The following is a 550,279-nucleotide window of genomic DNA, read 5'->3' on the forward strand; positions in this document are numbered from 1 at the left end:
GAAGATACAACTGTAAATTGGACCATTTCTTTTAATTAATACAGCTAAGGGAATTCCAAGTATGAACAAATATTTGTTTGCTGGCAGACGGATAATCGGCGTCCTTCGTTCACTAGGTTTTGTAGACGATTTCCAAACGTGAAATGAAAAAAGTGGAAGAGCAAATCAAGAATTTTATGACAACGAAAATTATCGTAAATGATAGAGAAGTAATTATTAACCAGGTTCTTCAACTTTCCATGATAGACGGAAAAGTTTTTTCTGCATTAACAGACACATCTATACAGATTTGTGGAATACGAAAACGATGAAGTTTTGGAAAAACCACTTAAGGAAGATTATAAATTTGGGTTGTCCACACTTCATACATGAATTGAACCGATCTTTTAAGACTAGTTTACCGCACGACAATAAGCAAATGGCAAGTTTTCGATCCCAACGATAAAATAGATGTCAAAGAAAGGAAGACTAAGATCTGACATTGGGCTGTGAGTTGACATTCCCAAACCTAGTTTTGGAACAACCAAAGACGGAGCCACAGCCAGATGGTTTTTTGTGAACCCATCATTGGCGTCATCACCAAAATCAAGTATATAGATTTTTTGTAATATTGTAAACAATGTCTTGTTGGTATACTGTAGAAATAGGGAGGAGTTATAATAAAAGCTGATGTTCTTCCAATTGGAATGTTGTCCGGAGACTAATAGATTCCAGAAATAAAGATTTTAAAAACTAACAACAATTCAACACGGTTATAAAAAAATTATATTCTTCATTTTGTGGAATGGAACTTAAAATGTGTGATTTTTGGTTCGTACATTCATACACACAAAAAAGTCGACAACAAGACATTATTCATGAGACACCCTCTATAAAATAAAGTGAACTGATAATTTTATTTCCAATAAATTTGCTCAAGATTTTATTAACATCAAGTTTGATCTAATCAAAAATATAAAAATCGTCAATTATTACACAAATAGGTTGTTTTGAACATTCGATTTTATTTCTTTATCGACCAATTAAATTGTTTGCCGTTACCATTGCTATCTTATCGTTGTAATAACAAACTTAAAGAATGTCATCTCAACATAATATTCCAATAAATAAACTTTTGACTTCCTTTAATTCAAAGAAACAAGACAATAACAATTTAGAATAAACAACGTCTGCAACTGGGATAAAATAAATATTATAATTACGTATTATTATCATACGGGTTCCGTACAATAATTTATAAATATATGAGTGTATTACGAGGGTGGTCCCAGAGGTACCTGGTCCGACAAACAAAATATTGGAACAAAATATTTTTATTTTTCAACGTAATCCCCTTTTAGGCATTAATTGTCGACATCACCTCTTCATTGTTGAAAAATCTCTGACCACCGAGCCATTTTTCCCAATCTAGGAACAGAAAATAATCCGAAGGGGCTAAATCTGGCGAATAGGGTACATGAGGTACCAATTCAAACTTTAATTTATCAATTTTGGCCATTGGAATAATGGTCGTATCAGCTGGTGCTGCTTGGTGCCGTTTTTGCTTGATTTGTTTCTTCAAACGTTGCAATAAGTTCGCATTTTCAAGGTAGACAATGAAAAATCGATGCCGTGGCCTTGCCTGTAGATGGAACGGTTTTTGCCTTCTTTGGAGTAGGTTCTTCCGTTTCAGTCCAGTTCTGTTTCACTCCTGTTTTTATCCCATTGTTAACAAACGCGCCATCTTGTACACCGCTTTCCCATGTCCAAATTTTAAGTTAATATGCGATGATCGCACATTTTGAAATATCTGTTAGCTCGGGCAGTTTCAGTGGCCGATTATCCACTATCCCTTTATGGAACCCTTGTTTCCCCTAATTGAACAACTCTCTCTCACACTCTCTTGCCAATGCGCGGTCTTTGAGAAAGTTTTGAGAGTTTCAGTTCACATGACCTTTCGGGCCACTCAACGACTACTCGTCTACTATCCATTCTCCAAAATGAGCATTGATGTGAAGAAGAAGACGCGGGTGGTAAATTCGATACACGATGCGTTTCAGTATTTTTCGTAAAGAACGATCAGAGAAGACCGGTTGTCAAGATCGCGGCGCGTCGGCAACAGAGCCCGTTTTAGAGAATTTCTTTTACGTCTTTGGTTGCGGCGAGTTGAGAAGTTGTTGAAATTCGGTAAATATATGTAGATACGACGTATCGAAAAAAAAAAAAAACTATTGAAGTGTAAATTCATTTTGAAACGCTATAACTCGACGAGGACCTGTTATCATGATACGACTGAAGATTTCATCGATAATTCAATATAAAAATATGCTGTTCCGGGCTTATCAAGCAAGAAGTACGAATACTTTCAAAGGAGAAACCCCCGTGGAGTAACATTAGGTTTTTTCGACTTCTAGGATCGATATCTCGAAAACAAAGCGAGATATCGGGGCAATTTTTATTATTCATTTTTGGCCAAATCCTGGCGCCACAGAAATCAAACTAGTACCAAAGCAAACAATACAAAATTCCATCCAGAATCGATGGAATTTCACCTTGATACTAAGAATACTCAAGAATATATAAAGTTGACCGGAAAGCAGTGAAGTTTCTGCGCATATTTAAGTGTCATCTGTCAGATCGTTATGTACTTTCAAGTCTTGTCTCTCATTCTATGGATATTGAGACTTGCTCACTTCGAAATCCATTTAAATCTAGTAGTTTCTCAGATCTTACATCTCTATAACTTATATCGAGACAAAGACAGTTGGTTAGCTCTCAAACACCCTTGACTAACCTTAAACAACAATCTGTGCGAAGGGAACAAAGCCACATGCTGCATCGGCACCATACAGAACCGTTTTTTGATCATTTGATCACTGAAGATGACCATACGAACGCAAAAGGCAGTAGCACCCTCCAGTGACTTACCAGAAGGTACTGGGAAACCAGGTTTACATCCCAATAGATGGATCTGTGCGTTTGGTGGATTATACGCGGAAATGTTCGTTTTGTTGTGGTAAAAACTGTTAATCTAGATCTTTATTTGTAAAATGAGTCAAACGTTTATCTTCAACTTACTCACCTGGTGCATTATTCGAAGAGGAACTTCCTAGTGTAGATGATTGTTTAGGTGGACCAACAGGTCCTGGATGACTGTCTCCGAATCCGATGGGTCTCGTGTTCGTATTACTCTGGGTGTTCCATCCGATTGGTCGATATACCGGAGCGGAAGGAAGAGGTTTGTAAGCTGGATACGAAAGACTGGCCGGATGGGATATAGATGGATGAGAATACGACGGTGATGGATGCGAGTAAGAAGGAGAAGGATGTGAATACGATGGGGATGGATGCGAGTAAGAAGGAGAAGGATGTGAATACGATGGGGATGGATGGGAGTAAGATGGAGAAGGATGTGAGTACGATGGGTGAGAGTAAGATGGTGATGAATGGGAGTAGGAGTGTGCTGAAAATTATGGAAATACTCATTCATGAAAAAGTCTAAGACGTTAAAGAAAATTTATATAAGACTTACAAGAACTGTGACCGTAGCTATGACCGTGACTAGAGCTGTGACTACTGTGACTTGAGCCGTGACCGGTTCTACATTTTACGACGTTTATTACAATGAAGGTAAACAGAATCAATGTTATTGAAGCGCGCATTTTGTTAAAACTGACTAAAATTACCCAGCGTCCATTTAAAATATACAGAATATACGATTAAAATTTTATTTGTAGCTGAGGTCACTCAAAACAAATGATAAATTGGATTACTGACGTTTTTGACGATTTGTGACGTAATAAGTATCTGAATTATCGAGCACTGTTGCCAAACTGTGAGATATTTATATCAAATCAAATATGTAGATCATTTTTTTTGTCGAAAGGAAAATTGATGCCCGAAGAAGATCAGTTCACATAAAACGTTATGTTTTTATGCGGTTAGGAATATCCAATTCCGTATTTTATTATTATTATGTCTCCCATGACCTCAATAAATGGAAGCAGTTGATAAAACTTACTGAAAACACGAATTTTACGTTGTTAGTTATATTATTGACCTTAGCAACACTACCTGTCACTGATCCATGTAAACTTTACATTTTTGAACATAACCTTAACCGTATTTTATCAATTTTCGTACTAAAATTGGAAGCCCCCAAACAAATGAAGAAACAATTGAATTCTTAACCTGTCAGAAGATCGTATTGATGAGAATTATACGTTGTTATTAATATTTTTGACGTTGGCAGTGCTGACTAACTCTTATTGTCACCGATACTTCCGGTGTGAATTCTACATTGTTGAACATAACCTCTACTACAACATTTCGTTGTTCTTTATCGTTACAATGACATTTCTTCGTCTATTGTTGAAATAAATGAATTCTTAGCCTGACAGAAGGTCGATTGGATAAGAATTATACGTTGTTATTTATATTTTTGACGTTGGCAGTGCTGACTAACTCTTATTGTCACCGATTCTTCCGGTGTGAATTCTACATTGTTGAACATAACCTCTACTACAACATTTCGTTGTTCTTTATCGTTACAATGACATTTCTTCGTCTATTGTTAAAATAAATGAATTCTTAGCCTGCCAGAAGGTCGATTGGATAAGAATTATACGTTGTTATTTATATTTTTGACGTTGGCGGTGCTGACTGACTCTTATTGTCACCGATACTTCCGGTGTGAATTCTACATTGTTGAACATAACCTCTACTACAACATTTCGTTGTTCTTTATCGTTACAATGACATTTCTTCGTCTATTGTTGAAATAAATGAATTCTTAGCCTGGCAGAAGTTCGATTTGATAATAATTATACGTTGTTATTTATATTTTTGACGTTGGCGGTGCTGACTGACTCTTATTGTCACCGATACTTCCGGTGTGAATTCTACATTGTTGAACATAACCTCTACTACAAAATTTCGTGGTTCTTTATTGTTACAATGACATTTCTTCGTCTATTGTTGAAATAAATGAATTCTTAGCCTGACAGAAGGTCGATTGGATAAGAATTATACGTTGTTATTTATATTTTTGACGTTGGCGCTGCTGACTGACTCTTATTGTCACCGATACTTCCGGTGTGAATTCTACATTGTTGAACATAACCTCTGCTACAAAATTTCGTGGTTCTTTATCGTTACAATGACATTTCTTCGTCTATTGTTAAAATAAATGAATTCTTAGCCTGCCAGAAGGTCGATTTGATAAGAATTATTCGTTGTTATTTATATTTTTGACGTTGGCGGTGCTGACTGACTCTTATTGTCACCAATACTTCCGGTGTGAATTCTACATTGTTGAACATAACCTCTGCTACAAAATTTCGTGGTTCTTTATCGTTACAATGACATTTCTTCGTCTATTGTTAAAATAAATGAATTCTTAGCCTGCCAGAAGGTCGATTTGATAAGAATTATTCGTTGTTATTTATATTTTTGACGTTGGCGGTGCTGACTGACTCTTATTGTCACCAATACTTCCGGTGTGAATTCTACATTGTTGAACATAACCTCTACTACAACATTTCGTTGTTCTTTATCGTTACAATGACATTTCTTCGTCTATTGTTGAAATAAATGAATTCTTAGCCTGACAGAAGTTCGATTTGATAATAATTATACGTTGTTATTTATATTTTTAACGTTGGCGCTGCTGACTGACTCTTATTGTCACCGATACTTCCGGTGTGAATTCTACATTGTTGAACATAACCTCTACTACAACATTTCGTTGTTCTTTATCGTTACAATGACATTTCTTCGTCTATTGTTGAAATAAATGAATTCTTAACCTGACAGAAGATCGAATTAATGAGAATTATACGTTGTTATTAATATTTTTGATGTTGGCGGTGCTGACTGACTCTTATTGTCACCGATACTTCCGGTGTGAATTCTACATTGTTGAACATAACCTCTACTACAACATTTCGTTGTTCTTTATCGTTACAATGACATTTCATCGTCTATTGTTGAAATAAATGAATTCTTAACCGGACAGAAGGTCGATTTGGTGAGAATTATAAGTTGTTATTTATATTTTTGACGTTGGCAGTGGTGACTGACTCTTAATGTCACCGATACTTCCGGTGTGAATACTACATTATTGAACATAACCTCTACTACAACACTTCATTGTTCTTTATCGTTATAATGAAATCTCTTAGACCATTGGATAAAATAAATTAATTTTCAACCTCTTAGAAAGTTGAGTTAATTACCAATCCATCATACAACCTTGATTTGTAACCCAATGACTTGTTTTTCAAAGAGAGACTGAAAGAAACGCATTAGCAACAAATGTATTGGTATATAATTGAAAATATTTTGAAAAACTAATTTACGTTATAAATACTTGATGTGCTAAAAATATAAATAGCATTAAATGTATAGTTGAATTTAGACTTCAAATTCAGTTCTCGCATCTGTTTCGATTTCATAAACGTTTTGACAAATGGATTGAATTTAAACCGCTTAGTGTGAATATCGGTTAGTTTAACACACATGGTGTGGATATTATTAAAACAATTTCATCACGGAAATCAGTTTAAATCAACACTCTACGATATTAATTTCGTATTAAAACAAAACAAAGAGTAAATAAATCATTTTGGTTGCCCCCTGTATATCAATAACCAATTTTATAACCTATTTAGTTTTGTTCCAGATTTGAACGACCTCAATGTTATTTCTTTTTTTTGATTGAATGATTTAGACTATTAACTTTCTCTATTGCAATCACCTGATTCTTCGTTATTTGAAACAGTTTTGAATTTAATTATTATGAAGTTAGATTAAGAAAATATTTGTTATAAATCTGTATACTTACAAGAGCTATGACTGTATCCACCACCTCGGCTACCCCCTCGACTTCCACCACCACCACGACGACCGTATACGAAACAAACGTTAGTCAATATTAGAATTACAAAAACTTTCGAAATTCTACACATTTTTTTTAATAATCACACATTAAAACACAGTTCAACGATAAACTTAAACAGACTAACTCTACATGTTGTTAAATCTTAGAAGACGAAGTCGACCACGCGGTTGCCTGATGATCAAACAAATCCAATAAGTTGAATTAAAACAATTAAAGTTCTTACTTATAATAATTTAAACGAATAATACTGAATACAAAACTAACTATACCTTGATATAATATTCAATCTAAGACAACGAAAACTTCACCTATGAATTTGGTAAAAGTAACTTTGGCAACGTAGCGTGGGCAGTGTAATCGAATCGCTGAGAATACGAGTTCGTGGTACTACAGTGAATCATCGTATTGGTACGTCAATCAATATTGTGGAAATATTGATAATTTATTTTTTAAATGAAATACAAGGGTGTTTGAATATGATCTGCGCTTTATAATAACTATTAAATCAAACTTTAGTTAGTTACATAGTTAATTTCCCTGAATTATCCTTTGTAGACAATCCAAGAGCAACAAATAAAATATTTAATACGAATATTGACATTATTATTTCGATAAGAGATCCTGAAAAACTAATATTACCGCTTCGGATGCATTATCCTTAACTCCATACGAAATAGGATCGAAATTTATGGTTTCCCTTTTGTCAAGTTGGGAAATCTTTTCCTACAGACTCCTGTTTTGTGTTGGTGAGAAACTCTAAATGGTTATATTTATTCCCAGTACCATCTGAAAGCTTCTAAAGCAATCTGGTGAGTAAAATGAACTTGTAGAAAAATGTTTGAGGATTTAAAAGCTACCTAATATTATTCTGGCATCTTTTAACTATCTTTAAAGACTTTGAAGTTTCTTACAACCAACTAAACCTTTCCAGTACCATCTGGAAACTTCTAAAGTAAATTAGTGAGTAAAATGAACTTCAAGAAAAACGTTTGGGGATTTAAAACCTGCCTAAAACTATTCTGGCATCTTTTAGGTATCGTCAAGTACTTTTAAGTCTTTTAGAACAAACTAAACCTTTCCAGTACCATCTGGAAACTTCAAACACAAACTGATAAATCAAATGAACTCCTAGAAAAATTCTTGGTCATTTGAAAGCTACTTAAAAGCATTCTCATTAATTTACACTATTTTTAAACACTTTGACGTGTCTTCGAACAAAATAAAGCTTTCCAGTACGATTTGGAAACTTCTAAAACATACTGGGAAGAAAAATAAACTTCTAGAAAAATGTTTGAGGATTTCAAAGCTACCTAAAAGCATTCTGGCACCTTTTAGGTATCGTAAAGCAATTTAAAGTCTTTTAGAACAAAGTAAACCTTCCCAGTACCATCTGGAAACTCATAAAGTACACTGATAAATCAAATGAACTTCTAGAAAAATGTTTGGGGATTAAAAAGCTGCCTGGAAGCTTCATGACTTCTTTTAACTATCATAAAACACTTTAAAGTCTCTTAGAACCAATTAAACCTTTCCAGTATCATCTGGAAACTTCTAAAGTAAACTGGTAAGTGAAATGAACTTCAAGAAAAATGTTTGAGGATTTAAAAGCTGCCTAAAACCATTCTGGCATCTTTTGGGTATCGTAAAGTACTTTGAAGTCTTTTTTAGAACAAACTAAACCTTCCCAGTACCATCTGGAAGCTTCTAAAGCGAGCTGGTGAGTAAAATGAACTTATAGAAAAATGTTTGAGGATTTAAAAGCTACCTAAAATTATTCTGGCATCTTTTAACTATCTTTAAAGACTTTGAAGTTTCTTACAACCAACTAAACCTTTCCAGTACCATCTGGAAACTTCTAAAGCAAATTGGTAAGTGAAATGAAATTCAAGAAAAATGTTTGAGGATTTAAAAGCTACCCAAAATTATTCTGACAACTTTCAACTATCTTTAAACACTTAGAAGTGTCTTTAAGCAAACTAAACCTTCCCAGTACCATTGGAAGGTTATGAAGTTTGCTTGTAAGTGAAATGAACTTCAAAAAAATGTTTGGGGGTTTAAAAGCTGCCTGGAAGCTTCATGACTTCTTTTAACTATCATAAAACACTTTAAAGTCTCTTAGAACCAATTAAACCTTTCCAGTATCATCTGGAAACTTCTAAAGTAAACTGGTAAGTGAAATGAACTTCAAGAAAAATATTTGGGGATTTAAAAGCTGCCTAAAACCATTCTGGCATCTTTTGGGTATCGTAAAGTACTTTGAAGTCTTTTTTAGAACAAACTAAACCTTCCCAGTACCATCTGGAAGCTTCTAAAGCGAGCTGGTGAGTAAAATGAACTTATAGAAAAATGTTTGAGTATTTAAAAGCTACCTAAAATTATTTTGGCATCTTTCAACTATCTTTAAAGACTTTGAAGTTTCTTACAACCAACTAAACCTTTCCAGTACCATCTGGAAACTTCTAAAGCAAATTGGTAAGTGAAATGAAATTCAAGAAAAATGTTTGATGATTTAAAAGCTGCCTAAAACCATTCTGGCATCTTTTGGGTATCGTAAAGTACTTTGAAGTCTTTTTTAGAACAAACTAAACCTTTCCAGTACCATCTGGAAACTTCAAACACAAACTGATAAATCAAATGAACTCCTAGAAAAATTCTTGGTCATTTGAAAGCTACTTAAAAGCATTCTCATTAATTTACACTATTTTTAAACACTTTGGCGTGTCTTAAAACAAAATAAACCTTTCCAGTACGATTTGGAAACTTCTAAAACATACTGGGAAGAAAAATAAACTTCTAGAAAAATGTTTGAGGATTTCAAAGCTACCTAAAAGCATTCTGGCACCTTTTAGGTATCGTAAAGCAATTTAAAGTCTTTTAGAACAAAGTAAACCTTCCCAGTACCATCTGGAAACTCATAAAGTACACTGATAAATCAAATGAACTTCTAGAAAAATGTTTGGGGATTAAAAAGCTGCCTGGAAGCTTCATGACTTCTTTTAACTATCATAAAACACTTTAAAGTCTCTTAGAACCAATTAAACCTTTCCAGTATCATCTGGAAACTTCTAAAGTAAACTGGTAAGTGAAATGAACTTCAAGAAAAATGTTTGAGGATTTAAAAGCTGCCTAAAACCATTCTGGCATCTTTTGGGTATCGTAAAGTACTTTGAAGTCTTTTTTAGAACAAACTAAACCTTCCCAGTACCATCTGGAAGCTTCTAAAGCGAGCTGGTGAGTAAAATGAACTTATAGAAAAATGTTTGAGGATTTAAAAGCTACCTAAAATTATTCTGGCATCTTTTAACTATCTTTAAAGACTTTGAAGTTTCTTACAACCAACTAAACCTTTCCAGTACCATCTGGAAACTTCTAAAGCAAATTGGTAAGTGAAATGAAATTCAAGAAAAATGTTTGAGGATTTAAAAGCTACCCAAAATTATTCTGACAACTTTCAACTATCTTTAAACACTTAGAAGTGTCTTTAAGCAAACTAAACCTTCCCAGTACCATTGGAAGGTTATGAAGTTTGCTTGTAAGTGAAATGAACTTCAAAAAAATGTTTGGGGGTTTAAAAGCTGCCTAGAAGCCAGTCTTTAGAATCAATACAGTGAATTACTATGATAAGCGAAATTTTATAGTGTCTGTATGGTCTTCTGGAAAATGCGTGCCATAATTAGCGTACCAAAAGTAAGTTATGCAACAAACAAGTATGAGTGGCAACATAAATTGCTTGTGCAGACGATTGAGGCCATTCCGAGTCGTCTTTCCAATCAAAGGACGGTTGGTTTCTTAACTACCATCGTAAATAAAAAATGCTATTTTTTCCACTTTAATTATTTATTAATCTATTAATAAAAAAGTACAAGTTTGTCTAAAACATTGTAAAATCAAAAATCTGAGGTACCTATTTTGTGGTTGAAGTAAGGAAATAACCTAACCTATATTATAATTTCCGGTGACAGGAAAAACTCTCTGTCATAAGTACATTTTCGTTTTATGAGATTTCCCTGGAATAGTCTAGTCGACAAACCGTAAAAAAATTAGTAATTCATAAAAAATTACACTCCTTTGATTTTTCCCTTAGAGCTCGTAAAGTATTAAATTTAAAATTTTGAAAAACTTTAGTTTAAAAAAGAAGAAAGAGGTTAGAACGTAGATTGACTCACCCCAATAAATGAGTCAAAGAGTTCTTGATTCAAAGGTTACTATTCCTATTGGAATATATTTCTAGATGAACATTTACCCCTCTTAAAAACGTTACTTTTCATCATTTTAATTATTTACATATAATACTTACAACAAGTTTAAAACCCGAAGATTTTCGAAGTAATTCTCCCAAATAAAGATTCTGACCCTTCAAGGAACTTCTCTCCTTCCGAAACAACCCTTTCAGCAGGTAAAGCGGTTAAGGTAACACAAAATTGTTGCGCCTTATGATACACGGGTGTATTATTGACATTAGTACCAGGAATCGGCTGCAAATTCTCATATAATTTAGCAGCGGACGGTATTTTCTTATAGATATAACTTCTCTCGAGTTTTACATCGCCGTAAATAGTCGCAGTCGAAATACAAGGTATACTAACCCTTTTACTCCTACTCGTCTTTTGACAAGGATAATTATTAGCGCAAGATACCGTCGATCTGACGCAAACGGTGTCGTTGTACTTCAAACAAGGCACCGTCAACATCAAATCGGTCAAACACATCACCGCCCCGTCGTTCAAACAAATAGAAGACGTATTTGTAGGACAGAATAAACCGCTATCGCCATCGCAAGCCCTCAAATCGAAAGCTTGAAATTCCAAAAATTTGGGTAAAACTTCTTTACCCGAATAATAAGAAATCGGCGTATAATGATCGTACTTTTGGATAGTACCGTCAACGGAAAACCAATAAGCGTTCATGTAATAAATAGTAGGATACGCCATTATACCTAACCTATAAGCCATAAAAGCTTCTATGGTTTTATTCCCTGGGTTGTAATTATATTTTGGTAAACTTTGGTAACTTTTACTATTTGGTATACCAGTTATTTGTCTTTTATCCGGCGTAGTACTAAGGAATTTAATACCTGGTGTAACTAATATAGCTACACAAAATTCACGCGGCGTAGTAACATTTTGAGTACCGTTTACTACCTCGATAGTACGATAATAAACATTCTCGATGCCGTTACCGTAATTTTTAATAATAAAACTAACATTAGCGTAAACTTTAGCCGTTGATATACAAGGTATTTGTATTGGTAGATTTAAAGTTTGATTTGATATACAAACAGGCGATTTTAACTTATCACAGGCAATGGTACTATTGAAATAGTTAGTTTTAGTATCGTTATTAAACGATGTTGTGGATATATCAGTTACGCAAGCTACTGAACCATCGTTTAGACATAAAGAAAGCGTATTCGATGGACAGAACGTTCCACTATCTCCAGCGCAGCTCATCATTTGTTCCGCTTTGAATTCCACTTGTTCCGCTAGGAAATTACCTCCGTGGTAATAATGGAAAACGTCGTAGTGATCGTACTTTTCTACGTAATTATAATTAGCGTCGTAATTTAGATAATTATAACTAGGTTCTAACAGTTTTTGTAATTTATAACCTAAATAGTATCCTAATATATCTACCCCTGTGATATTTGTTGTATATTGGAATGGTACTTTTGGTTCTGTGGTAGTATTAGTTTTAGTTTCGTTTTTAGTTGGTAGTGCTAAAACGGTAACGCAGAAATTTTTAACGGAAGTATCGCCAGCGTCGGTTACGATTATACTATTATTAACATAGTTGACTCCAGCTGCGATACTGGCCGTAGAAACGCACGGTATACTTACGGATGTTGAGGATTTTTGTTTGCATTCCGGTGAGTTGTTACCTTCGCACGGTATAGTACTAGTTACGCAATTAAGTTTTCTAGAATTAGTACTGCACGGTTGTGTCGAAGAAGCGGATACAACGCACATCACGGCTCCGTTGTTGGTACACAACGGATAGTTACCGGGGGGACATAAATTACTGCTATCGCCAGCGCATGTCACGACGGCGTTAGGTTGTATCGGCGCTTCGGTAGGGATATTATCAGCGTTGTGATAATAATGATGTACTGTGTAATGATCGTATCTCGGTACGTATTCGTGATCTACGTACGTAGTACTATGGTAATAGTAACTAGGTCGATTTATCCTACCTAATTGATAACCTAAGAAGAAACCTAAAGAAGTACTACCGGTATCGTAGGTACTATAATGATAAGTAGTACGATAATGACTGGTACTAAACGGATCGTAGTAATTTGTATTAACAACACTTATTCCTAGAGCTGGTGGACCGTAACTGTAATAATGAGTCGAAGGAATGATCACGTGATGATTCGGATTGTAATTATTGTTAATTATAGTCACGTGTGTGTTTCCTGATGATCCTGGGGTGTAATAACTAGGTCGTCCGTAGTAATGATTGTTGTTGTTGTTGTTGTTGATTATAGTTGTCGTATGTGATGGTTGTACGGGATTAACTAAATGTTGTACGGGATAATTTGGAGATCGTCCGGAACCAGTAGTGAACGTGCTGTTTCTGTGTACTGCAAATAATCATAAAAATATTAGGAAAAAATGAAAAATTTAATCTTAAATATATAAAATTGTCCGATCGAGGTGTTTTTGAAATCATCCGAAACGGTTTGACCGATTCTCATGAAATTTTGTCTGTATATCGGGTAGATAATCTATTTTTCATCCCCCTAAATGTTAAAGAGTAGTCCACCCTTAACTTTTTTTGTAATTTCTTAGATAAATTTCACATACAACCCTAAATATTTGATAAATATAAACTTCAATGTTTTTGGCAATATTTTTATTTTTTATTATTATATTACGCTGATTTTTCCCCCCTCTACGATCAATCCCTATTTTTCCATCGCGATTTTTTTATTTTATCTACATATGCAAATTATTATTCATAATAATTTCGTAGCAGTGACTGTTATATGTATCATTTTAATTTTTCTGTGTAACTCTCATTTTAATTTGACTTCAATCATCAAATTCGAGTGCAATAATTATTAATTAATAACTGACGGTTTTTACTCTCATATAAATAAAAACGTGTTTTGAGCTCCCGCTAACGACGGCCATTACCGTACCTGTACATATTGTACTTAACATTTTTTGCAAATAGTTTTATTATTGTGAAAAGTAAGTCAAATAATAAACAAACGAATACAATATTTAGTCATTGTTCATTTTTTATAAGTTATTAACAAAATTTTGGCCTTAACCCAGCTCTTAAGGTAATCAATTATGAGTTTATTTCTATTATTCTACTTAATCTCAGTCATTTATCGTTTGTTCAGTAAAAAAATACATGAAAATCATAAATCGGCTCCCTAAAATGTTTTACATCATCAAAATCGTAGTCCTCTGGCATTTTTTAACATTTATTTAGATTTTAAATGGCTAATGATCAAAATAAACTTTAGACTTATATTCGGCGGATCAAAATGCATGATAATCATATTTGGTTGAGTTCCAAAAAATTTTTTATATAACCATAACTGACGAATTCCTTTATTTTTCGGTTTTTTCAAGTTTTTTTGAAATTTTAGGAATATACAGGTCGAACTGACCTCGGATTCGGATTCAGCGGGTTAAAATACAATGGCTTCGAAAGGTCCGGTCAAATGTACGAAGCACTTTTTTTTGTTTGCCGGTGTAATTATTATTTGTGTTGATTGATATAAACAAGATTCAAATGAACCGCGTAATCTTGTATAAGCGCGCACGCGCAGAAATGTTAATTGGAACATGATGATGAAAAAATGAATTTCAAGGAATGAAATCAAGAACAAACGACGAACAAACGATTTAGCAAAAAAAAGTAAAAAAAATCATTTGTCTTCGCCATGTTAAGAGAACTCGAGAATTTTAATTTGAAATATATTTGTTACTTTGATAAATATTAACCTAAATAAAGCTTACTTCCATTATTCATACAACGCTTATAGTAAGTTAGTTATTTTTATTGAACTAGTAAAATATTTCATTGATATAATTTATATGACAGAACAACGTTTGATAGACACATGAAAGTAGTCGCCATATTTAACCCAAATTCGACTGAAGTTGACAATGACAACCTGTCACTGTTAAATGTCAATGTCAAACAAACAAAATCGTCTTTTTTGATGATCTCATGGTCTTTTTCGTAAACTTAACGCAACTTATAAATTTATTATGGTTGCTATCATCACAAACATAAAAAATGTGGCGACCATGACCTCATTAGTCGTGTATCTTGAAAAATTTTATGTAATTTCTCGAAAATATCATAGAAATGTACTAGTAGTTCTTCAATTGACTTTACTACCTTTCTTGTAATATTATATTTGATTAGCTTACTTACCCACTGGTGGTTGGTACACTCCTGCATTACCAGGTCTAACTGATGAACCTACTGAAAATTTTTCGTAATTATTACACTCGAAATCAGTTTTTATAGCAATCGAACAATCAAATATTCTATGTAGTAAATCCAAGATCGAGCCAGACTCGCAAGGTGCCTCCTAGAAGCTCTACACTATTCTATGAATGAATTTTTGAATAATTCACTTTATTATCATCTTTTGACTCGCGACTAACACGAAGCGGAACGAGGGAAGACGAGTGAACACGATTGTACCTTTCCCACTCTAGCAGTACCGTTCTCTCTTAAACTCGTTTAAATACGTCAAAATTCTGATGAATAATTTAAAACTAATAATCTAGATATTTTAATAATAATGCATCTAATTGTTCTTGATGTTTCTTCTGTTTTAAAATTAGTTTTTTCAATAATTTTATCAAATCTTTATCAAAATATGAAATTGACACTGACAATGTGCAATTTTTATACAGGGTGTCCCACGACGAGTTGAAACTATCTGTATATGGCAAAATACTCATAGTAAAATCATGAAAAATTCTACGATTGACTTTTCGGATACGATCTTTTTATCTAAAATATTTTTAAAGATGGCCGACCTAAGGCTCTACCGGAAGTTGACTGTAACTTTGTTATTTTGAATGAAACACCCCGTATATTAATACATTTTTGAAATCTACGTAAAATTTTAGTATAACTTTGTATAAAAACTTTTTTCGAAAAATGCATACCTTTTGAGTTATTAATTTTTTTGTAAAAAATTTGACCGTTGCAGACCATTACAAATTATTTTTTTACGAGGATACCCTTAAAGATATGATAATTATTTCTGTTCGATTGCTTTTAGCAAGATCAGACGTATTTGAATTTATGTTGAAAAATATTTCATTTCATACAGGGTGTGTATAAAAAGTTTTCAAAGTTTAACATCATAAATAAAAAATTTCTTTATTTTTTTTAAATAGAACCACCCGGTTTTTTCTATTTTAATACATTCAGGGGTGAAAAATAAGGCAAATTCATGTATATTTTCCTAAACCTAAACCTTACCGTTATCCAGACATCAAAAGTTTTCTGTAAATTTGTAGAGATGCAGGCGTAGTCTAAATTTTATTTTGACCCGTTGATACAAGCACTAAGAAATAAAAAAATATATTTTTTCATCTTGTTAAGGTCAAAACAAAGATCAAATCAAATTGTATTCACTAATCCTATAGTCGTTTCCGAGATATTTGAAGTTATTAATTATTATTGTATTTTTTAACAAGTTTTAATGTATACCTTTAGTAGGCTTTGAAATAAATGACACTTATTTAACTGTCATCTGTCAATTGTCAATTTCTCGTTATCAATTAAATAACAGCGGATAAAGTACATGTTCTTGTAAAAACTTTGTCACATTCACCATGTAATAAAAGCAAATTTATATGAATTTGCCTCATTTTTTACCCCTGAATGCATTAAAATAGAAAAAACCGGGTGGTTCTACTTCAAAAAATAAAGAAATTTGATATTTATGAAGTTAAACTTTGAACACTTTTTATACACACCCTGTATAAAATGAAAAATTTTCCAACATAGATTCAAATACGACTGACCTTTCTTAAAGCACTAGAACAGAAACCACTTTCATATATTTAAGGGTATTTTCGTAAAAAAATAATTTATAAGGGTCTGCAACGGGGAAATTTTTTCCAAAAAAAATTAATAATTTAAAAAGTATACATTTTTCGGAAAAAGTGTTTAGACAATAGTATACTAAAATTTTACGTAGATTTCAAAAATGTATTAATATATAGGGTGTTTCATTCAAAATAACAAAGTTACAGTCGACTTCTGGTAGAACCCAAAATCGGCCATCTCCGAAAATATTTTAGTTCAGAAGATTATATCCAAAAAACCCAAACGTAGAAATTTTCATAATTTTACTATAAGTATTTTGCCATATACAGATAGTTTCAACTCGCCGTGGATTCACCTACATAATGAACAACAAAATAAGAATAAAATTAAAATAGAAAATGTTCTAATATGAAAAATTAAAACGCAAATTGTCAGTGTCAATATCAAATTTTGATAAAAACTTCGTCGCAACGTCAAATTTCATCTTTCTTTAAAAAATTATTAAAAAAACTAGTTTTAAAACGGAAGAAACCTAAAATTAATATATTAAAAGGTCCAAGAAACAAGAAATTAAAGAAATTTATTTGAATAATTATACATGGGTATCAAAAAGTTCTTACCAGGTTTGTAGTTCGATGTGTTATAAACGGGTCCTTGATAAAAAGGTTTGGTTGTATTGTACGTAGGGCGTATCCCTTGATTTATGGGTCTACTTGAATTATATTTTGGTTGATAATTGGGTTTACTCGTCGTATATACAGGTCTAGGTGTTTGACCAACTAAAAAAATATAAAAAAAAAAAATTAAACATCATTATAATCAAGTTGTACTTAATAAAAGATACTCACAGTTATTTTGATTGGAATTTGTGTAATTATCTGAAATAAAAAAATATATTTATCGTTGTGAACTCAATTAAAGTGATGTATCTCAATCACTATCTTTCATACTCACTTCTACCGCTTCCTAGTGAGGTCATCTTCGTCGTATGTATCCCTAGAGGTCTTCCATTGTTATTATTATATGATGGGGTTGTATGGAAATTAGAACCGTTGAAATGACGAGAAGGCGTCGACGAGTAGAAGGTTGCTTTAGTGGTAGGTGTTAAAAAAGGATTATAAGGTGGTTGCTTAGTGACTCCCAAGCCAGAAGAATGATTTGTTCTACTAGTACTCGTCCAGAAGGGATTGTACGGAGGTTGCTTGGTCGTAGAAGAAAAGAATGGATTATAAGGCGGCTGTTTACTAGTTATTTTAGAAGAATTGTAGTGTGGATTGTATGGCGGTTGTCTAGTAGGTGTAGTTCTCCTAGTAGGCATTGTAGTAACAGGATGGTACCTAGTAGTTCTTCTAGTAGGCATTGTAGTAACAGGATGGTACCTAGTAGTTCTCCTAGTAGGCATTGTAGTAACAGGATGGTACCTAGTAGTTCTTCTAGTAGGCATTGTAGTAACAGGATGGTACCTAGTAGTTCTTCTAGTAGGCATTGTAGTTACAGGGTGGTACCTAGTAGTTCTTCTAGTAGGTCGTGGGGTGGTTCGATAACCCGAGTTTCGGGTACCGTATGACGTAGAACTACGGGATCCCGATGAGCTAGATCCTCGAGAACTCGAACTGCGGGAGCCAGATGAACGAGAGGAAGAAACTGAAATATAACTAATTCACTAAAACTTTATAAAATTCGATAATATACAAAAATCGTCAATTTATGACTATTTAATCGAAGGTCATTATGCAGGGCCGCTCTATTATATTATAAAGTTCAAGTCACGTGACCAATTCATAACCAAGAAGTCGTTGAAAGGTTTCGGAAAGCAGATTTCCATCTTCAAAACCGTACAGAGCAAAATCTACTGGCTTATGATACAATAGAGAAGACAAAGTTGTACGAGGCCTTAAAATTTTTAGATGACTGACTCTGGATGGAACTGAGATCGAAGTATTGTCTGAAAATTAGCGGCTATCCGTTAATTTTTAAGGAAAAAAGGGGCTGAAGCGGGGAGATCCATTTTACTCCTTAACCTCACAATGGAAGTAATCATATAATCGATTGGAGAAAGAATCGAAAAGATTCGGTTTCTAGGTGGATGGCGGGAAGTTTAAATATATGGAAATACAACGTCAATGGATGAATCGTGGAAAAAAACCTTTCAAGACGGAAAACGAGGAATATAATTTTAAATAAGTGATAACGGATGATGAAACGAAAGAGATAGCGTGGAAGTGAACAATAAATCATAAAGAAGGAAAGCTGAAAAAAATATACGTGGTGTCCCAGTTGAATTTATCTGTATATGGCAAAATACTTATGGTAAAATCATGAAAATTTATACGTTTGGGTGTTGGGATACGTTTTTTTTGATCTAAAATAATTTCAAAGATTCGGTTCTACCGGAAGTCGACTGTAACTTTGTTATTTTGTACGAAACACCCTGTATATTAATACATTTTTCAAATCTAGGTGAAATTTAAGTATACTTTTGTCTGAAAACTTTTTTCGAAAAATGCATACTTTTTGAGTTATTAATTTTTTTGTAAGAAATTTGAGCGTTGCAAACCCTTATAAATTATTTTTTTACGAGGATACCCTTAAAGATACGACAATGATTTCTGTTCGATTGCTTTTATCAAGGTCAGTCGTATTTGAATGTATGTTGGAAAAATTTTCATTTTATACAGGGTGTGTATAAAAAGTATTCAAAGTTTAACTTCCTAAATATCAAATTTCTTTATTTTTTGGAATAGAACCACCCGGTTTTTTCTATTTTAATGCATTCAGGGGTGAAAAATGAGGCAAATTCATGTATACTTTTCTATACCTAAGCCTTACCGTTATCCGTTATTTCTTAGTGCTTAATAAAATTTAGACCATACCTGCTTCTATAAAAATTTACAGAAACCATTCAATATCTGGAAAACGGTAAGGTTTAAGTATAGGAAAGTATACATGAATTTGCCTTATTTTTACCTCTTGAATTAAAATAGAAAAAACCCGGTGGTTATATTTGAAAAAATAAAGAAATTGGATATTTATGAAGTTAAACTTTGTACACTTTTTATACACACCCTGTATAAAATAAAAAGTTTTTTAACATAGATTCAAATACGTCTGACCTTGATAAAAGTAACCGAACAGAAATCATTTTCATATATTTAAGGTTATCCTCGTAAAAAAATAATTTATAAGGTTCTGCATTGGTCAAATTTTTTACAAAAAAATTAATAACTCAAAAAGTATGCATTTTTCGAAAAAAGTTCTTAGACCGAAGTATACTAAAATTTTACGTAGATTTAAAAAATGTATTAATATACAGGGTGTTCTATTTAAAATAATAAAGTTATAGTCGACTTTCGGTAGAACTTGATCTTTGAAAATATTTTAGTTAAGAACATCGTATCCGAAAACCCAAACGTAGAAATTTTCACGATTTAACAATAAGTATTTTGTCATATACAGATAGTTTTTAACTGGTGGGACACCCTGAATAACGAGGTGATTGGGACGCGTAGCACAAAAAGAGAAATAGAGAATTAGAAGACGAAGAGGCAGGACAAAAAAGGAATGGATAGAAGAAATAATATCAGATTTGAAAAGAGGAGAGCAGAAACGGTTGGAGGGGTATGATCAAGTTAATTTCGTCATGAAAATCGCCCTATTTGCTTTTGAATATAAACGAAGCAATTAGAATGCATCAATTTTTTCATTTTTTATAAACTATATCTAACTTCCGCCTCTACGATTTTAGTTTTCGTTGCCTTTTAGGTTAGGTTAGGTTTAGGCCAGGTCACTTACGAAAAAAAAAAAAGGGTTTTGGTGACAAAATTGATAGTAGAAGAAAAAACACCGCCATCGTGTTCTAGGGGTTAAATAAAAGTTATGTGTATAAAATTCAACATTTTTTGTCTACGCGTTATTTTTTTAAATAATAAAAACACCAAAAAATCGGTACAAATTTTGTTTTTTCAAGGCTCGTCTATAAGCAACATTGTAGAGAATTGAAAAATCTACAAAATAAGATTTTATGAATTGAATTTCGATATTTTGTTGCTTAGATAATTTAACCGAATTTTTAATTTTTTTAATTACTTATAATTTGTTTAATTTTGAATATAAAGGTTTCTTATCCACTGAAAACCGAGAACTCGATGTATTTAATAAATGCTCTAAAGATTAGCCCCGTGGCCCCAATAGGTCCTTTTTTTTCAAAGGATAATTCTTACCACCGGATGGTCCTATCATCATTTGGAAAGTCGCGTTGGAAAGAACAAGAGTTGAACTAAATACATATCCCCCATCTTAGTTTTTTAAATATTTTTTTGACCTCAAAAAAGTGTTCAAAAAATGGTAAACAAAAAAGTTATAAAAAATATATTGTTTTTTAAACATTTTATAAAAATATCGTAATACCAAATGTCATATTCGGAAAGCCGGCTGTTTAATTTGGGGTAATGTTGGCTTTGTTTTTCAATATTAGGGAATGTTTTTTGCGTCATTTTGTAGGAGAAGCTTGAAATTTTTATTAATAAAAGTTTCAATAATCTTTTATTGAAAATGCGCATTTGGTAGCAGTATAAGTGACACTGTCACGACGGCGCCCTCAAAAATGCTCAAATTTACGGAGCGCTGAAAAATATTAATTATCTCAGTAACAATTGGGCCGATTTTGATCTTTTCTTCTCTGGGCTAACACGATCAGCTAAAATTACCTCTCACATTAGTTTTTTTGCTAAAATTAATAATTTAATTAAACATTTATTCATACTGGCATAAAATACTTTGCATTCTAGGTGAAAATACTTAATTTTATGGGGAAATATTTCGTATTTTCTGCTTTACTTGAACCCATTTATAGATTCCATACAAAAAATTCAAAAATACTCCTTTTTTGTATGTTGTTTATAAAAATATTTTTATTTGTACCCTAATACTGTGAAACAATAATTTTTTAGCTTGAATACTACGTATAACATAAATAAATAATTATTTTCAATTATTAAATAATTTTTCTATACCCTTTTTTGGATACTTTTTGAAGTCAAAATAAATCAAAAAACTGAGATGTCCTTTTAAAAAAGCCTCCTATGGTTTAATTGCCATTTTGCAAAAACTATTGAGGCCGCAGGACCCATCTTTAGAGCATTTATTAAATACATCGAGATCTCGGTTTTCAGTAAATAAGAAACCTTTATATTCAAAATTAATCAAAATATAAATAATTGAAAAAATTAAAAATTTTCTCCTTTCGGTTAAATTATCTAAGCAACAAATTATCGAAATTCAATTTATAAAATCTTATTTTATAAATTTTTCAATTCTCTACAATATTGCCCGTAGTAACAAAAACGCAAAAAACAAAATCTGTACCAAATTTTTGGTGTTTTTATTATTTAAAAAAAGTTTGAATAATTCATAATTACATAGATTTAAGATAATACTTTATTTTTAACTGTTTTTTTTTTCCAAATAGACAAATATATACGAATGTAAAAAACGATTTCTTATATTTTTATTATTTCAAAATTGTGTATTTGGTTATTCAAAATTAATCAGGATTGACCCGGCGTAAAGTTATCTCATTTGCGTAAATAAGTCTACCAAATTAACTAAATTTATCTTATGTTTTTCAATGTACCAATTCAAATACAACCGATTCTTAATATTATAGTTTCTTTCGAAAGCTACAGAAGTTCGAAAAGACATCAGATAAAAACTTAGACTTTTATCTATGCTACGAGAGCGGTTCAAATATGCACCGCTATAAAAAATTTTATCATTAAGTTACAGAGCTGAATTTTTCTAGATTTATAGACTAAATAAATATTAATCCCATGGCGTCAAATCGGGGGTATAAAGAAGGTGGTCCAATACCCAATACGAATATTCTTACAGCTACAGGAGACGCACGCAAAATTCTTAGCGTGTGAATTTATGCTCCAGAAGTTTTGGTACCTATCTAGCTAAAAATTTGCTACCTATGCTATTGCCCGTTTCTTCAGCAATACATAGCGTCAGATGTTGACGACATTCTTTTCGTTCATGGCTATAAGTACACTAAAAAACGAGGTTACGCGGCCTCGGCTCAAAAATTCCGATTCATATTTGAACGACCCTCGTACTAGTGGCAACAATCGATGGAAACAACAAGAAAAACGGATTTTTGAAGAAACTTTGAGGTTAAGTTTACATAAATGTACGTGACTTGCATTGGAGTAAATCGAAGATTTCAGAGGAAAGTGTTTTCACTTTAAAAATGTTTTTCTAAACATCCGAACACTAGCAGATATCGGTAAATCGTTAAAAAATTGATGTTAGTCAACCAAGGGCATGAAATTTTAATTTAAAACGATACTAATCAAAGATAATAATAATTTGATGAGAAAAATGTAGTTTCGTAATCTTCATAACAACATTTTTTTATTTGGAAAGTCTCTGGAGAAAAATATGGTTTAATATTATTAATATAATAATAGTTTGAATACTTACAAAACCCGCAGTCAATTAGATCTACATCTATTATTAAAACTATTAGAAACACACAGCAAATCCATTTCAACAACATCTTCACAACAATCTCTAAAAGAAAATGACTAGTGCGTTAATCTTCATATATTTCTGTGTTTAAAGTAGATAAAGTATAATTATTTGTTTATAAATTGATTGATAATAATTAGAGTGAATACATAATGATTAGTATACGAGGTGCAATTATAAATTACCGTTTAGCGAATGCTTTCGGAACTTCAGACGCCATTACGAAAAAAAAAAAGAAAACGTTGAACAGAAACAAATAGAATTTAGGTATCTGGACACCCAAATCGAAGCAAACTTGTTAATAATAACTTATAACAGGCATAAATGAGCTCCAGAAAAAAATAGGAAAATCTGGGAATGAAAAACATTTCAAAAGGAATTCAGATACACGTATATAAAACAATCATTGGACCTAATTGATTGTATAGAAAATTGTAAAAAAAAGACACTTGTCCTTTTAAGACTTTCTTATCTTCTTCGCCCTCCCAGTTTTCACATGTTCAAACCAGTCCAGTTGTCTATCATTAATATCCTTCATTATTATGTTTACATTTCCAAGATCTCAATCCTTGATCTTCCAACTTGTCCAAAATCCATTTCTGTAGCAATATATTTTCTGTACCTTCCCCACTTATTGATTTCTTCATTTATATAGCTTGTCCTCTAGGGTCTTCCCTATCTACTTCACCTTCCTAATTCCCACACATTGAAACCAGATCCGTTGATTCTTTAATATCTTCCATTACGTTTTGGTTACAAAGATCTCAATTCTAGATATTTTTCCACCTGTTTTCACCAGAAATTCATTTCTGTAGCAATATCTCTTCTGCAACTTCCTTTCTTCTTGATTTCTTCAATCATTCCGCTCATACAGCTTGTCCTTCCAAGATTTTCTTATCTTCTTCACCCTCCTAGTTTCCACATGCTTAAACCAGACCAGTTGCTTTTCTTTAATATCTTCCATTACGTTTTGGTCTCAAAAATCTCAATTCTAGATATTTTTCCACCTGTTTTCACCAGAAATTCATTTCTGTAGCAATATCTCTTCTGCAACTTCTTTTCTTCTTGATTTCTTCAATCATTCCGCTCATACAGCTTGTCCTTCCAAGATTTTCTTATCTTCTTCACCCTCCTAGTTTCCACATGCTTAAACCAGACCAGTTGCTTTTCTTTAATATCTTCCATTACGTTTTGGTCTCAAAAATCTCAATTCTAGATATTTTTCCACCTGTTTTCACCAGAAATTCATTTCTGTAGCAATATCTCTTCTGCAACTTCCTTTCTTCTTGATTTCTTCAATCATTCCGCTCATACAGCTTGTCCTTCCAAGATTTTCTTATCTTCTTCACCCTCCTAGTTTCCACATGCTTAAACCAGACCAGTTGCTTTTCTTTAATATCTTCCATTACGTTTTGGTTTCAAAAATCTCAATTCTAGATATTTTTCCACTGGTTTTCACCAGAAATTCAATTCTGTAGCAATATCTCTTCTGCAACTTCCTTTCTTCTTGATTTCTTCAATCATTCCGCTCATACAGCTTGTCCTTCCAAGATTTTCTTATCTTCTTCACCCTCCTAGTTTCCACATGCTTAAACCAGACCAGTTGCTTTTCTTTAATATCTTCCATTACGTTTTGGTCTCAAAAATCTCAATTCTAGATATTTTTCCACCTGTTTTCACCAGAAATTCATTTCTGTAGCAATATCTCTTCTGCAACTTCTTTTCTTCTTGATTTCTTCAATCATTCCGCTCATACAGCTTGTCCTTCCAAGATTTTCTTATCTTCTTCACCCTCCTAGTTTCCACATGCTTAAACCAGACCAGTTGCTTTTCTTTAATATCTTCCATTACGTTTTGGTCTCAAAAATCTCAATTCTAGATATTTTTCCACCTGTTTTCACCAGAAATTCATTTCTGTAGCAATATCTCTTCTGCAACTTCTTTTCTTCTTGATTTCTTCAATCATTCCGCTCATACAGCTTGTCCTTCCAAGATTTTCTTATCTTCTTCACCCTCCTAGTTTCCACATGCTTAAACCAGACCAGTTGCTTTTCTTTAATATCTTCCATTACGTTTTGGTTACAAAGATCTCAATTCTAGATATTTTTCCACTGGTTTTCACCAGAAATTCAATTCTGTAGCAATATCTCTTCTGCAACTTCCTTTCTTCTTGATTTCTTCAATCATTCCGCTCATACAGCTTGTCCTTCCAAGATTTTCTTATCTTCTTCACCCTCCTAGTTTCCACATGCTTAAACCAGACCAGTTGCTTTTCTTTAATATCTTCCATTACGTTTTGGTTTCAAAAATCTCAATTCTAGATATTTTTCCACTGGTTTTCACCAGAAATTCAATTCTGTAGCAATATCTCTTCTGCAACTTCCTTTCTTCTTGATTTCTTCAATCATTCCGCTCATACAGCTTGTCCTTCCAGGATTTTCTTATCTTCTTCACCCTCCTAGTTTCCACATGCTTAAACCAGACCAGTTGCTTTTCTTTAATATCTTCCATTACGTTTTGGTTTCATAAATCTCAATTCTAGATATTTTTCCACTGGTTTTCACCAGAAATTCAATTCTGTAGCAATATCTCTTCTGCAACTTCCTTTCTTCTTGATTTCTTCAATCATTCCGCTCATACAGCTTGTCCTTCCAAGATTTTCTTATCTTCTTCACCCTCCTAGTTTCCACATGCTTAAACCAGACCAGTTGCTTTTCTTTAATATCTTCCATTACGTTTTGGTTTCATAAATCTCAATTCTAGATATTTTTCCACTGGTTTTCACCAGAAATTCAATTCTGTAGCAATATCTCTTCTGCAACTTCCTTTCTTCTTGATTTCTTCAATCATTCCGCTCATACAGCTTGTCCTTCCAGGATTTTCTTATCTTCTTCACCCTCCTAGTTTCCACATGCTTAAACCAGACCAGTTGCTTTTCTTTAATATCTTCCATTACGTTTTGGTTTCAAAAATCTCAATTCTAGATATTTTTCCACCTGTTTTCACCAGAAATTCATTTCTGTAGCAATATCTCTTCTGCAACTTCTTTTCTTCTTGATTTCTTCAATCATTCCGCTCATACAGCTTGTCCTTCCAAGATTTTCTTATCTTCTTCACCCTCCTAGTTTCCACATGCTTAAACCAGACCAGTTGCTTTTCTTTAATATCTTCCATTACGTTTTGGTTTCAAAAATCTCAATTCTAGATATTTTTCCACTGGTTTTCACCAGAAATTCAATTCTGTAGCAATATCTCTTCTGCAACTTCCTTTCTTCTTGATTTCTTCAATCATTCCGCTCATACAGCTTGTCCTTCCAAGATTTTCTTATCTTCTTCACCCTCCTAGTTTCCACATGCTTAAACCAGACCAGTTGCTTTTCTTTAATATCTTCCATTACGTTTTGGTTAAATCCTTAAATCCTTTGTCTTCTTAAGTCTTCTCCATCTTCTTCACCGTCCTAATTCCCATATGTCCAAATCAAACCAGTTGTTTATCAGCTGCAGCTGTTTTGTGTCCTCAAAACGTATCAAAAAATCAGTTTTATATTGATAAATTATCATTTTCACTTTTACTAAAGTTTAGAATACTGAAACACTATGCGCATAACCTTATTGGCGACAATTTTTGCTTTCTTGGAAACACGTTTATATATTTTTGGGGTATGCTCCAGTTCCAGCTACAGTGAAAATGTATTTGTGTACGTCTATGTTTCTGTTGCTTTTGATCAGCATTAAGGAGTCGCGGCACCAAATTATCTCGTGCAACAGAGTACTTTTACGTTACTATTTACATAACTTTTTCTCGGTTTCTCTAATTACCCATCCACGTGAAAAATAATGTTTATTATGGTTACTCTTCATCGAAGAAATCTATATCAGTTTCGAAACTAATCAGATTTATGTAAAATTTCGACAGATACATCAGAACGAGCAAATATCAAATCGCAATCTTATTATGTGTATTAGTTTTGAAAAAGCGGTTATCTAGTATCACAAAAAGACATCCTTCACATTGAAATCCACCAAATCAAACGATTTCTTTTTCACGTGGCATAAATTTAGATGAAAATAATCCGTATTTCCAGTTGTATATTTTTCTTTGTTACTTCACATAAACAAAAATCTTGACAGTTGGTATTTTCTCTATTGCTAGTCGCAATACGACCTGCATCGGGAAAACGCGATTATTTCACACAAAAAAAAATACACGGAAAAGTTTTGAGCTATGAAAACGTTTCCGCAACGTTTTATGTTTTCTTAAGCGTGATTATGAAAAAGAAATTTAAAATGTTTGGATTCTGGAAACAAAGTAAGTTTTGTTTTCGTTTATTCAACTATACAATTTTTGAATCTACGGAATTTTGTTTATTTTTCAAGTAAATTCAACTCTACTGATCAACCAAATCGTTCTTATACAATGAAAAAATAACAATAATAATAATATTTTTAATAAAATCAATGAATCTGTCATTTAGTGAGATACAGAAGGTTAAATGTTCAAGATTTATGTTAATAGTTATTTAATGATTAGAAAATTGAGAAAAAACTGATGTCTTTTAATCCGAAACGGTAATTTAGGACGTCATTCTTATATTAAAGGCATAACACGTGATCCGAAATGTCGCTGATGCTTGAAATCGCATGTTTTATACGAGGTGAGGCCACGGCTGCACTGATTTGTCTACAGACGCGGTAGGCATCGCATTCAAAAGAGTAGGTTTCAGATTAAAAAGCTGACAGTCGTCAACATTTGATGTATACCTACTTTTTTTGTAGCAACGCTAATCTATTTACTCAATAACGTATAGTTTGTCCAGTTAATTGAAAAATCAAGTTACCTGATTGGTTTTGCCAACAACATCGGCCTTAACTAGTTTTTTGATGGATCTAATAGTGCGTATGATTGTCCTCTACGACAACTATGAATTACTCTGATCTACAAAGATTTTTAAGCAATGTGGTACCGAGAAAAATATTTCCAAATCAAATAGCAGTTCATCTTTAATATATTTCCGCCTCGATATAAATCAATCCGCTCTAATTACCAGATAAAATCGTAATGAGAATTTTAGAATTCCAATCTGTTAGTTGAACCACGTATTCACCCGATATGAATTCTTTAGACTATTTTCTGTGTAGTTGCTTGAATGATATTGTTTATAAAAGGAAACTCAAAAAAATATTCGAAGTTTTAAATGCTCATATTTGTCTCACAAAAAATCGAGGTTCCAACACATTGTCACTATATTTCATTGATTCTCGGAATAAACTTCTAATCTGAAATCTTCTGAACCATCCCTCGTACTACCATTGGCACTCGGCCTTTATAAAACTTACGCCTTCCAAATTATCTATATGGACCATGATACCTGGTCCTCTGGTCTTTTTTCTCCCACTCTGCTTAGTCAGGTCTGTTATGACTTCTCTACAGCAACTGTACCAATCAACAACTGTTTCTGAAACTGCTCTACTATCATTTTGCGCAAACTCCTTCATTGCAGATGCATTCGAGTCGTAATTGACGAAACTCTACAAGTTTCTTAGGGTCTATGCCTCTCGAAGCAAGAGCCTGACGCTGCGCTAAGTTCAATTCTTCTTGAAGATAGATGGGACCTTCTTACGCGACGATTCATATTCTTGAGACCATAGGATGACTTTTTGTTAAATACGAAGGGCCTCTTCTACCAGTCTGGAGCGACTCCAGCTCATATCTCTCGACTATATATGAATTAAAAACGCTTAGGTACCAATCAACGTCAAATTTTAGATTCCAACCCAGAACCACAAGCTACGTATTATCAAGCACCTTTGCCAATTTGGTTGTGTACATCACTTCTTCATTGTTGGAAAATCTCTGACCACCGAGACTTTTTTTTTTTTCAAATTTGGGAACAGAAAATAAACCGAGGGGGCTAAATCTGGCGTAAATCATGACGTAGCAATGCAAACTTTAATTCATTTATTTTGGCCATTACATTAAGGGATGTGTGATCTGGTTCATTGTCTCGATGAAACAACATTATTTTCTTTACCAAATGCGACCGTTTGTACGTTGTGAACCGACGCAATGATCTTACCTGCAGATGGAACTGTCTTTGCCTTCTTTGGAACCGGTTTTCCTTTTTTATTCCATTGTTTTTTGTTTCAATTGTGAAGTGATGAACCTACGTTTATGGAACGGTGCAAAAATTTTACTTTGTAAGCAAACGTGCGACCCATCTTGCGCACAGTTTTCTAGTGTCAAAATTTTCAGTTAATATGCGATGTACTGCACTTTTTGAAATGCCTGCTATGTCTACTAGCTCGCGCACTTTCAGTCGGCGATCATCCAGCACCGCTTCATGGATTTTCTTCGACATTTCTGGAGTCGTCACCTAATTTGGACCACCACTGCCTTGCAGGTCTTCGCAGGTCGTAAGGCATCATTTAAACTCTGATACCCAATATTTTACTGTTGATATCGAAGGAGCAATTTTACCTACAGTAGAATCTAGTTCAGCTTTTACGAGGGGGTACCCAAAAGTAACAGGAATAGCATTGCCATGGGTGGAGCTTTTGTAGTACTGATTTCTGCCGCCTGCCTAGCGCAACTCGTCGCCAGTTAAGTGCCGCGCGGGCCGTTGGCCAGCCACGTTATGTTCGTTACTAGTGACCGTTTTTGCTAGTGCTGTTTCACTGCTGCTTCGTTTTTTTATGATGGCAATTTTAAGGGAACAACGTGCCGTTGTGAAATTTTGTTTTCTACTCGGTAAAAATGCTGCTGAAACTGTTTTAATGTTCAAATCTGCTTACAAAGATGAAGCTATGAGGAAAACTCTGGCGTATGAGTGATTTTCTCGATTTAAAAATGGCGCCAAGGCGATTGATGACAAACCTCGCTTTAGACGTCCATGAACTACCCGAATCGATGAAAATTTTGAAAGAAATCGAGAGCTTGTGCGCTCAGACCGTCGACAGACAATTGATCAACTATCAGCAAACAGTTGACTGGTTCTTCCACCATGACAACGCACCTGCACACTCAGCCATCTCTGTTAGCCAGTTTTTGGTTAAAAATAACATAGTTCCGCTGCCCCACGCACCTCACTCGCCTGGCCTGGTTCCGTGCGACTTTTTCTTGTTTCCACGCATTAAAAGGGGCATGAAAGGACGGCGATTTGAAAACATTGAAGACATCAAGAAAAGAACTAGACAGGAGCTTGCAGCCATATTTAAAGATGAGTTTAGGACAGTAGAACCAACGCTGGAACAAGTGTATTACTTCTAATGGGGAGTATTTTAAAGGGGATAAGGTTGTTTTGTAAATATTTGTAAATATATAGCATTTAAAAAATAATTCCGGTCATATTTGGATAAAAATATTGTATCATAAGTGTACAAAATCACTGAAAACGGTCTTTATTGATGGCTGCAAACAAATATTGAACAACATGGCGTCTTCAAACTGTATAGATTTGATATTTGGTATTTATAAAGCAAATACCGCCATCTCTAGGTCAGGCCTGGGACCACCATCGTGACTTACAGTTTTTGTTAACATTTACTTGATTTTAACGGTAAAAAATGCGCTGAAAGTACGTAGTTTGTTTTTTGTTGTAAGTATTTAAATTTACAATTTAATGTGTGTGTCAAATTGAGGCCTTACCGACATTACTTATAAAACTCCCTTTGCAATCTAATAATCAGTATTACGATATGACATATTTTTACGTTTATTTTACATATAAACTTATAGTATATCTTTTTTTTTATATATATTATAGTTTAATATCGATTTTTTTTTATGAATCTGTTTATTTATTTAAATTTCCATGAATATTAACAGCACAAAATCCATCTAATATTTTTTATTGAACATTGCGATTTATGAATCAAAAATAAACACGGTTTTCAATGATATCAATATATATATATTATTTTTCTTTCATAATTTTTCGTTTCCGCTATAAAAGTTTATTTATACTCACACCAACTGTGTTTTAATTACCAGGAATCCGTACGGGAAAAAAAGTAATTGTGTTTATTACATTTCGACGTTTTTTTGCAAGAAAAATTAATGCAGGATTGATGGATTAATAGATGGACTGATGGATGATTTCCTTTACACCTGCGAAATATTGGAATGCGCTCACAATTCCACGAATACAAGGCGGACCAGCAAAAAAACCGATTCCACCAATTTGAAGGCCCACAAAGATATTTTGTAACGTTGAAATTGTCTATGCTCAAAATTCTTTACCGTGAAAACAATCTTACAAGAAATTCTAGCTCTCGAATCATAATTTTTTGAAAAACAAGTAATTTAAATAATAGTGAAGTGAAGTATCGAAATTAAGAGGTTAGTAGAAGCGACAGAATATGACAAGCATACAGGCGGCACTCAGTATGTAAGAATAATCATGGGAGTAACAAAAATAAACAAAATACGAAATGAAAATAAAAGGAAACGTTAAACCGGTATCAAAAACAGTTGATACCATAAAAAGAAATGGTGCAGCCGCTTGAGAGAATGAGCGATAGGTGTAAAAAGTTTGTGAATGAAGAAGACACGAGAAAGACCTCAGAAGAAGACAATCAAAGAGTTATCGGAGACACACACACAAAATAACAATATTTAACGATGGAACGAAGTGACTTAAAACTAGACACAACCATTTATTTTTTATATATTATTCAATTAATTGAAAATACAATCCAGTTCCAATATTTTTTTGTTTGGAACAAACAAACATTTCTTGTAAAAGTCTCCAGAAGCTACTTCTGGAATTTAGCATAACTATTTTTTGTATGTCCCGTATAAAATATTTTTTCATGTCGCGCCGCCGCAACGTCATAAGCATATTTTTTCTATGACCTCCGTTTTTTATTCGATACAACCCTCTATAAGGCCTTCGCTGCTTATATACCTACATCTCGTCGAAACTTGTATCGAGCCATTACGTTGTAGTTGGTGAGGTTGGCGAATCGCTTGATTTCCAACACAGAGGTCGGAGGTACGATACGATATTTTCATTTAACAAGCTACTTTCTCTTAGTTCAAAAGAGAGTTACTGACAAACTCACAGTCCCACATACAGGTGGTTCTAATTCCAAATATAAACCGAAACTTTTGAATAACCACGCGTGGCATTTAGAGAGAGTACCTCCGACGTGGTATTGCAGAACTTCACACGCTGGGAAGTTTGCTTGCGTCTCCTACAGAGGAAGGATAAAATGTGAAACCTGCCTCCTTATCGTCCCGATTTGTCGCCATGCGACTATTATTTATCTGGTTCATTTAAAGCGGCACTTGGAGAACTGCGATTCGAAAACAATGCAGAGGAAGAAGCCTTCGTACGCGAACGGTGACGTCGCAAGCTGTGGTTCGGAATGATAGTAAAAAATTATCACTAGATTAATCAAAATTTTGATTTTGAAGATGCCTAGTACGAAACTTAGTTAGCTTCAAACTGATCAGCTCCAAATTAGATGAAGCCCATCAGAATTCTTTCTATGCTTCAACGATGTTGGTGTAGGTCTGTTTAGCTAAAAAAACATGTCTTGGACTAAATTTGATAATCTGTGTATCTGTATCGTGTAAAGAGCTTCTTCTATTTTAACTACTGGATGATGTGAAGGGCAATCACATCCTCGATCTTATACAAACACCACTTCGAGCTATACCGAAAGAAGATTGAAGTAGAATTTTAGGTTATGGTGAAGATAAAAGCATTTTCTTAAACGTAGATGAAGACAAAACCCTAAATCTTGAGTAGAGATGTTTCTGGGGCGGAATTAGTGTCCGCATTACGAAATAGATAGATATATCTATCGTAAAAATGATTGGTAAAACTATAAGATGTATACACTCGACGTTAAAACAATCATCGACGTCATAGTAAAGATCAATTTGATCCGCAATATCCAATTTATATTTAATATAAATAGTTCCATTAAAAACAAGTCATTATATAAATTAATTGATGTAAAACGATGATTTAGAGGATGAGAATCTATTAATTTATCGCCCTATTTAATAATAGGGTGTTTATGAACATTTAACAAACAACACCTTCCCATTTTGCCGATTCATTCCCCTCGTTTCGCCGCGTTATTCAATTTTGACGACTAAACAGAATTTGGTTCTGAAGCTGGACAATACTGCGTCCGATATTATATGGATTAACATGAAGAAGTTTGAGATTTTATCATCAATATTTGGATGACTTGATTCATTCAAATATTGTATTCTTAATTACAAGATGTATAGTTAGCGTTAAATATAAATAGAGCGAAAAAAAGTTACTGAAGAACAAATATATTGTATAATAATCCTCATCCTGATAGAATACTGCAGACTTGTATTTTGGTATAACGTATAACATTTTAATCTATGATGAACATACTTTTAAGTTAAATGATGAGGTTAATCGACAAAAGTGTTCGTACTGGAGATTTAATCATAATCAAGGACAAGAAAAAGTGAAATTTTGAGCAGGAATTATAATAAATCGAGTAATATTACAGGTGGTGAAGAAACTATTGAAGCAACATTTTGTGGGTAATGATTGTAAACCTAAATCATCAATTTTTAATTCGCCAAATTCTTCTCTACAACATACATTTACTATTAATTGTTGATACGTGTTGGAAATTGAAGAAAAACAGACCTGCTTGGGCTTTGAACTCATTCGAAGGGAATTTAGAGGTTTTTGATGGAAATAAAAACATTTTTACGCAAAAAACTTCGCAGCTTCGGAAAAATGTCGTCAGTAAAATTAACTATTACTTTTATGACGTCATTTCTCTTGTCGTATGATTTTATTTTCGCTTGTACGAAGATTGTCCCAGAAGTAATTGTCCCAACAAAGAAAATTTTGGGAAAAAATACGTTTCTTTTTCAACGTTATCTTCTACTAGTTCCACATACATTCCTCCCAGTAATCTTGCATAAGTTCGATACCATTTGACCAACGAGTCAAATCTGGGAACAGAAAATAATCCGCGGGGGCTAAATCTGGTAAATGATGTACCAATTCAAACTTTGATTCATCAATTTTGGCTATTGCATTAAAGGATGTGTGAGCTGGTGCATTGTGCTAGATTTTTAATTGATACCCGCTGTTGATAGTCAATGAAAATTATCCCACGAACATACCAAAACACCGTTCGTTGTCATGACCTTGCTTTGCAAATGGAACGGTCTTTGCCTTCTTAGCGGGTTCTCCCTTTTTAATCCATTGATTGTTTTTTTTATTTCCCACGTGAAGTGATGGACCTACTTTTCATCCATGGTTATGAAACGCCATAAAAGTTCAACTCTAGTTCTGTGAAACACGACGCTGTTTTTGTTTCATTTTGAGCAAACGCGGCACCCATCTTGCACAGAGCTTTCTTGTGTCCAAATTTTCAGTTGATATGCTTTTTGAAATGCTTACCGTGTCTGATAGCTCGCGCATTTTCAGTCGACGATCATCCAGTGGATTTTCTTCAACATTTCTTGAATCGTCACCTCATTTGGTCGACCACTACGATGCTGGTCCTGGCAGATCGTACGGCCTCGCTTAAACTCTGCTATTTCTGCGATTTCACCTAGAGTAAAATTTAGTTCAGATTTTATTTTGGTTGAGATAACGTCTTTTAAATTAATTCACTGAAAACGTTTATTATTGAAGGCTACCAAACAAATACTAAAAAACGTGGCGTCTTCAAACTTGAAACATGCTGTAATTTTTCAAGCAACTACCGCCATCTCTAGGTCAAGCTAGGTAATTCTGGGATAGATTCAGTTATTGCTCGATTCGTGAAAATTTCAAATTTATACGAGGAGATGTTTATAAATTTCGAATTAGACATTTTTCGATCTATCAGGAGTTTGGAAAATATTTTATAAATGTGAGTAAATTACATTTACTTTTTCTTGTTCATCACGTCCTTAAGATCTGTTAGATCATTACTTAATGCAACGTTTTTGATTTGGTTCAATCTGTTCGGAACTTTTTCCGTGTTTCCTTTTTCTTTCGGCAGATTTGTTCAGGGTAGTTGTGTCTTTTCGTTTTCCTTGATATTTATTGAAACCTATTTACATATTTCTACTACAGTGTGTTCACTAATTCCGCTGGTCGACAAAAAATATCTTTTCCGAAACCAAGAATCGAACCAAGCAGTGGTTGGTTTATGGTGGGAAAAAACCTTGTTGTTCAATGTTATTAGTAATGTATTTTTGAGCCAACAGTATCTTTGATCTATATAAAATTTATTACATATTTTATTGGGATCAAACTTGGTTTTCCATTTATATAGATAGAGCAGTTTTTGGCGTGGAAAAAGTATTAAAATAATGAGTATAAGATTTGGAAAATGCATCAAATGTTGGTAATAATAACTTTTATTTTATACTTTGCAATCTATATTTTGAATAAATACTTAGAATCATCATCCCGACTAATATCCCATGTCCCTTAGGACGAAACTTTTATTTTTCTGCATAAAAATTAATCCTATTAGGAGTATTGAGGTGGCATGACGTGATGGAAATAATGTTTTCATCCCAGAAATATCGTGCTGTTTATAGTAAAAAAAAAAACAGCAACTAGAATCAGTAAACGTAAATATCTGGTGGCAGTGACTTCGTTAGTATAATAATACTTAACATTAAACCGTTTTATAATTATGACAAAAAAAAATTTTTGTATATATTTCAAAAGATTAAAAGAAAGTCATCTGTGCATCTTCACTCAAGGTACAGTAACTATAATTTGTGAGTAGATGTCGGGAAAAATAAAACTGCGACATAGAAAAAAATTTCTCTTACGACCCCTCGCTTCTACGAGATCTTTAGAACTTATATTTAAGTATATTTTCCAAATTATACATCCGATTATTATGAATTCTTAATGGATGATTACGTATGGCCAAGTAGAGTGAATAAATAATTCTAGACTACTATCTGAAGGTTAACCCAATAGTTATCAATCCCTAGCTTTTACTGGGACAACCTGTACAATCTAAAGATGGCAAAAATAGGTTTTTCAATCGATTTTACAACAAAAAGGTACTCTTTGTTCAACTCGATAAAATTTATAGTTTAGGAGATATGTAGATTTTTAGATAATTGTATATACCAAGAAAATCATTCGCCATAAAGATACATTCTGAAAAAAATTATTATAAATTGTAAAAATACCCGCAGGTCGTATTAAAACAATCAAACATTCTTAATTGACCTGCATACTGTAAAAAATCGTGTTACTTATATAAGGGAAAGATTGAAAAGTAGAAAAATTCTAACAAATAAAAACTATAATAAATATTAGAAGTTTGCACTTTGTATTTTTACACACTTCTCGAGTCTACAGTATATTTTTATTTAAAAATCAATTTAAAAAATTGTACTGGTTGTCTCTGTAAAAATTACGGGTTGTTAACCATTGGGAATAAGTCGCCCCTGGCCTTTATAATTGTCCCACTCACTCCCGAATTTTTGGCTGACAAGTTTCTGTCTTTAGAACTTATATTTAAGTTTATTTTCCAAATTATACATTCGAATATTATGAATTCTCAAAGGATGATTACGTTTGTCCATGTAGAGTGAATAAATAATTCTAGACTACTATCTGAAGGTTAACCCAATAGTTATCAATCCCTAACTTTTACTGGGACAACCTGTACAATATAGAGATAACAAAAATAGATTTTTCAATCGATTTTACAACAAAAATGTACTCTTTGTTCAACTCGATAAAATTTATGGTTTAGGAGATATGTAGATTTTTAGATAATTGTATATACCAAGAAAATCATTCGCCATAAAGATACATTCTGAAAAAAATTATTATAAATTGTAAAAATACCCGCAGGTCGTATTAAAACAATCAAACATTCTTAATTGACCTGCATACTGTAAAAAATCGTGTTACTTATATAAGGGAAAGATTGAAAAGTAGAAAAATTCTAACAAATAAAAACTATAATAAATATTAGAAGTTTGCACCTTGTATTTTTACACACTTCTCGAGTCTACAGTATATTTTTATTTAAAAATCCATTTAAAAAATTGTACTGGTTGTCCCTGTAAAAATTACGGATTGTTAACATTGGGCATAAGTCGCCCCTGGCCTTTATGATTGTCCCACTCACTCCCGAATTTTTCGCTGACAAGTTTCTGTCTTTAGAACTTATATTTAAGTATATTTTCCAAATTATACATCCGGAATATTATGAATTCTTAATGGATGATTACGTATGGCCAAGTAGAGTGAATAAATAATTCTAGACTACTATCTGAAGGTTAACCCAATAGTTATCAATCCCTAGCTTTTACTGGGACAACCTGTACAATCTAAAGATGGCAAAAATAGGTTTTTCAATCGATTTTACAACAAAAAGGTACTCTTTGTTCAACTCGATAAAATTTATAGTTTAGGAGATATGTAGATTTTTAGATAATTGTATATACCAAGAAAATCATTCGCCATAAAGATACATTCTGAAAAAAATTATTATAAATTGTAAAAATACCCGCAGGTCGTATTAAAACAATCAAACATTCTTAATTGACCTGCATACTGTAAAAAATCGTGTTACTTATATAAGGGAAAGATTGAAAAGTAGAAAAATTCTAACAAATAAAAACTATAATAAATATTAGAAGTTTGCACTTTGTATTTTTACACACTTCTCGAGTCTACAGTATATTTTTATTTAAAAATCAATTTAAAAAATTGTACTGGTTGTCTCTGTAAAAATTACGGGTTGTTAACCATTGGGAATAAGTCGCCCCTGGCCTTTATAATTGTCCCACTCACTCCCGAATTTTTGGCTGACAAGTTTCTGTCTTTAGAACTTATATTTAAGTTTATTTTCCAAATTATACATTCGAATATTATGAATTCTCAAAGGATGATTACGTTTGTCCATGTAGAGTGAATAAATAATTCTAGACTACTATCTGAAGGTTAACCCAATAGTTATCAATCCCTAACTTTTACTGGGACAACCTGTACAATATAGAGATAACAAAAATAGATTTTTCAATCGATTTTACAACAAAAATGTACTCTTTGTTCAACTCGATAAAATTTATGGTTTAGGAGATATGTAGATTTTTAGATAATTGTATATACCAAGAAAATCATTCGCCATAAAGATATATTCTGAAAAAAATTATTATAAATTGTAAAAATACCCGCAGGTCGTATTAAAACAATCAAACATTCTTAATTGACCTGCATACTGTAAAAAATCGTGTTACTTATATAAGGGAAAGATTGAAAAGTAGAAAAATTCTAACAAATAAAAACTATAATAAATGTTAGAAGTTTGCACTTTGTATTTTTACACACTTCTCGAGTCTACAGTATATTTTTATTTAAAAATCAATTTAAAAAATTGTACTGGTTGTCTCTGTAAAAATTACGGGTTGTTAACCATTGGGAATAAGTCGCCCCTGGCCTTTATAATTGTCCCACTCACTCCCGAATTTTTGGCTGACAAGTTTCTGTCTTTAGAACTTATATTTAAGTTTATTTTCCAAATTATACATTCGAATATTATGAATTCTTAATGGATGATTACGTATGGCCAAGTAGAGTGAATAAATAATTCTAGACTACTATCTGAAGGTTAACCCAATAGTTATCAATCCCTAGCTTTTACTGGGACAACCTGTACAATCTAAAGATGGCAAAAATAGGTTTTTCAATCGATTTTACAACAAAAAGGTACTCTTTGTTCAACTCGATAAAATTTATAGTTTAGGAGATATGTAGATTTTTAGATAATTGTATATACCAAGAAAATCATTCGCCATAAAGATACATTCTGAAAAAAATTATTATAAATTGTAAAAATACCCGCAGGTCGTATTAAAACAATCAAACATTCTTAATTGACCTGCATACTGTAAAAAATCGTGTTACTTATATAAGGGAAAGATTGAAAAGTAGAAAAATTCTAACAAATAAAAACTATAATAAATATTAGAAGTTTGCACTTTGTATTTTTACACACTTCTCGAGTCTACAGTATATTTTTATTTAAAAATCAATTTAAAAAATTGTACTGGTTGTCTCTGTAAAAATTACGGGTTGTTAACCATTGGGAATAAGTCGCCCCTGGCCTTTATAATTGTCCCACTCACTCCCGAATTTTTGGCTGACAAGTTTCTGTCTTTAGAACTTATATTTAAGTTTATTTTCCAAATTATACATTCGAATATTATGAATTCTCAAAGGATGATTACGTTTGTCCATGTAGAGTGAATAAATAATTCTAGACTACTATCTGAAGGTTAACCCAATAGTTATCAATCCCTAACTTTTACTGGGACAACCTGTACAATATAGAGATAACAAAAATAGATTTTTCAATCGATTTTACAACAAAAATGTACTCTTTGTTCAACTCGATAAAATTTATGGTTTAGGAGATATGTAGATTTTTAGATAATTGTATATACCAAGAAAATCATTCGCCATAAAGATACATTCTGAAAAAAATTATTATAAATTGTAAAAATACCCGCAGGTCGTATTAAAACAATCAAACATTCTTAATTGACCTGCATACTGTAAAAAATCGTGTTACTTATATAAGGGAAAGATTGAAAAGTAGAAAAATTCTAACAAATAAAAACTATAATAAATATTAGAAGTTTGCACCTTGTATTTTTACACACTTCTCGAGTCTACAGTATATTTTTATTTAAAAATCCATTTAAAAAATTGTACTGGTTGTCCCTGTAAAAATTACGGATTGTTAACATTGGGCATAAGTCGCCCCTGGCCTTTATGATTGTCCCACTCACTCCCGAATTTTTCGCTGACAAGTTTCTGTCTTTAGAACTTATATTTAAGTTTATTTTCCAAATTATACATCCGATTATTATGAATTCTCAAAGGATGATTACGTTTGTCCATGTAGAGTGAATAAATAATTCTAGACTACTATCTGAAGGTTAACCCAATAGTTATCTATCCCTAGCTTTTACTGGGACAACCTGTACAATCTAAAGATGGCAAAAATAGATTTTTCAATCGATTTTACAAGAAAAAGGTACTCTTTGTTCAACTCGATAAAATTTATGGTTTAGGAGATATGTAGATTTTTAGATAATTGTATATACCAAGAAAATCATTCGCCATAAAGATACATTCTGAAAAAAATTATTATAAATTGTAAAAATACCCGCAGGTCGTATTAAAACAATCAAACATTCTTAATTGACCTGCATACTGTAAAAAATCGTGTTACTTATATAAGGGAAAGATTGAAAAGTAGAAAAATTCTAACAAATAAAAACTATAATAAATATTAGAAGTTTGCACCTTGTATTTTTACACACTTCTCGAGTCTACAGTATATTTTTATTTAAAAATCCATTTAAAAAATTGTACTGGTTGTCCCTGTAAAAATTACGGATTGTTAACATTGGGCATAAGTCGCCCCTGGCCTTTATGATTGTCCCACTCACTCCCGAATTTTTCGCTGACAAGTTTCTGTCTTTAGAACTTATATTTAAGTTTATTTTCCAAATTATACATCCGATTATTATGAATTCTCAAAGGATGATTACGTTTGTCCATGTAGAGTGAATAAATAATTCTAGACTACTATCTGAAGGTTAACCCAATAGTTATCTATCCCTAGCTTTTACTGGGACAACCTGTACAATCTAAAGATGGCAAAAATAGATTTTTCAATCGATTTTACAAGAAAAAGGTACTCTTTGTTCAACTCGATAAAATTTATGGTTTAGGAGATATGTAGATTTTTATATCGTTGTACATACCAAGAAAATCATTCGCCATAAAGAAACATTCTGAAAAAAATTATCATAAATTGTAAAAATACCCGCAGGTCGTATTAAAACAATCAAACATTCTTAATTGACCTGCAATACTGTCAAAAATCGTGTTACTTATATAAGGAAAAAATTGAAAAGTAGAAAAATTCTAACAAATAAAAACTATAATAAATATTAGAAGTTTGCACCTTGTATTTTTACACACTTCTCGAGTCTACAGTATATTTTTATTTAAAAATCGATTTAAAAAATTGTACTGGTTGTCTCTGTAAAAATTACGGGTTGTTAACCATTGGGAATAAGTCGCCCCTGGCCTTTATGATTGTCCCACTCACTCCCGAATTTTTCGCTGACAAGTTTCTGTCTTTAGAACTTATATTTAAGTTTATTTCCCAAATTATACATCCGATTATTATGAATTCTCAAAGGATGATTACGTTTGTCCATGTAGAGTGAATAAATAATTCTAGACTACTATCTGAAGGTTAACCCAATAGTTTTCAATCCCTAGCTTTTACTGGGACAACCTGTACAATCTAAAGATGGCAAAAATAGATTTTTCAATCGATTTTACAAGAAAAAGGTACTCTTTGTTCAACTCGATAAAATTTATGGTTTAGGAGATATGTAGATTTTTATATCGTTGTACATACCAAGAAAATCATTCGCCATAAAGAAACATTCTGAAAAAAATTATCATAAATTGTAAAAATACCCGCAGGTGGTATTAAAATAATCAAACATTCTTAATTGACCTGCATACTGTAAAAAATCGTGTTACTTATATAAGGAAAAAATTGAAAAGTAGACAAATTCTAACAAATAAAAACTATAATAAATATTAGAAGTTTGCACCTTGTATTTTTACACACTTCTCGAGTCTACAGTATATTTTTATTTAAAAATCGATTTAAAAAATTGTACTGGTTGTCCCTGTAAAAATTACGGGTTGTTAACCATTGGGAATAAGTCGCCCCTGGCCTTTATGATTGTCCCACTCACTCCCGAATTTTTTGCTGACAAGTATCTGTCTTTAGAACTTATATTTAAGTATATTTTCCAAATTATACATCCGATTATTATGAATTCTCAAAGGATGATTACGTTTGTCCATGTAGAGTGAATAAATAATTCTAGACTACTATCTAAAGGCTACAAATCGCCTTTGCATGCAAGTTCCTGTAGATATCTTTGATTTGGTAGGTTTATAAAAACTTTTTGGTCATCTCCTACATCTTCTATTTCCAAAGAATGTAACTCTTAACTCCCTTTAGATCTTTCATTAATAGAACCGGTGCAAAACAATAACGAAATATTTGTTTTTGAGGACTTACTTTGGTCGAAAGAAATCTGCATCTTATTTTCTCAATTTGGATATTTCACACATTAGATTTCAAGAAAATGCTTGGAGGCTCAATTGTGGACATAACAACTCTAACTTCTCTGGATTGTGTACCTCAAAGTTTTCATTATATACCTACAACCCCTAATTAATTTGTTTTAATTATATAGTCATTTTCGAATTTAATCTTCTAAGAAAAATGATTACAATGGTCAAGAAACTTGCGAAGTTATCGCACTTTAGATATTTTCCAACATCAATCTCCAATTTAGAAACCAGTTTATTGAAATACGAAACAACAAATTTCAGTTAACTATAAACTTAATTAACTAATTAAATTGAAATTTTCCACATTTTCGTCATTAATTTCACCTTCAGTAGCTTTTACACCATGACATATACATGTTCTTAACCTCAAAATAGGCTTCAGTTTCGGCACTTCTCTATTGGCGCCAAATTTTTGTACTGCGAGCATCATCTCGAGGTCTCAGAACTGGAAAAAGCCAATGAGGGATTGATCTAGGGAATTTAGTAGATGAGGAAGCAATTCAAAGTCCTATTCATGCTATTTTGTCATTTTTTTCTATTGATTTGTAACCTTTTTCAATATTTCGCCCAATGCTTCAAAAATACTAGTGTCTTAACCTTTTAAACCGTCTTTCCAAGCTTTGGAGTCGAGACAATAATTTTGAAAGTGCACATGCGGTTCATAAACTGATCCGGAATCAGAACAATGTTATTCATATGTCCAACACGTTTCTTCTATATCTTCAGAGTCTCTGCTATCTCAATTAGCTTCAACTCACGGTTATCCGAAATTATTTGTGAGGTTTATTGATGTTTTCGTCGGTGGAAACGTCCAATGTTTACATCGTCCTTGGTGCTTATTTAAACTTAATATAAATGGTTGATTTTCTTGGGGCAAAGTCCGAATAACGCTTTCTAAGCCTCAATAGTATTTTTTTCCACAAAGTAATTCCTTATTAACGCGCAAATTTACATTTCAGTAAATTTTTCAATCTGACAAGTTACTGCACTCAAAATGCTATAAACAATAAAGTTATAGTTAGACAGATGTCAAATTTATTTACGTTTCGAGGTTAGAACTAACTGAAAAACATACTATTAGCGCCATCTATATGTCAACCTAAGATTTTACACTATATGTTTGTTCCAATTCGTTATTTTTTGTTTTGTTCCAGAAAGCACGGCGGAAAATGAAGAAGAAGAAGAAGAAGAAAATGAGGATGGTCGTATGGTGTCTAATATAAAGCGAGGATCGGAAATATGCATCGAAATTCCACGCACATCCACGTGTCTTCTAGAAAAACCACCTATAGACAAAAAAGTCAAAGTTAGTATAGCAAATCATCCATTTCAGTTGAATTTCAGACATTATTCTTTTAAGGTTGCTTCGTTATTTATTTGTGAGTAGATCGCAATAAAGTTTTGAAGTATTTAAGCCATTTTCAAACTTGAAACCATTACTCGAAGTAGATTTATTTTTGTTTCTAGCAATAATCAATTATAATAATGGAAATTAGTCTATTAACTGCTATGTCCAGACCAATTTAGAAGTGTTTATGAAGAAAATAGATTCTGAAATCCAATCGGCTAATACCTAAACATCAATTTAGATTTAGAAAGTAACACGATTTAGTAAAAAAGTCCATCAAGTCATAAAAAATTGTACAAATCAGTCGAAAACAAATAATATGGTTCGACTACATTCTTAGATATCTTATAGGCATTCGACTAGGTCTGGCATTAAGGACTACTGTATAAAATATGGAAAAACCTAACTTCAAAACACAAAATTCTGAGTCATACCATAAATCTGCATCCATTAAGATAAGATATTTCACAGGGAAATACAATTAACTTGATCCTTCCCTACATCAGAAAGGAACCTGTTCAACAGTGGTGTTAAAGTATTATCTTCTACAGCTAAAAAAAAGTGCAAGACACCTTCCCGAATATTGCAGACGCTATTTCAGTACTTTTGAAAGGATAAACGTGAATTAAAACCAGTCTATTCGTGATTAGATACATCAGAAAGGAACCTGTTCAACAATGGTGTTAAATTAGTATCTTCTACAGCTAAAAAAAAAGTGCAAGACACCTTCCCGAATATTGCAGACGCTATTTCAGTACTTTTGAAAGGATAAACGTGAATTAAAACCAGTCTATTCGTGATTAGATACATCAGAAAGGAACCTGTTCAACAATGGTGTTAAATTAGTATCTTCTACAGCTAAAAAAAAAGTGCAAGACACCTTCCCGAATATTGCAGACGCTATTTCAGTACTTTTGAAAGGATAAACGTGAATTAAAACCAGTCTATTCGTGATTAGATACATCAGAAAGGAACCTGTTCAACAATGGTGTTGAATTAGTATCTTCTACAGCTAAAAAAAAAGTGCAAGACACCTTCCCGAATATTGCAGACGCTATTTCAGTACTTTTGAAAGGATAAACGTGAATTAAAACCAGTCTATTCGTGATTAGATACATCAGAAAGGAACCTGTTCAACAATGGTGTTGAATTAGTATCTTCTACAGCTAAAAAAAAAGTGCAAGACACCTTCCCGAATATTGCAGACGCTATTTCAGTACTTTTGAAAGGATAAACGTGAATTAAAACCAGTCTATTCGTGATTAGATACATCAGAAAGGAACCTGTTCAACAATGGTGTTAAATTAGTATCTTCTACAGCTAAAAAAAAAGTGCAAGACACCTTCCCGAATATTGCAGACGCTATTTCAGTACTTTTGAAAGGATAAACGTGAATTAAAACCAGTCTATTCGTGATTAGATACATCAGAAAGGAACCTGTTCAACAATGGTGTTAAATTAGTATCTTCTACAGCTAAAAAAAAGTGCAAGACACCTTCCCGAATATTGCAGACGCTATTTCAGTACTTTTGAAAGGATAAACGTGAATTAAAACCAGTCTATTCGTGATTAGATACATCAGAAAGGAACCTGTTCAACAATGGTGTTAAAGTAGTGTCTTCTACAGCTAAAAAAAAGTGCAAGACACCTTCCCGAATATTGCAGACGCTATTTCAGTACTTTTGAAAGGATAAACGTGAATTAAAACCAGTCTATTCGTGATTAGATACATCAGAAAGGAACCTGTTCAACAATGGTGTTAAATTAGTATCTTCTACAGCTAAAAAAAAAGTGCAAGACACCTTCCCGAATATTGCAGACGCTATTTCAGTACTTTTGAAAGGATAAACGTGAATTAAAACCAGTCTATTCGTGATTAGATACATCAGAAAGGAACCTGTTCAACAATGGTGTTAAAGTAGTATCTTCTACAGCTAAAAAAAAAGTGCAAGACACCTTCCCGAATATTGCAGACGCTATTTCAGTACTTTTGAAAGGATAAACGTGAATTGAAACCAGTCTTTTCGTGATTAGATACATCAGAAAGGAACCTGTTCAACAATGGTGTTAAATTAGTATCTTCTACAGCTAAAAAAAAAGTGCAAGACACCTTCCCGAATATTGCAGACGCTATTTCAGTACTTTTGAAAGGATAAACGTGAATTAAAACCAGTCTATTCGTGATTAGATACATCAGAAAGGAACCTGTTCAACAATGGTGTTAAATTAGTATCTTCTACAGCTAAAAAAAAAGTGCAAGACACCTTCCCGAATATTGCAGACGCTATTTCAGTACTTTTGAAAGGATAAACGTGAATTAAAACCAGTCTATTCGTGATTAGATACATCAGAAAGGAACCTGTTCAACAATGGTGTTAAAGTAGTGTCTTCTACAGCTAAAAAAAAGTGCAAGACACCTTCCCGAATATTGCAGACGCTATTTCAGTACTTTTGAAAGGATAAACGTGAATTAAAACCAGTCTATTCGTGATTAGATACATCAGAAAGGAACCTGTTCAACAATGGTGTTAAATTAGTATCTTCTACAGCTAAAAAAAAAGTGCAAGACACCTTCCCGAATATTGCAGACGCTATTTCAGTACTTTTGAAAGGATAAACGTGAATTAAAACCAGTCTATTCGTGATTAGATACATCAGAAAGGAACCTGTTCAACAATGGTGTTAAATTAGTATCTTCTACAGCTAAAAAAAAAGTGCAAGACACCTTCCCGAATATTGCAGACGCTATTTCAGTACTTTTGAAAGGATAAACGTGAATTAAAACCAGTCTATTCGTGATTAGATACATCAGAAAGGAACCTGTTCAGCAATGGTGTTAAAGTAGTATCTTCTACAGCTAAAAAAAAGTGCAAGACACCTTCCCGAATATTGCAGACGCTATTTCAGTACTTTTGAAAGGATAAACGTGAATTAAAACCAGTCTATTCGTGATTAGATACATCAGAAAGGAACCTTGTCAACAATGGTGTTAAAGTAGTATCTTCTACAGCTAAAAAAAAGTGCAAGACACCTTCCCGAATATTGCAGACGCTATTTCAGTACTTTTGAAAGGATAAACGTGAATTAAAACCAGTCTATTCGTGATTAGATACATCAGAAAGGAACCTGTTCAACAATGGTGTTAAATTAGTATCTTCTACAGCTAAAAAAAAAGTGCAAGACACCTTCCCGAATATTGCAGACGCTATTTCAGTACTTTTGAAAGGATAAACGTGAATTAAAACCAGTCTATTCGTGATTAGATACATCAGAAAGGAACCTGTTCAGCAATGGTGTTAAAGTAGTATCTTCTACAGCTAAAAAAAAGTGCAAGACCTTCCCGAATATTGCAGACGCTATTTTAGTACTTTTGAAAGGATAAACGTGAATTAAAACCAGTCTATTCGTGATTAGATACATCAGAAAGGAACCTGTTCAGCAATGGTGTTAAAGTAGTATCTTCTACAGCTAAAAAAAAGTGCAAGACACCTTCCCGAATATTGCAGACGCTATTTCAGTACTTTTGAAAGGATAAACGTGAATTAAAACCAGTCTATTCGTGATTAGATACATCAGAAAGGAACCTGTTCAACAATGGTGTTAAATTAGTATCTTCTACAGCTAAAAAAAAAGTGCAAGACACCTTCCCGAATATTGCAGACGCTATTTCAGTACTTTTGAAAGGATAAACGTGAATTAAAACCAGTCTATTCGTGATTAGATACATCAGAAAGGAACCTGTTCAACAATGGTGTTAAATTAGTATCTTCTACGGCTAAAAAAAAAGTGCAAGACACCTTCCCGAATATTGCAGACGCTATTTCAGTACTTTTGAAAGGATAAACGTGAATTAAAACCAGTCTATTCGTGATTAGATACATCAGAAAGGAACCTGTTCAACAATGGTGTTAAATTAGTATCTTCTACAGCTAAAAAAAAGTGCAAGACACCTTCCCGAATATTGCAGACGCTATTTCAGTACTTTTGAAAGGATAAACGTGAATTAAAACCAGTCTATTCGTGATTAGATACATCAGAAAGGAACCTGTTCAGCAATGGTGTTAAAGTAGTATCTTCTACAGCTAAAAAAAAGTGCAAGACACCTTCCCGAATATTGCAGACGCTATTTCAGTACTTTTGAAAGGATAAACGTGAATTAAAACCAGTCTATTCGTGATTAGATACATCAGAAAGGAACCTGTTCAGCAATGGTGTTAAAGTAGTATCTTCTACAGCTAAAAAAAAGTGCAAGACACCTTCCCGAATATTGCAGACGCTATTTCAGTACTTTTGAAAGGATAAACGTGAATTAAAACCAGTCTATTCGTGATTAGATACATCAGAAAGGAACCTTGTCAACAATGGTGTTAAAGTAGTATCTTCTACAGCTAAAAAAAAGTGCAAGACACCTTCCCGAATATTGCAGACGCTATTTCAGTACTTTTGAAAGGATAAACGTGAATTAAAACCAGTCTATTCGTGATTAGATACATCAGAAAGGAACCTGTTCAACAATGGTGTTAAATTAGTATCTTCTACAGCTAAAAAAAAAGTGCAAGACACCTTCCCGAATATTGCAGACGCTATTTCAGTACTTTTGAAAGGATAAACGTGAATTAAAACCAGTCTATTCGTGATTAGATACATCAGAAAGGAACCTGTTCAGCAATGGTGTTAAAGTAGTATCTTCTACAGCTAAAAAAAAGTGCAAGACCTTCCCGAATATTGCAGACGCTATTTTAGTACTTTTGAAAGGATAAACGTGAATTAAAACCAGTCTATTCGTGATTAGATACATCAGAAAGGAACCTGTTCAGCAATAGTGTTAAAGTAGTATCTTCTACAGCTAAAAAAAAGTGCAAGACACCTTCCCGAATATTGCAGACGCTATTTCAGTACTTTTGAAAGGATAAACGTGAATTAAAACCAGTCTATTCGTGATTAGATACATCAGAAAGGAACCTGTTCAACAATGGTGTTAAAGTAGTATCTTCTACAGCTAAAAAAAAGTGCAAGACACCTTCCCGAATATTGCAGACGCTATTTCAGTACTTTTGAAAGGATAAACGTGAATTAAAACCAGTCTATTCGTGATTAGATACATCAGAAAGGAACCTGTTCAACAATGGTGTTAAAGTAGTATCTTCTACAGCTAAAAAAAAGTGCAAGACACCTTCCCGAATATTGCAGACGCTATTTCAGTACTTTTGAAAGGATAAACGTGAATTAAAACCAGTCTATTCGTGATTAGATACATCAGAAAGGAACCTGTTCAACAATAGTGTTAAATTAGTATCTTCTACAGCTAAAAAAAAAGTGCAAGACACCTTCCCGAATATTGCAGACGCTATTTCAGTACTTTTGAAAGGATAAACGTGAATTAAAACCAGTCTATTCGTGATTAGATACATCAGAAAGGAACCTGTTCAACAATGGTGTTAAATTAGTATCTTCTACAGCTAAAAAAAAAGTGCAAGACACCTTCCCGAATATTGCAAACGCTATTTCATTACTTTTGAAAGGATAAACGTGAATTAAAACCAGTCTATTCGTGATTAGATACATCAGAAAGGAACCTGTTCAGCAATGGTGTTAAAGTAGTATCTTCTACAGCTAAAAAAAAGTGCAAGACACCTTCCCGAATATTGCAGACGCTATTTCAGTACTTTTGAAAGGATAAACGTGAATTAAAACCAGTCTATTCGTGATTAGATACATCAGAAAGGAACCTGTTCAGCAATGGTGTTAAAGTAGTATCTTCTACAGCTAAAAAAAAGTGCAAGACACCTTCCCGAATATTGCAGACGCTATTTCAGTACTTTTGAAAGGATAAACGTGAATTAAAACCAGTCTATTCGTGATTAGATACATCAGAAAGGAACCTGTTCAGCAATGGTGTTAAAGTAGTATCTTCTACAGCTAAAAAAAAGTGCAAGACACCTTCCCGAATATTGCAGACGCTATTTCAGTACTTTTGAAAGGATAAACGTGAATTAAAACCAGTCTATTCGTGATTAGATACATCAGAAAGGAACCTGTTCAACAATGGTGTTAAAGTAGTATCTTCTACAGCTAAAAAAAAGTGCAAGACACCTTCCCGAATATTGCAGACGCTATTTCAGTACTTTTGAAAGGATAAACGTGAATTAAAACCAGTCTATTCGTGATTAGATACATCAGAAAGGAACCTGTTCAACAATGGTGTTAAATTAGTATCTTCTACAGCTAAAAAAAAAGTGCAAGACACCTTCCCGAATATTGCAGACGCTATTTCAGTACTTTTGAAAGGATAAACGTGAATTAAAACCAGTCTATTCGTGATTAGATACATCAGAAAGGAACCTGTTCAGCAATGGTGTTAAAGTAGTATCTTCTACAGCTAAAAAAAAGTGCAAGACCTTCCCGAATATTGCAGACGCTATTTTAGTACTTTTGAAAGGATAAACGTGAATTAAAACCAGTCTATTCGTGATTAGATACATCAGAAAGGAACCTGTTCAGCAATGGTGTTAAATTAGTATCTTCTACGGCTAAAAAAAAAGTGCAAGACACCTTCCCGAATATTGCAGACGCTATTTCAGTACTTTTGAAAGGATAAACGTGAATTAAAACCAGTCTATTCGTGATTAGATACATCAGAAAGGAACCTGTTCAACAATGGTGTTAAATTAGTATCTTCTACAGCTAAAAAAAAGTGCAAGACACCTTCCCGAATATTGCAGACGCTATTTCAGTACTTTTGAAAGGATAAACGTGAATTAAAACCAGTCTATTCGTGATTAGATACATCAGAAAGGAACCTGTTCAGCAATGGTGTTAAAGTAGTATCTTCTACAGCTAAAAAAAAGTGCAAGACACCTTCCCGAATATTGCAGACGCTATTTCAGTACTTTTGAAAGGATAAACGTGAATTAAAACCAGTCTATTCGTGATTAGATACATCAGAAAGGAACCTCTTCAACAATGGTGTTAAAGTAGTATCTTCTACAGCTAAAAAAAAGTGCAAGACACCTTCCCGAATATTGCAGACGCTATTTCAGTACTTTTGAAAGGATAAACGTGAATTAAAACCAGTCTATTCGTGATTAGATACATCAGAAAGGAACCTGTTCAACAATGGTGTTAAATTAGTATCTTCTACAGCTAAAAAAAAAGTGCAAGACACCTTCCCGAATATTGCAGACGCTATTTCAGTACTTTTGAAAGGATAAACGTGAATTAAAACCAGTCTATTCGTGATTAGATACATCAGAAAGGAACCTGTTCAACAATGGTGTTAAATTAGTATCTTCTACAGCTAAAAAAAAAGTGCAAGACACCTTCCCGAATATTGCAGACGCTATTTCAGTACTTTTGAAAGGATAAACGTGAATTAAAACCAGTCTATTCGTGATTAGATACATCAGAAAGGAACCTGTTCAACAATGGTGTTAAATTAGTATCTTCTACAGCTAAAAAAAAAGTGCAAGACACCTTCCCGAATATTGCAGACGCTATTTCAGTACTTTTGAAAGGATAAACGTGAATTAAAACCAGTCTATTCGTGATTAGATACATCAGAAAGGAACCTGTTCAGCAATGGTGTTAAAGTAGTATCTTCTACAGCTAAAAAAAAGTGCAAGACCTTCCCGAATATTGCAGACGCTATTTTAGTACTTTTGAAAGGATAAACGTGAATTAAAACCAGTCTATTCGTGATTAGATACATCAGAAAGGAACCTGTTCAGCAATGGTGTTAAATTAGTATCTTCTACGGCTAAAAAAAAAGTGCAAGACACCTTCCCGAATATTGCAGACGCTATTTCAGTACTTTTGAAAGGATAAACGTGAATTAAAACCAGTCTATTCGTGATTAGATACATCAGAAAGGAACCTGTTCAACAATGGTGTTAAATTAGTATCTTCTACAGCTAAAAAAAAGTGCAAGACACCTTCCCGAATATTGCAGACGCTATTTCAGTACTTTTGAAAGGATAAACGTGAATTAAAACCAGTCTATTCGTGATTAGATACATCAGAAAGGAACCTGTTCAGCAATGGTGTTAAAGTAGTATCTTCTACAGCTAAAAAAAAGTGCAAGACACCTTCCCGAATATTGCAGACGCTATTTCAGTACTTTTGAAAGGATAAACGTGAATTAAAACCAGTCTATTCGTGATTAGATACATCAGAAAGGAACCTGTTCAACAATGGTGTTAAATTAGTATCTTCTACAGCTAAAAAAAAAGTGCAAGACACCTTCCCGAATATTGCAGACGCTATTTCAGTACTTTTGAAAGGATAAACGTGAATTAAAACCAGTCTATTCGTGATTAGATACATCAGAAAGGAACCTGTTCAACAATGGTGTTAAAGTAGTGTCTTCTACAGCTAAAAAAAAGTGCAAGAGACCTTCCCGAATATTGCAGACGCTATTTCAGTACTTTTGAAAGGATAAACGTGAATTAAAACCAGTCTATTCGTGATTAGATACATCAGAAAGGAACCTGTTCAACAATGGTGTTAAATTAGTATCTTCTACAGCTAAAAAAAAAGTGCAAGACACCTTCCCGAATATTGCAGACGCTATTTCAGTACTTTTGAAAGGACAAACGTGAATTAAAACCAGTCTATTCGTGATTAGATACATCAGAAAGGAACCTGTTCAGCAATGGTGTTAAAGTAGTATCTTCTACAGCTAAAAAAAGTGCAAGATACCTTACAATACATCTGGACTAAGCAAGACGAAGAGAAAACAGTTAGCTGAACTTAGTAATTTGTACCGATCAATAGGTGAAAAATCCCAGCTAACAATCTTTTTATAAAGTCCCACTGAAACCCATCTGGAATTTATTTTTATTGGAAGAGAAGGGAAACCAACGTCCGCACCATCAGAGGTCATACGTGACAGACCTGTTAGTGGAGCTGTACGATCCACTAAAACCCTTTCCCTTCAAGGTAATCTCTTCGAGGTTTCCATTTCGAACCAGCGTTAGCTATTCATCCATATTTGCTTTATTTATTCATTCCTTCAGTTGCTGCTCCTCTTGGTTTGTTAATAAACCAAATTGCTTCAAATATTCGACCGTAAATTTATTTCTACGGAGTCAATTACGACGTCCCAGTTGTCTTCTTTTGTGAAGTCTCGTTGATCCATATCATACCTCTGGTTTCACTGGTCCATTGTCATGACTCTTTCTTCGTTGATGATTTGAGCCTTTTCTGCATAACGTATTCTCTTTTATATCCTTTGCAGGGTGTTTCAAAAACAGGTCTATGGGTTACGTAGAAAACTGGAAAATAGTTGGGGTTTTCTCAGTGAAAAATTTTCGTAACGCCATCCGTATTCAAGATAAAAGGCGTTTTTTGTTTCTAAAGAATCCATTGATCTTATAAACGATTGGGAATCAGCACTGAGGTCAAATTTTTCCTTTAAGATACCACAAAATTGTGTAATCAAAGGGATTAAAATCGCGTGACCGAGGAGGCCGATGAATCCGAGTTTCTGCACCTCTACCAATACTTTGATTTGACACCTTCTATCAGAGAAAGATGGAGCTCAATCGTGCTTAAAAAGTAGAGATCTTCGCTCGTTTAGTTAATATGACAAACTCCGAGAAAATACTACTGCAGTGTAAAAGTTTGAGTCCCAGAACCGCAATACATACAAATTGTTGTTTGTTTCATACTAAGGCCTCCAATAGCTCAGTGTCCATACTTATTAGACTGGATTATTGTGAAACGTTACAAGAAACGAAAGCCCTCAGTCCCAATTTTTTTGAATCTATCCGTTTGATCGATTACTTCACGCAATATTTTCTAATCAATAATAATAATTAATAACTTTATCAATACTTCATACTAGCATCGAGTTTTTTCAATTGTACTTTTTTGGTTAAAAAAAATGATGTTAAAGTTGAAACTTTGCTTAATATTTTCAATACTACTTGGTATGAAGCGTGTAACTAACGCCATCTATGAGACACAAAAATGGATGTATCAAATTCCAAAAGATATTTTTGTCCTACGAAAATTTTTTACTGAGCAAACCCCAAATATTTTTTAGTTTTCTATCTATACCAGGTACGGGATCACCTTTTTTTGAAACACTCTGTATATAAAAAGATTTAGGTCAAAATTATTCTTGTGATTAGTATGTAAGCAATAAAATCATCGCTTGTAAACTTCAAATAAAGTATGTTCGCGAAATTGAAAATCATCCTAACGCAATTAATTATTTGCTTATCTAAATGTTTTTGATTTTAGGCCTCTGTTTTAAAATTAGTTTTTTCAATAATTTTTAGAATATAAAATTTAACGTTACGACTTTTCTTCACGTCTTTATCAAATCATTTAGATGCTTTAATATATCAAAAATTCTAAGAAATCTGAAATTAAAAAAAACATATTTTTTTGTTCAATATGCAAACGCGGAATCTGGAAATTAGTTATATATATAACTCAAACCTTGAAAATAGATTTCCATAAATATTTTGAAATAATATTGGAACCCATTGAAATGTTAATAAACAAAATTGATGACCACTTAAATTGTTTACACACAAATGAAGGCTTCAATTTGGTTACCACAAATTAAACGGAATTGTTTATTTAAAAATTTCGTAAAATTTTAAATTATTTTCATAGAAACAACGCTTAATACATAATATTATCATAGAACTTTCAATTTTTCATCTTAAACATTAGTTATTACTGATTAAAAGTAGAAGTTTACTGATATATAGTTTTTTATTCAAAAAAAAACATTTTAGATAATAAAACAAATATTATTACTATTATTTACGTATTATCTAAGTATTATTGTACAAGGAATCAGAAAACGTGAAATTATAGGTTATGTTGTACTTATAGAGACAATTAGAGCTGCGTTGCTGAGAAAACTTCTCAAAGAGCTGTCAATTGAATTTTGTGATTCGATTGAAAAAATTGGTTGTTTGGTGGTTGTTTAAAAGTAAAAATGTTCGATTCCGAGTTTTTTTCGACTCCACCGGAACTACACCCAATGAAGTAGCCAAAGTAGTGTCACAAAAATTATTGCAAAAAAAATTTCGAAAAATTTACGATATCTCGTATTCAAAATGGAAAATGAAACATGCATGCAGGTACAACAACAAAATCCGGCAACAGTGGAGTAGAATTAATAAAGTTTGTCTTGATTTCTTCGCTCAAAAGTTTCATTTAGAAAATTTGTGTGGTTATTTTGTAAAAACACGACTCAGGTGATTGAATTTTTTCTTGGAAAGTATAAAAATCGTCAAGCTCTACAAAACCTTTGACCCCCGAGCGTTTTTTTTAAGTCTGGGAACAGAAAATAATCCGAGGAGGCTAAATCTGGCGAATAGGGTGCAAGAGGAAGCAATTCAAACTTTAATTCATGTGACCTGGTGCATTGCATTAATGAAACACCTTCTTCTTTACCAAATGTGGACGTTTTTGCTTAATTTCTTCGATCAAACGATCAAAAAAACCGAAACCATGACCTTGCTTGCAGATGGAACGGTTTTTGTCTTCTTTGGAACCGGTTCTCCCTTCTCAGTCCATTGTTTTGATCGTTCTTTTGTTTCGAATGTAAAGTGATGGACCCATGTTTCATTCATGGCTAAAAAACTGTGCCCCAAACACTCCATGGCAACATCTTTGTTCCATTGTGAGCAAATGCAGCCCCCATCTCACGCACAGCTTTCTCATGTCTAAATTTTTAGTTAATATGCACTTTTTGAAATGCCTACCATGTCTGATAGCTCGCGCACATTCAGTCGACGATCATCCAGTACCACTTAGTGGATTTTCTTCAAGATTTCTTGAGTCATTTCCTCATTTGCTCGACCAAGCGATGCTGGTCTTCGTTGAAACTCTAAATATTTTACTGTAAATGTATCAATCAGTTTATGGATAAAAACCAGTTTTATCGGGTTATTTCATCTGTTACACTTTAAGTTGATTCAGGGGGAGACTTGATGACACTAAAGAAACATGGCGGTTGGAAGACATCAACAGTCACTGAAGGTTATGTTAATAAATCGTGATAAAAACTTTATTGTATTTTTTTCTTGGGAATTCACAACTTTGAAAAACTATTTATTAACATAAAATATAAATGAATAAAGTGACTTCAATGATTACAATTATAGTTGAATGTCAAAACTATATAGAACACTTTATGCGTGTTTATGCAAACTTAAATACTAATCCTATTGTATACAACAGCTACAATTAATTATATTCATGGTCATCACGCCACATCAATACAAAAAACACAGTAAGTAATTTGATAAGTTAATATAACTTCAAGTATCTAAAGTACATCTGGAATTGCTTAAGGAAGACGTTGAGGATGGTCAGTTTACAATAAATCTTAACGAATAGTAAGTGAAAGTTAAATAGGTAGATTTATGATTCTTTATAATCACATTTTATTGTGTATAAATGTTTCTCAGGCTCTATCCAGGTCATGGGGATAGTCTAAACAATTAGTTGCATTTCAATTTCAACCAAACGAATTATTAGACGCTTAATGTAATTAATCTACCATTTTGCGACCAGGCTTGCTCACACAATTATATCCAATCTAATTATGTTCAATTTTCATTATAGAGGCACAGTATCCATGGTATGATGGAAGAGGAAAACGTCATAAGACCCCACCAGGAAATCGCGCAGCTTACGCTTGACGAAAAGAAGTTTTTATTAGCAGTCGAGAGAGGAGATGTAGCATCGACGAGAAGGTAAATGTAAATCCAAAGGTAACTTCTTTAGTTTACCAAATAATGAAACCTTAAAATCTAATTTTATTCGAAACTGGTGGAAAATCTTCTACGAGGGTTGCTCATTAAATTTTTGTCTTTTAACTTAAAAAAATGGAGCTTCAATTGGATTCTTATGTCAGGTGCGTTCTCCGTGATTCATTTTTTGTGTTCCTCCGCTGAACCTTGATTCCCAACTATGTGAAAGATCAAAGGGTGACGATTCGGGACCTTAACAGGAGGATTCCTGATGTCAACAAATCCTGCATTCATAAAATTTGAAGAGACCGCTTAGGATATGCCAAGATTTGTGCAATATGGATGTCAAACATGTAAAAGCCGCCCCCCAGTGATTATACTCGCGGCGTTGCATAAAAAAGATGGTAAACTGCATGTAAATATGCGTCTATCTAATCGGTGATTATGTCAAAAAATAGAAGAAAGTCTAAGTTTTCCAAATTTGTATTATTGAATGCCAATAAACATGTTTTTCATTGGGAAAATTTGTTGGGAACCTTATTTTATGGACAAGCCTCGTACAATAAACGCAACGAAGAATTCTCTAGAATATATGACTTTTAGTTTGGTAAAAGTTTCTTTTAGAAAATTTGTGTGGTTATTGTGTAAAAACACGACTCAGATGATTGAATTTTTTCCTGGGAAGTATAGAGATCGTCAAGCTCTACAAAACCTTTGACCCGCGGAACAGAAAATAATCCGAGGAGGGTAAATCTGGCGAATAGGGTGAAGAGGTTGCAATTCAAACTTTAATTCATTAATTATGGCCATTGCGCTAACGCATATGTGACCTGGTGCGTTGTATTGATGAAACACCTTCTTCTTTACCAAATGTGGACGTTTTTGCTTAATTTTTTCGATCAAACGTTGCTATAAGTTCGCGTATTACTAGCCGCTGATAGTTTTTCCTTTCTTCAAGATAATCAATGCAAATTATCCAACGTGCATTTCAAAAAACCGACGCTATGACCTTTTCTGCACATGGAACAGTCTTTGCCTTCTTTGGATCCGATTCTCCCTTTTCAATCCATTGTTTTCATTGTTCTTTTGCTACTATGTCTGCTAGCTCAAGCACTGTCATTCGACGATCATCCAACTCCACTTCATGGATTTTATTCAACATTTCTGAATCGCCACCTAATTTGGTCGACCACTGCGTTGTTGGTCTTCGCAGGTCGTACGGTCTCGTCTAAACTTTGCTACCCAATATTTCATCTAGAGTAGAATCTAGTTCATCCTTTTAAACAAAAATATTGTATCACAAGTATACAAATTCACTGAAAACGTTCGCTATTGATGGCTACCAAACAACGTGGCGTCTTCAAACTTGAAACATAGATTATTTACTTGTATTTTTCGAGCAACTATCGCCATCTCTACGTCAGGCCAGATACTTCTGGGACCATCCTCGGATGTCATAGAGGCCGCAACAATGGATCAAGATGTTAACTAACCTCAAATTGCTAATCATATAATTACAATTAGATTACTAACTTTACTAATCAATGTATTTATTAAAAGTTTTCTTATTTTTCATTAGAATGCTTCAAAAAGCAGAAGAAACGAACTACATAAACATAAACTGTGTAGATCCGTTGGGTAGAAGCGCCCTCCTTATGGCCATAGACAACGAGAATTTAGAGATGGTGGAATTGTTGATCGAGCATAGGGTGGAAACTAAAGACGCTTTATTGCATGCTATCTCCGAGGAATTCGTCGAAGCCGTCGAAGTTTTATTGGAACACGAAGAAACTGTGCATCGTAAAGGTGAACCACACGTAAGTAGTATATTTATTAGTCACATAATTTTAGTAGGAACTTTTAATTGTCGAATAAATGTTTACCGTTTCTTCACCCTAGTTGTCACTTCATTATGTATTCAACAAATAGTCTACAGTTGGTAACACTATGAAAGATGCCTATATAGCAATCGTCCATGTATTGAATAAGGAAAGAAATAAGCCAAAAAAACGTTCTTCCATTGACGTTTGTGACAACTATCTGTGCGTCATTATATTTGCACGTGTTTTGTAAAGGTTAATGTTGAAGTAGTTGGAGAAAGATGTGTTGGTCTCAAAATTACGGTTTATATTGAAAATAAATGATAGAAAAGAAAAAAGAAAACGTTAAAAAAATTTCATCATCGGACAAAAAATTGATGACGAACGGAATAAGCTCGTTATGAAATTTTTCCTGAATCAATTCTTCATCAAACAAATCTTCTAAATCTTGAAAAGCATCAATATTCAATTATTTGTATGAAGAATGTTTCCAACTAATCAAATAATAAATAATAATAATAATAATAAATAATAAACAAACAAACCACTTTTGATTTATATTAAAGGTTAAGTTTCTACTAAACTATTCAATTGACACTTGTAACTGCCTAATAACTTGGCAAATAACTCAATTTATTTGGAGGTTTACTTCATTAGAAGGTGAAGACAACGAATTTTTGATTATTCGGTAAATAATAGTTAGTAGGGACTTTCAGGAAGTGAAGAAAACTGCCATGCAAGGTTTATAAGGTTAAGACACCGAATTTTTGATTATTCGGTAAATAATAGTTAGTAAGAACTTTCAGGAAGTGAAGAAACCCACCCTGCGAAGTTTAGAAGGTGAAGACATCGAATTTTTGATTATTCGGTAAATAATAGTTAGTAGGAACTTTCAGGAAGTGAAGAAAACTGCCCTGCAAGGTTTAGAAGGTGAAGACACCGAATTTTTGATTATTCGGTAAATAATAGTTAGTAGGAACTTTCAGGAAGTGAAGAAACCCGCTCTGCGATATGTATAAGGTGAAAACACCGAATTTTTGATTATTCGGTAAATAATAGTTAGTAGGGACTTTCAGGAAGTGAAGAAAACTGCCCTGCAAGGCTTAGAAGGTGAAGACACCGAATTTTTGATTATTCGGTAAATAATAGTTAGTAGGAACTTTCAGGAAGTGAAGAAACCCGCTCTGCGATATGTATAAGGTGAAAACACCGAATTTTTGATTATTCGGTAAATAATAGTTAGTAGGGACTTTCAGGAAGTGAAGAAACCTGCCCTACGAGGTTTAGAAGGTGAAGACACCGAATTTTTGATTATTCGGTAAATAATAGTTAGTAGGGACTTTCAGGAAGTGAAGAAACCTGCCCTACGAGGTTTAGAAGGTGAAGACACCGAATTTTTGATTATTCGGTAAATAATAGTTAGTAGGGACTTTCAGGAAGTGAAGAAACCTGCCCTACGAGGTTTAGAAGGTGAAGACACCGAATTTTTGATTATTCGGTAAATAATAGTTAGTAGGGACTTTCAGGAAGTGAAGAAACCTGCCCTACGAGGTTTAGAAGGTGAAGACACCGAATTTTTGATTATTCGGTAAATAATAGTTAGTAGGGACTTTCAGGAAGTGAAGAAACCTGCCCTACGAGGTTTAGAAGGTGAAGACACCGAATTTTTGATTATTCGGTAAATAATAGTTAGTAGGGACTTTCAGGAAGTGAAGAAACCTGCCCTACGAGGTTTAGAAGGTGAAGACACCGAATTTTTGATTATTCGGTAAATAATAGTTAGTAGGGACTTTCAGGAAGTGAAGAAACCTGCCCTACGAGGTTTAGAAGGTGAAGACACCGAATTTTTGATTATTCGGTAAATAATAGTTAGTAGGGACTTTCAGGAAGTGAAGAAACCTGCCCTACGAGGTTTAGAAGGTGAAGACACCGAATTTTTGATTATTCGGTAAATAATAGTTAGTAGGGACTTTCAGGAAGTGAAGAAACCTGCCCTACGAGGTTTAGAAGGTGAAGACACCGAATTTTTGATTATTCGGTAAATAATAGTTAGTAGGGACTTTCAGGAAGTGAAGAAACCTGCCCTACGAGGTTTAGAAGGTGAAGACACCGAATTTTTGATTATTCGGTAAATAATAGTTAGTAGGGACTTTCAGGAAGTGAAGAAAACTGCCCTGCAAGGTTTAGAAGGTGAAAACACCGAATTTTTGATTATTCGGTAAATAATAGTTAGTAGGGACTTTCAGGAAGTGAAGAAACCTGCCCTACGAGGTTTAGAAGGTGAAGACACCGAATTTTTGATTATTCGGTAAATAATAGTTAGTAGGGACTTTCAGGAAGTGAAGAAACCTGCCGTAGTATGGAACTAAACTATACCTGGAGCGTGATATAAAATAATTTCATAACGACAACATTTAATAATGAAATATTTGGAAAAAACGACGCGAGGAATTATTGAACTACAAAAATTTACTAAAAGATTCAAACTTAGGTAACTAATAGAATAGTATCATCAAAAAATTGTCACTATTTGACAGGTGCTTTCATAAATAATTCCAAGAATCCTTCTTGATGATACGATCAATTTCTCAAAAACAAATTAATTTATGTACCTAGTGTGATAAAAGTGATGAATAATGAACTATTTTGTTAAATTAATATGGAAATAAATTAACCCAGTTTCAGAGGACCGTTTATGTAACATATTTCCACTTCCAGTACCATTACCGTTCTCTGAATGACATGAGTTATCAAAAGAGACGCAGTTAATACAATTCCCAGATGCGGAAATTGCTCCTTTCGTAACTGCAACGATAAATGGCGCAAAGGAAACGGAAATAGACCGGTATGTCTCACAAATACAGTCGACAAAGTAATTTTTTTACTTAGTCTACAAGGAGACTTCAATAATATCCGATATTCTGATTGTATTCCTTATTTAAAGTCCACGAAGTCATAATCCCTAATTATACGGAATCTAGTCGCATTAACTCGATCCTGTTGAAATCCTAGCAGAATACAAAGTGATCTTTATGAATCAGATTACCATAAATATCTAGTAAAGCCCGCGGGCCGCTTCCAGTCCCTGGGTCGTATCAATAAGGCCCGCGATCGCAATGTATCACAAAAAGAAGAATCATCTTTTTGACAGCTTTTAGAAACCTTCCTTAACTATATAAAACGAGTGCTTTGGCGAGACGTGAGTCAGTTGAGTCGAGTAATCGAAGTTCAATAAAATTAATTTTTGACGAGATTAATTTCAGAAAAACGATCTTTGACCAAATCAAGCATTATAAAATCTAATAAGGATGAAAGTAAACTTGAAACAGCTCATTTTTTGATGAGATAATTTCCGAAAAACGATCTCTCAACAAATCAAGTTCAAAAAATCCAATTATTTTTTATCGAGAATTATAGAATCTTCCACGTGCTTCGAGTCTGAACTAAAACCTTCTTTAAGCATATAAAATGAGTGCGTCGTCGCTACGTGAGTCAGTTGAGTCGAGTAATCGAAGTTCAATAAAGTTAATTTTAGACGAGATTACTTTCAAAAACACGATCTTTCACCAAATCAAGCTCATAAAATCCAATAGGAATGAAATTAAACTTGATATAGCTCATTTTTTGATGAGATAATTTCCAAAAAGCGATCTCTCAACAAATCAAGTTCATAAAATCCAATTATTTTTGTCGAGAATTATAGAATCTTCCATGTGCTTCGAATCGAGACTAAAACTTTCCTTAACCATATAAAACGAGTGCGTCGTCGAGACGTGAGTCAGTTGAGTCGAGTAATCGAAGTTCAATAAAGTTAATTTTAGACGAGATTACTTTCAAAAACACGATCTTTCACCAAATCAAGCTCATAAAATCCAATAGGAATGAAATTAAACTTGATATAGCTCATTTTTTGATGAGATAATATCCGAAAAACGGTCTCTCAACAAATCAAGTTCATAAAATCCAATTATTTTTATCGAAATTATAGAATCTTCCACGTGCTTCGAGTCTAAACTAAAACCTTCCTTAAGCATATAAAATGAATGCGTCGTCGCTACGTGAGTCAGTTGAGTCGAGTAATCGAGTTCAATAAAGTTAATTTTAGACGAGATTAATTTCAAAAAAACGATCTTTCACCAAATGAAGCTCATAAAATCCAATATGAATGAAATTAAACTTGATATAGCTCATTTTTTGATGAGATAATTTCCAAAAAGCGATCTCTCAACAAATCAAGTTCATAAAATCCAATTATTTTTGTCGAGAATTATAGAATCTTCCATGTGCTTCGAATCGAGACTAAAACTTTCCTTAACCATATAAAACGAGTGCGTCGTCGAGACGTGAGTCAGTTGAGTCGAGTAATCGAGTTCAATAAAGTTAATTTTAGACGAGATTAATTTCAAAAAAACGATCTTTCACCAAATGAAGCTCATAAAATCCAATATGAATGAAATTAAACTTGATATAGCTCATTTTTTGATGAGATAATTTCCAAAAAGCGATCTCTCAACAAATCAAGTTCATAAAATCCAATTATTTTTGTCGAGAATTATAGAATCTTCCATGTGCTTCGAATCGAGACTAAAACTTTCCTTAACCATATAAAACGAGTGCGTCGTCGAGACGTGAGTCAGTTGAGTCGAGTAATCGAGTTCAATAAAGTTAATTTTAGACGAGATTAATTTCAAAAAAACGATCTTTCACCAAATGAAGCTCATAAAATCCAATATGAATGAAATTAAACTTGATATAGCTCATTTTTTGATGAGATAATTTCCAAAAAGCGATCTCTCAACAAATCAAGTTCATAAAATCCAATTATTTTTGTCGAGAATTATAGAATCTTCCATGTGCTTCGAATCGAGACTAAAACTTTCCTTAACCATATAAAACGAGTGCGTCGTCGAGACGTAAGTCAGTTGAGTCGAGTAATCGAAGTGAAACGATTGGAGAAGGATTTTAATTGTACTACAAAGTAGTGATTGTCATCTTTGAAATCTTCAAGGTCAACATATGATCTTTACTAAAGCTAAAAAACTTTTTATTGGCTGTTGACGAGAGGACTGATATTGTTGATACAGCTCAATTTGCTGTTTTTATAGGAGGCATTAACAGTAACTTTGAAATAACTGAAGAACTATTAAAGTGCGTTCCAAATATCAGAGAATTTTACGGGATTCCACTGTACGTGACTCTATTCAAGCTCTCATGTTAGAAAAAGACAAACCAATTGGAGTCAAATAAAAAAGTTGGGGATGTGATTTTATCTGACTCTAAATTAGCGCAGTTTTCTATAGAAGAGACTCATTTCGATAGAATGATATGTATTTGGATTGAAGAACATATTGGAATACATGTTTTTTGTCTCAGTGTTTCAACATTCCTCCAAAAAATTGATTGTTTAAGATATGCATTAATTTCATCTGCAAAAGTAGAGCGAGTTCGCTGTTCTCTGAGTTTGTAGATTATATTTTTGGCTGTATTCATACAACTGTAAGTTAGAAGTAAAAAAAAATATTCGAAGTAATGTACGCAACGAAGACAAAATGTGTAATCTAAGAAAACATATCACATTAAAGTGTGGCGCCATCTACGAGGTGCAAAGGACAAAATTTTGCAGTTCTCTATGAAGAAATTCGCTTAAGGCGCCATCTGTTCCAGATTTATGGAAATTACGATTAATAACAACAATCAACGTTTATTATTAATTATTGAGACCAAGTTTTATGAATATCAGTATTATTAATGCATATATCCTGGCAGAATCACTGGCCTACACATCTTCGAAATTTTACTTATACAAAGAAAGTTGCTTCACTTCGTATTAGAACGAGTTTAGGACCTTTCCAATTATGAAATTATTGTTGTAGTCTGTGACATTAGCTTAAAATGGAATAAATGTTTAGGTATCAACTACAATTTGAACTTCATTTTTTTTACTTATTTTTGTAAGACGCATCGTGTCGATGGACGGGGCTTGGTATATAGACTGGTCATGGAAGATACCCCGCCCATCTTACCAAGCTGGGTACTATTCAAATTTATAAAACAAACAATTTGTTACAATCATTTGTTAAACAAAACTAGAAATTAAAAAACTTTGTTCCAGATTTTCTAATCAAAACATTCCTGTGTTACTTTCCAGGTGACAAGCCCAGCGACCTTGGTATCAATATTCAATCACCCAAAACTTCTCCAAGTGACTACGAAATTTCCGAATCTTATTTGTAGCTCAAAACGACATAAATATCTTAGCTCCAAAATAGGAAAAAACCTTTTGTTGTATATTTTCGACACATCTTAGGAATAAAGTGGAAAGCGTAAATTATTCAAAACATTTTTATGTATTCTGATTTTTTTTAAAAAAAACTTACCTTGTAGAAGTTTTGTGTGACATATGTCTGTTGATTAAACCCCCAAAATAGATTTGATTATTTATTTTTATATGTGTAATTTAATTCTATGTCTGTAACGCAAAATGTTTCCTATTATCTTCAATCACTTTTATTTTTTCTTTCTTTTTTATTAAGGAGAAATGTCTTTATTGCACTTCTTTTCCACTATATCCAGGTTTATAAGGTAATTCAAACAATTCGGAAAGAAAACATTGGATCTAGGAAGAGCTTTGGCTATTTTTTTAATTATAATATAAGTAGAGATAATAATAAATAATGGAACGAGGGCTGCGAATTCATTGAAACTCGTACTCAATGTACGATTTAATCCTAAGCTTTTATACGACATTTCATATCTGTTCAAAAGTCATTGATAATTTACTAGAGCATTCCAAAAGTCTTCAGTTATATGAAGCTAGAAGCTATTTTTGGAACAAATTCAACTCAAAAAACATGTCTGTGAAAAAACTGAACTGAAAATGTATTTTTTCATTGATTTATTATCATAAATGTCAACTATTGAAGCCATATTTAAGTAAAATTGAAGCAAATTGCCATTTTTTTATCGAATAAAACTCAAAAAAGCAAATTCTTCGCACAAAATTAACTCATTATTTCAGATTATTAGATTTATAGAACAAAATCTAACTTTATTTTTTTTGTGATTAATTTAAACTCAAAAACTTCTTTTTCCGTTGAAATTAAAAACAATTTTGCCCAAATTGAGCTAGTAAAAGCCAATTTTCTCCGAAACTTAATCCAAAACATCATATTTGATGAAATAAAACTCTTTAAATCTATTTTTCATGGAATTCCATTCAGAAACGTCATTTTTTACGAAATTAAATTTTTGATAAACTAAACTTAAAACAGTCATTTTTACATATTTAAACACATAAAATTCAGCTATGGAAGAAATTAAGCACAGAAAATTTAATTTTTGATGTGATATTTTATATTTTTTTTATTTTATAAATCCAACCATGGATGAAACTAAATCGATAAAAGCTCGTATCGCAAAAATTGAAACTCGACAAAGACATTCTTACCAAATCAAGCTCAAAAAATCCAATATAAATGGAATTAGGAGAATAGCTCATTTTTTGATGCGATAATTTTCGAAAACCGATCTCTCAACAAATCAAGTTCATAAATCCAGCTACGTACAAAATTAAGTTCAATAAAGTTCATTTTTGACGAGATTAATTTCAGAAAAGCGATCCTTCATCAAATCAAGCTCATAAAATGCACTATGGATGAAATTAAACTTGAAACAGCTCATTTTTTGATAAGATAATTTCCGAAAAACGATCTCTCAACAAATCAAGTTCATAAATCCAGCTACGTACAAAATTAAGTTCAATAAAGTTCATTTTTGACGAGATTAATTTCAGAAAAGCGATCCTTCATCAAATGAAGCTTATAAAATCCAATATGGGTGAAATTAAACTTGAAACAGCTCATTTTTTGATGAGATAATTTTCGAAAAACGATCTCTCAACAAATCAAGTTCATAAATCCAGCTACGTACAAAATTAAGCTCAATAAAATTGATTTTCGACGGGATTAAATTCAGAAAAGCGATCCTTCATCAAATGAAGCTTATAAAATCCAATATGGGTGAAATTAAACTTGAAACAGCTCATTTTTTGATAAGATAATTTCCGAAAAACGATCTCTCAACAAATCAAGTTCATAAATCCAGCTACGTACAAAATTAAGTTCAATAAAGTTCATTTTTGACGAGATTAATTTCAGAAAAGCGATCCTTCATCAAATCAAGCTCATAAAATTCACTATGGATGAAATTAAACTTGAAACAGCTCATTTTTTGATAAGATAATTTCCGAAAAACGATCTCTCAACAAATCAAGTTCATAAATCCAGCTACGTACAAAATTAAGTTCAATAAAGTTCATTTTTGACGAGATTAATTTCAGAAAAGCGATCCTTCATCAAATCAAGCTCATAAAATTCACTATGGATGAAATTAAACTTGAAACAGCTCATTTTTTGATAAGATAATTTCCGAAAAACGATCTCTCAACAAATCAAGTTCATAAATCCAGCTACGTACAAAATTAAGTTCAATAAAGTTCATTTTTGACGAGATTAATTTCAGAAAAGCGATCCTTCATCAAATGAAGCTTATAAAATCCAATATGGGTGAAATTAAACTTGAAACAGCTCATTTTTTGATGAGATAATTTTCGAAAAACGATCTCTCAACAAATCAAGTTCATAAATCCAGCTACGTACAAAATTAAGTTCAATAAAGTTCATTTTTGACGAGATTAATTTCAGAAAAGCGATCCTTCATCAAATCAAGCTCATAAAATTCACTATGGATGAAATTAAACTTGAAACAGCTCATTTTTTGATAAGATAATTTCCGAAAAACGATCTCTCAACAAATCAAGTTCATAAATCCAGCTACGTACAAAATTAAGTTCAATAAAGTTCATTTTTGACGAGATTAATTTCAGAAAAGCGATCCTTCATCAAATGAAGCTTATAAAATCCAATATGGGTGAAATTAAACTTGAAACAGCTCATTTTTTGATGAGATAATTTTCGAAAAACGATCTCTCAACAAATCAAGTTCATAAATCCAGCTACGTACAAAATTAAGCTCAATAAAATTGATTTTCGACGGGATTAAATTCAGAAAAGCGATCCTTCATCAAATGAAGCTTATAAAATCCAATATGGGTGAAATTAAACTTGAAACAGCTCATTTTTTGATAAGATAATTTCCGAAAAACGATCTCTCAACAAATCAAGTTCATAAATCCAGCTACGTACAAAATTAAGTTCAATAAAGTTCATTTTTGACGAGATTAATTTCAGAAAAGCGATCCTTCATCAAATCAAGCTCATAAAATTCACTATGGATGAAATTAAACTTGAAACAGCTCATTTTTTGATAAGATAATTTCCGAAAAACGATCTCTCAACAAATCAAGTTCATAAATCCAGCTACGTACAAAATTAAGTTCAATAAAGTTCATTTTTGACGAGATTAATTTCAGAAAAGCGATCCTTCATCAAATGAAGCTTATAAAATCCAATATGGGTGAAATTAAACTTGAAACAGCTCATTTTTTGATGAGATAATTTTCGAAAAACGATCTCTCAACAAATCAAGTTCATAAATCCAGCTACGTACAAAATTAAGCTCAATAAAATTGATTTTCGACGGGATTAAATTCAGAAAAGCGATCCTTCATCAAATGAAGCTTATAAAATCCAATATGGGTGAAATTAAACTTGAAACAGCTCATTTTTTGATGAGATAATTTCCGAAAAGCGATCTCTCAACAAATCAAGTTCATAAATCCAGCTACGTACAAAATTAAGTTCAATAAAGTTCATTTTTGACGAGATTAATTTCAGAAAAGCGATCCTTCATCAAATCAAGCTCATAAAATCCAATATGGGTGAAATTAAACTCGAAAAAGTTCATTTTTTAATGAGATAATTTCCGAAAAACGATCTCTCAACAAATCAAGTTCATAAATCCAGCTACGTACAAAATTAAACTCAATAAAGTTCATTTTTGACAAGATTAATTTCAGAAAAGCGATCCTTCATCAAATCAAGCTCATAAAATTCACTATGGATGAAATTAAACTTGAAACAGCTCATTTTTTGATAAGATAATTTCCGAAAAGCGATCTCTCAACAAATCAAGTTCGTAAATCCAGCTCCGTACAAAATTAAGCTCAATAAAGTTGATTTTTGAAGAGATTAATTTCAGAAAAGCGATCCTTCACCAAATCCAGCTCATAAAATCCAATATGGACGGAATTATACATGAAAAAGTTCATTTTTGATGAGATTAATTTTAGAGAAGCTATTCTTAATCAAATAAATCCAACTATGGACGAAAAAACACTCAGAAAAGGTCATTTTAGAAATTTTCATCTAATCAAAAATAATTAACTAGCCTGTAAGTCCTATATAACTTAAATTTCATTGAATAAAGTCAGTTTATATGCTGGAATGTCATTAGCAATACCTTAATATCAAATTTTTTTCACATCCAATTGAAAATCTAAAATTTTTCTACTATTTTCTATATTGGCTTGTAACAGCTTAATCGTCACAGAAAAATTCGAATAATTTTATTGTTTGTTACAGAGTTGGGAAGCTCTTCCTCCCGATACAGCGACTTTCACTCCGGACATCACTCCTCTGATCCTTTCAGCTCATAGAGATAACTACGAAATTATCAAAATTCTGTTGGATAGAGGCGCTACGTTACCAATGCCGCATGACGTTAGGTAAGAACCCATGATCTGTTATTTCGAGTAGATTTGAAAGTTTGAGGTCCTCGAAGCAGATACTCACCAAAAAATTTTGGTATTCTCATGGCTTTACATAAATTTTTACTTTTTTAGGTTTAAAGTTCATTTATACGTAAATTTTTATTCAAGTTATGAAGCCAGTCAGAGTCTGATCGCGGTCGGGCATAATTCTTCACGGAAAGCGTTGATTATACAAACTTTTGGTTTCTGATGAGTTACCAGAAACCAAACGCATATATCAAACACCCCCTGTTAGTATTTTCGATAAACAATTACAATTTATGATAATTTTTTTAAGAATGTTTCTTTATGGCGAACGGTTTCCTTCTTTCGAACTAATTTTGTTGTTCCAATTTTCATATGAAATTGAGACTCTTCTAGCTTCACTTAATTCCTCTACTGCAATTTTTAATCCGAATAAAATGTTGACGTAGTGTTTTCCATGTTTTTTATAGGAGGAGTTTTGATGAAACGCATATTTACATTCAGTAGCGTCATATCGACATCCTATCAGTATTTTTAGAATTCAAGGTATTTTTCTAAGCACGTCATCTTCTTTTTCCGACTCTCCTATATTCTGATCGTTCACTTTAATGGACATATTTTGTCATACAACTTTTCTTTAATGAAATTTATCGATAATTTTATACCTTTTTAATATGAAAATTAATCATCCAAAATAGAGCTACATGAGTTCGCAGAAAAACTGAGAAAAATAAATAAATAATTATATTTCAAAACATTTAATATTAAAATCAATAAAGGAGTTGAAAGGAGTAACACAGGTCATATCTTCCCATCAAATTTACACATATTTTACCATCTGGAACTTCCAGTATAACTGCTCTGTCCATGGTTCTGCTTTACTTTCTTTAGCATCGGGTCACTTTTCCTTAAGAGTTTTCTAGTTTTTTTCTGTCCATTCCCTGTTTGGTCTTTAACAAAAAGTTGTTTACTAAGTACCGGATCCTTGTTTTCAAATTATTTTTCTCGGGGGTGAATCCACAAATCCTCTTAATCAGCTGGAGCTCCCACCACATTTCCTCTTCTTCCACCATCTGGAACTTCCAGTGTAACTTCGGGAGGACCGTTATTTCTGCTCTGTCCATGGTTCTGCTTCACTTTCTGTCCATTCCCTGTTTGGTCTTTAACAAAAAGTTGTTTTCTAAGTAACGGATCCTTTTTTTCGAATTATTTTTCTCGGGGATGAATCCACAAATCCTCTTAATCAGCTGGAACTCCCAACATATTTCCCCTTCTTCCACCATCTGGAACTTCCAGTGTAACTTCGGGAGGACCGTTATTTCTGCTCTGTCCATGGTTCTGCTTTACCTTCGTTAGCATCGCGTCACTTTTTCTTGGAAATTTTCCAATTTTATCTGTCCATTCCCTGTTTGGTCTTTAACAAAAAGTTGTTTACTAAGTACCGGATCCTTGTTTTCAAATTATTTTTCTCGGGGATGAATCCACAAATCCTCTTAATCAGCTGGAACTCCCAACATATTTCCCCTTCTTCCACCATCTGGAACTTCCAGTGTAACTTCGGGAGGACCGTTATTTCTGCTCTGTCCATGGTTCTGCTTTACCTTCGTTAGCATCGCGTCACTTTTTCTTGGAAATTTTCCAATTTTATCTGTCCATTCCCTGTTTGGTCTTTAACAAAAAGTTGTTTTCTAAGTACCGGATCCTTGTTTTCAAATTATTTTTCTCGGGGGTGAATCCACAAATCCTCTTAATCAGCTGGAACTCCCACCACATTTCCTCATCTTCCACCATCTGGAACTTCCAGTGTAACTTCGGGAGGACCGTTATTTCTGCTCTGTCCATGGTTCAGCTTTACCTTCGTTAGCATCGCGTCACTTTTACCATGTACCAGATCTTCTTCCAAAGAAATCAACTCACATCTCGTAAGAGATTGTGCTTACTTTTGGGCACGAGAAAGAATTTACATTGGTAATTGTTGTCTTTGCCTACTTTACGTCCTTGACACTTCAAATTAAGCTTGAAATTAGACTTTGAATAAACAAATTTGTGTCATCATTTCATTGAGTAGAGAATCCACTCACCGTTTACTTTGTATACCAAAGAAGACCTTGACATTCCTTATATCCAACGTTCTCTGATTTTACTGCTTCATGTATTCTGCCGCATTGAAACCTCGTCGTTTCCAGAATTGCCAGAAGGTCTATTGGGATTGCATCGTTAATGATTCAAACAGTCAAGGTGATGTAGTGATGCGTCCACAGATCCGACCAGTAAACTTACTGCAGAATGCAGTATAAACTTTATCTTAATAAGCAGTAAGCCACCAGCATGAATCAACGAAACGATATTCGATGTTATTTTTTCGTACGATTTCCCGCAGGAGCTACGATCCTACCGTACGATTGGACGTTATCCTAGTTTATATTCGACAAAATCGAATTTTTTCATCAAAGTTCCAATAAATTCTTAATCAACTTACTGACCTAGCTACTTCTTTAAACTTTCAGATGCGGTTGCGACGAGTGTGTTACATCTAGAATGGAGGACTCTTTGCGACACTCGAGAAGCAGGATCAACGCTTACAGAGCCCTAGCTTCGCCGTCCCTTATAGCCCTCTCCTCGAAGGATCCCATTCTAACCGCTTTCGAACTCTCTTGGGAGTTGCGTAGGTAAGTTGGATTGTTGTTTATTTTCGTTACTAACGATGGAATAAAGCGCTGACGCCTAACAAATTCCTGAAAGCTTTTTCTGTTTATACTGAAAAACTGATAAATATTTAGTGATTCAATTCTAATAACTTTGTTATATATTTTAATTTTCAGTTTTGCCAAGGACAAAATGTTATAGAGGGTGATATAATAAACGTAGCTTGGAAAATAGCTGCGGAAAGTGAACTCGAAAATAGTTGAAAATGCAAATGTATTAGTGTGAGCCCCATTAAACTAAATTGATCATCGTATTTTTCGGGAAACTTTACGTGAATTTCATGCTATGAATTTTACTCTAAGTACTCGAATGAGACCTAAGGAAGAGTGGAAATTTTCCGATTAAAAACTTGAATGATTTTACCGAGATTTAACACAAAATTTAAACTATAAATTCAATTTTTTACAAAGTTAAACGATTTCTGTGATATTTTTCACAACTGCAACGCATACGTCACATTTTTGACGATGTTATATGATTATAGTGATATTTTTCACAGACTTCAATCTATAAATGACATTTTCGATGAAGTTGTGCGATTTGAGCAATAATATTCACAAAATCCAGCCCTTAAATAACAGTTTTAACGAGGTTAAACGATTTTAGCGATTTTTTTCACAAAATTATAACTACAAATACAATTTTTGACAAAGTTAAACGATTTCTGTGATATTTTTCACAACTGCAACGCATACGTCACATTTTTGACGATGTTATATGATTATAGTGATATTTTTCACAGACTTCGACCTATAAATGACATTTTCGATAAAGTTTAAAGATTTTAGCGATATTATTAACAAAACTCAACCTATAAGTGATATTTGAAACAATTTAAGCGATTTTTTCATCCTCAAATAACATTTATATTGGAGTTAAATGATTTTAGCGATTTTTTTTACAAAATTCAACCCTTAAATAACATTTTTATCGGCGTTAAATGATTTTAGCGATATTATTAACAAAACTCAACCTATAAGTGACATTTGAAACAATTTAAGCGATTTTTTCATCCTCAAATAACATTTATATTGGAGTTAAATGATTTTAGCGATTTTTTTTACAAAATTCAACACTTAAATAACATTTTTATCGGCGTTAAATGATTTTAGCGATATTATTAACAAAACTCAACCTATAAGTGATATTTGAAACAATTTAAGCGATTTTTTCATCCTCAAATAACATTTATATTGGAGTTAAATGATTTTAGCGATTTTTTTTACAAAATTCAACCCTTAAATAACATTTTTATCGGCGTTAAATGATTTTAGCGATATTATTAACAAAACTCAACCTATAAGTGACATTTGAAACAATTTAAGCGATTTTTTCATCCTCAAATAACATTTATATTGGAGTTAAATGATTTTAGCGATTTTTTTTACAAAATTCAACCCTTAAATAACATTTTTATCGGCGTTAAATGATTTTAGCGATATTATTAACAAAACTCAACCTATAAGTGATATTTGAAACAATTTAAGCGATTTTTTCATCCTCAAATAACATTTATATTGGAGTTAAATGATTTTAGCGATTTTTTTTACAAAATTCAACCCTTAAATAACATTTTTATCGGCGTTAAATGATTTTAGCGATATTATTAACAAAACTCAACCTATAAGTGATATTTGAAACGAAGTTAAACAATTTTAGCAATATTTCACACAAAAAGTCTTGATTGATAGAGCAATTTTCAATTCTGAATTCAGAAACCAGTTTCCACTATAATTGAGCTCAGAGTAGTGATTTTTGACTAATTTAAAGCAGAAAGGTGACATTTTCTCAGAAAGCAATTCAAAAATGCTAATCTTTGATCAAATTTGATTCTAAATAATCATTGTTCATCAAATAAAACTCAGAAATTCAAATTTTTTGAAAGTAAAATTGCTCAATTTAAGCTCAGCTGTTGACATAATTTAAAAGAGCCATTTTTGATGCAATTGAATTGATAAGAATCAATTTTTGACACGATTAAACTCAGAAAACTAATTTTGTAACAAATTAAACACGTAAAAACTTTTTATTTCCTAGTCCAACTCAAAAAATTATAGACAGAATTTATCTCGAAAAAATTGCTTATAGACATAATTAGATTTGACTTAAAAACCGTTTACCACAAAATTAAGCTCTGAAAATTTAATTATGAACGAAATAAAGTCCTTTTTTGACATAATTGGAATTGATTTTTTATAATATGAAAGTTTTTTTTTGACCAAGTTCGATTCAAAAATCCATAGTAAGTAAACCGCTTCATCTTTTTAATATGCCTCTACCAATTCCTCAATCCGTGAATGCGAAATCAATTGAACAAAACCTAAATTAAAGACTTTACTTCAAAATAGAGCGAACTCAACTGGATTCGTCCAATTTTCCAGCCAAGTCTCTTTAGAACACCGACTCGTCTCCACAACAACAACCAACACCTTTAAATTTCTGAACTGCTTACTTCAGACTGATCTTCTTCTGAGCTTGACTTTTGTACTCTTGGTATGATAAGGTGCAAATTGGTCTGGTGATTACTAGGTATTGAATATTGATTGATCCAGATCATTTCTTCTGACATTCTCCTAGTTTTTCGACAAAAACTGCTGGGGTTTCAACTGCCCGAATCTTCCACGCTCTACATCATCAATAGAGTCGATGGGTGCTCAACAAGCTTTAATTTGCTCTAGTCATCTAAACTTGGAGATTAATTTTACCATGTAAAAATGATGACTGAGCAAAACAGGGAATATAGATTTGATAAAATCCAGGAGTTCGAATACTTGGGATTGACATGACCAACGAAGGAGATAAAACCAGGGAAATCGACAAAATACTAGGAAAACTATGGAGCTCAAAAGATGGGATATATAGCCACAATGAACGAAGATAATAATATGTAGAGAAGATGTAGAAAGAATAGGAACAGAGATAGAAATGCTGAACGTTTAACGATGTTTATGTAATCTTAATAGACTTTTTCACGTTGTTTGGCCTAAAAGAAGTAGTTTCGAAGTCTCCGGTGAATTGAAATCAATATACATACGAATTTCACAGTGTATATTTCAACTAACAGCATAAATATTCGGAGCAGACATCAATGAAGATTATTTTTGGAAAAAAAAGTCTATGAACAACGTTATTTTCTCTCTCGTTAGAATTTAAACGCCACTTTTTATCTTTGAATGGATAATCGAAGTTGTTGTTGCGAGGTAATATTTAGACCGAGCTCAATAAAAAGCTAATTACGTCTGAGTTACTAAAAAACCGCTGTATCATCATCGTTCGTTAAGGGTTTACGGCAAAAAACTTGGAAAATTCAATATATTGGAGATGACCTAGCTGGAAATGAGGGAAAACGCGATCGGAATAATATATAAACAAATTTATTCGATTTTAGATAATTGAAAATTGATACCAGTATAGTGAAAAACTTTTTTTTAATATGCTTTCTCCAAGTCTACATCTACAAATCTTCTACCATACAAAGTGATAACTCTGTTTTATATACGTTTATGTTTGATGATTCTATGGGACGTACAAGATTTTTTCGTTGGTTTAGAATGTTTAATAAGGACTGTGAAAACATGGAAAACGAAACTGAAGAAAAAAAACCGGGCCAATAACGAACTGACGTGTTGTAATTTACTAAGATTGTCGATATTCACCACGAAACCGTCAGATTAATTTTAATTGAAGATTTCACGATAAGAAAACTTTTTTCTTGATTCAATTTTTGTCTTATGGATACAGAATGTTATATATTGTAATATTAGACTGTTTTTCACAAAATCCAGCTCAGAAAATCGAATTTAGCTAAAATTTGAACCGAAAAAAACATTTTTGGTATAAATTAAACCAGAAAAGTTATTTTGTGAGAATTTTGACGAAATATTGTAAGAAAAATTCAATAAATCTATGAAAATTCAATATGAATGAAAAATTTCGCTATTATCCCACGTCTAACATTCCCAATTATTTGTGTCTTGTATCTAAACTCGACAAGACCCTCTTGTCTACATCCAGAAAGCAAAGAATCAATCTTTGTTAGAAAAAAAGTAAAAAAAGAGGATGTAATTTATTAAATGTCACATAAAAGACGATCACTTAAGTCAAAAAAGCTTTAATAAATCTTTGTCTTATGCCAATAAACTCATACATTAACATTTTAGAGACGTTTTTGAATAATGTAGTAGAAAATTTCAACTAGAAATTTGAATTTATAAATAATATGGAAATAGCTTTATCCGAATTATTTTACAAAAAAAAAACATTTCACCTACTCAACATACATTATAAATCATTAGACTAACGAACTCGACAACAATATTTAACACTTTCGCATGTAGTTTTAACACGTTAACTGCCAGCTTCAATTCAAAATTTAATTTAAAAATATCTACAAGAAATTCCTAAGTTTTTCCAAATGTTCCAAGTATAAACATGAAAGAAGCTCGGTTTCAAGAAAAATCTAAAAGAAAAAAAATCGAGGAGTCAATAAAGATCTGAAGAAATCGTTTACGGTCAATCACTTTGAAAGAATTGGAATAACCGAACAAACAATTTACGATAACTGTCGAGAAGTTTGTGGACAATTCTCCACAAACATCAGAAATTGCAGGCTACGAAGTGATTGACAATTTTAACTATCTTGGTTTCTTGATTATGTAAGATTAGTCATAGAAGGCAAACGCCCAAAAGGAATATCTTCAACCAGAAGGGTAGACCAAACAAAGCCAAAAGCCAAAAAAGTAGAGAGAAGCTTTGGTTGAAGCGGTTCTCACGGAAAATTGCGAAAATCGATAAGAAAAATTCTAAAGGAACAGAATGTATTTCAAAAATCAAGAAAATCCGCACTCAAATATTCTTAGAATCCACAATTGTCTCAATGATAACAAGTTTACATCTGCTAAAGTTTTGGAAATCATCAACGACGACGAGAAATATTTTACTTTTAACAGGAGTGATAATGGAGTAAATTAAGAATTTATCCCTGCTAGAGGTGATTCTAAGGGGTAGTGGATTATTCATAATAACAAAATAAAAACTACAAAAAATGTTTTGACTATTTGAAAAGACAGCAAAAAGTTATTGCCTACATCTCGACAAAAATAAGACCAAGTATATTGAAATTGGTAACAAAAACCGATTAACAGTAACAACAGACCAAAACAAGAACTTCCTCTTTGATAGAGTTCAATAACTGGGAGTAAAGTGGACGAAATTAAGGAATTCGACAACTTATTAAGGTGTAAAGATATCTCGAGGGTGGCGAAGCTAAGAATCTGCGGTGTAAGGAGCTAAGTGCAAAAGAAAGAAGAATATTTAGAAAAAGTTTTGGAGGGAACTAGATGATTGAAGAAAAAGAACGAAAGCAGAGATTCAGAAAACTGTCATTCAGTACGCGTTATGCGGGAAAGTTTCCCCGAAGAAACTTACTAAATAAAAAAACATTTGGAATCGTTGAACGACGTTGTCGAAAAACTGGAAATAGACATCCTGTTAGACCAAGAACAACAAGAACCATATGGTAAGACAAACAAATAAGTCATCTTCAAATTCTTGGAGGATACTTAAAGTCCAAGAGCTCTTTCCAAACGATCTACCGGGTGAAGTAGATTTTTGTTAAACATTCCAAGAAAGGACAAGCCTTCAAACCAATTTTTTAAAATGTATTCTTTTTACGGACGTGGTATATTTAACCATAATGCACACTTCTGGTGTGATGAAATTCCACATGTCAAAAGGTTATCACATTACCAAGACTCAATTAAAGTTAATGTTTGGGGGGCAGCAACTTTAGGTAACAACTTAATATGTTTTAAACAATCCCTCATTCGATATTTTAGAAGATTTAACGCTAAATAAGTGAAGATCTCTATGTTTTAAGCACGATTGAGCTCCATCTTTCTTTGATAGCAGAAGCTACGATTCATTGGCCCCCTCGATCACGCGATAGTTCATAGTTCGTAGTTGTGGGCTGCCAACGGCACTCCGGATCATCCGTGATGTCCATGGTGTGAAGGAGACGTCTTAGATGGCAGTTTCCGGTCTGTTGTTTGGTGAGAGACGAACGGGGTCCATCTATCTGGGCGTGTCCATGCATCTCTGTCGAAACCGCCTTGCGAGAAGGCTGTCGAGAGACGTGGTGGCAACGCTTTTGGCCACGCCAAGAATAGGTTCGGTCATGGCGATTTTAATGCCTTGAATTATACAGTTCGGTCGTATTTCAAAGAAAAAGTTTATGCTACAGAGGTAAATTCACCCCAAGAATTGAAAGACAGAATTCAACGTCACCTCATACCTCACTCCCGAACGCTCATACCAGTATCGGTTATTACTTCATGATTTTCCAATCAAAATATTCCGAAAACGGTTCACAGTATCGAGTTTTTTCAAGGATATCTTTTCGGTGTAAAAATAAATGATGTTTTAGTTCACTTGAAATTTTTCTCGATCAATCTAATATCGAAAAAGTTATGTTCAATACTACTTAGTATAAACCGTGTAACTAGTGCCCTCTATGAGAGTTTTTTTCGACGTCCTTTGTCTTAAATGTTTCTCAGTTTTCTCTCTATCCTAGAGACGGGAACACCCTGTATAAAATGTGTATATTTATAGTGTGATAACTATTACTTCGTAAAGTGCACGAATTGAATTTAAAAAAACAGTTTGTATGGATTTTTTCACGTTTCACGTGACCCTTTTTTATACACATGATTTAGAAGATCGAAAACGGCAGTGAACGTGTTTATATAACTATGATACTATGAGGAAAAAATGGAAATTATCACGAGAAAAATCACCCGAAAACAAAATAGTATTAAAAAACTGATCTGAAATTAAAATATTGCGATTTGTTTCAGATTAAGTTTCATGGAACACGAATTCAAAAGTGAGTACCAAGAATTGAGGAAACAATGTCAGGATTTCGCAACGGCTCTATTAGACCATACCAGAAGCTCTTACGAATTAGAGGTTCTTCTAAATCACGACCCCACGGGACCTGCTTTCGAACATGGAGATAGGATGCATTTGAACAGACTGAAGTTAGCTATAAAATTAAGGCAAAAAAAAGTAAGTGATGTGTTACATGTCGTTTATCAAGTTTTGTTTATACTAAACTACAAAAATTTAATGCTATTAATTAATGTATTAATGTAGTTTCTTATTGGGAACGTGGCAATGAAACACCAAAGTGGACAAACTTTAATATATTTTCCGAACTTTCGAATACTTATGTATTCATCGTCTGGGAAATAATTAATTAAGATTTTCGGTGTTTTTGAATCTACAAAATTTCGAAACCTATGAATTTTGAAATTTTTTACAAGAATACGATTCAAAAACGCCGAAAATCTTAATTAATTATTTCCCAGACGATGAATACATAAGTTAGTCCACTTTGGTGTTTCATTGCCACGTTCCCAATAAGAAACCGCTCGTAATATAGCTTGCAACGTCTTCTTTACAATTCACATATATATACGGGGTCTTTCAAAACGTTATATCACTGTATTAAGCGAAATAAATGTATATATAACGCAAAGTTCAAAAATGCGGCAGCAGCTGAATACTTTTATGGCTGTTTCGACCTAGGGAGGAACTTGAACGTTGAACAAGCTTTGATTGGCTAAACTTTATTGTTAATTTGCGATTATTCTATTCGTTACAGACTTGTGATTGTTTGGTGATTTTTAATCGATTTATTTCGCTTAATACAGTGATATAACGTTTTGAAAGACCCTGTATATATATTTTAATTATAAATGTAATTGACTCGAATGGTCTTTATTAAAATCGACCGAAATTCTCTTACATCTTTGTATAAAAAGGTTCAACGTCCTAAAAGTGTGTCATGAGTTATTTGACATAATAACCTGGTCTGCATTTCCACTTTTCGAAGGAAAATTCCCTTATTAAAGTGCAATTTCGATCGTTGAACCGGCATCATCGTTACCTGGCCCTTTGAAATACGATTCTTCGAGGGCACTTCGTAAAATGTTTTTATTAATTAGAACCATTGTGACGGAATGAAGATTTGGAGTGTCGTTGAAAATTTAAAATACCAAATTGGTATTTTTTTAATCACTAATTATTTAAATAAATATGATAATAATCGTTTCGTAGATAATCGGGTATTAATAATCATAGTTTCGTCAATTTTTCAAAAAATCAAGATCGTTTAGAAACATAATGATTCATTAGATATTGCTGAAAGAAAATATTTGATTAGTTACTTGAATAAACTTTATTTTCTAAAAATAACATCATCTGAATGACGGCCCTCTCGAAAAAGGGGTCGTGTCCCTCGGATTGTTCATGTAGACTTTATGTTCGAGGTGAAAAAATCAAGAGGCACCAAGTCAGGCCTACGTGGGGGCCAAGGGATATCACCTCTTTTGGAAAATCAGTCATGCAGGAAACATCTGTCTGACAGCCGCCATAGAGACATTTGATGTGTGACAGGTCGCTCCGTTTTATTGGAACCAAGTTCTCGTATTCGATATTCTCGATCTCGCAAGTTCTGCAGTCAAATATCTCTCTAACATCGCAACATAGCGGTCGGTGTTAACGGTGATGTTTCGTCCTCGTGAATCGTTAATTTCAGACTATACAGTGGTTTCTGATGTTCCACTTTTTAATTTTTTCGGTCTAATAACGACAATTTTGACGATTTACTAGCCTATTTAAATGAAAATGAGCCTCATCTGATAAAAGGATGTTGCCAAAAGTGGAAAATCGACTAAACATTTCTTCAGCTAATGCCAACCATGCTCTAAAGTCGGTATGTTTCAATTCCTGTGTCAACTGGAGCTTATAAGGATGCAGTTTACGATCCAACTTCAAAATTCTAATAAGAACTAATAATTTGAGACATAAGATAGAACATAAAATACAGAGCGATCCATTTGAAAAAACCCGAAAGAACAATGTATTAATATTTCGATTCGCCCTGTACCAGATTCAATGAATATCAACGATATAAATAATTTTCTAGAATTTGTACTACTATTCGAATGCTTTGGCCGCATCAGATCTTCAATCTTGGATTTCTCCTACATTATACAGGGTATTGCACTTGTTATTACTTTTGAAACACCCCGTAGAACACATCACAACCCCATAATATTCTAATGAGAAAGTCGCGGTGGTTCCAATTATCGCACAGCATTCTAAAACACCCTATAAGATTGTAAATAATTTTTGAAGACTAATAACAACTACAATCTCTCAAATTTTCAAAGGACAAAGGAGATCTCGAACTTTATCACACTAATCAATTACCCTGTATAGAATTAACCGTAATGCACTAGATAATTCAAGTCCGAACTATCGATGTTCACTTGAAAGTATTTTAATGTTAAATTTATTTGGTTTCACTTACTTAATGTACTGAAAAAGTTTTTAAAATTATAGAGGAATCGAAATATGTATAGCAATTTTTTTTTGTTTAAGTTTGTCGCCCATTCTAACGTTCAACAACTTCTGGCTTCCCTTTGGTACGAGGGTTTACCGGGATTTCGACGTAAAAATATGGTTTTGCAAGCGCTAGAGATCGTCCGGATAGGAATTCTGTTTCCGTTTTTCTCTATCGCCTACATCGCCGCACCGCATTCCGTTATCGGCCAAACCATGCGGAAACCTTTCATCAAGTTCATATGCCATTCCGCTTCGTACTTTCTGTTTCTTTGTAAGTAATTACATCCTTGTAATCTAAACGTTTCGATTTCAATGAAATTTTAATATTTTGGCGATCGCGCTAATAACGAATCCACCAAAATTTTAAAACGAAAGAAATTCACCACCAAAATTTTAAATGCAAGCTCCACCACCAAAATTTTAAATAAAGGAGCTCCCCCACCAACATTCCAAATCAAAGCTTCCCCACCAAAATTTTAAATGGAAGCTCCGCCGCCAAAATTATGGATGAAAGCTCCGCCGCCAAAATTATGAATGAAAGCTCCGCCGCCAAGATTTTGAATGGAGGAGCTTCGCCGCCAAAATTTTTAATGAAGGTGCTTCGCCACCAAAATTTTAAATTAAAGCTTCACCACCTAAATTTTCTTTCATCAAATGGAACTAAAAAGTTCATATATACGAGGGTAACCCGGAAAGTTTCCGAACATCATCGGTCAAAGATAAGTCCTTTTTTACACCAGATGCAATAAAATGTAAAAGTCCAGAAGCATTTACCATGCTGTAGTCGAATGTAAAGTGGAAATACCTTGTTCTGAATCTCCCAAAAGTAGTAAACCAGGAATTTTTAACCAATAAAGAATATTAAAAAGAGCAGAAGACAGAGTGGAGGCTTCAGTTGGGAAATTAGCACGTGCCGGCCAAAACCTGTGACAACCAGCCCACTCAATGGTTCTGGAAAGCATTCAGAGATGGAAATGGACCAAAAGCGCGTTTGAAAACATTTCCTTCAACTTATCGACGCAATATAAGCAAAATGATTCGGTTTTTTACATTGATTTTCAATTGAATCGACCAATACACTCTTAAAAAGAACGAAAAGTCGATTGCTGATGGTGAACACGCTCCAAGAAAGGCGAAATCGATTTTAGGAAAATTTAGGAAAAGCATTTGCCGTGGTAGTATCGGGAAAATATAGTCAAATCGGCGACTTTTCTTCTAGGCTCCAAGCTGTCCAAGATTCTGGTCAGCTCTGGATCGCCTATAAGTCCGAGCCAAGCTCCAAATTAGCGAGTAATATTCCAAAAATAGACAAACCTGTATCTTGTAGATGATTAGAAGCTGTAGCTTTTTGATCTTAAGAAGTTTTTGTGAAGCTGCCTTGGCTGAATCAGCCACGTGACTATGCCAGAACATATTACTCAAAACCTCAACCTCCCGACAAGCCAGAATGCTTCCAAAATCGGTGTTGATGGTGGTAATCGATCCAAACACCAAACCTTTCTGAGATGTGTCCATCGATAGCGACCTGGATGGATAGAAAGCTACTAAACCAGCTGATAAGTGAGGATGACAAACCGTATGATCTTCATTTATGGTTAACGACTTTTTTCATCGCATTGGCAATTGCAGGGACTACAGCAATTGAATGGTAGTTACTGGGAACTGTCTTTTTTCCTTTTTTCGTTATGGGTTGAACCCGAACACGTTTCCGATGTGTTAGAACAAAGAGTTTGCATAACGGATTTGTTAGTTCAGTGGTATTCCATCTGGATCAGCTAGATATAACTTTTCTCGTCATGTTTCTCTAAAATAAACATTATAAATACATTTTAATTTTAAATGTACTCGATTGTGATTATTCGATTTAACGAAAAGGCTATTCTTGAAACGCCTTGGCAAATATCTCCGTCTGGAAACGTGCAAGACGTAAATCACCCGATTATTTGAACGCGAGCTAAACGACGCGTCGTTTATAAGGAAATCCTTCTCTCAGTATCAAACCCCCATTTATTTCAGCTATTCTAGATAACATGGCGACAAAGTAATAAAATGCCACGAAAACTGAAGTTTATAAATCAGATATTGAAGGAATACATAAGAAATAGATCATTTCTTTAGATGATGTTCGTAATTTTTTGGTTTACGTCCAACTTAAGGATCCGACAATATCCTGAATAGATCCTACGGAATTAATCGGGTAAATTGACGTTTCCATTACGAGTACAAGCCCGAAATTCCACTTTGGACTGTCTGTGTAACGAGGACGCAGCAATAAATTTGAAGATATCCCATTCAGGTCATCATTTGTGTCAATATTTTCAAAAATAACAGGAACTAAATTATTTCGGACTGAAATAACAGCTGAACAATGAATTTATACGACAAAAAACGATGTGAACATTCAGATAATCACGCAAGTTATATAGGGAGACTCAAAATGAAAAAATAATACGCAGAGTGATTCGGATGTTTTTGCGTTTGAGAATAATTAGAAAACCCCGGTTTTTTCTTATCTCTTGATCACTGAGGACGAAAAAAGTATCGTATACGATAATGCATAACTCAAAAAGTAGTAAATCATCACGAAGTACAGCTGTGCAGGGTTAACGTTCCAAAAAAAAGAACTTCTTTGTGTTTGGTGGCGTGTCCGTGGGATTAAAATTAATCAAACAAATATTTCAGTTTCTAAATGATTCAATTTGTCCATCCCAATCTATGTGAGGGTGAAATTCTTTTGAATATCTTTTTTAAAAACGTATCCACCAGTGATTTACATTTGCATTTTCTGTTCGGCAGTTTTATTAATTCTGGCATCTCAAAGGCAGTTTCTTCAATCATTTTTCGGTATGGGTACTCCAGAAGAAGAATTTATACAACGAGGGGCTGAACCCTCGGTGGTTGAATGGATAATTCTTTCATACGTTGGTGGTAAGTTGTCTTTTTCTATTTCGAAATCATTTTAACTGTGTATATTGTTGAAAAATGACAAAACTAGATAAAAAAGACGTTTTTTAGAAGTTTTCTTGTTGATTATAAGCAAAAAATGTAATTGTGATCAACTATTTGATGTTAAATCCTAATAATTCCGTCGAAGGAAGCACTAAATCTGCATAATTCGAAACAATTTATTATCATGCTAATTTATAAATGAATGAAAGATCTGAAATCGTAAAGACGCGGCATCTGAACGTAATCAAAATTGAGTTGAGCTTGAAATATGGTATAATTTGATTTTATACAACAAATTATCATCAGTTAGTGGTATGTAGAAAAAAATCGAGACCTTAATAAGTTTCACAATATTGGAAATAAGAGGTTTAAAACTTGTGTAAATAATAAAGAAAAACATCAGCGTGTTCATAAAACCACTCACGCCAAAATAATTGAGGTATTGTACTGAAATTTTGGGGAGATGTTTTTGAAGGTTATTTGTATCTAGAAAAAAATCGAGACCTCGATAGGCTTCTCAATATTGGAAACAAGAGGCCTCAAACTTGTTTATATAGTAAAGAAAAACATCTGCGTGTTCATAAAACCACTCACGCCAAAATAATTGAGGTATTGTACTGAAATTTCGGGGAGATGTTTTTGAAGGCTATTTATATCTAGAAAAAAATCGAGACCTCGATAGGCTTCTCAATATTGGAAACAAGAGGCCTCAAACTTGTTTATATAGTAAAGAAAAACATTTGCGTGTTCATAAAACCACTCACGCCAAAATAATTGAGGTATTGTACTGAAATTTTGGGGAGATGTTTTTGAAGGTTATTTGTATCTAGAAAAAAATCGAGACCTCGATAGGCCACACAATATTGGAAACAAGAGGCCTCAAACTTGTTTATATAGTAAAGAAAAACATCTGCGTGTTCATAAAACCACTCACGCCAAAATAATTGAGGTATGGTACTGAAATTTTGGGGAGATGTTTTTGAAGGTTATTTGTATCTAGAAAAAAATCGAGACCTCGATAGGCTTCTCAATATTGGAAACAAGAGGCCTCAAACTTGTTTATATAGTAAAGAAAAACATCTGCGTGTTCATAAAACCACTCACGCCAAAATAATTGAGGTATTGTACTGAAATTTCAGGGAGATATTTTTGAGGGTTATTTGTATGTAGAAAAAAATCGAGACCTTGATAGGCTTCTCAATACTGGAAACAAGAGGCCTCAAACTTGTTTATATAGTAAAGAAAAACATCAACGTGTTCATAAAACCACTCACGCCAAAATAATTGAGGTATTGTACTGAAATTTCAGGGAGATATTTTTGAGGGTTATTTGTATGTAGAAAAAAATCGAGACCTTGATAGGCCACACAATATTGGAAACAAGAGGCCTCAAACTTGTTTATATAGTAAAGAAAAACATCTGCGTGTTCATAAAACCACTCACGCCAAAATAATTGAGATATTGTACTGAAATTTCGTGGAGATGTTTTTGAGGGTTATTTGTATGTCGAAAAAAATCGAGACCTTGATAGGCTACACAATATTGGAAATACGAAGTTTAAAAATTGTTTAAATAGTAAAGAAAAACATCTGCGTGTTCATAAAACCACTCACGCCAAAATAATTGAGGTATTGTACTGAAATTTCAGGGAGCTATTTTTAAGGGTTACTTGTATGTAGAAAAAAATCGAGACCTCGATAGGCTTCTCAATATTGGAAACAAGAGGCCTCAAACTTGTTTATATAGTAAAGAAAAACATCTGCGTGTTCATAAAACCACTCACGCCAAAATAATTGAGGTATTGTACTGAAATTTCGGGGAGATGTTTTTGAAGGCTATTTATATCTAGAAAAAAATCGAGACCTTGATAGGATTCACAATATTGGAAACAAGAAGCCTCAAACTTGTTCAAATAGTAAAGAAAAACATCTGCGTGTTCATAAAACCACTCACGCCAAAATAATTGAGGTATTGTACTGAAATTTTGGGGAGATGTTTTTGAAGGTTATTTGTATCTAGAAAAAAATCGAGACCTCGATAGGCTTCTCAATATTGGAAACAAGAGGCCTCAAACTTGTTTATATAGTAAAGAAAAACATCTGCGTGTTCATAAAACCACTCACGCCAAAATAATTGAGGTATTGTACTGAAATTTCGGGGAGATGTTTTTGAAGGCTATTTATATCTAGAAAAAAATCGAGACCTTGATAAGCTTCACAATATTGGAAATAAGAAGCCTCAAACTTGTTCAAATAGTAAAGAAAAACATCTGCGTGTTCATAAAACCACTCACGCCAAAATAATTGAGGTATTGTACTGAAATTTCGGGGAGATGTTTTTGAGGGTTATTTGTATGTAGAAAAAAATCGAGACCTTGATAGGCTTCTCAATATTGGAAACAAGAGGCCTCAAACTTGTTTAAATAGTAAAGAAAAACATCTGCGTGTTCATAAAACCACTCACGCCAAAATAATTGAGGTATTGCACTGAAATTTCAGGGAGATATTTTTGAGGGTTATTTGTATGTAGAAAAAAATCGAGACCTTGATAGGCTTCTCAATACTGGAAACAAGAGGCCTCAAACTTGTTTATATAGTAAAGAAAAACATCAACGTGTTCATAAAACCACTCACGCCAAAATAATTGAGGTATTGTACTGAAATTTAAGGGAGATATTTTTGAGGGTTATTTGTATGTAGAAAAAAATCGAGACCTTGATAGGCCACACAATATTGGAAACAAGAGGCCTCAAACTTGTTTATATAGTAAAGAAAAACATCTGCGTGTTCATAAAACCACTCACGCCAAAATAATTGAGATATTGTACTGAAATTTCGTGGAGATGTTTTTGAGGGTTATTTGTATGTCGAAAAAAATCGAGACCTTGATAGGCTACACAATATTGGAAATACGAAGTTTAAAAATTGTTTAAATAGTAAAGAAAAACATCTGCGTGTTCATAAAACCACTCACGCCAAAATAATTGAGGTATTGTACTGAAATTTCAGGGAGCTATTTTTAAGGGTTACTTGTATGTAGAAAAAAATCGAGACCTCGATAGGCTTCTCAATATTGGAAACAAGAGGCCTCAAACTTGTTTATATAGTAAAGAAAAACATCTGCGTGTTCATAAAACCACTCACGCCAAAATAATTGAGGTATTGTACTGAAATTTCGGGGAGATGTTTTTGAAGGCTATTTATATCTAGAAAAAAATCGAGACCTTGATAGGATTCACAATATTGGAAACAAGAAGCCTCAAACTTGTTCAAATAGTAAAGAAAAACATCTGCGTGTTCATAAAACCACTCACGCCAAAATAATTGAGGTATTGTACTGAAATTTTGGGGAGATGTTTTTGAAGGTTATTTGTATCTAGAAAAAAATCGAGACCTCGATAGGCTTCTCAATATTGGAAACAAGAGGCCTCAAACTTGTTTATATAGTAAAGAAAAACATCTGCGTGTTCATAAAACCACTCACGCCAAAATAATTGAGGTATTGTACTGAAATTTCGGGGAGATGTTTTTGAAGGCTATTTATATCTAGAAAAAAATCGAGACCTTGATAAGCTTCACAATATTGGAAATAAGAAGCCTCAAACTTGTTCAAATAGTAAAGAAAAACATCTGCGTGTTCATAAAACCACTCACGCCAAAATAATTGAGGTATTGTACTGAAATTTCGGGGAGATGTTTTTGAGGGTTATTTGTATGTAGAAAAAAATCGAGACCTTGATAGGCTTCTCAATATTGGAAACAAGAGGCCTCAAACTTGTTTAAATAGTAAAGAAAAACATCTGCGTGTTCATAAAACCACTCACGCCAAAATAATTGAGGTATTGCACTGAAATTTCAGGGAGATATTTTTGAGGGTTATTTGTATGTAGAAAAAAATCGAGACCTTGATAGGCTTCTCAATACTGGAAACAAGAGGCCTCAAACTTGTTTATATAGTAAAGAAAAACATCAACGTGTTCATAAAACCACTCACGCCAAAATAATTGAGGTATTGTACTGAAATTTCGGGGAGATGTTTTTGAGGGTTATTTGTATGTAGAAAAAAATCGAGACCTTGATAGGCTTCTCAATATTGGAAACAAGAGGCCTCAAACTTGTTTAAATAGTAAAGAAAAACATCTGCGTGTTCATAAAACCACTCACGCCAAAATAATTGAGGTATTGTACTGAAATTTTGGGGAGATGTTTTTGAAGGTTATTTGTATCTAGAAAAAAATCGAGACCTTGATAGGCTTCTCAATATTGGAAACAAGAGGCCTCAAACTTGTTTAAATAGTAAAGAAAAACATCTGCGTGCTCATAAAACCACTCACGCCAAAATAATTGAGGTATTGTATTGAAATTTCAGGGAGATGTTTTTGAAGGTTATTTGTATCTAGAAAAATATCGAGACCTTGATAGGCTTCTCAATATTGGAAACAAGAGGCCTCAATCTTGTTTAAATAGTAAAGAAAAACATCTGCGTGCTCATAAAACCACTCACGCCAAAATAATTGAGGTATTGTACTGAAATTTCGGGGAGATGTTTTTGAGGGTTATTTGTATGTAGAAAAAAATCGAGACCTTGATAGGCTTCTCAATACTGGAAACAAGAGGCCTCAAACTTGTTTATATAGTAAAGAAAAACATCAACGTGTTCATAAAACCACTCACGCCAAAATAATTGAGGTATTGTACTGAAATTTCGGGGAGATGTTTTTGAGGGTTATTTGTATGTAGAAAAAAATCGAGACCTTGATAGGCTTCTCAATATTGGAAACAAGAGGCCTCAAACTTGTTTAAATAGTAAAGAAAAACATCTGCGTGTTCATAAAACCACTCACGCCAAAATAATTGAGGTATTGTACTGAAATTTTGGGGAGATGTTTTTGAAGGTTATTTGTATCTAGAAAAAAATCGAGACCTTGATAGGCTTCTCAATATTGGAAACAAGAGGCCTCAAACTTGTTTAAATAGTAAAGAAAAACATCTGCGTGCTCATAAAACCACTCACGCCAAAATAATTGAGGTATTGTATTGAAATTTCAGGGAGATGTTTTTGAAGGTTATTTGTATCTAGAAAAATATCGAGACCTTGATAGGCTTCTCAATATTGGAAACAAGAGGCCTCAATCTTGTTTAAATAGTAAAGAAAAACATCTGCGTGCTCATAAAACCACTCACGCCAAAATAATTGAGGTATTGTATTGAAATTTCAGGGAGATGTTTTTGAAGGTTATTTGTATCTAGAAAAAAATCGAGACCTTGATAGGCTTCACATTATTGGAAACAAGAGGCCTCAAACTTGTTTAAATAGTAAAGAAAAACATCTGCGTGTTCATAAAACCACCCACGCCAAAATAATTGAGGTATTGTACTGAAATTTCAGGGAGATATTTTTGAGGGTTATTTGTATGTAGAAAAATATCGAGACCTTGATAGGCCACACAATATTGGAAACAAGAGGCCTCAAACTTGTTTATATAGTAAAGAAAAACATCTGCGTGTTCATAAAACCACTCACGCCAAAATAATTGAGGTATTGTACTGAAATTTCAGGGAGATATTTTTGAGGGTTATTTGTATGTAGAAAAAAATCGAGACCTTGATAGGCTACACAATATTGGAAATACGAAGTTTAAAAATTGTTTAAATAGTAAAGAAAAACATCTGCGTGTTCATAAAACCACTCACGCCAAAATAATTGAGGTATTGTACTGAAATTTCAGGGAGCTATTTTTAAGGGTTACTTGTATGTAGAAAAAAATCGAGACCTCGATAGGCTTCTCAATATTGGAAACAAGAGGCCTCAAACTTGTTTATATAGTAAAGAAAAACATCTGCGTGTTCATAAAACCACTCACGCCAAAATAATTGAGGTATTGTACTGAAATTTCGGGGAGATGTTTTTGAAGGCTATTTATATCTAGAAAAAAATCGAGACCTTGATAGGCTTCACAATATTGGAAACAAGAAGCCTCAAACTTGTTCAAATAGTAAAGAAAAACATCTGCGTGTTCATAAAACCACTCACGCCAAAATAATTGAGGTATTGTACTGAAATTTCAGGGAGATGTTTTTGAGGGTTATTTGTATGTAGAAAAAAAACGAGACCTTGATAGGCTTCTCAATATTGGAAACAAGAGGCCTCAATCTTGTTTATATAGTAAAGAAAAACATCAACGTGTTCATAAAACCACTCACGCCAAAATAATTGAGGTATTGTATTGAAATTTCAGGGAGCTGTTTTTGAGGGTTATTTGTATGTAGAAAAAAATCGAGACCTTGATAGGCTTCTCAATATTGGAAACAAGAGGCCTCAAACTTGTTTAAATAGTAAAGAAAAACATCTGCGTGTTCATAAAACCACTCACGCCAAAATAATTGAGGTATTGTACTGAAATTTCGGGGAGATGTTTTTGAGGGTTATTTGTATGTAGAAAAAAATCGAGACCTTGATAGGCTACACAATATTGGAAATACGAAGTTTAAAAATTGTTTAAATAGTAAAGAAAAACATCTGCGTGTTCATAAAACCACTCACGCCAAAATAATTGAGGTATTGTACTGAAATTTCAGGGAGATATTTTTGAGGGTTATTTGTATGTAGAAAAAAATCGAGACCTTGATAAGCCACACAATATTGGAAACAAGAGGCCTCAAACTTGTTTATATAGTAAAGAAAAACATCTGCGTGTTCATAAAACCACTCACGCCAAAATAATTGAGGTATTGTACTGAAATTTTGGGGAGATGTTTTTGAAGGTTATTTGTATCTAGAAAAAAATCGAGACCTCGATAGGCTTCTCAATATTGGAAACAAGAGGCCTCAAACTTGTTTAAATAGTAAAGAAAAACATCTGCGTATTTATAAAGTCACTCACGCCAAAATAATTGAGGTATTGTACTGAAATTTCGGGGAGATGTTTTTGAGGGTTATTGGTATGTAGAAAAAAATTAATTCGTTGGTTTCAGTGTATATGTGAACGTCTTTTGATTTCACAAAGTCAATTTGTTCCATAGGTTTAATATGGAGCGAAATAAAACAACTTTGGGACGTAGGATTAGAAGAATATGTCAGAGATATGTGGAATGTCATAGATTTCATCACCAATTCTTTGTATGTAGCCACAGTAGCCTTAAGGATCGTTTCCATATACCAGGTAAACGATATTTGTTATTCAACTGAATGAAAATAATAATAGAAAACTCAAAATACACAAAGAAAATAAGTGAACGAATTGTTAATAACCGCATCTTATCAAAAATGCACCATAAAACAAATTTTCCTGAAAATATTGGTACAATTTGTTTTTAAAATTGATTTAAATATAAAATTCTGATGATTATAATCCGCGTATATTGTTATAACTTGTATTGTTAAGTGAAATTTCCATCTTTTGTTTTCGAAATGTGCATCAGGCATTTAATAAATTAATATAATCATGAATTGATGTTTTCATTATGTGACTAATGTGAATTTTATTGAAAAACTTCTCTATGTTATATTCTCAAAACTTTACGTTTGCCTAGCTGGATATTATTTAGGAAGAGACTCCCGTGGAGTATAAATTATACATTTCAATATGAATATTACTAATATTGCTTATCAATAATATATATTTATCACGGGATATAGCACGTTCTTTAAATGTGAACATTTCTTCATTTTTTTCCTCATATATCAATCAGTAAACGTGTCTTCTAATATCTACGTTTATCAATTTATTTTTCCAACTATTCCCTGTATATTGAAATTTTTATATTCTCAAAATACAAATTTATGCACTCCCTTACAGGTTAGTCTGATATTTCAGGTTCAATTGACACCGGAAACGTCGAAAATCAGAAGAGAAGATTGGGACGCTTGGGACCCCATGTTAATATCTGAAGGCTTATTTTCGGCGGCGAATATATTTAGGTAAGTTTCTCAAAATAAAATTCTTCTTAGTTGTAGTTTTTTTTGCTCGCTAGTACTATATTTCAAACCGCAACGTTTTAAGATAAATTAAATCACTTTATAGCTTGTTAATCTGTTTTAACGAGTTTGTTGTACAGAAAACCAAGCATATTAAACAACATGTAAAGTTTTATTTAAAAAGAAATGCTAAAAAAGCTTAAGAAACTGTTGAAACTAGTCAACAATCCTTCGAGCTCAAAAATAGTTCCAATTCGGAAACAAAAAGTTTTTAGGACAATGTGAGACCCAAAATCATTTATCAAAAGTTACTTTTTGAGACTAATAGTGTCCTACTCTCTTTTTCAAGTGAATTGCTACAAAACGGTAAAATCAAATTAGGTTTTCACATAATTTTTAATAAAAGAAAATGTGATAACACCGGGTATATCGTCTCCATTTGCTTTTTCACGATAAACTCGTGAAATTTCTTCGCGAATACGGTTAGAAAGTAAACATTTTTCACTAACAACGTTTCTGGTCTTGCTGGTTGTTGAAGGTGAATCTTAAACTGGAATTTAACGAAACGTTTTCCATTCATATGATAAAATGTTTTCTGAGAAGCTGGAAAGTCTGTGTTTATAAAAATAGACCCGAAATTGAAAGAAAAATGAACAATAATGGATATACAGCGTACTGAAGCTTTTATTTTTGTTTCTTCCACTTCTACATAGTATATAATAAATTTTCCTTCGTCTATATTAGTCACATTTTTCACGACATTTAGTTAAATTTGTTTCTATTAGTTTTCCTCGAACTGTTTTCTATTTTCCATCAATATAATTCATATCATTTTTTGCTCAATTTCAATAAATAATGAGACATTTTTTCCATTTTTATTTTGTCGTTTATATACGTTGATTTTAGATTGTTTTGGGAAATCGTTTTGGCTTCACACCCACCCATACTTGGAGGTTATTTTGTACAAGACTCAACATCTTATTGTTCTGTTTCCAAAATAGATAGAGTCCTCTCAAAGGAGACTAGGTTAGGTTATCAATGTACTTAAGCTTTGCTCTATTTTTAGCTTGCTTTCAGAATCTGCAGATCTGCCATTCTCATCGTCTTAAAGTAGTATTTGACGGGGTAGTGATCTGCCACAAAACCGACCACCAGTTTGATATCGTTTCTAGTAATCACGAGAAGTTCTTCAGACTTCTGATCTGATTCTTTAGATATTCGTTCAGTTCGTTATTGATGTGGCGTCTCGAGAGGCCACAGTGTCCAAGTCATGGAGTCGTTGCCTCTTTTTTGGCAAGGCTGTCTGCTTCTTCATTTCCTGGTATACCCTGGTCGCTTGGAAGCCACATTAGGGTTACTTTTTTTCTGTTAGCTAGTACTTTCAGAGTTTGTTTTCACTCCTACACTAATTTGGATGCAAACTCAATAGCTTTCAGGTCCTTTAAGGCTGCTTGGCTATCTGAAAGAATGTAGGTGTACTTTTTAGGTTTCTATCTGAAACTCTACCTGAAAAATGGATCTAGAGGTATGGATATCTTGCATTTTGGTTCAGAAATGTCCAATACAGTTTCTTGTATCAGCTATGAACCGTTTGTGGACCAGAGAGATACATTTTGAGCTTCAATCTATGTATGTTGGTTTTTGGAAAAAGTTTCACCAATAGGAATTAATTATATACACTAAAACGTTATAAATAAAATCTAATTTTGTCCCTACATTCATTCTAAATAATATTTTTCTTCTACAGCTAATTTACCAACAAGAAAAAGTTTTATCTACGTTTTTGTACAAAAAAAAATGATTAACGACTCCATATATATACGTAATTATATACATACACCAATTTTTCATATTTTTTAATCTACCTGTTTATAAAAATAAGATATATTATAACTGTTAAATCTCATTTATGCTTTTTTCCATCATACACCACCGTCTCTTCTCCTTACAGCTAAACCATTAATCTAATCCCCCTATTGTTATAAAATGACAGATTGAGCACTTAATTTTCCAGATATATATTTGCCCCTACGTCATGTTTAAATTCGAGATTCATCCCTTTTAGAATTAGACAATCATAGCCGTAACTTTTTGTGTTTGATGTTTCTTGTGAGAGGCTTCACTAAAATTCGCCTCAAAACTAGACGATCATAGAGTGTAATTAATGATAGACGTCATACAGAACCATTAGAAATATTTAATTTTATACCAAGGAATGAAAGTAATTTTTTTCCTTTTCATCATCATTCATTATTAATCATTAATTTAGACAAAACTTCGGATAAAACAAATCATTTTAGAAAATTTAATGTCATGCAAAATCATCGAAATGAAACTGTCAACTGTCAACATTGAAGTAACTAGAGTCACTCCAGAGTGTCCCGAAAGTGTTTTGCAGTACGGAACTGTCACTTTCACTACATGGAACACTCAAAACGCAACTTTCGGTATGTAAATTAATACAGAACGAATAACTTTCCGACGGAGTCGTCTAAAAAATTAAATTACAATATAATGTTAGAGGAAGATGATAAACTAAAGTCTACGAACCACGTTCATATATGAAGAACCTGAAACATGCAAACTCGCGATCTATAATCAGTCTACAGAAATAATGACGTTTCTTCCTTCTTCTTCTTATTTCTAACAAGAATGACCGTATTGGTAGGCATTCTATCCATCATTTAGGTGGTCTTCTTCCTTCTGGGCTATTCATTTTTGCATTTTTAACAAATTTACTGTCTTTTATACTTCTTAGTATTTTTATTTCGATTGTTCCCATCGTCTGTAGTGTCCTCTACTCTTAGATTTAAAATATTTGATATTTTCGCTGATTACTGTCACTCCACTGTCTAAGAGTGTCATTGTAGAATTGATCCTTTCGGAATATAATCAAGTGACGTTCGCGTCTAGGATTGTTCGAACGCATCCACTCGAAAACGTTCGTTATCGAATGAGTTCCATTAATAACCAAACAATTTATCGGACGAACAATGTGGAACGCACATTATCGAATTAATTTCGAATGGTTTTTATCGGTTTCAATCGGAAGTCGTCTGAATTTGGGAGCGATCGAAATTCGGATGAATTGAAATCATTATTTATGATCGTAGTTCGTTTATTTGTTTGATTGATGAATTTTAAACTAATATATTCTGTACAAGGTGATTTTTGTATTAGAAATTAAAGAAAAAAGTAGAAAAAATTGAGCTGATTGGCTTTGAAATAATGCCTTTAGTCGCTTTTCCAATTAACGAGTACGCAAAGCTTTAATTTCAAGTTAACTTCATTATCTCAATGTCTTTTTGTCAATGTTTGGAATAGTATCAAATTTCGTTGGTTTAATTTAGTAATAAAAAACTTGGCTACATGAATAAAATGATAGTCTGGCGGTGCAATATCTGGACTATACGGTGGGTACACTAAAAGAGTTATTCATTCCGTTTTCGTTTTCTATGTTTCCCCCTTCTTCATAAATCTTGTTGTTTATTCGTTGAATTTATGATTTCTTAAGTTTTTCTCGCTCCTAAGTAGTTTTTTATTGTTTATTTGTAGTTTTTATAAATAATTCATATTTTTTTATTATTTCTTCGCAGTTTCTGTTCTTTATTTGTAGTTTTTCATTATTTCTTTGTTTTTTTTTCCATAGTCTTCATTGTATCTCTCTATATTTTTGTTGTTTTCATCATTTATTCGTAGTGCCTTCCCAATCTTTCTTTATAGTTTTTTTATTATTCCCTCGAGACTCCTATTATTTATGTTCTTTGTCATTTCATATTATTTTTCTTTAGTTTTTGTTGTTTCCTCTTAATTTCTCATAATTGTTGTTTCTTCTCAGTTTTTCATCATTTCTTCGTATTCGTTGTAATGTTTATTTATCATTCTCAGCTTGTTAGTAATTTTTATTAATTTTTCTTGATTTTCTTTTATTTATTCGTAACTTTAGTTGGTTTTTATATTTCTCTCAATCCTATATTCTTCCCAACTAATGTTTTTCTTGTTTCTTTGTTATTGTTGCTTATTTTATAGTTTTTTGTTATTTTTTCATTGTAGTTTTTATTGTGTCCCCGAAATTTCTTAATTTTGTCCCTCCTAAGTAGTTTTTTATTGTTTATTTGAAGTTTTTATGAATAATTCATATTTTTTTATTATTTTTTCGCAGTTTCTGTTCTTTATTTGTAGCTTTTCATTATTTCTTTGTTATTTTTCCATAGTCTTCTTTGTATCTCTCTATATTTTTGTTGTTTTCGTCATTTATTCGTAGTCACTTCCCAATCTTTACTCCTGTGATTTATGTTCTTCGTGATTTCATATTATTTTTCTGTAGTTTTTGTTGTTTCCTCATAATTTCTCATATTTATTGTTTCTTCTCAGTTTTTCATCATTTCTTCGTATTCGTTGTAATTTTTATTATTCTCTGTTTGTTAGTAATTTTTATTAATTTTTCTTGATTTTCTGTTATTTATTCGTAACTTTAGTTGGTTTTTATATTTTTCTCAATCCTATGTTCTTTCCAACTTTTTTTTCTTGTTTCTTTGTTATTGTTGCTTATTTTTTGTTATTGTTTCATTGTAGTTTTTGTTATGTCTCCGAAATTTCTTAATTTTGTCCCTCCTAAGTAATTTTTTATTGTTTATTCAAAGTTTTTATGAATAATTCATATTTTTTTATTATTTCTTCGCAGTTTCTGTCCCTTATTTGTAGTTTTTCATTATTCCTATGTAGTTTTTGTTTATTTCTTAGTAATTTGCTATTCTTCGTTCATAAATTTTATTGTTTTCTCTCAACTTTTGTTGTTCATTCGTAGTTTTTTATTCAATGATCTTTTCTCAAATTTTTTGTTTGTGTTATCGTAGGTTTTCATTGTTTCTTCTCGATCTTTTGATTTTCTCAAATAGTTTTTTCATTGTTTACTCTTGCTAATGGTTTATTGTTCTTTCTATCGTAGTTTTTATTGTTTTTTCTTCGTTTCTCCACATCTTTTGTGGCTAAATAGAAGTTTTCTATTGTTGTTTCTTAATATTTTCTTCTTTTTCCATAATGTTTGTTGTTTATTCGTGATTTTGGTTGCTTTTTCGTTAGTTTTAATATTTTCTTCTCAATCTTATATTCTTCCTTGGTAGTTTTTCTTATTTCCTTGTTATTTTTGTTGTTTTATTTTTCTGTATTTTTTGTTATTGTTTCATCGCAACTTTTGTAGTGTCCTCGTAGTTTGTTACGGTTTCTCTTCATGTTTTTTTTTTATTTGTTACTTTGTAGTTTCTTATTTATTTTTCTGTAGTTTTTGTTGTTTTCTCATAGTTTCTTCAAGTTTTTTTCTCATATTTGTAGTTTCTTCTCAGCTTTTCATCAATTCTTCTCATTCGTTGTAATGTTTATTTATCTTGCTTAGTTTGGTAATAATTTTTATCAATTTTTCTTGATTTTCTGTTGTTTATTCGTAATTTTGCTTGGTTTTTGTATTTCATTCTCAATCCTATGCTCTTCCCAAGTAATTTTTCTTATTTTTTGTTATTTTTTTTTTGTTTTTTTATAGTCCCTGTTATTTTTCTGTAGTTTTTTGTTATTGTTTCATCGCAGTTTTTGTAGTTTCCTCGTAATTTTTTATAGTTTTCTCTCATTTTTGTTGTTAACTCGTAGTTTGTTATGGTTTCTCTTCATGTTTTGTTTCGTTTTCGTAGTATTTGTTGTTTCTTTGTGATTTCTTATTTATTTTTCTGTAGTTTTTCTTGTTTTCTCATAGTTTCTTGGAGTTTTTTTTTCTTATTTATTGTTCCTTCTTAGTTTTTCATCATTTCTTCTCATTCGTTACAATTTTTATTCATCCTTCTTAATGTGTTAGTAATTGTTATTAAGTTTTCGTGATTTTTTGATGTTTATTCGTAATTTTGATTGATTTTTATATTTCTTTCTCAAACCTATGTTCTTCCCAACTAATTTTTTTCTTGTTTCTTTGTTATTGTCGTTTTTTTTATAGCTTTTTGTAGTGTTTCTTACAATTTTTTCTTGAGTTTTTTTATTTCATCGTAGTTCGTACATTTTTTCAGGTTCTTCCTAATTTTTGATCATTCCTTCTTAGTTTGTTCATAGTTTCTGTTGATTTTTCGTGTTTTTTATCGTTTTTTCATATTTTTCTTCGTAGATTTGATTGTTTTTTGTAGTTTTTTATGGCTTTTTTTATTTTTCATTATCAATCACCATTTCATTTCCTAGTTTTTGTTTCTTGATATTTTCTAGACCGATAATACTCTATTATATCTGAGAAATTCTTTAATTTTCATACCTCCTTATAAGAGTAATTTTTAGATGAATGAATAGATTTTTTTTGCGATTTAGTTATACGAAAAATTGAATTAAACGCCTTTACACCTACATCAACTTTTCGGCGTTTTTAAAATGGTTTTATTACCTCACAAGCCAGATAATAACCTCAAAAAGTTTAAATTCCGTTTTGTTTTGCTTTCAAATGCTAAACGAAGTTAGTAACTCCATTAAAAAGTTCATTACGACTTCACAAAGTTGCGTTTTAGATAAATTCTCCTGCTACGCTTTTGTTTAGAAATAAGCCCGATACAAATTAGTTACTATAGATATTTTGAGTTGAGTTAGTATCAGATTTTTTTTGAAACGTAATTTGTACTAATATTTAAAACAAAAACTTAAAAGACAACTTGTTTTCGGACCAATTATTGATTGTTTATTTGTGATCACATTCGCCAAAATTTATACCAAACGCGTCCGCCGAAATTATCATTTCTTACCATTATTTTTCATCGGTTTCTACCGCGTTGTATTCCAAAAAATGGAAAATATGGAAAAGCTGCAGAATCATACCGATCTAGGAAGATCAAATCATTGAAATATGATAAGCGACAACGCCTTCCTAAAGAACTAATAAATTTTGATATTTAGAAGTCAAAGATACTTTTGAGATGATGTGGCAACGTTTGAAATATGGAATACTGAAAAAAATTAACGATGAAGATATAATAAAAAGAATAAAAAGGCAAAGAAAAAAGCGTAACATATAAAAAATGTTTAAAATAAATATAATAGGTTATGAAAATGACAGGAATCGTTAATTGTAAATAATGAAGAATAATAGACGAAGAAATATTGAAATAGTGGGAGTCGGTCCACCCCAGAATGATGTTGATTTAAGTAATTAGTCGTAGTTGTGGTTTTTACGTAGTTTTGTTTTGTTTCTCCGCATTTTTTGTTGTTCTCTCATTATTTTTCTGTTTTTAATAGTTTTGGTTTCTCCATACTTTTCATTTATTGTTGTTTCCATACAATTTTCTGTAGTTTCTTCTGAGTTTTTGTTAACTCTCCGTATTTTCCGTTGCTTTTTCTAAGTTTTTTTCGTTATTTTTCCTACTTTTTCGTCGCTTCTTCGTAATTATTGTTTTATTGTTGTCTCCTTATTGGTTTTTGTCATTTCTTCCTAATAATTCTTTGTTCCACCGTTATTTTTGTTTGTTTTACGTAACTTTTGTCGTTTTTTCTCAGTTTTTCTTGATTATTTCGTAGTTTTTTGTTGTTTCTTGTGATTTTTTAAACATTTTTCATTGTTTTGTTGTTTATATGCAAATTTTTGTTATTCCTTCTCAATATTTATTGATTGTTCTTAATCTTTTTTGATAATTTCGTACTTTTCAGATATTTCCTTTTATTTTTAGAGTTTTTTCTTAGTTTTTTATTTAATTTTTTAGTAGCTGGCAACATAGTTTTCTATTCTTTCTGAGTTTTCTGTTATTGTTATTCCTTCTCAATATTTATTGATTGTTCTTAATCTTTTTTGATAATTTCGTACTTTTCAGATATTTCCTTTTGTTTTTAGAGTTTTTTCTTAGTTTTTTATTTAATTTTTTAGTAGCTGGCAACATAGTTTTCTATTCTTTTTGAGTTTTCTGTTATTGTTAGTTCTTCTTAATATTTGTTGATTATTCTTAATCTTTTTTGATAATTTCGTACTTTTCAGATATTTCCTTTTATTTTTAGAGTTTTTTCTTAGTTTTTTATTTAATTTTTTAGTAGCTGGCAACATAGTTTTCTATTCTTTCTGAGTTTTCTGTTATTGTTAGTTCTTCTTAATATTTGTTGATTATTCTTAATCTTTTTTGATAATTTCGTACTTTTCAGATATTTCCTTTTATTTTTAGAGTTTTTTCTTAGTTTTTTATTTAATTTTTTAGTAGCTGGCAACATAGTTTTCTATTCTTTTTGAGTTTTCTGTTATTGTTAGTTCTTCTTAATATTTGTTGATTATTCTTAATCTTTTTTGATAATTTCGTACTTTTTAGATATTTCCTTTTGTTTTGAAAGTTTTTTCTTAGTTTTTTATTTAATTTTTTAGTAGCTGGCATCATAGTTTTCTATTCTTTCTGAATTTTTTGTTATTTCCATGGAAATTTTTGTTGTTTCTTCTTAGTTTTAACCCAATGCCAAATTTTCTGTTGTTTATTTCGAAGTTTCTTTGTAATTTTCCTTCAGTTTTCTTTATTTTTCCTTAATTTTTTCTTATTTTCCTGTAGGTTTTTGTCTATTTATCCGTATTTTGTGTTGCCTTTTTGTAGTGTTTGTTTTTTGTTGTCTCTTCGTATTTTTTGCACTTTTTCATATTTTTTTGTCATTTAATCCTAAATTAGATCATTTTTCCCTATTATTCTATGACTTTTCTGTAGCTCTTGTCATTTCTTTTAGTGTTCTTTTTAGTGTTTTATTTTTTTTGTTTATTTATAATTTTTTGTTCTATCTACTTTTTTGTTGTCTCTTCTTTATTTTTACTAATTCTCTGCATTTTTTGTTATTTATTTAGTAGACTCTTCCCAATTTTCCTGTAGTTTTGATCAAAATTCTTGTAGTCATTGTAATTTTTGTTATTTATTAGGAGTTTTTCGTATTTTTCCCGGTTATTGTTATTTCTCAATCGCTTTCTATCCTTTGCTCATAGTTTTTGTATTATTCCATAATTTGCTATTGTTAATTCATACTTTTTGAAATTATTAGTAATTTCCGTTGATTTTTTCCTTATATATTATTTTCTGCACCTCAAAACATTGATCCATAAAGCATCTATACAACGCAGCTCACAAGGTATATTCAACCACTATATATATAACGTTTTCGTAGTGGGATTGTGGCAAAATTAAGTACCAAAGTGTACTAACTCTAATATATTTCAGGGCTTTCGAATACTTATTTATTTATCATCTGGGACTGAAATTATGATCAAGTAAAGTATAAAAATGTGTAAAATTTCGTTGTTTCTTCTGAAAAAACATTAAATTCACACTAAGATCATTTTAACCAGTTTATTTATTAATGCATTGACCATTTTGGGCAATGCATGTTGTTTTTTTGAGAATAGACGTTTTTTTTTCGGTGTTTCTAGTTGTCAAAACTTTGCCAGTTTCATAATTCATATTATGTCCTTCATAATAAACATGTGTCGCTAATGAACACCTGTCGGGATATAGGAAGAAATGAAATAAACATATTTCTCGGTAAAATTGATTATGTTAGTCGTTTTCAAGCTAGTTTGAACACTTTTTTATATACCGGTAACGAAGCTTTCATCGCATTGTATGTTTAATTAATTCTTCAGAACAATGAGAAACTGTTAAAGCGTATTTAAACAGAATAAAAGAGAAGCTTGTAATAATGTCTTTCATTCTAAATGAGATAGGAAAGCTATGACGACTATTTATATAAAACAGAAACGAAAATAACCTTAATCACACAGAATCCCATCTTTATACATTTTGAAAGCGTAGTAGAAATTGGTTTTACAATTAAGGTCGAAATTCAAGAACCAACAGTCAAAAGGCAGCGACACAAATTATGTTTAATGATAATCATTCATAAAAATTACCCCATTTCCAAATATATATATTCATAAAACAAATTTCCACCTTCGTAAAAAGCACAAATTTTTTCTACCATTTTTTTTTCAGTTCCCTGAAACTTGTGTACATATTTTCGGTGAACCCACATTTGGGGCCATTACAGGTGTCTCTATCCAGAATGGTAATGGATATCATGAAATTTTTTTTCCTCTACGTCTTAGTACTGTTCGCTTTCTCTTGCGGTAAGTATTTTTCATAATAAATGGCTTGTTCAACGATATATCAACACTAAAAGATATCATCTTTCACAATGAATTTATAAACAAAACTATTGTCCATGAAAATACAAAATAGACAGGACAGAAGTTAAAATATTAGTTAAGGTATAAAAGTAGAAGTCCTGGCAAGAATTCGGAAAGAAGATGGCGAGGAAACTCAAAAACTTTCCTCAGGTTGCATTGAAAACGGAATAAAAACAAGTAATAATAATGAGAATTCACTTACAAATACTAAAGATGCAAATAAAGATATAATAACAAACGAAGATAATATCGTGGCAAAAATTTGAAGAGATGACGAAGAAAATTCAAAATTATCCTTTGAATCCATTGAAAATGCATTAAAAACAAATAATAATAACAAAAACTCACTGGTTGACATTAAAGATGCAAATGAAGACATAATAACAAGAGAAGATAACATCACGACAAGAATTTGGAAAGAAGATGACAAAAAAATCAAAGACTTTCCTCAGGAATCATTGAAAACAGAATAAAAACAAATAATAATAACAAAAGTTCACTGGTTAACACTAGAGATGCAAATAAAGATATAATAACAAACGAAGATAATATCGTGGCAAAAATTTGAAGAGATGACGAAGAAAATTCAAAATTATCCTTTGAATCCATTGAAAATGCATTAAAAACAAATAATAATAACAAAAACTCACTGGTTGACATTAAAGATGCTAATGAAGACATAATAACAAGAGAAGATAACATCACGACAAGAATTTGGAAAGAAGATGACAAAAAAATCAAAAACTTTCCTCAAGAAGCATTGAAAACAAAATAAGAACAAATAATAATAACAAAAGTTCACTGGTTAACACTAGAGATGCAAATAAAGATATAATAACAAACGAAGATAATATCGTGGCAAAAATTTGAAGAGATGACGAAGAAAATTCAAAATTATCCTTTGAATCCATTGAAAATGCATTAAAAACAAATAATAATAACAAAAACTCACTGGTTGACATTAAAGATGCTAATGAAGACATAATAACAAGAGAAGATAACATCACGACAAGAATTTGGAAAGAAGATGACAAAAAAATCAATAACTTTCCTGAAAAAGCATTGAAAACAGAATAAAAACAAATAATAATAACAAAAGTTCACTGGTTAACACTAGAGATGCAAATAAAGATATAATAACAAACGAAGATAATATCGTGGCAAAAATTTGAAGAGATGACGAAGAAAATTCAAAATTATCCTTTGAATCCATTGAAAATGCATTAAAAACAAATAATAATAACAAAAACTCACTGGTTGACATTAAAGATGCTAATGAAGACATAATAACAAGAGAAGATAACATCACGACAAGAATTTGGAAAGAAGATGACAAAAAAATCAAAAACTTCCCTCAAGAAGCATTGAAAACAAAATAAGAACAAAAAATAATAACAAAAGTTCACTGGTTAACACTAAAGATGCAAATAAAGATATAATAACAAACGAAGATAATATCGTGGCAAAAATTTGAAGAGATGACGAAGAAAATTCAAAATTATCCTTTGAATCCATTGAAAATGCATTAAAAACAAATAATAATAACAAAAACTCACTGGTTGACATTAAAGATGCTAATGAAGACATAATAACAAACGAAGATAACATCGTGGCAAGAATTTGGAAAGAAGATGACAAAGAAATCAAAAACTATCCTTTGGGATCAGTGAATACGCAAAAAAGAAAAAAGACATAAAATAAGATCTGAATGGAAACGAAAATGACAAAATTGCAAAAATAGGGAGAGAAGATGACATAATGACATATAAATGTGGAGAAAATATGTGATATATCTTTTGGAAGAACATGATAAATACGAGAACTAAAGAGCAGAAGAAATAAAAATGACAGCGGAGAAACCAAGAATAAGAATAGCAAGAAATAGAAGCAGCTGTGTCATAGTTTAATAATGACCGAAGTAGGTCGAAACGTCAATTTTGACACGAAACCTAAAGACAAACTATCACCAAAAACATGAATATAATGACAGAAGACATCTACAACAATGTGTAGAAAACTGACAAGAAATAATAACTGAAGCAATAAGAATAGACATAATGGTAGAAGACGGTTTATGTTGAAAAAAAAATTGTTAAAACATTGACCCGACATGTATTTAAACCTTGGAGAAATAAAAAAAATACCAAATCACAGTGAAATAATTCGATAGGATTGGTACTTAAATCTTAATTGGGCATATTAAACAGTTTTCAATTCGAATATCCTGTTGATACAGTCTCACACTGTATACTCAAGTTACGAACGCGTTACTGCATCCCTTGATGAAGTAGAATTCTAAAATTCGGCGCAATCGAGCTGGATTTACGTTGGAATTACCCGGAATACGTTTGGGGTTTATTTTATATAAGTTTTTATCATAGCAGGCGGTTTATTTACATTGTTTCTTTTAAATAATTTCTAGGAAGATCAATTTATTCATCCTCAATCATCAAATTACTCTTATTATGATTTCTATCAATAATTATATCACAGGTTTGAACCAGTTATTATGGTACTACGCCGATTCCGAAAAACAAAGATGTCGACAAGAAACTGGAGCTAAATTGAACCACAACCAAACCGAACCGGATTCGAACGCTTGCACGATATGGAGGAGATTTTCAAAGTGAGTTTTATTGGACGCGAAAATTGTTTATTCATTAAAATTGTTGTTTTCATTTCAGTCTATTCGAAACTAGTCAAACTCTCTTTTGGGCAGTATTCGGTCTAATAGATCTGGAGAGCTTCGAGTTGAACGAAATCAAAATATTTACGAGGTTTTGGGGGATGTTGATGTTCGGCACCTATTCCGTTATCAACATAGTGGTACTACTCAATTTGTTGATTGCCATGATGAATCATTCTTATCAACTGATATCGGTGAGTACACAGGACGCAGGTTTTGGCATGCATATGACATTTTCCCCCTTATTCCCTGTATGCAACGTTGAAAACATGTTTTGGGCTTTTTGTGATGTTTTGCATGATGTTTTCCATCGTAATTGACTTCGATAGTTTGAACGCGTGCGCGTTCAAATTAAACCAAAGACCTTCTATTCTATTTAGACAATACAAACTTCATTTTTCTTTCTCAGGAATAATGGGATGACATATTTTGATAATAATTGATTAATTATTTGGTTTCATCTTTTCTTCTTTAGGTGGTAAGCTGTTTTTGATCATATCCCATTTTACTTTCCATTTGGACACGTATGTTGCCATGTTCTCCTGATAATTCGACAGAACATGTAACAGGAGGTCTTGGTGCAAATAGGAAGAGTCTAACATAAGAAATAACCGGTCGAATTATGAGGAGAACATGTATGGCGACTCCATAATCTGACATACCCGTCGAAATGGAAAGATACAGGAAAAGATAAACCAATTCAAATTAGTTATCAAAAAACATGTAACAGGAGCTCTTGGTGCAAATAGGAAGAGTCTAACATAAGAAATAACCGGTCGAATTATGAGGAGAACATGTATGGCGACTCCAGAATCTGAAATACCCGTCCAAATGGAAAGATACAGGAAAAGATAAACCAATTCAAATTAGTTATCAAAAAACATGTAACAGGAGCTCTTGGTGCAAACAGGAAGAGTCTAACATAAGAAATAACCGGTCGAATTATGAGGAGAACATGTATGGCGACTCCAGAATCTGAAATACCCGTCCAAATGGAAAGATACAGGAAAAGATAAACCAATTCAAATTAGTTATCAAAAAACATGTAACAGGAGCTCTTGGTGCAAATAGGAAAAGTCTAACATAAGAAATAACCGGTCGAATTATGAGGAGAACATGTATGGCGACTCCAGAATCTGAAATACCCGTCCAAATGGAAAGATACAGGAAAAGATAAACCAATTCAATTTAGTTATCAAAAAACATGTAACAGGAGCTCTTGGTGCAAACAGGAAGAGTCTAACATAAGAAATAACCGGTCGAATTATGAGGAGAACATGTATGGCGACTCCAGAATCTGACAGTCCCGTCCAAATGGAAAGATACAGGAAAAGATAAACCAATTCAAATTAGTTATCAAAAAACATGTAACAGGAGCTCTTGGTGCAAATAGGAAGAGTCTAACATAAGAAATAAGCCGTCGAATTATGAGGAGAACATGTATGGCGACTCCAGAATCTGAAATACCCGTCCAAATGGAAAGATACAGGAAAAGATAAACCAATTCAAATTAGTTATCAAAAAACATGTAACAGGAGCTCTTGGTGCAAATAGGAAGAGTCTAACATAAGAAATAAGCCGTCGAATTATGAGGAGAACATGTATGGCGACTCCAGAATCTGAAATACCCGTCCAAATGGAAAGATACAGGAAAAGATAAACCAATTCAAATTAGTTATCAAAAAACATGTAACAGGAGCTCTTGGTGCAAATAGGAAGAGTCTAACATAAGAAATAACCGGTCGAATTATGAGGAGAACATGTATGGCGACTCCATAATCTGAAATACCCGTCCAAATGGAAAGTTACAGGAAAAGATAAACCAATTCAAATTAGTTATCAAAAAACATGTAACAGGAGCTCTTGGTGCAAATAGGAAGAGTCTAACATAAGAAATAAGCCGTCGAATTATGAGGAGAACATGTATGGCGACTCCAGAATCTGAAATACCCGTCTAAATGGAAAGATACAGGAAAAGATAAACCAATTCAAATTAGTTATCAAAAAACATGTAACAGGAGCTCTTGGTGCAAATAGGAAGAGTCTAACATAAGAAATAAGCCGTCGAATTATGAGGAGAACATGTATGGCGACTCCATAATCTCTCATACCCGTCCAAATGGAAAGATACAGGAAAAGATAAACCAATTCAAATTAGTTATCAAAAAACATGTAACAGGAGCTCTTGGTGCAAATAGGAAGAGTCTAACATAAGAAATAACCGGTCGAATTATGAGGAGAACATGTATGGCGACTCCAGAATCTGACAGTCCCGTCCAAATGGAAAGATACAGGAAAAGATAAACCAATTCAAATTAGTTATCAAAAAACATGTAACAGGAGCTCTTGGTGCAAATAGGAAGAGTCTAACATAAGAAATAAGCCGTCGAATTATGAGGAGAACATGTATGGCGACTCCAGAATCTGAAATACCCGTCCAAATGGAAAGATACAGGAAAAGATAAACCAATTCAAATTAGTTATCAAAAAACATGTAACAGGAGCTCTTGGTGCAAATAGGAAGAGTCTAACATAAGAAATAAGCCGTCGAATTATGAGGAGAACATGTATGGCGACTCCAGAATCTGAAATACCCGTCCAAATGGAAAGATACAGGAAAAGATAAACCAATTCAAATTAGTTATCAAAAAACATGTAACAGGAGCTCTTGGTGCAAATAGGAAGAGTCTAACATAAGAAATAACCGGTCGAATTTTGAGGAGAACATGTATGGCGACTCCAGAATCTGAAATACCCGTCCAAATGGAAAGATACAGGAAAAGATAAACCAATTCAAATTAGTTATCAAAAAACATGTAACAGGAGCTCTTGGTGCAAATAGGAAGAGTCTAACATAAGAAATAACCGGTCGAATTTTGAGGAGAACATGTATGGCGACTCCAGAATCTGAAATACCCGTCCAAATGGAAAGATACAGGAAAAGATAAACCAATTCAAATTAGTTATCAAAAAACATGTAACAGGAGCTCTTGGTGCAAACAGGAAGAGTCTAACATAAGAAATAACCGGTCGAATTATGAGGAGAACATGTATGGCGACTCCAGAATCTGACAGTCCCGTCCAAATGGAAAGATACAGGAAAAGATAAACCAATTCAAATTAGTTATCAAAAAACATGTAACAGGAGCTCTTGGTGCAAATAGGAAAAGTCTAACATAAGAAATAAGCCGTCGAATTATGAGGAGAACATGTATGGCGACTCCAGAATCTGAAATACCCGTCCAAATGGAAAGATACAGGAAAAGATAAACCAATTCAAATTAGTTATCAAAAAACATGTAACAGGAGCTCTTGGTGCAAATAGGAAGAGTCTAACATAAGAAATAACCGGTCGAATTATGAGGAGAACATGTATGGCGACTCCATAATCTGAAATACCCGTCCAAATGGAAAGTTACAGGAAAAGATAAACCAATTCAAATTAGTTATCAAAAAACATGTAACAGGAGCTCTTGGTGCAAATAGGAAGAGTCTAACATAAGAAATAAGCCGTCGAATTATGAGGAGAACATGTATGGCGACTCCAGAATCTGAAATACCCGTCTAAATGGAAAGATACAGGAAAAGATAAACCAATTCAAATTAGTTATCAAAAAACATGTAACAGGAGCTCTTGGTGCAAATAGGAAGAGTCTAACATAAGAAATAAGCCGTCGAATTATGAGGAGAACATGTATGGCGACTCCATAATCTCTCATACCCGTCCAAATGGAAAGATACAGGAAAAGATAAACCAATTCAAATTAGTTATCAAAAAACATGTAACAGGAGCTCTTGGTGCAAATAGGAAGAGTCTAACATAAGAAATAACCGGTCGAATTATGAGGAGAACATGTATGGCGACTCCAGAATCTGACAGTCCCGTCCAAATGGAAAGATACAGGAAAAGATAAACCAATTCAAATTAGTTATCAAAAAACATGTAACAGGAGCTCTTGGTGCAAATAGGAAGAGTCTAACATAAGAAATAAGCCGTCGAATTATGAGGAGAACATGTATGGCGACTCCAGAATCTGAAATACCCGTCCAAATGGAAAGATACAGGAAAAGATAAACCAATTCAAATTAGTTATCAAAAAACATGTAACAGGAGCTCTTGGTGCAAATAGGAAGAGTCTAACATAAGAAATAACCGGTCGAATTATGAGGAGAACATGTATGGCGACTCCAGAATCTGACAGTCCCGTCCAAATGGAAAGATACAGGAAAAGATAAACCAATTCAAATTAGTTATCAAAAAACATGTAACAGGAGCTCTTGGTGCAAATAGGAAGAGTCTAACATAAGAAATAAGCCGTCGAATTATGAGGAGAACATGTATGGCGACTCCAGAATCTGAAATACCCGTCCAAATGGAAAGATACAGGAAAAGATAAACCAATTCAAATTAGTTATCAAAAAACATGTAACAGGAGCTCTTGGTGCAAATAGGAAGAGTCTAACATAAGAAATAAGCCGTCGAATTATGAGGAGAACATGTATGGCGACTCCAGAATCTGAAATACCCGTCCAAATGGAAAGATACAGGAAAAGATAAACCAATTCAAATTAGTTATCAAAAAACATGTAACAGGAGCTCTTGGTGCAAATAGGAAGAGTCTAACATAAGAAATAAGCCGTCGAATTATGAGGAGAACATGTATGGCGACTCCAGAATCTGAAATACCCGTCCAAATGGAAAGATACAGGAAAAGATAAACCAATTCAAATTAGTTATCAAAAAACATGTAACAGGAGCTCTTGGTGCAAATAGGAAGAGTCTAACATAAGAAATAACCGGTCGAATTATGAGGAGAACATGTATGGCGACTCCAGAATCTGAAATACCCGTCCAAATGGAAAGATACAGGAAAAGATAAACCAATTCAAATTAGTTATCAAAAAACATGTAACAGGAGCTCTTGGTGCAAACAGGAAGAGTCTAACATAAGAAATAACCGGTCGAATTATGAGGAGAACATGTATGGCGACTCCAGAATCTGACAGTCCCGTCCAAATGGAAAGATACAGGAAAAGATAAACCAATTCAAATTAGTTATCAAAAAACATGTAACAGGAGCTCTTGGTGCAAACAGGAAGAGTCTAACATAAGAAATAACCGGTCGAATTATGAGGAGAACATGTATGGCGACTCCAGAATCTGAAATACCCGTCCAAATGGAAAGATACAGGAAAAGATAAACCAATTCAAATTAGTTATCAAAAAACATGTAACAGGAGCTCTTGGTGCAAACAGGAAGAGTCTAACATAAGAAATAACCGGTCGAATTATGAGGAGAACATGTATGGCGACTCCAGAATCTGACAGTCCCGTCCAAATGGAAAGATACAGGAAAAGATAAACCAATTCAAATTAGTTATCAAAAAACATGTAACAGGAGCTCTTGGTGCAAATAGGAAGAGTCTAACATAAGAAATAACCGGTCGAATTATGAGGAGAACATGTATGGCGACTCCAGAATCTGAAATACCCGTCCAAATGGAAAGATACAGGAAAAGATAAACCAATTCAAATTAGTTATCAAAAAACATGTAACAGGAGCTCTTGGTGCAAATAGGAAGAGTCTAACATAAGAAATAACCGGTCGAATTATGAGGAGAACATGTATGGCGACTCCAGAATCTGAAATACCCGTCCAAATGGAAAGATACAGGAAAAGATAAACCAATTCAAATTAGTTATCAAAAAACATGTAACAGGAGCTCTTGGTGCAAATAGGAAGAGTCTAACATAAGAAATAACCGGTCGAATTATGAGGAGAACATGTATGGCGACTCCAGAATCTGACAGTCCCGTCCAAATGGAAAGATACAGATACATGTTCTCCTCATATTTCAACGGATTATTTCTTATGTTAGACTCTTCCTATTTGCACAAAGAGCTCCTGTCACGTGTTGTTTAAATATGACTGCATTAATCGCATCAACAAGATGTTTAATAGTCGGTTTCTCGGTGACCTTTGTATATATCTGAACATAACAGATTATTCTAATGATAATGATGCATTTGGTGCAAATTTTTGGATGTGCAAAACAAGAATAAGTTTATTTTCCTTGAAGGGTCGTTTGAATGTTTTTCTTTCGTACAAAATCGTCTCAATATTTGCTCAAACTTCCTGCCAGGGGAGGAAATGTTCGGTGGTATCAATGGAAAAGAGTTTTCTAGAACTGGAAAATTTTAGGAAATACGTATCAGAATTTTTTTGAAAATTGCCGTATTTGATTGCCGCATTCAGTATCTTGTAAATTATAATTAAGTTTACCAGTCTACTAACAACTTCTTTTCGTGAAGTTGGAATTGGATTTATCGTGGAAACCAATGAAATATTCGTCTTTTTTCACTCACATTTCCACGATTTCATATCAGTAGTATATCCATCGACGTTTTGTATTTGGAATTTTTCATCAAATTTACCGCTATCCCTTTCGAAACTTTTTCGAGATTCTCTTTCACTTTCCAATAACCGCAGGATACGGAACTAAGTTTTAGAAAGTTATTGCTTTGATGAGAAAGGTAGTAAATTATAAAAGAAGCTCTAAAATATACTCTATACAAAGTTGAGCGTATTAAAGCTTTAGTTTTCATTGGAAAATTAAGGAAAACTGCTTCTCAAGTTTTGAAATAAATAAAAACAAATATTGGTAATTGGATATGGTTTAAATTTTTTTAAAATATCCTCCATTGAGATTAATACACTTTTGAGGTACCTCCAATACCTCAACCGCTTTTTCAGGTGTAGAAAAACGTTGGGTGTTATTTGAAATAACAAATTTGGTTATCAAATCTCTCTCTTAAATATTTCTTCGTGTATCTTCTCACAAATCATGGTGTACTTCAAGGCTCTCACATTAACGTACCAAATACTAAATTTTATCTCTTAGATGATGTTAAAAATAACACCTGAAAGTGCAATTTTTTCTTAGGAACGTGCCGATACTGAATGGAAATTTGCCCGCAGTAAACTATGGATAAGCTATTTCGAAGAAGGTGGTACCGTTCCGGTACCATTTAATATCATTCCCACTCCTAAAAGTCTGTGGTACATCATTTGTTGGGTGAGGAGAAAATTTTGCGGACATTCCAGAGCAGCTAAGAAAGAACATATGCGAACTATAAGGGTGAGTTACGAATTTTTGAATAAATTTCTCATTTTGATGAGGGGTTTGTCTTACTTTGGACGTTTTGGCTTGCCATTTGATTGGAAACTAGACTTCAGAAACTACAATGTTCAGAATGATACTTCCAAGAAATTTTTTTGTTCAGAACTAGCTCCACTCCACCGCTCCACAAATTACTGTTGAATTGGTTTTTTTTTCCAAAAAACGTTCAGGAGGTCCTCGTAAATCAGTAGTGTTAGTTTTATTTGCAGAAAGATCCAGAAGTCTTATTATGCTATATTAAAGTAAAGCGATTGTCACCCTCGGATTGGCCAGCGTGTAGTCCGGACTTAAACCCTATCGAGCATATATGTGACGAACGATTGGACGCTATAATTAAGTCCAGGAGAAGGGACACTCAATATTGATAGGTTAATTTCAAATAAATTATTATTTAGACTAAATGAGGTGACGATTCCAAAAATGTTGAAGAAAATCCACTGGATGATCGTCGACTTGAAGTGCCCCAGCTAGCAGACATAGCAGGCATTTCAAAATGTGCATATTAAATAAAATTTGGACATAAGGAAGCTGTGCGCAAGATGGGTGCAGCCTTTTCGCACCATAGAACAAAAACATCGTCGTGAAGATGTTTCCATCGAGTGTTTCACTGAAATGAATCCGGATTTTTGCGCTGTTTCTTAATCATGGATGAAACGTGAGTCCATCACTTCATTATCGACAAAAAAATAATCAAAACAATGGATTGGAAAGGAAGAACCGTCTCCAAAGAAAGCAAAGACCGTTCCATCTGCAGGGAAGGTCATGGTGACGGTGTTTTGGGATGAGCGTGAAATAATTTCCATTGACTAGCTTGAAGAAGGAAAAACTATCAACGGAGAGTATTATGCAACGATTGAGGGAAGAAATAAAACAAAAATGGCCGCAGTTGGGTAAGAAGAAAGTGTTGTTACATCAAGACAATGCACCAGGTCACAAATCCGTTTGAATTGCTACCGTATTAGCTAGATTTAGCCCCTTTGGATTATTTTCCGTTTCCAAGTTCGTTGGTTGAAGATAAAAAGGGAATCGAAGTTATTGAACATCGCTGGGAAAAGTGTATAGAGCTAAAAAAAGATTACGTTGAAAAATAGAGGTACTTTTGGAATCACCCTCGTAAAGCTGTGACTATTGACTTTTATTTTGATCGAATACGTTTTATTCGTTTATTTATAAGTGAAAAAATTGAAATCATAAGAAATTCAGTTACAAATAAAATTAATCAACGTTAAATCATCTTATTTCAGCGCAAGGTAAAACAAGCTAACGAACGAGACTTCAGATATCAGGTAAACAAATTAATTATTCACTTTTTTCTTAAGAAACATTTATTTGTTACTTTTAATTCTTGCATTAGCGTAAAAGACGAATAAATTCATTTCAATTGTTGGCAAAAATATTTCTATCCAAAAATAACATATTTCAATAGTAGAAACAGTTTTTTGATTACAATTATTATTTGTGCGGACAGGGTATTATGAGAAATTTAGTTAGAAGATACGTGACGGTCGAACAACGAAAAGCGGAAAATCAGGGCGTCACCGAGGACGACGTCAACGAAATAAAACAAGACATTTCTGCGTTCCGATTCGAACTTATCGAAATCCTTAAAAATTCCGGTATGAATACTTCGACAGCGCACAATGTTATGGGTGAGTGTTTTTTAATCTATTTTATTATAAATTAAACGTCAATTATGAACTCTAGTTTGGTGATTTGGTGAACGTGGCAACGGCTAGTTTATTATGTACGAGGATCGTCCCAGAAGCACCTTGCCTCCCCAATTTATTTGAAAGACCTTGATCCAACCTACTGAACTAAATTCCACTATTGGTGAGACTGATCCTTCGTTGTCAACAGTAAAATATTGGGTAGCAAAGTTTAGACGAGACCGTACGACCTGCGAAGACCAGCAACGCAGTGGTTGACTAAATGTGGTGACGACTCCAGAAATGTTGAATAAAAACTATGAAACGATACTGGATGAAAGAAAACTGGACAAGAGAAAGTTATGCTTATAAATTAAACGTCAATTATGAACTCTAGTTTGGTGATTTGGTGAACGTGGCAACGGCTAGTTTATTATGAACGAGGATCGTCCCAGAAGCACCTTGCTTCCCCAATTTATTTGAAAGACCTTGATCCAACCTACTGAACTAAATTCTACTATTGGTGAGACTGATCCTTCGTTGTCAACAGTAAAATATTGGGTAGCAAAGTTTAGACGAGACCGTACGACCTGCGAAGACCAGCAACGCAGTGGTTGACTAAATGTGGTGACGACTCCAGAAATGTTGAATAAAAACTATGAAACGATACTGGATGAAAGAAAACTGGACAAGAGAAAGTTATGCTTATAAATTAAACGTCAATTATGAACTCTAGTTTGGTGATTTGGTGAACGTGGCAACGGCTAGTTTATTATGTACGAGGATCGTCCCAGAAGCACCTTGCCTCCCCAATTTATTTGAAAGACCTTGATCCAACCTACTGAACTAAATTCCACTATTGGTGAGACTGATCCTTCGTTGTCAACAGTAAAATATTGGGTAGCAAAGTTTAGACGAGACCGTACGACCTGCGAAGACCAGCAACGCAGTGGTTGACTAAATGTGGTGACGACTCCAGAAATGTTGAATAAAAACTATGAAACGATACTGGATGAAAGAAAACTGGACAAGAGAAAGTTATGCTTATAAATTAAACGTCAATTATGAACTCTAGTTTGGTGATTTGGTGAACGTGGCAACGGCTAGTTTATTATGAACGAGGATCGTCCCAGAAGCACCTTGCTTCCCCAATTTATTTGAAAGACCTTGATCCAACCTACTGAACTAAATTCTACTATTGGTGAGACTGATCCTTCGTTGTCAACAGTAAAATATTGGGTAGCAAAGTTTAGACGAGACCGTACGACCTGCGAAGACCAGCAACGCAGTGGTTGACTAAATGTGGTGACGACTCCATAAATGTTGAAGAAAAACTATGAAACGATACTGGATGAAAGAAAACTGGACAATAGAAAGTTATGCTTATAAATTAAACGTCAATTATGAACTCTAGTTTGTTGATATGGTGAACGTGGCAACGGCTAGTTTATTATGTACGAGGATCGTCCCAGAAGCACCTTGCCACCCCAATTTATTTGAAAGACCTTGATCCAACCTACTGAACTAAATTCCACTATTGGTGAGACTGATCCTTCGTTGTCAACAGTAAAATATTGGGTAGCAAAGTTTAGACGAGACCGTACGACCTGGGAAGACCAGCAACGCAGTGGTTGACTAAATGTGGTGACGACTCCATAAATGTTGAAGAAAAACTATGAAACGATACTGGATGAAAGAAAACTGGACAAGAGAAAGTTATGCTTATAAATTAAACGTCAATTATGAACTCTAGTTTGGTGATATGGTGAACGTGGCAACGGCTAGTTTATTATGTACGAGGATCGTCCCAGAAGCACCTTGCCTCCCCAATTTATTTGAAAGACCTTGATCCAACCTACTGAACTAAATTCCACTATTGGTGAGACTGATCCTTCGTTGTCAACAGTAAAATATTGGGTAGCAAAGTTTAGACGAGACCGTACGACCTGCGAAGACCAGCAACGCAGTGGTTGACTAAATGTGGTGACGACTCCATAAATGTTGAAGAAAAACTATGAAACGATACTGGATGAAAGAAAACTGGACAATAGAAAGTTATGCTTATAAATTAAACGTCAATTATGAACTCTAGTTTGGTGATATGGTGAACGTGGCAACGGCTAGTTTATTATGTACGAGGATCGTCCCAGAAGCACCTTGCTTCCCCAATTTATTTGAAAGACCTTGATCCAACCTACTGAACTAAATTCCACTATTGGTGAGACTGATCCTTCGTTGTCAACAGTAAAATATTGGGTAGCAAAGTTTAGACGAGACCGTACGACCTGCGAAGACCAGCAACGCAGTGGTTGACTAAATGTGGTAACAACTCCATAAATGTTGAAGAAAAACTATGAAACGATACTGGATGAAAGAAAACTGGACAAGAGAAAGTTATGCTTATAAATTAAACGTCAATTATGAACTCTAGTTTGGTGATTTGGTGAACGTGGCAACGGCTAGTTTATTATGAACGAGGATCGTCCCAGAAGCACCTTGCTTCCCCAATTTATTTGAAAGACCTTGATCCAACCTACTGAACTAAATTCCACTATTGGTGAGACTGATCCTTCGTTGTCAACAGTAAAATATTGGGTAGCAAAGTTTAGACGAGACCGTACGACCTGGGAAGACCAGCAACGCAGTGGTTGACTAAATGTGGTGACGACTCCATAAATGTTGAAGAAAAACTATGAAACGATACTGGATGAAAGAAAACTGGACAATAGAAAGTTATGCTTATAAATTAAACGTCAATTATGAACTCTAGTTTGGTGATATGGTGAACGTGGCAACGGCTAGTTTATTATGTACGAGGATCGTCCCAGAAGCACCTTGCCACCCCAATTTATTTGAAAGACCTTGATCCAACCTACTGAACTAAATTCCACTATTGGTGAGACTGATCCTTCGTTGTCAACAGTAAAATATTGGGTAGCAAAGTTTAGACGAGACCGTACGACCTGGGAAGACCAGCAACGCAGTGGTTGACTAAATGTGGTGACGACTCCATAAATGTTGAAGAAAAACTATGAAACGATACTGGATGAAAGAAAACTGGACAAGAGAAAGTTATGCTTATAAATTAAACGTCAATTATGAACTCTAGTTTGGTGATATGGTGAACGTGGCAACGGCTAGTTTATTATGTACGAGGATCGTCCCAGAAGCACCTTGCCTCCCCAATTTATTTGAAAGACCTTGATCCAACCTACTGAACTAAATTCCACTATTGGTGAGACTGATCCTTCGTTGTCAACAGTAAAATATTGGGTAGCAAAGTTTAGACGAGACCGTACGACCTGCGAAGACCAGCAACGCAGTGGTTGACTAAATGTGGTGACGACTCCATAAATGTTGAAGAAAAACTATGAAACGATACTGGATGAAAGAAAACTGGACAATAGAAAGTTATGCTTATAAATTAAACGTCAATTATGAACTCTAGTTTGGTGATATGGTGAACGTGGCAACGGCTAGTTTATTATGTACGAGGATCGTCCCAGAAGCACCTTGCTTCCCCAATTTATTTGAAAGACCTTGATCCAACCTACTGAACTAAATTCCACTATTGGTGAGACTGATCCTTCGTTGTCAACAGTAAAATATTGGGTAGCAAAGTTTAGACGAGACCGTACGACCTGCGAAGACCAGCAACGCAGTGGTTGACTAAATGTGGTAACAACTCCATAAATGTTGAAGAAAAACTATGAAACGATACTGGATGAAAGAAAACTGGACAAGAGAAAGTTATGCTTATAAATTAAACGTCAATTATGAACTCTAGTTTGGTGATTTGGTGAACGTGGCAACGGCTAGTTTATTATGAACGAGGATCGTCCCAGAAGCACCTTGCTTCCCCAATTTATTTGAAAGACCTTGATCCAACCTACTGAACTAAATTCCACTATTGGTGAGACTGATCCTTCGTTGTCAACAGTAAAATATTGGGTAGCAAAGTTTAGACGAGACCGTACGACCTGGGAAGACCAGCAACGCAGTGGTTGACTAAATGTGGTGACGACTCCATAAATGTTGAAGAAAAACTATGAAACGATACTGGATGAAAGAAAACTGGACAATAGAAAGTTATGCTTATAAATTAAACGTCAATTATGAACTCTAGTTTGGTGATATGGTGAACGTGGCAACGGCTAGTTTATTATGTACGAGGATCGTCCCAGAAGCACCTTGCCACCCCAATTTATTTGAAAGACCTTGATCCAACCTACTGAACTAAATTCCACTATTGGTGAGACTGATCCTTCGTTGTCAACAGTAAAATATTGGGTAGCAAAGTTTAGACGAGACCGTACGACCTGGGAAGACCAGCAACGCAGTGGTTGACTAAATGTGGTGACGACTCCATAAATGTTGAAGAAAAACTATGAAACGATACTGGATGAAAGAAAACTGGACAAGAGAAAGTTATGCTTATAAATTAAACGTCAATTATGAACTCTAGTTTGGTGATATGGTGAACGTGGCAACGGCTAGTTTATTATGTACGAGGATCGTCCCAGAAGCACCTTGCCTCCCCAATTTATTTGAAAGACCTTGATCCAACCTACTGAACTAAATTCCACTATTGGTGAGACTGATCCTTCGTTGTCAACAGTAAAATATTGGGTAGCAAAGTTTAGACGAGACCGTACGACCTGCGAAGACCAGCAACGCAGTGGTTGACTAAATGTGGTGACGACTCCATAAATGTTGAAGAAAAACTATGAAACGATACTGGATGAAAGAAAACTGGACAATAGAAAGTTATGCTTATAAATTAAACGTCAATTATGAACTCTAGTTTGGTGATATGGTGAACGTGGCAACGGCTAGTTTATTATGTACGAGGATCGTCCCAGAAGCACCTTGCTTCCCCAATTTATTTGAAAGACCTTGATCCAACCTACTGAACTAAATTCCACTATTGGTGAGACTGATCCTTCGTTGTCAACAGTAAAATATTGGGTAGCAAAGTTTAGACGAGACCGTACGACCTGCGAAGACCAGCAACGCAGTGGTTGACTAAATGTGGTAACAACTCCATAAATGTTGAAGAAAAACTATGAAACGATACTGGATGAAAGAAAACTGGACAAGAGAAAGTTATGCTTATAAATTAAACGTCAATTATGAACTCTAGTTTGGTGATTTGGTGAACGTGGCAACGGCTAGTTTATTATGAACGAGGATCGTCCCAGAAGCACCTTGCTTCCCCAATTTATTTGAAAGACCTTGATCCAACCTACTGAACTAAATTCCACTATTGGTGAGACTGATCCTTCGTTGTCAACAGTAAAATATTGGGTAGCAAAGTTTAGACGAGACCGTACGACCTGGGAAGACCAGCAACGCAGTGGTTGACTAAATGTGGTGACGACTCCATAAATGTTGAAGAAAAACTATGAAACGATACTGGATGAAAGAAAACTGGACAAGAGAAAGTTATGCGCAAGATTGGTTGCACGTTTAATCCGAATAGAACAAAAATCACTTCACATATGGAAAATAAATAATTTTTTGTGTTTTCTTTGGTACTTCTGGGGCCGTCCTCGTATAACTGCCGCCATAAGAATCACCCTACATTACACTAAACCATAGATCTAAAAGAATCACACAATGCTAAAGAGCAATCCTCTTCTTCTTTCGGTGTCGTGCCTGTCTTCAAATGTGGACTATCTCCGTGATAATTTGGTTGATTTGGTATCTAATATCTCGTATCCACGAAAGCTTCTTGCAAGTGAATGATCAGGCGAGGTTTGGTACTTCGCATCATATACCCGAAATAACTGACTTTTTCTTTTGTTTTTGCGATATTTAGGAGATCCATATTGAGCTTTCTGAGTCTCTCTTCATTACTGGTTTGTGCAGTCCACGGGATCCGATCGAACCACATCTCTTTATTCATGATACTAGCTTTAAACGTCCAGCTACCCAAATATTTGAAATGTGCTATCAGTTCAATGTTGTGTCCGTTGATTTTAATCGGAATTGGTTCTATATGCAATCATCCATTTCATTTTGTTGATATATATATATATATATATATATATATATATATATATATATATATATATATATATATATATATATATATATATATACTACATCTTCGACCAGCCTCGCTGTCCAGCAACATTCGCAAGTCTTTAATATTTTCTTCTACACTTCGAGAAAATAGAATATAATTGATGAATTTTTCCTGTTTTGCTTATTTTAGACGTATTCTCTACATTTTTTCGTTTCGGTTCTAGTTGAAAACCACATAAAAAATTATTTTTTTATTCTTGCAACAATTTCTATATGGTCACCGCTAATATTTCCATAGTTTTTTCTCACTTTTCTTAAAATAAATTTATTTAAAATATTTTGCTTCATATTCTACTCTTTATTTAACGATTTAATTAATGTTAAACTATTTATTTAAACTGGACTGAGCGTCCTAGTCCGGCACTGCTTGTTTATATTGCGACGTCACTTGTCAATACATTTAAAAATTATTTTATTCATAACCATATATGCAATGCTGTCATTACTAACGTCATTGAAGATTAGACAATGTCTTATTAAACATCTCTACTTGACGTCCTCATTTACTAAATCGTGTATAATTAATAAAATTTTCCTATTTTACTTATTCTAGATGCATTTTTATACAATTAATAATCAAACATTAATAACTTTAAATACGTTTTAATTTGGTTCAAACAAACGTTCCTGAACTTATATCATCGATTTTAATACAAAACATCGTCGTACGCAACCAGCATTACAGATTTTTAACAAAGACTTGTACGTAAACGTTAGCAAAGTTGGTATATCATTAGTGGAATTTTCGCTTTTACTTGTTTCAGATAAAATATCATTAATAAATTCAAATACGTTCTAATTTGATACAAACGAACGTTCCTGTATTAACATTATTGTCTTTAATACAAAACTTCCTCGTATACAACCCGCATTACAGAATGTTAACGTAGAACTTGAAAATAGTTGAATACCTAAGTATTATCAATGTATTAGCTCGATTATAATCAGTGAAATTTATTATTTCTTTTATTTTAAATACGTTCTTAAATCATTAGAATCTCATTTATATCTTTAAACACGTTTTATTTGATATAAAAGTTGAAAATAATTCATTTTGTAACAAACAAACGCTCCTGAACATATAGACTGTAAAAGGCAAAAGCATAGTATGCAACCAACATTACTGAAATTTTAGGAAAGACTTGAAATCATTAAAAACTTATACATAAAAATTTTCACGGTATCAGTACGAAAATGATTATTAAAATTCACCATATATTTGATTTCAAATACCTTTTTAATTCATTAGAAGCTTATTTTTAACTTGAAACAAGTTTTTTTTATATAAAGTTGAAAATTATTTATTTTGTAACAAACTTTTGAGAGTAGCAAAGTATGCAACCAACATTACAAAAAATTTACAAAGAAATAAAAAGTTTTTAAACGGTGGATCTAATGAAATTACATTATTTAAAGCAAATATTAAGTAAGGAAATCGATATATCTTGTTATCCATTTCATTTTATTGATATAAATACTCCATCTTCGACCAGCCTCGCGCACAATGTCCAGCAACATTCGCAAGTCTTCAATGATGGCGATAATCTTAATGTCGAGGGTATTTCTCTCTCGCTTTCCCCACGATCCTAAACGCCTCCCCTGGGTTTGTATAAATATAGGACAAAGAGCAGGTAGAAGGTTTTGGTTTTTACCAAAATCAGGTATATTGGGGAGGTTAAATGTAATTGTATGCTATTTGGATATTAAGAGTTTTCTAGGTTAGGTATCGGTCACTCAGATGTAGATGGATTACCATTTTATTGAGGGAATTTGTCTACCCTAACTTACCCCGCTTTCTATTGGTATTTCATTGTTAACACTGTCATATAGCCTGACTACTACTGTTTGATTTTAATTTAATTTAACAATAGAGTCTGAGTTATGTGATTTTAGACGTTAAAAAAGTTTTGTGTGTTTAACTTGATCAAACGCTTTTTCAAAGTCAATAAAACATATTTAGATATATTCTCGAATCTCACTATTCTTTTGTAGTAGTGTCCTCGTGCAGAAAAGGACTTCGTGTGGCTCAAGTCCGCTACGAAATTCAAATTGGTCAATACTATGTTCACATTTGGCATAAAATCTGTCGAGTAATCTGTTTCAAGAGTATTTTTAAAGTATGACTCATTGGGCTGATGAGTAATTGCCCCTTCTGGCTTAGTTATCTTTGGGTAAAGCGATGAAGATCGATTTCTACAGATATGCTTTCGTCATCATGTTATTACCTATTCTACAGGATTTCATCGGGTCCGGAAGTATTGTATTAAAGTACTAAACATGTTCAAAATCACATAGATCGGTTTAAGAAGAATGGAATGGGGGAAACGAACGGTTAACGATGTTCTAATGGATTTCGTAATAATTTGATTTGAGGTTTGCTAGAATTTTCCAAGTGAAAATTACTTCTGTACGGAAATCAATCAGAATTCAATCAGTCTCCTCATATTCTTACTGAACACACTGTTTGCACCACCACTACACAAACACTTAGTTATCGTCTTCAGAAAATGAAGATAAAACTGTTTTATTTTCAGTGTAGTTGTGAGTATTAGTGTAGTGGTAGTGTAAATAGTGTGTTCAGTACAAATATCACCAACGGTTCCAGAAATTCGAGCTTAGTCCTTCTATTCTTGTTTAATACTTCTTCTCTTATACCTAGGTTTTCGTCTTTTCGACTTTTTTCGTTTTCGTTTCACTTTTTGTAAAAGCAACCCTCGTATATAAATGTATTATATAATCAAGTTTCTCTTTAGGTACTGGCGGAAAGAAAAATAGACAGAAAGAACGCCGGCTTATGAAAGGTTTCAATATAGCTCCCCAACCTTCGACGACGTCGTCGTCTTTACCGCCCGTCGCCGAATTCATAGCGTCTTTACAACAGCATCACCACGGCGATTCCCATCACGATTTTTTCGGTTCTACTTTATCGGGAATCTTCACGCCGCATTCGAGGAAGTTACACCTTCACGGTAGCGCGGTATCGTCTTCTCAAGGCAGTATCAACGAGGGAAACGGTCACCATAAAAGGTAAAACAATTTGTCCGACGTGTTTTCTGGGTTATTTTATAGAGAAAAAATTTCTAGGATGAATTTTAAGAGGAGTCATTCGCACAAAAGACGTTGGGGTACACTTATAGAAGCGGCCAAAACCGGAAAAGTATCCAGACTTATAGGGAGGTCTCGTTCCGAAGATTCGGTGTGTAATAGTTGTAGGGAAAACGGTACGAATCATTCTCACAGTCATAGTAATAGTCCTGCGTCTGACGATAACAGGTAAATACATTTTTCCATATTTGAAAACAATAAAGAAAAAATTTTGAAACAAAATCATTTATTGCAAAGTTTTTTTTCTACTTTTCAAATTTTCCATAGTCTCCGCTAAAATTTTTATTGTTCCTTCTCACTTTTCTTAAAATAAATTTGATTAAAATATTTTGGTTCATATTCTACTCTTTATTTAACGATTTCATTAATGTTAAACTATTTATTTAAACTGAACTAAGCGTCCTAGTCCGGCACTGCTTGTTTATATTGCGACGCCACTTGTCAATACATTTAAAAATTATTTTATTTATAACCATATACCAAGAATAGTTCACCAATAGGATTGATCAATCCCATAAGACGTACATACGCCAATTCTTGAGCCAAGGTCAAGTGATGCTTACGTCACCTGCAGACCTCGACGGCTTGTTTACCATTTACGCTGTGCGGTATTGCTTGTGTTTTTGTTAATTCGAAAAGGTCGTACAAGTGATTGAAGAGTTGGAAATTCGTTTTTTACTTAGTTCTACGTTTTAAAAACTATTATTTGTGTGTATTATATATGTGGAGAATAGTGAACAAAGACAATATTATTGTTTAAGGCAAAATAATCTTGTGAGACTTTCAAGGGTAGGTAAAAATGTTTTGTTATATTAAAGCTGGATTTAAATAGCAAAATAAAAATTAAAATCCAAGTCAGTTACTGGCTGAAAGAAAACCAGCTGAGCAGAAATGACAATTTAATTGGCTTATTTAAATTTCTATTCTTTATACACCACAATAAAAAATTAAAAAAATGGGCGAATCATAACAGCGTTTTTGGTCGGTTGGTTTGCATTTGTCCAGCAACTAATCTAGATTTTTATTTTACTTTTTTTTGCTAAATGAAACTTTGTTTGTTTGATTTTAGTGCATGTAGTATATGTCCAAAAATCAAAATGCCTGTACACGTTGTGCTGTGTATGGTTGTGGTAATACCTATAAAACAAGGCAGCAAGAACATGAATATTTTATATTTCATCGGTTTCCCAAAGCTAAAGATCTTGTTTCCCAAACTATGAGAAAAGAATGGATATTACGATGCAAACGGGAAGATAAATTTAACCCTGATACTAGCTACATCTGCTCAGTTCATTTCACAGAAAAGGATTATGAAAGAGACTTACAGAATGAATTATTAGGTTGGTGAATTATTTAATTGTTTAGTGTAATAGTTTATAGCTTTCAAAGTCTATACTGTCCCAAAATGATTTTGGTAATGAAATTTAGTAACTCAATTTGTTCATAAATATATATAGTATGTATATGTATTTTAGGTTTACCACTACGAAAAATATTGAAAAAAACCGCTGTTCCTACTTTGGGATTGTATTCAAAAAAATCAACAAGTGAAGCTAGTAGAACTTAAAATTAACTGAATAATTGGAAATTGGATTTTAAATTAATATTAATTCATAATAATGAATAAAACTTAAAAAAATAACTGTATTTTTGTTAAAATTGGCCTTTAAACTCATCAAATAGTCTAGCTCAACAAAGAGTTAAGACAGGTCGAGGTCTGCAGGTGACGTCACGTATGGCGATTTTTCGCACGCACATGGCAGACACATTCAGTTTATTGAGCAATCCTATTGGTGAACTATTCTTGACCATATACGCAATGTTGTTATTAGTAACGTCATTGAAGGTTAGAAAGTTTCATATTACACACCTATACTTGCCGCCCTCATTTAGTAAATCGTGTATAGTTAATAAAATTTTCCTATTTCACTTATTTTAGATGCAATCTTAAACAATTAATAATCAAACATTAATAACTTCAAATACGTTTTAATTTGGTTCAAACAAACGTTCCTGAACTTATATCATCGATTTAATACAAAACATCGTAGTAGGCAACCAGCATTACAGATTTTTAACAAAGACTTGTACATAAACGTTAGCAAAGTTGATATATCATCAGAAGAATTTTCGCTTTTACTTGTTTCAGATAAAATATCATTAATAACTTCAAATACGTTCTAATTTGGTACAAACGAACATTCCTGTATTTACATTAATGTCTTTAATACAAAACATCTTCGTACACAATAGTTTAGTACCTAAGAATTATGAATGTATTAGTTCGATCATAATCAGTGAAATTTATTATTTCTTTTATTTTAAAAACGTTCTTAAATCATTAGAATCTTATTTATACCTTTAAACGCGTTTTATTTGATATAAAGTTGAAAATAATTCATTTTGTAACAAACAAACGCTTCTGAAAATATAGACTGTAAAAGGCAAAAGCATAGTATGCAACCAACATTACTGAATTATTAGGAAGGACTTCAAATTCTTAAAAACTTATACATAAAAATTATCAGGGTATTAGTTCGAAAATGATTATCAAAATTTACCATATATTTCATTTCAAATACCATTTCAATTCATTAGAATCTTATTTATATCTTTAAGCAAGTTTTTTTGATATATAATTGAGAATGATCATTTTACAACAGACGATTTTATCGACTATTGAAAATAGTAACGTATGCAACCAACATTACAAAAAGTTTACAAAGAAATGAAAAGTTTTTAAACCGTGAATATAATGAGATTTCATTATTTAAGACAAATATTAAGAAAGGAAATTAATATATTTTGTTATTTCTTTAAATGTTTCATAAAGGGGAATTCCCAATAGAAGGAAAATATAATTAACCATTTTTTGACACAATAAAAAAATGTATACTAATTATTACTATACACAATTAAAAACATACAGGGTATTTCTAAACTAATGGGGTGATTGCTTCTATAATGTACTATCACCTCAACAAGTAAAATTTAGTTTTAATTATTTTGTCTCAAATTTATGTTTAAATGACTTCCAATCAACAGGAATTTTAAGTAATATTTTTATTTCACAAAACTAAATCTCGAAAAATGGCAATAAATAAAATAAGAGCAGCTAATTTAACCCCTCTATAACCTAACCTAACCTATATTCGCTATTACACGGAATTTATAAAGTTCGAATTTTAGTATGGGTGATATATCCGAAAAGAGTATGCTGAGGAAATTTTGTTATGGGATTTTCTACTGGAAATACCCACATGAATTTGAAAATGTTTGTTTCTATTTCAAAGGTCTGTCAGTCTGTCGGATTCGAATCCAAGCTTGGATGTGGCTGATCCGCCAGAAAGAGAACTACACGGTATCGCTCAAGGTTTGGCGCTTTTAAAAAAGAAGAGGAAGAAATTTTCAGCGTCGAGGAATTCTAGTCCGATCGTGCCTCCAGCAAACCCACCTGAACACAGCCACCACCATCGAAAAATGCCACCGAAGAAAGTAAGTGTAATTTACCCTCCCCCCTCACCCTTCACAGAAAAAAACCCTTTTTTTAATCATACTTTTTCTGAATAGTTCCAACAGGTCCTAAAACGCGCTTCGAGCGTTCCCACTCGAGTACCGGAAGGTGTTCAACTGCTCCCGCGCCACGAAAAGACTCAATCGCAACAAGACTCTATGGAAATCCCAGAAACAGTGCCGTCCACTCTAACCCCATCCACTACAGAAGAAAGCGTTAATACAGTAGGACCCACCATTCCACCAAGTGGTACATCGAGGGAACCGCTGATCTTCAACTCTTCTTCTAGTAATCCTACTGGTTCGACTCAAACTCCGGATGAGGAGTATAACAGGATCTCTTCGGGGACGCACGGTCATCCTAAATTATCCGGCGTTATACCGCTGAGCGGGCATAATGGACCTTCGGCTGGGTGGTTGTAGTGTGTAGTGAGATAAATTAAGCGGGTAAATGGAAATACATCATTTCATGATAATGGTAAAATATCATATATTCCTTTTAAACAAAATATATTGTTTTTAAACTTTATTGTAGACCGAATTGTTTCTTCGAGTTCACTTATTTATTATAAACGTGGCAACATCTTTTCGCGAAAGGTTGTATTCATTTAAAAAGCTTTTAGGACATTTTTTACGTTTTAAATCGATGCATTGTCATGAAATGTCTTGAAAAATAATAATATTAAAAATAAAAACAAATACGTTCCACTAATATATAAGTAAAAACTAGAAAAATAGAATTTTTATTGAATCGAATTTTTTCACATTAATTTAGAATTATTCATTCTTATTTGACAATTATTTAATTCAATTTATATTTATTTTTTATAAATTTTATTTATAAATAGTTAAAATTTCATATCATTTTTATTGAATATCATAATTTATTTGATTTAAGGCAAAAATGGATCTGTAATTAGATAAGAATAAAAAATTTAAAAAAAGTTGCTACGCCTATATCGACATAACCTTGAACCTAACATCTGTTTATCATTTCTCTTCATAGTAATCTTTGATATTCATTCTATAATTATATGAATCTTTTAACGGTCTAGCAACATTGAAATCACTGTTAGGAAGACAATTTTCAAATCAAACAATATAATGACAGAACTGTCCTTAAAAACCGCTCAAACACAACATCTTGGCAACAAGGCATCGATTACAGATCGAAATTCTGAATAACAAGATCTCGATTTCAGAGGTAGACAGTGGCGTACGTACAGCCGAGCAAGTTATTAATTGCAAGATTTATTAAAATTATTTATTGTCTTCAAAGGTGTGCCTTTCTTTGATTTTACGATTTGAAAAATATATTCGACGTTCTAATATAAAAATATATCCGCCATGTGTACCCGAAAAAGACCATTAGTTTGTAGATGTAATAAAAATTAATTTAATAAAACCAATTGTTAAAATAAGTGTAAAATCATGGTGTGAAAACATTGAACCAAATTTAAATATATGACCTCCACTTATTATAAAATTAATATTAGTATGACGGGAATATATGTTTTTAACAGAAATTTGACGTTTATCAAACTAGAGGTGACTTTTTATGGTATTTACAATGATTTAAAAGTACCAACGATGCAACGATAATGGCTGGCTTTTTATCGTCACAATAAGTGGGAGAAAGTGGGGCAATCGATTCAAGGCGCTACGGCTACACCCACCTTGTTGCGTATTGACTGCATATTTTAGCCTATTACACCTCTAATTCATTTGTCCATTTTGTGTTTTTTGAACTAGTAAATCGTGCTTTGATATGTATATGAGTTTTTCGGCGAACTTGCGTTGAATCTGGTCAATTTAAGTTACTCAAAAACCTCACCGAGTGGCAACACTGAACTAGTCGATCTATTCTACAAAATTGTTTCGTTGGGCGGTCATTGACAGCTCTCCTCCTTTAATATTATGCTACTGAAATCTCTGCGTTTTTTTTACGCCACCCTATAGTATCACAGAAGTTAACGCTATTTTGGATAATTTTTTCACAACTTGATTCGTAATATTATCTATAGATATACTAGATATTCGTAATTTAAAAAACCCACTATTTGTTATTGTATATAGAAAGGGTTTTGGCTAAACACGCTTAAAAAAATTATTATTTGTAATTTAAATAGATCAAAGTGATCAAATTTAGAAATACGTTAACCATTTCATACATTCAATCAATCGACAAAATTCACAATTGTATAAAAGTCAACATACTGATTGTTATCCTGAACATTCCAACTTTCCCCCATAATTTGCTAGTAAAGTTTCAAAGTAGATGTTTGTCAGTTCTCTCAGTTTTTCGAATATGATTCAAAAGAATATATAATTCCTAAATCATTTTTTTCCTAATCTTTAAACAGTGTTTAATTCTCTTTACATTTCATTTATTTCCATATATTTTTTATATACGTTGATCTAACTTTTTTCCTAGAAGTGACGACGCCATCTATATATCAACCTTGGAACTCAACGGGAAAAGAACAAACATTCAGGTTTCAATTGATACCGATAGATGGTGGCCACATCATCGTCATTAATTATTACTTCATATTACCTTTCACAATATTTGTATCAAAAATTAATATTTTATTGTCTTTAAAATCAAAAATTATCACTCTGTGATTCTAAAAGGTACTTATCAGAATTTGTCTCTCAATGTAAAACTGCAAATTTTGAATAACTATTTTATACAATTATCAAAAAGCTACAAAATATTGAATGTAAGAATTTTGTATTTGTGACCATATCAGTACGAATAATCACAATCTCAAATCGTTCCATTTCTTATTTACAACTTTAAATTGGGTCTGCAGATTTGAAATTACGTCACTGTGCCATGCAGATTTAGTGTTAACGTCATAATTTGAGGTTATATCAACCACTGTATCTAAAAAAATGCGCATGCAAATTTCAAAAAGCTATAAATCGAGATAATTTTGTTTGGATACTTAATATTAGTCTCAAATTATGACTTTATGCTATAGGAATATAGAAAAATTGATTGATTCGACTTTTTAGTTTTGCAAAACACGGAGAACGCTGCTACTACTATATATTTAAAGAATTGTTACTAAAAAGCTGAATTATAGAAATTAACACAGTGTCGTGCAACGGAAAGTTGATGAAATTTTACTTCACTAGCAACATAACGCATACCTTGCCATTACTTAAAAATCGTCCATATGGGGTGCACCAAATATAACACGGTAAAGTATTTTTAAATGACAATATAAAATTTTACAGATTTAGATATTATTAACGCCTAATATATGAACGTTTTAGAATTTAGAAAGTATGTATATCCAAACAATGACCTTAATTGACAAAGCTAGCGAACAATATACCGTGTGTAGTTGAAAACTATTACGTTAACATAGCTAAATGCTTTATAATGTCACTTTAAAAGCACTTTATCTGAATATACGTCAAAATTAGTTCGCCATTCGCTGTTTTTAAGTAAAATTCAATTTTCATATAGTAACAAACATGATTGAGTGTTTCAATTAGACGTAAATATAATTATATGTTATAAACTCGGATTATTTAGTGATTTACATAATATTTTGTCAAAACTGCATCTACAATAAAAAGTTTTCATCTCTAATTCATATTTTTAATAATATAAACGAGGCTACCAAGTTTTGAGACAAATAAAAGCAAATATTTATAATTGGATATTGTTTTTCAAAATATTCTCCATTAAGTTTTCTATTCAGATTAAGGTATCTCCTAAACATGTGATTAAAAGCATCAACCTCTTCTTTAGGTTTTGTTTTTATTATATTTAACATCTTGAATTTCTTGTAAAACTTTCTGTTTGTTTCCAGATCACCTCTTAGTTAAATTTGGAGTGTTATTGGGTTATGTCTTGTCTTTATATTTATAAAAGTTTTGATTTGTTTGGTTGAAACACTGAATCTACTTTTATAATAGAATTGTAAGAAAATTAAAGCACCATTATAGAAAATTAAGTAACTTGTAAGACTTGATAATAATAGAACTGTTTTTATAATATCTTCTAGAAGAACAACTGAAACCCATATAAATATAAATAAAGTGAAAGAACAAAAGAAAAGAAACCGATATATAAGTAGAAGAAATTGTTCAATTTTGTTCATTTTCCATTTTTTTCATAGATTTTCTGATTTTGTGGCTTGGTAGGTTTCCATTAAATATCTATATTGAAATTTATTGGGGATATTAGGAACAGCTTCCTTAATAGTGATATTTGAGTATCTGTTCAACTTTTTCATCATAATCAAAATGAATAAGTTCTTGTACCATTTGATAAAAAAGTGTTACAGCAACTAGATTCTATACATTTTGTAAAAATACGCATCTGCAATTATAAGGAACAAAAACATTTGTTCTAAATCATATTTTTTTCTCGTTCTTTCATCTTCAATTCCTGGTAGCTGTTGTTTATCATTTTTTTTCTTCTCCTTGGCCCAATTTTAATTAAAGAAGAAGATTTTAATAATATTTTCTCATTTCCCAACTATTTCCAATTTTATCTATTCTGAATTATTGTTTCTACTTGGTGCTAATTCCTCACATCTTCCATCCTCTCTAGAATTTTCGTACATCTCTCTTTGAGTCTGTTTGTTTCGCTTTTAATGAAGAAAATTTTGCAGATTCGTAGTATTATCAAGAATATTAACCAGTTATATAAACATTCTTAATATATTTTTCCACATTTCAAGATCTCTATTAACTATAAGTGCATGTAATTTTTCACTCATTCTGTTGGAATTTTTTTTTGAGACACTTTGTACATTATATTATAATGGAAATAAACAGGAATGGAGAACAAAGCAACTTCACTAATAACACTAACCATCTAATATTACATTTCACATCACTTTACTACCACTATAGTCTGTTTGTTAACTTGTAAGAGTGATTTAAGAAACCTGAATGACTAAAAAATTTAGAATCCGAAACTAAATAATAATTGAAGCAATAGAAACATTCGTTTACAGGGCATAGAAAATCTGTTAGTGCTTGAAATAATATTAGAGTCCATTTTCTGATAGGAACTGTTTATATTTTAATAAAACTATAATAGAAGTTCAAGAAATAGCACTACGGATATCATTTGTTTACAATATACACAATCATTTAATAATATGTCAAAAGTCAAAGTAAAAAAAAGCAGATTTGCCAACATAAATTCATATAATTTTCATGTCCCAATCACAACACTAGAAATCACTAAAAAAGTTACTATATTGGTAGTGATGACAGAAAAATAACAATAAGGGTACATTTCTGATGCAATTCACGGGCCTAGAGGAAACATGCACACATATTTGGTATATGAGAAACCATGCTAGTATTTCTAATGAAATTCAATGCTAAAAACCGTGCATTTTACCTTCAACTGTATCTTTTATTCAAATATGAATCCGATTAAAACTACGTAGTGAATAAATTTGATAAATTTTTTTCTTTAAAATAATTTGGAGGGGGGTATTATGTAGTCATACTATACGAGGTTAATACTAAATATACGGGAAAAACTCTGACATAATTAAATGGATGGAAAAATATATTGAGACGTTTCTATTTACTGCATGTACTTCTACAAATACATTTAGTTTTCTAAGGGTTGCTGTTTGTAGTGTAGATTCGAATAAAGGAATTTTTATTTAATTTTTTTTTCTAATTAACGCATTCCACTTACCTTATTCCTCGTCGAGCGATGACTATCATCGGAAAAATGATTGAAATAATTATAAAATAAAATTTCAACTTTATTTACCCCTCTCACCGAAAAATACAACAAATTGTGATTTACATATTACAATATATATATATATATATAAATAAAAATAAATATAAAATAGGTACATTTCTTCATAATCACATCTAGATAGAAGGAATGTATATGTTTCCCTAAAATTACAATTATGTATACAATATTCATAATGAAAGTAAATTAAACTTATAAAAAATTTCAAATTGATCATTTGGAATAACCCTGGCAATATTTTGAAAATAAATCACTTAAATTCCTGTCGTTGGCGACTTTTTAGTATGAAAAGGAACAATGAAGCAATCATTGTATGTTTATTAACTCTATGGTTTTCAGTTATTAATTATAGTCATCTGGAAGATTTCCAATTTGTTCCCTAATACTTCCAGAACGTTCTTTTATCTTTTTATTCTTCACAACTCGTTTATATAATCTAGAATAGTTACCATTACTACGTTGTAACTACTAATGCGGCTCCAGTTTGATTCTAGATGTGATTTGAGACTTTATTAACGTCAAAAGACCAAGAAAAACCAAGTTGCGGGGAAATAAACGAGAATTTTCATGATTTTGTTCCTAAGTGTGAAAATAGATCCTTTTAAACCGTCCACGTTGTATAATTTTGTTATTTGTAACAGTTAAACAAAGAACACTACACAAAATCTCTAGAAATGATTTTCATCACCAGAACGTTTGGTATAACCCTCGTAACATTTCGAAAATGGTAAATCAAACAGGATTCAACAAAAATTTTCAATAATTCGTGGATTTTCGGTATAAAGGGGGTCATAACAACAAAAATTGTATGATTATCAACCCTCTGGGTCTTCGTTAACGATATAGTTCATCCGGAAGATTTCCAATTTGTTCCTAAATACTTCCAGAACATTATTTTGTCTTCCTATCCTTCACTAATCCTTTATATCTTCTAAAATAGTCACAATTACGAGGTTCCAACTAATTATTGAGCTCTAATATGATTTGAGTCCATATTAACCTCAAAATACCAAAAAAAGATTCGATCTTAGGTAGGATTTGATCCCATATTCATTTCGAAATACCGAGAAAAACAAAATTAAGAAAAAAGCATAAAGAATTTTCGTGATTAAATTTTCAAAATACGGAAAATAAATATTTTAACTCGCCCGCATTGTATACATGTTTTCCGGAACTATTCACCAAAGAAAACAATACAAAAAATCAGTATAAAGAAACGTGCAACAATATATACCATGAATGATCAATAAATCATCATAATTCTTATAAAATAAAATAATTCGTATTTAGTAAATATCAAAATTTTGAGTCTTTTTTAGACCCACAGTATATATTGCATTATTAACGTAAACGAGACATTTTTTTTAAATCAACAACATATTATATACATTTAATTAGTTTATATATGTGGCGCAGTCAATAGGATTGTACTAATAAAAAAAATTAAAAATGATAAAAATTGAAAAAAAATAATAGTGAGATGTAACACATTGGGAAATAAGGAGAATATAATAAAAATAAAAGAAAAAATAATTTACGGGTGATCTGAGGTTGGGAAGTGGATGGGGGGAGTTTTTAAGGCTTAAAAAGTTTATCTTGATTTCCGGCAAAACTACAAGCCTTATGGAAAAAAGTTAAATTGCAATAATGTGGGTAATAAAAGGATCTACAACTTTTGTTTTACCACTTTTTTCACATAACCTCAAAATGTAAGTGAAAAATTACAAAAAAAAAGTTTTTGGTTTTTTATTTCCATTTCTTACAAATATTAATTTTATTGCACGAAATTTGGTAAAAACATTTGTTTTCACACTTTTTTCACATAACCTCAAAACTTAAGTGAAAAATTTTGAGGTTATGTGAAAATAGTGTGAAAACAGAAGTTTTAGTGCGTAAAAATAATTTTTGTAAAAAATAAAAGAACAAAAACTTTGTTTTTTGAATTTTTTACTCAAATTTTGTTATGTAAAGAAAAGGTTATTACAAAAATTTTAGATCTTTTCATTACCTACAACTTTGCTTTTAACTTTTTTTCATGTGACTTGTAATTTTACTGGAAACAAAAAAAACATTTTACACCCTTAAATATTGACCCCCCTTTCCATTTTTTAGTAACAAAATTATCGACCCCGGTCTATTTCCACAAATAAAATCAATAAAAAAAATGTCCCTAGTTATTGCACATTTTTTTTTTTGAAATATCTCGAATTAAAATAAATACTGTACATTTTTTTTGAAAAATATAAATGGAATGCAAATAAGTATAGAATAATTAAAAATTGATAAACTAAAGACTAAAATATCCCTATATATTTATGTTTGAAGTCATATTTTCATTGTTCCACAGGTACTTTTGCTCAATATGACTTTTTTTTTTCAAAAAACAAGACCGATACACAATTTTCGAAACTGCGTTATCTAAAAAATTCAAAAATAACAAAATATCTACCCCCTCCCCCCACGCCATATTTCGAGTATAAATATTGAGCATATCATACAAAAAAAATCGATTAAACTTATATACAGTTTGTCCCGGACTTGATAAAAGTGTAAAGTCTCTTAATCGATGAGTTTTTAGACGTGGGAGGAATTTAACACGTTTTAGGAAAATTTTTGTAAATAGGATTTATATTATTAATAACAATTTGTTTAACAATGGACGGATAATTAGAGCAATTATCAGGTTGAGTTAGGTAAGGCCTCGGCGTAGGCACTAAGTCGTTTTTTTTATTACTCATTATTGATATGTAAATTTTTTTTGGTATAATGTGGAAAAAGATTATTAAAAAACAATGTTCATTACACTTAAGCACCTCGTGAAAATTAGAAACACGTTAATGTGATTTGTTTTAAATTTTAAGGTATTTTGAATAAATAATATAACGAAAAATTAATAAACTTTCAACATACCCTCGTATTTCATAGATAGTTGATTTTTGACATATATAGTTGAGTAATTTTCTTATAGAAGGTGTTTATATATAACGATGTAGGTGCAAAAAGAGAAAATTTCTTGTTGAATATGTGGTCCACTTAGGAGACAGATCAGTGGTTAAACTATCAACACACCCTCGTATTTCACAAAAATTTCCATTAAAAACTGAATAATTTTGAGATTTTTTTGTATATGGAGATTAGTTTCAACGATATAGGGAAGAAAACAAAAATTTTGTTTTTGATTTTCAAAAATATGGTCTATCACTATCGAAACCATCAAAATCACTCTTATTACACATATACATGAATATCAATCTAAAACAAGCAATTTCCAAAGATTTTCTTGTATATTATATTTAGATATAAGGGCATAAAAAGAAACGGAGGAAATTTTTTATTGATTATATAAATTTTTAAAAATATGTTCCATCAAAGACAGAAAATATTCAAAACCATAAACTCACCCTCGTATTTCACAGATACTCAAATTTCCTAAATAGTTTCAAGGACTTTCTTATGTATGAAACTTATTTTCAACGATATAGGAACAAAAACTGAGATTTTTTTGTTGATTTTGTAAAGTTTCAACAATTTTGTGAACTAAAAACAGAAAACCAGAATTGAAACCATCAAAACACCCTCGTATTTCAAATATACTTCAATTTCCATCGAAAATAGAATAATTCCAAGGGTTTTTTCAATATACAGAGGAAAGTTATATCAATAAGGATATAAAATGGAAGAATTTCTTCATGTTATTGTAGATTTTCCAAAAACAGAATTTAAACTATCAACTCACTTTTGTATTTCACAAATATTTAAATTTCCCTCAAAAACTGAAAAGTTTTAGAGGTTTTCTCCTAAAAAAAGTTTAAATTCAACTATATAGGAACGAAAAATGGAAATTTTTTTGATAATTTTGTAAATTTTCAACAATTTTGTGAACTAAAGAGAGAAAACAGAATTTAAGTCATCAAAACACCCTCGTATTTCAAATATACATCAATTTCCATTGAAAATAGAATCATTCCAAAAAATTTTTCTATATACGGTAAAAAGTTATAGCAAAATGGAAGAATTTCTTTGTGATATTGTGAATTTTCCGAAAACAGAATTTAAACCATCAACTCACCCTCGTATTTCAAAGATACTTAAATTTCCCACATGAAATGAGAAGTTTTTGAGGTTTTCTTTCTATAAAGAGTTTAAATTCAACGATATAAGAACACAAAAACAAAAATTTTGTTGTTAATTTGATAAATTTTCAAAAATATGGTTCACTAAAGACAAAAAATAATTTCTAATCCCTAAAAGAGAAGATATATACTAGAAAATAGAAAAAAACAAAACCTAACCGACAGTATAAAAATTAAAGGAATAACAATTAGAGATATTACTTCTTATAGGTTATAATACAACTTTTTTGAGATATGACGTTATTCCTCGTCTCATCTTTTTCCACTTTATACCATATTCAACGAATTCTTCCAAAATACAAATAAAATACCAAAAAAAAAACGAAAATTTCAAATTCCTTCCTATAAAATCATCATGGAAATTATTTAAAACAATTCCTATCAAAAAAATAGGTCCAATAGTACAACTTCCTGTACAAAATAGTTCAACAAAACAAAAATAATATATTCCAGTAACCTACGGAATCACCGTACGCTATTGGTGGCTTTTACTTAACAAATGAGAATTGAATTCGTACACATTGGAACACTGTTCCCCACATATGTTGCATTTCCAAGGGTTCGCGTCAGAATGACATCCCTTATGTAGAAAATAGAGAGTTTGATCTGGGAATCCTATACCGCAAAAGATACATTGAAGACCGTTCAACGCTCTTTTACTCATCCGAGTCCATAAAGAAGAATCCGAAGGTTGTTCTAAACCTGAAAAATCAATTAAAAGTCATCGATATGGATTCAAGGGGTGAATAAAAAATTATTAATATCAGTAGGTACCTGTGGAAGTAATAGTACCATTAGTAGTGGTTGCTGGATCATTTGGCGATTCGGAATTAGCTCCGGGGGAAGCTGTTGACCTGCCTCTACTGCTCGAACCATTTCTTGATATTATTTTTCTTTTGAGATCGTCTCTTAACAGACTCTTCAACGGAGATACTTTGATTAATGAACTTAAGCTACTAGACGTTGCTGACTGCATCTGTATGCTACCTGTTCATATAAATATAACTTATATAAACAAAAATTATAAAATATTTGATTATAAGATAAATAATTTAGTTTCCGGCACATCTCAAAACAAAATTTATAAAATTTTACTTAAAAATACAATGATTTGTATCTTTATTGACTTAACTAAGGCTTCTGATCCTGTTGGATGGTGTAATCTACACCTGAATGAAAGATAATTACAAATAACTATAGAAAAAAAATAATGCCTTGTTTCTTATGGTGTGATGTTATTTTAGAACTCATTGCTTGTTTCCTAGACTACTATTGAACTTTTTTTAACTTTATTGAAAAAAAGATGAAAGAAACCATGTAATCATGGAATAAACCATAAATATTTTACAATATAGATCAAATAAACCCCTTTACGTTGAAAGTTATTTGCTTCTTTCTGTAATAAACCACGAACGATTGAAAAGGAAAAAATTGCACTTATTTGAAGAAAATCCTGACCAAGACATTTATTTTACATTACAAGTGATAAAACCTTTAAAAAAAGACTGTATTAAAATCCAACAGAATGAAGAAAGCTCCAGCATAACCAGTTAAGTTCCTGAGGATACAAAATACAATCTTTTAATAAAATTGTAGAAATTGCTTAACGATTATAACAGAAAATGACCTACAAACTTCATTCACCTATTTTTTCAGTGGGTTTAAATAAATATACAAGATATAAATAATAAACTTTTATATAATAAATACCTGAAGGTGAAGTGCTTAAATTAACAGGTCCATTTCTTTTAGCTCCTTCATATTCTTCTGTCGGTTCTTGTTTTATGGGAATCAATGATATGGATGGGGTGATGCTGGTTTCTTGGTCGATTCTTAAGCTGTTTGGTTGGATATGACTGCTAGATGGAGCATTGGAATTAGAATCTGCAGATTGAGGGGAATTTGGACAATCCCCGTTCACTCTTTGAGGATCACTGCTTTGGCCAGGTTGATTCGAATTTTGTTGATCTCCCTACATTTATTTTTTAAATATATTCTGTAGCATATTTACAGTATAAATTATACTGTTACAATACAAAAAAGATAATAAATATGTAAAAAACGAAAAATATAACAGTTATGAAAGAACAAGTGTAAAATAGCTCTAATATTCATAAATGTACTTTGAAGCCAAAATACTCAAAACAAAAAAACAAGAGAATGTTTATTAGTCCTGAAAGTATTTCAAATGTTAAATTTTGCAGTAAAGTCTGCTCAGAACTATACCAATAAGTAAAAACAATTTATAAGGAAGATAAAAAAACTGATATTATCAGCCATTATCAGGTATCCAGTTGTCCTTATATAAACAAAATATTTTAAATAAACCTGTGAAAGATGTCAAAAAGGAGTTGAAGAACAGCAAACAAATTTAGTACATTTGTTTTAAACTGTTTGTATATACTAGATAAACTCAATAAATATTGTTATGGTTGAATAGATACACTTATTTTTTATAAATTTTGATTGCTACTGCCCTTTTTTGAATAGGTTTTCTCCAGTACAAGTACGCATTAATTCAGTAAATTTTTTTATAAACATTGCGGTTTTTATTATTTTGGTAAAAATATATTATTTTAGTTCCAAGAATGTTACCATATTATGAAAATTAATCTGTTTTTAACGGGTCTGATATCCAAAAACTGATATATTAAGATGAATGTAAATGAAAATGATGTTACGTAAAGCAATTAAGAATTTTTTTTCTAAAAACTTAGTGTTAAGTTCATATTTCATTATTTATGCTGCTATTATTTGTATGTTTTTATTATCATTGCAAAAATTGAACATATTTTCACTTCATAACCTCACTTTGTTTGTTATTTTAACCATTTAAATTAGAATAAACATTATATACTCACTTTTATACGTTCAATAAAATATCTCAAATTCCATTTTCCAAAAACAACGTGAAACGCAGTAATTGTTATAATTAATATTACTTTTAATAACTAAAATCGACAACATATTACCGGGGAAAATACCTTCAAACTACTTTATTGTGATAAAACAACTAATGAATGTTACCAATATGTTTTATGGCGTCACACGAGAATTTCATCAAATGTTAGGGTATTTTTAACTAAATTCAGGGGATTTTAGCAAAGGTTTGCAAAAAAGATTCAGTTGGCATCATTGCTAGGAGAACAATGAGAATAAAACATAAACGGCACGAAGTAAGAGGGATCATTCAAAAACATAGGTTATATAAAATTATTTAAAAAGTTAAAAGACATCAAATACTTTTGATAATTTTAGAAAAATAATGGTAAAATCTTGTTTGGTAAATTATTAAGATAGAATATGATGATTTTCTTTGTAGGTTTAAAATAGGATCCAAATTTCTTTAGAAGGGGTAAGTTTTTGCTTCCAATTTAATAAAAGATTAAAGATTATTGGATATATTAATATTAACTGCTGAATAAAAAAAGCAAAATATTAAAATCAGATATAAGATTGATAATTTCAAAAAAATACGAATATTAAGGAAACAAGAAAAGTAAACTTCTGCAGTTGAAATTTGTTTACAAAAATTTGATATTGAATAATTTTAACAATCATAAAAAACTTTTTATACGCGTTGATTAATAAAATTAATATTAAGGTTATTTTTGCGTATTGTTCATTAATGTTATATGAAGGTTGTCCTATTAAAATTGGAACAACCAATTCTTCAAAGTCAGTATGGTTTGAGATATGTAATAAAATGAAGACACCTGTTGAGAATATATAGAAGACTACAATGGCCTTTGTATAATATTGGAAGATTTAGCAGAAAATGCAGGATGCAAATTCTGTTCTCTCTATATCTACGTTCTTTTAAAGTGTGAGTCACTATGGGGCTCCAGAGCACGACACCTGGGAATGTATGAAATAGAAGGAGATCTCTTTCAGCTACAGCCATCCGACAGTCTAAAATCTTACAGGAATGGAATTAATAGATCGGCTGTAAATACAGCACAAAAGGTGACACAATATATTATTTGGGTAGCGGTGTACATGATACATACAAAAAAATACCTCAATAGGTGAAAACGTCATGATTTGAGCTTTTAAACGAAATTTCAATTGAAAGAGACCTAAAGTCAAGATAATATATCAACACACAAATTCTTACAAAAAATATTAAATAAAGTTTAAAGTCGTCAGTATTCGCCAGTCCTACTCTGCCCTTTTTTTACGTCACCTAGTGACTTTTTCTAGAAATTTCGAGAATCTTGTCCGGAAAGCATCCAGAAAATTCGATTCAATGACAGTTCAGGATTAATTTAATCAATATGAATTAAATTAATTGCACTACAGTAATGATTAGTAAATATAAAGTAAAATATGTAAAAAAAATTAATATTTTTCTCTAAAACCGTGATATAAAAAATATAAAAGTTAACTTACCGGGGATGGTGAAAAAACAGGCACAGGAGCATCAGTCATGGAAATCTCCACGTGAGGCGTCAAAAAATGCATCGGCGGCGTGGCATTATCGGTCGAACGGGCTCCTGTAGAATCCCCGGAATCACTATAATTAGCGCCCCCCGTCACGCTCACTGATAAACTTCCAGTGAATTGACTCAGAGAATTTAGAGTTCCGTCCATAGCGAAACCCTGTTGAGCAGCGGCAGCTATCAGGGAAGCTTGAGAACCAGCAGGGCCGGGATTATCGAGATCAATACCGTGTCTGAAATTATTCAAATTAATTATATTACCACAGAAAACGAGAAAAACTCACCTGTTGAAAAAATGTATCCTGAGGCTTTTCATGGAACCAGCTCTATAGCTGCATAAAGGACACGATTTAACCAAATCGTGTTGGCCGACGTGCTCGTTTTGAAAATGGGCTCTCATAGCTATCTGTCTCTGGAAACCCCTGTTACAGATGGGGCAATGGTACGGCAAAGTTTTGGTGTGCGTGGTAAAGTGTTCAGCGAGATGGTCTTTTCGGAAGAATCTCTTCTGGCATACTCTACATTCGTACGGTTTGACTCCGGTGTGGCGCATTTTGTGGCGTCGCATATTCGCCCCATTGGAAAATTTCATATTGCAGACGTCGCATTCGAACATTTTTCGATGCGCCCTATCTGGAGGGGGATTATTATTTTCTACCTGGAAATAATTCATTTTAGATTAAAAATTATTAATAAATGAATCAATTTCTTACTTCCATTGCAGAGGCTTCGTTGGTAGTATGAACTTTTGTAACGTGTAATGTCAATTGTACTTGCGTATTGGCCTCGAAATCACATTTAATACATTTGAATATTTCTGTGGTATCGTAATTTATATTAGAACCAGTAACTAATCGATCGGCTTCGTTTTGATCTGCATCTTCTTCTTTGGGTGTTACGTGTGTCGTCACTACACCACTGCCTGAATCTGCCTCATTCTCAGCAGCAGTGTTAGCCATGATCACCGTATAAGGGTATTTTTAACTTTTGCTTGAGCTTGTGATTCCATCAACCCCTAAAATTGTTATTAGAACAAAATTAAAAAAGGGGAATTTGATAGCTAAATAGAGTCCATCACAACAAGAGTCATAGATTGCCTCTGTCTTATTTAATTTTACAAAATCTTGTTAAAAACATGAAGAAAACTAACTTCGGATTGAAAACGTTTAAATTATAGGTAATTAAATGAATATTCATAAGATAAATGTAAGGAATTATTAAAATTAGATATTATTTATGATTAACTGAGTCCAGTTATCTTTTAACTTTTTGTTTTACGAATGAATCTTAAAATTAGAGCAACGGATATAATAAATTTCCCAAACCAACCTATTAACCATGCAGATTAAGATTATTTGTGGTTGAATTATGAAATTGTTTGGGGAATCATTTTATAGTCCCCATCAAAACCAACAACATAAATATTCAATTTTTAAATCATTATAACAAACTGTTTGATATAAACATTGGAAAACACTGTACACAGAACGAACTTCATGATTACGAGTGTATAAATCTGTTTTTTTTTTCAAAATTCTATTGGTAAATAAAATTTTCAAATTATTTTATAGGAAATTAGCGTCTGATTATTAAAATTTTTAGAAAAAGGAATATTTACAAAACAAAACCAATAATTACTGGAAATTTTCGATTGTTCGGTAATGAGGAATTGATAATATTAGAGAAATGGTCAATAATTATCTTATATTACAAATAAAAATATTTTAAAACTACCCCGATGAAAGAAATGAGAGCCGACCCTGGCAGAACCCAAACAAAATATTAATCTTAGATAAGACATACGTCCATATCACATTATGAAAAAAATAAATAACCAGAACAATTTCGTTAAAAAAAATAATAGAAAATTACACTTACAACTTGATACAATAACCTGATTAGTAGAACACATCAAGGGCAATGACCATCCGAAAAAAATAGGTTACTATAATTGCAAAATCAGTAGAAATCGCAAAGTGTTCGACTCTTAAGCAAATTACGATTTACGGTACTGTTACATCACGAAAATAATAACAATACCAAAAACAAATATCGTAACATAAATTGAACGTAGATATTGTGAGAAAATCGCGAAAATGAAAAGTATGTTGCGAGTACCGTACTATCCAAAAGAACACGTCGACAGTACTACTTACAAAAGTAACGTTATATTTGGGAACGAGGCCCGAGTCCCAGTAAGTACTCGCTCACTGCCACTGCACTCATTCCACATTTTATGCACTACATATCAACAAATTTTAAACTATCGTCGATAGTATACATAACCTGCAAACTTTGTATAACTAATTTGACCTATAAAATTGATGAAAAAAGCTGACTTACGTAGTTATATGTTTGTTAATATTCACCACACCATAAAATAAAGCAACATTTAAAAACACCTGTACACTGTGTTGACCGCTTTTCATCCATTCCAGGTTTGACCTGCCGAGGAAGTGGGAATGTTGGTCGGACAGAGACGGACCGACACTAAACGACGTCGGGAATATTATTTATAACTAAATAAAAAGAGACTTGAAACTTTAATTTCTATTTAGTATACTTGGTAATTGATTAAAAATATTTAAATAGATCTTCCCGTTTTTTTCTTAATAAAAGGGTATAATGTGATAGGTTGAAGAACTACATACTTAATTATTATAATTTCGATACAAGCAAATTATTTTTACAAGGTTTTTAAAGAAAATTCAATTTTCTAAAATACAAAATATAATACAGGGTGTTCCGTGGTTTGATGCAAAATATTCGGGAGTGCGTGTACTTTTAAAATTACTATTAAACTTCTAAAATTTTTGGTAGTAGAGAAAAATATTGTATGCAATTCGTGTGTAAAGGTCTTTCTTCGGCTCATGCGATTGTCGTCAACATTCACATTCGTCGAAATCGGCTACTTTTGACACTTGTTACCTAAATAATTATTTGTTGGCATTACAGTATGAGTTTAATCATCAATAATATTACAATACATTTTTGCGGTTTTTATAAATTTCTTTTATTTGTTTGCCGTGAGGATTTTTATTTACCCATTAATGAAAATTATGTGAATTTTCAATAAATAATTACAATCTATGATAATTTTCTTCAGAATGTCTCTTTATGGCAAACGGTTTCCTTGATGTGTACAAGGACCTAAAAATCTACTTATCTTCTAAACCATAAATTTTATCGTGTTAAACAAAGAGTACCTTTTTGTTAAGATATCGATTAAAAAATCCATTTCTGCTATCTTTAGATTGTACAGGTTGTCCCCGTAAAAGTTACGGACATACGTAATCATCTATTAAAAATTCAAAATGTTCGAATGAATAATTAAGAAAATATATTTAAATATAAGTTCTGATTTCGCAACTTTGAATCCTTATAACTCAGAAACGACTTATCACAAAAAATTTTTTGCAGTGCCGCAACACTCTGTATATTAATTATCAACGTATAAAACTTCTTATGAGGTAAATTTCAATTTTAAAACATTATTTATAAATAAAAGTTCCCCTTCGTGCCGAATTACTAGTAATAAAATATTATCTAAACAATAAAATCTGACATTCGAATTTCACCAACATTTTTGTATGTGTTAACAGAAATTGTAAATGCGACCCTGTCGAATTACTGCAGATATTTTATAAAGGTGGACGGGACTAATTTACGGTAACGAATTTACCCGGATGTCTAAAATTCAATTGTGAACTTGACATGTTTACCAATTTCAAAAAATGCTTAAACAATCATTGGATTACAAAGAAATCGTTCAAAATGATTATTAATTAACTTGGTACGATTGAAGTACAAGAATAAGCCGTGAATCAAGAAGTTATTAAGTGGTTTTTTATGTTTCCCCTTTTCATCGTACGTCCTGTTTTAAATATATATAAATCCTTCAAAAAAGTAAGATTCCGAAACCACCTACTTACGTTCTAATTAAATTCTATTTATCATAAGTTATTTACGATTTACGTCAAACTGTGTTAAGTAGAAAGACGTAACGTTTTTCAAACATTTACGTCCACCTCTATACGGGATTGGGATTCAAGTTGACTTTAACATTTTGAATCGAGCTGGTCCAGTAAAGTGTGTTGCCTGTTAACTTTTCTTTATTTAATTCACTTGATATACACGTTGGCGTCTAGAGGTAAAATAAATTTCATTCTTAGGGTCGAAAAAGGGATTTCTTTTGTTTCCTCACCACAGGAGGCTGGGCGGACAGGTTAAAATTGATAATATAAAAAGGAAGGTGTATATTTAGGTGATTATTTGGCAACGTGTTAAAACGTAATGAATTGAAAGAAGGATTTTCTTATTGTTAATGGGATTCTTTTATTATATTATTAAATATTTACATTGTTTGATACTAAGTACTAAATAGAAACCATTAAAATGACATTATGAATACAGAGAAAAAAAGGCGTAGTATATAAAAGTTTTAGATGGGATAAATTAGTTTTAAAATGCCAAATATATATGGATTTAGTTATGTATCTAAATAGTCGTAAACTTTCGATAAATTTCTCGAGGTTTCTTCGATTAAATTAAATTCTATTTCGAGTTATCCAAAACGATGAAATCGCCGGCGAAGTCTTAATGATTTTTTTTTAATTGAAATCAAAACATTAAGTCAACGGGCATGAATGAACTCCCACTCGACCATTTGGCAAAGTCAAATCTCGAAATATTTGGCATTAGAAACAAATTTTGATGATGGGACTAAAATATATATATACATATGTTTACATTTAGACATACAGCTGGTGGTGATATTTATTTTTGTACGAAAGACTATTCAAAAATAAAACGTTTTTAAATTATCATTCTAAAGTAAACAAAACGAAAATTATAAGTCGTTAGTGACGTTATTCGAGATTAATGTATATATAATTTGACGTGGTATTGTTTTTGGAAAGTGAATATCATTTCGAAAGGGCAGAGCTGGCCCAAATTGCCACAGGATTTTCGAATTTGAGGTTATGTACTAGAGTTTATAAAATTAACGAATAGTTTTACAGAAAAAAGTATGGCCTTTAATCACGATTTATCTAACACATATTTACCATATACTATCTTCTTCTTTCAAACATAACAACATATAAAATCGATTGTCTTCTTAATAAGACCAACTACAAGACATACGTAATAGTTTCTTGGAATTGGTGGTAGTAACCGTGAAAAGAGACAACGATATCATTAATAATTGAATGCATTAAAAGTTAAATTTGATATTACCGTATTTTGAGGTTATGTGAATTTTGTTTGCTGTGTTATTTTTAAAATTGATGAAATCAAATTTTGAATTGCTACGCTGGGAAAAGTTGTTGGGCCTGTATTTCTGGTACCTATACGTGTTTACATTTCATTTCTGACGTTTGTTATGTATATTTTCATTTATCCGTTTCCCTCATGATGGTAATGTGGTTCAAGCTGTCTAGGAATCTTCTATTTAATATTTATAGTCCACACTCAGTTGATAGACTAAATTTTACGTCACTTTTTTGAACTATATAAATGTCATTTTGCAAAAAATCAGCTTTTCACTAATAGCTAATATTAATTTTGTATATTGTAACTTATTCACCCAGTATATCGATATTTTTATCAAAATAGTTTTGGTGAATATGTCTATGTTAACCATATAAATAAAATACAAACAATTTAAAAAATAAATTTCTTCTTTATAACAATTCGTAAAAGTCCGACCTTTGGAATATTAGTCATAACGATTATTTCTATTGACTTGATAGACATTTTGATTCGATTAATATGAATATTGTGCTGACGTATTAGTAACGTTTCTACTTTAAATAAAAGCACAAAATTTAAAATAAATAAATCTTTATTTGGCAATAATGTACATATATTTTTTTTAATAAATACATATTCAATTATCTACAAAACGACACTAATATATAAAAAAAAAAGTTAATACCTATGAACAGTGTAAACAAATCCAGCAGTGAAAATTGTTAAAAATACATTTGGAAAATTTAAACAATCTTTTTTTCGAGTTTGCAAAAAACATCTGGTACATTATTTAGATCAACTAAATGAAAATTAAAGTCGATGTTGATGTTCCATTTCTAGGATCTTCAATTAAATTTGAAACATTGAACAGATTAAGTTTATTTTCGAAGAATATTGAAAATTTCCACTACATTAGCTGTAATTAGAAAAAAAATATATATTTAACGAGTCACGTTCCGTTTGTGGAATTCATTAATTTTAAATAAATTATATTTCAAAATAATATTAAGGTGCAATTTCATGTTGACGCTCGACGCTGTCTTAAAGCATTAAATGAGGTCACGTGGTACAATTTTGCCTGGAACGTCATCTTAAATTAATACAGTTAAACTAAGGGTTTAGCTTGTTATATCGGGTATTATGGCATTATACTAGATTATCAGATGTTTACTATTGTTTTGAAAAGTGCAATGAACTACGAGGTAAATATATTATAATATTTTACCATTAATTTTAACACTGCACCTTTAGTGATGATAAATGATAGAACTGCGTTTGGTTATTTAATAAAAGTTACTGCTGAACATATCCCATATTCAAAAGTGTGCTATTTTGTCTATAATACCGAACGCTCCTATAATGTCATTTAAGTATTTTAGTGACGTTTTTGTATTATGACATGACATTGTTTATTAAACGTGTTTACAAATATTTAAAAAAACGTAATACATATTTATCAGTAGTTAACAATTAAAAAAAATAATTTCATGTTTTTGTGAAATATAATATTAGAAATATCAAATTCTTCAAAGTTATATCTGCTGTTACAAGAGACAAATATGGGATTAAATAATAGACAAAGAATGATCCATCAATATTAACTTAATGTAGTAAATACTTAGAGGGTACCTGAAGGTTAGAGATTCGGAAGTGAGATGTACAGAAGTAGATTCTACTAATTTTAATAAGGTAATCTTAATATTTCAAATAGAAAATTTGGCAACTTTTTGGGCATGAAATTATCTGATATTTTGCTTATTTACAAAATCAAAGATTCAACAACAAAAAAAATTATGGGGTTCAATAACTTTTTAGTAACTGTATCATGTAACTAAATTGTGCAGTTAACTTTTATTCAGATGTATTAGGTATATTACGAGGTGCAATGAGAAAATAATATAACTTTATGTTTATAACTGTTTTCTTCAATATAGAGAAATAATAGAATGAGAAAGAAAAAAGTATAAAAAGTATTGAATCATAAATAATCAAAGTGGTTGAGAGAATATGAAAAACAATGGGGTGAAAGGGTAAAAAATTAAATAAAAACGACAGGTAGGTAAAGAAGTTTAAAAAAACAAAAGGATTTTTTGAAAAATAAGAAAAACAAGGGGCAATAAGGTAAATTACTAGATATTTTGTTTTTCTAACTTTGAAGGTGATATGAGATCAATTGGCAGAAAATGTTGACATATTTGAGGTTTTGTTTGCGTACTAAGCAAAAAATACATTTCCTATTAAAGGAAATTGGTAGTACAACCACATTGATTGATTCTAGAAAAGAATTCCAATGAAATGAGCTGCGTTAGGTGGGTCAATTTCTAATTCTTCTCTAAATTACTGATTTTTTAATTATTTTTTCTATTTTCTCATTGTACACATGATTAATATGATTACTTAATATAAGTAATAGCACAGATTAAAAATCTGTCGACCCAAAACTTGACTAACATCAAAATTTGTTTGAATAATGTTTTTAAATGTCGGGACGTTCATTTCCATTTTCTCTCAGTTTAAATTATTTGCTCTTATTGCTTGATACAATCTAATGGTGTATAAAAAGTGAGGATGTAGCCCCTGTTTATTGTGCTAGTAGTACACTATGATTTTAAGGTCTATAATGCCTATAGAGCAATTATCTGGACGAAAAAACTCAAGCAACAGTCAACTAAGCAAAATGCATGTATTAGAGCATATTAGAGACCATGAAGACTTGTTCAACGGTAGCAAAGGACGTTATCCTAACTTTACTCTATCTGAAAGTATCTTAGAAGACTTATATAGTCAGGATAGTCAAAAGTGTATTTAGGAAAAGGAGAACAGGAAGTAAAGTGCCCTTTCTAGAATTCTTGGTATATGATTTACAAAAAACAGGTAATTTTTTGGAAAAAATAGGAAAGACGACGCACCCTGCTCAATCAGAAATAGGCAAAGGTTTATTTGGGGCCCAAACAGAAACAATCCGATCAGTTGCAACCCATTTTAGCACCTTTCAAGCAAAATTCCCAACAAATGGAAGAATGGAAGTTAATTGGAACTATTTCTAGCACATTTCAAGTAAAATTCCTAACAATTGGAAGAATATATGTGAATTGGAACCCACTCTAGCACTTTTCAAGCAAAAATTCTAACGTTGGAAGTATTAACTTGAATTGGAACTCATTCTAATACCTTTTAAGCAAAATTCCTAACAATTGAATGAATTAAAGGGATCAAATCCCAAATAATCAAGTCATAGTTAATCTAGAAACATGATTAAACTAGACAAAGAACACAAAGTTGTAATCTGGTTTACAGGAGAATGAAGAAGTAAATATTTAACTAAAAAGGATTCCTGTCAAGGAGAAGGTTGATCAGAACACATAATTTCTGTATTCCATTGTCAGCGGGCACTTGTATCCAAGTATTGGGATTAACTGACTTTGAAATCAGAGAATTTTCCTTCATCAAGTTGTCCTGAAATGATGCTCCAGGTCCTTATAAAGAGCTGTAGCACATTTAACTCCATAAAGCTGTCTTAAATGATGCTCCAGGTTTGTATGGAAGTACAAAAGGAAGATCACAGAATCAAAGGACGTACTTTAATTTTTTTTCTTATTCGGGCAATCGAATTGTATAAAATTTTGTCTATGTGATGTCTGTACATTGCTAGTTTTGTGTAGACAGATTTTTTTATATAAAAATTAGCAATAAACATAAACAAAAATAAATCTATAACAATTATATACACATATAGCTACAATGAGATAGATACTATGACAACTAGTATAATTTCTATTTATTGTCCTTTGGAGTTGCTTTCTTCTATATACACGTTTCCTCTTGGTATGGTCCCTACTTTATCCCCTTCCTTGCGTTCTGAAAATGAAAAATTGCGATTTAGTAACAACTTTGTATAGTTACAAGGATTGAAAATGGTATATTACTAAAATGGTCCTGACCCAACAAAGAAAATGCAATTTTTCCAGCGAAGTTCGATACCCTTTACGGACCAGAACGAGGCGCGTCGACAACAGAGCCCGTTTTTAACAATTTCTGGTACTTGAACGATATTGTAGCTACTAAATTGGAAATTGTTATTGAAATTCGACGCAAATATGACGTAATAAAAAAAAGTCTTTCAAGAAACGTGAACTTGTATCGGTTATTCAATCTGAGAAAGCGTCTACTCGACGAGCACGTGTTATCACGACACAGACACAATTGACTGAAGCACGAACATGTTTCGTTTTAATCTTCTTCAACAGAGTTGCCGAATTATAACGATTTTTCGAAAACTTCTTTATATAACGTAGTTTTTCATTATTCTATTATCCGAAATAATCCATATGTATAATGATCAATATAACATATGTCTATGATCTTTTTATTTTTATGACATTTCGACTGACATTTTTCAATATATTATTTGACATTGACAACCAGTGTTGCCATATAAAACTCTAGAAATATCGTAGCCCTGTGAATATAGAATTATTATTAAAGAGAGAGAGAGAGAAAGAGAAATGGAAACTTTCTAGAACTCACTTTTAGAGTTTTATTCGGACAGCAAATAATTTATTTACGTAAATCCAGATTTAATTTATAATAGCGTGAATTTTTCACCTGATATATCTTACGTCATATAAACAACTAACTGAAATATCGAAAATCATTTATTGAAATCGAGAAATCATTTTCTATTTCAAGTTAAATGATTCTAGAAATTAAGTTTTGATACAGGAAATCCAAGCCTCGTCTCGTCAACATCAAAATAACTCATTCAAACTTATTTAAGTCGGTAGGTAGGTATATTTTGAAACTTCCTGTCAAATATGCCGACTAGACCCGGAATTACATCACATCACGTAATTATTTTTTCCTTTGAAAAAATCGGTTTAATCTAGTTTAACCGCATCCAAATATATTCGGAGAATGTTCTCGATCATATATCATCCACAGGATGTCTTATACATCGGTACGCATAAAATAAAAATGTATTTTAGTTTCAAGTCGAATATTGAATTAACTAATACCTATTTCGAGACATGAAAGTTTTTATTTACTACTACAGTAAATCGGAGGAGATTCTTGAAATTATTTACGAACGGAATTTTCGATACAAGTCGATTATCGAAATAACGAGACTGGTTACGAAGTTCTGGAAGTCTTCTTTGGCGAGGGCCTTCAGGAGCTCTGCTTTACCGCCTCCATCGACTCGAATCGGATCATTTTCAAAGCAGGTCTTTTTCTAACCTTTCAAGGAAATCTGACGCAAGAGCTTTTGGTCCAGAGTCAGATTTTTTGGCATTTACATCGCACAGACTTTTGTCATGTGTAATTCCTCGAGTAAAATTTTTCTAACCGTTTCTTTATCGGCGTTTACATCCTCGGCAATTATCCGGATGCTCATTCGACGATCTGTCATCACTAAAGCGCTTACACCGCTCAAAAACACGCGCACGAGACAGAGAATTGTCCCAATAGACCTCTTTCAACAATTTGGAATACTCAGTCGGAGTTTTTTTCAATTTAACGAGAAATTCGAGCTGTCTGTCTCGTTATTTAATAGTCAGACCTCGTATATCGGATTAGAAGTTAGGTTATATGTCATATGTCAAAATTACCTCATACGTTTAAGTTTATAATGGAAATTTTGTCACCCGCAAGCTCTATCTAATGAATATACAATACGGTCCATAAAAAATTAAATATATTTTTTTCCAAAAATTTTATTGTTTCCTTTGTCGTGCCAGATGCTTCTGGGACCATCCTCGTAAATCGATATGTATCCATGGCAACGTGATAAAGTGTTTTCAATATAATGTACTGATTGGTTGTCTTCAATCAGATGATTTCAAATTAATTGATTTCATCGAATTTCAACTGGAGCAAAAATTTTCGATAAAACAAAACTTCCTCTCAATAATATTAATTCTTTTCGCCCAACGTGTATCGATTACTAAATTTGATGAGAACATTTAGAAAAATTGATATTTTACCCTAACATTTTTCTACGAACCTCGTAACAACTGATAATTTATAACAATATTTAATGTACGAGGTTAATACAATGCCTATGTGAAAAAAACTGAAACAGGTCGATTTTTATTCTTGAATTGTCAATTTACAGTATGAAAATATTATCCCCCTCGAGCATCCCCTCTGAATTATAAGCACCTCCACGAAAATTTTAAACAGGAAAGGGGGTCGTGTATATCACCTTGTTGGAAAGGGATTTTAGTCTTTTGTTCGCAATATTAAGTTTTTTTTTTAAATTTGGTGTGATCATAACTGAAAAAATGAATTTTTAAAACCCCAGAGGTTAACTTTGTTAATTTCTTCCGTTATAATAACTTTTAAATCAGCTATATTGTCTGGTCTATTAAAATATACTTTAAATTTCAAATAACCCCATAAGAATTAATCGAGAGGAGTCAAATCGGGGGATTTAGCCGGCCATTCGATCGTTCCACGTCTTTAATCCCACCAATTGGGGAAAACCTCGTTTAAATAATTTCTAACTGTACGTGCAGAATGCGTTGGAGCTCCGTCTTGTCGGTAGTAAATGGATCTATCTCAATCGGGTGATTAACATCAGGAAAAAGTCTTTGTAATGTAGGCACCAAGAAGTATAAGGGTCAATAATTTTATTGTTAATGATACCAGCTCAAACTTGATGGAGAATCTTTGACCACCGAGCCATTTTTTTAAGTCTGGAAATGGAAAATAATCCGAGAGGGCTAAATCTGACGAACAGGGGGCATGAGGTAGCAATTCAAACTTCAATTCATTAATTTTGTTGATGTGTGAGCTGGTGCGTTGTCTTGATGAAACAACAGCAATATTTACAATGATAGAAAGTATCAATAACTTTTTTTTCGTATCTAATCAAACAACGATGGTTCTGTAACAAATCTAGTGGGATTTAACCATTTACCGAAAGCTTTAAGAGGAAACCAAGACAGCAAGATTTGTCCTGTCGGATTATTTAAATTTTCAATAGGGACTTGTCAATTTCGAATTTAGTTTGTGAACGCACCTTTTCACTTAACATCGAACTGTCACTGTCAGTTTATTCAGTAGACATAACCTTAAAAATTTACTACAGACATTCGGAGTCTGTGGCGGCTACTTTAAGAGCGTTAACTCCGTTTTTCGGTCGTTATTCTCGACCTAGTAGACAGACAGTGGAAAGTTTAGTGGAAAAGTTTGAGTCTACATACAAATCGATGCGTAAGGATCTTACTTTACACCAATACAAGATCAGGTTCTCTCAAAAATTGAAATCGATGGACCATTCGAAGCGACGTACGTTCCCCGATTGGGCTCTGGAAAAGATGCGCCAAGATGACGAATTTCATCGCAAAATCATCTTCAGAGACGAAGCTCATTTCTGGTTCAATGGGATTGGGCGAGTGAAAATCCACTTCATCTATAAAAGACAATTGTTTGGTGCGGTTTGCATACCGGCGGCGTCGTAGTGCCATATTTTATCGTCGACGACGTTACTGTGAATGGTTATCGTTATCGCGCCACGATTATCGATGATTTTTGGCCCGAATTGGAATATATGGACTTGGACAGCATGTGGATTCAACAGGACGGCGCCACGAGCCACACAGCACACGTTACAATCGATTTATTGAAGAACAAGTTTGATGGGCGTGTTACCTCGTGGACCAGTGGATTGGCCGCTTCTAGATTCTTTTCTTTGGAGCTACGTCAAGTCATTGAACTATGCTAATAAGTCGAAGACGTCGAACGCGAAATAGCAGCCATTTCGGCCGAAATGTGTGGCCGAATCATGGAAAATTGGATCCAACGAATCAACCGCTGCAAACGTGCCCGCGGTGGGCATATGGACGGAGACGAGTTCCATTTGAATGTACTTCAACCCGATAATAAAGTTTTTGAAATATCTCAAATGGCTTTTATTTTATTTTATTTTGAAAAAAAGTCTTTATTGGAAAACCCCTTATATCAAAAGGGGGCCCGCGGTTAATCGAATGGCCAAAATTGGTGTACAAAAGCAGGAGTTTTTAACAAATTGGTTCGGAACAATGCCAATCCTACTTGAATATAGATGAAGAACATCATAATCAAATTATTAACAGCATGCGTATTGGAAATACATCTCCATTAGTCTGGATCTTCACTTAACTTTTCTCATTGTCCTTTTGCTAATTGCACTGTTAAATAAATTGTTTCTGCTCTGTATTTTTCTCTAATTAGCAAATTTTCTATCACTCGAACATTGATAAATTCTCAAAACTTTCTCAAGCTTGTTGCTTATAGTTTCCAAGCAACAAGCTTTCGAAATCTGTTCCAAAATTTATTGGAACAATTACCAATGTCCTTGGGTTATTACTAAGGAAAATTAACCTTATTTTTATTGCTTTCAATTAGGTAAAATCGATAAAATATCGACGATAGATGGTATTATTAAAAAAAAAAAAATAATCAGTCATTTTATGGAACAAATATCGACATATTATAGTGTTCAAAAGTAACTATAAAATACTTACCGCTAAGTAATTGTTCCAAATATACACATTTGCTATCCAGGTAATTAGCGACATCTTGTGAACTCGTAGAAGTTATACCCGCCTCTTTCAGAAGCTGATTTTCGCTGCCCGCAGCTGCCATTAGACTAAGTCTTGCAGAAAGTTCTTCCACATCTGGAAATAAACGAATAACGTAAATAGAGGTAGTTAGAGATAGTTTCGTATCGAAAAATGTGGTAAAATTACGATTTAAAATCTACATAACATAATAATATTCTTGTAACCTGAGGCTTCGGTATTTCTTGCCACTCTCTGGAGAAGTGCCGCCGACATGCCATTGACTTGCTTCGTACACTTTACTTTTGAGATACCCCACAGAAAAAAGTCCGTGGGGGTAAGATCCGGGATCTGGGTGTCAATGGGATGTCACCCATATCGCTTTGCTAGGGAAGAAATCGCGAAGCAGCGCCGTGGTCTCCCTAGCAGTGTGTGCCGTAGCGCCATCCTACTGGAACCATATTTTCAAATAAATAGGGTCGCTTTGGGACTGTGAAGTGGCAATTTTGCACTTCCATTCATCACTCCAAAAGATAGTGTGCGAAATCGCTCCAACAATGTCTCACAGAAATTTTTACGCATATTGTTACGCATTAGGCTTAAGCGCTTGCACAATTTGAATTTTAAATGGATGAAATTTAAGATCCTTCTTCAATATTTCGTTCACTATAGTTTTTGGAAGCCCCGGGACAGCCGCTCCCTTACGAACGGACTGACGCGGATTACAGCGACGCACTCAATGTTGTCATTCGTTCTTGATGTCCGGTTGGGTTGTTTTCCGCTGCACTTGTTCCTCGGAATCTTCGCACCCACGATCGAATCAAATCTTCACTCTCCACCCTCGAATATTGTAACGTGGACAAAATCTTCGACGAGCAATTGCACACGAGAAATTCGAAATTCAAATCCTAATTCTGCCACCGGACACGCGTATATTGCACTACAAAGGACGAAAGTTGAAATGTGTATGATTTTTCTTCATACCTCGGTCGACAGTACGTTATTTCGTCATTAGTACCAGGGGCAGGCATCAAAAACATACTTGGCAACATTTAAACTTGAAAAAAGTAAAATTAACAAAGTACTTTCGACCGAGGTACGAAGAAAAAATTGTATACACTACGCGAGCCGAAAGTTAGTAGTAAGATTCATGCACAACGTTCATCCTATTGAAGTTGAGAACAGGAAAAAGTCGCTGGTGGCTGCAATCAAAATGTTTTAACTCAAAAACTAGTACCGGCATCTATGTGTCGCGCTACGAAGTTTTCTGATCTTCTGCTGCCTACATCGCTTCATATTTTCTTTTCTTCGATAATTTTTCTGATGATTGTCTTAGAGGTACGTCTTCCCGCCTGTACACCAGTAGAAGGAACGTTCAGTCGAGTCTTTCTCTTTCTAGCATGACGTACATTTTGACTTTCTGATCTTCTTCAGAAATACCGGGGGTAAATATCTCTTCTTTATAAATATTTGTGCCTTTTTAAGAGTATTAGGAAAAAAACACTATTCCAAAAACTTGTGTTTATACAAAAATTAACGAATTTATCGAACCACCCACGTATATTTCACATTTTTATAGTATACTTTTTATCCTTGTCTCCTTTGTAGTTTCGTCCTTTTTTCGTCGCCTTAAACCTTCATCTTCTTAAACATTCTTTACAATATGAATCGTAGAAAACCAAATTAAACTCATTCGGGTTTTATTCTATATTTCATCGAATTTTACGATTTTTTTGTTACGCCACTGTTTTGGAAATGAAATTATTTATCAGCATCTGTTTCTGCTTCAATCGAACTTAAAATTAAAATATTTAACGGCCGTAGATATTGCACCTGGTAGCGCGTTGAAAAAATAAACTATATTCGACGCCAAAACTATCCAAGTTCACCTTTTCGAACGCTGTTTATTTTTTTTTTAATCGAAAATATCCAGACAGGTATCGAATTTTTATATATTTAATGTCCAAAATAAAAACTTGCCATGTTTTAAAAAGGAAACGATATATCAAATCATAAAAATTGTTTATTTTCGATAGACTGAAAAGATTTCGAAAGAATTTGAATGTATTTACAGTGTGTCAAAAAAATTATACCGCCAGTTGAAATAATATTATTGTACGAACCAAAATAATAATGACTAGGATATTTTCTTGTCTTTCTTGGCCTTTTCAAGTGATTAATTACCACGAATGTTAACATACAACAAAGAATTGGTAAAAGTGTTCAAATTCATGTCCGTCTCGATCAAAGCAGTTCCGTCGAAGCAAATCACAAGATGTCCGCGAAGACTTTCAAATTTTTCTTCAATCGCAGTTCGTAGGTCGAGAAGAGTGCGCGGTCCTCTTGCAAAAAAAACGGTATTTGAGAAGGTCCCAAAGGAAGGAATCACATGGTGTCACATCATATGACTACTAATTCATCCTCATCTTTCAAATTAACATCCTGCATGAAATGACGGGTGTTCACGAGTGTTGGTTAGTTGTCTATTTGCCCACTTAAATCTTCGAGAATTTCCAGATAACTTTGGCCGGTCACGTGACCCTCAAAAAACACACACACACCCCAGGTTCAATTGGTTCGACTGCTCAACTAACGCCAACGCCACTATTTCCATATTTTCGTCAATTGCAACCGATACCGGTCATCCAGAACGCGCCGCGTCGTCAACAGAGCCCGTTTTTAAAAATTTCTGGTACGACTTCCGCGCTGTTGAACGATTTGGTAGCTGCGAGTTCGGAAAAACCGCGTCTACTCGATGAAACACGTGTTATCACGACACAGCCACAATTGACTGAACCACGAACATTTTTTTTTTAACGTTCTTCAACAGCGTTGCCGAACTTATGCCGATCTCTGTAGAGCTACCACTAAATACAAAAATACAAAAAATCTATCTGCTGATTCGACGATCGTCTCTCAGATTTCGGGCCAAACTGCGAGTACAATCTTAACAAGCTTCACCTAAACTTCCGGGTAGGAAGCCCTGGGTGGAAGTAGAGGAAACCATACGATCCAGGTTCCTTCCTTTTTTTTTCTCCGCATATCGGTTGTTGCGGTTTATGAGCCAAGCCTTGTCAATAGCACATGTCAGGGCTTCGACATTAATTGCAAGAGTTGCTTTGGGGGTAGAGGATTCCGTGGACCAGTTTGCTCAGGAACAATTCATCCTACGGCACGATCGCTGCGTTGGGACTGTCGTTGGGCTGATCTCAAAGAATGATCAAATCTGGGATATGCCTCAAAATATACCGAAAATTATCACAAAGAGATCATCATTTTGTTAGGTAGCGTATTAGAGCTCTAAGCTCCAATGTCATACAATCCAAACTGGTTTAGGAGTACCTGGACAAGCTGAGCTGTCCAATGAGGGAAATGACATAGTTGTCAGACTCGCTAAAATATTGGAAAATACTGGAAAAGAAAGTAGAAAACCGATTACAGGGAACAGTTTTCAAGAGTTGAGATAATCAAAACTACTCGTGCTCGTACTCATAACCAGGAGAATTCTATCGAATGTATCTACATCTACAAATACCAAAATGAGTCCTGTTGGAGCAATGGCGGCTAGAAGATCTCTGGAATTTAGATCCACACCAATGATGGCGGAAACTTATGAGCAGTAAACGGAATCGTATGGTACGTTGAGAATTCTAGTTGGTTAACTAATATTTAATCCAACATATCTTATTCACAGCAATGTACTATACAAAACGAATTAACCAGAGTAACCAATTTAACCAGTTTCTTCATAGATATAAACCTTTTGGAAACAGCGCGCGGCTGTACTAGGTTACGGCGATTTTTGTCACTTCACTCCCGGTACTATGACTACCATAACTATACTGATTTGATTAAACAAATATCTATGATAATTCTGCGGTTTTGTATATCATTTTTGTTCAAAAGCATGCCACATCAATAAAAATGGACATTGGGGTCTATTTTTCTAGAATTCCTCGTATAAAAAACGACAAAAGAACATTAAGTATTAATCCCTAACCGGATACCGAAGATCTCTTCACGAAACAATCTTTTTTATGGTGTTTCGAAAAAGAAATTTTGTCTTTAAATAAAAAATGACTTACAAGATCCTACGTAATTTACTCAATAGTTGACATTGTTGACAACCTAACAACCGAAATCGTGTTACACCCTAATTTATTCTAGGACTTCCTGGATACGCTAGAAAATAATTAAGCTCTTCATATATAAGTATCGAATGGATGACTGACGTGACTTATAGGTGATACTTTTTTTTTTTCGAACGATTTGGCTCGTGCCTTTCCGTTACCAGATGCAGGTGCTCATTATTTTTTTAAATAGAATATTCGTAATTTTTAATCGCATTTATTAATAAATACATATTTCTATGAACAACTACTGGTTATACGAGGTAAATCCACAATTTAAATTCCGTTTCTATTACTATTAGGCGCGGCGCTGCGATCGCGCGGCAGTTCCTTCGATTCAAACAAACATGTTATTTGAAATGCTTGTTTATAGTGTCAGAATATTATAAAAAACTGAATTGATTAACGTAGTGATCAAGCTCTGATAATATACAGTCTTAGTTTGCTTGCCAGGTGGCTACAAAGGCGTACGGACGTGTGTATTCGAAGGAAGCACGTTTAAAATGGAGTCGCAAATGAACTGGACGTTAACCGAAGGTATAGCTACGATTTCTTCCCACATAAACTGCAAACTGACTGTTCAAAATAACGACGACAAACGATAATAAAAGTACCAATTGAAATCAATGTACTTTTGAATCGCCTGTCGCGACGCGTCAATCAGACGGCGAGCGGCTGATTGACGTCGATGCATAAAAGTGCACATTTAACAACGTGCTTTTAGAAAACGCCGCGTTTTTTGTCGCCCCGCGACTAGCGATAAAAAACGCGTGCATAAAATAGGCCTTATGCCTTAGACGCCCCGCGACCAGCGACAAAAAACGCGGTGTTATTTTATGAAACAATATCCAAGCGTTTCTTGTCGCGTGCCGGTTTCAAATTTGATCAGTTTCATCTGTTGCAAGTGGACCATACAACGACAGTGATTAAAAATGGATCCGTGTGTTTTTACGTATTTGATATATAAAAATTTCATTGAAAAAAGACGCCAGAGACGTTGGGATGTGCATCCAATTAACAGTGCGAGACTTCTTAGAGGCGCATATTATACAAAAAAGCTAAAAAGCACTTTTATTACAAATGTGGAGTTAGTACGGGGATTTGCGTTTGAACCAGATTTTCCATGGTACTTCCTTCTTCACACATCAACATAACTCTCCAAACTGACTGTTCAAAATGACAACGACAAACGGTAATAAACGCGCTGCACAAAAACACCAATTGAAATCAATGTACTTTTGAAACGCCTGTCGCGACGCGTTTTGTAATTCCACGCGACAGGATTTCAGTACGCCGCGACACAGGCGGCGATCGGCTGATTGACGTCGACGCAACAACGTGCTTTTAGAAAACGCCGCGTTTCTTATCGCCCCGCGACCAGCGATAAAAAACGCGTGCATGGAAGAGGCCTTAACGGTATTTACATTGCCTTTTGGCGTTAGGCGGTACATCAAAGAGATTAACGCGGGAATTAATGCTAAAAAGCGGCCATACTATTGTTACAAGAATCGTGGAACGTAAAGTGATACTTGGCGACGAATAATGGAATTATTCAAAACAACTATCGAAGAAAATCTTTGTTACCTTTTTTTCTTCATTCGGTAATGAAATATACTGTGGGATGCGCAAAACCCGCGTCAAAAAGATACTGGAAATGATTATAGTATGTATAGTACTGTAGTATAGACTTAAAAGAAAACCACCAGAGTGCAAAATAATGCTTCTGACCATTGCGCGTTGATTGGGACGCAGTTTTAGCTTCTAGAAGATTAGGAGCATGAATACAGCGTGAAAACGGTGTTCAATTGCTTATTTGGTAACCACGGGGTGAACCAGAAGGAGTTCTTTCCACTTGGACACACCGTGAAGTACTCGATAGACTTAAAAGAAAACCACCAGAGTGCAAAATAATGCTTCTGACCATTGCGCGTTGATTGGGACGCAGTTTTAGCTTCTAGAAGATTAGGAGCATGAATACAGCGTGAAAACGGTGCTCAATTGCTTATTTGGTAACCACGGGGTGAACCAGAAGGAGTTCTTTCCACTTGGACACACCGTGAAGTACTCGATAGACTTAAAAGAAAACCAACAGAGTGCAAAATAATGCTTCTGGCCATTGCGCGTTGATTGGGACGCAATTTTAGCTTCTAGAAGATTAGGAGCATGAATACAGCGTGAAAACGGTGCTCAATTGCTTATTTGGTAACCACGGGGTGAACCAGAAGGAGTTCTTTCCACTTGGACACACCGTGAAGTACTCGATAGACTTAAAAGAAAACCACCAGAGTGCAAAATAATGCTTCTGACCATTGCGCGTTGATTGGGACGCAATTTTAGCTTCTAGAAGATTAGGAGCATGAATACAGCGTGAAAACGGTGCTCAATTGCTTATTTGGTAACCACGGGGTGAACCAGAAGGAGTTCTTTCCACTTAGACACACCGTGAAGTACTCGATAGACTTGAAAGAAAACCACCAGAGTGCAAAATAATGCTTCTGGCCATTGCGCGTTGATTGGGACGCAGTTTTAGCTTCTAGAAGATTAGGAGCATGAATACAGCGTGAAAACGGTGTTCAATTGCTTATTTGGTAACCACGGGGTGAACCAGAAGGAGTTCTTTCCACTTAGACACACCGTGAAGTACTCGATAGACTTGAAAGAAAACCACCAGAGTGCAAAATAATGCTTCTGGCCATTGCGCGTTGATTGGGACGCAGTTTTAGCTTCTAGAAGATTAGGAGCATGAATACAGCGTGAAAACGGTGTTCAATTGCTTATTTGGTAACCACGGGGTGAACCAGAAGGAGTTCTTTCCACTTGGACACACCGTGAAGTACTCGATAGACTTAAAAGAAAACCAACAGAGTGCAAAATAATGCACCTTCACATTGCGCGTTGATTGGGACGCAGTTTTGGCTTCTAGAATAATTAGGAGTGCTGAATTGCTTCTTTGGTAGCCGTGGGATGATCCAGGATGAGTTCGGTCCATTTGGACATACCTTGTAATGATTAATCTATCGTAAAGTAATCAATCGATTTGAAAAAACTTCTACAATGGTTTAACCGTTAACACAACCACACTATTCGCCGGATCTATTACCCTGCGTCCTCTTTCTATATTCCAACACCAAAAACTGTTGAAATTTTGATAGCAACTTATTTGAAGGAACATTAATTGTTTAAAGGTACAAGATTCAAGTTGCTCATGGGCTGGAACTGGACCCATTTGGTTTATACGTATATGGGTCATTCGATGAAGACTTAATTTCGTGTTTTGGACGTCTAAATAATGATAAGTTGCAGCAGCAGCTTCTACGTCTATTTCGCGGCGGGTTACCACGGGAATCAGAGCATACCGTGAATGTGGAGGGCACGATTTGTGCCGTGGATTGATACCGTGAACTCGCGGTACTGATTAGAGCCGCCAGTGCATTTTCTTAGCTAGTGAAACAAGAAATTTTCGCTGTAATGGATAGTATCTAGTTGACCTCATAGACACGTGGAAAAGTCTTAAAAGGTTCGAGCTATTTCTAAATTAACTATACGAGAACTGAATCAATATATTTTTGTGAAAATTCATCAAAAATTATAAAATACCATACACAATGGGCCCATTTAAATTCGTAGCAGAATAAAAAATTGAAGATCCCAGTTTGACGTGTTTATATACTAAAATCATGAATGTTATGTCTTTTAATTGAAATTTGAGTGTAAATTTCTATAGAAACAAACAACAAAATCCGATTTGCTTAAAAAAATCATGTCAGTCTTAAACAGTTTTAATACAAACATCTATTTCTGTCTGTACTGTTTGTAGTAACTCGCTTCGACCTAGTCTAAGTTATTATTGTTTTCATTTGGATATAAGCCAAAGAAAATACGCAAAATTTATGCTGATATTGTAATAAATTACTGAAAAAACCTCGGCGGTTTAAAGTTGCTTTCAACGACTTGTCTAATTGCTGTTAGATTCATAAGTTAACGAACCCTAGAAAATTTCGATTTAGAACACGAAAAAACTGCGATAATTTCGCTATATTGTTAGTTCCTGCCATGTTTCTGATATCATATAGTCAAAATTTTACTTGAATCAGATAGAAGACTGTTTAGAACAAACAGAAACTCATCCTAAGCTCCTAATTTTATGGTTTTGTCGGTACCAAGCGAATAGTTGCTAGTACCAAGACAAAAAAGCGAGTAGAAAGTGAAAACGATGCTCAATTACTTCTTCGACAACTACGGGGTGATCCAGAAGGAGTTACTTCCATTTGGACACACCATGAAACCTAACCACCAAAGTGCAAAACTCTTTGAAGCAGTTTTTAGCTTCTAGCATGATTCAAGCATCAACAGCGCGCGAAAACGATGCTCAACTGTTTATTTGACAACCGCGGGGTGATCCAGAACGAGTTCTTTCCACTTGGACAGACTGCGGCTCGAATTTCTCGAACAAAGTGCAAGACAGTACACTTTGCCATGGCGCGTTAATTGTGAGGCATTTTTTAGCTTCAAACGTTAACATGGCGTCAAAACGATGCTCAACTGCTAATTTGGTAACCACGGGGTGAACCAGAAGGAGTTCTTTCCACTTGGACACACCATGAATTGAATATTCTAGCGTTAAGTACTGGATAGATTTAAAATAAAACCACCAGAGTGCAAAATAATGCTTCTGACCATTGCGCGTTGATTGGGACTCAGTTTTAGGTTCTAGAATGATTAGGAGCATGAATACAGTGGGAAAACGATGCTCAATTGCTTCTTTGGTAACCGTGGGATGATCCAGGAAGAGTTCGGTCCATTTGGACATACCTTGTAATGATTAATCTATCGTAAAATACTTTATCGATTTGAAAAAACTTCTACAATGGTTTAAGCTTTAACACAACCACACTATTCGCCGGATCTATCGCCCTGCGTCTTCTTTCTATACTCCAACACCAAAAACCATATACTGGTGAAGCTCGAAATTAATTTAAAAAATATTTGGCTTGGCTGTTGATTAAAAATTGTATTATTCACTATAATCCTTTTTTTTTTCTTAAATCTGCGGTCTTAAAATCGTAATTTCAGATTTTTGTCCAAACATTTTCGGCTCAAATTTAGTAACACCTTGTATAGAACGTGTATGACAACATAAAAGAAGTTTCGTATCATCCGAAGGTCATAAATCATTTTTTTACAATCAAAATGAAACTAGATCTTCCTTTACATATTAAATAAACCCAAATGTAAATTATGATACGAAAAATTTCGTTTAAAACCAACTTGAAATCGTTTTAATGTTGTCAAAAAGAAGAATATTCAGTTACTTCAATCAATATTTAATCAAATACGTTGGATTGTTATAATACATTTTGAATAAAAAATTCTAGAGAAATACGAAAATAAATAAGCTGTGGCAACACTGCTTTAGATCATCGAGCTCGACATACTACTATAATTGTTGCAAAAAATTCGGGAACCGTTCGTTATAGAGAGACGTTCTGAAGAAAATTGCATACTGTCAATGTCATATGTCAAAATCATATTTAAAACAATAATTATCTACTTGATCGATTTCAAACAACATAAATAAATGGTTTATAACAAAAACCTCATTTACTATTTGATTTTGAATGAAATACGGGAGGAAATTGAATTTAAGAACAATAAACAGGACGTAGGATGCGAAAAACAGGATAGGCAGGAAGAAGAATTAGGGATAATGTATTTGTGTTGAAATAAATGGATGGATACATTTAATAGGCTCTTTAAAATGTAAATTGGAATAATGGGAAACGGTATACGGGGAGATTCATGAAAAAAAAATAACCGAATTTAATTCGTATTTGTTTCAATCAAAAATATGACCCCGTTTCTAGGAAGTTGCTGATAAAATTTACGCGCCCCTCGTACCACACGCAATTTGATTAAAAAACGACATTTAATTCGTGGTTTGTTGGCCACATCCACCTCTATTACCAAATTTAACACCATGGTACTAGAATATAAACGTTTCGACATGATTCCTGGCATTGAAAAGCCCATGATAATGATCTTCACTTCTTGAATTAAATCAAGTATTAGGTGTCTATTTTAGTTTTCACAATTTGAGACTGTATGTCTCCTGTTTTAAGGTAAAGTTCAATTAAAATGTGGGGCCTTCCTTTTTCTCTTAAATGCGGAGAACGTTCAGTTTAGCACCTGTCACTGTTACTCGTTTCATTCAGAATATATCTGTGATAAATTGGCCATGGCGAGTTCGTGTTAATCAAATTGAAATATTTTACAAGATGGTGGACAAACTGCATATGTCGAGTAAGATGTTGTTGTCTAATTTTAAAACTGTAGGCGGTTAGAGAAACTTATTTTCGTCTTTGTTACAAATTTAGATGCGAATCTATTGCGTTATGTAATTTTCTTGAGAATTTTGCTGTTATTCAATTGTCATTTTATTATAAAATCAAATATTTCTTTGTTCGTATAAAATTTATCCATGATATATTTTTATACTCGTGGAATAACCATTGAAAAATAATTTTCTATCAGAAATTTAATTAAAAAAAGCGATTTCAAGCGATTAAAGTCACAAATTATCATAAACTACTTTTGGAAGTACCTCGGTAACATGTATTTTAACTTCAAGGTTATATTACGAGCTCTTTAGAAGCAAGGACGCTATCTAGACTTGTCTTCAAAATGAAATAAATGTTTTGTAAACAATACCCTTGGAATAATAATAAGTTTTCAAGATTTTCAAGCATCTAAACTTATAAATTGGAGTATTCAAATTTTTTTTCAACTTTTAGGCTTCCATTTTACAAATAATTAGTTCTATATCTAGATCGCAATGTTTTATCAATATGATCGAAAGTAGTAAGTAATACAATCGATGTTTAATAGATGGCACTTCATTCATATTTCATAATACATTTTTTTACATATAATATATGAATTATTTATTTCAATGTAAGATATGTAATATTTTAAAAAACTGTTACAAGTTTTTATTATATTTATTTAAAAAAATATATAAAAAAATTGGTATTAATTTCGCATGTATTACAAAATGTCAAAACTTCATTTTTAGTCCAGTGTAACATTATTTATATTTAATAGGCGTAAATTCACAAGATATGAAAACAAAAACCAAACATATAATATAAATTTTTAGTTTTTAAAAACTCCTCATACTGAGTTATATTCATTAAAGTATCTATTACTGATTGTTATTAATTATATTCAATTTACGACTGATTCTTAGAAGGGAAAAATGGCGACTGCGCATTAGCATTATATATAATGGAAAATCAAATTATGTATACAACAATTAACATAATGACAACAAACATCATATGTGGAAAATTTATGATTACATAAGACTTATAACATTTTGGTTTTATTTAATAATCATTTTTATTTTTAAACAAATTATATTCAGTCGTCTTCGCTAGCGACATCTATTTGTCTAAAGTTAATATAGTTCAATTAATTGGTGTTAGTAATCTACAAAATGAAAAATGGGGATTGTTTTGAATGATATACCTAACAAAAAATTTTTCTAAGTAACGGTTTCGACAAGCCGAGCCCAACGTGTTAGTTTGAATGAAAAATATCAGTACTTTTTTCGCTAATAACTTACCACATAACAGTACTAAAATTTCGACAAAATGTCAAAACTTCATTTTTAGTCCAGTGTAACATCATTTATATTTAATAGGCGTAAATTCACAAGATATGAAAACAAAAACCAAACATATAATATAAATTTTTAGTTTTTAAAAACTCCTCATACTGAGTTATATTCATTAAAGTATCTATTACTGATTGTTATTAATTATATTCAATTTACGACTGATTCTTAGAAGGGAAAAATGGCGACTGCGCATTAGCATTATATATAATGGAAAATCAAATTATGTATACAACAATTAACATAATGACAACAAACATCATATGTGGAAAATTTATGATTACATAAGACTTATAACATTTTGGTTTTATTTAATAATCATTTTTATTTTTAAACAAATTATATTCAGTCGTCTTCGCTAGCGCCATCTATTTGTCTAAAGTTAATATAGTTCAATTAATTGGTGTTAGTAATCTACAAAATGAAAAACTGGAGATTGTTTTGAATGATATACCTAACAAAAAATTTTTCTAAGTAACGGTTTCCAAAAGCCGAGCCCAACGTGTTAGTTTGAATGAAAAATATCAGTACTTTTTTCGCTAATAACTTACCACATAACAGTACTAAAATTTCGACAAAATGTCAAAACTTCATTTTTAGTCCAGTGTAACATTATTTATATTTAATATGCGTAAATTCACAAGATATGGAGACAAAAACTAAATATATATTATAAATTTTTAATTTTTTAAAACTCCTTATACCGAGTTATATTCATTGAAGTACATATTACTGATTGTTATTAATTATATTCAATTTACGGCTGACTCTTAGAAGGGAAAAATGGCGACTGCGCATTAGCTTTATTTATAATGGAAAATCAAATTATGTATACAATAATTAACATAATGACAACAAACATCATATGTGGAAAATTTATGATTACATAAGACTTATAACATTTTGGTTTTATTTAATAATCATTTTTATTTTTAAACAAATTATATTCAGTCGTCTTCGCTAGGGCCATCTATTTGTCTAAAGTTAATATAGTTCAATTAATTGGTGTTAGTAATCTACAAAATGAAAAACTGGAGATTGTTTTGATTGATATACCTAACAAAAGATTTTTCTAAGTAACGGTTTCGACAAGCCGAGCCCAACGTGTTAGTTTGAATGAAAAATATCAGTACTTTTTTCGCTAATAACTTACCACATAACAGTACTAAAATTTCGACAAAATGTCAAAACTTCATTTTTAGTCCAGTGTAACATCATTTATATTTAATAGGCGTAAATTCACAAGATATGAAAACAAAAACCAAACATATAATATAAATTTTTAGTTTTTAAAAACTCCTCATACTGAGTTATATTCATTAAAGTATCTATTACTGATTGTTATTAATTATATTCAATTTACGACTGATTCTTAGAAGGGAAAAATGGCGACTGCGCATTAGCATTATATATAATGGAAAATCAAATTATGTATACAACAATTAACATAATGACAACAAACATCATATGTGGAAAATTTATGATTACATAAGACTTATAACATTTTGGTTTTATTTAATAATCATTTTTATTTTTAAACAAATTATATTCAGTCGTCTTCGCTAGCGACATCTATTTGTCTAAAGTTAATATAGTTCAATTAATTGGTGTTAGTAATCTACAAAATGAAAAACTGGAGATTGTTTTGAATGATATACCTAACAAAAAATTTTTCTAAGTAACGGTTTCGACAAGCAGAGCCCAACGTGTTAGTTTGAATGAAAAATATCAGTACTTTTTTCGCTAATAACTTACCACATAACAGTACTAAAATTTCGACAAAATGTCAAAACTTCATTTTTAGTCCAGTGTAACATTATTTATATTTAATATGCGTAAATTCACAAGATATGGAGACAAAAACTAAATATATATTATAAATTTTTAATTTTTTAAAACTCCTTATACCGAGTTATATTCATTGAAGTACATATTACTGATTGTTATTAATTATATTCAATTTACGGCTGACTCTTAGAAGGGAAAAATGGCGACTGCGCATTAGCATTATATATAATGGAAAATCAAATTATGTATACAACAATTAACATAATGACAACGAACATCATATGTGGAAAATTTATGATTATATAATACTTATAACATTTTGGTTTTATTTAATAATCATTTTTATTTTTAAACAAATTATATTCAGTCGTCTTCGCTAGCGCCATCTATTTGTCTAAAGTTAATATAGTTCAATTAATTGGTGTTAGTAATCTACAAAATGAAAAACTGGAGATTGTTTTGATTGATATACCTAACAAAAGATTTTTCAAAGTAACGGTTTCGACAAGCCGAGCCCAACGTGTTAGTTTGAATGAAAAATATCAGTACTTTTTTCGCTAATAACTTACCACATACCAATACGAAAATTTCGCAACGTTTTCGATTTATTTGAATATTTATATCATGTACTGCAATTAATCAACATTCATCGTTGGATGAGGACGCCATAACTGAATTTTAAAATATTTTGACATGTTTCAAAATAAATTCGAAGGTTTTGTTGGGATGTTTTTTTTATTGACACGAAGTTTACACCCAATACTAGTACGATTACATAAATTATTTTGTTATACCTACATACAGGGTAAGTCAAAAAGTGAAACAGCAAAAAGTAAACAATCAATTAAGTTTAATTTACTAGTGTGGGAATCTTTGTCTAGTTATTTCGAAAGAAATGGATAGCTTCATATACTAAACGAGAATTTAATGCGATCACTAGTTAAGGTGATAAATAAATCTACTGGGAGGAATTTATATGACAAATGAACCGATTTAAATCCCAACGTCATTAAAAGAAGATTTACGATGTTTTGCTCGTAGATTCAAACAACATAGTTTTCAATTTTCTTTTATCATTTGTTATTATAATTAACACGTTAACTGTCAGCCTCAGTTTAAATGAACAAAATATTTTTATCTACTCCTTATAATTCAATTATCCAACTGCTTTTGGGCAAGTAATAGTATGTATAAACAATCATCGTGAGTTAATACAAGCCCTTCGTCTGCTAATGGTGCAGGTATTAAATACCTATACGAGGGTGGTTGATAAAATAGTAATTAGCATCGTCGCATTCACATAGATTGACAATTATCATAACATCTTCACATAAAACCGCTAAAAACAAAACGAGCCTCTCATGTTATAGGTTAGGTTAGGTCTGATGGTGTCGCATTCAATCGCGAAACGTCTTCTTTCATTTAATCTTTGTTTGAAGACGATTGCAAAAAGTAAGTGCACCAGGATCACCTTGGAGCCCACATTATCGTAAATAACGGCATGTTGTTGTACTCCAAAGTAACGGAGCCGAAGATGAACTACGAAATAAATAACCAGACGAAAGATGAAGACATAATAGAGTATGTAAAGGCACAGATACTAAGTTGGTTCGGACATATACAATGAAAGACGACTCCCTCTTGAAAATAATCAAAATAGACCGACAGGAAGATCGAAATCTAGTTGGGAAGATCAAAAATACGAAGACCTGGAAGTACCAGGAGCCACGAATCGGTAGGAAATAGTAGAAGACAAAAAATAGTGGAGGAAAATGATACACAAGGTTAAAAACTACACCATAGTCTTGAAATGCAATAGTTATTGTTAACACATAACTAACTATAATAAATTGTTATAAAACGTTTTTTGTTTCACTTTCTAACAACGTATTTACTTGTTGTACGATAGATTTTTAAATAACATCGACATTCTTTGAAAGCAGTCTTTCGAAATATCAAACTGAATACTAAAAAGATACATGATCAGACTTATTATTATAATATACTACTATAACCTTGTGAATTTAAAATTTTGGAAATTACAACATTGAAAGACGTAAACTTGATTTTAATATAAGAGGATAGTCCCAGAAGTACCTGATTTTAAACTAGAGATGGCGGTAGTTGCTTGAAATTACCACTGAATTAGAAAGTTTTCAGTAAACATGGAAAAATTTGTTATAATATATATTATAATATTTTTTTATTTGGGGCATAGTGGTAGACCAAATGAGGGGACGGCTCCAGAAATGTCGAAGAAAATCCACTAAGCGACTGAAAATTTGGATTTGAGAAAGCTGTGCACAAGATGGGTGCCGCGTTTGCTAATAATGAAACAAAAACAGCTTCGTGAAGATCGTATTCGACAGATTTAGCCCCCTCGGATTAATTTCTATTCCCAGACTTGGTGGTCAAAGTTTGTCCCACAATGAAGAAGTAATATCGGCAGTTAATTGATATTTTGAGGAGTTCCTATTATAAAAAGAAAGAACTTCTCTGAAGACGATAAATTAGATATAGAAACGAGCGACAATTTTCCCTGATGATGGTAAGAATACTTTCCGAACTTTGCTGCAACTGCGAATTCGATTCCCTATATTTCACTTGAAAGTGTGTTTCTGTGAAGCAAGACTTCGAAAATAGAGGTTAAGTCAATTTATTTTCATCAGTCCTTCTTACTAAACTTTGTCGAATGCCAAAGTAACATCAACGGAACTTGCAGAGCAACATCTTTTACGTTCGACATGACTCCGTATTTTTGTGATGTCTGTGGATGAGAATTATATGATTGGAAATAGCCCAAACTCACCAAGGCATCAAATATCACGGTTATTGGTTCGAAATCTTATGTTGGAAGTTTCTCCAGAACTCCACTTGTGACCAAGTCACATCCAGGTGCTTTTCTAAAGTTTCAAGACATCTTTTGCTTAATTGATTTCATTTATTCCCTAAATTATCTCAACAATCCTGATGGTAATCATTAAGATCTGATAGTCATATTGTTAAGTGATACAAAGTATCCCTTATTTTACGTCTCGGATTAACTAATTTTTGTCTTATACTAATGGGAACCAACGTAATAGTTAAGGGATTCCAAGTGTCCCTTAGACAGTTTAGTATTTAATACAGCGACCGGGTTCTTATTAGTTTGACGTTTGACATTCGTCACATTATTGAAATCACTTTATTGTTGTTGATTGAGTTATTAAACTGCTGCGAAAGTTATTACATTCCGTGTTTTAGGTTTCATATTGGAAATTTCCAAAATATCGGCAAATAATTTTATGAATAGTTTATCTTAAAAAAATATTATTTATGTTAGAAGTTGTTGAATGAATCGATTATGAATGGGTTTGAAAATTTGGAAAAAGCACTTGACAGTCGATATATTAAATAATTTTCGTTCATTACTGACGTCAGCAGTTCTAGTTGAGATAAAAGTACGTGTAAAGCGGAAAACGCATCAATGGCAACTGACATCGAGTGTTCCAATGATTAATTGACTTCGTATTTTCTAATAAATCGACGAGATGTTCCGGGATCATTTAAAAACTCGTTTATCTACTTCTTTTCATTCATATATCAAGTATTCAACTGCTTTTAAGCATTTTATAGTATATAAATTTATAAATTTTTTACCTTTTCTATCGATTTCTCAATAAGTATGAATGATAGGTTAAAAATATATAAGAACATCGATTCTTTTCGATTTAATATCATTAGATTCGTTTTTACGATATTTAAATCGATTCTAAGTCAATTCTTCTCGATCTAACATGATTTTTTCGCTTGTAGTACCACGAAATATCGATATATAGTTTTAAAAATTCGTTATTTTGACGAAAGACACTTCACAATCGATTATTAACCAGTTTTACTTGTAACGACAATTATAATGTCAATAAACATCAGATATTTTTATAAAACGAACGTTCCTATATCATCACACACTTTTTAATCGATTCACAACGGCTTCTTCTCGATTTAATATCATTATATACGTTTTTACAATATTTAAATCGATTCTAAGTCAATTCTTCTCGATCTAACATGATTTTTTCGCTTGTAGTACCACGAAATATCGATATATAGTTTTAAAAATTCGTTATTTTGACGAAAGACACTTCACAATCGATTATTAACCAGTTTTACTTGTAACGACAATTATAATGTCAATAAACATCAGATATTTTTATAAAACGAACGTTCCTATATCATCACACACTTTTTAATCGATTCACAACGGCTTCTTCTCGATTTAATATCATTAGATACGTTTTTACGATATTTAAATCGATTCTAAGTCAATTCTTCTCGATCTAACATGATTTTTTCGCTTGTAGTACCACGAAATATCGATATATAGTTTTAAAAATTCGTTATTTTGACGAAAGACACTTCACAATCGATTATTAACCAGTTTTACTTGTAACGACAATTATAATGTCAATAAACATCAGATATTTTTATAAAACGAACGTTCCTATATCATCACACACTTTTTAATCGATTCACAACGGCTTCTTCTCGATTTAATATCATTAGATACGTTTTTACGATATTTAAATCGATTCTAAGTCAATTCTTCTCGATCTAACATGATTTTTTCGCTTGTAGTACCACGAAATATCGATATATAGTTTTAAAAATTCGTTATTTTGACGAAAGACACTTCACAATCGATTATTAACCAGTTTTACTTGTAACGACAATTATAATGTCAATAAACATCAGATATTTTTATAAAACGAACGTTCCTATATCATCACACACTTTTTAATCGATTCACAACGGCTTCTTCTCGATTTAATATCATTATATACGTTTTTACAATATTTAAATCGATTCTAAGTCAATTCTTCTCGATCTAACATGATTTTTTCGCTTGTAGTACCACGAAATATCGATATATAGTTTTAAAAATTCGTTTTTTGACGAAAGACACTTCACAATCGATTATTAACCAGTTTTACTTGTAACGACAATTATAATGTCAATAAACATCAGATATTTTTATAAAACGAACGTTCCTATATCATCACACACTTTTTAATCGATTCACAACGGCTTCTTCTCGATTTAATATCATTATATACGTTTTTACAATATTTAAATCGATTCTAAGTCAATTCTTCTCGATCTAACATGATTTTTTCGCTTGTAGTACCACGAAATATCGATATATAGTTTTAAAAATTCGTTATTTTGACGAAAGACACTTCACAATCGATTATTAACCAGTTTTACTTGTAACGACAATTATAATGTCAATAAACATCAGATATTTTTATAAAACGAACGTTCCTATATCATCACACACTTTTTAATCGATTTACAACGGCTTCTTCTCGATTTAATATCATTAGATACGTTTTTACGATATTTAAATCGATTCTAAGTCAATTCTTCTCGATCTAACATGATTTTTTCGCTTGTAGTACCACGAAATATCGATATATAGTTTTAAAAATTCGTTATTTTGACGAAAGACACTTCACAATCGATTATTATCCCGTTTTTCATGTAACGTCAATTGTCATATCAATAAACATCAGATATTTTTATAAAACGAACGTTTCTGTATCAACACACACTTTTTAATCGATTCACAACGGCTTCTTCTCGATTTAATATCATTAGTTGCGTCTTCCGATATTTAAATCGATTCTAAGTCCATTCTTCTCGATATAACATAACCTATTCACTTGTAGAACCACGAAACATCGATATATGTTTTTAAAAAATCCTTACACCTCACAACTATTATCAACCAGTTTTACTTGTAATGTCAATTGTCATGTCAATAAACATCAGATATTTTTATAAAACGAACGTTCCTATATCAACACACCATTTATAATCGATTCACAATAACTTCTACTCGATTTAAAAATATTAGATACATTTCTACAATAATATAAATATTTTAATCGATTCTCAGAAGGTATTTTTCGATATCATATGGTCTGTTTCACTTGTGTTACCACGAACATTAAGTCATATTAAAAAAACGTTTATTTTGACGAAAAACATTTGTCAATCGAATATTAAACAGTTTTTTCATGTAAAGGTAATTATCATGTCACTAAACATTATATTCTTTATAAAATGAACGATCCTAAACAACAATCACTTTTTAATCGATGCACAAAGATTTCTTCTCGATTTTTCGATATTATTTATAGGTTCCTACAAGAATATAAATATTTAAATCGATTTTTAGTAGCCTTTTTTCACGAAACATCAAAGCAAATTTTTTTTAATCGTTATATCGATAAAAATCACTTTTAAATCGATTATAAACAGTTTTCTGATGTAACGTCAATTGTCATATCACTAAACATCAAACTTTTATAAAACGAAGTTTCCTATAATAAAAACATTTAATAATCGATTTGCAATAGTTTTTGCTCGACGTAATATCATTAGATACATCGAGATATATTTTGAAAACATCGATTTGTTAGTTTTTCTTATTTGATGTGATATGTCAATTGTCATATTACAAAACATCGATTCAAAATGGCTCCTACTCGTTAATACGAATATTTAAATGGATTTTTAGAATTTTCTTTTCAATATTTGCGTAATTTTCACTGTCAGATATGGTTGCTAAAAATGCTTGAGATATATGTGACCACAAAACTACATATTCTTGCCGTACAACAAATTTAAGGTTAAAGTGACATGGATAAATAATTTTATACGAATAAGGATTACGAGAATCATTATGGTAGATACTGAAAACATCCATAAAAGGTACTTTTAGAAAGTTTAAACATACAACATGTGTCGCAAATTCTATTGTGACCAAAAGTATATTGTGCTTATAAATACTAATGTCTTTTTGATGTTTATCTTCTCAACTTGATTGACAATCACATTGTCCATGATCTGATTTTAATAAATTAGTCACTGCGCTATAATACAGGGTGGTATAGTTGAAAATAAATATTTTTAAATTTGTTTCGTGAATGGGTTAGTAATCGTTTAATTATTAATAACTATCGATACATTAATCACTATTTAATAGTAATAATCCTTTTCGTGGTATTTAATTGAGGTTTTGCGGTTTGTTTTGGTTCTGTCAAAGTATAGGTGGCCCAAGACGTACAAAGAATTAATTCAAGATGTACTGAAAGCGCATACAAAATCAACCGATCAAAAAGTCGACGCCTTATTCCTTGTAAATCGGTTCACTTAATGAATGAATGTATGTTTGTACAGTTAATATAACAGTTGAATATAAAAAAAAGTATTCAATCATTCGAGATTCCTCTCCAGTGGAATTTATTTCAAGTTTCATGTCGGTGTTGAATTATTTATTATTAATATCGAAATATTAATCGATTTAAAACAACTTCTTCCCGATTCAAAGTGATATGTCAATTGTCATATCACTAAACATCAGATTTATTATAAAACGAACGTTTGTATAACAACAACCACTTTATAATCGATTCACAATGGCTTCTACTCGATTTAATAACATTAGATACATTTCTACAACCATATAGATATTTAAATCGATTCTACAGTAGATTCTTTTCGATATCTCGCTTTTGGTACCACGGAATATCGAGTTTGATACAAAAATAATCCTTTTTTAACGTAAAACAATTTTAAATCGATTCTAAGCAGTTTTTTTGATATAACGTCACTAAACATCAAATTTTTCAATACAATGAACGTTCCTACAACAACAAACACTTTTTAATATCATTCGGCACGTTTCTACGAGAAATAAATATTTAAATCTATTTTAAGTAGATACTTGGAGATATCATATGATTTTTTTACATGTGGTACCACGAAATTTATGTAAAAAAATGATTTTTAAATTTATCGAATCTTCTATTTCATGTAATCTGTCAATTGTCGTAGTACCACGGAACTATAAGTTATATATAAATCAAAACGTTCCTACTACAATGTAACTATCAGGTGCGATGAAAAAAATACGATGACTTATTTTATTGAAAACAAAGAGAAAAGATATCCAGTGCAAAAAGCGGTGCTACATATGGTAAGGCAGATGTAACATACTTTTGGATCTTTAGTGGCTAAAAACTCCCGTATTCATTGACGATACCTCGTTTTTATATCGATTCTTAGTATTTTGACGTAATGTCAGTTGTCCAGTTGTCATTTTTGTACCCCGACACATAAAATTAAATATCAAACAAAAGTTCCTTTATCAAGAAGTCGATTCAAAGCAATTTCTGTTCGATATATATCATCAGACACTTATCGTACCACGAAACTTCATGTTAAATATGAAACTCAACGTTCGTATAACAAAAAATCGATTCAAAACAACTTCTGTTCGATACAATGTCATTTGACACTTGTATTAACATGGAACATTGAATTCAGCATCAAATGCAACGTTAGCATAACTAAATAATCGATTCTGAACAACTTCTGTTCGATATATAATATCATCAGACAGTTGTCGTACCATGAAACATGAAGTTAAATATCTAACTAACTTCCTTTTCACAAAAAAACGATTCAAAACAACTTCTGTTCGATACAATGTCATTTGACACTTGTCTAACCACGGAACATTAAATTAAATATCAAATGCAACGTTAGCATAACAAAATAATCGATTGAAAACAACTTCTGTTCGATATATAATATCATCAGACACTTGTCGTACCATGAAACATGAAGTTAAATATCTAACTAACTTCCCTTTCAGAAAAAAACGATTCAAAACAACTTCTGTTCGATACAATGTCATTTGACACTTGTCTAACCACGGAACATTAAATTAAATATCAAATGCAACGTTAGCATAACAAAATAATCGATTGAAAACAACTTCTGTTCGATATATAATATCATCAGACACTTGTCGTACCATGAAACATGAAGTTAAATATCTAACTAACTTCCCTTTCAGAAAAAAACGATTCAAAACAACTTCTGTTCGATACAATGTCATTTGACACTTGTATTAACATGGAACATTGAATTCAGCATCAAATGCAACGTTAGCATAACTAAATAATCGATTCTGAACAACTTCTGTTCGATATATAATATCATCAGACAGTTGTCGTACCATGAAACATGAAGTTAAATATCTAACTAACTTCCTTTTCACAAAAAAACGATTCAAAACAACTTCTGTTCGATACAATGTCATTTGACACTTGTCTAACCACGGAACATTAAATTAAATATCAAATGCAACGTTAGCATAACAAAATAATCGATTGAAAACAACTTCTGTTCGATATATAATATCATCAGACAGTTGTCGTACCATGAAACGTGAAGTTAAATATCTAACTAACTTCCTTTTCACAAAAAAACGATTCAAAACAACTTCTGTTCGATACAATGTCATTTGACACTTGTCTAACCACGGAACATTAAATTAAATATCAAATGCAACGTTAGCATAACAAAATAATCGATTGAAAACAACTTCTGTTCGATATATAATATCATCAGACAGTTGTCGTACCATGAAACATGAAGTTAAATATCTAACTAACTTCCTTTTCACAAAAAATCGATTCAAAACAACTTCTGTTCGATACAATGTCATTTGACACTTGTCTAACCACGGAACATTAAATTAAATATCAAATGCAGCGTTAGCATAACAAAATAATCGATTGAAAACAACTTCTGTTCGATATATAATATCATCAGACAGTTGTCGTACCATGAAACATGAAGTTAAATATCTAACTAACTTCCTTTTCACAAAAAAACGATTCAAAACAACTTCTGTTCGATACAATGTCATTTGACACTTGTCTAACCACGGAACATTAAATTAAATATCAAATGCAACGTTAGCATAACAAAATAATCGATTGAAAACAACTTCTGTTCGATATATAATATCATCAGACACTTGTCGTACCATGAAACATGAAGTTAAATATCTAACTAACTTCCCTTTCAGAAAAAAACGATTCAAAACAACTTCTGTTCGATACAATGTCATTTGACACTTGTCTAACCACGGAACATTAAATTAAATATCAAATGCAGCGTTAGCATAACAAAATAATCGATTGAAAACAACTTCTGTTCGATATATAATATCATCAGACAGTTGTCGTACCATGAAACATGAAGTTAAATATCTAACTAACTTCCCTTTCAGAAAAAAACGATTCAAAACAACTTCTGTTCGATACAATGTCATTTGACACTTGTCTAACCACGGAACATTAAATTAAATATCAAATGCAGCGTTAGCATAACAAAATAATCGATTGAAAACAACTTCTGTTCGATATATAATATCATCAGACAGTTGTCGTACCATGAAACATGAAGTTAAATATCTAACTAACTTCCTTTTCACAAAAAAACGATTCAAAACAACTTCTGTTCGATACAATGTCATTTGACACTTGTCTAACCACGGAACATTAAATTAAATATAAAATGCAACGTTAGCATAACTAAATAATCGATTCAGAACAACTTCTGTTCGATATATAATATCATCAGACAGTTGTCGTACCATGAAACATGAAGTTAAATATCTAACTAACTTCCTTTTCACAAAAAAACGATTCAAAACAACTTCTGTTCGATACAATGTCATTTGACACTTGTCTAACCACGGAACATTAAATTAAATATAAAATGCAACGTTAGCATAACTAAATAATCGATTCAGAACAACTTCTGTTCGATATATAATATCATCAGACAGTTGTCGTACCATGAAACATGAAATTAAATATCTAACTAACTTCCCTTTCAGAAAAAAACGATTCAAAACAACTTCTGTTCGATACAATGTCATTTGACACTTGTCTAACCACGGAACATTAAATTAAATATCAAATGCAACGTTAGCATAACAAAATAATCGATTGAAAACAACTTCTGTTCGATATATAATATCATCAGACACTTGTCGTACCATGAAACATGAAGTTAAATATCTAACTAACTTCCCTTTCAGAAAAAAACGATTCAAAACAACTTCTGTTCGATACAATGTCATTTGACACTTGTCTAACCACGGAACATTAAATTAAATATCAAATGCAGCGTTAGCATAACAAAATAATCGATTGAAAACAACTTCTGTTCGATATATAATATCATCAGACAGTTGTCGTACCATGAAACATGAAGTTAAATATCTAACTAACTTCCTTTTCACAAAAAAAACGATTCAAAACAACTTCTGTTCGATACAATGTCATTTGACACTTGTCTAACCACGGAACATTAAATTAAATATCAAATGCAGCGTTAGCATAACAAAATAATCGATTGAAAACAACTTCTGTTCGATATATAATATCATCAGACAGTTGTCGTACCATGAAACATGAAGTTAAATATCTAACTAACTTCCCTTTCAGAAAAAAACGATTCAAAACAACTTCTGTTCGATACAATGTCATTTGACACTTGTCTAACCACGGAACATTAAATTAAATATCAAATGCAGCGTTAGCATAACAAAATAATCGATTGAAAACAACTTCTGTTCGATATATAATATCATCAGACAGTTGTCGTACCATGAAACATGAAGTTAAATATCTAACTAACTTCCTTTTCACAAAAAAAACGATTCAAAACAACTTCTGTTCGATACAATGTCATTTGACACTTGTCTAACCACGGAACATTAAATTAAATATCAAATGCAGCGTTAGCATAACAAAATAATCGATTGAAAACAACTTCTGTTCGATATATAATATCATCAGACAGTTGTCGTACCATGAAACATGAAGTTAAATATCTAACTAACTTCCTTTTCACAAAAAAAACGATTCAAAACAACTTCTGTTCGATACAATGTCATTTGACACTTGTCTAACCACGGAACATTAAATTAAATATAAAATGCAACGTTAGCATAACTAAATAATCGATTCAGAACAACTTCTGTTCGATATATAATATCATCAGACAGTTGTCGTACCATGAAACATGAAATTAAATATCTAACTAACTTCCCTTTCAGAAAAAAACGATTCAAAACAACTTCTGTTCGATACAATGTCATTTGACACTTGTCTAACCACGGAACATTAAATTAAATATCAAATGCAACGTTAGCATAACAAAATAATCGATTGAAAACAACTTCTGTTCGATATATAATATCATCAGACACTTGTCGTACCATGAAACATGAAGTTAAATATCTAACTAACTTCCCTTTCAGAAAAAAACGATTCAAAACAACTTCTGTTCGATACAATGTCATTTGACACTTGTCTAACCACGGAACATTAAATTAAATATCAAATGCAGCGTTAGCATAACAAAATAATCGATTGAAAACAACTTCTGTTCGATATATAATATCATCAGACACTTGTCGTACCATGAAACATGAAGTTAAATATCTAACTAACTTCCCTTTCAGAAAAAAACGATTCAAAACAACTTCTGTTCGATACAATGTCATTTGACACTTGTCTAACCACGGAACATTAAATTAAATATCAAATGCAGCGTTAGCATAACAAAATAATCGATTGAAAACAACTTCTGTTCGATATATAATATCATCAGACAGTTGTCGTACCATGAAACATGAAGTTAAATATCTAACTAACTTCCCTTTCAGAAAAAAACGATTCAAAACAACTTCTGTTCGATACAATGTCATTTGACACTTGTCTAACCACGGAACATTAAATTAAATATCAAATGCAGCGTTAGCATAACAAAATAATCGATTGAAAACAACTTCTGTTCGATATATAATATCATCAGACACTTGTCGTACCATGAAACATGAAGTTAAATATCTAACTAACTTCCTTTTCACAAAAAAACGATTCAAAACAACTTCTGTTCGATACAATGTCATTTGACACTTGTCTAACCACGGAACATTAAATTAAATATCAAATGCAACGTTAGCATAACTAAATAATCGATTCAGAACAACTTCTGTTCGATATATAATATCATCAGACAGTTGTCGTACCATGAAACATGAAATTAAATATCTAACTAACTTCCTTTTCACAAAAAAACGATTCAAAACAACTTATGTTCTATACAATATCATTTGACACTTGTCTAACTATGGAACATTGAGTTTAATATCAAAGACAAAAATCGATTCAAAACTGGATCGATTAATACTAATTTGACACTTGTACCATAAATAGTCAAGTTCATGTTAGAAAAAAATATATTTTCAACGATTTGAAGTAGTTTTTTCATAAATGGATATAAACGCTTCTAATTATTATTAAATGATAGTAATTTATACTCTTTGTGAAATGAATTCCCGCGCATTAAACGGATGCTTCCGATATGTCTGATTTGTAATGCGGAACACGCCATTGTGTGGCCTCGTCGGTACGGAAGTGACGTTCTTTTTGCACTAATCTTTAAAAGCTACCTTATAACTATTGTATTTATTTACAATGCATCAGGTGCATTTTGTATATACTCTGTATTATTTTGTTTTCTGAAGGACGAACGTATTATTATTTTCATTATTTTTATCTTTATTATGTACCCTGTATACTTTATAATTTTTTCAAAGTTCAACTGCTACGTATCGAATATCCAAATCGCACGTGTCACGAATGTACTAAATCAATTTTAACGATTTTTTCAATATTTATCTACACCAAGCGTATTACTGTTTGACATGTTTACACTAAACTTTATATTAACCTCCGTAAGAGGAATGACCCAAATAGCAATTATGTAAACAATGTAAGGCATTGAAGTGAGTTCCTATATTTCATGTTTATAAAATCTTTCTACAAGTTTGAGCATATGTCGCACGTATGTGTGTATATTAAACTAATGTACGTCTGCTTAAAAAACTTTTTGTGTAACGGATAAGAAGAAGAAGAAAAACTGTAACAACTTTATTATAATTTTATAACACGTGCCAAAGAATCAGGGGCGAATCAGATAAACTTAATTAGAAGGATGAAAATATCATTTTAAACAGATATAAATTTCTTTTTTTAAACACGTGGGTTTAAACATGTACGTTTTGTCTATGTTCAATTTGACATGCGCACAACAGCGTTCTGCTACCAGACCATCGACAGTATCAATATAAATACTTTTCTGAATTAATATCGCATCTTATTGCCAAACGTTTTAAGGTAACGACTTTTATAAATCATTTTATGACGTTGGACTCAAAAATTTAATTTCAATCTCGTGGTTAAAACGGCAGGCAATAAACACGATTTATAGCAGTGATTTCTATTTTAAATATGAATTTAAAAACACAGGATATTGATATAATTTTACAGTATTCCTTCGATATTGATTTTAATAATTTAAATCGAACTGTGCAAAAGTTCATCACGCCTCAAACACGTTAGACAGGAGTCAGGACCGCATTCAGGATAGCTTGCAATAATGTGTAATTTTTCTTAATTACCTTTTGAACATTTATTTCATGATGCTGCACAAATATTGTCAAAAATGATTCAATATACAAGGTGGGATAGAAAATAATGAGTTGTCAATCTGTTATTATAATGAGATAATGTTTGTGGTTGACATAAAACATCGGAATTCGTGAATAAGGTGCCAAAAAAGTTCACAAAACGTACGATTATGACCCCGAGACAGAAAGGAAGATGGATACTTTCAACAGTATCAAATAAAAGACTATTTTTATAGCAGTTCGTAAGAAATTTCTTGAGAACTGTAAATAGATCATAGATCAAAGTTCATAGATCTTCCAAACGATGTTTTAGTTATTCAAATAGCTTCTGGTTGGTTTCTGGTAGCATCTGGTTCATCCATGGGTGGTGGTTGTCTATCCAACCGCGCCTCACTCAACAGATTTAACAACATACGATGTTCAAATCTTCCCGAAAGTGAAATATATATTAAAATTGAACATTTTGATTCGAAAAAAATTCTTTCAATCATATTTAACCGAATTTTTAATATAGAATTAGATAAGCGACTTACCCGCCTCGAAATTTTCTTTTAACCTCCTCCACTGCCTAGCCTGATGCAATGAATAGAGGGTGATAACTAGAAAAAACAGTATGCACGAAAATACCGCCGAAGTCAACGCGATAGCTTGCCAATCCCAAACCAAAGTTTCCGTACTGGAAAACGGCGCTTCGGAGCTAGCTACCTCCGATGCGGCGGCTTTAGGTTCGTCTTCTACCGAATTAACACCAGAATCGTGAGTGTTATCCTTAATATCGTCGCCGAACCTCCAGATAATTTCTCCTTCGTCTTTAGCGGGCTTTTGGTGTTGGTGCATTTGATGTTTGTGACGGTGCGGGTTGCCAGTATCCATCGCTTTCAATAACTCGATCAGCGGCCCGCATTGGGTGTCGCGATGGAATTCGCAAGGTCTTAAAAGTACTGTATTATCTTTGCATTGAGTGCAGTTCATGCATATTTGTAATTTAGCGTTTAGATATTGTCTTTCGGGGCAAAACGACGCTAGAATGAACGACGAGAAGCAAGTCAGCAGTAGGATGGAGGTATAGGTTAACACCATCACCTGCAACAAACAAAAATTTAATTGTATTTTGAAGAAGATTAAAATTAGGTCGAAACGTCGATAGTTACAAACAGTAGTTATCATGTTTTTGTTTTCATTATGTTAATTTTGACATTTTTATAGTTAACAATAAGAAACTAGGCGTAAATACGATTAATACTTGATAGACAGGGAATTTAAGTCTAGAAAGTCGGTAATACAAAAGGGCTCTACTGAAGACGACAGTTTTCTTCAATATTTTTCATTTGTTTCTAATATTCTGCTCCTCCAAGTGAGTAACTAAGTTTCTACATCATCAATTTAACACTGATGCAGAGGAACTTAGGAGATTGAGTTGTGCTCAGGCTCCTCACTCGTGTCGACGTCGAGAGTATCCAGAGGATGATGGAATAGCTCCTAAAGAGATGTTCGGACGATTTAATATGAAAAAGAAGACGACGAATTAGAAGAACAAGAAGCGTCCAACTCGTCATCGTGAACCAATCAGCATCAATTTGAAGAGTCAGTCACTCACCAACGATGTTTTGCTTGAATGGGGTTTTCGCGACAGCCCCACAGGAGTAATTAGTGGGGTGAGTTTTAGTGCATGTTAGCTGAGCACTACTTCCAGTACTGATTAATAATGTGAGCTGGTGCTTTTCCCAAAAGAAATGAAAAATTTATATTTCGTAAAAAGTATTTTAGATACAGGGTGTCCCACTACTCGTTAAAACTATCTGTATATGACAAAATACTTATAGTAAAATCATGAAAGTTTCTACGCTTGGCTTTTCGGATACGATCTTTTTAACTAAAATATTTTCAAAGATGGCCGACTTCCGGTTCTACCGGAAGTCGGCTGTAACTTTGTTATTTTGAATGAAACACCCGGTATATTAATATATTTTTGAAATCTACGTAAAATTTTAGTATACTTTCGTCTAAAAACTTTTTTTTAAAAATGCATACCTTTTGAGTTATTAACTTTTTTGTAAAATATTTGACCGTTGAAGACCCTTATAAATTATTTTTTTAAGAAGACACCCTTGAAGATATGAAAATGATTTCTGTTCGGTTGCTCTAAGAAAGGTCAGACGTATTCGATTCTATGTTTAAAAATTTATCATTTTATACAAGTTGTGCATAAAAAGTGTTCAAAGTTTAACTGCATAAATACCAAATTTCTTTATTTTTCTAAATAGAACCACCCGGTTTTTTCTATTTTAATGCATTCAGGGGTAAAAAATAAACCAAATTCATGTATGCTTTCCTATACCTAAACCTTACCGTTATCCAGATATTAAAAGTTTTCTGTAAATTTGTAGAGATGCAAGTACGGACTAAATTTTGTTTTGGCCCGTTGATACAAGCACTAAGAAATAATAATTTCTGTTTATTTTTTCAAATTCAGTGAAAAAATCGAATCAAATTGCATTCACTAATCCCATTCCAACTTTTAGTCGTTTCCGAGATATTTGAGGTTTTAAATTATTATTGTATTTTTTAATTAAGTTTACATTTTTCACGTATACTTTTAGGTTTAGGTTGTAGGTTTATATATAGGAAAGTATACACGAATTTGCCTTATTTTTTACCCCTGAATGCATTAAAATAGAAAAAACCGGGTGGTTTTATTGAAAAAAATTTGATATTTATGAAGTTAAACTTTGAACATTTTTTATACACACCCTGTATAAAATGATAAATTTTCAAACATAGATTTAAATACGTCTGATCTTGATAAAAGTAACCGAACAGAAACTATTTTCATATCTTTAAGGGTATCCACGTAAAAAAATAATTTATAAGGGTCTGCAACTGTCAAATTTTTTACAAAAAAATTGATAACTCAAAAAGTATGCATTTTTCGAAAAAAGTTTTTAGACAAAAGTATACTAAAATTTTACGTAGATTTCAAAAATGTATTAATATACGGGGTGTTTCATTCAAAATAACAAAGTTACAGTCGATTTCCGGTAGAACCGTGTCCTGTCTTCTGGATCATAAGATTTTGCTAATTTATTCATCAAACACAGGTTTTCCTATTTCCTTCCTAGGTTTTTTCCTCCTAATATCCTCTCAAGTAATTACCGTCGATCTGACAGATACAACTCAATATTTTGGAAAATGTTCTCGGGGATTACTATCCGGTTCTTGCGTGTTCGCTTCCTCGAATAACATGATTTTTAGCAACACCAAAATGTAAAACCATAAAAATAACTGTTAGCGTTTCCGATAATAATAAATCTTTACGAATTCGTAAGTAAGTACCGCTGATGTAATTAAAAACAAATCTCAACCAGCGGAAACGAAACAAAAAAAAATCGTTAGAAGAATGTTTATTTTATTATTTATCAAACGTACGCATGTCCTTGTTGACACAAAAAGGATAACAAGCACTTAATATGTTCGTTACTATCGAAGATAATTGATTATCGATATTTTTTTATTACTACAATAAAAATCATCTTAACAATAATTTTAGCAGCACGCCAGATGTACTTAACGCTTGTCTCTGACACAAAAACAAAAAAACTAATGTGTTGTTATACAGATTTATTAACGACACATCCAGATGTTCTCTAAAATGGCGAAGCAAAAAAAATATCGGATCCGAAACGTCTACGTACCGTTGCCAAACACATGGAATTCTCTCGACGTTAAAATAGGTTAGAACGATAAAATGTTTGAAGGTAATAGATTACGGCGATGATTTGTTAAATGAATATACACACTGCGTCGCAAAATTAACGAATTATTTCATAAAAAATTGCGTCTAATGATAAATAAGTCCAAATAAGCTGTTTGTTTCTATTCCAATAAACTCACGACACGAAAAATGTGGTCAACCCCTAACCGAACCAATTTTTTTCAATCATACATAATTCCGAATACATCTCGCTTCAGATTTTCTATGAAAACTGTGTGTTAAACACAAAAAATCGGCATAAATCAGTCGATAACGATTCAAAGAACGTTCGTGCTTCAAACAGTTATGTCTGTGTCTTGATAACACGTGTTCGTTTCAACAGTGTGAAAAACGCACCAAAAATTCTTAAAAACGGGCTCTGTTGCCGACGCGCTACAAATTCTCTCACCCCTGACAATTTTATTCCGTCTCTGGTGGTATGAATTCATTTCCCTGTCTAATTTTTGGTATTGTGGAACTATGACATCCCACTTTTGCCCAATCTTCTTCCTTCAATCAAAAGCTGAAGCAAACGGTACTTCTCGCTCCGTATCACCTGTTCCAGGTATGCTACGTTTTAGTACCCACCAATTCACGTTCTCTTTCTATTCTCATCAGAATTTCTACGTTGGTTTTCCAGAATTCTTCAGTAAATCCACATCTTAAACGCCTCCAATCTGTTTATGGTGTTAAATTTCATTGTCCAGCCTTCAGGAGCTCATCTAATTTACGGGTGATTATCAGGAATTTTGTCTTTTTTATGTTGGTATTGATTCCCATAAACCCACTGTGTATTAGAATTATGTACAGGAGCCTTTGGAGGTCATTAACACCTCTAAGCATTTTCTGGGCCTCTAAAAGTTCGTTGTCAAGTCTAACTGCAGGTGATTGGTTCCAATACAAGTTTTCGATACTATCTTTCTGGTTTATGTCAAATCGCCTCAATGTTTTAACGATGTTATGGTGTTGCATTCTGTCAAAAGCTTTTTCGTAATATATAAACCACATACTACATTTTTTTCTCTGGTTTTAGCAGTTCTGAACCGGCAGTAAATCGAAAAATACGTTGTTGTTTTTATGTTTCGCGATTTTTATGGAAAATCGGTCATAAATTTTTAAATACCCCGTAGAATCCTATATTATTGTAATGGGGAAGTCAAGTTGGTACAAAATATGCAATAAAATATAGGGTGTTTCATTAAAAAATGCCTCAAAGGGCTTTATCACAGTGATCACCCTGTATATACGATTATCTTGTAATTTTTGCTAGGTTTACCGGCATTTGTTTAACATTCTAAATTACCTTATTATAAATATTTTCAATGCCGAAATATTCTAGTCAACTATCTAATATTAAATATAAATAAAAGTCATTAAAATTTTAAAAACGTATAAAGTGTCTTCAGTAGTGTTGTTGCGAACGTTTCCGTCTTCCGGTGTAGGTTATGGTGGAAATAGTGGTACTTCGACAGTCAATATTTATATTTCTAGTCGTATAATTTTGCTAATATAAAAATATATGTATGCAAAATATATAATAAACAAAAGGTTATTCAACCTTTTCTACCTAACAATTAATCTCTTCATTTCATCCTCAACATCACCTGTAGATACTTTTCCATCAAAGAACCGAACATTGTCTTGGAGGCTCTATCATTATTTATCAATATCGGTTCGCCGTCTTCAATTTCGAAGACATAACCTCCAATATTTACCGTATTTTCTTGTTAGTGCTTTGTTTCAGTACAACTAGTACCATCTAGTATCGCTTAGAGGAACTAAATAATGTTTCAAAGCCGAGCTTCATCACCACAAACGATTCGTTACCAAACTGCCTCGTATTAATCAATTTTTTTTAAGCCGCCGTGTCGTTTAGTTGTTTCTAATATTTCCAGAAATATCTCGTCACGTCTCTGATGATATATGAGGAGACTTTTTGACACATCATTCGTCCCGAGTGGATTCCTTCTAACTTCACACAATGCTTTTCTAATATACGAAATTCCCGAGAGAATTCCAAAGTACTATATAAATTCGATACACGACTTTTTATCAGTTTTCTCGAGGATTGATTGTGGAAATGAAAAATGTCGTTTTTTTTATTTATATGCAAGAAACACGCATTTAATAATTTACACATATATAGGACCTTAAGGAGCTGTAGAGCTCACAACTTGATATAATTTAATTCACCATAGCAATCACTACGCTTTTTGAGATCACCCTGTATGTTTGATTTTGACGTTTAAGTTTCGTTTTCTATTTGTGAGATATTCAGATGTTTTTATACTTTTAATTAACCCTGTATAAGATACGTTGAGGTAAATATATTTTAATATATAGTTGGTTCAATGTTATATTTGAATTTTCATATTAAATTTGATTAAATCGTTGCTATAATCATTTAAAAATTCATTATTAATATTAATCGTGAAGAAACTAGTACGTCTCTGTAAATTTCCACGATATCCATAGAGATAAATAGCTTCGTTCGCGTGTCTGATTTCGAATCAGATTCAGGTGCGTTCTGAATCATAGAATTATTAACAATTCCGAGTAGGTTATAGAATTAAACTAAAACTAAAATTAGGTAACTCAAGAGTAGCTTTTATTGTAAACCTAAATTCAGTCACTCAATTTTTTTTTTATATGGAAGATTCAACACTGTACGTACAATGAGAACAACTGGCTATCAACGTTGCCATATCTTTTTGAATAATATAATTTAGTATTAGGTATTTAAGTGTATGAGAAATTTCGTATATGGAAAAGTGACATAAATAAAATCTTCAATAAATGTCAGTACTGGAAGCTCCCAAATAATCAAAACAACCAACTAAATGTCTAAAAAGCATACGAAAATAAACACACCAGTCTCTGTGGTAGCAGTAGACAAAAGGTAGACACATGTACGATTGGGATGTTGAATTTATTTGTATTTGCATATGGATGGAAATTACATCCTAATGCTGTTTATTTTTTTAAATACAATTTTTATTTACATATACCAATTCAGTAATAACCATATGAGGTTTTTTTTATTCTTAATTTTATAAACAAAAAGTGAAGAGGGTGTAGGGTCATTATTTCTTTTCGTAATTGAACGTATTACATAAAATCTAATTATAGATTTGACGTTTACGTTGACGTCATTGAATATTGAATATATATACACAAATTGCTGATACAAAAAAAAATTCTGACCGTTGTATTTCATGTCGAAAGAATGATTGTTATTTATAATGTTTCATGTTTAAATTATATTCCAAATATTTATCTATGTTATAAGATTCAAACGTGAAAATGTATTTGAAAATATTTAAAAACTAACTACCGTATTTTGTGTCCAATCTGGCAACATCGCTTTGGCTTTCATTTTTATATTTACCATTATATATGAACTGTCTAATCAGTTGCATAAAAGTGTGCTATTTTAAAAACTATGTTTCCGTATTTATATTACAATAAAAGTATCTAAGAATTTGCTACAGCAGTCAACACGAAATAAACGAACACGTACAAAAGTTATAATAAATTTCTGCATCATAATAATTAAAGTCAAAGCAGCTGTAGGTTATACTTTACTTCGACAGAATGCGCGGGTGCGGATTCGACGTGAAAGCTTTTAAGTAGTTTTTACCCAAATTCGACGCCTTGCCTTTTAATCAATTAAGGGTCCGTTCCCCGGTAACAATATTAAGTGACAACTTAGATAGATAAATATCGTCACAGTCTTATTTTTTCCCTCGAAATAACGTCGAAAGTGAAACGCGGTCTTAAATAAAGAGACTCAGTGAAAAGTACGATTAATAAGATACGGAAACATCGGACCTTTTAAACTTAATACCACAAACACAATTTTTTGTTATTTATTTCACAGGGTCGGATTCAGACACCATATACATCGAATATCGCTTGCATAAACTTAATTTCCGTTTTATTAGGAGTGAAAGTGATATTTTTGTGTCGAAATTGTGAGTGAACAAATACAGGTGAGTCACGAAACTATGTTTTCAAACTTAACTCGCTTTAATAAATGTTTTTTTATTCTAATATTTCATATTTCGAGATAGATTGTAAGTAAAAAGCCATTTTACTTACCAGATTTACAAAATGGTGTGAAATTGATATGTCAAAAAATTACAGGCGATTTGAAAATATCGGTATCAAGATTATTTTTAATAAACAGCCATCGAAAGAGATCCAAATAAATAGAAACAAATTAATGTTGATTATCGATATTTCTTTTCAAAATTATAATATAATGATTATGTTTAAAAAAAAAAGCAAATTTTTTCAAAACTTTCCCAATTAAGTTGCACTTTATATTCAATAGTCGAGTTCTACAACAAATTCTGGTCATTTTTTATTCCACAAGTTTTAGTTTATCTGTTAAAATAAAAGATGGGGGAGAGTAGGAACCTTGTTATGAAAAAATATCTGTAAGTCCGGTTCTGCTAAGTCGATTTTGATAAAACTGATGTTGTTTAAAAAAGATTTTATTCAGTAATACAAAATATTTAAATTGTAATCATTTTAATTAACAACGTGAATGCTAGAGGGCGTTGGATTATATATTTTAGATTTTGTGATTTCTCTTGACTTCTCTTAAATAGAATCATGAAAATTCCAGTATACCTTTTAAAAATAAACTAAATTAACATGAAAATAGCGAAAACCGTATGACGATATCTTTTTACAGTCCCGAGATATCTTAAGAAATGTGTAAACGTGACTTCAGATTTTCGGTATATCCCTCGTATATCATCCAAACAAGTATCGATTTTAAAACAAATCAAATGATATTTTTTATACAGGATGTATCATGTGATAGCGATATTTATGTGACTAATAATATCAAATAACAATATGATTCAAATAAAATCTAACAAACAAAAAATGAAATTAACCAGTTCTATTATATCAATACATAAACGATATCAATAATTATATTTTTATTTGTCATCGAGATAAATAAGAAAGAAAATAATTGTATTAACAGTCTGACGATTAAAGTACGTTGATATTTGGTTGTGAACCGTTCAAAAAAAAATAGTGTGTCTAGATATTATGATTCTACGACTACATTAGCACGAGCAAATGCTATAAAAGAGAAAAATCACAAAAGGAAAACATATTTTCCAGTAAATACTCATTAATAAACAATTTCTCTTTTATTTTGTAAAATTATTCAACGAATTTTTTGTTTTTATGCGTTTCCTTTCGAAATTTCCATTGACGTACGTCACTGTTGACGTCTGGTCCAAGTCTGCTTACTCTATTTCATTTATTCCTGGTTTTATTCTATTTATTTTTGGGAGCGATCTCGTGCAAATTATTATTGTCCGTTTTGCTGGAAATATCTTTGTCTCTCCGGTTCATTTATCATCTAAAATTTCAGTAGAAATTTTTAATGAACGTTTCGACTTCTACCTTATTTAAAATCATTAATAAATCTAGTCGGGGAGCTATTTGAAGTGGCAATTAGAAGAATTCCAAAGAGATATTTTTCATTTCCAATACTAGTTCATTAAAAGCTGATTCTAACCTCAAATTTTTAATACTCTTCACTCTATTATCTACATTGAGTATTCCTAAATTAGTTGAGGTGAACCTTCGGAGAAAATGCGTGATTCTGGCGATGCTAATAAGATTCAAAACAAGGCTGAGATAGTTTGAGGCTGAGATACCCATTAATGGATTCTGAGGTTGAGGTCAGTTCTTGAAATTTGAATTTCATGAATGTGCAAAGTTCCCAAAAAAAAGTAAAGGTCACGAAAACCACCAAAAAAGTAATGGCTATAATATTTTGGCTTCACAGACATCGAACACCAGCCAGATAGCACCAAATTTTCCCCCATCTGACTATTTTGTGTTTGAACGAACATTTTTATTCCAAATAATCGTTTTCATAGTGGCGTAGAAGCTTTAGTCAGACGTTCTGATGTTAACATCAGAATTCATGGCCCGCACTATGTTTTTCCTTAATTTCCATTCTATTTTAAAAGTCTGGCAATGTTGTTCAGATATCTCTCTATCTTACTGATAAGTTAGTCCTGTATTTTATATTTATATTGGCTCTAACTCCAGTTTGAGGTTCTTTGCAAGAAAAGAAGGCCTTACATAACAAACAAATACTAAAAACACCCTAAATCCACAAAGAGTTGTACTTAGTGCCTTTACTCTTCAAGTTAACCGTGCTACCATGGAATTAGGGTCTGGTTGCATGGTTTCCTGTAGTTAGGGTCTTCTTTCATCAAAGATGCCAATGTGCCTGACTGTTTTCGCCACAACCTAGCGGCTGAATCATCAAACAACTCCATTGTTTCTCTATATTGTACACACTAAGCTCTATTTTGTTAAGTGTGTTCGACAATCAAACTCAAACCAAAGAACTTGGTGTTGGGGATCTTTTTGCATGGAAGGACTCCAAAAGTGTTGAACTTTTTGCAAACTAAATGCATTAAGAACTTTTCCAAAAAGAACTAGTTAAAACTGTGCCCCCTTATGCCATCTAACCGGCGTGGATTTTGGTTGAGCTTCCAAGAGTCAGAAGTGCCAGATTTGGTAAACGCTGACTCATGAAAGACCGAAAAGCAGCACGATCTTCGTGCTTTTAATTTGTGTTCTTTTTATTTCATGGTATTATACGGTTTTTAAACGTTGTTTTATGTAAATCTATTATTTATTTTAGGGTTTGTAAACATTATAATTATGATCATAAAAAGCCCCAGCTCCCATATGGGGAGTTACGGCTTTTTGAGACAGTTTTTCTTAATAAATATGAAATTAATCAATTTATTTAGCATTAAAACAAAGTTGTACACATCAAAACCCCCTTTTAAAGTATCAAAACTTTGATGCAGGTGAAGAAATTGGTTTTCCTGTAAAATTTTGTTCCTCGGAGATAGGGCCTTCGATCTCAGTCCTTTCTAACTTGTTATTTATGTTGTCGTCGGTAACTTGCGATTGATTTCCACCATCCTAGATTTGTACACATCAAAACCCCCTTTTAAAATATCAAAACTTTGATGCAGGTGAAGAAATTGGTTTTCCTGTAAAATTTTGTTCCTCGGAGATAGGGCCTTCGATCTCAGTCCTTTCTAACTTGTTATTTATGTTGTCGTCGGTAACTTGCGATTGATTTCCACCATCCTAGATTTGTACACATCAAAACCCCCTTTTAAAATATCAAAACTTTGATGCAGGTGAAGAAATTGGTTTTCCTGTAAAATTTTGTTCCTCGGAGATAGGGCCTTCGATCTCAGTCCTTTCTAACTTGTTATTTATGTTGTCGTCGGTAACTTGCGATTGATTTCCACCATCCTAGATTTGTACACATCAAAACCCCCTTTTAAAGTATCAAAACTTTTATGCAGGTGAAGAAATTGGTTTTCCTGTAAAATTTTGTTCCTCGGAGATAGGGCTTTCGATCTCAGTCCTTTCTAACTTGTTATTTATGTTGTCGTCGGTAACTTGCGATTGATTTCCACCATCCTAGATTTGTACACATCAAAACCCCCTTTTAAAGTATCAAAACTTTGATGCAGGTGAAGAAATTGGTTTTCCTGTAAAATTTTGTTCCTCGGAGATAGGGCTTTCGATCTCAGTCCTTTCTAACTTGTTATTTATGTTGTCGTCGGTAACTTGCGATTGATTTCCACCATCCTAGATTTGTACACATCAAAACCCCCTTTTAAAATATCAAAACTTTGATGCAGGTGAAGAAATTGGTTTTCCTGTAAAATTTTGTTCCTCGGAGATAGGGCCTTCGATCTCAGTCCTTTCTAACTTGTTATTTATGTTGTCGTCGGTAACTTGCGATTGATTTCCACCATCCTAGATTTGTACACATCAAAACCCCCTTTTAAAATATCAAAACTTTGATGCAGGTGAAGAAATTGGTTTTCCTGTATAATTTTGTTCCTCGGAGATAGGGCCTTCGATCTCAGTCCTTTCTAACTTGTTATTTATGTTGTCGTCGGTAACTTGCGATTGATTTCCACCATCCTAGATTTGTACACATCAAAACCCCCTTTTAAAGTATCAAAACTTTGATGCAGGTGAAGAAATTGGTTTTCCTGTAAAATTTTGTTCCTCGGAGATAGGGCCTTCGATCTCAGTCCTTTCTAACTTGTTATTTATGTTGTCGGTAACTTGCGATTGATTTCCACCATCCTAGATTTGTACACATCAAAACCCCCTTTTAAAGTATCAAAACTTTGATGCAGGTGAAGAAATTGGTTTTCCTGTAAAATTTTGTTCCTCGGAGATAGGGCTTTCGATCTCAGTCCTTTCTAACTTGTTATTTATGTTGTCGTCGGTAACTTGCGATTGATTTCCACCATCCTAGATTTGTACACATCAAAACCCCCTTTTAAAGTATCAAAACTTTGATGCAGGTGAAGAAATTGGTTTTCCTGTAAAATTTTGTTCCTCGGAGATAGGGCTTTCGATCTCAGTCCTTTCTAACTTGTTATTTATGTTGTCGTCGGTAACTTGCGATTGATTTCCACCATCCTAGATTTGTACACATCAAAACCCCCTTTTAAAATATCAAAACTTTGATGCAGGTGAAGAAATTGGTTTTCCTGTAAAATTTTGTTCCTCGGAGATAGGGCCTTCGATCTCAGTCCTTTCTAACTTGTTATTTATGTTGTCGTCGGTAACTTGCGATTGATTTCCACCATCCTAGATTTGTACACATCAAAACCCCCTTTTAAAATATCAAAACTTTGATGCAGGTGAAGAAATTGGTTTTCCTGTAAAATTTTGTTCCTCGGAGATAGGGCTTTCGATCTCAGACCTTTCTAACTTGTTATTTATGTTGTCGTCGGTAACTTGCGATTGATTTCAACCATCCTAGATTTGTACACATCAAAACCCCCTTTTAAAGTATCAAAACTTTTATGCAGGTGAAGAAATTGGTTTTCCTGTAAAATTTTGTTCCTCGGAGATAGGGCTTTCGATCTCAGTCCTTTCTAACTTGTTATTTATGTTGTCGTCGGTAACTTGCGATTGATTTCCACCATCCTTGATTTGTACACATCAAAACCCCCTTTTAAAGTATCAAAACTTTGATGCAGGTGAAGAAATTGGTTTTCCTGTAAAATTTTGTTCCTCGGAGATAGGGCCTTCGATCTCAGTCCTTTCTAACTTGTTATTTATGTTGTCGTCGGTAACTTGCGATTGATTTCCACCATCCTTGATTTGTACACATCAAAACCCCCTTTTAAAATATCAAAACTTTGATGCAGGTGAAGAAATTGGTTTTCCTGTAAAATTTTGTTCCTCGGAGATAGGGCTTTCGATCTCAGACCTTTCTAACTTGTTATTTATGTTGTCGTCGGTAACTTGCGATTGATTTCCACCATCCTAGATTTGTACACATCAAAACCCCCTTTTAAAGTATCAAAACTTTTATGCAGGTGAAGAAATTGGTTTTCCTGTAAAATTTTGTTCCTCGGAGATAGGGCTTTCGATCTCAGTCCTTTCTAACTTGTTATTTATGTTGTCGTCGGTAACTTGCGATTGATTTCCACCATCCTAGATTTGTACACATCAAAACCCCCTTTTAAAGTATCAAAACTTTTATGCAGGTGAAGAAATTGGTTTTCCTGTAAAATTTTGTTCCTCGGAGATAGGGCTTTCGATCTCAGTCCTTTCTAACTTGTTATTTATGTTGTCGTCGGTAACTTGCGATTGATTTCAACCATCCTAGATTTGTACACATCAAAACCCCCTTTTAAAGTATCAAAACTTTTATGCAGGTGAAGAAATTGGTTTTCCTGTAAAATTTTGTTCCTCGGAGATAGGGCTTTCGATCTCAGTCCTTTCTAACTTGTTATTTATGTTGTCGTCGGTAACTTGCGATTGATTTCCACCATCCTTGATTTGTACACATCAAAACCCCCTTTTAAAGTATCAAAACTTTGATGCAGGTGAAGAAATTGGTTTTCCTGTAAAATTTTGTTCCTCGGAGATAGGGCTTTCGATCTCAGTCCTTTCTAACTTGTTATTTATGTTGTCGTCGGTAACTTGCGATTGATTTCCACCATCCTTGATTTGTACACATCAAAACCCCCTTTTAAAATATCAAAACTTTGATGCAGGTGAAGAAATTGGTTTTCCTGTAAAATTTTGTTCCTCGGAGATAGGGCTTTCGATCTCAGACCTTTCTAACTTGTTATTTATGTTGTCGTCGGTAACTTGCGATTGATTTCCACCATCCTAGATTTGTACACATCAAAACCCCCTTTTAAAGTATCAAAACTTTGATGCAGGTGAAGAAATTGGTTTTCCTGTAAAATTTTGTTCCTCGGAGATAGGGCCTTCGATCTCAGTCCTTTCTAACTTGTTATTTATGTTGTCGTCGGTAACTTGCGATTGATTTCCACCATCCTTGATTTGTACACATCAAAACCCCCTTTTAAAATATCAAAACTTTGATGCAGGTGAAGAAATTGGTTTTCCTGTAAAATTTTGTTCCTCGGAGATAGGGCTTTCGATCTCAGACCTTTCTAACTTGTTATTTATGTTGTCGTCGGTAACTTGCGATTGATTTCCACCATCCTAGATTTGTACACATCAAAACCCCCTTTTAAAATATCAAAACTTTGATGCAGGTGAAGAAATTGGTTTTCCTGTATAATTTTGTTCCTCGGAGATAGGGCCTTCGATCTCAGTCCTTTCTAACTTGTTATTTATGTTGTCGTCGGTAACTTGCGATTGATTTCCACCATCCTAGATTTGTACACATCAAAACCCCCTTTTAAAGTATCAAAACTTTGATGCAGGTGAAGAAATTGGTTTTCCTGTAAAATTTTGTTCCTCGGAGATAGGGCCTTCGATCTCAGTCCTTTCTAACTTGTTATTTATGTTGTCGGTAACTTGCGATTGATTTCCACCATCCTAGATTTGTACACATCAAAACCCCCTTTTAAAGTATCAAAACTTTGATGCAGGTGAAGAAATTGGTTTTCCTGTAAAATTTTGTTCCTCGGAGATAGGGCTTTCGATCTCAGTCCTTTCTAACTTGTTATTTATGTTGTCGTCGGTAACTTGCGATTGATTTCCACCATCCTAGATTTGTACACATCAAAACCCCCTTTTAAAGTATCAAAACTTTGATGCAGGTGAAGAAATTGGTTTTCCTGTAAAATTTTGTTCCTCGGAGATAGGGCTTTCGATCTCAGTCCTTTCTAACTTGTTATTTATGTTGTCGTCGGTAACTTGCGATTGATTTCCACCATCCTAGATTTGTACACATCAAAACCCCCTTTTAAAGTATCAAAACTTTGATGCAGGTGAAGAAATTGGTTTTCCTGTAAAATTTTGTTCCTCGGAGATAGGGCTTTCGATCTCAGTCCTTTCTAACTTGTTATTTATGTTGTCGTCGGTAACTTGCGATTGATTTCCACCATCCTAGATTTGTGTTACGATGTTAGTGATCGTAGTAATCATTTTGGACGCGAAACGAACAGAATTAAAGATATAAATTTCACAAAAGGGGCACAACTATGAAATCTTATCGCATACTACGCAATATCCTTAAATATATAATCAAATCAAAACCCTTATGGCGTTCGTAAACTCCGCTAATGCATAGAAAAGTTGACTGTTTGGTTTGTGGGTACACATATTCCTTTTAAATTCTTTGAAGCGTTTATGGAAGCCTGAATCTCGAAAGTCATGCTGTTTGCATTAGCCGAGCTTTAAACATATGGCCACCATAATAGTTTCACCGGCTCCGCTTGACGTACTATATACATCTCTACACAAATTTTTGTTCTTCCTTCCGTTTCGTGTGTGCGTCTTTGATGAAGTCGCTGATGATGGTTATAAACGTGGGAAACATTCCTCGTTGAAAGCTAGCAAGGTCAAGTATTGGTTTTTGAATAAATCGTATTATGATATTTATACGTTGCTTAATTTTTAACTAGCCCTCGTATGTACGCGCTACTCATATAACAAAAGTGATCACTTCCTGTTTTATATCCACTTGAAGCTTGTTTTAATTATTATCTAGTGATTAAGATTATTGAACACAGGTAATTTGAATTTAAGAATCTAAATATATTATGGACTACAACTTAATTCGTGCGGTTTTTTTTTCAAAATTTTAACGTTTATTTACGAAAATAGTATTATTCAAAGTATTGCCCATCTAAAGCTATGACTTTTTCCCATATTTATGGCAATTTGTGGAACCCATCCCAAAAGAATGAATTAAACCAAAATTTGATATCTTGCTCTGATGTGATCCGTATTCCAGTGACCGGAACAAATGGTAATCAGAAGGGGCAAGATCTGGGCTATAAGGAGGGTGAGGTAAAACTTCCCATCCATTGTTTTCCAAATGGTTCTTAACCGGAATAGCAACATTGACGGAAAATTGTCGCATATTCCGGGCGTTTTTCGGCTACTACTCTCTTCAAACGGATTAATTGTGTTCTTGCTAACATATGCACCACCGTGTAAAAACCAAATACATCGAATAGGCAGAAAACTGAAACCAAGAATCGAGCAGAATCGTACAGGATCCGATTTTCAAATTTTTATGACATTTGCCACTACTTAGATAAGCGTTTTGATTTCAATGACGATAATCCTTTGAAGAAAATATCTTATAATATATATCCACGACAGAGGATATCTCTTTTAAACGCCTTTTAGAAGCTGTCACTGCACTGGGCATTGCGAAAAAAATCTCCGTAGATTGTAGAACCAGCTGGGGGTCAGATGTGACACGCGTAGCGTGGATTTATAGCTGAACTTCTCGTTTCTTTAAATTTAGAGATGAGTTTAGAGTAATGATTGATGAAAATTGAAGAAAATTCTGTACGTCACCCAAAATACTGAAGCCATAACCTTCCCAGATGACTGTGGTGTCTTTGGATGATTCGGACGTGGTTCACCGGCTGCAGTCCACTCAGATGATGATCGTTTTGATTCCAGAATGAAGTTATGGATCCATTGTCACATATCGACACAAAAAATTTTATTTATTACGTGTAAATATGGCCAAACACTGATTTAAATCATCAACACGTTGTTGTTTTCGATCGACTGTGAGTTGGCGCGGCACCCACTTGGAAAAAAGCGTGCTGACTAATAGAAATTTCATGAAATTTGACACATAGTTTTTTGAAAGTTGGTACTTCATAAACGTCAAATGAATTTGACGATGGCAGCGCCATCTGTTCGTCAATCACACGACTTAGTGAATGATGTAATATATTTATTCATTGATTTAGTATCTAGGATTTTTGTGAGTTTGCAACCCTGGTTTTTGTGATCATATCAACCATTTTTTACTAGAAACTATTTTCTATAGGAAAATGAAAAAAAAAACCTCTGAAATTGAAGTAATATTTTGCTTAACACGACAATTTCGTAGCACGAATTCCGATTTCGAAATTATAATACCGTAAGTAAAATCCATATCGAAATCAAGGTTTTTTTGTTATATAAAAATTTTGTCACGGTTTCTCGAGAAAACAATATCTTTTTCATGAGTATTTCGACATAAAACGGTTAAGAAAAACGCAAAAAAATGTCAGCGACTAGCCAAGTAATTTCGAGTTCATTGGTTCTTTAAAAATATCTCGGTTTCTAGACTTTTATTTCTCTAAAGTCTAGTGAATTTGCTAAATAAAAAGTATATACGAGGGCAATTTAACCATTCAAATTACGTATTATGTAGTATATTTATTAAATTAATAATTACTAGCTGAATACGGCACTGGTATTGGCACTTCGAAGATAGTACTACTTTTCTTATATAATTTATTCATAAAATACGTAAGTATAGTTTATTTTTTTTTGTATTAAATCACGAAAAAACACCAAATAAAAAGAACCGAGTTAATAATAGTTAAAAATTGTTACCCAAAATAACGTTTAAATCAGATTTCATGACAACACAACTCCATAAACTTTTATGTGATACTTTTTTTTTGTCGAGACCCTAATGACGAAGCAGATGTTCAAATCTGAGATCTGTCTCGAGTAGTATTGTTTTTATAGTAGAAATGCGGCAATTAATTACAATGGAAATAGAAAAAACAATGCAATTATATTATTAAATTAAAGTAAAATATTCAAATCAACTCCCGGGCTATATTTAATCCATTTATTCTGAGAATGATTTAATAAAAACAATTTAGCAAATATCTACGCATAACGCTTGATGATGAACAATAATACTTCATAGTCGAATTAAGTAATGTATCTTGTTAAATCTCTTAAATTGTTGAATTGAACGAATCAAAGAAACAAATGACCTCTATTAAGACAATTTAAACGTCTCAGACGAAATTTAAGACGAGTGTTTTTTCCTAATCGAATATCAAAATAATTTAATTTAATATCTCACTATATTTATTCATGCCAATAGTCAAATCAATTACAACAACATAAGATGCATTCTTTACAAGACCAACTACAAGACATACGTAATAGTTTCTTTAAATTGACATTAGTAATAGTAAAAACAGACAACGATATAATTGACATAACGTGAATAACGGACTGTATTTATACAATGAGAACTGGCAACCCTGTTCTCGCCATCTTGACATTTTTTTTTATAGTTCGAAATACTAATATCAATAATATCTATTGCACAGATGTTCGAATCATAATATCAATATCCGTTGAGTTTTAAAAAAATTTAAAAACTAATAAATAATCTCTCATTTGTGCCTTCTTTCCGTTTTCGTAAATCGCGTCTGTGTTACCAACAGGCTTCCAATTATTTTTCTTTGATGTATAGTGCAGGTATATTTTTATAAAAGGGTCACTGACGTCGAATTAAAGCATGTGCCGAGTATATACGAATGAGTGTCGTAGAATCACGATTATAAGGGAAAGTCATAATTCGTTGTACCAATTATTGACAAAAGTAGTCGGGAAAATTGACATGATTTCGTATTTAGATTCTAAATCAAAGAAAAATTAATTAAACAAATATAAATCGTCCTATTATTTCATACGAGTTAATTACTGTTTTAAATCATTGTCAACAGAATGATTGTTGAATAGACAACCGGATCGTGACGTCACGGCTGTCATATCGTTATATAAAGTTTGTGTTCTTTAAAGTTATTTAATTAGTTTACTGTTGTATACGATGATAATGTGTTAATACAAAAAAATAATAAATTACTAAACATTTATACTATCGTCAAGGCAGTAGAAACTTTGGAAAGTGATCTCTGACCTAACAATGGCGGTGTGTGACGTCAACACTCTATTATATACCCAGTGATTGTGTTAGATTTCGTCTAATTTGACTATACTATATGCGCCAGATGTAGTGAATCAATTATTACAATAATTGAATTAATTAGTAGACGACATTGCGTCTCCGAAAGATAAGTATGAAATTATGTGACTTCCGATTTAATGAATAGGAAAAGGTAATTAAATCGATCTTATCGACAATCCCATTAATTACTTTGTTTATAAATTAAAACGATGGTAGTGAATTATACAAAACATCTCCCATTGAGTTCGATTCCAAACCAATATCTGAGTAGAAATAAATTTGTCGTTCCAGAAATTGTTCAAAACATTTTCAAAGGAAAATAATGGGAAAAAAGTTTATCGAATTACCCGCCGCGCTAATTACTTCACATCTTTTTCAATTTCTTCGAGAAAGACAAAAACAGTGATTTATCGTAAAAAGTAAAGGGATTTTAAAAGTATACAGTGAGGCGATTTGAAGAAAAACAGACGACTAAGAAGACAATGAGGTTTAGAACACCTGCGGTCGCCCCTACTTGACCTTCTTAACAGTATAATTGAAAACCATTTCCGGCGAAAAGACTACAGACAACAAAATATTAATTAAAATTTCGTTTTAGAGGAAATAAAGATGAAATACAAAACACTAATATGATAAATTAAACAAAGACGAGAGTCCCTTTGAAAAGAAATTTACAATCATTAAAAAAATATTCAAAGCTTTCATTTTTATCTAAATTACCAAAAATCTAACCTAAAACGTCACTTAGGTTAAGGTATGAATTTCAAATGTACTAAACACAAAATGATTTTATATGCAATTTTATAGTTTTTAGTCATAAATATATAAGAATTTATTAATTATGTATTATATAAAATAGTTATAACTCAAGCAAGAAAAAGCGCGTGTCTCTTATCGAATAGCCAAATATCTGTGGCGCTGTTGTCAGATTGTACCAACAGTTTGTAAAATCTCGATATTATTCTGGATAAAAAAATAAATAATTCGTGATCATGTCTTGAAATTTGATTTTATAATTCATTACACTTGAAAATATATAAACATAGTATATCTATTACAGTTTATATTCTGTTTTTTCCCTGGTTTTTGAAAATATCGAAAATACCTCGAAAAAAAAAACAAATTTCTTAGCAAAATACATTTTTTGTCTATAGAAAAACTTAGTTTTCGGATGTTTTGTCTCAGGCAAGTCTAAAAATTGGTATTCTACGAAGAAGAATCCAAAAAAATATTTTGTTCATATAAAACGGAACAAGGGGTGGAAAATTAATAATATATGATGTTCAATATTCGTAGGGGTGGTTATCAATGATTCAATTATTATAATTACATATTTATTATACAATAAACTATTAGAATATTTTATATTAACAATCTAGATACGTCATTAAAAATATTAAAACGAAAAAACTATTAATAAATGATTAGGGTGATTATTAAGGGTTTAAACGTTAAAAATATGTAATCTTTGTGCAAGAAACGATGACATATGAATTAAATTTTCATTTACAACACATAAAGTTCCCGAATCTTTTATAAAATGTCGTAAATATAGAATATAAAAAATATTATTGAATATTCCACCATTTTTTTTATCGAATCATCCGTGTCATCAAAAGTGAGAAATTATACGAAATTGCAAGCCAATACGTTGATTCAAATTTAGAAAATTTCATATAAACAGACAAAGTAAGAGAGCAAGTTAAATAAAGTGTGGAAAATACACCAAAGGACAAATCAAAATGAAAGATATATATTTGCTAAAGAAAGTTTATAGACGTATATATATTATCTTTCAAAACATTATGTTAGCCTCGAGTCAATTTAGACCGAAACACAGGCTAAAACGATAGAAAATTTACGTTTAAATCCAATGTTTCGTTCCGTATTAAATTTGTTATTTCTCAAAACAGACGCAGTGACGGAGGACGATTTATTTCAAGGCCAACAAAACGAAAAAAAAAACATCCATCACTTGATTTTTAATGTATTCTTTTCAAAAATATCACTACATCGATTTTAGCATCTTCAGTTTTTGATTCAACTCATTTATTTACCATGTGAAACGATTTTTTCTCCTTGTCAAAATACAAAATTTAAGGTTAAGTATGGTATATTGTTCTGCATCAGCTCGAATGAATTATCACATTAGTTTTGTATATTTAGCATATATTTAGTTTGATGTAATGTGTTTTATAAGGACACATTTTCACAATTAATAAAAATAGGGGGATTTTTAGAAAAAAAAACGATGTCAAGCAGCTCGTGGAAAAAATTTGCAATGTCTGTACTCTCAGCCAAAAAGTGACAGGTTTTTTGACAGTTCGAAACGTAGTTTAAGATATGTTATTACTACCAATATTACTACAAACACAATATAAACAAAGCAACTATACTCTTTAAAATTTGTTCAAAGACAAGTTTTTTTAAGCAATAATTGGAAATATCAATAATGCATAGACACAAACTCACCCTGAAAACTACTGGAATAGCCATCCGTAGAGAATTGAAATATCCTCAATAATATCGAAAATGTACACTCACAAAAACCCTGTCACTTTTCCGACACATACTATTTCAAAAACAAGATCTCGCATACAATTTCGCGCGTTTGGTTAAAAGTGCTCCAAGTGTGCGCCTACCTCTGTCGACAGTTTAAACGCAACTGAAAATTTCACAAGTCGATCGTCTCGCGTAAAGACTTCAGTCTTCGAATTTATTCAACGTCCTGAATAGCGTCAGGTATAATTCTAAATTTAGATTTGGCAAAAAAATGAGATTTTGTTTTTAATATAATATAGGGTACAAGTATTATTTGACTGATCCTAGATACGTTCTGTGTGTTTATTGTTTACTGTCAACTTCCTATTTTAATAACGCTATCGAGACTGTTAGGATTTTTTATACGGGATGGTCCACCAAACAAATCAGTGTTATGTTTACATTTTTTTAATTGTACTTTATATTTGTTGTGATTAGCATTAGGTCTTGGGTTTTTATATCTTTATTAATTATTGGTCATTTTCAACATCTTATTACACTTTTCTTCTTTTTTTTATCTGCATTGTGTCATAGACAAATAAAAAGCATAGAGAATTGAATTCTCATGATACTATGATTGAAAGTGATCAAGATATTTCGAGTTATATTGTAAGAATCGATTATTAGTGGGGTTTAACTTGTTTTGGTCATGAAAAATCGAAAAATTCATATTTTTTAGGTTACGTTTTCGTTTCTTCATGCTTTCTTTACAACATTTCATTATGATTTGATTAATGGATAAAAAATTGAATCTTGTTAATGAAAATGCGTAAAAAATTAACAAAATGGAAAAAAATACTGAAAATAACTTTTTTTATGCACTGTGCACGGCACTGTTGTCGGATTTACCCTAACATTTCCCTTGAGGCTGTAGCGCATTAAGAAGCTCACTTTTCGTACAACCCCGTATCATATAAAGACAATGAGAACTTATTCCACGAATAAGATGACGAACAATTTAGTTTACACATTATAATTATTTTATATAGTTCATAAATGTGTTGACTTAAACGTAAAAGTGTTAATAGAAATACTGTATCACTTCACATTTTTTTCTGTGACCAAATCATTTTTTTAACTACCCTAATATTACAAATGATTAATCAAATTATAATACATAATTTTCAATGTAATGGCGTCCATTTTGAGCCCTGTTCGTTTAATGTCGAGTAAGCTGATGACGTGAATAACATGTATTCTATGAATATTTCTTACGTCACTTCCTATCAAATCTGACAGTCAAACCTTCAATTTATCCATTTGCCTTTGCTTACACTCATAAACTCACTATGACTGTCTTTCTTTTTATCCTTATTTTATCCACATTTCAAACGCTTTCATAACCTAATTGTTTTCAGTTAGTTTATGAGGAAAATACTTTCAATATTTTCAATTGAATTACTGAGCAAAGTTGCCAATTATTAACACTTAGAATATCGATTATTTCGTTGCTTCAAAAGTCTATAAACGGTTGCTTCTCCAACCTTGATGATATTTGTACACTTAGAAACTATATTTCAAACAATACTGTTCAAATTTTCATGTATAAGAACGGCATTATACATTTAACACTAAAGAGGGAACCAAATTTCATTTTGGAACAAATAATGCTAAATCTAAATTTTCTATCAATGATTATTACTATTTCAACTATAAAATGTGTCACCTGGTATACATTAGCAGCGTTAGAAATCGTTATATTCTCTTTTTTCACTTCCGTTTCTTCCCCACGCACATGACTATAATATTCTAATTGTATTTCAAACATTACGTTTTCTGAATATATATTGTAATATAGCGACCTCGAAGGTTCTTTAAAATCGATGTTTTTGTTTGTATATAGAAATATTCGACACGCATTTTCGTAAAACTTTGTATTTACACATGAACATATATTCCTTAAATTGACAGTAATTAGTTTTAACTTCTTGTAGACGAATATGGTTAAAAATACTAACTTCATATAGTTAAGCCCCCGTATATATATTGAACGCAATCATCACCTATATTTATTTCATTAGAATGTTGTATTTACTTTCTTCTTTTGATTTAGTACTCAACTGAACCGTCTATGGTTCAAAGAAATATTTGAAAATAATAAAACTTTATCTGCCGTGTCTTTATTATTACATAAAACATAAAACACCCCATATTAACGTCGTTAGACCCTCCCTAACCCAGAAATAACAGATACCCAAGAAACAGCTATACAAACACATGCTCACGTATATATTTCAAATGCGTGCTGTTTGTAATGTCTTCGGAGTTCAAATTTAAGCTAAGTAATGACTAAATTTGTTTTTTGAAGGGTGGTTTGGAACAGACCCCTTAGGAATGTGCCGAAAATACGCAATTTTATGTTTTGAAAACAGAATTATATTCGGTAACAACTGTCCAGTATATAAGGTTTCAAATTTAAGTTGTTTTAAAGAGCAGGTAAAAAATGGGATATATCGTATTTCAGTCGTAAGGTTATTTATTTATAGAAAATGAAAAACAATACTTTAATAAATATCACAATATTAAGCAGACTTAGTGATCTAAACGAAATTCATAACAAAAAAAACGATTAAGCCAAAACAAATTAGTTTAGAACAGAGCTGGAACAGTGGCATATTTATAGAATGAGGCAATAACTATTATTGTTAAGAAAGAAGTCAAATATTGATCTAACTAACTATACAATGAGTTTAGCCTCTTCAGTTTTATTTTTTCTTCGCATATTTTTATATTTTCACTAATTTTTCTTACCATTTTGGAAAATAGCGGATAAATATTTTGAGCACGGACCTGGTCATTATTTATAACATGGAAATCAAATAGCTATGCAATTCATTAACTTGTGTGTAAATTGTGTTGCATAACCTACAAACCTTTAATTCAAAGTATTATTTACGTATGTATATTATTTTTTATTGATAATCGTCATGAAATAGTTTCAAAATGGATAATTTATTATTTTTCCAAGTTTTTTCTTTTAATTATAATTAAAAAAGTCACCTGATTTTGACGGTCCTACACGTGTACCGCACATGCGCTTAACCATACTTCTCACATGTATTTGAAGTTATTTATGTCTAGTCAGTATCAAAATCAGAAGTTGTATTATTATATAGTGAAAATTATGTTTTTGTTATAAGTATATTTCTAATTAATAAACGAGAAGATTTAGTGATTTAATTCGAACAGCTCCAAAATGACTTCAAGAATAACAGGTGATATTATTCAGTGTCAAGAAATTAGTTCAACTTCAGATTTGTTTTCCTATCCTTTCGAGTCCCGATTCGTTTTTAAAGGTAGAAATTCCTACAGAAGATCCTTTAATCCATTAGAAACCCAGAACACCATTTCCATGAACGAAATACCGATAATTGGTAACCCTTTCTGCTTTATATGTATAGAATTATTTTAACGCTATTCTCATACATATTTTAATTTTTAGATGAATCTTCAAATAACTCACTTTCAACTAGATTTGCAACAGTATCTGTTGTATTTATATTCTTAACATCTATATTAGTATTATTTCTTGTTTATAGTACATTCCCTAAAGTAACAGAGTGAGTAAAAAATAGAATACGTTAATGTATCTCTTTACTTTTATCACATTTTTTTAGCGAAGAAAGACAACATTTAAAAGTACCTTGGAATATAGAGGATGCTAAAAATTTAGGAATTGTTTTGAATAAATATAAAATTGATAATTATTATCAAGTTATGGCGGGTGTTTTCATTACATATATATTGTATCCTTTTTTAACTAAATTTTGCAGGTAGATTCAATTTTATGGAATATTTATTGAAAAAAATATATTTTTCTTAACAGATATGTAGTCTTCAAACGTTCGCGATACCTGGATCACTATTTCTGTCGATCCTCTCTGGATTTTTATTTCCATTTTTCACAGCATTAGCTCTAGTTTGTACTTGCTCGATGTTAGGAGCTTCACTTTGTTTTCTTCTATCGCAACTATTAGGGAGAAAATTAGTGCTACGTTATTTCCCGGAAAGAGCCAGGAACTGGGCAGTACAAGTAGAAAAACACAAATCCAATATGTTTAATTATATAGTGTTTTTAAGGGTGACACCGTTCTTGCCAAATTGGTTTATTAATTTGACAGCCCCGGTGATTGGAGTGCCTTTATATCCTTTCGCTGTAGGTACATTCTTTGGGGTAGCACCACCATCATTCATAGCCATACAGGGTGGGCAGACTTTACAGGAGATGACTGCTAGTGATACAGCCTTCAATTTGACTTCGTTGATGTGGTTGTTAGTATTCGGGATCGTTTCGTTGATTCCTATATTTTTAAAGGGTAAAATCAGGGAGAAAATTGAATAAATTTGGTGTGTGTGTGTGTGTGTGTGTGTGTATGCTATTTATTTATTTGTATAGATTATTCTTATTAAACTGTAGGTATAATGTTTTTTTTTTCATTCTAATTTATAATTTGGATATAATGATATATCTTTAGTTGAAAAAATATTGTTGGGGTACATAATAGTAATAGAGAACTCAAATTTTAAGAGGTTCAAATAAATAGGAGCGTCGTCGACGGTAGCGTTTTTGAGATACAGGTCGTGAAAGTTGAATAAAAAAAATTTTGGGTTAATTAAAGTTTAGTACAGGATTGTTGATCGAGGTATTTGGAAGGTAAAATTATTTTTGAGGTCTACTGATGATAACATTAATGGTGGCAGTTGTTTAGATTTTGACTGGTAGTACATTTAGTATTTCTAATTTTTTAAATGTTGAAATTACAACAGATTTCTTAGTGTATCTGTTACCCCTTTTTAATTTATCATCTGATTTTTTCTTAACAAATCACTTCAATAATTGTGAAAAAAAAACGATTATACCTACAGTTTTAGAACAAAATTAGTTTGATTATGAAAGTGATTATAAAAACTCATATTTTTGTGTTAACTAAATCCGATTGTTTGACTTTGATTTTTTTTTGTTTTTATTCATATCTCAGTACAATTTCGTTAAATAAACAGTGAAAAAATTGTTTTCTCCGATTAAATATTATGAAAAAAATTTTGCAAATTGGAAATATAGAAGTTTATAATATAATATTTTTTTTCATTCAATATGCCTTCAACCACTTGAATTATCCATTAATAAACCCTAAAGAGAATATATCATCCTCAAAAACCCCAAAAATTATTCATTACAAACATTAATGGACAAATTTACGACTTAGTGAGGTTATAACTTATCCTAGGTACCTCGTAACATCAAAATTGTATGTTCAGAATATACCCTTTTGCTGCATTAACTACCATTAAAAGGAGATACTAAACATTTGGATAATTCACCTGATTAAAAGTCCTAAACATTTTAATAAGAACAAAACAAATTAAAAAATGATGTTTCAACGTCTTTGTGAAAGAATATTGAGAATTTATAATCTAGAACTCTCAGTTCCAACGACATCACTGTAAGGAATCTAAATTTTTGATCATTAGTGGAGATAACAGCATTACTCTAATTACTCTTTAATTATTTCATTTGCTTGTTTAATTATTTAAATAATTTCATTATTATTATTTTGACCCCTGTATATCTTTGTTATAACATATGTACGTCGTTGCAATGCATGTCTTAGCTTAATTCAGTTGAAATACTTGCCTTCATATAAATATATAAATTTTCTCTCATTATTTTTTAAACTGATTTTCTATATGGGTAATCATTTTAGAAAAAAAAAGGATGAAAATCACGTTCAATTAAAAAATTTAGTACTCCCAAATAAGTAATTTGGACCAAGGTATATTTTTCTAATTGAAATAAATCTGGAAGTGTGGTTATGAAAGTAAGATGCAATTTCTTATTGACCCTCGACGCTGATAGGAATCTTAAAGAACTTTTTGATTCAAATGAGATGAGCAGATTATTGGTTTCATGTGACAGCTATTTTAATAGGACTACACCATTTCTGTCAATAGTCTGTTGACGTATATAATGGGAAAAAACTACAGGGTATGTACGAAAAATGAAACATTGAATTTTTTTATTTAATTAATAAAGTTAAATGCATTACTTCCCTGACCACCCGGTATTTCGACTTCCTATCTACTCAGGTATAATTTGGGTTTAAATAAATAAAACAGTTTTTTTGTAAAATCAGCCTTTTATTGACTCCACTTAAATCTACGAGATAAAATAGAATAGTTTTTCATAAAATTGTTAACAGTATGAATTGATATAAGTTACGGAAGGTCCAGTAGCATTTGTTACAGGAAGACTAATAGGGCGCCAATACCACCAATTATATGATACTGTAACATATGAAAAAATTATATCACTTCAAAATGAAACAGCTTCGATAACAAGGATAAAATATCCTGATTTTGATGAAATGTTTGCAAAATCTTATCCCTAAAAGGGCTTTTACTGATAAAGTTTCATTTGCTCCCCAAACCAATTCAAAGTTTTAAAATTTTACTAAATATTTTAGATAATATTGATTTTAGACAAAAAAGTTTTGAACGAAAAAAGAAGTCATAAAAAGCTCTAAAAAAAGGTTATATACATTTTTATGGTAAATCTATTCTTTTGGAATTTTTTTTCTAAAATCAATATTTTCGAAGATATTTAGTAAACTAGTTAAAACTTTGAATTGGGCTGGGGGGTAAACGACGCTTTATCGGTAAACATCATTTTAGGAAGAATCTACTTTGGTAAAAATTTTATCAAAATCTTTCGGAATTCACACCCCAATATAATAAATTTGCATACTAACAAATATAAGACGGCCTCAATATTACTGATATAGTACGACATTTGGAAGTGCATTCTTTGGCAGGTTTCAGAACAATAGTTCTCTCCCCTGACCCTTGAGTAATAAATACGTAACTACATTCGGTGTTTGGTAATACATAAGGACCTGATTGAACACCATCTACCATTACGAATCTTTCAACACTTTGACCTGACCTGTAAACAAAATACTATAACATTTTGAATTTTTTGGGAGGAATAATTTACCTATCAGGTAGAAAAAATGGTTTTGGAAACAGCTGCCGGATAATCCTGGCAGAAGTCATTTTGGTAATGCGCCAGGAGATATGTAAATCTGGATCAGAAGCTATTAAATTATTATTTTTTCCAAATAAGTCTTCTAAAGTGATGATACTTGAATTTGTGGACTTTAGTCTTCTAGTTTCTTTATTCAAAGTTTTTTTGTTTTGTTCATAATGGTATTTAAGTTTTTCAAAGTTTACAGTCTTCTGAGTTGACTAATGAATACATATTTTAAAGATTTATTTTGAAAATATGAATTCATCTTACCTTTACAATATACGGAGCAGCAGTTCCTGATTTTAGGTAACTATCTTCGAATTTCGAAATATTCAATACAGTAAAAACATTTTCACAAGGCCAACATTCCATATCCGCTACATAAAAATAGGGATTTTCTACTAGACATGTTTCATCATATAAATCTATACAAAAAGAAAAAAAAATATGAAAAATATTGATTGTTTTATAACGTATTCGTACCTGTAAGAGCAGGAAATAACTTAATTATTGGAACAGAGAGATACCTTACAAATTTCAGTGTTGGATACGTTAAACCTTGGACATTTCTTAAAACTATACTCGTCGTTGGTTGATGAACATTAAGTAAAATATAAATAAAGATAAAAGAAGCGGTAAATAAAACGAGTACATTTTTTAAATTGGTACAAATCTTTTGAGCTTTGTTAGTTTGGGACAAATTTGAGCCGTTTAACTCATTTTGTAATTTCACGAATGATTCTTTGAACACTTGATTAACTTCTTTTTTACTTAAACCTAGAATTTTGGCACGATTTTGTAATTCAACTACATTTTTTTTATATTCTTTCAAAAGATTGCATTTTGACATTTTATAAAAATCTAACCTAAAAATTTGTTTTGATTACAATTGACAGATATATTTACGGTTTATAATAATTTAATAGTTTTTAAGTAATATTTGCTATAGCGTATGAAAAAATTTGATTTTATATGATTATTTTAGGAATTTTTCTAGTTTTATTTTTTTATTATTTTTCACTAATATTTAGGCAACATACGTTACACTTATACAAATAATGGCATTCAGTTATCAATAAAATTATCTTTATTTGATGACTATTATCCATTATATACAGACAAAGAATGTTTACTTGTTTATTTATGATATCAAAATGGTAAATTGAAAACTCGCTACCCATTCCAGTCTACATATAACATGACACAAGCTAACATCTTACAAATAGACTCAATTTTGATAATTTATAAATACGTTATTGTCCTGATAATGTTTAATCAAATAGATAAGAGATAACCGTAGGATTGAACTGTGCATTACTTGAAAAAACGTTGCAATAATGATTTCGAATGAAAATATTTGAAAATAAATCTGTTTAAATGAAAAGGCATAAATAAGAATAGACATGAATAGGAGTATTACTTTATCCGAAATAGTTTCTTCAACGTTCACAAACAATGTAGGTGAAAGGGAAAATTATAAAAACCATAAAGAAAAGTTTGTGTTGAAAATTGCAGTGGGTATTATTGAGGTGAGTTTTTTTATCATATCACAATGTAATAAGATTTCATAATTAAAATTTACGACGTATTAATTTGATTTGACAACTGATAGGATAAGTTTATAAAGATACTACTAGATAGCGTTCTTTTCGATTTGTAAATAAGTTGAAAATTTATTGTACAAGTTGAAAGTCTTATACCTAAAATTTGTTTTGATTAAATTATTTATATAATATAATATACGAATCAAATATTATTTGCTATTATATACATGTATATTGTAATAATGAAAGCGTGCTTTGTGTTGCGGGTTGTCTACTTACCGATATGTTTTTAAAAATTGGGATAGTTTCTTCTCATTGTTTTACATTTATGAAACTTAGTTTTTAGTTGCATCTGTATATCAATGTTATGGAATTATACTCGCTAATTTGATTGAACAAGGGATTTATCCTGTAGAAAAGGTCACATGGACCACATTTATTTATATAGCAGCATGGAATGTATCAGGTAATTAGGCGTTTAAATTTGAAACGTGAATGTATTTCAATTTCCAAAATGAATAAAATAAATGAGAATTTAAAATCATTTTTAGTTGGAATTTACTTTACACAGATGCCAGATATAATTGTTTCTCATTTAGAGGTCTTCTTGATACGATTTCGAATCCTAATTGTTTTCTAATTCATTTTCTTTTTATTTTTTTATTCTTTAGGGTTTTTCTGTATCTATATAGGTTCTAAGCCTGTATTGTAGCTTGGTGATATAAAAAAAATGTTATTTCTCAATGTTAGTCGAATAAATGAAGCAAAAAAATAGTAAAACCTAAAAATTTCTGAACAGCAAGACGGATTTAGAGAAATGGGTTTTCGAAAAATTCCTAAATTTTGTGCTTCATTTCCTGGACTATGAGAATTTATATAATAATTTCCAAAATTGTAGTTTAAAAATATAGAGAAGCAATTCAATTCTAAAAAGAAACGACTATATATATTTTTGAAGAGCAAAATTACGAAAAATTTAATTATATGGACAACTTATAAATGTTTAGCATTGTTTTTTCAACTTTGTAATTAGTAAATGAAAACACTTATGTCTTGGTAATAGTTTATTCAAATATTAAATACAATTAAATCTTATCATTCTCATATTATATAATCTAAAAATTATCATTTAAAATAATATGTAAATGTATAATAACATTTTTATTGATAAGCAACAAAATTGACACAAGCAGTAATAAAACCTAGAACTACGCAAAGGTGCACTCTATAATATCAGATTTATTCTATGGTACAGAATTATAGTGTAACATAGAACAGATAAAAATTTTGACAGTAAGCGTTCGTTTAGTGTCGGTTAACCAGAATACTCCATTTACAAAGAAACGAACGCAATGTATACGCACTTGATTTTAGACAGAGTTGTACTAGGTTTTTTTGTACAAACCAACAAAATTAATTTAAGAATGATTTATATTTATTTTTAAAATTGTAGTAATAGCAAATTGATCAAATACTGTAATTGTATTGTAATTTATGTCATATTTTCACCAATTCCCATTAAATTTTCAGCACCTTGGTCACATATTTTGGTACAATATTGGGATAATAAAGGATGTTTTCCTTATAAAACATTGATATCGGCGTCTGCGATATGTTTAGCCGGTGGAATTATGATACCTTATCATATATTATGTTACGGAATATTCGGAGGTATTTTCAGTAATATAATATATACTCAATTAAAATATTTGGTTCGGAAAAAGTACAAGAGCGCGGAAAGAGCATTCGAAGGTAACATCCAATCAGCGAGGGCGATAAGTTTGATGATAATGCCTCATATAGTATTAATCCTGATCGATAATTATACGATGAATTATGTAACTATGATTTACGCTGGTATTATCCTTATAGTTATTCCCGCTAGTTTCATTTTGAAAGAACCTCGACAATACCGTGATATATCACCAGGAATGGGTAGATATCAAACTTTACCAGCGTAAGTGAAACGTTATTTCCCATTTATTTAGTATTATAATCAATTTTTTTTAATAGATTCTCGCAGCAAATGAAAGAGATGAAAGTATTCGCAAATTCTGCTAATACATCCGATATGAAACACGGAGAATTATACAACAACGACGAAATATCCGACGAGGAAGTATCCGATAACGAAGACGACGGAAAAAACCAAGATAACGACGATTTAATAATACAAGAAGAATCTTATAACAAAACGAATAATATTTACTTACCCCCGGCACCTTTAACCCCCACTACGGTTCAATTATACTACAGTCACGCCGGTGTGAGTATTTTACCGCAAATACCTGAAGAAGTAGACGAAATAGACGAAACTAACATCAACGTGATCGATCCTAAGAGGTTGAGTAGGATCAGTACGGCCCTGGAAGAATTGAATAGGATCGAAAAAAAGGAAATTGTGATACCGAAGGAGATCGTGATAAAACCCGAACCGATTCAGAACATCGAGTATATTCCGAATTATACCGAAAAGAAGAATCTATTTTTGAAAGATATGAAGTTCGATAAAAAGAAACCGTGTTGTTCTTGTTCTCCTTATAGCATATTCTTGTGGAAAAGAAGAATAAGATCGTGGAAAGATTGTTTGTTAGATACGGTGTTCGTACCTCTATTTCGGTCCCTTACCGATCCACATTTTTATCCAATTATGATTTCGAAAGTACTTTTAGGTATAAGTTCGAATTTTTTCATTTCTCTTACCCCGTATATCACTCTAAAGAAAAATGACGGTTATAAAAAAGAAGACATGGCGTTTTTATTGTCTTATATCGCGTTTTCTTGGTGTTTATCTTTGGTATTGTTACCGTTATTGATGAAATTCTCTGCTACGAAGTTGAGGATTACCTTTGTTGTTGGACTCGCCTTCTCCACTTGCAGTATGTTACGTAAGTAAATTATATTTGTTTGAAATTAAATTTACTAGTTACTTATTTGTTATATTATATCATAAATTGATTATTTTCCGTTGAAAAATTTAGATAAAACGTGTAAAAACGGCTTTAGTTTAAGACTTACGTTATAAAAATTGATGAACGTCATCATAAATTAACATAAACAATAAGAATAGTATGAAAATAGTTTCATATGATTGAAAACTGAACACAAATATTTATTTAACATAACCTAACTTTAAAAATAGATTTCTTTGCTTTAAATTGTATTAAATAAATTCAATATTTTTTACGAACTGAACCTACTTGTTAAGAAAATTTATTTATCAATTGAAGGTACTTACCAGTGAAATACAATGGTGGAAATTGTAATAAAACTTGTATAAAGAAATTCAAATTACCAAAACTAATAACTTTAGTGTTATTTAACATTCACGAACTGAAGTTACTCGTTAAAAAAACATTTTTTAATAGAATTTACTTAAAAATAAAATATAATGGTAAAAATATTAACAAAACGTCTACAAATAAACGTAAACCAATAAAATGCTTTAAATTAATATCATAATTTGAAACTTTGACAGACAGCAAACATATGGAGTAACCATGTTGCCAAATAAAATGTAAAAAGTATAAAAATCGTTCTAGATTGAAATGTTCAATCTAACAAATATATTAAATAAAACTATTAATCAATATTCTCCTAAAACACGACTTTTCATACATGTGTTATGTAAATCTATTTTTATTGGATATTATTCATATTTAAACTTTTTCATTGTTTTCAAAATCAATTAAAATATAGGAAATATGTTTTAATTCGACAACATAGTCTGTGAACAATACATGTACGAAATTACTACTCAGCGCATGTGTACGAACCGGCAAATTTTCTCGCTATCTCTCTCTACTAGTTGTGTGAGTTATACGCATGGGGCTATTTCCCCACCGTTGCCAAACTTTAAATATAATTAGTATATTGAAGAAATATGCATTTCACTATACCTTTACACAATAAACAAATTAATTAAAATGTTATGATAAGATTTTTAGAAAACCCGATCATGATCTGAATGTTCGGAAACTAACTCTGATCACGTTCATTATTGTTTGGAAATATATCGAGTTAACCGGGTCGTTGTCATATTATACGATCGTACGTTATTTTCTATCCTGGTAGACCGGTGGGTAAATGTAATGAATAATTTAACGGATTTTTTCATTTGCCTTTAAAAATTATTTATTCCTCTTCAATGGATGTTTACTATTCTCACGAGCAAAGTCAACTATTAAACTTGGCAACGCGGATTGGGAACTAAATGATTCTCACAAAGCCCAAAGTCGGTGTTGCCAACAATCTTTTCCAATCGTTAGTTGCGTGATTACATATAAAAATAACATTTTTGTTTACGTCATATATATATATCATCAAGTCTCGATATTTTCAGTGCTAACAAAGAGAAAAATGTCCAACGATTTCATCACCTGGAGCTGCCTCTTTTTCGGATTCGGTTATGGTTTATCGAGATTTGCGGAAATGTCCGTATACAGATTCTTCGTAGGCAAAAGAAAGTTTTCTAGGCTAGAAGGAATCCTCAACACTATCTCCGGTTGTCTTGTGATATTAATTTATTATTTAATTTATATTTACAATTTAGATTTAGCGGCATTCTTTCCCCTAACTACTGCCATTTGTTATTTCGTCGTCGGTGTGACCTGGCTGGTCATACCTATCATTAAAGATGTAATTGTATATATGAATAAGTCTTTTAGAAGAAGTGAAAGTGGTAGTATTTTGTGATTTGTTTATCAATAAAGGTATTTATTTATGTTTTTTTGAATAGTTTCATTTATATCGATTTGAAGGCTGATTGAAATATAATAAACAACTTATCGTAATGAGTACCAAACCTACCAGCGATTTACAAATAATAATAGATTCATTTAGAAAAAAACATGTGGAAAATATTACAAAAAATCATAATTAAACCATTACTAAATATATTCAAACTAAATATATTAACAACAGATTTCATAGAGAGTGAATATTACGGCCCAAGAATAGTTCACCAATAGGATTGATCAATCCCATAAGACGTACATACGCCAATTCTTGAGCCAAGGTCAAGTGATGCTTACGTCACCTGCAGACCTCGACGGCTTGTTTACCATTTACGCTGTGCGGTATTGCTTGTGTTTTTGTTAATTCGAAAAGGTCGTACAAGTGATTGAAGAGTTGGAAATTCGTTTTTTACTTAGTTCTACGTTTTAAAAACTATTATTTGTGTGTATTATATATGTGGAGAATAGTGAACAAAGACAATATTATTGTTTAAGGCAAAATAATCTTGTGAGACTTTCAAGGGTAGGTAAAAATGTTTTGTTATATTAAAGCTGGATTTAAATAGCAAAATAAAAATTAAAATCCAAGTCAGTTACTGGCTGAAAGAAAACCAGCTGAGCAGAAATGACAATTTAATTGGCTTATTTAAATTTCTATTCTTTATACACCTCAATAAAAAATTAAAAAAATGGGCGAATCATAACAGCGTTTTTGGTCGGTTGGTTTGCATTTGTCCAGCAACTAATCTAGATTTTTATTTTACTTTTTTTTGCTAAATGAAACTTTGTTTGTTTGATTTTAGTGCATGTAGTATATGTCCAAAAATCAAAATGCCTGGTACACGTTGTGCTGTGTATGGTTGTGGTAATACCTATAAAACAAGGCAGCAAGAACATGAATATTTTATATTTCATCGGTTTCCCAAAGCTAAAGATCTTGTTTCCCAAACTATGAGAAAAGAATGGATATTACGATGCAAACGGGAAGATAAATTTAACCCTGATACTAGCTACATCTGCTCAGTTCATTTCACAGAAAAGGATTATGAAAGAGACTTACAGAATGAATTATTAGGTTGGTGAATTATTTAATTGTTTAGTGTAATAGTTTATAGCTTTCAAAGTCTATACTGTCCCAAAATGATTTTGGTAATGAAATTTAGTAACTCAATTTGTTCATAAATATATATAATATGTATATGTATTTTAGGTTTACCACTACGAAAGATATTGAAAAAAACCGCTGTTCCTACTTTGGGATTGTATTCAAAAAAATCAACAAGTGAAGCTAGTAGTTCAAGCATCAGTTCCAGAGAAGAAAGACTGGCCAAACGAAATGCAAAGGAGGAAGTGAACAAACTTTTAAAAGTAGCCACGTTAACAGCTCCTATTAATACTTTTTCTGATGATACCGAAGACCATAATCCTAAATCTTTTGGAAGTATTCAGTTTGAAGAGCATGTACCAGAGCCTTCCACTTCATCAACCCCCAACTTTGTCCCAGAAAACTATGATTATAAGGCTTTGTACAATGAGTCTGTAGAGAAATATGAAAAGTTAGAAAGACAGTATGCTCTTTTAAAATCCAGAAGTAATATAAAAAGCACAAATATCAAAAAACTTAATGGGGGGATGAAGGGGATGAAGATGACGGCAGAAAAACTGGAAAAAAAATGTTCAAAATTACTCATTGACAGATTTCTACCTATCTCTTTATTTTATATATATCTGATATTTTATTATTTTTCTTAAATTTAATAATTTAGATTATTATTAGAAATATTTTTCATAAATCAGTTTAAATCATTTCATTTGTTTTTACTTTTTAATTTTTAGTTTAAAGTTTGTTAATGGCTTCTGTTTTACTAATTATAAAATACAGATCATTTTAAAAAATAATTCATTTTCTTTAATTTCTTTTCTTCATTGTATACCTATTATAAATGGAACTTAAAATTAACTGAATAATTGGAAATTGGATTTTAAATTAATATTAATTCATAATAATGAATAAAACTTAAAAAAATAACTGTATTTTTGTTAAAATTGGCCTTTAAACTCATCAAATAGTCTAGCTCAACAAAGAGTTAAGACCGGTCGAGGTCTGCAGGTGACGTCACGTATGGCGATTTTTCGCACGCACATGGCAGACACATTCAGTTTATTGAGCAATCCTATTGGTGAACTATTCTTGATTACGGCCAATATTATGGTGATGTTTACACTGTTGTCAGATCATTAATTTTTCTGGAAGGATCTTTGTAATTTGTGATGGATATGTATAACGAAGTTCATTATATTTTTTGGAAAACGAATTATCTAATAACAATGTAAAAACCATAATTCAGCCATATTGAATGCTCAACAATCAAAATTTATAAAAGTCGTTTTCCACCTAATGTAAAACTTGTACATCAATTGAAACGTCAATCGTATGTCACGTCAAGCAATGATAAACTGTTTTGAATCTGTGTTCTGACTAATCGAAATGTCACGAAATTTTGACACATAATCTTTCGAAAGTTGGCAGCGCCATCTGTGTGTCAGTCACACGCCTTAATGAGTGATGTTGTACATTGGTGTAGTAAGTTAATAACTGTTAGTTACAAATACGTTTATTGTGCAACTGTGCTTGAGGGAAGCTTAACATTTGTATTAGGGGTACTGGCTCTTATTCCATATGAGAAAGGATAAAAAAATAAGCGTAGAGATTCGAAGAATAATAAAGCAAGCTACAGAAAAGGAATTATTGGTGAAGCAAAACAAAATTGAAAGTATATAGAACAAAATTTTTATTATGATTATCTCTCGATCAAAAAATCTTCGACGTCACATTCTAATTCGGAATCGTCTTTGCATATAAACCCTTTTGGACAATCTATTGGCGCCCCAGATGGAAAATATTTTCCATTGTTATGGACGCATTGGAAAAATTTATTTGTTTTGTAGCAAAGGAATCCTTTCCTAGCGCAGGATATTTCCATAGATGTACTGGTGGGTAGTACCTGAAAAAACATATCTATATCATACAAGGCGTCGTAAACATTAGAAAAAACGTAATAAAAACACTTTTCAATTGTGTATTTGCATTCTCACACGTCTTGAAGCACAATTACATGTCAAAATTAACCTAACCTAACCAAATGATTATTATTGTCATGCTGTCAGTTGACAGACATTATGAGACCGCAGTGCTGCCACTATGCTCGAACTGGGGAACTAGAAACATTTTTTTCTACTACCTTGCGTCTAGTATGTACTTTCGAGTGCGTAAAAAACGTATTATTAACGTCTTCGTAGTGTAGTGGATAGAGAAGGAGGTTTACATGCGGAAGGTCCCAGGTTCAAGTCGCGCGGATGCCATTTTCTATTTTTCTAGATTTGAAAAATTTACTAACCCACATTCGTCTGTTATTTTGTTGTAATTTTGATTAAAAAGCACAAAATATTTTATAGGGAAAATTACCATTAAAACTTTTGTATTTTGATGAAATTGTCTCTAGTAGAAAAAATATTGTATGCAATTCGTGTGTAAAGTCATTTTTGAATTCATGAGATTGTCGCAATCGTCGAAAAAAAGGCTACTTCACACATTTGTGTAAGTATCGATATATGTTTAGAATTCGAATAATAGCTGTGCCGCCACCTATGTACGAGACAAGTAACAAGTCATAAGTAACAATTAATTGGCTCAACAGGCATGGGGGGTTGAGGCCAGTGTTGGAATCATAAGAGAGGAGGAGCCCAACCAGGCAGTTTTTTGAACATGTAGAATAAATATACGTGGTGTAAAAAGTTTTATTTAAAACCACTCGGACATTATATCATAAAAAAAATATTCCAATGTCGAAAAACTTTGATAGTAGATAATTTCTTTTTATAATTAGATATTTGAGCATTATTAATAGAATGACAATAAAATTATTGATAAAAAAATAACGAATTTTATATATAAAAATAAATATCAATAATTTGACATCAAAAATATCGATATTTTGATATAAATTTCTTTGATTTCTCATTTTTTAGACTTTTTGGTATATAAATGCTTCTAAATTGATTGATTTTAAGCTCTTCGGTTTAAAATTAGTTTTTTTTAAATAATTTTTAAAAAATTCACGTTTCTTATTACTTTAGTCTTTATCGAAATATTTATTATAAAGGATTTTCCAATAAGAGGTGTTATTTTGAATAGCCCGCTATTTCGGTAAATGTCACTTTTGAAGCTGTCACTTTTTGACATTTGACAAGTAGAAACTACGCCATTAATGAAAATGGAACGATACGTGCTTCAACAACGCATTGAAATTATTAAAATTCACTATAAAAATGGTGAAAGTTTGGTAGAGACGGTTCGTAAAACTAAAACATTTTTGGGTCGACGTGAAGCACCTTCTCGGACCGCAATACAGAAATTGGTGGAAAAATTTGAGCTGTTGGGACAAGTTAGTGATGTGAAGAATAAAACCCGTCCACGTCGCTCAAGTACAACTGGAATATTGCTGCTGTAGCCCAAAGTGTTGAAGATTATTTGTCCATTCCTCGTCGTTCTTTGGTATTAGCTATTCCACAAACGTCATTGCACCGTATTTTGCTTGGGTCTTAACGCCTATAAAGTTCAATTGACACAAGAACTCAAGCCGGCCGATCATCAACAACGTCATGTGTTTGCTGATTGGATCCTTGAAATGCATGAAAATGATCCGGAATTTCATCCACCTTGGTGGTTACGTCAATAAACAAAATTGTCGAATCTGGGGCTCGGAAAACCCAAGAGTTATTGTTGAAAATCCTCTCCACCCTCAACGCGTGACTGTTTGGTGCGGTTTATGGTCTGGCGGTGTCATTGGACCTTACTTTTTCGAAAATGAGGCTGGAGCAACAGTTACGGTGAATGGATTGCGCTATCGAGAGATGATTAATGATTTTTTATGGCCGGAATTGGATGGTATTGATTTGGACAACGTTTACTTTCAACAAGACGGCGCTACGTGCCACACAAGCAACGAAACCGGACCGTGTTATCTCTCGAAGAGGTGATCACAATTGGCCACCAAGATCTTGTGATTTAACACCTTGCGACTTTTTCCTTTGGGGCCAACAAAGAAAGATAAGGTCTACGCCAACAGTCCAGCATCGATTCAAGACCTCAAAGATGGAATTAGTGAGGCTATCGAGGACATAGGGCAGCCGCTTTGCAATTTGGTTACGGAAAATTTCATGAAAAGGATATGGTCCTGTAAGCGCAGTCGTGGCGGCTATTTGGCTGATGTCGTTTTCCATTATTAACGGCATACCTTCCTCTTTATAATGAAATAAAAATCCGATCATTTATCTCAAAAAATGGTATTTTTCTTTGAATATCAAAATAGCAGCTCTTATTGGGAAACCCCTCATATTTTGGTATAAAGATATTTGAATAACGTTAAGAATCGTCAGGGCCCTTTGTAAATTTGTGCTTAAAGGAAATTACAAAGAAATAAAATCGAATAATTTGAGGCTGAGAAAATTAAAAAGGAAATTTTTCCTTGTTTTGGAAGAAAACCATCAATAAATAGATAATAGATTTTAATTTTTTACTTTTTAATTCGAAATAACATATTTTCGATAATATAGAGATTTATAACTTTCATATAATTTTGTAGATATGATAAAAATAAAATAAATATAAAAATTCAGTTTTTTTCATAAATTTTGAGTCATAAATTTGAACTGTTTATTGTTTCTGTTATGAATATATCATTTAAAAGAAATTTCGATATCTAAATTTTTATTTTTTATAAATTTCAATGTTTTAGTATTTTAGTACGAAATTTATCTCGTGAATCTTCATTTTTAATATTTTAATGACAAAAATTGTAAAAATCGACTTACCAATAAAATCAAATATAAGAATATGACACATTTTGTTAATATATTGGAAATCATTTTAGTTTATGCACGTACGTAATTACAAAACACCAACACGGACTGATATCGTTAACAAAATTATAACTAAAGGTCAAACGGGAAATTTTAAAGTTTATCGATCTTCTCGTTAATGTCTATGACTAATATGAACGTTCTACGCATTAACACGATCCGATGAACTGCTTTCACCGTTTAATTATCTCATTAAAAAACAATTAGTTCGTATAGTTTCAGAATTTTCAGGTTTTCTTTTATTGTAAGAAAAATAACTGCATCCTTGTATAAATTCACATTTCGATGAAATAGTTTAAGTCGATTCCGCGTGTTGAAAACTTCTCCGCTAGATCAAGTTCCCAAAAATTTATATTTTTTGGCAAGTCGTGTGACTGACACATAGATGGCGCTTCGACTGTCAAATCCATATGACGTTTATGAAGTACCAACTTTCTAAAAACTATGTGTCAAAATTTCATGACATTTCGATTAGTCAGAAAAAAGTGACAGCCATTTAAGTGGAGCTACTTTTGTTATTTTCAAAACAATTTCGCGTGTTGATTATCGTCAAAAAACTCCACGAATTGGTTATATCTAATCGTAAATTGAAATTGCGTGAGATATCTGAGGCCGTAAAGATATCAGAAGGCGGTGGGTTTACAATTATGTATGAAAATTTGATTATGATAACGCTTTTTTCAAAGTGGGTGTCGCGCCAACTCACAGTCGATCAAAAACAACAACGTGTTGATGATTCAAAGCAGTATTTGGACATGCTTTACACGTAATAAAGCAAATTTTTTACGTCGATATGTGACAATGGATGAAACATGAATCCATCACTTCACTCACTTTCACTTCACTGAGTGGAATGCAGCCGGTGAACCACGTTCGAAGCGTCCAAAGGCACAACAGTAAGCTTGGAAAGATCTAGCTTAAATATTTTGGGGTGCGCATGGAATATTGTCCATCGAGTATCTCCAAAAGGAAGAAACGATCAATAGCGAATACTACATAGAGTTTTTGAATCGTTTGAATGCAAAAATTATGGAGAAGCGTCGACGAAAAAACCTCTGTTCCACCAAGACAATGCACCGATTCACAGTCGATAGTTAAATTGAACGAATTACAATTCGAATTGCTTCCTCAACCACCGTATAGTCCAGATCTGGTCCATGGTGACCACTGGCTATTCGCTGATCCCAAAAAAATTCCTCGCTAGTAAGAAATTCAGCTCAAATTCAGCTTATTTTGAGGGGAAGGTTAAAGGGCTTCTTGGAGTTACCAACAATTTTTTAATCGATAACATTGAGGATAATTTCATTAACTTTTATTTATTTATAAACCAACTGTACAGGGTGTGTCGCGAAAAAATTGTATTTAAAAAAAATGGTGGATATAGTAAAAAATCTAAAATTACGAAATTGTTATTTTGAATAGAACCCAAATATTTTTTATTTAATTTTCGAATTCTACATGAAATTTTGGATAAAATTTTTCTATAATATATTTAAACAAGAATGAAGTATTTTCGAGATATTTTTGAAAAAATATTGAATAACAATATCTCCAATAATAACGAAACTAATATCGTGAAATTATAACCAATATACAACAGACGTACACACGTTAATTCCATAAGTCCAACTTATTGATATTTCATACAGGGTGTTTCAAATTTAGCCCCCAACATATACAATTTAAATCATTTATAAGTTTCTTACTTTAAATAGAACACCCTGTATTTTATCACATTTTCCCTGGTTTTTAAACTAATTTGTTTGGTATCAGTATTTATTGAAGCAAAATTCAACCACTTCTGCAACATTTTATCTAAAATTCCAAATAGAATTCCAATATGAATTAAAATACAGGGTGTACCACGACGAGTTAAAAGTATCTGTATATGGCAAAATACTTATAGTAAAATCATGAAAGTTTCTACGTTTCGGTTTTCGGATACGATCTTTTTAACTAGAATATTTTCAAAGATGGCCGACTTCCGTTTCTACCGGAAGTCGACTGTAACTTTGTTATTTTAAATAGAACACCCTGTATATTAATAAATTTTTGAAATCTACGTAAAATTTTAGTATATTTTTGTCTGAAAACTTTTTTCGAAAAATGCATACTTTTTGAGTTATTAATTTTTTTGTAGAAAATTTGACAGTTGCAGACCCTTATAAATTATTTTTTTACGGGAATACCCTTAAATATATGAAAGTGGTTTCTGTTCGGTTGTTTTTATCAAGATCAGACGTATTTGAATCTATATTAGAAAATTCTTCATTTTATATAGGGTGTGTATAAAAAGTTTTCAAAGTTTAACTTCATAAATATCAAATTTATTCATTTTTTTTAATAAAACCACCCGGTTTTTTCTATTTTAACGCAACCAGGGGTAAAAAATAAGTCAAATTCATACCTAAACCTTACCATTATCCAGATATTAAATGTTTTCTGCAAATAAAGAACATGTTCTTGTAACAACTTTCGAAAAAAGTTTTTAGAAAAAAAGTTACAGTCGACTTCCGGTTCTACCGGAAATCGTTCGTCTTTTGAAAATATTTTAGTTAAAAAGATCGTATCCGAAAAACAAAACGTAGAAATTTTCATGATTTTACTATAAATATTTTCCCATATACAGATTGTTTTAGCTAGTCATGCGACACCCTGTATATTTCGTATTTTGACATATATTTCCGGTATAACCAGAAGTGCTTCATCCGTAACAACAATATAGTTGAAATTAACGTTATCCAAAACCTATAGCGTCTCAAAATCAGAATTCAGAACATAACTGTATCCGCCATTGCATTTATTTACAATTTTTGCACTACCCCCTATATAACTAAGTCATCAGCTTGCTGCAAAAGATAAAACAAATATCAGCAGAGACACTAATGGCTCTGCAAGGCATGTCTATCAAATCAAATTTTCCCCATGCATATGTCTTTCCATCGATCCGTCTTCACATCTTAGATAACTGGTTGATCTTCGGTTCCCAGTTTTCTTACAGCACTAGGCGGTCGATTATGACGAGGTTCTTCCTTTAATACCAAAGGATTAATCTACAGTCAAGCCCTTCATGAGACCTGAATCTGTGGTATCAGCTACGGGATAATAGAAAAAGCAAAACCAATTATTGGGACAACCAACAGGAGCTGAGACAGGCAAAGATTTTCCTGGGAAACTATAACCAGAGAAGATTTGATGAATGTATCACCCTACGAATACTATCAGACCTTTCAATGTCAAAATATTTTATTACTCAACATATTCACCTCTTAATTGGATACATTTATTACAGCAACGTCTCTAGACCTTTAAAAACAAGTTTCTTCCTGCTCTGCCAACCAGAAATCTACAGTTTTTATTATCTCCTCGTTGGAAGAAAATTTACGACCTTTTAAACTTTTTTTCAGCTAAGGCAAGAGATGGTAGTCGGACGGAGCCAAATCTGGTGAATAAGGGGGATGTTCTAGTAATTCAAACCCTAAATCACGAATTTTTTACATAGTAACATGAGATTTGTGTGCAGGGGCGTTGTCCTGCAAAAACAAAACACCTTTGGATAGCTTTCGCAGTAATGTCGAATAGTAATCTCCAGTTATTTTTCTACCCTTATCCCAAAAAATTAATCATGATTACTTGATGGAAATCCCAAAAAACTGAAGCAAGAACTTTTCCAGTAGATTTTTGGCCACTTGGAAACTTCTTAGATCTTGGAGAACCAGAGCGTTACCATATTTCACATCCATAGTAACAATTCGGTTTAAGAAGTCTACATCGTCTAAATCGAGCACAGATCGAACGCTTCTGGTCAACATTCAAACATTTTGAGATCCAATTTGCAGCAGTTTGTCCAAACCAGACCTCCACAGAAAATTTACGACCTTTTAAACTTTTTTTCAGTTGAGGAAAGAGATGGGAGTCGGACGGTGGCAAATCTGGTGAATAAAGGGGATGTTCTAGTAATTCCAACCCTAAATCATGAATTTTTTGCATGGCTACATGAAATTTGTGTGCAGGGGCGTTGTCCTGCAAAAGCAAAACACCTTTGGATAGCTTTCCGAGTCTTTTCTCTTTAATTTTTCCCGTAGTAATGTCGAATAGTGATCTTCAGTTATTTTCCTACCCTTATCCCAAAAAATTAATCATGATTACTTGATGGAAATCCCGAAAAACTGAAGCAAGAACTTTTCCAGCAAATATTTGGACACTTGGAAACTTCTTAGGTGTTGGAGAACCAGAGCGTTGCCATTCCATCGATTGTTGTTTTGTTTCTGGATCGTAGAAATGTACATATTTCACATCCATAGTAATAATTCGGTTTAAGAAGTCTACATCGTCTAAATCGAGCACAGATCGAACGCTTCTGGTCAACATTCAAACATTTTGAGATCCAATTTGCAGCAGTTTGTCCAAACCAGACCTCCACAGAAAATTTACGACCTTTTAAACTTTTTTTCAGTTGAGGAAAGAGATTGGAGTTGGATGGAGCCAAATCTAGTGAATAAGGGGGATGTTTTAGTAATTCAAACCCTAAATCACGAATTTTTTTACATAGTAACATGAGATTTGTGTGCAGGGGCGTTGTCCTGCAAAAACAAAACACCTTTGGATAGCTTTCCGCGTCTTTTCTCTTTAATTTTTCCCGTAGTAATGTCGAATAGTGATCTTCAGTTATTTTCCTACCCTTATCCCAAAAAATTAATCATGATTACTTGATGGAAATCCCAAAAAACTGAAGCAAGAACTTTTCCAGCAGATTTTTGGACACTTGGAAACTTCTTAGGTGTTGGAGAACCAGAGCGTTGCCATTCCATCGATTGTTGTTTTGTTTCTGGATCGTAGAAATGTACATATTTCACATCCATAGTAATAATTCGGTTTAAGAAGTCTACATCGTCTAAATCGAGCACAGATCGAACGCTTCTGGTCAACATTCAAACATTTTGAGATCCAATTTGCAGCAGTTTGTCCAAACCAGACCTCCACAGAAAATTTACGACCTTTTAAACTTTTTTTCAGTTGAGGAAAGAGATGGGAGTCGGACGGTGGCAAATCTGGTGAATAAAGGGGATGTTCTAGTAATTCCAACCCTAAATTATGAATTTTTTGCATGGCTACATGAAATTTGTGTGCAGGGGCGTTGTCCTGCAAAAGCAAAACACTTATGGATAGTTTTCCGAGTCTTTTCTCTTTAATTTTTCCCGTAGTAATGTCGAATAGTGATCTTCAGTTATTTTCCTACCCTTATCCCAAAAAATTAATCATGATTACTTGATGGAAATCCCAAAAAACTGAAGCAAGAACTTTTCCAGCAGATTTTTGGACACTTGGAAACTTCTTAGGTGTTGGAGAACCAGAGCGTTGCCATTCCATCGATTGTTGTTTTGTTTCTGGATCGTAGAAATGTACATATTTCACATCCATAGTAATAATTCGGTTTAAGAAGTCTACATCGTCTAAATCGAGCACAGATCGAACGCTTCTGGTCAACATTCAAACATTTTGAGATCCAATTTGCAGCAGTTTGTCCAAACCAGACCTCCACAGAAAATTTACGACCTTTTAAACTTTTTTTCAGTTGAGGAAAGAGATGGGAGTCGGACGGTGGCAAATCTGGTGAATAAAGGGGATGTTCTAGTAATTCCAACCCTAAATCATGAATTTTTTGCATGGCTACATGAAATTTGTGTGCAGGGGCGTTGTCCTGCAAAAACAAAACACCTTTGGATAGCTTTCCGCGTCTTTTCTCTTTAATTTTTCCCGTAGTAATGTCGAATAGTGATCTTCAGTTATTTTCCTACCCTTATCCCAAAAAATTAATCATGATTACTTGATGGAAATCCCAAAAAACTGAAGCAAGAACTTTTCCAGCAGATTTTTGGACACTTGGAAACTTCTTAGGTGTTGGAGAACCAGAGCGTTGCCATTCCATCGATTGTTGTTTTGTTTCTGGATCGTAGAAATGTACATATTTCACATCCATAGTAATAATTCGGTTTAAGAAGTCTACATCGTCTAAATCGAGCACAGATCGAACGCTTCTGGTCAACATTCAAACATTTTGAGATCCAATTTGCAGCAGTTTGTCCAAACCAGACCTCCACAGAAAATTTACGACCTTTTAAACTTTTTTTCAGTTGAGGAAAGAGATGGGAGTCGGACGGTGGCAAATCTGGTGAATAAAGGGGATGTTCTAGTAATTCCAACCCTAAATTATGAATTTTTTGCATGGCTACATGAAATTTGTGTGCAGGGGCGTTGTCCTGCAAAAGCAAAACACTTATGGATAGTTTTCCGAGTCTTTTCTCTTTAATTTTTCCCGTAGTAATGTCGAATAGTGATCTTCAGTTATTTTCCTACCCTTATCCCAAAAAATTAATCATGATTACTTGATGGAAATCCCGAAAAACTGAAGCAAGAACTTTTCCAGCAAATATTTGGACACTTGGAAACTTCTTAGGTGTTGGAGAACCAGAGCGTTGCCATTCCATCGATTGTTGTTTTGTTTCTGGATCGTAGAAATGTACATATTTCACATCCATAGTAATAATTCGGTTTAAGAAGTCTACATCGTCTAAATCGAGCACAGATCGAACGCTTCTGGTCAACATTCAAACATTTTGAGATCCAATTTGCAGCAGTTTGTCCAAACCAGACCTCCACAGAAAATTTACGACCTTTTAAACTTTTTTTCAGTTGAGGAAAGAGATGGGAGTCGGACGGAGCCAAATCTAGTGAATAAGGGGGATGTTTTAGTAATTCAAACCCTAAATCACGAATTTTTTTACATAGTAACATGAGATTTGTGTGCAGGGGCGTTGTCCTGCAAAAACAAAACACCTTTGGATAGCTTTCCGCGTCTTTTCTCTTTAATTTTTCCCGTAGTAATGTCGAATAGTGATCTTCAGTTATTTTCCTACCCTTATCCCAAAAAATTAATCATGATTACTTGATGGAAATCCCGAAAAACTGAAGCAAGAACTTTTCCAGCAAATATTTGGACACTTGGAAACTTCTTAGGTGTTGGAGAACCAGAGCGTTGCCATTCCATCGATTGTTGTTTTGTTTCTGGATCGTAGAAATGTACATATTTCACATCCATAGTAATAATTCGGTTTAAGAAGTCTACATCGTCTAAATCGAGCACAGATCGAACGCTTCTGGTCAACATTCAAACATTTTGAGATCCAATTTGCAGCAGTTTGTCCAAACCAGACCTCCACAGAAAATTTACGACCTTTTAAGTTATTTTCCTACCCTTATCCCAAAAAATTAATCATGATTACTTGATGGAAATCCCAAAAAACTGAAGCAAGAACTTTTCCAGCAGATTTTTGGACACTTGGAAACTTCTTAGGTCTTGGAGAACCAGAGAGTCGCCATTCCGTCGTAGAAATGTGCCCAAGTTTCATCCATAATAACAATTCGGTTTAAGAAGTCTACATAGTTTTCAAATCGAGCACAGTTCGAACGCGATGCTTATATCCTTGCGCGCTTTTGGTCAACATTCAAACAATTGGGATTCAGTTTGCAGCAGTTTGTCCAAATTGACGTGAACTATATGATGAACGCGTTCGTAAGGAATATTCAGTGCTTCAGATCAGATCCGTTTTAGACCAACTCGACGATCTGATAAAATCATGTCATGAACTGGTCTTCCCGATCGGTCATCATCTTCAATGGAAAATTTACATCTTTTGAAGCTTGCAGTCCAATTTTCTTCGGTCGTATACGAAGGACATTGACCACCAAAGGTATTAAGCACATCTTAGTAAATCTGCTTACCTCTTAACCCTTTTAAATACAGGTGATGGCCTGATTTAACGCAACTAGTCTAAGCCAAAAGAATCAGGTAGTTGGGACATGTAGCAAAAATGGAAGGATAGTCAATTACAAGAAGAAGATGGACCGAAAAAAGAAAGAAATGGATAGGAGATGTGACATCGGATTGGAGAAGAGTGGGAATAACTGAGTAGAGAGAAAGAACAGAGGACAGAAATGGATGGAGAGTTATAATTATAACAAAAAGAGTAGCTGAAGATGAACAAAACAGAGTTTAATGATTTTGAAATATCTTTTTGTAAATATTAGTAAATAATTATGGCCCTTCAAGTCCTGAATAAGTGCCGTAACTTAAACAAATTACTTTATTGTAAATTTTTTTTTACTTTAATTCAATAAAAAGTATTAGGACATAAAAAAAGTTATGATGCATATCACGATCTTTTCTCCGTTACATTTATCACGTTTTGCAAGAAAAAGAAAATAATATTTATTATTTTAATAAATATTGGTTTGTTTATTTTTTGGTTTATATTTAAACGCGAGATTTTGATAGAAAAATTATAGTACAACTTTGATTATTGACAATGATTAAGTGCCAATTCCTGTTTTTTCTATTAATGAAAGTAAGTAATATACAGTGGTTTCAATTTAGTTCTTTTTTCCATGTACGTGAACTTAATATATTAAATTTATATCTTAAACGTTTGTTTCATGAAAGTATTAACGTTTCGACTATTAATTATATCTTCATCAATACATGAGAGTAAAAACCGTGTTTTCAGTTATTAATAAATAATTATTGCACTTGAATTTTATTAAGAATTCACGTTAAGACTAAAATTAATACGTTGAGTCCCATACGGCCCGTAATTGAACTTTCCGCATAGCCCAGAATGGATGAAACCTTCTCCATGGCCCAGTGGGAAAAATATATTGTTGTGAGGATTATCCAAAGCTTGGATCGGCCATAAATCAAACTAGTCTTACCAACCCTTGAGGAAGAACTCAGGCAACATCACTCTAAATGTTTCAACACATTCAAAAGCATTTTTTTTGATCTCATATAGAATCCTCAAAAAACCCATTTTTGTACAGTCTACATAAAAGCATAAATTCAAAAATGATGTTTTTTGTGTGAGGGGGAAAGTTTTTGTAGTAAATAATCTTTTCCTCGGGCCGCACACAAAAATTTTCGCACTTTTTATTCCAAATAAACTTTTACTTCGTTTTTCCCGGGATCCGCACCCCATATGAACAGTAAAAACACAAAAAAATTGGGCCAGGGAACAGTTTATCAATTTTGGTTGGGGCTCAACGTGTTAAAACATGAGAGTTGCACAGAAAATTCAAAATAGGAAAGGAAATTTGAATTATAAACAAGAATTTATCGTACTATAATTATTATATTCAATCGCTATTTTGAAATTTTGGTGGTTGAAATAAAAAAATCGCGTTGGAAAAATAGGGATTGATCTTAGGATCTTTATCTAAAAAAATATCAAGAGAATCGGTCAAGCCGCCTCGGAGGAGTTCAAAAAACACCGCCACACCAGAATTTTATATACTGTGCAGACTCGATATTCGGAATTAATAAAAACCAAGGCGATTCGGATTAAGAAATAATTCGGATTACCAAAGCAGTTGTTTTTTATCAAAGTCTTTATTATGAAACGCAAAAAACGGTAATTACTGAATAATATATGTATATTTTATCATGAAATGTTGATTTAGTAGCCAAAGATGATTATGCTTGTCAATCTGACATAAAATTGATTTAAATTTGCAAAATGTGTCAAATTGTTGATGTGTTTAGACTGCTCGAAAGAATAAAATTCATTTTTAGATCGTATGTACATTTTTAGGAACCAGTTGTACAAAGAAAAGCACTAAAATTATTTTAAAATTAATCCTACGTGTCGATTTTGGTTTGTAGATTTTCCAACCTCATACTCAGCGGCACTTTTCCACTTTCTGCCTTGTTAAGTCTTTCAATAATTTCACTTTTTCGTTTTAAAGACAATGTTTTGTGTTTTCTTTTAAAGGACATTTTTATTTAAGCAAATATTAAAATAAAAACCCACTTATATCACCTGAAATGGCATTACAAACATCCCAGCAAAGTATGTAAATATCTCTGCTCAAAAGCACACCAGTGAGTTAATGTGAGTCCCAGATATAAACAAAAGGGTAATTCGGGGAATCCCCGAACATCTAGTTATAATTTCTATAGGAAATAGGCCTAAAAGTACAGGTTCACATGACATTTTCAAAAATACACATCTTGGAACGCTGTCAAATGCTTTTAGAATGTCTATTAAACAGAAGTATACTTCTGATGATTCAGAATAATCGATAAAATGCTAATTTGATTTATTTAATCGACCTTCTGATGGAAAAAAAGAGTTGAAAACATATATTTGTGTTGTAGTATTCGATAATTGAATTATCAAACTGATCTGTACGTGTTTGACGTCAAGTATTTAAAATTTTGATATATTAAATATTTCCGGTTTGAAATTTCCTTTCCAAAAAAGTTTTCCAATCTTCAAAACATCTACATCCAACTTTTCTCTTCATCAAAACTGAAGCTTTCTATACGGTAAAAAGTCCGACGCTTTTCCAACTTTTCTATACAATTTTTCTTTTGTTTCGAAATAGACTTCGACTGATTTTCCTTTCCTTGTGACTTTCTTTGAAATCTGACCCGTCAACAAACAACATTTGTTATAAAAATGGTAAACAAATTACAGAAAGATTACGAGATTCTTATAAAATGGGAATTAATAACAATATGTATATTTATAATCATGGTACTGAATAATTTAGATTATAATATGGTTTTTATTACTTTTTATAATTATTACAAAATCTCTGCTTAATTACATTTTATTCGTTTATTAACATTTTATGATTGGAATATAACAAAAGTATTAATTTAGTTAAAAATATTAATAATGTATTTAATTCTATTTTTTTCCTAAACATTTTACTGATTCCACAACTAAAATGAAGCCTCAATTGAACGATTGAATGGAATATCCATGTCCACCTCTTTTATTATTAGAACTAACGTTAGTCTCATCAGGAAAACGTCTTCCACATCGTTTATGGTTTATTAACCCCATGTTATAAGCATTTACAAACCACACCACATCAATTAGGACGCGAAATAAACGGCGCCACCAATTTTTTTGATTCCCTGTTGACTTTATAAACAACCCTCGATGTATCCGCGTGGTCCAAACCGCAAATTATTTATTATAGTCTTTGATTCACTGCCATGGAAGTTACTTAGCCAAATAAACGGTTTTTCTCCTGCAAATTCCAAACATCAATATCCATAGAAGAAAATACGCACACAGATGAAGTTGTAGGTCTCGAAAAGTCTCGTAAACAACATTATATAATACTGCGCGAATCTTCCTCCAAATCTTCTGTAGACTCGTTCTCTTCTATCGCTACCATGCAGGCACGCTACCAAGAGAACGGATCCCATTGTCCGTCAGTTCAAAGCGTTCTCTGGCAAGTCCTAGTGAGGCCAGTAACTGGATTCTGTGGCTCAAGGTTACCTGCCTTAAGTCTTCTTCTGAATGTCCAGTTACTCACAAGCGCTCCCCGTGTTTCTCGGAGCTCTTGGTGGATTTGAACACCACTCAGTCATATTTGCACCTTTTCCTTCTGTAACCACGTCTTTCACGTCTTCCAGTCTCTTGGTAACTCTAAAAACAGCACGCTAACTCATATTCAGCGCACTAGCGCACTTGTGGTGTCGATTTTTAGGTAGAATCCTTGTTTGTTGGTAACAAAGATGTCTATCGGATAACTTGATGGTTTAGATGATGACAATGTCGTGTTCAGAATCCATAATTGTGTGGATCTACAACATATCACACTCGTTCTTATAAACAATGAATATTTTGGGGAATTTGTTGATTGATATGATTAATTTCTTCCAGGGTTCCATATCAACCCCATTTCGAGAAGTAGCGTCAGTTTTGGACGATATCCAAGATGCCGTACTTAAAAACAACGAGCTCGATTCCATCAATCAACCTCTTATCAATCTCCATAACAGCGATCCTGACGTAACCGCCATATGTTGGGCGGAATCTCACATAATTACCGAAAATAAACGTACTAAAGAAAAGACAATATCAAAAGCATATTCGGTATTGATAGATTCACCGGGAAATCTAGTCGGTAGTCCAGAAGAAAATCAGAACGTGTCTTGCTTCGAAGTTCTAGATCAAAATAAGAAGCCGAAGAAAATGTTGAACTTTACTACTGTTAAAGAAAATGATAATTACGTTATCAGAGAACATAAAACTTTGTTTTGTGGTGCAGGACCCGTGCTATCTCAACATTACGTTGTTTGGCCCAAATTGAAACGGAAACAAATCGAAATCAGTATAAATCCTTTGGTACAGCACGTTTTGAAGAATTGTAGTGACATCGAAGAAGATAATCTATTGGGAATTATAGACGAAGATAGTATTTTTGATGACAGAAATGTCGAAGATATAACTGCGGAGCCATTCGATAAAGAAGATAATACAACGAAGAGTATCGGTGCCATGTATGGAAACGGGGAATTAACTCGAAGTATACCCGACGAAATAATCGGAGGCGGTGATCAAAATGATGTTGTAGACGTTTTAGAGCCTGCCAAAGATGGAAACAATACGGAATTACCCGAAAAACCGATAGGAAACAAAATTAAAAAATCCTTACTAGCTCGCAACTTCAATTGTACTTTAGACGGTCTTGGTACTTGTAAGGAAATAAGGGATAAAAGCAGAGCTCTTATAGGTACTTCTAATAGTACTAAAATCTCTTTAGGTAAATGGTTTTTTCCTGACAGCGTTCTGGCAGGTCCTGTTGACGAAAATCGTTCTTTCGTGTTGAAGGTTCAAATTCTAGTAAATATAAAAAAGCAAAACAACAATTCCTCTATAAAATATACTGAAGATGAAAATTCTACTGTATTTATAGTTGAAGAGGAATGTTTGGTTGTGGTTCAAAATGAAAATAAAACGAAAAGAAGTACTTTACATACCGGTTATAATAAAGAGTCTAACCCAAAGAAGAATTAAGTTTAATCGCGTAGATATGAATTAATATTAACAATTGTAGTAAAATAATTAAAATGTAAATATTTGCATTGTCGAATGTTATTATCCTACATATAATTATAATAAAGTTTTTAATTTAAACGTTCGTTATTCTGAAACCTGATCTAATTCAAAATGGCCAGCGTTTCGTGGGTCGGTGCTGCTGCACTTCTAGCAGGTCTCGTTATAATATTTGGGGTAAGTACTCAATATAATTATCCACTACTAGAGCCAATAATTTATTAAAGGAAGTTTATAAAGTCGATTGCCATTTGATGTTGATTGATGTGTATTGACGTCAGTTCGCGTCAATGTCAATTAATATTCTAGGTTAGGTTAGGTTAGGTTAAAATCCGCAAAAAACAATATTTAATAGTTAAAGAACGTTTCACCACTGATCTAAAATAAAAATTATTAGATTATGATGAAAATAAGTTGAGGTATCTTGGTATTGGACAGTTCGGTAAGTTCTTAGCGTTACCGTCCGATGGCGCCAATATTTTTGGAGTAATTTACTATCGGAACGTGAACAGGTATAAAAAACAAATGATTCTGCCGTCTTTTTTTCCCAAAATAGGCGTTTACGTATGTGCCAGCGAAGTTTTAAAGTTAGAAAACAGGAAAAAGTCGCCGGGGGTTAGATCTAGTGAATACTGAAGCTGTAAAACAATCAGTTCCTTTAAATTCTCCTATTTTTTTGAGGATAGTACATATATACACACTTCCATAACTATCCCAAGAAAGCGTCTTTGCCTTCGGAGCAGCTTCAATCTTTGCAATCCATTATCTCGACTGTTTTTTCGTTTCAGTACTGCCATCTTCAGGTTAAGGTTGAAACAATCTTCGTTTACTTGAAACCACACTCGCAGGATGTTTTGAATCATGTCCAAGGCTTCAACAATGTACAATATTAACTCGTTATAACACGGTTTTCAAAATTCGCGTTAACTGACTTTGTGAATAAAGGACGCCTATTGGTGCGAGAAAAATTACTCGGGAGAGACCTGTTACTTCATAAAAAAAGGAGCAAATGCTTGGAGATGTTCCAATGAATCAAGATTTGTTTATATGCCAACCTTAAACATCAAGAAGCTGAAAGCTTTTCTGCTTATTTCGTTACAAGCAATGGCTGGTTTGAAAAATCAACAAGTCGATTGAATTTGCATAAAATTCGTGTAATTGGCGAAACGGCGAACGCACTTACAATCTATTTCCTATCCAGTTACATAATTATCTGCGAAAGAAAACTCCTGAACTTTTATTTCCAAACAAGAAGGGCAGACAAGTGGTTTTAAAGCAGCCAAATATCGATTGATTCTTATTTTGAATGAAAATGCCACTGGAGAATACAAATTTAAAATTTTGCTGAGCGGAAACAGCTCGAGCTACGCGCAGCACTGTTAAATATACTTAACCAGTTTTTTGGAGATGTTTGGGGCCACAAGAGAGGTTTCTTCCGACTGGTATACAAACAGCTTTTGTCCATATTCCATTGCAAGGCAGCTTGGAATTAAGCGAAGCTGACGATTATGAAAGGAATTTGGAGAAACCTTCAGCCTGCTGTGGTAGAAGCACCGAGATATTAATTTACTATTTTGACGTTTTTATTAATTCCAAGTATTGCTTGTGAACTTGAGGAAAGACAAATAAAACAAATCGCAATTTAAACATTGCGAAACGATGAAATTAAGTCTGTATCAAAATTATTTCAATACTAGCCCCTTACAAACCGCTATAAAAGAGAAAATCAAATATAAAACGCGACATTTTGATAGCGAAACAAACAATTCATTGCTAGACGCTATATCAGTTAGCAAGGATCCCAATAAAATCTATTTGTTTCAGATAAACTCATTGATCGAACAATTAAGCAATTCCTCTAATACAGAAACCACTTCTACAACAACAAGCACTCAATCAACATCGACAACATTAGAAGCGAACACAACAAGTGATGCTACTACAACAGCAACAACAGACGAAAGTACAACAGTTGCAAGTACTACAGCATCAGCAGATTCGAGTACAACAATAAAAACTACAACAACAGATACAAATACATCAACAACAGATGCAAATATTACAACAGATGCAAATACATCGTCAACAGATGCAAAAACAACAACAACAGATGCAAATACATCGTCAACAGATGCAAATACAACAACAACAACAACAACAGATGCAAATACATCGTCAACAGATGCAAATACAACAACAACAGATGCAAATACAACAACAACAGATGCAAATACATCGTCAACAGATGCAAATACAACAACAACAACAACAGATGCAAATACATCGTCAACAGATGCAAACACATCGACAACAGATGCAAGTAGCACAATAACGGATGCCACAACAACGACTGAAACAATAACAACAACTGTTACAACAACAACAACAACAACAACAAGTACAATAAGTTGTCCACCTGTAGGGAAATATTCGATGAATTCATCTGATTGCTTATCGTATTATTATTGCGTTTACTCTAATGGAAATTATGTCATCAATTATTTCGAATGCCCCGCTGGTAGACCTTTTAACGAAGCTACAGGGTCGTGCGATTCATCACTTACATGCGATTCATAAACGACGACACTGATTAATATACGCTAGGTGATCGAAGAAAACGTTACAAGTCGAATAAAGAAAAGTGTTTAGTTTCGTTGTATGTATATATAGATTTGGGGCCTCTGCAACCCAAAAAATCTATTGTGTACGCCTTTCTTGTCGGTGTTTACAGCTGATCCATCGATGCCACTTCTTTTAAAAAGTCTGGAATAGCTTCGATTGCCACAAAATCTTCGTCTTCTATTTTAAGCGCTCCCAGGTGTAGTGCTCTGGAATTACTTAGTGTTTCACACTTCGAGAGATTTCGTTTCCCGTGCAACCAAATCTACTGGCCGCAAACAAAATGTAGAGCCATCTATTTCCAATTGGAAGAAACGACATAATACGTAGTTTTCAAATACATCGCCTTGTAACCTTTTTTCTGATTATCCCTTGTATACTCGTATTTTTAATTTTGTTAATTATTGGTCTTAAGCAGTGAATATTAAACAAAAAATTATATAATGGTAATTCAGTAGTTTTTGTTATAGATGTGAGCAAAATAGAAAAACAGCTTCTCATACAGAAATAAACAATAAATGCCGGAAATGATTCTAAGGAAGTATCATAAACTGACCACGTGATAGTGCGACGTGACCATATCATGTGCGGAAACACAAATAATCCGATTTTTAAAGAGGTTAAGTTCTTTTTGTTTGAATGGGGACATTATTCATGCGAGGGAAGGGTTTTATTAAGTTTGGCCCCGATATAGGAAATATTCCTCTGCAGGACTGGGGTTGTGGTGGATGGTACAGTGAAGAGAACCGCAATAGAACTAAATACAAAAGAAAGAAATAATAAGAGAGAAAAAGATGGAAACGCCCGACGAACAAACGGTTGGTTCCTGAATGGCTGGTGAATTGGTACACCAAGTTACATGAAGGTCTTGAAGTTTCCTCCCGGGTTTGAGTAAAGGATCCGTCTAGTAGTGAGGGTTTTTTTGATTTTTACGTCCGTTTTATTTTATTACGAAGAGGCGCGTACATTCCAATTCTTCACAATGTTTATCGTATCCTTTTAATAAGAAGGAAAAGAAAGCTAACTAATTCGTAATACAGAAGCAGAATTCAGACAAACCTCTCGAAAAATTGGTATAAGTCCGACAAGGCTCATAAGTCTGGCAACGACGTAGCACGTTCATACTTCAGACATTTGTGTTTGTGTTATGATAATACGTGTTCTTCGAGTAGACGCGTTTTTAGAATGATACGTACAAACGCCGCTACCAAATCGTTCACTACGCACTAAAATTTATTAAAAAGGGCTCTGTTGCCGACGCGTCGCGTTCTGGACGACTTTTATCTATAACAACTAACGAAAATATGGAAACGCTGGCGTTGATTGAGCGAGAATTATTTGGATCGTTGATTGGAATGGTACCTCGGATGCATTCAGGATGATTCGCAGTTCCAGCATTCCATTTTGTGGTCGAGTGAAGCAACCTTTCAGCTGAAAGGATCAATCGGCATAACTGCCTGTACTGGAAGGACCAGAATCCTCACATTTTCATTAAAGGATAATTAAACCTGCCTGGGGTGTGTGTGTGAGTGAGCAGGTCTCGTGGATCCGTACTTTTTTGAAGGTCACGTGAAGGGCCAAAGTTATCTGGAAATGCTCGAAGATTTACAAATGGACAACGATCCAACACTCTTCAACACTTCCCGATCTTCGAATTGCAATCGAAATAAAATTTGAAATTGATGAAGATAGGCAGTAACCTTTATTCGAATCTCATTTGTGATTTCTACTAATAAATTCATTTTGGGACTGCAATCTTTTTCCTAATTTGTTACCTGACTTATGCCTGACATCTGTAAGAACCACACTTTTCATAGATGGTGTGGAATCGAGTGTGGTTTTTAATAAAAGCTCTTTTATAATATATTATACAACTTTATTCCAAATAATTTCTAAAATTCTACTAATTGACGAAGTAGCGATGGCTAGAATTAATTAACTAGACTATATAATGATTTAAATGCACGTAAAATGTATTTTTAATGACTTAGACACGATTAAAACATCATTAATACTAATTTTCAATATTTCAAGTTGTTAAACAAGATATAGCTTTCTAAATTGATATTCCAACATGAACATTTTTTTTAATTTATCAATTGCAGGTTTACAGGATTCGTAAAACATTCCTTGTTGATTTTTTTTTTGTAAATTTTATCTATTTCGTATTCATTTAAAAGAATTAAGCAAATAAACATATAAAACTATGTTTTTGAATACGACGTTGTTGTTAATATCATTTATTTATAATTTTTTGGTGCTACATCGAAATATCCCGAAATAGATCATCGTTTCAAACTGTTTATTCACGATTAAACCATAATCTATTGATAAAAGAATAGCAACAACATCAACCAATTCATAAAACGTCCACACTTTATGCTATTATCCCATTTATACTCAGCAATTTTATCTATGATGTTTCCTCTACATTCTCTTTCTGTTTTTATTTCATGTGTTGTATCTTCACCTATTCTAAAATGTTGTAGATCTTCTTTGTTGACTTTCTATCTTCTTAGCTCCTAGAGAAGCGGAAATGATTAAATGTTTAGGACAAACAGGAAAGGGATGGTTATAAAACAAAATACCCAAAGACTGGAAAGTTACATCTTATCTTAATTGGCGTAAAAACAATCATAGATAAGGAATTAATGCCATTTTCCCCCATAGTTACCATAAAAGGCATAACATGGTCTTCTAGCATCTCCGTAATGTACCTGTGAGAGGTTAGGGAGCCATTTTTTATGAAGACCAACTCTGTACGAGTTTGTGCAGTGATCCCCGCCCAAACCATAACTGCTACTGCCAAAAGGAAGACTCTCGTCAATGCAAACTTCAGCATATCTTTTCCCAGGTCTTCTTCACACTCGTCGACGTCCATCTGACTCGGTGAGGCATCTGAGAACAATACCCAGCTCCAGTCATCAACATTCCAACGAACTTGATCTCTGGCAAATGTCGATCTTGCAGTGTGATGCTGGCGTTGCAGCAGGGGACCTGTAGCCATTTTGTTCCGTATGACAGACCAGGAGAATAAAATCTTCTTCTGACGGTCCATTCACTAACGTTGACAATTCCCACTTCTTCCAATTGATGTCGCAGTGAAACCGCAGTAGTCGTTCTATTCAGCAAACTTGTGGACACCAAAAAACGGTCATCTCATTGAGTGGTAACTCTTTTTCGCCCAGATCCTGTCGCCCAGTCTGGTACACAATTCTTGCAGTTTCACGTTGCCTCCGACCATCTTGTAACAGCGCAACAATTCTTGCCACAATCTAAAGGATCTAAAGGCATTAAGGACCTGTTAAATCACATTAGGTTTTACACAAAGAATCAACAGTAAACTGGCAAGCAAAATAGTATCAGCAGAGGTCAAACCATTAATGAATAAAGCACAGAAAATGGGTATGGATAGGATGATGAATGAAGTAATTAAAGAGAAGCTTGAAAAGGAGGAAAAAATAAAATAGTTGTTTAAAGTGGCACGGAAAGTAAAAAGGCAGAAAATAGAAGTAAAAAGAGACGTGAGACCGTCCCTCTAAGCATCCACCCCCGGATAAATCCACGTATTTGTGCGAAGAAGGACATTCCATCAACCCCCTGTCATTTCGACAGATCCTCATCCTCATTCGCGTCTCTGTTTCGCGCGTAGCCTCTTTCCTCTCCCGCGAGTTCTATGAGAGATTCCAGTAAGTCTTAAGTTAAGTTAAGAGTTAGCCTGTCGGCTATACACTTTTGGCTTCTTGTGGGAATATTGATGAGTATTGACGGCTTTAACTCTAAATTAAATTATGAGAAGCTAACTGAATACTCAACCAGGAAGACATCAAACAAAATATCCAAGACTAAATAAGTTTCTTATAGAATCATCTGGTCATTCGTTCATTTTGACTCCTAAAAAACGAAATTTCAAAATATTACATCAATGTTTTGCACTTGCGTAGCATTAGGCATGGATTTAATAGGAACCTACCCCACGAATAAGTCACAGCTACACCAACACTCACAATTACCCTGTATGACGCGCGTTACGGTAACCAAGTTAACGTCTTCAGAGACCGAAGGTAAACTAAAACCTTCTTGACGGGAATCTTCACATTTATTCTTTAACAATTTTACATTATTAATATTTATAACACGAGCTGTGTGCTCTTTAAACCGGACAGTGAAGGATCTTTTAGTTTGCCCAATATATTTCCCGTCACAATCACCACATTTAATCAAAATTTTTCATTTTTCTTCATCAACTTATATAGTGGATCATATAAATAACTAGGTTTAGGTTTTACAACCTAACTGAGGAATTATATTGATTGATTATTTTCTTGGTTATAGAACTACGGCGTTGATTCCGTGTGTACATCGGCGGGGAAATTCGCCGTCGACGGCGATTGTTACAGTTACACTTGGTGCGTTCTATACAACGGCGCATACATCGAAAACAACTTCACTTGTCCAACTGGAAGACCTTTCAACAGTACGACCGGAATATGTGACTCTTCATCGACTTGTAGTAATACTACGACTACTACAAATTCAACTACAACTACGAATTCCACCACGTTTGAATGTACGGAAGCTGGAAAATTTAGCGGTAGCGGTTGTTATAATTATTATTGGTGCGTTTACTATAATGGGTACTACATATTGAATAATTTCAGTTGTCCAACGGGAAGACCTTTCAATAATGCCACGGGAACATGTGATTCTACTTTGACTTGTTCTTGAATTAACAATAAATGAATATTAATATACAATAAACTCAGTTAACTAATTGTTTCTTCGTTTTTATCATTTATTTTACCAACACATCCTATAAATCTTCTACAATGTCATATTTCAAAAGCAGCCGGTATAAAACGATTTGGCAACGTGATTTAATAGTTATAATAAGTCAATTTCGACCAATAAATGACGTTCAAAGACAAAGGAAAGTTGAAGAACGATCAAAACTCCACCTAGATCACATAAAGTTTTGTTTGGTGCCCATCTTGATAAATACATTTACGGCAACGCTTCTCAGGTCCGGCGAAGCTTTCCTCAATTGCAGTTCGGAAATCGGGAAGGTTGCGTGGTCCTCCTGCAAAAACGCGGTCCTTGAGAAGACTTATGAGAGTTGGTGAGCCTGATTGACCTCTTTATAAGAAATTGAAATATTAGTCTAAACTACACTCGATCAGAGTTACTGTAAAAAGCTGCAAGTAGAGCGGAATATCAGCCTGGGACAATTAATCGATGCTGGAGGAAACAGTCGAACTTGTGGCAAGCAGTCGATCTTCCAGCCAGCAGTCGACATCTCTTGGTATATAAAGAAACAGCAAATATACTATACCAAACCAGGAAAAGCATCCACGACTATAAAAATCTTAAGAAGATACCGATAGAGTCTGTTCATCCCCAGAAAGACGAGCAAGGTTTCCAGTGAGAACCTTTTTTTGGAAATAGATCAAAAATTGAATCGTCTACAAAGTAATCTATTATTTAGATTCAAAAACTATGGACAGTGAGATCCAAATTGGTACTGAAGGCCAAACTACACTTGGCCAGAGAGTAAATTCGTCTAAAGATACCGTAACGAGCTGGAAGTCCATCGCAATAGCCTCTAGGGGCAAGCAGTCGACCCTATAGCAGCTAGTAGATCCTGGGGCAGTCTATAAACCCCTTTTGACAAACCAACACAGTGTAAATATACCAAGTGCTGTTATAATAAGCCAAGAAAAGCATCCAAGGTCATGAAAAGATACCCAGAGAGTCTGCTCATCTCCAGAAGGACGAGTAAGGTTTCCAGTGAAAACCTTTTTTTGGAAATAGATCAAAAATTGAATCGTCTACAAAGTAATCTATTATTTAGATTCAAAAACTATGGACAGTGAGATCCAAATTGGTACTGAAGGCCAAACTACACTTGGCCAGAGAGTAAATTCGTCTAAAGATACCGTAACGAGCTGGAAGTCCATCGCAATAGCCTCTAGGGGCAAGCAGTCGACCCTATAGCAGCTAGTAGATCCTGGGGCAGTCTATAAACCCCTTTTGACAAACCAACACAGTGTAAATATACCAAGTGCTGTTATAATAAGCCAAGAAAAGCATCCAAGGTCATGAAAAGATACCCAGAGAGTCTGCTCATCTCCAGAAGGACGAGTAAGGTTTCCAGTGAAAACCTTTTTTTGGAAATAGATCAAAAATTGAATCGTCTACAAAGTAATCTATTATTTAGATTCAAAAACTATGGACAGTGAGATCCAAATTGGTACTGAAGGCCAAACTACACTTGGTCAGAGAGTAAATTCGTCTAAAGATACCGTAACGAGCTGGAAGTCCATCGCAATAGCCTCTAGGGGCAAGCAGTCGACCCTATAGCAGCTAGTAGATCCTGGGGCAGTCTATAAACCCCTTTTGACAAACCAACACAGTGTAAATATACCAAGTGCTGTTATAATAAGCCAAGAAAAGCATCCAAGGTCATGAAAAGATACCCAGAGAGTCTGCTCATCTCCAGAAGGACGAGTAAGGTTTCCAGTGAAAACCTTTTTTTGGAAATAGATCAAAAATTGAATCGTCTACAAAGTAATCTATTATTTAGATTCAAAAACTATGGACAGTGAGATCCAAATTGGTACTGAAGGCCAAACTACACTTGGTCAGAGAGTAAATTCGTCTAAAGATACCGTAACGAGCTGGAAGTCCATCGCAATAGCCTCTAGGGGCAAGCAGTCGACCCTATAGCAGCTAGTAGATCCTGGGGCAGTCTATAAACCCCTTTTGACAAACCAACACAGTGTAAATATACCAAGTGCTGTTATAATAAGCCAAGAAAAGCATCCAAGGTCATGAAAAGATACCCAGAGAGTCTGCTCATCTCCAGAAGGACGAGTAAGGTTTCCAGTGAGAACCTTTTTTTGGAAATAGATCAAAAATTGAATCGTCTACAAAGTAATCTATTATTTAGATTCAAAAACTATGGACAGTGAGATCCAAATTGGTACTGAAGGCCAAACTACACTTGGTCAGAGAGTAAATTCGTCTAAAGATACCGTAACGAGCTGGAAGTCCATCGCAATAGCCTCTAGGGGCAAGCAGTCGACCCTATAGCAGCTAGTAGATCCTGGGGCAGTCTATAAACCCCTTTTGACAAACCAACACAGTGTAAATATACCAAGTGCTGTTATAATAAGCCAAGAAAAGCATCCAAGGTCATGAAAAGATACCCAGAGAGTCTGCTCATCTCCAGAAGGACGAGTAAGGTTTCCAGTGAGAACCTTTTTTTGGAAATAGATCAAAAATTGAATCGTCTACAAAGTAATCTATTATTTAGATTCAAAAACTATGGACAGTGAGATCCAAATTGGTACTGAAGGCCAAACTACACTTGGCCAGAGAGTAAATTCGTCTAAAGATACCGTAACGAGCTGGAAGTCCATCGCAATAGCCTCTAGGGGCAAGCAGTCGACCCTATAGCAGCTAGTAGATCCTGGGGCAGTCTATAAACCCCTTTTGACAAACCAACACAGTGTAAATATACCAAGTGCTGTTATAATAAGCCAAGAAAAGCATCCAAGGTCATGAAAAGATACCCAGAGAGTCTGCTCATCTCCAGAAGGACGAGTAAGGTTTCCAGTGAGAACCTTTTTTTGGAAATAGATCAAAAATTGAATCGTCTACAAAGTAATCTATTATTTAGATTCAAAAACTATGGACAGTGAGATCCAAATTGGTACTGAAGGCCAAACTACACTTGGCCAGAGAGTAAATTCGTCTAAAGATACCGTAACGAGCTGGAAGTCCATCGCAATAGCCTCTAGGGGCAAGCAGTCGACCCTATAGCAGCTAGTAGATCCTGGGGCAGTCTATAAACCCCTTTTGACAAACCAACACAGTGTAAATATACCAAGTGCTGTTATAATAAGCCAAGAAAAGCATCCAAGGTCATGAAAAGATACCCAGAGAGTCTGCTCATCTCCAGAAGGACGAGTAAGGTTTCCAGTGAGAACCTTTTTTTGGAAATAGATCAAAAATTGAATCGTCTACAAAGTAATCTATTATTTAGATTCAAAAACTATGGACAGTGAGATCCAAATTGGTACTGAAGGCCAAACTACACTTGGTCAGAGAGTAAATTCGTCTAAAGATACCGTAACGAGCTGGAAGTCCATCGCAATAGCCTCTAGGGGCAAGCAGTCGACCCTATAGCAGCTAGTAGATCCTGGGGCAGTCTATAAACCCCTTTTGACAAACCAACACAGTGTAAATATACCAAGTGCTGTTATAATAAGCCAAGAAAAGCATCCAAGGTCATGAAAAGATACCCAGAGAGTCTGCTCATCTCCAGAAGGACGAGTAAGGTTTCCAGTGAGAACCTTTTTTTGGAAATAGATCAAAAATTGAATCGTCTACAAAGTAATCTATTATTTAGATTCAAAAACTATGGACAGTGAGATCCAAATTGGTACTGAAGGCCAAACTACACTTGGCCAGAGAGTAAATTCGTCTAAAGATACCGTAACGAGCTGGAAGTCCATCGCAATAGCCTCTAGGGGCAAGCAGTCGACCCTATAGCAGCTAGTAGATCCTGGGGCAGTCTATAAACCCCTTTTGACAAACCAACACAGTGTAAATATACCAAGTGCTGTTATAATAAGCCAAGAAAAGCATCCAAGGTCATGAAAAGATACCCAGAGAGTCTGCTCATCTCCAGAAGGACGAGTAAGGTTTCCAGTGAGAACCTTTTTTTGGAAATAGATCAAAAATTGAATCGTCTACAAAGTAATCTATTATTTAGATTCAAAAACTATGGACAGTGAGATCCAAATTGGTACTGAAGGCCAAACTACACTTGGCCAGAGAGTAAATTCGTCTAAAGATACCGTAACGAGCTGGAAGTCCATCGCAATAGCCTCTAGGGGCAAGCAGTCGACCCTATAGCAGCTAGTAGATCCTGGGGCAGTCTATAAACCCCTTTTGACAAACCAACACAGTGTAAATATACCAAGTGCTGTTATAATAAGCCAAGAAAAGCATCCAAGGTCATGAAAAGATACCCAGAGAGTCTGCTCATCTCCAGAAGGACGAGTAAGGTTTCCAGTGAGAACCTTTTTTTGGAAATAGATCAAAAATTGAATCGTCTACAAAGTAATCTATTATTTAGATTCAAAAACTATGGACCGTGAGATCCAAATTGGTACTGAAGGCCAAACTACACTTGGCCAGAGAGTAAATTCGTCTAAAGATACCGTAACGAGCTGGAAGTCCATCGCAATAGCCTCTAGGGGCAAGCAGTCGACCCTATAGCAGCTAGTAGATCCTGGGGCAGTCTATAGACCCCTTTTGACAAACCAACACAGTGTAAATATACCAAGTGCTGTTATAATAAGCCAAGAAAAGCATCCAAGGTCATGAAAAGATACCCAGAGAGTCTGCTCATCTCCAGAAGGACGAGTAAGGTTTCCAGTGAGAACCTTTTTTTGGAAATAGATCAACTATTTGAGGTCGGTTATAGTTGCAATGAATCGGCTAGGAAATTAGCTATTGTTTAGATGACTGACATTTGAAAACTAAGGACAGTAAGATCCAAATTGGTACTGAAAGCCAATCTACACCTGGCCAGAGAATAAATTTGCCTAGAGGCTGGAAGTCCAACAGAATAGCATCTAAGGGCAAGCAGTTAACCTGGAAGGAATCAGTCGATCCCGGGTCAGTTAGTAGACACCTTCTGGTGCATCGACAGTTTAAATATACCGAGTGCTGTTATCATAAACCAGGAAAAGCATCCAAGATCATGAAAACCTTAAGAAGATACCCAGAGAGTTTGCTCATCTCCAGAAGGACGAGCAAGGTTTCCAGTGAGAACCTTTTTTGAAAACAGATCGACTATTTGAATTAGCTATTGTTGAGATGACTGACCTTTGAAAACTAAGGACAGTAATATCCAAATTGGTACTGAAAGCCAATCTACACCTGGACAGAGAATAAATTTGCCCAGAGGCACCGTAAGAAGCTGGAAGTCTAACAGAATAGCATCTGGGGGCAAATAGTCGAACCTGTAGCAGCTAGTCGATCCTGGGGCAGTCTATAAACACCTTTCGGCTCATCAACACAGTGTAAATATACCAAGTGCTGCTATACTAAACCAGGAAAAGCTTCCAAGATCATAAAAAATCTTGAGAAGATATCCATAGAGTTTGCTCATTTCCAGAAAGACGAGTAAGTCACTGTAAGAAGCTGGAAGTCTAACAGAATAGTATTTGAGGGCAAGCAGTCGACCCTACAGGAGTCATTCGATCCTGGAGCAGTCAGTAGATACCTTTTGACCCATCAACACAGTTTATATATACCAAGTGCTGTTACGATAAGCCAGAAAAAGCATCCAAGATCATGATAACCTTGAGAATGATTGATTGGAATACATTTGGTGATACCTCGCCCAGAGTTACCATTAGAATATCATCCTGGGGCTAGCAGTCGATCGTAGAGCAAGTGCCTTAAGAAGATAACGGGAAGACTTGCTTAATTCAATAAATACCTGGAATCAGGTATGGTTTACAGGAATATCTTGAAGCAAGATGAAGGGCTGGGAGTAGTCATAGAAGTGATATCCAAACTGGACCAAAGCGGGGTTTTTTGATGTAGTGATACATTGCCAAGAGTCACAGTACGAAGCAGTCCATCCCGGGCAAGCAGTAAACACCTCCTTGTATATTAGGACTTATCAGTATCAGTACCAAGAATTTGAACGTCGTTAAGTGGATAATACGCGAGGTATTTGTTATTCATATATACACAAAGAAATTATTTGTAAATAATTTACTCTACTCTTAATGATTTGTAAGCTCTGCTGTAATCTTACCGCTCATGTTTTTTTGTTAATTAAGTCATATACATTTGATTATCCTAATCTTAATCTCTTGTATTTACTATTTAAGAAGATTAACTGAATCTGTTTAGGAAATCATTACCATATCGCTAATGTGTGTATTAGCAAGTTGATAGTGATGTTTATAGGAATATTCATACTTTTATTGGCAGTAAGTGTTTTATTTGATAATATTCAAATTTCACTTTTTAAATTGTCAAGCAAGATATTTTAAAGTGGACTGAAAAGTTTAATATCTAATAGAAATTTTATTGAGGTAGATATAACGCCATCTATGTATCAATCTACGAACTTCTCCGCCCATCTAGTTAATCCTGAAATAGCCTGAACATTGGAAAACGCACTTTCTTTTTCTCTTGGAGCCTCTGAGCAACCACGAAACTCACTATTTCCAAAACATCGGTTTCTAGTAATGTCGAAGCTCTGCCAGGTACTTTTGAGAAGGCTCGGCTCATGAAAATACAAAGACTTAACGGCTCCGAAGGTTGTCTCGAGCTCTAACCGTCTTCCACTCAGATCCAGTTATAACCTGTAAAGAGGCGAAACACTACGCCCATTGGACAACGAAATTGCTCTAAAAGCCTTGAAACTGCCCCTGCGGCAGGACCCTGTGGTAACTACGTGAAATTGGGGATATAGATTGACTCCATTCGACAGCGGATTCAGCCACCGCAGTTTCACCCTCTTCTGTTGGTTGGAAATCTTATCTTAATTGGTCAAAAGGTTCAAGCCAAAACGTCTGATCTGCTTTCCAAAGGACAACGAAGGGCTACGGAAACCAGTTACGTAGGGGCAGAAGTTGGTAATTCATGCAGGGGGGCTGGAAAATGGAAACATTGAAAATATCCTTGGCAAGGTTCACAGTCAAAGTATTTATTTCACTTTTAGGTTGAGTATTTGACAAACGGGGTGTATAAGCGTCATCTATAATTGATTTTTTCTTAATTGGATGCGAAAAATGTTTTTTTTTATTGATGATTCACACATATGGTCGAATCCATTTAAAAATCCATATATATCAGAAACTGTACATATGGCAACGTCGAGGATATATAAATTTTGTAATAACGAATAAGATTTATCAAAATTTTGCATCTGGATATCATAGGCTGCCAAAAATATCGAAAATAAAGGCCAATCTTACTACGCCGAATGCTTTTTTGAAAACCACATAGTTCCTTACAACTTTTTTTTATTTATAGTATAGGAAACATGCAGAAAGTTGTTATTCAAGACTTGAGATTAAATGGAGAAGTTAATAATACTAATATCAATACAAAATAATGAATCAGGATGATATTTACCTACGATTTATGTTGGCTATGAAATGTGAAATAAAAATTACGTCAATGAATTTTTTTTATTGCTTTGTAAATATTTAGTGAATGATTACTAAAAATTTTATTTTATGCAAACGAATGCATTCAATAAGGTGATGATTATTCAATATTTTTATTATTATCAAAGTAATAAGACTACTATTTGAATTTTTATTTACTGTTGACATCATTAATCAAAATAACATTCATTGAATTTTGTTTATAAGTTTTTTCCACAAAATTTATAAGAAAAATGCGTCGACAGTCGCGTGGTTAGGTCTTCGCGCTGCAATCAAACGATCCCGGGTTCAAATCCGACTCGGTAATGCAATTTTCCATTTTTGTCATTCTAAAATAGTATTTTTAATTAAATCAATTGGATATTACAAATTTTTTAGATTTGTATAAGCCTGTAGATTAGTAGTAGATCGATTCTTGTTCGCGAAATAAATACTAACGTGATTTTTCGTGAAAAACTTGTTGTTACTTGTAATTTTTAGCGTACATCTTGACACTTACACGCTAAACTATTCCCTAATTTATTTAAAAGCCACCATTTGGTTCTCTTTTATCTTCACTGTCACTGTCCCTTACTGCTGCTAGAGCCTCGTTTTATATACATATTCTAGAATCTACGATTACTGGAAATATCCAGTTTGCCGTAAACAAATTTAAATGTCTTATTTGAAATTATATCTATAAAAACAGGTCACTAATAATCATAATATAAGTACAAATCGCCGACGCGTCCAACAAACTTTGGCTTCGAGAAACAGTACTGGCTTCACGGTCTACATCATTAGACGATTTCGTTTTTTTTGACATTTACCTGAATTTTCTCGTAAAAATTCAAAATTTTTCAACAATTTCCAAAAAAAACTAGTTTTTATACAAGATTATTGATTTTAATCGTATTTCCAGCCATAAATTTTAACTATTTGTTTATTTCTAGACATTCAAGTTGGCTGCTACTGATAAATGCGAAAGAATAGATTGGCTACAACCTTTCAGTAATGCCAGTGATTTTTTCTGCTACTCCAACGGATGGTTTCCAGATAAAACCGATTATGATTGCCGTAGATATTTTGTTTGTATAAAAAATTCGGAAAATTTTATACGGATTTACCTGTCATGTCCGGTTGGGACATATTTCAATCCTCATGTTATAAGCTGTACGAAAGATTATGTATGTCCCTATCATCTAACTACAACAACGACAGCGACAACAAATAGGACAACAACAGAAGAAATGCAACAATCAAGATTTTCAAATTTGTGTTTATACAAAACGAATTTGAATCATTTCAAATGCAAAACTAGCGGACGTTTCCCGAATTACAACGATCTTACTTGCGGTTCTTATTTTCATTGTATCAATGTCATTTTCCCAATTTTGATTCTAAAAACGAAATTGAATTGTGGGCCTGCTACGTACTTCAATCCTGATACGAAACTATGTGAAATTGATTATGTATGTCCTTGCAATAATAATTTAACTACAAATAATGGTGATTCGTTATACTCAGATACCACTATGTCACTATCTCCGGCAATAATTGAATCTACAACTATGTATCAACCGTCTGTAGTGTCTACTACTAATACGGAAACTGTTTCAAAACGTACTTCCTACTATATAACTGAATCTACTTCTATCGATGAATGTTTTTTCAATTCTGATCCAAATTACTTCACCTGTACTGTTGAAGGTAGATTCAGAAACGCAAACGACAAGACTTGTCAAACTTATTTCTTGTGTAACATCCTCAGTAGTGGTCGTGTCATACAAACCAAATATTCTTGTCCAACTAATTCTTATTTCAATCCCGAAAAGCAACTTTGCGATGCAGATTATGATTGCCCTTGTTCTTCATCAGAAACTACAACAACTGAAGTGATTACGACACAAGAAATGACTGAAATCACCACAGAAAGAGTTAAAACCGACATAATAGAAGGAACTACAGAAGAAATGATTACTGAAGATGATGATATTAAAACTACAATAGGAAATACGACGGAATCAACCAGCACTTTGAAGGTTTCTACTGACACTACGTCTATCGATGAATGTTTTTTCAATTCTGATCCAAATTACTTCACCTGTACTGTTAAAGGTAGATTCAGAAACGCAAACGACAAGACTTGTCAAACTTATTTCTGGTGTTACATCCTGAGTAGTGGTCGTGTCATACAAACCAAATATTCTTGTCCAACTAATTCTTATTTCAATCCCGAAAAGCAACTTTGCCATGCAGATTATGATTGTCCTTGTTCTTCTTCAGAAACCACTACAACTGAAGTGACTAGCACACAAGAAATGACTGAAATCACCACAGAAAGAGTTAAAACCGTCATAATAGAAGGAACTACAGAAGAAATGATTACTGAAGATGATGATATTAAAACTACAATAGGAAATACGACGGAATCAACCAGCACTTTGAAGGTTTCTACTGACACTACGTCTATCGATGAATGTTTTTTCAATTCTGATCCAAATTACTTCACCTGTACTGTTAAAGGTAGATTCAGAAACGCAAACGACAAGACTTGTCAAACTTATTTCTGGTGTTACATCCTGAGTAGTGGTCGTGTCATACAAACCAAATATTCTTGTCCAACTAATTCTTATTTCAATCCCGAAAAGCAACTTTGCCATGCAGATTATGATTGCCCTTGTTCTTCATCAGAAACTACAACAACTGAAGTGATTACGACACAAGAAATGACTGAAATCACCACAGAAAGAGTTAAAACCGACATAATAGAAGGAACTACAGAAGAAATGATTACTGAAGATGATGATATTAAAACTACAATAGGAAATACGACGGAATCAACCAGCACTTTGGATGTTTCTACTGATACTACCTCTATTGATGAATGTTCTTTCAATTCTGATCCAAATTACTTCACCTGTACTGTTCAAGGTAGATTCAGAAATGCAAACGACAAGACTTGTCAAACTTATTTCTGGTGTTACATCCTGAGTAGTGGTCGTGTCATACAAACCAAATATTCTTGTCCAACTAATTCTTATTTCAATCCCGAAAAGCAACTTTGCGATGCAGATTATGATTGTCCTTGTTCTTCTTCAGAAACCACTACAACTGAAGTGACTAGCACACAAGAAATGACTGAAATCACCACAGAAAGAGTTAAAACCGTCATAATAGAAGGAACTACAGAAGAAATGATTACTGAAGATGATGATATTAAAACTACAATAGGAAATACGACGGAATCAACCAGCACTTTGAAGGTTTCTACTGATACTACCTCTATTGATGAATGTTCTTTCAATTCTGATCCAAATTACTTCACCTGTACTGTTCAAGGTAGATTCAGAAATGCAAACGACAAGACTTGTCAAACTTATTTCTGGTGTTACATCCTGAGTAGTGGTCGTGTCATACAAACCAAATATTCTTGTCCAACTAATTCTTATTTCAATCCCGAAAAGCAACTTTGCGATGCAGATTATGATTGTCCTTGTTCTTCTTCAGAAACCACTACAACTGAAGTGACTAGCACACAAGAAATGACTGAAATCACCACAGAAAGAGTTAAAACCGTCATAATAGAAGGAACTACAGAAGAAATGATTACTGAAGATGATGATATTAAAACTACAATAGGAAATACGACGGAATCAACCAGCACTTTGAAGGTTTCTACTGATACTACCTCTATTGATGAATGTTCTTTCAATTCTGATCCAAATTACTTCACCTGTACTGTTCAAGGTAGATTCAGAAATGCAAACGACAAGACTTGTCAAACTTATTTCTGGTGTTACATCCTGAGTAGTGGTCGTGTCATACAAACCAAATATTCTTGTCCAACTAATTCTTATTTCAATCCCGAAAAGCAACTTTGCGATGCAGATTATGATTGTCCTTGTTCTTCTTCAGAAACCACTACAACTGAAGTGACTAGCACACAAGAAATGACTGAAATCACCACAGAAAGAGTTAAAACCGTCATAATAGAAGGAACTACAGAAGAAATGATTACTGAAGATGATGATATTAAAACTACAATAGGAAATACGACGGAATCAACCAGCACTTTGAAGGTTTCTACTGACACTACGTCTATCGATGAATGTTTTTTCAATTCTGATCCAAATTACTTCACCTGTACTGTTAAAGGTAGATTCAGAAACGCAAACGACAAGACTTGTCAAACTTATTTCTTGTGTAACATCCTCAGTAGTGGTCGTGTCATACAAACCAAATATTCTTGTCCAACTAATTCTTATTTCAATCCCGAAAAGCAACTTTGCGATGCAGATTATGATTGTCCTTGTTCTTCTTCAGAAACCACTACAACTGAAGTGACTAGCACACAAGAAATGACTGAAATCACCACAGAAAGAGTTAAAACCGTCATAATAGAAGGAACTACAGAAGAAATGATTACTGAAGATGATGATATTAAAACTACAATAGGAAATACGACGGAATCAACCAGCACTTTGGATGTTTCTACTGATACTACCTCTATTGATGAATGTTCTTTCAATTCTGATCCAAATTACTTCACCTGTACTGTTCAAGGTAGATTCAGAAATGCAAACGACAAGACTTGTCAAACTTATTTCTGGTGTTACATCCTGAGTAGTGGTCGTGTCATACAAACCAAATATTCTTGTCCAACTAATTCTTATTTCAATCCCGAAAAGCAACTTTGCGATGCAGATTATGATTGTCCTTGTTCTTCTTCAGAAACCACTACAACTGAAGTGACTAGCACACAAGAAATGACTGAAATCACCACAGAAAGAGTTAAAACCGTCATAATAGAAGGAACTACAGAAGAAATGATTACTGAAGATGATGATATTAAAACTACAATAGGAAATACGACGGAATCAACCAGCACTTTGAAGGTTTCTACTGACACTACGTCTATCGATGAATGTTTTTTCAATTCTGATCCAAATTACTTCACCTGTACTGTTAAAGGTAGATTCAGAAACGCAAACGACAAGACTTGTCAAACTTATTTCTTGTGTAACATCCTCAGTAGTGGTCGTGTCATACAAACCAAATATTCTTGTCCAACTAATTCTTATTTCAATCCCGAAAAGCAACTTTGCGATGCAGATTATGATTGTCCTTGTTCTTCTTCAGAAACCACTACAACTGAAGTGACTAGCACACAAGAAATGACTGAAATCACCACAGAAAGAGTTAAAACCGTCATAATAGAAGGAACTACAGAAGAAATGATTACTGAAGATGATGATATTAAAACTACAATAGGAAATACGACGGAATCAACCAGCACTTTGGATGTTTCTACTGATACTACCTCTATTGATGAATGTTCTTTCAATTCTGATCCAAATTACTTCACCTGTACTGTTCAAGGTAGATTCAGAAATGCAAACGACAAGACTTGTCAAACTTATTTCTGGTGTTACATCCTGAGTAGTGGTCGTGTCATACAAACCAAATATTCTTGTCCAACTAATTCTTATTTCAATCCCGAAAAGCAACTTTGCGATGCAGATTATGATTGTCCTTGTTCTTCTTCAGAAACCACTACAACTGAAGTGACTAGCACACAAGAAATGACTGAAATCACCACAGAAAGAGTTAAAACCGTCATAATAGAAGGAACTACAGAAGAAATGATTACTGAAGATGATGATATTAAAACTACAATAGGAAATACGACGGAATCAACCAGCACTTTGAAGGTTTCTACTGACACTACGTCTATCGATGAATGTTTTTTCAATTCTGATCCAAATTACTTCACCTGTACTGTTAAAGGTAGATTCAGAAACGCAAACGACAAGACTTGTCAAACTTATTTCTGGTGTTACATCCTGAGTAGTGGTCGTGTCATACAAACCAAATATTCTTGTCCAACTAATTCTTATTTCAATCCCGAAAAGCAACTTTGCCATGCAGATTATGATTGTCCTTGTTCTTCTTCAGAAACCACTACAACTGAAGTGACTAGCACACAAGAAATGACTGAAATCACCACAGAAAGAGTTAAAACCGTCATAATAGAAGGAACTACAGAAGAAATGATTACTGAAGATGATGATATTAAAACTACAATAGGAAATACGACGGAACCAACCAGCACATTGGATGTTGCTACTGATACTACCTCTATTGATGAATGTTCTTTCAATTCTGATCCAAATTACTTCACCTGTACTGTTAAAGGTAGATTCAGAAACGCAAACGACACGACTTGTCAAACTTATTTCTTGTGTAACATCCTGAGTAGTGGTCGTGTCATACAAACCAAATATTCTTGTCCAACTAATTCTTATTTCAATCCCGAAAAGCAACTTTGCGATGCAGATTATGATTGTCCTTGTTCTTCATCAGAAACTACAACAACTGAAGTGATTACGACACAAGAAATGACTGAAATCACCACAGAAAGAGTTAACACCGACATAATAGAAGGAACTACAGAAGAAATGATTACTGAAGATGATGATATTAAAACTACAATAGGAAATACGACGGAACCAACCAGCACTTTGGATGTTTCTACTGATACTACCTCTATTGATGAATGTTCTTTCAATTCTGATCCAAATTACTTCACCTGTACTGTTAAAGGTAGATTCAGAAACGCAAACGACAAGACTTGTCAATCTTATTTCTTGTGTAACATCCTCAGTAGTGGTCGTGTCATACAAACCAAATATTCTTGTCCAACTAATTCTTATTTCAATCCCGAAAAGCAACTTTGCGATGCAGATTATGATTGTCCTTGTTCTTCATCAGAAACTACAACAACTGAAGTGATTACGACACAAGAAATGACTGAAATCACCACAGAAAGAGTTAACACCGACATAATAGAAGGAACTACAGAAGAAATGATTACTGAAGATGATGATATTAAAACTACAATAGGAAATACGACGGAATCAACCAGCACTTTGGGGGTTTCTACTGATACTACGTCTATTGATGAATGTTCTTTCAATTCTGATCCAAATTACTTCACCTGTACTGTTAAAGGTAGATTCAGAAACGCAAACGACAAGACTTGTCAAACTTATTTCTTGTGTAACATCCTCAGTAGTGGTCGTGTCATACAAACCAAATATTCTTGTCCAACTAATTCTTATTTCAATCCCGAAAAGCAACTTTGCGATGCAGATTATGATTGCCCTTGTTCTTCATCAGAAACTACAACAACTGAAGTGACTAGCACACAAGAAATGACTGAAATCACAACAGAAAGAGTTAAAACCGTCATAATAGAAGGAACTACAGAAGAAATGATTACTGAAGATGATGATATTAAAACTACAATAGGAAATACGACGGAATCAACCAGCACTTTGGGGGTTTCTACTGATACTACGTCTATTGATGAATGTTCTTTCAATTCTGATCCAAATTACTTCACCTGTACTGTTAAAGGTAGATTCAGAAACGCAAACGACAAGACTTGTCAAACTTATTTCTTGTGTAACATCCTCAGTAGTGGTCGTGTCATACAAACCAAATATTCTTGTCCAACTAATTCTTATTTCAATCCCGAAAAGCAACTTTGCGATGCAGATTATGATTGCCCTTGTTCTTCATCAGAAACTACAACAACTGAAGTGACTAGCACACAAGAAATGACTGAAATCACAACAGAAAGAGTTAAAACCGTCATAATAGAAGGAACTACAGAAGAAATGATTACTGAAGATGATGATATTAAAACTACAATAGGAAATACGACGGAATCAACCAGCACTTTGGGGGTTTCTACTGATACTACGTCTATTGATGAATGTTCTTTCAATTCTGATCCAAATTACTTCACCTGTACTGTTAAAGGTAGATTCAGAAACGCAAACGACAAGACTTGTCAAACTTATTTCTTGTGTAACATCCTCAGTAGTGGTCGTGTCATACAAACCAAATATTCTTGTCCAACTAATTCTTATTTCAATCCCGAAAAGCAACTTTGCGATGCAGATTATGATTGCCCTTGTTCTTCATCAGAAACTACAACAACTGAAGTGACTAGCACACAAGAAATGACTGAAATCACAACAGAAAGAGTTAAAACCGTCATAATAGAAGGAACTACAGAAGAAATGATTACTGAAGATGATGATATTAAAACTACAATAGGAAATACGACGGAATCAACCAGCACTTTGGGGGTTTCTACTGATACTACGTCTATTGATGAATGTTCTTTCAATTCTGATCCAAATTACTTCACCTGTACTGTTAAAGGTAGATTCAGAAACGCAAACGACAAGACTTGTCAAACTTATTTCTTGTGTAACATCCTCAGTAGTGGTCGTGTCATACAAACCAAATATTCTTGTCCAACTAATTCTTATTTCAATCCCGAAAAGCAACTTTGCGATGCAGATTATGATTGCCCTTGTTCTTCATCAGAAACTACAACAACTGAAGTGACTAGCACACAAGAAATGACTGAAATCACAACAGAAAGAGTTAAAACCGTCATAATAGAAGGAACTACAGAAGAAATGATTACTGAAGATGATGATATTAAAACTACAATAGGAAATACGACGGAATCAACCAGCACTTTGAAGGTTTCTACTGACACTACGTCTATCGATGAATGTTTTTTCAATTCTGATCCAAATTACTTCACCTGTACTGTTCAAGGTAGATTCAGAAATGCAAACGACAAGACTTGTCAAACTTATTTCTTGTGTAACATTCTGAGTAATGGTCGTGTCATACAAACCAAATATTCTTGTCCAACTAATTCTTATTTCAATCCCGAAAAGCAACTTTGCGATGCAGATTATAAATGTCAATGTTCATCTTAATAATTGATTTTGTAAAGTAATAATATTTATGATTTTATACGTCTATTTCAACGTTCATAATAATTACATTGTATTAAAATATTTTCTTATAATTATACTGATTATCCAAAAAAATATTTCTTTCATCATTTTACCACATACCTACCTTCTCCTATTTTATATGGTTTAATAGAAAAATATGGGCTCTCCATTAAGAACTGAACGCCTATATTAAAAAAATTACATTTTAAATTGTAATTTCAAGTATTTAAATGAGAAAATATTTTTAAAACACTTTGAAAGTATTAACCATGTCAACCGAAAGTATGTAGAAACTTTAATCTCGATTATTCTATTTGAAACAATCGTTGCTGCTACGGAATATTATATTAACGTTTTGTAATACCATGAAGCAATGAAATAAAATCATTATTTTGAAACTAATTCAGTGAAATTTTCGTCTACCTACTTTTTAGCAATTGATCACCGGCATCGCATACTCAAATACAACTGTCGTTGCCCCTTAAATAAAATATTTATCGCTTTAGAAATTCATGTGTTTTCATTCCATTGGCGTCGATAACGAATTATCGAATTAAGGGACTTTTTCCTGTTTCCTGACCTTCAATTTTCACTTATGGACGATAACGTCAACACCTATGTTGGCCTTAATCCAACCAATATAAAAGCCGAACTAGATTCTACTCTAAAATATTGACCAGCATCGCAGACAATTCACAAAGTAGTACAGGATGATCGTCTACTGAAAGTGCACGAGCTTGCAAGCATCAAAAAGTGCGGTACTACGCATATTAACTGAAAATTTGTACATCAGAAAGCTGTGCACAAAATGGTTGCCGCGTTTACTCAAAATGGAACAAAGACAGCGTCGTGATCACGCAAACTTCATTTGTCAGGCACGTTATTCGCCAGATTTAGCCCCCTCGGTTTATTTTATGTTCCCAGACTTGAAAAAATTGGTTCCGTGGTCAAAGATTTTCCAACAAAGAAGACTTGATGCTGGCAGTTAATGAGGGGTATCGAACTTATTGAACATCGCTGGGAAAATTGTGTGGAGCTAGAAATAAATATCCGTTTGGTCAGGTACTTCTGGGACTATCCTTGTACAATGATAAACAAAACAGGGAGAAAAACCGTAAATATTAACTGGATGGGTTTGAGCGTTTCTGAAACTGAGCTAAATGTTTAGTTTCGGAAATTGATACCCGCGATTCCGATTAGAAAAATCATTAAGCAAATAACATTACTACAAACTACAATAATAAAGATATAAATAAAGTGACTGAATGTTTGTAAACATGAGATCATTTTTCATAGTATTGGAAATATTAATAAACAATTACGTTGTAAATTCATTCATGCATAGTCTGGTCAAATTAGTCTTAAGAAAAGTAGTGAAGCATAAATTTGAGGTTATGTATGGAATAATAAACAAATTGATTGGAAAAGACGTTTGTACTTGTTGGAACTAAATCGATCAATAATAATATGACAGTCACAGATTGAACGATTGCTTGATCAGAATCATGAGTGCCCCAAAACTGTAGATACAGCAGATCTCCCTCACTAATATGAAATTTGTAAAATCTTTATTTTATATAGTCTCTGATGGACCCTGAGTTTTTTTGGTGCGATTGGAACGAGTTCTTGCGTTGTAGACAGCTGCTCTTCTTTGATTGCTGGCTGCTGTTGGAGCTGGACCATGACTCTCTGGAGTAGGGTTTTGAGGACGACCTTGAGGAATGCCAACAGTTGAACCGCTAGGAATTAGCACCCTGGACGAACAAAGTTGATTAATGTGTCGCTTCAACACACGTCCAGCATCTAGTTTCACTATGTAATGGCGCGAATCAACGCACTTAGTTACAACGACAAAAGCGCACCTGGATCCTCTCCTCTACTGACAAGGAACGTTTAGGCGTTGTAGTTGATGAGGATTCTGATTCCTTTGGGGGAAAAATAACATCGAGTTCGGCCCGTATTTTCCCCAATAGGTAGAATTCCACTGGAAAAATTCCAGACGCAGTAATGGGTGATAGACGTCGCCTTCAAATTTTGCTTGATCGTGCGTGCACCAGGAGTTTTGGCGTTGAATATAACGTACTGTATTGACTTACTACGACGACTTACGGACCCAGAGATAGCAGCTCAGTACAATGAATCTAGGGATTTGCGTTTTGTAAAAATTGAAAGTATTTTGAAGCTATAAAAAGTTGATTTGGATCAGAATTAGCAGAACGGTCGATACTACGCAGAAGGAGAATTCGAGATGAAAACATGCACGACCTTCGCACAGTCCAAAGGTCGTTGTGTGAGCCGCTATATTGCTAAAGGCATAATCTGTCATTATTTTCTTCAAAATCGAAGAGTCTGATCGTTAAATGTGACATATTGATCGTGCTGACGCACTGCCATCGACATTTCTGGAAAATTCTCGAAATTATCGAGTGAAAAATGGGAATCAAGGTATTTAAATTAATTTTTTCATATAAAACAACTTTTATTTACATTTTTAAGGTTAATACACTAGACAATTGATTCGATTTTGTTGTCATAAAAACGACAATATTTTTATTTTATTTTTTTGTGGATTATTATGAAAAAAAATCGTGCTAAAATAACAAAAAAGGATTATAAATCTAATAGATTTGTTGCTAGTCAAGTTCAACGGGATGACGTAAAACTTATTTTAGTCAATTACAAAGTTAATTAATAATTTTGAGGAATTCATCTCATTTTTTTTATAAATACTAATTGCTTAAATTTTTTTTTCCTAAATAAATTCTCATCCTGATTTAATTTTCTTATAGTTTTCGTTATTTGTTGATATTTTAACGTCTGCTTCCAATCCTGGTATATTATACTGACTTCCTTTACCTTCTTTAAAACTGAAACAAACAACATATAGAATTACGTATTTATATAAAAATTTTTCTACGTTCCTCGTAGTTTTTAAATTAAAAATTGAAGAAACTAGAACCCGGTTTAGAATCATAATAATAACCAAGCTGATTAGGCGTTTTCGAAGTCGCAGAATCCATTTATCTACTTGTCAAAAATTATTACTCATAGTAATTGGAATGATGTACTTCCGGCTTTTTGACTGAATTTATGAACTGTCATTATCAATCAATTAAGATTAGATAACTTAGCTTAAGCTAAAGTAAAACTAACCTAATCGAAGCTAAAGTAAATCTAATCGAAGCTAAAGTAAACATAATCGAAGCTAAAGTAAACCTAATTGAAGCTTAAGTAAAACTAATTGAAGCTTAAGTAAGCCTATTCTACGGGAAGCCAAAGTAAACCTAATTGAAGCTAAAGTAAACGAATTCTAATGGAAGCTACAATAAACCTAATCGAAGCTAAAGTAAACCTATTCTAAAGAAAGCTAAAGTAAACCTATTCGAAGCTGAAGTAAACCTAATTGAATCTAAAGAAAATCTAATTGAAACTAAAGTAAACGTATTCTAATGGAAGCTAAAACAAACCTAATCGAAGCTGAGGTAAACCTAATTGAACCTAAAGTAGACCTATTCTAATGGAAGCTAAAATAAACCTAATTGAAGCTGAAGTAAATCTATTCTAAGAGAAGCTAAAGTAAACCTAATTTAAGCTAAAGTAAACCTATTATAATGGTTGCTAAAGTAAACCTAATTGAAGCTAAAGTAAACCTAATCGCAGCTGAAGTAAACCTTATTGAAGCTAAAGTAAACCTATTCTAATGGAAGGTACAATAAACCTAATCGAAGCTGAGGTAAACCTATTCTAAGGGAAGCTAAAGTAAACCTAACCTAACCAAAAAATGGATTCGTTCCTACGAAAGACAGTTCGTAATTCGAATATAAATAAAAATTGAATACAGTCTAGAACTTCACACCATGAATATCAAGGAGATTGAGGTGCAGTATATTTATTTAACGATATTGCAGTTATTCCAATTGAATTGAAAGAGACACCATAGGTGACGAATCCATAAGATCCCACACCTGAAAGAGCCCTAAAATATATCCCAACATAAGTCCTACAGAGAAAACAAACCCTGTATCTGGGCCATCTTGAATCAAATTTATAACCCAATCCTGAAAAGTATACCTCTCTTTAAGTGGTTCGTGTGATGTTGATCTTAAAGATGAACCTCGCCTTGTTTGACCAACTATTGAAAATGTTAATAGAATGTTTCGAAAAGACCATATATCGTATTGAAAGAATTCTAATACCTGACAAATAAAGAAGTCCATGAAGAAGACATCAATAATTAATTAAGTTAATAAGATCTAGAGCAATCAACTGTCAAAGGATTTACCAAGAACTGAAGAATCTGTATAAACACCCAATAAGGGTTCAAAGGGATGGTTGGGTAGTTAAAAGATGCCAGGAAGTAGTTTATTGACGACGAGGAAGAAGGTGAAAGAAGTTAATGGGAATGGGCTTTAAATACCTGCAGTACTAGACCATAATATTATTTTTACAGTCAAAAATTGATGATAAATCGTATCTGCGTGAATTATGACCTAATTTGTATAATAAATTATAATTCAATTCAATATATTATATGGAATTATAACTAATAACTTACCCATAAGAGGCTTTATCAGATCCTTTGAATAATTTTAATCCGCACATAATTAACCTGCCACAGTTACCAACAATGGGAAAATATTATTGAATAGAACAAAGATTCTATTTTCTAAACACACCCGACAAAGCGAGAGATAACAATGTTTGAAGAAATGATTGGAATTTTAAGAAAAAGTGTGAGTGTGTGTGTAAAGTGTATCTTTATTCGTCTCCACTCGCCTACATCGTGAAATCCCATTTAAATAATGGAAGTCTGTGCATGTGTAATTATTTATTTTCATGCATTGATTCATCATGACGAATTTGTTTTGATTTATTTTTAGATAACACCGACGAACGAAAAGAAATTAGTGCCTAAAACTTTTACTATTCTAATACTAGACTTGCTACTGAAGTTTTGAAACAAATAAAAATAAATATTCATAATTGGATAAATGCCATAAATGTTTTTCAAAATATTCTCCACTAAGATCACACATCGTAAATTATTTATCTGTGAGTGTTGGTTTGTGTGGCATCTTTTGAACATAAATTGTGTCAAATGTCAAACTTCATGATGACAATGACAGATTTGACATATTGACGTTAGTGTTGCCATATCTCGGACATTAAATACCAACAACATATTTTTTTAAATTAATTATCACTTAGACTCTTTTATACAGTGTGGTACACGCAAATGGAATGAATTCGTTCATAAATAATACAGGGTTTGTCACGTGACAGTGGCCAAAACTTAATTTTTTTTGCAATATGCAATTAATTGGTTAGTTGAAGTGAGTCAAAGCCTGGAGTTTTCATCGGGTTTTTTGGTAAAAAATTGTGTGCTTGAATATATACAGAATGATTAAAATTGAAAATCGTCCATTTTGGTATTAAGAAACAATTTGTTCGCTTTCAATAATTAACAAAATGGCGTTCGTGACTTTTTTACTGAATGTTCGAAATGTTTTTAGAATAATTGTTCGAACCGAACCGTTTTCCTTTGTTAGACTTTTTCTTTCGTGCATATTCCACATACTTGCCATCAAAATTTCAGAAATTTGCATTTATTTTGCATAAGGGAAAGTGTCTAATACGAAATGCGACACCGGGCTTGTGTAAGTCGTTTAGATTTTATTGCATTCATACTCAAATAAACCACGGACTTGCTGCTCATACTAATTATTGATTATTTTGCAGTAGGACACGATATTTACTGTACATGTTTTATTTTTAATTTTTTTAAAAACAGGGTTGGATTTAATTATATTGAATAGAAAAAGTTTGTTCCAAAAGTATTGATTATTGAATTTTAATATCACAAAATCTAGATAATTTGTAAAATATACAGATTGTCCTAGAAATTGTTATATATTTTTTAATTATTGCCTTTCAATGTCAGAAAAACTTGAATACAATCGTAAAACACGTCAAAAATATACAGAAAGCACCAAATTTATCAATAATCAAATTTAGATACAGCAAAATTTAAAAAGTGCTACAAAAACGTCTAAAAATAAATAAAATGTTTCCAAAATTTTTTATAATCACATTTGAATGAAAATATAAGAAGAAAAAACTAAAAGAAAAGACAAAAAACGCGAAGAAATACTATACCAAAATACAGGACGTTCGTTTTCTTAATTACTTGCTTTCAATATCAGAAAAACTTGAAAAAAATCGCAAAATACGTGAAAAATATACGGAACGTCCCGAATTTTTAAATAGTTGAATTTCGACATAATAAAATTTTTTAAAAATGCAACAAAAACATATAAAAGTATAGGATATGACTCCTAGATTTTTAAAAATTGAATTTCAAATAGAAAGCACGGAAAAAATGCAAAAAACGCAAAGAAAAATATACAGAACGTCATATTTTTTTCTTTTATAAAATCTCGATATTAAAAAAGAAATGCATCAAAAATATAATTCAAAATTTTGCAATTCTCAAATTTCAATTTAAAAAATGGAGAAAAAAGCAAATAACATGAAAAATATACAGATTGTCCTAGAAATTGTTATATATTTTTTAATTATTGCCTTTCAATGTCAGAAAAACTTGAATACAATCGTAAAACACGTCAAAAATATACAGAAAGCACCAAATTTATCAATAATCAAATTTAGATACAGCAAAATTTAAAAAGTGCTACAAAAACGTCTAAAAATAAATAAAATGTTTCCAAAATTTTTTATAATCACATTTGAATGAAAATATAAGAAAAAAAAACTAAAAGAAAAGACAAAAAACGCGAAGAAATACTATACCAAAATACAGGACGTTCGTTTTCTTAATTACTTGCTTTCAATATCAGAAAAACTTGAAAAAAATCGCAAAATACGTGAAAAATATACGGAACGTCCCGAATTTTTAAATAGTTGAATTTCGACATAATAAAATTTTTTAAAAATGCAACAAAAACATATAAAAGTATAGGATATGACTCCTAAATTTTTAAAAATTGAATTTCAAATAGAAAGCACGGAAAAAATGCAAAAAACGCAAAGAAAAATATACAGAACGTCCAAGAATTTGTTAAACTTCAATAAATAATATACAGGAGGAATTCGAAATCTTTTAACTACTGATTTTCAATCAATATCAGAAAAACTTGAGTGAAATCACAAAATACGACAAAAATATACAGTACGACACTTTTAAATGGTTGAATTTCGACATCGTAAAATTTTTAGAAATTGCAACAAAAAAATATAAAAGTATAAGTCCAATAAACATATAAAAACATAGAAAATGTTTTCCATATTTCTTATGATAAAATTTAAACAAAAAAATCGAGAAAAAAGGCAAAAAGCGACTAGAAATATACAGAGCGTCCCAGAATTTGTTAAACTTCAATAAATAATATACAGGAGGAATTCGAAATCTTTTAACTACTGATTTTCAATCAATATCAGAAAAACTTGAGTGAAATCACAAAATACGACAAAAATATACAGTACGACACTTTTAAATGGTTGAATTTCGACATCGTAAAATTTTTAGAAATTGCAACAAAAAAATATAAAAGTATAAGTCCAATAAACATATAAAAACATAGAAAATGTTTTCCATATTTCTTATGATAAAATTTAAACAAAAAAATCGAGAAAAAAGGCAAAAAGCGACTAGAAATATACAGAGCGTCCCAGAATTTGATAAATTACAATAAACGGTAGACAGAACGTTGGATTACTGAATTTCAGTATCACGAAAACCAAAACAAAGCAAAAAACGTCAAAATTTTCAAATTTGTTAATCACAAAATAAAAAAAATGCATAAACACATAAAAACAATTTTTAATGATGAAATTTAAATTGAAAAATCGAAAAAAAAAACGGAATAAATGTCAAGAAAAAAATTTCATAATACGTCAAAAATATATAGGACGTCCCAAATTTTCCTATCGTTAAATTTCGATACTGGAAAATTGAAAAAATTTTGCAAAAATATATGAAAATATACGAAATGTCTTAGAACATTTAATTTTGAGATAAGGAAGAGTAGAAAAAATCGCAATAAGCGTTAAAAATATATAGAACGTCCCAAATTTTTTAATTTTCAAAGGTCGATACGTTCGAATCAACTACATTCTAATTAATATTATAATGTATATTGGACAAACAAGGAGATCATTTTAAAACAAGACTTTAATTACATTTATTATTATTATTTATTTATTCATCGCACCTGGGATGATTGATTCATTCCAGGATACGTTTTCTAATTATACTTTGATAATGTTTCCGTCGTTTCGTATTATTTTTTGGTTATCTTTTTATTTTGTTGCTATTTAATAACTCGTGTAAACATTTATTCTATTTTTAAATTATAAATAAACGTTTTTGTCTCTGTTTTTCTTCATTTCGCGTTGCTCTAAGTCCGGACCTGATTTAGTAATTGGTACTAAATGTGATTTCGTTCAAATTCACAACAGATGCTTGGAAAGTCAGTATTGGTGAAAATTTAGAAAAGTTTGGGTATTAACGCAATGAAAATATCACGTAAAATACTTATAAATAGTAAATTAGGTGAAAAAAAATTATGATTGTTTTCCAGTTTCGAAACGTAATTTATAATCAATTAAAAATTGGAAATTATGATGTTATTTCTTCGAAACTATAGCTCAATTTTATACGCCATGTTATAAGGATGATATTTACTAAGGGGATGGTTTATTCAATTATGAGTTTCACTAGAATTTTTTCCAATTTATTTATCTATTTTTCAAATACCCATGTAAGTTTCTGCCCATCTTTTTAGTGGGGTTTTCTTTATATTTCCAACATCCCCTGGCGTTCTATAAACGACCCCAAGTTTCATAAATCTTAATAAACGTATTTAATTCTAATTGAAACAAAATTATTTAATTCGAATGCATTTAATGAGTTTAATTGTTTTGAAATACCAACACAAATAAATTTTTATTGCGCGTATATCGTAGATATTACCACAAACGCATTCCTCAACTGGATTTATGAAATACCAGACCAAAAGTGAATCTCGTATCACCCCACGAATGTCTTCCGCTGGCAGGTAGGTATCAAAACGATTTGACGGTACCCCTATATGGGTCACGCCGGTATAAAACATCTTTGTGACTCTTCTTAGTTTATTTGATGATTTGAACGTCGGTACAACACGGTCGGAGTGGTATTTCTTTACGTTTTTCCCACATAGTAATTGCGCTTTAGAGCTTTCACCCGCTTCGATAGACGTTAATGAAAATTTGTTGTTTGCAGAGTGCGTTCCTGTATTTATCGGTTAGTGCGTACTGTCGATGATATTCTAGTGCTATTTTTTTGGTAAAAAAAAACATCATCGAGTAAGTTTTTAATATTTATAACTAAATCAATAATTCAAAATATATTTAAATATTTTATTTGCGAAATAAACATACTTTACTAATTACACCCTGTATATTTTATTGTATATTTCGTAAGTCTAGTTCATCAACATATAATATTGAGAGGGGTCACTGTAAACTTTTCACTATAACCATATTTTTTTGCTAATTATTCATCAGATCAAAAATAAAAAAATTATTGTGTTTGAAAGACGATTTAATATGTTTTGATGTTTAAAATAGTGAAATTAATGCCTTTTAAGCCCATAACATGGAACTCATTACCTTCACTCTTTCCAATTTTTTGCTTTCGTTTTCCAGTCTTGAATTCCTCTATTTTTCTCTCTTTTTCTTAGGTTTTCCATTACCTCTGCGTACCATCTTTTCCTTGATTTTCCTTTTTTCTTGTTCCTCCTTGTTCTATGTCCATCATTTTTTTGTTGCTCTAAAATCTGGCACTGGAATAGAGTAGCTGGGTCACATATAGAGGTATGTATCTATATTTTCGTTCAAATGTATGTTTAAACTGCTAACTTCTAAATTTATTGGCTTTTCTTCGTTCAGTTGTATGTTTGAACTTCTAACTTTTAAGTTTATTGCCTTTTTGTTCGTTCATTTGTATGTTTGAACTGCTAAATTCTAAATTTATTGCCTTTTTCTTCGTTCTGTTGTTGGTTTAAAGTTCTAACTTTTAAGTTTATTGCCTTTTCTTCGTTCAGTTGTATGTTTGAAGTTCTAACTTCTAAATTTATTGCCTTTTAATCGTTCAGTTGTATGTTTAAACTTCTAACTTCTAAGTTTATTGCCTTTTCTTCATTCAGTTGTATGTTCGAACTTCTAACTTCTAAGTTTATTGCCTTTTCTTCGTTCAGTTGTATGTTTGAAGTTCTAACTTCTAAATTTATTGCCTTTTAATTGTTCAGTTGTATGTTTGAAGTTCTAACTTTTAAGTTTATTGCCTTTTCTTCGTTCAGTTGTATGTTTGAAGTTCTAACTTCTAAATTTATTGCCTTTTAATCGTTCAGTTGTATGTTTAAACTTCTAACTTCTAAGTTTATTGCCTTTTCTTCATTCAGTTGTATGTTCGAACTTCTAACTTCTAAGTTTATTGCCTTTTCTTCGTTCAGTTGTATGTTTGAAGTTCTAACTTCTAAATTTATTGCCTTTTAATTGTTCAGTTGTATGTTTAAACTTCTAACTTATAAGTTTATTGCCTTTTTGTTCGTTCAGTTGTATGTTTGAAGTTCTAACTTCTAAGTTTATTGCTTTTTATTCGTTCAGTTGTATGTTTAAACTTCTAAGTTTATTGCCTTTTCCTTATTCAGTTGTATGTTTGAAGTTCTAACTTTTAAGTTTATTGCCTTTTTGTTCGTTCATTTGTATGTTTGAACTGCTAAATTCTAAATTTATTGCCTTTTTCTTCGTTCTGTTGTTTGTTTAAAGATCTAACTTTTAAGTTTATTGGCTTTTCTTCGTTCAGTTGTATGTTTGAACTTCTAACTTTTAAGTTTATTGCCTTTTATTCGTTCATTTGTATGTTTAAACTTCTAACTTCTAAGTTTATTGCCTTTTCTTCGTTCAGTTGTATGTTTGAAGTTCTAACTTCTAAATTTATTGCCTTTTCTTCGTTCAGTTGTATGTTTGAACTTTACTATTACTATTTTCTTTTGTTGTTGTAATAATTGGCATAATTCTTTATTTCAGTTTCATTATAAAATATCTTTTGGAAAAAGGGTTTTTTTTTGTAAAAATCAATTGGAATTACATTAATCGACCAATGCCTATTAGAAATCGTCGATTTTTGATAGTGACAGTCAGCAAAAGTCATCAATTAAATGCATTAGATTTGTATTTATAATTATAACTAATCGACATGAATTTCTAATTTTTAATTAAGATTGAACCCGCAGACGAATGCTTGAAGACCCGGGCATATATAAATAAATCACCACGTCACTTTCTCTTACTTAAACAGTCATTGCTTGCTAGTACCATTGCTACGAGGATGGTCCCAGAAGTACCTGGACAAAAAAAAAACGGATAACACCTTGTATGCAGATGGAGCCGGTTCTGCCTTTTCAGTCCATTGCTTTTATTGTTCTTTTGATTCGGGTGTGAAGTGACGGATCCACGTTGCCATCCATGGTTAATGAAACGGTTTTATTTCTGTGAAACATTACCAAACATTCAATGGAAATTGGAGTCGTCATCTAATTTGGTGGACCACTGCGTTGCTGGTCTTCATAGATCGTACGGTCTCGTCTAAACTATGCTACCCAATATTTTTCTAAAGATAACCACGGAGAAGTCACTTTTTTCTTCGTTTTTTTCATAGTTATTAAAATTTCTGTTTTTTTTTCAGTTGCTGTTAATTTAACCAAAACCAAAAAATATGTAAGGGATGATTTTATGAGATTTAGAAGTAGAAATATGGTTAGATATAAGGTGAGTAAATAACAAATTACTAATTCCATGATTTTAGAAATATTATTGGTTTAAATAGTTTATTTGAAAGAACGTATTAGTATTAAATGCTGATTAAAAATTTTAAAGGTAATCAAAAAATTGCTACAAAAATGCAAGTAAAGAAAATAATAAGGAAGAAAAGATGATTAACTACAAACTTCCCTAACTAGTGCCCTTGTGGTTCTACTGGATGTTCCATTGATAGACTTGGGAGCTATGAGGCCAGCAGATTGAATATCCTCGACGAAATGAAGATTGGAGCAACTGAAAACAGTCAAATGCGCAATTATTTTTACTGGATTTGTCTTTTCCCTCAAAATAAGCTTCAATTTCAGCAATTGTGTCTTCATTTGAGCTGAATTTCTTACCGACGAGCATTTTTTTTGAGATCAACGAATAGCCAGTAGTCACTGGGTGCCAGATCCGGACTATACGTTGGATAGGGAAACAGTCCGAAGTGTAAGTCGTTCAATTTAACCATCGTTGCTACCGAATTGATAATTGGTGGAACTCCTTGACATTTTTACTTGATTTTTGCATTCAAACGATCCAAAAACTCGTTATTGATTGTCTCTCCCTTTTGGAGACACTCGATGAACAAGAATCCATGCGTACCCCAAATTACTGAAGCCATAACCTTCCCAGATGACTGTTGTGCCTTTGGACGCCTCGGACGTGGTTCACCTGCCGCAGATGATGATTTTTTGATTCTGGAGTAAAGTGATGGATCCATATTTCATTAATTGTCCCATATCGAGGCAAAACATCTGATTTATTACGTGTTAACCTGGCCAAACACTGCTCTGAATCATCAACAAGTTGATCTTTTAGATCGATTGTAAGTAAATCCGGCACTCACTTTGAAAAAAGCTTCCTCATGGTCTAATGTTCATGCATACTTGTAAACGTACTGCCTTCTGATATATTTAGAGCCTCAGCTATCTCAATTTACGATTAGATATAACCAATTGTTGGATTTTTTTGACGTTTTCTGGAGAAACCATCTCAATTGGACGACCGGAACGTTCACCATCATCGATGTTTGTACGACCACGTTTAAATTCATCCAGCAAACTTATAACAAATGATTCTATTCGATGGAGCAGAGTCCGGATAAAACTTTTGAAGCCATTGCTGAGCTTGTACAGTATTCTGATTGTTTTGAATCGATTGTTTTGAAAATAACAATCGAATTGTTATGAAATTTTGACACATAGTCTTTTGACAGTTGGTACTTCATAAACGTCATATGGATTTGACATTGACAGCGCCATCTGTGTGCACACATACACATGAATCCAGGATGAATGATAGAAGGGAATACAATATATAAATTAGCAAAATGATCATAAAGTTTATAGGTAAATAATTAGAAGTATAAAAAATATCGACCAATTGTTTATTACACTTAACAGCTTTTACAGTAACTTTATTTTTTTAACGGCTGTTGTTTTCGATAGCTTTCACAGTTGGATAGTCGCCATCTTATAATACGTGATTGGTTTGAAAAGAAATTTTTTGCCAAATTACCCGCAAGTAAAAGTAAGAGTAAATAGTAATAAAAAAAATACATTTTCACTTGAATCGTATAAAATGAATGTTGTTATTGAATTTTTATTTATCTATTTCTTTTTTTTTTTGAAGCTACGTGAAAGTAATAAATAATTGGATAATTAGATGTTTGAAAATAAAAATGTCTACGACGAACCAAAGTTAAAAACTGAAAAACTGTTATCACATTTAATCCTGGTTTAATGATATTTTTGTGAAATAATATACAGCATGTATTCTCCATCTTTGATTTGAAATTTTAAAAAACTCAGTTGAATATACGAGGGTAACACAAAATTCACGAAACGATTAACAAGAAACTATTATAAAGTAGAAATGAGTCAATTAACGACTAAGAATAATCGATACGTCTGTCAATGTCACAATGTACAATAAAAAGACAAAAAAATCCCGTCAAACATCGTCGGTATTGCAGATTTTCAGCGATTTTCCTGTAACCGGTTCATCAGCCAAATAACAGACGATACGGAATAATGCAGAGCCCTAGTTGTACTCGCCCGTCTCCTTGTTACTCGCTTCCAATTAAATAATAAACAAAACAAAAAATTAACCAAAACAAATAACAGAAAAACCAACAAAAAGACTGAAAAATATATCCCTAAACCTGGAAGTAACCGTTTGTTTTCCAGATTGGGAAATTCTTCGTAACGCAACCACAAACCTATCACAACAATCCCAGCTCTGAAGAGGAGCAATTCCTATATCAGGGCCAACTCCAATAAACCTTTTTAAACCAGACAGGCGAAGGGTTTTCTTCTTTCTCATTAGTCAACTTTTCTGTTTATATTAGTAACAAAACTTTCGAAGGCACGAAAAATTGTTGCCTCACCCTGAATGCCACACCAGTCTCTTATATTCCGTAGCCAGGAATGTTGTTTACGTCCTCTCCTCGCAGGATTTCTTCATTCGTTATTTGATAGGTCCATGGGATCCGCAGAAGCCTGCGCGACGGCCATTGCTTCTATTCTGTTCAAGGACCTCTCTTTCAGGGACCACACAGTGCAAAAGGATTGGCCAAATATAACAGTTTATCAATCTAAGGGTTAGGGGGACTTCTCGGCGGATTAGGTACTCATTAAACTTTGTAAAAGCTGTTTTTGCAATTGCTATCCGAGTTTTAACTTCCTCGTCGCAATCCCCCACATATATCCAAGGTATTCGAATTTTTTGAGTCCCTCTATGTTATTTCCATTGACAAGTAATTGAGCTTCGACGTGTCGTTGTCTGCTTATGACCATTAGTTTGGTTTTATGCGCGTTTATTGTGATTTCGTTGATAGAATTGACTACCTTTTGTAGGTCGGCATACTTTTGATGGTCTTTTAAGGCCATGCATCCCTGATGGACTCCTCTAAGTATCTGAAGGCGTTCCGAAGTTAGAGAGTTGCTAGTTCGCAATTCCTCTGTTTGATGTCAAGCAGTAAGTCATGCCGAATAGAGTCAAACGCTTTGCGGTAGACTATAAAGCAAACGACATACATAATGTGCTAAATGAACTTTCTTTTTATGTTAGGCTAAGAAATTACAGATCGCGCTAGTTTATACTCAAAATTCCTGATTTCTGTTTTGCTCTGTACATACTTTGAAAATTTAGAATTTCGGAAACTCATTTCTCCTCAATGCACTTCATTAAGAATACAATTTTTCACTTGATGTATGAGAACGGTCCCAGAAGTTCCTGGTCTGACCCAGAGTTGCTTGAAAAATATCATCAATAGTGAACCTAAAAGCTGAATTCGATCTGCCAGGACCAGCATCATAGTTGTTGACCAAATAAGGTGACGATTCCAGAAAAGTTGAAGAAAATCCACTGGATTATCGTCGACTGAAAATTAACTGAAAATTTAGATATGAGAAAGCTGCTTTTACTCAAAACGGAACAGAAACGGCGTCATGAAAATGATTCCATAGAGTGTTTGGCATTGTTCTACAGAAATAAAGTCGAATTTTTGCACTGCACCTTAATCATGATGAAACAATGGACTGAAAAGGAAGAACCCGCTCCAAAGAAGGGAAAAACTGTTCCATCCGCAGGAAACGTCATGTCGTCGGTTATTTGGGATGCGCTTGGGATAATTTTTATTGACTATCATGAAAAATGAAAAACTATGAACTTATTGCAACGTTTGAGCGAAGAAATCAAACAAAAACAATCGCATTTGGTACAGAAGAAAGTGTTGTTTCATCAAGGCATAGCACCAGCTCACACATCCGTTTGAGTTGCTACCGTATTAGCTAGATTTAGCCCCCTCGGATTATTTTCTGTCCCCATACTCGTTGGTCAAAGATTTTCCAACGATGAAAAGTTATTGAACATCGCTGGGAAAAAGTGTGTGGAGCTAGAAGATTATTAAGTTTTATTGTTGGTTCAGGTACTTCTGGGACCGTCCTCGTAGGTTTTCCAAAGCTTGAAATTACTTTTTTTATTCCTACAATATCGATTAACATTTCTTCGCATACTCCAACAATTTATATAAATATTGAACAATATAGTTGATCGGTTTCATTAGATTTCACTTAATTTTGTTTTCTACAAGTATTAACTTAACCCGGATTTTTTTTAAAACACATTTTCACGTACGTGTTACAACTAAATAAACATCTCGATGTTTTATTGGAACAAACAATGTTTTCTCTGAAATTCTTTGTTATCTTTATACCTTTTCCTGTTGTCACTGAAACCGGTATTACCTTAAACAATTAGTAAATTCCGATGGCGATGTTACCAACTTAAAAGTGAAAGAGTTTTCCTTTTCCTGGTTCAGTTTCAATTCCATCTTCAGTGGTACAATAATGAAAACCGCATTTTTAATTATATGTGGGTATTTAATATTAATGAGAATTGACAACGATACGTCTAGTAAACATAATATTTTTTCGACTAGTACATCCTTTATAGTATAAATACTTATATAAGAGACGCCCCACTGCGAAAATATTCAATTCCAATAATCAGTGAATCATTCAAAAGTATAGATAAACAACAATATTACACAAAAAACGAAACTCTCGAAATTCCTACATTATATTTATTCCCAGTCGGTAATTATTAGTGTATAAAAGGTCAAAATTATCCTTAAATAAAAGTTCCTCAAGATCAACCATCATCAAGACGTTTTGCAGATTCAGTGAACGTCCTACTAGAGCCTAGCAAAGAGAGAATCCAAACAGCTGAGAAGAGATGCCCAAAAAAAGTGATTTGAATTGTTTTTAGTAAACTTCTTAGTCGAGAAATGTCCAAAAGATGTTTTTGGCAAATTTTTGGCAAATACCTCTACAAGAAAAAGAAATATTTTCGAAATTTGTCCAAAAATCAAACCGATAGGTTAACTCCAATATGCAAAACAATCTATAGTGTGTTCGTATCAAACATAATGCCAAAATCTTCAAGGTATTCTTGCAGAACTGAAAAGGAAACATATCCTTGAATTGTTGTGGCAAACCACTGAACAAGCTACATTAAATTGAACGGTCCATCGACTTCAGAAACTTACACAATACTCCAATAAGCTCCGTAGCCACCAGGTAGGAAGTTCGCTCCAAGAATGTTTAGATAAAGGGGAAAAAATTGATCCAATATTTGAAAGACATTGGACTATATGGTAAAAAGTTTGTAAATGTTAAGGTGTTGTAATTATAGCCCGCCAAAGTTTTTTACCCATATGAGTACGTTTCATTAACTTAGCCTAGTTTTTAAGTTACATAACAAACTTTAACACAACAAATTAATATTTGTTTTTAATTTTACTTAAATTATATTCGCTCGTTATATTAAGTACAACTCTGTACAATTCTTAATGATGAATTAAGCCGATTATGGTTTTACAAAATGAAAACATAATTGTTAACATTTTTTGTATTTGATGATCGACATTATCCAATCTATTTACGAGGTACATTCACAATGTAAGTTACGTTTTTATTTCTATCTTATTTCGTGGATATACCTCGTATTTAAATAGTGGGAGTAACCAACACACATGTCTCTTAGGCTAAGTGGTCATGAAATTTCAACTTAATCAACAGATCCAGCGATATTTTCATGCACAGTTTTTTGCTAACATAGAAACTAATTTAACGAACTGATTCTCTTCACTAGCACGCGAGTCGATAAACTTTTGTCTAATTTCGTCAAGAAAACGTTTACGTCAATTTATACCGTTGATTTATAAACTAATATTTTAATTTAAGAAAAAGTCCATCGGGAAAATTCGATTAAAAGGAAATAGTAACTTATAGTCCGGTCAATTTAAACATAGAAATAGTGGTGAAGTAACAAGCCAAATATTGGTGGAATTTACCATTACAGATACATTTCTAAAGATCTCCATCGCTCCTATGCGTGCTACAAAATTTATTCGGGGTCAAAGGTCGAAATTTGAGGTTTTTATGGGGTTTTCTCGAAAACGGCGAGTTTTATCAAAAAAAAACTTTAAACAAAAGTTGTAGATCCTAAAAATCTCTACAAAAATGGTGCTCCAACATCGAAATTTGCTAATTTGTTGGATTTTTTTCGAAAACAGTAAGTTGTATCAAAAGAAAAATTCAAATCTTCAAACGTATCGCTTTTTGGCATGAAAAAATTCAATTTCCTCAGTCTAACTATCAAATTTAAAAGTATTATATCTGCTAGTTGATATATTAAATGTAACTAATAATATATACAAGGTGCAACTTTTATAGTCCGGTCAATATAGATATTTAAAATAACAAAAATTCCCGGAGAGTCAAATATTGGTGGAGAGCTGGAATTTACCATTACAGATACATTTCTAAAGATCCCCATCGATCCTATGCGTGCTACAAAATTTATTCGGGGTCAAAGGTCGAAATTTGAGGTTTTTATGGGGTTTTCTCGAAAACGGCGAGTTGTATCAAAAAAAAAAAACTTGAAACAAAAGTTGTAGATCCTAAAAATCTCTACAAAAATGGTGCTCCAACATCGAAATTTGCTAATTTGTTGGATTTTTTTCGAAAACAGTAAGTTGTATCAAAAGAAAAATTCAAATCTTCAAACGTATCGCTTTTTGGAATAAAACAATTCAATTTCCTCAGTCTAACTATCAAATTTAAAAGTATTGTATCTGCTAGTTGATATATTAAATGTAACTAATAATATATACAAGGTGCAACTTTTATAGTCCGGTCAATATAGATATTTAAAATAACAAAAATTCCCGGAGAGTCAAATATTGGTGGAGAGCTGGAATTTACCATTACAGATACATTTCTAAAGATCCCCATCGATCCTATGCGTGCTACAAAATTTATTCGGGGTCAAAGGTCGAAATTTGAGGTTTTTATGGGGTTTTCTCGAAAACGGCGAGTTGTATCAAAAAAAAAAACTTGAAACAAAAGTTGTAGATCCTAAAAATCTCTACAAAAATGGTGCTCCAACATCGAAATTTGCTAATTTGTTGGATTTTTTTCGAAAACAGTAAGTTGTATCAAAAGAAAAATTCAAATCTTCAAAAGTATCGCTTTTTGGCATGAAAAAATTCAATTTCCTCAGTCTAACTATCAAATTTAAAAGTATTATATCTGCTAGTTGATATATTAAATGTAACTAATAATATATACAAGGTGCAACTTTTATAGTCCGGTCAATATAGATATTTAAAATAACAAAAATTCCCGGAGAGTCAAATATTGGTGGAGAGCTGGAATTTACCATTACAGATACATTTCTAAAGATCCCCATCGATCCTATGCGTGCTACAAAATTTATTCGGGGTCAAAGGTCGAAATTTGAGGTTTTTATGGGGTTTTCTCGAAAACGGCGAGTTTTATCAAAAAAAAAACTTGAAACAAAAGTTGTAGATCCTAAAAATCTCTACAAAAATGGTGCTCCAACATCGAAATCTGCTAATTTTTTGGATTTTTCTCGAAAACAGTAAGTTGTATCAAAAGAAAAATTCAAATCTTCAAAAGTATCGCTTTTTGGCATAAAACAATTCAATTTCCTCAGTCTAACTATCAAATTTAAAAGTATTGTATCTGCTAGTTGATATATTAAATGTAACTAATAATATATACAAGGTGCAACTTTTATAGTCCGGTCAATATAGATATTTAAAATAACAAAAATTCCCGGAGAGTCAAATATTGGTGGAGAGCTGGAATTTACCATTACAGATACATTTCTAAAGATCCCCATCGATCCTATGCGTGCTACAAAATTTATTCGGGGTCAAAGGTCGAAATTTGAGGTTTTTATGGGGTTTTCTCGAAAACGGCGAGTTTTATCAAAAAAAAAACTTGAAACAAAAGTTGTAGATCGTAAAAATCTCTACAAAAATGGTGCTCCAACATCGAAATCTGCTAATTTTTTGGATTTTTTTCGAAAACAGTAAGTTGTATCAAAAGAAAAATTCAAATCTTCAAAAGTATCGCTTTTTGGCATAAAACAATTCAATTTCCTCAGTCTAACTATCAAATTTAAAAGTATTGTATCTGCTAGTTGATATATTAAATGTAACTAATAATATATACAAGGTGCAACTTTTATAGTCCGGTCAATATAGATATTTAAAATAACAAAAATCGGGGTCGAATGTCAAAATTTGAGGTTTTTCGAATTTTTTTCGAAAACGGTGGGTATATCAAAAAAATACTTGAAACAAAAGTTGTAGATCTTAAAATTCTCTACAAAAATGGTGTGTATGATTTTTTCCTAAGAGTTACCATTTCTGAGATATCACGATTCTAAAAATCACATATATAAGCCACCTTTTTAGTGCTGAAGATTCAGCTCCAGCATCGACATTTGCTATTCAAGTCTTGTATTCTAACCTAACCTAACCCAACTCAGAAGACTGGATTTGGAAATACTCTAGAACCGATTCAAACTTCACCTCTACCTAGTCCAAAAAAACTATTTATTGTAATTGCTAAAAAAAGTTGTAGTGCCAAATGTGGCTGTAAAAAGTCGTATTGCTGTGTTCATGTGTACTGTGTCAATTGCCAAGGTCATATCAATAATAAGATAACATCTAGAGCCTGACTGGCATACCACGTATAATGTGACTCTTAGAATCGCGATATCTCAGGAATGGTATCTCTTAGAAAAAAAATCATAGGGTTAATTTTTGTAGAGAATTTTAAGATCTACAACTTTGCTTGGAAGTTTTTTTTTATACAACAACTGTTTTCGAAAAATATCCAAAAAACCTCAAATTTTGACCTTTCACCCGAATAAATTTTGTATCACACATGGGATCGATGGGATTTTTAAAAATTTATTTGTATTTATTTGTATTTTTGTCATTTCTTCTTCCAGAAGATCTATTGGTATCGGCGATGACCTGTATGGCTGTTGGCGATACGATGCACTAAGCATATAAGAATAACTGATTGTTGTTCAATTAAGTTGACTTTAATTACGATATTTATTATATTTTAATTAAGGTTATCCATTTACTATGTGCACTCAGACAACAGTTTATTCGTTACAATTAACAATATTTTTCCATCAATAAATATGTAGTTCAATAGAACCAGTGGAAAATGTACACCAAAATCTAAACGATTTATGATTTTGCACGCACGTGATTACACAATTTTCATAGGTGTTTACCCAGAAGAAGGAGAAGGTATTTAAAAGATGAATCCGAGTCCGTTTTCCAAAACTTTTCGTGCGTTTCCGTTTCAAACTGTCACGAGGCGCCTCCTAGAGGTTTTCGTCTCGAATCTGGCGACTAGAGGCGGCAGATGTGTTTGCTATCCACACTCTCGTTTTACTCGGTTGATCACGAAGCGGAATGACGACAATATCACTTCGTCCACAATCCACAATCTCGTAAAGTTGATTTACTAAACAATCCATCTCAAACTAATGATAAAATATGATTAATTTGGTACACAATGATTTGTTTAAGTGGATAGAAGGATTTGTCTGAGGTATTGATCGACGTAGATGTTAATTGTCAAATGTCAAATATTATGGTTCGCGTTGAATTTAATTTGCGACAAAATTGTTGTTTTCATTTACTTCCGAGTATTTTCAAATTTATTCACCTTTAAAACCTCCTTTGGACTTTCACAAATAATTCTAGACCATAATGAGCCAAATCGGTATAGCCGTTCTCGAGTTATAACGAGACTAACGAACAGCATCTCATTTTTATATATATAGGGGCAAAATACTTATAGTAAAACCATGAAAATTTCTACGTTTGGGTTTTCGGATACGATCTTTCTAACTAAAATATTTTCAAAGATGGCCGACTTCCGGTTTTTTCGAAAAATGTATACTTTTTTAATTATTCATTTTTATGTTGAAAATTTGACAGTTGCAGACCCTTATAAATTACGATTATACCCTTAAAGATATAAAAATAGTTTTTGTTCGATTGCTTTTAGCAAGGTCAGACGTATTTGAATCTATGTTAAAAAATGTTTCATTTTATACAGGGAGTGTATAAAAAGTATTCAAAGTTTAATATCATAATAAAAAAATTTCTTTTTTTTTAAATAGAACCACCCGGTTTTTTCCATTTTAATGCATTCAGGAGTGAAAAATAAGACAAATTCATGTATACTTTCCTATACCTACACTTACCGTGGTTCAAAAAAATAAAGAAATCTCATATTTATGAAGTTAAATTTTGAACAATTTTTATACACGCCCTGTATAGGATGAAAAATTTTGCAACATAGATTCAAGTACGACTGACCTTGCTTAAAGCACTCGAACAGAAACCATTTTCATATATTTAAGGGTATTTTCGTAAAAAAATAATTTATAAGGGTCTGCAACGGTGAAATTTTTTACAAAAAAATTAATAACTAAAAAAGTATGCATTTTTCGAAAAAAGTTTCTAAAGAAAAGTATACCAAAATTTTACGTAAATGTCAAAAATGTATTAATATACAGGGTGTCCAGGGTCGACAGTTTTTTCGTCGTGGGACGCCCTGTATAGAATACAGAATATTTATATGCTTCGTATTTTTAAAAATATCATTTGTTTTTTGTTGACTGATAATGTTCGCTACTATTTTAATCACAATAACAGGTATAAACCTCGTATCCCACGTTATTACCCACTTTTTACTCAACAATATAAACAGGTGGATACCAAATTAACATATACACGACATTATTCATTGTTTCTCTTACTTTCAATACAACTACGACCATTTAAAGTATACTCTCTATGGCCTTGATTTATATAAACAAAAAAACTCATCAGATAGATGCATTTCGTTTTTCTTAGAGCGCAATTATACGGGGCATTTAAAAAGAATCATAGAAATTTAGAAAGATCGTAGCTATACATCTATGAATACGATTTGATCCAACTATAAACTGTTAGAAAGAGTTTAACGTTGTTTCCGACAGATAGCAGCAACGCGTTCCTATTAAAACCATGTTTATTAGTCGTCAAAATGGTGTCTGCACGACAAAAAGCGTTTGCTCGATGTTATTTCTATGTGTTTTTGTAACACAAAAGGTGTTGAACCTCCTACAACTCACAATAAAGAAATACGTTATCTCTTCCCGAAGGAATCAGAGGTTTTTGTATCCCAGGGCATTAGAAGTATTTCTTCAAGGTTGTTAATGGAATGTGCAGGAGTAGATCTCTTGCAGAATCTCCAGTTGGTGTCCTCTGCCATGGATATCTTCTCTTCAGATGATCACCACGTCGTTGTAGACAATAATATTGATTCAACATCATACTATCATTGCTCCACGTCTTATTTTCCACCATCACGTCAAAGAAAAGCTTTTACATAACAAAGATATAGAAAGATACAACTTCTGATTGTAATATATCAACTGTGTACCTTTGAGCAATAAAAAGAATTTTTTTAATGATCACCACGTTGCTGTGGACCACAATATTGATTCAACATCATACTATTATTGCTCCACGTCTTATTTTAAACCATCACGTCAAAGAAAAACTTTTACATAACAAAGATATAGAAAGATACAACTTCTGATTGTAATATATCAACTGTGTACCTTTGAGCATCGAAAAGAATTTTTTTAATGATCACCACGTCGTTTTGGACCACAATATTGATTCAACATCATACTATTATTGCCCCACGTCTTATTTTCCACCAACACGTCAAAGAAAAACTTTTAAATAACAAAGATATAGAAAGATACAACTTCTGATTGTAATATATCAACTGTGTACCTTTGAGCATCGAAAAGAATTTTTTTAATGATCACCCAGTCGTCGTGGACAACAATATTGAATCAACATCATACTATTATTGCTCCACGTCTTATTTTCCACCCATCACGTCAAAGAAAAATTTTTAAATAACAAAGATATAGAAAGATACAACTTCTGATTGTAATATATCAACTGTGTACCTTTGAGCATCGAAAAGATTTTTTTTAATGATCACCACGTCGTTTTGGACCACAATATTGATTCAACATCATACTATTATTGCCCCACGTCTTATTTTCCACCATCATGTCAAAGAAAAACTTTTAAATAACAAAGATATAGAAAGATACAACTTCTGATTGTAATATATCAACTGTTTACCTTTGAGCATCGAAAAGAATTTTTTTAATGATTACCACGTCGTTTTGGACCACAATATTGATTCAACATCATACTATTATTGCTCCACGTCTTATTTTCCACCATCACGTCAAAGAAAAACTTTTACATAACAAAGATATAGAAAGATACAACTTCTGATTGTAATATATCAACTGTGTACCTTTGAGCATCGAAAAGATTTTTTTTAATGATCACCACGTCGTTTTGGACCACAATATTGATTCAACATCATACTATTATTGCCCCACGTCTTATTTTCCACCATCACGTCAAAGAAAAACTTTTAAATAACAAAGATATAGAAAGATACAACTTCTGATTGTAATATATCAACTGTGTACCTTTGAGCAATAAAAAGAATTTTTTTAATGATCACCACGTTGCTGTGGACCACAATATTGATTCAACATCATACTATTATTGCCCCACGTCTTATTTTCCACCATCACGTCAAAGAAAAACTTTTACATAACAAAGATATAGAAAGATACAACTTCTGATTGTAATATATCAACTGTGTAACTTTGAGCATCGAAAAAAATTTTTTTAATGATCACCACGTCGTTTTGGACCACAATATTGATTCAACATCATACTATTATTGCCCCACGTCTTATTTTCCACCATCACGTCAAAGAAAAACTTTTACATAACAAAGATATAGAAAGATACAACTTCTGATTGTAATATATCAACTGTGTAACTTTGAGCATCGAAAAAAATTTTTTTAATGATCACCACGTCGTTTTGGACCACAATATTGATTCAACATCATACTATTATTGCCCCACGTCTTATTTTCCACCATCACGTCAAAGAAAAACTTTTAAATAACAAAGATATAGAAAGATACAACTTCTGATTGTAATATATCAACTGTGTACCTTTGAGCATCGAAAAGATTTTTTTTAATGATCACCACGTCGTTTTGGACCACAATATTGATTCAACATCATACTATTATTGCTCCACGTCTTATTTTCCACCCATCACGTCAAAGAAAAACTTTTAAATAACAAAGATATAGAAAGATACAACTTCTGATTGTAATATATCAACTGTGTACCTTTGAGCATCGAAAAGATTTTTTTTAATGATCACCACGTCGTTTTGGACCACAATATTGATTCAACATCATACTATTATTGCCCCACGTCTTATTTTCCACCATCACGTCAAAGAAAAACTTTTAAATAACAAAGATATAGAAAGATACAACTTCTGATTGTAATATATCAACTGTGTACCTTTGAGCATCGAAAAGATTTTTTTTAATGATCACCACGTCGTTTTGGACCACAATATTGATTCAACATCATACTATTATTGCCCCACGTCTTATTTTCCACCATCACGTCAAAGAAAAACTTTTAAATAACAAAGATATAGAAAGATACAACTTCTGATTGTAATATATCAACTGTGTACCTTTGAGCAATAAAAAGAATTTTTTTAATGATCACCACGTTGCTGTGGACCACAATATTGATTCAACATCATACTATTATTGCCCCACGTCTTATTTTCCACCATCACGTCAAAGAAAAACTTTTACATAACAAAGATATAGAAAGATACAACTTCTGATTGTAATATATCAACTGTGTACCTTTGAGCAATAAAAAGAATTTTTTTAATGATCACCACGTTGCTGTGGACCACAATATTGATTCAACATCATACTATTATTGCCCCACGTCTTATTTTCCACCATCACGTCAAAGAAAAACTTTTACATAACAAAGATATAGAAAGATACAACTTCTGATTGTAATATATCAACTGTGTAACTTTGAGCATCGAAAAAAATTTTTTTAATGATCACCACGTCGTTTTGGACCACAATATTGATTCAACATCATACTATTATTGCCCCACGTCTTATTTTCCACCATCACGTCAAAGAAAAACTTTTAAATAACAAAGATATAGAAAGATACAACTTCTGATTGTAATATATCAACTGTGTACCTTTGAGCAATAAAAAGAATTTTTTTAATGATCACCACGTCGTTTTGGACCACAATATTGATTCAACATCATACTATTATTGCCCCACGTCTTATTTTCCACCATCACGTCAAAGAAAAACTTTTACATAACAAAGATATAGAAAGATACAACTTCTGATTGTAATATATCAACTGTGTACCTTTGAGCAATAAAAAGAATTTTTTTAATGATCACCACGTTGCTGTGGACCACAATATTGATTCAACATCATACTATTATTGCCCCACGTCTTATTTTCCACCATCACGTCAAAGAAAAACTTTTACATAACAAAGATATAGAAAGATACAACTTCTGATTGTAATATATCAACTGTGTAACTTTGAGCATCGAAAAAAATTTTTTTAATGATCACCACGTCGTTTTGGACCACAATATTGATTCAACATCATACTATTATTGCCCCACGTCTTATTTTCCACCATCACGTCAAAGAAAAACTTTTAAATAACAAAGATATAGAAAGATACAACTTCTGATTGTAATATATCAACTGTGTACCTTTGAGCATCGAAAAGATTTTTTTTAATGATCACCACGTCGTTTTGGACCACAATATTGATTCAACATCATACTATTATTGCTCCACGTCTTATTTTCCACCCATCACGTCAAAGAAAAACTTTTAAATAACAAAGATATAGAAAGATACAACTTCTGATTGTAATATATCAACTGTGTACCTTTGAGCATCGAAAAGATTTTTTTTAATGATCACCACGTCGTTTTGGACCACAATATTGATTCAACATCATACTATTATTGCCCCACGTCTTATTTTCCACCATCACGTCAAAGAAAAACTTTTAAATAACAAAGATATAGAAAGATACAACTTCTGATTGTAATATATCAACTGTGTACCTTTGAGCAATAAAAAGAATTTTTTTAATGATCACCACGTTGCTGTGGACCACAATATTGATTCAACATCATACTATTATTGCCCCACGTCTTATTTTCCACCATCACGTCAAAGAAAAACTTTTACATAACAAAGATATAGAAAGATACAACTTCTGATTGTAATATATCAACTGTGTAACTTTGAGCATCGAAAAAAATTTTTTTAATGATCACCACGTCGTTTTGGACCACAATATTGATTCAACATCATACTATTATTGCCCCACGTCTTATTTTCCACCATCACGTCAAAGAAAAACTTTTACATAACAAAGATATAGAAAGATACAACTTCTGATTGTAATATATCAACTGTGTAACTTTGAGCATCGAAAAAAATTTTTTTAATGATCACCACGTCGTTTTGGACCACAATATTGATTCAACATCATACTATTATTGCCCCACGTCTTATTTTCCACCATCATGTCAAAGAAAAACTTTTAAATAACAAAGATATAGAAAGATACAACTTCTGATTGTAATATATCAACTGTGTACCTTTGAGCATCGAAAAGATTTTTTTTAATGATCACCACGTCGTTTTGGACCACAATATTGATTCAACATCATACTATTATTGCCCCACGTCTTATTTTCCACCATCACGTCAAAGAAAAACTTTTAAATAACAAAGATATAGAAAGATACAACTTCTGATTGTAATATATCAACTGTGTACCTTTGAGCAATAAAAAGAATTTTTTTAATGATCACCACGTTGCTGTGGACCACAATATTGATTCAACATCATACTATTATTGCCCCACGTCTTATTTTCCACCATCACGTCAAAGAAAAACTTTTACATAACAAAGATATAGAAAGATACAACTTCTGATTGTAATATATCAACTGTGTAACTTTGAGCATCGAAAAGAATTTTTTTAATGATCACCACGTCGTTTTGGACTCCAATATGAATCCAATTCTTCCTTCAACTAACAAAGTATAGATAGTTTCTAATTATACAATTCTAGCACCTTCTGTAGATCTTCATTTTTGTTTGCTATGGTACGTTTTTATCCAGATTTCTTGTATGGACTAATATTTTTTTGAATTTACGAATACGAATTAGTTTAGGCAACAAAGTTTATAGTATAAAATCGTCGTGACCAAGGTCAATAAGATTAAGATCTTCGCACTTGTCCTACTAAAAGATTCTATTCACTGCGGATGTATGTGAAAAATTTTCACTTTACGAACAATCATATGATTGTGAAAAGAGTTCTCAAAGAAAAGTTATCGATCACGAGAGACGAGACATTAAAATGAATGATAATTTGTTCTTGAATAGATGAAAGTGAGACTATTTATTTGATTGGTATATAAAAGAAATCGCATTATCGAGAAAGATTCATCATTATATGAAACATTCAAATTTTTTGCTAACAGCGTTTTAAATGATAACTTGGGAAGACTTTTAAAGTCACATATAAATAAAAGTTTAAAATAACTAATTCATCTTTGTATTTAATTTAACTGAAATTATCTTCGCTTGTTGTATAAAGTACAATTCTTAATGGTGGGTGCCTAATCTACGTTTGTGAGCTAATAATGGTTTCACAAAGTGAAAACATCCGTTGAATTATTGTTTTTCTTGTTACAGCTTCTTCTTTTCTTCCTGTTTTGGCTGGTGATCTCAACGCAAGGCGAAGACGTACAAAAACCAATCGAAGACAGAAAAGATAATCAATCTCTATTATCTAGAGTAGCTTCTTGGATTTTTCCAAACAAAAAAGATTTAGCGACAGCAGAAACGAGTTACGGAGGACGACAATATTTACCCGCCCCTTATAGACAAGATGACAGGGATTGCAATCTTTGTAACCTCGAACCCTGGATACCAATAATCGGCCATAACAAAATTAAACCAGTACCCAACAAAGATTTTTCTAGTCTTTTATCTAATGTACATAGTATAGATACTAGTATAGTAAGCGTCTTACCAAATAACCAATTCATCAATACACCAAACTCTCCTCCAAAACCTTATTATGGACCACCACATATCACAAACAACTTGGGTTTACCCAATACCGGTGGAGACTTTTTCATAGCTGATTACATGTTACCGCCTCCACTGAATTACAAATTACCACCAGTATTATATGGACCTCCACTTAAAGATAATTACGGCCCACCGAAACCGAAATACGGCCCGCCGAAACCAAACTACGGCCCGCCGAAACCAAACTACGGCCCGCCGAAACCAAACTACGGCCCGCCGAAACCTAGTTATGGTCCACCGGAATTTAATGGTCCTCAAAGTACAAATTTTGATCCCCCGATACCCCCTTATGTGTTGCATGGTCCAATTAAATCGCATAATGAACTTCCGGTGTTTTTGATGGCTCCAGCGCAAGAGATCAAGTCTACAATCCTTCAACCAGTTTCTAACGGATTTAATTCGGATCTGGTACCACCGCCACCGACTAGTTTCGATAAATTCCCTCCAAGAACTCAACGACCGAATATTTTCAATGTAGAAGATATTTCTGCTTTGACGAACATTCCGGTGGAATCAAATTATATTCCTCCACCTGTACCTTCTGATAGCTACGGTAATCCAATCACCAATGATCATTCGGATTTGAATCGACCTTTCGATTCGATACCAGCGCCGAGTGGAGATAGTGACGATTACGGAGGACAAAGTTTTTTAAATTTGAACCCACTGCCGGTGGTACCTAAATACCAACATGTAGATTTTCATCAAAATCAACATGGTGGTACGGATAACGTTCAAGTGCAGCAGAGTGTTAATGTAGCTGATTATTTAGCGAGCATTGAGCATCCAATAAACGTGATTCAATCTCCTCTAATCGAAGTTGAAGTTAATGAAGATTCGGCGGGGTATAATCGTATCGCAAAAACGCAACAAGATGGTTTCGAAAAAGGCAATGACGATAATATTAAACTTAGTGAAAATCCAATAATTGTTGATGATTCTCAAACATCAGCCAGTAATTTGAATGGTTCAGTTACTAGTCCAAATAAAGGAAGTAATGGTGAGGATTTGAGTACTACCACCAACGAAAAACATAACTTTTTGATAGTACCAGTGGAGAACGTCGAAACAGATTTCAATAAGAATGAAACATTTAAATCGCCTTCTTTAGATTACAAAGATTGGAAACCTAAATACCAATTGGAACCGACGTGGAAAGGTACCCAAAAAACAAAACAACTAATAGTACCTTACACTAATAATAAATTTTATAAAGCCCACGATAACGTTAAAAGTATAATAGATGGTTACACCACGCTGGTTCCTGTTTATACCCCACCAATGCCTACCGAACAATCTGATTGGTCGAAATATTTGAATGACATTGACACAACTAGATTAACTAAAGTTTCCGGTAAACCTTTTTCGACTTCCAGTACCGCCGTTTATAATATTAACGATTTCATAGCCGCTAATAGAGATAAAGGAAATCTACCATACGATATTATAACTTTACAAAAAAGTATAGATAAATGGACTCAACAATCTTATTCCAAAGAAAAATTAGAAGATGCTGTTACCCCCAAACAAATCCCAGGGGATTATCTCACCACAAACCCGAAAGAACCGTATACTACACCTTCAAAATATATATTCGATCATCATTCAGCTGAATCTTCAAGAAAAGAAATTATTTCGCAAGATTCAGACGTAGAAACTAATCTGATAATAGCCGCTGATACTAAAGCTCCATCTATTGGTTCCCCTACGAAACCTAGTGCTGGTGAAGATTCTGGGTGAGATGATCTACTTAATTCTTGTGATATCCTGTGTAAATATTGTCGTTTCTTTTTGCGTAGATCTCCTTGGAGGGCAGCTCATCCAACGGTATCTCCTTATACTAAGGAAAAGGTTTACGTCGTCACCCCGCAAGCTTATAGTTTTGTTACTGCTAGTCCGGCAGTATCCTGGAGTATGGCACCCAAAGTACAAAACGGAACCGAAAACAATGTTACTTTGGATTCTCGCAAGTTTTCCGTAAGAATTGAACCGGAAAATAGGGAATCGAGGCAGGGAGATTCCGGGAATGATGTCAACCTCAAAGTGGTTTATAGCGAATGGCCGCATTTGAGTAAGTAGGAGTTTTGTTCGTTTCTTTTGTACTAATCGTGCAAATTTTTTGTGTGATCAGTCCCAAGAAATAGGTGGAAATGTGTTAGATCTGGGTGGGCAATCTATCAACCAACAACTACATCTAAAGTCGGTGTTACACCAAGGCAACAATTGGCAACATGTAGCATACGACGTATTGGCCATGTTGCTACGAAAGATTTCCGGTTGCGACCTCCACAACAAAGCAGAAAAAAATGTGATACCGCGAAAGAAAACATCTACTGATGTGAATGAAAGCGAACTTTTCTTTACTCATTGAACCAAATCCGCAGATAATCCGATGCTCCAATTTACCTAAAACTGAATGATGCAGGCAATGATTTCTCGCAACGAACTGAGCGACTAGCGACTTCCCAGAAGAATTTCGCAAGCTAATTATTGCCTTGGTCTAAGATCGACTCAAAACGCATGAAAATCAGGGGAGTTTGTTACGGAATTAACAAAGCATTTGGTGATGGAAGTCCTCCACGAGCTGTCTTGACTACCAATTTAAAATAAATCGTTTGATCATGAGGTGTTTGATCCGGAACAGTAAATTCACTTTTGGTAACAAATGAACTGACCTAGGTAACGATTGTGATAACCAAACAAGCGTTTGGTTCAATCAAAACGCATATTGAAGAGTTATCGGTAGTAGGCTGCTAAACTTTCCCCCCCTATTCTCTTCTTTTTTCCGGGCTTGGGAGCGGCAACAATGCCATTAGGCAACTCAGTCAGCCCACAATCACTACGGGCAAAGGACAAGTAGCTAAAGCAAATTAGATCAGAAACTGCTGGAGATCTCAGAAAACACTACCAGACGAATGGATATCACAGCGTAAAAACAATGGAACCAACATAAAGTCGATAGATTGGTGAAAATAGCAAGGGAGTAGAGGTCGACTACGAAAGATGTGGAATGGAAATCTAGAGCAAGGATGAGGACCTATTATGGAAGAAAGAAGAACAATTATTAATATATGGTAGTTGGGTACCACGTTTCATTATTTAAAAAATGGTGGATAAGGGATTCACTAACATTTGCCATCCCTAATAATGACGAGAAAGCGAAGATCTGTCAAGAAAATTGTGTGGGCAGTTTTTTTGTGGTGCGAGATTAGTTGAAAGCACGCTATTTACCTGATTTGACCATGTGGGATTTGTGGTTATTCTTTAAACTATAAAAAAACAGTTACGAGGATCATAAAAGAATCTTTTGAGTGGTGAAAACAATGATTTGCTGTTGTGTAGTCGAAAAAAGTGGTAAAAAAACTAATAAACTTCTCTATTGGTTTTAAGAAAACATATTGATATGAAAGTTAAGAAGATTCTTGTATTTCAGTCAACGATCTCCAAGTTACGAGTCCTAAACCTACGTCCGCTCATCCATTGTTTGGACTTATGGGAATCTCAGCATATACACCACCAGCTAACTCAACCGTTGAAACTTTTTTGGGACATTCCAAAGTAAGTAAAATCAAAAATTATCGATAATACATGAACGTTATTTCCAAATCTTCTAAATCTACCACAATTTGGAATTGATTTTTTAGAAAAAAAGGTCTTGAAAACAGAAGTTTTAACTTTCGATTATACCACGTATAATAAACCACCATAGTTGTGATTATTTTCCAATATCGATTTTCTTTATTTCCACGTACTTTTCAGCGTCAAATAGTTCGTAATTTCATCGTCGCTGTTAAATCTTTTACCTCTTAACTCAAGTCAGAAAGGGCCAGATATGGGTTATATGATGGGTGTTCAATCTCTGCGAAGCCACATCCCACAGTCCCAAAAAATTGTTACCATTACTGCTTTGGTGATTTGCGTGACCTTTGCTTTTTTTTGACGCGATCATAGTGAAAGAACATGGACTTCTCGTACGTGTGTCATCTTCTAAAGACTCCTCGTCACCAGCGAAACAACCAAGACCAATTTTTAATTGTTGAAAATACAAGCCTCCATTTTGTTTGAGACTTGTCACTGACGCGTACATGAAGAACCCGTTGACTACTAACTATGTTTAATTCGAGCACTAAACCGTCGATTTTTTCAACTTTTTGTATATACTACTCCCTGTATACGATATTTAAACTATACCCAATCAATTTCGATATTGAAATTTGACTTTCTCGAATACGGACATCATCTAAACATTTTTTTTTGCTAATTTATTCACGTGACCTTATTTGACGTTCGAACTCGTTTAATCCAAATTCAAATTTAATTTAATTTAAATCGGATGAATAGAGAAATTCACCACCCCTTATCGATTGAGCACTAACCTTTGTTTTACGGAAATAACTCGATTCAGATTATCTGACAGATGACAGAAGTGTTGACAAGTAAATTTGAGGTTAGAATACAATATGCTGAGTGAATTTACTATTACAAATCAATTATTTCGTAGGGTTTAATACGGCATATTATAAAAAAAGTGTAAATATTTTTTCAAATTATCATAATAATATAAAATAAAATCGTATAGATGCAATTTGATAAATTGATAACATACTTTGATTATTGTGTAATATTGACGTCATATATAATATTTATTTTTGTAGGTTATGACGGTGGTGACCCTTTCAAACGATTCAACGAAATCACCGGTTCCGAAAATTGACTAAATATTTTTATACTTTGAATAATTAAAAATATAGAATTAAATTTATTTATTGAAATAATTGTGTTTTATTTGCACTAAAATTTTTTTTCTATGCTAAATTGTTTGTTGGTTCATAATCTGACGGTGCAAGTTCTGGACTAAATGCCGGATTTGGTAGGATTTCAATACGTTACCGGTTCAAAGTTGGTAAGTGCGACCAGTTAAAACTTGCAAGTACCGGCTATGAATTATTTCTTTGTTGTTTATGATTGTAGTTTAGTCCCAGTTAGGCTTATAAGACGTTCTGTGATTCATACTTTTTGGACCACGACATCTTTTCGTGAAGTCCAAATATCTCGACATATCTTGGACTACAACTTGAAAAATATGCATCCAACGGAAGCTTTGGAGGTAGAAAACGTTCAAGGAGGCTTCGAAAAGCCACAACAGTTGAGATAGCTCAGCAGCTCAGATCAATGAATCTAGGGATTTGCTTTTGAGTTCTTGCACAGTGAAATTGAGAGGAGCTGGTCTCTTTGAAATGGTGGCAGACCTCTTTTAAGACGTCAAAAAGAAATTAAGAGGTTGCAGTGGGTTAGAGAACATATAAATTGGACACATGAATAGTGGGAGAGAGTTTTATGGAGTCAAGCTCCTCAAAATAGCCATCAACTGCCGATATCACCTCTTTATTTACCACCAAGCAGAAAATAATCCGAGGGAGTTAAATCTGGCGAATAAGGTAGCAATTCAAACTTTAATTTATTAATTTTGTTTATTGCAATATCGGATGTATGAGCTGGTGCATTATCTCGATGAAACAACACTTTCTTCTTATCCAAATGCTGTCATTTTTGCTAGATTTCTTCCCTGAAACTTTGCGTAATATTTTCCGTCGATAGTTTTTCTTTTTTCATGATAATCAATGGGGAAATTATCCCACGCGCATTCCAAAAAAACCGACGCCATGAACACCGTCAAACGCTCTATGGAATCATGTCTGTTCCAAGGATTTTGAGTTTAGTTAGATATTTCTGAGACAATAATTGCCGTCGCACATAGATCGTTTTTCAGGATTTAGGCGGCCAAAATTATTTTATGTGATATTTATATTACAAAATGGTTACATAAAAAGAATTCTGTGTTTGGAATAACTTATCGAAATTATTTGTTGGTGCACGGTGGTTAGGCGCACCTACTTTTGATTTTTTATCAAAAAATATTTTATTCGAGATCGTAGTTGATTTCAAAGTGTTTTTTAATATTATATTGAAAATACATATGACATACTCACGGCTTTCCCCAAGAAGGGACAGCTGTCTACGTTTTAGTAAAATTTTCAGGTATGTATTACAGTCGAACTCCAATAATTCGAACTGCAAGGGACCGTAGCAAAAGTTCGAATTATCGAGGTGTTCGAATTATCGGAGTTGTGCACATTTACATACATATATGTATGCATTTCGATGCATCTTTCCATTTTATAAATAAATAAATATGTTATGGGTATATAACATGTTTATTTATTTATTTATTTATTTAGAATAATAATTTGTATACGTTTGAAGAATTTTTGGTCCTAAAAAGGACCGATTATTTATCTTAAAATAAAAAAAAAATACATATATTTATTTTTTTGTAAAGAAATCAGCTATGCTAGATTGCTTCATGCTGACGATTTTGTCCTTTGAAGCAAATCGAGTGATTTCTTCTCAAAAGTCGTCAGGTATCAATAAAACTCTGGCGCCCTTCTTTCAGAAAAAATCAGTCACCACGTTTGCTCTTTACTCTACTTTGTCTCTCTCCAATTCGCTCCCTCTCTCTCTTTCTCTATAGTTTGAAGGTGCAATTAAATCCGTCCCGTGAACTCGTCGTTTTTAATTGCACCTTCAAACTGTACCATCAATAATAAAATCGTCGCGCCGGTTTTTGGGGAAAACCCAGCAGCTCTTATTCTCTTTTCAGTCGTTTCATACATTCGTCCTCTAATTGCAGTTCGAACTAGAAAACTATTTAGGAATGCTTTCTTAGCTCTACCAGTAATAAAATCGTCGCGCCGGTTTTTGGGAAAAACCAGCCGCCGTCTGCAGTTCACCCATATTTCACATTTACAAAATATCGTCGTCTTACCTAGAATCTGAAGATTCGAATTTTTCAATGTTTTTCAACACTAACAGTTCGAATTTTTTAATACATACGTACATACATAATTTATACAAGAAAAATTCCAATTTTTCAATTATTCGAACATCAAAAATTCGAACTTTTCAATTATTTAAACGCCAAAAATTCGAATTTTTCGGTAATTTTAACACAGAAAATACGAATTTTTTTGATAATTCGAACTTCAAATGTTCGAATTATCGAGGTTTTTTTACATGTGTTAGTATAGGAATGTCAAGGGACCGACGCAAAAGTTCGAATTAACGAGGAATTCGAATTATCGGTGTTCGACTGTATTAAATAAAACAAAGTTTATTTTGTTCTAATAAGTAAGTAAATATTTTATTATATTATTAAAAGGATATTTACATTCGTTATACAATATTAAAGTTGCATAAGCTAAATAGATAATCACTAAAAATAATCAATCATATATTGGAGACTTATTCATCTACATTTAAATTTTCGCCGCTTTCATCAATTTCCATTGGTCGGTTTGGCTCAGCAGGAATTAATAGCTGCATTATCTCAGGCAAAAATAATTTTGAAGCGGTTTTTTTGGTCTTTCTCACGGAACTAATAAATGGATCGGATGTTAATAGTAACCTATTGCATTCTTCCCTCGAAAACTTGCGAGCAAAGTTTAGGCGATAAGACCTAAAATGTTTATTGCGGGCCTCAGCAGCTTCTTCCGAAAGTTACCCTATCGGCAACAACGAATTTTCTATTATTGAAGCTCCATGAATTAAGACCTTATGCATCGTATTTATCATATTTTGCTACGTCAATCTTATGGCCATCGCTTGATATGGCTTCTAATATCACTTTTAATCTAATAATCAAGTCATAACTTATCCCAGTGATTTCTGCAGCCAATTCTCGAAGAATCTTCTGCTGGTATTTCCATCGTTTGTGTTTCCGAAGTTACTTTTTGGCATATCGACTAAGAGACCTGACTCCTCTCTAAATCTTTGCTGAATATCAAGCTTCATCTGCTTTTCTAGATTTTTTCTTCTTCGGTTCGTCTCTCGCGATATTTTTTCACGGGCAATTTATATGCTAAATGCAGCACACTTTCGAATATCCGGATTCTTGCATGTAATACGGAAAGTCCAAATTCAAGAGCTTCAGGGCATACATCATTTTTTTTTTTTTGTTAAATCATTAAAATCTTTTGATGTAGCTCCACATATATAACATCTGCTGGTCGATTCGGTGTCTGTAGCTGCATTGCAGACCTTTCCGTCAACCATAGTCATTTTAAAACTATGTTGAACAAAAGAAATTCTCTCCATTGAGGTCAGCTTTCGTCAAGTTTAATGAGTTTACATTATTGTTTACATAATTGATTTCTTCTTTTGTGATGTCCGTAAATCTTATTGGACGGCAATATCTAGGTGAAGATGGAGTTGGATTTTGTCACGCTATTTTACTTTTATCCTCACCACAAACAATTCGTAGACGTATTTACGAGTCAACATTTTCACCCCCGAGCAGCCAGGTGAACCTATAACAATAAAAAAATAATACAGGGTGCGGCAGCATAACTTCCTTTTTTCAAAAGTTAATAAAACTTATTGTATGAATCAGAAAATTTTTATTCGTTTTTTATAATACAGGCACATACATAAAGTTTTGTTTTACTGAGTTTTGAAGATCAAATCAGTTAGGTGACGTCCCCCATTCTCCATACACTGAGTAAACCGATTTCTGGCGTTTGTCATGACTCTTGCCAGCATAGCAGGCGTTATGTTGGCAATTTCTTCCTGGATGTTCGTCTTCAAATCTTGTAGGGTCCTTGGACGGTTCACATACACACGGGATTTCAAAAAACCCCATAGGAAATAATCACAAGGGGTCAAATCGGGAGAGCGGGCTGGCCACTCCAAATCGCCCCTAATTGAGATAAGGCGCTCTGGGAAGTGTTCCCTCAAAACAGCCATCGATGTTCTTGAAGTGTGTGCCGTTGCTCCGTCTTGTTGGAACCAAGTGTCCCCTAAGTCCAACTCATCTAGCCGTGGGAAAAAAAATTCCTGTAACATGTTTACATACCGGTGCGAATTCACTGTCACTGTGACTTCATTTTCCTCAAAGAACCAGGGACCAATAATTCCACGTGAGTAAATTGCACACCACACTGTGACTTTAGGTGAATGCAAAGGCCGTTGATGCAATTGTCGAGGATTGGTATCAGCCCAGTAGCACATGTTTTGTTTGTTTACGGATCCACACAAATGAAAATGGGCTTCATCACTAAAAAAAACAATAGCGTCCTCAGGAACGACTTCCAGAAAAACCTCACACGCGTTCCTCCGAGAATTGAAGTCACGTTCAGAAAGTTCCTGCACAATTGCCATCTTGTATGGATGAAAATGAAGATCATCATGAAGTATTCTCCTAACAGAACGATCGGAAAGTCCAAGGGCAGACGCATGTTTGCGCGCAGAACGCCGTGGTGATCGCAACACTGAAGTTCTAACTAACTCAATGTTCTCCGGTGATCTAATGGGCCGAGGGACTCCAGTTCTTCGTCTTGTCACACTTGCAGTTTGTCTGAACGTAGTGACCCACGTAACAATTGATTTCCGGTCCGGGACAGGGGCCAAGGGGGCTAAATTAAAGCGATTCCGAAAGGCGCGCTGGGTTGCGATCACAGAACATCCGCTCGAAAAGTAAACCTCAACGGCAAACGCACGCTCCTCACTGTTCCAACGCATGATGGCGACTGAACTGTGCCGGGACAAAACTTTATAGTCCCCCCTCTCGAACGAGACCACTAGCACTCCGTTACGACATCTACCGACTAAATGGCGAACTTTTTAAAAAAGGAAGTTATGCTGCCGCACCCTGTATTAACACAATAATATAAAATCCGATTTTTTCCTATTTTTGTCAAAAAAATTTCAAACTCGTTTATTTTTAAAACTAGCAGCTGATTTTAAGCAGTTTTCTTTATAAGACTTTATACTATATAATGAAATTAAAAATGTAACTCGGAAAGGTGCGGAAGTAAAGTTTTTTTTCGATTGAAATTGAAAAATAATGAAAAAACATTTCTAAAAAAGGGTATTATTGGCGGCTCATTACCTGTATTATTGGTATCCATCACTTAAACAAGCAAATATGACACGACACATGAAATATTCACCGAAGAAAATGATATACGAAAAGGGCGTCAAGAACTTTCGCGTGCAGTAAGTGCGACAATCAAGGGATGTGGATGGGGTTGGCTATTGTTCGTCAGGTAGTCTACTATTCCAGGAAAAAAATTGTTTGTCATTAGTCGATTATTGGAATTTCGACTTATGGCCGCCTAATTCCTAGAAATCTACGTATGTGCGTCGTGAAAAAAAATAATTTTTATATCGAAACCGATAAAAAAAAATTAGTTGACATTGATTATATTATTATCATACACAAATTATTGATAATTTCAAACTAATTTTAGAAGCATCCTTGATAACTAAGTACGGTGTAAGTTTTCAAACTATGATCAAAGTTCACGTTATTATTATTTTTAAATTACTTTTTACCAGACTAACAGTATGGTATTACAAATATTTAACTAAAAGTGACGGAAAAATCTGTTTTTTACATTCGATGAAAGGTAGAGGGTGGAAAACGACAACCGACATCATTTCCTCGATTACCATTACATTTTCTAAATATTGCAACGTTCAAACTAATGATCTTTTTAAATCATTTGTTAAAATATTCGAGTTCACCCCTGTATTATATTTATTTAAATGAAATGAAATATTAAAGAGAAACTGGTTTTGTACTACTCATTATGAAATAATATAATGATCAGAATCTTAAGGTCAAATTTCGACGAGTTACTTGTAAACATTTGGAAAATATTCATTTCATAATAAGACTGTTAATAATGCTGGGATATTTCATACTAGCAGCTGTTGTTATATTTATAATTGTCTGTTTGACGTTATTAATAATAACGACAAGGTTTGGTCATTTGAAATGTGAAAGTTACGAATGTTTGATTGGAAAAACTGCAGTCGTTACAGGAGGAAGCTCAGGTCAGTATTATTCATCCCGTACATCCTTAGTCGAAGCTATATTATAATTAAATTGTTCACAATAGAATACTTATTTTATATTTACTTTTTTTGTTATATTTTCTTTATTATTAGAGACAAAACACTGGCGAGATCTTTATTTTTAAAATGGAAATACTCGTCCAATAATAGAAAAAATATTTATTGAGCACTAACACGTACCACTTTTCAATAGCTTAATACAATAGTTGTTTACATTAGCAAGTAGGTAATTTTATAAAAGGGCGGTTGATATCGGTAAATTTTATGGCCGAAAAAATACCAAAACTGTATTATTCAATTTTTTTTTTATTAAAAAAAGAACCGCGATAATCAATTTATCACTGTTGACATAGTCCGGCGCACTTCCCAGAAGATCGACTCAAAACACATGAAAATCAGGGGAGTTTGTTACGGAATTAACAAAGCATTTGGTGATGGAAGTCCTCCACGAGCTGTCTTGACTACCAATTTAAAATAAATCGTTTGATCATGAGGTGTTTGATCCGGAACAGTAAATTCACTTTTGGTAACAAATGAACTGACCTAGGTAACGATTGTGATAACCAAACAAGCGTTTGGTTCAATCAAAACGCATATTGAAGAGTTATCGGTAGTAGGCTGCTAAACTTTCCCCCCCTATTCTCTTCTTTTTTCCGGGCTTGGGAGCGGCAACAATGCCATTAGGCAACTCAGTCAGCCCACAATCACTACGGGCAAAGGAAAAGTAGCTGGAGCAAATTAGATCAGAAACTGTTGGAGATCTCAGAAAACACTACCAGACGAATGGATATCACAGCGTAAAAACAATGGAACCAACATAAAGTCGACAGATTGGTGAAAATAGCAAGGGAGTAGAGGTCGACTACGAAAGATGTGGAATGGAAATCTAGAGCAAGGATGAGGACCTATTATGGAAGAAAGAAGAACAATTATTAATATATGGTAGTTGGGTACCACGTTTCATTATTTAAAAAATGGTGGATAAGGGATTCACTAACATTTGCCATCCCTAATAATGACGAGAAAGCGAAGATCTGTCAATATTTATTGAGTCCTAACACGTACCACTTTTCAATAGCTTAATTATCCCTGTTTACATTAGCAAGTGGGTAATTTTATAAAAGGGCGGTTGATATCGGTAAATTTTATGGCCGAAAAAATACCTAAACTGTTTTTTTTTTATTAAAAAAGAACCGCCATAATCATTTTATCACTTTTCATTTCATAGAGTGTACATTTCGACAACAGGCACGTAGCCAGGATTTTATTTCTGGGGGGGCACTCACAATTTTTCATATTTATTACGAAATAATAAAAATATCAGTTGAAAAATTTAATGATTCATTACTATTAGTTGAGTACGTTTAAATTATTTTTACACGTTTCGTTGATAGGTATTGGATATCAAATAGTACTTTCTTTGGCATCGAGAGGATGTAAAGTTATCATAATAGATAGAATAGTTGATGAAAGTATTAAAAATTCAATCGTGGAAGAAACCGACAACCCAAATATCAGTTTAGAATATGCGGATTTAGCGTCTTTTAAATCCGTAAGACGAGTTGCTCAAAAACTAAACAAAACCGAAGAAAAGTTAGATATTTTGATAAATAACGCTGGTATCGGCTTGTCTAAAGGAGAATTAACAGAAGATGGATTACAACCAACGATGCAGATAAATTATTACAGCCATTTTCTTTTAACGCACTTACTTATAGGTGAGTAAATATCTTAAATTAAATAAACTGAATTATGATTTTTTTAATTTCATTGTCGCCGTTGGATCTTTCACCCCTTAACTCGACCTTCAGCTTTTTTAAATAGAAAACAATCGCACGGGTCTAGATCAGGACTATATGGTGGGTTTTAAATATCTGTGAAGCCACATTCGTGTACAGTAGCCTTGAAACTGTCTTAGTAAGTCACAGTATTTGTCGCCTTAAAGTCAATTAAAAAGAAAAGAAGTCGGCATAAGTCAGGCAGTCATAGTCACGATGAATTATTAACCGATACAACAATTTCCGAACTCGTCGCTACCAAATCGTTCAACGGTGTGAAATACGTAACAGAAATTATTAAAAACGGGCTCTGTCGCCGACGCACAAACGTGAACAACAGAGATACCTCAATGTTCATTATCATCATTATCATCACACCCTGTAATTTCTTCCTGTGGGGCCTTCTCAAGGACGACGCATCCTTCCCGACCTCCGAACTGCAATCGAGGACAGCTTGACATGCTTCGCCGGACCTGAGAAACGTTGCCGTAAATGCATTTATCAAGATGGTCTGGGTGGATCCTGAGTTTTAATTTCTAAGTTAATTTGTAATCTGATGTTCTGAGTAGTTCATAGTTCGTAGGTGTGGGCGGCCGTGAAGCCGTTGAACACATATGTCTTCAGATAGACCCGTCGTGCCCCACTTGACGTTACCAAAGTCCGATGTCCTTTGAAAAGCTGCAGTTTCGTCCTCCTCCATGCACCAGCGGCACTCCGGATCATCCGTGATGCTCATGGGGTGAAGGTAACGTCTTAGATGGTAGTGTCCGGTCGCTGGTCTGATGTTCTGAGTGGTGCGTTATACAGATCAGGTTCTTTACTTAGAAACAGGTCTAAAAGGCTAAAGAACGGGGACTCTGGTTGGTTCATTGATAAGTTGAGTCAGGCCGTGACTATGTGCACAAACTTTGGCTGCTCTCCCTTCATCGTCAGTTCTGTTAGAAAAATTCAACCAGCTAATATTTGCGTTTGGATGGTTGAGATGTAGGTAATCGAGTTCTGTATAGGAAACAAATATTCGAATTCTGAAAGAACAAGATTCTCTTCCCGCTGGTAAGATATTTCGTTCCTAATGAAGACGGCCAGTCCAAAATAAAACATGAAGGATATACAAGGTGAACCTTGGATGTTGTTGAGTTCACCTTTGTTGCTATTAGAACCAGAATATGAGGTTTATTCGATTGTAGTTTTTGGTGGGTATGGTAAAGTAGTTTTTGCCTAATAGACCAGCCTCCACGGCGAGATCCGAACGGAAGGCTATTTTAATTCAGGAATATTTTGGTCTAGAAGGTGCCATCATGCTATTTTTTCCTTTTTTCTCACTCAGGAAGCCGGGCACATAGCGACGAAACCAAATTTACGTCGCCTAGATCCGATGCGGTACAATTATAATTAATAGACTTTTCACGAATGTATTAGACTGTCCTGGAACTCATAGAACAATCCAAAATTTTTGTTTGTTCATATAATGAATCTTCAGGATCCATTCAAAGAACACAAGATGTCGTTTATAGTTAGCTACAGTTTCTGATTAGTGAAATGTTGTCTGAAAAAGGCTGAGAACTTGTAAACCCCTCGACGTTTTCGGCAAATCTTGCTGAATTTTTTATTGAATTCCAAATTTATTTACAGTTTGTCCTAGAATGGGCGAAACGCGCGGAACTTGATTTTTTGATGAAACCATTTTATCGTCATGATTTGGTAAAAACATCATGAATAAATGACAATAAATTTGACAGGTGCAGCTTTAATAAAACGGTCGTTATCAACTGCCAAAATGTCTATTGAAAGACCCTGTATAATTATCGTTACACGTAATAAATATTTTATCTGTTTATTATTTCTAGATTTGTTGAAGAAATCTGGAAAAGGGAAAATAGTTTTCACGAGCTCGTTATTATCGTTTTTACACGTGCTACTCCCGTCGTTATCAAAACAAGACAATTTAGATCCTCCAAATTGGTTAGATTTGTTAGCCTATACAAACACAAAATTCCTTACTATTGTCGCATCGGATATTTTCGCGGAAAAGCTTAAAAAATTCAACATTACATGTAACACCTACCATCCTAGTGTAGCGAATACAACTATATTTTCAAAATCTGAGAAAAATTTGGAAAATATTTTAGATTGGTCTTTCTTCCAATTTTTAAAATTCCTGGTATTTGTTTGTGCTATTGTAAGTATATATATTTTTTGATTATGCAATAAATTCCTATAAACCACGATCAAAACTGTATAATTCTATTAATATTCAAATATTATAAAAATTATTTTAAAGTCTGGCAACGCTGTTGAAATATGACCTCATTCTAGCTCGATCATAGACAAAGTAATACTAGACTGCGCAATCAAAGATATTAGAAAGAGATATAAATAAAGTTATTCTCAAATAATAGAGGTTCTCCCTCCAGTTTTTTATATCCCACATCCTTCTATTTTTTTAGTCTAATATCTAATTCACCAATATATCTAAATTGGACCAGACACTATTTCTTTCCAAAAACCTAACCTCCCAGTCGATTCTTGTACTTCTTCTTTTTTAGCATCCAAAATTAGCTTGCCAACCAGCTTTACTATTAAGTGTTTCTAAGGAATACGAAAAAGTTACAGGCATATTTTATGGAAACTTTTTACCGAAATTGAAACCAAGAGGATGTGGTAACAAAAAATTTTGCAAGAATATTTGGGAAATAAGCGAAAACATAGTGAAGCTGGAACCAGAAGAAATACTTCAGTAGACGAGAATATGTTTCGATTTTATATTTCTACAATAAATCATAAATAATTTGCATAAACGATTTTTCTCTATTAATGTAGCTTAGATATGATCTTTCCAACAATACCCTGTATAAAGAAATACTGGTGGCGTTACATTGGATTTCAACCTCATATAATTTATTCTGAATAACATTTTATTGTCATTTAAATGTAAAAATAAATAATGTATTTATCTTAATTGCACATTATAATCAATCAATTCGATAATAATTATGCTCACTATTTATTTCCTTTGAGATATATTGTGCAAAAACAACTTACCTACAGTATTGAATGCTATTATTCAAGTCCACACACAAAACCACTTATTAACACAACTTTTCACCATTGTATTTCGAAAAAATTCAAGTTTCTATAAATAATAATTATTAACCCGTTCTTACAATACATAAGCGTATTAAAAAAGACTTAACACCATTCGAAACAACATGTACATTTTGACAACACTGCTTAATTGAATGATCATATGGTTAGTTTAGATTTTTAAACACTACAACTTTTCGCCATTGTATTCCGAAAAAATTCAAGTTTCTATGAATCATAATTATAAATCCGTTCTTATACATAAACTTATTAAAAAAGACTACTGTTGCACATTTTAGTAACACTGCTTGTAATTGAATGATTATAGTTATAGTTTGTTTATATTTCAGTGATGCTATTTCCGGTTATGGCGCTAATTTTAAACGTTCAATTTGTCACTCGGTAGCGGTATTGCAGAATTATAAATCGTATTATTGTACTTTATTCATACTCTTCTGTTAATATTGATCAGACAGTACTATTAGATAATTATTGTATGCTTTTGTTGTTTCAATCGCGTATAAATTCTTTAAAATCACTACATTTGATTGCGTTCGTTTTCTTTAGATAATATGTTAAAACAGAAATATTACCGGCGACACAGCATTCCGGGAGTAAGTTTTACGGCTCTTTCAATACTAATATCTAAATTTATTTACCTGGGAAATGCAGTTGTTTATTTTAATACACTCCCAAATTGAAAAGTAAAAAATGTCAATTTACACAACTAGAAACAATAATTTTAAAATATACCAACGAAAATAAATAGGAATTAAACAGAGGTAAGTTGATAGCGAATTTCTTAAAATTTTACAAATTCTTAATTACGTAATGCTACCGGTTGGACTAACTAAATCAACAAGAACGAATTTATAGTGGGAGTAAGCCAGCGTTGCCAACCATACTGCAATTACTCCACATATATGGTAAATTCAAAATATTTCACGTCTCAATCTCAAAATTAGGAGTTTTTGTTGTTATATTTTTTAAAAACTGAACGTATTTTGTGGAATTAATTGAGAATTCAATCTAACATTTGCAAAGTGGCATAAAATATTTTTTATAGCTTAGGCTAGTCATTGCCAAAGAACAATCGTTTTTCTTTCTGGTAATTTCAAGCTGGCAATGCTGGAGTAAGCATAATATACATACAGTTAATATTGAAGATTAAGTATTAAAAGAGAGAAAAAGCATCGGTTTACCACTCTCTATCTAATCACTGTAAAAATCAAAATTAGTTATTCACCTCCTTTGCCTTTTTCACCACTCGGAACTGTCATTGTAATCCAATCAGAACAGAGTAGCACACCGGTGTTCTCTCTCTAACAGCATTGTGGACCCACTTGGAATAAGTTCCTCACTCTCTCTATCTTTAATATTAATTCTACGGTTTGAAAACATAAAAAAATGCAATCAAAAGTGAAATTTTACGTATTTGAATACAATTGGAAAATATTTATTTCTTGCACTTAGTTGTTTTTATGATAATATACTTTAGAAATACGCAGCTGTAAGAATTAATTAGAGGAAAACAGTTGAAAAATTTTATCTATGCTAAACTTTATTGTGTGCTTGAAAATGTATCACGCGACCGACTGATGGTGTATTCTAGACAGTATACAGGATGTCTTCGAGAAATAATTAAAAATATATCGAAATATTAAAAGAATTTGAATGATCAGAAAAAGACTAAGGGATTATTTCAAAAGATAATTTGAACTTTTAACATAGCAATAGACATATGTCAATCATCTGTCAAAATTTCGTAGACATATGTCAATAATAACAAAATGGTTTATTAAATTGTAGTTTCAAATAAAAATACGAGTGAAATTCTAAATATTTATTAAATAATTACATTTCTCGCTATTTCAATGTAAAAAAATAATGACTTTGACCTAGAACCAAAAAAACAACCGACGCCAATGTTATACAAAAAATAAGACTTCTTCCTGTAATTGATATACAAAATAACTTGGCATCGATGTTCAAACTAGTCGTATACAGCAATACAGAGTCCAATTCCTGAATGGGGGTATCCTGATGAACATAGGGACGCGCCCTAACCTCTTGCCCGACAGTTTTTAGTACCTTACAAGAATTCGACAACCTAGCAGCCTAAAAATATCATTTCATCAACTCAAATTCTTAATGAAATAAAATTAAAAGTATCCGGAAAACGTTAAAAAGGATTTTGTACAATACAATAAAAAGAATTGGGCGATAATCAATGAGATAACCTCACAATATCCCTTGCTGTTGACAGATGAGATGATGATGACAGGCGATGAAGATAAAGACAACGACAAAAGACAGAGAGAGAGATCGTAATGACTTTTTCGATTATAATACGAGGGTTGTCCATAAAATAAGGTTCCCAAGGAGGTACGGACGCTTGTAACGCGACATTTGGGAAACTTCCGTTCTTTTCGTCAAAGATGAAGCTTCTATTTGATTTATTTCTATTTTTTAGTCGGCAAAAACGTTCCTCCGGCGGAATTAATTCCCAACTATGTGAGGTGTATGGGAAAAAGTGGATGAATATGCAACATGTGCTCAAAAGGTGTAGATAAATCAAAGACGAACCTACAGAGGAATTTTTGGACTCTATTTTCAATTGGGACATGTACCTGTCACCGGAGGAATTTAAGCAAACGCTTTCTTCCGGCAAAGGGATAGCGAGTGTTTCGGGACTGGAAAAGGTTGTTGCACGACGTTGAAGAGCCTTCAGCGCGCGATTTATAACAAGAAGAGAGGCATGCTCACAAATAGAGAGCGTCTCCATAAGGACAACGCGGGTCCACACACCGCTCGTGTCACAATTGATCTCATTAACAAATTTGGATCGAATACTGTCGCTTTATAACCCAGACTTGGCCCTCAGTGATTACCATCTTTTGTGTAAATTTAAGAAGCACTTGGGGGGAACACATACCACGACCGATTAAGAGCTGGAAGATGCGGCAGCAAATATCTACGACTCAGAAGTTGGTACACCATTGATATAAATAATTATGTCGAAAAATAGAAGAAAATTTAGACTTAATGTACACGTCTCGTATAAAAAACGAGTATCAAAAGCCTACAATAAAAACAAACAGAAATAAATCGTAAAACAGCGCGGATAAATAAAAAGTATTAAAACAACTTACTTGTATGATTGGTGCTATAGCAATAATAGCCCAAAAGAAAACATTTAGAATATTTATAGCACTGAGTCCGTGTATAGGTAACGATATATGTTTAACGTGCAAAATATATAACCATAAAGCTCCAGATAGAGCGAACGATATATCCATGATTAATAACAGACATACTGACGGAGAAATTTTCTTGTTAAAATGATTCAACAGTTTTTTAAAATCCTCTATGTCCTAAAGCAATACGTAAATTATGTTAAACGTTCATACACAAAACGAAACAATCTAGGAAACACGATTTAATACTTTTCCAAGTACCCCGGTAGTATTATGCGTGATTTGCACGCGTCAAAGTCGAAGGCCACTAGAGACACGCCACGCCACTCCACGCCATACGACGTCTGTTTACGTGGTACATCGTTGTGTACACGTTTGTAACACGCCAAGTGACGACTCGCCCGTTTTATTCTATGATTTTAAATAGAAAAATTTTCAGTAACTTGACCTTAATTTTCAAAAAAAATGTGCTGCGCGACTGTTTTTTTTTTGCATAGCACGGCAAGAGAGAGACATTCACACGATTTAACGCGCGTCAGTTACACCTGAGAATTTTGAATCATTATATTCGACATGACTTGGGAGGGCGTGGCGTGGGGTGGCGTGTTGCTAGTGGATTCCGGCCTTTAACCGATTCTTCGGGTGTAAAAAAAAATCATTAGATGCCAAACGAGGACTGTACGACGATTGACCCACAAATTCGATGTTTTGAATGTTCGTCGTGGTGGAAAATGATTCGTTTTCGCCGATTGGTTTCCATGATATTCTGGCAAATAAATACTAGTGTACCATTCAGAATTGAGCGTTCTACGTTGCTCTAATTAAACAGTGGCGACATGTCTAGTTATTCCGGAACAACAGGCGATCATTTGCATCGAATTGCTTCGAGCGCGAACAACTTGTTGGATTTGGCTCGTCTTAAGAGACCCATTCAATCGATTATTGTTCAGTTTCGGGTTGGTATGCATAGATCCATGATTCTTCCCCTGTCACGATCTTTTGAAGCACCGCGATTCAATTGTTTCAGCATTTCTTTGCGCCAATTGAATTTCTGGCTCTTGCCTGACAATGCCCGTCGACACACACACACCATGTCTAGTAAACGAAGATCTGGCAATGCGCAAATCGATGTTTCGCCATGACCTGATCTCAGTTCCAGCCAATGCCTCTATGATTCGATGGAAAACTTTGTCAGGAAGCAGCAAGTTTGGACCACCATCAACCAACTGAAAATGTATCTCCATCATACCTAACAGATTTTTTTATGTAAAAAGAAAGTGCAAGTTCGGAAAAGACGTTCCTCGGTAGCTGATTCCACTTCTCCAAAGAAAGGAGTCCCGATGAATTGACGTTCCGGGCGTTTGCAAGCGAGCTCGGTGTTCAAAAGTCGACAGGTCTTGCAAATACTGCTCTAGGTGGGATTTTCGATCTTTGGACCATCACCGTAACCAACTGGAAATCGATAACCTCATTTTCAGCGTGCCACGTTGTTTTTGCTGCAAGTGGAAGCCGTAGAACCATTTGAGGTACTTTTGTTTCATTTTATTTTCCGAACTTTTGATCGATTTAAAGGAAACGAGAAAAAAATTAAGGGACATTTTTATCGTGTTTCCTAGATCGTTTTGATGCGCGATTTTGTTGATTTAAACGTACCCTCATCCATTCTAAAGGTTGTACTGGAAATTGTAGTAGTTTATCCCTCATGAATCGTACGTGGGAAGTCAACAGCTGCGCTTGAAGGCAATAATTTGATATTATTGCCGATTGTATTAAATCTTGCCATAACGTACAGACAACAAATAATATTTTTAACGACACCGCAGGCAACCAACTAAAAAATTATAAAAAGTTACGTGAAAATTGGATTTTTTGTTTTAAATCTCCGCGATTAAATATGTGTAACCATTGTTAAGCCTTTTTTTACTAAGGATAAAAGTGGAAAAACGTTTTTTTAGTAAATAAAACTTCCGATGGCCTTGCTTCAACTTCTCGTTTGTACTGTACTGCTAAGAACTAAAATTCAATCAAATCCAGCAGCAGATTGTTCTGTGATTTCTGGTAGCCTCAAAAGCCGTAAAATACGGGTGCAGTTTTACGGTTGTTTGGGGCTACTAGGTTGGAAGCAATGGATTGGAGGTCGCGGCCGATGTAGTTTGACTTGAACCTTGTGATGAATCAGATATGATTCCTAACCAGCCGAAGAAGGGTGGAGTTTTACGGTTTTTGGGGCTACTAGTTCTGTGGGTTCTTGCCTTCTTAACAGGCTTTGCTTGGACCTCGAGTTGGAAGCAATGGATTGGAGGTCGCGGCCGATGTAGTTTGACAAGTCGACCAAGCGCTTCCACTTGAACCTTGTGATGAATTAGATATGATTCCTAACCAGCCGAAGAAGGGTGGAGTGTTACGGCTTTTGGGGCTAACTCGTTGTTTTACCAGGGGTTTTTGGTCTATTAATAGGCGTTACATCGATCTCCGGATTAGAAGCCTTGGATGAAGGAGGGTTGCACGTCGAGCAACCTTAGAATCCGAGGCTGTTAGCCTTTTTTCTCCGGAGTTCTGCAGAATTTAAGCCGGATCTTGACGAAACATCGTTGAAACCAATGCTTTGGAGGTAGTGGGTTTCCTGGTCCTGTTTTTTCAGGTCCCTCGAAAGGAAAAAGAGGATTTGACGTGGTCCCTGCCCTTGCAGAGCCCTTGGAATTTCGCTAGGTTTCCTGATTAGGAAAGAGTGAGGTTTGATTCAGTGCATAGGCTAATAGGATTGGAATCAAAGTGGATGTAGAGGACCACAATATATCTGAAGAAGTAACATTGATCTATCTATTAGTTGATAACAAACTGTTGCCGTTGTTTCGACAATTTTCGGTCTTTGGGGGGAAAAGGAAAGGGATAAAACTCATTTGGACATCGTTAACCAATACTGCAAAGTTGTGGAAAGCCTCAATTTAGCCTCCAGAACGTTCAGCATGATCCGACATTCAATAAAAACTTTGTTTACCACCCAAACACACTAAATTTCTTTTTTTTTTAATTTCTCCCCGAATTGATGACGCAGATTATTAAAATTTCGGTAGATGATTGTGAATTAGCACAGTGTTGCCTTTTTAGCTAAGAAATTGGTAAAACTACGGATTTATCGGATAAAAAATATATTAATTAGATAATTTATTATTGAATACTTACCCGTTTTCAACCCATCTGAAAGTAATATCCCCTTTGACCAACATAAAAATAGAAATGATAAACGAAACGCTTATCCACACCAAACTGCACATAACGAACAACCAAAGTATTTTCACTAATTTTCTTTGACTTATGAAACCGTCCGATAGATTAGTCGACGCGAGAAACACCTGCAAACCACCCAACGACGATGCTATTAAAAAAAAATCAAAAAAAAAAATTTTGTTATATCACCCTTTCCATTAGTACGGGAAGTTGTTCGTCGTCTGTGTTTCTAAAAACGATCAAGGTATGTAGATAGGCCGATAGATGGAGCAAACTTGGTAAAACGAATGTGAAAGTGATCGGTCGATCACAGGTTTCTGTAAATATGGCGTCGTAAGCCGCCTTTAGAGTGTTATTTGAACTAGAAAACACGTAATAAAATCCCCTGTCTCTCCTAAAAAAAAGATATAGTTCCTTGCATAGCAATAATTGTTATTTAGTGATGCTTGACAAATCAATCGAATCATACATTAATCGATTAATCGATTTTATCGATTTCGAAATTATTTTTGTCAATAGAAAAGCTTCAAAAGTTTATTTATTTTTGAATGTACGTGTGATTTTTCATATATAGAAATGATATTTTTAGGTTATGATAACGAGAGAAGCCGACGTTATTCGTTTTTGTGATGACATCGATTTTCACAGAGAGAAAAAGTATTCATAAGATGTCAATAATATGTCAACGATACCGGTGAATGCGTGTAAACGCTTTTTTATATTAAAAACGCGGTAAAATGAAGAAAAAATATAATTTTATTCTAGAATTTCGCTTTTGTCCTCGTTATAAGGGCCCTTTCACACCAAACGAATCCGAATCAAGTTGAATCTGATTGACCACCGAGATTCGGCTTCGAGCGCTCCGTTTAAATGTGAACGGACTCTTTTCCCGCCTTCAGACCGGACGAATCTGGTTCAATCGGGTTTGATTCGAGATGGCACTTGATTGGCGAAGAATTAAACATTCCAGGTAAGAATTATTCAGGTTGATTCAGCTGGTGTGAAAGAGTGGAGATGACGAATCAGATTCAACTTGATTCGGAGTGATCCGGATTCGTTTGGTGTGAAAGGGGCCTAACAGTTTCGGTTGCTTTTTAACCTAACCTCAATGTAAAAAGAGTGAGATTAATTCAATTTTAGCGCTTTAAATGTCATTTAGTTTGAGGTTATATAATCAAAATTTTGATTTATTCTATATAAATTTGTTTATTTATAAATTATATTGATGTAGAAAATTTGGTGTATGAATTAAAAATACAGGTATTTTCAATTTTTTTGTATAAAAATGTCAAGATTTTTTTCTAAAATTGATGAAAACTTAGTTTTTTTGAAATAGAAAAAGTGTAATTTTAAATCAAGATTGAAATAATCCTTTCGGCCAACTTTTCGAAAAATCTACGATGTTGAAAGATAAAAATTAAAAACCGAAAAAAATGGTTTTTTGTAACCTCATATCTCGAAAGAGTTCTTAAAATGTTAGTTTTTTGTTAAAAAAAGGAAATTTTAAACTTTAATCGGAATAAAAATTTTTTTCCGAGCAATTTTTCAAAAAATCTATAAATGTTTTTATAAGAAAATAAAATTAAAAACAAAAATTAAAAAATTTTGTCCGCAATCTTTGAAAAAAATTTAAAAAAAGTTGTATTTTCTTGAAGTTTTAAAACTTAATTCAGGATAAAAATATTCCCAGCAGCCAATTTTTCCAAAAATTTATAATCTGTTATGAAAAAACTGGTTTTTGTAACCTCAATTCTTGAAAAAATTCGTAAATAGTTAGTTTTTTGAAAATAACAAGTTCTAAAAAAGTCTAAATAACGATAAAAGTATTAAAAACCGCCATTTTTTCAATAAAACTACAAATGTTGAAAGAAAAGTATTGAAAACTGAAAAAAGGGTTTTTTTCGAAAAAAAAATTTCGATTTCAAGTTTTTTCTGATTTTCAAATGTATTGAGTTTTTGAAAAATCTGTGTTTCTTCAATTGAATCCTATAAACATCGCGAAATTTTTTGAGCAAATTCAAATTTTCAAAAATAGAAAATAACATTGAACCAAAAACAAGTTAAAATACGTTCCCACCACTTTTTAACAAAATCTATAAAATTAAAAAAGCAAAATAACAGTTTTCAAAAAAAATAACGATGAAAAAACTCTTTCTCACATAACCTAACCTCAACGTGCACGAAAAACACAAAAAAACAGGTTTTTAATTTTCCGTTCCTTTTTAATACAAAAATGTATCGATTTTTCCAAAAATTAATAAAAACCCTTTTATTTAAATTGAATTAAATCTATAGAAAATGTTTTTTAGAAAACCGAATTTCGACTTTACATTGTTTTCCATGTAACCTAACCTCAATTTTGCTGTTTAAATTTTTTATTTTTTGTTATACAAAACAGTGCAGATTTTTTTAAAAATTTGCCGTAATTTAATTTTCTCGCCTGGAATATAACCCGATAAATGTTATAGTAACTGTTTTTCAAAAAATCGTGAAGCTCCTGAAACGAATTGTTGAAAATTTGTTTCAATACACGAAAAAAACAAACCACTATGCCACTTTTTACAAAAATCGACGATTTTTTATAAGAAAATAATTTTAAAAACAAAAAAACGGTTTTCTGTACCCTGTTTTTGAAAAAAAAACTGTTTTTGGTTTTCAATTTCTTTTCATATACTGAAATATCGATTTTTTCAAATATTTATAAGTTTTTCGAACGATTAAAACCGTATAAAAAATTATTTTTTCAATAACCTAACCTCAATCTTGGAAAAAAGTACAAAAAAACTCATTTTTGATTTTAAATTTTTTCCTTGCACAAAAATATATTGGTTTTTTATTAAAATTTGTGGAATATCAATTTTTTTTACCTGAATACAACCCTTTTAATAAAGTAGCTGTAATAATTCAGAAACAAATTTAAATTTTTTAAAATAAAACGATTCAAAACAATGAAAACTACTTCTCTACCAATTTTTTTAAAAAAAAAAACACATTTTTCACAAAAATTTTGAGGTTATGTAAATTTTTCAATCCTCTAAAATTTTTAACCGCCATATTTTTCAATATAAAACCTAAATGTCCACCCTCTACTTCCCAATTGCGAATCTGAGCGAATTTTTCCTTTTTCTAGTACAATTACCAACCCCATTTAACTCAATCAAAAAAAAATAACTTAAAAAAAATCACCTGAAACAAGCCATATAGTGTACCATATATCCAACTAACATCACAACAATTATAAGGCAAGTATAAAGAAAATTTAGAAGTTTTCCACAAAAACATGAACCTTGTTGATCATTCAAAAGTGGTCGAAATCCAATGAAACTCAAATAACGCAAATACGGTATTAAAATTTTCTTCTTACAATAATTCAGTACCACCGTAACTGTTAGATGAGTAGAACTATCAGGTACTACAACGCTAACAATCTCCGTGTCCTAAAAACATTTTTTATTTCAACTAATCCCGACGTAAATCACCCTTGAACCGGTACTGTTTATAAACCCATCCCATTCTTTAAAAACGGAACGTACCTCGATGCTGGACGACCAGTTTGTGATTTCTTCTCCGGAAGCCATATTGTTTACCAACATATCAATTCATATTACGTACTAAAATAATAAATTAAAATCCCTTTCGTGTTTGTATTTATTAAAAACTTACCGATACCAATATATTGAACGTTTTTACTATAAAGAACACATGGTGTTTTTATAAAACTCGGAGTTGTAATGAAAGATATAATTTCAACGTGATCCTTTTTTTTCAACGCATATTTATGATAACCTTTAATTATCGGGCATTAATAAATCTCTGTACATAAATACGTGTAATACCAATACGTTCTTTCAATGTTAAATAATTTCGGGTATCGTTTAATGTAAATATAAAAAAAACGATTAATTTTGTGATAAATACTGTTGAAAGGTAATCGCTGTAGATATGAACGGTTAACACGTTCACTGCCAGGATTTTTAGAAAACCGTGGAGATATAAGCGTCTGATGAATTAACTCGTTCACTGCCACCGCTTCGACTTTTTTTCATGGAAACCTGGAAACGTTTGATACTTTAACACGTTCACCACCACTGCTAAGCTTGATTTATAATCACGGTGCGTTTGATGAATTAACACGTTCACTGCCGCTGCTTCGACTATCTTTCATGGAAACACATATGAAGGTATGAGCGTTTTATGTTTTAACACGTTCACTACCACTGTTTGGATTTTTTTATAATTGGCAACAATACGATTTATAAATTAACACGTTCACTGCTGATGTCAAGACTTTCTTACGAAGGTAACGATAGGGTTGATATTTTAACACGTTCATTGACACTGTTCAGATTTTTTTTTCAATTATGGTTAATAAATGATATATTTTTATTATATGAATTAGCACGATCGCTGTTTCAACACGTTCACTGACTTAGTTTAATTTTTTTCTATAAAAGTATGGGTGGAGATCGATTCATACTTGAACACGTTTACTGAAACTGTTTGGATTGACGATTGATAAATTAACACGTTAACAGCCGATATAAAGATTTTTTTATAGTAACAACGATGCTGTTCATAATTTAACACGTTCACTGCCGCAATTTAGATTTTTTCATAATTGGCAACAATACGATTAATAAGTTAACACGTTCACTGCCGAAGGGATAATTTAAAAAACTACAGGGGGGTACCGAAAAGAAAAAAAAAACTTCAAATAACTGAAATAAAACTTATTATTTACATGATATTAACGTCGTTTTCCACCTGAGAATTTCGTTTTGTATTTGGATTTGATTGTGAAACCAGGTCGTACTAAACGTTTCCTTTCTTCTCGATGTCTTCGGTTCTTCTCTTCCAATGAAAAATTCTTCCTTTTCCTAGTCGAGAAAGTCATTTCTCGATTACCTACGGAACCCAACAGTTTAACTGAGGCATCTTCTTCTTTTAACCGTTCACTAAGAGGAGCCCTAGAAATAATTTTCTTTACAGGATGTTATTAAACAGATAATTTGTGGTTATATTGCACTACAAACTAAAAGTCTATTGTGTCCTTTATATCCTGCTCTAGAATTCTGATAAATTCCAGGACCCGTACTGGGTTCTCCTTACCCAAGCACAGGAGACAGTGGAAAAGCGTAAGCAACAATTTCATATATGTAAAAGTGCAGATGATAATTTAACACGTTCACTGCCAATGTTTTGATTTTTCTGTAAACACGACTAAACAATTTTTTTAGATTAGGAATTTATTCACCGGCTGATATGAAATAAAAAAAAACAATTTTTTGTAGGTAGACAGATGATTAGGAGTTTAACTATAAGATAATTGTGTCTTCCATACCAAGTTCAAGAGTTGTAATAAATTCCAGTACCTGTACTGGATTCTAGATTATTTTTTGATCCTAAATCTTCTCAGGAAGACACCATCAGATTGTTTTTATTTTGGTTTTCCCACTTCCTGAAGTAATCCTTGTCAGGGAGGCAACAACCTAATGCTTTCCTCCTAGTTTCCCACTTTTTGGAGCATTCCTGTCCAGGAATACACCATTAGATGGCTTCTATTCCGGTTTTCAATTTTCTGGGGCAATCCTGTTCAGGAAGACACTTTATGGAGTGATCCTGATAAGGGAGGCACTATCAAGGTGCTTTTCTTTCATTTTTTGAAGTATTCCTTTCCAGTAAAACTCAGTTAGAGTGTTTTTATTTTGCTTTTCCCACTTTTTGTAATGATCCTGGTAGGGGTAGATGCTTTTATTTTTTCCATTTTTAGGCAGATCCTGACCAGAAAAACACCATCAATGAAGTTATCCTTTCCAATAAACCTTTATCAGAATGTTTTTCCATTTTTTGAGTAATCATGTCCAGAGAGATAGCATCAGAGTGTTACTATTTGGGTTTTCCCACTTTTTTTAGTGATCCTGACCAGGAAGACCCCTTCAGAGTGCTTCTATTTTGGTTTTCTCACTTTTTGGAATAACATTGGCCAAGAAAGTACCATCAAAATAATTTTCTTCCATTCTTTGGAGTTATCCCTTCCAGTAAAACAAAATTAGAGTATTTTTCCCACTTTTTTGAGTCATCCTCTCCATAAAGACACTATCAGAGTGCTTCTATTTTGGTTTTCCCACTTTTTGGAGTGGCCTTGTCCAGGGAGGTACCATTAGAGTGTTCCTATTTAAGTTTCCCACTTCATCTGAAATTCTTTAAAAGTCACAAAAACATTTTTGTTATTTTTTTGGTTTGTGTGACCAAAAGGAAGAAAACCACTAGCAAAAAATCAATTTGTTCAGAAAAGTAAAAGAAAAAATATCAAATTACATATTATGAATCTATAATAACAATTACTTACCTGTTAGTCTTTTTTTTAATACTATTAAGCCCTTTGAACTCATCTCCATGTTTGAATTCGTACAAAGTTGGTTGTTTTTTAATCTCTTCTTCCAAATTCCTCAAATCTTCTTCGGCCTTCCTTAGTTCTTGCTGCCTGTGTTCTTCATTTATCATTTTATGTTGTTTTTTAAGTTCCTTCGACCATGTATGTTCATCATCTGAACTTTCTTCTTCAGATTCATCTTCTGTGTCTTCTTCGGAACTATTTTTACCTTCCATTTCCTCCTAAGAAAAATTAAGATTTTTTTCCAATTCCAATTAAATTCGTAATTAATTATATTCACCTCGATCGGTTCGAAATCTTCCGATATCAAAGATTTCTTCAATTTTTTAGCTTTAGCAGTATCCAATCGAGACAATACCGGATTCAATAATCTATATTCATCTGCATTTTTATCTACTTCGAAATCTGGATTTTCAAACAAAGCCTTAAATCTGTTATCAACCAATAAATTAGCAGCATTAACTTTATTCTTCTTGCTATTTTGTTCTTCGTTCATCAATTTAAGCGCCAGATCTTTATTAACTTTAGGAAGTTTGTTAACTTGCACTCTATTTTCTCTATCTTTATCAATAGTTTCTTTTATCTTCTTCTTTCTGTATTCCTCGAATTCAAACGGATTCGCGACCGCTCTGGCTTTTTTATACAAACGAATATCCATAAAATAACTAAAAATAATTAAAAATTATCATAAATAAAATATTTATTGTAAAAACACTTACCCGTGCATGTAAGCCCTTAACAATTTAGTACCTACAAGATGATCAAGTCCCAAATTCTCCAATTCCGCTTTAGTAACGAATTTGTAATCGTCATAAACATTCTCAGTGTTACTTTCCTCCAATTCTTCAGTAAGAGAATCCAGAAAACTCGCCCATTTAGGGGCAGGTCCCATACTGGGGATGTAATAAGTTTGTATTTTAGGATTTTCGTTGGCGAGAAATAACAATCCCGTATTAGGTACTGTACAAAGATTATTAAACTCCGTAGAAGCATCTATCGATGTATATAACTGTCCCTAAATAACAACAAAACAAAAATAATACAAACATATTTATATTAGTGGTACTTACATTATTTTTTTCCCAAATTTTTAATACCGAACAATCTAAAGAAAACACCAAATCCTGCTGATAATGGAACTCTACATCTTTTATAGGCAAATCATTCATGTGATCCTTGATATAAAAAGGTTTATTTGATCTTAAATCGTATAAAAGTACTTGTCCTGAAGCTGTACCCACGCCTAATTGTAAAGCACCATTAAATTTTAAAGCTGTTATTGATGGAAAACTTTCCATACTAAAAAAAATCCCGTAAAAACCTGTAATCTATTTTTATAAAGAAAAATCTTACTCTTTATTTTCGTTAAAACACGTAAAAGCGCAATCCAAAGTACCAACTATAGATTTACTTCTTTGATCCCAAGCTTCCACTTTACCCTCTTGTGTACCGCAAATTAATAACTGATGATAAGGATTGATACAACATTTATTTATAGATGAAGCTGTACTAGTATAAGGTGTCATAAACTGTCCCCTTTCCAAATTCAACCTATAAATATCAGAAGAAGCCCCAACGACAAACAAATCACAACTAGGATAATCATATTGCATATCTCTACCGAATTTTGGTATTCGAAGTCTGTAGTACCGACCAAAAGCCGCATGGAATTCTATATATCTATCACATTGCAAAAAAACGAGCTAAAATTAATTTTTATAAAATTATGGAAAAAAATCTAGTTATTAAGTACCTTGCTATAATCGTCGCTAAGTATTTGAAAAGTAACTGCTTCCGAATCAAAACACCGTTCAAATTTTAATGATAAATTGTTTACATCAAAACATTTTATTCTAGGTTTGTAAATACCTGTTGCAAGTATGTATTGACCATCTTTTGAAACTTTTACTGTTGAACTAAGTCCGGGCATATCAAAATCTTGAATAAGTTCAATACGTCTTCTAATATCAACATTTTTTTTTAATAATGCTCTTCTTTTCCTCTCAGATAACCACTAAAAGTTTCGTTTGAAAAAATGATAGTTACATGATAAAAAATGGAAATATTTACCTCTGGTAAAGATTTTCCAGCACTTAAATTGTAAATTTTAACGTTATTAGGATCGGAAACCTGCATTTTTGCTTCTTTTATGATATTATTCCCATTCCCGATTTATTTTCAATTGTAAGGTTAAATAAGCTCGTTGCCAAGCAAAGCACGAGGAAATTGTTAAAGTGCGCATGTCTATATTTCTGATTTATATTATTTATTCAATTAAATAATATTCTCTGAAATATAATAGATCTGATTTTAACTTTAAGTATGAGAATATAGAATTTAAAATAATTTATTAATGCTATAAAACTATAGTTTTCTAAAAAATAAAAAAAAGGTGCTTTTTTCCACCGTCCACAGTTTGGCGTTTTCTTTTCTTTTACCCCAGGATGTTTAACATATTTCAACTGTTTTATGCATAAAACAGAGATTTATTATCTTCGTATCTTAAAATTCAGACAAATAAAATCATAATATTAAAAAAACCGAAAAGTGCAGTTTGAAATATTAACGAAAATTATTTTAACATCGATGATGAAGAAGATTGCTCACTAATGCATCCGGTAGTGTTTTTATAATAAAAGTGAAGTGGTAAATAAAAAAATTATTAGATTTTCAATGTCTTCAAAAATTTTGAACAAAATCTTGGCGGCATAAACTCAAATTTTAACTTGCCCTTTTCTTTCTATTAGAAAAAGAGCAATACAGAAATCAGTGACAAGAGCACGGAGGCAACTCAACAGAGCATACTTGGGTATGTTCTGTGAGTAAACCTAGTACACTTAAGTTTTGTGCGCTCAACGTTTTCTAATATCTTGGCTAGAGATAGAAAAATTGTGAATATAATTTAATTGCCAGTATTAATTTTCTTTTCCTAAAAGAACTAAGTAGTCTCAGTTTCAGCTAAAGTAGAATAAGACGATATATAATTAACCGCAGTAATATGCACATATATATATATACACTCGTGTTCAATGTACCAGTATTGATAAAGACAATAGAACTTTTCGGAAGCTATAATCCGAGTTCGGGTGGATAACCCTATCAGCTGATTAAGGATCCTAACCCCAAAACGAGATTTAGATCACAGTTTCCGAAAGTCATGTTCAATTTCCGGTGAAAATTTCAAATTTAGAACATTATATACAAGTACTTTCGATTTTTATTACTTTTTTGGGCGTTAATGCTTCCATGAAATGCCGAAAGTATAAAAACTGCAAATGTCAATAACCTACTCATGAGGATTAATGATAAACAGCCATTTAAGGGTAATCAATAACTTGAAGTTCAAAGAACCATAGACAAATGAAAAACCCTTCAGCTGAACGCATTTCCGAACAGCAATCAGATCATGATCGGATTAACCCGATCATAGTTTACGAAAAATCCTAATTTGTCAACTACTAAATAAAACTAACCTCAATTTGTCAAAACTTTTTAAACATTTTTAGTTAAAAACAATGCCTCAAGATTACGATTCAAAAATTAGTCTTCACTTGGATATAAATCAGGGCTTAGATAGGTTTGTTTTTATAATCAGTATGAATGTAAACTCGTATTTTCTTTAAATTTTTACTTCTTAGACTTTTTCTATATGTATTTCGTTATGATTTACTTTAATTTTAGGTTTCTTTCGATCGAAAACCAGTTTAAAATAACAGATAAAAATTGACGCTCCGACCTATTTCAGTCTTTATCAAAACATATTTTGATAAAGACTGAAATACCTGTTATTTAAATTGTAATGTACTTTTTTTTAAATTTATTGCAGAGTAAGGGAATTGGTTCAGACTCGTCTTATTGAAAGTGGTTGGAGAGATCAAGTAAAATTGGCGTGTCGTAAAGCGATTTTAGATAACGGAGAGAATCGTGTACCAACAGTAGATGAGCTCATAGCTCAGATTACACCCAAAGCTAGATCCATGGTACCAGATGCTGTAAAAAGAGAACTTCTTCACGAATTAGAGATAATACTAATAAATGTTGATAAAACAGGATACAGTAAAGGTTTTTAAATAAAAATAATGGTATTAATTGTAAATAAATTTATTTATAACTCATAAATGTGTAATTTTATTTCAAGATTAAAGATTCGTTGGTAATAAAAAAAAACAGTTTATAATTCATCTTTTTTGTTATTACAATCACATTTTTCCATCTTCTTTTGCTCAATAAACTCCATATCTTCCAAAATTTCTATATTACTGGTGATAATTTTACTAAATTCATTAAATAAGTGGAAATAATAGCAGAATATATTTTTTGGTAACAAATTCTCATTAACAAATTTTTGTGCATTCGAAGCTATCTCTTTAGCTTCCTTGTCGTTATTTATAGCCCATTTTATTTTTTCAATAAGATCACTGATGTCACTTTTAACGGGTACATAATGAACATAAGGTTTTAAATCTTTATAATAATGTTCGAAATACTTCGATTCTGGTTTGAAAACTAACGAACCACCAGCTAGTAAATACGGCATTCTATATGTTGCTACTGTACCATCAATAGCTAACTGATACTTGTACTAAAAACAGGAAGACTTAAGGACGGCGAAACAAAATGTTTTATAAATAAATTCCATAAAATTGTAATTATTGGGGTATAGGAGAGACAAAGACATCTTTCTGTACTATTTTTTAACAAAGAAGAAGAGGAAGTCAAAGAAAAGCTGTCTACGAAATGTCAAATAGGATATAGATGAAGTAGGAAGGATTGAATAAAGAGAAATAGCAAAAGACTCAAGGAAATGGGAGGGATAGTGAAGTAAATTGATGCCAAGCGTCTAGAAGACCCATAGAGCTGAACTATAACACAAAGAGCAAGATTATTAGGGACACATTGCAAAGAAAAAATAGCTACAAGAAATTAGGTGGGATATAGATGAAGTAGAAAGGATCGAGTAGAGAGAAGGATAAAAAACTGAAAGAAATGGAGAAAATAGTGGAAAAGATTAAAGCCAAGTGTCAAGAAAACCTGTAAAACTGAATTACAACACAAATAGTTCGAATACAAAGAACAGGAGTTAGGACACATTGCAAAGAATTGTGAAAATGATGCTTTAGGGAGAAGAAGAAGAATCCCAAAGAAAAACTGGCAAGTAGCAAAGGACTGCAGGAAATGAAGAGGAATAGTGAAGATTGAAGCCAAGGATCTAGAGCTGAATTATAACACAAAGAACCAGATGGTTAAGACAAATTGTCACAGCAGAAAATTGTGAGGATGATTACTTACTTGGAAAAATTTGAAAAACGATATATGTTCAGTCTTTGGTCCGTAAATATGTTCCTGATCTCTATAAAAGAAGAAATTAGTTAAAGAAGCATTAATTAAATCCGGATATTCCTTGGAAAGTTTTATCAATTCTAATCTATATTGGTTAGAATCTCTACCTCTCCAAAATAATTTGGGTATTCGGGTTTCCCATGGGCCATCAGTATTACCCTGTACTGAGAGTACATCCAGAGTTACTCTAAAATAATTATTTCAATATTTATGTAAAAATATACTTTGAATGTAGAAAAAATTCGTTTTAACGAAAACCAATCAAACGATACAAATTTCAGACCATCGAAACGAAATTTGAGGGAAGTTACATAATTTTTACATACATACTACACACAGTAATGGAGAAATAAATTGTAGAATTACCTTAGTACTACGAGCAGGAGCGTTCGCCCTCCACATGAAACCATCCTTCTCGGTACAAAAAAAACAATGAATAAATAATAAGAAATCGAAAAATTAATATTTCCAATAACTTTTCTGTCATTTCGTTAAATTTTTCAACGCATTTAAGTTCACAAAACAAAATTTTGACACTTTTTTGACCAATAAAAAATCCAAAAACCACAAACTTTCCGGATTTCTCTCCCATAATTTATACTTGAAATTTTTTTTAAAGAATGTCGTATTTTTTCGAAAAGTATAAACAATTTGTGAAAAAAAAAATAAATAATAATAAATTAACATAAGTTAGGTTAGAAATTTCTCAAAATTTTTAATAATTTAAGAAAATTGTTTGAATTGTTATATTTCGGTGTCAAATAGGGAAAAAAAGTTTTAAAATTTTGGTTTTCAAACTCTATGGACTATTTTTTTTATAATTCTTTGTTACCTTCCCTTAATACAGGTCTCTGGATCCGCCACTGGCTCTCAACGGTTCACATAATTTTATTTCTACATGTTATTTACTTTAAATATAACTCAAAGTATCCCTAACCTAACAAAAAATCACAATTTTCCTCAACAATAAATTTTTGTAAATGTTAGAGTGAGATTTACCCTATTTTGGTGTTCAGAAATCGAAAAATTAGTATTTTGTATATTTAGTATATAAAATTCAAACATTATTTTGATCAATAAAAAACCTCAAATTCTCCGATTTGTCTCTCGAAAACTGTACTCAAAAGTCGTATTTTTTTTCGAAAAGTAAATACAAAGACGAAAAATAAAAAAACACTATTGAATATCATGATTTGAACAATGTTTTCAACTTATTAAGAAATTTGCGCAATTCCTAACCAAAACTAGGTTAGGATTTGTTTGTTATTGATAATTTTTGCTCATCTTTAGAACATTCCAGAAACTTTTTAAAATCCCTCGTATTTAATAAAACAATTTCTACAATGGACTATTTTAGAATACGTGACTGACAAGTCATTTTGCCCTAGGTGGCACACAAAACATTCATTCTACATTTTGTAACGTAACCTTGTGTTTCAATTGTGAGTTTTTTTGTGTTTTTAGTATTGTTATTTTTCATTATTTCGACAAAATGGATGGAAGTGAATATAGAGTGTCCCATAAAAAATATAAATGTTTGTACTAGATTGGTTTTCTTCTACATCCCTTATAACTTAACTAATGTATTATTTGACCTTGAGAAGTGCCGATATAACCAAAAAATTATAAACAATTTTGACCCCTATGCTTTTCTTGTTGAAGGCGTCCGTTTCAAAGCACTTAAACTCACATTTCTTCTGATTTCCGACAGTACATTTAAATGCTTTCTATTGGTTAAAACGGAAGGAAATCAGAAAAATGATACGCTATCTCGCTCAGAAAGCGATGAACAATTCACAACACGATGATAATAAGACATTTTCGAATAATTGTGCATGAGATTAAGGATTTAATAATAAAAATCTCTCCATTGTTTACAAATACAACAAGTATTCGAATGACATTGTATGTCAAAAAATAAAAATGGCCGAAATGTTAATGATGTCTTTCTGGAAAAGGCTAACAACAAATCCTAACCTAAATAAAGTTAGGTTAGGATTTGTAAAAATTGTTTAGAATATTAAATTCAACTGTTTCTTTATTTGAATTGTGTTTTATTACGTATTTTTTGAAAATATACTACATTCCTCAAAAAAGGTGACAAATAGATGGAAAAAAAGTCGAGAAAAATTTTGGATTCTATGGTTATAACATAAATCTCATTTCCAAAATTTTTACCGAAAGAGAACAAAGGAAATAAAAATAATCATAATAAATGGTACAAATACCACCCAAAAAAGTTTATCTTTCATTTAATTTTGGAGTTAATTAAAAAATTTTGTAATATATTCGTTTCTTCGACTGAAATTTGGGCCGTTCAGTAGAGAGAAGTTAAATTGAGTCAATTACCATCAAATTTGTGTCTAAAATCGATTTTTGCTAAACCAAAATTAAACAAAAACTTACATTACCTTCCCAAATTCTCCAAAGTAGATTCGGTTATATCATAAGTGGGCATTATAATATCAAAGCTATCAGTACTGCCGCACCAAGAAAAAATTGGATATTTTTTCTTTAAAGTGGATAATGGCCAATCGCCCAAATTCGAAAAAAACTCTACATCTGGTAAAACTACTTTTCTAGTTAATGATAACAATATATTATCTACAAATATATTAAAACCAACATATTTCCCATAACATTTTCTGTATATTTTATTATTTTTAACTATGTAATGACAGAGGCTTACAGAGTGTGGTTGATTAAATCTCTCTATAATCTACAAATAAAAATCGTTTATTTTCGTATATTCAATCGCTATGTAAAAATATTTACTTCTTTTCTCTGTTCCGTCCAATTTATCTTCCTAAACACACTCAATTTATCATTTATAAACTTTGGTACAGACCCACACTCCCACGCGTTTAATGATTTGTTAATATTTCGCGTGGGACAAACGCAATCATCCGATTTAACAGGAGAATTTATTAAATAGGGAGATTTTGCTAAATGTTCATTATTATAGGTGACAGAAATTTTTAAATAAGAGCATGTTTCATATAATTTATACCTTACAATGTAACTGTTATCTTTTCTATCAAGAACGTTAGTCCATATACGACATGGTTTGTTATTCTTTGTTTTTCCATCCACGACTACCTGTAACTCTGTATTTTCACCAACTGTACTCCTAAAATGAAAATAAAGTTAGATTTAACATTGTAGATATAAATTTCGGAAAATACTAAATAATATCAATTAAAATTAACGTATACTTACCCATTGTTGGTTATGAGATTAACAAAAAAATATCTAGCTGGCATTACGATCTTTTCCGGAGATAAACCGGGGCCCCATATTTTACCTAATTGGTCACTACTTTTAACAGTAGTTGAACAAATAATAAAGAGTTTCATTAAAACAAAAAATGTAGTAAAAAGTTTCATTCTAATAAATATTGTAAATTTGTATTTTAAAAAACATAAACTTTAATAAATATTTTCAATTTAAAAACTGTTCCTACTATTTACACTTTTTGTTTATATCCGTTTGATTATTGACATAGAGTGAAAAATAATAATTTACTGCGTTCGAGCTTTGCACTGCGTAATCTATTATGCTATGTTTATATCAATATTATTCGTGATAATTTTTCTATGCGATATTATTAGAATTTATAAATATATATTATATAATACCTTCAACTTTTTATTTCTAGCACTTTTTTATATGTATTTTATGAAGATTTGTCTTGTTTCTAGGTCTCTTTCAATTGAAATTTTTTTTTAATATATAAAATCTTGACGTTACGAACTACTTTGGTCTATTTTTAGAAGTAATTTCAATTGAGGAAACCTATAATCAATACATATCATCATTAAATATTCTTTAATATAAATTAAATTTTGAAAACTGATTTTGGATCAGATATATCACCTATCAGCTGATTGGGGATTCTACCCAAAACAAGATTTTGATGAGAATTTTTGGCGGAAAATTTAAATGTAAACTCAATTTAAAAGAAGTTTATTTTTACTACTTTAATAATTTATTTCTTATAGGTTTTTTTATATTTATGAATCTCAATTTAATTATGTAATATATTTTAGATGTTTAAATAATCATTACTGAGTATTTATCAGCAATTCATGACATTCACGTATTTCACAACAAAGAGCTATTTTTATGGCGGAAAGGCAAAAAATTATAAAACAACGCAAGGCTCAATAGCATATTACTCACTTTGTTGTTAAATTTATTAAAAATAACCGTTTAGGAGGTTAATAATTTTGAAAATTCTCTTTCCGAATTACAGCAAATGGGATCCGGATTACTTTCCGAACGTTTAATTATAATTTGCATTCATTTGTTTGAAACTTATATTATCTGATCGAATCCGGAGGCAGAAAATGGAACATCGCATCTTACCATATGACTTTGACAGAAAATTATCTGGTGATCAACAAAAATAATCCAGAATATAAATCAATTAGATAATTGATATGAATAATAAAGTGTTTCAGCATGGGGAGAATTGAATATTATGTTCAAAAAGTTGTAGATTACACTTCAAGATATAATTATTCTAATAGTTTCTATTATTCTCCTAATAATGTTATAGGCAAATACGAACATTATCCTGCTTATGGAGATTTTCCCGAAGCTTATTGTTTGGTAAGTAATATAATTTTCTCGTCATAATGTGCTTATAACAAAATCTCGTAACGTTTTTTGCCATTTAAGTATAATTATTATAATTAAATTAAACTCATTCACAGAGACATTATGGTAATTGGTTGAAATGTAGTGAGAAGCTTCAGCCAAATTACAGACCTCAGGATTACGATCCTTTGGGAGCTCAAGATTATATTATCGTCCAGTAAGATGATTTTTTCTAAATTTGGAAAAATTATACTACTTTGTTAATTTATTTATAGATTTGAAGGTGCTGTTCTTCCAAAAGATATATGTGTATATGAAGTATTTAATCCTGGAGCGGTAGTTAGAATTTGGGGTAAATTATTATTTAGGACTGATAGACCGTGGATATTATTATGGGAAGGCGCACCGGAAAAACTACCTCATAATGCTAGAAAATTTCATCCTAAAATTCGAGAAGTCAATTACTTAATAAAGTATATATATATATATATATATATATATATATATATATATATATATATATATATATTTATTTATTTTAATAATAGATGTGATTAAATTTCATTTTTCAGTACAATTCGTTTGGAATTTAACCAAAGCCATTTAGAATATCATTATTCTATTGAAGCTATTCTTTTGGGAGGGTATAAACCTGCTTCGCAAATAGAGAAAGCTATAATGTCGAGAGGTATAAGTTCTGTTCAAATAGTGGAACTTGAAGCATCAAAAATGAATATTTCATGTGTAGATGAACAGAACAACAGATTAGATTGTTTTTCATATTTACCGGTAAGTTTGAGAAAGATATTTATTATTTTTAGTTTAATATATAATTATCGTTAGAGGGTAAATTTTTTATGGATTATTTCAACAGGTCTGATAAAAAGTTGTTAATCAAAAAGGAGAATCTCTTGATGAAATATATCAAACAGTTTTCACATTTGATGGGAATTTTTTAAACATAATAACATTTTTTTATGTATTATTACATTTTAAACCTTTTTTTTTAGAATTTCCTTACAATTATTACTAACTAGGACACAGTTTCATCTCATATCGGCACTTTATGAACGTTTTTTCAGACTTCTGATACTTTTTAAAGACTTCTGACAATAGTTACTGCTGTCTAGGGCAATACGCAGGTCTCGATTAAATTCTGCTACTCAATATTTAATTGTTAATAACAAAGGAACATTCTCACCCAGAGTAGAATCTAGTCCAGTTTACATATTGGTTGGGCTAAGGCCTCTCAAATAAAAGTATTGTATCACATAACGATGACCAATTTTTTCCATGCTTACAAATTGATGGCTGCTAAACAAATACTAAACTACAAAAATTTTTGTCAGTAGTTGATCATGCTCCACTTTTCCCCATGTACAAAAAACTAAGTCAACTTTTCGAATTGTAGAATGAAGTTATTTTACATATTTTCCAATATTTGGATTTGAAATCTTTAAGTAGATGTTCGAGAGTTAATAAAAGATGGAATTTTATAACTTCAGACGCTATTTTGTATCAAAATTTAAATTTAAAGGTGAGAAATTGATTTCGTAGTTGATCAACATGAGCTATATATAAATTTGTATGGTTTTTTCAGCCATATTGGCACCTTGTTAACTGTGATACTATAAAGTGTTTTATGGATAAATCAAAGACGTTGAAAAAATTAGATTTGTCTTGGTGTGGTAATGATATCGATGGTTTCGATCAACTTGTCGCAATGTAAGTTTATTTTTACTAAATAATTTCGAAATTTAGACAGTTGCGTAATGATTGAAGGGTGCGGAAGGAAAATGACTTACAGGAGAGACTTTTTAAACTTTAAAATGCTTTTTAGGACACAATAGAATATGTATAATTTAATTTTTGGTTGCAATCTGTTCATTTAAAATTTGAGAACAAAGTGACGTGCTAAGAATTATTAATTTAATACATTAACCATTGAAATTTATTTAAAAAAAAAACTATAACAAACAATTTTTCTTTTAAAAAAATTTAATCTGAGGTTTGTCTGTGTTTATAACCTATGGTAAATGTCAGGTTGATTTTAATGATTTGGATTTTTTATTATACTTTACGTTTATTTATCCACATAACCTAAAATATTCCACATTCATTGGATTCATAGAATTACTATGTCTATGGTTGGATTTTAATATTTGAAATACAAACTAGAAGATTGAATGGAAAAAATTTCGATTCCTCAAATCGATTTTTTCAGATTTTTATTTGATTCGATATATTTTTTCAACGGCGATGTTTTATCAAGTAGTAGTAAACTGAAAAATATTAATTTCTGGAAAATCGATTTTCTAAAACTTCGATTTTTAAACACATTATTCAATTGATTTCGATTAGAAAATTGATATATTCGTAAAACAGCCATAATTGTGGTTTTACATCGGAAAAGGATGAATTTATATAAAATCGATCTTTGAAAACTTTGAGTTTTTTAACTCATTTATTTAGTATTCGGTTAAAATCGGTAAATTTTTCAACCATTTACGTTTGTCGTAGTAAATACAAAAAAAAAAATAAACTTTTGAAACTTCGAGTTTTTTAACTTAAATATTTATAATTCGATTAAAATCGTTAAGAAAATCGATATATTCTTCAAACATTAACGTTTATGGTACTAATTCGAAAAAAAATCAATTTTTCGATAATCGATCTTTTATAACATCACGTTTTGTAATTCATTTTTTAGATTTCGATTAAAATCGATGAGAAAATCGATGTATTCTTCAAACAATCAACGTTTATGGTAGTAAATCGAAAAAAAATCAATTTTTCAATAATCAATCTTTCAAAACTTTGATTTCTTTAACTCATTCATTCAGATTTCGATTAAAATCGATAAGAAAATCGATGTATTCTTGAAACATCAACATTTGTGGTAGTATTTACGAAAAATTATCAATTTTTAGATGAACCATCTTTTTAAACTTCAGGTTTTTTAATTCAATTATTTATATTTCGATTAAAATCGATAAGAAAATCGATGTATTCTTCAAACAATCAACATTTATGGTAGTAAATCGAAAAAAAATCAATTTTTCAATAATCAATCTTTCAAAACTTTGATTTTTTCAACTAATTCATTCAGATTTCGATTAAAATCGATAAGAAAATCGATGTGTTCTTGAAAAATCAACATTTGTGGTAGTATTTACGAAAAATTAACAATTTTTAGATGAACCATCTTTTTAAACTTCCGGTTTTTTAATTCAATTATTTATATTTCGATTAAAATCGATAAGAAAATCGATGTATTCTTCAAACAATCAACATTTATGGTAGTAAATCGAAAAAAAATCAATTTTTCAATAATCAATCTTTCAAAACTTTGATTTTTTCAACTCATTCATTCAGATTTCGATTAAAATCGATAAGAAAATCGATGTATTCTTGAAACATCAACATTTGTGGTAGTATTTACGAAAAATTATCAATTTTTAGATGAACCATCTTTTTAAACTTCAGGTTTTTTAATTCAATTATTTATATTTCGATTAAAATCGATAAGAAAATCGATGTATTCTTCAAACAATCAACATTTATGGTAGTAAATCGAAAAAAAATCAATTTTTCAATAATCAATCTTTCAAAACTTTGATTTTTTCAACTCATTCATTCAGATTTCGATTAAAATCGATAAGAAAATCGATGTATTCTTCAAACAATCAACGTTTATGGTAGTAAATCGAAAAAAAAATCAATTTTTCAATAATCAATCTTTCTAAACTTTGATTTCTTCAACTCATTCATTCAGATTTCGATTAAAATCGATAAGAAAATCGATGTATTCTTCAAACAATCAACATTTATGGTAGTAAATCGAAAAAAAAATCAATTTTTCAATAATCAATCTTTCTAAACTTTGATTTCTTCAACTCATTCATTCAGATTTCGATTAAAATCGATAAGAAAATCGATGTATTCTTCAAACAATCAACATTTATGGTAGTAAATCGAAAAAAAATCAATTTTTCAATATTCAATCTTTCAAAACTTTGATTTCTTTAACTCATTTATTCAGATTTCGATTAAAATCGATAAGAAAATCGATGTATTCTTCAAACAATCAACGTTTATGGTAGTAAATCGAAAAAAAAATCAATTTTTCAATAATCAATCTTTCAAAACTTTGATTTTTTCAACTCATTCATTCAGATTTCGATTAAAATCGATAAGAAAATCGATGTATTCTTCAAACAATCAACATTTATGGTAGTAAATCGAAAAAAAAATCAATTTTTCAATAATCAATCTTTCAAAACTTTGATTTTTTCAACTCATTCATTCAGATTTCGATTAAAATCGATAAGAAAATCGATGTATTCTTCAAACAATCAACGTTTATGGTAGTAAATCGAAAAAAAATCAATTTTTCAATAATCAATCTTTCTAAACTTTGATTTCTTCAACTCATTCATTCAGATTTCGATTAAAATCGATAAGAAAATCGATGTATTCTTCAAACAATCAACATTTATGGTAGTAAATCGAAAAAAAAATCAATTTTTCAATAATCAATCTTTCTAAACTTTGATTTCTTCAACTCATTCATTCAGATTTCGATTAAAATCGATAAGAAAATCGATGTATTCTTCAAACAATCAACATTTATGGTAGTAAATCGAAAAAAAAATCAATTTTTCAATATTCAATCTTTCAAAACTTTGATTTCTTTAACTCATTTATTCAGATTTCGATTAAAATCGATAAGAAAATCGATGTATTCTTCAAACAATCAACGTTTATGGTAGTAAATCGAAAAAAAATCAATTTTTCAATAATCAATCTTTCAAAACTTTGATTTTTTCAACTCATTCATTCAGATTTCGATTAAAATCGATAAGAAAATCGATGTATTTTTCAAACATCAACGTTTATGGTAGTAAATCGAAAAAAAATCAATTTTTCAATAATCAATCTTTCAAAACTTTGATTTTTTCAACTCATTCATTCAGATTTCGATTAAAATCGATAAGAAAATCGATGTATTCTTCAAACATCAACATTTGTGGTAGTTTTTACGAAAAATAAACATTTTCTAGATAATCGATCTTTCAAAACTTCGAGTTTTTTAACTTATTTATTCAGATTTCGATTAAAATCGATAAGAAAATCGATGTATTCTTCAAACAATCAACATTTATGGTAGTAAATCGAAAAAAAATCAATTTTTCAATATTCAATCTTTCAAAACTTTGATTTCTTCAACTCATTCATTCAGATTTCGATTAAAATCGATAAGAAAATCGATGTATTCTTCAAACATCAACATTTGTGGTAGTTTTTACGAAAAATTATCAATTTTTAGATGAACCATCTTTTTAAACTTCCGGTTTTTTAATTCAATTATTTATATTTCGATTAAAATCGATAAGAAAATCGATGTATTCTTCAAACAATCAACGTTTATGGTAGTAAATCGAAAAAAAATCAATTTTTCAAAAATCAATCTTTCAAAACTTTGATTTCTTTAACTCATTCATTCAGATTTCGATTAAAATCGATAAGAAAATCGATGTATTTTTCAAACATCAACGTTTATGGTAGTAAATCGAAAAAAAAATCAATTTTTCAATAATCAATCTTTCAAAACTTTGATTTTTTCAACTCATTCATTCAGATTTCGATTAAAATCGATAAGAAAATCGATGTATTCTTCAAACATCAACATTTGTGGTAGTTTTTACGAAAAATAAACATTTTCTAGATAATCGATCTTTCAAAACTTCGAGTTTTTTAATTCAATTATTTATATTTCGATTAAAATCGATAAGAAAATCGATGTATTCTTCAAACAATCAACGTTTATGGTAGTAAATCGAAAAAAAAATCAATTTTTCAATAATCAATCTTTCAAAACTTCGAGTTTTTTAATCCAATTATTTATATTTCGATTAAAATCGATAAGAAAATCGATGTATTCTTCAAACAATCAACATTTATGGTAGTAAATCGAAAAAAAATCAATTTTTCAATAATCAATCTTTCAAAACTTTGATTTTTTCAACTCATTCATTCAGATTTCGATTAAAATCGATGTATTCTTCAAACATCAACGCTTATGGTAGTAAATCGAAAAATAAACAATTAAAATCGATCTTTTCAGATTCCGATTTAAATCGATATATTTTTTAAACGGCAACATTTGTGGTAGTAAATCGAAATCGAAATTCCTAAATCTCGAGTTTCCTATGTTTCAATCATTAAGATTTCGATTAGAACTGATCAAAATAATCGACTAAAAGCTCGATTTTTTTTTTCAACTGTTCAGATTTTGTTCGAATCGATTTAAAAAACTTGATATACACTCCACACCATTTAATTGTTCATTACTTTCTATAACAACACACATAGAACTCAAAGTAGGAAAATTTCAAAGTGAAAAATGTTTTTAGATTCATCGGAACGAATCAGAAATTTCTCACTCACTTATCTTTAGCGAACTGCAATTTTTTAAATTGTCAGATCATGTTGGAAACGTCCAAGTGTGGAGAACTAGTAGGTAACATATTTCCACAATCAACATACTAATAAATGTTGAAATTGAAATATTCTCGACGTCCTCATACGAATTTTCTAATTTTAGATTTAAGATTGAATAATGTCAAATCGTGTTTCACCATCAACTTCTCGTTATTGACTAGCTTGAATAAGTTGGTTTGTTTGGATCTTACCTCGACCAATATTCACGATTGTCACGTTATATCGATACTTAAATCGAACCCGCATTTATCTGTTATTATTTTAGGTAAGTTTCAATCAAAATAATCAACATCCGCGTTTATTTTTTACTAGTTACGGTCTCGAATAAACTTGAAGAGGTGTGTGGATCTATATTAGCCCCGAATCTTCTAAAAGGACCGATTAAAATGATAAATTCTTCTCCATTTAATGCTATCTTTTGATTCCTGTTTAGCTCGACTCTAGTTCAGTTCGTTTTTTCCAGTTTTTTTGCTATTCCTCCATTTCCTGTCCTTCGCAACCATACATCAGCGTTGGTGGTTGGTGTTATCACCCAATTCTTCCTTCTGGTCTTACGATTGTCTCTCAACATCACTCAATAAATCGTGTGACTGACACACAGATGGCGCGGCCATTGTCGAATCCATATGACGTTAGCAATGGTTTCAAACGTGTTATCCGGACTCTGCTCGATCGAAAAGAACAATTTGTTATTTGTTTTACGTGGTCGTATAGACACCGACGATGGTGAATGTTCTGATCGACCAAGTGATGTTATTACTCCAAAACTTCACGATGAAAAAGCTTTTTTCAAAGTGGGCGCCGCGCAAACTCACAGTCGATCGAAAACAACAACGCGTTGATGATTTAAATCAGTGTTTGGCCATGTTTACACATATTTTTCGTGTCGATATGTGGCAATAGATGAAACATGGATCCATAACTTCACTTCGGAATCGAAACGATCATCATCTTAGTTGACTGCAGCCGGTGAACCACGTCCAAAGGCGCCACAGTCAGCTGGGAAGGTAATGGCTTCAGTATTTTGGGATACGCATGGGATATTGTTGAAAAGGGATCGTTTGAATACGAAAATCAAAGAAAAAACCGCTGTTTCACTAAGACAATGCACCGAATCACAATTCGACGGCAACGATGGTTAAATTGGTTGAATTACACTTCGAATTGCTTCCTCAACCACCGTATTGTCCAAATCTACCCCCCAGTGACTGAAAGGAAGAAGGAATTGATGAAACTGAAGCTTATTTTGAGTTAAAAGACAAATCCTTCTACAAACACGGCATCGAGAAGTTAAAGAAGCGTTGGAATGATTGTAATTGCTCTTGAAAGAGATTTTTTGTGTTTTTCTTAGTTAGTCGTACGATTTATTGAGTGACGTTAACTCTTCAACACTCTTCTTTTCCAATTCTTGTATTTGCACAGTTATTTCTTCTGGTTCGTTTGATATTTTCATTATTTCTGTCTTTCGCATCTTTATCATTACTCCTCCACTTCTGTATTCTATTTTGTAGCCCTTCTTTTATATTATATATATTAGTAGATCGTTCGCATACATTATTTCGTTTTTTTTTTAGATTATTTTCTACTTCTTCGTTCACTTCTTTAGCTATTTCTTCCATGACTAGAAGAAACAACAACAAAGAAATTGTACCATCGAAGATTTTCTCTAAATCAACTTCTGCATCGTAAATCCCACTGTCTGTATCTGTTATTTTTTCTGTTATTTGCATTTTCGTCTTTATCTCATATTACATTCCCGTTGTTTTACCTATTTTTAGTTTTTCTGTCGCCTTTATCATCTCGTTCTTTTTCATTTCTAGTTTCGGCTCTGCACATATTGCGCTTGTTTCTATTGTATATCCGTCTTCTATTTCTGACTGTTCTTCGTCTTTATTTGCTTCTATATGTACCTTCCATGTGTCTAATAGTCCAGTTTTAATTTTACCATTTGTAGTTCTCGAGTTGCTTATTTCTCCATACTTTTTCCGAACTCTTTCCAAGACTTATCCTTAGCTTCTTTCATTAGGTTTTTCACTTTGCTTTTCTCTCTTTTATTTCCATTTATATTCCTTCATTCCACCAGTGTGTTAGTTCCTCTTGGTTTGTTGTTTAACTTGTTCCGCATACCTCACTAATTAGCTCCATCAATTTCGGGGATTTTGTCTTCTAATTTCATCATTCCTTCATCTGTTCTCTCCTCGTAATGTTTCTTTGTGTCTTCTCTTCATAGCTTAGCGATTCTTATAGACTTTTATCGTTTTTTTTTTTCAGATTTATGCGAAAATATCCAACGGTTAGATCAAGTTGTCGATACTGCTGTGGAATATAATAAGAAATTGTCGACATGGAGTTCTTGGAAAACGTTTTCTTTGACTGCCGAAGGTGTAAAGCAATTGAGCAATTGTCATAATTTGACCGAATTAGATCTTGGTTGGTGTTTCGTTAACAAAGATCCTGGGAATTGTTTGAATTATATCGCCGAGGGATGTCCGAAATTGAAAAGGTATTTATAATATGTATGATCTATATTTTTTTATATATAGGTACTTAGAAATCTTTATCCGTGGTTGTTGATGATAATTTATGATTATTGTTGCCTTTGGCATATTTTACTTTACGTAATGGTCATTTACGAAACTCTATTTAGACGTCTGAAGGTTCTCTATGTCGATTCCTCACCAAGACATATTTTTTTTAATGTTACAGTACTTTTTAAACCTTTACCAAACATTTTTCTGTAATTAGTACTATCTAGGGTATATTTTTTTACCTATTAGCTCTTTAGGAACCTTTTTCAATACTTCTGACTATAGTTATTGCCGTATAGGGCGGGTTTTTTTATGTTCTAGTACCTCACAAACCTTTTTTATAATTCTCCATAGTTTTTTCTATTCGAGGTACGTCTTTTTTATGTTTTAGTACTTTCAAAACCTTTTGTTGGCTATTATTCTACAATTATTGCTCCCTAGGGCACATTTTTATAAGCTTCTGACAATAGTTATTGCCTATAGGGCGGTTTTTTTATGTACTAGTACCTCACAAACCTTTTTTATAATTCTCCATAGTTTTTTCTATTCGAGGTACGTCTTTTTTATGTTTTAGTACTTTCAAAACCTTTTGTTGGCTATTATTCTATAATTATTGCTCCCTAGGGCACATTTTTATAAGCTTCTGACAATAGTTATTGCCTATAGGGCGGTTTTTTTATGTACTAGTACTTTTAAAACCTTTTCCAGATAGTTTTCTGTAAAGAGTACTATTTAGGGTACATTTTCGTTTCATCTCAGCAATTTACAAACCGTTTTGCAAATTTTTTATAGTTTTTTCTATTCGAGGTACGTTTTTTTATGTTCTAGTACTTTTTCAACCTTCTTCTAGTTGTTATTCCATAATGATTGTTCTCTAAAACACATTTTTTTACATATCAACACTTTTTCAAAACTTTCGTCGATAATTATTGCTGTATAGAGCACGTTTTTTATGTAGTACTCCTTTTAAAAGCTTCTCTGGAAAGTTTTTTAAAGTTAGTACTCCCCTGGGCACTTTTTTGTAACATAACATCTCTACAAATCTTTTTGTAGGTATCCAACAATCCCCTATAGTTCTTTAGGTCTAGGGCACGGTTTTTTCATATAATAGTAACTTTTAAACCTTTTTCAGGCTTTTTTCTATAATTAGTACTATCTAGGGTATATTTTTTTACCTATTAGCTCTTTAGGAACCTTATTCAATACTTCTGACAATAGTTATTGCCGTATAGGGCGGTTTTTTTATGTACTAGTACTTTTAAAATCTTTTCCAGACTGGTTTCTGAAAAGAGTACTATTTAGGGCACATTTTTGTTGCATCTCAGCAATTTACAAACCGTTTTGCAAGTTTTTTCTATTGAAGGTACGTTTTTTTTGTGTTCTAGTACTTTTTCATCCTTCTTCTAACTGTTATTCCATAATGATGGTTCTCTAGAACACATTTTTTTACATATCAGCACTTTAGGAACCTTTTTCAAAACTTTCGTCGATAATTATTGCTGTATAGAGCACGTTTTTTATGTAGTACTCCTTTTAAAAGCTTCTCTGGAAAGTTTGTTAAAGTTAGTACTACCCTGAGCACTTTTTTGTAACATAACATCTCTTTACAAATCTTTTTGTATGTATCCAACAATCCCCTGTAGTTCTCGAGGCCTAGCGCACGGTTTTTTCATATAATAGTAACTTTTAAACCTTTTTTAGGCTTTTTTCTGCAATGAGAGTACTATCCAGGGCACATTTTTTTACATATCTGTCCTTTACAAATCTTTTTCAAGACTTCTGTCGAAAATTATTGCCTATGAGAAGGGCTTTTTTATATACTAGTATTTGTAAAACCTTTTCCAGACTGTTTTCTGTAATAAGTACTATCCAGGGTACATTTTTTTACATATCAGCCCTTCACGAACATTTTCAAAACTTCTGTCGAAAGTTATTGCCTATAAAAACGACTCTTTTATGTACTAGTACTTTTAAAACCTTTTCCAGACTGTTTTCTGTAATAAGTACTATCCAGGGCACATTTTTTTACATATCAGCACTTTAGGAACCTTTTTCAAAACTTTCGTCGATAGTTACATGCTGAATGGAGCACGTTTTTTCAGTAGTACTACTTTAAATTTTTTTGCGAACAGTTTTTTTGTAGTTAGTACTACTCAGGGCACATTTTTGTAACATATCATCACTCTACAAACCTTTCCGTACATGTCCAAGAATTGTTTATAGTTCTTGCTGCTTATGGTGCGTTTATTAATGTACTAGTACTTTTAAAACGTTTTCCGGACTGTTTTATGTCATCAGTACTACCTTGCCCACATTTTTCACATATCAGCACTTAAGGAACCTTTCCCAAGACTTCCGTCAATAGTTGTTACTGTATAGTGCACGTTTTTTATTTGCTAGTACTTCCCAAACCTATTCCCCACAATTTTTGCTGCTGAAGGCACATTTTTAAGTACTAGTACTTTTTAAACCTTTTTTTTGTCCCACCTTTTCCTGGTACACTCTGGTGGCATGTAAGCCACATTAGGGTTACTTTGTTTTTGTTAGCTAGCGCTTTTATACTCTGCCTTAAAAATGGCTAGTGACGTTCCTAGAGTTAGGAGAGCTTGCATTTTGGTCAGGAAATGCCCAGTCCTGATCCTTACGCTAGATTCGAACCGTCTGTGTACCAGAAAGCTTGCAGAAGATTTTTGTTGATCCATGATTGGGGGTCGTTAATTACCACTTCCAATGGGGTATCTTCTTCCAACATGCTATGCATTTGGTCCATCGGTTTCAAGATTTATTAGCTCTAGAATCCTTAGGTGACCTGGAGTAGCGCTTCTAAGGCTGTAGTAGGACAGGTTTGCCTTCGAATCTTGTTTAGTTTTTTTCTGAACTGTCGTTTTATTTAATGAATGACTCAAATTATTGACGCAGGAATTAAATAATAAAAATGTTATCGTAGATTGATATTATCAGAATGGAGAGGACTTACGGACAATTTGATAGCACCGATTTTGAAATCTTGTAAAGAACTGACTCAATTAGATTTCCTCGGTATCAAAAATATCTCTAGTCAGATTTGCGAAAAAGCCCTAATGTCTTTACCGAAACTGCAATTGCTAGATTTGTATTATTGCGATTCCATATCGATGGAAGAGGTACGTAATCCTGCACGGTTTCCTTCCTATCCTTGACAGGATAACATTTTTCTTTCAGGTGAATCTTTGGAGACAGAAATATCCTCACGTAACTATTAAGGTATTTAACGAGTGCGATTGAAAATTTATTTGTTGTTAATTAAAATTTGTTTAATTAAAGTGTTGAGTTGAAATACATTTTGGAGATTTTAATTATCGAAAACAGTATTTATATTGGAACACACTATATATTAACAAAAATCAATATTTGTAACTTTCTATTCAAAATTTTTTTATCCACTCAAATTCTTTTTTGTTATCATTGCTTTTATAAACAATGTGGCGTCCAAATTACTTAATTATTTGAATGAAACCAAAGTTACAGCGAAAAGAAGGAAATTCTATCTAGCAATGTTCTACTTGGGACTCCAGTTTTCATTCTCCTTTCATCCATTTTCCCACTTCTTTTCTATCAATCTTGTCTTTCACTCTTTTCACTCTTCCTACGCTACTCGTTGTAGCCAAGTGTTCCTGGTTCTTCCTTCACCCACAAATTTCCTCCATTTCTTCAAAAATTTCTTTGAATAACTTCCATGCTTCTTCTTCTTTTATTCGTTGCTTTTGATCTCAAATTATCTTGTATCCTTTCCTCTCCTTTCTTCTTCCTCTATCTCCAGTATTGTTTTCACCAGTGTGTGATTCGAATTAGAAGAAAAAACCCTTCACGAGGCACTAACATATATTTATACAGATATATATAAAAACTTCTACAATGTAGTATTGCTCTGGGTTGGCATTTTGCAATCTTTTAGAATATTTTGAGTCTTGGAAAAATCTACAACGGAATCTTGTAACACCAGAGGTTGTACGTCCAATGTAACGAATTTTCCTATATCGAGAGTACTAGTACTACCTGTAATATAAAATTTTGTTGATGTAAACTCCTAATAATAACACTTATAGGGTAAAAAATAGTAAAATCAATCCCTAACAATCATTTTTATAATCTAAATAACTAAAGTTTGTGTAACCTCAAAATAGTAATAACAAATACGTGAAAACGAGATTTTGTTAATATAAATCATCTTTTTTTTCTAAAACTAACACTTACTAGGTGAAAAATGGTAAAATCAACCACTAACAATCAATTTCGGTCACTGTTTTGATCATCTAAATAACAAAAGTTGCTATAACCTCAAAATAGTAATAACAAATACGTGAACACGAGATTTTCTTGAAAAATAAAATGATTTTATATCAATTATAAACATAAATCACTTATTTACTTATAGACGACCTAAATCACTCTATATCTAATTCTACCAAAAATGACTAGAAAGTGACTAATTTTACTTTGGTAGTTACACAATTGTTTTCGTCTTCTTTTTTGACATTAAACCATAAAACTACTCAAAAAAGTGAATCTTCATTGTTTATCAATATTACAATTACTTGTCAGAAAAAACTTACTGTAACATAAAATATTGTTACTTACTTCCTTCGGATCCAGTTTTGTCAATTCTCGGCATTAGATAATCCGGTAATTGTGGAAACGTCAGATAATTCCTCATATCTGTTTCCAAACTGTACAAACCATGTCTGAACTTCGTTATAGAGAATCTAGACGTTGTTGGTACCATATTATAATTGTCTTTATAGCACATGTCATCCGTGGGTTGAATACTTTGATATCCGGGATGATCTGTCGAAGTGAAGTAATCAGGTATACCGTCCAAGGTTACTTCCCCGCTCATTATTATGTCTATGGGGTATTTGGGTGATTCGTAATAAGTAGGGACGTTTTCGATAGCTCTCAATATTTCTTCTCCTTGAAGTAGTTGCCTACAATACTGGACAAAGTATCAATACTGAAAATGAACCGTAAAAAAGAAAATTTTTGTAATATTCAGTTGTCAAGAATATATTTTGATGACGTCCTGTTTAATATAAAAATTAATAATATCAATATATCCAATTAGACACTTTTTTACCCAAAAGCAACAAAAATGAGTAAATTGTTGTGGTATTCAGTAATCAAGATGATATTTTGTGACGTCGTCCTGTATAATAAATAAATTAATAATATCGATATTATCTAAATAGACACTTATTTACCCGAAAGCAACATATTTGGTGTCCATCCAAGGGGCTGGAGCTAATGTAATAAAAAACTGTGTAGAATTTTCTTTGTGTCTTCCAATATTTGTCGTACATAAAACGCCTCTCCTGTCATGTGGAATTACGTAATTCTCACAAGGCATTATTTTGTTTGTTAAATTCCAACCTCCACATTGAATCCAACCGCCTTTCACAATCCTGAAATTGAGTTAGGCAGAACTGAATACAGGTAAGTAGCTTGTTTTAACACATAAAAGTTAGACAATACACAATTCACATGTGTATAACATGTTGCGATTGGTATGTCGTATTGACACGTAATATATATGAAGTTAGACGTAACATAATACGGTTAAGTATGGTGGGTTGCCACCTTTGACACATAACATATGAAGTTAGGCAAAACACAGTTCATATAAGTATGATGGGTCCGTGCTGACATGTAAGATATTAGACATAACGTATTACAGTTAAGTATGGTGGGTTGCCGTTTGTAGTTACCATGTTACGTATTTCTCATTGCGAATGAAAAATAATTGTTACCTATGAATTGGCGTTCCTGTATAACCGTCTTCCATGTCTTTACATCTTTCGAGGAAATTTTCAGAAGCTAGAGGAACCAAATCGTTATATAACTAGAATATTATTGATTTAGAAATAAATTTTTGAGATTGAAATTCAATTTACCTCGAACATCATTGAACCGATCACTTGGTTATTAATTGATATCGTCAAATAAGCTATCTGCCTCTAAAATGAGTTATTTGCTTGATTCAAAATGAAAATTGAAGGATACCTGTTTTAAAAAAATAGGAATTTCTGCTTTTTTCGACTTACGTATTTACCCATTATGTTTCTCAACATTTCCACGAGATGGCACCTTCCCATTTTATCCAGGTCTAAGTTCAAGGAGAAATGATATTTCTGTTGGAGATGGTTAACGAAATCCGTATCATCTCCTAAATAGCTATCGTTTACGAAAACCATCACTTGTTTTTTTAATGCCCATATTTTTTGGCCGTAAGTACGTTTCATCTGAAAAACGAGGGAATTCCACATTCTAGTTCCTTGAATATTTTGAACTGTAAATGATATACGAGGATGGTCTGAGAAATACCTGACTCCACAAAAAAAAACAAAAAAATTTTGGAAAAAAATATATTTATTTCTCCACGTAATCTCCTTTTAGCACCATACACTTTTCCCTGCGAGGTCCCGCGCCCCATCGAATAGCTGCGTTCGCGCAATAAGCAATACAAAGGTGAACTTTCTTTTGAGACACCTCGTACAAAACATTTTCAAATTAATTGATTAGTGGTGTTTATGGTTTAAAACGTTTTAAAAGTTGATGTAATGAATAATTTGTTACATAATTTATTCGATTTGTACCTTTGTTAAGTATTCTTCCCATTCTACATTAAACATTGGTTTAATATTCGGTTGCTCATACAATTTCGGGAAACTTCTGTATAGTTTTATAGCTAAGAATCTACATCTTTGAAACGATGGGCTTGTTACTATACCAGAAATAAAAAATGTTTCTTTTTTAATGGCTACTTCTTCCTCATCTTTATCCATTTAACTACAATTTATTCGATATTTTCAAGTATATATTTTCTGGTTGATATTTAATTCGAAGTGACGTTGTTGACATATGTCAATAAAATTATAAAATTCAAAAATATTTTATTTGACACTTATCAAGATATTTTTAAAAAAATGTTTAATTCACAAAATATTTATCCAAAGGATACCAAATATATGAATACAAATTTATTACACTAGATAATGGTTATAAAAATTTAATAATAAATAAATTTAAACAATGGATAACTATATGCGTCATGATTGAAACGAATTAACGTTAACGTGTTTTGTATGTTTAGTGAAAGAATCGAGTGATATTGAGAATCGAATAGCACAAGAATGAAATACTTTTCAAAAATTATAACAAAATTTGAATAAAATGTGTATCAATTTTATGATTGAATTTCTAATAATCTCAATTATATAACATTTCTGGTATTTTTATGCAGCAAATAGGCGCCGACATCGTAAGAATAATCGATCATAAAGTAGAATCGATCAATCTCCGACTCTTCGAACTAGAGTACAATGTCAATATTCGTATGTCATTTTCATTTGTTTATATTATGTTAATATTATACAGATTTTGTGCTTCAACTCTTTAAATTGTATTTATTACCAAAAAATTGTTTTAAACCAACGAAAAAGTTGCTTTTTAGTAGTTGAAACAATAAAACAATTCATAAACATCAAATTTATAAAAGCAGATATTAGAAATTTGCCAAGTTTCATCGCATTGATTGTTTAAATGAAATTGTATATTTGTGCTGATTTGTAACATTGTAAGAATGAAGAAAACGTTATTATTAAAAATAATAATTCAGTAAGTAATTGTATTTAATTGATTTTCATAAAAATACATTAGTTTTACTAGCTACCAAGTTTTAACACGTTGACTGCAGTAATTTTCACAATTTTGTTTAATCGCATTTTATTATTAAAAATGCTAATTTAAATACAAAGTTATCATCGTTATGTGTAGGTAATGTGAGCTTTTATTCCTTATTTCGATTATGTAACAAAAATTTCTTCGGGGAGTAAATTATGAGTTATTTCATAGTTGTTAGTCAACGAGTTAACCATGTATGTGGTGTATTTACTATTCTTATCTATACATTTTGAGACAATTTACTGAATTTTTTACAAATATATTAGAAATTATAGTACAAAGATGTTTATTTCGATATCTATTAGAATAATTACTGGAAATTTGGGATTTTTTTTTAAATTGTGAACTAGTTTATTTTCAATCATTTACTGAAATAGAAGTAGGGAATCTAAATAAAACGATTTAATAAATCTTAATTTTATATTTTACAATAATAAATAAACTTAAAATATATCAGTACGGCCTCCACACCGAAGGATCATTTTGGGATTGTGCGGTTCGTTCCGATTCTTCGATCCTTAAAGGATCCACGTGTGCGTGCACTACATCACTATTTTGCACCGTTTCTACCCTTTGAGGGTTCGTCAGAGCATTACTATCCGTTAAATATTGCTCGCCCTTAATATAAGGTTCGTTTTTATAAGGATCGAATTTATCACTGGGTGCGTGTAGATGAAAATGTATTTGGCTTTGATTCACAGTCGAATAAAGGGAGGGATAAACCACCATCGTCGGCGGATTCAAATACTGTTGTTGGTTGTAGGTGTGATTGTAATAATTGTTGTTGTACGCCGATGGGTTCGCCGACCAATTGTTGGGACAATAGGAGTTGTTGTCGGGATACCTCGTGCTTATCATATCTAAATCTGATTTGGCACTGTTGAATATCGGCGGCGGTGACGTCAGGGACGTTGTGATGTATTCGTTCGAACTCGAATCTGGAAGAACTTTAAAAAAAAATTATTTTCTCAAAGTTGACTCTATTTAAATTTTTACCATAAAAAATAAACCATACACAATATCATCAAAATTTGATTTTGTAATTAAAAATAAACCGAATAATAAACAAAATAATAAAAAAGTTTATTTACCTGTCGGGAGGTGTACGTGAGTAGCGTACGTTGAATCTTGATGCGGGTCATAATTTGTTTGCGGACTATACGGGGCATACGAATTTGTATATTCAGGCCAAGTACTCGAAGGACAATGTGTCGTACTGCTCGGGTTGTCATCTGAAAATCATAAATATTAATTAGTGAATAAGTTAATTAATACATTTTATTGCTTGGTAATGGTAGAAAATGAGAATAACATTATTTGCAAAAGTGTGAAAAAAGTAAATAATTTTCAAGATAAAAAACAAGTTCCGGCAACAATGTAAATACGATCATATGTCGTTATAATATTTTTTATATCTGTTACATTTAAATATTCAGTATAAAACTGCACCTCAAAAGTTTAAAATATATATGAAAAGAAACTATGACGAATAAAATTTTTCTTTTATGTGGGTCGATTTATTAATTTTGGTTAAAGATTTTTCAAAGAATCGTATATGAACCACGTTTAACATACAATGTCTTATCGTAGCAACGTCTTTTGAATATTAAACATGGCGGTAAGTCCGCCACGATTATTATATTGAAATGATGTGTCATGACTTTCAATTTTCGTTTAACGAAGGTCAGACAATTTCTTTATTTTCACCTTTTACCTCGTTGGTATTTATAAACATCATAAAAAATTATTTTCTTTGAAATTTAAGTGACATGGATTGCTAATTTGGTCGAAAATTGCAAGAATTAACGTCAAAACGATCTTACACGACTATTCACGATTCGCTATTCCCTTAACCACTTTTAAAAGAATTGAAAATAATTATTATAGTCTTAGATTTTTTATTCTTTTCATGGTATCGAAATCAATTTTTAATTCCTAAAAAAATTAATCATAGTATAAATGTAAATATTCTTGATAATTGAGATACAAAAAAAAATCGATTGAATTCCCTTGTCAAATATCAAACAAAATTACGGAATATTTCACTTGGTAACACCAATGTTGCCGGTTCTCAATTTATAAACAATAATATATTTTGACGTGTTCATAAAAGTTATTTTCTCAAAACTTTTTTTACATATAGATATATAAATTGTATTATCTGCGAATAAATCTCAGTGGTCGGTATACGATTTATCCGTGTTGTAATAATAACAAAAAATAAATATAAACATTGAGAGTTCCATTATAGAAAATACTACAGATACAAGATTCATTCACAATGGGCATTCGAATGACGTCGATTGAGAAAAATGGTGGTTTCTACTTGCAACTGATTGAAAGTCAGTGAAGCAGTAAATTTATCTTACATTACACAGTAACGGATAGCAGTAGAATATGGATTGAATTTCGGTTGCAGCTTTACACATCAGCGACTCGTTAAATAAGATGAACTCGGCATTCTGATTATATAAAATATATATTTACTCACAAATCAAGCAAGAAAATAATATCAATGACCGATACAGACTTCGCATTCCTACAAGTATTTTTATAGCATATAAATATATAAGTTGTAATATGATATGGTGTATAATAATAATACTTATCAATAAATAATTTAATATTTATATTATATACTACGTTGTTCAGTTTAAAATCTGTCATTATTTTTCTTTAAATTGGATTTCAAAAGTGTTATTTACACTATTAAATTTGGTGTACATTACGTGGAGAAAGTTTAATAAATGACAGTTGATTAGAGCGCCACCAGATGTAGGTACAGGAATTAATTATTACAGGGGGAATACGAAAATGTGGTAATTTAAATTAGAGGTAAGTGGATTTTACAATTTTAATAATGAAATAATTAAAAGTATTTTAATGTAATCATAATTAAATATCTCGTATCTTTTAATTGTTATTTCACATATTAATAACTATTGTCGTATTTGATATTGAAGAGACTGTACAAAGAGTTATATTTGAATTACATATAACCGAAAAAATTGATTCTACCCGATCTAGTTTTCTCAAAAAATGGTTTATAAATGAGGTAAAAAATACTCAAAACTATTATTTTCTGAATACCAGGGTCCAAAAAGTAAAAACGTTATAGGCCGAGTTTTAAGCTGTTTTTGAAGGCCATACGCCTACATAATTGAGACGGAGACTCATCATTTACGACCGTAAATTTTAGGCAGGTGAACTCAACCTGCTTATTTTTTTTTATTTGGTCAGAAACTTTCGAAACACCCTCGTATTTAATAAAATAAGTTCCACAATGGACTATTCTAGAACACGTGATTTTGACAAGTCGGCCATTTTGCCTAAGTGGCAAACAAAACATTTGTTTTAATTGTGACTTTGTGTTTTTCCCATTGTTTTTTGCAATTATTTCGACAAAATTGAAAGAATTTAATATTATCTGACCTTAAGAAGTGACGTGAAGTGTCATGCTACAAGATATCAGATGAAAACCGTTTCTAAATAAGGTAAGACAAGTCAATGATAGTACTTTGATTTATTTAATTAAATTTTACACTTTTTTATTTTGTTTTTAATAAAATAATTCACCGTATATGTTTATCACAACTCGTATGTTGTAGATTAGTTTGTGAAATTTGGAAAAAGTAATTTTCTTTCGAATTATCATATAAAATGACATATAAAAGTTTTCTACATAAAATTAAACCGGACCGAACTGTCAATGACGTCATTCTAGAATGATCAATCGATATATATATATATATATATATATATATATATATATATATATATATATATATATATATATATATATATATATATATATATATATATACGTACATTTCTGTCAATAATAGCTTTGTTATGTCCTCGATGTCCTCCCCCCAGTGAACGACAATTTAGAAAGTGCTCATAAAAATTATCAGTTAGTTAATAACAACTGCACTTCTTTTTGAGGATAAAATTTTCGAATAACTTGTATTATTCATCATAAATAAGACGTTACGAATAGAGGGTATCGATTATTGGTATCGATTTCTCGATTATCGATAATATATTTCAATAACGCTACTGTTTGTTCCCCGTGATGTACGTCGTTGTTACTATTTGTCGTAAAACATCACGTGACTAAAACATGGCCGTATTATTAGTAGTTCTTCCAATACAGAGTTTTTTATCAAATTTTAGGCAAACAGTGTAATAATAAATACCGATTGTACTAAATTATTAAAATAAAAGTTATTACCAAATAAATCCGGTATAATCGAAAAGTAATAATATAGGTTGAGTGGTTTTTCTAATCGATGGAAAATTGGTACTCACTTCAGCATAACGATGTTTAAAATAAAACTTCCGTGGCAAAACACAAAGTACGCGATACTGACCTGAATCGGAATACCGGGTGTTCGTGCGGAACGTTACACAAAGATTTCTGTCGATTTTTTTGTTTTGTTTTGTTTAATAATAATAATTACAAAATTGTTTCGGTGTTAATCTCAGATAATGTTCTTAATAATATGGCGTCGATATTATTTTTATAATAATAATTCGCTTTTATCAACAATAAAAAAGAATTTTCGATTCGGGTCTAGAGGTATAATATCGTCAACACGAAGAGGAATTAGAAGGTTGATATTTCGGTATCTATTTATTCACAATCTTCTGTGTTGAAAGATACGAGGGTTGTTTGTGAAGTTTTCTGTCCAACAAAGAAATACTAACCTTGAATATAACAAAAAACAAAACATATGATTATTAGCAAAAGTCAACGTCCTCCAGTACGTCTAACTATAAACGGTGAAGACGTAGATCGGGTAGACAGAGCTCGAGCTGCGTTTAATAACATGAAGAAACTATGTACCAGCAAAGATATTTCTTTACAATTAAAATTGATACTAGTCAGATGCTACATACTTTCTGTTTTGTTCTATGGTGTAAAGCAGGGGTCTCAAAACTACGGCTCGCGGGCCAGATCCGGCCCGCCAGTTCCATCAATCCGGCCCGCGACAGCTTAAGACTAATGTCTTACTTTTTTTAATTGCAAGGTAAAACTTTGATGATGTAGAAAACTCAACTAAAATATCTAAACTTAAGCATATTTATTAACTAACAAATAACAAATATGGAATTAATCCCCAACTAATGAAACAAAAACAAAAAAACACCAATGAGATTTATGGAATTGTGATTTTTCACCGAGACTATTATTTGGTCCTTGTGATGTAACAAAAAAAATTATCCTGGCCCGAAGGCTTCAGAGTTTGGAGACCCCTGGTGTAGAGGATTGGACCACAACCGAGCCTACTTTAAAAATATTTGGAATCTTTCGAAATGTGGATATATCGACGTATTTTGAAAATATCCTGGACTGAGCACATCACTAACATGGAAGTTACGCAGAGATTATGGAAAGAAAAGGATGTTGTCTTTATAGTAAAAAAAAATAACGGAAACTGGAGTATTTTGTTCACATACAAAGACAAATATCGTCTTTTGCAGTTGATTATTAAAGACAAAGTAAGAGGGGACCAGGGAGAATACGACAACCATGGGTTGGAGTGTCATCTGTTGATCTGTTTAGAAACACAATAAACAAGTCAATAGCCAATGTTCGCAACGTATAAGGCAATGAAAAAATAAGAAGAGGAAAGAAAGAAGACATTTTTTCCTATGTTTTTCATTATTGATTGTATACACTTTTTACAACGATGCTATAACTTTTCTAATCCTTTCAAGTAGGCTTGTGCCTGATTAAAATCATGATTTAAATCAATTTTTTTCTTTTTTATTTAGAACCAGATAACAACATAATATAAAAGTTTTCTCAAAAATCAAAAGAAGTATCTGCAAAAACAACAAAAAAGAAGTACATAATTCCAAATTCTTAAACTAAACGTAACACCTAAATTTTATTACGTATTACGTATTTTGTTTCTAAGATCCGAGTTTTCAAGACCCAAAGAGTCGAATACGCGTTCTACTGCAGCTGAAGAAGCCCATTTTACTTTATTTATATGTTTTCACTTTACTTAACTAACCTAATTAGTTAGCGAAATGCGTGAAATTGTTGGGTCAATTTATAGGTTAAGGAAAACTAGCCTCGACAGGAATATTCTTGCAAAACGCGTTCGTGCCTCACTCGGCAGTACTCGGCACTGTATAGTGAGTGTATTAGAAGGAAAACAAATCGCGACAAGAATTTTCTTGCAAGAAGCACGTGTTGTTACAAAAATCAATGGTTTTTGACTTTTTTAATAAAAATCAGATTTTGCCCCATACTGGTTTCTAATAGTAATCTTTTTCATTAAAATAGTCGTTTACGTCCTCATTTGACACAAACATATTAAAAATGATCCTTTAGTGACCTAACATACTTTTTCCACCGGTGCATATAAAACTCGGCCTGATGAAAAATGTGGATTCTTATACCTTAAAGAGAAATTTCCCAAACTCAACGAGGCACAAATTGAAGAAGTTATTGGTCCACAAATAACGGGAACTAATGAAGGATACAAACTTTGGAGGAAAGCTGAATGAACTGGAAAAAGTTGTCAAAATATTTTATTACTCAACACATTCTCCTCTTAATTGAATATATTTAGTACAGCGAACCTCCAACGTCTCTAGACCTTTAAAAAAAATTGTTCCTTCTTGCTCCGCAAACCAGACCTCCACAGCTTTTATTACCTCCCCGTTGGAAGAAAATTTACGACCATTTAAACTTTTTTTTCAATTGAGGAAAGAGATGATAGTCGGAGGGAGTCAAATCTGGTGAAAAAGGGAAGTGTTCTAGTAAATCAAACCCTAAATCACGAATTTTTTTATAGTAACATGAGATTTGTGTGCAGGGGCGTTGTCCTGCAAAAACAAAACACCTTTGGATAGATTTCCGCGTCTTTTCTCTTTAATATTTTCCCGTAGTAATGTCGAATAGTGATCTCCAGTTATTGTTCTACCCTTATCCATAAAATCAATCAGGATTCCTCCATGGCAATTCCAAAAAACTGAAGCAAGAACTTTTCCAGCAAATTTTTTGACACGAAACTTCTCAGGTCTTGGAGAACCAGAGTGTCACTATTCCAATCGATTGTTGCTTTGTTTCTGGATCGTAGAAATGTACCCAAATCTCAACCATGCACGCTTTTGGTCAACATTCAAACATTTGGGATTCAGTTTGCAGCAGTTTGTCCAAATTGACGTGAACTATATGATGAACGCGTTCGTATGAAGTATTCAGTGCTTCAGATCTGTATCGATATTTTCGCGGACTGACACTGAAACTGGCCTTCCCGATCGGTCATCATCTTCAATGGAGAATTTACCTCTTTTGAAGCTTGCAGTCCAATTTTTCACGGTCGCATACGAAAAACATTGATCCCAAAGGGTATTAAGCATATCTTCGTAAATCTGCTTACCTCTTAACCCTTCTAAATACTTTTTTGACGTCAGACTTTACACTTACACTTCTACTAAGTTATTGTTCGTTGCTATGGTAACGCAATATTTCGTTTATTACATTACATTGTACATTGTACATTAAGAAATCTTTTTTATAAGTGTTAGTGATTTTTGTACACTTTTTATAAAAATATAAGTCTTGATGTTACGGAAAAACTTGAAGTAACAATTTTTTTCCATTGATATATTGTTTGGTAGTCATAGTACATTCGAAATTTGGTTTAAGTTTTCGAGTGATAAAAAAAGTTTAAATTTTGTTGACAAGTTTAACTTAACCTGATGAAATTTCAGTTTTTTATAGGTTTATCTGTTTTCCATTACCTGTACGATATCTCCGTTGGGTTTATGACTTACGACAGTCGAAACCCCACACGTATATCAGTGGAGAATCGATGGGAGATGGTGAAGTTGGTTTTTCTGTTAGCTTTGATGTTAAAAAACCGTAATTCATATCATTGCAAAGCTAAACTACAACGGACTTAAAGAGTCACCCTATATATGACTAGAACTTCTTGGTTATGCATTAGGTGGGTAAATTATATCGCTAACTCCTTGCGTCCGCTTGGGAATTTTTTATACCAGAAGTTTTAGATAAATATCAGCTTCCGATGCTTTCCAGTTGTTGGTATTTTGATTTACGTCAGTCATAATACTTTTTCGATGGTCGGTGTTATTATCAGACATAGCTCCTAGTTGTTTTTTTGCTTTTTTTGCACTTACTGTATCCCGATAAACTCCCGAACTTAGCTTTCAACTTCTGCTTAAGCAGATCAATCTACTCACGTAAATATTGTTGATGTTGTGAATGATTTTCGTTATTATTATCGAGTTCTGAATGTACTGAATGGGAAGAAAATGATAAAAAGATAATGATACAGTGGGTGGATTATTGTAATCCGAGTTGTGGGTATCAACTGAAACTAAATTGACCCAATCGGAAAACTGGTTTCATTCAAAGTTGAACAGAATAGCAAAAAAAAACAATAACAACTCTTAGATTTTGATGATGGATGGTATGTAACGAAACGTCGAGGAGACGTTGTAAACGATATATTTTGATCACATTCTTATAATGTTTTCTATTCAATGACGTACAATTATATTGTGTCTCGGTCCGGTCCTGGTTGGGTGGTTGTTGATAGTCGGACTAAACAAGGCCAGTGAGAAGGTTACTTTTTTTAAGAATATCGTGATAGACAATTTCATTCGATAGCTGACGGTACGACTAAATAGTTTTCTTATTTAAAGTATATGCATAAAAAAATTTCTTTAATTTTTTACTTCTTAGACCTCTTTTATATGATATTGTTGTTAAATTATCTGAATTTTAGGCCCCTGTTATCGTTTGAAAGCATAATATTGATGTTCCGCATCAAAATATTTTGATGAAGATTAAAAGTAGTCGAAACGTCAATATTATATGCTTTTAAACAAAATTTTAATTAATAGAGACCTAAAAGTACTATTACGGACCATTCGTGGTTAAGCTCTAAAAAAAAAACGAGAAATCATCTGATTTCAATAGTCTATTCATGTAAATTTTCCACAATTTGCCTCCAAAGCTTAATAGTTTCATAAATAATCATTATTTTTATTTTTAAATTAACAATATTAAAACTATAGCACAATTTTGTTGTGACAAATATAAATATAACATTATTCGTATAAATAGTTGACTCGGCAACGTGGAAAAACGTTTTCCTCTACGTTTACTTTTCATTTCAAAATGGCCGTTATAACTCAAACAATATTTCGAATAACCATTTAACAAAATAGATTACATTAGATGTGTGTATTAAAACGCCCTGTATATAGGTTTTGTTCAATATTTGGTATTTTTTTCAGATTATTAACGATTTGAGTATCATTATTCGTTATTTGCATTTTTGTAATTTCAATAAAAACTATTAGAAATTGTCGTGTTTATTATTATTAGATTAAGTACAGTATTGCCAAGTTTCGAATACGGAATAATGAGACGTAATAATATATACATATAGAACATTTTAAGATATAAGATATTTACGTAATATAAATATATTATTTGTTCGTGGTTTCCCACTCGTTCTTTCCATAAATTTGATCTTTATCAATTATTTTAAAACTTTTTGCAAATTGTACCCCGAGTTCGCTCAAATAGATCAGCTGATTAAGGATCCTAACGCAGAACGAGATTTAGTTCACAATTTCGAACATCAAATACAAAAAACCATAGACAAATGAAATAACTCTTCAGCTGATCGCATTTACCCACAGACTCGATTAACTTGATCAGTTTCCGAGTGATCGTTATCTGGGATAATTTCATTCAATCAGATCATAATCGGGTTAACTCAATCATAGTTTCCAAATAGATCCTTCGAGGACCGATGCAAGCATAGAACTAATTACGTATGCTCTGAAGTTGTAGTTGACGTAGTGTAGATTTATAGGTACGTTCAGCAACTTACACTTTGTCACATACTCTAAATTGAGAGATTTATAGGTAATTTATGAGTTTGAAAACAAATTATGTTTCATAAATAATTATCAAACAGCAGTTTTCGTTACCAGCTCCTTCCTAAATGAAACAAACTAGTGGCAACACTGGTATTTTCTACAGACAACACTGACGCGCATTCGCTTTGGGTAACCTAGCAACGACTTGTTTATGAGAGTTTGACACACGAAACGATGATGATAATAAATTTTCATTCCCATAAAAACCTCATATAAAAACAATCCGTATTTAATGAAACCGCATCGTCAAACAATTTTAAATGAAAATATGTATTCTATAATCATAAAAAGCGATATATATATATACATATATATAAAAAGAAAACAACCGTGAGACGATTTCAATAAAGTAAATTTTCTTCTTCGAACCGAAACGCAAGAAGTGATAGCGGGCAAATAATATCAGTAATATGCACAATATCAATTTGCTTTTTACCGAGCCAGGAAGGTGTAATAAAAAGTTTTAGAACCGTTGAAGAATTTGTGAATGGAGGAGATCGACTTATTTTCTCACATTCAGTACCGAAGCTTACGCCGAGATCGCAGACGATAAGTTCATTCATCGGTTGTTTAAAACTTTTTTCAATTCTTAAAATGATCTAATAACGAATTAGGAACGCTACCGCAAACTAAAATTTTCTTTTAGACATTCTAAAAATAAGTTGTTTATTGTGTTGCATAAATATTTTTATATTAGTTAGTAATGAATTTCAAGGTTGGATATTGGATGTTATTATGTGTTATAACAGCTGTTGTTATTTAATAACTATACCTCGTACGTCTTTTAATCTCTCCCACAATGTTATCGTATCTTCATTTCGTCCATTTTTTATGTCTCTCGTTTCTGTTAAATCTTAACCTCAATGTATTATTAAAAATTTCGCGAATATTATTATTTCCGTTTGTTTTAATATCATTGTAGAAAGGACTCGACTTAATGGAAACGCGATCGATCACCTGTTTCATATTTTAATTGAATTTCTGTGTTTCAGTAACTTTAAAATGAACCAAAAATCCATTACAGAAACTGATAATCGAAGTTACGTCGATTTCTCGAACTGAATGAAACAAATTATTGAGCATGAATATCGAATGTTCAAATCTGTGAAGCATTTAATTTTTTTTTTCGTTTCCGTACCCGAACAGGACCGTCATTAATTCATTTGCTTCTGGTGTTTTGTATTCTGGTGATAGATTTTTGAATAAATTAAATTCCAAGATGTTTTCTTCGTTTAATTTATCTTAAGTCCATTTTAAATATTTTTTTTCAACTCTAGGACCTTTTATTACACATTTCGTAATTTTAACAAAATATTTTTTGACATTAGCAACCTTAATACATGAATAAAAAAATATGTATTCAAAACTATTAAATTTCTATTTTATTATGAGTTTGAATCGTTTATATTTACCATTAAAATCTAATATATAAACTTTCTAATGCAAAACTTTTGGTTCCTTTCCCCTACGACATTTCAATAATAATTGTATTGTATAAACTTAAGACGGTCCTGTATTTGTCTTATTAATCTATACAGAAATAACAAAAGAGTAATCGTTGTTCTTTTTAACTGTAACTGACAAGCCTACTCGGATGTATCGTGTGACGAATTTGGTTGTCCCTTATTTGATTCACCGATTGTTCTTATTAAAAAGTAGCCATTTAACGTTAATCTTTAGCTAAAATTAACGTAAAACGTAACGTCATTATGAAAAGTGTGAATGTAGTTTGAGGTTTCTATAATTTCAATTATAATTAATTAAATGGTGTATATAAGGTTGCATAACTTTATGATACCTCTATACTTTTATTTTTTCTCTGAATTTGTTCTAATTTACATTTGCGATGTTGTCGATTTTACTATTTCTATTAAAACCATTTTGTATTCTTTGTATATTGAGTTTATATATATATATATATATTAAAAAAATACTATCACGTTTGTTAATGATTAACGATTATATATATTTAGCGGTCCTTTTTACAGTGACGAAATTCCTCGTAATGAAAGATTTATGGGTATACCTGTGCCAGATGACTAATTTCTTTAATTCTATGGTATTATGTGATCAACCATTAGATTGGATAGAAAAGCCACACACATTGTCACAAATTGCAATAATAAAAAATGCGAATGTCTGGAAATCTAACAGGAATGTAAAGAAATATAGTTTGTAGTTGATTTTTTGGGAAAATTATTTATAATGATTGTTGAGAATATTTTAAACAATTTCAAGATGGCCGCCAGGGGGTGTGACCAAATCGATTTGACATTAGAATCATAGAACTAGAAACTAGTTAATTTCAGAAGCTAATAATTAAAAAAATATTGAAAAACGAGATTTGTGTTAATATAATTAAAAGTATTTGCGTGCCTATTTGTGTATTAATTTTCCACGCCATCATATTGTTACTAAAAACGAGAGAGACGCAAAGATGATAATCCCGAGCGGCTTGTATCGCTATAATGACAGGTCTGTCTTAATAATAGGGCCAATATTGAACTTCCGGTATCAATTATACCTTTTGAAAGATGCCGATATATCAAACCGACTTTAATTCCTCCGATAAACGTCAAGCAATTTTTTTTTAAATGAAAACACACAATAGACAATATTATATCTACTAATGTTTAGTATATAATGCGAGTATCAAATCGGTGCGTGAAAATCGGTAATCTGTGTAAAATTAAAATTGATTTTGTAAGAAAAAAAAAATGATGATCACATTCTTTTTGTCCAGTTTTTGTGTTATATCAAAGGTGAAAAGCGAAGAACCCGTGAAAGATTGAAATTAGTTTCAAGCAATGTTTTACTATTATTTCTCACAACAATCCCAAATTGGAATTTATTTATAAGGGGAGTAAGGCCGGTAACACACGTAGCGTATTTTGTCTGACGGCGAATTAGCCGTAGACACTGAAGAAAACTGTTAAAAAGAGCTCAACCTTGTTTTTCAGCTGTTTCTCGGGGATATTTCAGCCGAAATATTCTATATACCAGGGACAGAGAAATTGTATAATGCACTCAAGTATAATACATTATTAAGTGTCATTATCAAAATATAATCGAGTTCTATTACTTGTATGATATTTTACTAATCGGATCCAATCGAATACCGCAAAGTAGCGAATGAAAAACTATTAATAGTTATCGATAAATATAAAATAATTGAGGAAATCGTCGTGTGGTTGACACCAATTTAATCTAGGATAATAATTTAGTTTCGCAATTGATTTATTTTTATCTGCCCCAAATATTATCGATATTTTGATAAAATATACCCACGTAATTAAATGCATATACAGATTATGAATAAAAAATCTTCAGAAACAATATTCGAATATGGTATTTGTAACATATGTGATGCAACAAAGTGATTTTGGATATGGAGTCATTTCCACGCGACTTCAATCATATAAAATTGTATAATTGACTACCCAGCCCCCTAACCAGGCTCCAACCAAGTTTTTTTTACCGTACAAAAGTTACCTGTCAAAATAATTAACTACTTGGTTTATTACGGGGATAGCTACATGACTTTTGAGATAGATAAATAAAAATAACAATTTAAAATTGTTTTTCGAAATATTCCCCATTCTTTTGCGCGCAGTTGAACCAATTTCCTTTCCGATTGGGTACCCCCAAAACATTTGGTTCGAAACAACAACAACCGCTGCTTCAGGTGTAGAAAAACGTTGATCTCGAAATTTATTTTTAATCTGCGGTGTCAAACGAGGAATGTACGGCGGATGACCCATCAATTCGATGTTTTGACTGTTCAAAAATGTTAGGTTAGGTTAGAATGTCAAATTGTCAAATGTTCATGCAATATTGTATGTATGTCAAAGTGTTTGAGCCAAGAAATCAAGTAAAAACGGTCGTATTTGGCTAAAAAGAAAGTTTTGTCTCGGTGGTCAAAGATTTTCCAACAATGTAGAAGTGACGTCGACAATTAATGGCTATTTTGTATTATAAAAAGGATATCAAACTTATTAAACATCGTCGGGAAAAGTGCAGGAGTTAAAATGAAATAATTTTGTCCCATAGTACAAATATGCGTCAAATGAGTAAAGCGAAACATTATAATTATTAACTGAGTCTTGCGGCTCGTTTATATACACTATTCCACTTTCCAGATTGTTCGATTTCGTGGAAATCTCTAATTTTCCGCAAGCAAATGAATAGACGTTGAAATATAATATAAATAGCTGACAAAAAATACCAAGAATTAAGCGCTACATCGAAAGTAGGTACAAAAAAGACGCATTCACCAAATTTTACCATCGACTAAAATAATGAAACAGAACTGGCTTTACGGTCTTTACCAGTGGACGATTTCGTAACAATTTTATATGATAACATATTGGTTTCAAGTAAATTAGATGTAGCACGCACAATTAAACAGAAAGTGGGAAAACATGATAACACCAGATAGATATTGGATTGATTTAACTTACTTAATAAGAAATAGATGGAGAAGGCTCTGAAAGGTCAAAGAATGACATCAAAACGAAAACAAAAACTATCTGAAACGGTATAAACAGTGGAGGTGAAAAAAATAGCATACGAAAACGACAAAAACGAGAATCTAGTTTTTCGTGAAACTGGCAGCAGATGGAGAAGAAATGGTGTCGTAAAAATCTGATGAAACACCTCGTATAACCTTCGGTTTAGTTTTAAAGTTGAATAGTATAATAACGCATCAACTACATGTCCATCTTTCCGGTCGACTACTTTCAGGTGCAATTTTTATTGCATCAAAACACCTGAGACGTAACGTATTAAAAAATTCCCAAAAAAAAAAACTGATTTGGCCAACTTCCTTTCTAATTTAAGCTGTGTACATTATATACACCGAAAGGAAGGTCGAACTTTAAGGTTTCTTGTTTATATCGTTTTACAAAATCATTTTCTCCCTTCGTGAAATTCTCATGAAATTTAACCCCTCGCGTCTACAAACAGTAGACAAGTACGAGGGGCATTGCAAATCATATATACAGCAGCACCTCTATAACTCGAAATCCAAGGGATGCGGGTGGCCGTTGAACACATAGGGCTTCAGATAGATGTTACTAAAGTCCGATGTCCTTTGAGAAGCCGATCAGCCGCTTTGGTTTGAACCCTTTGTTGTCGTTAGGCAGGTTGTGGGGTTCGCCCAGGTGTTTTCGACCTCTTCCATGCATCAACGGCACTCCGGATCATCCGTGATGCCCATGGTATTAAGGTGATGTCTTAGAAGGCAGTGTCCGGTTAAATTCTTTGTCTACTGAGTACGTAAATCGAAATCCAAATGATAGTCAAAGAAATTCGAGTTACGGAGCTCATAGCTCATAGGTGTGGGTGGCAGTTGAACACATAGGGCTTCAGATAAACCTACCAAAGTCCGATGTCCTTTGAGAAGCCGATCAGCCGCTTTGGTTTGAACCCTTTGTTGTCGTTAGGCAGGTTGTGGGGTTCGCCCAGGTGTTTTCGACCTCTTCCATGCATCAACGGCACTCCGGATCATCCGTGATGCCCATGGTATTAAGGTGATGTCTTAGAAGGCAGTGTCCGGTTAAATTCTTTGTCTACTGAGTACGTAAATCGAAATCCAAATGATAGTCAAAGAAATTCGAGTTACGGAGCTCATAGCTCATAGGTGTGGGTGGCAGTTGAACACATAGGGCTTCAGATAAACCTACCAAAGTCCGATGTCCTTTGAGAAGCCGATCAGCCGCTTTGGTTTGAACCCTTTGATGTCGTTAGGCATGTTGTGGGGTTCGCGATCGTATTTAGTACGATTCTCGATGGAAATCAATTGGGTGCGTGTGGGTGTCATTTGCATTTATTGAAAAATCTCTTCGTCCGATAATATTCCATCTTCGGGAGGTTTTAGAGAAATATACCAGGAACTTTCTTCTTTCTTTGATCATTTTCTTATCGATGTCCATGAGCCAGTTTCGGAAGCTTCCAGAAGTCATTCAAGCTTCATATTTTAATGGCGGCGACTCACATTTTGAGAAACAACGAAGTTTTTTTTGATTTATCGATTAAGTAAATGTATCTGTACTCTGTACTATCTTCATATGCATTGAAGATGTTTTCAGACTCGTTATCCCGTAATAAACCTATCAGTTTACAGCTTGTCTATTTGTTGCAAGTCGCAAGATTCACACTTGCACTTTCCCCACAAACCAGATCGTGTCTACGCTCAAACTTTTCCAATCATCCATTGCTTGCTTTGAAATCTTAAAATCCTAAAGGCTTCGAATACATTTCTTGTAACAAAGGCCCACTAATTCTTATATTTTCGTCACGACATTTTAATAAACATTCTTCCGGGAAACTCGCTGTCTTTTGCACGACAAGTTTTGACCACCTGAACTTTTTTTATTACACCTTCCCAATTTCTTTCCGATCGTCAAATGATGTACCAAATTGTTCAGCAACATATTTCTTTTTTTTTTTTTGAGTAATTTTCAATGCTTCGAGCACTTGTTATATTTCAACCAGACTCAAGGTTTTCGATTTATGTTTCACACTAATTGCTGATCAATTTTTTCACGTGGAGGTCAAAATTGAGGTGAATTGCCGTAAATCCCAACGGTAATAAATTTATATTCGAGATATTCAGGGGTCCAAGTTTATTTATTCGAGTTATGGAGGGAGAATATGTACAGAAACAGTTTGTTGGGAGATTTTGGTGCTTGAAGGGGAAGAGAAAGGAATATTTCTTCGAGTTTGGGAGGTTTTCGACTTTCGAGGTGCTATTTGAAGAGAAAATTGATTAAAATATGGACTTGCCTAACCATTTCATATCGATAATAAAGACTGCATTTTTGAAAGTTGATTTAAAACGTTTCCAAAAAAGTAAAATCCTAAAATATAGAAAAACCTCGATGTATATGTCAATTCATATAATTTACGAGGGTAGTACTTAAGTTTTGAGAAAGATGTACGAAAACGAATATTTATAATTGAATATGGATTTATTGTTTTTCAAAATATTCTCCATTAAGATCAAACAATTGTCGAAGTATTTCCTCCATTCCGATTGAGGTTCCTCCAAAATAATGGATTTGAACGCGTTAACCGCTGGTGCAGGTATAGAAGAACGTTGACCTTGCTATTTATTTTTGATCCGCAGAAGAAATCTGCGTTATTTTCGAAAAATCATCCTTTTCGATGATTTTTTTCCAAAAATCTACGTTTTTGCGGCGAATTTTTGTGAACAAAATCTAAGAAGTATTTCACTTGAAGATTTTATATGATTTCATGGTTTTTATATGAATTTTTTTCGTAAATCCACCGTAAAAACGAAGATTTTTGAGAAAAATTCATCGAAATCCAATAATTTTTCGATTTTCTAGAAACAAAAAACGAGGGCACCGCGAAAGTATGAAATTACCGAAATCTGACCTAAATATTTGATATCGGTGTTGCCATATCTCAAAACTTAAATAGCAACCCTCGTATTCTAGTCTAATAGTATGACTAAGTAATTCTCGTCAATTAAATCGAATTCAATATGAATAAAGAAACAGAAAGTGAGTCACATCATTATCTACTTTTTGGTATACAATTTAAGTGTGTACGTGTGAGTAGTCAGGAGTATTTGTAAGACATATTAATATTTATATGATACCGCGATGATAAAATCGATGAGATTCCTAAAAATGCAGAAGATATACAAAAAAACTTCCCCAAGTCAGCTTCGTCTAACGAAAAACTTGTAATCGAAAAAAACAACCATCACCAGAATTTCCAATATCTAACGTCAATTTATCAACTTCAGAAAATAACCATATAATGTTAATAATCAGTAATTTTTTAAGAGATAAAGGATTTGATTTTGAAAAAAACCACAAAAAATTTGAAATAATTGATGAAATCTTTATTGGAATCGATAGAACGATGATGTTTGAAGATGATTCCATGCAAAAGTTGGCCGCGGATCCGCTTTAGATAGCCCATGCGCAAGGTCCAATTTTGGCACACTCTCCCCAACATATCGGCCGGTATTTCACGAATTAATGCTTCAATATTGGCTTCCAGTGCGTCAATCGTTGCGGGTTTATCCCTGTAGGCATGGTCCCACAAGAAATAGTCCAAAGGTGTTAAATCACACGATCTAGGCGGCCAATTGACGGGCCCCTAACTGTTCACCGAAGGCGGCTCTTTATTTGGCCATTGTTTCGCGTTTCCTGTGGTATGTGGCGCCGTCTTGCTAAAACTACATGTCAGGAATGTCCAATTCTTCTATTTTGGGCAAAAGTATTCACAGTAACGTTCCGACCATCGTCGCTTTTGAAAAAGTACGGCCCATAATCCACACCAAACAATGACTTTTTCGGGATGCATCGATTGCAATGCTTCTGGCTGGTCTTAACTCCAGATGCGGCAATTTTGACGTATCCATTCAACTAGAAATGTGGATCTCCCTCCAAGTTTGCCATTCACCAAACGCTGTGGGAGATCGTGGGGCCTCAATTCTTGCACCAGACGTATCTTACAAGGTTTTACATCCAAATTCTTTCGCAAAATTTTCGACGTAATGGAGTAACGGATGCCCAATTGCTGCGAACGAGTAGTTCCCTCAGTAGGACGACCAAACTGGATTCTCTTAATCGAGGATGAATTTTGATAGTTCAATAATTTGCAATCGTTGTTCGTTCGTAAGCCGATTCGTGATTAAATTATAGATCAGACTGTACAAGTTTGATAATGACACAAGACACGATTCACGCGTGATCTGTCAAAAATAGTGTTGCCAAAAAGATACCAACAAAAAAATCACTCGTTATTTATAATGTTCAAAGCAATTAAAAAGATTTATAAACAATTTATATCTTTAATATCAACATTCGGGTATTATAAATAGATTCTAATTTCACTAGTAAAACAAATCAAAAAACGTGGTACTTTTTCGGTATTATAGCTGTTAAATGGAGAAGCTTAATTTGATCCAAGAAACTGCAATAGAAGGTTGTGCTGATGGTGTTACTAACACTTTCCAGCATATTAACAAGTTTTAGCTTCCACGGGGTTATCTTCATTGGAGTAATGATGCACCAATATCTCTTTGAAGGTAAAGGTCCTTTTTGGAGCAACGTGAGTCAATCCGTTGCATTGAACCTTCATTTTAGATCATAAAAAGGTAGTTTCCCCGAACTAAGACGGTGTCGGATCAAGGCTATACGATGAAGCGATGTCCATGTACAATAGATTTGGAAAACGAAGTATCGTGGACTCGAGTATTGTCATGAAGAAAGCGCACGCTGATTTTACCTCGCATTTTTTTGAGGCAACAGCTTTAGTAAGTCAGAGTAATGTACTGTGTCCGCGGTAGTATTTGATTTCCTAATATCGATCAAAACTATCACTTTTAGGTGTTTTTTGTGACATTCGCTTCATTTGGCACGGGCTTTCCTCTCCGATGCCACTTTACGGAATCTCCTTTGGAGGTAGGATCAATGTAAAAGTTCATATTTTCATCACCAGTTAAAATTGACGGTCCTGACGACAAATAGATATCCTCGCAATCCCAAACTGTTGTAGCCATCATTTTTGGGTGTTTTTTGTGACCTTTGCTTCATTTGGCACGGGCTTTCCTCTCCGATGCCACTTTACGGAATCTCCTTTGGAGGTAGGATCAATGTAAAAGTTCATATTTTCATCACCAGTTAAAATTGACGGTCCTGACGACAAATAGATATCCTCGCAATCCCAAACTGTTGTAGCCATCATTTTAGGGTGTTTTTTGTGACCTTTGCTTCATTTGGCACGGGCTTTCCTCTCCGATGCCACTTTACGGAATCTCCTTTGGAGGTAGGATCAATGTAAAAGTCCATATTTTCATCACCAGTTAAAATTGACGGTCCTGACGACAAATAGATATCCTCGCAATCCCAAACTGTTGTAGCCATCATTTTTGGGTGTTTTTTGTGACCTTTGCTTCATTTGGCACGGGCTTTCCTCTCCGATGCCACTTTACGGAATCTCCTTTGGAGGTAGGATCAATGTAAAAGTTCATATTTTCATCACCAGTTAAAATTGACGGTCCTGACGACAAATAGATATCCTCGCAATCCCAAACTGTTGTAGCCATCATTTTTGGGTGTTTTTTGTGACCTTTGCTTCATTTGGCACGGGCTTTCCTCTCCGATGCCACTTTACGGAATCTCCTTTGGAGGTAGGATCAATGTAAAAGTTCATATTTTCATCACCAGTTAAAATTGACGGTCCTGACGACAGAACTCTAAAAATCTAGCTAATTTGGCACTGCACTAAGACTTCGAGGCACATACTTTGAACTTAAATGCTTAAAACACTAGTTTGGAAGTGTCAATAGAATTTTTTTGTTGTTAGGCGCTTCCATTAATGTTTTTTGGAAAATTCAAAAGATCTTCTGCACTTGGTTAATCTTTTAATGATTCTCGTCTCCAGCAATATAACTTAATTGTTAAAAATGATGGACACGAGTCACCGTAAACAACTTTAGGTTTTTGATTTGTGTAAATCACTTTCATCCTACCTAATGTCATTATCAGTGACAGATAATCCAATAATTAATTTGCGTTCAGTTGAAGTAAAAGTGTAATTTATGCTTCTTCGGTTAATTCAAATTCAGAAAGCTTCCATTATCGCCAAAATGGAAGGAAGACATCTTGGTCTTAAAGTAGATGTTGCATTGATTAATTTTTTAAGAGAACGTCCTTTTGAATCGGCTGCTGGTGTTTCCGTTCCACGGTATTTAGACGAATTGAAGCCTCGGATTTGAAAATCTGCGCTTTCAAATTGTCTTCGCAGATAAAAAAAAACATTCAAGTCGTGCAACGATGGACGTAATCGCGTTTACAGACCACCAAATTCAAAACGTGAAGATCAAAATGTCGATAGAAGATTGCAAACATCTGTCCCGACACTTTTTCAATGAACAGAAGTATACAATAATGATTCAAAAGGTATTTACACAAAATAGTTGATTAACCCAACGTCTCGTCGACCTTTTGGATTAATCGAAACGACCGTAAACTTCATTAAATTTTGTCGATATGATATTCAATTACCAGTTTCCGAAAAAATATTAAGAAACATATCAGATTCGCGATAATGGAAGTTTCGGCTGTTAAAAGATGACTTGTCACATCTCTCCCCCATTTACGCGGGGTAATTACGGTAGTGTCAGCAGCACTCCCTCAGAGACTGTGGTCAAATGTCTCCTACGCCTCTCCCGTGCAACTTTAGTTAGCAATTAATAAGCTTTCCATCCTTGTCAAAGATCATATAACGAAACTTATTGTATTTCGGCAGGAACTTAAGAGGATTTACTTTGAACAGAAAGTTCGCTTGATTTATAAGGCACAACCTGCTTAGAAATGAATTACTGAAGTTAGTTTAGTTTTGATTTAGTCGAAAGAAATGGAAATAAAACGAACGAACGAGGTAAATGTTTGACGTAAACGAAGAAGAATTTGAATTACGCGGGGTAGATAAAAAAAACCAGCACTTGATCCGCACCACGTCAGATTACTATTTAATCAGATCAATATAATACAGTTTTCACCTTATTTCTCGCGAATTGCTAATAAAAAAGTGAAATATTTGGTATTTTTGCAAAGGTAGTAAAAGGACATTCACAATAAGATATCAATCAACCCCGTTTAGTTCGAAATACGAAAGCTGCTACTTAAGTTTTGAGATATGGCAACACTGATTGTGAATATGTCAAATATGACATTGCAATAATGAAGTTTGACATTTTAAAGGGTGAACGTACTCAGAACGTGTCGTCGTATGAGTGCGATTAAACCAATTACAGTATACCGATCAAACGCTTCGACTTTTGGTGATGAAACACCATCTTCAGCCACCGTGCTTCGCTGGTTTTCCGGTTTAACTGGATATGTCGCCTCGGTTCCGTTAGAGCAACGTAGAAGTGTCAATTCTAAATGGTACACCAGGCTAATCATTCTCCGTCACGACAATGCGGGTTCTCGCATGTTTGTTCGAACAAAAACGTATTTGAACATCGAATTGATGTGTCATCCGCTGTACTGGTATCTTTTACCCGTAGATCAAAAATAAATTGCGAGTTCAACGTTTTCGTACGCGCCTCAATCAATATTTGTATCTCAAAACTTTAGTAATAACCCTCGTATTTAGAATTAACACCTTTTTGTCTAAATTTTTGTATCACAATACATTAGACTCTAACCTGATGATTCCTGTTTATACGAATTTAAGGGTCCATCAACAGTTTGCGACAGTCGTACACTTTTGTTTTTATACATCTCCAAATCCCTTAATGGGGAAAAGGGCGTCGATTCCAAAAAGGGTCTTTGTCCTAAACCTACGTTCCTATACGATTGATGTTGTACACCTGAAAATAAAGAAAAAACCGTTTAAAGCATAAAGTTTTGAGAAACTAGTTACATTAGAAAATATTTTGAAGTTGATGTTTTGGAAAGAAATGTATGAAGTTTTTCCAGCGATGTTCAATAAGTTTATTACTCTTTTTATAATAAGAATCTTCAAGCTTCTCAAAATAACCATCAACTCTTCATTATTGGAAAATCTTTGACCATCGAGACATTTTTTTTAGTCTGGACATAGAAAATAATCCGAGAGGGCTAAATCTGGCGAATATGGGGCAAGAAGTAGCACATCGAACTTTAATTTATTAATTTTGTTTATTACAATATGGGATGTATGAGCTGGTAAATTGTGTCGATGAAACAACATTTTCTTCTTAGTCAAAACCGGTGGTTTTTGCTTGTTATCTTCCCTCAAACTTTGCATAATATTTTCCGTTGATAGTTTTTCCTTTTTCAAGATAGTGAATGAAAATTATCCCACGCGAATTCCAAAAAACCGACGTCATGACCTTTTCTGGACATGGAACGGTCTTTGACTTCTTTGGACCCAATGGAATCATCTTCAAGACGCTGTTTTTGTTCCATAGTTAGTAAAAGCGGCACCCATCTTGCGCACAGCTTTCTCATATCCAAATTTTCAGTTACTATGCATTTTTTGGATGCCTACTATATCTGCCACACTTTCAGTCGATGATGATCAAATACTGCTTTGTGGATTTTGCGATGCAGGTCTTCGCAGATCGTACGGTCTCGTCTAAACTTTGCTACCCAATATTTTACTGCTAACAACGAAGGAAATTAATGATAAACTTACGATGACGGTAAAATGAAATTGAGAGCTGCACCTAACTATTAAAATATTACGTATAACAGTCACTGCTACGATCGACACAAAACAAAATGGCCAAAAGCTGATCGATTGATAGTTGATCGGGGCTGCAAAATCCAGCTCGTTTAGGTGCTCGGTGGCTCGGGCAACAAAGGTAACGACGAAGCGGAATCACTCGCCAGACTGGGGTCGGTCGGCGAAACCACCGATGGGCCCAGAACCCATTCTTGGTGTGGCCGGAATTTTAGCCGGTCACTGCCATCCAAGACGTCACCATGGGCATCACGGATGATCCGTTAGTGCATGGGGAAGGACGAAATGGAGACTACGTTATCTCTGTGCTCTGCATTCACACAGGCGCGGTTTAAACACCTGGGCAAACCCCACAATCTGCCTAAAGACATCAAAGGATTCAAGTCAAAGCGACTGATCGGCTTCTCCAAGGACATCGGACTTTGGTAACGTCAAGTGGGGCACGATGGGTCTAATTTTCTAATACCACATTATGAAAAATATGGAAAATTTTTTTAAAAAATGTTAGGGGCGGACAATCCTTAATATTTAGGGATATGAAAAATCGATCATGGAAAGTTAGTAATCTGAAATTTACTACGCTTTAGTGGAATTTCCATTCACAATCTATGTAATTCAAGATTCTAGTTCCCATTACCGATCCTGTCCAGTATCCTACCCATCTGCATCAATAAAAATATCTATTTGTACGATGAAAAAAATAATTAAAGCCAAAGTCGAAAGTAAAATCGACAGGACCGGCTCAAGGATTCAAAAATGCAGAAACTGTCAGTTCGCTATAGGGAAATGGTACTTGGGATAATGCTAAAAGTAGAAAGTAGAAAGTGTTAAGGAATGAAAGAAGATGCAATTACAGTTGAAAGTTGACAAAAAAAGGACAATTTGACAGAAAAAAAAGGATTTGAGGCTTTTGTTTGTTACCAATCAACCTAGAAGAACTTGAGTTGATGTAGACTCCTGTGTTTCTTGGGCATTGGGAAAAATGCTCATAGTGATCTACAATGAAACAAACAAGGTAAAAAGATGAGGACTTCCGTTGTTATTACCAAACAGAGCTACAGAATGAAAACATCGAAACAAATCGTATTGGTTTGCGAATTCTGTTGCTTTCCGGTTTGATTTAAGTAAGATCTCGACCTATTATATTACAAGCTTCACGAGGTAAACTTTAGAGCTTAACCTTGCACTAATTCTCTAGAAACACCAGCCGATTGATCTCATCCAAGCTGGAAATTTGTTACTACTCTCGTCAACATCTACAAATCTTGAATTTGGTGGTCTGCAACCACGAAATCCAGATCACAATACACAAAATTAAGTGCAAACACAACTCTGGATTGCTGGCACTAATTTTATAGCAACGCTCCTGCTATTTTTCCCATCGCTTCTTCACTTTGGCTACGGTACTGGCATTAAGACCTAAATGAGTTGTCAGTCTTCCAAATTGGCACAAATGACAGCTTAAGTGTATGTCAATATCAAATTGGAACCTTATAAATAGCCAGTATTTCAGGAAAACCCAAGTAGGAGCCCCCAGACTTGAACGACGGGGCTTAGTTTGGGCCTACGTTGGGAAACCTGGCCTTGACAAACCGATAATGGCCCAGTTGAAGTCTTGGTAACTTAACCCCGGTCATTCTATAGTCAACCAAGCCTGGTCGAACTCTATGTGAACTTATCTCAACCATCTCATATTCATCCAAGCCTGGCTGAACCTGGTAACCCGATCTCGGCAATCTTATAGTCAGCCAGGCTTGGCACAACTCTGAATAACTGAATAAAGTTTATGTAGGCAACTAGGTCTGGTCGAGGCTTACAAACCGAGCTAAGGCCAGAGTTGTATAAACTTGACGCAAGTTTGGGCCTATACTGGGCTATAATACGCGAGAAAACAATTAAAAAAATAGTATATACGGGTAGAACCGAAAAAAAACTGTCTTGGTTCCGTCAAGTGTGAAACCGAATCCGTAAAACTTAATTCCCATGATTAAAATACTTCGACTTTTATATAGCTGCGTAAGTTTGAGAGGATTAGACGTCAACACCGGCCCTGGTCGTTAGAAAAAAAAAGGCTAGAAGGTTCGAATAAATTGATATCGCAGGTAATTTGTGAACACTTGTAAATTGGATTTTTGTGTTCGTGATCCGAACTGGACTTTGATTATAACAGATCAAGATCAGGAGCGGTGCGTGTATTCTATCACTGATTATTTACTGTCTCGCGACAGTAGCGTCACTTTTTCCTTTTAAAAAACACAGAAAAAGTAGAATTTGATCAACGAATTGGGCATGGGAAAAATCAGGAAATTTCAATTGACGAAATTTTGTCAAATAAAAACTTTCTAACTCATCTGAAGTTGAAGGCTATCCCAGTATCGGATGTACAACCATGAGGAATGGAAAGATCGACTCCAAAGATGAAAAATCATCTTGAATAGCAATAACGGCCGAAATGGTGTGTTCAAGGCTAGTGCTGGAATGACTACAAAAACTAGTGAGTTATGGTTGCAAAATCCAGATCGATGGATAGAAACTAGGGGTGCGCAAAATAATCGATTAATCGAAAAATAATAATAATATTATTTGATAACCGCCCAGCCCTAATAGAAAAGGCCCTAGTTGACAGAAGAAGAATGAACATTGAAGCGATTACTGTGAAAAAAGATCTAGAAAAAAAAGAATGGCTCTCCTTGGTGTTGTCCATTCGTATTTGAGGTTATTATAACAAAAACACGAAGTATTATTTAACTTTTAATTAGAAAAACTGGTGAAAATGATACGAAAATTAAAAGAGCCGCCATGTTACGCTCAATACTTGATGTCGACGTTTCACACCGCGCCATCTACAAATTATAGTCCACACCTAACTACTTCAGCCAAATAATCTTATCGAATTAGGATGAAATCTGTTTGTCTTTCAACAGTATTAAAAATTAGATCAATATAGTTGAAATATCCAGTTATTTTTCCTTTTTTTCCCGATATAAATTTATCGGTAACGCCACTGCGGAAAGATTTAAAGAGTAGACAAACTGAGAAGAAGAATATCAATCCAGTAGTGATTGACCAGCGGCTTTTATGGCTAATTTACTAACCTACCTCGTTGCTACCGTATGTTTTGATTTCTTTTATCATTTATTCGTTGATGATGTTTTTTTTTTTTATATACAAATCATATTTGAATAAAATTGTTAGATAGCAGAAATTGTACAAGCAATACGTTTCGATTTAAACGTGAATGTTAAATTAGATTATACCTCCACCTGAACTATAATTTATCCACAACATTTTCACGATTGTCAGTTTTTTGTTTCGCAAAAACGATTCAACAAACTTTTTGTATGATTTCCAAGCAGATTTCTCACTCCGACAGATAAGAAGATTTGGAACTGACGATATTTTGTAATCGGATCGGATCTGTGGGCCTCTTCTAATTTTCTTTGCTTATTTTTTGAAAATACCGGAACGGATCACTATTTTCGTTTAGCGCCTTCATCAAGTTTTTCATAAGTTACAGTTTAATGTGTACGGGAGTTGAAGAAACAAAAAACTTCTCTTTGGACTGAGCAAAACAAATATTTACAACTAAATATACGACTTTATTGTATTTCAAAATATTCAATACACTTTTGTATACCAATTGATTGAGGTACCTCCAAAATATGTGATTTGACCGCATCAAACGCTTTTTGGGGTGTAGAAAAACGTTTTATTTTTGTGCGGGGATCAGAAGGTGTCGAACAAGGACTGTACTGCGGATGACTAACGTGACCATTTATATTTTGACTCAAAATTGGTGTGTTTAGGTTAATTAACAGGTAGTCAATGAAAAAAAAAATACTTTCTACGGTTATTTATTCAGAAATAGGAAGTTACAAATTAAAAAATATAAAGTCGAACCTCGATATAGCGAATTCCTTGTTGTTTTTTTTTATTCCCCTTGAATCTGTCTATCTTTCCTATGTTATTTTTACCTCCACATATCGAAGGATTGGTTTAGAAGACCTTCATATATCGAATTTCCTAGTTTACACCGCACCTGTAGTTTTTGGAAGTTTTTGTAGTAAAACCTCTACAACGGAATCCCACTCGGAAAAATATGAAGCGTTTAACCTGAACAGAGCGTTCCGAGAAGCATTGTTTTTCTCAGAACGACCTTTTTTCTCAAGTAAGCCTATAACTACCCCACTCAAATTTTTTTCCTCGGTAAATCGAAGTTTTTCCGTTCCTCCTGAGCTTTGGAGGTTTTGCAGGCCGTAAAAAGTGATCGAAAAACGCGTGAAACTTTTTTATTAGGTTTTTGGGGTCTCAAACTGCTTTTTGGAGCAGTTTCTTGAAGCACCACGAGCTGTTACTCAATACTGAGCAACTTTATCAAAAAGTATAACTATTCCGAGAAGTTTTAAGAAAAATTTGGTCAAAATCAATTGATAATTGGCGCAGTAAATGAATTAAGAAAAATTAGAAACCCGTTTTTTGCGTCGTTGGCGGCGGCTAGAGTAGGTGCTATAAAATCAAGCGCGCGATGAAAAATGATTATATTTCAGCGAGTTTTCATCGTATCCTGATGATTTTTTTTCAATTTCGGGTAGCTCAAACAGATATTTCGAATGGAGACGTCAAAAATAATTTTCCAATAAGCAAAACTTCTATAACACTGTTCTTAGTCGAGACCCCAAAAACCTAGTAGATAAGTTTCGCGCGCACACTTTATGAGTTTTCCGGCACTTTAGATAACTTCTTACGAGGGTTTTCCGACCTGCGAAACCTCTTGCGCTATTACACCGCTCTTATTTGAGGTTTAAACCCCACGTTACCAAAGGTTTCACGCGCGCACGTTATGAGGTTTTTCAGCCAATTTTTTCGTTCGGGAAAACCGGCTGGCAGTTTCATATCCGACCTGTGCTGACCTTAAGAAGTGGCGTTTGGTGATGTACTAAGTTGGGGTGGCCAGTTTACAAGCTGAAATGGCGCGCACCTTATCGACCCTGTTTTTTGTAGCCAGCTTTACCTTAAAATAGAAAAATTTCGCTTGTTTGATTACTGCTTGTAGTGATTTACTCGGAAAAGACAGCTGTCGTAAAATATCAAAAATTCCAATGTCCCTCGACTTGAAATCTCAGGTATGTGATGAAACGACTGATATTTCAAAACATGCCCAGTTTTACTGCAGATTTATTGAGGAAATATCGTTTTCAAAATCACTGGAAACAACCACCAAGGCTATTGATATATTTTCTGCAACTTCCATGAGAGAAAGTTATTGGAATAGGCACTGATGGGGCTCAAGCTATGACAGGATGCCGATCAGTATTTGTTGAGTTGGCCAAGAAAAAGTATCCCAAGATTATAGGTTTTCATTTTATCATTCACAGGAGATTTCAATTCTGAAGAATGATATTTCGGCCAATATTGGCAGCAACCTACCTGGCAAGAAGTGTCAAGATTTTTGCCAGCATATTGGGCTCGGTGGGAATCCCTCGTTCTTGAAGAGGGTCTTTTAAAGAGAATCCTTGATGAACAGCTCCAACGCTGGAAATTTCCATGATCCCCAATCTTGAGATACAACTTTTGTGGAAGAAAGCACGATCAACCTTCTTCCGGAAGAAGTTTGGTTAGGTTAGAAAAACTCGAAGAACAGATCCCAATCCCCGACAGGACGCTGATAATCAAACAGGATTCGTGGTACATCTTTTACCTGGTAATCAAGAATGAGTTTCAAGATCAATACATCTGGAATGATATACGGGAATGTAAGATAGCAAGTAACGGATTGGCGAGTCTCCAGAAATATGGGAGAGGTAATATTCCAGGATACATCAGTACTTGGTGTTATTTCTATTTGATCGGAAAGTGCAGGAATGGATCCAGTTGCCAATTTAAACATACATTCTCGGATATCCAGAAACACCGAATTCTGCATTTAACACAACGATTAAAGTTGTGAACCATGTAGAATCCAGTACTTTGAATACCATACTTTTTAGGGCTTTGTGTCAAGAATTTAACAGTTACCAAGAAACTCTTTTGTTTCACACTGAGGTTCGGTGGCTGTCAAAAGGTAGCATGCTTATGTTATAATCAAGCAAAGGATTGTACTCCAAGTTTACAGATGACAATTTTGTTTTTTTTGGGCATATTTATCAGATTTCTTTGAATCCCTTAACTTTTTGAACCAAAAGCTCCAATGTCAGAAAAACGTATGACGCAGTCAAGGCCTCCACTAAAAAGATTTGTCTTTGGCAACGTCGACTTCAGGATACAGAGCCAAACTTCTAAATGACCTCTTCGATGAAAAGAAGGAATAAATAAAATGAAAGAGCTTATTTCAGGTCATTTGGTATGATTTAGAAACGAAATCGGAGACTACTTTCCGGACATTAGTTCTGAAAGAGATGGATATTTAAGTTTGTGAGAGACCCCTCCAAAGTCAAAGTTGACACACTTCCTGGGGATATGCAGGAACAGTCAATCGACCTTCAATGCGATTCCCAAGCGAAATCAGAGTTTCCAAATATGGGCATTTAAGATTTTTGGTTGACATAATCTCAACTTTGTTTGGAATCTTTAAAGCTGCTAGTCCAGTTTTCTTCAACGTACCTTTGTGAATCTGGACTTGAGGAGTGTTTTGTCACAGTTGCAGCCAAATATCAAGAAGCTTGTTAATAAAAAACAGTGGCAACCCTCGGCGGTGACGTCTTCGCCACTCTCGGCAATCGTCGCGTCGAGCGACGACGCGAGCTCGCTCTATTCGCACACCGCTCGCGTCCAGCCGATTCGACTACTCAAATTTTCGCGCGGTGTCAAAAAACGGGACAATTCGGCGTCCGAGAGTTCATTTCGGGGACACCGGGATACGTAACTATAAAAAGGGACAGTCCCGTACAAAACGGGACGTCTGGTCACGTTACGGATGAACCAACAAATCGATGTTTGTCGTATTGTCGTCTTGGTCTTCTGCGATTGGTTTTTTCGAACACTTCTTGCAAACAAATGCCGGTGTACCATACAGAATGGACCGATCTACATTGCTCTATGTCGAGTAATTCCGAAGGAACATGCTTCGAAGTGTTTCGAACGCGAAAAAACTTTTATAGTTTTGGCTCGTCTTGAAATACCCATGGAATACAAAAAACAAATGAAAACAAACAAATTATTGTTCATAATCATCTGGACATCCGGTATATTATGTGATTCAAATCGATTCATTTTAAATGGAAAAAATATTAAGAAGATGAAGAATTGCAGATGTACCGTTATTCGTTTTGAATAACTGAGTAAACAGTTGTTTTTTTTTCAATTGATTCGTGCGAAAAGTTATTCAAAGACCGTTAACCTAAGTTTGTTTACAATGGTCTATTAATTGCGGATAATCACAATTTCGTTATCTCAGGAAATAAATATTATTAACAATATATGTATATATAACGTTAACTTGAGGATGAATGACAAAACAGCTCGAAAAGAATTGTGAAAATATCGGTAAACGAAAATTAATAAACTCGTAGGATAGATTAGAAAACGCATCTCGCAGACTTATAAATCACCCAAATTTTATTAATTTGTGATTTATAAGGATTTGATTCTAATTTCGATATATTGAAATTGATAAATCGCTTTTTCATGTTTCCTTAGACCCAAACTGCTCAACTCCAGGCCCGCGGGCCTCGGTGTGGCCCGCGTCCTGGAAGGAATTTTAAATAGCCCGCGCAAGTGTGGTTTAACAGTACATAAATTACATAAGTGCAAAAGCTTTTAACAGACGTCAATTGAAGAAGAAATCAGAGAATATGGAGAGTTGCAACTGTATTGTGCTGTGCAATGGCTTTCGAGGGGAAGCATGTTGAAACATTTCTTCAACTTGCAAAAACAGGTGTCGCAATTTTTAGAGCAGAAAGGGGCTTTACCTCATTTGAGAGGAGATTTCAAGATTTCGAGGGTAAAAAACAAAATGTGCAAATTTTTATAAATCCTTTCGTAATAAGTTTGGCTTAAATAGTCACTTATCCTGCCAATATTCAATTAGAACTTGTTGAAACGCAAAATCATGGTACGTTGCTAACAAATCGTCTTCGAAAGCACAAAATTCTTCAGAAGATTTTACAGATTTTTGGAAATTGCAACCAAAAGGAGTTAAGTTTTTGTTTTCCGCGACGCATCCACCACTACACAAAATAATTTCTTCCCTTTCAGATGTATTGGATTCGATGAAATTGTACAAAATTGTTGCAAATTCATCTGAAGACACTTTTCCACCAACTTCGTGCCAAAAAAAGCGATATGCGTGATTTGTTTTAACATTATACAAGGTACAGTTACGAACCACCATTTTTTGGACAACATTGGACAAAGAAGATTGAAGATCCATTGTGAAAACAAGCCGAGCTTTACTTTTGTCCAAAGACTTTTCATCGCGAGCCCCATTTTTTGTAGTGATGTGTCGACTGTATAAAATAAAATTCTAGATTATTTAAAGCAAACTCTTTATGCCAAATTGGCTCCAAATATTTCTAAAGGTAAGGGAGAGGTGTATTTTGAAGAGGAACATTCGATTGCATAATAATTTTTATAATAAAACCCTTTTTCGTAACCAGTTTCATCATTTAATAGCCAAACTTGGTATTTCTAGCATGAATGCCGTATGGACGGGCATTGCCCTGCATTAGGATCAAGTTTTCGTTGATGATACTGGCTTAGGGAATGAAATGATGCCCGCCCAAATCATCCAGGAACTAATTCGTTTTCTTTTACGCGAATCTTTCTCCAGGTCTTCCGTATACTTGTCCTCTTATATAGATACCAAGCAGGCAAACTGCTCGATGAATTGGGGTTAATTTGGATCCAGTAGCTGGCCTTTTTGGCTCAAGGTTAACTGCCTTAAATCTTCTTCTGAGTGTCTAGCCACTCCATGAATCGGTCACCTATCTCGGACGTGCAACGTTTTCTTTCGGAACCGCATCTTCATATAATTTACCAATCTTTTGGTTAGTTCATTGGCTACGTCTAGCTTTATGTAGAGTCAGTCGACTAACTAAGAGGATTCGTTGGAATTGGCCCTGATATAGGAGTTGATCCTCTGCAGAGCTGTGGTGTTTGGTGTTTAGGGGTGGTTTTATGAGTGTTTTTTTGACGTTTTTCATTTTTTTCCTCATTATTTAACAGGACATTGGGTAATTACTGGGCGGATACAGTTGCAACTGTTGACTATTTGGTCGGTTCACCAGGCTACAGGAAAACCGCAGAAAATCGACGATTGGTAGTGGGAGAGGTAGATAAACTTTTGTAAGGCTCAGTATTTTAAACAAGTATAAAAAGGGGAGTAAATTTTATATAAATTTGAAACTAATAGCATTAGATTTGAGATTTCACTAAGAAAAACGCAATTCCGCGGTTAGTTTTTGTAAGGATGTCGCTTGAGTCGATTTTTTTGCTAACGAGTGTAATTGTGGGCAATTATATTTAGAGACACAACTAGAACTTTTGCCCATAAACTAAAAAAAGGTTAAATTTCTTATTTCTTAGATCTGATATGTTTATCCTCCTAATTTTAAAACTTACGAGACCTAAAATAAAGAAACATTGTGTCATACTCCTGTCAAAATCCTTCTCCAGCCGCAATGCTTCGATTACTCGACTCAACTGACTCACGTCGCGCCGACGCACTCTTTTTATATGGTTAAGGAACGTTCTAGTCTAGACTCGAAGCGTGTGGAAGATTCTATAATTCTCGACAAAAATAATAGGATATTTCCGCTTGTTGCTAAGAGATGGCTTGTCTAGACACGCGCTTGCCCTTGAAATTACTTATAAACATCCGCAGATTTGAGAATACGAGTATTTAAAACATCCGTAGAGGAATCGAATGAAGTCTAAAAACTCTAAAAAACACGATTCTTCTTTCTATGCGATGGCGGGCCTTATCGATACGGCCCAGGGGCCGGAAACGGCCCGTATATATACATTTTTCACGTAAACTTATTGTTTCGGCTGTTGTGATTCAAAATAGTAGTCAAATCGACTAACCCAACGTTTTTTTCTGTTAGATTTTTAAAAGTAAAAAAAGTAAAAAATGTTTAGTAGCTCGAAATCAAAACAATAACATCCAAATTCATTCGAAATAATTTGTATAACCATAAATCACCAATTTGGATAATTTATCTATATTTGCCGGGTAATTTGTTAACAGGAAACACGTACGACACAAATTACAAATCTATAAAACATCAATTGGTTCAATTAGTAGTCTAATATATTATTAACCCGCGTACTGGCTAAAACAAGTGTTAGCTTTACAAAACTCATCATATATCGGTAAATTCTCCAAATACTGAACGACAAAATTCCGGCAGACCTTCTAGAATACATTACGGACCATTCTACAGAGTATATTACCCTTAAAATCCCATCAAACGATGACACATATTCGCAGATCTTGTCGATAACTTCTTTATAGCTCCATCTCTAGTTTATCTTCGATTTTTTTGTCTGTTTTTTATTTCTAAGCTGGAAATTCCTTCGTTTTATGATCTATAGATTTTGGAAAATGGTGAAAAATAGTCAAACACATCATATTCGCATCCGAAAATACCCAAAAATTTTCCGGAAACCTATCCAGGCGACTATGGAAGTGGATTGCATGCCATATTTTTTATTCATAACTGAAGATCTACTACAAATTCGATCTAATTTCTAACTTGTGTTTTACAGAGCTGACCAAGACATCAGTTCTAACTCAATTTTTTCCATAATTGGTGTTCTGGGTTTATCTAGAGATTTAACAAACTTTTCTTTCGAGGATCCGTATTGTTTAGCGAGGAAAAGAAGAAGAACTATGACCATACACATCCCAGTATATTTCCCCACTATATTTATATAAAATAGAATACTTTATAGGGTAGAGTTTTGTGCTGTCAATCAAGAAACGTCAGTCGTTATTCCAAATTCATTTTCATCAATAACTTCTTGATTTTTTAATAAAAGATAATACCATTTTTTTGGAAAAAATAACGCCTCAATTCATTTCTTTCGCGATCAAAACATATTTTAAATTTTTGATTCTATGCACACAATCCAGCACATTTCAAATGGTTCCAGAAGTACACGGCCTGACCTAGAGATGGCGGTAGTTGCGAGCTAACAAACATAATGAGCATTTCGGAAAGTTCGGTACAACGCATATTTACTTAAAATTTGGACATTAGGAAGCTTTGCGCAAGGTGTTTCCGTCGAGTGTTTGGCAATGTTTCACCGAATTTTTGCGCCGTTTCACAACCAAGTATGAAACATGGGTCCAAGAACCAGCTCCGAAGAAAGCAAAGACCATTCCATCAACAGGCAGGAAAACTATTCAAACACGAGTAATATGCGAACTCATTGCAACGTTCGAGCGAAGAAATCAAGCAAAAACGGCCGCTACGAAGAAAATGTTGTTTCAACAGCTCACACATCCGTTATAGTCCAGTCATTTAAGGTAAATGCTATTAAATGAATTGATACTTGATTGGAAATAAATAATTAAGCAAAAAATATCTAAATATAATGTAATTGTTGATAAAAAATGATAATTATTTATATTTATATAGTTAGCAATAATGTATTAACTTTATAAGAGATCGGGACTACAAGTTGATTTCAAATGGGGTTCTAACCGCGCGTGCTCAGTCCTCTATCTCAGAAACGATTCACCATATGAAAAAATTTTTGAAATAAAAGTGGTGGAGAATTTAACGCTCTACAATATTGATAATAAATACAAATACCGTAAAATCCATAGGAAACGAGTTATTTGCAAAAAATCGAATTTTTTGACTTTTGACCCCCGATTTTTAAAGTTGCTCACATCGAATTATATATGAGTTTTAAAAGGAGGTTTAGGATGTCACATGAACAAGTTTAAACGACTTTATAGCTGGGTATCTCGATTTTCCGATATTCTTGCCTAAATTTACCTAAAATGACTGAACTATTATTGCAATGGCCAAAATTACGAATTAGTGGATGGAGCTAAAAAGGGATCACGTTGAAAAATAAATAATACTTTTCCAAAATTTTCGTTAGATACTCCTGGTATGATTCTATTTAGATAAGACAAACATCGCAATATTGGAGAAAAAGATTAAAACCCCATATTTTTCGATATAAACAGGTTTCGGCAAATCAGCATTGTTTTGCTTTCTTCTAAATAATTAACAAAAACGACACCTTTAGAATATCGAAACATAGCCGTTGTCTGGCCGGTTGTCGTTTTCATTGGATCACATTCCTTGGTTGAATTTCATCGTTTCAGCTGTCTTTTTCTTTCTGGAGTTTAATGGTGTATCCCAGTTTCTTCTATTATGACGTATCAATAGAAAATTCACTTTGATTGCGTTTAAAGATCTAAACATTCTATTAAATTCAGAAAGGCATATAATTTAGTAAGTATTTTTGAAATACATAAAGTAAATGATGGTCTCGGACGTCCGACATCATCCATGTTCATATGGGTATTTTTAAGCTCTTCATGGGACGTATCAACTTCAGGATAATATTTACGTAACTTTTTCTAGATTTTTTAAATTGTTTTTCCACGTAAAAAGAATGCTACAATAACAACAAAAACAGTTTTCTTTATCTAAGTATTATAACTAATCTATCTGTCAGATTTATGTGAAATTTTGACAGATGACGTGGGACGTTGATGTCAAACTTCTTTTATAGTATTCATATGGCCCTTTTAAAACGAAGAACCAACCACAAAGCTTTTCAAGGGACTTAGCATTCACAAGATAATATTTACGTAACTTTTTCTAGTTTTCTTTGTTTTTCCACGTAAAAATAATGCTACAATAACAACAAAAACAGTTTTCTTTATATGAGTATTAAAACTAATCTATCTGTCATATTTATGTGAAATTTTGATAGATGACGTGGAACGTTGATGTCAAACTTCTTTTATAGTATTCATATGGCCCTTTTAAAACGAGGAAGCAACTACAAAGCTTTTCAAGGGACTTAGCATTCACAAGATAATATTTACGTAACTTTTTCTAGTTTTCTTTGTTTTTCCACGTAAAAATAATGCTACAATAACAACAAAAACAGTTTTCTTTATATGAGTATTAAAACTAATCTATCTGTCATATTTATGTGAAATTTTGATAGATGACGTGGAACGTTGATGTCAAACTTCTTTTATAGTATTCATATGGCCCTTTTAAAACGAAGAACCAACCACAAAGCTTTTCAAGGGACTTAGCATTCACAAGATAATATTTACGTAACTTTTTCTAGATTTTTTAAATTGTTTTTCCACGTAAAAAGAATGCTACAATAACAACAAAAACAGTTTTCTTTAATTGAGTATTAAAACTAATCTATCTGTCATATTTATGTGAAATTTTGATAGATGACGTGGAACGTTGATGTCAAACTTCTTTTATAGTATTCATATGGCCCTTTTAAAACGAGGAAGCAACTACAAAGCTTTTCAAGGGACTTAGCATTCACAAGATAATATTTACGTAACTTTTTCTAGTTTTCTTTGTTTTTCCACGTAAAAATAATGCTACAATAACAACAAAAACAGTTTTCTTTATATGAGTATTAAAACTAATCTATCTGTCAGTTTTATGTGAAATTTTGACAGATGACGTGGAACGTTGAAGTCAAACTTCTTTTATAGTATTCATATGGCCCTTTTAAAAACGAAGAACCAACTACAAAGCTTTTCAAGGGACTTAGCACTCACAAAATAATATTTACGTAACTTTTTCTAGTTTTCTTTGTTTTTCCACGAAAAAAGAATGCTACAATAACAACAAAAAATCTATCTGTCAGATTTATGTGAAATTTTGACAGATGACGTGAAACATTGGTGTCAAACTTCTTTTATAGTATTTTATCTAAATTTGGAAACGAAATATTTCGATTGTTGTATGGAAACGAACCCGTAACGTTTCCCGATTGTTCTTATTTTAGGATTACATTTGAAATGTAACTGAAATACGGGAGAATTTCAGTTGCACACACACACACACACACACACACACAGACACGCATATAGAAACCAATCACTGACAAATGCGTCAGATTAGCAATTTACAAATCTGCTATTGCTGCAATTACTGGCTCATTATTCTGTAAGTAATTACCCCATTTGCATCGATAGAACTAGTGCAGAACTGGCCCTGGTGCTTGACCGAAGCTCATTATCTTCTCTCGATGCAAGAGTGCTCCAGAGCCGATCGAAATTTCGTGATACGCATTCACTTGAATCGGTTCGATTGTTTTATTGAAATTTAAGAAAACGATTTTATTATAATAAGAAAAACGTACCGATCAATTAATGAAAATTTTAATTCAACGACGCACTGGATTTAGATAGAAACATATAATATCTTTCTGGATTTCCGCAAAGCATTCGACTCCATTAACAGACTGAAGATGCGGGCCGTTTCCTAGCGGCAACCAACTTTATAATCACCGAAACAAACAAAACCTATTCAAGCTGCTAATGTTCTCTCAGACACTCGTTAGACCGTTGGCGCCTAATCTTTATCCGAAAGACTACGAACTTTGAGAACAAAATGCTTCCGCGAATCTTTGGAGGCATATAACTGAGAATTTGGACAAAAAAACAATGAAAACAATGGACCGAAAAGGGAGAACCAGCTCCAAAGAAGTCAAAGACCGTTCCATCTGCAGGGAAGGTCATGGCGTTGGTTTTTTGGGATGCGCGTGGTATAATTTTCATTGACTGTCTTGAAAAAGGAAAAATTATCAACGGAGAGGGACAAAATCAAGCAAAAATGATCGCATTTGGCTAAGAAGAAAGTGTTGTTTGCACCAGCTCAAACATCCGTTGTTGCAGTGGCTAAAATGAATGAATCAAAGTTTGAATTGATACCTCAAGTACTCTATTAGCCAGATTTAGCCCCCACAGATTATTAGCTCGGCGGCCGAAGATTTTCCAACAATGGCGACAGTTAATGCCTATTTTGAGGAGCTTGACGATTCTTTTTATAAAAAGAGTATCGAACTTATTGAACATCGGTGGGAAAAGTGTATGGAGCTAATAGGAGAAAAATAAATATATTTTTCTCTAAAATATTTGTTTTCTTTGTTGTATGTAACTAAAATAATTGTAAATATTTTTTCGTTTCTAATAATTCATCTGTCATAAATGTATATTAATCACGTGTCCCTTCCAACCTGATTATCCGTCAATTACTGGCATCAATTCCATTGAGACAACGTCATTTTCCATAACTAACATTATCATCCTATTTACGGAAGTTATTAAGCCCTCCATGCATCATTTCCTCCCTTCCAACGTCCCCGTGCCGCGCCATTAATACTAAATTATTTGTAGAATTTTCCGTTTCCTGATGGCCCGACATCTGTTAATGATTTGTCCTAATTAACTCATGCCGCAACACCTAGTGTGTTCTGCCTCTATACAACGAGACAACGTCCCTTTATATTGCATTTAGCCCTTCGGTGTCGCCATTCTTGGGAAAGTTTTATTTGATGATACCAAGTGTCATTGTATATTTCTTTGGGGTTGTTTGGAGACGTGTTTTTAACAATTTTGAAAAGTTGCTTGGACCTGGTGATAGAATAGAAATGACTAATGAACCACAGACCCTTCGTTTTTGAGTTAAAGGCTTTTAAAGTTGCATAATCAGTACTACTATTTGACGATAAGGGGCGGCCCGTGACCGTAACTTTTACATGGACAACCCGTACAATCTAAAGATAGCAAATAAGAATTTTTCTATCGATTTTTCAACAAAAAGTTACTCTTTTTTCAACTTTTTATACATCCCAAGAAAACTATCACGTGATATACACTCGTAAGCAAAAAAATCGCACGCTCGCCGTCAAAAGTCTCTATCAAAAAATCTGCAGGCAAAAAAATCGCGCAACAACATCACTCATAAGGTTTTCCCCATATACACGACTCATTCTCCGATGGATCGGGAGCATCAGTAATGGCTGACATGTTTACGTGGCTGTAGCACAACGCCGACTGACGCTTGAGTGTCAACAATGGCGGAGTGTGTAGTGCGAGAGCTTCGCGGCCGCCTACAGCGCTCTCTTCTGCCCGAGTAGCGATCTGAGATTTAAAAAAAACGTATATTTCTTTATTATCACCTCCAATATATACCTCTCCTTTCTTTCTTTACTTCGAAACAGTCTTTTTCTGTCAGTTTCTTCAGGATACGTGTTTCTTTTAATACAGATTTGAATTTAGGAAAGAGGTAGAAGTCGCACGGTGCAAGATCTGGCGAATATAAGGGTTGGTTTAACACTGGGATATGGTATTTGGTTAGAAATCTCTTGACAGACAGTGCGGAAGGAGTTGGCGCATTGTCCTGATGAAGAAGCCATCGGTTTTACTTCCTCTTTCATGGAGTTCAGTAAGAACGTGAAAATAATAATATTGATTGACAGTTTCACCTTCATGAATCCAGTAAATGTATATAAAATCATGAATATCGAGAAAAACAACCATCATTTCCTTGAGTTGAGTTTCTTTGAGCTAAGTTCCGGCTCTCGACGAAGTTGGACTCTTCCAGTGCATGGATCATAAGTAAAAAACTAAGATTCGTCACTCTTTAACATCTTCTCGGCCATTTTGAACACGCTTAAACCACTCAGAAACACGTGGACACGACAAACCTTCATTGCCATTCACTTGTTTCAATAAATTATAAGTTTCAGTTGCAGATTTTCCATGTTTAATGTGAAATTTGACAAAAAACGTAGGCCACGGCTACACTGGTTTGGCTACAGACAGCTGCTAATCTTTGCCGCAAGCACACCTAGTATCTTGTATAAAGCTCGATACAGGATGCAAAATATGTATTGAGATCTATATGACTCAAAAATTAATCAAAACAGTTTGGAACTTGTACTGAACAAGTTCAATTTCTCGAACCCGTAACCCAATTTTCATATCGCGCATGATCAAGTAGTCTGCTGGAACGAAACTGACATCTGACAATGACAATTATGACGTTTATGTATTTATATTAAATTTTCATTTTCCCACTGTGTATAGAGGTTTATTAAATTTCCTACTGTTTCTGTATTTTTTTTTAAATTCAACCACTACACTACGAATCACATTGCGTGCAGAAAATTATACCTATTGAAAAAAATCTATTTTCCTCCGGGGTGTAAATACAATCGAACGCCTAAACAAACCTAACAATAAGGCACAATTTAGTCCATAATTTATTCATCGGATATACAGTATTTATTAAAAAAATCTGTATAGAAACGGTAAAAAACATATGTCTATAAAAAGAACGACTTTTGTATAAAATATCATTTGCTGAAAGTACAATTCGCGTCAGAATAATTTTTCGATAAAAACGTTATTTGCTTTTCCATTTATATCAACAACAACATCCATTTCAGTCTTCCAAACGAGACCTAACTGAGTTTTTACCCATCCAAGCTTGAGACTTTGTGCTTTAGCAAATTTTATCAACTCGGATTAAAAGTGAGGTTAAAGCCATCACATCCGCCATCCGGGTCACGCAGATAGGAGAAAACAACACCAAGCAGAGCGACACAGTGTTTCGAGAGCAGCTGGAATTCCTCTTCAGGTACGAGTTCGTTCAGGAAGACAATCTACGCTGCAGGCAGCTAGAAGAGCGATAGAAACGCCAGAGCAATCGCAGGCAAGACCTGAACGCCGATCATTACACATATATCAAAAGCGAGGTAAAGCAAGCTAAAAAATGATACTGGCTAGGAAACAAAGAAATGAAAAATGGTGTGTTATGCTGATGACGCAGTGGTCATCTTAGAAGAAGAAGATAACTTACAAAGGCTACTGGAATACATCCCGACCACCTACAAGATGGTATGAAAGTTGGTCTTCTTCTACCCAGCTGCAGCTAGGCAAACCATTGATGCAAACACTAAGTCTTAACGTACGACGAGGAAGAAGAAGAATAAAAAGAAGAAGACTCTTGCGATGCTTTCAAACGGAAAGATGAATCTATTAGAACGTGCTGTTCCAGTGGTAAAGTTTCTTGGTGGGCCAGAAAATCCTTTGTTGTTAAGTTTTACAGATGAGTCAAAGTAATTTTTAAGGAAAAACACTTGCTTTCAATCATATCGATTCATTTCTATTGGAATGATATCTGATACTTATTTAATGGCTTCACTGCGAGCGAAGTTTGTCGTTTCTTTCGCTGTTGGATCTGTTGGATCACCAGCGATAATGGAGAAGAATTTTCTTGTGGTTATTGAGGATATTTACATAATTTGATGCCTCAGTTCACTTGAATGTTAATGGAAAGCAGCTAACATATTGACTCGTGTCAATTGAGCAATCTAATGAATTGTCAAAAACAGCTGATGTCTATTTAAATATGGCCACCGTGGGGTAAACAAAATCGAAACTTCTGTTGGATCACCAATTTCATGTGGTTATTGAGGATTTTTACATAATTTGATGCCTCAGTTCACTTGGATGTTAATGGAAAGCAGCTAACATATTGACTCGTGTCAATTGAGCAATCTAATGAATTGTCAAAAACAGCATATGTCTATTTAAATATGGCCACCGTGGGGTAAACAAATACTTTTGTCATAAAGCTATTTGTTGTATTGTAAAATTCATTATCTTATTGTGGTATGTTTTTCTTTCCACTATGTAGTGTTGTACCTTAGTACAGGTAAGCGGTAAGTTTATCGAAACCTTAAAACTTTTAAAACAAGACATCAAAAGACAAAGTTCATCACAAAACGATAATGATTTCGAAGGTATATCAAATGCTTTTCCCAAAATGAGTTGAAAAAGATTCAAATCGTTCTAAACAAGCTTCGGAATGGTTAGTTTCAAGACTGGAAGAAAAAAAATGGTTTCGTTGAGTACAAAAGAAACTACACTGACTAAAAATGTCAAATCGGTGTCGATTTGAAAATCCTTCTAAATCACGTCTTCATTGTTGGAAAATCTTCGATCACCGAATCATTTTTTCAAGTTCGGAAACAGAAAATGATCCGAGGTGGCTAAATCTGGCGAATAAGGTGCATGATGTAGACAATCAAACTTTAATTAATTAATTTTGTTCATTGCAATAACGTGTAGGTGAGCTGGTGCATTGTTTTGATGAAATTTCACTCTCTTCTTAGTCAAATGCGGCCGTTTTTGCTTGATTTCTTCGCTCAAACCTTGCATAATATTCTGCGTTTGACACTTTTTCCTTTTTAAAGATACTCAATGGAAATTATCCCACGCGCATTCCAAAAACCAACACCATGACCTTGTCTGCACATGGAAATTCTTCGGAACCGATTCTCCTTTTCCAGTCCATTATTTTGATTGTTTTTTTTTTGGTATGTGAAGTTATGAATATGAAACGTCGCGAAAAATCGACTTAATTTCTGTGGAGCATCACCAAACACTTGATGGAATCATCTTCAAGACGCTGTTTTTGTTCCATTGTTAGCAAACGCGGCAACCATCTTGCCCACAGCTTCCTCATGTCCAAATTTTCAGTTTCATGCACTTTTTGAATGCCTACTATGTCTGCTAGTCAGTGGACGATCAACCAGCACCGTTTGGTGCACTTCACTGCGTTGCTGGTCTTCGCAGGTCGTACGGTCTCGTCTAAACTTTGCTACACAATATTTCACTGTTGATAACGAAGTAGCAGTCTCACTTAAACTAGAATCTAGTTCAGTTTTTATATTGGTTGGACTAAACCCTTTCAAATGAAAGTATGTATCACAAAACAATGACTAATCCACTGAAAACGTTCTCTATTAATGGCTACCAAACAAATACTAAACAACATGGCGTCTTCAAACTGTATAGATTTGATATTTGGTATTTATAAAACAACTACCGCCATCTCTAGGTCAGGCTGGGTCTGAGACCTACTTCGCGAGGCGCCTTATTTTTGAATGTTTATTTTTGTTTGTTGTGCTTTGAAATCGCTTTCGTTAGTTTACTAAACTATATTTTTTCTTCGTACAATTTATCACACACGACTTTTCCCATGAACATAATCGATATCGCAAATGTTCTAACGATACGAGTGAATTATTTCGATTTTATACCTATCGATAAACAATAACTCGAATAATCGAATAATTTCGGTTTTTTTTTCCAATAAAATTTATGTTATGCGACCGACATGACACTAAATTCTAAAACATGAATAATTTCCGGGAATTAACCACTTTAAAATTTTAATTAACGTCCGCGGTTGACTCCATGCTCCACGATTCGAATGACAATATATAGAGGTATATATGAACGTATAGTCCGATTTATTAAATTTAATTTAATTGAGATATTCATAACATTAATAACACAAAATTCGAATATATTTTTACTTTGATCAGGATCAGGACGTACCGCAACGAATCAAATTTATTTTGCGGTCGTACGTTCTATTTTCACGTCAAATATGGAAAACTCATCCGACGACAAAATACGCCGATCGTAAAATCGTTTTTGAATACACTGTAAAAAAATTTCGTTCATCGTAAAATTAACGGGATTGTATACGGGTGTACCGGTACAAAAAAATTCGTACGACCCCTATAGACATTCGAAAAATTGGAAAATATTTATCTAGAATACGGATGGAGTTTTTTCTGTCCAAATCACAAGAATTTTTCAGTTTTTTATCTATCCCAGAGACGGGGTCACCTTTTTTTTGAAACACCCTGTATTTTCTAAATTATACAATCGAACATTACGAACTTTCAATGGATTTATACGTATGTCCATGTAGCGTTTGTCGGAATACATAATTCTAGATAACTATCCGGAGACCAGGGGCGGCTCGTGCCCAATGGTTAACAATCCCTAACTTTTACCGATTTTCAATCGATACTTTTAGTTAAACTCGATGAAATTTGTGGTTTAGGATATACGTAGATTTTTAGATCGTTATACATGCCAAAAAAACCGATTTGATATCGCAACTCTAAAATACTATAACTGACAAACGGGGTTTTATGTCATAGCATATATTTTCATCAAATCTCGGAACACCCTGTATTATACAACTCGTACACTTTTTCAAGTGGTATTTTCATACGAGGTTCACAATCAAAAGTTAAAATTGATGGACAGAAAGACATTGGTTCGTGGGTTGATTTGATTTCGATGAGGACATTTCGAGAAGGGATTTATTAGGTTTGGCCCTGACATAAGCAAGTCTACAGTAATGGTGGTTGGTAGAGTGATATGAACTGCGATAGAATAAGAAAAAAAAGAAGAGTAGTGAGGAAAGAAATGCCGGACAAACAAACGTTTCTTTGGATAATGCGGGTGACGGATACAGCGGATACAGCTGCGTTCTACCATCAGCCATTTCGTTGGTAAACAGATTCACCAGGTCACTGAAAGACTGCAGAAAACCAGCGGCCAACAGCCCATGATATGGACTTGGGCTTTAAGGAAAGAGATGGTCTAGTAGAGATCAAAAGGATGTTTTTGACAAAGAGTTTATGTCCTCGAAACTGGAGTTAATATTAACACAAACGGTATTACTGGGGCTGAATCGGCATATTGTATAGACAGTTTCCGACAATAATCTGGCAAAACAAGATTTCTTTGAGGAGATGTTTGATCTATATTCGATTTTGGAGTAGATGTAGCCTTCCCTGGAGGGTACAGCTCTACCAGTTCACACTGCCAGTCAGTACTGGCAGAAGTATGCTGCTCGTGTGCACTAAAACCCACTCAGTCATGTCTTCTGCGAGCCTATACACCCCGCGGAAACCACCGTCATGTATTATTTCACCATCCTCAATCGATGAACACACTGTTTACACCAACACTCACAATTACACTGTCCAGAGAACTCAGTTTACCTTCAGTCTCTGAAGACGATAACTTGGTTATCGAAACGCGCGTCCGACAGTGTAATTGTGAGTGTTGGTGTACACAGTGTATTCAGTATGAATATCGCCAACGGTTCCAGAAACTCCAACTTAGTTGATGCGATGTTCAAGATTTTGATGGTGCCTCGCGTCGTAGATCCTGTAAACATTTTATGGCAAAGGTTGTTACTGTTGCCTTAATCCAGCGTGGTTTTCAGTTCATGTCGTTGGCTGCGGTACTAGCTAGACATTTTGGAACTTCCTGGTATTTGTATTCGTACAGGTATACTCGAAAATATCCATGCCCAAACAGCATCTGCGTTAGGTAGTAGTTAACACTGCCGTGCTTGCCCTGGGGAGAGTACGATTTCCGTGGTTGGCTTAATTAGGACAAAATAAATCGAAAATGAAGAATGAAATTTTTCGATATCTCGCTTCGTTTTCGAGATATCGATACTTGAAGTTATAATCAACCGTTAGTTCAATAATTCGCTTTATTTGAACAGATGGCGTTCAATACTTCGTTTCAAATGAATATTTTATCATTTCAAATTCAATATGAATCTTGTAATTCAATAAAGGAAAGATTTTTTATTTAATTTTTATATTATTTACCGTGAAATTCCAAAATTATATTGATAAAACATTTTATAGCAAAATGAGGCATTTTGCTATAAAAATTTTAGCAATACATGAATAATTTGATGTTTTTCTTTAAGAATTGTCGGTTGTCGAGGGGGCGAAGCCCCCCATAAGAAATAAATAATAATAAAATAAAACTAAAATATTCCTCACGCGGAGAAAATTTTTTTTTTTTAAGATAATTTTGGCTGTAAAAAATTCACGATTTTTGAACTTTTTGCATTCAAAGTGCACCACGAAAAAGTTAGGTTAGGTTAGGTTGATATATACAAATATTAAATTAAAATAAATTTTTCCAACTTCAAGTATCGATATCTCGAAAACGTTGCGAGATATCGAAAAATTTTATTTTTCATTTTCGACTTATTTTGGGTCGATTTACAAAATGGCATATCAAATCCAGGCGCCACGGAAATCGTACTCGTGCCCTTGCACTGTGTCCACGTTAAGGCAAATTCAACTTTTCTACTTTCTATCATGTCGAAGGCGGCTCTGAGATCAATAAATGTTAAAAAAATTTCTTCTATATATACAGTCAAGAAGCTCTTTCAACTTGTAGCCGTGCCGTTGGCTTATTAGCATTTTTTTTGATAATTGTAAATAAAATTACGAAACTTTATTTATGATATCATCATATTTTGTATTTTGTTTGATAATGTCACTAGATATAATATTTTTTTGAATTTACGACAAATTAAAAAATGGAAATTCGAATCACTTCTCTTCAATTTTTTTGAAAAGAAATGAATTCAAAGCAAAAACACCAAAAAAATTCCTTTTTTTGGGTAGAATGTCAAATATCGTGTAGCCCCCCCAAATTCTAATCGTTCAATTTTACAAATTTTAGCAAACGAATTGATTTAGTTCGTTTTAATTAACGATATACATGATTTGTTCTAATTCGGATTAATTTTTATATAACGGTTGTCGTTTAATTTGAAATCGAAGTGATGTAATATCTATTGAAAATTGTAACTTTCAATTCAATTCTTGAGAAAAGTACTTACTAGTTTTTGAGCGAGGTTCACGTGGTCCGTCAACGGTAACTTTAATGGCTTTGTTGTAAGTCGCCACTTGAGGGGGAGTCGTTGAAATCGTTATTGTTATTGAAAACGATTTACCTGCAATCAAAATAAATAATAAGATATACTATAAACAAATATCTACGAGAAATGGTCCTGACCAAGAGATGGCGGTAGTTGCTTGAAAAATACAAGTTTGAAGACGCCACGTTGTTTATTATTTGTTTGGCAGCCTTTTACAATGACTTTCTAAACAAAAATTGGTGATGATTCAATCGAGTGTTTGGCAATGTTTCCCATAAAAAAGACGAATTTTTGGGCCGTTCCATAACCATGGATGAAACGTGGGTCCATTACTTCCCATCTCAAAAAAAATAATGAACTGAAAAGGGAGAACCAGCTCCAAAGAAGGCAAAGACCGTTCCATGTGCAGACAAGATCATGGCGTCGGTTTTTTGGAATGTGCGTGCGATAATTTCCATTGACAATCTTGAAAAAGGAAAAACTATCAAACGCAGAATATTATACAACGATTGAGGGAAGAAATCAAACAAAAACGACCGCATATGGCTAAGGAGAAAGTGTTGTTGAATTGCTACTTCATGCACCCTATTCACCAGATTTGTCTCTCTAGGATTATTACTCGGTGATCAAACATTTTCCAACAATGAAGATTTATTTTGAGGAGCTTGACGATCACCTCCAGGCTACATCACCTAAGACATTGTCCTCATAACGGATGAATTAGGCAAGGCAAAAAACATGATACAAGATTTGCAAATCGCTACAAGGAAAGTTGGTCTAAAAATAAATTTCAATAAAACCAATATGATGACAAATTTAGTTCCTAGCCAGATAATAAATGTGAACAGCAGTCTGGACACTAGGATGGGTTTCGTTTGGTAAATTTCGAGATGTTTTCAAAGCAAATGTGCCATTCGGCCTTAAGAGAAAAGCCTTTAACCAATGCGTCTTCCCAGTCCTGACTTATGGCGCGGAGATCCTGACATTAACTAGAAAATCAATGGAAAGGACTAAGCTCGGCATCACTATCAGGGAAGGGATAAGGAATGACGAATTGCGCAGACGATCTGGAATTAAAGATATCATAGACCAAATACTGAGACAAAAATGGCAGGACATGTGCAAGGATACAAGATAACCGATGGACAAAAAGACTTCTGGAATCGGATACCGAGAACAGAAAGACGAAATCCAGGAAGAACTACTGGAGATGAACTGACGATATTAAAAGAATTGGGTAGCCACCGCTCAGAGCAGAGAAAACTGGAAGCATTTGGAGGAGGCCTAAGTCCAGCAGTGGACGAGATAAGGCAGAATGATGATGATGATGATTAAGATCGGTTCGTCGTTAATCCATCACCAGTTCCAATCCAACCTTCTCCAAAATGTTGCAAGGATACAAGAAAACCGATGGACAGAAAGAGTTCTGGAATCGGATACCGAGAACAGAAAGACGAAATCCAGGAAGACCTACTGGAGATGAACTGACGATATTCAAAGAATTGGGTAGCAACCGCTCAGAGCAGAGAAAAGTGGAAGCATTTGGAGGAGGCCTATGTCCAGCAGTGGACGAGATAAGGCAGAATGACGATGATGATGATGACGATTCTTATAATAAAAATGGTATCGAACTTATTGAACATCGGTGGGAAAAGTGTATGAAGCTAGAAGAAGATTACGTTGAAAGATAAATATATTTTTTTCCAAAATTTTTGTGTTTTTGGACCAGGTACTTCTTGGACCATTATCGTAAATAACAACAAAAGTCTTAATATTGTTAGATTTTTACTAGATTCGAAAGAGAAAACAATTTTCTTCACAATTTATTTTTAATAAAGAAGAATGTACTACACCTGTTTATTAAAATGTTGTATGATGCATAATTTCTCGATTGTTCGTCATAAAAACGATGATATGTACCAGCAAATCTCTCATTTATCCATAAATCTTTTGTGTCAGAATCAATTTTGTTGCTATATTGAAGAACGTGTCGAAGGGTACTAAAATATGCAGCTTTATTTGGCATTTACTGCTTTTTAATATATTATTAAGCCATTGTTGGGTATTCCCAATACGACAAACCTTTTGAAAATGCTTAATTTTTTAATTAGAACCACAAAATCTTCAGTGAAAAGCCGACAATCACTTCTTAAAGTTATAAGAAACAAAAATGGGTAATGTATGTAATAAATTTGTTTTCAACGAAAAAAATCCGGTTGGTGATTACAAAAATGCTTGGAGTAGTGAGGCAATTAGAAACAAATTCTTTGGCAGAAAATTGAAATAAGTACTTAGACGAAAAACCAGATTCAAGACTATACTTTAACTAGAATGGTGGCTAGTTAATACTAAAAGCTTTTGCTCATATCTGTAATAACCATCTGAGGACTTGGTGCACCTGGAAATCATCTTCAAAAGCTTTCTAGGAAAATTTCGAAAATTATGTCTTGGTGACTTTTGAAGTCTTCTCAAATCTAACAATCTAACCGCCACCTCGATACCTCGATCTTCTCGAATCTGGCAACGGTGACAAATCCCAGGTTTCTGAAGCATTTTTCTATGAAATGGTGGTGGTTTTTAGACTATTCATAAATCTGACATCGCCGTTCAACTTTATTGTACCTGATAGTCTAGAATTTAGACGGACATCATCTCCAGGATTTTTTATACAAATAACTAAGCGAAAATCGAAAAAGGGTGATTTTTGGTTGCCCTTCTTGAATCTAGTACCCAAACTAACCTCTGCACCTTTGATATACCGGAACGTAGACTTGGACATGATTTTCGAGAATTTTCATTGTCACAAACGTGCCGAAAATCGCATCAAGTTAGTTTTTAAGTTGCTCTTCTCAATTCTGACAAGGGTAACCACCATTACGGGTATCTGGTGTACTGTAAACTAAATATGGAAATCATCTTCGAGAGTTTTTTTCAAATATTCATATAGACAAGCCGAATTCGCACTAGAGTGGTTTTTGGGTGGCTCTTCTCTATACTGACAACGGTCATCAGCCCTCCGGGTACCTGGAGTGCCTAAATATGGAAATCATCTTCAGAAATTTTTTTGAAATATTTACATTAAAAGCCGAATTTGCACTGGAGTAGTTTTTTGGTGGCTCTTCTCTATACTGACAACGGTCATCAGCCCTCCGGGTACCTGGAGTGCCTAAATATGGAAATCATCTTCAGAAATTTTTTTGAAATATTTACATTAAAAGCCGAATTTGCACTGGAGTAGTTTTTTGGTGGCTCTTCTCTATACTGACAACGGTCATCAGCCCTCCGGGTACCTGGGAGTGCCTATATATCGAAATCATCTTCAGGAGTTTTTTTTAAATTTATACATTAAAAGCCGAATTTGCACTGGAGTGGTTTTTGGGTGGCTCTTCTCTATACTGACAACGGTTATCAGCCCTCCGGGTACCTGGAGTGCCTAAATATGGAAATCATCTACAGGAGTTTTTTTCAAATTTGCATAAACGAACCGAAAATCGTATCAATGTGATTTTTGAATCGCTTTACCCGATTTTTAAAACGAGGATCAATCTTCCGGGTATCTGGTGTATTGTAACCTAGATATGGAAATCATCTCCGAGACTTTTTTTGAAAATATTCACATAAACAAGTCGAATTCATATTAGAGTTGTTTTTGGGTGGTTCTTCTCGATCAGGAGTGATCAGCCCTCCGGGTATCTGAAGTAACTAAATATGGAAATCATCTTCGAGATTTTTGTTGATATATTCACGTAAACAAGCCAAATTCATATTAGAGTGGTTTTTGGGTGCCTCTGTCGATTCTGACAGGAGTGATCAGCTATCCGGGTACCTGGAGTAATTTAATATAGAAATCATCTTCAGGAGTTTTTTTTATTTTGCATAAATCAACCGAAAATCTTATCAGTATGATTTTTGAATTACTTTACCCGATTTTTGTAACGAGGTCTAACCCTCCGGGTATCTGGTGTACTGTAACCTAAATATGAAAATCATCTTCGAGAGATCTTTTGAAATATTCATATAAACAAGCCGAATTCACACTAGAGTGACTTTAGGGTGGCTCTTCTCTATACTGATAACTGTGATCAGTCGTCCGGGTACCTGGAGTGCCTAAATATGGAAATCATCTTCAGGATTTTTTTTTCAAATTTGCATAAATGAACCGAAAATCGTACCAATGTGATTTTTGAATTGCTTTACTCGATTTTAATAACAGGGACCAACCCAACCAGTATCTTGTGTACTATAACCTAAATATGGAAATCATCCTCGAGAGTTTTTTTAGAAATATTCACATAAATAAGCCGAATTCGTACTGAAGTGGTTTTTGTGTGGCTTTTCTTTATTCTGACAACGGTGATTAGCCCTCCAGGTACCTGGAGTGCCTAATATGGAAATCATCTTCAGGAGTTTTTTTGAAATATTTATATTAAAACCGAATTTGCACTGGAATGGTTTTTGGGTGACTCTTCTCTATACTGACAACGGTTATCAGCCCTCCGGGTACCTGGAGTGTCTAAATATGGAAATCATCTTCAGGAGTTTTTTTGAAATATTCATATAAACAAGCCGAATTTGCACTGGAGTGGTTTTTGGGTGGCTCTTCTCTATACTGACAACGGTTATCAGCCCTCCGGGTACCTGGAGAGCCTAAATATGGAAATCATCTTCAGGATTTTGTTTTTCAAATTTGCATAAACGAACCGAAAATCGTATCAATGTGATTTTTGAATTGCTTTACTCGATTCTGATAACAGGGACCAGCCCTCCCGGTATCTGGTATACTATAATCTATAAAAATCCTCGAGAGTTTTTTTGAAATATTCACATAAAAAAGCCGAATTCGCATTGAAGTGGTTTTTGTGTGGCTTTTCTCGATACGGACAAGGGTAATTAGCCCTACGGGTATCTGGAGGATCTAAATATGGAAATCATCTTCAGGAGTTTTTTTGAAATATTCATTTAAACAAGCCGAATTTGCACTGGAGTGGTTTTTGGGTGGCTCTTCTCTATACTGACCACGGTTATCAGCCCTCCGGGTACCTGGAGTGTCTAAATATGGAAATCATCTTCAGGAGTTTTTTTGAAATATTCATATAAACAAGCCGAATTTGCACTGGAGTGGTTTTTGAGTGGCACTTCTCTATACTGACAACGGTTATCAGCCGTCCGGGTACCTGGAGTGTCTAAATATGGAAATCATCTTCGAGAGTTTTTTTCAAATATTCATATAGACAAGCCGAATTCGCACTGGAATGGTTTTTGGGTGGCGCTTATCTATACTGACAACGGTTATCAGCCCTCCGGGTACCTGAAGTGCCTTAATATGGAAATCATCTTCAGGAGTTTTAATGAAATATTTATATAAACAAGCCGAATTCGCACTGGAATGGTTTTTGTGTGGCTTTTATCGATACGGACAAGAGTAATCAGCCCTCCGGGTATCTGGAGTACCTAAATATGGAAATCATCTTCAGGAGTTTCTTTCAAAATTGTTACCCAGCCAGTTTAAATCCTGTCTATTTACAAAACTGGGCAAATGGAAAGCTCCCATTGGTGATAGAAGTCTTTGATTCTTTGTGAATAAGATATACAAACATAAAAAAGGGAAACAGAGTCTTCTATAATCAAATAGATAAAATGAAAATACGTAGAAAGATTAAAATTATGTTAAGTCAAATTGCATTAACATAAAAAGATATAAAGATCTAAAAAGACAATGAACGTCTAATGAAAAGAAAAAAAGACACGCACACGTATGGGATAGAAGAAGAAACGAAAACAGAAGAATAGAATGTGTAATAGAAGAAGGAACCAATAAAAGAAAAAATAAACAAGAAACATAAGGCCGAAGAGAAAGAATACAGTGCAACAAATGGATACAAGTTTCAAGTCCGTTTAAAATTGTAGTGTCTAACATTCCACGAGTCGTATATTTATCTTTATGCGATGAATAAAACGAACTAAATAATTCTTTTCAAATGATAATGAAACTACGTTGGAGTGTCACGCAAAGGGGTCAAAGAATTCGTCCTTACCTACCACGCATCAACAAGAAAGCAATAGTTTGGCGAATGCCACATGTGACTCCCAATTATTGTAATTTCTTTTTCATGAAATGCGGTAAAATATTATTCTCGTGCCATGTGCCATACAACAACTGCACCTTAAATTTTTAATGACGGGTCCGTGGATCTATTTCTTTCTGTTCGATTTTTCACGCACGAATAAAAGAAAATTCGTACATAGTTTGGAAATTAATGTTATAAATCATTGACGAAAGTGTTTGTTTTAATTTTTTTTTAAATATTTGTCTCTAAAATACATGAAATTGAGAGATATCCAAGTGGCGGCCTCTAAACCAAGTTTAGAAGGTACGGTATACACGATTATTGCTTCGTAAGTTTTGAAATATGGCAACACTGCTGTCAATGTGTCAAATGTGATATTTTAATGTACGAATTCTATTTAGATACTTAGAAATTCATCGCGACTTTCGACGTGGATTAAACCAACAACTCGCTTCGACTCTTGGTGATGAAGCACCATCTCCATCCACCGTGTTTCCCTGGTTTTCCGAATTCAATCTTAGTATTGAAGGTCGCTCAAAATCGTCGTGTGACATACCAAGAGATTGAGGCATACTTGGGCACCAGTGCCAGTCGCATACATTTAATAATTCATGAATATTTGGCTGTCGAAAAGATTTATTCGTTTTGGATTATCACTTCGTAGCAAATGGAATGTTTTTGCGAAATAACTGCACATGTCGCCTCAGTTCCATTAGAGCCAAGTAGAACTGTCAATTTTGAATAGTATACCAGCATTTGTATGCCAGAAGGGAAACCAATCGCGAACGACACACGTTCTTAGTGTTAATTCCTGTTTCTTTAGGAATCTCCATAATTTCTCCATGTTGTATTCGATGCTTGTATCGAACCAACAGTATTTTTTTGTCGCCTGGTTTCTTAGGAAGTGCAGAAGTACATATCGTTTTGCTATCAAGCAGTTTATACTTTATCAGGGCCTTCCATGTAGGAGTCCTCAGACTTGAACGACGAGGCTTAGCTTGGGCTAACCTGGCCTTGGCAAACGTAATCCAACCTCGGAATAGACATCTTGACATTAAAAGTAATAATGGGATGCAGATCAGTGTTGGGTTTATCAGGGCAACGAGGCCTGGTCGAAGCTTCCAAACCAAGCGGGGGACATTGGATAACGGATCGCAAGCTAGGGTCAGAGTTCTGAATACTTGGCCCAAGTCTGGGACTATACTGGACCCATCGTAAAATGTATGATGAATCTACAATAAGCGTCACACCATTTACAAAATTTACAAAGAGAAAAGATAGAAATTCTAAGGATGGTAGGTTCTGACGACAGTCATTGCTGTCATTACAAAACTACCCTTATGCAACTTCGACAGAGATTGCCTTAAAACAAAAATTTACTCATTCGTTTGTAGTCATGTTTTCAAAAAAAGAAAAACTACATCCATACAAAGTCCTCTGGTTAAGTCCTCTAAGGAAATGATTGATATTTTATGAAATTTTCATGAGGTGGTACAGTCGATCGATACAATTGTCGCTATTAGGCTCGGGAAAATCCCAACAAGCATTCAACAGGTTATTTGGAACATCGTATGACAGTGTTTCTGCACCTAATTGAAGCATTTCGGGATCTAAATAATAAGGAAAACTTATCCCAGTATTTGGTGTATATTCTCTATCATGTACAAAGTTTTTCACGACGAGCTGAATCGATATGTATATGAGATAGTACTGGAACTAGTGTCAGTTTTCTAAAACTTCCGGTTATACCGTTATTTTAAATGGAATGCTATGGTTTTTATTGAATTTTTGGAATCTACGCAAAATTTCAATATAACTTTATATAAGGCATCGTATGTCTAAAGTCCACCATTTTTTAATTATTTCACATTTTCGAAATTTTTGGACACATGCAACCGTTCACTAAAAAACTTATATTTCCAAGTTTAAGTGAATCAGGTCTAATATTTTTGGGATTTGGACAAATAACACTTACAGCTTTCAAAATCTGTGAAAACCTTGATAAAAATTTGTATAGGGTGTTCAGAAAATGGTGCCGAATTTTGCTATCTAAAAACTTCCAAAACTAAATTTCAGTTTTCTGAAACTTCCGGTTATACCGTTATTTTAAATGGAATGCTATGGTTTTTATTGAATTTTTGGAATCTACGCAAAATTTCAATATAACTTTATATAAGGCATCGTATGTCTAGAGTCCACCATTTTTTAATTATTTCACATTTTCGAAATTTTTGGACACATGCAGCCGTTCACTAAAAAACTTATATTTCCAAGTTTAAGTGAATCAGGTCTAATATTTTTGGGATTTGGACAAATAACACTTACAGCTTTCAAAATCTGTGAAAACCTTGATAAAAATTTGTATAGGGTGTTCAGAAAATGGTGCCGAATTTTGCTATCTAAAAACTTCCAAAACTAAATTTCAGTTTTCTGAAACTTCTGGTTACACCGGTATTTTTAACGGAATGCTATGGTTTTTATCAAATTTTTGGAATCTACGCAAAATTTCAATATAACTTTATATAAGGCATCGTATGTCTAAAGTCCACCATTTTTTAATTATTTCACATTTTCGAAATTTTTGGACACATGCAGCCCTCCACTGAAAAACTTATATTTCTAAGTTTAAGTGAGTTAGGTCTAATATTTTTGGGATTCGGACAAATAACACTTACAGCTTTCAAAATCTGTGAAAAACTTGACAAAAATTTATATAGGGTGTTCAGAAAATGGTGCCGAATTTTGCTATCTAAAAACTTCCAAAACTAAATTTTAGTTTTCTGAAACTTCCGGTTACACCGTTATTTTAAATGGAATGCTATAGTTTTTATCAAATTTTTGGAATCTAAGCGAAATTTTAATATAACTTTATATAAGGCATCGTATGTCTAAAGTCCACCATTTTTTAATTATTTCACATTTTCGAAATTTTTGGACACATGCAGCCGTTCACTAAAAAACTTATATTTCCAAGTTTAAGTGAGTCAGACCTAATATTTTTGGGTTTCGGACAAATAACACTTACAGCTTTCAAAATCTGTGAAAACCTTGATAAAAATTTCTATAAGGTGTTCAGAAAAAAGGGCCTAATTTCGATATTTAAAAATTTCGAAAACTAAATTTTTTCAAATGGCAGCCCACATTTTTCTCTTTACCATTGGAATCTACACTTTAAATTAAGGAGACTTCGTTAGTAAATTCATAAATCTCAACTTAACGGTTTGTGTAGAAACTTGAAAAAACTGAAATTTTCATGGTTTTTAATTGTCACGGCGAACAATGAATATCAAAAGTTAAATTATCAAAAATTAAAATACTTTAAAAACGCTAAACAAAGAGAAGAACAAAACCAAAAATTAAACTTAAGTTAATGTTCGAAATGGTCGTCCCAAACTTCCAAAAATTTATGGATTCTTCTGAAAAACCTGTGCTTAGTGGCGTTTCGAATTTCTTGTGGTGAAAGAGTTCGAAATGCATTCCGAACTCTTTCCTGACAGTTTTCTTTTGTAATTAACGGCGAAGCATACACGATATCTTTTATACGACCCCAAAGAAAAAAATATATACAGTTTGTCCACGTAAGTTGGCGGCATATGGGAAACTTTTTTATTATTAATTTTACGAAAAAAAGTTATTCTTTATAAAATGTTCTGCATGGTACAAAACCTAAAATTCAATCATCAGATGTTAAAAATTTTCAGTAGTATACGAGGTTTGTCAAAAAATGTGATTTTTGCTCTAGAGTAATCAATATCGAAAATTGTTATAAAGAAAAAATGTTTAGAATTAAAAATAGCTTTCAAATATTCAACATTGTTTATTTACAATAAAATAACAGATTTTGAAAGCTGTAAGTGTTGTTTGTCCGAATCCCAAAAATATTAGACCTAACTCACTTAAACTTAGAAATATAAGTTTTTTAGTGGAGGGCTGCAAGTGTCCAAAAATTTCGAAAATGTGAAATAATTAAAAAATGGTGGACTTTAGACATACGATGCCTTATATAAAGTTATATTAAAATTTCGCGTAGATTCCAGAAATTTAATAAAAACTATAGCATTCCATTTAAAATAACGGTGTAACCGGAAGTTTCATAAAACTGAAATTTAGTTTTGGAAGTTTTTAGATAGCAAAATTCGGCACCATTTTCTGAACACCCTATATAAATTTTTGTCAAGTTTTTCACAGATTTTGAAAGCTGTAAGTGTTATTTGTCCGAATCCCAAAAATATTAGACCTAACTCACTTAAACTTGGAAATATAAGTTTTTTAGTGGAGGGCTGCAAGTGTCCAAAAATTTCGAAAATGTGAAATAATTAAAAAATGGTGGACTTTAGACATACGATGCCTTATATAAAGTTATATTAAAATTTCGCGTAGATTCCAGAAATTTAATAAAAACTATAGCATTCCATTTAAAATAACGGTGTAACCGGAAGTTTCATAAAACTGAAATTTAGTTTTGGAAGTTTTTAGATAGCAAAATTCGGCACCATTTTCTGAACACCCTATACAAAGTTTTATCAAAGTTTTCACAGATTTTGATAGCTATAAGTATTGTTTGTCCGAATCCCAAAAATATTAGACCTAACTCACTTAAACTTAGAAATATAAGTTTTTTAGTGGAAGGCTGCTAACGTCCAAAAATTTCGAAAATGTGAAATAATTAAAAAATGGTGGACTTTAGACATACGATGCCTTATATAAAGTTATATTAAAATTTCGCGTAGATTCCAGAAATTTAATAAAAACTATAGCATTCCATTTAAAATAACGGTGTAACCGGAAGTTTCATAAAACTGAAATTTAGTTTTGGAAGTTTTTAGATAGCAAAATTCGGCACCATTTTCTGAACACCCTATACAAAGTTTTATCAAGGTTTTCACAGATTTTGATAGCTATAAGTATTGTTTGTCCGAATCCCAAAAATATTAGACCTAACTCACTTAAACTTAGAAATATAAGTTTTTTAGTGGAAGGCTGCTAATGTCCAAAAATTTCGAAAATGTGAAATAATTAAAAAATGGTGGACTTTAGACATACGATGCCTTATATAAAGTTATATTAAAATTTCGCGTAGATTCCAAAAATTTAATAAAAATCATAGCATTCCGTTTAAAATAACGGTATAATCAGTATCAGTATAATATTTTAGATAAGACAGATTTCACAAACGTACAACATTCGTAAATATTTTAGTTTTAAGACTGATTTTTGTAAATATTCGAGTTGTTGTTTCAAATGTTACAATCACGAAAGTTGCGGAATTTTTATGACAATTCCAACCACATCCGCAGGTTGTTGGTTAGAGTACCTCACCACGAAGCTCTGATACATTTTGAATTTATGAAAGATACGATTATTTATCAGATGAGAATTTTTAATGACTTAAGAAATAAAAAAATGATTCTGTTACGTAACGGGAAGGAAATTGGTACTTTTAGAACGAAGTATAGAATGCCTTGTTTATTTTAGAAACATTCGTATGATTTTTATTACAAAAACTTTCAATCCAATCCCGATTGGGTTTGATTAGACGAAAAAAACTTTGCAATTGAATCCACCGCAATATGGCAGCTAGAATGCATTACATTCTTCTTCTTCTTAAAGCGCCATCTTCAGACAACTATTCACAATCACAGCTGTCCTAAGCAATTGGTTCGAAGTGCAGTTATACAACTCCCTTTGCGATTCTATTTGTAACTTCACATTTTAAGTGAAATTTTTGGTTTTTACTTTTGTGAAATAAGATTTAAACCCAATTTCGTAACTTACTTGGTTTTTACAGGCTTTTGCACTCATAGGAAAATGGGGAGTAGTTACGTAAAACAACGGAAATTATTGCAAATATTTTATTATTAATAAGTAGCTTATTACAATATAATAATTGTAGTTTCATTAATTCACAGCACAAAAAAGATCAGAAGTAGTTATTGTTATTCATTAATGTTGACAAAACTTCGGATAAAACAAATAATTTAAGAAATTTAACAATCATCGAAGTGAAACTGTCAACTGTCAACTTTGAAGTGACTAGAGTCACTCCAGAGCGTTCCGAAAGTGTTTTGCAGTACGGAACTGTCATTTGTACTACATGGAACACTCAAAACGCAACTTTCGGTATGTAAATGAATACAGAACAACTTTCAGATGTCATCGTCTAATAAATTTAATTAAAAAATACATTTAGGTTATAAAACTTAATGAATAGGTAGTTTTTTTACAACATTTTTTCAGTTAATTTACTTATATATAATCTAAAGAGCTCCAGTCTTTCTCTTCTCAAGCATGGTCCAATCCTCAAAAGTTTGTAAAATATCTGTCCAGAAGTCGTAGAATTTATTTGTTAAAAAAGAACAAACTTTAAATGGAAAAATTTGAATATAGCATTTGCGTTGGAATTATTAGGGAATCCCAATAGATTCTGCGAAATTTGTTAATAAAATTATTCCAGAAAAATTGGAAAGTAACTTTATGAACCAGCATTCGTGTACGAGGTCATTTTATTATATATTTTCTCGAATAGATGTTTATTCATGACAAATACGTCATTGAATAAATAAAATAGACCTTCTGGACTTTATATTATTCAAATAAATATCTTTGGTATTAAAATAAATAAAAAAAATAATTTTTGTTTCTCAAAAACGAAAAATTTTTAAAATATTCAATTTAAGTCAAAGTTTTCGCAATGTTTATAGTACCAAATTATTAAAATCGAACAATAGGTGGCGCTAATGAGTTGTGACAGTGACTTTATAGACAGTTGAGAGTGGCGGCCATGTTTAAACCAAACTACGATACAAAATAAATGATTCTCGTATTGTTTTTTAGTTAAAAATACTACTGAAACCTTGAAAAGTTTTTGATTCTGTATTAGAAAATATAAATCACGATCTTGTGAGAAAAGCAAATGTTAAATCTGCTGAATTTGGGTTAAATATGGCGGCCATTCTCATGTGTCCACACTGTCACTAGCAAGTCACTGTAGTGGCACCACTGTATATGTGAAAATTGACGTTTGTTATTGCGAAACCAGTGGCAATTTGGAAATTGACTAAATTTTTGACGACGCACAGTGTGTCGTTTCACGAATCTAGTGGTACGAAAGACTAAAAATAGAATAAATAAACTAAAACCATTAAATCAAACTGATTCGTCTGATGAAAAAGAGTCAGTTGGGTTTTCTTCGTTTTGAAGCATATTTGATAAAGGTCGAGGCTCTACTGTAGGAAATACAATCAACTTTAAAACCTCTGTACACAATTGACCCTGCTTCATCATAACATCTGATCAGAGGATCAGATGTTATGATCAACATTGAAATTAAATCCGTATTTGTGGTAACACGTGGACACTTTCTGGTGTTGTGCTCCCGGAACCTGCGGCAATCTTTGTTCCTTGCTTCTTGGGCTTCTTCTGAAAGCTGGCCAATTGGAACTATTAAAGATTCTATGACCTCTGTGCTATGAATGAGGATTTTATGTACCGTCGTTGGCATATAGTACCATGAGTAAAAACTAAAATAAAGTTCTCTGATTTCTAGACAGAAGTTTTCAAATTCTTCTGTATGTGTATTTCGAGGCCAGAGGACAATGTACTCAGTATTACGTAAAATTTTTTGATGAGCTGAACATCCTATCCTGCGATTTGTGCACCCAATTCAGGGTTGCAGAAAAATCGGCGAGAGGTGTTTCAGTCATTAGTTGAGCCGAATCCTGGCTTTGGTTTGTCCACAATTAGTCCCATTTCTTGTTTGAAACGTTGTTTAATTTCTTCGGAACGTTGTTTTACAACGAATCCACGCATGAAGAGTTGACAAACCAAACCCAAAATGATTTTGATTGCTGTCAAAGTGCCTTGAAACATCGTTCATCGTAGTTGGAGTAGCACCGCAAATGAAGCATTTCCCTCCAAGACCTTATGGGTTTCCACTAGCGTCAGTTCAGAGTTTTCCTTCGCGAAAATAAATTTGATTGGACGGCAAAACATTGTAGATGATGGTCGAGGATTCTGCCAAAAGAAACTTCCGTCACAGCCCCCATTATAAGAGTGAACGATGAATCCAGAACCACACTACCTATAACACCTTTTTGAGCTTCTACCAAGCGCTCAACTATTTTATCCAATATGGCTTGGAGTTTGATTTCAGCACCAGATTTGAGTTTGGTGGCAAACAGGCTTGTTTTGCTTTACTTAAACAGTAATAGGATGGCAAGAAGTCATGACCTGCCTTCATAGACCACTTTCTAGTCTGCTTGTATGTGTGCGTTGTTGACTTAGAGTCTAAATAATAGAAGAAGAAGCAGCTACTGGACATTCGTTTATGTTTTCCCTTTTGCACGTACTGCTACTTCCGAAGCAGTCACTAATTCCGCAACACTACGCGATTGAACGAGGTCCTCAACTTTTCCTCAACCTCAATTTTTCCGTGGTCTTCCTACTTTAGTGGAACCTTGAAATGATGCGGAAGGTCGCGGCACAGTACTTCGAACCTCGAATTTGATTTCTTTACCCAGCCAATTTATCAAAAATTTTGGAGGCATAACTCGCCAACCTCATTTTAATTTGCCTTTCAGAGTCGCTGGTAAGGTTTTCAAAATTAAATTTGGACGAAAGGAACTTAAAGAGAAAACAATTAATTTATATGAAACTAGGAGCTTCGATTTGTGTGTTAGAAATGACGTCTGGAATCCAACTGATTTATTCAATGTTGACACGGATTGATACCTTTGGACGTCGCTACTCAAGAGGTGGAGTGTTTCAAACGTAAACACTATGTTGCAATGTTTTGGAGTATTGTTTATATTATTCCGATACCAAATTTTAGATTTCTGAACATGACTTTTGTCCACCTAGCTTGACAATCGAAACATTGTGCGACGGTGGTAAATTCGGACAGATTTAGTAACGAAACTGTTACAGAAAAAGTTTAATCACTATCAGCTGCTTAGCCTAAAGCCTAGTCCACCTAATGCGATGTCTACCGTATCTATAAACAGGTGAATGCCCAATTATTACGATGGGCAGCGACCAAATAACGCCTTCGACCGTTTATAATAAGGATCTGGAGGTACACATCACTGATCGGGAGCAGTTGAATCGTGATTCCAATCCCGCTATATTGAATAATGGATCCACCTGGCACACAGACGAGTCTAGGAGGAATGTTGCAGGTTTCTGCGGGGAACACCCCAAAATAAGCGAATCTTTTTCGCTTGGGGAACACGCTACCGCCTTCCAAGACGAGGTATTCGCTAAGGTAAACTCTAGGCTAGTGGTTAGTGCTGGAGTGTAAGAGAGTGCAAGCTCCAACTCGTTTGGGTGCCCGGTCACTCGAGCAACAAAGGCAACGGCGAAGCGGACTCACTCGCCAGTCTGGGATCGTCGAAACCCACTAATGGGCATAGAACCCATCCTTGGTGTGGCCAAAAGCGCAGTCATTACGTCTCTCAACAGCCTTCTCGCTAGATGGACTCGGCAGAGATGGATGGAGACGCCCGGCATGAGATAAGCGAAGACCCGTACAGATGGACTCCGTTTGTCTCTCACCAAACAACTGCTCCAGCTAAATGGGCGCAAAATACTAGTAACCTACCTAACGACATCAAAGGATTCAAGCCAAAGAGCCTGATCGGCTTCTTAAAGGACATCGGACGTCAAGTGGGACACGTCGGGCCTATCTGAAGGCATATGTACTTAACGGCTTCAACGGCCGCCCGCAACTATGACCTACGAACGGTTTCTATAAACAAACCAGTGCAGCCGTTACCTCAGTTCGTATAGGAGCTGTTTTTTTTTGTTTGATCGATGAAGGAATAGAAAAACTGCGACCGAAACTTATACTTAATCGAATCGGGTAAGAGAGAATGAATTTATGTCGCGTCCACGTATTTTTGAGTGATTCAAGTGTTTTCAAAATGATCGAGAATATGTTGATGATAATTCACGTTCGAGTCGCCCTTCCACGTCGAAAACGAATGAAAATACGGTCGGTAATCTTTTTTTTTTGGCTAAGTATCCGTACGATTGCTGAATCTATAGAAATTGACAAAAAACCTCTAAAATCTTCACATTTGACCAACAAGAAGCTTGGAAAATTATTTCTAATGATACTTTGAGTGCGATTGAAAATGACGCAAACTTTTTAGAAAATCTGCAATCAAAGAAACAACATTTGAGTCTGTTAAAAAAAACGGCTCGCGTCCTGAAATATCTGACAGAAAAACTTGACCTATACGCAAATTAAACAATGTAGGCCCTCCAGGGCGTCTGTCATAAGTCACGTGACCTTAAATGATGGATTCGGTAGGTTAGGTTATTCTTCTTTTTCTATATAACCTGTCCTTTGTCTATATAATCATTAATAAGCTATAATTGTCGAATATTCTGATTATTTACGAGAAAATTCGGTATAAAATGACGAGGGTAGTTGAAAAAATTCGATTTAGAACATTCGGAAGCCTGCAACTGTTAATAAATTGGTATACTACTCACCTCTACCGCTTCGTCCGACGAATCTTAAATCGTTAAATTTAGCCACTTGGTTTTTCATAACAGCCGTACAATTTCTAAGTTCTGCACAACAATTTTCGTCGTTCCCCGCCCGTACCGTAACGACGGTTCCATCCCCTATATCCCCCACTGCTACCACTTTGAACGCTACTGGTAAAGTTTTGTTCGATCGCCAATGCGTCGGTAACTGTGTACACAAAATATACGGACTACCGGTTCGGACAAGTTCGCCGGGGTGTTCGGATTGCACTTCGTGGACTCGGTGTTCGAACCAGTAGAAATCTGGGTTTTGGTAGACTGAAGCAGGCTCAGCCATGGTCGATTTCGGCCAAGCTTCTTCTGAAACGTTGCAAGTTTGCACCGGAACTGGTAGATGCATCACCTGGGTGAGTTGTTGAAGATCGACTTAAAAATGGTCATACATTCACTGAAAAACGAACAAACAAACAATATCATCAACAGGAATTCAGGTTCAAGGACTATCAATTTGAGTCGAACAATAATTATGGAACCCTGAGGATTTTGGTTTGAATTTGATTTAGATCCAATCTCAACCAGGATAACAGCCCCTTTTTAGAAGCAATCTGTAAAATTTACAAAATACCTTCGCTGGGTGGAAATATCCTTAATAATTATAGGTTAAGTACTAAATTCAAGGCCCTCGACAGAAGGCAGATTGCCCCGTGCGTTGGCCCAGAGGGGCCCCACTAGAGACCCCATTTTTTTCATTTATACATTTTCTGCAGCATACTCATTAAAATTATGAGAAATTTTAAACCACTTCTTCCTGATGCAAGCGAGCCCATCAAAGAGCTTCGTAAGTGATGTTGAAATGATTAAAAGTTCGTAGGAACAGGATTCAAACAAGAAACTACAAATGAGAACTCAGTAGAAGTTTTCTATCCAGTTTTTAATCTCCTTCTTATGGAACTTAGCGGCAAAAACGGACACCAAAGACGACTCTGATGCCGACGAAGAAGATGATTCCTCGACACCAATGAGTCTGGTACGAACCAAAGTATGAAAATAACTGAAGATTACTAGATTCCGTGAAAAGAAAACATTCCATGATGAATCCAATGAGGAATCTTCTGAGGAACGACTAAAAGTAGACGTTTTCTATCCATTATTTCACCTCCTTCTTATGGAACTTGATTTACCAAAAGCAGACTGTTTATTCACCAAAATCCTTTCTCCTGAAGGGCAAGGATACACAATTGAGTTCCAAAGAAGACAAAGACGACTCTGATGCCGACGAAGAAGATGATTCCTCAACACCAATGAGTCTGGTACGAACCAAAGTATGAAAATAACTGAAGATTACTAGATTCCGTGAAAAGAAAACATTCCATGATGAATCCAATGAGGAATCTTCTGAGGAACGACTAAAAGTAGACGTTTTCTATCCATTATTTCACCTCCTTCTTATGGAACTTGATGTACCAAAAGCAGACTGTTTATTCACCAAAATCCTTTCTCCTGAAGTGCAAGGATACACAATTGAGTTCCAAAGAAGACAAAGACGACTCTGATGCCGACGAAGAAGATGATTCCTCAACACCAATGAGTCTGGTACGACCCAAAGTATGAAAATAACTGAAGATTACTAGATTCCGTGAAAAGAAAACATTCCATGATGAATCCAATGAGGAATCTTCTGAGGAACGACTAAAAGTAGACGTTTTCTATCCATTATTTCACCTCCTTCTTATGGAACTTGATGTACCAAAAGCAGACTGTTTATTCACCAAAATCCTTTCTCCTGAAGTGCAAGGATACACAATTGAGTTCCAAAGAAGACAAAGACGACTCTGATGCCGACGAAGAAGATGATTCCTCAACACCAATGAGTCTGGTACGACCCAAAGTATGAAAATAACTGAAGTTTACTAGATTCCGTGAAAAGAAAAGATTCCACGATGAATCCAATGAGGAATCTTCTGAGGAACGACTAAAAGTAGACGTTTTCTATCCAATTTTTCACCTCCTTCTTATGGAACTTGATGTACCAAAAGCAGACTGTTTATTCACCAAAATCCTTTCTCCTGAAGTGCAAGGATACACAATTGAGTTCCAAAGAAGATAAAGACGACTCTGATGCCGACGAAGAAGATGATTCCTCCACACCAATTAGTCTAGTACGAATCAAAGTATAAATTATTCATAAGAAAGGACTTTTCAATAGCTTTGAACACATTCCTGATATATTCTGAACTATATATCATTTTTTTTTTGGTCCTGGCTATTAACCCATTGGTCTAGAGATTTTCTAGAAAAGTTCAGCTCATGCAACGATTTTTTACTCAGTTTTAGACAGACTTTGGAAAAATGAGACATCGGGCTAGTTCAAGAGCGAATTTAACTTCAATTTCCGATTATTTGGTTTTTATTGCCACAATCCCACAACTAAAACTAGTCGATAAAAACTTTTTTTGCTATTTATATATTTGAATTTGAATACTGAAAAATACAGATAAAATTATATAGAAATTACTATGTTTACATAAGAAATTAAAAGCGTAGGCTTATGGGGATTCTCGGAAAATTTACTGAAACTAGGAACGTATGTTGTTGTTGTTGTTGATTTTTTTAAATATTCCTAAATAATTAGTCAGACACAGATTTTGCAAACTCATGTTGTAATAATATCTACATTATTCAAAATAGTTTAATGTCTACGTTCCACTCTATTAAATTATAAATTCGTTACGTAAATATATACAGGGACAATTAAAAAAGAAGACGAAAAAGAGAAAGTTCTATTTTTCGATATATGTTAACATTAAATTTTTCTTTAAAAACGTTGTTAAAGAGAAGCAATCAACATAAACAACGAACAGTTACCACATGGTAGCTCCGCATCGATTCTTCTTGAGCGAGATAAAAGACGCGAGAAAAAAATCGAGAGTGTGGATGGATAGCGTTCATGCCGCTTCAGCACCGCGCGATAACCTGATAAAAGACTACCGAAGTTCTAATAGACGAATGGGGTACAAAAAAGGCTCAGTACACGTCTGGTATCCTGTTTAAACCAAACTCCCTTACATACAGGTACATTTTACTCGTCTATTTACGTTTTATAATTTAATATTCAGGTATAATAACGATTTTTCTATCTATCCACGCCTATAGTAGATCAAACAACAATATCGGGAAGGGTTTTTACAATCTGCAATTGATAATGGAAGAACTATACTTAAATGGCGAGAATTTTTCTTTTCATTACTAAAAAAATGTTATATTCGCTTGTCAGTGAATACAACCACAAAATATAAATGATTATGAGCAGTGATTTGAACTGTCAAAATTACATTAATCTAAAAGGGTGATTAATACCAAATTTTACATTTATATTCTCAATTTAAATGATTTATACTGTATAAGATAGGATGAACTAATAAAAAAATAAATTAAACAAACGAAATTTTCTGATTATAATAATTAAATTCTTTGTTAGAAACTAAAATCGTCTCTAACCATCAAGTAGTTATGAATGAATCTTTTATCGACTTTTTCAATGTCATCTATAAATTCTTAGAATAAACTAAATTTGCCAAAAAAATTTCAATCCTTTCCGGTTTAATACCAGCACGCATCGTCTGACTTTCACATGTTTTTATTACATTGACGATGATTCATTGGTAAATACGTAGTAACAATCCTAAAAAATATATATATAAATAAATAATACACTCACCGTTATAAATGTTGAATTAGACACTTTGTCGCGGGTTATTTCAAAGAAACACGTGCCGTAGGGATCATCTCGTTGGCCCTTATTTGCGCACAACTAACCGCACATCTACTTATAAAATTGTGTAAAAACGCGCGACGAACCACACGAGAAATTCGACAGTCAACTGCGGTTACTGTGGAAATACTGGCGATGGTGTTTTGTAAATCAAGGAAACGTTTAAACAAAGAAAGAGATAAACGCACGCGCGAAACACTTTGTTTATATTTTCACTCGTATAACAGGCGGCATAAGGCGCACTGTGGTGTGAGAAAGCGTTTTCAACTTATAGCGTACTTTCCGGAAGAAGGCGGGATTTTGGGCGGGATCTAGATCTTTGATTAACTTTCCTACTTTGTTCATTACTTTTGTAAATAAAAATATTTTTGTATCAGAAGGCTGTTGATGAACGTTTGTTGATTTGACGTTTCAAATTCCAGTAATTAATATGTATAAATTTGATAAATTTTTATAAAAATATGAGTGGAAACGCCCACAAAAGCGATACCTATTTTTTTAAGTTTAAATACAACATTCGTATTGGACATGTGTATGGGAAAAAATGACAACGTACGGGATTGTTTCAACAATGTATACACTAATCGCGCATTTTTAATGTTTTTATCAAACAGTTTTAAACAATCGAAATGTCATTTATAATAGTACTATTTAAGATCTTCTTCTTTTTCTTCTTTCACAAGCCAAATGGCCGACTATTCAGTCGTAAAAAGCTGTTTGATTCGTAGAATCCTTTCTTTTGCTTCTAATATTCCAGCCGACACCAAATTACCCTTCCATAATTCACCAGAAGCCTGCTTAAAAGTATCCCTATCCAAAATAAGTATAAATATCTTTCTGTTTCTTAACCTAAAAGAAAAAATGATAAAAAAGAAGATTTTTTTTCTTTAATTATTAAAATTTTAGGTAGCGTTTAAGTGATATTGAATTTTATCTTTACCGGGATTGTCATCATTTCGTTTGGGGTTTTTTGTCCGTGGTTTTTGCCACAAATTAGATTAATATTAATTGAAATCCTGTTTGATAACGTAGATATACCTAGATACTAGTTATTTTTTATCGTCGTTTTTTTAGATAATAATTTTCTTTTTCCTGAATTGTGAGTCTTACTATTTCCTCAAAACGATTTCAATCTTTCAACAACCGGAAAGAGAATCTGAATAAGCTTCCGATTGCGCCATTTATATAATATTCTATAGATTAAATATTAATACGAGGTACACATATTGTTGAGAATTGATCAAATTGACAGCTGACCCGACCTATCCCTATCTCACACTATTTTGTTTCATATCGAGTCAAAGTTGGTAACCATGTTTATATTAATTTTCAATTTAGTTAAGTTGGCAGGCAAGTGACAGTGATATAGTATAACACAAAAATGGTGACAAGTAAACGTGTTCCAGTTTAAATATATATTAATATACAGGGTGGTTGATCGGGGCCTCTTTTGTATTAAAATATTTATTACTGAATGTAATACGTAATTTAGAACAGAAAAGAAGTTTTTAGCGAAAGGGTTATGTCAATTTTCGAATTGCCCTCAACAATTATATTGCCCACGTTGGGAAACATTGCTCTAGATAAAACAAGATATGATAAAACATTTTATAAGTAAACTTTCGCCCGCATTGTAAAGACATAGTATGAAACAGCTCGTATACAATATTTATAGTCGAACAATACATTTTGAAATGTCAAAGGAGAAAACATTAAAAATCGTATAGAAAAAGCATAAAAGCCAATGATGAATAGCAAAATATGCGGTCGCGACATATAACCAACAAGAATCGACGACAGTGAGATCGTAAACGCGGTCGACACTTCAACCGCAGGGTTTAGTGCCGAAACATTGCCCGTGTTCTGTTTCGCTAATAAAAATCTTTCCACAAAACCTACCACTAATTATTATTTGAACTCCATTACTCAAGACCGCGACAACTTGGTTTGATATGTTGATATGAATTTCTATGAGGCGGTGTCCATAAAAAAAGTAAAACTATATAAGCGATGTAACAATTTGAGGTTAAGTATTATTTTTATATATAAATAAAACTTGCTGTATTGATTTGTGTGTGTATTTGTTATTATTTAAGGTTTTTTTCAAAAGAAACAGATTGTTTAAAAAGTAAGTTAACTAAAATTTCAAATTTTATAGTTATATCTACCCGGCGTAAAATGTGGTTATTGACATATTTGATATTGAAATAAATTCAACAGTTTTTTATTACATATTTATTTATAATAACGCGTTATAACACTAACGAACATACTGTATATGATTATATTTTCATTGTTTTTTATATATACGACAACAATCAAAACTGGATCCCCCCAAAAAGTATCTTGAAAAGTTGCTTCAAAAGTTTTATCCAAAACAAAACGTATGAAGATATCTAAGAAGTAATTTACTACTACTACTTCTTGTATAATAATCAGTTTTTGCACTCCATTAATTAAATTCAACCTCAATTTCTTCCTTGTAATTATTGTTTATCTTAAATATTGTTATTCAAAGTTATAGGTAGATATTATTTTCGTGAATACGATAAATACATAGACAATGTGTTGTTGACGATAAATTCTGATAATATTTTTGATAACCAAATAATTGGGGTACTTTCTCATGGTTCTCTTTATTATTATTAGGAGGAACATAATTTAGATAACAATAATACACGATAACACATTTTCTCACAGCCTTCAACTTATACAGCAGGAAATACGAAAATGATTAGTACTGATGGTTAAATAAATTTTATGCCTTGAAACTATAGGGTATATAAACCCTTTAAAATGATATTTTACATAATATTTGAAGTTTTTTTATTAATATAAATATCATAATTACTGTTTATTAAACAATAAATACCTAATTTACATTTGGAACAATAATATTATATCCTTCGATAGCTCAGTTGGTAGAGCGGTGGACTGTAGTTGATATTTAGGAATAGTAATCCATAGGTCGCTGGTTCAAATCCGGCTCGAAGGAAACTTTTTTTATAAAAAAATATATTTTTTACTATGAATACAGTTTTCAAAATCATTATTTATAATATGAGTGTTGACAGTTATATTTTATTTTGAGAGTAAAGAAGTTAAATGAGCAGAGCGAGATATAGAATCATTTTTAACATAAATATCATACAACGTTTTTTGCATAACTGCCCTACTTTGATAATAAAATACGCGAATTTGGAATGAAATTGAATTTAAAATTTGAATATTGAATTTGCATTTCAATATTCAAATAATCTCAAAACCGTGTTATTATTTTTAACGCCATTAAAATATTCTTACCCCGTAAACAATCACTTTTAACACCGTCATTAAAAGTCGAATTGTCCGATTATTATAATAAAAAACATATATTAGAAACCACATTTCTTAAAATATGTGATAAATTATTCAAAAATTCTTTTTAAAAATGTCTAGCCGTTTTAAACTTATATATTTTCTATTTGTACTTTACAGATTAGACAACCAACATTACATTTGAAAATAATGGGGGACATCTACGATAAAACTTTCTAACTTTAAACTGTGACTACACTTACGTTGTTCGTAGATTTTATTATTGAATAACTAAGTTGAATGGTGTTATACTACTAATAATTATTAAATTCTTCTACTACCATTTAAAAACATTGAAAAGCATTTTATATGAATTTGGATAATAAAACAACTTCGTAATATATCAACTTGTTATTATAATATTTTTTTACGTAATAAGAATTCAATTATTACAAGTGATAATCATATTATGTTATATTTTTGATGTGTTTATACTGAAACAATTAAACAAGTTTCACAAGACAATAGAGTCACTGTATTCAACTAAAAAACAAATTCCAATCGAAATTTATGTAATTTTAGTATATTAATCAAGTATTTAATATTAAGCATCCTTTGAAACCTGCTTTAAGAAATTTTCCTTTGACATTGTAAATATATTACAGTTGGTATAGAAGTGTGGTATTATTTCCAGTATACTCAATAATTTCTTAGTAACAATATTAGTAATAAACACTTATATTATATTGACGGATGATGGGGCTATAGACATATGCAGAGCATTCCTGATTTTTTCGGCATTTTTTTGTTTATGCTAAACGTCAGTTTTATGTCAGTTTCTATCGAAGAAATAGAAAAAAAAGTTTTAAAGCATTTTTAAATAGATATATTTCTGCTCAAGTAAAAAACGTACAGTATTTAGTGAAGCCATGTCTAATTCTAATAATACAAAAGTTAAAGAATTCTATACAAACGATATAATTTATAGATTTGATAAGCACAAGAAAATAATTTTTGGAGTTGTTGTTGATAGTTACGAAGGCTCTTCAGATGTAGATGAAAATCATACTTTGCAAAAAGGGCAAATTAGAGTTTTGTGGAACAATAATTCTCGAGAACAGGTTTGAATATTTATTTTAAGTATTAAGGTCATATTTTTTAACAAAAAAGAAAATACCGTATAAAAGGCTATTATTTAAAAAAAAATACTTTAGGTATGGAGACAAAGCAAAGTTCGATTAATTAACAGATGCATAATACCAGGTGATATTGTGCGAAGATTAGAAAATGGAAAAGAGACCCAAAGAGGATACTGCAAAGATACCAAGCAAGTTGCTACTATACAAATTGTCGGTACTGATGTAATCGTTGAACATATTCCCAGCGAAAGATTACATAGTGTTAGGCCTTATGATGTTGATGATGCAGTTTGCTTGGGTAATAAATTCGGAAGAATCGAAGTAAGTTTAATAAAATATCACCTTCAGAAATTGTCTAATAAATTAATTTTTTTTCTGCTAGACTGTGGAACAAATGGTTTCAATGCAATCAAAATGTGGTTCAATAGTCGATGTTCTCACTAGTATTAATCATGATCTTGATGATTATTGGTTGTCCAAAAGGAACAGGATATCTTTTGATGCATATTATCCTGGACAAGAAGTGGTATGTATTTCATTTTTCTAATTTATTAGACATTTTTTTGACAAATTTGTGAATTTATGTCAAACTGTTGTTATGTTATTGTTTTAAACATAATTTTTTTATAAATCGTCTTGATTTTAGGTCTCCTTTAATAGAAAATTAGTTTTAAAACTAATTTTTTCATTAAAAGAGAATTTATCAAAAAAAACGTAAATAAAAGGTCTAAAAAGTAAAAAAGAATAAATTTATATGAATTATTTGAGTAACGGTTTTAATTTGTTTCTGTTTTATTATTCCACTTGAAAAACTGAAAGTTTTGAAAAATTAGTGGTTTTCTCAGTCGAAATGATCTCTTGTAAACTGTATGTATGTATGTATATATTGGGGTATTATAGACACCATTCAAAGGATAAATTGTGTCCCTTTTTCTTGCAGCAAACTCAACAGAACCTGCAAGTGGCATTATCTGCCAAAAGTCTTGCATATTCAGATGTCCTTGTAGGGACAGTACCCCAATAGGACTCCTGTTAGTATTCATAGATAGTTGTTACTTAAGTTGATACATTCAGCAGATCTTCTCTGGTTATAGTTTCCTAGGATAGTTTTTGCTTGTCTGTAGGTTGTTCCAATAATGTTTTTGTCAGTCCAAATGATCTGTAGTAAACTGTAATCATGCTGTTCGAAGTCCAAATAACAAATTATTGTATCATTTTTTGTTGTTGTAGATATGTATACCGAACAATTTTGAACAGCCCCATTGGATAAAAAAATCGAAATCTATGAAAAGAAATATCCAAACTCGTCAACGTTTCACCGTCCAAAACGTCGAAGACGTGTTAATAGAAGTAGCTTGGTATAATAACAATTTGGGTTATTCGAATATAACGGAAATATCACAAGAAGATATAAAAAAGTGGGTATTTCATGTGGGGGGTTATATATCTAATTATCTATTTGTTATATTTTTTCGAAGATTGAAGGTGCTGGAACATCCTAGTGATACGTTTTTGGAATTATCGGATCGTAAATTGTTGAAATTATCATCTGGTGATGTTTTGTTGAAGAAAAAAGACTGGATGAAAAAGTTTTCGTTGATGTACAAACCAGATGTGCCTAAAGTGAGGCATATTGTCAGCTGCAATTCCAAAATGTAAGTAATATAATATCAGTATATATATATATATATATATATATATATATATATATATATATATATATATATATATATATAGTATCAGCTTTTATTAATTTATCAATTTTATTTTATATATGGTAGCTGGTATTAATAATCAGGGAATGGTGGTTGTATATTAAAGTGATCCCCTAATTTTTTGGCTCTAAAAAATCATCCTCTTCAATGAATTTGTTTTTAATTGTTTGATATTATGGTGGATTTACAAAAAAAAATGTAGGAAACATTTTGATTTGAGATTTCAAATGGTTTTAGGACTTTAAATGATAAATAATAAATGCAATTATAAATAACATTTGTACACCTAACCTAACTTAATTAATGGTTTCAAAATTTGATATTTTCATGTTTAGTAGTAATAAAACAATATATTTATAATTCAAAAAAATAATTTGGTAAGATTTCAGAATATTAAAATGATAAAAATAAAAAATTACATTATATTCAAAAATTTTTATCGTTTTAGGCTGTAAAAACCAGCTGATTTGTAAAAATGTTATATCTGAATGAGTGAACATTTAAATCCCTGGAAATAACATGATTTATCATTTTTTTTATTCCTGTAATTGATATATTTCACGAACTCCTCGTATAAAAAACCTCTTTGTGTAAAAATTCAGCTGAATTTATGTGATGACGAAAGGGCTGTTGTATTTTTTTTATGATAGAATCGACATTCCACTTTTGACATTTTAGTATTATAACGTTGCCATTCCACAACTGTAGATACTATAAATTTATAGTGTTATTTGTCTATAAAAATAATAATTCAACTTTCACCCTGCATACTTTCTACAAATATGGAACCGAAGACATCCTATATACACAGTCACATAGATAGACGTTTTATCTATTGATTCATGTCAAAAATAAATCGATATCACGAATGGTTTCGAAAATATTGAATTTTTTATACAAGCATGTCAAAAATTTCTGATTTTTTTCAAAAGTTCTGGATCTGAAAAAAATTTTTGTTCTATTTCCTATTTTTCGGAAAATCCAATTTTCTTAGTATAAAACTACAGGAATAACATCTAATCCATTTATAGGAATACCAGAATATCTAAAATTAGTCGTTCATCATTAGTTTACCCAGCAAACGAAGAAATAACTGCAAACGATGAGGAAGAATGGTGGACAGAGGAATCCGAAGAATCTGAAGATGGTGAACTATCCCAAATTAGTATCACCAAACCAAAGAAGAAGCACTACCCACCAAAACCGAGAGATCTAATACCTGGCAATACATTAGCTGTTGAGGTATGTACAAGTTATTATATTATTTCAATTTGTCATTTTTTTTAAATCTTTTTTTCAGGTGATATGCATCGAATCAAAAATAGATGTAGTTTGGCAAGACGGTACCGAAGAAAACGATATACCCTCAACTACATTGTATTATTCTATTTCGTTGGATGATCATGAATTCTTTCCGGGTGAATGGGTGTTACATGAAAATACTGCTGATAATGTTAATTATGGTGTCGTTCAATATGTCAATTCTTTGGAAAGAACTGCCAACGTAAGTTGAGTTCAACCTCATTTTTTTTTATTGAAAATTTTTTTATTTATTAATTTAATTAAAGTATATTTTTTTAAATAATCATTTCGGGACTAATGACATTCTTGATAATTGTATTTGAACAAGTTTTTACTAATAAATGAGAAAATTAGTTGAAAAACATTAAAAAATTAACACAAATCTACAGATTAAGTAGATCTGCTGAAAAATTATTAGACCTGGCAACGTTTGTTTTAGTTCGATTGATCTAATATAGTATAATGTTTTTCAAATTTCTATTCGTGGGGTTAATTAATAAAAACTGTCTCTTATTTAATTTGTTTAAACACTTTACACTACACTTAACTAACTTATAATAATATTCACTTATCACTAACACTTAACTAATTTATTTGAAAAAATGAAGTAACAAAACAAATAAATAAATAGACATTTCTATAAATTATTCAAAAGAAACAATGTAAATAAACCGCCTGCTATAATAAAAAGTTATAGAAAAAAATAAACATCAAAGGCTTCTGCTGAATTTTAGAATTCCACTAAAACTAGACAGAGCCCCTCCAGGGTGGAGGCGCGTTCGTAACAATATGTACTTTTGAGTACACTTGGAAATTCGCGGGTATGATTGTGACGTCACGACCTATAATAAAGTAATTCAATGTGTTGCGGTGTTGCCAGTTTATGTGATTTGATTTTAGTATACTGTTACTCGAAAATTAGTAGAAATGATGGTGAATTCTATTTATTTTAATAAAAAAATGAATTTATATGTATAAATGTCGTAATTTTGTTACTTATAATACAAATAATTGATAAAAACATTTATCTTAAGCCCAAAATTAACTAAACGTCTTAATTAAATCGAATATTTCCAATATAAGTATTCTAAAAAATCAAGTTTTCACTAAAAAACGTCGAAAATTTACTATAAATCACCTAATTAAGTGCATCTACTGAAAAATTATAAGATCTGGCAACGTTGTAATTCGTATAATGTAGATCCTTTTTGAAATTCACGCTCAAAAACGCTAGCGGGTATCATTGTGACGTCACGACATACAATTTCATGTGTATTGGATCTTAGTGCGGTGTTGCCAGGTCGTGTTTTTCCATTTCTGAATATTATTAGTCCAAAATTAATAGAAAGGATCGTGAATTTTCTCAGTGTTGCCAAAGCTGATAATATATATGGAAACCTACGTAATTAAATTTGTTTTTACTTTGTTTAGATTAAATGGTTCACATATTCAGATAACGAAAAGAAACTAACCGAATCGTCGATGAATGAAATGAGCGTTTACGATTTAAAGAAACATTCGAAATTCGTTTTCCGTCCACGTAGCATAGTTAAATCCAAACCAACTCAAAATGATAAAATGGGAAAAGTTGTAGACAGTTGCATCGAAGTAAGAAGTTTCATTTTAAATTAAATTCATTGCAATGTCAATTTTTTAATTGTAGCTTAGGAATTTTCAGTTTTGCTTTCTCAACATATTAACAACTGATTAATTCATATTGACAGCCAAAAGACGTAACGCGAACAAAACAAACCTACAATGAATGGAAAACTAACATTTTTGATATGATTCAGTCCAGAGGTTATTCTATTTGTTATTTGATAGCCACAACAATTGATTCAAACAAAACAAACCCACAAAAGCAACGTTTTTCGATAGGATTCAGGTCAGGACTTCTAGGAGGCCACTCTAGTTGTTACTAGTCAACCATAGAAAGCAACACAAACAAAATAAACCCACAATTAGTGGAAAAGCAGCGTTTTTTGATAAGATTCAGGTCAGGACTTCTAGGAGGCTACTCGTTTCTTGCTAGATAGCCATAAAGCGCAACGCTAACTAAAAAAAAAACATAATTATTGAGAAATCTACATTTTTTTATGGGATTGAGATCAGGACTTGTAGGAGGCTACTCTGTTTGTTGCCAGGCAACCACACTTAATAATTCAAACAAAACAAAACTATAGTTGGTGTTGACCAACCCTTTTTTGATTCAGGATTCAGGTCAGGACTTCTAGGAGGCCACTTTTATGGCTACTAAGCAACTAATAGAAGCGAGTAAAACAAAACAAACCTATAATTGGTGAAAAACCAACGTTTTTTAATAGGATTTTGCTCAGAACTTTTGGGGGGCCGTTTTAGTTGATATAGGACAGTCACAAAAAGTATATCAAACAAAATGAGCCACAATTATTGAAAATTGACGTTTTTGACAAGACTCAGCTCATGAAATCATTATTATTGTTACTACGTTGCCACAACAAGTAATTCAAATAAAACAAACTCACAATTGGTGAGCTATCAACGTTTTTTGATAGGATTCAGGTCACGACTTCTAGGTGGCCATTTTAATTGTTAATAGGCAATGGTATTCAGATCAGGATTATTATGGGGCCATTCTTTTCAGTTGCTACTGATATCAAAGTATGTTTTTAATAATATGTGCAATCTGTTTGGGTTCGAATGATTGTGCGTATGTTGTTGATGATGAAACCATAATCGAACCAGCCGGTAACAATTTTCTTTTTATAATATTTTGTTAAAACTCTGTAACGACTATCTGCTGATCTAAATTTGATTTTTTTTTCAGGGATACGTCAAGGTCCAATGGATAGATGGAACGGAAGAAAACTGTTGGCCGCAAGATATTGAACTCATTCCGGATACATCAGATTTGGATTTTACAGATGAGGAATCTTCAGACGAAGACGCCGCTTGCGTATCTTGGGAAACTGAAAGTATAGAATCTTACGCCGGGGATTTATCAGACGAAACCGTTCTGCAAAATTTAGCTGCCAGATTGGATTTTGTCAGAAACAGGATTATTTATTTGAGGGATGCTTTTAAACAGCACACTATATCGGAAACTTTTACGGTCAGTAAATTTATACTGAGATTGTTATTAACAGAATAATATATGGTGAAATTGATTTTTTTAAGAAAAATAGTTTGTTAAATGAATAATTAAACCTCCCCGAGGGTTTTAAATTGTTATCAGATGTCAGAAATCGACTTTTATGAAACTTTCTAATCCATTGTTGTCAAAAGTTGTCCTTTCGTTTAGAGCCTATACCATTTTGTCAAAACTTCTAGAACCGCTCTGATTTTAAAGAACTTGCAAGAATATTCGATTGTATATAAAAGTAGTGGCCTAAAATCGACAAATTCGAATTTAGAAAAATGTCAAAATTCGCATGAGAAAATTTATAACCTCAGATTACTATAATTAAATGAATTATTGAAACCCCCCCGAGAGTTTTAAATTGTTCTCAGATGTCATAAATCCACTTATTATCATTCTATAACCCCCCTAGCCTTCTAAATTAACAGTTCTAAATTGTCAGATGTCAGAAGTCAAGTTATTATCATTCTAGAACCTCCCAATGCTTCTAAATTGTCAGATGTCATAAGTCAACTTATCATTTTAGAACCCCCCGAGGGTTTTAATTTGTTGTCAGATGTCATAAGTCAACTTATTATCATTCTAGAACCACCCGAGGGTTTTAAATTGTTGTCCAATATCATAAGTCAACTTATTATTCTAGTAGTCTTTAGTTTTCTATTTTAGAATATATGATAAATTCTTAAACGTCCAGATATGCGGTAAATGACAACTTAACCTCTTTCTTCTTTTACAGTTCGTGAAAGATCTTTTGTTGATTTACGAAAATTCGAGTTATTTGGATAAACTTTTGGGCACTTCGTATTTCAGTTTGAAAAGTAAACATTTCCAAGTGTTGTTACTCCAAGCCAAAGAAAAAGCGAAATCTTCCGGTATCGAATTAAAGGGTAGACTCTTTTCGAGCGACAATTTTTGTCCGTCCATATCGAAAATTAAATTAGCCGAAAAAGAGAATATCAATAAAATGATCAAATTAGAAAATAAAATAAACGCGCAAATCGAAAAGAAGGATTGTAAGGAATCGACCGGTGAGTATTTTTCATTCCTATTAAATATTCAAATCATTTTTTATGTATTTTGTAGCACCTACGACTCCTCTAACGCCAGATAGCACCGACATTTCTTCGTCTACCTCTCAAGACAATCTATGTTTAGAATTACTTTCGATGCTCAAAGTTCGTATGGATTTAGCTTACGCGGAAATAATAAGTCGTATCGGTGGTAATCAAGCGTTAACTGTACTAACTAAAGCTTCGGAAAACGTTGCGACGCCTTGTAGTTCGACGCCCCTACCGAGCGTACCAACCACGCCCGACGATTCTTTTTCATCGTTGAGTCCGTTGAAATCGAAATTTCTATCGAAAGGAAGCGAAAACGAACCTTATTTACTATTGGACGAAGCGCCAGTTACCCATCACTATTTCGATAGTAAATTCGAACCGACAGATCTACAAAGGTAAATTACAGGACATCCACTGTGTTCCGTTTCGAACTATTTCTATTTCTTCACTGTTTTTATGAATATTAGATCTATTTTCTAAATATTTTGATGTCTGTCCTATGTTAAAATATACCTCCTTTTTCAAGTGTCCTTTTGTACTTAATGTTTCTATTATGTCTTGTGTTTCATTTCAATTAAGGTTTTTATTTTCTTATATTCCTTATTTGGTCTTATCATTTCCTTTTCTACTTGTCTTTTCACTACATTCTATTTTTTCAAAATTTGATTTATTACTTTATATTTTAATATTCATATTACTTTTTTTTTTGATAAATTGTCTTGATTTTAGATCTCCTTTATTCGAAATTATTGTTCTAACGTATAAAAATTTTGATGTTTTTATCTAATTATGGTCTTTATCAACAAAATAAACGTTGACCGCTTGCATAAGTAAATCAATTAACCACATGAATATTCTATCTATTTTCTAAATATTCTGATGTCTTTCCTACTTAAACATCTACATACCTTTTCAAATGTCCTTTTGTACCCAATGTTTCCATTACATCCTGTGTTTCGTTTCGATTGAGGTTTTTATTTTATTATCTTTCTTATTTGGTATTTTCATTTCCTTCTTTCATCCATTTTTTTCACTACGTTCTATTCCTTCACTGTTTGTATTATTTTCTTGTCCATAGTTTTTAACTAAACTTATCGATTCGCTTTTGTACTAAGATTTTTTTTATTTATTTTCTTTTAATTTAATGTGCAAATTCTTACATTTGCTTGTAGTTCAAACGACCCAATCATAATTTTAAGTCAAATATACATCAAAAATAAGTAGAATGTTGATTCACCAGTAGTTCAAATGTTCCGTTCGTAAAGGGCAAATATTTTCTCTATCAGTAGTTCAAATGACCCTACCGCATTCGTTATCAATTATAGAAATTTTCTTTTCTAATATTTTTATTTACTTATTGCATTTTCTTTTGTTATTTATTCTAATTTGATGTTCAATTTGTTATGTATGTCATTTGTTTTGTTTCGATTGTTGCATTTTCTTTTTTTCTAAAATTTAATTCCAACTTCTTCATTTGTCATTTGCTTCTTGGATTTTTGTATTTTCTTCTAATTTAATGTTCATCTTCTCACATTTTGCATTTGCTTATTCTCTAGTAGTTCAAATAACCCAATCATAACCTCCAAACAAAGATACATAAAAAATAAGATGTATTTTGAATCACCGGTAGTTCAAATGTCCGTTATTAAAGAACAAAGAAAAATCAAAATTTTTCTTCGTATAAGTTTAAATGACAGTTTATTATATATTTTTCTATTGCGTTTTATAATTTAATGTTCAATTTCTCATAATTCGTCATTTGCTTCTTCAATTCTTGTGCTTTCCTTTAATGTAATTTTTAACTTCTGACATTTTTATTTGCTTCTTTCATTATTGTGTTTTCTTTCTCCTAATTTAATACTCAACTTCCTACATCAATTGCAACTTTCATTTTGTTCCTTCCTGATCTCCTCGACAATTTTTGATCATCCCCAGTGCAAAATAAAGGGGATGCAGTATAAATGACATCCTAATCTATATATACATTTCCTTTTGTTCGTTCTTGATGTCCGTTAAGTTATAAATAAGTTTTTGATTTTTATTTTTGGTTGGGGTTCTTTATTCTCTTAAATCTCTAATAGTGAACTTGTAGCTTTTATGGATTGATAACTAAAGGAGGTACTCAATTGTTTCCTTCAAAAATAAAAAACAAATAGATGTGATTTTTTCAGATGATGATTCACCGGAAAGGGTCTAGTAACGCCAGTAACTTTCCTTAGCTATTTTTTGCTTAATGAAAGGACTTTTTGGGTTCAGTTAGTGAAATAAGATAGAAATTGTCTTGGATTGTTTAGACCTGGGGTCTTCTTTGCCAGATTAATGGCTTATTTGATTCAGATAAAAGCTAAAGCTAAAGTTTTTCTTAATTCTGTTATGTGCTAATTTTATTCACCTATAATTTAATGTTTTTAATAAGTTCTGACTATTTTACAATAGAATGTATTACAAGTAAATCTTTATTCTTCAAATTAATGATTAATAAGATTACTAAAGGTCATTACAGCTACTTAAGGTTATGATTTTCATGATTTTATCTAACCTACTCTTCACTAGTAATCTTTCGCTTTCACACAACCATGGTTGCTAAATAAATTTTATATATTTCAGATTCTTAAAATCAGTTCAAAAAGAATACAAACTATTGAAAGATTCCCTTCCGTCTGGAGTTTGGGTGCGTTCGTATAGCAATCGAATAGATCTACTTTCTGTATTAATTCGGGGACCTGATAAAACCCCTTACGAAGACGGTTTATTTCTCTTCGATATACAACTAAGTACAGATTATCCTCGATCGCCTCCTATAGTACATTACATAAGTTACAGTTCGGAAAGATTGAATCCGAATTTGTACGTCGAAGGTAAAGTTTGTATATCGCTGTTGGGTACTTGGATGGGGAGGGGTACCGAAGTTTGGGGTCCGAACAGTACTTTGTTACAACTGATAGTCTCCATCCAAGGATTGATTCTAGTTTCCGAGCCTTATTACAACGAAGCTGGATACGAGAAACAAACTGATACACAACAAGGTAATAATTTTTTTTAAAAACAAAAATTAATAAATAAATATTAATGATATATATTTTTAGGTTATGAAAATTCTCGTACCTACAACGAGTTGGTGATATTGAAATTGATTCAATCGATGAAGGAAATGTTGCAATCGCCTCCGGAAACGTTTAAAAGAGAAATAATTTGGCATTTTACAAGAAACGGTCGTAAATTGTGCGAACGGCTACGTAATTATTGTTTGGAAGTGGATCCTTTGATCCCCGAATTTCCTTTGGTACCGGTTAGTAAAGGACTAAAATTATCTCTAAGTTCCGCGTTGAGTGCTTTCGAAAAAGTACTAGATCGAATCGGTGATAATAATACCATTGAAATATCAAGCGAAACTAAATAATTTTTTTTATACATATATAAATTTTTCGTTTATTTATTTGTTGTCGTTAAAATATCGAAATAATATATTTTTAAAGCGCAATAACGTTTTTCTCAAAAAAAAAATGAGTTCAATATATTGCGACTCCTTTCCTCTTCAGGCTTTTCTTAATGTGGTAGAAATATTGTTTACTTCAAACATAAGAAAGTTAGGTTAAGTTGTTCGGTATTCTTCTTTCCCCTGCAACTAGTCCTTTATCTATATATTTAAAAAAATCTTAGTGAAGTTCACAGATTTGGTTTTAAAAAACGTCAAAATTCAAATTAAAACATCAGATTTAGATGATTAAACCTCTTTTGCGTTAAAAATTGATATCCAGTGTTAAAATATACTTTAAATTGTTTTAATTGACAATTTTTCTCCGTTTATAGTAAATTTTAGAATTTCAGAATATATAGTAAGTGGATAATTATATAGGTAACGTACAAGTTGTAAAAACAAAGAAAAAGAAGAATAACCTAACATTTTTCTTTACTATGTATATCGTTAAATAATTCAGTTGTTTCCTTCATTTTCACTTGCGATTTGTTAGTCGCTTATCAAAAAGTTGCCTTAATCAACGCTTAGTTAGTTGAAAATTATATAGGATGCAAAATATGTCGAAATTTTCATTTTATGTCTTAAGTTTTACTATGTTCTGTTCACTGTCCATTATTATTTATTGTTTTTTATTCTAAATAAAAGACTTGTGGGCTAAATCAACTCAGAAACAATGTATATTATCATTTTTTTTTGTTTTGAATTTATTGTTCAATGCAAACATTTTCCGCTACTACCTAGGTGATTTAGAAGATATAAATAGCAAAAATGCTGATTTAATTAATACTACTAATGTATATCAAAATTTGACGTTTATTTTCAACTTAAACTCATCTTTTTGTCAATTTACTCTTTATTAAAAATAAAATCCCATTTATATATTTCTAGGACATTTTGGTGGTTCAATTCGTATTAAATTATCAGATAATATCAAATATCTGACAGAATCCTTATTAATTCAGAATAATCGTGATAATTATAAAAAAATTTATCAAAAATGTGCCTGTTTTAACTTAGCTGGTAGTTCAAATTTTGAATCCCAGTAGTTCAAATGTTATATTCCTAATAGCCAGACACACATAAATTAAAAAATACACCGAATTCTGAATCACCAGTAGTTCAAATGTACCGTCTGTAACAGGTAAAGAAAAATCAAGACTTCTTAACCAGTAGTTCAAATGACCCATTTGTACTAGTTACCCAAAATGATTTAAAAACGGGTCGAATTTTAAATTGCAAGTAGTTCAAATGACACATTTGACAAAGATAAATAAAATAATCAAAATTTTGATTCCACAAAACAACTTTTATCAGTTATAAATAATTGTTTATTTAATGATCTAACTCTGTATATTCCACATTAAAGTTACCTTGTTTAACTGTAGTTTTGAAACAAAAAAATAAAAATTATGGTATTGAATTTACAAATATATTAGTGTTGAAAAAATTTCATTTATTTTGTATTAATTCTAAATTAAATACGGAGAGGTTGATAAATTGATGATTTCACTCAAGTAAATTGATCAGTAACCCAAATAATAAAGTTTTTCATGTTAAATTGTCTTGATTTTAAGTCTCTTTTGATGGAAAATTTGAAAAATCCGGTAAAATAGGTTGCATGACAATTATTACCATTTTTTGATGAAAAGAAACCTAAAAATCAAAATGATTTATCCAGATAAACTTATACAAAGGTCTAAGTGAAATATTGATATTAATCCAGTTTATGATAAATTTTTTAAAAAATACTGTCTAAAACAAACTTGTTGTAATTAATGAATATTTATGAATTTTATTGGTTTACAATTGAAAATTACCCAGAACTACATTATTTTTCAGCACTATAGAAAGGTTTAAGAAACATTATTCTCTTTCTAAATGAAAATGTGACCTAAATAGTAATTGTAACGGAAATTTGAGAACTATTAGAATCGGAAAAATTCTACAGCTTATTTAGGTACATTCGTTATATAGCACGAGCCATTATTCAATTTGAATGTTTGAGAATTGTCAAGTTACAAAAATTTATAAACTTAAAGGCAAAATTGTTAAAAAATTAGTTGGTTCTTCAATTTCTGAACCTCTCCATATTTTCTTTCCACTTTTGTCTGTGATCCAATAAAATTATTGAAAAATAAACCTTTTATACTAACCTTATTATTTATTGATTAGTTTTAAGTGAATATTTTTTGTTTTAGTTTCATAATTATCAATAAATATTTATTAAAAGTACACTTGGGGTGTATTTGGTTCGAACTTTCAAATGATCACAAATTTTTCTTGTATTATCTTATAACTACGCCATTTTTTCGAAATTATCCAAAATTCACGTCCCCACAACGCTTCCAACAAGTTTAAAAGTTAAGCGTTTTCACCAATTTTTGTTGTTAGTGCCCCACGTACAATCTTGATAGCAGACTTATGTACTAAGTAGAAGTTGCTCCTATTAGACTTAAAACATTTATTGCCAATGTTATAAAAATATTGCCCCTATTGCAATATTGTTAGTGCTTTAGCCAATTTTTGAGCAAAACAATGATAGCACAAATAAATTGTAAATATTTACAGTTTTCAATAAAGAATTGTTGACTATTTGTTGCGTTATTTGAATACCTAACTGAAAAAAATGAAATATAAAAAAGTTATATTAATTTACATTTTTAAATGCAAGTCGGTTTTATAATACAACGTTTCGAAAAATCGACTAATTTCAAAATAGTGTTGCTTATGTCAAATTTCGAATGTAACCTAAAACACGTTTTTATAAACATCAGAGTAATAAAAAAAACAATCTACTATTTTTAGCTTTAAATATAGTATGATTAGTTATTATTACAATAATTAGTAGCGGCATTAACTATAATTTTTTTATCTAATAATGATTAACTTATATTTAACAAATGGAGAAATACTTTTATACGATGTGGACGATTGGGCAGTTTTGAGAAAAAATTATAGAATTATAGGAGAAATAGTAGGAGATTCTTTACATACACCATCTCTACCAGTTAAAATTCTCCCAGAAGAAGCTTGCTTACTCTTGTCTAAGAATATTGTTAATGTACTAGAAGCTTCTGAAGAAATAATCAAAACTGAAAACGATCAAAATCGATTAGACGAGTATGAAACAACATTATTATCAGCTCAAATAGTTGAATATCAAGAAACCCGAAAAGTCCAAATCGAAAAAATAGTTGATAGAATTATGGCTAAACCAAATGAAAACCGAAGTAGGGAAGAAATTATAGAAGATCAACTAAAAAGAACACCTTCAGTAACAAAAGAAAATATGATTTGGCCCGTTCATTTGTGTACATCTAATACAACAAATAAAAAAACAGTTACAATAAGCGATATTTTAAAAATTACAAGTAAATTAAAAAGTGAAGTTTATTCAGATTTGTGGGAAAGGGGTTATTATATTACACAAGGACATAAGTTTGGTGGAGATTTTCTAGTGTATAATGGAGAACCTATTTGCCATCACGCAGTTTTTATAATTAAATGTGTCGAATGTGAGGAAAATATTTCTCCATTAGAAGTAATCGCATTCGGTAGGTTAGGAACTTCAGTGAAAAAAAGAGCTGTATTAGCGTCACTAACAGATTCCAAAGTGTCTTATATTACAATTAACTGGATCGATTCATAATACAATATATTATTTAATTCTTAAGGGTAAGTTAGTACTTAATATAATTATTTATTAATCATTAAAGCTTATTTCTTAAAGTATGTATATCATCTAATGAATCCAGCATGTGGAGGTGTCTAATATAAAATTACAATGTATGAATATTATATTTTCCAAAATGGTAGCAAATTTGGTCTAAAACATGCTCAAAACTGATCTAGATATGAAAATTTATCAAAAAACTTATGTAAAGAAAAATGTATCAAAAAATCTTCAATATTTGATTTAATTGGTAATTTATCTAGAGTATTGAGATTCCTGCTATAAAATTCTAATGCACATGTTATATTTTCCATTGTAGTTGCAAATTTGGATCAAAATATGCACAAAATTCTTTGGTATAGAGGAAAATATATCAAAAAATTTTCAATATTTGATTTGAGCGGTAATTTATTTGGTATTTGGAGGTGCCTATTTTGAAATTCCAATGTATGAACATTATTATCCATAGTAGAAGCAAATTTGATCTAAAACATGCTCAAAACTGATCTAGTTATGAAAATTTCTCAAAAAAATCTTCAACGTTTGATTTGATTGGTAATTTATCTAACATTTGAAGGTTCCTGCTACCAAATTCCAATATAAATGTTATTTTTTATCATAGTTACAAATTTGGGTCAAAAGATTCCCAAAACTCTTGTATAAATGAAAACGTATTTAAAAAATTAATAGTATTTGATTTAATGATCAATGACATTAAAAACCATATTTCAACAAATTATGTACAGTAAATACAAAAAGAGATAAAGAAGATTCTTCATTTACAATTTGTTTATTAGATAATACTTGTTCTTGTACTTCCATATTAGCATAATATAAAATTAGAAATGAAAATATTATTAGTATAGTGCCTTAGGACGTGACATTAATAAACAATGCACTTACCTTGAACAGTTTATTACTGAATAAATATATACTGCACAATTAGAAAGTTTATTTTACTTAGTATTATGTGAAGATGTTGAAGTAGTAAATCCAGTTTCTCCCAACATGGCATCTGAAGATAATCGGTTAGTAGTAAACTTATTTTCTTAAAGTTACACCAGATAAGTCATAAACTATAAACAAGGGTTTCAAAATCTTCATTTTTACATGAAAAATTCTGTACAGCTGGAACTTTATAAATTGTGTTAAAGTTGGAGCTATATCTATAAAGGAATGATGCTATTTGTGACTATAAAATTGTGAAATTTTTTGGGAAACAGATTTAGAAAAAATGTTCTTTTGTAAACAATACCAAACAAGTCAATTGACGAATCTTTTATTATTTTTCAGTCAAAACAAAAACATTTACTCATAATAATTATAATCTTGTTTAATACAATATTCGACATGTTATCAATAAGAAATGAGGACAATAAATCAAATATAGATTATTCCGACTACAGTAGGTACATACTTAGCATTAAATGTCTAGCTAACATTGAGTAGTTGGCGGCCGCAGTGAACATTCTAATTATTTGTCATTATGGAGCAGTAAGTTATTGTTTTTAATAATTATTGTATACATGTTTTATCTAAATTTTTAGTTAAACGTTAATGCTTTCAATATTATTAATATTTCAATATCTACCACATTAGCAGGATGTTGTAAATTAACTTTTATTATGAAATAAATATTATAAATTGATTTCCAATAATGCTAAAAATAAACTAAGTGAGCAAAAAATTTACTAGTAGATGGAATATTTTAGATTGGGATCTTTGAATAATATTTATATTAGATTTGTAAGTGCACCCCACATCTCAATTTCATATAGGCTTGATGACAGATTTGTAGATAAGGACTTTGGATTCTCTCCCTTTTGACCAATGTAGTTATCATCCAAGAAAAATCGGGCCCTCACTGAGCTTAGAGAAACTCGAGGAATGGTTGGACAGTCAGATGAAGACTTAAGGCAATTAACCTTGAGCGAAAAAAGGCACCTACTGGCCCCAAATCAATCTCACCCTATCTACTATTTGCCAGAAAACACATTAATTGCACTGACGAACAATGGGGCTCCGTTGTCTTCTCAGACGAAAGCAGAGTGTGTTTGCATGGTAGGGATAGAAGAGAACGATTGTAAGAAGTGTAAGAAATATTCGCGATGTGTTGCATAAAAGAAAAAGTGGCTTTTAGAGGAGGTAGAGCAAAAACCGAGTTGGTTTATATTGAAACTGGCGGTGGGGGATCACTTCGTCCCCTACGTCAGTTTCCTAATGCCCGTCCATATACCTGCAGGTTCTGAACGGCAGTATTTACAAGATGTCGCAATTGTCGCTGTAGATTGTACAGTAATTGTACGTAATAGCTTTAAGATGCTAAAATCAGAAAGAGAATAAAAGGTGCAGATATTTTACTACAGACTTACTTGGTTCAATTTGTTTGTTAATGAGTGTAATTACTTTGAAAGTATATCCGGTAGACATTTTATTAGCACTTTAATGGAAAAATATCTCTGCTATTAAAGATACTTTGTTCTAAGAATTTTTTCCAATACTAGAAATAACGTACACGTAATCAATTTTTAAAATTTTCTTCATTATCTTTATTTTCTTTTTATAATAAACATTTAAAATTAATTTAAATCATGGTGATTTATTTTAATGATCTTTTTAGTATGTGTTTTAAATTATAAAAAATATAATTTCGTGACTTTGAATCACTTGAAGTGAGGAAAAAATATCTAATTTTGCTTGGAATTGAACGAAATTTTATAAGGGAAATTTTTACAATATTAAATTTCATCAATAACATTTATTTAACTGGTTTTTTTCTCATATCAGCTGAACGTACAAAAAGTTGGGTTAGAAAACACTATTTGTAGTTTTCTTCATTTTCCTACAAAATGTAGTACAAAAACCTAATTTCTTCATATTTTTATCTTTTTTTTTATAACATATGCCAAAAATATGTTGAGTAATGTTGTTGGAAGTATAAAATATTAATTCCGATAAAATATATCGTGAATTTCATTAACGATTAAGATAGTGAATGGAAATATTTTTTCAAGTTGAAACTTTTTTTAATATCCACATATACCACATTAAAATGTTTATTTAAAAATAAATGATAGATGGATGTATAAATTCGAAAAAATATAAACAATAAATATTCAATCGAGTTAATCACAGGAAACAATAAATCATTTTTAATAGAGCAGATAATTTTATAACTATAATGATAAACATACCAATCAAAATACCGACAAAGCGAAAAAAAATTTTAATATAAAACACGAAATAAAAATTGAATGAAAAATCACTAAACAAAATCTCAAGTTCAAATGTTGGCAGTTGTGTTAACTAATCAGTGTTGTAACATTTATTGTTCTCAAAATCTTTTAAAATTAGTTTCTTATTTCCTATTGGTTGACTTGACTGTAACCACATTATCAATTTACAACCATGAAGGGGAAACTTATGAATGAAAAAAAAAACAAAACTAGCCCAAGCGTTTTTTTATTTATATCACTTATTGCTTATTGCTTTTAATTTTTTATTAGCACATGGTTTTCTTAGATATATAATCCCTTATCCTTGTCACCCCGTGTCTATTTAGATACTTCCAAATAAAGTCCTTGTATTAGAAAGTATGACACGAGTGGTCATTCACGCGATTGGTTGGCCTCAAGCTAAGAAATTAATGACGGATTCAATAAGAGAAGCGCGCGAAACAGTGGTCTGTTCAAATGATGATGTTATTTAATATTGGGACATATATTCAAATTATATACAAGTTTTATGAAGGATATTACAATTATAGACATAAATTAAATTATAAGAAGGTACGAGTCAAATGAGAATATTTTTGCACGCGGTCGCCATTAATTTCTTGAAAGGAGAGAATAAAAAAGGACAGAGAGTTCTTTCTCTTACAAATTGGCATTTTAGCTCCTGTCCAAACTTTCCACTACCAGGACTTTACTCTCAAAAAGTTAAACCCAACGACCATCGATGCTTATTTAATTAAATGAGAGTATAACTGATGTTAACATTCATTACAGAGTCTCAAATAGTGTAAAGCCAACTTATAGCTCTTTAAGAAGAAGTCTTCCTCAAATTATAGCTGTGTGTATAAAGAATTGCCTCTTATTCGTCCACGGGATGAGTTTGGGGTTTCCAACTATTTTAATTCCAGGTGTTTCTGGACGTGATCTATCAGAACGCGTTTTATTGAACGAAGAAGAAATATCGTGGATAAGTGCGTACTGTTCTTTCCGAATCCAAAATTCTATTATAAATGAAAAGATTATCCATATTTTTCAGGTTCTTTGAATCTAATTTGCATTCCTTTGGGATGTCTGGTGTCGGGGTCAGTTACTCAAGCCGTTGGTAGAAAACGAGCGATGCAGTTTATCAATATTCCTTTCATTACAGCATGGATTATTTTAACTTTTTCTACCACCGTATGGCAGATATTTTTAGCTCTTTGTATATTAGGATTTAGTGGAGGTTTAATGGAAGCTCCGGTAAGTGGAAATAATTTTGATTCTAGTCTTTATTTTCATTTAAAAACTTTATATTGGTTAAAATTAATCACTATACTGTTTTATTATCAACCAAGCCTTTTTATATATTTATATTATAAGATAACGTTTGTTTTTTCAATGAATGCATTATCAACTTGTCACAAACACATACTCACTTTTTTGTACATTGAGGAAGTTTTTGGATATTTTTGTAGATCATCGCAGCTTAATAAACTGATAATTTTTTGAGCTCGATTTTTTTCAAGTCTCGAAGACTTTTGTTTAATTTGTCAATTTAGTAACACTAACACAAAATTAATGTTGTAATATCAATAATAATTACTATTTTCTTAACATTCAGTAATAAAAAATAATAAATTCAAAAGCAGGAATCTTTCAAACGTTTAATTATTTATCAAGTTATGTTTTGACTGATGACATATGTCAGTTGTGTCTATAAGTACGTTAACGTGTATATAAGATAGAAAAGTTTATAATCTATATACGAAACATCACTTTATTTTTCTATAATGTCGCATAATTACTGTTTTTATATAGTAATCATTTTATATAGAGGAGATATTCCATATTTTTGTTCTTGATAAATCGAGTTGATAGAGAATAAGTTTTAAATAACAGCTAATAATTAACATTTCGACCTATATGTCATTTTGGGATGATGTCATAACTAGCCGCTATATTGTCTTGGGTGGAAAATATTTACATTAAAATTATGGTTATACTGGTGTTTTTTTTTCGTTTTTTTGCCAAAGATATTAATTTCAATAAAAAAAGCGCTAGAAACAATCAATTCTCTATGAACAAATGAAATGAATTTTTTGTTTGTTCACCACGACAATATGGCCGACTTCTCAAAGCACGTTACTAGAAACGACTTATTTCGGTGTTTGTCAAAATATTATGATAGTTCGAAACGTCAATTTTTTTTAAACAAATTTTCTATCAAAAGAGACCTAAAATCAAGACGATTTATTAACAAAAGTATATAAAAAAAGTCTAGAAAGTTGAAGAAATTGCAAATATTTTTTTCTATTTTATTCATATACAGTGAATGTTAAAGTTATATCACAGATGTTTTACATCGATGCCACGTTGTAATTTTTTTCCAATTTTGGTATGAAATTGAGTTAATCTTTTTGTAGGTATTGACTTACGTGGCTGAAATAACCCAGCCACATTTACGAGGCATCCTATCCTCCACCAGTACAATGTCAGTAACATTAGGAATGTTGAGTCAATTTATACTAGGAACATGTACTAGTTGGCGTACCGTGACGCTAATCAATTGCATAGTACCGATTTTATCTTTTATTTCACTAACTTTCGTACCGGAAACTCCGGTATGGCTTTTGTCTAAAAACAGATCAGAAGAAGCGAAAAGAAGTATCGTTTGGTTGAGAGGGTGGACCTCCGTAGACGACATCCAAGACGAATTCCAAGAACTCAGTAAACAAATCCATTTGAATCAAGATAATGTGAACAGCAGAATCGAAAAATTGAGTGTATTTACGAAAAGGATTTTCCTATATCCTTGTCTACTTATTTCTTTCGTTTTCGTGTTGAATACTTTCAACGGTTACGGTCCTTTTCAAGTTTACGCTATCAAAATTTTCGACGCGATGCAAGTTTCTTTGGATTCTTATCGTTCGACGATTATTGTCGGTGCTATGCAACTTGTCGGTGCCGTGGTTTGTGTTACGTCTATCAGTTTCCTTGGGAAACGGAAACTCAATTTTTTCTCTTTGTTTTTATCGGGAATTTGTTGTTTTTCCGTCGCCACTTACGCTTATTTTAATAATATCAATTATTTCGATGAAACCAACACTTCGGAAGTTAATCCCTATAATTGGATACCGACTCTATTTCTCATATTATTCGGTTTTTTTTCTTATCTAGGAATAAGAGTTTTGCCTTTTATTCTTATCGGGGAAATATTCGCGGTGGAAATTCGAGCGTTTTCCTCCGGATTTTCCGCTGGTTTGGGATACGTTGTTGGATTCGTAGCCAATAAAACTTTTTTAACCATGGTTGGTACGTTCGGTTTACCGGCTGTTTTTTGGTTTTATTCTGCAGTAGGGATTTTGGGTACGTTGGGATTGTATTTCGCACTTCCGGAAACCGAAGGGAAAAGTTTGTATGAAATTAGCGAACATTTCGCCGGTAGATCTCGACTTAGGAATAGCGTTAGAAGGAAAAGTGAAAAATCTTCACGAATCGAAGATGGAATTCATAATATAGCTTTTGAAACGGACGATAAAGTCGAAAGTAGGTTATGAGGAAAGTTTTTTTTTTAAATTTGATGTAAATAACCGTCGAATTGTGTAAATACATTTTTTTAATGTTCCTTTACTTATTTCTCTCCCTATATCTCTTTTTTTCATTTTATTCAACCATGGGACACTTATAAAGGTCTTAAGTTGATCCCCGAAAAAGTGAATTAAATCACCCCTCTATTATGGATAATTTTATGTAAAAATTTATTTATTTTCTTAATAAATGTTTTTTAAAAATAATTTGTGCTATTATTTATTCCTATATATTATTAACACTGAATTAAGTACATCCCAATAAATTTCTTTATCTTACGAAACGTCGGTCCGGCCCTGTTCTTTATTAATAGTCCGGTCGCTAGAGAACAAAAAACACTCTGGAGCTGAAATCGCGAGGAATAAAGCTGGAATTCTGCCCAGTTGTAATAATTGACACCCCAAAATAGAAAATGGAAGTACTATCCTGAGTGTTGACCCTATATATTACCCCCAAGTGGTAAAAATTCACGTAACATTATTATTTATATGCGTAGAAATGCAGTAATTCGATGAAGACTTTTCCAATTTTGCATTAAATGTTAGAAAATCGTTGTTACGATGATTTACCCCTGATTAAAGGGAGAAAACCGCCCTAAAATACTTGAAAACTAGTAGAAAAACTGATTATCAGCATTGAACTGCAAAGAAAGTAAGTCAAGTGAATCCAAAGAGATAACTATCCATTAGGATACGTACTAGTCAGTCCGGCTCTGCTCTCTTATTAATAGTCCGGTCGATAGAGACCAAAAAACACTCTGGAGCTGAAAACGCGAGAAATAAAGCTGGAATTCTGCCCAGTTGTAATAATTGACACCCCAAAATAGAAAATGGAAGTACTATCCTGAGTGTTGACCCTATATATTACCCCCAAGTGGTAAAAATTCACGTAACATTATTATTTATATGCGTAGAAGTGCAGTAATTCGATGAAAACTTTTCCAATTTTGCATTAAATGTTAGAAAGTCATTGTTACGATGATTTACCCCTGATTAAAGGGAGAAAACCGCCCTAAAGTACTTGAAAACTAGTAGAAATGCAAAGAAAGTGAGTTAAGTGAATCCGAAGTCCGGCTCTGTTCTGTATTAATAGTCCAGTAGCTAGAGACCAAAAAACTCTCTGAGCTGAAATTCTGCATAGTGGTAGTTGATAATTAACACCCCAATACATAAAATCAAAGTATCCATGGAAATCTCATAATTATATAAAAATTCTTCAACTTTGCTTAGAATATGCAAATACGAAAAAAAGTGAATTGAGTACATTCGAATGAATTTCTGTCTGTTACGGTACATCCTAGTCAGGCCGGCCCTGCTCTTTATTAATAGTCTGGACGCTAGAGACCAAAAATAGCTCTGAGCTAAAATCACGAGAAAGGAAGCTGAATTTTTGCATATTTGTATTAATTGACACCCCAAAAAAGTAAAAGAATCCATCTTGAGGACCGTAGAAACTACCCCAAGTAAAATTGCTGCATAATTTAATAAAAAAATGTTTCAATTTTGCTTAGAAAATGTAAATGTAGTGAAAAGAATTATTAATATTATAAATTACCCCAAATAGAAGAGGGGAGTATGCCTTAATAGGCTTGAAAACGAGTTAAAAGTTTTAAAAAAATGGCGATTTCTGCGGATTTTATGACAATTTTCAAAAGGGGTTTAAAATAGATGTTCGTATATAGTATTAAAATGTGCAAAATACGAAAATGAAGTGAATTAAGTACAACCGAATAAATTTCCCTTTTTTTGCGCTACGTCCTAATCAGTCCGGCCCTGCTCTTTATTAATAATCCAGTCGATATAATCCAAAAATCACCCTAAACTGAAATCACGAGAAGGAAAGCTGAAATTCTGTATAGTTGTATTAATTCCCTAAAATGAAAAATCAAAAAATCCATCCTTCCAGAAGGGCTGTTAAGTGGATGCTCCCATGTAGTGAGTCCGGACCTGTTCTTTATTAAATTAGGAAATGGGATCAAATTTCCTTTATAAATAGCCCGACGTTGTCAAAATGCATAGTTCACCCCACAAAAAGATATTAATTATGCGTTAGACGTCTTTTCAGTACTTTAAAGTTTAATTTGTAATTTTGACATATGTCATAACATTGTACGAGATCGAAACATCCGAAGTGTACGTGAAATAAATATTCGCGTTTAGGGTTATTGCATTTCTAACGTTGTCAACCGTGTAGCATCGGGATTAATTACTATGTAATTTATAATTTTCCAAGTAAAATATTTTTTTTTCAAGTTTTACGAAACATTATCTTGAATCAAATTAGTGTTATCAAATTGAAGCTTTTTTTTGCCGATAAATCGTTTATTTACAAGTTACTATTGTGGGAGTCCCGTATTAGGGACGGCGATTCTCTCCAAAATATATCGATTTTTAAATCGATTCGAATCGTAGCCTGTTTAATCGATTGATAAAAAAACCAAGGACTAGAGATCGTTTTAAAAGAAATCGATTGTTTTTCAAGTTTGTATTTACAATGTAAATATGAATCCGTTTTATAAAAAACAAGGAAAATACCAAAATAACCAATCTCTGATATCTCTTATCATCTAAATCGGGGATTTCTTTTTGCAGGGAATTCGATAATAACAATTATTTTCCCAATACTTAATATCTAAGCTTTTTAGAAACATTCTCTGCTCATCACTTGCAATTTGGCCGAAAATTCAACATATCGATTCAAAAAATCGATTTATTTGGTCCGAGGAATCGATTATTCGATTCCAGATCGCATTATCTACCCCGGATGCCATTTCCTAAAGTTATAAACATTATTTTATATATAGATAGTATCCAAACGTTAAAATTAAACTTTAAAACTTAAAAGACATACCATCTTCAATATTTGCTATTGAAAATTACTATATTTAAATTACAATACTATATACCAATAAACGAAAAACGTTACAAAGTGGCAACGATGTAATACATTTGTCATGGTTTGTTTTGGCAGTTCCATATTAGTGACGCGGTGTGTTTAGTACGTGTAGTTACCGCGTAAACAAGATCTTAACCTAACCTAACCTAACCTAATAGTATATTATTCACGAGTGTATAATGGAGGTTATTTCGATTGGGAAAGAATCGAATTTGATATATTTGGACCCAAATCTAAAATTTTCGTAGTGGGATTTGCGTAACTAGTCGTGTTTCATCAAAAATTGTATGATTTTACATTCTCAAATTTCTTTATTCAAAAAAAAATATAAATATTTATTAAAATGGTTTAATGTTTGCAAACATATTGTAAAAGCTCCGTGGAATTTTTATTTTTTAATTGTTTTTAGCAAATAAAACAGGGAAAAACTCAATAACACTTTCATTCATTTATTTATTTGAATATTTACAATACCAAATAATATAATATTAATATCAGATCCTCTCTATTGAGAAAAATATCTTAAAAAATATATTTCATATATATAAGCAGATCAACACTAGTAATTATTTTAATACTATTTCGTGGAGAGAACGATTAGCGAATAAGGCTTAATTAGGCCAAAATAAATCGAAAATGAAGAATAAAATTTTTCGATATCTCACTTCGTTTTCGAGATATCGATACTGGAAGTCACAAATAAACGTTAGTTCGAGATTCGTTTCAGACAACAGATGGCGTGCGCCTTGAATTCAGCACGAGTTTTATTTTTAAAAAAACAAAAAGTTGTTTATTTAATTTTTACATTATTTACAAGATTTCATCGATATTTGATTGTAGAAATATGAGGTTTTTGGCTTATCAATCAAGAAGTACATTCCGAACGCTTTAAAAGTCGAAGCCCCGTATAGGTTAGGTTAGATTAGATTAAGTAGTATCGATATCTCGAAATCGAAGCGAGATATCGAAAAATTTTATTCTTCATTTTCGACTTATTTTTAGTCGATTTACAAAATACCGTGACGGAAATCGTACTCGTGCCACTATTCCCAATAAATAGTTTATTGTCATTATACTATACAGGGTGTTACGGAGAATTTGTGATAAAATCCAGTTAAACAAAAACCGGAAGTTTTCAAAATTAGTTATACTGACATATTTTCTTACATTTTGCGTCAATAACCACTATTAAAGGTTATTTTTTTACTTGAATCCACATTTTTTGAGTTTATAGACAATATATTCTGTCAAAAGTAAAATATGTCATGATTCCACCACTGTTTATACCACCAAAACGACAAAAACCATAATAATTTTAATTTTTAGGTAAAAATATATGATTATAATGATTTTGATTAATCTTCAGATAACCTGAAGAACAACTAAATATTGTTTGATGCTTTATATAATGTTAGGTTAGGTTAATTTACTATCAATCACTATCTACATTACCCTAACCACATTCACATCAAACTCGACTAATAATTTAAACTGAATTTCTTCGTATTTTCTTCAATTTCATTATTAACCGTTACGGCAATATCCAAACTTAAACTTCTTCTATTTGAATTCTTTTTGACAGATTCAGTAGTGTTATTATTCGAAGTGACTTCTTTAGGACCGCTTTCAATTTCCGCATTTGCATCTGTAGGCGCTTGGTATCGAGGCAACTTCAATCGTAACATAAATCTGAAAATAGATTTACGAATGACAGTCGTCGCGTGTCACATGTCAAACATCACTTGTCATTAATCATATTAAGAACATAGTGTTAGAGATGACGTCTTGTAAATGGAATTTAACTATTAAAAAAGAGAGAAACAGCATTTCTACTCGCTATTGAAGTTTTTTTATTTTCCTTTGCCGTTAATAACATTTGAAAATTCGACGTCAAGGCGATACAATCAAGATAGAGAATTGTAATCCGAACGCGCCACCGGTGGCTTTTTCACGCCAGTTACTTACCGAATGCGAGATTTTGGATCGACTCGAGGAAGATATTAAGCAGAAGGAAGAAGCCGCGAAGATTCTCTCTGCTATAATCCGAACGATCAACGATTCCGAACCTGCTGTAACTCTATGGTTTCAAAAGCGAGAAGTACTTACAGGATAATGATAAGAACGACGACGTGAATACCAAACGAAACAAAGTTGAAAATCCCGCTATTAGTGTCAATAGTGGCGTTGTAAATGTTGGTATAAACTAAACTCGATAGCAAGTTATTTAAATTGTTGATAATCGTAACGAGAGCTAAGATTTTTCCAATTTCATCAGGTGGTACCATGTAGGACAGAAGAGTTTTCCACATCAATGACGCGAGCCCGCCGAAACAATTGATGATATAAGCTGTAATCAAGAAAAAAATTATATTGAATCAATTTAATCAAGAATAATACGCCATTTGTAGAAAGTTTTTGTTAAATTACACATTTTTTATAATGTAATTCATTTTTTTATCAAGTACCATTCGTCATTTCGAATGAAATTGTACCACAATGGGTAAATCGCGTTTTTAATTGGTTCGGGATCGGCGAGAGTGGCGAATGTATCGAGCCGGAAATGCAAATCGGAAAGAATCCGGAAACGTGTATGACATGTGTGTTTACTCCTAGTCTTCTTCTTCTTCTCCCTTCTTGTATGGTAGGTTTAAAACCTGTTTCTTCTTCAGTTTCAGCCTCCTGGATCCAGATTGTCCCACCACCTCTTTCTCGGTCGACCAATACTTCTTCCGCCTGTTGGGGATTTATTTTTCGTTAGTTTAGTTTTCGTTTTAGTACCCAGTCAATTATTTTATCTATCTTTTTCACTTCTTTCTTTGTCTAAAAGTGTTTTCCCTGCCATTCTATTCCTAAATATCTAAATCTATATCCACGAATCCCAAAGTAGTCCAGGTGGTCTATCAGGGTATCGAGTGATAGATTGCACCAATCGCTTCAGTTTGAGATTAATGCAGTTTTACGGCCTTAATTTTTGAAATGAGTTTTTGTTGAACTTGAGACTTTGTAAGTGTTACGGTTTTTCTTTCATAAAGATGTCACAGAGAGCGGGGCCATCGTCGATGCATCCAAATGATCCAAAATTTGAGGAATGCTGCTTGCATCAACTAGAAGAAGACAATAATTTCGTAAGCGATGAGGAAGAAAGAGCAGAAACGGAGCAATCGGAAATGTAAATCAAGAGGAAGTAAACAATGAACTTGAAGAAAATCTAAGAAGACAAGATTTTTTTTACTGGCTTTAGAAGGTAAACGCCACGAAATAGTCAAAACAACCGCCTCCAGTGAATTCTAGAACAAGAAGTCACATCTTCTTGTGTGAAGAGTTTAACCGGGTTACGAGGTCCAGCAAAAGTATTGGGAGAAAATGCAAGCCTTCTGCATTTTCTCAAATTGGGTCAAAGTACAAGAACCAAGACCATTCACCAATTGAAAGATGTAGATGGGGTTGCTTACATACACAGAAGTTTTTAAGGCAGGAAGGGAGAGTTTAGAAGGTTTGTTTGCTACTGATGGCACTGGAAGAGATGTATTTAGGTGTACAATGTCAAGAAGAAGGTTTGAAACTTTATTAGTCGCATTGAGATTTGATAAAGACACGGATAGAACAGAGAGAACGAATGAAGATAGAGCTGCAGCTATTTCTGGTCTATTCAGGAAGTTTATTGATAATTCTCAAAAAAACTTTTCCTTGGGGATATTTGGTTGCCTAGTGGGTTTTAGAGGCCGATGCGGATTCGTAATGTACATGCCAAAAAAGCCTAAAGATCATGTGCCTTACAGATGCCAGAAATAATTATTTGTATTCATGGATTATCAGCAAAAGAAACAAAATTGCAGGCTCCCACTCAGTCTATGGTGAAGTTAGTAAAGCCCATAGAAAAGTGATAGCAGATAATTTATTTAGCAGTTTACAGCTTGTGACAGAATTACAAAACATAGGACAAACATTTTTGGATACATTGGAAAAGAACAAACCGATGATTCCTGCTTCTTTTTTGCCAGAAAAAAAGAAAGAAATCGGTAGGAAATTATACGGATTCCAAGAAAGCTTTCCCAGAGTTTCCCCAAAGTAATTTCTTCAATGCAGCGTTCTCCAAAAGATGATCCAGATACCGGAAAGCCAGAAACGATTGCCGATTACAATATGTCCAAGGGAGGTGTAGATAGCTTAGATAAGAAGGATTCGCAGATGACCCATGGCTGTTTTTCTATCAATCAACGCCTACGTTTTATATCCAAGTTCCTCAAAATACTGGCGAAAAGTCTAATCACACCATGCATGCAACACCGATAAAATGAAAACCAAAATAGTCGTATGGAGTGTCTACTACAAATAGTGGAAGATCCCCAAGACAAAGATCCAAAAGACCTGTTTCTTATGCCCCTACAAGACATTTTTTGTTTGTCGAGAATGCAAAAAACCAATTTGTTTGGATCGTGCTAAAAAAATTTGTGAAAAAAATCGAGAAAAATAAGAAAGTATACAAGAAAGAACTGAACAAATAAGGCAATTTCAATTTTCGAAAAAAGATATGGGAAATACGTATAAGATTTGTTCAAAAAGAACCTCAACAACAGATTTTCTTGGTAAATTAAAATTTACGAAGAAAAATATTGATCGGCGCGAATTTTCACAGTTTTCCAACTTGTCCCTTGACGTGGTGCTAAAGATTTCATAGTTCGACGTGAGGTAATTTATTTTTTTATAGTTAAACTTGAAGAAAAGCTCCTGACACTGAAAATGAATATGTTACTTATTTCAAAAAAGCGACTGTTTACTTTTGAGTCAATCAAGAAATTTTTGTGGAAAATTGTTGTTTATCTATACTTTTAAATGATTCACTGATTATGAAAACTCAATATAGTAATGCGGAACTAAACAAATTGATTATTGACTTGAGAAACAAATATCTGTTGAAATAATTGAGAGTTTTTTGAAAAAGCTTCACAAATATCTAATTTGCAAAAGTGGTGTAGTGATTTTCCGTGGGTACTTACTTGCGTAAATATAATAATCATTTGTGGCCAGACCCCATAGTAAATTACCAATGGAAGCAGTTGTCATGCACAGCAAAATCAAATGCATCTCTTTCATTTTCAGCGTTTTATATAAAAGGAACGTACCAGCCAGCGTACCAGATATATTCAAAACACTTACGAAACTGTGAACTGTGTTAATTTTGGTTAAATTCCAATGATGTTTAGCTCTCAAAAATAGATTCATGACAGATGCTTGTCCACTCGCAAATCCTGATATCAGTGGTACTCCTACAATCATTAGAAGGTATGGTCTGATGTTGTTTTCGCGTTTTCTCAAAGCATGTTTTATATTTCCGATGATACCGCCTGTTTTTATTAACTCTACAATTTTCGGCACCTGAAAATTATTATACAGCGAATTATTTCATGGATAGAGACATGGTCAAAAGCTTTTGCCCATTCCATAATCCATATTATACGAGCGCATGTCTTCGGTGTTTATGATTGTAGTTTAGTCCTTTGAGACGCTGCGATTTATACTTTTTAGACATCGGTTGACACCAAGCTGAAGCCAAACTATTTTCTTTCGAAATACTGAAACGTTTCTGTCTTATTTTCAAATTTCGTCAATTAATATGAAGATGAGACGCCTAGGAAAAAATATTTTGTACCGTGGACTACAACGTGAAAAACTATGCATCCACCAGGAGCTTCGGCGATAGAAAACGTTCAGGGTGGCTTCGAAAAACCACAATCGCTGAATTGTATTTTGAGAGATTGAGAAAATCTGGGTTTTTTGGAAAAATGACAGTCAAGAAACCTTATTAAAGCGTCAAAACAAAATTGGGTTGCAGTGGACTAAATAACAAAAGTTTTACGGAGTGATGAGTCGAAGTTTGAGGTTTTTGTGTTTAAGATAAGGTTGTTTGTGCGCAGGTCAAAGGAAGAACGGATGTAAGATCCATGTGTAAACCCGGAAACTCGGTAATTGTTTAATTAGAAGGGGATAGTACGATTTCCGTGGCGCCGCGATTTAACATCGGATTGATTAGGTCAAAATAAATCGAAAATGAAGAATGAAATTTTTCGATATCTCGATTCGTTTTCGAGATATCGATACTTGAAGTTATAATCAAACGTTAGTTCAAAATTCGCTTTATTTGAACAGATGGCGTTCAATACTTTGTTTGAAATGAATATTTTATTACTTCAAATTCAATATGAATCTTGTAATTTAATAAACAAAATATTTTTTTATTCAATTTTTATATTATTTACCCTGATACTCCAAATTTATATTGAAAAAATTAGATTTTTATAACAAAATGAGGCGTTTTTGATAACTTTCATCATTCTGTAATTAATAAAACTTAATATAAGATAAATACATGAATAATTTGATGTTTTTTATAAAGAATTGTCGGTTATTTTTCGTTATTTAGAAAATAAATAAAAATATATAATGATAATTTGAAGATATAATTAGTAAGTAAGGAAAAAGTACGTTCTGAATGTTTTCAAAAGTTATTTATTTATAATTGAAACGCCAAACTACTGTAATATTTCACAATTATCCTGGAAAAGTTCTCTATCAATTATTTTTGCATCATTTATCCTATTTTTAACGACAAAATCAACCAAATAAGAAAAATGACTGTAAAAAATCGTTTCAAATCTACCCGCTCCCAATTTATCTGCCCCACAATCTCCAAACTCACCCGTTCCTCGCGGCCTGTGGCTTTTGGGCACACCAGGGTCCGGGGTCGAGGGGGCGAAGCCCCCCGTATCAAAAAAAAATTTAATAAAATAATCCTCACGCGAAGAAAATTTTTTTTAGATAATTTTGTGAAAAATTAACGATTTTTGAACTTTTTACACGAGAAGGTTAGGTTATGTTAGGTTAGGTTAGGTTAGGTTAGGTTAGGTTAGGTTAGGTTAGGTTAGGTTAGGTTAGGTTAGGTTAGGTTAGGTTGACATATACAAATATTAAATAAATTCAATTATCGATATCTCGAAAACGAAGCGAGATATAAGAAAACTTCATTCTTCATTTTCGACTTATTTTGGGTCGATTTACAAAATGGCATAGTCAAATCCAGGCGCCACGGAATCTGTTAATCAGTGGATGTGTTTATTGTTCTTATTCTGAATTTCAATGTTTTTACACTCAAAGAGCACTACGAGAAGGTTAGATTAGGTTAGGTTAGGTTGACATATGCAAATACTAAATAAATTCAATTATCGATATCTCGAAAACGTTGCGAGATATCAGGAAACTTCATTCATAGTCAAATCCAGGCGCCACGGAATCTGTTAATCAGATGAATGGATTTGTTTATTGTTCTTATTCTGAAATTCAATGAATGGATTATGGCGAATGGCGTAAAATCTTTCCACCGGTATTGTAGAGTCCTGTAGAACCTACAAACATCTATTGTATCTATCCGGTGGAATAAACTTCAATTTGGTCAACGAAACTTGTCAATTAGTGATGGCATGTTATACTCACTCTATTATTGTTTTCTTTCTTAACTGTTTCTGATATAAACAGTAAAGTATATAGAAAACTAGTCAGTTGTAGTCCAGCTGCTATAATAAATATAGTTTGGTAGCTAGTAGCGTATAAAATAGGCGCCGATACAAGACTTCCAACGAACGAGGCTATTCCAGATGTCACTTCAATCAAAGAAAATCTATAACAAAAATACCGCATTACATATAAGTTTCTTGGTTGATGAGATGCTGTACGAACTCATTTTTATCATTTGACGTTTCGAGATATGGCAACACTGACGTGAATATGTCAAAAATGACATTTCCATAATAAAGTTTGACATTTGACAGTTTGACACTCAGAACGAGTTGTGGTACGAGTGCGATTTGTGTTGTTTATTAAATGGTTCAAACCGCGAAAATTGTATGACTTTCGGCGTGGATTAAACCAACTGCAGTGTACCAATCAAACGCATCGACTTTTCGTGATGGAGCATCATCTCAAACAATCGCGTTTCGCTGGTTTTCCGAATTTAAACTTGGTCGAAATTCGCTACAAAATGAATTTCGTGAACTTGGACATTAGTCCACTCGTATATACTCAATATTACAGAACATTTGGCTGTCAAAAAGATTTATTCGCGTCGTATACCGCATAATTTGACAATCGCTGGACATGACGCCACCGTACCATTAGAGCAACGTCATTTTCGAATAGTACATCAACATTGGATTGCCAGGAAAGCTAATCGCAGAAGACGAATCATTCTCCACCAAGACAATGCTAGATCTCAAACAAAAACGTTTTTGAACAGTCAAAACATCGAATTGGCGGGTACAGTCCTTGTTTGACACCCAATTACTTCTTCTTATTACCGCGGATCAAAAATAAAAAGTTATGTCGATAATTTTTTGAAAAATTCAAGCAGCAACTTTCGTACAATATCTACAGTCAAGACATAAAAGAAAACTCATTTTTTGGGGTACTGTTTGAAGTTGAGTTGAGTTTTTTTGTAGTCCTGATACAGGATTGTTATTTTAAATAGTTTCCAAGACCAAAATTAGTTCAAAAAAAGTGTTACCTTGCCGTGTCTCGTTTCGTACTAATCCTTCGGATTTTTATAACTATTTTTTTGGAAAAAAACAGGATTTTTACCTCTGGTATTGGCTTTTAAAATGTTGGCATTTAATTTCTGGGAAACCTGTAGCTTAAATACTATTCTAAACGACCCAAACTATTTCTATTACATACCTAGTAGCTCTATTTGTGGAGGTCGAACTATCAACTAGATAAGCTGAAATGACAATGAATAAAGTAACGAATCCACCCGTGACAACAGTCGGTAAAGAAGTCACTATAAACCACCAAGGCGAAGCGTTTTCGAAATGAATAATGAAAATATTTCCAGTCGTCGTAACAATTATCCCTAAAAATTGGGCGATCACAATATTGAACCGCATTTGAAACTCATAGGATTGTCAGTAAACGTTTTAACAAATTTGGAACGAAGCGACGAAAAGAAATATAAACAGAAACAAAAAATAAGAGAGTAAATAATTATATAACATAAAATTCCTGATAATTAATCGAAAAGTGTAAATTTTTTACACAAAATATTTGTAGAGAATCAAAAAATGATGATTATAATCCCCAAGTGCTGCGCAATCACTTTTTTTTGTATTTAGAAACTTTGAAAATGATTACAAATCAATATTTCGTTTATTATTGTTATTGCTATGACTTCGCTCACTTAACTAAGCAGTTGGGATCGTTCTTGTTTTAATACAATATCAAAGTTTGGCGGATGCGCCGTGTTTTTTTACATTTTTTTTATAGACAATTACCAAGTAGGTATTTTTGTTTGTTTACGACAAACTAGAAATTTCCAGAAGTCGAAGGTTCTAGAATGCGGTTCTAATTTATATAGCTAGAGTCTAGCAGCCATTAGTCAGTAAACAATTTGATTGTTTATAGTGAATACATCAAGATAATGTCAGGTGAAGTAACAAGTGTATTTAAATAAATTAGATGTGAAGTTTATATATAAATATTAGTGAATAGTGGTGTGTAAGTTTCAGTGAATATATAAATATATATAAATTAACCCTACCCGTTTGTTTATGGGAAAAGAATGCTTTGAAATTAAATAGAAAACCGTTTCTCTGACGTCCCAGACGTTTAGCATCTTCTATTACTTATTATCATTTTAAAAAGCAGATTTTCACTTAGAAATCGTGTGATGGGACGTAATACTATCGGAATAATATTTACAAAACTTTTCCTCAACTTTTAAAAGCATATATCCACATAGAAATCATTTAATGATACGTAGTACTTTCGGAATAATATTTATGAAACTTTTTCTCGGTTTCTTTGGTTTGTTACTTGATAAATAATATTCAAATTTTTTTCTTCGTATTTATTCGACCATTGAAATAGTTTTTTTAATATGGGTACAAAAAAGGAAGCAAATCAAATACATTTAATCGGAAAAACGAAAGTTATTTTTTTAGTTATAAAGAAAAAGATATTGATGAATTTTGATAGATGATTAGTGAGATTTTTTGATATATTAATGCTTCTAAAAGTTTTTGGGTTTAAGTCTCTTCTGTTTTAACATTAGTTTTCAAAAAATTGATAAAAAAATGACGTTTTGACTTAGCTGAACTAGTTTTTATAAAAATATAATATTGACACTGACAATTTGCGTATTTTTACTTGGGTGGCACACAAAATATTAATTCTTTGTTGTAGTGATAAAAAAATATAAATTGTAGAGAATTTTAACCCCTACGCCATACCAGTTGAAGCCCCCCCGTTATAGTACCTAATTATCCCGCTCCAGAAACTTAATTACTGACAATTCTAGTGAATTCAATAACGATAATTTGAAAATTATTTTATACCTATTAAACAAAGCAACAAGAACGGTTTTCTTCCAAATTTGTCGGACCACGTTCCCACAAACAAGTTAAAAATCATCGGGAACAAAGTACCAGCGACTGTTTGTACCATATTGATTTTGTTTACGGTCGGTTGAACTTTCGGTTCCAAATCTTTGGTTATATCGTTTACCTCATTTCCTAATTGGGCACAATCCGATTGATTATAACCTAATATTACGTAACAAGTCCTGTAGATGTACAGATTCGTATACACGGATCCTAGAAAAGAATAATAATAAATTATTAAGGATTGAAAAGGATATGGAACAACACGCGGTTATTAAAGAAGCGCTTCCACTGACTTACTCATAGTTTTATGTTATCTAATTCATACTAGTACTTCCACTGAAGACGAAGATCTTTGGCAATTGAAGCTCACATTCTAGACCTAAAGAGTAGAAGGCGAAGAAAAGTTTTTCCTCAGTTAAAAACGCCATATAAACACCACAAATTTTGAAGTTTGAAATTGTTGTGTGAAGATTTTTTTGCAACAAAACCTACACTGTTCATTTCCACCAAAAAGACCTTTGGATCGTTGGGTATAAGATGTCAAATCTAGACTGTCTAAACATGACTGCTTTACTTTTTTTGTTAGAAACCAAGCTCTAATTTATCTAGTAGGTCCAAAAGTTTACAATATTTTTCTACATTCGTTGTTATATCAATATCAAAATTCCTTTTGCATTCCAAAAGATTGGACAGAGCTGGACAGTCATACAACTCATTAGTTTCAAGTTTTAGTTGGAAAACATGGTGGTAAACCAAAGTGTCATCTCCAATCTGTCTACAAATCTATCTGTCGCCCAATATTTTATCCAAAATATTGCCCACACTACCAAATTTGATGTTTAGAGCTTCTTGCGTAATCGTATCCTCTAATTCCATTATGTGTCTCTTTATGTGGATCTTATTCAAAACTTGTATGACCACCAGGGTTGCCAACTCCAGGTGACAAAAATCCCGGACACTAATTCAATAAATAAGATTTCATAAACTTAAAAAAATGAACAAATTAACCAAAGAAAACTGGCTGAAGTGTATTATTTTGTTCGTTCTTCAACAGCAACTACTTTTCCCGCTGATATCTTTTTTGTCCAAGTGCGTCATTCATCAATCATCGCTAAATTAAAAATAATGAAAAGTTTGGTGGTTTCTAGACATCGTCGGTTTGAATTGCATGTGAGAAAATATCCACTGGGCATAGGAATTGGAAGGAAAGATATTCGATTCGTAGGACACAATGTTTAACGCGTCCAAATTAGTTTCATTGGCACTAGCGAAAATCTGGACCCATTTCTTTTGAACTGTCAAAATTGAACGCTCGCCAACTTCAGAAAAAACTGTCTTCACAACAAAATGATAATCGAATTGATGATTTATTGATATCTCGGCAAAGGAATTGGAAGTTTAACGCGTCCAAATTAGTTTCTTTGGCACTAGCGAAAATCTGGACCCATTTCTTTTGAACTGTCAAAATTGAACGCTCGCCAACTTCAGAAAAAACTGTCTTCACAACAAAATGATAATCGAATTGATGATTTATTGATATCTCGGCAAAGGAATTGGAAGTTTAACGCGTCCAAATTAGTTTCTTTGGCACTAGCGAAAATCTGGACCCATTTCTTTTGAACTGTCAAAATTGAACGCTCGCCAACTTCAGAAAAAACTGTCTTCACAACAAAATGATAATCGAATTGATGATTTATTGATATCTCGGCAAAGGAATTGGAAGTTTAACGCGTCCAAATTAGTTTCTTTGGCACTAGCGAAAATCTGGACCCATTTCTTTTGAACTGTCAAAATTGAACGCTCGCCAACTTCAAAAAAAACTGTCTTCACAACAAAATGATAATCGAATTGATGATTTATTGATATCTCGGCAAAGGAATTGGAAGTTTAACGCGTCCAAATTAGCTTCTTTGGCACTAGCGAAAATCTGGACCCATTTCTTTTGAACTGTCAAAATTGAACGCTCGCCAACTTCAAAAAAAACTGTCTTCACAACAAAATGATAATCGAATTGATGATTTATTGATATCTCGGCAAAGGAATTGGAAGTTTAACGCGTCCAAATTAGCTTCTTTGGCACTAGCGAAAATCTGGACCCATTTCTTTTGAACTGTCAAAATTGAACGCTCGCCAACTTCAGAAAAAACTGTCTTCACAACAAAATGATAATCGAATTGATGATTTATTGATATCTCGGCATAGGAATTGGAAGTTTAACGCGTCCAAATTAGCTTCTTTGGCACTAGCGAAAATCTGGACCCATTTCTTTTGAACTGTCAAAATTGAACGCTCGCCAACTTCAGAAAAAACTGTCTTCACAACAAAATGATAATCGAATTGATGATTTATTGATATCTCGGCAAAGGAATTGGAAGTTTAACGCGTCCAAATTAGCTTCTTTGGCACTAGCGAAAATCTGGACCCATTTCTTTTGAACTGTCAAAATTGAACGCTCGCCAACTTCAGAAAAAACTGTCTTCACAACAAAATGATAATCGAATTGATGATTTATTGATATCTCGGCATAGGAATTGGAAGTTTAACGCGTCCAAATTAGCTTCTTTGGCACTAGCGAAAATCTGGACCCATTTCTTTTGAACTGTCAAAATTGAACGCTCGCCAACTTCAAAAAAAACTGTCTTCACAACAAAATGATAATCGAATTGATGATTTATTGATATCTCGGCATAGGAATTGGAAGTTTAACGCGTCCAAATTAGCTTCTTTGGCACTAGCGAAAATCTGGACCCATTTCTTTTGAACTGTCAAAATTGAACGCTCGCCAACTTCAGAAAAAACTGTCTTCACAACAAAATGATAATCGAATTGATGATTTATTGATATCTCGGCATAGGAATTGGAAGTTTAACGCGTCCAAATTAGCTTCTTTGGCACTAGCGAAAATCTGGACCCATTTCTTTTGAACTGTCAAAATTGAACGCTCGCCAACTTCAGAAAAAACTGTCTTCACAACAAAATGATAATCGAATTGATGATTTATTGATATCTCGGCATAGGAATTGGAAGTTTAACGCGTCCAAATTAGCTTCTTTGGCACTAGCGAAAATCTGGACCCATTTCTTTTGAACTGTCAAAATTGAACGCTCACCAACTTCAGAAAAAACTGTCTTCACAACAAAATGATAATCGAATTGATGATTTATTGATATCTCGGCATAGGAATTGGAAGTTTAACGCGTCCAAATTAGCTTCTTTGGCACTAGCGAAAATCTGGACCCATTTCTTCTGAGCTGTCAAAGTTGACGCTGGCCAACTTCAGAAAAAACTGTCTTCACAACAAAATGATAATCGAATTGATGATTTATTGATATTTTTTACTCAATTCCGAAGTCGCAGTCTCTAAAAGGCATTTCAAAGAATAATCCTTCGCCATGGATAAACAAGATATTTTCTTTGAAGGATTATCGTCGCTTATCTAAGCAGTGTCGTCAAAAAAAATTTGGATATGGGAAACTGTACTTTGGAAAACGTCTACATCTGCTTGATTCTTGGTCATCCTCAGTTTGGACTAAAAATATTGGACTTCTTCCTTAGCTTTACCTTCTAATTGATTTTTTTAAACGTTTCGTAGCTGTAAAGAGTTCAGTAGTGCTTGGTTCAGTTTTCTGAAGAAGTCTATTGGGTTTTTCTTAGGTGGCGTATATATTAGCAATAAAATGAAGATATACAGCGGTTTCGAGCGATCAAATGTTTCTGTCCAAACCTTCTGAGTCCAGCAAGCGTTTCAACGCATTTGGGCAATAGTCTTCCAAAGCGAGAAAATATGAAACAAGAGCAGAATAAAATTTTTAAATATTCTCCTTGAAGCTTCCCCTCTAGAAGGCAGATTTTTGTCAAGCGAATGGAATTTAGCTCATTTTTCCGAATTAAAGATGACATTGAAGATAACAATCGTTTTTATATTACCTTCTAAAACCACAGAAAATCCAACAAAGAGTAGGACCACTTCCACGCCGAGATATTTATTCCATGCCATATCTGGTCGAATTAATATAAACACTAGAAATTATTTGCTAAACTCTATCCTTTATATATTCATAGATTAAAGAGTGGATGTCAAAAAATATCAATTTATTCAGAGATTGCAATGTATGTAAATAAAAAGTGCTTATGTTTCGAGGGTTTTAAATATTTCTACAACAAAAATAATAATGTAATTAATCTGAAATGAGTTTCGTATTCATTCGAGGGACAGTCCGGGTCCTATTTATTTACCTTTTCATTCCATTCAGTCGTATAACATCAGCATACAATCTTTTTGATGCTAGGAATTTTGCCATGGATACGAAACCTCAAACCCCTCCCCCTAACACCGTAAAAACTACCCTCGCAGTATCCGAAAGTTCCCTGAAAGGAAGGGAATTGATTTGGGCCAATTTTTCTCAACCTTGGCACAATTATAGTTCAAAACAAACTAATTAAAATACTCAATGGGCTCATAAACCTCAAACCTTTAACACCAACCCCCCAACCCCGTCAAAACTACCAGTGTTGTGTCCGAAAGTACCATGGAAGGAAGGAAATTTTGTTTGAGCTAATTGTTCCGAACCTTGGCACAATTATAGTTGAATACAAGCTAATTAAAATACTCAATGGGCTCATAAACCTCAAACCTTTAACACCAACCCCCCAACCCCGTCAAAACTACCAGTGTTGTGTCCGAAAGTACCATGGAAGGAAGGAAGTTTTGTTTGAGCTAATTGTTCCGAACCTTGGCACAATTATAGTTGAATACAAGCTAATTAAAATACTCAATGGGCTCATAAACCTCAAACCTTTAACACCAACCCCCCAACCCCGTCAAAACTACCAGTGTTGTGTCCGAAAGTACCATGGAAGGAAGGAAATTTTGTTTGAGCTAATTGTTCCGAACCTTGGCACAATTATAGTTGAATACAAGCTAATTAAAATACTCAATGGGCTCATAAACCTCAAACCTTTAACACCAACCCCCCAACCCCGTCAAAACTACCAGTGTTGTGTCCGAAAGTACCATGGATGGAAGGAAGTTTTGTTTGAGCTAATTGTTCCGAACCTTGGCACAATTATAGTTGAATACAAGCTAATTAAAATACTCAATGGGCTCATAAACCTCAAACCTTTAACATCAACCCCTCCAACACCATCAAAACTATCCGTGTTGTGTCCGAAAGTACCATGGAAGGAAGGAAATTTTGTTTGAGCTAATTGTTCCGAACCTTGGCACAATTATAGTTGAATACAAGCTAATTAAAATACTCAATGGGCTCATAAACCTCAAACCTTTAACACCAACCCCCCAACCCCGTCAAAACTACCAGTGTTGTGTCCGAAAGTACCATGGATGGAAGGAAGTTTTGTTTGAGCTAATTGTTCCGAACCTTGGCACAATTATAGTTGAATACAAGCTAATTAAAATACTCAATGGGCTCATAAACCTCAAACCTTTAACATCAACCCCTCCAACACCATCAAAACTATCCGTGTTGTGTCCGAAAGTACCCTGAAAGGAAGGGAATTGGTTTGGGTTAATTTTTTTGAACTTTGGCACAATGATAGTTTAAAAGTAGCTGTTTAAACGTCTCAATGGACTCGTAATCCCAAAATCTCACCAACCCCCTCATAACTACCCCTGAATGGTCCGTAGGTACTCTAGAAGGACTTTTTGGAGGTATTTTTGGGGGTTAAGTCGTGCGACTGACACAAAGATGGCGCTGCCTGTCAAATTCATATGACGTTTATGAAGTACCAACTTTCAAAAATTTCACCGATATTACTTCAGAAAACATCAAAAAAACTCCACGAATTGGTTATATCTAATCGTAAATTGGAATTGCGTGAGATAGCTGATGCCATAAATATATCAGAAGGAGATGGGTTTACAATTATGCGTTTGCATTAACATTTGACAAAGTGAAAGTTTTTTTCAAAGTGGGTGCCGCTTGTACTCACAGTCGACTAAAAACAATGATTCAGAGCAATTTTTATACTTAATAAATAACATTTTTACGTCGATCTGTGACAATGGATGAAACATAGATCCATGAATTCAATCTGGCAAAAGTGTTAGTCCGGTCAAATTATATCAAAAAATGAAAGTGAAGCTACTTAAATTCATATCAACCTAAAAATCAGTAAAATTGTTTAAAATACAATTGAAAATAAAATTTGAATGTTTCGCATAATTTCCTTGTATGGAAAAATTTTTATCCAAGGTCAAAGGTCAAAAAAATGAGTTTTCCGCAATTTTCAGCGAATCGGTGAGTTTTATTATAAAAATACTTCTGACAAAAATTGAAGATCATAAAATTATCTACAAAAAACGTATCAATACTTTTTTTCCTACAAGCCACTGTTTCTGAGATATAATGATTCAAAAAGTTCAGTTCATTTTTTTTAGATGTTCTCCATCATATTCTTTACATAATCCGGTCAATTCAGACATTCGAAGTTACATAAATCTAAAACTCACTGAAATTGTTTAAAATACAATTGAACATAGAATTTGAATGTTCCCTATCATTTCCGTGTATGGAAAAAATTTTATTCAAGGTCAAAGGTCGCAAAAATGAGTTTTCTGCAATTTTCATCAAAACGGTGAATTTTATCATAAAAATATTGTAGACAAAAATTGTAGATCATAAAATTATCTACAAAAAACGTACCAATAGTTTTTTTTCTACGAGCCAACGTTTCTGAGATATAACGATTCAAAAAGTTGTAAAAGTTAATGTTTCAGATTCACTGTCGTATTTAATGGCTATACAGAAAAACATCCTCGAACTTTAGCAACATCTACGTCAATTGATAATTTATTTGATGAACTTACGACAGTTCTAACCAGTCAACAGAAATTTCTTACAAATACTCACAAGTCTCAGTTCAAATCAATGTTTACTGCTTCAAATATATTGGTAAAACCGTTAAATACGACAACTTTTTGAATCATTATATCTCAGAAACGGTGCATCGTAGAAAAAAAAGTATTGGTACGTTTTTTGTAGATAATTTTATGATCTACAATTTTTGTCTACAATATTTTTATGATACAACTCACCGTTTTGCTGAAAATTGCGAAAAACTCATTTTTTTCACCTTTGATCCTGAATAAAATTTTTGATGGGAATTTATGTAACTTCGAATGTTTAAATTGACCGGATTATATATAGAATATGACGTAGGAACTGTAGGAAATTTAAGATCTGTCCAATTGGCAAAACTACATTAAAATATCTAGCTATCGTGAAATAAAAAATCATCATAAATGTAATCGGCATTTTTCATATTACCTTCTAAAATCATTGAAAATCTACAGAGTAGCAGCATCACTTCCACACCCAGATATCTATTCCATGCCATCTCTGGTCGATTTAAGCACACACAGATGATATTCTGAATGTAGTTCAATTTTGGAATGAAACCGCATTCTATCCTTTTTATATTTGTTGAATTAAGAGTGGATATCAAAAAGATTGCATGTGCTTTTCCAATTATTCAAATGAGAAGTGCTCGAGTTTCGAGGGTTTCAAATATTTTAAACATCAAAACTAAATTTAGAAAACCATATCGTTGATTATAACACCTGTATAATAAAATACGGGGGTGGTACAGAAAAAAGTACAGGATTTAGAAGCAATGCTGAATGGAATTGGGTATATGGATAATAAATACGTTTCCGATGCCGGAATTTCGTTAACTTTACGCAATAGTATCAGAAAAATGGTCCATTCAACCACGGGAGACTCGACGAGATTGCGCGTTGGACGTGACAAAAACTGGGGGTCCACAATCGGAAGCGAGTGTCCAAGGTTTCAATAATCAAGAACTGAAATGTTGACTTGACTTTTTCTATCAATATTTGGTGATAATATTTCAAGAATCTCGCGACTACTAGTTGTAAACATTATCATCGCCGTGGCCGCACCGGCCGCCGTCCCGACTGCAACGTCGGGTGGTGTATGTGCATGAACTTGTATGATTCTTCACCAGTATAAATACGAATATCAAAGATAAACGTTGTTTCCGGAATTTTGTATAGGAAAGTGAATCGAAAATAGTGTTGGCCAGTGACGAAAATTGTTTCCAGACTTTCTTTATATAATAAGAATCTTCAAGGTCCTCAATAGCCTTTAACTGTCAACATAACCTCTTCATTATTGGAAAATCTTTGACCACCGAGCCATTTTTTTTAAATCTGGGAACAGAAAATTGTCCGAGGATGTTAAATTTGGCGAATTGTGTGCATGATGTAGCAATTCAAACTTTAATTCATTAATTTTGGCCATTGCAATAACGGAAGTGTGAGTTAGTGCGTTATCTTGATGAAACGACACTTTCTTTTTAGCCAAATTTGGCGGTTTTTGCTTGATTTCTTTCCTCGAATGTTGCATAATACTCTCCGTTGAGTTTTTTCAAGATATTCAATGAAAATTATCCCACGCGCATTCCAAAAAACCGACGCCACGATCTTGTCTGCAGGTGGAACGGTATTTGCCTTCTTTGGACCCGATTCTCCCTTTTTAGTCTATTATTTTGATTGTTTTTTTTTGATTCATCGTGAAAATCGACTTTATTTCTGTGAAACATTGCCAAATACTCGATGGAAACATCTTCAGGAAGCTGTTTTTGTTCCATTATAAACAAACGCGGCAACCAACTTCCTCACAGCTTTCTCATGACCAAATTTTCAGTTAATACGCTATGGACCGCACTTCTGACATGTCTGCCAGCTCGCGGCGATCATCCAGTACAGGTTTGGTCAAGATGGCGTCTTCAAATAGAGGTATTTTTCTATAAACTACCGCCATCTCTAAGTCAAAATGATAGAAGTTTGACCGCACTACACACCATTCTAAATGAGTGATATACAATTCTAAAACAGGGAGAATAAAATTAACAAATTATGCATTACGATGGACTTCAGTCGAACCATAAAAATTATTACATATAACGAATTTTAAATAAAGATTGAGAACAGCTATGGAAAGGATTTTGTTTATTGTACTACTTACCAAATTGGCTTGAATAGTACATTTCTTCTCGTCGAAACACTTTCGATTCTAGTTCAACAACTCTAAACAAGAATTTTTCGCTTCATTACTATAAAAAAGATTAAGTAAATAGAGACCAGACTAGTGGAAATACCAAACTCAAAAATTTTGACTCTTCTCAAAAGAAACAGAAGAGGTTGCCATTTAGAAGTATCCATGTCATCCACGTTGCTAAGGAAGTGGGAATAAGGATTAGAAGACTTTCAGGATCTGAAACTCGCGGAAAATGTCTCGTATGAAGACCATACCAATGAAGACAAGATACTGGAGACTTCGGATCCTTTCCAAATTGCATAACTTTACTTTGGTAAGAACTTATCGCAAAAATTGCCAGGAATCTTTCACTTCTTCATTAATTTCTTAATTGTCTTCGAAATTCCAATAAAAACAATTTAACTTGTTGTATTTTTTGCCCTGAGTCGAATGAGACCAGCTCCAGGTTTCTGTGTTAATCTGGTCATCCGGCCAAGTTCAGAAATTGCAGCACAGACCGGAATTTCCAAAACAAATATTTTAAGAAACCTACACGAGTATTTAAATAATGCCAAAAATTAGTTTAAGGTGCCAAAAGCAACGTCGTTTGAGCGATTTTTAGAGCTTTGACACCTGTACCAAGAAAGCGTCCATCAATTGTAACGATTGATGAAAATATGAACTTTTACAACGATCCGACACCCATAACAGATTCCATAGATTGGAATCGGAATAGAGAGCCCGTGCCAAAAAAGCAAAGGTCACGATACACGTCAAAAAAAGTGATGGCTACAATATTTTGGAACTGCGACGGTATCCTTCAGTTTTACTAAGGCAGTTGCATCCAGTCGCTGCGCTTTCCAACGCTGCTGTATACGAATGTGACTTCATATAGCGCTGAGCTGACTCCGTCCGATTGAAGATGAAGCTGAAGGCCGATGGTGACGGTTTTTTCTATTCATACCTTTTTTCCATGTCGGGCTAAGAACTAAGTAGCAAGGGATTGAAAAAGTTTCGAAGCTAGATTAGAAAAAATTGTAAGCGAGGCACAAAAAAGAAGAATGTAAATAAGTCAGAAGAAGACCAAATATATGGAACGTTACCGTTTTTTTTTTGGTATAGTCATGGGATTGTTTTTTCAAAAAAGTGAAACGATATTAGGGGATTATTACGCTTGATCCACCATATTCACCAGATTTAATCATCAGCGATTTTTTCCTGTTTCTTAACCTTAAAATTCCATTGTTCATCGTGCAAGGACGTTATATCGTTCATGAAAATTTTTATTTGGAATTTGATATTTCGGTAATTATCTAAAAATCATCCCACGCCCCCAATGGGGTTGTGGGGGTGATAAAGAAAAGTGTATTGGATACAAGACAAATTATTCGAGCCGTCGGTCATCCCTTGTTAAAAGAAAGAGAGGGTTAAAGAATAAAAATTCGATATTTTCGGAATTATGTGTGTTAACAAATTATAAATTTTATTTGAAAATATATAAACAAAAAATACAGTTAAATAGTGAAAATTATATGTGAAAAATATATGAAATTAATTCAGTGGAATTATGAACAATTATATTGAAAATTCAATAACTATTTTTATAATTGTTAATTGACGTATTTATATGAAAATATATTTTTTTATGGTAAAATAGGGTAAAAAAGATCAAAGGGTGTGAAGGGGGGGGCGGTGTTAAAAGAGCACGGAAAGATGTTGTATAAATAATGTTCTTAAGTAGAACCTAACCTAACCTAACCTAACCTAACCTAACCTAACCTAACCTAACCTAACCTAATCTAACCTAACCTAACCTAAACTAAACTTAAGAACAATGACCGACGGCCAATTCCACCGTATATTGTAATTAATTTTCCCCAAAACACCCACAACCCCAAGTCGATAGGGGGTGGGGGATGATTTTTTAGATAATTACCGATATTTCGACAGTTGTTATGATAATTCCAATTATAAATTAAACGCTCTGTATAATAAGAATGTTGTTTTTGTTAATGAGATTTGATAGATATGAAATGATAAATATTTTGTTATTATAAAGGGTACATTGTTTTTTTGAAGTACTGACTATAATATATGAAAGAATTTAAAAAAAAATAAAGGATACTTGTAATTATCTCTAGCGTCGTAACTAAACAAAAAATTTCGTTTGAAATACTTGCACAGATATTTATAAACTAATGTCAGTCAGTCAATGACAGAAAAATTATAAACATATTCCAAAATCTAAATTTATTAACCACCTTTCGGCCCTTAACAGCCACCCCTCATGACAGATATAAAAAATATTAATTAACATATTATTAAGCAGTTAATCAGGTTCAATTCACCCTCTCTATTAATATTGAGCTTGTGCCGGGGGTTGATTTTTATTTATTATAGTGAAAACTACCCCTATTCCAAAAAATTTGATAGAATATTAGTTTTGAGCGTGCAATTATATGTAAATATTTCAAATTAATGTCGATAAACAATTTTTTATGTATTAAACAGTTTTTACCCCTAAAAATCACCCTTAAAATTGTTATTATTCAAAAATTACATCGCAATTGTTATTAAATATATGGGAAACCCAATTGTATGAAAATTTAAATTTTATATCGACTTCAAAGGTACCTCTGTACTTGGATTAATTATACACTTTCGCGGTCACCTGGTTTTTTGACTCTAGAAAATCGAAAAATGGATGGATTTTAATGATCTTGATCTCAAAATGTTCCATTTTACGGCGGGTTTATAAAAAAAATTAGTAAAAATAGCTGGAATGAAAATTTCCCATAGTTTTACTGTTTTAAATCGTAAAAAAACGGTTTTGCAAAATAATCCTTTACAAAAAATTATGGTAATTATACACTTTCGCGGTCACCTGGTTTTTTTGTTAGGTTAGGTTAGGTTAGGTTAGGTTGGCTTTAGAAAATCGAAAAATGGATGGATTTTAATGATCTTGGTCCCAAAATGTTCCATTTTACGGCGGATTTATAAAAAAAAATAGTAGAAATAGCTGAAATGAAAATTTCCCATAGTTTTACTGTTTTAAATCGTAAAAAAACGGTTTTGCAAAATAATCCTTTACAAAAAATTATGGTAATTATACACTTTCGCGGTCACCTGGTTTTTTTGTTAGGTTAGGTTAGGTTAGGTTGGCTTTAGAAAATCGAAAAATGGATGGATTTTAATGATCTTGGTCTCAAAATGTTCCATTTTACGGCGGATTTATAAAAAGAATACGAAAATTAAAAAAAATAGATATTTTTTACAGTTTCATGACTTTAAATGCAAAAAAATGACTTTCTACATATAATTCTTCGTAACTGTTTTTGACGTCGTGGAATCAAGTTCGTATATTTTTTTTCGCAATTAACATAACAAAATGAATATTTTGAAAAAAAAAAGTTTTTCTACTATTTAAGATTAAAAACTATTAAAAACCGCAAATTCAGCCACTACCCCGTGTTTTTCATAAATTCGTCGTAAAAAGGAACATTTTGAGACCAAAATTATAAAATTTATATATTTTTCGATTTTTAATGGTCCAAAAACTATTAACATTGAAGAATATAGTGCGAAACTATTCACGAAAATTGATTGTTTTTCATCGATTTCATTTTAAGCTATAAAAACTGAAAAAATCAGTCTTTTTGGATTTTTATTTTTAAATTGTTTATTAATTTATGTAGAATACAAAAAAAAAATATAAGAACTTTATCTGATAATGAGATAATTTTTTGTAAAGGATTATTTTGCAAAACCGTTTTTTTACGATTTAAAACAGTAAAACTATGAAAAAAATTTCATTCCAGCTATTTCTACTAATTTTTTTATAAATCCGCCGTAAAATGGAACATTTTGAGATCAAGATCATTAAAATCCATCCATTTTTCGATTTTCTAGAGTCAAAAAACCAGGTGACCGCGAAAGTGTATAATTACCATAATTTTTTGTAAAGGATTATTTTGCAAAACCGTTTTTTTACGATTTAAAACAGTAAAACTATGAAAAAAATTTCATTCCAGCTATTTCTACTAATTTTTTTATAAATCCGCCGTAAAATGGAACATTTTGAGATCAAGATCATTAAAATCCATCCATTTTTCGATTTTCTAGAGTCAAAAAACCAGGTGACCGCGAAAGTGTATAATTACCATAATTTTTTGTAAAGGATTATTTTGCAAAACCGTTTTTTTACGATTTAAAACAGTAAAACTATGAAAAAATTTTCATTCCAGCTATTTCTACTAATTTTTTTATAAACCCGCCGTAAAATGGAACATTTTGAGATCAAGATCATTAAAATCCATCCATTTTTCGATTTTCTAGAGTCAAAAAACCAGGTGACCGCGAAAGTGTATAATTACCATAATTTTTTGTAAAGGATTATTTTGCAAAACCGTTTTTTTACGATTTAAAACAGTAAAACTATGAAAAAATTTTCATTCCAGCTATTTCTACTAATTTTTTTATAAATCAGCCGTAAAATGGAACATTTTGAGACCAAGATCATTAAAATCCATCCATTTTTCGATTTTCTAGAGTCAAAAAACCAGGTGACCGCGAAAGTGTATAATTACCATAATTTTTTGTAAAGGATTATTTTGCAAAACCGTTTTTTTTACGATTTAAAACAGTAAAACTATGAAAAAATTTTCATTCCAGCTATTTCTACTAATTTTTTTTATAAATCCGCCGTAAAATGGAACATTTTGAGACCAAGATCATTAAAATCCATCCATTTTTCGATTTTCTAGAGTCAAAAAACCAGGTGACCGCGAAAGTGTATAATTACCATAATTTTTTGTAAAGGATTATTTTGCAAAACCGTTTTTTTTACGATTTAAAACAGTAAAACTATGAAAAAATTTTCATTCCAGCTATTTCTACTAATTTTTTTATAAACTTGCCGTAAAATGGAACATTTTGAGACCAAGATCATTAAAATCCATCCATTTTTCGATTTTCTACAGCCAAAAAACCAGGTGACCGTACTTGGTGCTGCTTTTGATTTTTTAAGGGTAAAAACTACCCCTATTAAAATTATTTTTAAATTCTAGATTTTGTTGGATGTGATCGATTGAAATCAACTCAATATATTAAAAAATTGTGTCTTAATAACTTTTATTACAATAAAAAATAAATATAAATAAGAATATTATAAAAAGTAAATATAAAAATGATTTTTACTCCTCCTCACGCTCGTCTTTCTCTTCGACTACTTCTTTCCACCTTATATTCGTCTTCTAAATCATCTTTTTCGTCTCTATTACATACAAAAAATCATTCTTGATAGCTCTTCAGGTACAGGCTGATCCGAATCAGATTATTTGCCTCGATATGTGATAATGGATAAAACATGAATCCGTCACTTTACTTCGGAATCAAAACGATCATCATCTGAGTGGACTGCAGCGGTGAACTAGGTCCCAAACGTCCAAAGGCACGATAGGGTTCAGGTTTGAATCCAAAAATCAAGAAAAAACTTCCTCAAATGTCGAAGAAAAAAACTTTTTGTTACCAAGGTTTAATTGAACGAATTGTTTTCTCCGTATAGTCCAGATCTGGCCCCCAGTGACTACTGGCTATTAACTGATGGAAAGGAGTTGATGAAGCTGAAGCTGTTTTGGGCTAAAAGACAATTCCTACTACAAGCACGGCACCGAGAAGTTGGAGAAGCGTTGGAATGATTTTATTGATGAATAAAATCGATTTTTGGCAAAAAATGTGTTTTTCTTTATGATTTATTGCGTGATGGTTGGATTTCGCTACTCCAAGCGTTTCTACAATATATCTTTTAGTTCAACGGATTCTAAATTCTTGATAATAACCAGATAACTCACAAAAACAAACAAATTACAAACAAATGTCCGGTTTTTTTGGGAATTTATCAGAAAAATCAAATAAAATTCATTTCAAAAGCAATGATCGAATTTAAATTTGCTACGTAGTTCAGTAGATAAATTTATCTCGAAGAAATCTCAATTAACGGGACATTATTGCGAAGCACCCACATTTTTATACAAATATCAAGTGCTCAAAAATATTATCATTTAAATAACTTTTCTATTGTGTATTTCTGTGTATAGATAAACACAATAAGAGGCCCGATAAATACCAAAGAAAATACCTTTGACGAAACTAATTTAAACGATGATTATTACAAAATATGCGGTACAATTATCAAAAGGGTTGTTCTTATAAGGGCGTAGGAGGGGCATAGGAGAGGGCAAATACTTCTAAAATGTCTTCTGGGCCGGAGACTGTACCTTATGGACAAACACGAATGTTTTGGTTGTTTTTTCCCTACCCAAGAAATTTTTTCCAACAAAAACAATAGAAGTGTCATTTTAAAGCATTAGGACAAAGAAATTTGACAATTAATAATGTTTAATATGAACGTAATTTTCAAATTAAGTCAATAGATTAAAAAACAAACATTAGATATTTAAAAAAAATCTCAGCGGGCTGGATAAAGTTAGTGAAAGAGTCGTATCCGGCCCACGGGCCGGTTTTGGCCCGCCTCTGGGCGTTGACCGAGAATGTCATTAATTTTTTCTTGTAACGTTTATAACAAAAGTGAAAAATTTGTAATGCAGTCTTGACGAAATAAAGTTAATAATTCGTTGATACAGTACTTTTTTTCTAAACATATTTTCAAAGATGGCCGATTCTACTGGAAGTCGATTTTAACTTTATTTTAAATAGAACACTCTGTATTTTGAGACATTTTTTAAATTTACGCAAAATTTTAGTATAATTTTGCCTGAAAACTTTTTTCAAAAAATGTATACTTTTCGAGTTATTGATTTTTTTGTAAAAAATTTCACCGTTGCAGACCCTTATAAATTAATTTTTTACGAAAATACCCTTAAAGATATGAAAATAGTTTCTGTTCGGTTACTTTTAGCAAAATCAAACGTATTTAAATCATTGTTGGAAATTTTTTCATTTTATACAGGGTGTGTATAAAAAATGTCCATAAATATGAAATTTCTTAATTTTTTTAAGTAGAACCACCCAGTGTTTTTTCTATATAAAGCAAATTCATGTACACTTTCCTATACCTAAACCTTACCGTTATCCAGATATTAAATGTTTTCAGTAATTTTTTAGAGATGCAGTAAAGAAATTTTGATATTTATGATTTTAAACTTTGAACACTTCTTATACACACACCGTATAAAATGAAAAATTTTCCAACATAGATTCAATTACGACCGATTTTGCTAAAAGCAACCGAATAAAAACCATTTTTATATCTTTAAGGGTATCCTTGTAAAAAAATAGTTTATAAGGGTCTGCAACGGTCAATTTTTTTACAAAAAAATTGATAACTCAAAAAGTATGCATTTTTCCAAAAAAGTTTTTAGACAAATTTTTAAAGATATGAAAATGGTTTCTATTCGATTGCTTTAAGCAAGGTCAGAAGTATATGAATCTATGTTGAAACATATTTCATTCTATACAGGGTGTGTATAAAAAGTGTTCAAAGTTTAACTTCACAAATATCAAATTTCTTCATTTTTTTTAAATAGAGCCACCCGGTTTTTTTTATTTTAATGCATTGAAGGTTAAAAAAAAGCAAATTTATGTTTACTTTCCTATACCTAAACCTTACCGTTATCCAGATATTAAACGTTTTCAGTAAATTTTTAGAGATGCAGTAAAGAAATTTGATATTTATGATTTTAAACTTTCAACACTTTTTATACACACCCTGTATAAAATGAAGAATTTTCCAACATAGATTCAATTACGACCGATTTTGCTAAAAGTAACCGAATAAAAACCATTTTTATATCTTTAAAGGTATCCTTGTAAAAAATTAATTTATAAGGGCCTGCAACTGTCAATTTTTTTACGAAAAAATTGATAACTCAAAAAGTATGCATTTTTGGAAAAAAGTTTTTAGACAAATTTTTAAAGATATGAAAATGGTTTCTATTCGATTGCTTTAAGCAAGGTCAGAAGTATATGAATCTATGTTGAAACATTTTTCATTCTATACAGGGTGTGTATAAAAAGTGTTCAAAGTTTAACTTCACAAATATCAAATTTCTTCATTTTTTTTAAATAGAGCCACCCGGTTTTTTTTATTTTAATGCATTGAGGGTTAAAAAAAAGCAAATTTATGTTTACTTTCCTATACCTAAACCTTACCGTTATCCAGATATTAAACGTTTTCAGTAAATTTTTAGAGATGCAGTAAAGAAATTTGATATTTATGATTTTAAACTTTCAACACTTTTTATACACACCCTGTATAAAATGAAGAATTTTCCAACATAGATTCAATTACGACCGATTTTGCTAAAAGTAACCGAATAAAAACCATTTTTATATCTTTAAAGGTATCCTTGTAAAAAATTAATTTATAAGGGCCTGCAACTGTCAATTTTTTTACGAAAAAATTGATAACTCAAAAAGTATGCATTTTTGGAAAAAAGTTTTTAGACAAATTTTTAAAGATATGAAAATGGTTTCTATTCGATTGCTTTAAGCAAGGTCAGAAGTATATGAATCTATGTTGAAACATTTTTCATTCTATACAGGGTGTGTATAAAAAGTGTTCAAAGTTTAACTTCACAAATATCAAATTTCTTCATTTTTTTTAAATAGAGCCACCCGGTTTTTTTTATTTTAATGCATTGAAGGTTAAAAAAAAGCAAATTTATGTTTACTTTCCTATACCTAAACCTTACCGTTATCCAGATATTAAACGTTTTCAGTAAATTTTTAGAGATGCAGTAAAGAAATTTGATATTTATGATTTTAAACTTTCAACACTTTTTATACACACCCTGTATAAAATGAAGAATTTTCCAACATAGATTCAATTACGACCGATTTTGCTAAAAGTAACCGAATAAAAACCATTTTTATATCTTTAAAGGTATCCTTGTAAAAAATTAATTTATAAGGGCCTGCAACTGTCAATTTTTTTACGAAAAAATTGATAACTCAAAAAGTATGCATTTTTGGAAAAAAGTTTTTAGACAAATTTTTAAAGATATGAAAATGGTTTCTATTCGATTGCTTTAAGCAAGGTCAGAAGTATATGAATCTATGTTGAAACATTTTTCATTCTATACAGGGTGTGTATAAAAAGTGTTCAAAGTTTAACTTCACAAATATCAAATTTCTTCATTTTTTTTAAATAGAGCCACCCGGTTTTTTTTATTTTAATGCATTGAGGGTTAAAAAAAAGCAAATTTATGTTTACTTTCCTATACCTAAACCTTACCGTTATCCAGATATTAAACGTTTTCAGTAAATTTTTAGAGATGCAGTAAAGAAATTTGATATTTATGATTTTAAACTTTCAACACTTTTTATACACACCCTGTATAAAATGAAGAATTTTCCAACATAGATTCAATTACGACCGATTTTGCTAAAAGTAACCGAATAAAAACCATTTTTATATCTTTAAAGGTATCCTTGTAAAAAATTAATTTATAAGGGCCTGCAACTGTCAATTTTTTTACGAAAAAATTGATAACTCAAAAAGTATGCATTTTTGGAAAAAAGTTTTTAGACAAATTTTTAAAGATATGAAAATGGTTTCTATTCGATTGCTTTAAGCAAGGTCAGAAGTATATGAATCTATGTTGAAACATTTTTCATTCTATACAGGGTGTGTATAAAAAGTGTTCAAAGTTTAACTTCACAAATATCAAATTTCTTCATTTTTTTTAAATAGAGCCACCCGGTTTTTTTTATTTTAATGCATTGAAGGTTAAAAAAAAGCAAATTTATGTTTACTTTCCTATACCTAAACCTTACCGTTATCCAGATATTAAACGTTTTCAGTAAATTTTTAGAGATGCAGTAAAGAAATTTGATATTTATGATTTTAAACTTTCAACACTTTTTATACACACCCTGTATAAAATGAAGAATTTTCCAACATAGATTCAATTACGACCGATTTTGCTAAAAGTAACCGAATAAAAACCATTTTTATATCTTTAAAGGTATCCTTGTAAAAAATTAATTTATAAGGGCCTGCAACTGTCAATTTTTTTACGAAAAAATTGATAACTCAAAAAGTATGCATTTTTGGAAAAAAGTTTTTAGACAAATTTTTAAAGATATGAAAATGGTTTCTATTCGATTGCTTTAAGCAAGGTCAGAAGTATATGAATCTATGTTGAAACATTTTTCATTCTATACAGGGTGTGTATAAAAAGTGTTCAAAGTTTAATTTCACAAATATCAAATTTCTTCATTTTTTTTAAATAGAGCCACCCGGTTTTTTCTATTTTAATGCATTGAGGGTTAAAAAAAAGCAAATTTATGCTTACTTTCCTATAACTAAACCTCACCGTTATCCAGATATTAAATATTCTGGAAATTTAGACCACGCCTGCATCTTTAAAAATTTACAGAAAACATTTAATATCTGGATAGTTTAGATATAGAAAAATATATATGAATTTGCATGATTTTTTACCCCTAAATGCATTAAAATAGAAAAACTGGTGGCTCTATTTAAAAAAATAAAGAAATATGATATTTATAAAGTTAAAATAACAAAACAAACGTAGAAATTTTCATGATTTTACTATAAGTATTTTGCTATATACAGATAGCTTTAACTCGTCGTGGGACACCCCGTATATTGTCAGGAAGTCGAAAAGGTATATTTCGAAAGACGCAAAAAGTGTAAAGTTGACGATATCTTGTTGTAGTCCTTCTTCAGTATACATTTATCCTTCTGGAAATTTTTTAAACGCCAAAATATATCTTTTATGTTATATTATAGTGTTTCATAGAGTTTTTTCTACAATATCTTACAAACTGTCACAGCGCAACATAGTACGACGAAGTACATAACCTCAATCTTCAAATTATGGCAACATTGCTTAAATATCTCCATTTTTATAGAGATAACCAAAAGAGAGGATATTGAATTTTGGTTTTGTTTTAGTTTGAGATTCGTCGATTCAATATATTTGTTAAAAGTGTACCATGATAAAGAATACATTCTACGAGATAAGTTTCCAAATAAACGCTCGTGTTGTTTTCAATAGGAAACGTGATAATAATTCTAAGTAGTATACCATGTGAATGTCGAGCTCTTAACTAAATATTTTATCAGTAATTCCTATAATCAAAATATTCATAATCCGATAAGAGAATCAAGGAATTCGCTAATAAAAAATACTTAGTTAAGGATCTGGGCTTAACGAAGGAAAAAACTGAACTGCTTTGCTCTAGTCTAAAAGAAAATAACTTCCTGGAGGCTGGAACCAGCGTTCATGTGTATAGGAAAAGAGAACGGCAAGTATTTTGAACTAGAGGGTGATTCGGTGTATTGCTCAGACATTCCTGATCTAATGAGTGAGTTTGGAAGAAGACTGGAGGTTTATTGATTCATCGAAAATTGTTTGAAGGCTGTTTCACTACACAACGGTAACGTATTTACTTCTGCATGCTCCTTGGTCAGCAAGTTTCCTCTTTGACTGGGACAGTAGAGCTAGGAATCAACATTGGTGCAAAAAGAAGTTTGTAAAGGCTTTGCTTAAAGACGGGCCTTGCTTCAAATATCTCTATCAGGAATTTCCACATCTTACAGGAGCTAAATTGAAAGAAGGCCTGATATTAGACGTTAACTTCGAATCCACAATAACCTCAAAGGAAAAGGAAGCACGGGTATCCTTCAAGCAAGTTCTTGGGAAATGAAAAAGACCCAGAATATGGAGTCTATCGTTGCCAACATGCTAAAAAAGTTTGGAACACCAACATGAAAGTTCAGCAAGCTAATCATCGTAGAAAAAGTTACATAAGAAGTTTTAAAGAAAGAAAGATATTAGATTATAATAAAATACATATTAATCGGAAACTATGGGTGATACAAAAAAACTAAGGCCAGATTTGGATTCAGTACATAAAAATCTATAAAGATCGGCTGTTAAAATAAAAAAAATAGTTTTTTGTTGGCCTGTGTTATCTTAGAGAGGATTGGTAATAATGCGTTAGGACGATAATTCTTAGTGTTATTTTTTTCGCCGCCCTTGTGCATCGATGCCGCAGGATGTCTTGTTTTAGATGCTGAGTATAGTTTGCTCTAGCTCAGATCTATTCGCATGTCCGAGGAAAACACTGTCAGTTATTGGATTCCCTAGCAGATTGGATTTTTGGTTTAAAAATTAATACTAAACACGATTTTATTCCAAATACCAACTTTATTTAATATGTATAAAAATATATAAAAAATTTGGTTATAAACAATATAAAACTTATATTCGCCCAATTATGGAGTATTGCGGTGTCCGGAACTAGTGCGGGACAAAGATCTTCTCGAAAAAGTTCAGATTATCTCTCGGGCGTAGTACAAGACCTAGTCATACAGAAAGACTAAACATAATGGATTTATCGACCTTTAGAACAACGTCGTCTTCGTGGGGATACGATAATCACCTATCGCGTTTTAAATTCCAATTATGGTAACTTAAAAAACATATTTAACGTGGACACTGGTAATCGGCTTCGAGGACACCGATGGAAATTGTCGAACAAGGCAACATTTTTTGTGTAATCGTGTTTTTTCAACATGGAATCATCTACCTGAGGATATTGTAACGACACCGTCTGTCAATGGACGGGACGCTTTTCTATTTTGTAGTTAAATCTTTTTCCCCTTTTAATTTTTGTATTATATATAGTATATTTCAGGAGTTATGAGTAATAATAATAATAATAATCTTGGTTATAAAGGTATTTCATCCCAGTTTCTTTTCCTCAACTTAACTCCAACACCATTTTCGGATCTGAGTACTGCTACCGCAGACAATTTCAATGGATGTCCGCAAGGTAAAACTTCATAATTTCTTAGTACTTTAGAAATTACGGATTTAATTACATTCCAAGCAAATCTTTGTCCTAAAAATAGATAAAACATTGAATTATATATTCGCTTTTTTCTTTAATAAAACGTCCTCTCACCGATACAATTTCTGGGTCCAGCACTAAAAGGAAGATACGCATATACAGGAATATGGGTAGTATCCTCGAATCGACTGGGGTCGAACTTTTCCGGATCGGGAAAATACTTTGGGTTTCTGTGTAGAGAATATATAACTAAAAGAATCGATGTACCAGCCGGTATAACTTTTCCATCTTTGTACGTCAAATCTTTATCAGTTTTACGACCAATATAAGGCACAGACGGATACAATCTAAAATAAAATTGAAGTTTCATGGATCAACTGCCACCAAACTAAGTTATTACGTAAATTAGCCCAGTCTCAACATCTTCTAGTGGCTACAAAGATATTAAAAATAAAAGAAATTGATTCACTCGGCCATCGCCTGAAAACACATGTTGTTAGATAAGCCAATTACTAATAACTTAGGCCTACTCTTTCCGATATTACATCTTGAGCTTCAGCTACAGTTTTCCTCGAAGCCCACTCCATCCGACCGGCAACTAACCGATAGACAGAAGAAAAATATAGAGGCTTTGGAAATGGATTCGGTAAATCAACGTGTTTTAATCGTTAAAACATTTTTTTCAAAATGTGTCGATGAGAAAGACGCACTAGAGGGACTGTCGCTGATAGGCATAAGCATGGACCACAACTGGTCGGCTGACAACATCCCAACTGTTCAAGAAAGTGTTTAAAACAATCCATCAACCTCAATTCGACGCCGTGCTCAAGAGCTTGGTCTTCAAAGAACAACTTTGGCCACCATTTCGCACAAGGTTTTGCATTTGCTACCATTTAAGATTCAGTTGACACAAGAGCTTCTTCCAGAAGATCATTTATGCCAATAGGATGTTACAGCTCGTCCATAACAACCACGATTTTCATGAAAAAATCATAATGAGCTAAGAAGCGCATTTTCATTTGAATGAATATGTTAATAAACAGAATAGTCGATTCTGGGTAATGGAAAACCCTCAAATTATTCATCAGTCGCCTTTGCATCCATTAAAAGTGACAGTCTGGTGTGCAATGGTGATGTTGATTGGCCTCCGCGGTCGCCTGATTTGACTGCTCCGGACTTCTATTTGTGGGGATACGCAAACGAACCAGAAACGCTGGAGCAACTCTAACAAAATATTCGTGATGAAATGACATTAAATAAAACGTTTATCAATATTAGAACCGTTCTCTTCCATTTAATAAAAAAATATAAGCAATTGAAGTAGTATAACTTCCCGGCGGACACCTGGAAGAACAGATCGATCAACTGCTCTGGTATTGGAGCTGAACTTGTGGCTGAAGAAAGCGTTGATGCATCAACCACAGAATAGAAAAAGACGAGGAAGACCCTCGAAGATCTGGAAGGAAAGGAATTGAAGAAAATATGAAAGACAGAGGAGCTAACCACGAAAACGAGTGAACTGCTTGGAGTTTCTTCAAATATTTGTAATACGATTCCTTAGGTCAACGTCTTTGATTTTGATTCCTAGTTTCTGATCCAAGACTTTTTCCGTTGCTCTTTTTATTTACCAAACCTTGTCGAAGAAATGTCCAAAAAGCTGTAGACGTATCTCTATTTCTTTTTTGTTTATTATTAATTTCTTTAGTTGGAACAATAAATTATTGGGTTATATACATATTTAGATTTTTATTTTTTCAATAATTGCAGCATTTTTGTATCATAATTGATGTAATAAATTGATAATGTACCTTAAACATTCTTTTAATACCAAATCTAAGTAGGTCATATCAAGCAAGTCTCTATTTGTAATTGTTTTATCTTTATCGTTACCAAAAATTCGTTTCTGTTCCTCGACTACTTTGTCCTGGAAATTTAACACTATTATCATTTTTATTGCAAATTACTATTTAGCTAAATAGTGTTATAACTTAAGTTTTAAGATAGACGAATAAAAACGAATATTTTTGAAATATTTTGAACCAATTATCCATCCCGATTGAGGGAAAGTTCGTTATAAACAAATTGTATTTTTTTAAGTTTGGAAAAACATATAAAAATAGTATTTAACTTGTGTTTTCATGAGCAATAGGAAAACGTATACAGATCAATTGGTAATTTATTTGTTTTGAGCTGGGAAATATTTTCTAATATCTTGTTGAACACGAATTTCTCATAGAAATGTTCACAATCGTTTATCATTCGGAAAACATTATCAGGCACTTCTTCAATACACTGGAAATCATGTCTGATGGTCTCAAAAGCAGACAGCATTTCGGACTTTGAGGGTTTCGGTCTTCCTGCTTCCTCAGTATCATCCGTTTCGTCGTCCTCTTGGTGTTCGAGAACTTTTATCGCGTCTATTATATCATCATCAGTAGGATAATCAGTCTACTGGTACCTCTTTCGTTTTTTCGGCAAATCCAACTTTGTTAAAACAACTTTTTGTCGTAATTTCCGTAACATCATGTTGCCAAACCTTGGCCAAATCTGTTAAGGAAACACGCAGGTCGATAACCTTATCAAGGAATCTCGGAATTTGTTTCCGATAAGGTTTTTAATTACACCTTGATCCATCGGTTGTAATTTTGATATCGTATTGGGCGGAAAAAATTGTTAGTTTCACGTGATGAGGATGAGCAGGGCAATTGTCTACGAAGAGAATAACTTTTCGATGCTGTCTCATCATCTTCTTGTCAAAGTTCTTTATCAACTTCTCGAATATTTCGCTTGTCGTCCATGATTTCTTGTTGTAATCATAGTCCACTTCTATAATGATTTTATTCCTTTGAAGCACCTTGGTTGTTTGATTGTTTGCTTTGTTATGTTATAACTACAGTTACACGTTCCTTGCTATTTTTGCCACCAAAACACTTATCGTGTTTAAAAGCTGAAGTCTTATTTGGAAGGCATTTATAAAAAAGTCCACATCAGTCTGTATTAAACACGTCATCATCATCGTTGATAATCTTGTAAAATCAATTGCGATTTCGGTTTTCATTGATCACAAGCAGTTTCCGTTACACTGGCACTTTCCCCTTGTCTAACCACCCAGAACTTGCTTGAAAGTCTTCAATACCTAACATCTTTTATAAGTAGTCCTGATAGAGGCAAATTCTGATTCCGCACCATTATTACCCACTTTAGAACTGTTTCTTCTACTGAATTAAACTTACACTTTTCTAAATTTTTTTCTTTTCTTTCTCCACCAGCTTCCTGACACTTCAAAATTGCATCCCTATTTTTTATTACTGTTGAGAGAGTGCTTGGAGGAATTTCATACTTCTGTGGTATAAGTTTCTTCTGTATACCTCGCTCGACATCCTTTAAAATGTTAATTTTATCTGCTACACTTAAAGCCTTCCGCTTAGACAACGCGAATGCTCTGTTCTCAACGACAACTCCATTTATACTGAGAGATCAGAGCCGCCGACGAGCCCCGTCGGTACTGACAAGGCGGGGAGAGGAGGAGTCCGGAGCCGCCCGCTATCTGTGACTCACGCTAACTTGCCGATTGCTGCCTCCCCTTGCCACCATTTCAATAATTTTAATAATAAAAATTACTTTTTGGATTTTTTTTCGCAGCATTTTAATTCGTTATATGGAAGATTTTCTTCGTTATATCGAAGATTTTCTTCGTTATATCGAAGATTTTCTTCGTTATATCGAAGATTTTCTTCGTTATATCGAAGATTTTCTTTGTTATATGGAAGATTTTCTTCGTTATATCGAAGATTTTCTTCGTTATATCGAAGGTTTTGTTATATCGAAGATTTTCTTCGTTATATCGAAGATTTTCTTCGTTATATCGAAGATTTTCTTCGTTATATCGAAGATTTTGTTATATGGAAGATTTTCTTCGTTATATCGAAGATTTTCTTCGTTATATCGAAGATTTTCTTTGTTATATCGAAGATTTTGTTATATGGAAGATTTTCTTCGTTATATCGAAGATTTTCTTCGTTATATCGAAGATTTTGTTATATCGAAGATTTTCTTCGTTATATCGAAGATTTTGTTATATGGAAGATTTTCTTTGTTATATCGAAGATTTTCTTCGTTATATCGAATATTTTCTTCGTTATATCGAAGATTTTCTTCGTTATATCGAAGATTTTTTTCGTTATATCGAAGATTTTGTTATATGGAAGATTTTCTTCGTTATATCGAAGATTTTCTTCGTTATATCGAAGATTTTGTTATATCGAAGATTTTCTTCGTTATATCGAAGATTTTCTTCGTTATATCGAAGATTTTCTTCGTTATATCGAAGATTTTGTTATATCGAAGATTTTCTTCGTTATATCGAAGATTTTGTTATATGGAAGATTTTCTTCGTTATATCGAAGATTTTCTTCGTTATATCGAAGATTTTGTTATATCGAAGATTTTGTTATATGGAAGATTTTCTTCGTTATATCGAAGATTTTCTTCGTTATATCGAAGATTTTGTTATATCGAAGATTTTCTTCGTTATATCGAAGATTTTCTTCGTTATATCGAAGATTTTGTTATATCGAAGATTTTCTTCGTTATATCGAAGATTTTGTTATATGGAAGATTTTGTTATATCGAAGATTTTCTTCGTTATATCGAAGATTTTCTTTGTTATATCGAAGATTTTGTTATATGGAAGATTTTCTTCGTTATATCGAAGATTTTCTTCGTTATATCGAAGATTTTGTTATATGGAAGATTTTCTTCGTTATATGGAATATTTTCTTCGTTATATCGAAGATTTTGTTATATGGAAGATTTTCTTCGTTATATCGAAGATTTTCTTCGTTATATCGAAGATTTTCTTCGTTATATCGAAGATTTTCTTCGTTATATCGAGGATTTTCTTCGTTATATCGAAGATTTTCTTCGTTATATCGAAGATTTTCTTCGTTATATCGAAGATTTTCTTTGTTATATGGAAGATTTTCTTTGTTATATGGAAGATTTTCTTTGTTATATGGAAGATTTTCTTCGTTATATCGAAGATTTTCTTCGTTATATCGAAGATTTTCTTCGTTATATCGAAGATTTTCTTTGTTATATGGAAGATTTTCTTCGTTATATCGAAGATTTTGTTATATGGAAGATTTTTTTCGTTATATGGGTGATTTTCTTCGTTATATGGGGGATTTTCTTCGTTATATCGAAGATTTTGTTATATGGAAGATTTTCTTCGTTATCTGGAAGATTTTCTTCGTTATATCGAAGATTTTGTTATATGGAAGATTTTCTTCGTTATATCGAAGATTTTCTTTGTTATATGGAAGATTTTCTTCGTTATATCGAAGATTTTGTTATATGGAAGATTTTCTTCGTTATATCGAAGATTTTCTTCGTTATATCGAAGATTTTCTTTGTTATATGGAAGATTTTTTTCGTTATATGGAAATTTTCTTCGTTATCTGGAAGATTTCCTTCGTTATATCGAAGATTTTGTTATATGGAAGATTTTCTTCGTTATATCGAAGATTTTCTTTGTTATATGGAAGATTTTCTTCATTATATCGAAGATTTTGTTATATGGAAGATTTTCTTCGTTATATCGAAGATTTTCTTCGTTATATCGAAGATTTTCTTCGTTATATCGAAGATTTTCTTATATGGAAGATTTTCTTCGTTATATCGAAGATTTTCTTCGTTATATGGAAGATTTTCTTCGTTATCTGGAAGATTTTCTTCGTTATATCGAAGATTTTCTTCGTTATATCGAAGATTTTCTTCGTTATATCGAAGATTTTCTTCGTTATATCGAAGATTTTGTTATATCGAAGATTTTCTTCGTTATATCGAAGATTTTCTTCGTTATATCGAAGATTTTCTTCGTTATATCGAAGATTTTGTTATATGGAAGATTTTCTTTGTTATATCGAAGATTTTCTTCGTTATATCGAATATTTTCTTCGTTATATCGAAGATTTTCTTCGTTATATCGAAGATTTTTTTCGTTATATCGAAGATTTTGTTATATGGAAGATTTTCTTCGTTATATCGAAGATTTTCTTCGTTATATCGAAGATTTTGTTATATCGAAGATTTTCTTCGTTATATCGAAGATTTTGTTATATGGAAGATTTTCTTCGTTATATCGAAGATTTTCTTCGTTATATGGAAGATTTTCTTCGTTATCTGGAAGATTTTCTTCGTTATATCGAAGATTTTCTTCGTTATATCGAAGATTTTCTTCGTTATATCGAAGATTTTCTTCGTTATCTGGAAGATTTTCTTCGTTATATCGAAGATTTTCTTCGTTATATCGAAGATTTTCTTCGTTATATCGAAGATTTTCTTCGTTATATCGAAGATTTTCTTCGTTATCTGGAAGATTTTCTTCGTTATATCGAAGATTTTCTTCGTTATATCGAAGATTTTCTTCGTTATATCGAAGATTTTCTTATATGGAAGATTTTCTTCGTTATATCGAAGATTTTCTTCGTTATCTGGAAGATTTTCTTCGTTATCTGGAAGATTTTCTTCGTTATATCGAAGATTTTCTTCGTTATATCGAAGATTTTCTTCGTTATCTGGAAGATTTTCTTCGTTATATCGAAGATTTTCTTCGTTATATCGAAGATTTTCTTCGTTATATCGAAGATTTTCTTCGTTATATCGAAGATTTTCTTATATGGAAGATTTTCTTCGTTATATCGAAGATTTTCTTCGTTATATGGAAGATTTTCTTCGTTATCTGGAAGATTTTCTTCGTTATATCGAAGATTTTCTTCGTTATATCGAAGATTTTCTTATATGGAAGATTTTCTTCGTTATATCGAAGATTTTCTTCGTTATCTGGAAGATTTTCTTCGTTATCTGGAAGATTTTCTTCGTTATATCGAAGATTTTCTTCGTTATATCGAAGATTTTCTTCGTTATATCGAAGATTTTCTTCGTTATATCGAAGATTTTCTTATATGGAAGATTTTCTTCGTTATATCGAAGATTTTCTTCGTTATATCGAAGATTTTCTTCGTTATCTGGAAGATTTTCTTCGTTATCTGGAAGATTTTCTTCGTTATATCGAAGATTTTCTTCGTTATATCGAAGATTTTCTTCGTTATATCGAAGATTTTCTTCGTTATCTGGAAGATTTTCTTCGTTATATCGAAGATTTTCTTCGTTATATCGAAGATTTTCTTATATGGAAGATTTTCTTCGTTATATCGAAGATTTTCTTCGTTATATGGAAGATTTTCTTCGTTATATCGAAGATTTTGTTATATGGAAGATTTTTTTCGTTATATGGGTGATTTTCTTCGTTATATGGGGGATTTTCTTCGTTATATCGAAGATTTTGTTATATGGAAGATTTTCTTCGTTATATCGAAGATTTTCTTTGTTATATGGAAGATTTTCTTCGTTATATCGAAGATTTTCTTTGTTATATCGAAGATTTTCTTCGTTATATCGAAGATTTTGTTATATGGAACATTTTCTTCGTTATATCCAAGATTTTCTTCGTTATATCGAAGATTTTCTTCGTTATATCGAAGATTTTCTTCGTTATATCGAAGATTTTCTTTGTTATATGGAAGATTTTCTTTGTTATATCGAAGATTTTCTTCGTTATATCGAAGATTTTGTTATATGGAAGATTTTCTTCGTTATATCGAAGATTTTCTTCGTTATATCGAAGATTTTGTTATATGGAAGATTTTCTTCGTTTTCTGGAAGATTTTCTTCGTTATATCGAAGATTTTCTTCGTTATATCGAAGATTTTCTTCGTTATATCGAAGATTTTCTTCGTTATATGGAAGATTTTCTTCGTTATCTGGAAGATTTTCTTCGTTATATCGAAGATTTTCTTCGTTATATCGAAGATTTTGTTATATCGAAGATTTTCTTCGTTATATCGAAGATTTTGTTATATGGAAGATTTTGTTATATCGAAGATTTTCTTCGTTATATCGAAGATTTTCTTTGTTATATCGAAGATTTTGTTATATGGAAGATTTTCTTCGTTATATCGAAGATTTTCTTCGTTATATCGAAGATTTTGTTATATGGAAGATTTTCTTCGTTATATGGAATATTTTCTTCGTTATATCGAATATTTTCTTCGTTATATCGAAGATTTTCTTTGTTATATCGAAGATTTTCTTCGTTATATCGAAGATTTTGTTATATGGAAGATTTTGTTATATCGAAGATTTTCTTCGTTATATCGAAGATTTTCTTTGTTATATGGAAGATTTTCTTTGTTATATCGAAGATTTTCTTCGTTATATCGAAGATTTTCTTCGTTATATCGAAGATTTTCTTCGTTATATCGAAGATTTTGTTATATGGAAGATTTTCTTCGTTATATCGAGGATTTTCTTCGTTATATCGAAGATTTTCTTCGTTATATCGAAGATTTTCTTCGTTATATCGAAGATTTTGTTATATGGAAGATTTTTTTCGTTATATGGAAGATTTTCTTCGTTATATCGAAGATTTTCTTCGTTATATCGAAGATTTTCTTATATCGAAGATTTTCTTCGTTATATCGAAGATTTTCTTCGTTATCTGGAAGACTTTCTTCGTTATCTGGAAGATTTTCTTCGTTATATCGAAGATTTTCTTCGTTATATCGAAGATTTTCTTCGTTATCTGGAAGATTTTCTTCGTTATATCGAAGATTTTCTTCGTTATATCGAAGATTTTCTTCGTTATATCGAAGATTTTCTTATATGGAAGATTTTCTTCGTTATATCGAAGATTTTCTTCGTTATATGGAAGATTTTCTTCGTTATCTGGAAGATTTTCTTCGTTATATCGAAGATTTTGTTATATGGAAGATTTTCTTCGTTATCTGGAAGATTTTCTTCGTTATATCGAAGATTTTCTTCGTTATATCGAAGATTTTCTTCGTTATATCGAAGATTTTGTTATATGGAAGATTTTCTTCGTTATATCGAAGATTTTCTTCGTTATATCGAAGATTTTGTTATATGGAAGATTTTCTTCGTTATCTGGAAGATTTTCTTCGTTATATCGAAGATTTTCTTCGTTATATCGAAGATTTTCTTCGTTATATCGAAGATTTTCTTCGTTATATGGAAGATTTTCTTCGTTATATCGAAGATTTTGTTATATCGAAGATTTTCTTCGTTATATCGAAGATTTTGTTATATGGAAGATTTTGTTATATCGAAGATTTTCTTCGTTATATCGAAGATTTTCTTTGTTATATCGAAGATTTTGTTATATGGAAGATTTTCTTCGTTATATCGAAGATTTTCTTCGTTATATCGAAGATTTTGTTATATGGAAGATTTTCTTCGTTATATGGAATATTTTCTTCGTTATATCGAATATTTTCTTCGTTATATCGAAGATTTTCTTTGTTATATCGAAGATTTTCTTCGTTATATCGAAGATTTTGTTATATGGAACATTTTCTTCGTTATATCCAAGATTTTCTTCGTTATATCGAAGATTTTCTTCGTTATATCGAAGATTTTGTTATATGGAAGATTTTGTTATATCGAAGATTTTCTTCGTTATATCGAAGATTTTCTTCGTTATATCGAAGATTTTGTTATATGGAAGATTTTCTTCGTTATATCGAAGATTTTCTTCGTTATATCGAAGATTTTCTTCGTTATATCGAAGATTTTCTTCGTTATATCGAAGATTTTCTTTGTTATATGGAAGATTTTCTTTGTTATATCGAAGATTTTCTTCGTTATATCGAAGATTTTCTTCGTTATATCGAAGATTTTCTTCGTTATATCGAAGATTTTGTTATATGGAAGATTTTCTTCGTTATATCGAGGATTTTCTTCGTTATATCGAAGATTTTCTTCGTTATATCGAAGATTTTGTTATATGGAAGATTTTTTTCGTTATATCGAAGATTTTGTTATATGGAAGATTTTTTTCGTTATATGGGTGATTTTCTTCGTTATATCGAAGATTTTCTTCGTTATATCGAAGATTTTCTTCGTTATATCGAAGATTTTCTTTGTTATATGGAAGATTTTCTTCGTTATATCGAATATTTTCTTCGTTATATCGAAGATTTTCTTCGTTATATCGAAGATTTTCTTCGTTATATCGAAGATTTTGTTATATGGAAGATTTTCTTCGTTATATCGAAGATTTTCTTCGTTATATCGAAGATTTTCTTCGTTATATCGAAGATTTTGTTATATGGAAGATTTTCTTCGTTATATCGAAGATTTTCTTCGTTATATCGAGGATTTTCTTCGTTATATCGAAGATTTTCTTCGTTATATCGAAGATTTTCTTCGTTATATCGAAGATTTTCTTTGTTATATGGAAGATTTTCTTTGTTATATCGAAGATTTTCTTCGTTATATCGAAGATTTTCTTCGTTATATCGAAGATTTTCTTCGTTATATCGAAGATTTTCTTCGTTATATCGAAGATTTTGTTATATGGAAGATTTTCTTCGTTATATCGAGGATTTTCTTCGTTATATCGAAGATTTTCTTCGTTATATCGAAGATTTTCTTTGTTATATGGAAGATTTTCTTCGTTATATCGAAGATTTTGTTATATGGAAGATTTTTTTCGTTATATGGAATATTTTCTTCGTTATATCGAATATTTTCTTCGTTATATCGAAGATTTTCTTCGTTATATCGAAGATTTTCTTTGTTATATGGAAGATTTTTTTCGTTATATGGAAATTTTCTTCGTTATCTGGAAGATTTCCTTCGTTATATCGAAGATTTTGTTATATGGAAGATTTTTTCGTTATATGGAAGATTTTCTTCGTTATATCGAAGATTTTCTTCGTTATATCGAAGATTTTCTTCGTTATATCGAAGATTTTCTTCGTTATATCGAAGATTTTCTTTGTTATATGGAAGATTTTCTTTGTTATATCGAAGATTTTCTTCGTTATATCGAAGATTTTCTTCGTTATATCGAAGATTTTCTTCGTTATATCGAAGATTTTGTTATATGGAAGATTTTCTTCGTTATATCGGGGATTTTCTTCGTTATATCGAAGATTTTCTTCGTTATATCGAAGATTTTCTTTGTTATATGGAAGATTTTCTTCGTTATATCGAAGATTTTGTTATATGGAAGATTTTTTTCGTTATATGGGTGATTTTCTTCGTTATATGGGGGATTTTCTTCGTTATATCGAAGATTTTGTTATATTGAAGATTTTCTTCGTTATCTGGAAGATTTTCTTCGTTATATCGAAGATTTTGTTATATGGAAGATTTTCTTCGTTATATCGAAGATTTTCTTTGTTATATCGAAGATTTTGTTATATGGAAGATTTTCTTCGTTATATGGAATATTTTCTTCGTTATATCGAATATTTTCTTCGTTATATCGAAGATTTTCTTTGTTATATCGAAGATTTTCTTCGTTATATCGAAGATTTTGTTATATGGAACATTTTCTTCGTTATATCCAAGATTTTCTTCGTTATATCGAAGATTTTCTTCGTTATATCGAAGATTTTCTTCGTTATATCGAAGATTTTGTTATATGGAAGATTTTGTTATATCGAAGATTTTCTTCGTTATATCGAAGATTTTGTTATATGGAAGATTTTCTTCGTTATATCGAAGATTTTCTTCGTTATATCGAAGATTTTCTTCGTTATATCGAAGATTTTCTTCGTTATATCGAAGATTTTGTTATATGGAAGATTTTCTTCGTTATATCGAAGATTTTCTTCGTTATATCGAAGATTTTCTTCGTTATATCGAAGATTTTCTTCGTTATATCGAAGATTTTCTTCGTTATATCGAAGATTTTGTTATATGGAAGATTTTCTTCGTTATATCGAGGATTTTCTTCGTTATATCGAAGATTTTCTTCGTTATATCGAAGATTTTCTTTGTTATATGGAAGATTTTCTTCGTTATATCGAAGATTTTGTTATATGGAAGATTTTTTTCGTTATATGGAATATTTTCTTCGTTATATCGAATATTTTCTTCGTTATATCGAAGATTTTCTTCGTTATATCGAAGATTTTCTTTGTTATATGGAAGATTTTTTTCGTTATATGGAAATTTTCTTCGTTATCTGGAAGATTTCCTTCGTTATATCGAAGATTTTGTTATATGGAAGATTTTCTTCGTTATATCGAAGATTTTCTTTGTTATATGGAAGATTTTCTTCATTATATCGAAGATTTTGTTATATGGAAGATTTTTTTCGTTATATGGAAGATTTTCTTCGTTATCTGGAAGATTTTCTTCGTTATATCGAAGATTTTCTTCGTTATATCGAAGATTTTCTTATATGGAAGATTTTCTTCTAGATGGAAACATTTTTGTATAAATGAATTTCATTTGCCTTTAAAAAAAATTGAACGCTTCAATCGCTTCTTCGGGTGTACAAAAATATTGATTTCGCAATTTATTTTTGATCTGGGGGTAAAAGAAGAAATCATTGAGTGTCAAACAAGGACTGTACGGTGGATGACCCATCAATTCGATGTTTCGATTATTCAAAAGCGTTTCTTTTCGATGTGAGAGAGTTTGTATTGTAGTGGCGTCTTCTGCGATTGGTTTTCCTGATAAACAAATGTTGGCAGCTGGTAGTAATTAACCATTCTACGTTGCTCTAATGGAACGGTGGCGACAAGTGCAGTTGTTTCGAAAAAACAGCGAAACACGACGGCTCCAGATGATGCTCCGTCACCAAAAGTCGAAGCGCATTGATCGGCACTACTTTTGTTTCATTTGACATATTCACTTTAGTGTTGCCATATCTCAAAACTTAAGTAATAAATCTCGTATATATAAATGAAATAAATAAAAACGTGATTAAAAACTTACCTGGACATCTTTGTTGAGAGATAAACAATACAAAGAAAAACTTAACGCAGTTGCAGTCGTATCATGTCCCTGTAAATGAGAAACATTAAGTTATGTTAGTGACAAGAATAGTAATTTCTTGACTCATGTTTAGTAGTACTTAGTGGGTCTAAGTGAAAAGGAAATCCACAAGTCATAAGTGTTGTAGCGACTATGCTGATAAGCTACGTCATCAGCGCCGATAGCATGACTGGAGAATAGTTTTAATAAAGTACTGATATATTTTCACGAATTTTGTGAACAGATGAAGCGACATTTCATAGTAAACTTAGAGTAAATTGTTATAATATGCACTACTGGTTCTAAACGAGTCCCCATTGGGTGTCTGATCATGTCTAGGCGTACAAATAATTCGATGAAACAATTCATGGAGGATGAATGAAATTAGATTTTTTAATAAACGAATCGCTACTTCTTTTAGAAGACAAATCCTCAGCCATTCATCGTGAAAAAATATTCTTTCCAGAGATCGAAAACTTCATGATGGCTATCCGGGATCAAGTTATTAATACTAATAATTGCAAAAAATGCTCTAGACGTTCATAAATGTCAAAGATAGTTCAACTTGTTGTGCATACAATGAATTTTTTTTCACGCCGAACGTCTAAAATTTAACCTCACTTTATTAGAATAGTTTGTAGTTGTACATGGTAATGTTTTAAAGTCAGATAAAATTTGACGTTTTGACTTTTCGTTTTGTCAAATTTCATCTACTCTTAAAAATTTGTCAAAAAGAAAAGTCGAAACGTCAAATTCTATCTTTCTTTCAAAAACTATTAAAGAAAAACTAATTTCAAAACAGAATAGACCTGAAATCAAGAACATACTTTTTGAAAGAAAGATAAAATTTGACGTTTTGACTTTTCTTTTTGTCAAATTTCATCTACTCTTAAAAATTTGTCAAAAAGAAAAGTCGAAACGTCAAATTCTATCTTTCTTTCAAAAACTATTAAAGAAAACTTATTTCAAAACAGAATAGACCTGAAATCAAGAATATACTTTTTGAAAGAAAGATAAAATTTGACGTTTCGACTTTTCTTTTTGACAAATTTTATCTACTTTCAAAAATTTGACTAAAAGAAAAGTCGAAACATCAAATTCTATCTTTCTTCCAAAAACTATTAAAGAAAAACTAATTTCAAAACAGAATAGCCCTGAAATCAAGAACATACTTTTTGAAAGAAAGATAAAATTTGACGTTTCGACTTTTCTTTTTGACAAATTTTATCTACTTTCAAAAATTTGACTAAAAGAAAAGTCGAAACATCAAATTCTATCTTTCTTCCAAAAACTATTAAAGAAAAACTAATTTCAAAACAGAATAGACCTGAAATCAAGAACATACTTTTTGAAAGAAAGATAAAATTTGACGTTTTGACTTTTCTTTTTGTCAAATTTCATCTACTCTTAAAAATTTGTCAAAAAGAAAAGTCGAAACGTCAAATTCTATCTTTCTTTCAAAAACTATTAAAGAAAACTAATTTCAAAACAGAATAGCCCTGAAATCAAGAACATACTTTTTGAAAGAAAGATAAAATTTGACGTTTCGACTTTTCTTTTTGACAAATTTTATCTACTTTCAAAAATTTGACTAAAAGAAAAGTCGAAACATCAAATTCTATCTTTCTTCCAAAAACTATTAAAGAAAAACTAATTTCAAAACAGAATAGACCTGAAATCAAGAACATACTTTTTGAAAGAAAGATAAAATTTGACGTTTTGACTTTTCTTTTTGTCAAATTTCATCTACTCTTAAAAATTTGTCAAAAAGAAAAGTCGAAACGTCAAATTCTATCTTTCTTTCAAAAACTATTAAAGAAAACTAATTTCAAAACAGAATAGACCTGAAATCAAGAATATACTTTTTGAAAGAAAGATAAAATTTGACGTTTCGACTTTTCTTTTTGACAAATTTTATCTACTTTCAAAAATTTGACTAAAAGAAAAGTCGAAACATCAAATTCTATCTTTCTTCCAAAAACTATTAAAGAAAAACTAATTTCAAAACAGAATAGCCCTGAAATCAAGAACATACTTTTTGAAAGAAAGATAAAATTTGACGTTTCGACTTTTCTTTTTGACAAATTTTATCTACTTTCAAAAATTTGACTAAAAGAAAAGTCGAAACATCAAATTCTATCTTTCTTCCAAAAACTATTAAAGAAAAACTAATTTCAAAACAGAATAGACCTGAAATCAAGAACATAATTTTTTAAAGAAAGATAAAATTTGACATTTCGACTTTTCTTTTTGACAAATTTTATCTACTTTCAAAAATTTGACTAAAAGAAAAGTCGAAACGTCAAATTCTATCTTTCTTTCAAAAACTATTAAAGAAAACTAATTTCAAAACAAAATAGACCTGAAATCAAGAACATAATTTTTTAAAGAAAGATAAAATTTGACATTTCGACTTTTCTTTTTGACAAATTTTATCTACTTTCAAAAATTTGACTAAAAGAAAAGTCGAAACATCAAATTCTATCTTTCTTTCAAAAACTATTAAAGAAAACTAATTTCAAAACAAAATAGACCTGAAATCAAGAACATAATTTTTTAAAGAAAGATAAAATTTGACATTTCGACTTTTCTTTTTGACAAATTTTATCTACTTTCAAAAATTTGACTAAAAGAAAAGTCGAAACGTCAAATTCTATCTTTCTTTCAAAAACTATTAAAGAAAAACTAATTTCAAAACAAAATAGACCTGAAATCAAGAACATAATTTTTTAAAGAAAGATAAAATTTGACATTTCGACTTTTCTTTTTGACAAATTTTATCTACTTTCAAAAATTTGACTAAAAGAAAAGTCGAAACGTCAAATTCTATCTTTCTTTCAAAAACTATTAAAGAAAACTAATTTCAAAACAAAATAGACCTGAAATCAAGAACATAATTTTTTAAAGAAAGATAAAATTTGACATTTCGACTTTTCTTTTTGACAAATTTTATCTACTTTCAAAAATTTGACTAAAAGAAAAGTCGAAACATCAAATTCTATCTTTCTTTCAAAAACTATTAAAGAAAACTAATTTCAAAACAGAATAGACCTGAAATCAAGAACATAATTTTTTAAAGAAAGATAAAATTTGACATTTCGACTTTTCTTTTTGACAAATTTTATCTACTTTCAAAAATTTGACTAAAAGAAAAGTCGAAACGTCAAATTCTATCTTTCTTTCAAAAACTATTAAAGAAAAACTAATTTCAAAACAGAATAGACCTGAAATCAAGAACATAATTTTTTAAAGAAAGATAAAATTTGACATTTCGACTTTTCTTTTTGACAAATTTTATCTACTTTCAAAAATTTGACTAAAAGAAAAGTCGAAACGTCAAATTCTATCTTTCTTTCAAAAACTATTAAAGAAAACTAATTTCAAAACAAAATAGACCTGAAATCAAGAACATAATTTTTTAAAGAAAGATAAAATTTGACATTTCGACTTTTCTTTTTGACAAATTTTATCTACTTTCAAAAATTTGACTAAAAGAAAAGTCGAAACGTCAAATTCTATCTTTCTTTCAAAAACTATTAAAGAAAACTAATTTCAAAACAGAATAGACCTGAAATCAAGAACATAATTTTTTAAAGAAAGATAAAATTTGACATTTCGACTTTTCTTTTTGACAAATTTTATCTACTTTCAAAAATTTGACTAAAAGAAAAGTCGAAACGTCAAATTCTATCTTTCTTTCAAAAACTATTAAAGAAAACTAATTTCAAAACAGAATAGACCTGAAATCAAGAACATAATTTTTTAAAGAAAGATAAAATTTGACATTTCGACTTTTCGTTTTGTCAAATTTCATCTACACTTAAAAATTTGACTAAAAGAAAAGTCGAAACGTCAAATTCTATCTTTCTTTCAAAAACTATTAAAGAAAAACTAATTTCAAAACAGAATAGACCTGAAATCAAGAACATAATTTTTTAAAGAAAGATAAAATTTGACATTTCGACTTTTCTTTTTGACAAATTTTATCTACTTTCAAAAATTTGACTAAAAGAAAAGTCGAAACGTCAAATTCTATCTTTCTTTCAAAAACTATTAAAGAAAACTAATTTCAAAACAAAATAGACCTGAAATCAAGAACATAATTTTTTAAAGAAAGATAAAATTTGACATTTCGACTTTTCTTTTTGACAAATTTTATCTACTTTCAAAAATTTGACTAAAAGAAAAGTCGAAACGTCAAATTCTATCTTTCTTTCAAAAACTATTAAAGAAAAACTAATTTCAAAACAGAGTAGACCTGAAATCAAGAACATAATTTTTTAAAGAAAGATAAAATTTGACATTTCGACTTTTCTTTTTGACAAATTTTATCTACTTTCAAAAATTTGACTAAAAGAAAAGTCGAAACGTCAAATTCTATCTTTCTTTCAAAAACTATTAAAGAAAACTAATTTCAAAACAAAATAGACCTGAAATCAAGAACATAATTTTTTAAAGAAAGATAAAATTTGACATTTCGACTTTTCGTTTTGACAAATTTCATCTACACTTAAAAATTTGACTAAAAGAAAAGTCGAAACGTCAAATTCTATCTTTCTTTCAAAAACTATTAAAGAAAAACTAATTTCAAAACAGAATAGACCTGAAATCAAGAACATAATTTTTTAAAGAAAGATAAAATTTGACATTTCGACTTTTCGTTTTGTCAAATTTCATCTACACTTAAAAATTTGACTAAAAGAAAAGTCGAAACGTCAAATTCTATCTTTCTTTCAAAAACTATTAAAGAAAAACTAATTTCAAAACAAAATAGACCTGAAATCAAGAACATAATTTTTTAAAGAAAGATAAAATTTGACATTTCGACTTTTCGTTTTGTCAAATTTCATCTACACTTAAAAATTTGACTAAAAGAAAAGTCGAAACGTCAAATTCTATCTTTCTTTCAAAAACTATTAAAGAAAAACTAATTTCAAAACAGAATAGACCTGAAATCAAGAACATAATTTTTTAAAGAAAGATAAAATTTGACATTTCGACTTTTCGTTTTGTCAAATTTCATCTACACTTAAAAATTTGACTAAAAGAAAAGTCGAAACGTCAAATTCTATCTTTCTTTCAAAAACTATTAAAGAAAAACTAATTTCAAAACAAAATAGACCTGAAATCAAGAACATAATTTTTTAAAGAAAGATAAAATTTGACATTTCGACTTTTCGTTTTGTCAAATTTCATCTACACTTAAAAATTTGACTAAAAGAAAAGTCGAAACGTCAAATTCTATCTTTCTTTCAAAAACTATTAAAGAAAAACTAATTTCAAAACAGAATAGACCTGAAATCAAGAACATAATTTTTTAAAGAAAGATAAAATTTGACATTTCGACTTTTCTTTTTGACAAATTTTATCTACTTTTAAAAATTTGACTAAAAGAAAAGTCGAAACGTCAAATTCTATCTTTCTTTCAAAAACTATTAAAGAAAACTAATTTCAAAACAGAATAGACCTGAAATCAAGAACATAATTTTTTAAAGAAAGATAAAATTTGACATTTCGACTTTTCGTTTTGTCAAATTTCATCTACACTTAAAAATTTGACTAAAAGAAAAGTCGAAACGTCAAATTCTATCTTTCTTTCAAAAACTATTAAAGAAAAACTAATTTCAAAACAGAATAGACCTGAAATCAAGAACATAATTTTTTAAAGAAAGATAAAATTTGACATTTCGACTTTTCTTTTTGACAAATTTTATCTACTTTCAAAAATTTGACTAAAAGAAAAGTCGAAACGTCAAATTCTATCTTTCTTTCAAAAACTATTAAAGAAAACTAATTTCAAAACAAAATAGACCTGAAATCAAGAACATAATTTTTTAAAGAAAGATAAAATTTGACATTTCGACTTTTCTTTTTGACAAATTTTATCTACTTTCAAAAATTTGACTAAAAGAAAAGTCGAAACGTCAAATTCTATCTTTCTTTCAAAAACTATTAAAGAAAAACTAATTTCAAAACAGAATAGACCTGAAATCAAGAACATAATTTTTTAAAGAAAGATAAAATTTGACATTTCGACTTTTCTTTTTGACAAATTTTATCTACTTTCAAAAAATTGACTAAAAGAAAAGTCGAAACGTCAAATTCTATCTTTCTTTCAAAAACTATTAAAGAAAAACTAATTTCAAAACAGAATAGACCTGAAATCAAGAACATAATTTTTTAAAGAAAGATAAAATTTGACATTTCGACTTTTCTTTTTGACAAATTTTATCTACTTTCAAAAATTTGACTAAAAGAAAAGTCGAAACGTCAAATTCTATCTTTCTTTCAAAAACTATTAAAGAAAACTAATTTCAAAACAGAATAGACCTGAAATCAAGAACATAATTTTTTAAAGAAAGATAAAATTTGACGTTTTGACTTTTCTTTTTGTCAAATTTCATCTACTTTCAAAAATTTGACAAAAAGAAAAGTCGAAACATCAAATTCTATCTTTCTTTCAAAAACTATTGAAGAAAACTAATTTCAAAACAGAATAGACCTGAAATCAAGAACATAATTTTTTAAAGAAAGATAAAATTTGACATTTCGACTTTTCTTTTTGACAAATTTTATCTACTTTCAAAAATTTGACTAAAAGAAAAGTCGAAACGTCAAATTCTATCTTTCTTTCAAAAACTATTAAAGAAAACTAATTTCAAAACAGAATAGACCTGAAATCAAGAACATAATTTTTTAAAGAAAGATAAAATTTGACATTTCGACTTTTCTTTTTGACAAATTTTATCTACTTTCAAAAATTTGACTAAAAGAAAAGTCGAAACGTCAAATTCTATCTTTCTTTCAAAAACTATTAAAGAAAACTAATTTCAAAACAGAATAGACCTGAAATCAAGAACATAATTTTTTAAAGAAAGATAAAATTTGACGTTTTGACTTTTCTTTTTGTCAAATTTCATCTACTTTCAAAAATTTGACAAAAAGAAAAGTCGAAACATCAAATTCTATCTTTCTTTCAAAAACTATTGAAGAAAACTAATTTCAAAACAGAATAGACCTGAAATCAAGAACATAATTTTTTAAAGAAAGATAAAATTTGACATTTCGACTTTTCTTTTTGACAAATTTTATCTACTTTCAAAAATTTGACTAAAAGAAAAGTCGAAACGTCAAATTCTATCTTTCTTTCAAAAACTATTAAAGAAAACTAATTTCAAAACAGAATAGACCTGAAATCAAGAACATAATTTTTTAAAGAAAGATAAAATTTGACGTTTTGACTTTTCTTTTTGTCAAATTTCATCTACTTTCAAAAATTTGACAAAAAGAAAAGTCGAAACATCAAATTCTATCTTTCTTTCAAAAACTATTGAAGAAAACTAATTTCAAAACAGAATAGACCTGAAATCAAGAACATAATTTTTTAAAGAAAGATAAAATTTGACATTTCGACTTTTCTTTTTGACAAATTTTATCTACTTTCAAAAATTTGACTAAAAGAAAAGTCGAAACGTCAAATTCTATCTTTCTTTCAAAAACTATTAAAGAAAACTAATTTCAAAACAGAATAGACCTGAAATCAAGAACATAATTTTTTAAAGAAAGATAAAATTTGACATTTCGACTTTTCTTTTTGACAAATTTTATCTACTTTCAAAAATTTGACTAAAAGAAAAGTCGAAACGTCAAATTCTATCTTTCTTTCAAAAACTATTAAAGAAAACTAATTTCAAAACAGAATAGACCTGAAATCAAGAACATAATTTTTTAAAGAAAGATAAAATTTGACATTTCGACTTTTCTTTTTGACAAATTTCATCTACTCTTAAAAATTTGACTAAAAGAAAAGTCGAAACGTCAAATTCTATCTTTCTTTCAAAAACTATTAAAGAAAAACTAATTTCAAAACAGAATAGACCTGAAATCAAGAACATAATTTTTTAAAGAAAGATAAAATTTGACATTTCGACTTTTCTTTTTGACAAATTTTATCTACTTTCAAAAATTTGACTAGAAGAAAAGTCGAAACGTCAAATTCTATCTTTCTTTCAAAAACTATTAAAGAAAAACTAATTTCAAAACAGAATAGACCTGAAATCAAGAACATAATTTTTTAAAGAAAGATAAAATTTGACATTTCGACTTTTCTTTTTGACAAATTTTATCTACTTTCAAAAATTTGACTAAAAGAAAAGTCGAAACGTCAAATTCTATCTTTCTTTCAAAAACTATTAAAGAAAACTAATTTCAAAACAGAATAGACCTGAAATCAAGAACATAATTTTTTAAAGAAAGATAAAATTTGACGTTTTGACTTTTCTTTTTGTCAAATTTCATCTACTTTCAAAAATTTGACAAAAAGAAAAGTCGAAACATCAAATTCTATCTTTCTTTCAAAAACTATTGAAGAAAACTAATTTCAAAACAGAATAGACCTGAAATCAAGAACATAATTTTTTAAAGAAAGATAAAATTTGACATTTCGACTTTTCTTTTTGACAAATTTTATCTACTTTCAAAAATTTGACTAAAAGAAAAGTCGAAACGTCAAATTCTATCTTTCTTTCAAAAACTATTAAAGAAAACTAATTTCAAAACAGAATAGACCTGAAATCAAGAACATAATTTTTTAAAGAAAGATAAAATTTGACATTTCGACTTTTCTTTTTGACAAATTTTATCTACTTTCAAAAATTTGACTAAAAGAAAAGTCGAAACGTCAAATTCTATCTTTCTTTCAAAAACTATTAAAGAAAACTAATTTCAAAACAGAATAGACCTGAAATCAAGAACATAATTTTTTAAAGAAAGATAAAATTTGACGTTTTGACTTTTCTTTTTGTCAAATTTCATCTACTTTCAAAAATTTGACAAAAAGAAAAGTCGAAACATCAAATTCTATCTTTCTTTCAAAAACTATTGAAGAAAACTAATTTCAAAACAGAATAGACCTGAAATCAAGAACATAATTTTTTAAAGAAAGATAAAATTTGACATTTCGACTTTTCTTTTTGACAAATTTTATCTACTTTCAAAAATTTGACTAAAAGAAAAGTCGAAACGTCAAATTCTATCTTTCTTTCAAAAACTATTAAAGAAAACTAATTTCAAAACAGAATAGACCTGAAATCAAGAACATAATTTTTTAAAGAAAGATAAAATTTGACATTTCGACTTTTCTTTTTGACAAATTTTATCTACTTTCAAAAATTTGACTAAAAGAAAAGTCGAAACGTCAAATTCTATCTTTCTTTCAAAAACTATTAAAGAAAACTAATTTCAAAACAGAATAGACCTGAAATCAAGAACATAATTTTTTAAAGAAAGATAAAATTTGACATTTCGACTTTTCTTTTTGACAAATTTCATCTACTCTTAAAAATTTGACTAAAAGAAAAGTCGAAACGTCAAATTCTATCTTTCTTTCAAAAACTATTAAAGAAAAACTAATTTCAAAACAGAATAGACCTGAAATCAAGAACATAATTTTTTAAAGAAAGATAAAATTTGACATTTCGACTTTTCTTTTTGACAAATTTTATCTACTTTCAAAAATTTGACTAGAAGAAAAGTCGAAACGTCAAATTCTATCTTTCTTTCAAAAACTATTAAAGAAAAACTAATTTCAAAACAGAATAGAACTGAAATCAAGAACATACTTTTTGAAAGAAAGATAAAATTTGACGTTTCGACTTTTCTTTTTGACAAATTTTATCTACTTTCAAAAATTTGACTAAAAGAAAAGTCGAAACATCAAATTCTATCTTTCTTCCAAAAACTATTAAAGAAAAACTAATTTCAAAACAGAATAGACCTGAAATCAAGAACATAATTTTTAAAGAAAGATAAAATTTGACGTTTTGACTTTTCTTTTTGTCAAATTCATCGATAGACGGTTGACGAATGACAGACCTGACATCGTTACATCCATATGACGTTTATGAAGTAACGACTTTCAAAAGACTATGTCTAAAATTTCATGACATTTCGTTTAGTCGGAAAAAAAATGACAGCCACACAGACAACATGTTGATGATTCAGAGCTATGTTTGGCCATGTTTATACGTAATAAAACAGATTATTTGTGTCGATATGTGATAATGGATAAAACACGGATCCGTCACTTAACTATGGAATCAAAACGATCATCATCTGAGTGGACTGTAGCGGTGAACCAGGTCCGAAACGTCCAAAGGCACAATAGGAAAGGTTATGGCTTCAGTATTTTGGAATGCGCGTGGAATATTGTTGTTCAAAAGAGAGAGAGGCAATCAATAGTGAATACTACAAAGAGTTATTGGATTTTGAATTAAATTTGTAAAAAATTTCCGAAGCTTGATATGGAAAAATTGAAACGTGGGTTATTTGATGGTCCTCAAATACGGCAATTGATGAAAGACTCGGATTTGATCAAAGTTATGACTATTCCGGAAAGCAAAGCTTGAAAAAGTTTTGTGTCGGTTGTCAAAAATTTCCGGAAAATTTAGAAAATTATAATAAGTAACAAGAAGAACCATTCCACCAAGATCTAAAAGTAATGGAGGAAAGGTATCAAATTGGATGGGATTCTCACATTATGGCAGATCACTGCTGGTTTTTGAATAGAGATTTCATGGAAATATGAAATATATTTTCCACATTTTCCTCTTTATTTACTTCGATATCTCAAAACATAACTGACCTTATAAATATATCTGTTATTTTATTTCTAGTTTTTTGATTTTTGTTACGTAAAATAAAAATCTTACGAAAAAAAAAATCGATAGTTTTATGAACTAGACTGACCTAAAACCGTCAGAAAATAACTTACTGCAAACATAAAAGTATCAACCTCTTCTCTGATATCCTGATCGGTCAAGTTTTGTCCATTATCAGAATATTCCAACAACATATCGAGAAACACTTTTCTTTTTTTTAAACCGACATCTTCGTTGTCGTTACTATTTACATTTTTGTCTTTTTCCCTTTCTAACCTCTCCTTCCTGGAATTTATGACACGCATAGTGTGATTATGTAATATTTCATCACAGCTCTTTTCGAAATAGTAAGTCGGCGTAAGTCTATATAAGATATCGTATCTTTTGAAAATTGAATAGGTCCTTTCTATTAAAAATTTACATTTCGCATGTACCGCTTTGACGTATTCCGAATTGGGATTTATCTGAGCGTTGATTGACACCCCCATAGCAGCTTCTACAAAATGTAACGATCATTTTGAATTTTTGTCTGCCGTTTTCGAAATATTAAAATCCATTTATCGAAATCCCAAATTAGTACTTTCACCATTTCACCGAATTCGTTAATTAACCACAGATTTCATTCGATTGGGGACAAACGAATTATCAAAATCAGCTGATGGCCGTTCGAAAATGACCGCCGTGGGGTAAACAAATTCTTTTGCTATAACTTTTTGTGGGATTTGTGCGGTTTATTTATTGAATTATAGATCTTATTATTAATGGCTTAATGACTTCTTAATTGCGAAATTTCCTTCCGGAAACGTAGCTTTGTCGTTTTTTACTTCTTTTTATCTAATGAAAAGAAAATAACTCCACCTTATTCTTGTACTAAGAAAGACTAAGAAATATGTACTAAGTTTCAGCTGTATTACTTTCACTGAAACATATCTTAAAAGTATCTGTGGAGTCCTCTTAAAACCATAAAACAAAAAACAATACAAAGTAAACGAAAAAGAAACCAGTTTACCCCACGACCGCCATTTTGACGTGGATCAGCTGTTTTCTAACGTTACCTAAAGTAAACATAACCTAATTCAATTACAAAATTGATGCGTTGCTTCGCAACATCAAGAGACATTTCGAATGTAAAAAAAAAATAAAAAGAAATATATTATTTTTGACTTTTTTCTTATTGTACACCTTTTCTCTCCTCAGCCAAGCTCCCATCCTCAAAATAGCTCCCTCCGCAAATAAAAACGTTTCGTTTAATTCAAAAAACTGAACCGGAAGTGAACCAATTTAATTATTCCTAAAATCGACTAATTTAATTTCCCACATCTGGGACCTCGATAAATGGATTAAACGACCTCGAAAACGCTAAACAAACGTGATTTTATTGTGATAATAAACCGGGCAGATGATGGAAATTATCGGAATTGAATATACTCGTAAAATAAATCAAATATTTGTCAAAATATTTATTAAAAGAATGACATTTCCGTCGTCGTAGTCGAGTGCATTGGTGCTCTGACCACTAGGCAAGATAATAAGAGTCCAAATCCGGATCTTGACAACGTCAAATAAAAAAAAATTAGCGCACCACCTATCGGTTGCTTCTGGAACACCAGAGACACGATTCTACCTGGTACAGCCTCTTAAAATAAAGTGTAGGTTTCTACTCTAGGAAGAGAACAAATAATAAATTATTTATTATTATTATTATAAATAATAAATAATGATTTAATACTAATTATCGAATGAGGTCTTACCGCATATAATGTCCAAAGTGCAGTTTGTCGTATATTTGCTAATATCCACTCTCTCCTCGAGAGTTTCTTTTTCCAACAACTCTATCAAAGTATCACCACATTTTTCTATAATATTTATAAAATTTTCCAAGTTAGAAAAATGAAAAGATGGCGTCAACATTTTCCTTCTTTTCCTCCAGATCGGTTCTAAAATAAGGAACGAAACAAAGAAAAGGTTTTACATTAAACAAAAGGGGTAAAGATGTGTTCACCTTTCGCTATTAGCAGACCGGAACCCAACCAGCTACTCAAAAAATCGTATTCATCAGTTTTTTTGAGTATATCCCATTTTCCCAAGACGAATTCCAAAAATCTTGGATCAGAAACCAGTACAAAATTTTTAATAATTATATTGATGGCACAAAGACCATTATGATCATTTAAATATCTTGTATACGCTTCTAAAATATCTAAAACATTCGATAAATATATCAGCTTACTACCACCATAAGTATTAACGATATGATCGACGACAGCCAACACTTTGATATAAATTGTAAGACGCCATCATAATTGTAAGCTACAAAGAAAGGCACGTCATAAAAAGCGTCATCTCGTGTGTCAACTGTCACTAGCACCATCTGTTATATGTCACGATTGTAAACTAGTAAACTATAAAGAAAGTCACTTCATAAGTAACGTCATCATGTGTTTCAACTGTCACCAGTATTATCTGTCATATGTCACTGATTTTAATAGAATCATTTGACATCTTTCTATCATATGTTCTATGATCGTAATTATGATCACGTGCGATTCGATTTAACTTATAAGATACTTGTAAACTATGAAGAAAGTCACGTCATATGTAACGTCATCTTGTGTGTCAACAGGCACCAGTACTATTTGTCATAAGTCATTGCTTTCAATAGAATTGAACTTGACATTTTGTCTATTATATGTTCTATAATCGTAATAATATTCCCGTGCGTTGCGATCTAATTTGTGAGACGCCATTTTGACTATAAACTATAAAGAAAGTCACGTCATATGTAGCGTCATCTTATGTGTCAACAACGACATACATCGACGCCAAAATATACAGCCAACACTTTGATATAAATTGTAAGACGCCATCATAATTGTACGCTACAAAGAAAGGCATGTCATGAGAAGCGTCATCTCGTGTGTCAACTGTCACTAGCACCATCTGTCATATGTCACGATTGTAAACTAGTAAACTATAAAGAAAGTCACTTCATAAGTAACGTCATCATGTGTTTCAACTGTCACCAGTATTATCTGTCATATGTCACTGATTTTAATAGAATCATTTGACATCTTTCTATCATATGTTCTATGATCGTAATTATGATCACGTGCGATTCGATTTAACTTATAAGATACTTGTAAACTATGAAGAAAGTCACGTCATATGTAACGTCATCTTGTGTGTCAACAGGCACCAGTACTATTTGTCACAAGTCACTGGTTTCAATAGAATTGAACTTGACATTTTGTCTATTATATGTTCTATAATCGTAATAATATTCCCGTGCGTTGCGATCTAATTTGTGAGACGCCATTTTGACTATAAACTATAAAGAAAGTCACGTCATATGTAGCGTCATCTTATGTGTCAACAACGACATACATCGACGCCAAAATATACAGCCAACACTTTGATATAAATTGTAAGACGCCATCATAATTGTAAGCTACAAAGAAAGGCATGTCATAAGAAGCGTCATCTCGTGTGTCAACTGTCACTAGCACCATCTGTCATATGTCACGATTGTAAACTAGTAAACTATAAAGAAAGTCACTTCATAAGTAACGTCATCATGTGTTTCAACTGTCACCAGTATTATCTGTCATATGTCACTGATTTTAATAGAATCATTTGACATCTTTCTATCATATGTTCTATGATCGTAATTATGATCACGTGCGATTCGATTTAACTTATAAGATACTTGTAAACTATGAAGAAAGTCACGTCATATGTAGCGTCATCTTGTTTATCAACTGTCACTAACACCATCTGTCACATGTCACTGGTTTTAATAGAATCACTTGACACCTTGTTTAACACATGTTCTATGATCGTAATTATGATCATGTTCTGTGTCGTGTATGATGTATTCTGTGTATTGTCAATTTAGCCAAAGATCACAGACTTTATATTATTTGTTCACAGCGGGAGACATCATACCATTAAAAAGTATAGTAATCCAAGGTAGTAAAAATGTTTTCGTTTGGTAGGGATAATTTGATGGTTAGCAGATAAAACTAACCTGTTGGATTCGCAACTTCTAACAGATTGCCGAAAATTGGATTCTGCGGCACTTCGGGTATCCATTTCGTCAATTCTTTTTCTCTTTTCTTCATCCATTGGTAAACTATTGCAACAACGATTAACGTAATCAACATCGGAATCAGTACACTCATTTTTCCTTACTTTTTTTAGTACTGAAAATTAAAGTTATTCACCATGTATATAAAAAGTTGTTTACTAAATAAAACGTGTTGCTAGTCTGGTCAAATTAGACCAAAACATATTAGTCAAATAAAAACAAGTCCCGAAAAGTTTAATTTCAGTGTAAAGGTCAAGGGTTTTTTTCAGTCTCACACATCAGTTCAAACAAAAACGTTTTTGAACTGTCAAACCATCGAATTGATGGATCATCCACCGTACAGTCCTTGTTTGGTACCCAATGATTTCTTCTTATGCCCGCAGATGGAAAATAAAATACGATATCGACGTTTTTGTACACCCAAGAAGCGGTTGATGCGTTCAAATCATATGTTTTGAAAGTACCTTAATCGGAACGGACAATTGGTTAGGATATTTCGAAAAACAATGAAGCCATATCCAATAATACATATTTGTTTTTATTTGCCTATCTAAAAACTTTTGTAGCAACCCTCGTACATGCACCACGTATCCGTTATGTCTATGGTATGAAAACGTCGTCGTGTCCGGTTCAAAGGCCAGATATCAATCGAATTTCGAAACTGTTTATCATAAAAATCTAATAAACATCGTTTTTTGATATTTTTAGAATATATGGGGTCTATGTGGGGTTCTGGGAATTTATTTCTAACGGTAAACTCAACATCAACACCAAAATTGAGCCCTGTAGGAATTGTTGTTGATTGTTATTATATTCGTATAGCTAAAAATGAAGAATAATTTCTTAACATTGAAAATGACGAAGATTTTTAGGTACGGACGTACAGAGCGGTGGAAATTGAGACGCAGAGGTGAATTGGGTAATCAGCACGTCAATCGAAATCAAAATTTTCTGGAAAAAAAATAAATAACAAAAAACACCAAAATAAACGTGTATAAATCAATATTTAGACTTATACATAGTAGCGAAAGCTGGGTAGGTACTTTCAAACTTACTCAAAAGCAAAATTCAAACAGTTTAATAATACAGCCAATTTAGATATTCGAAGTTACATAAATCAATCTGGAAATCAGTAAAATTGTTTAAAATACAATTGAACATAGAATTTAAATGTTCCCCATCATATCAGTGTATGGAAAAAATTTTATTCAAGTTGAAAGGTCAAAAAAATGAGTTTATCGCAATTTTCAGCAAAACGGTGAATTTTATCATAAAATTACCTCAGACAAAAATTGTAGATCATAAAATTATCTACAAAAAACGTATGAATTTTTTTTCCTACGATACACCGTTTCTGAGATATAACGATTCAAAAAGTTAATGTTTCAGATTTATTGTCATATATTTAATGGCTATAATGATTGCACGAGAAACACCAAAACTGCAGAACAACTTCGTCGAACTTCGTCAATTGATAATTTATTTGATGAACTTACGACAGTTCCAACCAGTCAACAGAAATTTCTTACAAATACTCACAAGCCTCGGTTCAATTCAATGAAATATATTTGAAACTGCTTGAAATATATTGGTTAAACCATTAAATACGAAAAGATATCTCAGAAACAGTGGCTTGTAGGAAAAAAAGTATTGATACGTTTTTTGTAGATAATTTTATGACCTACAATTTTTGTCTACGGAATTTTTATAATAAAACTCGCCGTTTTGCTGAAAATTGCGGAAAACTCATTTTTTTGACGTTTGACCTCGAATAAAATTTTTTCCATAAACGGAAATGATGGGAAACATTCAAATTCTATGTTCAATTGTATTTTAAACAATTTCAGTGAGTTTTAGATTTACGTAACTTAGAATATCTAAATTGACCGGATTATGTATAGAATATGATGGAGACCATCTAAAAAAACTGAATTGAACTTTTTGAATCATTATATCTCAGAAATAGTGGCTCGTAGAAAAAAAAGTATTGATACGTTTTTTGTAGATAATTTTATGATCTACAATTTTTGTTAAGAGTATTTTTATAATAAAACTCGCCGTTTTGCTGAAAATTGCGGAAAACTCATTTTTTTGACGTTTGACCTTGAATAAAATTTTTTCCATAAATGGAAATGATGAGGAACACCCAAATTCTATGTTCAATTGTATTTTAAACAATTTTAGTGAGTTTTAGATTTACGTAACTTAGAATGTCTAAATTGACCGGATTATGTACAGAATATGATGGACACCATCTAAAAAAACTCAACTGAACTTTTTGAATCATTATATCTCAGAAACAGTGGCTTGTGGGAAAAAAAGTCTAAATACGTTTTTTATAGATAATTTTATGAACTACAATTTTTGTCTACGGTATTTTTATAATAAAACTCACTGTTTTGCTGAAAATTTCGAAAAACTTAATTTTTTGACCTTCGACCTTGAATAAAAATTTTTCCATAAACGGAAATGATGGGAAACATTCAAATTCTATGTTCAATTGTATTTTAAACAATTTTAGTGAGTTTTAGATTTACGTAACTTAGAATGTCTAAATTGACCGGATTATGTACAGAATATGATGGACACCATCTAAAAAAACTCAACTGAACTTTTTGAATCATTATATCTCAGAAACAGTGGCTTGTAGGAAAAAAAGTATTAATACGTTTTTTATAGATAATTTTATGAACTACAATTTTTGTCTACGGTATTTTTATAATAAAACTCACTGTTTTGCTGAAAATTTCGAAAAACTCATTTTTTTGACCTTCGACCTTGAATAAAAATTTTTCCATAAACGGAAATGATGGGAAACATTCAAATTCTATGTTCAATTGTATTTTAAACAATTTTAGTGAGTTTTAGATTTACGTAACTTAGAATGTCTAAATTGACCGGATTATGTACAGAATATGATGGACACCATCTAAAAGAACTCAACTGAACTTTTTGAATCATTATATCTCAGAAACAGTGGCTTGTAGGAAAAAAAGTATTAATACGTTTTTTATAGATAATTTTATGACCTACAATTTTTGTCTACGGAATTTTTATAATAAAACTCGCCGTTTTGCTGAAAATTGCGGAAAACTCATTTTTTTGACGTTTGACCTTGAATAAAATTTTTTCCATAAATGGAAATGATGGGAAACATTCAAATTCTATGTTCAATTGTATTTTAAACAATTTCAGTGAGTTTTAGATTTACGTAACTTAGAATATCTAAATTGACCGGATTATGTATAGAATATGATGGACACCATCTAAAAAAACTGAATTGAACTTTTTGACTCATTATATCTCAGAAATAGTGGCTCGTAGAAAAAAAAGTATTGATACGTTTTTTGTAGATAATTTTATGATCTACAATTTTTGTCTACGGTATTTTTTTAATTAAACTCACCTTTTTGCTGAAAATGGCGGAAAACTCATTTTTTTGACCTTTGACCTTGAATAAAATTTTTTCCATAAATGGAAATGATGAGGAACACCCAAATTCTATGTTCAATTGTATTTTAAACAATTTTAGTGAGTTTTAGATTTACGTAACTTAGAATGTCTAAATTGACCGGATTATGTACAGAATATGATGGACACCATCTAAAAAAACTCAACTGAACTTTTTGAATCATTATATCTCAGAAACAGTGGCTTGTAGGAAAAAAAGTATTAATACGTTTTTTATAGATAATTTTATGAACTACAATTTTTGTCTACGGTATTTTTATAATAAAACTCGCCGTTTTGCTGAAAATTGCGGAAAACTCATTTTTTTGACGTTTGACCTTGAATAAAATTTTTTCCATAAATGGAAATGATGGGAAAAAATTCAAATTCTATGTTCAATTGTATTTTAAACAATTTTAGTGAGTTTTAGATTTACGTAACTTAGAATGTCTAAATTGACCGGATTATGTACAGAATATGATGGACACCATCTAAAAAAACTCAACTGAACTTTTTGAATCATTATATCTCAGAAAAAGTGGCTTGTGGGAAAAAAAGTCTAAATACGTTTTTTATAGATAATTTTATGATCTACAATTTTTGTTAAGGGTATTTTTATAATAAAACTCGCCGTTTTGCTGAAAATTGCGGAAAACTCATTTTTTTGACGTTTGACCTTGAATAAAATTTTTTCCATAAATGGAAATGATGGGAAACATTCAAATTCTATGTTCAATTGTATTTTAAACAATTTCAGTGAGTTTTAGATTTATGCAACTTAGAATGTCTAAATTGACCGGATTATGTATAGAATATGATGGACACCATCTAAAAAAACTGAACTGAACTTTTTGAATCATTATATCTCAGAAACAGTGGCTCGTAGAAAAAAAAGTATTGATACGTTTTTTGTAGATAATTTTATGATCTACAATTTTTGTTAAGGGTATTTTTATAATAAAACTCGCCGTTTTGCTGAAAATTGCGGAAAACTCATTTTTTTGACGTTTGACCTTGAATAAAAATTTTTCCATAAACGGAAATGATGGGAAACATTCAAATTCTATGTTCAATTGTATTTTAAACAATTTTAGTGAGTTTTAGATTTACGTAACTTAGAATGTCTAAATTGACCGGATTATATACAGAATATGATGGACACCATCTAAAAAAACTCAACTGAACTTTTTGAATCATTATATCTCAGAAACAGTGGCTTGTAGGAAAAAAACTATTGATACGTTTTTTGTAGATAATTTTATGATCTACAATTTTTGTCTACGGTATTTTTTTAATTAAACTCACCTTTTTGCTGAAAATGGCGGAAAACTCATTTTTTTGACCTTTGACCTTGAATAAAATTTTTTCCATAAATGGAAATGATGAGGAACACCCAAATTCTATGTTCAATTGTATTTTAAACAATTTTAGTGAGTTTTAGATTTACGTAACTTAGAATGTCTAAATTGACCGGATTATGTACAGAATATGATGGACACCATCTAAAAAAACTCAACTGAACTTTTTGAATCATTATATCTCAGAAACAGTGGCTTGTAGGAAAAAAAGTATTAATACGTTTTTTATAGATAATTTTATGAACTACAATTTTTGTCTACGGTATTTTTATAATAAAACTCACTGTTTTGCTGAAAATTTCGAAAAACTCATTTTTTTGACCTTCGACCTTGAATAAAAATTTTTCCATAAACGGAAATGATGGGAAACATTCAAATTCTATATTCAAATGTATTTTAAACTATTTTACTGATTTTCTGCTTAATGGGAATTTAAGTAGCTTCACTCTTATTTTTTGGTGTAATTTAACCGGACTATAAATGAAGTACTTACGCCAGAGTCGAAGGTGTCACTAAGAAAGATGCTTTGGACACTTTCTTTGAGCAATAAACCGGCAAAAAGGATTTTACAAACCGGAGAAACGGAAAAGAAAAAAATAGGAAATCCTAGGAATGCCCAATTGATCTAATTTTTGGAAAATAAAAAATAATGAGAATAATAAATTATATATCCAAATGAGAAATTAATAATCAGTGTTACTGATTGATATTTTCGATAATTCTGTAGTTTTTATTGTTTAATTTATACAATAATAAGTTTACCTATTCTCTGTTTATAAAATGCACTTTGTTCTATTCACAAACTAATAACAAACTGTATTTAATTCAAATGTAGCCCCAACAACGATTAGATAATGTAATATAAAAATAACTGGAGTCAGTTATATTGTGAAGGTCGAGAATTCAAAAGATATCGAGTTTCATACTTATCCGTCTGTGTTTTATCAGTACTAATACAAGCTTAAACAATATTAATATCAACATTAATATCAATAATGTGATATTCACAAAACCATTTTAGGCTGTAGTTTTTTGAAAACCGAAAGGGGAAAAAACAAAAAATGTTAAAGAAAAATAAATAATTGCGGCTATTTTAGTAATAAGCGAGCGTTGTTCTTGGTCTTGCAGAAAAAGGAATATAAAAACTGGGAGGCCATTAGAAGCTAATTACGAGGGCGGTTCAAGTATAATTATTCAATAGGTCGTGTGAATAACTAAGAAAAACACATTTTTTGTCAAAAATCGATATTGTTCATCAATGTAATCTCATTCAAGAGCAATACAATCATTCCAACGCTTCTCTAACTTCTCTATACCGTGCTAGTAGAAGAAATTGTCTTTTGTCTCAAAATAGGCTTCAGATTGAGCGATTGCTCCTTCATTTGAATGAATTTTTTACCGGCGAGCATTTTTTTGAGATCAGCGAATAGCCAGTAGTCACTGGGACCCAAATCTGGACTATACTTTGGATGAGAAAGCAATTCGAAATGTAATTCGTTCAATTTAACCATCGTTGTCAATTGGTGCATTGTATTGGTGAAAATTTTGGTTTTTTGAGGCCGTTTTTCTTTGATTTTTGCATTCAAACAATCCAACTCTCTATGTAGTATTCGCTATTGATTGTCTCTACCTTTTAGAGATAGTTGATGAGCAATATTCCACGCGCATCCCAAAATACTGAAGCCATAACCTTCCCAAATGAGTGTGGTGCGTTTGGACGTGGTTCACCGGCTGCAGTGCGCTCAGATTATGATCGTTTTGATTCCTTAGTGAAGTGATGGATCCATGTTTCATCCATTGTCACATATCGATGCAAAAAATTACGTGTAAACATGGCCAAACACTGCTCTGAATCATCAACTCTTTGTGGACTGTTTCGTTATCTGTACGACCACGTTTAAATTCAGCAAACCAATAACAAATGATTCTTTTCGATGGAGCAGAGTCTGAATAGCACTTTTACAACCATTATTGAGCTTGTACACTATTTTTATACATCAAAAAACAATGATAAACATACGAAACTGTTTTAAATCCATTGTTTTGAAAATAACAGAAGTAGCTTCACTTAAATGGCTGTCACTTTTTTCTGACCAATTGAAATGTCATGAAATTTTGACAAATAATCTTTTGAAAGTTGGTACTTCATAAACGTCATTTGACAATGGCAGCGCCATCTGTATACCAGTAATACGACATATCAAGTGTCTTAATATGTATTAAGTGGGTCCCATGAGTGAACGTCAAGTGTCAATCGCTTCTAGTTTCTAGGTGTGGAAAGGTATAAAAAACAAGGAAATTCTTCGGCGTTCACGGAATCAATTCGGTAGTAAGTGCCTGGATAGGTCTGCTGTATTTAAATGGATCAAAGTATCATCCTCGAACACCTTCAATATCGTAAAATAAGGACACGATAGATTCCCAAACTTCGAGCAAAAATTCATGTTACTTGCTGACGCAATACGGGGCGAAGGGGTCCAGTTTTTTAACGCAAATTATCACCAGAGACGGAAGGAACGATTCTAAATATCTCCTCTACAATCTGGACTTATCACCTATCACTAGTTTGGACCTTAAAAGAATCCTCGGAGGTAAAAAGGCAAGTAGCCAGAGCAAATAATGTCTTCAGAACTTTGTATGGTGAAACATACACCATACATATAAGAAATGGAACAATTAGATCTGTAACAGAAACATCAAACTCTTGCAGACCGCAAAAATGAAATTTTTCATGCGGATCACGGGAAAAATTCTACTAGAACGAGAAAGAAACGAAAAAATGATATCATGTGACGTTGATAATATTAATGAATGGGTATCACAGCGTAAAAAATAGTCAATAGACTGATCATAACAAGAGATGAATCTCTAATTGGTACAAGGAGTAGAGATCGACCACGTAGAAGTTTGAGCGACAACCTAAACCCAGGATGAGGTGGGAACGAGACCTATTATGGAAAGAAGAAAAAGAAGAAGACAGAGAACGAAATTTTTTTGTTGTAGATCCGTTTCGACATCGATCATTATTGCCCTAATAACCAGATAAGTGTAACCGTAGATAATGAGAATTATCTTGAGTTTTTATATTTTCTAAGATTCTAAATAAATCGAAAAACTCATCACTTCTCATTGAATCTTGATCAGTTTTTTTGTCTTCTAATATTTTTCTGGTATTTTTCGTAATCTTTCCCTCTGATCGAATTTAATTCGTGCTACGCTAAGAATAATTTTTTTATACACACCGTATACGAAATTCCAATATGGAAATAACTGTTCCAAACATCCCAAACACTACCGCTTACGTAACGACATCAATTCATTGGCAACTATCAAATTTAGATCATCAGGATTAATCAGGGAGGTACTCTTTAGAATTGAGAAACAACCACATAAATATTGTCGTAATAATGATTTAAAACAATTGAATATTGATGTTTTTTCTTTAACTTTTGAAGGACCGATTTCTTGGCGTCTACACAGCCCTTCAACTAAACTAAACTGTTATTAATATACCACTTAGACCTCCTTACTGAATGGAGAAACCAAAAATCGTATTATACCGACTAAAAACCTCATCTATCTCTGGCCTCTCATTCTTCCGCGAAACCGCCGTTAGATATAACTTCCCAGATGAAGGATCTAGCGATACAGCTCCTTCATCAATTGCTTCTTCATACCGATTTTGTTTCTTCCCTCTTTTCCTCTCTTCAGAGCGAAGTTTCCTCAACATCTCAGCGGCGATCTTGCTCGTTGCTGTCGCTGATAAGCTGGCCATCAACATATTTTCAAGCTTCCCTTCTACTCCTATTTCAGCTTCTCAGGTATGACGAAGCATGCGGAAAATGAAGAATACGTGCACTATGGTTTCTTCCTGCACAAGTTGGGCACTCCGGAGAATCCCCATGCTTGAACCTGTGAAGGTATTTTCTGTAGCAACCGTGTCCAAAGATCATCTGGGTCCGTGAGGGCTGCTAAACCAAGTATCCACTCGCGAAATAAGTCGTTGGGTTCATCTTCTCTTAGACGAGAAGATGAACGTCAAATTTGCCAACAACCTGTGCTGCTTCTATGCCCTAAAGTCTTCTTCGCTCAATGCGGCAGATCTGGTTCTCTCTCTGGTGATTATGATGAACTGAAGCGACTTTCATTCCTGGTTTTAGCTTCTGTATTGTATCTAGATTCACCGACGACGACAGAGCTCCTCTTATCTGTTTTGGACCTCCTAAGTTCTGCATATGCCAAGATAAGATGTTCCAGAGGCTTTTTCGCTCAAGCTTGTTTCTTGAAATGTAGTCTGGCATCGATCATCATTTCCGGGGATCGAATAAACGGTTGGGATGTGATGGCCTGCTTTCCGACTTGCAGCTCCATCGTTCTGCTGGTTTCAGGCCAATCGTGTCCATCCACCAGAGATCTTTTCGAGGTCTGTATCGAAAGTGACGTTGATCTCTTCTAGGTGCTTCGCTAGAATTACTACGCGACGTCGTATATAATGTTCCACAATAGAGGACCTAGGAATGAGCCTTGAGGTACCCATCCAGTGACTTTGTACTCCTTGGGGCCGTTTTCTGTATCGTATTTGAGAATTCTTTGGGTGAAGTAACAGGCCTAGACCTTTTCGAAAGCCGTATTATTGAGTATACGCTCAATAAATGTATGTATGTTGTAACTATCATAGATCGAAACAAGTACCCAGGTACTTAAAGCTTATTTCTTGTTTATTCACATCTTTCGTTTCATTCTAATCGTACTCATTCTATTTCTTGTGAATAAATTTATTATTATTATATTATTCGAAATAAGTTTTGCATTAAAAATTAGGTTTTATTAGTCTCTCTTGTATATTAATAGACTTAAGTTGTTTATAACATACATAACCTCATAATTTTATTATTCGTACGATTTTCAAACTATCATATGTCACAATTTTTATAAAAATATGACAAATGAAAAGAGATATTGCGTAAATAAGTTCGGAATTTATATAAACAAAAATTTTCATAAATTGGTGAAGAAAAATTCTGATTTAACTTCATCAACTTTCAAACTAAACTATTTTTTTTTCACATATCCACCTAATCACGTCACCTAACTACTGATTTCTACATAAAGAATTTTTAGGTTAGGTTCATTAAGTTTTGTTAATAGCACAGGAAATTAATGACTGGCTACCAGCGTACAGAAATTTTTATAAAATAATTTGGTTTATTCTTAATTCTTTACTTAATACGATGTATGGGCGCGGTTAAAGTTAAATACAGTTATTTTAACCAAAAACTGCGTTTTTTCTATCCATAACCTCAAAAGTATGTCACGATGTTTTAGTTAATGCGTTGTATGGGCACGATTGTAGTTAGATACAGTTATTTCGACCCAAACACTGCTTTTTTTCATTCCATAACCTCAAAAGTATGTCACGATGTTTTAGTTCATGCGTTGTATGGACACGGTTGTAGTTAAATACAGTTATTTCGACCCAAACACTGCTTTTTTTCATTCCATAACCTCAAAAGTATGTCACGATGTTTTAGTTCATGCGTTGTATGGACACGGTTGTAGTTAAATACAGTTATTTTAAGCAAAAACTGCGTTTTTTCTATCCATAACCTCAAAAGTATGTCACGATGTTTTAGTTAATGCGTTGTATGGGCACGATTGTAGTTAGATACAGTTATTTGAACAAAAAAACTGCTTTTTTTCATTCCATAACCTCAAAAGTATGTCACGATGTTTTAGTTAATGCGTTGTATGGGCACGATTGTAGTTAAATACAGTTATTTTAAGCAAAAACTGCGTTTTTTCTATCCATAACCTCAAAAGTATGTCACGATGTTTTAGTTAATGCGTTGTATGGGCACGATTGTAGTTAGATACAGTTATTTGAACAAAAAAACTGCTTTTTTTCATTCCATAACCTCAAAAGTATGTCACGATGTTTTAGTTAATGCGTTGTATGGGCACGATTGTAGTTAGATACAGTTATTTCGACCCAAACACTGCTTTTTTTCATTCCATAACCTCAAAAGTATGTCACGATGTTTTAGTTCATGCGTTGTATGGACACGGTTGTAGTTAAATACAGTTATTTCGACCCAAACACTGCTTTTTTTCATTCCATAACCTCAAAAGTATGTCACGATGTTTTAGTTCATGCGTTGTATGGACACGGTTGTAGTTAAATACAGTTATTTTAAGCAAAAACTGCGTTTTTTCTATCCATAACCTCAAAAGTATGTCACGATGTTTTAGTTAATGCGTTGTATGGGCACGATTGTAGTTAAATACAGTTATTTTAACCAAAAACTGCGTTTTTTCTATCCATAACCTCAAAAGTATGTCACGATGTTTTAGTTAATGCGTTGTATGGGCACGATTGTAGTTAGATACAGTTATTTCGACCCAAACTCTGCTTTTTTTCATTCCATAACCTCAAAAGTATGTCATGATGTTTTAGTTCATGCGTTGTATGGACACGGTTGTAGTTAGATACAGTTATTTGAACAAAAAAACTGCTTTTTTTCATTCCATAACCTCAAAAGTATGTCACGATGTTTTAGTTAATGCGTTGTATGGGCACGATTGTAGTTAAATACAGTTATTTTAACCAAAAACTGCGTTTATTCTATCCATAACCTCAAAAGTATGTCACGATGTTTTAGTTAATGCGTTGTATGGGCACGATTGTAGTTAGATACAGTTATTTGAACAAAAAAACTGCTTTTTTTCATTCCATAACCTCAAAAGTATGTCACGATGTTTTAGTTCATGCGTTGTATGGACACGGTTGTAGTTAAATACAGTTATTTCGACCCAAACACTGCTTTTTTTCATTCCATAACCTCAAAAGTATGTCACGATGTTTTAGTTCATGCGTTGTATGGACACGGTTGTAGTTAAATACAGTTATTTTAAGCAAAAACTGCGTTTTTTCTATCCATAACCTCAAAAGTATGTCACGATGTTTTAGTTAATGCGTTGTATGGGCACGATTGTAGTTAGATACAGTTATTTGAACAAAAAAACTGCTTTTTTTCATTCCATAACCTCAAAAGTATGTCACGATGTTTTAGTTAATGCGTTGTATGGGCACGATTGTAGTTAAATACAGTTATTTTAACCAAAAACTGCGTTTTTTCTATCCATAACCTCAAAAGTATCTCACGATGTTTTAGTTAATGCGTTGTATGGGCACGATTGTAGTTAGATACAGTTATTTCGACCCAAACTCTGCTTTTTTTCATTCCATAACCTCAAAAGTATGTCATGATGTTTTAGTTAATGCGTTGTATGGGCACGATTGTAGTTAGATACAGTTATTTGAACAAAAAAACTGCTTTTTTTCATTCCATAACCTCAAAAGTATGTCACGATGTTTTAGTTAATGCGTTGTATGGGCACGATTGTAGTTAAATACAGTTATTTTAACCAAAAACTGCGTTTTTTCTATCCATAACCTCAAAAGTATCTCACGATGTTTTAGTTAATGCGTTGTATGGGCACGATTGTAGTTAGATACAGTTATTTCGACCCAAACTCTGCTTTTTTTCATTCCATAACCTCAAAAGTATGTCATGATGTTTTAGTTCATGCGTTGTATGGACACGGTTGTAGTTAAATACAGTTATTTTAACCAAAAACTGCGTTTTTTCTATCCATAACCTCAAAAGTATGTCACGATGTTTTAGTTAATGCGTTGTATGGGCACGATTGTAGTTAGATACAGTTATTTGAACAAAAAAACTGCTTTTTTTCATTCCATAACCTCAAAAGTATGTCACGATGTTTTAGTTAATGCGTTGTATGGGCACGATTGTAGTTAGATACAGTTATTTTAACCAAAAACTGCATTTTTTCTATACATAACCTCAAAAGTATGTCACGATGTTTTAGTTAATGCGTTGTATGGGCACGGTTGTAGTTAAATACAGTTATTTTAACCAAAAGCTGCGTTTTTTCTATCCATAACCTCAAAAGTATGTCACGATGTTTTAGTTTTTTTATACATAACCTCAAAAGTATTTCACGATGTATCATCCGCGAATCGAATTCGTACTTTTTCATAAAATGACTTAGTATACGACTCAAAAATAAAAACGAGATAATTTGTACTTATTTTTTCGTATAAATTTGACTTTTGCTATTGGGCGAGTGTCGTCCTGGAATATTTACCGCAAATAGATTTGAGCTATCGGTACCTCCAGGCTTCGGTACTTATTTTTCAGTCAATTATTGGAGTTGAATCGGTTATAGAAACGTGGCCTTGTTTTAATTAAATGGCAATAGACCTGAAATTCTCCAAGTCGGATGCGTCCTCCAATTGGGGGTTTAGAATAGTGGGAGGTGCAGATTTTCAACAACCGTTAATTGTTGTCAAGGTAAATGTGTAGTATATCGTGCTAGTAACTGTGAAATTTAAATAACATTTAAATTGTAAGTTTAATTTTTTTTCAATTAAAAAAATGAATATCTTCTTTTATAAAATCTTAATTTCAGAAAACTACTAAAAAAATTATTAAAATAAAAAAAAATTAACTTAAAAGTTTGTATAAAAGTTTTATTAATACATAGTTGTAATATAGACAACCAGACATATACGTGTAATGGTTGTTGCCTATGCCTTTTTCAAATAACGTAAGTTGTCATAAAGAAATGTCAATAATATAAAAATATTATTACGAGGGTTATGATATAATTTCGAGATACAAAAATGGACTTTCATCACCAAATGCACATTACAACTTCACCCCACCTTCAAATTAAACGATTCCACTGCTATCAATTTACACTTGGATGAATCTATCACCTGGTCTATTTTTTTGTTTTCATTCTAGGTTAACGAAGGTAGTTTAGCAGAACAAGCAGGATTGCAAAGGGGTGACATTATAGTGAAAATAAACGAATTATCTACCTCAATTTTGACCCATTCTGAAGTACAACAAGCCATATCTTCTGCGGGATTGAAATTTACATTAAGAATAAAAAGGTATAGAATTAATTAGCGACAATAGCTATGAATATGTTGTTTTAAAATAACAATAATTGTTGTAGAGGCGAAAGCATCCCTTTTAATTTACTACAAGTAAGTGAAAATATTATTGGTAACTATAAAATGATAACAGATTATTTATAGGATGAAGGTAAAGAAGTAGAAATTGTCATGAGAGACGTTCAGGTATCCGTCGATGAATCAGTTATCGAAAGGGCTGAAAAAATAGCCGAACAATTAGGAAAAGAAAGTAAGTGCTCGACTTAAATATCCTTTATGCCAATTTACTATATTTCCGTTTCAGTTTTTGAGGAATTCGGGAAACATAAAACAACTAAATCTAACACTAAAGGAAGGTATGTAGAAATATATAAATTTTTAATCACCTCGAAATCTAATGCTAAAAAATCGAGTCCAAGGAGTATATGCTATACTGTTGATCCTGGCATGTATAGCAGTATGAATTTATGAAAATATTGTTTTCTTATTTGTAATTGACAAATGTGCAATATTTCAAACCAACCCCACGTTTTTTGGTGTTCTAAAATCGACTTCAGAAATTTTGGTACCTACTATACTTGTTATCCTGGCAAGGATAATGGTATGAACTTATCTAATTATTGTTTTGTAGTCATTAAAAAACGGATGTGAAATATTTGAAACCAATCCGAACGTTTTCGGTTGTTCTAAACTCACCACCATTAATTTTGTTACTGACTATATTTGTTATCCTGATTAGGATAATATGTATTTATGAAATTGTTTTCTTGTCGTTAAAAGACGAAGGTGCAAAATTTGAAACCAATATGACATTTTGAAATGCTCTAAAATCGGCTCTCAGTGTACAAACTTTGAAATTAATCCGACATTTTGACGTGCTCCAAAATAGATTTCAAAGATTCTTCTACGAGTTTATTAAATTCGATCCTCAATAAAAAATTTCAAATCGATACGACATTTTGAAGTATCCAAAAATTGAATCCGTTGATTCCTGGTGGTCCTGGTCAGTGTAATGATACGAATTTATGAAATTATCGCATTGCTTCTTAATGGTCAAGTTTCATAAATTCTGACTTGTTGTTATAGCGTAGAAAAAATGGTGTTTTCCAATTCGACTCAAACGTTCTTCAACACCGAAGAAAAATACAAACAGAAAAAATGGTCGACGTTTTTAATGAAGCCCGAAAGACCACCACCGAAACCTAGAAAAACGATGGAAGAACAAAAACGAACGGTATGTTCAAATGCTTTTCTCGTTATACAAATATAGCAAACAAAAATGAAATTAATCAGCTACGTTATCGATACAATGTATAAACATATTTTTTTCGAATTTCTTCTTTATTTCTCCCTTTTCTCTCTCTTTTTCTTACTGTCTATTTTCCATTGTTACTGTTCCTCTATTATTTTAACCTTTTTCATTTCTATTTTAGAATATGCCTGTTTTCTCTTTCTATCTTTTTATATGCGTGTTTGTCTATATATTTCCTTCTCTTTTTCTATCTGTCTGTAACCAATCTCCGTTTGACATTTCTATTTGACAACTATTTCTCTCCTAGTCTCTCATTTTGTACTTTTCTTTCTGTCTTTCTATATCTCTCTCTCTGTTTTACTCTCCATCTCTTTCTATAAATATCTTTCTTTTTGAATGTCCATTTGTTTCTTTCTCTTTTTATGTCTCTCTCATATCTCTTTCTACATCTGTTCTCTTCTATTTTTCTTTCTGTTTTACTATATTTCTTTCCTGTACATCTCTAGCCTCTTTCAATCTCCATTTTGAAATGTCCTTTTTTTGTCTCTTTATATCTGTATTTATTAGCTAACATTTTTAATCACAATTTTTTCTCTTCTATTCTTTAATACTGCCCTCGTTGCCTACTTTTTATCTGTTTTCTTTTTTTTTCTCCCTCTCTATCTATATATATGATGCCTGCTTCTCTTTTTCTCTCTCTATAGATCCTTTTCTATGGGGATGTTGCCCTTTTTTGTTCCTGTGTTCATGTATTTCTCTTTTTCTTTTTTCTTTGTAACCAATACATTTCTTTCTCTTTATTTCTGTGTCTCTACCTCTTTCTTTTCAAAAATCTCATTATTTCTATTTCTTTTCTGATACGATATATCTCTTTCCATCTGACTTTTTCTCTCTCTGTTTCTTCCGGACTATTTTTCTTTCTATTCTCCTCAATTTTTTTCTGTATGTCTCTCTTTTTGTGTCTCTATCAGTTTATTTTAGTCTGTATCTTTCTTTATCTTTCCATTTATTTATTTCTTTTTCTATCAACATCTTTCTGTGTTTTCTATTCTATCTCTTTAATGAATCCGTTTTCTCCTCGTCTTTCTGTCTATATTTCTTTTTGAATTTCTTTTCATTTCTTTCTCTTTATCTATCCTGTTTTCGAACGGTTTTTCATCTATTGCAATACGTAGCGAACGCTCCACGTTGCTAGTTTCTTTGTTATATTTTGGCATATTATGTAAGTCGCTGGGTGTCTGAAGAATCGCTACTTCAGTTAAATGAATAGATGAAGGATTTAGCAAATGACCACCACTATAGCCCGATTTAAGACCTTAGATTTTTATTTTTGGTTATAACTAAAATTGATTATTCAGCATTGAAATTTTGCATATTTCAATGGAAAATAAAAACTGAGCAAAAAAGTTTTCAACATGTTTTTTTTTTTCATATTTTTAATTGGAAGCGAAATATAGAGTGCTACTAAATGACATTCCGTATGGTTGAGAGTCTCTGTTATTGGGACAACCGGTACATATGAACGCTAAATTTATTACAAATGAACTACAAAGTAAACATAATTGAAAATTGAGAAATACCATTCATATATTTGGCAAACATATTTATTTATACTATTTTTGATAATTAAAATGTGCAATTCAACAAAGTCGATAAGTATTGACCATTCGTGGAATTTATAAAACGATCAACTAAATATAATTTTCATCACTAGTTTCTTTCGTATTTAATTAAACCCTTTTTTTATTTGATAATGCCTATTCACACTTTTGCAAAGTGAACCATCGTTTTTTATATATAAACATAATATAATTTGAATAATTAAGAAATGTTACTAGAAAAATCATACATCGTCCTTAACACAAAAAATTTTACGAGGTCATTTGAAATCGTATCATACCTAATAAACCGGTATTTACCCAAACAGATTGTCTGAATATAAAAAAAAATATACTCACGTTTTGTAGTAACCTCCTTTTCAACTCTGTAAACAAACTGCCACTACTGAATTGACTGCACGTTCCATCAAAATATTTATTATCCTGCTTGCGCAAATTGGCAATCAAGCTCATACTACGAGTAAATTTCATTCTCTATATTGGTATATACAGAGTGTACCAATATTACGACTTAGTTAGGTTTGTTGGGTTGTTAATTTAAGGAATATATCTTAAACTTTTAATGTTTTACTTGTAGAATCGTATTTTCATAGAAAATTAGTTTTAAAAAAACTCTCGTGGTGCTTTACAATGATTCAAAACATTGTAGATTGTTCTATAATGTTCTAGAACATACAAGAATGAGTTTAAATGTTCTCAAAATTATCTAGAACAAATTATACAATTTTCAATAGATCTGGAATAGTTGAAAACATTCTCGTGACACTTTACTACGTTTCAAAACATCGTAGATTGTTTTATAAGGTTTTAGAATATTGTATGATATACCAGAGTGAGTTTGAATGTTCTAAAACTGATTTAGAACAAATTAGACCATTTTCAATAGATCTAGAATAGTTAAGAACATTCTCGTGACACTTTACAATGTTTCAAATCATCGTAGATTGTTTTATAAGGTTTTAGAATGTTGTAGGATATACCAGAGTAAGTTTGAATGTTCTAAAACTGATCTAGAACAAGTTAGACAATTTTCAATAGATCTAGAATTGTTAAGAACATTCTCGTGACACTTTACAATGTTTCGAAACATCGTAGATTGTTTTATAAAGTTTCAGAATGTTCTAGAATATACGAGAGTGAGTTGGAATATTCTAAAAACGATCTAGAACAAATTAGACAATTTTCAATAGATCTGGAATAGTTAAGAACATTCTCGTGACACTTTACAATGTTTCGAAACATCGTAGATTGTTTTATAAGGTTTTAGAATGTTGTAGGATATACCAGAGTAAGTTTGAATGTTCTAAAACTGATCTAGAACAAGTTAGACAATTTTCAATAGATCTAGAATTGTTAAGAACATTCTCGTGACACTTTACAATGTTTCGAAACATCGTAGATTGTTTTATAAAGTTTCAGAATGTTCTAGAATATACGAGAGTGAGTTGGAATATTCTAAAAACGATCTAGAACAAATTAGACAATTTTCAATAGATCTGGAATAGTTAAGAACATTCTCGTGACACTTTACAATGTTTCGAAACATCGTAGATTGTTTTATAAGGTTTTAGAATGTTGTAGGATATACCAGAGTAAGTTTGAATGTTCTAAAACTGATCTAAAACAAGTTAGACAATTTTCAATAGATCTAGAATTGTTAAGAACATTCTCGTGACACTTTACAATGTTTCAAAACATCGTAGATTGTTCTATAAAGTTTCAGAATATACGAGATTCAGTTGGAATAGAAGAAATAAGAAAAAAAGAAATAAAATGAATGTTTCAGTCCACCTGTATACAAACTAATCGATTACAGAGGCATTATATTATAAAAATTTGTTAGATGAAATATGTATTCGGTACAATATACAGAGATTCTCATTTAAAAAATCATCTGTAACAGAGAGATGTAACAACACTTGGTATGATTGAATAATTGATGAAAAATATAGATTTTAAAAAAATCTGATTATTTTCTCATTTAAATTTTTCGAAATCTATACAGGGTGGTCCGGGATTTGATGTAATAAATAATTCGACACTACTGAAAACCAGGGACGGCTCATGCCCAATGGTTAACAATCCGTAACTTTTGCAGTACAATCTAAACATAGCAGAAAGGAATTTTTCAATCGATTTCTTATCAAAAATGTATTTTAGTTCCTTAGCTGTCAACTTATCAAAAAAAATGTTTCGGAGTTCCGGAGGATATTTCTTTGAACTGATAATTCCAAAAATCCGCCATATAGCGCCAACATGGAAACTTATCCCATCGATAATTTCGTTCCTTGTGTTTACCTGTATTGGATACGTGGCAAATTTTTGCATCAAGTCCCGGAACATCCTGTATATCAAATTTTCTAGTAAAATTGACATACCCTGTATTTTTATCGTATTTATCAACAAACCTTATATTGATATTTATTTTTGTTAAGGATAATGGATATAAAATTATCATTAAAAAACAATCTAGAAGAAAATCTTTACCGAAAGAGAAGAGGGTGCAATTTGATCAAAACGTCGTAAGTAAACTCATCTAAATCTGTACTGATTCTGACGTCATATGCAATACAAACACGTGATTACTATTTTTACTACTTTATATCTTGTCATAAAACGGGGTGTGATCGAAAAATAAGAAGAACTACTTTATTAGATCTAACCTTTAAAATTTCTAAAGTGTGACGTCGAGATAAATATCGATTTAATCGACTGTATATTCGAGAAATCGTAAAATCCTAACCTAAATTCAATTTTAGCTTGAAATAGAACATGTAGGTGAGGATGATTCATGTTCACCCGAAGTTTCATTAACGCCAGATTTGGATAACTACGAATCGCAACCGGATCCTGATTCTTTGGAAGAAGACTTCAGAGATCAAATAGAAGAAGAGAACTATGAAGAGAAGAATGGAAACGACGGGAAATGCAGTGACAGTAATTCAGAACAATGTAGTGATTGTGAAAATAACGTTGAAGTTGATCCTGAAAATGGTTTTGAACATTTAAGGAGTGAGTACAATTTTTCAAAACCATTTCTAACCTCAAAACATACTTTTTTCAAATCCTTAGCTTTGATTCGAACAATATTGCCAAACTTTGAAAGTATTAAGGACATTAAAGAGATTATATTTAAGATTTTATTTAAATTTATGAGTTTTCTTTATTTTCCTGCAACTTTCTCCAATTTTGACCAGGTTTCCAGTCGCCTTTCCTCCGAAACGTCCTCAAACCATCACCCAGCCTCTGCCGTGTTTTACAGTTAACCTCAAATCCAATTTTTAAGTTCTTTAGCCCACTACGACCCCTTAATCGTATTCTGACGTTTCAAAAAAGGTTTCTACACTGTCGCCCTTCCAAAAAAGCCTGCTTCAGCTTCAGTTCAACATTGTTGTCACTTCTTTTGGTCCAAAATACGAATCCAAGTATCCAAATATCTTTTCCAGGAGATTCTTTGGGGCAACACATAACCTATAAGCCGATTTCGGAAATTATAGTGGATCCTAACTCAGAAAACGCGATGACTTTAGAAGAACAACTCAGAACGGTACAAAAACAATTAGAAGCTTTATCGCAACTACCATCTTCGGTGCAGGTAACTCTAGACGCCGTGTCGAAGCAAATAGCACAAATTTTTAACCTCGAAGAAACAGAAAATGAAAACAAAGAACAATGTTTCGATGAAGAAGAAGAAGAGCGATACGTCGATGACGATAAAGGTATTTATAAATCTCTCGTTGAAATAGTACCGCTAAATATTAATTACAGAGTCAACAGAAGCCGCCGAAGCAGAAACAGGAGATGATACAAATTCTATAATCGCAGATGAACTCGAAGAAGATTCTTTAACCGACAAAGAAATAACAGATTTATCCAAAGAAGAAGATTTAGACGAAATTAATAAGATTCGCGAAGAAGAAGAACTAGAGGCACGGCGAAAACAACAGGAACGCGAAGAAGAATTAGAAGCACAGAGAAAACAGGAGGAAATATTGGCCAAACAAGAAAAGGTTAGTAACGATAATGATAATCACAATATATTTTGAAAATTTTGTTATTTTTCTGGTTTCTATTGAAAATTGTACTAGATTTGGATTCGATTTTCCATATGTAGTACCGCGTTGATTTCAAGGGGTAGTAATGATAATAAAAAGCATGTTTAGGGCATATCACATGCCCTAAAAAGTACCAATACTTGTCCCATGTTTTAAAGAAGATCATAATATTGTATTTATTCCAGAAAAAAAAAACAAATTTCAAATATATTTTTCTCTAACTAAGACTATTTATTTCGTCAGCATTGATCATCAATTTCCATGGTGTATCTCAAGATATGGAATGGAATAAAGGACTGAAAAAGGCAAACCCCAATATCTGCGTCAGTTACAGACCAATAACACTTTCAAACGCAACTCTGAGCACACTCATAAGAACAGCAGGATTTCAGAGCCGGCAGATCAAGGACAGGAGTTCTATGGACCTACACGTGATGTTTGTGGACTTTTGATAGTTTCAATAGGAAATGGATGGAGTAGGTAGTGAGAAAAATAAAGGGATTAACAAGAAGGACATGCTGATGACCTGGTGCTTATAGCAATGGACAAGAAAAGCCTTAGGAAAACTTATTAGTGCAGTTGATATAAAAAACCGATTGGAGTTGAATGTTCACCAAATAAAGTACATTCTGGTGGATAAGAGAAGAAGAAATAAAGTTGGAGATCATTCATCATCCAGATCATCATCCAACGGGTGAAACATTTCAAGTATTTGTGTTGGAATTGGAGAATTATAGCGACAAATAGATCGTCCTGGAGGTGTGTGAGGTTTCTAAGGAGCAAAGAGCTGATTAAAAATATAAAGAAGAAGAATTAGACCAATTGTTGCACATGGAGCCGAAACTGTTATGTAACGATGAACATAATTAGACATTCTTAATTATTTGGCACTTCATTTACTCAAATTAAATACAGACCATTGACAAATTTCCTGGTTCCCTCTAAACAACACTAACATATATATAAAAATAGACACCACTTTATGAAAAATATTATCAGTTGTCTATTAATAAGAAGCTAGGCATAAAATATCTAACAACAGAAATCATGTGAACGTTGGAAAGAAGATCTTCGATCTGGAATGGAAAGAAAGATATAAAAGAAGATACTGGAACCTGTCAGACCAATGGAGGATACCTAGGAAGGTAAATAAACCATGATGGGAAAAAGCGACAGTGATAGAGATTCAAAGTCCTAAATGGTTTGGACATATACGAAGAAAAGATCGAAAAGTCTTGATCAGAAGCTGTAACAGGTTGGAGTGTAAACCAAGAAAAATCGAAAGCGAAGTGATTCATCGTAAAATATGAATCCCCAAAGCCCGTTAGGGCGGCTATCATCCGCAATGGATATAATGTCAAAAATTTCATGCTTAGAGTTTTCCTTCGATTTTGTAGAAGTCTTTTATTTTGTTTGGGTGATTCGTTCCCATTTTAAGCAGCTGTTGATATACTCATGAGGGTTTATTGATGCTTCTATACCAGTATATTGAAAATTAGGTGCTAGTCGAACTGAATCTCGATTCGTTTTGTCATGCACTCACTCTTCTTAAGCCTTCGTACTCACACGAAACTTGTTTCACGAGTTTGTCTGCTCTCGATCGCGGATCAAAGTGTTTCGCTTCCGTAATGTTCACATTCTATACGTGCACTTTGTGTTTTCCGCCAAAAATGGATCTAGTTGCACTCGGTGTTATTGTCTCGCGCGGAAAATGGATCAGGCTACACTCGGTGTCATTGTCTCGCACAAATATTTTCGCGTGAAAAATGGATCAGGCTACACTCGGTGTCATTGTCTCGCACAAACAGTTTTGCGCGAAAAATGGATCAGACTACACTCGGTGTCATTGTCTCGCACAAATATTTTCGCGTGAAAAATGGATCAGGCTACACTCGGTGTCATTGTCTCGCACAAATATTTTCGCGTGAAAAATGGATCAGGCTACACTCGGTGTCATTGTCTCGCGCGAAAAATGGATCAGGCTACACTCGGTGTCATTGTCTCGCACAAATATTTTCGCGCGGAAAATGGATCAGGCTACACTCGGTGTCATTGTCTCGCACAAATATTTTCGCGTGAAAAATGGATCAGGCTACACTCGGTGTCATTGTCTCGCACAAACAGTTTTGCGCGAAAAATGGATCAGACTACACTCGGTGTCATTGTCTCGCGCGAAAAATGGATCAGGCTACACTCGGTGTCATTGTCTCGCACAAATATTTTCGCGCGGAAAATGGATCAGGCTACACTCGGTGTCATTGTCTCGCACAAATATTTTCGCGCGAAAAATGGATCAGGCTACACTCGGTGTCATTGTCGCGCACAAATATTTTCGCGCGAAAAATGGATCAGGCTACACTCGGTGTCATTGTCTCGCACAAATATTTTCGCGTGAAAAATGGATCAGGCTACACTCGGTGTCATTGTCGCGCGAAAAATGGATCAGGCTACACTCGGTGTCATTGTCTCGCACAAATATTTTCGCGCGAAAAATGGATCAGGCTACACTCGGTGTCATTGTCTCGCACAAATATTTTCGCGCGAAAAATGGATCAGGCTACACTCGGTGTCATTGTCGCGCACAAATATTTTCGCGCGAAAAATGGATCAGGCTACACTCGGTGTCATTGTCGCGCACAAATATTTTCGCGCGAAAAATGGATCAGGCTACACTCGGTGTCATTGTCTCGCGCGAAAAATGGATCAGGCTACACTCGGTGTCATTGTCTCGCACAAATATTTTCGCGCGGAAAATGGATCAGGCTACACTCGGTGTCATTGTCTCGCACAAATATTTTCGCGTGAAAAATGGATCAGGCTACACTCGGTGTCATTGTCTCGCACAAACAGTTTTGCGCGAAAAATGGATCAGACTACACTCGGTGTCATTGTCTCGCGCGAAAAATGGATCAGGCTACACTCGGTGTCATTGTCTCGCACAAATATTTTCGCGCGGAAAATGGATCAGGCTACACTCGGTGTCATTGTCTCGCACAAATATTTTCGCGCGAAAAATGGATCAGGCTACACTCGGTGTCATTGTCGCGCACAAATATTTTCGCGCGAAAAATGGATCAGGCTACACTCGGTGTCATTGTCTCGCACAAATATTTTCGCGTGAAAAATGGATCAGGCTACACTCGGTGTTATTGTCGCTCGAAAAATGGATCAGGCTACACTCGGTGTCATTGTCTCGCACAAATATTTTCGCGCGAAAAATGGATCAGGCTACACTCGGTGTCATTGTCTCGCACAAATATTTTCGCGCGAAAAATGGATCAGGCTACACTCGGTGTCATTGTCGCGCACAAATATTTTCGCGCGAAAAATGGATCAGGCTACACTCGGTGTCATTGTCGCGCACAAATATTTTCGCGCGAAAAATGGATCAGGCTACACTCGGTGTCATTGTCTCGCGCGAAAAATGGATCAGGCTACACTCGGTGTCATTGTCTCGCACAAATATTTTCGCGCGGAAAATGGATCAGGCTACACTCGGTGTCATTGTCTCGCACAAATATTTTCGCGTGAAAAATGGATCAGGCTACACTCGGTGTCATTGTCTCGCACAAACAGTTTTGCGCGAAAAATGGATCAGACTACACTCGGTGTCATTGTCTCGCGCGAAAAATGGATCAGGCTACACTCGGTGTCATTGTCTCGCACAAATATTTTCGCGCGGAAAATGGATCAGGCTACACTCGGTGTCATTGTCTCGCACAAATATTTTCGCGCGAAAAATGGATCAGACTACACTCGGTGTCATTGTCTCGCGCGAAAAATGGATCAGGCTACACTCGGTGTCATTGTCTCGCACAAATATTTTCGCGCGAAAAATGGATCAGGCTACACTCGGTGTCATTGTCTCGCACAAATATTTTCGCGCGGAAAATGGATCAGACTACACTCGGTGTCATTGTCTCGCGCGAAAAATGGAACAGGCTACACTCGGTGTCATTGTCTCGCGCGAAAAATGGATCAGGCTACACTCGGTGTCATTGTCTCGCACAAATATTTTCGCGCGGAAAATGGATCAGGCTACACTCGGTGTCATTGTCTCGCACAAATATTTTCGCGTGAAAAATGGATCAGGCTACACTCGGTGTCATTGTCTCGCACAAACAGTTTTGCGCGAAAAATGGATCAGACTACACTCGGTGTCATTGTCTCGCGCGAAAAATGGATCAGGCTACACTCGGTGTCATTGTCTCGCACAAATATTTTCGCGCGGAAAATGGATCAGGCTACACTCGGTGTCATTGTCTCGCACAAATATTTTCGCGCGAAAAATGGATCAGACTACACTCGGTGTCATTGTCTCGCGCGAAAAATGGATCAGGCTACACTCGGTGTCATTGTCTCGCACAAATATTTTCGCGCGAAAAATGGATCAGGCTACACTCGGTGTCATTGTCTCGCACAAATATTTTCGCGCGGAAAATGGATCAGACTACACTCGGTGTCATTGTCTCGCGCGAAAAATGGAACAGGCTACACTCGGTGTCATTGTCTCGCGCGAAAAATGGATCAGGCTACACTCGGTGTCATTGTCTCGCATCAACAGTTCCGCGCAGTGATAACCCGGCTGAAAATCTCTCTCGCTATAGTGTTTGGTTACGGTTCACCACCATAGTTTTTTCTTTTTCTTTATCTACTAATCCTATTGTCTATTTGTTTTTAAATGAGACTCGTTTGGTTGGTTTTTTGTGTGTTTAATAGCGACATATCCATGTGAGATAAAATTATATTTCAGTTTTGGCCCTGATATGGAAAATATTTTCTCTGCAGTGTTCGGATTGCGGGGTTCTTCGAGAGAGGGTTTCTTTTCTTGTGACATAAACTATAACGCGTGGAACTAATTTTTAAATGAGAATTGTTCGATGAACCAATCAATTAGTTTTGTTACTTGTTTAACTGCAATAAATTAAACATACTTTATACTTTATTCAATATAATTATACATGTATATAATTATTTTTAATTGTATTACAGTGAACATTAGTACGTGCTGAACAGAAAAGTGATACTAGATACTAGATTGCAATGTTCTTCTTATTTATTTAAACGGTGAGGTGAATTTATACCCACGCAATTTATAAATAAAATAAAATTACTTAATACACATCTAATTTTTGTGTATACACGATTTAGTCTACTTACAATATCTATGTATTCACTAAGACATCAAATTATTTACTGACTGTAACTGCTAGGCTATCGCTTATTTATATCCAACGACTTTCTAGATAATTCGGATTCTTAGATCTCTACAATACCGTAAAAAAATGAAAAAGCTTTCTTAGAAGTTGCCTCCAAAAATATAAAACATAATGTAAACAGCTTATAAAAATATAAAAAGAATTTCCGACGTATAAAAAAACAGACTTTCTAGGAAAAAAATACTCATCGCATCCGCCAAACTTTGTTAACATAATAGAGCTGGACCGGCTTCACGGTCTATATGAGTCCGCGAGTTCGTAATAATAATTTATAAGTCGGTCATGAGAAATTTAGATAATATTTTACAATATTAGTTCATGCTTAGTCTCAAAAAAAGAATAGTTTCTCAAAATTGCCTTTATTTTTACAAAAATACGCCATAAAACGTCGATTTATGTTGATTCAGGACAATTTATGTAATTCCAGCTCAATTCACAGATCTTGCAGGATGAAAATCCATTGAGGTCGATTGTTGAGGTTGAGGTTGTCGCCTTCATGTTGATTGATAATTTCTGATGTCTTATGATGTTTATTGTCGTCGATGGATATCGATGCACTTCAGGTCAATTGACACTTCATATTAATTGATGTTTTCTAATGTCTATTGACGTCGATTGAGGTCGAATCGTAACAATTCTCATATATTCAAGTGAATTGGCTTCTACTTTTGTCAGATCTTGTCGATTAATATTCATTGAAACCGATTGGGATCGATTTTCGTTTCATTTCGTTTAATGTCTTCTATTAACGTCGATTCAAGTTTTGATTATCTTACCTATAGTCCGAATTGTCGATTTTGGTTATTTATTTGATATAAACGCATATTTAATACACTGGAAATAATATAGAAGCGTCCAAAAGCCTTCAAGTTTACAAATATTACGAATCTGGATTCCCACAATACTTAATCATCTTCAGAGATGAACCAAGTTCTTTATCAAGTTTTGATTATCTTACCTGTAGTCCCAATTGTCGATTTTGGTTATTTATTTGATATAAACGCATATTTAATACACTGGAAATAATATAGAAGCGTCCAAAAGCCTTCAAGTTTACAAATATTACGAATCTGGATTCCCACAATACTTAATCATCTTCAGAGATGAACCAAGTTCTTTATCAAGTTTTGATTATCTTACCTATAGTCCGAATTGTCGATTTTGGTTATTTATTTGATATAAACGCATATTTAATACACTGGAAATAATATAGAAGCGTCCAAAAGCCTTCAAGCTTACAAATATTACGAATCTGGATTCCCACAATACTTAATCATCTTCACAGATGAACCAAGTTCTTCATCAAGTTTTGATTATCTTACCTGTAGTCCCAATTGTCAATTTTGGTTATTTGTTTAATATAAACGCATATTTAATGCACTGGAAATAATATAAAAGCATCCAAAAGCCTTCAAGTTTACAAATATTACGAATCTGGATTCCCACAATACTTAATCATTTTCAGAGATGAACCAAGTTCTTTATCAAGTTTTGATTATCTTACCTATAGTCCCAAATGTCGATTTTGGTTATTTATTTAATATAAACGCATATTTAATACACTGGAAATAATATAGAAGCGTCCAAAAGCCTTCAAGCTTACAAATATTACGAATCTGGATTCCCACAATACTTAATCATCTTCAGAGATGAACCAAGTTCTTTATAAAGTTTTGATTATCTTACCTATAGTCCCAAATGTCAATTTTGGTTATTTATTTAATATAAACGCATATTTAATACACTGGAAATAATATAGAAGCGTCCAAAAGCCTTCAAGTTTACAAATATTACGAATCTGGATTCCCACAATATTTAATCATCTTCAGAGATGAACCAAGTTCTTTATCAAGTTTTGATTATCTTACCTATAGTCCCAAATGTCAATTTTGGTTATTTATTTAATATAAACGCATATTTAATACACTGGAAATAATATAGAAGCGTCCAAAAGCCTTCAAGTTTACAAATATTACGAATCTGGATTTCCACAATACTTAATCATCTTCAGAGATGAACCAAGTTCTTTATCAAGTTTTGATTATCTTACCTATAGTCCCAAATGTCGATTTTGGTTATTTATGTAATATAAACGCATATTTAATACACTGGAAATAATATAGAAGCGTCCAAAAGCCTTCAAGTTTACAAATATTACCAATCTGGATTTCCACAATATTTAATCATCTTCAGAGATGAACCAAGTTCTTTATCAAGTTTTGATTATTTTACCTGTAGTCCCAAATGTCGATTTTGGTTATTTATTTAATATAAACGCATATTTAATACACTGGAAATAATATAGAAGCGTCCAAAAGCCTTCAAGTTTACAAATATTACCAATCTGGATTTCCACAATACTTAATCATCTTCAGAGATGAACCAAGTTCTTTATCAAGTTTTGATTATCTTACCTATAGTCCCAATTGTCGATTTTGGCTATTTATTTAATATAAACGCATATTTAATACACTGGAAATAATATAGAAGCGTCCAAAAGCCTTCAAGTTTACAAATATTACCAATCTGGATTTCCACAATACTTAATCATCTTCAGAGATGAACCAAGTTCTTTATCAAGTTTTGATTATCTTACCTATAGTCCCAATTGTCGATTTTGGCTATTTATTTAATATAAACGCATATTTAATACACTGGAAATAATATAGAAGCGTCCAAAAGCCTTCAAGTTTACAAATATTACCAATCTGGATTTCCACAATACTTAATCATCTTCAGAGATGAACCAAGTTCTTTATCAAGTTTTTATTATATTACCTGTAGTCCCAATTGTCGATTTTGGTTATTTATTCGTTATAAACGCATATTTAATACACTGGAAATAATATAGAAGCGTCCAAAAGCCTTCAAGTTTACAAATATTACAAATCTGGATTTCCACAATACTTAATCATCTTCAGAGATGAACCAAGTTCTTTATCAAGTTTTGATTATCTTACCTATAGTCCCAATTGTCAATTTTGGTTATTTATTCGTTATAAACGCATATTTAATACACTGGAAATAATATAGAAGCGTCCAAAAGCCTTCAAGTTTACAAATATTACAAATCTGGATTTCCACAATACTTAATCATCTTCAGAGATGAACCAAGTTCTTTATCAAGTTTTGATTATCTTACCTATAGTCCCAATTGTCGATTTTGGTTATTTATTTAATATAAACGCATATTTAATACACTTGAAATAATATAGAAGCGTCCAAAAGCCTTCAAGTTTACAAATATTACAAATCTGGATTTCCACAATACTTAATCATCTTCAGAGATGAACCAAGTTCTTTATCAAGTTTTGATTATTTTACCTATAGTCCCAATTGTCGATTTTGGTTATTTATTTAATATAAACGCATATTTAATACACTGGAAATAATATAGAAGCGTCCAAAAGCCTTCAAGTTTACAAATATTACCAATCTGGATTTCCACAATACTTAATCATCTTCAGAGATGAACCAAGTTCTTTATCAAGTTTTGATTATTTTACCTATAGTCCCAATTGTCGATTTTGGTTATTTATTTAATATAAAAGCATATTTAATACACTGGAAATAATATAGAAGCGTCCAAAAGCCTTCAAGTTTACAAATATTACCAATCTGGATTTCCACAATACTTAATCATCTTCAGAGATGAACCAAGTTCTTTATCAAGTTTTGATTATCTTACCTATAGTCCCAATTGTCGATTTTGGCTATTTATTTAATATAAACGCATATTTAATACACTGGAAATAATATAGAAGCGTCCAAAAGCCTTCAAGTTTACAAATATTACCAATCTGGATTTCCACAATACTTAATCATCTTCAGAGATGAACCAAGTTCTTTATCAAGTTTTGATTATCTTACCTATAGTCCCAATTGTCGATTTTGGTTATTTATTTAATATAAACGCATATTTAATACACTGGAAATAATATAGAAGCGTCCAAAAGCCTTCAAGTTTACAAATATTACCAATCTGGATTTCCACAATACTTAATCATCTTCAGAGATGAACCAAGTTCTTTATCAAGTTTTGATTATCTTACCTATAGTCCCAATTGTCGATTTTGGCTATTTATTTAATATAAACGCATATTTAATACACTGGAAATAATATAGAAGCGTCCAAAAGCCTTCAAGTTTACAAATATTACCAATCTGGATTTCCACAATACTTAATCATCTTCAGAGATGAACCAAGTTCTTTATCAAGTTTTGATTATCTTACCTATAGTCCCAATTGTCGATTTTGGCTATTTATTTAATATAAACGCATATTTAATACACTTGAAATAATATAGAAGCGTCCAAAAGCCTTCAAGTTTACAAATATTACAAATCTGGATTTCCACAATACTTAATCATCTTCAGAGATGAACCAAGTTCTTTATCAAGTTTTGATTATCTTACCTATAGTCCCAATTGTCGATTTTGGTTATTTATTTAATATAAACGCATATTTAATACACTGGAAATAATATAGAAGCGTCCAAAAGCCTTCAAGTTTACAAATATTACAAATCTGGATTTCCACAATACTTAATCATCTTCAGAGATGAACCAAGTTCTTTATCAAGTTTTGATTATTTTACCTGTAGTCCCAAATGTCGATTTTGGTTATTTATTTAATATAAACGCATATTTAATACACTGGAAATAATATAGAAGCGTCCAAAAGCCTTCAAGTTTACAAATATTACCAATCTGGATTTCCACAATATTTAATCATCTTCAGAGATGAACCAAGTTCTTTATCAAGTTTTGATTATTTTACCTGTAGTCCCAAATGTCGATTTTGGTTATTTATTTAATATAAACGCATATTTAATACACTGGAAATAATATAGAAGCGTCCAAAAGCCTTCAAGTTTACAAATATTACCAATCTGGATTTCCACAATACTTAATCATCTTCAGAGATGAACCAAGTTCTTTATCAAGTTTTGATTATCTTACCTATAGTCCCAATTGTCGATTTTGGCTATTTATTTAATATAAACGCATATTTAATACACTGGAAATAATATAGAAGCGTCCAAAAGCCTTCAAGTTTACAAATATTACCAATCTGGATTTCCACAATACTTAATCATCTTCAGAGATGAACCAAGTTCTTTATCAAGTTTTGATTATCTTACCTATAGTCCCAATTGTCGATTTTGGCTATTTATTTAATATAAACGCATATTTAATACACTGGAAATAATATAGAAGCGTCCAAAAGCCTTCAAGTTTACAAATATTACCAATCTGGATTTCCACAATACTTAATCATCTTCAGAGATGAACCAAGTTCTTTATCAAGTTTTTATTATATTACCTGTAGTCCCAATTGTCGATTTTGGTTATTTATTCGTTATAAACGCATATTTAATACACTGGAAATAATATAGAAGCGTCCAAAAGCCTTCAAGTTTACAAATATTACAAATCTGGATTTCCACAATACTTAATCATCTTCAGAGATGAACCAAGTTCTTTATCAAGTTTTGATTATCTTACCTATAGTCCCAATTGTCGATTTTGGTTATTTATTTAATATAAACGCATATTTAATACACTGGAAATAATATAGAAGCGTCCAAAAGCCTTCAAGTTTACAAATATTACAAATCTGGATTTCCACAATACTTAATCATCTTCAGAGATGAACCAAGTTCTTTATCAAGTTTTGATTATCTTACCTATAGTCCCAATTGTCAATTTTGGTTATTTATTCGTTATAAACGCATATTTAATACACTGGAAATAATATAGAAGCGTCCAAAAGCCTTCAAGTTTACAAATATTACAAATCTGGATTTCCACAATACTTAATCATCTTCAGAGATGAACCAAGTTCTTTATCAAGTTTTGATTATCTTACCTATAGTCCCAATTGTCGATTTTGGTTATTTATTTAATATAAACGCATATTTAATACACTTGAAATAATATAGAAGCGTCCAAAAGCCTTCAAGTTTACAAATATTACAAATCTGGATTTCCACAATACTTAATCATCTTCAGAGATGAACCAAGTTCTTTATCAAGTTTTGATTATCTTACCTATAGTCCCAATTGTCGATTTTGGTTATTTATTTAATATAAACGCATATTTAATACACTTGAAATAATATAGAAGCGTCCAAAAGCCTTCAAGTTTACAAATATTACAAATCTGGATTTCCACAATACTTAATCATCTTCAGAGATGAACCAAGTTCTTTATCAAGTTTTGATTATCTTACCTATAGTCCCAATTGTCGATTTTGGCTATTTATTTAATATAAACGCATATTTAATACACTGGAAATAATATAGAAGCGTCCAAAAGCCTTCAAGTTTACAAATATTACCAATCTGGATTTCCACAATACTTAATCATCTTCAGAGATGAACCAAGTTCTTTATCAAGTTTTGATTATATTACCTATAGTCCCAATTGTCGATTTTGGTTATTTATTTAATATAAACGCATATTTAATAGACTGGAAATAATATAGAAGCGTCCAAAAGCCTTCAAGTTTACAAATATTACAAATCTGGATTTCCACAATACTTAATCATCTTCAGAGATGAACCAAGTTCTTTATCAAGTTTTGATTATCTTACCTATAGTCCCAATTGTCGATTTTGGCTATTTATTTAATATAAACGCATATTTAATACACTGGAAATAATATAGAAGCGTCCAAAAGCCTTCAAGTTTACAAATATTACCAATCTGGATTTCCACAATACTTAATCATCTTCAGAGATGAACCAAGTTCTTTATCAAGTTTTGATTATATTACCTATAGTCCCAATTGTCGATTTTGGTTATTTATTTAATATAAACGCATATTTAATAGACTGGAAATAATATAGAAGCGTCCAAAAGCCTTCAAGTTTACAAATATTACCAATCTGGATTTCCACAATACTTAATCATCTTCAGAGATGAACCAAGTTCTTTATCAAGTTTTGATTATCTTACCTATAGTCCCAATTGTCGATTTTGGTTATTTATTCGTTATAAACGCATATTTAATACACTGGAAATAATATAGAAGCGTCCAAAAGCCTTCAAGTTTACAAATATTACAAATCTGGATTTCCACAATACTTAATCATCTTCAGAGATGAACCAAGTTCTTTATCAAGTTTTGATTATCTTACCTATAGTCCCAATTGTCGATTTTGGTTATTTATTTAATATAAACGCATATTTAATACACTGGAAATAATATAGAAGCGTCCAAAAGCCTTTGAGTTGACACATATTATGAATCTAGCTTCATAGAACACTTTATCATCTACACAGATAAACTAAAGTGACTGATGTGAAATAAGCAGTTTTTCTGAAGGTTATGGTAGTGGCAGTAAACAACGTGTTCAGTATAAATATGTCCAACGATTCTAAAAGGTCCAATTCATATGTTTTTAGAAAAATAAATGCATAAAACTGCTTTAAAGCTTTGACCCACGTCTCTTGTGTCATGATTGATATGCAAATATTACAAATAATAATTTTAGTTTTACCTCGTATAAAATAAATTTATTTTCTACACGTAATTAGGTACATGTTTCAACCTCGAGGAAAAAATAGCAATTGAACTTAATTTAATTGCATCAAGCTCTGTAAACAACACAATTAAAATATTTGAAACGTCGCCAATTCTGTACTACATGTTAAAAATACAAATCTAAGGGCCAAAACGTTTAAATTCGTACCCTGACGATGTAGACTTTTAGTTCTTTATTTTTAATAGAATCGGTTTTGGTTGCCTCCAAATAAAAACAAAATCTTCTCTGTAAGTTTTTATGTACCTTTGACATTTTAAGTTAACTCGATTTAACACGTTAACTGCCAAGGCAATTTTCACAATTTTATTTAATCGTATTATATAATTAAAATTTCCAATTTAAACACAAAGTTATCACCAAAACGTATAGGAAACGTAGAATGTTTCAAAAAAAAAAAAGATTTCCCAGGTGAATCAAGTAATGAAAAAGTTATTAAAAGAATTATTTCTTAATTGGCAGTCAACGTGTTAACCAGTGTCATAATCAATTCGAAATTATATACACAGTAATTGATTGTAGGGTAAATAAACTATTGAATTAATTACCATGTCAAAAATCGTCAGTAACGGATTTATAACCTCACTTTTCCATTTCAAACTATTTTTATTTATTGTTAATATAATGAAATTTCAAGATACAGTTGAAGGTTTATCACGATTAATTTTATATTAGTAATTTGATTGTTAAAATTCTAAAAAACTACCAGGAAATGGAGAAGAAACCAAACTTCAGACCCATAGTTCTTCCCGGTGGTAGAAAATGGATAGATCCCGATGACGTCGTACCAACACGGAAACCCAAAATGTCGGACGAGAAAATAATGGAAAGCATAGAGAGTAGCCTTGAGGTCATATCCGGCAAAAGAAAAGGGTAGGCAAACTTTTTAGGTTAAGTTCATTTATTTGGCATGTTTTCAGGTAAACCAATGGAACAACACCTGGCCATGGTCAGATACAGCCAAACCGTTCTACAGGTATTACTAATTATATTTCGATTTACCTACACGTTTAATTATTTCCGAAAATAAAATTTGAACGCGTGTTTTCGCCAGGTACAATTATTAATAAAACGGAGAATAATTAAGTCGGTATTTATACAGGGTGTTTAATAATTGACACCCTTCAACAGAAAGTGTATTTAGTGATCGAAACATTTTTCTATCGATAATTATAACGATAATTTTCACTTGCAGGATTAATTTTATGAAATACACGCCGCCTGCGAGGAATTTGGATCACCTACAACGATCCGAGGTGTATCGTCTCATTCACGATAGCGAAAAAACCGCAACGTCCAGAGGAATAGTCGCCAGACCCGAAAAAATATTACCAGAACAGGATTATTACGAGGTATTCAATACTTTTTCTCAGTGTAACTATTTGAAATTGTTCTCTATATTACATTTCACGTTTACTTGATGCTGGTCGAATAAGGTTAAATGTTAAAGGCAAAATAGAATAAACTAAAAAAAGTTTTTCATGTGTACAGTACAACAAAAAATTTGTTTAGGTATAATCTAGGTGTAAATTGATATGAAATACAATTTTTTTTCTAATCTCTTATTGATAGGTTACAAATGTTGCCATATCAATATTTTTTTATGTGAAATGCTATATCTTTTTGGTATAATATATTTTTTTATAATTATATAATTGAATTTAAACAACAAAACATTAATTTTTCTTAGTGTACTTTAAGTGATATGGCGTCAGATTTACGTTAATAGCTTGTGTTGTTCGGTCCATTTGTTTTTCAGTAGTTTCAATCATAAACATTTGAAATAAAAACTTTCCTTTTTCTCATTGTAGCGATTTGAGCTAGATCTTCCTGTTGCATTTTACGTTTACTCGATGCTGTTTGTTGTTAAAAGCATAGTACAATACACTGATAAAAGTTTCGTACGTATACACTGGAATAAAATGTGTTTATGTGTAAAAAAAATTCATTTTTCTCAGTGTAACGATTTCAGCTTTTTCTCTACGTTGCAGTTTTCGTTCACTTGACACTTTTCGAATAAAGTCGTTAAAGGCGCAATAGAATACACCGAAAAAACGTTTTTATTTCTACACTGAAATAAAAAATTTGAGATATCTAACCGTGAAAAATTTTGAAATACCCAATTTTTGATAGTTTTTGTTCATTTTTGGACTTTTCATAATAAAACAGTATAAAAATATACAATTCCCAACTTATTTTTCTAATCTCTAATATTTTTTTTTAATTATATAAGAATAAGGCTACTAAACATTCATTTTTCTTAGTGTAGCTATTTGAGCTTTGTCTCTTAGTGTATTTCATTGTATTTAACGTCTAATCAGACTAGAAGAGTAAATCAGTGAGTAGTAACACAGAATCATTTGTTTATCTGTAATACGTATTATATAATTAATTTGTTTTTCAGTGTATTCAATCCCAATCATTTATGTGACTGTAAAATCGAAATAAAAACTTTATTTGTCTCAGTGTAGCGATTTGAGCTTGTTCATTTTGTTGCTTTCCACGTTTATCTAAATCATTTCTGTTTGGGGAAAGGCACAATAAAATACACTGAAAAAAGTTTTCTATATATATACACTACAATAAAAAAAAATGTTTCTGCGTAGAAAGTTATGGAATACCCAGTTTTTGTTGTTTTTTTTTTTAAATTTTCAATGTGGAATTATAAAAAAATCAACGAAAATACTTGTAGATTGTTTGGGAATAGTCGTTTTGGTTTTCCAGCCGATTTGCAACTATACGTAAAAAGATATTTTGTGCGTGACTCTGCATTTCATTGCACTGCCTCCAAAATACGTAGACTCCTTCCAATGAAGCCATTTTCTGGAGGTTTTCGTCCCACTTTTCAAGGTATCAGCACTACTCCTTTGAGGTACTGAAGCCTTTTGCTGATATTGAGCAGGTCATTCAAAAAGTAGATTCTCTGCTGTCCAGTAATGTGCAGTTGTCAGCTTTTGCCAAATCTATGGTCTTAATATGGTATTTGATGAAGCAGTGACCTGTCAGTAGACCAACTACTAGTTCATAGCAGAATGCTGGGTAGCTAAGGAGTGTAAGAACACTTACAGCTTCTAATAGATCCTTCGCGTACCATTCGTGAACCTTTTGACGTTATTAGTCAAACTGTGAGGCTTGTCTGGGCACTCACAGCTAACGCGTTCTATAGTTTCTTCCTCTACTAAGCACCACCAGCTTTCTAAATCATCCCTTTGTGTGAAAACTGCATCTTAGATTAACGTATACAGTTAAACTGACCACCAGTTCAATCTCCAGAATCTTCTTGGACTTTTAAGCTGATTTGGTTATGAATCTATGGATTATACATTTTTCTGGAGGTTTTTGTTCCACTTTTCAAGGTATCAGCACTATTCCTTTGAGGTACCGAAGCCTTTTGCTGAAATTGACTAAGACATTCAAAAAGTAGACAATCTGCCACCAGTTCACAGTAGAATAGTAGGCAACTAAGCACTCCGATAGACCCTTCGTGAACCTTTTCACTTCCTTAGGTACATTGTGAGCCTTGCCCAATTGTTTAACCGAATCTGGATAATCTCAGATGTCGTGGTCTTTGATTTCTTGTTGTTCCATGCACCAACGGCTTTCCAGTTCGTTTATGATACTCATAGTGTCGAAATTGCATTTTAGATAACCACCGACCACCAGTGGACATTTCAAGAAGCTTTTTGGAACTTGAATCCGAGTCGTTTATAAATCTATGGATTGCTTTGGTACAAAATATGCCCCTTTTTTTGAAAACTATTTGTTTCCTTATTACTTGATATACTTCATCTATACTTCATCAAAATACATCGTCTACTCCATTTTTTTATAACAATATAAGGTGTTATAATTGAATTAAACGTTCATTTTTCTCAGTGTAACTATTCAAGCTTGTTTTTAGTGTATTCAATTGTATTTTACTTCACTATTTTGAAACTAATGTTTTTCAGAGCGACATAGTGACACATATTGTGTGTAATATCCCGTATTATTCACTTTATTTATTTATTAGAGTTTTAGTGTTTTAATTTATTGTTTTAAATCTTTTTTGTTTCAGGCTACCAAGTCACAGCAATAAAAAAAGTAGAAACTTTGAATTATACTTATTTATAAGGATTTATTTTGAATTATACTCGATGTAAGGTTTAATTTATGAATAAAATAATTTTTCAAAATCATTCATATCTTTTTGTATACCCTGAATCCAAAAGAAATCGTCAAATATTGAGAATATTCGAGAAAATGATGAAGTAATTGAAGAATTTAATTCTACCTCCACCGTAGTTTACATATTGCATTTTTTTTCAGTGTAAGCAAAACATAATGTAGCTGATATGTATAAAATGATTATTTATTACATTATCATTGCTTTCCGAAGACCTTTCGATAATTCCTGGAAAACTGAATATTAAGGTATTGAAAACAAAAAATACTAGACCTTATTTTTAATAATTTAATCGTTATTATCGTAATAAATAATTTAATTATTATAAACTAGAACTAAATTCATTAAATAACAGTCGAGAAGCGGAAAAAAAATCATATAGAAAAGTATTTACGCTACGTTACTCTCTTTTTTGATATCATCTTCAGTTACTGGTTTGACTTCGTCTGGGGATACAATTTCTATAGGTTGGGGGGACGAGGTACCCCCATTACCGGGTACAAATTGTTGTAATTGATTACCTGCATTTTGTATAGCTGAAATTTAAATTTTATCATCGTTTAAAACATATCAAAACTACTATTATTGATGAAAATTCAAAATTACATCAATAATTACATAAAACTTTAATTAATTGAAAAAAAAAATGGAAATTTTGATACCAAATAATGTCTAGAAAAATACGTATTGAATTTATTCAAATAAAAATGAAAAAAAAATGTATTTTGGTTTAGGGAATATTTCAGAAACCAGCAATAAATAATGAAAATAGAAAAAAATTTTACAAAAAAGAAGAAATTTCTAATAAAACATCTCCGTTTCAAATCTCTTCCATATTTTAATATGCAACATAACGTTTCTAATATGTTGCCAGATTCTGCCCACTGCTTTATTCAAATGGACCTGATATAAACCATAGATCATGTTCAGGGACCGTGTCATACGCCTTTTAGGCCCCATATACCCGAAGCTACGAAGGAATTGAGACAGTTTAAGTGTAAAACCTCCTATACAACACAATGAAGCACTAAGTCAGTACACAATTCTCTACAGTCAGTAAACATTCACCAGAACATAGCACAATGGACAAAATACTAGGTCATGTTGAGGGACTGTGTCATACCCCTATTGAGCCCCATATAACTGAAGCTAAGAAGGAATTGTTGAGACAGTGAAGCACTAAGTAAGTACATTGTTCTCTACAGTCAGTAAACATTCACCAGGACAAGCTATGAAGGAATTATTGAGACATTTCCAGTACAAATGAACTACCACAAATATCTTAACCTCTAATTTCCATCTTTTTCCTTTTTTTTAAACTAGATTTTAATAACAAGTGACAAATAATAAATCATCAAGTTTATTCACTCACCAGTTTGTATTGAATTCGGTGGATTTTGTGGATTTTGTAAACCCCCTTGAGGTTTGAATGGATTTAGATTCGAAAAAGCGTTTTGGATATTTTGAATAAAATTATTATTCGATTGAGGTGGAGCCGTACCAGTATCACCTTGACTATTAGCTGGCGATGTAGCTCCACCTTGGAAAAAGTTCGAAATAGCTGATCCTGAAACAACAGATGAATCCAGAAATTAATGTCATTCCAAGAAAACCAGTTAATCTGACAACAGTGTAAATAAAATCACAACCCTCACTATATTACCATAAAAGTTGATAGGAAAAACTCACCAACTGATTGGAATATCTGACCAGGTCCACCATTTTGTTGTTGGGTACCAGTATCACCTGAAAAAAAAAACGAGAACTATATTATTAAACCCTTCCGAATGCCATAAAGATATCCTTAAATTCAAACAACAATTAATTACCTTGTACTGTTGGATTTCCTCCTTGGCCTTGTTGTATACCTAAAGCATTTTGAAAATTACTAATGACGGATCCAAAGAATCCGACAGGTCCACCTGGTGTTGCACTAGCACTTCCGGAATCGCTCAAATTGGTATTGCTAGTTGTTGGCCCTTGGTTGTTGGTTCCTGAGATAGTACTAACTAGGTTACCAAATCCTATGAGAGTAATAACGAATTATAATTATCAAAGTGAATAGAAATTTACGGAGTATGCCAAAAAAGTCATTTATTTTATTAAAAAAGCTCCAAAAATTGTTGACTTTTTTAAATACCTAGATGGGCAGAGGAAAAACTAGATCAGTCACCTTGTTAACTAGATTCAACTCTATCAGATTTTTTTGCCTCAATTGACGAATTTTACAAACAAATCAAAAACGTAATGAGTTTTCAAAGTAAATTTCTGATATTAAATGAAAGATCAGTACTTTTTGTTTTGATGTATTAAGAGAGGCAGTACCAGTACCTAGATCCGTCAAAAATGAAATATCTAACTCGAAACTTTATACCAACAATGCAATGAAATTTTTATACTATCAATAATTCCAAGCAATATTGAAGAAAAATTTTTGGGTTAATTTGGTAAATAACCACATCACCAAAAACCAAAATGTGACCAGATCTAACAATTTTTTCACATTGAGAAGCAAAGAAATAAGGCGATTTGAAGTATGGAAGTTTCCCATTCGTACACAACATGTAAAATGGACGAAAAGTGATTCAAAACAAATGAAATGTTTTGTTAACCAACTGGAAAGACCTGGTTATGACCTATTAACAGAAAAAATCTTATCTGAACTACCCTGAAGGTTTTGACTCACATTTTCATTTCAATAATTAGAACTAGAGATTTTCCAATTCGATAGAAAACAGTAAAAATAATTTCTATCTCAAAAACAAGGTAAACTCCCTAAAGATCATAAAACGACTTCCAATAATATCATAGTTATTTGAATCACTATTAGAAGAAATAGAGAAGCCAAGTTCCATCTTCTTGTTTGGTTTTAGAAGATGATCTGTCAAATTAATCAAAAAGCCATTAACGAAGCATTAGAGAAAATCCACTACCTTGGGTTCGTGTATAAACTGAGAAAATGCTTTCCGCTAATTATCTTTGCTTCCTAAAACGATTTTCCAACTTTCCAGCCTACAAATACCTCAAGGAAGTAATAACAACATAACCTCATTGTTTTTCTTTTCCTAAATCTTTATATTACTTCTAAAGTCTTGTAAAATCTTTATTTTTATTTAGATATACATACCATTATTGATGAAAGATATAAAATTTTGTAATCCTTGGTTTCCTGGTTGTTGCCCTGGGGTTCCTTCGTCTCCTTGCACTGGTGCTGTTGCTCCACTATTATTCCCACCGAAATTTTGCAGGTTTTGAACAAAGTTCGTGGCAATAGTACTAACACCAGTGGCGAGATTTTGAAACCAGTTGGTCTGACCCGGTTGTGTAGCAGGCGCTGCAGTACTTCCAGCTGAATATCATTTTAAACATTAATATAAACCTTGATTTTTATCCCTCCAGTTTGTTGAAATACAAACCTTCAACTGTTTCAGTCTGCGTCTGCTTAACCAATGCATTTTTTTGCTCGTCGAAATATTGATGAACTTGCTTTTCTAACGCAGCCCACTGTTCGGAACTGGGACTGAATTCGTCCTTACCAGGTGTAAAAGATTCTTTGAGATTCTTCAGTCCATCGTTAATTATCTTTTGACTTTCGGAGAGAACATTATCCAATGGCTATAATTTGAAAGGATTGTTAATTTTAGACACAATGGAAACAATTTGTTCTACAAATTCAGAACATTAACTGTGCCTTTTAAAAAAATGACTACGAGGGATGCGATTGTTATATTAATTGATCAATACAATCAGAGGTGTCTCTAGCTTACTTAGCGCCCTAGTGCAATCATCACTCTATCGCTCTCTAGTACCTAAGGGTGCTGAGTAGTATGTACAATGTATTAAACCAGTTGAAAGTTTTGTTTCACACTAGATCACTCCACTAGCAAGAGATTTGGTATTCACACATATTAGTTTACTGCAGTGATTCATAAAGTGGTCAAGTTAGATCACCAGGGGTTCATGGAAGACTCGACAGGGGTCTACGTTCAAAAAAGGGGGTTCACAATAGTGGAAATCTTCAAGACACTCAGAGACTGTTACTTTTGGAAATTCGCATATTTCACTTTTAGTACAACGCGTCGAATGATTTTTCAATTTCATTCACAAACATTATTTAGTTGGTAACAGATGGAGGTCCTGCCATGGTCGAGCGATTTCGTTGGTTTATAAGACACTTTAGAAGACATCTGGTAGCGAAATATTTGAGTGATAGATTGCACCAATCGCTTCAATTTGTGATTAAAGCAGTTAACAAAATAAGAAGCAGCAGATTCGAACAATTTTGTGATGAAAATGATGAAGACTTCCAACGATATCTGTTATATACCGAAAGGTGTATGTTTATCAAGTTTTTAACTCAGTTTTAGAGCTTTTCTACAGTAACTCGGGTGCCTCAGGTGCAACGAACAGTTAAAGACACCTCTGAATGTATGTTACATTTTTTGGATTCAATAAAGTTTAGATTTTTGAAGACTTACACTTTTGACTGCTTTTTGTTGTTGGTTATCTTCTGGATTCAATACAGATTTTATAGATGGAATTTCATTATTCACTTGAACCTGTTATGAAATCAATTACCAATATCAAATTAAAATATACACATTTGAAGAAAATTTAGTACCAACAGCTAATATTTAACGTTTCTTATTTCTAAAGTTTTAACTGTACTATTTGATTTTGTTTAATTCATTACGAAGTTTGCTGTTTAAGTTTCGAGATTCGCAACTCTGTTGTGAATATGTCAAATTTGACATTGACATTATTTTTAATGGTGAACGTACTCAGAACTTGTCATACGAGTGCAATTTGAGTTTTCTACACCTGATTTTCCACTTTTCTCGGAAGAAGTCAAAGAACTCAAAGAAATTCATTGAAAGTATTGTAGACAGATACTAGCAATCATCGAAGATTGTATAACTAATTACTTATGTCCAGTAATTAAAATCCACTTTTACAATTTTGTAAATTGAAATATGCACTGATTTAAGCTTGGTTTATGTTGCAATAATTGAAAATTAAACATTAATTAAGTTACTTATTGAAAGACTCTGAAATGGTACTATAAATTAAACTAAGAGTCGCCATCTTTTAATTGCTTAGTTTAATTCCTTAATTTTGTGAGGTTATGAGCACAGAATATCTCACGTCAGTCTGTATAGTTGGTATTGTTTTATTTACAACATCCTTGTTCTTCGGTCATGAAAATATTATTCGCGGTTTCCGCCGTGGTATTTTATTTTTAAAACTGATTTCAAAAAAATAAGAAGAAGCAATGTCTGAAAGTCAGCAATGTCCTTTAAACGATGGAACAGTTATAGACAGTGTCAGGAGCGACAAAAAGGACCCGTACAATGAATTTTTATTAATTTAATCCCAAATTTACGGCATAAAACAAAAAATTACCACCAAATACTTAGTTTTAATTTTGGTTACATAAACTAAGCTTAAAAACTATTTCTATTGACAGTTACTGATTGACATGATTAATCCACAAAACAACTTCAAGAGAACGTTGATTATAGAACAATACTGTTTATGGATATTATTTCCAAAAATCTATAAAACAGTTTTAGACCTAAAGAAATTTGAAATATAAATTTATATTCATTTGATTTCGCCTAGTGTATAGGCGATTGTCACAACAATCAAGCTCCACAAATCTAACATGAAAATCTCGATAAAGTTAGATCTATGAACTTCGTTTCTATTTCTTACCTTTGGCGATGATTCCACCGGAGCTAATTCGATGATTTCAGCTTCTTTCGCGGGCTCTAATAAAGTCTTCAATTTCGAGCCATCTTTTTCTTGTGTTGTCAACTATAATATGAAATTAAATCAATTCATAAAGAAGCACATCTTCTGAAAAATTAATGCCTCTAATTGGCAACGAATAAAAATTCATTATTACCACACACCGATTCTTAATTTTTCGTTCTGTCATTTTTTTACTGTCTTTACCCTCAACAACCGGACTAGGTACAGTAATTTTTGATGGATAAAATTTTATCGTTTCTAAAGAGAAAAAAAATTCAGTCTGTTCAGTTTTTTATATGTTTTTAAACCTTTGATGTTGTAGATATTTTCTATGAAAATTTCATATTAGAAATAAATTTTTCGTGAATGAATTTGGTATAAAATAGACACAATATAAATATATTTATTATATATGAATCTCCCTCTATCAAAAAAAATATTCAGTACATCATTAGATCGATTAAAAATATTTTTTCAAACAAGTATTTTCTCCATATCGTTTATGGTTAATTTTTATTTGAAAATTAAGTTAGAATTGAATAATAACATACTAAAATCCACCAAATTTTCATTAATTGAGGTACGTCCGAACTAATTTAAAATTATGTTTCTATAAACCCCTCACTTGAAGTTTTTCCAAAATCTCTGGTTTGGTCGGCAAATGTTTCAAAGCTTGTGGTAATTCATCTGAAGACAACTGCACTCTTTCATCCAAATTTCTCCTCCCATGCTGTAGAATCTGTTCTCTCGAAACAATCCCCGGTATTATTTGATCATATATCACGTCCACGGGAATATTTTTTTGAACAAGCTCCACGGGAATGGCGTTCAAATGAGGTACCGAAACCGCACACAGTAGTAGAATACTGAAAATCTTCATTTTCTTAATTATTTCGACGAGTTGAATTTGACGACTAAAGCTGGCTAATTCCTTCGGATGGATTTTATACGAAGATTTTGTATTGTGGAGTTGGGTGACCCCAGCGAAGCTACAAGAACCACAGGCGTACAACTTGTTAACTTATTTTGGGCTTAATATTTATTTATATTATATAAAACTGAACTAAAGAGATTTTATTGAAGAAAAATAAGGTTATTATAAAATATCAATTAATAGGTAACAAATTTCCTAAATATCTATTATGAAAATCTCAATATGAAAAATTAAACGTTAAGGTAAGTTAATGCCTCTTGATATGAAGCAATGTAATGCACAATACAATTCTAGGGAAAAAACTAGTTACTTTTGGTTTTACAACCAACCAAATGTCACCTCTAACTTATTATGTAAACCTAACCTATTCGTTCTTTAGATAATATACTCTGTAGAAAATATGTATCATTACTCAAGGTAGTATGTCTTATTTTGGCCCCATATGTCATGTTTTACAAGTGAGGTTAAGTTGTTTAAGCACTATACCCTGTATGTACACTAGGAGTACCATTTTAGGAAACCTAAATCGCACCACCATAAATCACTAAAAATGTAACTAGATTGGGAGCGATAACATAAAATATTAGTCGTACTAAAATTATACGATCTGGGAACTAAATAATAATTGACCTAATAGACACACATGGCTAATAACAATTGTCAAATTTGATTATACGTTAAGTTTTGAAAAGTTTTGTATTTATTGGTAAGACAAATTTCAAAACAATGATAAAATCTGGATGATGTCTACCAGAAAGAACAAAATGGACACTATTCGTCTACAATTTATACAATTGTTAATCATATGAAATGTCAAAAGTGCTGTGTAAAACCGGCTGCGATTTGACCAATCAAGAATCTACAGAATTGCCAACTTGAATACAAATGAATCCTACTAGTATAAAAACCAAGGTTACTAGAATGATAGAAGGTTTGTGACAATAACAAGATGCGCAGTAGACAAGTGACGTCACCGGTTCTTCACAGCTGTGAGAACGTCAACAAGTCTCAATAAATTCGTTAGTTAGAAATATATTCGTTTGTATAGACAGATCAGCAAGAGATAACACACATCCTCATAACTCGAACATAATGTTAGTGAGGTTCTGTTTGATATAAAAATATAAACAAAACAAAAATGTAAATATAATGACGTAGCTGGTGTTCTAGCAGCTGATCGTTTTATTATTCTAGTAACCTTGATAAAAAAGGATATGAGTACGCAAGTTTGATTGACAAGTGACAAGTCTTGACATTAGTTTGACAGTTCTTATGCTTGATGTTTATTATTTAAAAACGATATAATATTCTACCAAATATTTGGGAAAAAAAGGAATCTTACTATAGTTTTGGTACAGAAACCGATGTACACTTTGAAATTTTGTTCTTTTACCCACAAGAATATTGTTTTGATCGTAATATATTGATTAAAATCTTTCAATTAATAGAAAATTGTGTGTGATTTTTTTAATTGTTGAGTACTAGTGCCTTCATATAAATGAATAACTTGTTTTGGTTTGAAACAGAAACGGTGGTGATACGTCCTTGATTTAATACAACCGGTCCATGAAGATGCTGCTTCGAAAAGAAAGAACTGCAAGCGTATAGGCGCATCGAAGATACCAGCATGGGTCAAGGGTACTATAAACCGTTATTATTTTAATAACATTTGAGATTTGTTATATAGTGGACAATAATACTGTGAGACGATTGAAAAAAAAAATAAATGATGAATTATTTCTTTTCATTTTTGAAAATACACATTTTTTTCTGATTCTTTTTAATTATGTTTAGAGAAAGACATTTTTATGTCATACGCAATAAACTAATCACTAAATCCACAATTTGATAAAAAATTACGAAGAAACTTATGAAAAGAGCGTCTGTATTATCTAAATATGCAATAGAAAGGAAGTTGAACGTCGTTTTGAACGCTGTATGGCTAGTTTCGAGGGGATTGAGCCAGCGTAGGACGTATTATTGGTTGCCTAACATCTAGATCTAATTCAAATTCATTCACGTTTATATCATGTCTAACGCAGATCAAAAATTTGAGAAAAACTTATATAAATACTCAAATTCAGTCACTTTTATGGTATTCCAAATGAAATAATGACTAAATCCACACGTTAATCGAAAATTTTGAACAAACTCATTGAAAAAGCGAGTGTACTATAGAAATGTTCAGTAAAAAGGAAGTTGAACGTCGTTTTGAACGTTGTATGGCTAGTTTCGAGGGGATTGAGCCAGCGTAGGACGTATTACTGGTTGCCTAACATCTGGATTTAATTTAAATTCATTCACGTTTATATCATGTCTAATGCAGATCAAAAATTTGAGAAAAACTTATATAAATACTCAAATTCAGTCACTTTTATGCTATAACAAATGAAATAATAACTAAATCCATACTTTGATCGATACTTTAGAAGATACTCATTGAAAGAGCGTCTGTACTATAGAAATGTTCAGTAAAAAGGAAGTTGAACGTCGTTTTGGACGTTGTATGGCTAGTTTCGAGGGGATTGAGCCAGCGTATGACGTATTACTGGTTGCCTAACATCTGGATTTAATTTAAATTCATTCACGTTTATATCATGTCTAATGCAGATCAAAAATTTGAGAAAAACTTATATAAATACTCAAATTCAGTCACTTTTATGCTATAACAAATGAAATAATAACTAAATCCACACTTTAATCGATACTTTAGAAGATACTCATTGAAAGAGCGTCTGTACTATAGAAATGTTCAGTAAAAAGGAAGTTGAACGTCGTTTTGAACGTTGTATGGCTAGTTTCGAGGGGATTGAGCCAGCGTAGGACGTATTACTGGTTGCCTAACATCTGGATTTAATTTAAATCCATTCACGTTTATATCATGTCTAATGCAGAACAAAAATTTGAGAAAAACTTATATAAATACTCAAATTCAGTCACTTTTATGCTATAACAAATGAAATAATAACTAAATCCACACTTTAATCGATACTTTAGAAGATACTCATTGAAAGAGCGTCTGTACTATAGAAATGTTCAGTAAAAAGGAAGTTGAACGTCGTTTTGAACGTTGTATGGCTAGTTTCGAGGGGATTGAGCCAGCGTAGGACGTATTACTGGTTGCCTAACATCTGGATTTAATTTAAATTCATTCACGTTTATATCATGTCTAATGCAGATTAAAAATTTGAGAAAAACTTATATAAATACTCAAATTCAGTCACTTTTATGCTATAACAAAAGAAAAAATATCTAAATCCACACTTTGATCGATACTTTAGAAGATACTCATTGAAAGAGCGTCTGTACCATAGAAATATTGAGTGGAATGTCGTATTTTTGGAGTCTGAACGTTGTATGGATAATTCCAAGGGGGTTAAGGATATGCAGTTGAGAGGAAGACGTATGAATAGTTGCCTAATGAATGAAAACGTCTGTAATATCCAAATGTTGATTAGAATAGAAGTTAGGCGTCGTGTTTCTGGGGTTTGAACGTTGTATGGATAGTTTCAAAGGGGTTGTGAATATACAATCGAAAGTAATACGTACGAAAGGTTGCCTAACGAATAGATTCGATATAAATTCACTCACTTTTATGTCATACCCAATGAAATAACCACTACACTTTCATCAAAATTTTGAAAGGAAATGATTAAAAGAGCGTCTGTACTATAGGAATGTTGAGCAGAATGGAGATTGATCATTTTGTTGGACGTTATACGGATAGTTTCAAAGGGGTTGAGGATGTACTGTTTACAGGAGAGCGTTTGAATGGTTGCCTAACGATATGGTAGAATGGTAAACTGCATACAAGTTTTGTATGATGGATAAGTTGAAAGAAATGGATACAAAAAAAATTTTATTTCACAACTTCGTTTCTTTTTAGTTTTGTTGAAAGTTTATACAATTTTCTTATCACTCTGGCGGAGAAACTGTCACCGAAATGCGGTATGAATAAGTTACACAAGAACCTCATTAAGCGTTGAATAATTTTTGTTTAAAAATATTCTTTACTGGGAAAATTTATTCAATAATAAGATAAAGTATCGTCTGAATCATGCATCTATGCTTCATTTATTTATTTATTTATTTAAATCTGCATTTTAAGTATAAAAAGTCGTATTGGAATTTCATTTGTAGTTAAAAAGATAAAAACAAAAACACAATATATCAATTACATTATGTCATAAAGAAAAGAAAGTTTAGAGTTATACAGTTAGCTTAAAAATCTCCGTATTTTTTCTATTTTAAACGCTAGATTTTTATATATAATTTAGTTGGATCAACAATTTGGTTATCGACTATCATTCTTGCATAAATTAACGATATATAATATGTTTTAATGAAAGGTTATTAAAATACCTGAATAAATATTAGTTGCGTGTGTTTTTTAAATATATATTTATGTCCCCAACAACGTTTATACAAAGTGGGTACCAAAAATAAGGTTAATGCATATACTTACTCTATATTTATTTCATTTAGTATCAACAAACACTTATTATTACTATTTTAGTGATAAACTTTTATTACACCTCGTATATAACGTTAATAAATCATTTTCATTTATACCTTAAAGTCTTTGACTATTGTTACGTTCACTAGTTGTTATTTTAAACGTTTTTATAATGATGTATTCAACAGCAATAAACAAAACGGTATTTTTTATATAAAAATAGGTTATTTCTAGAAATTGTCACTGTTTCAATATGTACCTTTAATGAAACAAAAATATTCAAATTACACCCTACTTTCTTTGCAACAGTTTCTGTATATTTTATGTATCTAGGATACGCAGAAATTAACCTAGAAATTTAAGCGAGAAATTTGCTGATACTAATTAAAAAATAAAATACGATTTCTATAAATTCAATTCAACTTTTTACAGTTACTTATTTTACGATTTAAAATCTTATTATTATACCCCATATTGAGTATATAGGTATATCACAGTTGGTATTAACCTTTTTTATAACTTGTCTTTCTTTGCTTTCAATTATTAGAAGTAAATATATGGTTTATTACAGTTTACTTTCCCAGAATTTTATCTGTGCTTCTGCTCCAGTGTCTTGATATTTTTTTTTTTCATTCTAATTAAAAGACTCACTCAAATTAGAGAAAATGGGTTCATAAAACATATATTTTAATAAAAGATTATGTTCACTATGAATATATTATCTAATCCACAAATATACAGGGTGTCCCACGTCAAGTTAAAACTATCTGTATATGACAAAATACTTATTGTTAAATCATGAAAATTTCTACGTTTGGGTTTTCGAATACGATGTTCTTAACTAAAATATTTTCATGGATTTTTCCGTTTCTACCGGAAGTCGACTGCAACTTTGTTATTTTAAATAGAACACTCTGTGTATTAATACATTTTTGAAATATACGTGACATTTTAGTATAACTTTTGTCTAAGAACTTTTTTCGAAAAATGCATACTTTTTGAGTTATTGGTTTTTTTGTAAAAAATTTCACCGTTGCAGACCCTTATAAATTATTTTTTTACAAGGATATCCTTAAAGATATGAAAATAGTTTCTGTTCGGTTGGTTTTAGCAAGGTAAGACGTATTTGATTCTATGTTGGAAATTTTTTCATTTTATACAGGGTGTGTATAAAAAATGTCCTTAAATATGAAATTTCTTAATTTTTTTAAGTAGAACCACCCAGTGTTTTTTCTATATAAAGCAAATTCATGTACACTTTCCTATACCTAAACCTTACCGTTATCCAGACATTAAATGTTTTCAGTAAATTTTTAGAGATGCAGTAAAGAAATTTGATATTTATGATTTTAAACTTTAAACACTTTTTATACACACCCTGTATAAAATGAAGAATTTCCCAACATAGATTCAATTACGACCGATTTTGGAAAAAGTAACCGAATAAAAACCATTTTTATATCTTTAAGGGTATCCTTGTAAAAAAATAGTTTATAAGGGTCTGCAACAGTCAATTTGTTTACAAAAAAATTGATAACCCAAAAAGTATGCATTTTTCGAAAAAAGTTTTTAGACAAAAGTATAAAAAAAATTTCACGTAGATTTCAGAAATGTAGTAATATACAGGGTGTTTTATTTAAAATAACAAAGTTACAGTCGATTTCCGGTAGAACCGGAAATCGGCCATGTTTTCGTGATATTACTATACTATAAGTATTTTGCCATATACAGATAGTTTTAACTCGTCGTGGGACACCCTATATATTTGTTCTCTAAATATCTATACTAGGTGTAAATAAGCTATGAAATTATCAATTTTTAATGTGAAATTATTAAAATCGACGATTATATCAAAGTGATAA

At 32.5% G+C, this 550,279-nt stretch overlaps 30 protein-coding genes and 1 non-coding gene across 47 annotated transcripts in view; 18 read left to right on the plus strand and 13 right to left on the minus strand.

Annotated features, from left to right (window-relative positions):
- Positions 1–7,287, minus strand: part of LOC130452358 (uncharacterized) — a 13,226-nt gene extending 5,939 nt beyond the window's left edge. The window contains exons 1-2 of one of the 2 annotated variants that reach the window (XM_056791567.1): positions 3,512–3,756; positions 3,062–3,442 (exon numbers count right to left, since the gene is read on the minus strand). In XM_056791567.1, the coding sequence (XP_056647545.1) occupies positions 3,062–3,442; positions 3,512–3,641 (511 nt within the window). In that variant the 5' untranslated portion in view covers positions 3,642–3,756. Of the gene's footprint in view, positions 1–3,061; positions 3,443–3,511; positions 3,757–6,823 lie in introns of those variants that run through there. The other variant, XM_056791568.1, reaches the window with a different exon arrangement.
- Positions 7,288–10,698: 3,411 nt separating this feature from the next.
- On the minus strand, positions 10,699–23,544 carry LOC130452356 (mucin-2-like). Of its 2 annotated transcripts, none has more exons than XM_056791563.1 (6): positions 23,408–23,544; positions 17,879–18,568; positions 17,773–17,802; positions 17,545–17,703; positions 15,284–15,331; positions 10,699–13,463 (listed from the first exon to the last, which is right to left on the minus strand). In XM_056791563.1, exons 1-6 carry the CDS (start codon positions 23,481–23,483, stop codon positions 11,185–11,187), a joined length of 3,282 nt encoding a protein of 1,093 aa, XP_056647541.1. In that variant the 5' UTR covers positions 23,484–23,544; the 3' UTR covers positions 10,699–11,184. The 2 variants fall into 2 exon arrangements, with proteins under 2 accessions (XP_056647541.1, XP_056647540.1); XM_056791562.1 differs by having other exon boundaries at positions 15,284–15,334.
- A 33,034-nt stretch (positions 23,545–56,578) lies between these two features.
- Positions 56,579–127,300, plus strand: LOC130452362 (transient receptor potential-gamma protein). Its single transcript, XM_056791571.1, has 18 exons — positions 56,579–56,703; positions 58,280–58,517; positions 69,062–69,204; positions 71,721–71,882; positions 78,774–78,984; positions 81,367–81,601; positions 84,127–84,258; positions 91,303–91,442; positions 92,097–92,200; positions 102,154–102,287; positions 104,841–104,973; positions 105,032–105,227; positions 111,979–112,173; positions 113,645–113,864; positions 122,705–122,978; positions 123,036–123,224; positions 126,350–126,551; positions 126,627–127,300. The coding sequence occupies exons 1-18, from the start codon at positions 56,591–56,593 to the stop codon at positions 126,990–126,992; spliced, it is 3,387 nt and encodes a 1,128-aa protein (XP_056647549.1). The 5' UTR covers positions 56,579–56,590; the 3' UTR covers positions 126,993–127,300.
- On the plus strand, positions 123,543–124,640 carry LOC130452361 (THAP domain-containing protein 1-like). The gene is made up of 2 exons (XM_056791570.1): positions 123,543–124,396; positions 124,532–124,640. The coding sequence occupies exons 1-2, from the start codon at positions 124,138–124,140 to the stop codon at positions 124,621–124,623; spliced, it is 351 nt and encodes a 116-aa protein (XP_056647548.1). The 5' UTR covers positions 123,543–124,137; the 3' UTR covers positions 124,624–124,640.
- A 5,040-nt stretch (positions 127,301–132,340) lies between the features above and the next one.
- Positions 132,341–143,360, minus strand: LOC130449428 (zinc finger protein ztf-16). Of its 3 annotated transcripts, none has more exons than XM_056787247.1 (8): positions 143,246–143,330; positions 143,059–143,188; positions 141,616–141,917; positions 141,187–141,560; positions 140,853–141,135; positions 138,171–138,432; positions 137,235–137,447; positions 132,341–137,162 (listed from the first exon to the last, which is right to left on the minus strand). In XM_056787247.1, the coding sequence occupies exons 3-8, from the start codon at positions 141,859–141,861 to the stop codon at positions 136,936–136,938; spliced, it is 1,605 nt and encodes a 534-aa protein (XP_056643225.1). In that variant the 5' UTR covers positions 141,862–141,917; positions 143,059–143,188; positions 143,246–143,330; the 3' UTR covers positions 132,341–136,935. The 3 variants fall into 3 exon arrangements, with proteins under 3 accessions (XP_056643225.1, XP_056643216.1, XP_056643234.1); XM_056787238.1 differs by having other exon boundaries at positions 142,781–143,188; XM_056787256.1 differs by lacking the exon at positions 143,059–143,188 and having other exon boundaries at positions 143,246–143,360.
- A 3,369-nt stretch (positions 143,361–146,729) lies between these two features.
- On the minus strand, positions 146,730–204,400 carry LOC130451332 (tumor necrosis factor receptor superfamily member wengen). Its single transcript, XM_056790290.1, has 4 exons — positions 204,181–204,400; positions 183,220–183,769; positions 154,663–154,815; positions 146,730–150,013 (listed from the first exon to the last, which is right to left on the minus strand). Exons 1-4 carry the CDS (start codon positions 204,202–204,204, stop codon positions 149,934–149,936), a joined length of 807 nt encoding a protein of 268 aa, XP_056646268.1. The 5' UTR covers positions 204,205–204,400; the 3' UTR covers positions 146,730–149,933.
- On the plus strand, positions 190,083–236,473 carry LOC130451318 (uncharacterized). The gene is made up of 2 exons (XM_056790269.1): positions 190,083–190,429; positions 235,217–236,473. Exon 2 carries the CDS (start codon positions 235,529–235,531, stop codon positions 236,351–236,353), a length of 825 nt encoding a protein of 274 aa, XP_056646247.1. The 5' UTR covers positions 190,083–190,429; positions 235,217–235,528; the 3' UTR covers positions 236,354–236,473.
- Positions 207,278–209,326, plus strand: LOC130451339 (transmembrane protein 41B). The gene is made up of 4 exons (XM_056790303.1): positions 207,278–207,464; positions 207,692–207,809; positions 207,867–207,995; positions 208,084–209,326. The coding sequence occupies exons 1-4, from the start codon at positions 207,446–207,448 to the stop codon at positions 208,589–208,591; spliced, it is 774 nt and encodes a 257-aa protein (XP_056646281.1). The 5' UTR covers positions 207,278–207,445; the 3' UTR covers positions 208,592–209,326.
- Positions 210,367–212,528, minus strand: LOC130451302 (uncharacterized). Its single transcript, XM_056790246.1, has 5 exons — positions 211,760–212,528; positions 211,547–211,701; positions 211,244–211,494; positions 210,999–211,192; positions 210,367–210,534 (listed from the first exon to the last, which is right to left on the minus strand). Exons 1-5 carry the CDS (start codon positions 212,124–212,126, stop codon positions 210,443–210,445), a joined length of 1,059 nt encoding a protein of 352 aa, XP_056646224.1. The 5' UTR covers positions 212,127–212,528; the 3' UTR covers positions 210,367–210,442.
- LOC130451293 (uncharacterized) lies at positions 212,461–217,549 on the plus strand. Its single transcript, XM_056790234.1, has 5 exons — positions 212,461–212,805; positions 213,160–213,286; positions 214,351–214,777; positions 214,834–215,708; positions 217,163–217,549. Exons 1-5 carry the CDS (start codon positions 212,680–212,682, stop codon positions 217,513–217,515), a joined length of 1,908 nt encoding a protein of 635 aa, XP_056646212.1. The 5' UTR covers positions 212,461–212,679; the 3' UTR covers positions 217,516–217,549.
- Positions 236,466–239,461, plus strand: LOC130451325 (uncharacterized). The gene is made up of 2 exons (XM_056790281.1): positions 236,466–236,569; positions 238,217–239,461. Exons 1-2 carry the CDS (start codon positions 236,507–236,509, stop codon positions 238,967–238,969), a joined length of 816 nt encoding a protein of 271 aa, XP_056646259.1. The 5' UTR covers positions 236,466–236,506; the 3' UTR covers positions 238,970–239,461.
- Positions 239,462–242,412: 2,951 nt separating this feature from the next.
- LOC130450703 (uncharacterized) lies at positions 242,413–243,739 on the plus strand. The gene is made up of 2 exons (XM_056789264.1): positions 242,413–242,439; positions 243,347–243,739. The coding sequence occupies exons 1-2, from the start codon at positions 242,413–242,415 to the stop codon at positions 243,737–243,739; spliced, it is 420 nt and encodes a 139-aa protein (XP_056645242.1).
- A 6,181-nt stretch (positions 243,740–249,920) lies between these two features.
- Positions 249,921–260,126, plus strand: LOC130451281 (serine-rich adhesin for platelets-like). Its single transcript, XM_056790199.1, has 2 exons — positions 249,921–250,032; positions 252,153–260,126. The coding sequence occupies exons 1-2, from the start codon at positions 250,000–250,002 to the stop codon at positions 260,010–260,012; spliced, it is 7,893 nt and encodes a 2,630-aa protein (XP_056646177.1). The 5' UTR covers positions 249,921–249,999; the 3' UTR covers positions 260,013–260,126.
- Positions 260,127–269,026: 8,900 nt separating this feature from the next.
- Positions 269,027–293,691, plus strand: LOC130451282 (uncharacterized). 2 transcript variants are annotated; one of them, XM_056790221.1, is made up of 7 exons: positions 269,027–269,110; positions 269,317–269,399; positions 271,783–271,865; positions 288,518–290,655; positions 290,719–290,990; positions 292,353–292,477; positions 293,575–293,691. In XM_056790221.1, exons 3-7 carry the CDS (start codon positions 271,830–271,832, stop codon positions 293,635–293,637), a joined length of 2,634 nt encoding a protein of 877 aa, XP_056646199.1. In that variant the 5' UTR covers positions 269,027–269,110; positions 269,317–269,399; positions 271,783–271,829; the 3' UTR covers positions 293,638–293,691. The 2 variants fall into 2 exon arrangements, with proteins under 2 accessions (XP_056646199.1, XP_056646192.1); XM_056790214.1 differs by lacking the exon at positions 269,027–269,110 and having other exon boundaries at positions 269,184–269,399.
- Positions 293,692–299,555: 5,864 nt separating this feature from the next.
- LOC130451310 (retinol dehydrogenase 13-like) lies at positions 299,556–304,412 on the plus strand. The gene is made up of 4 exons (XM_056790257.1): positions 299,556–299,815; positions 301,231–301,554; positions 303,462–303,793; positions 304,161–304,412. Exons 1-4 carry the CDS (start codon positions 299,665–299,667, stop codon positions 304,353–304,355), a joined length of 1,002 nt encoding a protein of 333 aa, XP_056646235.1. The 5' UTR covers positions 299,556–299,664; the 3' UTR covers positions 304,356–304,412.
- Positions 304,413–306,526: 2,114 nt separating this feature from the next.
- LOC130444970 (uncharacterized) lies at positions 306,527–315,339 on the minus strand. The gene is made up of 8 exons (XM_056780376.1): positions 314,787–315,339; positions 314,657–314,734; positions 314,310–314,560; positions 311,313–311,517; positions 311,079–311,248; positions 309,549–309,726; positions 307,851–308,072; positions 306,527–306,816 (listed from the first exon to the last, which is right to left on the minus strand). The coding sequence occupies exons 2-8, from the start codon at positions 314,714–314,716 to the stop codon at positions 306,565–306,567; spliced, it is 1,338 nt and encodes a 445-aa protein (XP_056636354.1). The 5' UTR covers positions 314,717–314,734; positions 314,787–315,339; the 3' UTR covers positions 306,527–306,564.
- A 493-nt stretch (positions 315,340–315,832) lies between these two features.
- LOC130444980 (nucleolar protein 10) lies at positions 315,833–319,755 on the minus strand. Its single transcript, XM_056780388.1, has 8 exons — positions 319,588–319,755; positions 319,271–319,531; positions 318,871–319,220; positions 318,588–318,816; positions 318,237–318,532; positions 317,798–318,182; positions 317,473–317,738; positions 315,833–316,090 (listed from the first exon to the last, which is right to left on the minus strand). The coding sequence occupies exons 1-8, from the start codon at positions 319,651–319,653 to the stop codon at positions 315,871–315,873; spliced, it is 2,073 nt and encodes a 690-aa protein (XP_056636366.1). The 5' UTR covers positions 319,654–319,755; the 3' UTR covers positions 315,833–315,870.
- A 1,198-nt stretch (positions 319,756–320,953) lies between these two features.
- On the plus strand, positions 320,954–321,694 carry LOC130447381 (enhancer of yellow 2 transcription factor-like). The gene is made up of 2 exons (XM_056784180.1): positions 320,954–321,094; positions 321,344–321,694. The coding sequence occupies exons 1-2, from the start codon at positions 321,033–321,035 to the stop codon at positions 321,585–321,587; spliced, it is 306 nt and encodes a 101-aa protein (XP_056640158.1). The 5' UTR covers positions 320,954–321,032; the 3' UTR covers positions 321,588–321,694.
- On the minus strand, positions 321,601–326,383 carry LOC130447364 (protein O-glucosyltransferase 2-like). 3 transcript variants are annotated; one of them, XM_056784168.1, is made up of 6 exons: positions 326,077–326,383; positions 325,633–325,987; positions 325,269–325,576; positions 322,965–323,044; positions 322,807–322,867; positions 321,603–322,099 (listed from the first exon to the last, which is right to left on the minus strand). In XM_056784168.1, exons 1-6 carry the CDS (start codon positions 326,241–326,243, stop codon positions 322,084–322,086), a joined length of 987 nt encoding a protein of 328 aa, XP_056640146.1. In that variant the 5' UTR covers positions 326,244–326,383; the 3' UTR covers positions 321,603–322,083. The 3 variants fall into 3 exon arrangements, with proteins under 3 accessions (XP_056640137.1, XP_056640129.1, XP_056640146.1); XM_056784159.1 differs by lacking the exon at positions 322,965–323,044 and having other exon boundaries at positions 321,601–322,099; XM_056784151.1 differs by having other exon boundaries at positions 321,601–322,099; positions 322,807–323,044; positions 326,077–326,382.
- A 599-nt stretch (positions 326,384–326,982) lies between these two features.
- On the plus strand, positions 326,983–339,811 carry LOC130443753 (F-box/LRR-repeat protein 4-like). The gene is made up of 11 exons (XM_056778539.1): positions 326,983–327,471; positions 327,576–327,676; positions 327,735–327,932; positions 328,032–328,248; positions 328,871–328,996; positions 329,060–329,184; positions 333,876–333,982; positions 334,067–334,228; positions 336,235–336,466; positions 339,439–339,634; positions 339,693–339,811. The coding sequence occupies exons 1-11, from the start codon at positions 327,322–327,324 to the stop codon at positions 339,753–339,755; spliced, it is 1,677 nt and encodes a 558-aa protein (XP_056634517.1). The 5' UTR covers positions 326,983–327,321; the 3' UTR covers positions 339,756–339,811.
- LOC130443756 (probable inactive peptidyl-prolyl cis-trans isomerase-like 6) lies at positions 339,759–343,383 on the minus strand. Its single transcript, XM_056778554.1, has 7 exons — positions 343,121–343,383; positions 342,569–342,766; positions 342,419–342,481; positions 342,275–342,366; positions 341,729–341,929; positions 341,109–341,455; positions 339,759–340,526 (listed from the first exon to the last, which is right to left on the minus strand). The coding sequence occupies exons 1-7, from the start codon at positions 343,307–343,309 to the stop codon at positions 340,381–340,383; spliced, it is 1,236 nt and encodes a 411-aa protein (XP_056634532.1). The 5' UTR covers positions 343,310–343,383; the 3' UTR covers positions 339,759–340,380.
- A 1,230-nt stretch (positions 343,384–344,613) lies between these two features.
- LOC130443763 (runt-related transcription factor 3-like) lies at positions 344,614–411,378 on the minus strand. Of its 2 annotated transcripts, XM_056778566.1 has the most exons (6): positions 411,191–411,378; positions 407,476–407,920; positions 390,872–390,985; positions 366,352–366,516; positions 345,299–345,439; positions 344,614–345,154 (listed from the first exon to the last, which is right to left on the minus strand). In XM_056778566.1, the coding sequence occupies exons 2-6, from the start codon at positions 407,870–407,872 to the stop codon at positions 344,661–344,663; spliced, it is 1,311 nt and encodes a 436-aa protein (XP_056634544.1). In that variant the 5' UTR covers positions 407,873–407,920; positions 411,191–411,378; the 3' UTR covers positions 344,614–344,660. The 2 variants fall into 2 exon arrangements, with proteins under 2 accessions (XP_056634544.1, XP_056634553.1); XM_056778575.1 differs by lacking the exon at positions 390,872–390,985 and having other exon boundaries at positions 344,661–345,154; positions 411,191–411,375.
- On the plus strand, positions 408,256–409,649 carry LOC130450707 (uncharacterized). The gene is made up of 6 exons (XM_056789280.1): positions 408,256–408,310; positions 408,429–408,499; positions 408,696–408,782; positions 408,979–409,077; positions 409,262–409,360; positions 409,545–409,649. The coding sequence occupies exons 1-6, from the start codon at positions 408,256–408,258 to the stop codon at positions 409,647–409,649; spliced, it is 516 nt and encodes a 171-aa protein (XP_056645258.1).
- Positions 411,379–414,147: 2,769 nt separating the features above from the next.
- Trnay-gua (transfer RNA tyrosine (anticodon GUA)) lies at positions 414,148–414,239 on the plus strand. Its single transcript is given in 2 exon segments — positions 414,148–414,184; positions 414,204–414,239. It is a non-coding gene; the product is annotated as a tRNA-Tyr (tRNA).
- Positions 414,240–415,253: 1,014 nt separating this feature from the next.
- On the plus strand, positions 415,254–428,946 carry LOC130449335 ((E3-independent) E2 ubiquitin-conjugating enzyme). Its single transcript, XM_056787130.1, has 13 exons — positions 415,254–415,662; positions 415,756–416,001; positions 416,063–416,206; positions 416,911–417,098; positions 417,159–417,335; positions 418,427–418,637; positions 418,696–418,899; positions 420,129–420,305; positions 421,504–421,788; positions 422,552–422,843; positions 422,899–423,271; positions 425,484–425,902; positions 425,963–428,946. The coding sequence occupies exons 1-13, from the start codon at positions 415,471–415,473 to the stop codon at positions 426,274–426,276; spliced, it is 3,222 nt and encodes a 1,073-aa protein (XP_056643108.1). The 5' UTR covers positions 415,254–415,470; the 3' UTR covers positions 426,277–428,946.
- Positions 428,947–429,087: 141 nt separating this feature from the next.
- Positions 429,088–430,976, plus strand: LOC130449533 (tRNA-splicing endonuclease subunit Sen34). The gene has a single exon (XM_056787452.1). It carries the CDS (start codon positions 429,233–429,235, stop codon positions 430,001–430,003), a length of 771 nt encoding a protein of 256 aa, XP_056643430.1. The 5' UTR covers positions 429,088–429,232; the 3' UTR covers positions 430,004–430,976.
- On the plus strand, positions 430,971–437,033 carry LOC130449410 (facilitated trehalose transporter Tret1-like). 2 transcript variants are annotated; one of them, XM_056787252.1, is made up of 4 exons: positions 430,971–431,055; positions 434,035–434,231; positions 434,297–434,499; positions 435,663–437,033. In XM_056787252.1, exons 1-4 carry the CDS (start codon positions 431,036–431,038, stop codon positions 436,794–436,796), a joined length of 1,554 nt encoding a protein of 517 aa, XP_056643230.1. In that variant the 5' UTR covers positions 430,971–431,035; the 3' UTR covers positions 436,797–437,033. The 2 variants fall into 2 exon arrangements, with proteins under 2 accessions (XP_056643230.1, XP_056643311.1); XM_056787333.1 differs by lacking the exon at positions 430,971–431,055 and adding an exon at positions 431,086–431,521.
- Positions 437,034–440,155: 3,122 nt separating this feature from the next.
- On the minus strand, positions 440,156–457,559 carry LOC130452028 (proton-coupled folate transporter-like). 2 transcript variants are annotated; one of them, XM_056791384.1, is made up of 7 exons: positions 457,439–457,559; positions 450,102–450,359; positions 448,447–448,621; positions 447,211–447,394; positions 444,720–445,098; positions 441,829–442,069; positions 440,156–441,411 (listed from the first exon to the last, which is right to left on the minus strand). In XM_056791384.1, exons 1-7 carry the CDS (start codon positions 457,506–457,508, stop codon positions 441,201–441,203), a joined length of 1,518 nt encoding a protein of 505 aa, XP_056647362.1. In that variant the 5' UTR covers positions 457,509–457,559; the 3' UTR covers positions 440,156–441,200. The 2 variants fall into 2 exon arrangements, with proteins under 2 accessions (XP_056647362.1, XP_056647360.1); XM_056791382.1 differs by lacking the exon at positions 457,439–457,559 and adding an exon at positions 454,077–454,167.
- A 13,793-nt stretch (positions 457,560–471,352) lies between these two features.
- LOC130452074 (cytochrome P450 4c3-like) lies at positions 471,353–516,731 on the minus strand. Of its 4 annotated transcripts, XM_056791412.1 has the most exons (10): positions 505,189–505,243; positions 504,920–505,051; positions 499,559–499,733; positions 497,534–497,731; positions 497,283–497,468; positions 495,645–496,027; positions 484,835–484,903; positions 473,827–473,942; positions 472,133–472,365; positions 471,353–472,069 (listed from the first exon to the last, which is right to left on the minus strand). In XM_056791412.1, exons 3-10 carry the CDS (start codon positions 499,710–499,712, stop codon positions 471,897–471,899), a joined length of 1,512 nt encoding a protein of 503 aa, XP_056647390.1. In that variant the 5' UTR covers positions 499,713–499,733; positions 504,920–505,051; positions 505,189–505,243; the 3' UTR covers positions 471,353–471,896. The 4 variants fall into 4 exon arrangements, with proteins under 4 accessions (XP_056647390.1, XP_056647378.1, XP_056647384.1 ...); XM_056791400.1 differs by lacking the exons at positions 504,920–505,051; positions 505,189–505,243 and adding an exon at positions 516,623–516,731; XM_056791406.1 differs by lacking the exon at positions 504,920–505,051 and having other exon boundaries at positions 505,189–505,425.
- On the plus strand, positions 512,211–537,286 carry LOC130452037 (DNA ligase 1-like). 4 transcript variants are annotated; one of them, XM_056791389.1, is made up of 13 exons: positions 512,211–512,801; positions 513,258–513,409; positions 513,475–513,505; positions 513,557–513,662; positions 513,717–513,768; positions 514,499–514,646; positions 518,719–518,805; positions 519,043–519,295; positions 519,730–520,002; positions 520,052–520,293; positions 533,818–533,981; positions 534,304–534,460; positions 537,166–537,286. In XM_056791389.1, exons 1-13 carry the CDS (start codon positions 512,700–512,702, stop codon positions 537,184–537,186), a joined length of 1,788 nt encoding a protein of 595 aa, XP_056647367.1. In that variant the 5' UTR covers positions 512,211–512,699; the 3' UTR covers positions 537,187–537,286. The 4 variants fall into 4 exon arrangements, 3 of the variants coding, with proteins under 3 accessions (XP_056647367.1, XP_056647368.1, XP_056647370.1); XM_056791390.1 differs by lacking the exon at positions 533,818–533,981 and adding an exon at positions 534,029–534,084; XM_056791392.1 differs by lacking the exon at positions 512,211–512,801 and adding an exon at positions 512,813–512,856.
- Positions 537,287–537,633: 347 nt separating this feature from the next.
- Positions 537,634–543,907, minus strand: LOC130450710 (uncharacterized). The gene is made up of 9 exons (XM_056789293.1): positions 543,653–543,907; positions 542,989–543,090; positions 541,752–541,832; positions 540,690–540,888; positions 540,401–540,622; positions 539,103–539,297; positions 538,963–539,019; positions 538,646–538,840; positions 537,634–537,809 (listed from the first exon to the last, which is right to left on the minus strand). Exons 1-9 carry the CDS (start codon positions 543,905–543,907, stop codon positions 537,664–537,666), a joined length of 1,452 nt encoding a protein of 483 aa, XP_056645271.1. The 3' UTR covers positions 537,634–537,663.
- Between the last annotated feature and the right edge of the window lie 6,372 nt (positions 543,908–550,279).

Source organism: Diorhabda sublineata, chromosome 1 (assembly GCF_026230105.1).
Source record: "Diorhabda sublineata isolate icDioSubl1.1 chromosome 1, icDioSubl1.1, whole genome shotgun sequence".
Lineage (NCBI taxonomy): Eukaryota > Metazoa > Arthropoda > Insecta > Coleoptera > Chrysomelidae > Diorhabda > Diorhabda sublineata.

Bases quoted from the DNA above. Each gene is read 5' to 3' on its own strand.
- LOC130452028 (XM_056791384.1), bottom strand. From the start codon at position 457,508: ATGGCATGGAATAGATATCTGGGTGTGGAAGTGATGCTGCTACTCTGT. The intron at 445,099-447,210 runs GTGAGTATAACA...AATAATTTTCAG, and splicing joins AGAAAGAAAACAATAATAGA to GTGCCGAAAATTGTAGAGTT. The intron at 441,412-441,828 runs GTAAGTACTTCT...ATCTATTTTCAG, and splicing joins GTCGTTCTTATCATTATCCT to ATTTATGTTACGATTGAAGT.
- LOC130449428 (XM_056787256.1), bottom strand. From the start codon at position 141,861: ATGGCTAACACTGCTGCTGAGAATGAGGCAGATTCAGGCAGTGGTGTA. The intron at 141,561-141,615 runs GTAAGAAATTGA...AATTATTTCCAG, and splicing joins ACGAAGCCTCTGCAATGGAA to GTAGAAAATAATAATCCCCC. The intron at 137,448-138,170 runs GTATTTATTATA...TTATATGAACAG, and splicing joins TTTAAGCACTTCACCTTCAG to GTAGCATACAGATGCAGTCA.
- LOC130452362 (XM_056791571.1), top strand. From the start codon at position 56,591: ATGATGGAAGAGGAAAACGTCATAAGACCCCACCAGGAAATCGCGCAG. The intron at 81,602-84,126 runs GTAAGTAATTAC...TCTGTTCGGCAG, and splicing joins TTCGTACTTTCTGTTTCTTT to TTTTATTAATTCTGGCATCT. The intron at 122,979-123,035 runs GTAAAACAATTT...AAAAATTTCTAG, and splicing joins GGAAACGGTCACCATAAAAG to GATGAATTTTAAGAGGAGTC.
- LOC130451318 (XM_056790269.1), top strand. From the start codon at position 235,529: ATGTTGAACTTTACTACTGTTAAAGAAAATGATAATTACGTTATCAGA.
- LOC130450710 (XM_056789293.1), bottom strand. From the start codon at position 543,907: ATGAAGATTTTCAGTATTCTACTACTGTGTGCGGTTTCGGTACCTCAT. The intron at 539,298-540,400 runs GTATGTATATCT...TTACTCTCATAG, and splicing joins TATATCTTTCATCAATAATG to GATTTGGTAACCTAGTTAGT. The intron at 539,020-539,102 runs GTAATTAATTGT...TTTTTTTTTCAG, and splicing joins AGGAAATCCAACAGTACAAG to GTGATACTGGTACCCAACAA.
- LOC130443763 (XM_056778566.1), bottom strand. From the start codon at position 407,872: ATGCATCTACCAGTTCCGGTGCAAACTTGCAACGTTTCAGAAGAAGCT. The intron at 390,986-407,475 runs GTGAGTAGTATA...TTTTGATTGCAG, and splicing joins CGTCGGACGAAGCGGTAGAG to GTAAATCGTTTTCAATAACA. The intron at 345,155-345,298 runs GTAAATAAACTT...TTTTTTTTAAAG, and splicing joins TCACGTACACCTCCCGACAG to TTCTTCCAGATTCGAGTTCG.
- LOC130452356 (XM_056791562.1), bottom strand. From the start codon at position 23,483: ATGTTGTTGAAATGGATTTGCTGTGTGTTTCTAATAGTTTTAATAATA. The intron at 18,569-23,407 runs GTAAGTATTCAA...GTTATATTTCAG, and splicing joins TCTAATTGACTGCGGGTTTT to TTTCTTCCTCTCGTTCATCT. The intron at 17,704-17,772 runs GTGAGTATCTTT...ATATTTTTTTAG, and splicing joins AAATTCCAATCAAAATAACT to TTGGTCAAACACCTAGACCT.
- LOC130451310 (XM_056790257.1), top strand. From the start codon at position 299,665: ATGCTGGGATATTTCATACTAGCAGCTGTTGTTATATTTATAATTGTC. The intron at 299,816-301,230 runs GTCAGTATTATT...TTTCGTTGATAG, and splicing joins CGTTACAGGAGGAAGCTCAG to GTATTGGATATCAAATAGTA. The intron at 301,555-303,461 runs GTGAGTAAATAT...TATTATTTCTAG, and splicing joins TTTAACGCACTTACTTATAG to ATTTGTTGAAGAAATCTGGA.
- LOC130452361 (XM_056791570.1), top strand. From the start codon at position 124,138: ATGTCCAAAAATCAAAATGCCTGTACACGTTGTGCTGTGTATGGTTGT. The intron at 124,397-124,531 runs GTTGGTGAATTA...TATGTATTTTAG, and splicing joins CTTACAGAATGAATTATTAG to GTTTACCACTACGAAAAATA.
- LOC130449335 (XM_056787130.1), top strand. From the start codon at position 415,471: ATGTCTAATTCTAATAATACAAAAGTTAAAGAATTCTATACAAACGAT. The intron at 422,844-422,898 runs GTGAGTATTTTT...TGTATTTTGTAG, and splicing joins GGATTGTAAGGAATCGACCG to CACCTACGACTCCTCTAACG. The intron at 425,903-425,962 runs GTAATAATTTTT...ATATATTTTTAG, and splicing joins ACAAACTGATACACAACAAG to GTTATGAAAATTCTCGTACC.
- LOC130451281 (XM_056790199.1), top strand. From the start codon at position 250,000: ATGTTTATAGGAATATTCATACTTTTATTGGCA. The intron at 250,033-252,152 runs GTAAGTGTTTTA...GTTTATTTCTAG, and splicing joins TATTCATACTTTTATTGGCA to ACATTCAAGTTGGCTGCTAC.
- LOC130451293 (XM_056790234.1), top strand. From the start codon at position 212,680: ATGAATAGGAGTATTACTTTATCCGAAATAGTTTCTTCAACGTTCACA. The intron at 214,778-214,833 runs GTAAGTGAAACG...TTTTTTTAATAG, and splicing joins AGATATCAAACTTTACCAGC to ATTCTCGCAGCAAATGAAAG. The intron at 215,709-217,162 runs GTAAGTAAATTA...CGATATTTTCAG, and splicing joins CTCCACTTGCAGTATGTTAC to TGCTAACAAAGAGAAAAATG.
- LOC130450703 (XM_056789264.1), top strand. From the start codon at position 242,413: ATGGGTATGGATAGGATGATGAATGAA. The intron at 242,440-243,346 runs GTAATTAAAGAG...TCTTGGTTATAG, and splicing joins TGGATAGGATGATGAATGAA to AACTACGGCGTTGATTCCGT.
- LOC130451332 (XM_056790290.1), bottom strand. From the start codon at position 204,204: ATGGCTATTCCAGTAGTTTTCAGG. The intron at 183,770-204,180 runs GTGAGTTTGTGT...TGTTTGTTGCAG, and splicing joins CTATTCCAGTAGTTTTCAGG to GTGATGGTGTTAACCTATAC. The intron at 150,014-154,662 runs GTAAGTATTTTA...TTTCATTTTCAG, and splicing joins TTTGGAACAATTACTTAGCG to AACGCAAGGAAGGGGATAAA.
- LOC130451302 (XM_056790246.1), bottom strand. From the start codon at position 212,126: ATGTCAAAATGCAATCTTTTGAAAGAATATAAAAAAAATGTAGTTGAA. The intron at 211,495-211,546 runs GTAAGATGAATT...TGTATTCATTAG, and splicing joins CTGCTCCGTATATTGTAAAG to TCAACTCAGAAGACTGTAAA. The intron at 211,193-211,243 runs GTAAATTATTCC...TTTTGTTTACAG, and splicing joins CCATTTTTTCTACCTGATAG to GTCAGGTCAAAGTGTTGAAA.
- LOC130443756 (XM_056778554.1), bottom strand. From the start codon at position 343,309: ATGGATAAAGATGAGGAAGAAGTAGCCATTAAAAAAGAAACATTTTTT. The intron at 342,767-343,120 runs GTACAAATCGAA...CTCGTTTTTCAG, and splicing joins GGGAAGAATACTTAACAAAG to ATGAAACGTACTTACGGCCA. The intron at 340,527-341,108 runs GTAAGTAACAAT...TTTATATTACAG, and splicing joins CAAAACTGGATCCGAAGGAA to GTAGTACTAGTACTCTCGAT.
- LOC130447381 (XM_056784180.1), top strand. From the start codon at position 321,033: ATGCCTCAAGATTACGATTCAAAAATTAGTCTTCACTTGGATATAAAT. The intron at 321,095-321,343 runs GTTTGTTTTTAT...AATTTATTGCAG, and splicing joins ATAAATCAGGGCTTAGATAG to AGTAAGGGAATTGGTTCAGA.
- LOC130443753 (XM_056778539.1), top strand. From the start codon at position 327,322: ATGGGGAGAATTGAATATTATGTTCAAAAAGTTGTAGATTACACTTCA. The intron at 327,933-328,031 runs GTATATATATAT...TTCATTTTTCAG, and splicing joins GAAGTCAATTACTTAATAAA to TACAATTCGTTTGGAATTTA. The intron at 328,249-328,870 runs GTAAGTTTGAGA...TTCGAATTGTAG, and splicing joins ATTGTTTTTCATATTTACCG to AATGAAGTTATTTTACATAT.
- LOC130444980 (XM_056780388.1), bottom strand. From the start codon at position 319,653: ATGCAGGTTTCCGATCCTAATAACGTTAAAATTTACAATTTAAGTGCT. The intron at 318,533-318,587 runs GTAAGTACCACT...GTTGTTATTTAG, and splicing joins AAATTTGGGAAAAAAATAAT to GGACAGTTATATACATCGAT. The intron at 316,091-317,472 runs GTAAGTAATTGT...AATTATTTCTAG, and splicing joins ATTAAAAAAAAGACTAACAG to GGCTCCTCTTAGTGAACGGT.
- LOC130451325 (XM_056790281.1), top strand. From the start codon at position 236,507: ATGGCCAGCGTTTCGTGGGTCGGTGCTGCTGCACTTCTAGCAGGTCTC. The intron at 236,570-238,216 runs GTAAGTACTCAA...TATTTGTTTCAG, and splicing joins GTCTCGTTATAATATTTGGG to ATAAACTCATTGATCGAACA.
- LOC130451282 (XM_056790221.1), top strand. From the start codon at position 271,830: ATGAGATTTAGAAGTAGAAATATGGTTAGATATAAG. The intron at 271,866-288,517 runs GTGAGTAAATAA...TTCTTGTTACAG, and splicing joins GAAATATGGTTAGATATAAG to CTTCTTCTTTTCTTCCTGTT. The intron at 292,478-293,574 runs GTAAGTAAAATC...TTATTTTTGTAG, and splicing joins CTTTTTTGGGACATTCCAAA to GTTATGACGGTGGTGACCCT.
- LOC130452074 (XM_056791400.1), bottom strand. From the start codon at position 499,712: ATGAGTGTACTGATTCCGATGTTGATTACGTTAATCGTTGTTGCAATA. The intron at 497,469-497,533 runs GTGAACACATCT...TCCTTATTTTAG, and splicing joins CGGTCTGCTAATAGCGAAAG to AACCGATCTGGAGGAAAAGA. The intron at 484,904-495,644 runs GTAAGTTATTTT...TCTCATTTACAG, and splicing joins TTGATACTTTTATGTTTGCA to GGACATGATACGACTGCAAC.
- LOC130449533 (XM_056787452.1), top strand. From the start codon at position 429,233: ATGATTAACTTATATTTAACAAATGGAGAAATACTTTTATACGATGTG.
- LOC130450707 (XM_056789280.1), top strand. From the start codon at position 408,256: ATGAGAAATTTTAAACCACTTCTTCCTGATGCAAGCGAGCCCATCAAA. The intron at 408,783-408,978 runs GTACGAACCAAA...TTTCTCCTGAAG, and splicing joins CCTCAACACCAATGAGTCTG to TGCAAGGATACACAATTGAG. The intron at 409,078-409,261 runs GTATGAAAATAA...TTTCTCCTGAAG, and splicing joins TGAGTCTGGTACGACCCAAA to TGCAAGGATACACAATTGAG.
- LOC130447364 (XM_056784151.1), bottom strand. From the start codon at position 326,243: ATGAAACTTTTTACTACATTTTTTGTTTTAATGAAACTCTTTATTATT. The intron at 325,988-326,076 runs GTAAGTATACGT...TTTTCATTTTAG, and splicing joins AATCTCATAACCAACAATGG to GAGTACAGTTGGTGAAAATA. The intron at 325,577-325,632 runs GTAAATATTTTT...TTTTATTTGTAG, and splicing joins GGACGGAACAGAGAAAAGAA to ATTATAGAGAGATTTAATCA.
- LOC130452037 (XM_056791389.1), top strand. From the start codon at position 512,700: ATGGCAATAGACCTGAAATTCTCCAAGTCGGATGCGTCCTCCAATTGG. The intron at 518,806-519,042 runs GTAAGTAAACTC...ATTCAATTTTAG, and splicing joins TGCAATTTGATCAAAACGTC to CTTGAAATAGAACATGTAGG. The intron at 519,296-519,729 runs GTGAGTACAATT...TATCTTTTCCAG, and splicing joins TGGTTTTGAACATTTAAGGA to GAGATTCTTTGGGGCAACAC.
- LOC130444970 (XM_056780376.1), bottom strand. From the start codon at position 314,716: ATGTTGGTAAACAATATGGCTTCCGGAGAAGAAATCACAAACTGGTCG. The intron at 311,249-311,312 runs GTGATATAACAA...GGTGGTTTGCAG, and splicing joins TTCCCGTACTAATGGAAAGG to GTGTTTCTCGCGTCGACTAA. The intron at 308,073-309,548 runs GTACGTTTAAAT...GTATTGCTTTAG, and splicing joins AACCTTTAGAATGGATGAGG to GACATAGAGGATTTTAAAAA.
- LOC130451339 (XM_056790303.1), top strand. The intron at 207,810-207,866 runs GTGAGTAAAAAA...ACATTTTTTTAG, and splicing joins ACATTCCCTAAAGTAACAGA to CGAAGAAAGACAACATTTAA. The intron at 207,996-208,083 runs GTATCCTTTTTT...ACAGATATGTAG, and splicing joins GTTTTCATTACATATATATT to TCTTCAAACGTTCGCGATAC.
- LOC130449410 (XM_056787252.1), top strand. From the start codon at position 431,036: ATGGCATCTGAAGATAATCG. The intron at 434,232-434,296 runs GTGCGTACTGTT...CATATTTTTCAG, and splicing joins AGAAGAAATATCGTGGATAA to GTTCTTTGAATCTAATTTGC. The intron at 434,500-435,662 runs GTAAGTGGAAAT...ATCTTTTTGTAG, and splicing joins GAGGTTTAATGGAAGCTCCG to GTATTGACTTACGTGGCTGA.